Source organism: Puma concolor, chromosome B4 (assembly GCF_028749965.1).
Source record: "Puma concolor isolate L17-30 chromosome B4, mPumCon1.1.hap2, whole genome shotgun sequence".
NCBI classification, from domain to species: domain Eukaryota; kingdom Metazoa; phylum Chordata; class Mammalia; order Carnivora; family Felidae; genus Puma; species Puma concolor.
In genome coordinates this window covers 47,520,948-48,005,848 of record NC_141673.1, presented here as the reverse complement: position 1 = coordinate 48,005,848, position 484,901 = coordinate 47,520,948, and the positions used below count along the sequence as shown (strand labels likewise).

The window sequence follows — 484,901 nt, the reverse complement described above, 5'->3', positions numbered from 1 at the left end:
AATACTGCAGATTTTAAACAGCTGAATATTGTGAACAACATGCCAATATGTTTGAAAATTTAGGCAAAAGGGCAAAATTCTAGAAAATGTTATCTAGAAAAAGAAATCAGAAACCTGAACAGTGCCATTACTATTCAAGGAAAGGAAGTAGTTTAAAATCTCACAAATAAAACTCTAGGCATAGATGATTTTAACAAACTTTAAAGAGTTAAGAGTTATTCTAATCAGATACATTCTTCCGGGAATAGGATTAGTATGTCTTGCACATCAAAAACCAATATAATCTTGAAAGTAAAACCAGATTGGGAAGTTGATACAAGAAAGGAAAATTATAGATCTATTTTGTCATGAAGATACAGCAAAAGCAAACACTGTAAGACACTGAGTGGCATTTACGCCAGGAATGCAAAAATGGTGTATTAGAAAATTTATAAATGGAATTCACATTTATAGAATAAAAGTGAAAAACCGCCTGCCTGATCAATAGATGCAAAAAAACATTTAATGTTTTCAGCTTGATGAAGGATATCTTTAAAAATCTTACAGTAAACACCATCCTAAGGTGGGAAACAGTAGAAGCATTTTCTTTAAAATCAACACTGGGACCAAAATTATTGCTGTCTTCACTTTTATCCAAAATTGTACTGTAACTGTGTTCGTGCAACAAGACGAGAAAAATAAAGTTACAGTGATTGGGAAGAGACTGTCATTGTGATGTGATTGTCTACATAGAAAATCAAAAGTCTTCCACCAATTCGACATAATTGGAGAGTTTAGCAAATGCCTAAATATAGGATCAATGTCTAATTGTGAATTTTACTTATATACAGCCACAGTTAGAAAATAAGAGTTTTAAAAAGACAGCAAATAAGGGGCACCTGGATGGCTCAGTTGGTTAAGCATCTGATTCTTGGTTTCAGCTCAGGTCATGATCTCACAGTTTGTGAGTTAGAGCCCTGTGTCAGGCTCCACACTGAGCATTGCAGAGCTTGCTTGAGCTTCTCTCTCTCGGCCTCTCTCCCACTCACGTGTGCTCACTCAAAATAAATAAACTTTAAACAACAAATAATTGCAAAAACAATTCTGATGTATCTAGTAATAAAGCTAACCAAAAATGTGCCAGATCTGTGTACAGAGAGTTCTAAAAGACGTTAAAGAAGACTAGAGTGCCCTGTGTTCATTAGAAGGACAATTAGAAAGTCTTTTCAAATGAATGTATAGATTTATTAGTGCATCTCCAAACTAAATCCCAACATTTCTGCTGGAATTGACAAACTGTTCAAAATTTACATGGCAGATTTAAGGATGAATAATGACCAAGACACTTCTGAAGAACAAGAAAGGAAGGAGAGTTCATCCTACCAGAAGGACTTTTTATGAGGTTGAAGTGTTTAAGAAAGTCTTACTGTGCAAAAAGAGAGAAAATGACCAATGGATAGAATAGAGAGCCCCAAAACAGGCCCACATGTATTTGTAAATTTCATATTGACAGAGATGGTATGGTAGGTCAGTGACAGGACTAATAATTAAATGGAGCTGACAAAAACAAACAAACATACAAGATTGGATCTTTTCCTCATACCATACACACACACAAAACAACTGTTTAAATGTCCCAAAACTTTAGAACTTCTGATGTAGAAAATCTAGTTAAAATTGTAGGTGAAATATATTTTGAAAATACAGAGGGATACCTTCCTGATCCTGCTTCTAAGAACTTCGTAAACTGCAGGCAAAAGAAACCATAAAAGAGAACCATAAAAAAGTAATTGTGCTATATTATAAATTGTTAATTTAAAACTTCTGTCCCTCAAAAGGCATTTTAAAGACAAGCTACAAGCTATGAGAAGATATTCGCAAAACTCATAATAGGTTAGCATCAATAATATATACAGAAATTATACAAACCAACAACGAAAAAAACAAATACTAGCAGAAAAATGGGCAAATGACTGAAACACGAGTTTCAGTGCAGTAAACCTATTATGGGCCAGTAAACCTATTAAATGGTTTTCATTTATTAATACTCCGGGAAAGCAAATCAAGAGTGCAGTAACAGGTTTACATTCATTCAACTGGCAAAAAGTCCAGCAAAGTCAAATGTTGCAGAGAATTTCAATAGGATTACTCCTATATTGCTGGTGAAAGTGTCAATTGGTATAACTATTGTGAAAAACCATTCATTTGAGAACTTGAACCTTCCCCATGGCCCACCACTCAATTTGTAGGCATATACACAAGAGAAATACTTGCACAAAGTGCCCCAGAATACAAATATAAGAATGTTTTAGAAGAAACCCGATGTCCATCTAATAAAGTGTGCTCACATAGTGGACAGTCACATGGCAGGCAAGATGAATGAACATCAGCTGCAGGCAGCAGAGCAACTTAATGTAATGGATTGAGTGAAAAAGCAAAATGCTCAGAAGACAACATGACCTAATGCTTTTCTCATAAAGTTCAAAAACTAAAACTGAACAAAACTAAAAAAAGTCCAAATAGTGATAAACCCAGAGTTCAGGATAGCGTTACCTCTGGTATGGAGGAGGAAAAGGGAGAGAACCGGGGGACTAAATATAAAAGTAAGTCATTGTGAACGTTCTCGTCCCTGGGTTGGATGATGGGTTCATTTGTTATTAAGAGTAAATATGTAGATGGAGAGAATCATGCACAGACCACTGATAGTGTGTTACGAACCAAGAGTTAACGATGAATCCAATTATATGCTCCTGCATTCAGAAACAAAAAACAGGACCTGTTGATGAGTTGGATTTGGGACAGAGGGAAGAAGAGAAATCAGGTCTGAATCCTAGGCTTTTGGCTTGAGCTGTTACTGCAATTTATTGATCTAGAGATATCTGGGGTAGGTTCAAATTGTGTGTGCATGAAATGGAGACAAGAACGCCTTTTGTGACTCATCGAGATGCCCATGAAGCATCAAAGTGGACAATTAAGTTGGTATCAATACACAAGTCTAAATTCAATGATAAGGTCAAGGTAGGCCATACATTTGGGAGTAGTTGGCCATAGGATTAGATAGGCACTTAAGGGATATGGAGAAGTATGGCACTGGGCCCTGTGTTACCGTGACAGGGAGAGAAAAATCCTGAGAAGACAGGAGCTAGCAGAAATGGCAAGGCAACGGGGATGGAATAATTTGTGTGTTGATTAACTTTGGCTCTGGAGAGTATATCTGGACAGAATTTAATTGCCTAGATTTCCAACTCTAAAAAAGACGAAAAGTTTTTGGTAAGTTTCTATAAATAGGTTCAGAGCTGAGGAGAGAGCCTGGCCTCATGGAGGGAAGTTGGATTAGGAGTCACTCAGGAGACCTGTGTTCTTCAGGCTTGGCTCCCAAAGCTGATCAGTTAGGCAGGTCACCACTCCCTCTGGTCTTCTCAATAAAGGCTAAACCAGGTGTCCTCTGTTGTGTTTCCAGCTCTAGGACAATCCACAACCTTTGACTCATCGTTTACACTGGAAGAACAGAACAGAGATTTGGTTTCCGAGCATTGGATCTCAGCCCTTAACTTGCCACCACCCACCTACCTACTTAGCACCACCACCATATGAATTCTGTGTTTTTGTTTTGTGCAGCCAGTCTACAGTAGATGTGCTTTTATTCAAAGCTTTTGTTTTCGAAGGTTTTCTTTGTTGTGTTTTTCCCTCAGTAGTTTTTTTTTTTTTAATTTTTTTTTTCAATGTTTATTTATTTTTGGGACAGAGAGAGACAGAGCATGAACGGGGGAGGGGCAGAGAGAGAGGGAGACACAGAATCGGAAACAGGCTCCAGGCTCTGAGCCATCAGCCCAGAGCCCGATGCGGGGCTCGAACTCACAGACCGCGAGATCGTGACCTGGCTGAAGTCGGACGCTCAACCGACTGCGCCACCCAGGCGCCCCTTCCCTCAGTAGTTTTGACACAATGTTTAAAACGAAGAGAGGTCAAAGCAGTGTGAATTTATATTTGTGTCTAACTTTTGTGCTAGAAAATAGTTCTTTGGGGTGCCTGGGTGGCTCAGTCAGTTGGGTGTTTGATGATCTCAGTTTGGGTCAGGATCTCAAGGTTCGTGAGTTCAAGCACCATATTGGGTTTTGCACTGATGGTGTGGAGTCTGCTTGGGATTCTGACTCTCCATCTCTCTCTGCCCCTCACCTGCTTGTTCTCTCTCTCTCTCAAAATAAATAAATAAACTTAAAAAAAAGTAAGAAAGGGATGCCTGGGTGTCTCAGTCGGTTAAGCGTCTGACTTTGGCTCAGGTCATGATCTTGCGGTTTGTCAGGGCTCTGCACTGACGCTCGGAGCCTGGAGCCTGCTTCGGATTCTGTGTCTCCCTCTTTCTCTGTTCTTCTGCTGCTCGCACTCTGTCTCTCGCTCAAAAATAAACCTTTTTAAAAGTTAAAAAAGGGGGCGCCTGGGTGGCGCAGTCGGTTAAGCGTCCGACTTCAGCCAGGTCACGATCTCGCGGTCCGGGAGTTCGAGCCCCGCGTCGGGCTCTGGGCTGATGGCTCAGAGCCTGGAGCCTGTTTCCGATTCTGTGTCTCCCTCTCTCTCTGCCCCTCCCCCGTTCATGCTCTGTCTCTCTCTGTCCCAAAAATAAATAAATGTTGAAAAAAAAAAAATACCCTCCTTATAAAAAAAAAAAAAAAAAAAAAAAAAAAAAGATAAAAGAAAAAAAAAAGTTAAGAAAGAAAAATAGTTCTTCGTTTTTTTCACAGAGTGCAGTACAATTACCATCTCAGCAGACAAGTTTCTTGTCTCTGATATATAGGCAAATAAGGACCCAGTAGTTTCTGTAAATTTTGTGCAGAACTTCTAGAGAGAATTCCACCTCATCGTCCACACTCTTGAGTCTCGTGTGTGCCAGCTGCGACTGCAGGTGTTGGAGATACAGCAGTGAGCAAGACTGGGGAGCTCTGTGCTCATGGGGCTAGCTCTCGGTTCTGTGACGAGTGGACAAAGAGACTAATGTTAGAAGATGAAACAGGTGCTCTGTAGGTACTTAAAAGGGGGTAATGGACTAGAAGGAGCATGGATGACTACTTCAGATTGGGTGGTCAGGAAAGGCCAAATCAGGAGGTGACATTTTTCAGCTGGGCTCTGACCAGATCCAGGCCTATGAAGAGAGGCAGGCAAGGGAGAGCACTCAAAGCTGGTGGGAGGCCCCTAAGGAAGACCTGCACCTGACATACTTGAAAAATGGCAAAAAGACCTAGTGTACAGTTGGTGGCGGGGAGATTGGTAAGAGAAAACTGGAGAGGTAAGCAGGGGTCAGACCTATAGGTCCAATAAGCTGCGGTGGGGAATTTGGAAGTTTTCTGTGACAGCTGTAGCCACAACTCTACCTGGCTCTTTCTTAGCTCTGCTTTTATTTTATTTTATTTTTTAAGTTTATTTATTTATTTTGAGAGAGAGAGGGAGAGAGAGAGAGAGAGAGAGAATGCAAATGCCAGTGGAGGAGAGGCAGAGAGCTAGGGAGAGAGGGAACCCAAGCAAACTCTGTGCTGCTGGTACAGAGCCTGGCACAAGGCTGGATCCCATGACTGGGAGATCATGACCTGAGTCAAAATCATTAGTCTGATGCTTAACTGACTGAGGCACCCAGGTGCCCCAGCTCAGCCTTTCAATACTGGAATCACTATAGAGTTTTGCCTGAGCCCCCTTATCATTATCTAAATATTCTCTTTTTAAAAATTTTTTTTGAACGTTTATTTATTATTGAGAGAGAGAGACAGAGCATGAGCAGGAGAGGGGCAGAGAGAGGGGGAGACACAGAATCTGAAATAGGCTCCAGTCTCCGAGCTGCCAGCACAGAGCCCGACGCGGGGCTCAAACTCACAAACTGTGAGATCATGACCTGAGCTGAGTCGCTCAACCAACTGAGCCACCCAGGCGCCCCTCATTATCTAAATATTCTTTAGATCATCTCATCTGGGTCCCTGACCTTGAAAACCAAATATCAATTCCGTATAACTCTACATTTCCAACCCTGACATCCCTTCCCTAGCTTTAGGCTATTGTATTCATTTGCCTATCGGCCCCTCCACTTGAAATTTTAATGGGTGCATCTCAAACCTAACATTGACTCTTGGCCCAGTTGCTTAAGCTACAGCCTAGGGCTTATTCTTGGTTTCTGTTGCCACCACCTCCAATCCAGTCCATCAGCAAACCACATCAGCACTGCAAAACATACCTCAACTAGGTAGGTCTACTTCTCTCCATGTCCACTACCACCACTGAGTTCAAGCCAGCATCTTTTTAAAACTAGAAGAAAAATTACAATACCACAAATGAGCAAAGCTGCTGAAGTAAAGAGAAGAATAGAAACCCTAATCGCTCTCAAGGAAGTACAGATCCACACATGGTCTAACATCAAGATGAAGCACAGTGTTGTGAATACTAGCATTCTGGAGCTGTAGACCTCAGGGACAGACTTGAGAGAGAAAAGGTTCCCATCATTACATTCCCAACTTGAGCCACGTCACCAGATTTAACCACAGCAGCTCAGCTCCTACCTACTTATTTATTGGAGTTCTCTAGGAAATGTCAATACCAAAACAAATCTAAACCACAGCTACATTAGATTACTTCTCAAGAAACTAATCTCCCCCAAATTTGTGCAACATGGGATGCCCAATAGAATTAGAAGATACTAGAGATGTGGAGACTAAAGACCATAATCAAGGAAATATGGATGGTATTTGTTATTCTCTGAGAGCGAAAAACCTTAAATCCCCATGGCCACCAGCTGGATTGCGCCTTTGGCTATGTGCTCTGGACTCATTCATTAATACAGATATATTGTCCAGCCATTCCAACAAATTGCTTCCACATTCTCTTTACTTGCCTCAAACCATGTTGGTTGTTCTAGGTTAGGCTCTAACCCAGAGATTGCAAACTGAAGTCCTGCAGGCTGAATCATGTTTTCACATGTATGCTATTTGCCCTTGACAGTGTTTTGGTTTACTTTTATGTTTGTTTTATTTTAAACAAATTAGTTGCAAAAACTAGAAGATGAATTTCTTTAAGCAACTTGTTGACTTGTCCTTAAAGGTCTGGAACCCGATGTGAGCTTCGAAATAGGATTCTAAGCCTCTTCCCCCCCCCCCCCCCCCCAGTATAGAATTAGCTTGCCTGTTTTCAGGGAACCATTTATATGTATGAAGTTTTAAAATACTTACTAGGAAGCATACCACATCACCTGTACTGAATCTAACAATAACGAAACAGACAAATTCAGAATTGAGACATTCTATAAGACAGTGGGTCTAGATTGTTAAATAAGTGTCAATGTCATAAAAAGCCAAACAACTAACCAAAATGACAAAAGGAGAATGTTCTATATCTTTTAAGAAGATATAACCAGGGGCACCTGGGTGGCTCAGTCAGTTAAGCATCCCACTCTTGATCTCAGTTCAGGTCATGATCTCACAGTTCATAGGATTGAGCCCTACATCGAGCTGTGCACTGACAGTGTGGACCCTGCTTGGGATTCTCTCTCTCCATCTGTCTCTACCTCTTGCCTGCTCATGCTCTCTCTCTCTTTCAAAATAAATAAATAAACTTTAAAAGTAAATAAATAAATAAACAAACAAACATGACCAAATGCAATGCATTAACATTCATTAGATCCTTGACCAGGAAACAAAAAGTCATGAAAGATATTTTGGGGGACAAAGGTATTAATACTAATGAGATATTAGTATTACATTTCTATTATATTTCTTGGGTATAACAATACTGTGGTCATGTGGGAGAATATCCTTGTTTGTTAGGAGACATATACAGAATTATTTCTGGGTGAAATGTCAAGATGTCAGGAATATTTTCAAATGACTCAGCCCAAAGTGTATATAGCAAGTGAGAAAAAGCAAAAGTGGGAAAATATTAACTATAAATCTGGGTGAAGAGTAGGTGGGTATTGCATGGTATTATCCTTTCAGCTTTTCAATAGGTTAAAGACTTTTTCAAAATGAAAAGTTGGGGAAAAAGAAAACGAAGGGTTAAAGAGCCGATTGAATATCCTAATTATATTCTTAGGCTATGAAGTAAATTAATAGTTAAGCAGTGAAAGCAAAACATTTATTTGCATGTAGTTTTATATTTAGGAGTGAAACCAGCTAAAGTGAAGTGTATACTCAACTGTAAGAATTACTGAATCAAATTTGCTCCTCAGAGGCACTTCTCATGCTTTCTAGTTTATACTTTCAAAGAAAATAAAATCTGGAGGAGACAGACTAGGTGTGTATCAGGGAATGTAAGTTTTCATTGTGATTAAATTTAGAAATACTTAACAAATCCCAACTCTTCATTATCACAAGTCTGTCTAAATTATCTGCTCCTCTAGGTATCTATAAAAGTGATTATTGATTTGCCCCCTTTCTCTAGGTAAACACACACACACACACACACACACACACACACACACACACACTGTATATTTGCCTGGTTATGGCTAAATTGACCTGGTTGACAGAGGGGGAGATATAAATATATTGGTGTAAAAGGACAAATAAGAGATAAGACTATGTATTTATTGCCCATTTATGTAATTACATGTGTCACTAAGGACAAAGGTCCTTAAAGACAAAAGGCAGAGTAGAAACAGTTCCCTACAGTGAGATAGAGTTGTTACCACTTCCCTATTCATAAGGTTTTTTTTTTTTCCTGCATGGTCCCATAGCCTGGTCTTACAATCATTTGGAGAATTTAACCATCTTTCTGGACACAATTTGTTGGCAGAAGATATGCCTCACTCCAATAAAAAGAAAATGAAGACTTTTCAAGAGCATTCATAGGCGTCAAGTCGAGAGGACGAGCACTTAGTTCCTGAGGTCTGAGAACCCTTGTTCTACGAGGAAGCGTTACTAGGACCGCGGCACCATGGATGTGGTAGGGGAAAATGAGGCCCTGCAGCAGTTCTTTGAAGGTAAGTGCCCACTTTCCCAACATGCAGTCCCTGCTTCTGAGAACTGGCTCTGCTCGCAGTCACTGTTTTGCCTTTTTGGGATTCACTTAAACTTGGACTTGGAAGAAATGCCATCGTACTAACTGTCCTGAAATCTGAAGTGGAGGTTTATTTGCTCTGTTCATAGGAAAAACCAATGGTATAGGTAGTGATTTAAAAGAATACAGGATTTCCATCTTCTAGCTTGGTTGTTAAAAGAGTCACAGGGTCAGCGTATCTATGTGGCTAGGGTTTGTCTCTGTCCTGTGCTAGATTATATTTCTTCTAATCCCCTACATTTCAAAAATTACAGATTTGTCTTGTCTCTAAAGTTTTTGAGTATAGCACCAGAAAGGTGTAAGATTTCATTTAAAATAGTTTTTCTCTTAGTAAAGTTAAATATAAAACAGTAAAAGAACCCCTCCTTCCCCTTCTCACCTTTGTTTTTCACAACACTTTAAAAATGTGCAACCGAATAATGATTGGTTTTTGAAAGGAGAGCCATACTACAGAAATGAGTACTTCTTTCTTAAGGGAGGGGCATATTATAGGACGTGGTTACAGAGATTTTCTTTCTTTTACAAATCTAAACTGGCAGTACGGCTTCTATTATTTAATTGGGTTGATATTCTAATGGCGGGTCTGTTGAAAATGTCAGCAAGGACTCGCCATCAGAGACTTCAGTCTTTGGTTCTTTATCAGCAATGCTCAGACTTCCATGTGAAGGGAAATGTGACCATAGCTTTTACACATTTCAAAGGTATTTCTCAGGAGGAAGTATGAGAAGAATTGAGGGTAGACCTGTTTATTCACAGAATCCAGAGGGCAGTTACCATATAGAGGAGTGCTTTTGGCATTTCTGGTGATCAGTAAAGTACCTGACAAATTCTAGATGCAAAAAGGTTGAATGGAATTGACCCAACACCAAACAGTACGAAATAACGGAGTGGTCGTACTAAAGAACTAGTGAGATTCTAGGTCACCATCAGAAAGAATCACATACAATATGGTAGTTTCTGTGGCTTGGATTTTGCCAGAAGTGACAAGAAGAAAGCTAAGACCAAGAGAATTATCACATTATCTCAGTCCTGATCTATCCCATTGAATTTTCTATCTCTGACAGTAGCCAAATCGGTGTGTCTACCTGGGTCAGGCTGTGTACACAGTAGGCACGCTAACGTTGCATTGCTCGATTGTTATTGCCTGATTTTATATTCTGTGTAACTTTCATCCATACATATGCTTTATTTAAAAAATTTTTTTTCTTAATGTTTTTATTTATTTTTGAGACAGAGAGAGACAGAGCATGAGCAGGGGAGGGGCAGAGAGAGAGGGAGACACAGAATCAGAAGCAGGCTCCAGGCTCTGAGCCATCAGCACAGAGCCTGATGCAGGGCTCGAACTCACAGGCTGTGAGATCATGACCTGAGCTGAAGTCAGACGCTCCACTGACTGAGCCACCCAGGTGCCCCATATGCTTTATTTTAGAGAAACCACCCATTCATTTTATAGAAGCATAAAGTCTTGGTTTTCTTCTGTAACTGGAGAAGACCTGAAAAGTGAATGTGGTCTACCTTCTGTTCTTTGGAAATTCTGCTGTACTTAGAGGATTCCTATACTATCTTTGTCTTATTTTCAGAAGTCTCCAGGGATATAGTTTCCACCAGTCTTCTCTGTCACTTGCTACAATATCTGATTATTATTTTAATAGTATTTTTCTTAGCTTAAACCAAACTCTGGTCTTCCATTTGAAACCTTTTTTTTTTTTCATGAGGGAGGGGTCATTTCTCTTCATTTTTAGAAATAAAAAATGGAGACACCAGCTTAAATGATTCTCTTCCCCCTGAAAACCACACAGCTCATTGTCAAATGTTTATACCTCCACTATTCAGCAAATATTGAGTACCTGCTGTGTGCCTGGTCCAACATCACCTCCCTTAAGTGGTAGCTTGTAAGGCTTTGAAGTCTTTCCCTTAGATTTTAACGATTTCCTTTCTCAAGTATTCCTTAGACTGAGGACAGCAGTGATATTCTAGTGAGGAGGACCAGTTGTTGCTCATCGTTCTCCTGTTGATGTGTCAGTTCTAATTAAATGCGATCTTGTATAAAAAAAAAAATCCAGGGGCGCCTGGGTGGCTCAGTCGGTTGAGCGTCTGACTTCAGGTCAGGTCACGATCACGGTTTGTGAGTTCGAGCCCCACGTCGGGCTCTGGGTGACCGCTCAGAGCCTGGAGCCTGCTTCTGATTCTATGTCTCCCTCTCTTTCTGTCCCTCTCCCCCTCACGCTCTCTTTCTCTCAAAACTAAATAAACATTAAACAAAATTAAAAAAAAAAATCAAGGTCTGAAAAATCAAGAAAAGTTTTGGCAATTTGTTACCCAGCTGAAAGCTATTTTTTCTGTTTCCTCAGACCCTTTGTTCTAAGAAACTCAGCCCTAGCTGCATTTTTCCTTATGAACGCATTTGTATGAAAAAGTATCTGGATTGACAATAAATGGCCTTGAGGGTCAAAGCTCAGGATGATCTTAGTTTTTATTTTAAATTTCAAATATGTCTAAATCTTTACGATGTGTCTCAGGAAAATGATAAGAACAAAGGGTGGTTTCGGGTAGCTGGAATTCTAATTCTAATTCTAATTCCCGGTCTGCCCCTGATGCCACAGGTAGGCCCATTAACTAACTAAAGCAGAGGCAGATCAGGTGTGCTAGGGATCCCAAGATCCTCTGGAGACTGATACCATGTGAAATGTTTGGCTTTTTCAACAAAGCTGGTACCACTACAAGAGAAAGGGTGTCAGAAGAGAAGCATATTAGTTTCTTTTTAATAACTAAAACTTGGTTACAATCTAAATTTCTGATGGTGGTGGATTAATTAAATGAATTATGGTTTTTCCATATAATGGAATATTTTATAGCTATTGAAAATGATGATAAGGAAAAATGTTTATTACATAAAGGGGAAAAGTGGTTTGTATATTGGTAGATACAATTGAATATTTGTAGCTTTATATATATGTAGCTTCCCAGAACAAAATTTATTATTAAAACTGATCTGAAAATATTTAATATATATACATACATGCTCACACATATACATAGAAACAACTGGATGAATACACTTCAAGCATTAATACTTGTTATCTCTTAGTGGTAAAAATATGCCGATTTTCATTTTCTTCTTTATACTTTATTATCTAAGTGCTTCATAATTGAAATGTATTATGTTATAATCCGATTATCTTAAATAGAGGAGAATGAGTTTTAATTCAGCAAAACCCTTCTGTTTAAGATCCATGTCTAAAGAAAAATTACAAAAGACATTGACACAGATGAAAAAGATTATGGACATCTTCCGTAGAAAAGATCACATCCTTCTGGGCTATCAGATTCTGTGGGATTTACACCTTTTATTGTCTTCGAGATATATTAAAACTCTATACATTGTAGATAACTGATATCAATGCAAGTGACTTTTGTCTATAGATATGCAAATGAATTTACTTTTAGTGGGATCAACAGTTCTAGTAAAAGACCGTTTTGCTTTTATTTGGAAATTCACTGCATGGTGTAGCTAGATAGATACAGATGGGGTAGATATAGATCTAGATCTGCCGTTTGAATTCTCCTTGAGCCAGTTGTGACATCTTCCTGCCTCCTTCATTAATTAGGTAGTTGAATAAAATCTTTGATATGCAACCATCTTATATTTGTATGCAAGTCATGGTTTTGGGGCACCTGGGTGGCTCAGTCGGTTGAGCGTCTGAATTCGGCTCAGCTCATGATCTTACGGCTCTTGAGTTCGAGCCCCGCATCAGGCTCTGTGCTGACGGTTTGGACCTTGGAGTCTGCTTCAGATTCTGTGTCTCCTTCTGTCTGCCCCTCCCCGCTCGCACTGTTTTTCTCTCTCTCAAAAATAAATAAACATTAAAAAAATTGTTTTTTAAAAGAACGTCATGATTTTATCTTTAAAAAGAGATGGTTAACTATTTTAAGTTGGTTAACTTGGAAACTATTAATTCCACCTTTAGTTTGACCCTGATTACTAACAACATGTATTAAGCATTTACCATATGCCCACCCCTATGCTGTTGCCTTTACGTTCATTAATTCATTTAATTCTTACAACTCTCTGAGTAAAAAGGAATAAGAAAATGGAATACAGTAAATCTCAGTTCTTCAGTTTACTTCCTTTGTTTTTGAAAGCTGTGACTTCACATTCTTAATTTGTTTTCCTCATCGGTATTTTTGGGGACTGCCATGATATCAGAGGTCTCACTTTTTATTCCCAGGCTTTTTAGAACATTTTATAAAAACTGATTTGAGAAGACTATTTAGTTTTTTCATTGTATCTAATTTTTAAAGAGGAGGTTTTCTGAATTGAGAAAATATTTAGCTCATGCTCTTGGTAATGCCCTGAAGTAGGTTCTCAAATGTCTGTTGGCTTATCCTGAAAGGAGAAGAGGAGATTCGTTCCTGCCCTGATTGAATGGAGTGGGGAAAACCACCTACTAGGAGCAGATAACAAGGAGACACAAGAAAGACACTGAAGGACTGAAACTCCAGCACACTCACTGAAGTTTGGGGGGACAGGGACCCCCAAACTCTAATTGGTTGATGGCTCTGAATTCCTGTGAGAGGAATCAGAAGCTCTGAACAGCTGAAAGCAGGACAGAAGGCCGACGCTGCAGTGCCAGGACTGGTCCTGGGCAAGGCAGTCTTGTGGGTAGAGGGTATCTTTTTTTTTTTTTAATATTTATCTATTTACTTATTTTTGAGAGAGAGAGAGACAGAGAGACAGAGAGAGAGAGAGTATGAGTGGGGGACAGGCAGAGAGAGAGAGAGGGAAACACAGAATCCGAAGCAGGCTCCAGATTCTGAGCTGTCAGCATAGAGCCTGAGGTAGAGCTTGAAGCCACAAACCACGAGATGATTACCCGAGCTGAAGTCAGACTTAACCGACTAAGCCACCCAGATGCCCTGGGTAAAGGGTATCTTTGACCTCAGGCCAGCCTCTTAATCCTTTGTCTTTCTTGCACGTGGGGACCACCACTTTCTCACCCTCCCAGCACCCTTATGCCCTCCTCTTTCTGTCCCAATAAAACCTGAGCTTGCACACAAGGTACAAGCAGCAGATAATCTGATGCCACCATACATCTCTATAGAGTCTTACACTCAATGTACTTTCAGAGAACACAAAGATGTTTGGTCAAATGAATCAAAAAAAGTCACCTTCTCTAAGGGTAGGTTTGGTTGCTCTCTAATGATGGAATTTTAGACATCCTGTTGTGTCCTAGCAACATCCTCCAATAATAACTAGAAATAAGGACTTAAAAAAATTTTTTTTTAATGTTTATTTATTTTTGAGGCAGAGACCGAGCATGAATGGGGGAAGGTCAGAGAGAGAGAGACACAGAATCTGAAACAGGCTTCAGGCTCTGAGCTGTCAGCACAGAGCCCGACGCGGGGCTCGAACTCATGGGCGAGATCATGACCTGAGCTGAAGTCGGACATTTAACAGACTGAGCCACCCAGGCGCCCCAAGGATTGTTTTTTTTTTTTTTTTTTATTGAGCATTTACCATGTGCTAGATATAGAATTTTAATTAGGACCATGGCTTTGGAGTCAGTAATCCTGGATATGAATCCTGGCTGTGCCATTTATTGCCTCTGGGATGATGGAGAAGTAAACTTCTGCAGGTCTTAATTTCCTTGTTTATAAAATGCGGATAACTGTATCATCTCGAAATGTGGTTGTAAAGGGCTATGCCTGGCACAGAGAGCTCAATTAATGGTAGCTATTATAATTCTCATTGTTACCCTGTTATCATTTTCTCTGTGTAACATCAAAAGGGCCCTGTGAGAGATTTTTTTCCTCCCATGAGAATCTTGAGGCTGGCAGAGGTGAACTTGCTTGAAGGTCATCCAGGTAGTAAGTGGCTACAAGTTCGTCATTCATTCCCATCCTTTGTTTATATTAACCAGCCAATCAGATGCTGCCCTAATGGCTGGGGATTCAGTGGTGAACAAGCAGAGGCCTTTTCCCAAAGCAACTCCTCTTCTAGCTGAAGAAAGAAGACCATAAAGATATAAGCAAGTGAATAAAATGATTTCAGATAGTCATTAATTATGAAGAAAATAAAGCCAGATAGCAGTGCAGAGAGACACTGAGAATGGGAGGGAGAGCGGGTTACATAAGCTAAGGTAATCAGTGAATCTTCTTAGGAGGTGACATTCGAGCAAGTTGCCCACCAGTCATCATCCATCATCCATCAGAAGAGCATCCCAGGCAAAGGGAACACCAGTGCAAAGTCCCTGAGCTTGGAGTGGGCAGGTGGAGGTGGGGTGGGGTGAAGAGCGTGCTGGAGGGGGCAGGGGACAGTGTTAACTGACAATGAGGAGGGTGGTAGGGGATGACGTCAGAATTTGAATATTTATTCTCGGTGTGATAGGAAACCCTTGAGAATAGGCAGGACTTGCAGATGGGTAGGATATGGGGGATGAAGAAGGCAGAGAAGTCAAGGATGATGCCCTGGTGTTGGCACCAATAATTGGTGGATGTTGGTACAATGTACCCAGGTGTGCAAGACTAGGCAGAAGTGCTGGTGTATATGTGTGTGTGTGTGTGTGTGTGTGTGTGTGTGTACGTATGTGGACACACACACACATATGAAATCAACAATTCATTTGTGGCACTTCAAGTTTTAGATACCTTTTAGACAGCAAAATGGAAAATATGAGAAGGCAATTGGATGTTTGAATTTGGAACCCAAGGAAGGGATCGGGGATATGCATATCAGTTTGGGGGTCATCAGCATATGGTTGGTATTTAAAGCGCTAAGACAAGATGAGATCCCGAGAAGGGAGACAGACTAGACCAGGGAGACCCATGATAACACTTAAGGATGCGAGTGAGAATAACTAACAAAGGGATGTTAAATGAGGTAAGAGGGGAGCCTGCGGTGTTGAGCTGGGAAAGAATAGTGTTTCAAAGAGAACATGATCATATGTTTTAAGTGTTTCTGAAATGCCAGATAACTGAGCATAGAATGTGGGAAAGAAGGTTTAAGTGACTTTGACAAGTGGTTTCCATGTAGTGGAGGAAGAAAGCCCAGTCCATGGGGTTGAAGAGGGAACAGACGGTGAGTGGCTAATATGGGTAATGTTTTTGAGAAGTTCTTTTGTCCCATGAGCCAAGGAGTTGAGCCAAAGCCAGAGGGGGTATAGAGGCAAGAGTTGTTGATAATTTCGTTTTTTAAAGATGGGAGATACTGGGGCGCATGGGTGGCTCAGTCAGCTAAGCGTCTGACTTCGGCTCAGGTCATGATCTCACGATTTGGTTCGTGGGTTCAAGCCCCGTGTCAGGCTCTGCGCTGACAGCTCAGGGCCTGGAGCCTCCTTCAGATTCTGTGTCTGCCTCTCTCTGCCCCTCCCTGCTTGCACTCTGTCTCTCTCTCTCACAAAAATAAATAAACATTAAAAAAAAAGTTAAAAAAATAAAGATGGGAGATACTGAAGCATGGTCTGCCGGTGGGAATGATTGAGTGTAGAGGAGTAAGTGCATGATGCAGAAGAGGGAGGGGGCATTAATTGTGGGAGAGGAACCTTGAGAAGGTGGGTCAGGATGGGATTCAGAGCACGTGGAGACGCTTGCAACTCTTGCTGTCTTGTGATAGCAGCAGAGGTGGAGTATCTGAACAGATGCAGGTGGTGTGGCAGATTTCAGGGTGGAAACCCATGACAGGTTACTTCTGCTTTGCCTATGAAGTGTGAGGTGTATTAGGAGGGAGCTGGTGGCCGGAGTGTGGTAGGGGACTATTTGGGGGCATTAGAAGGGAGAATAAGTTGTGAAATTCTTTTCTTTGAGAGTATATTAGTCTCCTAGGCTGACATAACAAACAACTGCAACATTGATGGCTTAAAACAACAGAAATGTGTCCTCTCACAGTTCTGGAAGTCAGATGTCCAAAATCAAGATGTTGGCAAGGTTGCATTCCCTCTGAAGGCTCTAGGGGAGAATCTGTTCCATGTCTCTTACCTAGGTTTTGGTGACGCTGACAATCCTTGGTATTCCTTGACTTGTAGACTAATAACTCCAATCTCAGCCTCCGTTTTTACATCATCATTTTCTCTGTGAGTCTCTTCTCTTATCAGGACAGTCATCATTGGACTATAGGGCCCACCTTCATCCAGGATGATCTCAGCTCGAGATCCTTAACTTAATTACCTCTGCCAAGACATTTTTTTCCAAAGTTCACATTCAGAGGTCGTGGGCGGTCAGACATTTTGGGGGGGGGGGGCATTTTTCAACTCATTACAGAAAATAAAGAAGCAAATACGCTAGGAAATAGGATTGCTGGTCACTGCTGTGTCCACTTAAGATTTGTGTTCAATTACTTTAAGTGAGGCCAGTCAGTACACTTGGATGATTTTCTGAGCAACATTCAGATGCTTAAGTGCAGGGTTGGGGTGGGTGAAGAACTGGGTTTTTACAAAGTTGAGGTTTTCCCAGATGAATCCTGCAGATGGAGAGAAGGGAAGACAGTGACTAGTCTTTGCAAGGGAGTAATTAGAGTGATGGGCCCTGACATCTAAGCTGGGTAAGAAGGGAAATGGGGATAGCAGGGGCGTGAGGAGGTGTGGAAAAGTGGTAATAAGGTTCATGAATAGGGGATCCCAGTGGGTGACCTGATTCGAGTAGAGGCATAAGTGTCAGTGAGTGGAAAGGATGGGCCGGTCAGAGAATACAGCAGGTGGAAATGAGATCTCAGAGGTTGATGCAGTTGCTGGGTTGATGCCAGGGTTTAGCAGCGTGTCAAGAGAGGAGGTGTCTGAGGTGAGGTGAGGTGGAGTAAAGGTGGTAGAAGAAGTAGTGAGGAGTTTACGAATTCAAGAGGCTGGGAAGTATCGGGTGGATGTTGAAGCCACCAGCAGTGATGGCAAGAGTGGTGTTGCAGGGAGGAAAAGAGGGAACCAGACGGTGAACAAAGTGAGCGACCAAGGGGTCGCTAGATGCTACTACCAGGAGGTGGCCCAGTCATGTGGGATCTGCTTCATTTGAAGAAGGGAGGAGGGAAGCTAATCCGGAAATAGCAGTGAAGACCAAAAACACCTCCCATTTTCAGCCCCCAGGGACATGTGGGAGAACCTCTATTGCGGTGTTTCATAAATGTTTTCAAAATTTATTTATTTTGGGGGTGGGGTGAAGACGGAGTAAGAGGGAGAGAGTATCCCAAGCAGGTTCTGCGCTGACAGCCCAGAGCCCGATGTGGGCCTAGGTCCCGTGAATCTGGAGATCATGACCTGAGCCAAAATCAAGAGTTGGACGCTTAACCGATGGAGCCACCCAGGCACTCCGAAATGTTCCATAATTTAACCAGTTCTTATTGCTAGCCATTTGGGCGTGTTCTAGATTCTTACCTGTGAGAACCTTTAGTTATTTGCTTTGCATGAATTTCCTCAAAATAGAGTTACTGCCATATAGAATTTTTTTTTTTTAAATTAGCTCTTTGATAAATATTGCCCAATTATCTGCCAGGAAAATTTTTTTTATGCTTATTTATTTCTGAGACAGAGAGAGAGCATGAGTGGGGGAGGGGCAGAGAGAGAGGGAGACGCAGAATCAGAAGCAGGCTCCAGGCTCTGAGCTGTCAGCACAGAGCCCGACGTGGGGCTCGAATTCATAAACCGTGAGATCATGACCTGAGCCGAAGTCAGTCACTCAACCGACTGAGCCACCCAGGCGCCCCTCTGCCAGGAAATTTTTTAAAAATTAATCTGTAGACTCTCACTGTTATGGCTGCCTGATAGTTTCATTTTTTGACTTAAAAAAGTTACTCTATTCCCAGAGTCCTTAACCTAGGGTAAGATTCAGGCGGGCTCCAAGCCTCTGGCAGTGAGTGGAAGTAGGTATTTGTGTAGGCTCATATGTTAGGGAAAGTCTCCACACCTTTTATCGGAGGCCCAGTGAGCTCTACGACTCAGAAGATGTGAGGAACCCCTGCACTGGTCTCAGGCCGTTGACGGATCCTCTCACCTTCCCCTCCTGAAGGAGCCAGAGCCTGGAGCCACCCATGGTGGAGAGGACGTACTTTGAACCAGTAGAAGATCCTGCACTGGGGCATGTTTCAACGATCAGACTCTAGAAACTTATAGACCCTACTTAAAATGTGGTTAAGAGATGGGAAAGGGAGGTTTGATGACATGATTAAAAGCAGTGATGAAAAAAAATAACTGTTTCATCTCTATATTCTGAGTTGTAACTGTATCGGAAAACACTCCTGCCAGAATGATACTGTAACCTAAAAGGGAGTGAATTCTGAAAAGTCTGCTCTCAGTTTCGTCCGTGGGTATAGAAAACCATGTGACTTCTCCCCTAGCAGTTGACGTGACCAGAAAAGGGTGATTATTTCCTCTGCACTGGGCTTCCTTCTATCCCTGGGGGCTGTTCCAGAAGCACTTGAAGAGATGCTTCCGGAGGCCCAGTCAGCCAGGAGGAAGCTCTTGGCAATGGATTGACATTTGTTGATTATTTGTGCCTAGCCTGCTTTTGAAAAGATTCTGGGAATACTTTACATTACAGGTTACCTTAAAAATTGGTATAATAAAGTCCCTACAAGGGAAAGGCAAAGGTAACAATATATACTCCCAGGGGGCGGGGAGTAATAGCAAAATTCAGGTATCAATGGGTCAGTGAGGAGATTTAAATCTCTTCTCTCAACTCTGTCCCTCCTTCCAGACATTCACTTCTCTTTCTCTTCTCTTTCATCACCAAACTCTGAAAAATACCCATTCTCTTTATTCTTTGCATCTCAAGCCCAATTAAATCTGGGTTTTGCTCTGACTTGCTCTTCTGAAATTTCTTCTAATTGCTAGATTATATTAAAAAAGCCCTCAGCGCTCATCTTCCTGGTCTTGTCTCTGGGATTGGTCACCATCACCCATTGTTTCCTCATGGAAGCTCTCTCCTATGTAATTCCATGGCACCTTCACTCTGGTTCTCCTCCAGCCTCTGTTTCCTCTCGGATGCTTTCAGTAATTCACCCCCTCCTTGTCTGCCCAAGAGTCCTGTCTCAGAAACTCTTTTATTTGAACACCAAAAGCTTACCCTGAGTGGGCATTCCCATGGGTCAACATATCCCAAGTTTCAGACCTGTATTTGCCAGGTTTCAGACCTATATTTATAGCTGTTTAAGGTACATATATATGTATGGATGGATCTCTGTTTTCCTAAATCAACACATTCAATGTGGAACTCATTCCCTCCCTGATTTCAGTCTTCATTGCCTCCTCTGTTCCCTTCACTCTCCAACAGACCTCCCAAATTAGAAACTGGGGTATCACTCCTGACGACTCCTATACTCTATAGCTAATCCTTTATCAAATGGTTGCTTCCACCCTAAGGTGAAATGTCTCGCTGCTGCAACCTCCCCTTTGTTCAGACATTCATCTCTTGCCAGAGCCTCCTAACGTCTGTCCCTGTGCTAACCACCTTCCACTTTGCCATTGGCTCATGTGGATGCCATTGCTTAAACATTGCTGTTGAATCTCCATTGTCTGAGCTCAGTGTAGTTGTCCCAATATAACATTCCGGGCATCCTTACACTGGGGACTCCCCCCATACTGATATCTATTGCACATGGTTTGGTACAAGTGGTTAAGAGCATGTTCCAGGGCCAGAGTTCTAATCTTGACTCTGCCTCTTGCTAGCTGTGTTATTAAGCTGTACTTAATCTCTCAGTGCCTCAGTTATGTATCTATAAAACTGGAGTGTTACTAGTAACTGTCTACTAGGGTTATTGGGCAAGTTAAATGATTCAGTATACATGAGGCTCAGAATAGTACCTGGATTCTATATGCCTGTTATTACTATTATTATCTTCAGTATCGTTCTTACTCTTATCTATACCCCAGCTACACAGCTTTTCATGGTTTCTTGAATACATTCTTTTACTCTCCCTTTCCTAACGCTGGGTCTTTGTGTCTTCTGCCCAGAATGTACTTTCCTACTTCTTTATCCAGCCAACTTCCTTGGGCAAAGTTAGAGGTACAGTTCTCCATGCTTCTGCAGCTCTTTGTCCATACCTTTGGATATGCACCCTTTACATTAAAGTTCAAGTTGTGTGTTTACATGTCTGTTTCCCACAGAAGACACTTTAAGCATCTCCGTGTGAGGATTTGCCTTTGGGTCGTTCACCTCTGCAGGCTCAATGTCTTGCGTGGAGCACTTACTTAGAAAAATGTTTGTTGAATATGTGTTCCGTGAATGAGATTCTTGACCAGAATTTCTGGTGGAGAAGCAGGGCCCTTATTTTATTACACATAGTGGTTCAGTTTGTGTTCATTTTCTCACCGACATTTTAATATCCAAAGCAGCTCTGGAGAGGAAGTCACAGCTCCTCATCAATACTGGTTATGTAGATTACTGTTAGATCCATGACCTATAGTAATGATCTTCCTCTAGTATATGGTAACTCTGTTTTCCTTAAAAGCAACTATTAGTAGGGAGGGAATGAAGGTGGTGTGGCGCTCAGTAGAAAACATGGCGGAGATGCTGGCTGGGGACAGGCAGATTCAAAACCCTAGTCCCTTTATAACAGGTTAAGGCTTTAACTCAAACTGGGTCATGAGCTGAGAATCAGAATCAATACTTAGAAGTCACTAGGAGGGGGCGCCTGGGTGGCTCAGTCAGGTAAGCATCTGACTTCGGCTCAGGTCATGATCTCACGGTTCACGAGCTCAAGGCCTGCGTCAGGTGAGCTCAAGCCCCACTCCAGTCTCTGCATCCTCTCTCTCTCTCTCTCTTTCTCTCTCTCTCTCTGAACCTCGTGGGATTCTCTCTCTCTCTCTCTCTCTCTCTCTCTCTCTCCCTGTCTCTCTGCCCCTCACTCACTCACACTCTCTCTTTCAAAAATAAATGAATAAATTAAAATAAATAGATCTTAAAAAAAAAAGAAGAAGAAGTCACTAGGAGGCTTTGCAGTCAAAATAGACAGGTGGAAGCTGCAGTCTGGAGAAAACTAAAGGTCCAAGCACCAGGAAACAGTCAAAGTAATGGCCCTGGGGGTTGTGGGAATGATCTTGGGGGGACTGTCTGATTACACAGCTTTCCCACCCACATCACCCCTGGAAAGTGGGCACCATTACAGATCACACACATTAACCCCAAGCTCCTGACTCCAATGTGCAAGTGTGGTGATGAGTGACATAGTGGTTAGAGCACAGGTTTGCATCCAGATTGCCCTGGGATCAAATCCCACCTCTACTTACAATGGACTTACAATGCAATCTTGGCAAAGTCTCTCTGAGACTGTTTCCTCATCTATCAAGTGAAGTAGATATTATTTCATAGGAGAGGAGTGAGAATTCAGTAAGCTGATATATGTGAAGTACTTTGCATCGTGCCTGACCCACAGTTACTGCCCAGTGAAGTGGTATTATCAGTAATCTATAATTAAGAAAGTGTTTGTTCTTTTAAAGGAGGTCCCTGTAGCAGCCTGTGTGATTGGGAAGAAAACCACTACCATTTAATGAACACTTGACCTTATGTTAGACACTGTACTAAACTCTCAGGTGTATTACTTCTTAGTTTGTACAACAAAATGAGCAAGGAGATAATATTATCACCACTTGAGAGATGAGGATACAGATTCAGAGAAGGTTTGTACCTTGCCCAAAGCAACACAGCCATTATGTAGCAGAGCTTGAAGTTGGATAGAAATCTTTCTCTTAAGGTTTGACTCCTAGTCACTGTGCACGGTGTCTTCTAGACAGGTTGTGAAGGAACATCTGTAGAGTTGGCTGTGGAAATTATGGCTCCTGTTCAAATAACCAGGGTGGTGTATGTGCGTGCGTGCGTGCGTGCGTATGTGTGTGTGTGTGACAATTTGCACGTAATTCCATTCCTTAGATGAAATTATTCTGGAGTGTGAGTGCTTGGTACATTAGTGCTTTCTGGTGTTTTTTTGGCAAAGCCCAGCTCAGGTGTTAGTGGTAAAAGGGCAATAGTTTATGTTCATAGAGGAGGCAGCTACAGACACTCAAAAGATAAGGCTACAAGAATACAAGGATATAAGAACACTAACGCTGGCCTACAGTACTGCTCAGTGCAAACCAAAACTTTATAGAGAGAATTTAGGCAGCTGGGTTGCTCACAAGTATAGTAGCAGATATTAATTCTCCTTGGCTTTTGGAAACCAGAGTCAGGACAAATAGTCCAGTGAGATGACACCCTGATATTTGATACCCTGATGTTAGCAGCATACGAAACAATTGTTGGGGGTGCCTGGTAGCTCAGTCGGTTAAGTGTCCGACTTCGGCTCAGGTCATGATCTCATGGTTCATGGGTTCAAGCCCCATGTCGGGCTTAGTGCTGAACGCTTGCTCAGAGCCTGGAGACTGCTTCGGATTCTGTGTCTCCTTCTCTCTCTGCCCCTCCCCCATTCATGCTCTGTCTCACTCTGTCTCTCAAAAATAAAAAAATGTAATAAAAAATTTTTTAAAAATAAAAAAGAGACAATTGTCAGATATAGCCATGTGGGGTCATGTGTTCTAAGGAGAACATTAAATGACTTAATAGTTGGAAATAGTGTCACTCCCGTAGGATTAAAGTGACCAATATCCTCAAATATTAGGAGCTGAGAAATATGCTTCCTATGAATCTATGGCTGTGGATGATGGCATAGGCCTTGGTTCAGGCATACTTGGGTTTGAATCCTGGTTCCTCTGCTTCTTAGTTATGTGACCTTGGGCCAGTTACTCAACATTTTAAAATTTCAGTTTTCTCTACCTGTAGGATGGGTATAATAACATCTGTTTCTTAGGGTTGTGAGGATTAATGATGAAATAAATGATAGTTATTGATTTTATTATAACATTTTCAAGGTGAAGGAACCAAATTTCTTTCTTTCTTTCTCTTTCTTTCTTTCTTTCTTTCTTTCTTTCTTTCTTTCTTTCCTTCTTTCTTTCTTTTGAAATAAGAATGAGTACAAGCTATATACAAACACACACACACACACACACACACACACACACACACACACACACACTTTTTTTTTTTTTCCCAAAGAAACACTTCTGTCTCCAGGGAGTTATTACAACTTTTACATGTTCACATTAATTCCTGAGCCTTTATAATCATAAAATCCATTTATAGCCCTTAGTTGCCAAGCAACATAGGACAAAGTACTGAGTATTTCCTTTTATTGCAAAAGGTTCAGCTTTTCCATATTGGTCTTGAAATCAACATTTTTCAGAAAAGACAGAACAGTGAAAGTACTGTATTTCCAAGGTTTCATGAGCATTCCTTGTTTGGGGATAGAATCAAAACTGAAAGGAATATATTGTTATTATTGTACTGTTCTTGAATAGCCTAAAGAATTTTGTGCTAATTATACAGTCCATTTGTAAGAAATTCTGAAGATGGGAGACTGCAGATTTAGTTTAAGGAGAGAACTTGCTTTGTGTAACCTATGTTCTGAGACGCTCTCACTGTAGGAGAACTAGATCTTTGATCTGTCAGTGTCTTTCCAGAAAGGCTCGGGGGTGGGGGGGGGGTGGAAAATTCATATGAGAAGTGTTATCTGCTGACCTTGGGAACCACTGACCTCAAACAGGTCATTCAACTGGGCATTGGCAGGGTTTGGGGAAGCTGGCTTTGAGGCACATAACTAAATTCTCTTCTTTGAAAGGTATTAATGCTTTTAATTGTTTTTGTTTTTTTGCCCGTGGATAATCAGCAAGTAAAGGTTGGAAATCCAAAGAAGGGCACTGTCTGATGTTGGCTCATGTCGTGATCTTGCTGCTTGCCGGTTCGCGCCCCACATTGGGCTCTGTGCTGACAGCTGGGAGACTGGACCCTGCTTCAGATTCTGTGTCTCCCTCTTTCTTCCTCCCCTGCCCCCACTCATGCTCTCTCTCTCTCTCTCTCTCTCTCTCAAAAATAGATAAGCATTAAAAAATATTTAAAAAAAGAAATCCAAAAAGAATCAAAAGAGTATATTACTGTTTAACATCCTATAAAGTACCCCAGTACAACTTATATTTTTAAAAGCCCATAAAAGCATGCATAGAAACAGTTTTTAAATTCACATAGCTATTTTTCTATTTGTGTGTATTAAAACAGTGCAAAAGCAGATTAGAGTATCTCAATGGGAATTCTACCATGCAGTGGGATTCTATAGACGGAAAGAATAGAAGCAATGTTCCTCTTTTCCTTTCTTCCCTTGTTGGGTTAGGCAAGCTTGTTGCTTTGAGACAAATCTGTTAAGTCACATACGATGTAGTATATGCAGGAAGAGGCAGGAAGGACACCTACAAACTATTTCTTATAAATTTCACAAGGTAAGAGCTAGTCAAGTCTCTTCTGCTAAGAGTAAATGTACTTTGGGATGACTCTGTGTGCGGGTATAAAAGGGTAAGATCTGGCTGTTAGCATGACTAGGCTAATTCCAATCGATCGGTAGAAGGGCACTTTAAAATCTATTATCCACACATCTCCAGAAGAGTTGTGTCTTAAGAAGCAGTTGGAAAAATTCCATTTCTTCTTTTTATCTGCATGGGGATAAGACCCAGACAATAATCTGCTCCTCTCCCCAGGGGGCAGCAGGCTCCTGTGTGAGAATCTGAATTGACCTTTCATGGTAGTGAGGATGTCAGGGCTACAAGCTGTGCTCAGGACTTGGTCTTCCCTTTGCTGGTTGTTTATGGAAATGTTGGGAAAAAAATAAAAGTCCCTACTCGGCCACCAAATTTTTACATTTTCTTATTTCGCCAGCTGCTTCCTACCCATCTTCAAAGTTTTCTTCTCACCCTTCCATTTGTATTATGCTTGTGGATAATAGAGTTTGACATTTTACAGACTTTTTCATTTCCGTCACTCATTGGTCCCTCTCACAACCCTGGGAGGAAGGCATTTTACAGATGAACAAAATGGAACCTTAAAGAAGTTGAAAGATGTGTCTAAAACCACACTGGTAAATGCCAGTGGTCGTGGCAAAATCTTTGTCTTCTCATTCCCAGTCCAATGTTCTTTCCATCTTCATACCACTTTGCTTTCCCAAAGGAAAAAGAGATAACACTGGCCATGACTCACTGGCTTCCATAGTCTAGGGTAGATGTCAGACAAATACTTCAGTAAACTTAGCAGGTCTTTGGAAAACGCTCCTCCATTTTATCGTCCTCTTGCTTCCTGAAACCCAGTTATCACCTTGATTTCCCACAAACTGGCCACTGGCTACCCCACCGCACCTACTCTCCAGAGCAGGGCCAGCAAGTTCCTTAACCCCCTGCTTTGATGAAACTGATCTTCCCTGATTTCAGCAATTGGTTCATTGTTCTGAGTCCTGTGTTTGGGAGTTGGGGCAAGGAGCAGAGAAGGAACAAGAAAGGAGTGAACATTTATTATGTGCTGAACATTAGTAGTGTTAAAGAAAAAAAGATCAGTGATACTTGTTAAAGCCTAGTAAGGATGACTTTATTCAAGGGAAGGAGTGTCACAACAGGTATAGTGACAGCTGTGATGGAATTTTGCAGTAGGGGAGAGAGACTGGGCTCAACCCCTCATGGGTATAGCCAAGGAGCAGGGTAAGGGGGGATTCTGGCTAGACCAACCTAACAGGATTCTTTCTGAGAGCAGACCAAGAAGACACAGAATCTGAAGCAGGCTCCAAGCTCTGAGCTGTCAGCATGGAGCCTGATGCAGAGCTTGAACTCAAGAACTGTGAGATCATGACCTGAGCCGAAGTCGGATGCTTAACCGACTGAGCCACCCAGGTGCCCTGAAAACTTTCTTTTAAATGGTATAGGAACACATCAAGGAATCCCATTTGTTTTACGTTGAAGATTTTGAAGAATTATCGTTCTGGTTTGGTCTAATGTTGCCAAGGGCCAAAAAGGAGGAAGAAGAGGAAAAAGGAAAAAGATGAAGAGGAAGACACCCCACAGGAAGGTCAGCTAAAGTGGGGATGTCCACCCACAGTCTTTGCGGGTGGTTTGGTTCCTCTGGAATGGACAGTGTTGAATATGAAATTGATGCCCCAGTGGGCAGACCCTGCATGGCACAAATTAAGGAAAATGTGATGCGGAAGCTGCCCGCCCTGTGGCTTTCAGGCGTGTCTGTCCACTCGCAGCAATGCCTTCCTCCTGCCAAGCCAGGCAGATATGGAAGGGACAGCCCAGCAGAGCACTGACTGAGGGCTGAGTCTTCAGTCAAGTGTAGGATGAAGGTTCATGTCTTCTTGGGTAGGAGAAATAAGGAGGGAAGCCCAGCAGACTTGGAAAGAGGTCAGGCTTGGGGTATTTATTGATTGGTTTCATAAATATGTTTGAGCGACTACTGTGTGCCAGTCCAAGCTGCTGAGGCTAAAGGAATGAATGAGACATATTTCCTTCCTTCCTGTTGTCCATAGGAGATGGACACAAAAAAAGGCAATACACGCTTTTAGAGGTGAAGTACAAAATACTATGGAATACACAGGAGCCCTCAGGGAATGATGCCAAAGTGGAAATCTCAAGAGTGCACAGCAATCAGCCAGGTGAACAGGGTAGACTAGGGCATTCCAGAAGGAGACAGCCCCATGTAACCTGCAGGCAAGGAAAGAATGAGATTTGGAAAACTGCAATCAGGTCAACTTGGGGTCAATTCCACTTCTACTGAAACTCTCTGGGCCTGTTTCCTTATCTTGGGCGGGGGTGGAGGGTGGGGGAGGAGGTGGGAAAAAAAGATGAGTTTTTAGCACCTTAGAGCACTGCTCACAGACTAAATGTGACGTGTCATCCTGCTGCTGTCAGACTGACTCCCAGATCAAACTCTACTCAGGCCCCCTTGACCTTTTCAACAAGGCCTACTTTCATGTTTCTGTCTGTATCGTCCAATTTGAGCAAGAATCCTGACAAATCAGCTTAACCAGAATCCCCCATCCTCCATATCTGATCACCCTTGCTGTCTGATCAGCTTCCTTAAAAAAAAAAGAAGGAAAGGTTTCAGCTTCTGTTTCCCAAATGTATCTTCCACCGTTAAAAATTAGTATTGGTTAACATGCAGTTGATCGTGTTTTATTTATTCCTGTATATATTAGTGTTAGTATATGCTATTGAAGAGAAAATTGACAAAGCATAAAAGTTTAATCCTCATGGTGAAGGGCTAGGAGGAAGTTCAGCTGTAAGGTTCCAAAACTCCTTGAGAAATGGATTCCCAGACCCCCAGAAAGGCCAGAGGATCTTGCCTAATTTATATTTCCAATCACTAATTTGAGAGGAAAAGAAGTGTGAACTTGATAAGCAACTAATGAAGACATTGAAATACTTTCATGAAAATTGAGGTCACGTGATGCAATAGACTGACCATTTTCACCTCCTACTTTAAATCCCAGGCAAATTTTTAGATTATTCACTGAGAAGCTATGCAAATCACCACAAGGGCAGCTCTCCAAAGGTATTGAGCAATCATTTATTATTTACACTGAATGGCTCCTGAGTTTGTGAAAAAGCAAATTGGGCACATTCATATGGAATTATAATAACGTTAGTGCTGGAAGATCATAGATCTACTACATTCTTAAGCTGTATATGGCAGATGCTATAAGCTGCCTTCCCAGTAGTGGTCCAGCCACCTTCTTTTCTGCGGGCAGAAGCTTAATCTCTTTAGAGAGAGGAGAGTCCTTGAGCTGAGGAAGGGTAGGCTGTAATGTAATTGATTTAAACCAGTTATCACAACCTCAAGTTCCTCCTCTCTCTCCCCTTCTCTTCATAACTCAGCAGCTGTAACTCTTTTTTTTTTTTTTTTTTGCAACCTTCTTCCATCATCCTTTTTATAAAGGGTAAGTTTCTCTATTTGCTGACACACCTAACAATATTAATAACTTGACATGTCCTTTACATTTTTATTAGGAATGTTATTATTTTTGTTAGTTTTTGAGTGGTTTGTCCCAACCCTACTTTCCTACATTCTTTCGCATGATTTTGCAGAAAGCAAGGTTGTTCAAGAACACATTCATTATGGTAGAGTAGAAAACACCGTGCAAGAACAATTTGTTATAGCAACTTGAACAAGTTATGTAAGCTGGCTAAGAATATTTGCTCTTCTGAAAAATGGGGATAATAATAGGACCTATTTGATTGAATAAAATTATTATGAGGATTGAATGAGAAAGAAATGTAAAATTGTTAGCATGTTATCAGTACCCAAAAAGTGCTCAACAAATTTACCAAGTATTTATTATTATTATTATTATTATTATTATTATTATTATTATTATAATTCTACATTGACCATCTCTCATGTGGCTTGATTTGTGATTCTTTCCCACTCTGTTGGATCTCCCTTAGACACCCTATTTGTCAACCTTCCTCTGAAATTATGGGGCCCGGGTCATCATGGCTGGACCTATGCATTGAGGAACAGGGACCTCACCATCCTACTTCTGTACTCAGTGATTTTATTAGTATAATTCAACATTAGTTTGTCTTCCCAATACTTCCTCATGATGACCCAATGAAAGGACCTTTGTCTCACCTATTCACTCATAAGCCAAGTTTCCCCATCTCCTATTCACATAATTTAAAAAGTCAATGTAGAGCTGAACGCTACACCTGCTGAATGTCATCTTGTCGAAGTTAGCCATCAACCCAGTCAGCGAGATTCGACCTGACTCTTTCAAAACATATTGTGCCCTGCCTACCTCCTTTAGGCCATCTGCATACTTGGCCATTTTGCCTTCTTTATACTTCTAAAAATCACAAATACCCTTATTGACAAGGATGAGAGCAGAGTCATTTTGTGCTGAATTTTAGGATTTTTCTCTCGGTTAGCATGGTGGGGTACAGTTGTTCTCCCAGGTATGAGTTCACCTAACGCCAATGTAATTTCCACACCTTTCTCCATCTTAGCTACAAATACAACCATCTTTGACTGCCCCTCCCCACGTTGGATTGGAAGCCCCCCAGGTATCTCCTTGGGCCTGACTTACCACACTATGTTGGTGCTGCCTGTTTTTTGTTTTTTTTTCCTGTGCCCCTCCCTCACCTTGAGGGTAAGATTGAGTGTTGCTCGCTATTGCATACCCAGTGCCTAGCATATACACACTTCATTAAATATTTATCAAATGCTGAATGAATTAAGAATTCTGTTAAGTGTCCAGTTGAAGTCAGATACACATTTCCATGGAGAGTCTCCTGATCTGCCAGTCTCAGGCAGCTGGACAGGCAAGAAAATGAAGTTCACCCACCTGGCTTGTTTTTGGTGGGAACATGAAGACTCTTCAATGTCTTCTGCTGTTCGTAAGAGTCTGGCAGCCAAGTTTTTAGTGATCCTTTCTAGAATTTTGCATCTGTGACAGTTCTGGAAGCCCCGTGTGGGCGTTGCCATCCTGTTACACAATGTGCTGAAACTATTTATTTACTCAAGTTGCATAAAGGTTAATTTTTATTTTATCGTTTGATTATCAGGCACATAAATTTCAGGTGATTCATATCATGTTAAAGTCCAGACAGTCTTTTAATTTGGTCACGTTTCCAACAATGGGTCATGTTCCCTCTGGTTAAAAGAACTGATTAGATTCTTCCTGGATCAATGTAGGACTTCCTGTGCAAGGGGAACTGGGGAGACTCCAAGGATTCTAGGTCATTAGGTGGAGTTTTTCTTGGGAGCAGTGCCCTGCTGCTCCCTTCTGTGTCTGAGTGCAAAAACAGGATGATATGACACGAGCAGATGAAATCTCCAAGCTCCTTCTCAGGCTCCTCACCCAAATCTCTCATATTTCTTACCTCAAAGCATGAGCACAACCTCCCACCCAATCACCAAAACTAGACTAGACTAGAGAATTACCTAGCTTCCTTCCAATCAGTCACAAAGTCCAGTAGGTATCCCTTCTCAAATACTAGTCTCATCCAGTGGTGTGCTGGTGAACATTCAACAACCAACTCTTTGGGGAAAGAATTCCCAATTTGTAGTGTTTGCCAATTTCCATTGTGTAAACCCTCCCTCATGGCCAATTGCAAGCTGCTAACACAACACAGCAAATAGGGATTTGGGAAGAGATGTGCACACGCTTTGTACAAGCTGGCTCCAGGACACCAGGGATTTTCCACCTTCCCGACACCCCCCCCCCCCCCCCGCTGCTGCTATACTGGATCAGAGTTTCATGGCATTTAAGACCCCAGGATCTGTCCCTGCTGACAATTCTAGCCTCATGGACCCCTATTCCTGGAAGCTTTGCCTGACACCTTTTTGTCCTTGTTAGGTCATTTAGGTGACCCATAATGCCATGTGTACATCTCTGTTGTCATATCACATTGCTGTGGTATGTGTTTATGTCAGTCTTTCTCACTAATCTGTGAACTTGCTGAGCACAGAAACTGATAGTACTGACAAAGGGTGGTAGTTATTGAGCTGGGAACTATGCTAAGCATCTTAAATGCATTATCTCATTTCATCTTTGGGTGCCTGGCTGGCTCTGTTGGCTGAGCATCTGATTCTTGATTTTGGCTCAGGTCATGATCTCATGGTTTGTGGGTTTGAGACCTGCATCAGACTCTGCGCTGACAGTGCAAAACCTGCTTGGGATTCTCTCTCTCCCTCTCTGCCCCTAACCTGCTCATGTTCTGTTTTTCTCTCTCTCTCAAAATAAATAAACAACCATGAAAGAAAATTTAATCTTCAGAACAATCCTATGAGGTAGATGCTCTTATTATCCTCATTTTATAGGTAAGGAAATTGAGGCACCGAGGGGCTGCATGATTTGCCCAAGGTTGAAGAGCTGGTTACACAAATCTACAGCCAGAGTTGATCCCAGGCCTGATTGTAGAACCAGGACCCTTAACTACTAAGGCCTCTTCGTCTTTGTGTCTCTAGCAGTTGGGACTCTTCCTGGTCCGTAGTGGGTGTGTTGAGTGATTTAATGAGGGAAGGCTCATGTTGGCAGCATCCGTGACTAGTCTCGCTCAGCTTCAGGCCAGTCTCCCAACAGCAAGAAACTATAAACCTGCTCACATTACCCCTCTGATGGAAATGTTGCAATGTCTCCATAACTTTCAAGATAAATTCCTTACCTTGGTACCTATGAAGCTTCATGATCTGGTGTCTGTTAGTTTCTCTAGATACCCCTTCCACTCTTCATCATCACATTTATTCATTCAAATTTTATTACTTATCCAACAGATGCAATATTTATTGAATAGCTAGGCCTAACAAGGTTCCAGCCCTTGTTCTAGGATGTATACGAAAGAGGCAGTTTATCCCGTAGAGAGGCTTAGAGGTTAGTGAGAGAGACAGACACACACCACACAACCATAGGGGTTGGAACAGAAGTGCATTCAGCTTTCACCAGGGTCTGCAACAGGCATTGTCTCCGTCTCTGATGTGTTCTTTACCTGGCTCTGGCCATACTATTGGCACATTTCCACAGGAGTCCTGCTGCTGGTTTTATAAATTCATCTGCACATGCTCTTCTCTGTTCTTAGAATTTTTCTTAATAACTACCTACTTATCTTTAAAAATTCCTCTCAAGTGTCACCTGCAAGGAGTCCTTCCCCTCTCCCACCCCTGCCAGCCTAATTGAAAACTCCCATAGTATTCATGTCTACACCCATCCTAACATTTAACACGTATGGCTCTAGCTGACTTTCTTGTCCCTCTCACTGGATTGTGAACTCATTTCTGATTTTATTCCCGGACACAAAGTGGACACTAAGTATATATTGAATAAATGAATGGAAAAATTAGTGAATTAATGATTGGAAATACCATCTTTTCTCATCTAACTCTGAATTGGCTGTGGCTCTAAACACTGACATTAGATTTGAAGTCCAGCTTTAAAGACATCCAGATGGCCAACAGGCACATGAAAAGATGCTCAAGGTCGCTCCTCATCAGGGAAATACAAATCAAAACCATACTGAGATACCACCTCAGGCCAGTCAGAGTGGCTAAAATGAACAAATCAGGAGACTATAGATGCTGGAGAGGATGTGGAGAAATGGGAACCCTCTTGCACTGTTGGCGGGAATGCAAACTGGTGCAGCCGCTCTGGAAAACAGTGTGGAGGTTCCTCAAACAATTAAAAATAGACCTACCCTATGACCCAGCAATAGCACTGCTAAGAATTTACCCACGGGATACAAGAGTGCTGATGCATAGGGGCACTTGTACCCCAATGTTTATAGTAGCACTTTCAACAATAGCCAAATTATGGAAAGAGCCTAAATGTCCATCAACTGATGAATGGATAAAGAAATTGTGGTTTAGGGGTGCCTGGGTGGCTCAGTCGGTTGGGCGGCTGACTTCGGCTCAGGTCATGATCTCGTGGTCCGTGAGTTCGAGCCCCGCGTCGGGCTCTGTGTTGACAGCTCAGAGCCTGGAGCCTGTTTCAGATTCTGTGTCTCCCTCTCTCTGACCCTCCTCTGTTCATGCTCTGTCTCTCCCTGTCTCAAAAATAAATAAAACGTTAAAAAAAAAAAGAAAAAAGAAAGAAATTGTGGTTTATGTACACAATGGAATACTACATGGCAATGAGAAAGAATGAAATATGGCCTTTTGTAGCAACGTGGATGGAACTGGAGAGTGTTATGTTAAGTGAAATAAGTCAGGCAGAGAAAGACAGATACCATATGTTTTTACTCCTACTTGGATCCTGAGAAACTTAACAGAGGACCAGGGGGGAGGGGAAGGGGGGAAAAAGTTACACAGAGGGAAGGAAGCAAACCATAATAGACTCTTAAATACTGAGAAAAAAACTGAGGGTTGATGGGGGGTGGGGGAGAGGGGAAAGTGGGTGCTGGGCATTGAGGAGGGCACCTGTTGGGATGAGCACTGGGTGTTGTATGGAAACCAATTTGACAATAAATTGTATATATATATATATATATATATACACACACACACACACACACACACACACACACACACACACACACATCTATACAGATGTATGTATATACACCTATACAGATGTATGTATATACATACATCTATATGTATGCATATACATACATCTGTACAGATGTATGTATGTACATGGATGTACATGGATGTATGTATATATACATCTATATAGATGTATGTATATATGTATATATATTCATACATCTATACAGATGTATGTATATATATAATCCAGCTTTATTTTCAAAATAAAATGTCCTTAGCAAATGAGAGAATTTGGTTTCTCCTCCTCTCCTCCATCTTCTCTTCTCCTACCCCTCCTCCTCCTCCTTTGGAGTACTCATTGGCATTTCTGCTTGAATTTCTCATGAACACTGGTGTATCATAGGGAAACTATCTTTATGTTTAAACCCAAAGGGCAACCATTTAGGGGGATCCTCACTGTTGCTTTTTAGAAACTTTTAAAAACCTAGGGGCACCTGGGTGGCTCGGTAGGTTAAGTGACCATCTCTTGATTTCAGCTCAGGTCATGATCTCATGGTGCATGAGATCGAGCCCTGCCTTGAGCTTCAGGCTGAGCATGGAGCCTGCTTAGGATTCTCTCTCTCCCTCTGCCCCTCGTGCTCTCTCTCTCTCTCTCTCTCTCTCTCAACTAAAAAAAAAACAAACCTAGAGTTGTTGTAATAGACAAATGTTGTCATCTTGGCTGTTGTCTGAGTGCTCTGGGCAGGGATGCTGCAGGACAAAAGGTGAAAGAGTCAATAAAGGAAGGGACAGGTGGCATCTGGGTTGAGGAAAGTGATGTGGGAAGGGAGTCTATCAGAAGGTAACAGGAAAGGACTGGTGGGTGGTGGATGGGCAGGTGGATGGAGAAAGCAGAATAAATAAAAGGAAGGTTCTTGCTCCCTACTCACACCTCTGGAGAAGTATTGTTTCCTCAAATGTATATATATGTCTATTAACAAACCCTGTGTATTCAACTTGGACTTGTCTGTGCTAATCCCTAGTGGATTGATCCCCTAACTATGTGTTTTTTTCTTGTCTGTCCAAGGCCGAGGGGTAGCAGGACAAGTTACCATGTGTCAGCTGTCGCTGTGCCTAGAAGGGGAGGCAGAGACCTAGGGTGAAGAAGGGCTTTCTTTCTGAGAGCAATAAAGAGGGCAGTTCTCTGGCATTCCCAGGAGGCCTGGGCAGCTTCTCCCGTTCTGAGTAGGATGGTGACAGCCACAAAAGACAAATGTAGAAAAGGGTAGAATCCAGGCTTGAAAGCGAGCCTCCCTGACAGGGGGTGGGCTGCCTAACAATGCCATCTCTGCAGGCTTGGGTGTAATAAATAAGTGTTTAAGACATTTATAGCAAAGTGATTATTTTTAAAAGCATGAGATTTATTTAACAGTCATTTAAGAGTTTCCCTGTGTGCGTGTAAAGCCTTCTGAAAACAATTTTATCTGACAGTATGGATTTATCTTGTTGAGTAATTTCCTTTGAGTCTGGAAGGCATAGATGTGATTTTAGAGTCCTAGAGAAAGTTGGCTACTGCGGGGATCAACTCTCCTTGTTCATTAAAGTGTTTGGACAGGCTACATGGGGCAGGTCCTGGGAGCTGTGGACCATCTCCTATTTCTGCCTGGGGGATGGAGGTGGGGGAGCATGGGTCATAGAAAGCAAGTGATACATTGGTCAGGTCTTAGCATCTGTTGGCCACCTCCAATTTTTGCCGGGGCATTGTGTGTGTGTGTGTGTGTGTGTGTGTGTGTGTGCGCGCGAGCACACTGTATAAAGCAGATGGGACACCAGCAGGGGCTTCAGTGGGAAATTAAACAGATCCTTCCCTCCATCTGCTTCTCTTAGCAATTGGCTTGACCAAAGCCCAGTGAAGTAGTAGAAGCAAGTCAGTCCTGCCTGCAATTTGGAGCATGGGATGGGGTGGTGATGGTGGGGAGGGGAGTGGGCGCATGCTCAGGAATCAGGCAGCCTGCTTGGATTCCCTGCGTACCACTTACTAGCTGTGAGACCCTGGACAAGCTAGTTACCTATGTAACAACTTTGTCTTCTGTGTAAGCTGGAAACATTAGTGTCCACCTCCTAGGGCTCTTATGAGGATTAATGAGTTAGGTAAAGTGGTTCTCTTTGCCTTGGCTCACAGTCAAAAATCCAAGCTACCTCTGAATGTCCCTGGACAGCTATGATAGCCCTGGACTTCATTTTCCTTCTGTTCTTATCCCTTTATAGTCCTTTCCCACAAAGCAACCAGAATGGCCTTCTTTTTTTTCTTTTTGTTTATTCATTTATTTTTTGTGGATTCCACACATGGGTGAAATCATATGGTATTTGTCTTTCTCAGTCTGACTTATTTCACTTAGCATGGTACCCTCTAGGTCCATCCATGTTGTCACCAATAGCACTATCACATCCTTTTTGTGGTTGTGTAATATTCCATTGTAGATATATACCACATCTTCTTTATCTATTAGTCCAGTGATGGATACTTAGGTTGCTTCCATATCTTGGATATTGTAAATAATGCTTCAGTAAACATAGGGTTGCATGTATCTTTTATTTTTTTTAATGCTTATTTTGGAGGGAGAGACAGAGCGATCAGGAGGGTGCAAAGACAGAGGGGGACAGAGGATCCAAAGCAGGCTCTGCACTGATGCAGAGAGTCCAATGTGAGGCTTGAACTCACAAACTGCGAGGTCATGACTTGAGCCAAAGTCAGATGCTCAACTGACTGAGCCACACAGGTGCCCCTATAACTTTTCAGATCAGTGTTTCTATTTTCTTTGGGTAAATAACCCGTAGTGGAATTGCTAGATCAGATGGTATTTCCATTTTTAATTTTTTGAGGAACCTCCATACTGTTTGTCACAGTGGCTGTAGGGAGGAAAACTTTTAAAGATGTCAAGCGTATCATATCGCTTTCAAAAGGCTTCCCATTGCTCTGACCACCTCCCCTAGCCCCTTCCTTGTGCTGCTGTGCTTTAGCCACCCTGGAATTGTTTCTCAAGCCGGCCCTGTGCTCTTGCCCTTCCTGTTCTCCTCTGCCTTCCATGCTCTGCTCCTGGTCTTTGCATGGCTGGCTCTTTTCTGAGACGCCCTTCCAATCAGAAGGAACTCTTTCCTTCTGATATGATAAGCCTGCAGCTTATCATATCACTCTGTTTCACTTTCTTATGAAAATATCCTGTTTACTTATTGTTTCTTATATGTCACATCGGTCCTCCCCTGGCCCCCATTGATGCTACTTTTCCCTCCCTTAGAATTCAGGCCCCCTGAGGGAATTTGTCTTTTTGTCTGTTTTACCCCATCTTGGTAGGTGCTTTTTTTTTTTTTTTTTTTTTCTTTTTAGAAGAGTGCAAGCAGGGGAGGGGCAGAGAGAGGGGGACAGAGGATCCGAGGCGGGCTCTGCACTAAGAGCAGCGAGCCAGCTCACCAACTGTGAGATCATGACCTGAGCTGAAGTCAGACATTCAACTGCTCAAGTGACTGAGCCACCCAGGTGCCCCGGTAGGTGCTTGATAAATATTAGTTGAATCAGTGATAGAACGAATATGTCTTCCCCTGCTCATCTCCATCCTATTCTTTCTTTAACATCTCACTCAAGACTAAACTCCAGTATGTACTATGAGGTCATTTCTCACCATCGCAACACTTAAGAATATCTTCCATCTATTTCCCTCTTAGTTTATGTCACTGAAAAAAGTGGGTGATCTCTCTTCTCATTCCCTCCTCTTCTCTTTCTTCCTCCCTCTCTTCCACCTGTCTCTGATATCCATCAATGTTTCCCATTTTGGAGGTGCTCAAGATTTTAAAAATTTTATTTTAATTGGTGAAGTAGAAAGCCAAAAGCTAAACATATGATGGTCCTCCTGTCACTAGTGCTGTGATCTGAATGTGAGCGTCCCTTGCCCCTGGAAGAATACAAGGAACTGGATTACATGACGGATATTGGTGTGGGGGCTAGACAGTTGATGTGTTATATATTAAATTGTGCCTAGGAAAAAACCCACGAAGTTAATAATTGGTGAATATAAGTGAAGGGTGCAAGTGAGTTCCTGTAGCTTCTCTTTGGGTTTGAAATTATTTCAAAATAAATTGTTAAAAATTCTTTCCCTCTCAACAAATGCACAAAGTTAAATTTATCAATCTTTTTCATCATAATTTTTGGCTTTTAGACTGTGTTTGGAGAAACCTTTATCTTAAGACCATAAGAATATATTCTTTAAATTTTTTTAACATTTATTTATTTTTGAGAGAGAGATTGACAGAGTGCGAGTGGGGGAGAGGCCGAGAGAAAGAGGGAGACACGGAATCTGAAACAAGCTCCAGGCTCCGAGGTGTCAGCACAGAGCCCAACATGGGGCTCGAACCCATGAGCCATGAGATCATGACCTGAGCTGAAGTATGATGCTTAACTGACTAAGCCACCCAGGCACCCCAAGATCATAAGAATATTAACTCACACTTCCTTTCTATAGTTTTATTTATTTATGTTGGAATTTTTGCTCTATCTGGAATTTTGGTGTGGAAGTAGGAAAATAATCCATATTTTACCCCTCATATGTCTAACCAGTGTTCCCCAAAACTTTTATTGAATAATCACTCTTTTCTCACTGCTGTCAAAGGATTTGTTTATTGTGTACTTAAAGTCCTAATATGTTACATGTATATGTGATATTTCTTGATATATCCTGGATATATCCTACATCCTTTGATGTGTCCTTGCGTGTATTTCTCAATATTTATTTACCTCCTCCTCCATAATTTTTCTGGTGATTTTTGACTATTCATTCTTCTAGAAGAGCTTCAGAACACTCTAATTCGGGGATTAATTTCAGGCAACACACAAACCAGTTCAAAGGGGTTAATAGGGTATATGCAAGAGTTTGTCATGTAATTGGAGTAAAAGTCAAACAACCAGGCTTTAGTAAGGATTAAAAAATCAAGAAGGACCTGGGTTAATGTTATGGAGATATTTAGACTATTACTCTAGTTTGCCTAATAATTATATGACTTAATCTCAATCATCAGCTCTAAAGTCTAGTTCGGGGCACCTGGGTGGCTCAGTCAGTTAACCATCTGACTCTTGATTTTGGCTCAGGTCATGACCTCAGGGTTTGTGAGATTGAGTCCTGTGTTGGGCTCTGCATTAATGGCACAAAGCCTGCTTGGGATTATCTCTCTCTCTCTCTCAAAATTAATAAGTAAACATTTATTTTTTTATTTTTATTTTTTTCAATATAGGAAATTTATTGTCAAATTGGTTTCCATACAATACCCAGTGCTCATCCCAAAAGGTGCCCTCCTCAGTACCCATCACCCACCCTCCCCTCCCTCCCACCCCCCCAAAACCCTCAGTTTGTTCTCAGTTTTTAAGAGTCCAATAAGTAAACATTTTTAAAAAATAATAAAATCTAGTTCAAATTCTTAGGAGAAATAATTGAATTGGTCACTGGCTAACCAATGGATTGGTTCTTCCTGATTCAGGTGCCTGTAGAGGTTATGTTACAAATATGGCTGCTAGAGACTATTTTCACAAGGGTAAAGTTCTTAGAAAATGAATATATGGGTTTGGCAGATGTTATCAATAATGTCTAGTAAAAGTTTTATGATACTGAATCCTTTAGTCTAAGATCAATGTCTTTCCATTTGTTCAAATCTCTTCCTATGACCCCTCATAGAGTTTTTTTTTTTTTTTTTAATTTTTTTTTTTCAATGTTTATTTATTTTTGGGACAGAGAGAGACAGAGCATGAACGGGGGAGGGGCAGAGAGAGAGGGAGACACAGAATCGGAAACAGGCTCCAGGCTCTGAGCCATCAGCCCAGAGCCTGACGCGGGGCTCGAACTCACGGATCGCGAGATCGTGACCTGGCTGAAGTCGGACGCTTAACCGACTGCGCCACCCAGGCGCCCCTAGAGTTTTTTTTTTAATATTGTCCCCAAATATATGTTTAGGTATTTTATACTTTTTGTCATTTTGAATGGAATCTTCTGCACTATATTTATCAGAATTGTTGATTGGTTATTTTTTGTGTGTAAGGAGGTAATTATTTTTTTTACTTTTAATCAACTACTCTATTGAGTTTTCCGGTTATTTTGAATTGTTGTCACTTTTTTCTCCTGAATTTACTAGGTATAGAGTCATATTTTCTACAAATATTGTTTCTACAAATTGTTCTACAAATATTTCTACAAATATTGTTTTGTTTCTTTATTATATATTCCTATGTTTTATATTCTTTTTAAATTCTAACATCTTTATTATTATCAGAAAGAAACCAGTGAGTTTATTTTCATTTTTTTTAAATCAAGGAAAAGGATAGAAATATTGTGTTACATTTTGTGAAGTCTAACAAAAATGTGAAGCAAGATACTGAACTTCTTGTTGAGCTTAACTGGAAATAATCTGCCCAACCATCCCACCTTCCTCCCTCCCTCCCTCCCTCCCTTCCTTCCTTCCTTCCTTCCTTCCTTCCTTCCTTCCTTCCTGTCTGCCTGCCTGCCTTTACTTCATCCATCCATCCATCCATCCATCCATCCATCCATCCATCCATCATCCATCCATATATGCATACATCCATCCCATAAATGTTTATTGCTGCCTTTTTTATACCATAGATTCATGTGGCTACTTTAAGAAGGACAACACCCCTGCTCCTAAAGACTTTAGATGGAGAAACAGCCACAAAGGCAAGCAATTATAATAGTGTATAAGGCAAAGCACAGGGTGTTAATGGAGGCACATAAAAAGGGTACCTACACCAGCCTTAGGCAGGGAAGGAGAGTAAATCTAAAAAGATTTCTAAGAAAATATTTGAATGGAAGAAAGATCACACTCTCAGTAAATGTATTATGCCATTTAGTTGCTTTAAAATTCTTGGGTGTAGCCATGTCAATATCTTTAGCTGTTAGCCATTCTGAAATCTTCATGAATCTCAAGATTTTCAATTTGCCTTCGCAGCTCACGGGACCAGTGACAGTCTGGGGAACCCGACGCTGGATACAAGTCTGCTGGAGGAATTCTTGGGCAATGATTTCGATCTGGGGGCCTTGTAAGTAATGAAAGTACTGCTCTCCATTTGATGTTTTAAAAGTTATGAGATAGTTAAGTGAACTAGGAAGTGTTCTCTCCTCTTCTGTTTTCCAGAAAGGCATGGATGGAGTTGATGTTTCTTCTATAAATCTTTGGCAGTTTTCACTGAGTGAGGTCAGCTGGGCCTGGAGTTTTCTTTATAAGAAGGTCCTCCCTTTCTAATTCAATGTCTTTACTAGATACTGGGCTATTCAGGTTATCTATTGGTAGTTGTCAGCTTAGGCAGTTTATGTGTTTCAGTGAATTTACTGATTTCATCTAAGTTGTCAAATTCACTGGCATAAAGTTATTCATCATATTCCCTTATTTTACTTTGAATGTCTATAGAATCTGTAGTGATGATCCTTTTGCTCTTCTTGATATCAGCAATTTGTGTCTTTTTATTCTTGATCCATCTGGCAAGAGATTCATCAGTTTTTCAAACCCTTTGAAGATCCAGCTTTGGTTAAATTTATGTTCCTAATCATTTTTCTGTTTTGTATTTCATTGATTTCTGCTCTTATATTCTGATAATAACATAGCTACTTCAGCTTTCTTTTATTTTTAATTTACATACAGTAATATTAAATTTTTGTCCTGTATATAGTTTTGTGAGTTTTGACAAATTCATAGAGTTGTAGAACTGCTATCATGATCAGCACAAACAATAGCTCCCTCACCTGAAACATTTCCCTGATGCTTCATAAGGGAAACTTATCACCCATCCCAAGACCTTAGTGACAGTTGATCTGTTCTCTGTCCCTATAGTTTTGCTTTTCTGGAATGTCACATAAATGAAATCTATGGTATATAACATTTTTAGTATGGCTTCTTTCACTAAGCATAAAGTCTTTGATCGATAGTTCATTCCTTTTTATTTCTGAGAAGGACTCTGTTGACTGTTTATAATACATTTTGTTTATCCACTTGCCCACTGGATTGTTTCCAGTTTGGGACAATTACGAATAGCTTCTTTAAATATTAATGCATAGTTTTTTATGTGGTCAAGAGTTTTAATTTCTTTTTTTTTTAATGTTTATTTTTGAGAGACAGAGTGCAAGTGGAGGAGGGGCAGAGAGAGAGGGAGACAGAATCTGAAGCTGGCTCCAGGCTCCGAGCTGTCAGCACAGAGCCTGATGCGAGGCTCAAACTCACAAGCTGAGATCATGACCTGAGCCAAAGTCAGACACAACTGATTGAGCCACCCAGGTGCCCCAAGAGTTTTAATTTCTATAGGGTAATATTTAGAATAAAGACTCCTGGGTCGTATTTTAAGTGTAAGCTTAACTTTATAGAAATTGCCAAATTTTCTAGCGTGGCCATACCATTTGCCATTACCACCTACAGCATATGAGACAACCGATTGCTTCTCTTTATTGCCAGTTCTTGGTATTATCAGTTGAAAATTTTTTTCTTATAACTGTTCTGTAATAAAAAGCCATTCTATAGTGGTATCTCACTGTGTTTTAACTTGCATTTTCCTAATGATGGATGATGTTGAGTATCATTTAATGTGCTTGTTTGCTATTTGTATGTTTTCTTTGGTAAAGTGTCTGTTCAAATTTTATGCCCATTGAAGTTTTCTTACCTTTGAGTTTAGAGAATTGTTTAAATATTCTGTATATAAGAACTTCGTTGGATTTGTGATTTGTGAATATTTTCTCCCAGTCTGTAACTTTTCATTCTTTTAACAGTGTCTTTCCCAGAACAAAAGTTTAAAAATTAAAAAAAAATTTTTTTTTAACATTTATTCATTTCTGAGAGACAGAGAGAGACAGAGCATGAGCGGGGGAGGGTCAGAGAGAGAGGGAGACACAGAATCTGAAGCAGGCTCCAGGCTCTGAGCTGTCAGCACAGAACCCGATGCAGGGCTCGAACTCACGAACTGTGAGATCATGACCTGAGCCGAAGTCGGATGCTCAACTGGACTGGGCCACCCAGGCGCCCCTAAAATTTTTATAATGTCCAATTTATCCATTTTTTCCTATACAGTTTAAGCTTTATATCTATGCAATATAGATACTGCCTACTCTAAGTTCCCCCAAATTTTCTTCTGTTTCATTCTAAAAGTTTTAGAGTTTTACATTTTACTTTTAAGCCTATAATCCATTTTGAGTTAATTTTTGTGTAAAGTTTGAGATATAAGTTGAGATTAATTTCCTTGTGTATGGATGTCCAATTATTCCAGATTTATTTGTTTAATAACCATTCTCCATTGAATTACTTTTAGTAAAAAATCAGTAGTATTTTTTATCTAGCAAAAAATCAATTGGCCATATTTATGTAGATCTATATCTAGACAAATATTCTGTTCCATTGATCTATGTGCCCATCATTCTGCCAATACTACACTATCTTTAAGAGATATATTTTCTGGCTAGAAGTCTCCCCCCTTTTCAGCCCTGAGAAATAGAATAGAAACAGATGAGGGAGAGGGAGAAGATGAGAAAAAAAAACAACTCTGTCACACAGTGAAGATAAATCAGACATAAAATGAGGCAGTGGGAATATAGGATATGACTAATAGAGAACATCTGTTTTTTTAATAAATGTCTTCTCATTTGCAAATATCCTCTTTTAATGTGTATTTTTGAAAGAGAGAGAGAGAGAGAGAGAGAGAGAGAGAGAGAGAAAGAGCAGGGGAGGGGCAGAGAAGGAGAGGGAGACATAGAATCCAAAGCAGACTCCAGGCTCTGAACTAACAACACAGAACCTGACATGGAGCTTGAACCCACATTCTGCAAGATCATGACCTGAGCTGAATTTGGGCATTTAACCCAGCTGAGCCACCCAGGCACCCCAGGGAATTTCTATTTTTAAGGTATATATTTTCTGCACATAAAAATTCCCCCCTACTTTTCAGCCCTAAGAGACAGAATAGAAACAGATGAGGAAAAGGGAGAAGATGAGAAACAAAACAAAACTCTGATTTCTATCTTGGTTATTGTGCTTTTATTATAAGTCTTGAAATCATATAGTGTAAGTGCTCCAAATCTGTCTTTTTCAAAATTTTGGCTATTCTAGTTCCTTTGATTTCTCATATAAATATTAGAATTATCTTGTTGGTATCTGTACAGTCCTGCTGGGATTTTGATTAGAATTGTATTAAGCTCAGAGATCCATATGTGGAAAGTTGGTATCTTAACAAAATTGAATCTCCGGATCCATCAACATGATAAATCTCTCCATTTATTTAGGCCTTCTTTGATTTCTTTCATCAATGTTTTATACATTTCAGCATGTAAATCCTGCACATATTTTGTTAGATTTATGTCTAAATATTTCATGTTTCTCTTTGAGGTATTATAAATAATAGTTTTTTTCCTCAGTTTTAGGTTCCAATAATTCATTACCAACATATAAAAATAGTATTGATATTTATATATTGGTTAGGTCCTGCAACTTAATGAAGTCATTTATTAGTTCTAAGATCTTTTTTTTTTTTTATAGATTTTTTGGGATTTTCTGTGTTTACAATGATGTCATATGCAAATTAGGACAGTTGTATATCCCAAACTCTATGCCTTTAGATACTTTTTTTTTTTTTTTTTGTTTTATTGCACTGGGTAGGACTTTGGGTATAATGTTGAATAGAGAAGTAGAGACAGCAGATGTACTTGCCCTGTCCCTGATCTAAGAGGGCCATTATTCAGTTTTTTAAAATTATTGAGTATGATACAATGCTTTTTTCCCCCTTTAAAATGTCTTTTTATTTATTTTGAGAGAGAGAGCGTAAACAGGGAAAGGGCAGAGAGAGAGGGAGAGAGAGAATCCCAAGCAAGCTCTGTGCTGTCAGCACAGATCCTGATGCAAGGCTCAAACCCACAAACCATGAGATCATGACCTGAGCCAAAACTAAGAGTCAGAGTCAGTTGCTTAACTGACTGAGCCACCCAGGTGCCCCAGTGCTTTTTTTTTTTTTTTTTTTTTAACTGAGGGAGATTCTCTTCTGCTCCTGCTTCCTCTCCTTAACTTTTAAATTTTGAACAAACCTTATATTCCTGGGATAAACCTCAGTTTGTTGTGAGGTATTGTCTTTACATGTATTGCTAGGTTCAATTTACTAGTATTATGTTGAGGATTTTGCACCTACATTCATGAGGATATTGATCTGAAGTTTTCATAGATGGTGTTTTTCTGGCTTTGGTGTCAGGGTAAAATAGCTTCTTAAAATTATTTGGGAAGGGTTCCACCCTTTTAAATTCTCTGGGTAAGATTGTGTGGAATTGGATTTATTTCCTCTTTAAATATTTGGTAGACTTAACCAGTGAAACCATCTTTGCCTGTAGTTTGCTTTGTTGGAAGATCTTAACTACAGATTAAATTTATCCAATAGATATAAGACTATTCATGTTATCTCTTTCTGCTTAGTGATTTTGGTAGTTTGTCTTCCTTCTCTGTTGCCCCCAAGGAGTAAGTCCATTTCAAATATGGACACAGTTCAGAGTATTTCTTATTAGCCCTTTACAGACTGGTGAGTCTGTAGTGATATTTCCTCTTCTGTTCATCATATTGATGATATGCTTCTTTTATCTTCTTTTTTTTCTTGATCAATCTGGTTAGACACTTAAAAGTTTTATTAGCAGCTTTTGGTTTCATTGATTTTCTGTATTGTGCTAGTTTTCAGTAGCACTGATTTTTACTCTTTATTTCCTTCTTTTGCTTGCTTTAGGTTCAGTTTGCTCTTCTTTTTCTAGTTTCTTAAGGTGGAAACTTAGTTCCTGATTTGAGATCATTCTTTGTTTTCTAATATAAGCATTTGATGTGTACGTTTCCCTCTCTCTATGGCTTTAGCTGCCTGCTTCAGTTTTTGACATATTTTAATTTTCTTCAGGCTTAAAATATTTCCTAATTTTCCTGAGGCCACCTCTTTGACTCATGGGTTGCCAGAACTGTGCTTCTTAATTTCCAAATATGTGTGATTTTTTTCTATGTTTTTCTGTTACTGATTTCAACTTTATTTCTCTTATGGACAGAGAACATAATTTGTATGATTCTAATTCTTTTAAATTTGTTAAGGCTTGCTTCATGACCCAAGATAGAGTCTATCTTGGTAAATTTTCCATGTGCACTTGAAAAGAATGTGCATTCTGCTATTGTTGGGTAATATCTTCTATAAATGCTAATTAGGTTAAGTTGGTTGACATTGTTGTTCAGGTTATCTCTATCCTTGCTGATTTTTTTTACTGCTTTCATCTATTAGTGTGAGAGGAATATTAAGCCTTCAAGAATGATTGTGGATTTAGAATTCATACTTCTTTCCCCAACATTTAAAAAATTTTGACCTACTGTCTTCTGACCTTCATGGTTTCTGATGAGAAATAGACAGTTATTTGAATCATTTTTCCTTTGCATATGTCATTTTTCTCTCACTGTGAGATATTTTATCTTTGGTTTTCAGCAGTTTTATTATGATGTGGCTGGGTATGGGCATAGTTTTCTTTGAGATTATATTGTTTGGGATTATATTGTTTCTGAATTTGTAAATTTATAGCACATTTGTATGTGCTGAATTTGTAAATTTTCAGGACATCCAGGAAGTTTTCAGCTATTATTTCTTCATATTTGTTTTTCTGTAATAATGTCTTTCTTACATGTTTTTAGGACTCCAGTGATACAAATGTTAGACCTTTGATACTGTATGGGTTCCTGGAGTCTCAGTTGACTTATTTTTTCAATTTCTTTTCTTTCTGTTTTTTTTTTTTTTTTAATTTTTTTTTTTCAACGTTTATTTATTTTTGGGACAGAGAGAGACAGAACATGAACGGGGGAGGGGCAGAGAGAGAGGGAGACACAGAATCGGAAACAGGCTCCAGGCTCTGAGCCATCAGCCCAGAGCCCGACGCGGGGCTCGAACTCACGGACCGCGAGATCGTGACCTGGCTGAAGTCGGACGCTTAACCGACTGCGCCACCCAGGCGCCCCTCTTTCTGTTTTTCAAATTAGATAATTTCTATTGATTCACTGTCTTTAAGTTCACTGACCCTCCTCTGTTATTTTCATTTTGTTATTAACCCTATCTTGGCATACCTGAAAATGCCCTCCCTCTTCTCCCCTGTGAAAAGAATGAAACCAGACCAGAATCTCAGTAATGAGAAAACCTATTTGTGGATATCTCTGGTACCTGGCTCTTGCTGCTGTTTGCCAACAAGAACATCCTTGCCAAATGACCATGGAAAAAAGGCAGCTCAACATTTTGCAAGCTAGTTAAACACACACACACACACACACACACACACACACACACACACACACACACACAGCTAGTGGGTTGCCAAATGTGTGAGCCCACACTCTGAGCCAGCTCTTCTGCTGTAGGCACTGCGTGGGTTGAACCTAGACACTAATTACCCTTGTGCCTGCCCTTACATTCCCCCTCACTCCATCCAAACCACTGATGTGAGTCCCTGTAGGAAGACTGGGCAGGATGTATCCTTTCCATCTCTGGCCTGGAAACAATCTGCCAGAAATTGTCTAGTCTCTCTTCTTTGTAACTGCTCCTTAAGAGAAAGTACAGCTAATTTTACCTGGGTTCTAATCATCTGGATCACTTTTATAACTAGCAGAAAGAATTTTGGCTGTTTGGTGGGGAGAAGTGAACAAAAGTCTTATTCAAAGAATGGTCTTCTTATCTGGGAAGTCTGAAATCTGCCATATGATCTTAGTCTCCATGATAATAATGGTCCTTCCTGTAGAACCAGAGTTATCTCCTCATGGGCTATCACTATTGGTTTGCCTAACCAGATTCATTCTCTACCTTTAGGGGTGGTTGGGTGTAAGAGAGGTAGAGGAGGGAATTAATATTGTTGAGCGCTTACCAAGCAATGGGCAATGTTCTTTGTGTTTTACATATTCATTTATTTAATTACACATTTGATTTTTATTTTACACATTTCATTCTCTGAACAAATTTGCCAAATAGAAACAATAATATCTACATTTTATAAATATGGAGGTGGAACGAGAGTAAGTCCACAGGTCAATAAGTGGCAAAGCTGGGATTAAAATGTACCTGGCTCTCCAACACATGCCCTTTCTTCCATATGCAGCTTTTACATTAATTAGGTGATATTTAGGAGGATGTGAATCTCAGGGAAATACATTCAATGCATCTAAAATTATCTGACAAAAGATGTGACTCAGGATGGATCTGAGCCATAGTTTGCAAAGATTGTCAGAGTTCATGCCCATTAAAGAAAAGTCCTATGATCAGATAACCTGTCATTGCTTGATAAAAACTGCTCAGCTGCATTAAATGAGGCTGCAATAAAAGTCAGAGAGAGAACAAGTGGAAACAGTTCCAGTCCATGACCATGGGGCTGTTCAGGTGGTTCAATGATGATTACATCTGTGCAGCCTATTCAAATATTCCAAGTGTTGAGTATTTCTAAATACCCGGCTCTTTTTTGCAGGTTATTGCATTTCTCATAACAGCCCTGAGATGTAGATTTTCTTGCCTGGGCTCACAGCTAATAAGTAGCAGATCTGGGATTGAAACCTGAGTTTCTACCAATCCTGAGTTACTTCCTCTCTATTATATTGCCTATGAATTGTGCCTTAAAAAAATGTCAGTGACAACTCTTTTCCTAAGCGATCTGAGACTACTGGGCTGCAAAATTGATGAGAGCCAGTTTAAATCTCATAGGGAGATTTCCATGTCTCAGTCATATTAAAAAATGGAATTGGAATTATTGGCCCTGTAAAACAGGTACCCCTAAATGCTGTATGGAAAACTGGTCCCATGAGATGTTGTGGGAAAAAAATAAAAGTTCATGGGCACTTGGGTGGCTCAGTCAGTTAAGTGTCCAACTTCAGCTCAGGTCATGATCTCGTGGTTCGTGTGTTCAAGCCCTCCATCAGGCTCTGTGCTGACAGCTCGAAGCCTGGAGCCTGCTTCAGATTCTGTATCTCCCTCTTTCTCTGCCCCTCCCCCCGCTCATGCTCTGTCTCACTCTCTCTGTCAAAATAAATAGACATTAAAAATTTTTTTTTGAACGTTTATTTATTTTTGGGACAGAGAGAGACAGAGCATGAATGGGGGAGGGGCAGAGAGAGAGGGAGACACAGAATCTGAAGCAGGCTCCAGGCTCTGAGCCATCAGCACAGAGCCCGACGCGGGGCTCGAACTCACAGACCGCGAGATCGTGACCTGGCTGAAGTCGGACGCTTAACCGACTGCGCCACCCAGGCGCCCCAAAATTTTTTTAAATAAAAAAACAAAAGTTCCATGATGAGCAAATGAACTGGCTTAAAAAAATATTAAATGAACTTCACTGCAGGACTTTTCAGAGCTTTTGATATGCTAATGTGCAACTGAAGAAGGGAAATGGTATGCAGTGTTTTTCAAATTTATTGGCCATGAACCCCTTTTGGGAGGCATGCACTCATACATGAGCACTGGGATATGCTGCTCAGGACTTTCTCATCTTTCTGTGTAAATCTAATTGGTATGTTGAGCTGGGACAGTCCTGTCAGCACATGGAAATTTCTAAATATTGCCCTTAACCCTTTGTTTCCTTGTGTGGCAGAGTCCAGGGCAGCTGTCTGCCCAGGAGGAGCAGGCTGAAGTCCTCTGATTTCCCTAGGTTAGCCAGCCAGTTACCTACTAGGTACACAGGTAAGCTGTGGTGGACATACTGGGAAATGTCTAGGTGTGGAGAGCTGCTTGAAGGGAGGGTGGGTAGAGCTTTAAGAGATAGCATAAACCCTGGAGGATGCAGGAAAAAAGGACAAGAAGTGTGTGTGTGTGTGTGTGTGTGTGTGTGTGTGTGTGTGTGTGTGTGTGAAAGGAAGACTCCAGAAAAGGGACTAGTGAATCTGAAAACAGGCTTTATTTCTTTACAAAATGCCCAGAGGTTCACCTGCTTCTTTTCTTTTCTCTAAGTGTGGGTCAGGGAGCAGCAGCACCTGTATCACCTGTGAGCCAGAAATGTAGCATCTCAGACCTTACCCTGGAAAAGCTGAATCAAAATCTGCATTTTTCATGAGATGCCCATGGGATTCACATGCACATTATAATTTGAGAAGCCCTGCTTTAGGTCACATAAACATGCCTCCTTCCCCATCCCCTCCTATGTTCCAATCCAAATGATTTAGCATGGTTTGAGTAAGTGTGCTCTGTGGGGGTCATATCATATCAGGCTTTAAGCTGGCCTTGGGGTCCTGATTGTGGAGTAAGAGAGAACTAGCTGAGGGCACTGAGGTAACACCTATTCACAGGTTTGAATGGGTGACTTCACAGGTGGGGGACCTTAAAGGCACATTAAGTCTGTGAGGAATCAACTGCAATCAATATTTCATTCTAATGATGGAGCTTATTCTGGGTTTTACTTAGGACTTGGCTCATTGGGGTTGGACGGCAAAATGAGCTAGGAGTCAATGACCAGCTGCGTGCTTTCGTTCTGCCGCCAGTGGAGTGGGGCTGATAAGCTCTTTACTGTGGTGTTGTGAAAGGGGTGAGGTAACGTGTAGTTCTGTGAGAAGAGCTTGTCAAAGGCTGTGTGACCAGCTTGGCTTCTGGGTTCAAACTGATGCAGTAGGAGAAGGCTAAACAGAATCCTGTGCTGAAACGTTACTGGCAGTGTCTCCATTCTAAAGATATTTGTGGGAAGTGAAATCACCTATAGTAATTAATTTGATTAGGAGAGTCCGTATTTATTTAATTTATTTTAATTTTTTTTAATGTTCATTTATTTTTGAGAGAGAGAGAGACAGAGTGCAAGCAGGGCAGGGGCAGAGAGAGAGAGACAGAATCCGAAGCAGGCTCCAGGTTCTGAGCCTGATGCAGGGTCTCAGTCTCACGAACCACAAGATCATGACCTGAGCCGAAGTCAGATGCTTAACCGACTGACCCACCCAGGCACCCCAGGATAGTCTGTATTTAAATCACTGTGTTCGTTAGAGCATTAACTCTGGTGGGAGACCATTTGACTCCAAGTTGACTACTTGCCAGATGAATAACCTTGGATAAGTTATTTAACTGCATCAAGTCTTAGTTTCTTTGCCTGTGGAATAGGGGCATAGCCTTTCCTGTGATGGTCCAGAGCTTCGATAAGATAACACATGCAAAGGGGGAGCTCAGTGCTTGGACCAGAACAGGTTCTCCATAAAAGTTTATTTCTAAAGCAGCAGAGGAGTGGCGGTAAGAGGCTCAGGGTCCTTGCAGTTTGCCAATAAAGGGCTGGAGGGGTGGGGTGACATCATACTTCCTTTGCCTTGTCAAGAAATTATTTTCTTGGGCTACCTTATCTACTGACAACATTTCTGCCAAGACTCTTGCTCATCCCAACTTCCAGGTAGTGGGTACGAGCTCTAACCAAGCTCGATCAAGTATTTATTGTGTGCCTATGACATGTTCACTACCGGGGCACTATGCAGAACACACACACACACACACACACACACACACACACGCACGCACTCACTCACTCACATATATATACACACAGTATTAAGACATATTCTTAATGCAGATATCCATGTGGGAGGGTAAATCCCATACTTAAAACATTGGAGAAAGCATTTTCAATAGCAGTTATTTCTCTAGTTGGTTGATGGGGTACAACAGTGAACCAAACAGATGAAATTGCTGCTAATGGTTTACCAAGGGCAGTGTGTTGGGAAGCAGTCTGCCCTGGCAGGACACCCAGGAATTTTTCTCTGAGTTGGTGGTGCGTGGTGATAATAAAAAGCACACTGGCTTTTGGTAGGTTTAAGTATTGTTTTTAAGTTCCCAACAGACAATGCATTTCCTTATTGCCTGTTCCTGGGGTGAGCTGTTCCCCGGCCTTCACTCTTGATGCTCCACTGCTGTCATTCTGCTGTAGCGGGAAAAGAAAGACAATGGCATATGTCAGAATAATGGCAAATAATGGCAGAATTTAGTGTAAAGTCCTTCAGTAAGATGAAGAAAAATAAGCATTAGAAGGTGAAGGAATAGGAAAAGGGGGTAGGGAGGCCATTATTTTTGATTGGGTGGTCAGGAAAGCCATCTTTAAATATATGAATATATATATATTATATATATATATATGTATATATATACATACATATACATATACATATATATACATACATATATATACAATATGTTATATATATATAACATATTTATGGTCATATGTTGTATAAAAAAGCAGTCATTCATATTTATTAAGTACCAACTCTGTACCAAGCACTGTGCTGAGTTGAGATCACTGTGCAATAGAGTTTAAGAGAAAGCGCAGTTGGTGTGTGAAGGCACTAGGGGAATCATCAAAGAAAACTGGGGATTGGATTGTGAGTAATCCCAGCTGGGCATTCACATGAAGCCCATGTCTCAATACTGTATTTCCCACTCAGTGCCTGGTATAGTCATGAGGACATAGTAGCCACTCAATAAAAACTTGGTCAAGCCTGGTTACAATCTGAGAGAAATATTGGCTGCTTTGGGCACAGTATGCAGTTGTCATGGATATACATATAATCTCACCAGCTGGAAAGAAGAGTCTCTTTTGCACTCCCTCCTTCAGTTTGCATAGCATTCAACCCCCAGGAGACCATATTTATCCATATATCCTCCCAAACACAGAAACAAATTATATATCTGAGAAGAGGAGATTTAGAAGGCAAATTATTCATTTTTTATTAGTAGCTAAGAATCTCTTGATTATTACAACTATCTCCTACAGAAGGTGGAGACAAAGATGACCACTGAAGGAGTGATCCATGATTCTGTTCCTTTCCAAGTCCACTTCATGGAAATCACTTTAGCATAATAGGAAAATCGAGAACACAAAGGCCAAAACAGTCTAATATGCATGACTGGGTGTAAAGAGGAGATTAACAGCTCATTAACAGTCCCAAACAAAAGTATTTTTCTTAAAGTTAACTATTGCCTTTGTTTTAACAATTTGCTCAGTTTCAGAGGTAGCTGTCATTAATTCTTCCTTCAGATTCTCTTAAAAGGACTGTAAAATTTTTCTCAATACTATAAAATGCATCAAGCATGGAATGCAATGAAATAAAGGAATAGCTGTGGTGAGTTTTGGAAGGGAGAGTAAACTGTAAGGAAAGCATTAAAAAATGTCAGTGTTTTCATTTTGAAACCATCCCCATATGTTGCTGCCACTCAACACAGGGACCTTTGATTCTCCATGCCTGTATTCCTACATAAAATATTCCATGCCATATTTCTCGAGTGAATTGATAATTTCCTTCCGATTTTTAATTTTTATTAACCTTATTGAATTCAGTGGTGCCACTAATGTAAAGGTAACAACTGCCTAGAATCTTGAATGTGGAATTGTGAAATCAGAGAGCCAATCAAAAAATTTAATTTATAAATCTATAGAAGTGATACATGTGCAGAATTTAAGAAGTCAAATAGAACTGTGGTTATATGACTTATAATGAAAATCGGCAATCCTCTGCCCTAGTTTTCACCATGTTTCTGAGTCTGGCTCTCCTAGAGGCAGATACTTTCCAACTCTTTTAGAGATTTCTACCACTTTATATCGGAATGGTGTTTTATATTGCTATTCTTGCTTTATGTATTTTAGAACTTAATATCATCTTCAGAGAGGATTTAACTTTCTTATACCACATCTGACATCCACTTCTAGCACCAGCCTCCCAATATCATAAAGTTGTATAAAATTTTTGGTTAGGTCAGTAGCCAGGGCTTACATTATTACCACTATGTGTTCACATATTATTTATTACAATTATATTTTCTTTCTTGAACTTATTGTTTTTCTCAAACCTAGTCTTGTTTTCATGATTTTATTGACTTTGAATATAACTATCATTAATTCTTCCCACAAATTCTCTGAAGAGAATTGCCAAATTCCTCTCAGTATTAAAACACATCAATTCCTTTTCTCCCTAAAGAAATTTCTCAGATGATCTTTGTCATTACTGACTTTTTTGTTCTATCAATTTGTACTACCTATTTCTATCAATTGATAAGAGAGGGATGTTAAAATCTCTATGATTGTACAATTATTTATTTCTCCTTTTATTTCTGCAAATTCTGCTTCATGTATTTTGAAGCTATTAAAGAAACAATCATGATTGCTATGGCTTCTTTTAAAAAAAAATGTTAATGTTTATTTATTTTTGAGAGAGGCAGAGACAAAGCATGAGTGGGAGAGGGGCAGAGAGACAGGGAGACACAGGCTCCTGTGTCCGAAACATGCTCCAGGCTCTGAGCTTGTCAGCAAAGAGCCCGACGCGGGGCTCGAACTCATGAACTGTGAGATCATGACCTGAACCAAAGTCAGACCCACTTAACTGACTGAGCCCTCCAGGTGCCCCTGCTATGCCTTCTTAATGAAAGAACTATTACTGTGGAATGAGCCTCTTTATTTTTAGTAGTGCTCTTTATTATGAAGTCTATTTTACCTATTATCCATGAAGTCACTTCTGCCTTCTCATACACTTTTTTCTCCATTAATTTTCAACTTACCTGAGTGTTTATATTTAAAGTGTTTCTTGCAGGCAACATAAAGTTGGGTCTTGCTTTTTAAAAACCCATTCTTACAATCTCTACCTTTTATTGGAGTCGTTAATCCATTAACATTTAATGCAATTATTGATGATGTATTTAATTTTGCAATTTTATTATTTGTCTTCTTTTTATCCATTTCTTATTTCTTTGTAACTACTTTCCTACTGTATTAGAATTCCATTTTATCTTCTGACCTTACCTATATACTTCTTTGAATCATTTAACTTTTCACTGTCTACTTAGAGTTAATGAATTAATATTGTACCACTTTACATAAAATGTAGAAACCTTCAACTGTATAATTCTATTTTACCCCTGACTCCCTTCCTCTATGCTATAGTTATCATAAGTGTTACACTTTCATACATTATAAATGCTACAAGATAATATCATAATTTTTGCTTTAAATAGTCCTATGTATTTTAAAGAAACTGAGAAAAAATGGTTTTTTATTTAGATATATATATTTTTTTATTCTCTACATTCCTTCCTAAAGTTTCAAGTTTCCATCTGATATCATTTTCCTTTAGCCTTAAATAATGTCTTTAACATTTCTTATTGTGCATGCCTATTCATGGTTTTACTTAAAATTTTTTAAATCTGAAAATGTCTTTATTTTGCTTTTATTCTTGAAGGATATTTTCATCATATTTGAAATTCTAGATTGTCAGTTTTGATTTTCTCCAGCACTTTAAAGATACTGTTGTACTGTCTTCTTGCCTCTGGAGATTTTGATGAGAAGTCATTGGTTATTTGAATCACTGTTACTCTACATGTAATATGTTTTTTTCTGGTTACTTTTGAAAGTTTCTCTTTATTTTTGCTTTACACTGATTTGACTCTGATGACCTATGTGTGGTTTTCTCTATATCTTGCTTAGGATTTGTCGATCTTCTTGAACCTATAAATTTATGTCCTTTGCAAAATTTGGGAAGGTTTTGGTCACTATATCTTTAATTATTTTTCTGTTATGTCCTCTCCATGGTTCATGAATCTTTTTCTCTCCCTCTTTTTAAATTCATTTCTCCCTCTCTGTTCTTTAGGTTGGATCATCCCTGTTGATTTTCTTCAAGTTATTCTGCTATACCACCTAGGGATTTTTTCATTTTCTATTTTTATTTTCATTTCTAAATTTTTTCAATTCTAGAATTTCCATTTAGTTCTTTTTTAGTTTCTATTTATTGGCTAAGATTTTGTATTTTTTTATTCTTTACAAACACATTATCCTCTCCTCCATTAGGCTTAGTTGTAACAGCTGTTTTTATAATTGCTGCTACTAAAATCTGGATTTGTGTGCTAATCCAATATCTGAATCATCTCTGGGTTGGTGTCTTATAATTGTTCTTTTCCCCAAGGCTAGGCCATATTTTCCTGGTTCTTTGTTTGTTGAGTAATTCTTAATTGTATTCTGGAAATTGTGAATGTCTGGTTTTTGTTTTTTTTTTTTTCTTTTTACATTCCTCTAAAAAGTATATATACTTTTGCTTTCCAAGCGGTTACTTTCTTTAAACTCAAATATAAACTCTGTCTCCTGTACAGCAGCTCAAATATTTGTTCAGTTATTTATTTATTTATTTGTCTTGTTTTGTTTTGTTTTTGGTTGGACTGTGTATAGTCAGCCCCATACATTGATGGCTCAGGAGTCAGCCAGACATTTGGCCAGAGTTTTTATACAGAGTCTAGGGTTTCTCCTCTCTGAATCTCTTTTCCCCAAGATTTCCCTTTCACTTTAAGCAGCTGTTTGCCCCCAACTCTGTTCTCTGGTTCTTTAGGTCAGAAAGTTTGTGTGTTTCTATCAGAGTTTTAGCTGTTCTGTGAGTCTGCCGTCAACTGGGCCTGAGGCTAAAAGCTGTAAATAAGTGATTTACCTTATGCTATTTCCTTCATCCAAGTTTCAGTGTCCCTCCAGAATCTTCTTGCTTTTGACCACTTTCCAGTGTTTTCAGGCAGATTGTTTTTTGTTTTGTTTTGTTTTGTGTTGTTGTTGTTGTTTTAAATTTTTCAGAGTTCACAGTTTTTATTTATGGAAGGGTCAGGTCTGGTAGGAGCTTACCAGTCATATGAGAAGCAGAAGAGCTTTTTGTGGATTTTTTTTTTTTTTTTTGCATCCCTTCTTTATCTATTTGCTTGTTCTTTGTTTTTAATGTTAAAGGTTTCTGGAAATGTCTAGTCCCTCATCTTTTGTTCCTGTGTAAGACGTTCTGTTTGCAAACCATTATTTTCAAAGGATGCGTTTCATCATAGAGTGATCAAGCGGGGATTGGCTATGTTTGGGGGGGGGGTAACTTCAAAATATCCTTTTTTCCCTTGAGGTCATTCAACTTTTCTGGGGAACAATCTTTCAATTTCCTACGGTAGGAAATCTGCTCGGATGCCTACAAAGTCAAGTTGAAGAAGGCTCTCAGGGTTCGGTATTTAGACTTTTAATGAATCCTTCCATTTTTAGCTCAGTAGTTTTGCAATCTCCCTGGATCTGTTTCTTCAGAGAGTAAAACTTTCCAACTTGCGTTGCAGTGATGGAGGTAGTTGTCTGGCTGTACAGGCTGGGAAAGATACTCTTAGGATCCAACCATTCTTTAATCAAGGTTTCAATCAATTGTTTTGTTTTCAGCTCCACCTTTAGCCTGAACTCAGAGGTTCCTGGTGACTCCAATGTCTTGGGCTTTTCTGAAGTTGTATTAAAATTGGATAACTTCTGGTTGGCTCCTATGTCCCTTCTGCCGTCCCCAGGCAGTCTTGTTTTTGCCTTTTCCATTCTACTAATTCAAGTTACCATCCATCCTACTTCAGTGTGCCACAATGTTATTAAAATATAGTCTTGTTGTACACTCTCTCTGCACAGGTACTCTATGTCCTTTTGTGTTTATGCCTCTTTATTCCTTTACTTTCATTTTTGGTGGCATTTTTGGAGGAAGGTGGTGTTTTTGGAGGAAGGTTTTCTGTTACTCATAAAGAGCGAATAAATTATAAAAGACTAATTTGAGGAGAAAGCCTAACTTTTCTTTTTTTTAATGTTTATTTATTTTGCGCGAGAGAGAGACAGACAGTATGCAATCGGGGCGGGGGCAGAGAGAGAATCCCAAGCAGGCTCTGTGCTGTCAGTGTAGAGCCCAATGTGGGGCTCAATCTTAGAAACCGTGAGATCATGACTTGAGCTGAAATTAAGAGTCAGACGCTTAACCAACCGAGCCACTCAGGTGCCCCGAAAACCTAACTTTTCTAATAAATAATAAAAGCAGACTTTTCATTGTACGAGGTTGAAATCTTAATCAACCAAGAAAAACACGATAGCTTACTCTTCCAGCAGGAGAATCAAGTAGAGGGTGGTAGTGCTTATGAATGACTTAGAATCATGGAGTTTCTGAGCCATAAGGGACTTGTAGGTTTTTTGGAACAGAAGATTTCACACTTTTTTAGTGGTGGTACTCATTTTTTTCTTAAATGAAATTTTACTTGCACCTCAATCTATAAAACAAAAAGTTATGATTTTTTCCCTCAGGCATTTAAATTTTTTCTTTTGTAAAATCACTGAGCTCATTCCAATCTCTTTGGGATTTCCCAGAGCACAGATGGAAAACCATTGCTTTAGTGGTGACATTTCACAGCGCTTTAGCCTAAACAGTGTGCTCAACCTTCTCTCTGGTATAAGAGCTTCAAGAACGTTAAGAAGCCAACAATACGGTTAATTAAACTGTATTGAGGGGCGCCTGGGTGGCGCAGTCGGTTAAGCGTCCGACTTCACCAGGTCACGATCTCGCGGTCCGTGAGTTCGAGCCCCGCGTCGGGCTCTGGGCTGATGGCTCAGAGTCTGGAGCCTGTTTCCGATTCTGTGTCTCCCTCTCTCTCTGCCCCACCCCCGTTCATACTCTGTCTCTCTCTGTCCCAAAAATAAATAAACGTTGAAAAAAAAAATTTTTTTAAAAATAAAAAAAATAAAAAAAACTGTATTGAGCATGCACTACATTTGGGGGTAATTATGTTATGGGTTTTACACATAGTATCTCATTTAATTCTCAACAGTGTTATGAGGAAGGCATGATGATTATTTCCACATGGTAGGTGAGGAAACGGGGACTAAGGTGAACTGTGTTTCACGAACACACAGCTAGGAAGTGGAAGAGCTGGGGCCCAAACCCAGGTCTGTCTGACTCAAAGCCCATTTACTTAACACATGACACCAGGCGTGTCCTGGTGGGCTTTGGTCCCCATGGTGCACTGTGTGTTGTACCCAGCGGTGCCTCCCATTTGTGGCCAGGATATAATGACCGCACAGGTTACAACAAAAAGCAATGCATGTCTCTAATCCTCAGGCAAGGGCAGCTTCCGGATACTCCCCCTTATTCTGCGTCAGACTCCTGTTCTCCTCCGCAGATCAAAGGTGAGTGCCATCTGCCTCGCGCACGCCTTGCAGCGTCCCTCTTCTTGGACTCTGGGTGGTCAGAAAGAGAGCTCTTCTCACCTGTGTGTTCCCCCAGGTGCATGCTGCCCAGCGGTGAGACCTGCAGCCGGGAGGACTCCAGCTACTTTTCTCCACTCCGCGGCTGCACCTGACTCGCTGCCTGCGCAGCTGCCGCAGAGCTCGCGTGAAATGAGCAACTCTGCCCGCACCCACAGCGGCGTCCACAACTGCTATCCAGGCTCCGGTCATCTTACGACCCCCCCGGACCATTGCGTGTCCTGCCGTCCGGGGATAAGCCGTTCTTACCATCAGCAGCCTCTGTGCCACAGCCCTGGGTAAAGGGCAAGATATTTAGTTATGAAAGACCTCAGAGCAGCCAGCACCCCCCGCAGTGCCGGTAAAGAATGAACAGTGGCGTTCTCTCTCCAGGAGATGGCGGTGTTGAGACATATATCAGACACGGCAAGGCCCCAGCGCTCTTGGCTTTAGGCCGTCTTTTAACTAAAAACCCGCTAAACCCAAAGTCCTCGTTCGATGGAAAGTGAAAATGTCAGAAATAGAGAGAGACATTCTGAGTGATGGAGAAAGCACTATTTACATTTGTAGTCTCAGCTAGAATACGCAAGTAATTTGTGAATTAACACATAGAGTCCTCAGTAAATATTAAGCATGAACTAATATGCGTTTTAATTTTCTTTCTTTTCCTTCTTCTCCTTTTTTTCTTTTATTCTTTCTTCTGAATCTACAGAATGGCAAGGAGAGTAGAGGTCATCAAAAATTGTGGTGAAGTTCCATGTGAAAAAAAAATGTCAGGTGTAAAATGGATACATATTTTATATACTTACATTTATAAGTATACTATAACACTATCTTGTCTATACTGTATTTATATATAAGTTCATATACTATATTTTAACTTCTCTGTCTCAATATCTTCTCTGCCTTTGGAAACATTGGCAGTTTATTTTTCAGGTAGGTGAGTCTCCCATCCATTGGATATTGGGAAACTAAGTTTCAGACTCGCGGGTTTCTGGAACAGAAGCTTGCTCTTTCCACTCATGCACAACCTAGTGTTGCACACCAGTAGGGCTCAAGGAATCTTAGCTAACTGGAATTAGTCTTAAGAAGTCTGAGAGAAGGGGCGTCTGGGTGGCGCAGTCGGTTAGGCGTCCGACTTCAGCCAGGTCACGATCTCGCGGTCCATGAGTTCGAGCCCCGCATCGGGCTCTGGGCTGATGGCTCAGAGCCTGGAGCCTGTTTCCGATTCTGTGTCTCCCTCTCTCTCTGCTCCTCCCCCGTTCATGCTCTGTCTCTCTCTGTCCCAAAAATAAATAAACGTTGAAAAAAAAAAAAAAAAAAAAAAAAAGAGAAGAAGTCTGAGAGAAGACACCTGGGAAATTGAATCTGATTTAACGTAACATGGAGAGCACAAACTCCTAACCTGCATTTTGGGTTCTTGATTTTAGAGCCTTGTTGCCACCAACCAAGAAGAGGAAGTGCACACAGGTGCTGGAGGACTCCGGGGACCATCAAGTGTGGGCCCACCGCTCCAGACCAAGTGAGCCAACCCGGGGCCCATCTCTGCTTTCGCCATTAAGACGGGGATTTTGACCAGTCTTGCAGTAGCTCTACAGAATGATTTTCTCTCTCATAGAAGGGCAAGGATAGGAGTTTCTTTCTTTCCTTTTGACATACAGTTTCGTGCAGTCTTCGGTGGGGTCATGTAGGTCCTTCTCTCCTAGGAAGAGGTGCCATTGTCTCTCTCTTTGGTGGAGATGAAATGCCGGTCCTTTCAATTTTAGGGGCAAGGTTCTGATTCAGTAGGCTTGAGGTGGGGTCTGAGATTCTGCCGTCCGAACAGGCTTTCAGTGTTGCCTGCTCGTGGAGGGTACTCTGAGAAGCAGACTTGGGAAGATTTCTCCAGTGGGGCAGGAAGGTAGAGAGCTGAGCTCCTCTGGCATCTGCTTCAGGTTAGCGGCTCCCAAGTAGGTCTTTGAAATTTTGTAAGATCATCTGCGAAGTCTTTCAGCAGACTCATGACGCCCAAGTGGTGAGACTACCTTATTTTTTGCCTTCTACAATATGTGACACATCGTGTTTCAAGCTTAGAGACCTTTTCAAGTTATGAACAAATTGGGGACTTGGAGTCTGAAGGCTTGAGCTTTCAGAAGAGATGCTATGGCACTTATCGGGTGAAAGGAAAATGCTCCATGCCAATTCTGTTAGCCCCTGTAAATAATCAGATGTAGGCAATGTGAATAGAACCCCGGATTCAGGGTACATCTCTTTTATTCCCACATGCAACAGCTTGACGGGAAGGTCAAGATTTCTGTCTTCCAGCTCTCCCTCCCACTATTGTCCCCCAATTCCAGAGGTTTATACTGCCCTGAAAGGTGATGTGGTGGCTTCCTCACCTGCTTGAGTTGCTGCCTTTGTCTTTCACAGCCTTATGACAAGTGCTGGTCCTCTGTACCCATGGAGCCTGCTGGTGCTTTCAGGGATGGCTGGCCGCCGCTCCAGCATGGGCTGGAGGGTCCTTCAGCCAAGGCCCACACGGGGCCATTCCCTGGGAGTGCTGTGGCAGAACTGTGCTGGGTATTGGCCCCTTGCATGAACCAAACCTGTCACTGCCTTTTCTTTCACATGGATCCACCCTGGCCAGCAGGGTGCTTGGTTTTTCTTATTCAACGCTTGAGACACAAAAGGCTAAAGTCTCCTTTCTGGATAATATAGAGTTCACCATCCACCTTCCTGTGCAAAGCTTACTCTAATTTCTTCAAGAGTCCTTGCATCTAGCCTGCAACCCCTTTGTGATCCTCAAACATAAAAGGCTGAGTGAATTTCTAGCCAGACGAGGGAACCATCTGTTCACTTCCACAGATGCACCAGCTCACTGAGAGGACTGGGCAAGCCACCCAAACCTCCCCAGCATTTCCTCATCAAACCAGATTGCTGCTCAAATCATCCTGGCTGTCTCAGAGTTAAGCCCCATCCTGTGATGATTTTCTGCTGCCTGTCTCTGGAGAGGCCATTGATTTTTCACCATCTCCAGAGAAAATCATAGAAGAGTAACTGAAATGTCTCAACAGATAGGAAATCTTGAATCCCATGTTTAAGTCCTATTCCAACAAAGGTCACTGAAAAGCTGACTAAAGATAATTGGCCCCAGACAACTGGGCCAGAATGTAAATGAACAGGTGCCCAGGGCTGGAAAAAAAAAAAGACAAAAATCCAAATGCCATGTTTTCCTTACAGCTTATTTTTTTAGCAGAAGTTTTCTAGTAGAGAACTCATAGTTGATGTGGCAGAGGCCGAGGGTGCTTACAAAGTTCCTGGGGAAATGGTACAAGGGCAGAGGAAGAAGGAGCTTATGCGAGTCTTATTAGGCAGGAATTTTGATGGGAAGAGATGTTCTAAATCAATCAGTAAGGCTTTTCTAGTGACCGTCTCCTGAGCGGTTTATTTTGCCCAAGGGGTTCCAAGATCCCCATTTATAGGGCTCACGGTGTAGACTCACTGGTTTGCTGTGGGCAGATGTGAAATGTTGCTTAGAGAGAAAGCAGCTGGGGGATAGGCTCTTGCTAGCTGGTTCCAGCCTCACATGGCCTAGATCCCAAATATGAGGGGGTTCTGCTTCCATCTGATCTGAACCCCAACTATGAGAGGATTCATTGACTCACGTAGTTCGGACCTCAAATACAAAAGGACTTTTGAGCCCCAGAGTTATGGCCTTTGGCTCCCAGTGAGAGGTGCACTGGCTGAATTCACACTGTAGAGTCAGAAAAAGTATCTGTCTCGTCTCCTCAGCAGTTGGGGACTTTCTGAGCCTGACTTTTCTTGATTGCCAAATGAGAATCATAATTTCTATTTCACCCATTTCTAAGATTTTTTTTTAAGTAATGTAGAAAAGAATATTTTGAAAGGCATTAAAATGCAAATATGAGTTTTTCCAAAAGGGTTGGGACTTGGGCAGTTTGCTGCCTTCACACTTCTATTTCTCTTCTGCTACATTTTCTTGAGAAATCCTCGCTGTAGCATGAAAAGAAGAGGATGGTTTGAATCCTGTCTCTTCCATTTACCAGCTGTGACTCTGGGCAAGTTATTTCAGGTCTTTGAACCCCATTTTCTGCATTTGTTAAATGAGTTTAGGAATCCTTACTTCAGTTTGGCCACACCTACTAAACCATATCCTGTGACCCAGTAATTCCACTGCCAGGACTGTGTCTAACAGGAATGTGTACATATGCCCACGAAAAGACATTCACAAAAAAATACCCACAGCGGCATTACTTATAATAACCACAAACTGAAAATAACCCAAATGGCTGTCAAGGGCAGGATAAATTGTGGTATAGTCATACAGGGGAGTACTTACTCTACAGGCATGGGAATAAACAAAACGCCTGCCATTTGCAACAATATGTGTATGAGTGAGTCTCATAAACATGATATTGGGCAAAAGAAGCCAACACGCAGGAATACGTACCATATTATTCCATTTCTATGAACTCCTCTATGGTATTAGGTATCGGACTAGTGATTTGTCTTGGGTAGGGGAAAGTAGTAACTGCAAGGGGGCATGAAGGTGTCTTCTAGAGTCCTGGACGTGTCCTATTTCCGGGCCTACTGATAGTTACCCGGTATAATTCACTTTATTAGAAAGTATCAAATTGTGTACTAATGGTCTGTGTATTCTTCTTTATGTATATTAGACTTCAATGAAGAAAGGTTATTGAAGAAAAGGCGTTCTTACTTTGAAGACTGGGTGAGAAACTATGTCAAGTGTCTTGGTACAGACAGGACACAGGAGTAGTAGACGTTATTATTAGTGTGAATAATAGTAAGTCCCAGTATTGGGCTCAGGCTTGTGCCTGGCATTTCAGTGTGGGCCTGGGGTCCCTGGATGTCACCAGTGGATGGCCAGCTCCCAGGGAAGCCATGACTGTGTTGGTGTTGTTAGAGTGACTGCCCCTTAGCTTTGCTGCTATAATGGGAAAAGGCAGGAACTGCCGTTATCCTTGACCTGGCCACCATGCCTGAGTGGGAAAGGGCCCACATTAGCTGATATTCACTCAGGCACTCGGTGTTAGTTATTTCACGTCGGATGGAATTACCACAGAGGCCAAGAATGAAGTATTCCTCAAGGCTTCTTGGGAATAACTGAGTCATCTGAGCCAAAACAAGTGCAGGTGGTGACGACAGTGCCACCAACATTCACCAAAAGCGCCATAGTTTACATCCTTGCTAGCGACAGGCCCTGTGCTCAGCACCTACAGTCATAACTCATTGCGTTATGAGTGAATCTCATAACACAGTGAGCCCGGGAGGTTTCATACTGTTGCCTCCATTTTGTAGATGAAGAAACTGAAGCCCAGAGAGCTGAACCCATTTTCCTAGATTGTACAGCTATGAAATGTACAGTTGTGCCTCAAGCCCAGGCCCATCTGGTTTCAGACTCCAAGCTCCTGAACTTCCTTTACCCTCTGTCCCTTGTAGGACAGAGGAAGGAAAGAAGGAAGAACTGAATTCTCCTCTTCTCTGAATTTGGTATAAGCAGGAGAACCGTGGAAGGTTTTTGTCCGTTTGTTTTAAAAAGTTTTTAGGTCTGGTAACTTTTGGAGGAGTGACGGCAAGAGGAGGTCCTTGCATTGCTGACGCCCTGTAGTCTTAGCTGAGGTGGCAGGGGTCGGGGGGGGGGGGGGGAAGGTTTTCATGATTCTGAGAAATCTTTTCAAAATGGTTGGTCACAAAAACTGGAAGAAAAAAAAAAAAGAATGTTTTGCTTAGGTGACGTGTTGATAGGGACACCCCAAGAAAACACGTTTTGTATGACATTTGAGATCAAAGACAACCTGAAGCAGTGTGTTGTTTATTTATGTGAGCAAGTCTGCAGTGCAAGTATAAAGAAAGAAAGGTAGGTGAGTGAAAGAAAACCCTGCATTTTCTAAGCTCTGGGCTAAGTGCATGCTCCCCAGGAGCCCATGTTGTGTTTCTCTGTTGTTGCTTACAGCCTGCACCTGATCTTATGAACGCCCACTATTTCCCTTTCACTCCTGATGTCAGGCATGAGTGATAGTAGGGGAGTTAAAAGAAAAACAGAAAACGTACCAATAGAATTTACATAAAAAGTATCTGAGGTTGAACCACACGGTCTGGAAGCATACTCAAATTAAGACAAACAATTTACAAGGATTATGCAAAAATAGTAGCTCAGGTATGTGAAATTGCTGTTATTTTAACACACAAAAGTGGCAATTTCATATAGTCAATACTACATACGGTATTTTGTTACTTTATCTTGGCATTAGCTTCTGAGTGCACTTGTACTATGATATTCTCTCTGCTTGATGTTGCAAGATGGGCAAGACATCTGTTTTAATTTCTATTGTGCAGTTGAGGGAAGTAAGACACTAAGTGAATAAATAGCTCCTCTAAGCTCAGAAAGCTAGTGCCACAAGGGACCTGTAACAGAGTAGAATGTATGGGTTGCAATTAACAAAAACAAAGAAACAAAGGACAGAACCCCCATACCTCAAACTGCCTTAAGGAAAAAACAAACCAAAAAACAAAACTGGAGGATTTATTGGCTCCTATAACTCAAGAGTTGAGAATTGGATCCCAGAACTCAAATCACGCCATCAAAACTGGGCGCCCTTCATTCTCAACTCTGTTCTGCTGCTGTGGGGCTTCATTCCTAAACATTCCCAAAATGGTGCCGGCAGCTCTTGGGGTTATATCTCAGAGGTTTAAAGCTCATGGAAAAGAGTCGGCATCTTTGAACCCCTGTCCGCTGAAGTGCAGAAGTGCACTGTGCTTGGATAGGATTGGGCCATGAGTCTACCTGATGGAATTATTGATGCAAGTAGTGAATGTTGTGTTTTAACTGATCTGGTCTGGGTCCCCATACCCTCCTCTGACTGGGAGTAGGCTTCCCTGGAACCACGTTGGCTGGAATGTGGCTATGCAGGAAGTAGGGTAGACAGATACTGAGGGCAAAATATCCAGCAAATACCATTGCATCTTAGGGATCACTGACCCCAAATTGCTCTTTTTGCAGATGAGGAAACAAGGCTAGCCACACGTCTCCTGTCTCCCAACACTTGTTACTTCCCACGTGCTCACTACCTCATCCATGGCCAGTTCATTGGCTCCCTGCAGCTGTCTGTGAATCTAGGAAAAACAGCCTTGGAGGAAGGATCTAACATGCCGATTTCTTTGCAGTGACAAATAGGAGTCACAGCAGTGAAGTGCAAGACTACGACGGTGAGGGACAGAACATGATGCCTGTGGACCAGTGTTCTCCTACTCTGAAGTGGCAGCCGTATCAAAGTGTTCCTTGGCACAGTTTGTTGAATGGTCATTACGAGAAACTGTAAGTGGCCCAGGGATGCCTGGTGCTGTGCTGGAGAGTGAGGGAAGGAAGGCAGTGCTACTCTTTGGGACTAAATCCAAGTATTTGGGCTTTGATGCCACTCCTGATTGAATAGGATGGGCCAATGAGAAAGCGTGATTTACTCCTTACGTTTTGCGTTCCAACTAGGGAATAGTTGAGACGTGGATTTCTGGCTGTTAGGACTCCAAAGTTAAAATTCTAACTCATTATAATTTGCCCACTAAATGATGGAGGGAGAGCGAATCTTTCTGAGATCAATACCCAGTTCACCTAAATGCTGGAAAATGGAGATTTCCCAAATCAGTAACATTTAACCCTGCAGTTAATTTAAAATTCCATAAAATACTGTTTTAGGGGGCCACATTAAATTGCTAGCTGGTGACACCCCTACTTCCCCAATATTTATGCTGTGAATCAGTATTGTCAAGTTCATTGGCAACATCTACTGAAGCAGTCACAGTTGGTGGTGGCTTTGTAGTAAGAGACTGAAAGTAAAACATAGAAAATATCTTTAAACCGGAAAAATTTTCATCCTAATCTTATGACATTATAGTTTCAAGAAATAAATGTGAACGTACATATTATTACTCTTAAACATCCTCTGAGCCTTCTCTTTATTCCTGAGGATATGTTACCCACTTAAGTCTTCTAGAATTTTTAAGATTAAAAACGCCTTCTTGAAAAACCTAAAACAATGTTAATGGATAAAGAATAAGGTTTTCAAGTAATACATATAACATGAAATAAGAAATGTTGGTCTACAAATGAGGGCCTTCGTGGTATTTTCCAAATTCAAATATAGCTTATTTAAGAGCAAAACTTATCACTAGGACTTTCATGTTGGATGAACTAGAAGGAAGAAATCTTTTCCTTAAGCAAATTCTAAGGACTTAAACAGACTTTGGGAGTTGGTATGTTGAATGGGAGGCAGAAAGAAGCAAATTGCTAATTGTATCATTGAACTGTCATAACCTTTGTCTTTGCCACTGAGTGCAATTAGAAAAAGAAAGGAAGGGTCCATAGGTCTTGGTTTTGAGTCTTAGTCCGCATTTAGTTATCCTTCGGGGAGTATTTCATAGGCTTTCCTAAATATGAGTACCAGGGTATGAAACCTCAACTTCTTGAGGTAACTTCTCTTTCTTCTCACTTGAGTAGATTTTTTTTTTTTTTAAGTTTATTTGAATAGCCAATCTAAACTCCACTGATCTGGAAAAAAAGGAGAACATGGATGGTATCAGCTCAAAGGTATAGAGGCAGATGTATTTTGAATGCTTAGACATGATTCACTTTTCTTAAGTGCAAGAAAAGGACAATATTAATCTACATTAGAATTCAGGTCATCTTAATTCCACTACTCATATCATTGAGACAGAATATCACTTGTCTCAGATTATTATGTCTAATTTGATACAAAAATATTGTTTCCTTAAGTTTTCCTGAAAGCACTAAAGTTAGGGGATTGAAAATTTATCAAAAACTTTTTTCTGAGTGATATTTAAAACTTGTGTCAACAGAGCTTTTTAAAAGCCAGTTTAGTTGACTTTATGTATATCTTTTGATACCAAAATCAGAATCACTATTTTTAGGTAAATAAATTTCTATAGCCAGAGATTGGTGTTTAAGATTCACAGGAATCTTCAACGTTGTAATTGTTGGTTGATTCAGTTTCTGCTTCTAGCAATCTTTAAATTTCAGGCTAATGCTCATATTTGAGCTACAAACCTTACCTTCTTCGGAGTTTTTGATAGTGAAACATGGAAGATCACAAAAAGATATTTTACAAAAAGGTATTTCCTATTTTCTCAACCAAGACCGTTCTTATTACCCTCTGCAGTAAAATCTATATGATTCAATTCATCTAGCCTTTAGATGAGCAAATTAGAAGACTAGTTCTAGAAACCTGAGTCAATATGAAGTTCCCAGATGGCATAAGACATGTGGTCTTTATCAAATCCTTCATTCAGTGACTGTTCCCGAATTTGCTGCTGGCAGCCGCATGACTGTGGAGCCTTTGACATGTCAGCTACTTGGAAGTGATCAATGGCCCAGTGACTTGACCCATTGGGAAGGAGCTTAACTTGCAAAGAACAGGAACACTCTTTTCCCAAGAGACTCATCCATATTTTCTGTCTCTGGAGTTAAAGGAAAATTTAGAAATTCAGTGTTGTTCATTATACTGGCAGCCATCCAAACTGAGATTCCGGGAAGCAGAGAACCACATACACAGCCGCAGAGAGCCGGCAGAGCTCTAAGTCCTGCTCACCTCTGCTTGTGGTCCTGGGAAGGAGCTTCTTACCTGAGGAAAACCCCACATTTAGGAATCTTGATGAATTAGAAATCATGTTCCATATCTACAATATGTATGGGAAAAACTCGCGAAAAAGTTTTCACCTTTTATTTTCTCTTCTTTATTCATTAAGGATGTTTTATTTTCCTTAACATTGGAAGTAGTTAATTAAACATGTCATACACATAGCATTGATATTGAACGTAATTTTATGGGGCAAATAAAACAAGAGTCTGATTAGCCACCGCACTACTTCTGTTCCCGGCGAAAGTAACCAGCATAGTAGGTTTTCAGTGCTATTACCAGAGCAGGAGGCTAAGAAGGAAATGACTAAACTCTGGTGAAAACAGGTTTTCGATCAGTGTTCTGACTGACTCTGGTTAATGTGGTTTAAAGCTATTCCTAGTAATTCTGACCAGTCTGCCTTTTTCTTATGACCACCAACAGGCTGAATCTGAGGGATTCACTCATCTGAGGGAGTATTTGAGTGTGGTGTTGCTGATGACATTTAGAGGCTTTTTTTTTTTTTTTAAGGTGGAAAAAGATGAATTTTATCCCAGATATTTCACAAGTCTGAGTAATGTGGTGATTTCTCAACTTCTGGACTACATCTTTCTATTGTGTGGTGGGGTCAAATTAGAATTCTGGAAAGCACAAAGGGAAAAGGCAGGCCAAGGCGACAGTGCTTCCATTTGGCAAGAATTGTGCTTCTTCCTTGTGAGAAGATAAAATGCTGTGAGAAAGCCATCTGTGTTTTGAAATAGCATTTTCACTTCCTCAGCAAAAATTCACCAAATTGATTCAATATAGCAAAAATCACTTTCTACAATATATTTTCTTGAAATGTTTATACAATTGATATAGTTAGTGAAAGAAAATGTGTGGATAATGTTTGTTAAACTGGTTTCTTGATTCCTCTTTCCATAGACCCGATGTAGGTTATCAAGTTATCACAGACAAAGGATTTAATTTTTCACCAGCAGATGAAGCTTTTGTTTGCCAAAAGAAAAACCATTTTCAGATAACCATCCATATCCAAGTTTGGGGAAGTCCAAAATTTGTCCAAACCCAAATGGGCCTAAAGCCAATAGAAATGTTTTACTTGAAAGCTTTTGGGGTTAAGGTAAGTTTTTTTATTTAGCTTGGTTTAATTAAGCTAACTTTTATTAAGTGTTCCTGTTATCTGTTGCTGCCTAACAAACTGTCCCCCAAACTTAGCAACCTAAAATAATAACAGCCATCTATTTGGGTCACGAATGTGCAGGCCAGTTAGGGGTTGGCTCTAGCAGTTCATGCCTGTTCAAGAGTCCTCAGCTAGGCCTGGATCCAGTGTCAAGATGGCTCATTTATATGTCTGTCAAGTTTGGACTGACCATTGGCCAGGAGCTCAAATGAGACTGTGGCTGGGAGGCCTTGGCTTTTCTTCACACAGACCTCTCTGTGGGATAGGTTGTGCTTCCTCACAGCATGGCGGATGGGTTCTAAGAGTGAACGTTCCAAGACATAGGAGGCAGAAGCTGCTAATTTCTGAAGTCTGAAACTGGCTCAGAACCTGGGACAGCATCACTTCAAACCACATTTTGATAGTTTTCAGTATATAAATCTTGCACTCCTTTGACTAAATGTAATTATTTTATTCTTCTTGATGCTGGTGCATTTTCAAATGCAATAGATTCACAGTTTTCACCAAATTCTCAAATAGGTCCCTGACTTAAAAAACCAAGGAACTGTTAATTTGGTCAATGTCCCCTTTTTTCCAGTTTAACAGAGGAGAGACTGAGTAAAGTTACACAATTCATTCAAGATAAGTGGATGAGAGAGTTGACTTTAGAGTGCAGGTAGGATGATTTCTGAGTGGTCAACAACTCTTTCTTAACTTGTGACCTCAGATCCAGCTTCTCAGGGGGAAAAACATCCATTATCTGCATATTTTGTTCTGATTATTAACCTGAGCTTAGCACTGAGTCTCCCAAAATAAGGCTTGACTGCTGAACACATCAGCTGCTCTTGCTCCAAACTGAGTTGCTTGCTCCAAACCAAACCCAGAGTAAATACAGATAACAAACAAACAAACAGCAACAAAACATATTTTTCTGATCATGGAAGTAATGTGAATCCATTGTGAAAATTTTGGAATGCAAAAGAAAACTATAAAGAAAGAAAATTCATTCATATTTGGGACCCACCATTTGTTAGTCTAATTTTTCTCTTATTAAAATTAATTTCGGGGTGCCTGGGTGGCTCCAGTCAGTTGAGTGTCTGACTCTCTATTTTGACTCAGATCATGATCCGAGAGTCGTGGGATCGAGCCCTGCGTTGGGATTCTAACTGGGCGGACAGCCTGCTTAAGATTCTCCCTTCTCATCCCCCTCCTCCTCCTCCTCCTCCTCCTCCTCTGCCCCTCCCCTGGCTCTCTCTCTCTCACTAATAAAAAGTTTTTAAAATTAATTTCATATTGTTAATAGCATATTATGAAAATAACATGTGATATTAAAGATTGTATAAGGTATTATTTACAAAGATGATACAGTTTCTATTGTATAAATGTATCATATTCCTGCATTATTATAAGTCTTGCTTGTTTTCAATTTTTTATTGTTAGTTAAACTTCAGTAAACATCCACGTATACCTGTCTTTGCATGAGGATACATTCCAGAAGAATTTATACATCAAAGGACAGATGTTATTAAAACTCTTGATGTAGATTGCCCAATTGCTTTTCAGAAAAATTGTTATTATGCTAATACCCACAAGCCATATATGACGGGGCAGATCTCACTACCGCCATGCCACTATTCATTAAGAGCAAGAAGAGTTTTGTAACAAGTACTGAAAAAATACCATTCTCTGTATTTTATTTATTTTTATTGTTTATTGTTATTTCTTCTTATTCAAATGCAAGCTCTTCAAGGGCTGGGATTTCTCTTAATTTTGTCCACTGCTCATCTTCAATGCCTCGGGCAATGCCTGGTGCATAGCAGGGGCTCCTACATGAATGAATAAATGAATGAACGAATGCAGGTATCTATGGAATGAATGGATCAATGAACGAATGAATGCTTGCATCCTTTGAGCTGCCTCGCTGCTGTGTTTTGCTCCTGGTGTTTTTTTAAAAAAAATTTTTTTTTTCAACGTTTATTTATTTTTGAGACAGAGACAGAGCATGAACAGGGGAGGGGCAGAGAGAGAGGGAGACACAGAATCTGAAACAGGCTGCAGGCTCTGAGCAGTCAACACAGAGCCCGACGCGGGGCTCGAACTCACGGGCCGTGAGATCATGACCTGAGCCAAAGTCAGACGCTTAACCTACCAAGCCACCCAGGCGCCCCTTGCTCCTGGTGTTTTAATCACCTACTAGCTCAGACTATAATCACCGCTCACCTGAAGTTTTCTGTTGTCTTGTGTTTTCATTGTTTAGTTTTACAGATAATTGTTTTCTCACCAATAGCATACTGCTTAAAGGTTGGGGCCATTGTCTTATATGTCTTTTCAGTGACTTGTTCCTCCTACCCAGTGCCTATCATGATGCCTTGGAAAAGTTTTTTTTTTTGTTTTTTTTTTAATTTTTTTTTTTTCAACGTTTATTTATTTTTGGGACAGAGAGAGACAGAGCATGAACGGGGGAGGGGCAGAGAGAGAGGGAGACACAGAATCGGAAACAGGCTCCAGGCTCTGAGCCATCAACCAAGAGCCCGACGCGGGGCTCGAACTCACGGACCGCGAGATCGTGACCTGGCTGAAGTCGGACGCTTGACCGACTGCGCCACCCAGGCGCCCCTAACCTTGGAAAAGTTTTAAAGCACTTGAATGTTGTTTAGTAATGAACATTTTTATTAATAAGTTTATGTAGTCAGTAACTAATTTACTTTTTGTTGTTCCAAACAGGTAGAAGCCACCAGTCAAATAATTGCTATTGAACAATCCCAAGCAGATAGAAGCAAAAAGATTTTCAATCCTGTTAAGTAAGATTTCTTTTCTGAATTCCTTTGTGAATGCTATGGTAAAAAGACCCATTGCCCAATATATTTTGTTTATTAAAAATGAATTCCACCGACCATGTGATTTCTCTTACATGTGGAATCTAAAAAACAAAACAAATGAACAAACAAACAAACAAACAAACAGAAAGCAGAAACAGACCTATAAATACAGAGAGCAAACTGATGGTTGCCAGAGGGGAGGGCTTGGGGCATGGTCAAAATGGGTGAAGGGAAGTAGGAGATACAGACTTCCAGTTATAGAATGAGTAAGTCCCAGGAATGAAAGATACAGCACAAGGAATATAGTCAGTGTTATTGTCATAGCATTGTGTGGTAGCTACAGATGTGGTGAGCATAGCCCAAGTAGAGAAATGTCAAATCACTGTGTTGTACACCCGAAACAAATGTAACATTATTTATCAACTATATGTGAATAAAAAAAAGTAATAAAAAAATAAAATGAATCCCACTGCAGAAACTACATTGGTAATAAGATGTTAATATTATGAACACATGCGTATCAACAAAAATAAAATAGGTAAAATGCATTGAAATAATTTCAAACAAACTCTTGTAAAAAGCTTCATTTTTAAGTCATTATTTTCATAACCATTTATTACTGACACCTTTGCTAACTACCTGGGTTCCTTGACATAGTTTATGATGAGACCTTTCTTTTAAGTTACGCGGTGCTTACAATTCATTTTTTCTTATTTTTCAAAGCTATGTTGATAGATTGCCTAATGGGTTCCAAAATAGAAAGCGCACAGCCCTGGGATTATCCCAAGCAATATGGCAGTCCAAAGTGAGCATTCAGCCCGTGGAATGACTTGGAGTGTGATTTGCTTTTCGACTATTTGGCTGGGACGTAGTTGAGATATCCCAGTGTTCTGACCCTGAGGCAATCCCACTCCAGGTGGCACAAAGATGGTCCTACCGCCCGGAGAGACCAGGCAGGAGCTTGGCCTGACGCTCCAGTGGGAGCCATGTGTACAAACACAGCAGTAAAGTCGCCTGGTGCATCTGGTTCTCCCTCTCCCGCCTGGGCAGTCTGGGTGTGGTCTTCCTTAGGGGCCAGGCCCAGAGAGGGCAAATACGTGAAGGGAATACAAAGGAGTTCGCGAGGAACCTAGAGAAATTGCTTGTCAGGAGGCAGTTCTAGCAGCAGTGGCAGAGGCACAAATGAAATGTCTTTTCTCCCCATTGTGGAGTTAAAAGAACCCATATGTGGTATGGGGAGCAATACTGCCCTTATGGGTCAGAAACTCCAGGCTCGAGCTTCTGCTGAATGAGCATATCTTACCTTTCAAGAATTATTCCCTGGCAGCCTTTCCAGGCCATGTTGTGGAGAGTTTATTAAAAATCAGCAACTGGAATAAACTGTCCTCTGCAGTGTGATGGGAATGGGGGACTGAACATACTTGAGACTCTCAGGATGAGTTAGGTATGATCGAGGAGTCTACGTTCTCTCACAGTCTCTCGGTATTTCTGCTGTTTGTTTTAGAATCGACCTGCTGGCCGACCAGGTCACCAAAATTACATTGGGCCGCTTACACTTCAGTGAAACTACAGCAAATAACATGAGGAAGAAGGGAAAACCAAATCCTGACCAGAGGTACTGGCATCCGTGTGTATGCCCCACGGTGGCCGGGTACTCGATCTGACTGGCCAGTGCCCTCCAGAGGCCCCTCTGGTCCTCTTGGTGCTGCCAGCCTGCCACCCAGGCTGCCCTTGGCCACTTCCCCCTTCTTGAACTCTTCCTGTTTCTTAACACGTCTCATTTACCCTTACTGTCTTTCCATGCTCATCCCCCACAGTGCCTACTCTCCTGCCCAACCTCAAATCTGCGTGCCTTGACTCCCTCCACGATTCTCTAGAATGACCACATGCTTATGCCTCACTGCTGTCCAAGGGTTGAGGACCAACTGCCCTGCTGAAACCTGTGTGCTGGTCACTAGTGTAAAGCCCCGATTCCTGGAGTTCTGCTATAGCCTCTTTTTGATTAAAAAAGGAAAGGAACTCAGATCAATGATTTACACCTGTGGTTCTCATAGTGTGGCCCCAGACTGTCAGAGATGGTGTCACCAGGATGCTTGTTAGAAGTGTGATCTCTCACCAAAGATCTACAGAATCGAAAGCTCTGGAGCGGGGCCCAATAATTTGTATTTTAACAAATCCTCCAGGTGACTTTGATGCATACTCAAATTTGGAATCACTGGTTTTAGAACATACGTTTTGGAGTTGGAAAAAATTGAGTTTAAAATTTGAAGCCGCCGTTTACTAGCTGGGTGACCTTGAGCATGTGACTTAACCCTCTGAGACTCATTTTCCCATTCTCTAAAATGGGGACAATGTTCATATCCTACTCCAATGGGGTTGTTTTGGGGTTCTAAATGAAATACTATAGACAACCTGCTTAGCCCAGTGTATGACACATTTTGAGGACTCAGATGATAGCTAATAATTATAATGAAAATAACAATTATTACTATGACTGTTTTACTTTAGAGATAGGGGACAACTCCTGTTTTCTAAGGATTAGAGAATCTGTAGTGTTGCAGAGGAAGTTGGCAAGGTTTTCTCATGCGGTTCTTAAAACTAAAGCTACTCTCATAGGGATAGTTTTGTTTTTGTTTCAAAAAATGAGCTGATGTTAAAAATGCCTCATCAGTGTTACATATGAAGAAGCTATTAAAATAACCTTGATGAAAATTCATTGGGAACAATTGGAGGGAAGGGTCCAGGTTTTTGACTAAGTCACGACGTGGGGGTATGTAGCATACAGGGCCAAGAGCAGATGGGGTGGGAAGGGCCCGGTGTGGTTGGGCAAACCCTGCTGTGATAGGGTAGGTGGCTTGGGCAGCTCTCGGTAAGGGGAGCTCTAAGATGGCTGCCTGTTGTGCATTTGTTTGTGAGCAGCGCTGTGCTGGGGGGCTTGCGGAACAGCTCGCAAATACCTCAGACTGGGCAGAGGGTAGACCCAGACCAGTACCGAGTGAATCCACTGCTATTTCCTCTCACAGGAGGGGCAGCTGAAAGCAGAGTAGAAAATCTTTAAATGTGCAAACCTGCCGAGATAAATTCACCATTGATGAACTGTTGTGTGGCATTTGATCGCACAAATTATGTCTCTGTTTCCTTACGCGTTGGCCTTGATCTGCTGTTTTTGACTTAGGTACTTCATGTTGGTGGTTGGACTGTATGCTGCTAACCAAGACCAGTTCTATCTATTGTCTGCCCACATCTCTGAACGGATCATTGTAAGGGTAAGGTTCAGCTCTTTAATCTTTCCGGATCCCACCTGCTTTTCTCGGCTGAAGTGGAAGTTGCATTTTCATTGGCATGCTTGAAGTATGCAATTTCTCAACTGATGATAGTAATAGCAGATATTATTATTTTAGTATTCACATAATGGTTCTCAACTAGGAGACCTTTTGTCCCCCAGAGGTCACTTGGCAATGTCTGCAAACATTTTTTGGTGGTCACAATGAGGGGGAGATGCTCCTGGCATCTCGTGGGTATAGGCCAGGGATGCTGCTCAATCCCTTACAATGCACAAGATAGCCCCCACGACAAAGAGTTACCCCTTCCAAAATGTCAGCAGTGCCGCAGCTGAGACACCCTGGTTTAAATGCTGTATTCCAGGCACTGAGCTGAATAATTTATATATGGCGTCATTTTACATTGGGCCACATTTACGTTACCTTCTTTACATGCAGAGGAGCTGAGGCTCAAGGAGGTGAGAAACTCATCGTGATTGCACAGCTTGTGAAGGATGGAGCCCGGGTTACAACCTAGTTCTCTCTGATCCCAAAGCCCACAGGGTGGGGAGAGTAGTAAAGAAGGAATTTCATACCCCAAAATGATTGGTGACCCCAGGAACCATCTGGGCCGCTGCCTAGCACATAGTCATGGTTCAGCACATTTTGCTGAATGAATGATTGGTCACAGCTGTGGACAGGCATCTTGGCAGCCACAAAAGCATAAAGCTGTTGGCAGCTGGAAATGCAGCTGTGTGAGGCCAGGCTGGCCACCGTTGAGAATACCAGGGGCATAAGGTAACGGGTCACCACGGGCCTGGCAGCCGGGAGGAGCTAGCTGTCCTGTGACACAGGGAGGGCATGTGAAGTCCAACAGGAGAAATCGTCCAGTGTGGGCATGCCCACGTACGTGGCTGTGACTCTTAGGCCTGGGGACCAGATTGGCCTGTTTGGGGAAATGAGTCTTTCCTCTCTTGCCTCAAGCTGTTCTGAAACAAAGGGTCTTCTGTGTAATTCTTCCAATCAATTAAAAATAATAAGCCACTTATAAGTGGAAATCCTTAAACTGCATCTCAGACTTTTAATGGGGGGTAAAGTAATGATGGAAATGAGGTAAAACACTTGTGTTCAGATGTCCCAGAGTAAGGGCTGGACTATGTGCCTGCCGTTTTTGTGGAACCCGATCTAATCTGTGGCAAACAGGGTGCCACTGGAGCAAAAGCTGGTGGAGCCTTCTTCTTTGGTCATGGAGCAGGGGCAGTGGTTCCCCATCCTTCAGCGGGGGGTGGAAGGGTGGGGGGTGGTTCGGGTTCGGGGCCCAGGGCGTGATGTGATCTGGGATTGCTGTGCTGCACTAACAAGTGTGATTTAAAGTAAAGTCACTTAGGGGCGCCTGGGTGGCGCAGTCGGTTAAGCGTCCGACTTCAGCCAGGTCACGATCTCGCGGTCCGTGAGTTCGAGCCCCGCGTCAGGCTCTGGGCTGATGGCTCAGAGCCTGGAGCCTGTTTCCGATTCTGTGTCTCCCTCTCTCTCTGCCCCTCCCCCGTTCATGCTCTGTCTCTCTCTGTCCCAAAAATAAATAAATGTTGAAAAATAAAGTAAAGTCACTTATTGTTGCTGGTTTTTCATAGGGAGAATAAAGACAGATAATGCCATTCTTTCAGAGTTAGCATAGATTAGATATTCTGAAAATGTTGCTTTGAGCTGGGAAACTCATGCTTGAGTCTCATGCAGCCTGCTAGTCACCTGCACACCTTGAATAATTTACCTGGTGTCGGGTTTCTCCATTTCCTGCTGGCAGGTCTGTACTCCAGCAGAGTGGAGTACAATGGGGGTGGGGGGGTGGGGGGGGTGGGAAGGGGGAGCACTCTACTGTCTGATGTTCTATTTCCAGAACTCTGTTAATTGGTGCTTGCTCGTATCCAAAACACAATTATCATTTAACTCGTGATGGTAGCTTTGAGAAGGTGTTTCTGCAATTCATATTTGTTATAAATACTAAAAAACATTAAATTATACTTAGTGAAGATTGGGTGCCATGTTATTCACTAAATTTTTATTTTTAAAAAGTGATTCCATTCCAGATTTGATTGCTTTCTTCCAGCCATAATTGTTGGTTAAAGAGAATGCCCTATTTTAGAAGTGTGCTGGGCAACACAAGGGTTATCCTAACAACAATGAGAAGAAGAATGGTGATAGGGAAAACCATTCTGCCCCTCCCCCGAACTGGAAATATCTTAGTGATACTATTTTATTCTGATCCCAAATGCAGAAGTGAAAATGCATGCACTTTTGAATCTGCTTAATTGTTTAACGTTGAAACCAACCAAGAGAAAAAAACTGAATTTCTGAAATGATGATATGTTTGGGGCACCTGGGCGGCTCCGTTGGTTGAACGTCTGACTCTTGATCTCAGCTCAGGTCTTGATCTCGGGGTCATGAGTTCAAGCCCCACATTGGGCTCCATGCTGGGTGTGAAGCCTACTTATAAAAGAAGAAAGGAAAAAGAAAAATGAAAAAAAAAAAAAAAAAAGAACTGGTGATATGTTTGAATCAGTGAGTTTTCAAAATGTCCACAGAAAACATTTCCTGCCCCTAAGTTTTTAGAGAGCTCTATATAGGTATATGCCTTGGATATATATATATATATATATATATATATATATATATATATATATATAATTAGTTAGTTAGTTAGAGCACAGACCAGCTTACATTCTCCAAAAAAGCCAGAGGTGCCCTCCTAGGTTATGGCCTGGGTCTGTTAGTTTGAGCTCCAGAGTAAAGAAAGAAAAAATTGACAACTGAAGATGTTACAAGAGCAGACTACGTTATATGGAGAACTGAAAACTGCACGGAGCAAATGCAGGTTCATTTCGAAGCCTAAGAATCATTCTTCCCAATAGCAGAGATTAACATAAAGGGCAAATGTATGAGGCTTGGACTAGATGAGTTTCAGGCCCCCAAGAGGGGATCAAGAGACCACAACTGTTAGAATTCTCCTTGGAGAGAGAATGGTGGGCCAGACCCAGTAATTGTTCATCTGGATTGTCAATCAGAACAGCTTTAGAAATATCTTATGGTCCTGTAGTGTAAATTGACCAATTTCATGGAAATTAAGCTTTACTACAAAGACAGGTTTATTTCCCAGGTCTTTGTTTTTGGGAGCATTCTGCAGTGGAGTTCCTTCACATTCTCTTGTTAATGACTAGGCTTTCATTCAGCTCCACTTTCCTTCTAAAACATGTGATTAAACCTGGTTTGGAGTGCTGTGTTGTAAGCAGGAGGGATGATTACTTTTGTCTGCCCTTCAAAGGCGCACTGGGGTTTCCTAGTTTTGAAAACTAATACATTATTCCAGTTTCTTTTCCAGAAGAATATAAATGGGCATGTCCCCAAGAAGTCCCCCTTTACTGCCCTGCAAACTGCACTGCCCTAAGATGGAAAACTGACAAACAGGGGCAGGGAGAACAAAAGAAATAGTGCAGCTGCAGGGATGGAGAGGGATGGGCGTAGAGTAGGGCATCTTCATTGCTACCAGCTCTCACCCTTTTCCACAAAACCCCCTTCCCTCCCCTAACACACACACACACACACACACACACACACACACACATACACACACACACACACATACACACACCTCTTCTGGAGTTCAGATGAATTTTTTATTTACCCAGAGGAATCAGTGTGTGGAGCAGTGTCCATTTCCCCTGTAGTTGGGATTCAACTTCCTGGTTAACTATGGAAGAGATAACTCGACCAGGTGTGTATGGTACAAAGAATCTCCTGGAGAGTAGAAAGAACAGAGATACCTGGGTCCCACCTCCGCAGTTGTTGGTTTTTTTGAAATGTTTATTTATTAATTTTGAGGGGGGTTGGAGAACTTGAGCGGGGGAGGGGCAGAGAGAGAGAGAATCCCAGTCAGGCTCCGCTCTGTCAGCACAGACCCCAACACAGGACTCGAACTCATGAACTGTGAGATCATGACCTGAACTGAAAGCAAAAGTTGGACACTTACCCGACTGAGCCACCCAGGCACCTCCACAGTTTTTGATTCAGTAAGTTGAATATACATTTCTGACAAGTTTCCAGGAGATGCCGATGCTGCTGCCTACTGACCTCCAGACCACACTTTGACTAACACTGGTAGGGAGCATTTCTGGGCCCATTTTCCATAGCCCTTTCAAAAGATACAAAAATTGATTTGTTATTAACTGCCTTCCTCAACTCAGGCTCTCCTATTATGCTCTTTGGCTGCTGCTTTAGAAGCCCAAACAATGGAAAGCAAAAAATTTCCAGCTTTCCATTCCAAATTTAGAACAAACCTCAAATTACTGTTAATTGCTATTTCCTATTCCAAGCACCTGCAGAGGGCGCCATTTACATTTTACTCAGTGAATGGTGCTCCCTGGCAGAATTTCACAACTTTGCCGCTGTGTTGCTGAGGAGAGCAGATTGAATGATTACAGGCATATTTCAGAGACATTGGGGGTTCGGCTCCAGACGGAACCTTTTAGAGATGGCAGAGGGTCCTGCCTCAAAGTTCATGGCTGCTGACTGATCAAGGGGGTGGTTGCTGAAGGTTAGGGTGGCCCTGGCACTTTCTTAAAATAAGACGACAGTGAAGTTTGCCACATCAGTTGACTCTTCCTCTTATGAATAGTTCCTCACAGCATGTGATGCTGTTTGACAGCATTTTACCCACTGTAGAACTTCTTTCAAAATTGGAATCAGTCCTCTGAAACCCTGTCGTTTTATCAAATAAGTTTATGTAACATTCTAAATCCTTCGTTGTCATTTCAACAATCTTCACAGCATCTTCACCTGGAGTAGATTCCACCTCAAGAGACAACTTTCTTTGCTCGTGCATAAGAAGCAACTCTCATCAGTAAAAGTTTTAGCATGAGATTTCAGCAATTCATCATATCTTCAGGCTCGATTTTTCATTCTGGCTCTCTTGCTCTTTCTACCACCTCCGCTAAAGCTGTGAGCCCCTCAAAGTCATCCATGAGGGTTGGAATCAACTTCTTCCAAACTCCTTTAATATGAATATTTCCACCTCTTCCAATGAATCAGGAATGTTCATAATGGCATCTGGAATGGTGACTCCTAGGGGCACCTTGCTGGCTCAGTCAGGAGAGCATGCGATTCTTGATCTTAGGGTCGTGACTTCCAGTCTCACATTAGACATGGAGCCTACTTAAAACAAAAATAAAAAGAAATATAGAATGGTGAATCTTTTACAGAAGGCTTTCAATTTACTTTGCCCAGATCCATCAGAGAAATCACTATCCATGCCAGCTGTAGCCTTCTGAAATATATTTCTTACATAATAAGACTTGAAAGTCAGAATTACTCCTTGACCCATGGGATGCAGAATGGATGTTGTGTTAGCAGGCATGAAAACAATGTTAATCTCATCGTATATCTCCATCAGAGCTCTTGGATGACCAGGTAAATTATCAATAAGCAGTCATATTTTCAAAGGAATCTTCTTTTCTGGGTGGTCTCTACAGTGGGCTTAAAATATTCAGTAAATCATGTTGCAAACAGATATGCTGGCCTCTGGGTTTTGTTCCATTTGTAGAGCCCAGGCAGAGTAGATTTAGGGTAACTTTTAAAAATATATATGTTTTTAATGTTTATTTATTTTTGAGAGAGAGAGAGAGAGAGAGAGAGAGAGAACAAGGGGGGTGGGGGTGGGGCAGGGAGAGAGAATGAAACAGAGAATCTGAAGCAGACTCCAGGCTCTGAGCTATCAGTGCAGAGCCTGATGCAGGGCTTGAACCCACGAACCGTGAGATCATGACCTGAGCCAAAGCTGGACGCTTAACCGACTGAGCCACCTAGGCATCCCAACTTAGGGTAGCTTTTTAAGGGCCTGAAGCTTTTTGGAATGGTCAGTGAGCGTTGTCATCAATATAGAGTCAGCTTGTCCTTTGAAGTTTGGAAGCTAGGCATTGACTTCTCTCTGGCTACAAAAGTCCTAGATGGCATCTTCTTCCAACATAAGACTGTTTCATCTACATTAAAAATCTGTTGTTTAGTGAAGCCATCATCATTGATTGTTCAGATCTCCTGGAGAACTTGCTGCAGCTTCTATATCAGTTCTTGCTGCTTCACCCTGCACTTTAATGTTATACATATGACTTTTCCCCTTAAACCCTAACCAACCTCAGCTAGCCTCAGATTTTTCTTCTGCAGCCCCCTCACCTCTTTCAGCCTTCATGGAATTGAAAAGTTAGGGCCTCGCTCTGGATTAGGCTCTGGCTTAAGGAAATGTTGTGGTCGGTTTGATATTCTATCCAGACCTCTAAATCTTTCTCCATATCAGCAATACGGCTTTCACTTTCTTATCATTCGTGTGTTCACTGGAGTAGCACTTTTCATTTCCTTTGCATTCACAACTTGGTTATCTGGTACGAGAGGCCCAGCTTTCAGCCTATCTCAGCTTTCAACATGCCTTTCTCACTAAGCTTAATCATTTCTAGCTTTTGATTTAAAGTGAGAAACGTGCGTCTCTTCCTTTTACTGCAGTACTCAAATTCCATTGTAGGGTTATTAGTTGGCTTCATTTTAATATTCTTGGTCTCAAGGAGTAGTGAGGCCCGAGGAGAGGGAGAGAGATGGGGAAATGGGTAGTTTGTGGAACAGTCAGAATAATACATGTAACATTTATTGATTAAGTTATGCCGTCTTATGATTTGTGGCATGGTTTGTGGCTCTCCAAATTATAACAGTTATATTAAAGATCACTGATCACCGATCACCATAACAAATGTAATGATAATAAAGTAAAAACGTTTGAAATATTGCGAGAATTACCAAATTGTGGCAGAGACATTAAATGAGCAGACACTGTGACATCCATAGTCTAGGGTGCAGACAGACTGGCTTGATGCAGGGTTGCTACAAACTTCAATTTGTAAAAAAAAAAAAAAGCATAATCTGTGAAGTGCAATAAAGCAAAGCTTAATAAAAGGAGGTATGCCTGTATTGGTTGGACAGTAGTTGTTATGCACAGCAGTGTTTTAAGGATAATTTGAGATTATTCCTCCTCATTTCTGCAAAGTATTCCCATATATGTGATTTCAGTAAATTCCCACGACGCTGTGAGATAGGTAAAGAAGTCATTATTATCTTTATTCTTCAAAGAAAAAAGCCAGTACAGAAAGGTTAAGTGACTGCCCCGAGGTCACACAGCCAGTTTGTGTCATAACATAGATTAAAATGTTCAGGTTTTCCCTACATATATGGGGCTGTGGGATAAGTAATAAAAGTATTTGGAGACTTTGATTCATTTCAGTGTTTGATATCAATGAACCACCAATGGACCATATGGGAACACAACTTCATAATTCCAGAAAGAGCTAGTACATTACAGTTTGTTTTGACACATTAAGATTGCGGATACCAGAGAAGAGGGAAGAAAGTTCGCAGATTTTATGACATCTCCCATTAATGACGAGGAGGACTCCTGCATAGGTCTATATATTTAGCAAATTGCAGATATGCGGCCCTTTCCCAAATGATCTGAACATATTTTAGGGATCTGAGTTTTCATCTGATGAAAGCCAGGTGAGATTGTTATAATTGTTCCAAAAAATTGAATCTACCTTATCTGCTATTCCAACATGATATCAAGTTTATGATAACAATTATTCCAAAGCTCATTAGGAAAAAAAAAATACATCACTGTCTATTTTGTTTTCTTGTAGTGGCTCCTTATGTTCAAGGTAGAGCAAAATACATCAACATTTATATGGTACACCTTTGGTTTTAGTTGACTGCTTGCTATAGAAGGATTTGGGTCAAAGCCAATTTGCCATTCACAACCCAGGGGGATCTAGGGACCTTGCAACAAAGCTCTTTGCTTAACTGACACAAAATGATGTTCAAAGTTGTTACTTCTTTTCTGCTTTCGCCTATCAAATGTCAATGGTTGACTCTTCCAAGTAGCTTGGAGTTCAGACAGGTGAGAATGAAAACCTTGAAGACTCCTACACGTGCTTCAACTGAACCCAAACTAAGAACTAAACTTTATGGGTTTTTAAAAAATTATTATTTTAAAATCAGTAGCACATGCTTGTGGCAAAAACATTGAAACAATATCAAGAGAGTATAAGTTGAGCAGTGAATCTCCTTCCCAGATCAGTTTCCCATCTCCCAGTTCCTGGTCTTGAAGAAACCACTGTTACTGGTGCCTCAAGTATTCTCCAGAGATGATCTGTGCATATTCAGGTCCTGAGTTTGCAATGTCCCCTGGGCTGCCCAGAAAGGCTGAAAGTCAAGACTTTGGTGTTAGCGTTGACTTCCTAGATGATCAGGGTCTATAGTGCTTGTCTGAATTTGTGACAGCCTGCCTCAAACACACAAAAGTTTCACATTTAGAAGAATAGGCCATCATGTTAAAAACATTAATTCTGTTGTGAAGATTTGGAGGGATTCAGAGATCCCTACTTAAAGATATTTGGAAATACGTTCAGCAGCCCCAGGAGGTGGGGAAGAGGGAAGGCAGTAGAGTGAAGAATCCCTCAGCAAAGGATTTCATTTAAGAGCAGAATCTCCAGAACTTTGTCTAATCTCAATAGTTTCACTTGGATTCTCGTTGAAGACTGCTTTTGGCCAGGGCTACTTCTGATAGGAGAAGTCAGAATCATTATTTAATATTTAAAGGAAGTATAGGTCCAGCTCCAGAATTTACTAGCTTTGTGGCCTTGGGCACAGAGTCTTTTCGATTATCTGTAAAATGAAGGGAATGGTACACATCTCCTAGAATGGGGATGTGGACTAGACGCAACAAACGTAGCTGTTGTTATCCTTTTTCAATGTTATCTGTGTTTGGGGAATCATTGAGGTGTATAAGTATATTTGTCCTGTCATTTGCTTGTCAATTGTGTATGAAATCATAAATATTAAAGTGTTTTGAAACTATAAAAGGGCTAACTAAATGCAAAGTATTTTTATTTATCTGGGCTTTAATAAACTCGTAGTATCTTCTGATATAAGGTTCTGGTTTTAAATCCTTATTAATATTATCATCCCTGAAAAGAAGGTCGTTTTGAGTTTTCTTCTTCCTTATCATCCACCCAGTATAACTTACACGTTCTCAACTCCACGTAGTTGCAATAGAGACTGGGCGTCCCAAACCATGGCATGCTGAGCTCCTGCTCATGGGCAGCAGAGCAGTTAGGGGCTCTCCTGGTGCCACAGTTATTTGGATATGTCAGAATGTCCCATCTGATATATGATTCGCAGGTGAAAGACTTACATAACATTCTGTTTTCCCCTGCTCTGAGGAATCAAGCAATCATCTATTTGCTACTGTAACTTCAATGGTAACATAGTTCTGTATTTTTTTCCAGGCCTCTAACCCTGGGCAGTTTGAAAATGACAGTGATGCATTATGGCAGCGAGGACAAGTTCCAGAATCTGTTGTTTGTCATGGTCGAGTGGGAATCAATACAGATGCGCCGGATGAGGCCCTGGTCGTCTGTGGCAACATGAAAGTGATGGGGACAATTATGCATCCCTCTGACAGCAGGGCAAAGCACAATATCCAGGAGGTGAGCACAGGGCAGGCCTTGGGCGCCTCCGCTGACACCTGAGTCAGGTGTGCTGGGCACTCCTGGACTCTGACACACCTCGCACAGAGCGTCTCTATATGTCACCTGTTTATAGGGGATGAACACAATGCGTAACGGTTATGAATGTTGGAGCTGACAGGCATCTCTGCTGAAAGGGTAATGTAGCTCCTACCCAGGAGAATGGATTCACCTGCCAGGAGCAGTGGGCAGTGACAGACAGCACAGCACTGGCTTCCCAAGCAGAAGTCTCTGAGCTATTTTCCATGGGCCATTGCCTTTCCTTCCACACATTGTCAGCCGTTGAAGCTTGCCTTTTCCTTTCTGTCTCCAAATGTCCATTTCCCTGTTCATCTGAGCACTGTCTCAGTCCAGTCCCTGCCTGTATTTCTACTAGACCCCCAGCCTCTTCCTCCCAGAGTCCCTGGGACCAGCCCTGCCAGCCATTGTCTTCCCCATTCATTGTCCTTCTCTGAGGAGCAGTTGGAGAAGCTCCTCTTCCCACTCCTAGCCTCCACCAAGGTCAATCCCCGTCGCCTGAGGCTCCAAGACAGTTACCCAGTGGAAGGCAGAAATCAGGCTCATGAATCAGGTGGTGCTTCTCCACTTTAGGCTTGCCCTGGGCGGAACAACCCCGCCCCAACCCAGTGCCTTTATCTGTAAGATGGAAACGGTGCCTCTCTGCTTGACCCCGCCAAGTCCTTTATTTGTTTTTACACATTGAGATAAGAAGAAGTGAGTCACCATGGCAAGTCACAGCTGCTATGAAGACCTAAAAGATTAGGATTAAGATGCTAATCCCTTAGCCAGGCCACTCCAAGTTCTAGCTCTTCCATCCTTTAAGTCTGTTTCCCATTCACTGCTTCTATCACTTCTCCACCTTTGCATTCACACTGCTGCTCCTGTAAGCGTTTTTGAGGCTGTGGCGGAATTGTGTTTTTAACCTCCTTCCCTTATTCTTTTTTAGTGAATAGGAGACACAATCTGTAAATCATTGGCCATTCTTCCAGACCGCATTCCTTTCCCAGTGCAAATCTGCACTGGTGTTTCCAAACCGGCCAAGGAATGTCCTCCTTTGCTGAGTGCATTCCAAAGAATGGTTGTAATTGTAGACTTTTATACTGATTGCAAAGCTGTGGTTCATGTTCGAAGAGCTGTGACCTGCTAGCCGTATGGGAACTCTTAGGGCTAGAAAGTTCTCACGTATATTTCCCGATTCCAGTCCTAGATACTGTGCTTTTTTGACTTCTAGAGAGAGATAAACTGTCTGCGTTTCAGATCACACCAACTCAAACTTATTTTTGCAATTGGCTATACAATTCCCTACAGGACTTATCTAAATGCAAATGGAAGATAACAAGCTGGGAAAGTCCTCCACAGCTCCTCTCGCCACTATTAGGCTTTCCCCACAGTTCACTTACCAGATGTCTTCGGGTGCTGCCCCTTGTCCGAAGAAAACATATTGTCTTAAAATAACAAGCTTCCCTAGAACTTCTCAAATCCCTTCCATGACACCTTCTTGTGTAAATAACATGTCACCCCAATCCAGGCTCCAAATGTGGAATTTCTGTCTGCCCTGCCTGTTCACGGCAGCGTGATGGTGGAAGGAGGTTTAGTCCTGATTCGGGCAAGCGCTGGCCCAGGAACCTTGGCCCAGAGATGTCCTGTGCTTCTGTTTATTCTCCTGTGAGCAGGGAAGGCTCATGTTCAATTCACTTGTGTTAAGGGCTTCTTCTAAGCTCATATACGTGAAGCATTCTTTAGCGGGACAAATAGATATTATCATTATTTACTTGTATAAAATGCAAATTACATGTAATTCATTTATTAACTTATTTCATAATAATATATTTGTTTTTAATAGGTCTATCCACATGTATGAAATATAGATCTCTAGAAATCTTATCGTAGAGGCTGCTTTTAGGCAACAGACTTGAGCAATGGAATGTAGAAAGGGCTCACAGAGACCACGATGCTGAACACAGACAGACTGACCCATCAGGTGACCCACCTCAAAATATCCATAGGCCTTAAGTAACCAATGGGCTACTTACAACCAGGCACGGTTACCAGGAAAGGGAAAATTCCATATGTCCCCATGCCTCCTCGCCTTCCCCATCCAGCTACAACCGCCATCCACCTACCTCACTGCAGACAGCCTCTCCCTCACTGCCTGCCCCTCCTCCTGTGGTATATTCACTAAACTTCTATCTCCTTTGTTCTGTGTTGGGTGAATTTTTTTCATAGCCCACTTCACCCAATCGAGTGGCCCCACATTTGGGGGCCCCCATCCAATGGGGAGAGACGCACTTACCAGTCCTGTTCACCATTACAGACAAAAGAGGCGATGATAATGCTGATGATGGGGCTGACAGATGTGTGAACTTTGTCTTCACCTCCTCCTGACTCAGTTTGCCCAACTTTTAAGAATAGCCATTCCTCCAAATGCTCTGGGAAGTGGGCCCTTGGTTGATCTGATTACAAGCATAGGACTCGAGGCAATTTCTCATTGTTAAAGGATGCATGATAACCAGAGCTGGCTTCCAGATGAGCTGTTGCAAAACATAGTGGCCAAACACATTGCCCAGTACTGTGATGATTGGGGGAGGGGGAAATATATATAAGTTGCTTCCTTGCCCCGGCTCTGTGCATCCTCACTCAGGGCAATGGAGGTTGTTTTGTAGGTATTAAGCACATGAGCACTCTGCATAGAGAGTCCTGGTGGAGATCCCTGTGCTCATCTGGACACGTCTACAAGACACGGAGAAGATAAAGCAGATGTGACCGAAGCCCGTGCCCTGGACCCACTGGGAAAATGAGGTCAGCCTTAATGAGGAGCAGCCTAACATATCCCAACATTGTGTTTACTGATGTGACTACAGACTGCAGAAGGAAATGCAGCTCTTTCAATGGAAACAGCAAAATTAGGGTGGAGATGATATGCTGGAAAACAGAAGAGCGTGAAGATCATCAAGGCCAATGCAAAAAAAGTGAGGAAGCTGAAAGTTGAACGCATCAATGCAATTTTATGATGAAGGCTGAAAACAAGGTTACAAGAGATTCCAAAATAAAAACCAGGAACGAAATCAGTTAAGATGAAAGTCTCCAAGGGCCAGGAGCCAGATGCAGAAGTTCCTCAACTTGGGGTGAGCCAGTGTTACTCAAGCTGCTCCTGATGCGAGACTAATAGTCTAGGCTGTGGCCAGATGGTGGATAACAGGATCTCCCTCCCTGGACAAACTGTGGAGTCCCACAGACAAGAATGACTTTTCTGTGGTGCAATTCTGGGGTTAATGATAGAGAAGCCTTACAGACGTCACCCGCCGCTGCCAACTGAGTGAGTCCCTTTGATCTGGGCAGCACAGGGGCTGGTCTGCATCATCTCCCTCGCTGAGGAGTGCACCTCTGAGCCCACCGAGCTGGGAGTGGTGAAGAGATGGGCACAGCCCTAGGCAAGAATGCCATGGACTCCTACTGTTCTTACCCAAAGTTCAGCAGTTTTTCAAGAATAAATGCTTCTCAGATTGTAAAAAGAAAGGAAGGAAGGAAGGAAGGAAGGAAGGAAGGAAGGAAGGAAGGAAGGAAGGAAGGAAGGAAGGAAAAAAGAAAAAAGAAAAGAAAAAAGAAAGAAAGAAAGAAAGAAAGAAAGAAAGAAAGAAAGAAAGAAAGAAAAAAATGATAGAGAAGCCTTGGGCTTGAGGCAGCATGACCACGATGGCCATGTACATTCAGGGTCAAAACTTTCCGAAACTGCTGTGGGCAAGGTCACCTCAGACACCTGAATTCAGCTTCTAGCTTCTTACTCAACCCACGTGGATGAGCAAGGTGTGGTGTTAAGTGCTGGCCAGTGTTTGGCTCCTGGAGGAGGATTCTGAGAAGGCACAGCCCTTGCCTCAAGGGCTTTCCCTAGGTCAAGTGTACACAGAGGGAGTGTGCAGCATGGGCAGTTTATATTTAACTTTGGAAAGTACAGCCCCACATTAGAAACCAGAAGACCATTGTCTTATAGAAACGTTGTTGCAGAAGGGGTTTAGATCCCCAAACCAACCCTGAAAATTTTCTTCAGCCAAAAATCTCTCTGAAGCACAATGGTAATAATACCATCAAACCCACAATATGCTTCGTCCAGCAATATGCCTTCGGGGGAAAATGCATTAAAGGATCCAGCTTAGTCACCAGGGGTCATGTTCCCTCTGGGTAGCCTGGACAGCCTCAGTGAGGACACAGCCTCCTCTGCTTCCTGTTGGCAGCAAAGGTCACCCATGAGGGCTCGTGCAGGAACCACGGGGATAATGAAAAGTAGGCAAAGCAGCCACAGGATTCCCAAGGGTGCAGGGAATGGGGAACTGGGTGGGGCCTGGCTAGTGCAAGGCCATGCCACGCTGGCTCCTGATTGACAGGGATTGTTCTGCTGTTTCACTACCTTCATTCTTTCATGGCTTTTTCTTTCATTGAAGGTTTGGGGTGTCTATAACATGTGAGCCACTCTGCTGGGCACTCCAGAGTTCCTGAGATCAACTAGATGTGAGCCTTGCCCTCAAAAATAGAACTTTAAAAAAAAAATCTGAACTCCGAGTAAGAAATATTCATTGCATCTCCAATGCCTAGGATAGCACCTGGCACACAGTAGCTGTTCATTAAATATTTGCTGAATATAGGAGCTCACAGTGATAGCTGTGTGCACAGGGCAATGTGAGATTGTGACTGCCCCTCCCTAGCATGGCCTGCAAGGCCCTCCCTGCTCTGGCCTTAATCTTTACAGTCTAGTAATGCCAAACTCCACCCTGGTTGGGCAGACATCATTCAGGGAACTTACTCCCTTGGCACTTTACTCATGGTGTTCTTTCGGTCTAGCATTGGGTCTTGGCCTCACCCTTTCTGTCCCTTCTTTCTACCCTGCATCTTTCCCTGACTAACTCCTTTCTTAAATTTATTCGTATGAGGTTTATTTATTAAGTTATTAATTTATTTAAGAAATGTTAGTTGAGTGTCAACTACATGCAAGGAATTGTACTAGAAACTGGTGATTTGGTGGTGAGCAGAAAACCATGGCCGTAGATTTGTCCTCATCCTCAGGGGGTATATATCCTATAGGGAAGACAGATAATGAAGGTGACACAACTTTGTCTGGTGATAACCGTGATAAGCACTATGAAGAAAAACAACAGCTCCCATTGGCACACAAGGCAAAGGGACCCTTCCTGGTGTTGGAAATCAAGAAATGCTTCCCTGGTGAAGGGATGTTTAAGTTGGGGGAGAAGGTAGGAGTGGGAAGGAAGAGCTTTCAAGGCTGGGAAATGCCCTGAGCCAAAGGCCTGAAGCGAAAGGAGCAGAACTTATTTGAAGATCAAAATAAGCCAAGATCTCAGTGGGGTTTTGCCATCTCTAGGAAGTCTTTCTTTATGCTCCCCTAGGAATATTTTGGGGTCCTCCTTGGAGCTGCCAAATTCTCGATCCATAGTTCCATTTTCATCCTGCATTTCTCACATTTTCATTTATGATGGGTCTGCCTGTCTAGTCCACAGACATTTAGAAGAAAATTTTTTAATGTTTATTTTCGAGAGAGAGAGAGGCAGAGTGGTGTGAGTGAGGGGGGGGGGGTGGTGCAGAGAGAGGAGGAGATACAGAATCCAAAGCAGGCTCCAGGCTCTGAGCTGTCAGCACAGAGCCTGATACGAGGCTCAAACCTACAAACCGTGAGATCATGACCTGAGCTGAACTCAGCGGCTTAACCAACTGAGCCACCCAGGTGCCCCACAAACATTTTTTAAAAATTTCATTTAGTAGGTCTAAATTTTAGGAAACTTGGAATGTGTAATCCCAGAGAAACAGTATGCTACAAAGTCAAGACAATTAGAAAACTTATTTATTCGTTTTCATTTTGTTTTAAAGTTTTTCTTAATTTTTATTTTGCTTAATTATATTTTATTTGAATATAATTAACACACAATGTTACATTAGTTTCAGGTGTACAGAACAGTGATTCAACAATTCTGTGTGTTATGCTGTTATCATCACAAGTATAGTTGCCATAAATGGCTATTACAACCCCAGTGACTATATTCCCTGTGCTGTACCTTTTATTCCCATGACTTTTCCATTCCATAACTGGAAGCCTGTATCTTCTTTTTAAAAAATTTTTTAGCATTTATTCATTTTTGAGAGATAGAGTTTGAGTGGGGGGGAGGGTCAGAGAGACAGAATGAGCCACAGAATCCAAAGCAGGCTTCAGGCTCTGAGCTGTCAGCACAGACCCTGACCCAGGGCTCGAACTCACAGACCGTGAGATCATGACCTGAGCCAAAGTTGGATGCTTAGCCCACTGAGCCACCCAGGTGCCCCTGGAAGCCTGTATCTTCCACTTTCCTTCACCCATTTTGCCTATCCCCACTGTCCCTCTGGCAACCATCAGTTTGTTCTCTATACCTGCTTTTTGCTTGTTTATTCATTTGTTTTGTTTTTAATTGTTTGTGTTTAATTCCACATGTAAGTAAAACCATATGGTATTTGTCTTTGTCTGACTTATTTCACTTAGTATAATACCCTTGAAGTCCATCCATGTTGTCTCAAATAGGAAGACCTCACAATGTTTTAATGGCTGAGTAATAGTCCATTGTATGAATATACTACATCTTCTTTACCCATTCATCTAAGATTGGACAGTTGGGTTGCTTCCATATCTTGGCTATTGTGAATAATGCTACAGCCAACACAAGGTGCATATATCTTTTTGAATGAATGTTTTCACTTTCTTTGGGTACTCCTCAGTGGAATTACTGGATCATATGGTATTTCTACTGTTAACTTTTTGAGGAACTTCCATACTGTTTTCCACAATGGCTGTACCATTTTAATTCCCACCAACAGTGCACAATGGCTGTACCAATTTACATTCCCACCAATGGTACATTTTTCTCCACATTTTGGCCAACACTTGCTATTTCTTGTCTTTTTGATTCTAGCCATTCTGGCAGGTATAAGGTGATATCTTACTGCGGTTTTGCTTTGCATTTCTGTGATGATTAGTGACACTGAGCATCTTTTCCTGTGTCTGTTGCCTCTCTGGATGTCTTCTTTGGAAAAATGTGTATTCAGGTTGACTGCCCATTTTTAATCAGATTATTTGTTTTTTTGTATAACTTCTTTATATATTTTGGATATTAATCCCTTATCAAATATATCATTTGCAAATGTCTTCTTCCATTTAGTAGGTTGCCTTTTTGTTTTGTTGATGGTTTCCTTCACTGTGCAAATGCTTTTTATTTTGATGTAATCCCAAAAGTTTATTTTTGCTTTTGTTTCCCTTGCCTTAGGAGACATAAAATGTTGCTGTGGCTGATGTCAGGGAAATTACCTGTGTTCTCTTCTACGAGTTTTATGGTTTCAGGTTGCACAATTAGTAGACCACAAACTTTTAAAAGCAATCACTTTTTAAAGTCCCAGCACTTAGTGTAGTGCATGGTAAGTTGAAGGTGACTGTTCAATGTTAGTTGAATAATACAGTGAATAAATGAATTGAACCAGGCTTTTGATGACAGCAAGTATCAAAATAACAGTGAGCTCAAAATTATACTTCCCAAGAAGTACCTGAAATAGAGTTTGCACAGTTAGCCAGGTAAGTGTCAAGCCACAATTTTTCACAATCAGCCGAACTAGTGAAGGACAGGGAACTTTTAATGATATCGGAGGAGCTTTCCAACTCACCCAACAGAGTGGGTCAAGGGAGGAGTTGAAGGCCATTTCAGGGGTTTTCATAAAACAAGAACAACAAAGCAATTTTGGTTACTCTAATACATGGATGAATGTCAAGGCAGTATAATTTTAATTGCCAAGAGACCACTGGTTTTATAATCATTATATCCTAAAATAAAATTATAGCCTAAGAGAAAATCCTAAAAGAAAAAGGGTGGGGTGCCTGGGTGGCTCAGTCGGTTAAGCCTCTGACTTCGGCTCATGTCATGATCTCGCTGTTTGCGAGTTTGAGCCCTGGGTCAAGCTCCGTGCTGATAGCTTGGAGACTGGAGCCTGCTTCAGATTCTGTGTGTCCCTCTCTCTGTTCCTCCCCCACTCGCACACTGTCTCTCTCTCAAAAATAAATGAAGATTTAAAAAAAATTAAAAAAAAGAAAAGAAAAGAAAAAGAGCTACCAGCATTTTACTTATAGAATAAGGTCATTATAAAAATTGATTCTACTATTACCATGAATACATTAAAAAAAAACTCAAAAGGAAATCTGTGAATGAAACATATTTAGCTTTAGGAAAAATTCACTCTATTGTGTATTACTATCATTTTGCTGGGACCCAGTGACATTAATTTGAGGAATTGGCAGTGGAAGTTGGGAATACCTTCAATAACCTGTAAAAGAAGTGAGCTCAGAGAAGCACACCATCACTGACCAGAGTGGTTTGGGGGAGAAGCCGTCTGTAGGAGAGGAAAGTCTGGATCTTGGAAGGTCCAGCAGGTGAACAATACAGCCTTGCAACCTGCCACTTGAGGAAATTTTCTCCAGTGAAATGTCCAAAAGCAAATCAATGGTATAGTAGTTATATCCATTCCTCAAAGGTTGTTACTTGAACTAAGCATTTTCAGTTTGTAAATACAAGGTTGGCCTATATTTATTTGGTGTTTATACTGTATGTCCATTTGGAAATGATCCCTTGCAATCCTGAGTGGCGATTTTTTCTCTCTAACGTGATCAGTCTCCATTCTCAGAAGGAGAGTTCACCCCTCAAAGGAGAGAAAAAAGGCAAGAGTAGTGAATGGGGGAGCTTTCACCCTGTAATTTAGACATAAAAACTCTGTCTCAGTTTGTCAGTGGATGGAAGTCATTGATATGGACCTTGAAGCTTTGGTTTCTCTGAGGAGAAAAACATAAACTTTCCTTAAAATAGTTCGGACAAGAGGAAAGAACCCTGCTGTCAACATTCCTAATTTCTCTGGGTCTCTTTGGGCATTGATTTGAATGGGAAATATCTAAATGGGTGAAATCCGCTCTTCTTTAATTAAATTAGGTTGACACAAATGAGCAGCTGAGACGAATAGCCCAAATGAGGATTGTTGAATACGACTACAAACCAGAGTTTGCATCTTCAATGGGAATAAACACTGCCCATCAAACAGGTATGCACACAAATTCCCTTTTTAATTTTGTGTTGTCAACTCTTAAAAGTTCAATTCCCTCTTTGTGTGGAGATTGTGTGCTATGGCATTGATTTCCTCTGTGAAATCCGTAATCACTAGAACAGGAAAGGTGAGAGAAATTTCTGTGTCATCTTGACTCAACACCCCCATCCCTACTCCTACACTCCAAGGTACTGGCAGAATATTTTGAATACATTGTTTCTTTTCACTGGAATCATCTTGCTCGGAGCTGGGGGGCAGATCACATCTCCAGCTGTAAAAGGCAGACCCGGGAGAGGGAGAGGTGTGGAATAGGTCAGTCTAGGTCAGAGAAGGGGCAGAGTGGTGTTTGTACTCCGATCCAGGAATCCTAGAGAAAGAGGGACCATTTAGGTGGCAAATCCTCTTGCAAGAAAAGAAAGGAAATCAAGCTAACGCCCCACCCTTACTTCTATATACAGGGATTTGAAGGTATTTACTCCCTCCTTCCAAAATCCGGCCCAGAGTCTCAAGGAAAAGTCAAGAAAATGACACCCCTGCTTTTAATCCTATGGTGGTTATGGGCTCAAAATTCCTTCTTTGCTTCAAATGTATCCTAGATCAAAGCGAAAGCTGTGAGGGGATAAGCATGTATTTGCAAAGATGTCCTGGAGGGGGCTGTCAGCCTTCCATTTTGTTGTAGGCTAGGGAGGATGTTCTCCAGAAAGGTCTTTTCCTCACTAAACCTGTTGGGAGTGTTTGTGTCTAGGAATGATCGCCCAGGAGGTACGAGAGATCCTGCCCAGAGCTGTAAAAGAGGTCGGTAATGTCACCTGTGAAAATGGGGAGACGCTGGAGAACTTCCTCATGGTCGATAAGGTAACCACTGAGTAGGTCTGCCATTGGAGCTGTGACCCCATGGTGAACCCCTTTCTGTGGTACCACATGCACTGAAACTTCCAACCAGGAAACAAGACAGTAAAAAGAAAGCCTCACTCAGCTGTGGAGTAATTGGTATCAGTTAGGCTAAGCTGTTCAGAGGTACCAAGAAGAAGCCCCGTAAGGCAAAAAAGAAAAAGGAATATGTAACAGTGACAGTAGAGTGGAGCAGGTCTTAACTGTCGGAGAAAAACTGGCCTGGGGAAAGTCCACTTAACAGGAGCACAACTAAAATGTGACCCAATGTCATGTGAAATAGTGACAGCAAGATTTGATCAGCCTTGTCTTAGAAAATGGAACTCAAACTTGAGGAAGTGTAATTTATCTCATCTAATATACTTTAGGTTGTCATTAGGATCAAATAATTAAATTCTTAGCCTGATTAAAGGCTGAATGGAGTGTTGATTTTTCTTTTCAAGCATAGTTTTTCAACAAAGTTGTATGTTCCATTTTCATAACACATAAAGTGGGTCAGATATTCATGAGCCTCATCGTTTTTTCCCAAGGGCCCATCTGAATTCTTTGATATTCAAATCATTCTCTTTTGAAGGAATGTCCCCATCTTGTAGATGAGCTCCTCTTCTCTTGGTAAGGGGTCTAAGGCTGTCATTCCGTTGCTTGCCATTGCTCTGTGTGTGTGTGTGTGTGTGTGTGGCTTGAGTGGTTCTCCAAGCTCAGGTTTATGAATTCTGTGAAATCCTGCATTTTTTTGCAAGGTTGGCAAATTCACCCTGCTGCTGACATGCTGTACATTGCACTGTTATATTTGATGCTGGGGGGAAAACTGATTGACATGGGGATGTTATAGTTGTAGGGAGAGATGTCTGAGTTGAGACTAATTTGTAATCTGTCAGTTCACGGGGGCAGTGCTTCTCGAACTTCAAAGCGTACGTGAATCAGTGAAGGAACTTAAAAAATACGGACTCTGATTCAGCAATAATGGGGTGAGACCCAAGATCCTACATCTCTAACCAGCCTCCAGGTGACGCCAATTTTTCCATCCTCCCTGGTCAGCAAGCCACACTTGGAGTAGCAAGGTGGATAGATGTTGCCTTTCCATGCTGGGTCCTTCCTCGGTCTTCTCCCTACAAGTGCTTGGACAACAAATACTTAGATGATGGGCCTGGATGGCCTGCTCTGCCCCAAGACTGCAAGGACAGAGGGGCAGAGGTTGAGTTACTTACTCCTGCTTCCCAGACCCATCTCGAATAGAAGCAGCTCTTGGGTCATGCCCTCAGACCTGGGCTACCCTTGAGAGGTTTATCATGAGAAATCTATTTTTAATAATAAAGTACTGAAGTTTCCCAATTATTTACTTAAAATATAAGATAAGGGTGGGGTACCTGGGTGGCTCAGTCGGTTAAGTGTTCAACTTTGGCTCAGGTCATGATCTTGTGGTTCATGGCCCTGCGTTGGGCTCTGTGCTGACAGCTTGAAGCCTGGAGCCTGCTTCGCATTCTGTCTCTCTCTCTCTCTCTCTCTCTCTTTGTCCCTCCCCTGCTTGCACTCTGTCTCTTTCTCTCTCAAAAATAAATAGTAATATATATATATATATATATATATATATATATATATATATATCAATCATATATCATATATCATACCTATATGATAAGGGATATTCTGAGGTATTCATGTAATAAGGTCATCCTCACTGTCTTGCATTTCCAGAAGCTTCCTGGGTGAGAGAAAAGTATGTAGGCACAGCCATCAAGCTCAGGGTGCAGCCTTGGGAATGTGTCATTAGGCTACCAAGGTCGGGCTCTTGGTGTTACTCATTTGGTAGCAGCCATATCTCTTTTGGCTGTGGTCCTTTGCTGGAACACCCAGGGAAGAGATTTCTGTGTTTTCTGTGTAGGTAACATCTGTCCAGGGCCTTATGATTGTCACTCTTCAGGAAAATCATTAGTTCTCCCCTGGCCCCGTGTCTTCCCATTCCCAGTTGAGTTGAATGAGGATAGTCAGGATTATTAGCAACAGCAGTTCCGAGGGCTACCCACTCCCTCAGTCCCCCACAGAGGCTACAACCCAAATTCATTCCTAAGAAGGCAAGCCTAGAGCCCTGGGAAAGTAAGGGTTGGTATTCCTATTGCAGGCAGCCAGGCTCATTTGTCATTTGAGAAGCAATCCATGCCAAGGCAGCATTCAGTTTATAAGTAAATCAAACTGACAGGAGTCCAGAATGGACAGGTTGTGATTCTCTGAGTAATAGGATCTTGTAGTGATTCAATCTATGAGGACATCACCAAGACCGCCCTCGTTTACAGAATCTGTAACACTAAGAGCAGGTGAACACCTCCATGCTCTGAAGCCTGGCCTTCCACCTTGGTTCACTTCTGAGGATAGATTTCAATTGCTGGTTTAATCCTCAACACTGTGAAATATCCCTCCACTACATTATAAATACTTCACAGAATATCTCCTTTATTCTTTCTTATTAAGAACATGGGTAATGTGACTCCTATTGCCCCATGCTGTTTGTTAATTGTACAATGGACAAGATATACAGGGAGCCTCTTGGTTTCCTGGCCTCCTACCCATTTGTGTGGGTGCCATGTTGGCCTTGGTTGCCATATCCAGGACTGCTTGTTTTAAGGAACTTCTCTAGGACTTCCTGGGCTTCGTGTACCATAGTAATAGGTCAGGTTCAGTTACAGTTTCTCCCTCTACACTCTATTTCTCTTCCACTGAATGTCCCATTTTTATTTTTTTTATTTTAATTTATTTATTCTTAAATGTTTTTTTTTGAGAACAAGCATGAGTGGGGGAAGGCCAGAGGCAGAGGGAGAGAGAAAATCCCAAGCAGGCTCTGGGCTGACAGTGCAGAGCCTGACATGGGTCTCGATCCCACAAACCATGAGATCATGACCTGAGCCAAAATCAAGAGTTGAACGCTTAATCGACTGGTCCACTTAGGCGCCCCTGAATGTCCCTTTTTAATAAAGAAATTTTTGTTGAAGCTGAAGTGCAAACTAGAAATGCACATGAAAATGTTGAAATGTTGCTCTCCGTGACTGCACTATATTTTCTATATGCACGTTTTGCAACGTTATGCCCAAGTAAGAAACAGAAATGGCTGGATCTTTACAGACTGCCCATGTAACCAACCAGAGCTGGAGATTAGTGCTGTCGGTCAAAGTTGGTATAAGTCACCTTTGTCTCTCAGGACAGATGACTGTGCACGATGAACTTCTCTTACCTGGGATAATTTGCTTCTTCTTACAAAATCCTCATGGTTCGTGTACCCCAGTGAAAGCTCAGTGATGGGAGGGGGCTGGTCCTGAGAGCCAGGAGCCATGGCAGGTGACCACCGCAGTCTAACCCTGCATTAGACTGTGAGGGCTTCGCTGTTTGGCTTACTCATCTGTCTCTTCGCTTGGCAACTTTATTGATTTCTGTGATTATTTAGGACCAGATGGCTACATTTCTTGAGCAGTATTATTAGGTGTGTTTGGTGTAAGAAAAATGTGCTCAATAAATGTAAGAGTGGCCTGAAGTGAATTTACAACTAAGCTTCTATAAAGATGAGGTTCACTCTGCGAATAACTAGGCCTTGAGTAATGTGTGTGTGTGTGTGTGTGTGTGTGTGTGTGTGTGTGTGTGCGTGTGTCTGTGTGTGTGTGTGTTGTGTATGTTACAATAGCATGATATAAGCCATCCTACTATGCCTTAATATGTAGTTACTTTTCATTGGTTCTCTTTTCCTTCAACTGTAATGTGGCAGGAACTGTCTGTTTGAGTCATGCAAAGCTCAGTAAGACAGGGTTCCTATCTTCAAGCAGCTAAGCGGGGTGTCTAAACGGGGTGATGAGATAGGACGTAAGAATAGAACTCTGAATGACAGTGTGACAAGTACTGTGGGATGCGCAGTGCTCCTGTCTGTGGACACTAGGCAGGGGTTCACAGATGAGAAGGAAGCGGGGGACCGAGAGACAAGTGACAGAAGACAGTGGTGGACCTTGGGGTCCAAAGGTGTGACTGAGGGTGGAGCATCACAGATGGCCTTTCAAAGTTTCCTTTTTCTCATGCACAGTATTTGATTAGACACCAAGTGCTGCTGTTCTAACTTTAGTGACATCTCTTGTCTATTATCATCCCTCTTTATTCTCTTTATGTTTCTCACTTTTCTCCCTAAAACAAAAACAAAACTAAGCACCTCTAATCATACGATCTCCCTTTCCCACTTTGGCTCTTCACTGGTTTATTGCTAACCCTCCACAATCTGGATGGAATCTTCTGTTTCTAACTCATTTCCTAACACTCACACCCACTCCCCCCAACCCCAAAACACCTTCATAATACCATGTCTCTGCACACATGGGCACATCTGGTTTGCCTATCCCCTCCCCTACGACCTTTATTTTCTGTTCTCATGCTCACCAAAGTTTGTTGCTGCCTCAGAGCTGTTCTGTTGAGTGTTCTCTGCCCTTAAGACTCTTTCTTTAGATGATCTCATCATTTAGATCTCACTGCCAAGACCTTCCCTGACCACCTCATCTAAAATAGTCTCCACATCACTTGGTTTCACTGTTTTGTAAGATTCAGGACCACTGAGAGGATACGTAGTGCCTTTGCTGTAATTAGAAAAAGGTGCCTCCTCTGGGCCAGTGCAGACCCCATCCAGCCCCTCAGCTGGGCTTCTGTGAAGGGGGCACATTGCAAACTTCTTCACGACAGCCTGGAGACTTCTGTCCCTAGCTGGAATTATCTTATTTGCCTATTTATTCTTTGCCAGTCTCCCTGGTTAATTGTGTGACTCCAAAAATCTTCTATATTTTTCAAAGCTATATCTCCTATACTTTATTTGTGGATTCAAGCCCAGGGCTTAGAGTACTGTAGGAATTCAACAAATACTGGTTGAATAACCTAATGAATTCTGTGATGCCTTGATTGATCCTGTCTCTACATTGGCTTAGGCTTCTGAATATAACATCTTCTAGAGTATTTGTCATATTGTGTTGTCATTCTGTTTCTATTCCATATCTCTTCCACTAGACTGTGAGCTTCTCGGGGTCAGAGAATGTGCCTTGTCAATCTTGTGCTGTTTAGTACGTATTTGGTATATTGTGGGTTCTCGTAAGAATTTGTTTATGTTAATGGCTGAGTTTCTGAATCTCAAATAAAGAAGAGAAGTAGTTCTATTAATATAAGGAAATCTGATGGGAGAAGTGGTTTTCTAGTGGAAAAAATGAGTTCAGTTTTGAGTTTGAGATGTCATCCGAACATTTGGATGAAAATGCCCAGTGGCGAGTAGGAGTGTGGAGACTGAGAGCACAGTAGGGCTTGAGGAGAAGCTGCAGACATGGGTGAAGATGTTAATAAGGGAAAGGTTATGGATGCTGGTCACAGATCAGAAGCCTGTGGCCAAGTCTGGCTTACACTCTTCTTTTCCTCATGGTGTTTTAAAATTTTTCAAATTTATTGCATATCTGTAAAAATTAGGAGATCTTAGGGGCACCTGACTGGCTCAGGCAGTTAAGCATCTGACTCTTGACTTTGGCTCAGGTCGTGATCTCACAGTTTGTGAGTCCTGTGTCCTGCTTAGGATCCTCTCTCTCTCCTTCTGCCCCTTCCCTGCTTGCTCTCTAAATAAATAAATAAATAAATAAATAAATAAATAAATAAATAAATAACTTTTAAAAATTAGGAGATCTTCACACAAATTTTGGATTTCTGGCTCCCTTGAAATACCAGATCTGGTGACAAGATGCTTAGGAGAAGCTTCCCTACAAGGGCTTCCTGGGCCATCCCACCCCTACTTCCTGCTACTTGCCTGGTCTATAGGCTTTCAGTTCTTACGGAATAAGAAGCAAGTAGACTAAAAGCAGCAGATTTCTTCTAGTTGAGGCCCAGAGAGGAAGGAAGAGACCTGGGAAGGCTGAGAGGGTTGGGCTAATGCAGGAGACTAAGGGGCAAGCACAGTGTCAGAAAGCCAAGTGAGCAGAGAGGATGGATGAGGACATGGGGGGGAAAGAGACGGGAATGGGAAGAAAATGAACGTTAACAAAATCTTATTGATTTTGATGACTGAAAAATCACCAATCGTATACGGCAAGGTGGTTAAGAGCGTGGATTTCAGCATCAGGTAAGACTTTGTCCAAAACCTGGCTCAGCAAGTTTGGGGGATTATAAAGTCACTTTCATTACTATACAGACCAAATTACTTTATTCTTTATAGTTCTCAGTAAATACAACTTTAGTATGGAAACTTAAAATTCTACCTTAATCACTTTTTCCCCCATGGAAGCAATTGCTTTTTTTTTTTAAACGATTTTTTTAAATATAAGTTTTCTTAAGACCACAACTTTTGGGGTGCCTGTGCGGCTCAGTCTGTCAAGCAGCCAACTCTTGATTTTGGCTCAGATCATGATTTCACGGTTTGGGAGTTCAAACCCCGCATCAGGCTCTGCTCTAACAAGGGGGAGCTTGCTTGGGACTTTTTCTTTCTCTCCTTCTCTCTCTACCCCTCCCTAGCTCAAGCTCACACTGTCTCTCAAAATAAAGAAAGAAACTTAAAAAAAAAAAAAAAAGACCACAACTTTTAGGTCTGTAACGTAGGATTAACCTAATAAAGGGTTAATTGTTGATAATTTTTTTCCAGATGCCACTCAGAGATGGCTACCACCTTAGCTGTCTCTGAAATGATTGATGTTTTTTTGACAGAATGACACATGCTATGTTTTTATTCAGAATAACTGAGTTGTAAAAAAATTCATTAGTTTGAGTTCATATGGCTGGCCCAGAATCCAAACGTAGGCATTTATTTATTTATTTATTTATTTTAAAATCATTAACGTTTGAAGAGAGTTGATGCACAACGTCACATTAGTTTTAGGTGTGCAACACAGGGATTCAACAAGTTTATGTACATCATGCTACGCTCAAGTGCAGCTGCCGTCTGTCATCACACAACACTATTACCCTACCGCTGTGTACTGACTGTATTCCCTGTTCTGTGCCTTCTATTCCCCTGACTTCTTCATTCCGTAACTGGAAGCCTGTATCTCCTGCTCCCCTTCCCCCAAAATGGGGGCTTTTAAATGTCCTAGTCAGCAGCTGGTTTAAAAATCTAATCTTTTCTCATCAAGAGAGGTAGCAGAACTCATTTACTGGCAGTGGCGATAAGTTTCCTGTCGGAGGTAAACGTTCTCTGTTGCACTCACATGATTGATTTGACTCCAAGCCTGATGATTGCCTTACAGCTAGTATGTTATTAAAAGCAACCCTGGATATTTTAACAACTGATCATCTGTTTGTAGGCCATCTTCTTTCCTAAGAGCTCCTCACACTGGAAGCAGGGAGAAAAATCCTCTTGTTTCTGGTAGTAAACATTCAAAAAAAAATTTTTTTAAATGTTGACTCATATTTGAGAGACAGAAAGAAACAGAGCGCAAGCGGGGATAGAGCAGAGAGAGAGGGAGGCACAGAATCTTGAAGCAGGCTCCAGGCTCTAAGCTGTCAGCACAGAGCCCCATGCAGGGCTCGAACTCATGAACAGGGAAATCATGACCTGGGCCAAAGTTTGACGCTTAACTGACTGAGCCACCCAAGCTCCCCTCTGGTAGTAACAGTTTAAAGAGAAACATGACATTTATTGTTTTCTTGGGAAATTTGGTTTTGTAGGAAAATTTCTTTTTGTAGTTATGTCTTCTTTTAAAAAGTTACTGCTCATTTTTTTCATGTGTCAAAAGTTCAGAAGTAACAGAAGTAAAACCAATGGATCACCAAAATAGAGATTAGTAAAAGTTTATTGTGCACACAAAAAAAGATGGTTTGCAAACTGGGAGCGCTGAAACCAAAACATGGAATAAGGATCCAGGGTGTATTATTATGAAACAGCTTATATAGAGAGAAGGCAGTGACTGTTTATTTTTCACTCTGATTGGTTATAATATTAGAATTTTCTTAAATCATAGGGAATTAGTCAACCTTGGGAAACAGTTCATGTTTTGCTGCTGATTTCCAGAGGCACAAACAAGAGATGACCTATGTCAAGTTGGTTGTGCAAAATAAGTTAAATTAAGCTTTGTTAAATGACTAAACTAATTTTGTCTGCTCAGGGAATTTTCAAGTCTAGTCTCCATTTGTTTTTTATCTTATTTTATTTTATTATTATTTTTTAAATTTTCTAATAATTATCTTTTTTTTATTATGAAATTTATTGTCAAATTGGTTTCCATACAACACCCAGTGCTCATCCCAACAGGTGCCCTCCTCAATACCCATCACCCAAATCAGGAGACTATAGATGCTGGCAAGGATGTGGAGAAACGGGAGCCCTCTTGCACTGTTGGTGGGAATGCAAACTGGTGCAGCCGCTCTGGAAAACAGTGTGGAGGTTCCTCAAAAATTTAAAAATAGATCTCCCCTATGACCCAGCAATAACACTGCTAGGAATTTACCCGAGGGATACAGGAGTGTTTTTTATTTTAAAACATGTATTTAAACAGGATGGTTGGATGGATGGAGATATGTGAGAAAGTATGCTAATTGTGGAATTTAAGTGGTAGGATATATGGGCATTTACCAAACACTTTTGAAAACTTTTCTGTGTGCTTGAAAATTTTTGTAATGAAATGTTAGGAAAAGAAGATGTTATTCCAGACACCTAAGACTGCAATTTAAATATTGTGGCAGCAGGTGGTGGCAATACTTTGAAAATCAGATAGGCCTGTTTAGTCAAGCCACTGATTTAATACCTGGAATTTTATGCTTTACTAAAGTATAACTCAGCAGCCTGCTTTTCTGGTTTAGGGATTTTTTTTTTTTTTTTTTAGTGTTTATTTTTGGAGAAAGAGAGAGATGGAGCGCGAGCCAGGGAAAGGGCCGAGTGAGAGAGGGAGACACAGATTCCGAAGCAAGCTCCAGGCTCTGAGCTGTCAGCACAGAGCCCGATGCGGGGCTCGAACCCACGAACCGTGAGATCATGACCTGAGCCAAAGTCGCACACTTAACTGACTGAGGCACCCAGGTGCCCCAGGATTCTATTTTTTAAATCGGTATCAAGGCCTGGTGAGCTATCTACAAAATAAACTCTTGGACAGAGATGTAAAGCTGAGTTTATTCAAAGGCCAAATTATTGCCTGGCTCATCCATTGGCTAAAGGTTTTTCTCCCATTGGTAGTCATTTTCACGATGCTCAATTACAGGCTATTTTATTCCCATCATTTTATTATAAAACATTAGTTCATGCAACATCAGATGCCACCAGGAGAAATTTTCAAGTCTGTGACTGTCTCTGGGAAAGAAATAAGAAGAGCCTGTTTCAACTTCTCAAAGCTTGCTTTGTGATCAGACTTCATTCCCCTTATTTAGTGTTCAATAGAGGACAAGTTGCAGCCCCCCCAGAGAGAAAAGGAATGAGCTCTGCTGCCTGGCTGCTCCTGTTGTAGGCTCCTTTGTCATCAGAGATGCCGGGGACCCGGGAGCCTGCAAACTGTGTTCTGCAAGGGTTACCTGGGGAGTGATGAGGCACTGAAGGACTTTTATCCATTTCCTGAGCCAAACCCTCCCAAAGAGGAAAGGACCCAACCCGAGTGGAAACCAGTTTGCTGGATACTGTCCAACCAGTCGCCCATTGAGCTGAGGGTGTTACACACTAGTATTTCTTTGTTTAATTCACCCACATTTCCATGGACATTTCCTAACATGGAAATGGAATTTGGACCTCAATCTTTTTCCTTTTCTGAGAGCAACCTCGGACAAAAGAATAAACTTGAAGTTTGGCCACTCTTTATTTCACTAGAGAATGGTGCTATGACCTCTCAATGCCACATGACACGAACAGTCCTGGTAAGAATATTCGTTCATTCAATCATCAAATCCATACTGAGTTTCTGCCTGTATCGGAACATCGACTATGGACAAGATGCGGCCCTATCTCTAGGTGTTTACAATATAGGTAAATATGACAGTAAGTGGAAGGAGAGTGAGAGGTGGGGGGGGGACAGGTGGTTCAGGTAGAGGGAGCAGCCTGTGCTGTGCTAGCCCCAGACACTAGAGAAAGCTTGATATGTTCAGCAAAGGGCAAATGGTTCAATGTGATTAGAGCACAGAGAGTGAAGGGGGCTATAGGAAAGGATAGGGCTTAAGTAAGTGACCTCCTCTAAGCTCAGCATTGCTCTGATCTCATATTGCTCCTTGTTGTTTTCATGTGCACATAGACTTGCCAAACTGCCCCACGTGTCTTTTCAGAAAATATGTCATGCTGTCCATTTGTACCTTCACCCCAAAGCGAGTCTTACACGGGCACAAGATTCTTGTGTGATTTGAAGCAGTTTCTGTTTTCCCCCAGAGTCTCCCCAGCAATTTTTGGTGGCTGGCTGGCTTCATGACTTTTGCATCACAGTTGTAAAGCTACATTTCAGCTGAGATAGTGGGTCCCATTAATATGGTTAATAATAACTGGACAGAGTTGAATAATTAAATTAGGTTCAAAGATAAAATAGTTATGAACCAACACTGGGTATTAGATGGGGAAGCTTTTCAAAATGCCCCAGACTTATGCCCATCCGAGTCCTAATGAATATAAACCTTTACATAGGACCTGGATGTGTGTATTTAGATAAAGTTCCTCAGGGATCTAGGTGCATGTTCATGGTTAAAGTGAACTCACAGAGACCTTATCACTTGCATAGAAAAGAATATTTTCAGAAAATTCTGGATTATGTTTTTGAACATATTTATACTGGCTTCAATATGGTGATAGAGGATAGAAGTCAGAAGTATTTTAGTCAGAGTCAGTCCCTAGAACATGTCCTAGAAATTTATTTTTTGGTAATTTTCTATTGGATCCATAAAATCAGGGCCATAATTACAACCAGGAAGGTAGTAGTAAATTCCTTCTCCATCTTTATTTCCTCTTAAGTAGGAAAACACATGAATTATCTTCTTGCCTATTGGATCTACTTAGAAGATGTATGGTGCTAGTAAACTTGAGTTGGGGAGATCAAAGCTGGCTTTTTATCATTATTTACAAGTAACTGGACAATTGCAGCCAATCGTTCATATCTCGTGAGGCAGCATGAAAAGTCCCATTGGGTAGATATTGCAGAATGAAATTACTGTATTTAGAGGGGACTTTAGTATCATTCTCCATGGCCTGCTCTCAGTTGGAATCAAATTCATGGATCAAGCAAGCATTAAAAAAGAAGAGGAAGCTGGTTGCCGAGAAAAATAGAAAAGAATATTAGGTATAGTAGTGCCATTGAAGATGGATAAAAGTGGGTGGATTCAGGAGATTTGGGACATTGAACTGACAGCACTGCATGGTGGGATCGTCTGTGGGTAAGCGGACGGAGGAAGAGTCAGAGATGATGGCTGGGAATCTGTCTGGATTCCCAGTGGTCTGGGACCACTGCTTGGACATAGTGACCAGTTATAATTATAGTATAAAGCTTTCTACAATGTAAACATAGTGAATGGTCATATGACATTTACTGTGATTTAGAACCATAGAACAATATTCTTGTCTTCGTGATTGCTGCCTTATTTTTATTAAAATGAATTTAGAAGTAAGCAAAAATTTGTAACAGAATTAGAAAATTTTAAAGAGCTTTTGTCAGGAGATTTTTTGTTTTTGTTTTTGCTTTCCGATTTATTTGTTAACATTTTTAATGAAAAACTTCAAACATACACAAACTGAGATTAATAGTGAAACCCACGTATATACTTAGCAAATTCGACAGTTTTCAATTTGTGTCCGATCTCATTTTATTTAAACCCCCCACCAACTATCCTACCTTACCAACTGAATTTTTTTTGGCTTTGTTGAGGTATAATACAAGTTTAAGGCATACAACATGATGATTTGATACACATACTTATTGAAGAGTGATTCTACAATAAGGTTAGTTAACACATTCATCACCCACACAATCATCTTTTGTGTGCATGTGGTGAGAACATTTAAGATCTACTCTCTTAGCAGCTTTCATGTATATAATACAAGATTGTTAACTATAGTCATCATGATGTACATTAGATTCCCAGAACTTATTCATTTTAAACTGAGTTTGTACCTTTTGACAAACATCTCCTCATTTCCCCCATCTCTCAGCCTCTGGCAATTACCATTTCTACTCTCTGTTTCTCTGAGTTTGGCTTTTTTTAGCTTCCACACATAAGTGATATCATACAGTATTTGTCTTTCTGTCTCTCACTTATTTCACTTAGTATAATGCCGTCAAGGTCCATCCGTGTTGTCACAATGGCAGGATTTCCTTCTTTGTTATAGCTAAACAATATTCCATTTGTGTGTGTGTGTGTGTGTGTGTGTGTGTGTGTGTATCACATTTTCTTTATTCATTTATCAATCAATGGACACTTAGATTGTTTCTGTATCTTAGCTATTGTGAATAGTGCTGCAGTGAGCATAGGGTGTAAATATCTCTTAGAGACAGTAATTTCATATCCTTCAGACATATACCCAGAAATTTTTTGAGGTACCTTCATACTGAGTTCCATACTGCCTGTACCAACTGACCTTTCTAACAAAAGTGCACAATGGTTCCCTTTTCCCCACACCCTCACTAACACTTGTTATCTCTTGCCTTTTTCAAAATAGTCATCTTCACAGGTATGTGGTGATATTTCACTGTCGTTTTGATATGCATTTCCCTGATAATTAGTGATATTCAACATCCTTTCATGTACCTTTTAGTCATTTGTAGGTCTTCTTCGGAAAAATGTTTATTCATGTCTTTTGCCCATTTTTAAGCAGATTTTTTTTGTTTGTTTTTAGTTTTTTATTTTTGCTGTTGATTTGTGTGAGTTCCTTATGTACTTTGAGTATTAACCCCTTATCAAATATATGATTTGTGAATATTTTCTTCCATTCTGTAGATTGCCTTTAAATTTTGTTGATTGTTTCTTTTGCTGTACAGAAGCTCTTTCATTTGATTTAGCCCCACTTGTTTATTTTGCTTTTGTTGCTTGTGCTTTTGGTGTCATCCAAAACATGGTTCCCAAGACCAATGTCCAGAAACTTTTTCCCTATGTTTTCTTCTAGGATTTTTATGGTCTTGGGTCTACATTTAAGTCTTTAATTTATTTAGAGTTACTTTTGTAGAATAGGGGTTCAATTTCATACTTTTCTTGTGAATATCCAATTTTCCCCACACTGTTGAAGAAACTATCCTTTCCTCACTGAGTCCTCTTGGCTCCCATGTCAAATTTTAGTTGGCCATATAGGTGTAGGTTTATTTCTGGGTTCTCGATTCTATTCCATTGGTCTATATGTCTATTCTTATGCTAGTACTATTTTCATTACTGTAGCTTTATAATATAATTTGAAATCAGAAAGTGTGATTTGTTCTTTCTCAGTGTTGCTTTGGATATTAGGGATCTTTTGTGGTCCCATATAAATTTTAGGACTTTTTTTCCTGTTTCTATGAAGGATGCCATTGGAATTTTGATAGGGATTGCGCTGGATCTGTAGATGGCTTTGAGTAGTATGCACATTTTAACAGTATTAATTCTGCTGATCCAAGAACATAGGATATCTTTCCATTTTTTCATGTCTTCGGTTTCTTTCACCAACGTTGTATAATTTTCAATGTACAGGTCTTTCACCTCCTGGTTAAATTTATTCCTAAGTATTTTATTGTTTTTAATGCCCTCGTAAATGAGGTTCTTTTTCTTTCTTTTTCAAATAGTTCATTGTTAATCTATAGAAATGCAACTAATTTGTGTATGTTGATTTTGTATCCTGCAACTCTACTAAATTTATTAATTCTAATAGTTTTTTGATGGAATATTTAGGACTTTCTGTATATAAGATCATATCATCTGCAACAGATACAGTTTACTTATTTCCAATTTGGATAACTTTTATTTCTTTTTGTTGTCTAATTACTTTGTGTAGGACTTCCAGTATTATGTTGTGTAAAAATGGGGAGAGTGAACTTCCTTGATTTGTTCTTGATCTTAGAGGAAAAGCTATCAGCTTTTTATCGAGTGTAATATTAGATATGGACTTATCATATAGGGCTTTTATTATGTTGAAGTATAGCCCATCTATACTTTGTCTAGAGTTTTTTAAAAAAAGATGCTGAGGGGTCCCTGGGTGGCTTAGTCCTGAGACCCTTGTCTCAGGTCACGATCTCATGGTTCGTGAATTCAAGCCCCACATTGGGCTCTCTGCTCTAAGTGCAGAGCCCACTTTGGATCTTCTGTCTCCCTCTCTGTCTCTGGCCCTCCTCTGCTCTCTCTCTCTCTCATCTCTCTCTCAAAAATAAATAAACATTAAAAAAAAAGATGCTGAATTTTGTCAAATGCACTTTCTACATCTATTGAGATGATATGATTTTATTAATGTGGTGTATCACATTGATTGATTTGCATATGTTGAACCACTTTTGTATCCCAGGAATAAATCTCACTTGGTCATGATGTGTGATCTTTTTAATGATTATTGAATTTGATTTGCTGATACTTCATTGAGAATTTTTTATCTATGTTTATCAGGGATAATTGCTTATAATTGACTTTTTTTTGTAATGTCTTTATCTCACTTTGGTATCAGGTTAATTCTAACCTTTTAAAATGAATTTGGAAGTGTTCTCTCCTCTTCAGTTTTTTGGGAGAGGGTGAGAAGGATTTCTATTGATTCTTCTTCAAGTGTTTGGTAGAATTCACCAGTGAAGCCGTCTGGTTGGTCCTGGACTTTAGTTAGTTGGGATGTTTGTTTGTTTGTTTGTTTGTTTTGAAGTTTACTTATTTATCTGAGAGAGAGAGAGAGAGAGAGAGAGAGAGAGAGAGAGAGAATGAGAGACAGAGCAAGTGGGAGGGGTAGAGAGAGAGAGGATCCAAAGCAGGCTCTGCACTGCCAGTGCTGAGCCCAATGTGGGGCTTGAACTCATGAACCGTGAGATCATCACCTGAGCTGAAGTCAGACACTTAACCAACTGAGCCATTCAGGCACCCTGATATATTTTTGATTATCGATTCAATCTCCTTTCTCTTAATTGGCCTGTCAGATTTTCTATTTCTTCATGATTCAGTCTTGGTAGGTTGTATGTTTCTAGGAACATCCACTTACCCAATTTGTTGGAGTACAATTGTTCATAGTAGTTTCTTATGATCCTTACTGTTTTTGGGGTATCAGTTGCAGTGTCACCTCTCCTTTCTAATTTTATTTATTTGAGTCTTCTCTCTCATTCTTTTTTTTCTTAATCTAGGTAAAGGTTTGTCAATTTTGTTTATCTTTTCAAAAAATTAACTCAATTTTGTTTATCTTTTCTGTAGTGTTTCTGGTCTCTTTTTCATTTATTTTTGCTCTGATCTTTGTTATTTCTTTCTTTTTACTACCTTTCATCTGAGTTTGTTCTTTATATAGTTCCTTGAGGTATAAAATTAGGTTGTTTATTTGAAATCTTTCTTTTTTATTCTTAATGTAGGTGTTTATTGCTATAAACTTCCCTCTTAGGACTATTTTGCTATATCCCATAAGTTTTATTATGCAGCATTTCCATTTTTATTTGCTTCAAGATATTTTTTATTTCCCTTTTGATTTCCTCATTAACTCATTAGTTTTCCAAGTATGTATTGTTTAATTTTCACCTACTTGTGGATTTTCAAGTTTTCCTCCTGTTATGAATGTCTAGTTTCATACCATTGTGGTCAGAAGAGATACTTGGTACAATTTTAATCTTCTAAAATTTGTAATGCAATTTTGTGACCTAAAATATAATCTAGATTTGAGAATATTCTGAATGCATTTGAGAAGACTGTATTCTGCTTTGTTGGGTGGAATTTCTGTATATGCCGGTTAAGTCCATTTGGTCTACAGTATAGTTCAAGCCCAGTGTTTCCTTTTTGATTTCCTGTCTGGATGAGCTATCCATTGTTGAAAGTAGAACACTGAAGTCCTCTACTATTATTGTATTGCTTCTATTTCTTCCTTCAGGTCTGTTAGTATTTGCTTAATATTAGGTGCTCTGATGTTAGATCTCTCTCTCTCTCTTTCTGGATATAGATATACCAATATCTAATCTATATATAGAGAGAGAGATAGAGAAATATATATATATATGTGTGTGTGTGTGTGTGTGTGTGTGTGTGTATACACACACATAGAATATAGACATATATAGATACATATTCTCTTGAATGAATTGGCCCCTTTAGCATTATATGACCTCCTTTGTCTCTTATTACAATTTTTGACATAAATTCTATTTTATCTGATGTAACTATAGCTACCCCTGCTCTCTTTTGGTTTCCATTTGCATGGAGTATCTTTCTTCCATTCCTTAAGGCTACATGTGTCCTTAAAGCTGGTGTGAATCTCTCTTGTAGGGGGGAGCATATAGTTGGGTCTTTTTAAAATTCATTTGCTCTCTCTATGCCTTTTGACTGGAGAATTTAATCCATTTATTTTTAAAGTAATTTTTGATAGGGAGGGACTTATTAATGCCATCTTAATCATTGTTTTTTGGCTGTTCCCTTGTTCCTTTCTTCCTCTTTCACTGTGTTCCTCTGTGAACTGATTTTCTGTGGTGGTATGCTTTGACTCTCTTCTTTTTATCTTTTGTAGGTTTTAGCTTTATAGTTACATGGGGCTTATTTATACAACATATGTTATAGATATAACAGCTTATTTTAGGCTGATAACAACTGAATTTTGATCACATACAAAAACTCTACCCTTTTACTCACATCTCCATATTTTATGTTTTTGATGTCATAATGTACCTCTTTTTTATGTATGCACCATTAACCAATTATTGTAGCTGTAGTTACTTTTAGTACTTTTGTCCTTAACTTTTATACTAGAGTTAAGTGAGTTACACATCTCATACTACAGTATTGGAGTATTTTGAAATTGACTATATATTTACCTTTACTGTTGTGTTTTATACCAGTGTGCATGCCTTTAAACTTCATGAACTAAGCTTTAAGTTTGTAATGTTGAGCTTTTGAGTCCTTTCTGAGTGGTTGCTTTACAGTGTTTGAAACCTTTAAAGCTTCATTTTGCATCATGAGAATCTCAAAGATACATAGCCCTGAGTTTGATCCCCCAACTACAAAACAATCTTTCTCTTTTGGCTTTGACCTCATCATTTTACCATAGTGGATCAGCTTCTATGAGCCCCAAAGAATTCTTTGGCATTCTGAACTTGTAAACAGAGAGGGGGAAAGGAGGGGAGGTCACAGGATCAGGATATGGGTAGATGAGAGCTTTCCAGTGTTTTTGTTATGGCTGAGAGACAGACACACATGTTTCTATGACAACTACAGTATGTGGGTTGGAGAAGAGATGGTTTGCACACTCTGGCTTTGGTTGGTTTCCCTTTCTTGCTCTTTCTGATGTGTCAGTGACCTTCCCTGAACAGATAGAATTAAGTGTTATTGTTTTAAATTTTGTTTGGGAGTTAGGCTAAATTTAAATTGTACATGGTAGATCATGAGATGTTAAAGCAGAAATTAACACTTCAAGAATTATCTTCTCAGTATGAAGAAACTGAAGCTCACAGAAGTTGTTTTGTTTTATATGGGGTCTCACATCTAGTAAGTGGCAGAACTCAGAGAAAAGCCCAGGTCTTCATTCCTTTCTCCTTCACCTAAGTAATTTGATGCATTTTACCAGGAAGAACAAGAATCATTTCTTATGAGGATTTAGTGATGTACACACAAATCAACATTCAGAAGCCTGTTCTTTCTTTTTATGAGTTTTAAATATAGTATAATGGCCATACAAAATAAATCTTCAGATTCCAAACTTGACAATGTCCTTCTGCTCCATTTTCTCTCTTGGATTACAAGGACATATTTCCATTTTATTGCAAATTGAACACAAGCAGTTTGACTACACAGCCAGCAGTTTAGCAAGATCATTTCAAGTTGCAAACCTCTCCAGTTTTGTCTTGAATGAACTTGAGGTTGGGTGTGTATATAACTATTTTCAGTGATATACTTTAACTGTCTTTGAATAGGCTCAGACAGTTCCCTGGTGGTCTCAAACTGCAAATTTATGCCCTCTGTACTATCTTCCTTTCCAGGACCAGATCTTTATGGAAAATGTGGGCGCAGTGAAGCAGCTCTGCAAACTAACAAACAACCTTGAAGAAAGAATAGAAGAGTTAGAAATATGGAACAGAAAGCTGGCCAGGCTAAAGCGGCTCAGTAGTTTGAAGTCTTCAGCCAGTGAAGCAAGCTCCATCAGGTATATCCAGGGGCACCACAGGAGAAAGGAGACAATAGGGCCTTTCCATAACCAGATCAAACTAGATGGTCTTTCTGATCAAGCAGCAACCACTACTTTCTGCTAATGAAGTCCCTATTCTGTTTTTAGAATGTTTTGGGACACAATTGCCTTATGTGATAATGTTCTTATTTTTTCTGTTGCTGCTTTGAAAATGAAACAAACCGTGAAGTGTCTGTTTAAGAGCAAGGTGTTTTAGGAAATGTTGCATTTTACAAAGGATGACTTCTCCTTTAAGGAGTAGAAGTGGCCATTTCTAAATTTAGAAAATCGTCTTTGGTTCTCAGGGGAAAAACTTCTAATTTTTTTTTTCATTTAAGGAGGTAAATGCACATTTCCTGGGGTCTAATTATGAGAAAAAGAGAAATACAACATTTAACGCATTCATTTACGCTTACTAAGGTTCTTTTTCTCAAAAGGAACTCTCAATTGCCTTGACTTTTCCTTTGTAAAATTACCACTGTATTACAGAAAAAATCATACTGCTGTGTTAGTGGCAGCCTGGGCTTTTGTCGTGTAACTCCTGGAGAGGCATTTGAACGGTAATTAACATTCTCTCTCTCTTTTTAAAGCAAATTTAGCAGAGCTGTTAGTGCATCTTCTCCAAGAAAGGCCATTCCCAAAAAAACCAACAAGGTAAATAGACTTATTTGTAATGCACAGTGATAATGTTTTATACATATATATAAAAAAAGAGTGTTTAGAGAAATTGATCAAAAATGCTTCCCTTCATTTATCTGTTGATAGACTCCCTTGTTTGCATCTTCATGCACTTTAGGTATTTAATTACTACCCCTTTAATAGTTTTTTCAAAAAGATGTTTAGAGAAATAAGTACAGAACATGTTCATTTCAGAAATACTATTCTGCCGGGTTTTGTTTTTTTTTTAATATATTGCCTCTATCAAGTGAAATTCATCAGCTTCCACATGCATATGGCCTTAGGCTGCACGATCTGTGTGGATGCCTTAACTCAACCTCATTCCTTATCTATGGCTTCAGAAGATCCCAGGGGGACTTCCATTAATCCCCTAAATCCCTTTTTTCCCTTTTGATAGTTAGTACTCTATGTGCAAATGGGGAAATAGGTATTCACTTTCTTGCAAAGGTTAAAGTGTGATGGTTTTATTAATGAATAAAGAGAACTTTCATCAAATAGGGTAACATTTACCTTAAAAAGTGAAGGCTAATCATTTATTGATTTAAAGTACACCCTCTTCAATGAAGAGGAGTGTCAGTAAGGGAGAAGCTGCACTATTCCCTTCCTAGTACAATTCATAAATGCCATGAAACCCAGCTTGTTCCCTCTGACCCACCAGTGTTCCCCAGGTGGCCCTTCCCCAGGAAGATATTCATGACCTTAATCTATATTTTATTAAGGACTGATATGGTGTTTGGGCCATTGCCCCCATTTACTCTCTTTTCTTCATGTTATACTGCATTGACCTATTTTTTTTAAGTTTATTTACTTATTTTAAGAGAGAGAGAGAGTAGGGGAGGGGCAGAGAAAGAAAGAGAGGGAGAGAATCCTAAGCAGGCTCTTCACCGTCAGAACAGAGCCAGACAAGGGGCTTGAACTCACAAACTGTGAGATCATGACCTGAGCTGAAACCAAGAGTTGGATGCTTAACTGACTGAGCCACCCAGGTGCCCCTGCATTGACCTATTTTAAAAGAACTCAGGGGGCGCCTGGGTGGCGCAGTCGGTTAAGCGTCCGACTTCAGCCAGGTCACGATCTCGCGGTCCGTGAGTTCGAGCCCCGCGTCAGGCTCTGGGCTGATGGCTCGGAGCCTGGAGCCTGTTTCCGATTCTGAGTCTCCCTCTCTCTCTGACCCTCTCCCTTTCATGCTCTGTCTCTCTCTGTCCCAAAAATAAATAAACGTTGAAAAAAAAAATTAAAAAAAATAAAAGAACTCAGAAAGAGTTTAATATTCTACTAAAAACTGCTAAAAATGTTATGTTGCTGACAAGCTACTTGGTATACAAATAAACATAAATACATGGGTAAATATCTATGTAGAAGTGTCCTTGGGCAAGTTACTGAATTGCACTGAGAAATAAATATAATAATAGGCTCTATCTTGCAAAGATTGTTGATAGGATTAAAGAAGGTGAAGCCCTTAGCCACAGTGCCCAGCACATAGCAGTTTGCTTAATAAACACAAACTATTAAACATGTTGTGTAGGAAGGGTACTGTTTGTACTGACCAGTTTGCAATGGGATGGAGGAAATGCTACCTACATCCATGGCGGCACTGATTGGTGCAATTCGGTTATGTGCAACCTCTGTAGCTCTCACTCTGCACTTGGGGAATTTCTTTTATTTTGCAGTTATGTCAGAATAATAACTAGAATGTGTGATTCATGAGAACAGGCCCCATATCTGCCTTCCCCAGGGACTGGCACATAGTAGGTACTCAAGCAGTATTTGTTAAATGAATGCATGAATGGAAAACCAGGTCTGATCATCTTCCCTGAAGGCTCACAATCTAAATTAAAAACATTGGGGCACCTGGCTGGCTCAGTCAGAAGAGCATGCGACTCTTGATCTCAGAATCGTGAGTTCCAGTCCCACACTGGGTGTAGAGATTACTTAAATAAAAAACTTAAAAACATTTTTTGTTAAATTAAACACATTAAGTAGTTTGGTCTCTTGGGTATGTGGGTGGGGAAGGGGATTGGCTTGTGGACACAGAGTAGAGGATTTATGTGGGTATTGAAAAGCACCCATTCAACTCAGAGACCTCTTGCAGTCACTGTTGTAAGTGGGAGGCAGACAAAAGTGAGTAAGACATGGCCTCTTCTCTGAAGGAATTTCTAGGTGGCCAGGGAATATTGGAGAACAATACAAGAACAGTTGTATCTGGATGTGGTAAATATTGTAAAGGCTCAGAGTGCTGCAGAGCATTATGGGGCCAGCCCTTCTAGGAGGAGTAAGCTCTGGCTAGATATAGGAGAGGTTCCAGAGAGGCTGGCAGAAGCAAAATCTGGGGGGCAGCACTGGCTTCATTAAAGGATTAGGTGAGAGTCGGCTGGGGGGAGAGTAGGAGGTAAGGCTGAAAATATAGGTGAGGCTCAAATTTCCTGGGCCACCTGTTATGGAATTCCCTTGGTAGGCCATGAAAACCTTTTGAATAATAACAATAACATCTAATTTGTATAGTGTGCTTTTGTTTTACAGACAGGAGAAGGGAGGCAACATAGCATTGTGGTTAGGAGCACAGATTCTGGAGCCAAATATTTTTTGGTTTAAATCCTGGCTGTATGACTTACTAGCTGTGTGATCTTGGGTAAGGAACTTAGCCTTCCTATGCTTCGTTTTTTCCCTTCTCTATAAGATGGGGATGATAACAGTACCTGTTCTGAGGGTTGTTGAGGATTATCTGAGCATTAAATAAATTAGTATATATAAAGCACTCACAAGACAACATGGCACATAATAAGTACTATGCAAGTGTTCACTCTTATTAGAACTTGAGTGTTCTCATACTTCGGCATATTTTGAGTCTTCCAGGGAGCTTGATAAAGTACAAATAATGGGGATGTTTTCCTTCCCTTGTGTTGTCTTTGCATGAGGTCTTGGCTATTTCTCTGAGGTTGACTTTCCCTTCCATGACATCAACGCCTAGGTATCCTCTGTTCCCTGGAGCCCCCATGATCCTTGGGTCATTGAAACACATGCGTGTGGGTGGAATGTGCTACTCTTAGGACGGGTGGCTGTGTTAATGAGCAAAGTGCTGGTTGTGAGCAGTTGGTGGACCTTAGCAGATGGTAAGAGGCCTGGCTGGGCCTTGCCTTGCCTTCCACATAGCTGCCGATGGTGGCACTTGTTCTGGAGGAAGATTGAGGTCTCCTGAGTAGCTCTCCTCCAATCTAGTGTTCTTCTTCCTTCCTTCTCTTTCTCTACCTCCAAGAGGTAGATGGGTGACCCCCACTGTGTATTGATGGTTGTGGTGAGATGGGAAGGTCTTCAGTCCTTTGAGCAGAATTTTCCAGGACCTTTAGGTTTTTAATAAATTCTGTAATAATTCTCATGCAGACCTAAATTTGAGAACCATTGCACTGTTAGTTGGACCCACCCAATAACTCTGAAATGTTGGCAGGTATTATTTTATCATTCCTATTTTATTGATGAAGGAAATGAGAATCAATGACATTTAGATGACTTGTTCAGGACCCAACTCCAAGCCCGACTCCATGTCTTAGGTCATTTCCCTACACTAGGTCAAAGGATTTGGAGCAAAAGCATGGAGATTTAAAATAATTCAGCAGCCATGGGGAGTAGATTGGAGGGGAAACTCTTATCCTGAGCCTAATGCTGTTTAATTACAATCAATTCAACAAATTTCATTGAGTTCCTTCTCTGTACGGCACATTTTTAGGACATCCTCTGAACAGTTCCAGTGAGATGTGAGAATGGTAGAAACTATTCACTTCTTAGTATTCAGAGTGGCTTCCAGCTGCCCTTACGGGTGACTCAGTTACGAGAGTCCTAAGAGTTTGTATATTTGTTAAAAACTTGTATAATTAATCCCACCCCCAACCCTAATATAACATTGAAGAATATTTTATTGATTCAGATAACCAACCCAAGAAATTTAAATACAGACCAGTTTCAAACTATGTCTTAAGTACCACCATCCTTCAATTCTTTTCCAACCAAAAGTATGATTCTACCCTCTACCCTCCAGAAGGAAGCAAATGTAATATTCTCTATTGCATTCATAGAAAAGCTCCTATTTAAGGAGCACCGTATTAAAATGGGCAGAAAACCTCTGCTATCTTTTCAGCCAGATTCAACAGCAATTACACAGCTCTCTATTCTATAGTTCTTGGCCCATTCCTCATATGCAAGGTTTTATGCCAAAATGCATCAGTCTTAGAGGTTTGTCTCCTTTACTTCCTAGAAACTATAACTTACTTATTTTTAGAGCCCCCATAATGCGATACACAGTAGTGCTTAATGAATATATAAGATGAATATGAATATGAATTTATAAGAATAAATAAGACACAGGCCCAGAACTGTCCTTAAAAATAGGTAGCAAAGGGGTGCCTCGGTGGCTCAGTCAGTTAAGCATCCAAGTCTTGATTTCAGCTGAGGTCATGATCTCACCATGCATTGTGAGATCAAGCCCTGTGTTGGGCTCCACCCTAGTCATAGAGTCTGCTTAAGAATTTCTCTCTCTCTCTATCTGCTCCTCCTCCACTTGTGCACATACACAAAAGAAGAAAAAAGAAAAAGAAAGAGGTAGCAGAATTGAATATTGATGTGTATGATTTAAAGAGTACTCACTAGCTCTCACCATACAAGTCTTTTCCATGGTTTGTCATGGTGCCTGAACTTCTTCCATTGGAATTGATTCCATCGTCTCTTGAAGACTTTATTTTCAAAAAGTGTTCTAGTGAAAGAGATGAACATCTGGGTTCTGACACTATCTTGTCTGATAGGTCCTCTTCTCTCATGAAACTTGAAGAATAAGCACTAAATGAACGGCACAGACACTTGTCCTGGATTCAGGGTGCTAGGGAAAAGAGAGCTTACTGTAGCCTGGAGTGTCAAGGAAAGGGAGAGGCCTGAGGCAGGCTTTGAAAGAACTCCATTTTCAGGAGGCAGAGAGGAGGGAAATATAGGTTGAAGAGAGCACACTTGCCAGCCCATGGAAGCAGCAAAGATCCCTGATGGGAGCGAGTCTTCAGGGGTCCTTCTCCCAGTTAGCATTGATGGTTTATCACTGCTCCTTACTGAATCTTCTTTTACAGGTTTATTTTTCAGGAAAAAAACAATTGTGTCCTAACTGGATTTTCCAGACCTTGGTTATAACTCTCATTGCTGTGATGGCCTTTTGGTAAGAAAACGTCAGTGTTATGCTGTGTCAAGCTCTTTTATCCTTCCCATCTTCCTTTTCTCATATATGAACTGGGGACTGACCTATTTACTTTGAAGACAAGGGGCTCTTTAACTGAACATTGACCTTTGATTTAACTTAGAGATAAGGGAGCCCTTTTTATTTTTATTTAAAAAAATTTTTTAAATATGAAATTTATTGTCCAAATTGGTTTCCATACAACACCCAGTGCTCATCCCAACAAGGGATGCCCTTCTTAAACTCATATTCTGAAGAAAAAAGCATAGGCTTTCTGTACTTAAATGTGAGAGGAAGGATTTTTTTTTGCAATTAATTGATACTTTTTAGCAACTCACTGTGCCTTTCCTGTGTGTGTATGTGTGTGTGTGTGTGTGTGTGTGTGTGCGCGCGTGTGTCTGTCTTTTTCAGTCTCGCAAATAACTCAAATTCTTCGTTCTCTTTCCTGTCTACTTGGGGGAATGTTGTGAGAGGGCAATCAGGTACAATGTATTCTCCCCTAGACACTCATATTTATTAGGATTCTTGTAGATCCTTCAGTGAAGACTTCACACCAAAGGGACTATGAGATAACCCCAAGAGGTACAATAGTTTGAAATTGCAGCCAAATTTACTAGGCAGTTAAAGCAGACAGACACAGTAAGGAAAAGCATTTGCTGTGCAAGCAGTGGGTGATTCGACTGCAATCCATCCTCTCTCTGCAAGGAAGTCGGGGGCATCCCTCAGTGGCATGCAGGGCGTCTTCCTCAGGGCCCTGGTCTGCAGGCTCTGCTGATGCAGTGATGGCCCCTCAGCCTTTGGGCCTTAGTCACCTAGCCTGTGTCCTCTGGGCCTTCTTGTTCTTAGGCTATTTGCATGGCCAAAGGGGTATTTATCTATCTCTCAAAAAATGCTTGGTGAGTGTGGGAAAGGACTCTCTTTGGGTCTTGCCTCAAGGGAGACAGTCGTTTTCAGAAGCAAAGTGAGGGAAGGTGCCAAGGTGTATCTAGTTCCTTGATCTATAGCTTCCTAGGTATAGAAGGTGATGTGAGTCTCTCTGTATCCTTCTCTCCCCTCAGCGTCTTGTCGCTTGCTACAGCCCACTGCAGGAAGCATCCCCAAGTGTCTGACACCAGGAGACAGAATTCCCATTCAAAGCCGTTGTCCTTTTCTCACGGTCCCAAGTGAGCCTTCTTCTGCTGGGATTCCCAACGCAGGAGAGTGTGAGAGTCTACTTTAGCAGACATATTTAGCATTCTCTAGAGATACAGATTCCCATGAAAACCCAATGGGAGGGTTGTAGGAAGTCTAATTCTGATGTAAAGAGACTGCTTTTCAAATGTGCTTATCAGAATTATCTTATGAATTCCAATACTGTTGACTGCTAAGATCAAAATCGGGAGGTTGTTAGGCTTTTATCTTGTTTCTGGCCCGTGGTGGCAAGAAGGGTCAAAACCAGAATTTGCCCCCAAAGAAAGGAGCAGATATGTCCATTTCATCCTTTGATCCTAGAAGTTCTCTGGGCCATGCGTTGAAGTAGTTGAATTAGAAAGAGTATTTAAGGATTAGTCCTAGGGAGATAGAGAGTGGGGGATACGGGAGAGCAAATAAGGCAGACTGGACCACAGCAAGCAGTTGCCGGGGTGATACAACAGCTTCTGTCTGATGGCATCTTTGGGACTCAGCACCACTTTTCCCAGTCAGGGTTGTGCCTGCTGGGCAGTTGTGCCAGCTACTGCTAAGAACACTCTGGAAATTTTTTCTTTATGAGTAGAATCCCAACGTGTGGCACATTTCTTCGTGTGTATTTAATAATGGTAAACCACCACCTTTGATGGGGGAAAATATAACAAGGAGCCAATGTAGGGAACCAGGTGTGAAGTCAAGCGGGCAGGATGTCAAGTGAGGTCACCCTGTGTTAGACCCCGCACACAGTGGAATTGTATTGTCATGGCAGACTTTCTGGTGCGGCTCATGTGAGAGGGCTACAGAACCCCCCAAAGAAGACAATGCTAAGTGAGCTTGGATGCATGAGCATTGTTAAGAATAGCTTCCCAAAGCTCAGAACCTTTAAGAAAAGCTTCTATTTGAATATATAAGTTCTGATCATTGGAGGAAAAGGACATAGTCATTATTTTGAAGTCACACAGTGTGGAAATTAAGGTTGTATTGCATTTATTTTCCTTCCTCTCCCCAATTCGGTGTATTGTGCTCTGAAAAGACAGGCAGCCGGAAGATGTCAGAGCAGCAGCCAAAGGGTTTGGCATCTACAGCTGATTAAATCTGTGCCTCCTCTCATCTTCCAGTGCCACAGTGTGGATGCCCTCCACCAGTGGGATGTGGACTCTGCTCTGCCTTTTTCCTGCAAGGAGCAGAGGGCTGCCTCTAGTGATTTACAGCTTCCTCTTATAATCTTCCAGTGGTGACAGACGCTGCTGAGGCAGCTTGCCAGGGCCAAGGGGCCGCTCACTGGAAAAATCCATCGGTGCAGAGTACCCCAGGAGCCTCTTTGCTCTAGGAAGACGAGGGTTTTCTCTCACCAGGGCAGAGAAGCATAACTGTGCTGTTTCCATGGTGCTTCTGTCAGCCATGGCTGCCCCTCCCCTTCTCCCATCTGTGTGGCCTGTGAGAACGTTGGCCAGCTGGTTGTGTGAGATATATATGAACTCAAATCTGTCACATAATGCTTTCTTCTTCTTTTTTTTTTTTTTTTTTTTAACAGTGCCTTGACGATAGTCTCCCTTTACATCCTTAGCTTAAAAGATCAAGACCGACATGCCCCAAATCTCTCTCTGAGGTGAGAGTTCTGGTCTTGTTTTCCTTTGGGGAGAAGTAGTCTTGAAGGCCTCCTTCATTAATCATTTTGTTTTCTTCCTCCAGCAACATCACAAGCTCTCAGGAGCCAGCCCTGCCACCCACAGCCTCCCCCTCTGGTAAGATTTTCACATTCCTCGCTCTCAAACCCAGCCCGTGTTTCATGTGAATTGTCAACAAAAGAACCAGCCTTTCAGGTTAACCTTGTTGCTTCCCTCGGCTCTGCCCAACGCTTTGCAGCAGCACCTAATACATCTCTGGCAACCACACAGTCCTCCTTCCGAGTACCAGAAATCACTTTCTGTGAGATTCTGCCTTGTCAGGAGACTTACTGCTGCCCCATCTGGGGAAAGAGAAGAGTCCTCTCAAGTCTTGTGCAAAGGCGTTCCAACGAGGAATTCCATCAGAGGCCATGGGCAGGTAAAGGATGTTCAAAGAGAAGCAACCAGGGCTCTGAACCTGAGGTGTTTTGTTTTTTTTTTCTTCTTTGCAAATATTTACTTGCATGATCTGTTAATGGTTCCAGACAATCGTTTTCTATTGAGGTGGCAAGATCTTTAAAAACACAAATACACAAACTTGCAGTCATCTGTAATATTAAGTCCCCCACCCAGGGATGAAATTTTGGTTGATTCAAGTGAAAAAGTCTCATCTGTCCATTGCTAGCAAAGATAGTAGCAGTAGAACATGTAAAGTAATCATGTGTGGATTGGGTAGATTTTCTGGCTCACTTAGAACTTATAAAATGATGTCGTAGCTGGGCTTTCTGCCCAAACCAAGTAAGGAAAAATGTAAAGGTCTTTGGAAATCCAGTGAGTTCAGGGTAAGCTGCCAGTCAGTGAAAATCACAACCACTTTCAGAATATCTTCTACCTTCTAGGGACACACACACACACACACACACACACACACACACACACACAGAATGTTTTTGAGTAACAGAATTTTCATGTTAAAAACATTATGGAAACTTGAGTAAGGGCTAAAAATGTAATTATCTCTATAAAACCATATGTAGTACATCCAAATGTATACTAATTCATTATTATTTTGGAAATCTTCTGCATACACAAAACAAGTATATAAAATAATAATGATGATAATGCTGATAATAGCAATACGTACATATTAGTAGGGATTATATATCAGGATGTTGTAGCAACAACTTCCAAATTACAGTGACTTAATGTGGCAAAAATGTATTGCTGATTCTCTTTCTATGTCAAATATGGGTCAAAAGAGGGTTCTTGCTCATCATGTCATTTGGAACTTAACTAATGGAGACTCCATCTCAATACATATTTCTACCACCTCTGTAACAGTAGGTAAGAGAAAAGGCAAATTGTGCACTGGCTCTTAAAGTTCCAACCTAGGTATAACACATGTCACTTCTGCTTACGCTTTATTGGCCAAACCAAGTGATGTTGGTCATTGATAAAGTGCAGACCTAACATCCGCTTAGAAGAAGATGAACCAGAATATTTTTGAGCAGTCCAAATGACTGACATGTAAAATATGGTCAGTGGTTGAGGTTTTGGGGCAGCAATGTAATTTCTTTTTCCTTATGACATTATTTTATATCATAGAGTTGAATAAATAACTTGTACAAATCATTGTCACCATCACCACCGCCATTATCATTATCATGTAATGAGGTAGTAATGTATACAAAAGCACTGCCATAAGTAATCTACATGAGTAAACTATTCAAGTCCTCACCAACCTAAAAGACAGGCACTGTTATTATCCCCATTCTTTCCAACACGAAGGTGAGACATAGAGAGTTTTTTCCTGCACCCATAGAAGGCAATGCTTGCACTATTTTTCCCATGAAAGCAACTTTTGATTGAACTTGGCAAGAGATGCAACACTACAGGGCAAAGATGCATCACTACTTTCACAAAGATGTGAAAGGAATTCGTTTGAGTCAGCATATTCTCCATAGTTTCAAACATGGAAAAATCCAGTATGGTTACAAAAATCCCCCAAAGCCTTCATCTCTTGTGAAAGCACATGGAAACTTGTGGCTGGTAAACTCTTTTCTTACCTCGGGGTCCACCTTGGATATGCCTGGTGTCCTTTTCTGAGAGCAGTCCTCAGAAGAGACTACCTCACCCACGAGAGACGTGTAACAACGGATCCTGTACAGGAAGAGGTCATGGACAGATCCAATCTTCATTTGCAAAAAGGTTCTTGACCCTTAAGCAAACTCATTCCTGTGGCAACCAGCTCTTCATATGGAGGGAAGAGAAGCCTTATCAAACCAGATGAAGGTTTATTGCTCTCTTCTCTGGAACAGGGGGTATCTGCAGGTCTTATATTTCCATGAGTATGGGAGACACTGAAGAGACTCCTAAAAAAAGAAGGTCTGCCCCACAATCTCTGGCTGTGTTCTACTAGACACAATTATCAGCGTTGTCTGGCTAAAAGTGAAATTGAGGGGCACCTGGGTGGCTCAGTCAGTTGAGTATCCGACTTCGGCTCAGGTCATGATCTCGTAGTTTGTAGGCTCGAGCCCCACGTCACGCTCACTACTGTCAGTCCCCCTGTCTCTGCCCCTCCCCCACTTGCATGCTCATGTGTGCATGCTCTCTCTCTCTCAAAAATAAATAGACATTAAAAAAAGAGATGCGTCTTTCAAATAAATAAATAAAAATAAATAAAAATGAAATTTAAGTCCTGCCTTACCAGGCTCCCTGATACACTGGGAAAGTTGTTCCCTCTTCTCTCTTTTGGCTGGAGAAAGATGGAAAGGATTTTCTTCACTTCACTTCACAGTTCTCTTCACTATCTTGTTGAGGAAAGCCGCACACTTTGGGGGATTTCGAGTCGTAGAATGTCAGAGAGCAGTACACCAGTGGCACCCTAACTTTTTGACCCATAGAATCCACTATTAATTCATTATTCTTTTAGGATCATTTGACTGAGAAAACACCTAGAGGGAGAATGTTACTGTAAACTCAGTTAAGCTTGTAATCAAATTATTTTTGTTAGTCCAAAGCATAAGAGACTCTTAAAAACTGAGAACAAACTGAGGGTTGATGGGGGGTGGGAGGGAGGGGAGGGTGGGTGATGGGTATTGAGGAGGGCACCTTTTGGGATGAGCACTGGGTGTTGTATGGAAACCAATTTGACAATAAATTTCATATATTGAAAATAAATAAATAAATAAATAAATATTAAAAAAATTTTTTTTGTTAGTGCAACAGCAATACTTGAAAAATAGTACACATCTGTGGGAGAGTTGTTACTTTTCAAGACCCCACTGACCACTTTATGCCATCACCTGGGGTTCCAGAGTCCCCAGGTCAGGAAAACCTCTGATTTATACCAGCTTACCCATTTTTACAGCTGATGAAATGGAGGCCCAGGACCTTGCTTAAGGATCTGCAGTAAGCTATTGGCAAAGTTGGAATTGGAATTTGAGTCCTCTGTCTCCTTGTCCTGGGTTTCTTCCCATCTACCATTGTGCGTCCATTTATTTGGGCACAGTGTGTACATGTACTCGGGATCAGCTTTAGAGGAATCAGAAAGTATTCATTCTATGGTTCTGGAAAGCCCCTTCGGCATCTGCCTCCCGCAGGTTAGCCTATAGCCATTGAGATGTCCCTGTTGTGGGATATTTCTGGGGGTGTAAAGAAAGCTTCTTCTCTTCTGCTGCTGGTCCATCCTCCCCCTTTGTCCTGACCACTGTATAACACCGGGGTTCCTAAATCTGAAAGTGGAGAAAGCCAGGCAAATTCTTTCAACCAGATGTTTCTGAGGCATTGAAGACTAATTAAAAATTAAGGAATTGGGGCGCCTGGGTGGCTCAGTTGATTAAGCATCCAACTTCAGCTCAGGTCATGATCTCACGGTTTGTGGGTTCGAGCTCCACATTGGGCTCTGTGCTGATAGCTCAGAGCCTGGAGCCTGCTTTGGATTCTGTGTTTCCCTCTCTCTCTCTGCCCCTCCCCTACTTGTGCTCTGTCTCTCAAAAATAAATAAAGATAAAAAAATTTTTTAAGTAATAAAAAAATAATAAAAATTAAGGAATAAAAATAATAAAATTCAAGGGTTAAGGGAAAAACAAAAAAACAACAATTTGGAATAACTCTGTAAGATGAATTGTAATATCTAGCAGTTTACCATCACATTTTTATGATATGCTGAGCACAAGCTATTGTTCTTCTTTTGGGCCTAAATTGATTGTGTAAAATGTTGTCAGAAAGTTTATCCCCTCTTCCCACTTACTATGAAAGGTTTGGGGAAGACGAATCAGGATGTGGAGAGTGAGTATTTTGGAACATTGAGCTTCTAATCTGAGGCACCAACTGAGTGTGAGGGATTAGATTTTAATCTATGGAACCGATAAAGATTTAAATAGAGTTAGATATTACAAAGTAATGAGCTTGTGAGGAAAAAAAATCTGTGGATTCCACAGAGTTTTGGTGAAGATTTAAAAAATCTCATGAAGCTAAAAGGCATGGGAATTCCTGCTTATTTTGTTTTGGAGTTCAGTACTTTGAGAAAAGCAAATGGTTGCAATAAAATGGTTCCCTGTGTTAAAGGACTCAGTCATCAATTGGTTGGGCTCATTGACTTTTTCTTGGCATGAGTCTGGTTCAATCAGGAAAGAAAAAGGTATGCTGCTTTGGAACTTAGCCATAGAGCACAATTTTATAAGTAATGCTATATACACATTCTACCACAAGAGGGTACGCTTTGGTTGGACGCCATCTTAAATCTCTCCTCTCCACAAGTTTCTAATTTAGTTTATTGGGAGATCTTTTCCACTGATTGTGAAATATATCTCCAACTTTACAGGGAATACCACTAGGAGTGTATAGTAAGTTTATAGTGAATATTACTGGAAGGCATTTGTAAAATGAGAGTCACCCCTATATGACTACAGGAGAATTTATGGTTTTCCAATAACCAGCCTTTCAGAATTCAATAGTCTTGCCTCAAAGAGGTGAGAAATTAGAGGTGTTTTATAGGAGATTTAAAATTTATTTCCAATCCTGCCATTTTCATAATTCTAATCTGCAAGATTATCTCTCCTCAACCTTACCTTTTAATAACTGTTTTAAAAAATGCAGTTATCCCATAAGATACTACATCCTATCTTAGGATTCTATGTCCAGGAACCTGAAAACATGCTTCTGTGGAAGTGAGGCAACTCTGTAGTTCTGTTGTCAAAATTTATAATGAGCCCTTTTCTGCAGATTCAGCGGGAAAGTAAAAAAAAAAAAAAAAAAAAAAAGGTAAAGAATAAAAACATACATGATGGAGAAGTTCTGGTTTCCCCTTCTTTTAAAAAAAATTTTTTTTTAACATTTATTTATTTTTTGAGAGACAGAGAAAGAGCAAGAGCAGGGGAGGGGCAGAGAGAGAAAGGGAGACACAGAATCTGAAACAGGCTTCAGGCTCTGAGCTGTCAGCACAGAGCCCAATGTGAGGCTTGAACTCACGAACCATGAGATCATGACCTGAGCCGAAGTTGGACGCTTAACCGACTGAGCCACCCAGGCACCCCTGGTTTCCCCTTCTTTTCATGCCTCATTTGCTTTATAAATTCACAGCCTTCTGTGGAAGCAGTCATAAGCAAAACTCATAGCAGGGGATGTGTACTGACAATTATTATTGAAATAGCTGGAATCCAAGAAATCTAGAGGCCTTTTAGGCAGCACATATATTTATATCTAAAGGGAAATATATACTCAATTTTCTAGGAAATGCTCATGTATCATGATCCATTTCTTCTTAATGAAAAGGATCATATTAGGCAAGATCCTGAGGAAACCTGCCTCTCTTTCAAGTTCTATCTCACTCCCGTTTGCCAATGGGGCAAAGGAGCCCAGGTTCCCATATCCATTCCCAGCATCGTCTGTACCCATCCGCTGGCAATTTCCCCTTTGAATGTGTAAGAGGAAACATTTTTCTACAGGGTATATGAAAAATGTATACCCTGTATACATGATCTTTCCCTGCTTCTCTTCCTTCCATCCTCCCACAAATATTTGTTGAGCATCTGCGGAGAGCCCAGCATTGCCTTGCCTGGGGCTATGGCAGTGCACAGGATGTGTGTGATGTTCCAAAAGCTCACGGTTGGTTTTGCTGACAGGCAAACAAGCCTGTGTGCCTAGTGTAAGAAGTACTAACCAGGGCAGATTTACTTAGGAGTGATGGCCCCCAAGTAACGTGCACTCTTGGGTTTGCTTTCTACCCTGAAATTCCATACAGAAAGTTGAAAAGATCTTGTCTCTCTTTTCTTCGAGAGTAGCACACATTGTATTAACTCATGTCTCTTCCTAATTGAGGTTACTGTCTGTGTTTTCCCCAAAACTGTGTAGAGAGATATAAACATTATTTAATGCAAATGAAGGAATACAATAAAGAGTACACATACTTGAGAAAAATCAGCAAAATTAAAAAATGCAAAAACTTTAAAATTCTTTTTAGAAGCTTGTTTAGCAACCCACTAAATAACTGCTTTCACTATTCACTTTAAGGATATCTGGGGTTTTTTTCCCCAAAACCTTAACAACAATCATCTGAATAGTTACCTTTCCAAAATTGCTTTTAAAATGACTTTTCGGCTATGATGGGGTCAAAACCACTCCCCCACTTCCTTCCTCACAAGCGAGCTCTGGCCCTGCACCAGTGATCTGACTCTTCTCTTCAGCTGCAGCACAGTCCTGACCTTGAGTTTTAAGTGTTCTTTTTTTCCTGTGTGGATCACATTATGGTAGGAGTTACAGAGGAATCAAAGAATTTTAATAGAGGTTCCCTATTCTGGAGTTGTCAAGAAAGGGCAAAAATACATACGAGTTAAATAATAAAACAGAGATGACAGGCTTTGGATGTGGAGACAGATCTATCACTAATTAATCACCATATAGATGGTTCAGTAGTAATGCTGTGACACTGGAAAGGAGGGGACTGTGGGCCGCAGTGATCTGATCTGCTAGGGCCGCCATAACAAAATACCACAGACTGGACAACTTAAACCACAAAATTTATTTGCTCACAATTCTGGAGGCCAGAAGTGCAAAATCAGGGTGTTAGGAGGTCTGGTTTCTTCTGAAGCCTCCCTCCTAGACTCACAGATGACCACCTTTGTGCTGTGTCCTTGCAAGGTCTTTTGTCTCTGCACACCCCTAGTGTCTCTGTTTGTCTCTTCCTATGGGGAGGGATACCAGTCAGATTAGAGTAGGGCCAGCATAGCAGCTTTGTCTTAACTTCACGGCCTCTTTAAAGGCCCTATTTCCAAAGACAGTCATATTCTCAGGGGTGAGGGCTTCACCGTAAGAATTTGGGGATCACACATCAACCCAAAACAGATGGCTTCTTGGAAGAAGGTGAGAATATGCTAGATCTGTAAGAAATGGGGTAGGGATTGGATGGGTTGAAAGGTGGGAGAGAGAAAGTGAGGGGAAACATTCAACTGACAGAGACAAAGAGGGGCTCCTACTAGGTTTCTTCTCATCCTGACCAAGCATTAAAGATTGACAGAGTATTTTCTTCTTCAGAAGACAGAAGCATGTCATTCCTGGCAAGAGATGCACTAACCAGCCCTGACTGGGGGACTGACTGTGAGTTTACATTTACGTGACTATTCTTTGACTTTGTGGAGCCAGGTAGAGTAACAACAAGCCATAAAAGCATCACTGGAGTGAGGAACAGGGATGAAGGCTGCACCCTGCCAGAACACTCATACGGATCATGTTTTTAGAATCAACGCCCACCTAACCATTAAGGAGACATTAGAGTTGGTCTCTCACTACTGGATCTGTTGAGGTTTATCTCCATGGATTTGAATAATTTATTTGAACTCTCTGCCTTTTTTTTCTATTCTTACTGTATTTTTAGCTTGTTTTCTGTTTTCTGAGTTTTTAAAAGCCATCTTTATTGGCCAGATGGCATTTCATATTGTACTCTCCATTTTCAATAAATGTCAATTTAGTAGGACTTCCAGGGTCCAGAAATTCTTTTGGATGTGATGAGGCTGCCTATTGGAACCTGGATTTTTATTAGTTTTCTTAAAATTTACTATAACAACAACAACAACAGAAGCCTTCTCCCTGCCCTTCTCCTTCTTTTTCCATTTGAATGCAAATGGAACCCATTTAGCTAGGAAACTCTTATTTCACATTCAGTAATTTGGAGACTTTGCTGGAGCACAATACTCTTGTCCTCTGCAGAAGAGTTTACTTTCTTTTCTCTATTCTCAATTCAGGGATTGACACAACCATTAGTTCTATTCAGATTATGGAAATCCAGCAAGTAATAGATCATCGGTATTGCAATGGAGACCACCAGTGCGGGTGGGTAAGCCTCCCCATGATACCTTGATTGTTTCTGGAATTTACTCAGGGCTCTGGGTTTCTGAGACTGGAATGAAAGCTAGAACGACATAGTAAAATCGATGTGTGCTTACATTGCTCCTTAAGTGAAAACACATTTGTTACACGGTGGACGAGGGAATCATAAAATGGTTGGTATTAGCAAATATCAATAAACCAAGGCTCCCACGATTCCAGTCTCCCACTTTAATGGGTAAAGCCAAGGCAAAAAGCTTAGAGGGCAGGTCTGTGGCTGACTCTCTGAGGACACATACCATAGGCCCAGAGCTGCTGGTTAATTTTATAGACAAGAAAGACATTGTTACTGATGGCTCCAAGTAATGAATGAGCTGACATTTACACATTTTAATAACAAGGAATACCATTGTTTTAATTGCTAAATAATATAGCTTATTTTAGCTTTTTCAGTTAGGAGGAAAAAAATCCAGATACTGAAAAAGTTATCTGTCGTGTGCCGTAAGGTAATGATGCATTTAGGAGCATAGAGTACAAGTAGCTTCAGAAAGCACAATATGCAAGTTGAAGGCATTAAGAGTGGGCAGATAATTTTCTTTCTTTGATAAATATGTACTGGGTGACTGCTAGGTTAAAGGCAAGGCCCTGTATTTGGAACTGGTGTCACAAATCCTTTGCATTCTCAGCCTTATTGCTTTTTTCAACCTAATGTAATGTAGGCTTCAGGCTTCAGGCTTGATTATACTGAGCTTTAAAAATAAGTTGTCTGGTGCGTTATGATTTGTTTATGGCTTTGACATTCGTTATGTCATCGAATTCTCACAAAGTCCCTATGAGGTTGGTCTAGTTGATCCCCATTCTGCCATTAAGGAACCTGAGCTTCAGTGAGCTTAAACAATTCAGAGACAGACATTAATTACTGTGTTAGGGTGACATAATGAAGAAGAGTAGGATGATTCGGGTTCAAATACCAGAACTTTGACAAGGTAAGTTCATTCCCCCTGAGTGTCCATTTCTCATCTGTGAGATGCTACTGCATGCAGATGCTGGGGGGCATGTGGTAGGAAGTAAATTCCATTTATCTAAGCTTCCTCTGGTAGAACAAGGCTCTCCTGATCTCAATTCAGATCAGTTTTAACAACTGCTTCCTCATTTTTAACAACCTACTTTAGTGTTATTAAAGAGAATCTAAAATGACCCTGGCTCTTTTTCCAACTTACCTGGTTTTGTTTCTCCATATAATTCAAGGTATGGCCCGGACATAAGAATTTGTGTTAGATATAATATGCTTTTCTGCTGGGGTTTTCATTCCAGTATGAGTCCCAGGAAGTCCCGCTTTCTCCCAAGTATCTCTCTTAAAGGGGATGTGTGTGTTGGGGGGTGGGGGTCGGGGGTTGGGGGCGTGTCTCTGTATAAGTCTTTCTGTGGTGCAGTTTTCTCCCTTATGAAATGGTGATTCAGACTATAATAACACTAGTTGATTCAAGTTCTGAACGTGCGTGGTATTTCCTGCTAATGTTGCCGAAAAGGGAGCGATTCAGGATAGAAAAGCTGGTATTCATTATTTCCAGTCCTCCTTTCCAGAGGGATTGTTAGTTTGCCTTTGCCTCATTTGTCTTCCGAAATCTGTGTCTCCTTAACAGGGACTGGAGTCATTTCCGGTGTGCTCAGTTTTATGCATTTGGCCTGGGATTTGGCTTCCCGTCATTTTGTCTGTGTGTTCTAACAAACCATAAATCTCTGTGGTATATTTTATATATTAAGACCTAAAAGAGATCACTTTGAAACTTGACAGGTACATCTCTGGAAAACATAGAACTCTCCTGTGCTAAATTTGATTTTCTGTGTTTGTTATAGAGCATTTCACAGTTCACATAGTATTTAATGAGTAACAAAAGCCTTTTGAAGCCTTTCCTGTGTATTTTGATTTGTGGTTTTATTTTTTTCCATAATTAGCTCTGGAAACTACAATTACAATATTCCTGTTAATAAGCACACACCTGCCAATGTCAAATTCTCTCTGGAAATCAAGTAAGTGCATAACTGTAGAAAACAATTCCGCTTCTATCATTATCTGAATAGGAAGTCTGAACTTACTTCACAGTTGATCAGTAAGTTAGAAGGTGGGAAGTTATCAGTCCATGCCGGCGGATGGTAGTTGGGTTGAGAGGTGGGCCAGCTCTAGGGAGTTTTCAAAATGAAGGCTGGGATCTTCCAGGCTCCTCCAGTGAATGGAAAGACCCTAAGGATTCACACTCAGCACCTGTAAAATGGGAGCAGTCTTGGGTTTGATGCTCTCAAGTTGCAGACTCCCCCCCCCCGACTGTGTCCCTTTGAATTAGGGTAGGAGCAAGAGTAATAGCACAGTCCCTGGGTTGGGGGGCTGGGCAGTTGGGCGAGTCCCTGGTAGCAATGCTGAGGCCGACACCACCCCCTCTCCCCAGGGGAGTTCAAGGAGTCAGAGTTTGGAGTTGGGCAGACCAGGGTTCACATTTTGTCTCTGCCACTTACTAATTCTGTAACCTTGGAGAAACTACTTATCCTGAGTTGTTTTTGTCTGTAAAACAAGTTTGAAATAAGACCGGAACAAGTAGAGCTGCTGTGGGAACCGCTGTTAAGAATAGTGAAATTAATAACTACCATTTGCTGAGCACAGAGCCTATGCCACACACTCTACACTTTAATGGTGGGTCATATAATCCTCACAATAACCCTCTGAGTTCGGTATTTCTCTTCTAGTTTATATTTTTCAGATGGGAACACTTAGGTCTAGGGAGGTCAAACACACTTGTCCTGAAACTCGCAGACAGTAAATGGTAGAGTTGGGTTTCAAACTCAGCCCATCCTTTAAACCATCACTTTCTTGCCTTCCCAGTGAGATGAGAGATGTAAAAACGTTGCCCTTTCCTGGCACATATGAGACACTTAATAAATGATAGCTCTTTTTTTATATAAAAATTCTAAGTTATTTTATTTTGTTTGAGAGAGAGACAGTGTGAGCGGAAGAGGGGCAGAGAGAGAGGGAGAGAGAGAGAATCCCAGGCAGGCTCTATGGTGGCATCACAGATGTGGGGCTCAGACTCACAAAAGCGTGAGATCATGACCTCTGCCAAAAGCGAGAGCCGGACACTTAACCAACTTGAGCCACCCAGGCGCCTCAATTGTAGCTTTTATTATCAGTACCTTTCCTTCAAAATCACAAAGCTCTAATTTAATCTATTCGTACCAAATATTTAAAATAACTATGGTACTTCTAAGACTTTCGACCCACTTCACTCAAATTATGCAATGAGCTGCTCATCAGGAAGATAGATGGTTTTTATTTTGTGTCTCTTGATTATAGTCTCTCCTTTTCTCCCCCCTCTCCACATTTCCTCTCTTCTCCCCTTTGTTTTCTGCCTCTCTTTTCCTTTTCTCTGTCCTCCACGCTCCCTCTCTGCTTTCCCAGCTCTGTTACTCCTCCTCCATCTGTCCCTTCTTCTGTTTCACTTGGGCTTCATACTTCTTCCCTCATCAACTTTGCTTCTACAATGAGTTCATGACACTCAACCCAACGGCTTGCCTTGGAAAGGTTTGTTTCAAGCAGCAAGTGTTTCGTGACTCAGAGCCCATCACATTTCATGCAGAGCAAGAGCTAAATGTACTGTTTTCTAGCACTCCCTGAGTAGCCTGGAATAGCATTTCCTCCTTCATTCCTAGCTTCAATGGCAGGAAGTAAGCTGACACGGTATGTCCCCTGAAGTGGCAGAAAACCATCTTGAGCCACTAAATCAGGCTTTTTAGGTGAAGAGCCATTTGTCCAATATGTGTGATTTAAAAATAACACACATACTCCACTGAGATTGTAGGTTGTCCCACTTGTGCAGTAAGATCATTTCCAAGGACAGATGGATCTCAGCCTCTTGATGATAATTAATGGGCTAACCTCCAGAGAAGAGTCATTCTTTCTGGCAGGACTTCTACTCTGATAGCTTTTAAGGGAGGTAAATTCTAATGGGGCTCACCCCCACATCCCTTCCTGTGTTTGTGCACCTTGCTGCTTCAAACAGTATCTCCTCAGATCAGGGGTGTGTAGAATCTGAAATCCTGGAAACTTCAGGTAGATGCAAATTCAGTTGCCAGAGAAAAGAGAATGGATATCTTCAAAAAGTATTTTATAATCTGTGGGGATAAGAACTTCTGATGCTAGGGTGATTTAAGTCATGAGATTAGATCTTAGGGACTCTATCATATGCTACCCCAGTAGTTGTTTTGGTCAATTCAGGCTGCTATAACAGAAATACCATAGACTGAGTGCCTTAACAAACATTTATTTTCCACCCTTCTGGAGGTTGGGAAGTCCCATATCAAGGCACTGGCAGATTTGGCATCTGGTGAGGGTCTGCTTCCTGTTTCATAGAAGGCCATCTCCTCACTGTGTCCATATAGCAAAGGAACAAGAGAGCTCTCTGAGGTCCTTTCGATAAGATCAGTAATCCCACCCATGAAGGCTCCATGCTCAAGACCTAATCACTTCCCATAGACTCTACTGCCTAACACATCACATTGGAAGTTGGGATTTCAGCATATGGATTTGGGGGAGGGGAACACAAACATTAAGTCCATGACAGTAATCATCTGAGACTGAGTTTCTTTCTGTAATAATGAGATGGGAACGGGCATACTGGCATTGATGAGCTTTGTGTAATAAAATGCGTGCAAGAAACTTTGAATAGATTTCCAAGTTACGCTCCCATTCGCACCTCTTTTTATCAAGGTATCGCCTAGTGGAGCTGGTAACTGCTTTCCATTTGCCCTTTCTCTCCTTTGTCTCTTGAAGCACAACAGAACCATTGATAGTCTTCCAATGCAATTTCACCCTCGGAAATATATGTTTCCATAGTAAAAGGGAAGCCAAAGGGATACAAAGCCACCAAGAGGTCTCCCAGGAGATGACACAGGTAATGTTTTCCAGCCCCTGGGCATTCCCTCCCTGTTCCAGAAGAAGTGTGTCTAGAATTGCGGCACAGCCTCTGTTCCCCACCAGGAGAGGGATGCCGCGAGCCAAATGCCGCTGTTTCTCCTTGCTGGCTGACCCTGGTCACAGGGCTTTGCTCAGCATCCTCCATGTGTCCTTCAGAAACTGCAGACTGTTTTAGCGACTCCTGTCAAAAGCTATTGTCATGGATACCTTTCCTAGAGTAGTCAAGGAAATGCTTTCTCAGACTATAGTCTTTCCAAGTGAGAATAAAATGTGGTTATGAAATGGATCTCCCTTTCATTCATTATTTAGGGCTATCAGCACATTTGGAGCCTCCCTGTAGCCCCATTCTTTGATAGCACATACCACTTCCGTGTAGCTGCACCGGTAAGCTTTCTTTCTTTTTTTTCCCCCTTTTTCTTTTTCTTTTCCGGTGAGAAAGAAACAGACCATTAAATCAATCCATCGATCAATTCAATTCAGTCAGTCAATTACTTTAACTCATTTTTACTTTAGTCATTCTCCTTTTTTCTTCTGTTCTGACAGGATTTAGCTGACTGTTCAACGGACCCTTATTTTGCTGGGATATTCTTTACAGATTACTTCTTTTACTTCTATCGGCACTGTGTCTGATGTATTCGAATTTGGTTGAGGACTTCGCCAAGGAAAAATACTCAAAAATACGGCGAACAGAAACATAACTTCTTGCAATCTCTTTCTTCTCTTTGTAAAACATTCACATTTATTGCCATAGGGCTTTTTCAAGCTTTGGCTTCTGACAGTTTTGAGACGTTAATGAGGAGAATAAAGTGTTTGCCGCAACTTGAGATAGTGTGGTTTTTGATTTTCCCGTGATTATGAAGAAAACTCTTCCTGGAGTAAACAGCACTGTTGGGCTTGAAAATACTGCTTCTGGTATTAAGGAATCTGTGAGGCCAAAGACACAGGTCAGAGTCTACTTTGTGTTATGTATTTCTTACTGTAGCTTTCGAGAAAAATAAAAAGGCCCGTTTCTGCCAACGTGGGCCCACTAAACACAGACTCTTAACAGTGTGTGATATGGTGTGTGTTAGGGGGACGGATGGGTAGTGTCTCACAGATGAGCTCACATTTAGGCAAACTATTGCTATGTGTTTATGGAAGAGAGGGAGAAGAAGGGAAGGAAGGTGGAAGGGAGGGAGGGAGAGAGAGAGAAAAACGACATATACTAGAGTGCAGAATGTTGCTTGTTAATGATTTGGATAAGAGAAATAGTCGCAATTCTACCCTCTAATGCCTAATGCCTGATGGACACTAAGTTTTGTGTGCTCTCTTATGAAGCACTAACTTATGACAAGTTTTTTAAGGTAACCCAGATAATCTAGGCCCAGGTTATTTTCCAGTTTTCATTGGTTTTGTTTTCTTCTCCCTCTACATATGACGGCATTATGACCCATCTCTATTGTTTTCAGCTAAATTAGCTCTTGGGTACTTCTGCCTGGCTTATGGGTACATTCATATGCCTTTCCCAATTTAGAATGGCCAGAAAGCCTCTTAGCTGGAGTCTATCAACCATGTTTTTTATTTTCTGTATTCAAACATTTTGACATTTGGGGGTCTTACTGACCTTAAGGGGACTCTACCTCCTAAGGTTAGCCAATTCCTAGAAACAGTAAACAACTTGTCCGTGAGTGCTTTTCAAATACAAGCCAAACAGTCCAGAGTCCACACTGCAACCCACCTCCTTTATTGGGCTCTCACACTCCACCTGCCCTAACCATGCCAGGGCTAGGTACCAGACAGCTAGGCACAGCCCCAGAGCCTGCTGAAGTTATTCACATGAGCCAGTCCCCAGACTGTCCACCCTGCCTCGCTTCTTCCTTCCCATAGAAACCAAAACAAAGGCTTTTGCCCACAGTTCGCCCCCACTTCCTCTGCCTCCTGACTGACCCTGGTGCTTCCCAGTGTGGCCCCCAACATGTGGCATGTCCCCCTCTCTTGGGAACTATCACAAACTATCTTCTCAATGGCAATCATCTCCTGATCTGTTGGCCTTCCTGTACCTCAAATTTTCTGTATTTTAGGGCATGGATATTTGAGCCACTGTAGCTCTAGTTCTGGGTGACAAGGCTGCTGAGTGGCTGGGCTTCTCTTATCTTCCTATTGGCCTGGGAGTCAATTAGGAGATAAGAGTTGTGTTTGTTTTTTTTTTTTTTACCTTGACAGTGATAATCAGTAGTAATAATACATCCTCCTCTTCCTTGTTTTCAAATATTACTACACCTGTGCCATATGAATGGAATTGTGAGACCCCATCTATTAAGAAGAGATACGGTCCTTGCTCTCGCAGAAGGCATTTTGAAATAAACTCAGTGACGCAGAGGTAGTTTAGCCCAGTAGGACCTGAGACTTCAGATCCAAACAGTCCTTGCCTTGAATTCAAATCCTGACTTTTCTCTGTGTACCCTTAGACAGGATACTTAACATCTCTAAGTCTTGATTTCCTTCTTTATAGAAGAGGACAATGAGTATCTAGATAGGATTAAATGAGATAAAATATGTAAAGCACAGATAGGCTGTGAATAAGTATAAGCTATTATTGTTTCAACTGCACAGAACAGAATCATTACAATGATTACAGTGGGATTATAAGGAGATTGAGTCACAAAACACTCACACATACATCAAGGCATGTTTGTCGACTATAAAAACCAAGCTACAGACAGAGCATATGCATGTGTGTTACATAATGTTTATATTTTTTTCTATATTTGGAAAATTGTTTTACCTTTTACTAACAGCATAGCCCTTGTAGAAAATTAAATAGAGTAGTTAATTCTTGGGAGGAGTATTTCAGGAGCCCTGCAATTTCTTGGATTCAAATTCAGACTTGGTTGTCCTGGGTTGTATACTATCAGCCTGTCCCGGTATGACCTGCGTCTAGAGACTGTATTTTCCATTCCATTTTTAAATCATGTCCCAGGTTCGTGGTGTGGGAGAGACTTCATTAATTTGACCCTTCCACTGGAAGGAATGTTTGTGAGAAGCAGGGTTACAGAGTTCTTTCCAGCACATAGACCCCCATGTTCTCATTCATGCATTTATGTTTGGGATAACATGGAGTTTCAGATATCTAAGGTAGTTCACTGACATTGCCTATAAGAGGATTTCTCTCAAATAAACACTGTTTTCAAGTTAAATTCTATTACGAAACTGAAAGTCTTTCCCCCCAACAAAACAAAACAAAACAAAACAAAAAACAAAACAGAAAAAGCATACAACAGGAGACTGTGTTGAAAATCCTCAGAAAGAAAGGATTTAACATAATGAAGAGACCTGTGGCAATCTGTGGCATCCTAGGATTAGTTAAGCCTACTAAACTTTGCTGGAAGATTCTCTTTGTATTTTCAGCACTTTCCCAGTTGTGAGATATCCACCGTGGACCATGCTGCTTCAGGCCAAAAAGGTTTTTCCTTGTGCCAGAGAACTGTCTGACTCTCTACTGGAATATCCCCAAATTTAAGTAGTGTCTATAAATCTTCCTCCCCAAAGCTCATAACCTCAGTCCAACCATGAGCAAAACATCAGACAAACCAAACAGAGTGCTATTCTGCAAAATACCTGACCAATACTCCTTAAAATCATCAAGGTTATCAAAAACAAGGAAAGTCTGGGAAACCATCAAAGCCAAGAGGGGCTTAAAAGAAACATGACAGCTGAATGCACCGTGGAGTCCTGGATGGAACCCTGGAACCAAAAAGGAGCAACAGATGAAAACTAAGGACTTTTGAATAAAGTATGGACTCTAGTTAATAATAATGTATCCATGTTGGTTCATTTGTTGTGACAGACATTAACAATAGAGGGAACTAGGTATGGAGTTTATAGGAACTCTGTGTCCTAGCTTCACTATTTTTCTATAAATCTAAATCTGCTCTAAAATAAAAAAAAATATAGGGGCGCCTGGGTGGCACAGTCGGTTAAGCGTCCGACTTCAGCCAGGTCACGATCTCGCGGTCCGGGAGTTCGAGCCCCGCGTCAGGCTCTGGGCTGATGGCTCGGAGCCTGGAGCCTGTTTCCGATTCTGTGTCTCCCTCTCTCTCTGCCCCTCCCCCGTTCATGCTCTGTCTCTCTCTGTCGCAAAAATAAATAAATGTTGAAAAAAAAATTTTAAATAAAAAAAATATATATTTCTAAAAAGTCAGAAAATAAGTCCATAAGAGCTGGGCTTAAGTATCACCTACTGCCACCAGGTGCCATTTGTGCTAACATAGGATAAGTTCAATCCTGAAAAACAGGTACCATTTTTAACCTCAGGTCATTTATATCTTAGTTACTGTATTTCATATCCAGTCTATATTTTCATATAACTAATTATTTGCCAATTTGTCAGATTCTGTATATCAGTGTCATAGAAAATACCATATAAGATATAAACACTATAAAATATAAAATAATCACATAACGTAAACAAGTAGAATTACAAGAATTTTGAGTTCTAATAAACAAGATTTTGAAAGCTATGTCAGATTGTTTTTTAGACAACCAAACCATAAAAATTCACTTAAAACAATTTGCTTGCATGAGTTCAACCCTCCAGCACTTAAAAAAAAAAAAAAAAGTAGAGCTCTTAACCTACCTCTTTTCCCATTTCCCATATTTTTACTTCTTTTGCCTAAGCAATTTTTGGATTTCAATTTTAGTGGCAGATTCCCAGCAAAACATCATTAAAGACCTCCAACAGAAGAGCAATTCTGTTGGCAGTTTACAAACCTCATCTCTCTGGATTCTCACCATGACCTTGTGATATGGGGAGTGAAGGGACTTCCAGTTCCCCATTCTATAGATAAGGAAACTGAGACACAAAGAGACACATAAGCAAGGACAAGAGTTGACACAGGTTTTCTGGTGCTAAATTTCATCCCTTTCCACTATATGACGTGTCTTAATTCAAGGTGGCTGCTTTCCAGAACTTAAGACCGGGTGGCTTATTTCTCACAGTGCTGGGGTCTGGAAGTCCCGCAGGCTCAGTGTCTGCTGGGGCTTCTGTCTTGGAGGTGCAGAAAATTGTCTCCTTGCTGTGTCCTCATATGGTCTTTGTTCTGTGCAGGCAGGTGGAGAGAAAGAGGGAAGAATCAAGCTCTTTGGTGTCTCTCTCTCTTTTTTTTTAATTTTTTTTTTTTTTTTAAATTTTTGAGAGAGAGGGCGACAGAGAGTGGGGAGGGGCAGGAAGAGAGGGAGACCCAGAATCTGAAGCAGGTTCCAGGCTCTCAGCTGTGGGCACAGACGCAGGGGCTCCAACTAACGGACCGTGAGATCATGACCTAAGCCGAAGTCAGTCACTTAACGGACTGAGCCACCCAGGCGCCCCCATCTCTTTCCATAAGGGCACTAATCCCATCATGAAAACTGTCTCCTCATGACCTCATCTAAACCTAATTACCTCCCAAAGGTCCCATCTCCAAATACCTGGAGTCTAGGGTTTCAACATATGAATTCCAAAGGGAGACAATTCAGTCCTTGGAAGTACATCCCTTACCCTTAGGAATTTTATTCCTTTTTCTTCACAACCCACCCAAAAGGCATTAACGTGTTAATGGCGCTGGTAAGTCATGTTTACACTGACCAGCTCTCGTAAACCCGATAGGATTTATTAGAGGATTTAGTCATCACACAGAATGGAGGGAGGGCAGAGGGACAGAAATGAGTGGAATCCCCATCACCAGCCACGAAGTCACAACTATTTCTATTGCACCAGGGCTTAACAGCTCACTTAAGAATGCTCCACACCAACCTCATTCCGGGGAACGCTTCAGGAAAATCTTCACTTGGCAAAGCTAAAAGTGTTTTTTTTTTTGGCTTTCATTTCTTCAAAGACATGTGTCATTGATTTTTGTGTCTGATTCTAAAGAGCCAGATGAGCTCTTAAGAAGCATCCAAGGATTTAGAATCTGGTGCATTTTTCATGTGTGTTTGTTCAAAGCTTGTGGCAGCGCAGCCGCAGAGACCTCCCATTTACCAACAGTGTTCTGCATAGACTCCATCTTCCCTTGGCTGGATTCTGTGAATGGGGAAAGTCTCTGCCACATAATTGGTGGAAAGGATGGGTGCCGAAAATCACAGTCTCAATCCTTCAATTTCTTATGGCTCCACACAAATACGTGTGAGATCACATTTTAGAAAGACTCTTGACAACACGTCTTCGCCAAAGTTGGGTCCTCAAGCCATTGTTGGCTGCACCAGCCAGACCTCCTGCTTAAATGCGGAGTAACTGGAAAAAGGACTAGAGTCAGAGCCGGGAAGCTTGGTTTTGGTCCCAGCTCAACCGTTGGCCTTTGGTGTCATCTTGGGTACTTTACTTTTTGGGTTGCAAACTCGGACCCATGATCATCCTGTCTGCATGACAGTTACTGTGAACACTGAAAGCGATATATACATGAGGCCTCTTGTAAAGTGGAAGGTGCTGGGTGAACGCTACGGGAATACAGTTAAGAACGGTCCTTGGGAAGACATTATTTTGAACAAATAAATGAGAAGTCGGAAATTCTCACTTCTTGTAATGAGTTTCAGTTCATGACACTTAGGGTAAGTGACTTACCTGTCCATTCACCATCTTCTTCACGTGGAAAACATGTCGCCTAGCACTCAATAGATGCTCAGTTAACATGTATTAAGTGAAAGGTGGGTAAATAAAAAATTTCCTTGCATTTGCCAGGCGTATGGCAAGATGGCAACGGTAAACCAGATTTGAACTGTTCTCTCTCTTCCGCTGTGATTTTTTTAAATTGGTATTATTTGGAATAATAGGATGTTATTACCCTCTTCTCCAAACACATTTAAAATGTCTCTACATGGCTTCTGATAGAAACAAGCAAATCCATGGCCTGTTGTCTTTTAGAGGGTTTCAAACCCTGATAGTCAGCTACAGCCTATTATTCATCGTTTGTATTTATACTGCTGATTTTTTTTCCATACAGCACAACTGCATGAAAGTCTAAATTAATTGCAGATTAATTATAAAGCACTCAGTGAATGTTTCATATTATACCCAAACATGGAGCATGACAGTAATTAGGCTGCTGCAGTTTTCCCCTGAAGTGAGTTGTAAGACCTCGGGCCTGTCATCCTGTACAAGTCCCGAAAAAACATTTCCTTTTAGTGTGGATATTCTTGGCTCTTAAGAGCAGTCTCTGGAATTATCTGTAGTACAGAAGCTACTCAAAATTATGCTAAGAAGCAAAAGTCTTCATGACTTCACGAAGGGCGACTTTGCCTCTGACAAGACACTCCATGATAGATGATCTTTCCCGCATTCAGCCCCCAGTGCAGTTAACAGCTTGCTCATTTTCACTCTTTTGCTGAAACCTGTGGGGAGGACTTTCCATGAGCCAGACTCTAGGGAACGAAAGGAGCAGCGCATCACTGGTGACCTCTCTGAGGCATCCCCCCACCCAGTGGAGGAGCCAGACAGCCACACGGCCATCACACCACACGAAAAGCCCTGTGGCTGTGGCATTGATGTTGTGCTGTGAGCAGACAGGGATGGGCTGATAAGGCTGGCTCTCAGCTAAATGAGAAAGAGGATGGAAGGGAAGGAAGGGGGAAGGCTTCAAGCAGGAAGAGAAGTCTGAGCTGTTCTGGTTCCAAAAGAATGACAAATGTTTTTTGGTTTTGTGTCTGGTTTCTTTTTTAAATGGAGAAATTAAAAGAAGGTAGAGGTTGCCTATGAATCAATTCTTTATAAGAAAGAAGCTGATTTTTAAGTGCGTCGGGAACTGCAAAGAGAATAATTACCACCCCCACCCACCTGAGCCAGCCCTTCTGCGAGCTTTGCTCACAGGAGAGGCACTCCTGTTTCTAAAAGACACCCGTTCTTTCCTTCGGCTCCGGCAGCCAGCCATCTGTCCCAGGAGATTCGAGGGAACCGTGGGAAAAGCAAAACACGCTGGGTGGGGCATGGGATGACTCAGGGAACTGGCAATGAGACTGTGGGTGGGGAGGCTGAGCCTTAGGACAGTGACTGACTCATCCACAGGTACCCAGCTCTCTGTGGTAGGGGCGTGATAAGTACTCGTGCAGTGGGCGAGGGCTGGCTCCCTAGGGGCCATCTGCCTCCCAGTCTTTTGGTCACTCTGCCCATGTTAAAGGAAAGAGGTTTTCCTTCCTCAAGAAAGTTTACTTCTCATTTTTCCACCTCAGGTGTTCATGGACTATCTCTTAAAAGTTCTCCAGGTATGACTTGCCCCTTCTTTTGGCAACACTACCCCCCCACCCCCGCCCCGATTTTCTTTTGGCCAACTCTGTTCCCCCAGGTCTCCATCTCTGTGAATCAGGTGAGGCCGATACCACTCCCTCACTCCAGGGAAAAACGTGTGACCCAGGCCTGAGTGAAGAAAAGATGGCATTTCCTTGGCAACAGTGGTTGGTTTAGGGGTGACTGTATGACCCAGTTCAGGCTGATCAGAACCATCCCTGGGAGTTTGACCGGAACTGTAAGCAAAGAGGGAGTTTTCTGTGGGACTTATTAAGCAGGTAGGAGTAAGCCTGGAGCTGCTGGGGGCCATCTTACCATCATGGCGGACTGCCTGCCTGAGTACGAAGCTCACCCAAAGGGAAGTGGAGCTGAGGTATGAGGAAGGCACATTTCTGACTGGCCAAGCCTGGCTCAGTTGTCCCCCTGGGCTTTAGTGAGCTGTGGCCGGGTGAGAGGGTCATGCAGTTAGCAGCGCTGCCTCTCAGGCGGGGTGTGGTGGTGGATAGATTCCGCACGTACAGAATGTGGAAGGGAAGGGAATCATAAGCATCGTGGGTATAGCCCCTTTGGCCCCTATGGTCCCTATATTTCTGAGACACCGAAATGATTATTATTTCCATTTCACATGAGACTTAGGGTAAGCCAGAGACCATGCAACTGGTAGGTGACAGATGTGGAATCTTCAACACAAGAACTTTTCATTTATGATCCAAATTGTTTCCTCAGCGCAGTTCTGTCTACTGTGGAATTACATAGTCTCCCTTTCTCGAGCGTCACAATTGCATCTAGTTTTCATGTTCAAGGATGTAATAGTACTAACTCCATGTTTTAAAGAAACAGTTGGTGGTGATCCAGAAAGAGAAGATCAAGGAAGAAAATCTGAACCGTGGGTCTTGAGCGATACGCTGCTGTCCATTAATGAAGCAGCGAGCGAGGGTGAGGATTCTGTTAGCAAATGTTCACGGAAGGGCAGTTGGATAAAGGTGGGCCCTGTGCCTGGGACACCTGTGGGCTCAGCGGCAGCTGCCAGGGGTTTTGGCAGCGGCTGAGGTGGCTGCGAATTTGATTCTTAATTTATAAGTTTGAGTAGCAAATGCCACTAACCCAATAGCGGTATCTTGTTATAAAGTGCCCCATCTGGGGGGCCCCTGGGTGGCTCAGTCAGTTAAGCATCTGACTCTTGATTTTGACTCAGGTCATGATCTTACAGTTTGTGGGATCGAGCCCTGTGTGGGACTCTGCACTGAGCTTGGAGCCTGCTTGAGATTCTCTCTCTCCCTCTCTCTCTCTGCCCCTCCCCTGTGCATGCTCTCTCTCTCAAAAAAGGAATACACTTAAAAAATAAAGTGGCCCGCTGGGCCTTCTGTAAGCACGGGTGGCTGAATCTCAGATTTATAGCTTATGCTTCCACAAACTTAGACTTCTCTGTTCTATCCTTTGTTTTCTATATCCCACCAGTCTTGGGGCAGGCGATGGGGGAGGAGGAGGGAAGGAAGGGTTCACTAATACAATCACAAAATTGTGTTTCTTTGTCCCTGCGGTGACCTGCTGTTCAGGACTCCCCCCCTCCCACCCCACCACCCCCCTTCTCCAGTTCTCCGTGTCCCTGAGGGTATGTCTTTCATATACAGCAGTGGTCCTTAGTTGTGATGTGACAGTTACCATTCTCCTTTTCTCTTTTGTGGCTCTTTGAGGCGTTATCTCTGGTCACTGTCACTGCCCGATTTAGCGACTCACCCACTGATACTGACCAAAGATGCCACAAGGAGCTGCTGAAGGTACTGCTGTTACTGTCCATCAATGTCGGTGCCTTGGCAGAGGGGTTGAGGGCTTTGTCTGCCAACACGGCCACCAGAGGTGCCGGGTCTGCTGATGCCAGTGCTTGTCCTCTGTGGACCCTGGGCTAAGGCAGCTCTGTTTTGGCAGCCTCCTCTTCCGATGAGTCGGCCTTGATTGAACTCATGCCAGTTGGATCAAGGGAAGATCTGAAAGTTGGATTTTATTACATTAAGTGTTTATTTATTTATTTATTTATTTTTATTTCTAATGGTTTTTTTTCAATTTTTTTTTAATGTTTATTTATTTTTGAGACAGAGAGAGACAAAGCATGAATGGGGGAGGGTCAGAGAGAGGGAGACACAGAATCTGAAACAGGCTCCAGGCTCTGAGCCGTCAGCACAGAGCCCGACGCGGGGCTCAAACTCACGGACCGTAAGATCATGACCTGAGCCGAAGTCGGCCACTTAACCGACTGAGCCACCCAGGCACCCCTCTAATGTTTTTTAATGTTTATTTACTTCTGAGAGAGAGAGAGAGAGAGAGAGAGCACGTGCATGAGTGTGGGAGGGGCAGAGAGAGACAGAGAGAGACAGAGTGAGAACAGGGGAGGGGCAGAGAGGGAGACACAGAATCTGAAGCAGGCTCCAGGCTCTGGGCTGTCAGCACGGAGCCCGATGTGGGGCTCGAACTCACAAGCCATGAGATCATGACTTGAGCCGAAGTCAAATGCTCAACCGACTGAGCCACCCAGGTGCCCTAAGGACTTTATTATATTAGAAACATCTCCCAGGAGGCTGCATTTTGTCCTAGAACCTAAAACTTGTGGACCTCTATCCTTGCTTCCCTTGGTCTGTCATTTTTTTTTTAAGTTTATTTTTTATTTATTTTGACAAAGATACAGAGAGCAAGGGGAGAGGGGCAGCTAGAGAAGGAGACAGAATCCCAACCAGGCTTCACGCTACCAGCACAGAGCCCGACCCAGGGCTTGAATTCACAAACCGTGTGAGATCATGACCTTTGGTCTGTCATTTAAAAGACCCTGGGGACTCACCCCATAGCCAGACATGCTTGAATCCTAAGTGAATATAGATTTTAGACCAAAATGTAAACAAATACATGCAAATGTAGGGACACCTTCTGACAGACTTTCCACTGTTATCAAATAGTGCTTTATATAATTTTACCCCTGAGGCAGAGTGAAACCAACTCATATCAAACCTTTTTAGAAATGCAAATGTATCACACACAGCTTTACCTTAGCTCCTGTGCTCTTGGATGCAGAAGGATCTTGAGGACAAAGTCCTCCCAGGCAACTCTCCATGCCTTATGCAAACCAACTGGTGCTTGCGGCTAATCTCTCAAGGAGACGGTGCTCCCGACCCTTGCAGCTTGCTGGTTTCTGTTTCCTTTGTGGCAAGAGCAAAACCAAACCAACAAAACATGGAGAATAGCACTGCTCCTGAGAAGCACATAAACCCAACTGGAATATTCTCCGGGGGAGACATTTTCTCTCCCCTGACCCAAAGTTCTCTGACCTTTGAAGTTTTAGAAAAATGCACAATTATTGAAGTCTGCGCACTAATACTTCTTTAATGTGTTTTAATTTTTTTATTCAAGTCTTAGAGACTTTCTGGAACAGACTGTTTTTTTAAACAAACCAAATTTAGGACATCTATTTAAATCTCTTTTGAAATGCAAAGAATTTTTTTTTTTTTGATAAATAGTGATTTACAAATGGCACCATTCCATTTCCATTATGACACTTTGACAGGTTATTAAAATTATGTGTTCACATGGTTATTTTTCGACCAGGGGACTGGAAGATGGAGAAGAAGATAACAGTCGTGAAAAGAAGGAATATTATGTGTGTGTGTGTGTGTGTGTGTGTGTGTGTCTATGCCAGAATAAGGTAGTGAAAAGTTTTCCTCAACCCACTTAAGATTCCTGGCTGGGTCTCAAAATTAAACTGACAAAGACAGATTATCAGGGGAGAAGCACGCAAATTTGTTTAGTGCAAATTTTACATGACACAGGAGCCTTCATAAGGAAATAAAGACCTAAAGAAACAGATAAGCCTGAGTATTTTTATGCTATATTTGCTGAAAAGTGGACAGTCGTGTAGAAACACGATAGGCCAAAAAGTATGAGGTAAGTGTAGTAAACTGGGGGAAATTTAGTGAGGCCCGTTCAGATTTTTGTTGGTGGTGTCACCTTTGTCTTCAGAGATAAGAACACTCCTTTCCTCCGGATACAGGGAGAAGATCTCTTAATTGGGGATTTTATAATCTGTTTCTGAAGAGAAGAGCTATACGAAGGGGCCCATTTTGCTGTTTCTCCAACTCCTTCAGCTTAAAGTATTCAATAGGGGGTTCCGGTTCAAGATGGCAACCCACAATTGGTTGGGAACTCAAAACCTGGGGAGAAGGGTTCATACCCTACATTTGGCACCCCAACTTTTAAAATCAGCATCTGAGAGACAAGCCCCCAAAATATCTGGCATTGAAGACCAACAGGGTGCTTATCCACCAGACCTGCAGGGCTATGGCAAACCGAGTCTCTTAAAGGGATCGTGTGTTGACTCACCCGATCCTGGGCCAGTGCAGAAGCAGCCCTCTGAAAAGTGCCCAAACATTATGCGAAACTCATTTCTTAATTTTAAAGTGTTGGTCTAAGGTGGCAGGAGCCTGCAAGAATACCCTCCAGGGAAAGAAGTTGTTGGATGCCATCTTGGTGCTTTCCCTCGGCCTTGCTAAGGCCAACAGGCACCATCTTTTTTTTTTTTTTTTTTTTCCTTTCCCTTGGGTATGGGCTCTATATTCCAGCTGGCAGGGGCCATCTTCCATGCGCTCCCTCTTCCTTGCTAAAGCCGGCAATCACTGTCTCTCTCTTAACTTCCCTCCTTCCTCCTCCTCTTTTTTTCTTTCTTTTTCTTTTTTCAAACTTATTTTCCGTGAGTCCTATCTTTGAACTTCCTCTCTGTCTCACTCCAGCCAGTAGTTGCCATCTTTATGCTCTCTGCCTGTCACTCTCAAGGGCCAGTATCTCACAGAGGGAAAAAGGGGAGCGTCTGGTGCCTTGGTTTTTACATCTGGTGACCTGGGTTTCATCGCTGCCACCTAGGAGATGTCCCGTGACTGCCTAGATCTGGAAGCCGTGCAGGGGTTGGGGGTGTGTGTGATCCTGGGTCCCATAAGATGTAACAATGGGGGAGACAGTTCTTGGCAGGCCACTACTCCTAGGGCACTCCGCAGACAGCAGACTGAAACACACCCCAGTCTTCCTGAGAATGAGGCATATTTGCTTTTCCAGGAACTTTGGACTGAGGGGCAGGCTTCTGGTTTGGCACACGGAAATGTCTCAGAGGGGCTCTTGGTGAACAGAATCTTTGCATTCTCCCTCCGCCTTGCCCTGGCTCCCCTCTATCTTACAGAAAAGAGTTTATACCCTTCCCTGGTGCCCTGGTTTTTGTGGCTGCTGCCTAAGAGATGCCCCTTGATGGCCTGGCTCTGGTGGCCGGGGGGGATGTGTTCCTGGGTCCGACAGGCCTGTAACAATGGGAGAGACCGTTCTTGGCAGGCCACCACCCCCAGAGCACTATCCAGACAGCAGATTGAAACACAACCCCAGCCCTTCTGTGAAAGAGACCTAATTGCTAGTCCTGGAGCTTCAGTTTTAGGGGGAGGCTTCAGGTTTGGCACACATTTAGAGGCTACAGAAGTGCTCTCAGGGAGAGTAGCCAGAGGGACGCCATCTTTGCACTCTCCCTCTACAGCCCACTGATAGCTCAGAAATGAGCTTGTATGCTTGTCTGGAGTCTCGGTTTTTGTGACTGCTGGCAAGGGGACACTGGACACCACCAGATCACCTGGCTCTGGGGGCCAGCTAGGCTTATGTTTGTGGAATGTATATATTTGCCTTCTTCAGAAGCCTGGGGGTCCAACTTCCAATCAGCCTGAATCTAAGTGCTGATTGAGATTCTCCCCTTGGGACACTGACGGGTCCTGGCACATCCTCAACTACTGGGAGCTATTAAAAATAAAATAGGCTGCTTGGACAATCACAGAAGTTTGAGAGACAGCTAATAGCTAGGAAGATAGGTCAGGGTCGAATGACAAGGCTTATCTCCTACTCGAGGCCACTCTTTCAAGACCATGAGAGGTGGCTGTTTCCTCTACTGCATAGAAACGGTGGTTTCCAGAGGCTGGGGGTTGAGGGTGGGCAAAATGGGTGAAGGGAGTCAAAAGGCACAAACTTCCAGTTATGAAATAAGTAAGTCACGGGGATGCACGGTGACTGTAGTCAATAATACTGTGTTGTATATTTGGAAGTTGTTAAGAGAGTAGATCTTAAAAGTTCTCATCACAAGAAAAAAAAATCCTGTAACTGTATGTGATGACAGATGTTAACTAGGTTTATTGTGGGGATCATATCGCAATATATACAAATATTGGGTCATTATGTTGTATGCCCGATACTAATATACTGTCATATGTTAACTATACCTCAGTAAAAAAAAAGGAAAAAAAATATTCAAGATGCCATATTTGAGGGTAGTGTATCCTAAACTCCATTACTGGCCAAACATCAGGGGTCCTTATATTCTATCTATCTAACACCCCCATGTCCGCACAGGCTCACAATTATATTTAGGATCTTTTCACAGGAAGCTGATAAGAGTATTCAACCGAGTCTACCAGGTGTTGATGAAGCACCTTTTATGTGTCTCTCATACACAACAGGGGTCTAACAAAACACAAATGCTTTCGAAAGCACCCTCCCACTCTGAGTTGCTTCCCTTAGCTGTTGCTCCCAAGGACCCTGAACAGGAAAGATTAAAACCCACTTCAACTCCACTTCGGCTGCAACTTACATTCAGTCTCGTATTTAACCAACTTTCCCAAGGCCAAGATGATTTTGTACACGTGGATTTGCATTTTATTGGCTCCATCACCTCAAAAATCGCCCAGGATTATTAAGGCAATCTCTCTCTCTCTCTCTCTCTCTCTCTCTCTCTCAAGTGGGCCTATCCTGAGCAAAGGGAAATGCTCGCCAGGAGTAACCTGCTCGGTCATACCTGCTGAATTCAGTGGGATCCGGGAAGAGCACATGGGAACCTTTAAGAAGGCCCCGTCCTTTAAAGTTGGCCATGTTGTCTTTCACTGGCAGTATATGAAAGGAAAACAGAGCTCGAATAACTGGCTGCATTTGTTTAGTGCCCCAGAGCAGGACTTCTCAAACTTTAATGTGCATATGACGAAGGGATCCTCTTGAAATTCTTGTTCTGATTCAGTAGGTCTGGGGTGGGGCCTGAGAACTTGCCTGTCTACTAAGTCCTGCACGATGTTGATGCTGCTGGTCTGGGGACCCACTCTGAGTGGCAAATCTTTAATTTGCCAAGGGTTTTCCTATGTCATCCCATTCAATCCTTAGGACAGGCCTGTAAGGTACTGGACACATCCCCATTTTACAGAAGTGGAAGCAGCTTCAGTGAGGAAAACAGGATTGCTTAGGGTATGCAATCAGTAGGACCTATACGCAGTCATCTAAATCCAAAAATCCAGTGCTTCCTCCCCCGTGACTGTGACCCTCCACCCATGACGTCACCCGGGTCACTATGCATCAAGGCTTTTGATTTCAGAGAGCTGGTTCTGCAGCACGCTGCCGTGTGTTCCTAGTCCTTGAATTGTTAAATCTGCTCCTGGGGTGCCTGGGTGGTTCAGTCCGTTACGTGTCTGACTTCGGTTCAGGTCACGATCTCACCGTTTGTGGGTTTGAGGGGCTCTGCCCCGACAGTGCGGAGCCTGCTTGGGAGTCTCTCTCTCTCTCTCTCTCTCTCTCTGTCCCTCCCTGACTCATGCTTTCTCCCTCTCTCTCTCTCTAAAGAAACTGAAAAAAAAAAAAAAAAAAAAGCTGCTCTTTGCTTGTTAGCATGTTTTGGTTGGTGACTCTGTCATCCTGCATGCTATCCCTCCCTACTTCATACTTTATCCACGGGCAGGTATAAAATTCCTGGTTTCTCATATCTGAGTCATAAATATAGGCTTTTCAGTGATGTTTGGAGGCTCAAGTATCGATGGATACATAGAGGACTGATCTATGGTAAGTAAAACAGGCAGTATATGGAGAATTGCAATGAGAGATTAGACATCTTCCTATTGATAATAACAACAGAGTAAGAATAATAGCATATGCTAGAAGTTGACAAAAGCATAATGGGTAAACAGAGGGGCTTGGGAGTTGGTTTAAAAGTTTATTTATTTATTTTGGGGGAGAGAGAGGGAGAGTGCGAGCGAGTAGGGGAGGGCCAGAGAGAGAGGGGGAGAGAGAGATTCCAAAGCAGGCTCCTCACTGTCAGCTCAGAGCCCGATGTGGAGCTCAAACTCATGAAGTGTGAGATCATGGCCTGAGCTGAAATCAAGAGTCAGACACGTAACTGACTGAACCACTCAGGTGTCCTAGGAGTTTTGAATCCTGGTTCTGCCTCTTACCAAATGAGTAACTTTTGCTCAGTCATTTAACTTCTCTGCACTTTGATTTCCTTGTAGCTTAAAAGAAGATAATACGGTTTTTGTGACAATTAAAATATTTAATTCACAACTATGCCCAGCACATACTAAGTACTCAATAAATATTAATGAGCATCATTATTACCAGTCATACCAACCTCCTTAATTTTAAGAGCCACAGAGGTCCGAAAAGCTCAAGCTATTTCAACATTCATTAGGAAACAATCATGAGGCTTTTGCTATGCAGCAGACATTTACTGGTTGATGGCTAGACTTCTGTTATAAAATGGGAAGTCGGAGAGCTGCTAACCAAACACAGACCCGCCGATTTCTGTTCTATTTTGGAGAGTGTGAGCAAATGATCACCACACTCACTGCCACTCTGGCTTTTTAACGGGTTTTGATATTCCACACGTTCCTTGGGTGGCAAGCATCACCAAATGAGTAACCTGGGGTCAGTTTCTTCCTCCATTTGTCTTCTTGGCATGGAGGGCCCTGCAGTGTGGACGGAAAGGCATGAAGCCCGGAGCTGAGCCGTGGGGGCCGCAGAACCGGCTGATGGGGTGCCTGGCGTGTAGGTCAAGAGTGCTCTCACAGCCTCAGGCGTGGGGTTGCTCTTCTCACGCACACGTTTCCAACCCCACCCAGAGACTGTTGGGTTTAGAATCAGCATCGCTTACCTGGCTGAAGTTAGTGCTATGGGCATCTCTGTCCCCAAGGACGGTAAGGAATCTAGTTACCCTGGGCTGCGGGGCAGGGGCATTGGTTTGCAGCTGACCTGCTGGCTGCTTTATACAGTTCTCTATTGCAAAGCCTTTGTGTCCAGAGAATTCTCTGGCTCTGAACTTCGCTACTTTTGTTTGGAGCAATCTCGTCCCAGTCTTCAAGTTTCAGGCAAGGCACCTGGCGTATAACTAAGGGATAAGCAGAAGAAATAAAAATCTTTTATTACTTGAGTGAAGCCAGGTATGTGCAAATAAACAATGAAAAAGTGTAAATGACCTCAAGAGAGGAATTGTATAAACTCCCAAGGGACTAGTCCCCATCTTTACAAACCAAGGGTTGCTTAACATTTCACTACTTTGTTTTCCTCTTCGTGCCGAATGCAAATTTATGCTCGTTGGCAGCAATCTAGGGGGCACATTCCCTTAAAAATTAAGCCTCTTATTTCAAATATTTGTCTCACTGCAAATTATTTCAATGTTATCAAATAATTCTTCCTTCAACAATAGCTCCTGTATGTGAAGCCTGTGCATGCAGAAAACCCAGACATGTTGAAAATAGACCTTCATAGACAATCTAGCCCAGGGGAGTTCACTGCCCCAGTTACAGTGTTTTTGGATTGCACAGGATAAAGGGCTCCAAATTGAGGAATGTGCAAGATGGGAAAAACTGTGATCTTTTGTCTTTATACAGGGAAGGAGGAATTAGTGATACTGACCTCCCAATGCACTGAGTTATGGAATTGGACAAAATTCAAATTTTTTTAAGTTTATATCTGAGAGAGAGGAGAGCGTGTGAGCCAGTGGGAGAAGGGCAGAGAGAGAGAGGGAGGGAGAGAGGGGATCCTAGGCTGATAACACAGAGCCCAATGCAGGGCTCGAACTCACGAACCATGAGACCATGACCTGAGCCGAAGTCAGATGCTTAGGTGACTGAGCCACCCAGGCGCCCTCAAAATTCAATGTTTCTAAATGTGGTTTTCTCAGAGCAACATGTGCAAGTGACTTCAGAAGTTGAATGGGACTAGTAAGCTCATCGCTGAGGCCATGGTTCTCTCCTACACACCCATTTCACTGTCCAGTGGCAACTATTTTCTGCTCTTTTAAGCTCTTTGTTCTTGAACGAGGCCCATGCGTCTAAAGAATATGCTTATGCTGTTGTTGTCCACCAATTTTAGACATTACAGTAGATGAAGATTTAGCTCAACTGCCTTCCATTTCATCCTGCAAGATGTTTATACCAAAATTCTGTAAGTTTATGTTCTGTTTTCATTATTCTGAATGCAACGTCATCATTGCCGAGCTTAGAAGAATGATTGCACTTTCTCTAAGTTGTATTGTTGTTGTTTCCTACAGCAGTGGGGACATTTTCCACCAGGTACACATTTCCTTCGTCAGGCCAGTGACCAGAATTTGCCAGACTTGTGGTCGACAGATGTCTCCGCTAACAGCACATCTTCAGACAGCATATTTATCTGGATTGATTCCCTCCGGCTCCTGCCTAACCTCGTTGAACAGCAAAACACGAGACCCCACCATGACCTAAGCTTCGTAAGTAAGACTTAGAGATGGCAAGGAGAGAGAACAGCATAAGTAAAGGTGAGAGGCAACCATGAGGATGGCATCATCTAGAAAGGATTTTCTGAGATCTTTAGATGCTGCCTGCTATAAAATCTTACTACAACATGGATGTCGATACCAAGTCAGGGGATAGATAGCTTTAGAATCACTGTGAGGGTTTTCCATTCTCTTCATAAATATGACATGTACATCTGGACAGCCTAAAAGTCTATTTCATTCGGAAATGTATTAATTGGCTCATGAAACCTGGAAATCACTCACCCCGTGTTTTACCAGCAAGCCCCTTATGGCTGTGTCTTCCTCCTTCTCCTTTCCTTGCCACTGTTGAGAAAAGACAAGCATCTGCCTGTGGTTGCATTCCAGCCTCTGAACAGATCCCCCGGAGTACCAAGCATAAAGGGATCGAAGCCTGTGCAACCACACACAGGCATGCACGCAATTACACACATCCCCAGAAGTAACAAGCACGCACAGACTCACACACACACACACACACACACACACACACTGATCTTCACTGGATTTCCATTTAATCCTCCCTGATTCTTTTAAAGACTTTTTTCCCCAGGAAAAGAGAAAGAGACTAAGAAACAGACTCTGACTTATAGAGAACAAACTGATGGTTATCAGAGGAGAGGTGGGTGGGGAGATGGGTGAAATGGGTGATGGGGATTAAAGTGTATTCATGATGGAAAAAAATAGGAAAGGTAATAATGAATGGACGAACTGGCAGGGAAGGGATGATGGAAAGCTCGAAAAGCATTCCTGTTGCACTCTCGCTTTGAAATCCAAGATATAGAAAAACATATTTATAATAACCAGTGCAAGTTACTGCAGATGGTAAGCCAAGGGCATGAAAGCAAAATGCTGGTTAGTAATTTTAATAAAAACTGAGAATTTCTCTGTTTCAGTTTCCCTGTTAATGTCCCTGCTAGAGATGGGACTAACTGAAAAGATTTATAAAGTGGTCAGTCGTCTCATGACCAGTGGAGACTCCTAAACTTTCTTCCAGGCTTGTCACTGGTATTTAGTCCAATACAACATGAATTGAGACTTTCTTTCTGAAACTTTCATTTTATTTTATTTTTTTCATTTATTTCTTTATTTTTGAGAGAGGGAGAAGAGAGAGAGAGAAAGAGAGGAGGAGGAGGAGGAGGAAGAAGAGGAGGAGGAGGAAGGCAGAGAGAGAGAGGGAGAGAGAATCCCATGCAGGCTCCTCACTGTCAGTACAGAAGGGCTTAGATGCAGGGCTGATCCCATGAACTGTAAGATCATGACCTGAGCTAAAATCAAGAGTCGACCCTTAACCCACTGAGCCACCCAGGATCCTCTGAAACTTTCATTTTAAAAGCCATGAATTCCAAGCAGGGAAAGCAAAGCTTCAATCTGAAGCACAGGCCTTGCTCTTAACTCCCCGTCCTCTGACTCCACATTTGCCAAGAACATGGCTGACTATAATCTGGTTTTCCATATAGAGTTTCCTATAGGGAGCAAATATTTGATCAACTGACATAAACATCCCAGTCTGCCTGGACGCTTTGGTTTTCATTGTGAATGAACTGGCCTTTGGGTTTTTTTGTTTTGTTTTTTAACGTTTATTTATTTTTGAGAGAGAGCACACGCGCATGCGTAGGGGAGTAACAGAGAGAGGGACACACAGAATCCAAAGCTGGCTCCAGGCTCTGAGCTGTCAGCACAGAGCCCAATGTGGGGCTCAAACTCACAAACCTGAGCCGAAGTCAGATGTTTAACCAAGTGAGCCACCCAAGCGTCCCTGGCCTTTGGTTTATATGCCACTTGCTTGAGAGGTGGGTTTACATGAGGCTGACAACCAAAGAGCTGCTATGTTATGGTGCTCTAACAAAATCAAATTAATTAACCTGCACATACATTTGAGGGGATCCATTCACTCCCTTTCTGCCTACAGGCCTACTCCTGCCATTTGCAGAGCCCAGGACAGAAGTACAAATGGAGGACTCAAGCTTATGTCTTATTCCCCTTTTCTTCCCATCGATGGCTTTATTCTTCACATTAGGGGCCACGTGAGCATCCATGAGGACACCCCAGTCACCAAGTCCAAGGTCTGCCCCAGTCCCTGCCTGCCCAATCGCCACTCTTTGGTCATCTCAAGGGCCCAGGGGTGTGCATAGAGTAATGGCTACCTTTGGGAGGACAGACCCAAGACAGAAGCCCAAGCAAGATCTGCTGCTTGCTACAGGCCATTTGATGAGCATGGTCTACGTGTGGCAGGTTGACTTCAGAGAGGACCTGTCTCCTTGACTTTAGGGTCTCCTCACTATGTGGAAAGGGTTTTGCAAAAGGAAGGGCCTGGGGAACCTCGTTGCCCAGTTCTAAGGATGATACTGCCTACGTGGCCATCCTTTCCCCACTCTGAGGACATTCAGGAGTGAATGTATTACCTTGTTGGATGATCTATCTCAGCTCACTGAACCTGCAATGCTTCCTACTAGAATGTAATTTGCCAAGTTGTGGCCGAAGGGGAATCTGACTCAGGCCTGTGGACCATAAGCAAAGCCATATCTTGTTTGAAATTGCTCTCTAAAGACCTGGAAGAAACTTTGGGGTTTTCTATGAATATTTATAGAGGTTCCTCAGGCAATTGGACTGGATTCTGAACTATGTAGAAATGCAGTCAGGGGTCACAGTCTCATCTGTCTTAATTACAGGGTCAAGGACAGAGAAGACTTAACTGCTAATGGAAGCCCTTAATCTGACTGAACCTGAACCGTTTGGCCCAGAGAAATTAGCACACAGTGATAGCTAATGTTATTCAAATAGTTTTAAAATAATCTAATCTTCCAGAGCTCTGTGCCTGGCTGATGGGAAAGAGAAGGTGAAAGGAACGACATGGAACTTACTTGCTTATAAATGTGCTTTGGGGCAGAATGGTTGCAGGAGCGATCTCATTTTGTTCCAAGAGATTTCACTGCTGTTTCAAAAACAGTCCATTCGGTCTGGCTAATAGAACCAAGCCACAGAGCTGCGCTAAGAGAGGGGCAGAAAAGGATTTTAATCTACGTAGCCAGCTGGTCTGTCCTCTAGATTATACAGGGGGAGGAGGAAGAGAAGAGAAAAATGTAAAACACAATGTGACAGACAGAGCAATGTGATGTGATTACCCGAGAGAAGATGCCTTAAAGGTAAATGGATGGGAAATCAATATTTATAAAGTTCTGGGTGGGTGGAGGAGTTGGCCCTTTCTGCTAATATCGAAACGGCTGAAGAGCTGTGGTTAGGAGGACTGGTCTGTTTGGCTGCTCACTCAATTTTATATCTGGTCAATCATCCATTCATTCAGCAAGTATCTAAGTATCGGCCACATGCAAGGCACTGTTTAGCAAGAGATCATTTCTAAGGATCCTTATCTTTCACCTCCTTTCTTCTACTCTCCATCCTCAACCTCATCCTGAGGGAGGTAGCGTCACACAATAATCAGCCACTCAGGCCATGTAACCATTATTTTGCATCCTGGAGCCTTGGATTCCGCATCTGGAAAACAGGGATAGTAATAGTGCTTAGCTCGCATTGGTGGCTTGGCACACAGTGAGCTCCCAGTAAGTGTTAAATATGAATAACGTTGTGAAAAGGATAATAATAAGTGGCTTCAGAGGCTGTTGAGGCTCACTGGGAACCACCTTTAGGAAGAAGCGGAGTTTGCCAGAAATGAATCGAGAATGTTTGTAACGTCCAATGTTTTGCATTTCTTCTTTTTTTTTTTTAATTTTTTTTTAACGTTTATTTATTTTTGAGACAGAGAGAGACAGAGTGTGAACAGGAAAGGGTCAGAGAGAGAGGGAGACACAGAATCGGAAACAGGCTCCAGGCTCTGAGCTGTCAGCACAGAGCCCGACGCGGGGCTCAAACTCACGGACCGTGAGATCATGACCTGAGCCGAAGTCGGACACTTAACCGACTGAGCCACCCAGGCGCCCCTGTTTTGCATTTCTTGAGCCTGAAGAAAACACCAGCATTAGTTGGGCGTGTGGTGTGCTAGGATATAAGCAAGGCTTTTGAATCTGTGATATTTGTTGGGGCCAGAAAATAAAACAGTTTTTCATTTACCCTCTTAAGTTGAGGGGCAGAGGCCCTGAAAAATAGAGCGATAAGAGGCAGATTGGCAGGAGAAAAAGGTTTATTTCATATGACTATGGCAAGTCTGACAGGAATGAAGTGAAAAGTCCAAAAAGGCCGGAAGGCTTACGTACTATTTTAACGATGAGTGATAAATGTGGAGACGGGATGCGACAAAAGAAAAAGAATCTGAGCTTCTGAGCTTGTGGGAAGTTAAATATATGTGGGAAACTAAGGGAAGATAAGGGTTGTTCATTTGAGGCAGGTTTAAAATGCAGATTCCTCTCAGTGCCATCTCTAGGCTGATAAGAGTCTTGAGTTGTCTCCGATGATTGTCATTCTGCCCTTCCTGGTATTAGAGCGAGGAGCAGGGGGGAGGCCAGCGCAAAGGGAAATTCACGCTGTGCTTTGAGGCAAGGCAGGGCGAAGGTAGAAAGCTTTGTTCTGCGTCTATGGTTTCTCACTTCCTTTAGTTCAAAATAACCCTTCTGCCAAAATGCCGTATTTTGGGTGGCATATTATTATCCACATCGTAGTATTTAATAACTCTCACACGATACTCCATAAATTGGGTACTCTGGTGATGTCCATTTTATATTTGGGTAAACTGAGGTTTGGAGAAGTACAGTACTTGCCACGTTTACAGAGACGGTAAGTGGTCGAACTGGGAATCAGTTCTGGAAATCCGGGTTTCACGAGTCTCGAATCAGCCCCCTCAGCCATCAACCTCCCTGGAACTCTGTGGACACAGCAGTGGCAGAGATCCTGAAACAGCCAGGATGACAAATAAATTCCAATTCTAACCATTAGATGAGGGAGAAAACTGCTCAGGAGCTGGGCACTGGACTCTGGTTATTGTTAAAAGGAGTTCATCATCGAGTGTCAGATGACAGACTTCTATTATAGGAAGAAGGGAAGCAAGTGCTGAGATTCTGAAGGAAGCCTCCAAGTCACTCGTCACTGTGGTTCCATAGTGACCAGTCATTTCTTCCTCCTTGGTTTGCATTGGCACTTGGTAGAGTCCTTGGGCATTTAAGTGGCTCCTTGTTTGTGGAATGAGAACATTTTGGTAGATTGGTGCTCCTCTCTGTAAATGAGACAGAAACTGCTCTGCTGCTGGAGAACAATTAGGGCCATCAAGACTCTTTAGGGTGGACTAATCGGCTTTTATTAGGTAATCATTGTGTGCAAAATGAGCACAGAGAAACTAGTTGTAGAATCTGGCCATACAAAACAGGTTGTTTTGTTTTATTTTGTTTGGTTTTAACTCAACAAATCTAAATTCACAAAGCTTAACTTCAACCCCTGAAACTCAAATCTCAAACAATTGGCTCTTTTGCTTTAACTGCAAATTTATCCCAAGTGTTGATTACTTGGTCTGCCTTCCTACTCGAAGACCTCCACAATTCAGCCACATGTCCTTTGGTTTCCCACTGAATGGCTGTAAATATGCTTCCTCTTGGGGGATAGGAATTCTGAAGTCATTCTCCATTGGTGAGCCATTTGTAGACTGATTCCTGGTCATACAGATTCAGTCCCCATGTACCCACACAGTCGTATAGGCTAAAGTGGCATGATGCTAGAGCCAGTATGAGGGAAATTCAGACGCCTAAATATAGACATGCCAACATACAGGCAACTGATGTATTATCTCCACACAAAAACGTCTCTGCTCAGGATCAAACGTAAGCTCCTTCACACAGAAGAAAGTCCGGGCCAGTAGTTACAAATACAGTCCTGGAGACAGAGCTTAGAGAAACCAGGTCCTGAAGGTGCCGCAGGAAATCCAAACACTCCATCCCGAAATACGTCACTTTGGTAAAGGGATCATTTTGAGTTGGAGGAAAATGAGAATCAACAGATGCAGAAAGAAGCCTTCTTGGAAGGCCCATCATCGGACTAAAAGCAGAAACTTCTGAGAAATGAGGACTGTCCTCTCCTGGGGAAGTTTTATGGCAATGAGGTAGATGGGAAGTTGGCACCAAGATGAACCAGCACGAACAAATCTTCCTCTGTTAATTTCCCCCATAGATTTACCTTCCCACCGTTGGCTGCCCTCGAAGCCTAAAACCCTTTCCTTTCTCTTATCACTTCTGTACACATTTATTCTTCTTTGTTAAGATGCTATATAAGCCCCAAGTTCTAACCACCACTTTGAGTTACTTGTCACGGAGTTTCTCCTATGTACATGCATGCTGCACATGTTAATTGGTTTTTGTTTTTGTTTTTTTTCTTGTTAATCTGCTTTTTGTCAGCCTAATTTGTAGGGCTCCAGCCAGAGAACATAGGAGGTAGGAAAGTACAGAGAAAAATTTTCTTTTCCTCCCCTACAATGCCAACAGGAGCCCCGATCAAGCTGAGCTGAAAGCCAGAACTATGACTAGATTTTTCAGACACGTACGTCAGAACACTTTTGTTCTGCCTAAGCCATCTTAGGTGGGTTTTTCCATCACTCACATTCTATTTCCTGGCTATCAGAATTTTCCCCAATATCAAAGCCTGTTCAAATGCACCTCTCTGTGAAGCCTTCCTTATTCTCTGAAGCTTTCCTTATTCCCTTTGGTCAGAGTGGTATCTGTCTGCCTCTCTCCCTCCTTCTGTTCCCCTGTAGGACTCAATCGGTGCTTCTCTAAATGTCCTTACCAAAGACACCTTAAGTGCCTCGGGACTCTGGAGCTGGATTGCCTACATTGTAATTTTGGTTCAAACACCTACTGGCTATGTCGCATAATAGAATGTAACTTCAAGCCAAGATCTCTGTCTTGAGCCCTTTTCCTATTGTGCCACACATCTTGCTGTCCCATCCCCTGTGAGCAGGGCCCGTATTGTAGACCTATCTTAGAATTCCTGTGTTGTCCTCTGCCCTCCCTCTCATCAGAAGAATGATATTCCCTTGGCCTACTTACTATGCTCAGACTCCAGGTCTTTGCCTGGTCCTGCAAATATGTTGGAATCCCAGACTTCCTAAATCTTCTCCATTCTAACGATGCCTGGTCAGGATTACGACATAAACCAACCATCTCAGTGACTGACCCCTTCTTCTGGATTCTGGAAATGTCTGGTGCTTAAAGACAGATAAGTTTGATCTAGCAGTCTATCTTGACTATAAATAATTCATTCCACAGAATTAGAAAGTAAATTCAATTCCCTGACTACTATAAAATGTATTTTAAATCTGTACAGTCGGTCTTGCTTTTTTGTTTGTCTGACAGGCAGTCTGAAGGGTTAACTGTTGACAAAAGCCCTTCATTCAAATGAATAGACTCTGAAGAGTTTGTGGAAAGAATATTAAATCCAGATGTTCTACTAAGATGTTGTCCTTGAGCTAATGGGAAAATAAAAACAATATAATTTAACAGAATCAAAATGTACGTAAACAGAGAACAGAAAGGATTAAAGGCTTTTTAGACAATAGCCTGAGTTATGGTCCCATTTCTTCCACCTAATAATATATGACCATGGGCAAATCACATAATTTCTCAGTGTTCCCTTCTGCATAATGGGATTAATAATAAGCTATTCTATCCCTATTATTCTGAGCTGGGATGATAATCTAACTGGCTGACATATAGTTGCTTTGCTACACACAGAAAGTATTGTTGTTATTATTCCTATTTCCCAGCGACCCAGGGTGTAAAATCTAATTTCTTAGTGGGACTTTTACACAATATTTGGTAACTATTAAAGTACAGCATCCTCAAGAAATTCAACCTTAATTCTTTGTGGAATGGCCATATTTGTTTTGTGCACAAAGAAAGTCATGTCTTAAGGAGTCTATTCCTGCTACTTTCGTGTTTAGATTGACCACTCTAATTAGATTAGGTGACAATAATATGATATAACTACATAATTATAGTTCTTACGACACATGGATAAAAAATAGAGCAGAAAAGCAAGTGGGAGAATTGAATCCAGGTTTAGATGTTGGGTTAAAGGTTCTTAAGGTTTGTTGTTGTTTGTTGGGCTTGAGCTTACCCCGTCCTAATCAACTTTGGGTTTCTCTGCTTTAACATCATATAGCTTATTTTCAGACTCCTCATCATTGGTGTGAACTTAGATTCTTAGGTGTCATGGAATTTGTTTCCTTAAAAGTATCCCTTAGCAACATTAATATCACTGAGGTCTGCCCCTAGATTGTCACTATGTTGACATTTGCACTGATGTTGCCAAAGCAATCTGTGTAAAACTGACAGTTCCTTAGCAGTAATCAAGGGAGTGACACCAAACTTTACTAATAATCATTGATTGTATTCTTATCCACCGTTAACTTCTAATCTTGACTTCCTGAATACCTCCACGTAGGAAAAGCCTCACACAGGATGGCCACATAGTGTCTGGGATGCTGGACCACTGAGGCACTGAGCGCATACATGTCAGGGAAGTCAAGGACATCTGGACTTTGGTTTGGGCAACACAGGAACTCAGGATGAACTGGGACAAACGAGAGATTAGAAGACCTTCTCCTGGTTCTGGGCTCCAACCCAGATTCTGGACAGATTCAGGCTCTAATAATGTCTAAAATGAAATTCTGCCCCAGACAGGTGGGATGGGAGCTTCGAGAAAAAAAAAATGAAGTTGATTTAAAGGAAATGAGAAAATGCCAATGGTATAATTCTGGCACATTTGAGTTTGTGGGTGGAGATGAATATCTGCTACTACGATAATGTGTGCTGCATTTATATTCTCCCTGTTTAGGGGACAGCTTATTTTATGGAAGATGCGTCATTGTGTGGCACTGCTTTTGTCCTAAAGCCAAGCTGAAGTTTATTATGCTCTGCTGAGACACTAATGTCTTGCAGAGTGTTTTTAAGGCAACTGATGACACCCTGGAAAGAGCAGGATCAGAATTTGGAAAACCTTTGGCACATTCTTTGGAGAATGGACAAATATAAGAAGAAAAGAGTCTAATAAGGGAAGAAACAATTCACTAAAAGAAGAAAAATAAATGGGGGTAGAGAAAGTTGAGTTTGAATACGACATTACCCACTTAGTCACTGGATCAGAGGACAAACACAAATCAATAATTCCAGTCGTCTCCTGGAATAATTCTTTTTTTTTCTAAATAACACTCCTCCTCTCATTTTAAATCCACCCAGATCAGAATTTTCCTTTTGCTCCCAGAACCCACCCCATCCTAGCGAACCCACTTCACTTATTTCTTCATTTGGAAAATATGTTTTGAATACTTCCAGAGGTGCCAGTCATCACATACATAAAGAAAATACCACACACTCTTCACCATAACCACAAAAAACAATCCCAGTTAAGTTTATTTCTTTCTCTTCTAGGCACAAAACTAGATGCAAACAGGCTAAGAGAAGATTAAATAAGTAAGTTGCCTTGATTATACAGCTAGTAAAGTTGCAGGGTGGGATTTAACTTTAGGGTAGGCTAAGTTCAAATGTAGATGACAGGCTCAAAAACAGACCATTCGCTGACCATTCCCTGTATTTAAATATTTAAATCCCATGCCTATCTGAATTTCAGAAAGGACTTCACTACCAGGAAAAGGCCTGGCAACCTTCCCTGCAGTTAAGTAGAGTCAGGTGATGGTGTTAGCCAGTAGAATGTGGGTGGAAGTGATGTACGTCACTTCCGGGCCTGACCCCTAAAAACCTCTCTCACAATCCCCCAACGGGCTCTATTTTTCCTTGTCTGTCAGGCAAATGCTAATAAACTAGTAGAAGATTTGGAGGACGGAGGGGATGAGGAGATCACAGGATGGAAGAACCTGAGACCTTAAATGACTGTGGGGAGTAAATCAGCCCTGACTAACTCCCACTGGACCAGACATGAGTGCGAAAAAACCTACCCTTATTATTTTAAGCCACTGTGAGAGTTGAGGCTTGTTTCAGGAGTTAGACTACCATGAATAATGCATGCGTCCTTACATAAAGTGCATAGTCCAGTAGCGAAGACGGAAATATAAAAATATCACACCCCACAATAAATAATTACATCCCTCAGATATATAATGGTGTTTGCGAACTCTCTTTGGTAACAGATTCATAGAATTGCAGCCCTAAAAGGAAGTGTGACAGATCTTCCCACATGTGATACTGGAAAAAGGAGTAAAACACACAAATGTTCCAGAGGCCAGGCTTCACACGTGCAAGCGTGAGAATATTTGAAAAGCAGTCAAATGTGAGACAATAGGGCGTCACGGGAAATGGGTCTCAACTAGGAAATGGCACGACCATACCAAAAAGCAATCACATTGACTCCCAAAGACCTTACTGGCTAAATAATAAATGTCTACTGGTTAATTTGCCTATGGAAGCCACAGTTATCATGTGGGAGATTTCACTTAGGTGTCTGCAGATGGCCTATGCTAGCTCTGATTGCCAAGAAGTTCTTGGGTATATACTATTTTCTTACCCATTGTCCCCAATATCCATATTGTCTTATCCATTGTCCCCAACATCCATGATATTAGGAATATCATCTGAAAGAAAAACTTCCAGTCCAAGATGCCACGGTTTCTTGATCTTCATGCTTTATTCCTTTGAGACCTAAAAGTTCTAATTTCCGAGAGTCCAAATTATTAATATATAATACATAACTCTTGACAAGATCAGCTACATAATTTGTGAGGCCCTTTGCAAAATGAAAACGTGTGGCCCCCCATCCAAAACGCAGGAAAAAAATGCGATTAAAAAACACTAATATATTAAACCTTTTCTTTTGTGGTTTCTCTCTTGAAATGTCATCGTGTTTTATTTAATGTGTGTGAGAAGTCAGTGAGATGACTCATTTTCAGAAATACCAAATAAAACCTGTGCTGTCTAGTTAACAATAGGTTTACAACCTGTTGGAAATACGTACAAACACCCCAGCCCCCAACAGTGGAGTCCCAAACACTTAGACACTTCACTTTCTGGTTCTTTTTCCCCCTTCTCCATTTCGTGGGCTTATTTTTTGCGGGCTTTGCAACGAGCACGCACCAAAGAACTGGAGTCTCTGTGTCACCTCAAGTAATGTACATTTGTTCCAATCAGACTACTTTGTGCCTTAGGTAGGCATAGGCGACTTCCGGGTAAGGCTGTAACCTCTGTCGTACTCAGCCAATGAGGAACCACGGGAGGGGCTTGCACGCTAAGAGATAAATTGCCTGCTGTAACTGCCCTGAGTGTGCCTGTGCATCAGACACCCGCTCTTGCAAGGACGTTGATGAAAGTCTCGCTTCACTGTGCTCCGCGGGTCTATGACCCTTTGATTGGGTCAGTGGGCTTATTTCTCACAGTGTATATTTAATGTTGTTAATTTAATTTAAACTAATCTGATCTAATTTTGTCATTTAATGGCATGCTCCCTTAGGTACTGGATGCGCCTGGGGAAATGCTGATCTCTGCGGGAACCTGGGGCCCCATTCCATGACTCACTATGTAGCGCTGCGTCTGATGTGCTGGGCCCTGGCTGGGGACAGGCAGGTCTTCCAAAGGCACTGCAGCCTCCACACCAGGATGCACTTGGTTCCTGGATCAGGTGAGGTGAGAGGCTTGCCATGGTGGAGTCACCCACTGAATGCATTTGTGGAGCTGCCCGTCCAGGGCAGGGTGGCTGCTGCCATGCCCATCCAGTAGATGATGCAGGGCACAGGCACCCAGCGGCAGCCTTTTGGCATCCATGCCTCGGCCAGAGTCACCGTCTGCCTACCCCGACCACCTACCTTACTTGTCACCCAGAGCACTACAGGTGGGGAGTGTGCAGCCAAGAACCCAGAGAGGCGGCCGGTGTGGAGGTGGTGGGAAGAGGGACCACATCTGAGCCGAGCCTCAAAGTGCCCCGCCCATGCTCCACTGTTCCATCAGACTTCATCCACAAAACACAGATTCAAAGATACAGTCACTAAGAATTTCAAGATGGTGACTACAGAACAATAACACCAAGCAAGTGTGGAGCCCTTCCGAGTGGGGGCCCTGTGCCACTGCCCTGCTAGAAGACCCATAAAACCAACTTTGATCATGGACCGTCTACCGCCTGCTGAGCACAGGGATGCAGCTATCACCAAAAGAGAGCAAATTTCTACCCTGATGGCGTTTACATTCTAATCAAGTCCTTATGGAAATGCAGATGCGCATGGGAGGAGTCACGCTTCAATGAACAGTTTAATTACAGGGAAGGTCAGCAAATGGTCAACATTTGAGACTTCCTCAAAGATGTGAACTTTGCACCGCCCTGGGTTTGGACCCTGCTCTTCCACTCTTACTAGTGTGTGACGGTGGGCCATTTACTCAACATTCGCTAAAGCTATTTCCTCATCTGTAAAATGGGAATGATAATAGTACCTATTTCTATAGGCAGAGAGCCTAGAGGGGCACATGCTCATGTTCATTCTTACTATTTTGTAGTAGTGGTGTTGATGGTAGCTTTAGATAAGGGAGCAGAAATAAAGCACATGAAATTGGAGACAGCAGGAAAAAGGAGAGTAGTCAGATGGAGGAGGCGTTTATCTCCTTGCAGCTAACTGACCCAACGTTGGGTTATTTTTCCCTATTTAAAGCTAGCTGAATTAAATTGTCTTGTTTTTTTCTTCACAGGATCAATTGAATGATTTGGCACTGTGTGAAAAAAATGTAACGGTACAGCTTCCTTTTATTTTTTGTTAAAGGAAACTTGGGTTTCTAAGTGAAGTGAAGCAGTTTCTGGTTTGTAGAGGCAAGGAGATGATCGTGTGTAATGGGCCTCTCACTATACCATGAGTCATGAAATTTGGCATTTATGGTTATTTCCACCACTGGCCTGCTAAGTGCATTCTCTTCAATCTCTGGAGAATTAAAATACAGTTTATTTTATAATATAGTATATTTTATATACTATATTATAGTATATTTATACTATATATTTTACTATATATATTATACTATATATATACTATATATTTATACTATACTATATAGTATATTTTATAATTAAAATACAGTTTATGTGACAAGTGGTACCGCTTGTCACATTTACTTCTGAAGTATTTTGAGGATCAGGTCAAATTCTTAAAATACTAGCAATTTAATGAAAGGTATTTGCTTAAAGAGGAGGCAAATCAATGCAGACACTCTGTTTCCTAATTTTATTTATTTATTTATTTATTTTTTTTTATTTTTAGCGTTTATTTATTTTTTTTTAATTTTTTTTTTCAACGTTTATTTATTTATTTGGGACAGAGAGAGACAGAGCATGAATGGGGGAGGGGCAGAGAGAGGGAGACACAGAATCGGAAACAGGCTCCAGGCTCTGAGCCATCAGCCCAGAGCCCGACGCGGGGCTCGAACTCACGGACCGCGAGATCGTGACCTGGCTGAAGTCGGACGCTTAACCGACTGCGCCACCCAGGCGCCCCTGTTTCCTAATTTTAAAAAGAATCCAGGAATTGTCTGAAATACAGTTGGATTTCCACACATCTTGATTGTGACCTTCCAGAAAAGCATTCATAAGTCTGGAATTTCCCAGGATTCTTTGCCTGGAATTAGTATTAAATTACCAGGAAATCGATATGACACGTAGTATCCATTTATGTAGATAGTAATTCAATACACCCGCCCCCCCCCCCACACACCTCTCATTGTAGTGCTCCAATTCAGGAGAAAAGGGTGTATCCTAACCAGAGATGGAAAGGATTCATTTCACAAGTTGTTCTATATAATCATCCCTAGTTGGAAACATACATTTATTCATGATAAAACAAAATTTCTATAGTTTTTATACTCATCTTGAAAAACAGATCCTGTATTTTTTTCAGCTTTAAAAATTTTTATCTTAGATTTATTTTCATTACTCATCATGCAATTCCCTCAAGCCCTGCCTAGTACACCATTAATATGAACTGCACCCGATCTAACTCATCTCCATTTTTTCTCTCCATCTTCCTTTCTCCCACTCCGTGTGTGTGTGTGTGTGTGTGTGTGTGTGTGTGTTTGTGTGTGATTTCAGCAATCTTCCTTTAACATTTCCACAGTCAGAAGTCCTTTCTATGCCTGGCTGAAAACCCAAGATATCTAGACCATCTTATAAAATAAATCCTTTCTATCTCTGGTTAGTGCACTCTCTGAAAATCCACGTGCAAGGAAGAGATCACCGGGTTAAAAACTCAAAGAGCTGGGGGAGGGGGAGAAAAAGAGAAGGGAGCCTGGGAAGAGTGGATAGAAAACATTTGGTTCTTCATCTGGACTCAGTTACTTAATCACTGTACCTTCAACCAGAGCCTCAAGACATCCCAAGAGAATTCCTGGAGTCTCTCAGGAAACAGATTACTCCATCTGAGTGAAATATCCCTTGGAAAATAAATTACAGAGAGAAGGAGAAAGAGAGAGAGAGAGAGAGAGAAGGAAAAAGAATGCTTCAGGCTCCCATATGTCTATTTCAAATGATTTATCCTCTCTCTGGAATACTTGAGCCTCTTTATGCCTTGGGTTTATTTTGTTTAAAATAAAATCCAAGTGACTGTATGGAATTCAGCGACCTAGATTCTGCCCAATTTTTGTATTCCTTTAGAAATTCCTTTAGAAATTAAATAAATAGGTAGTAATTATCAGGCACCATAATGGAATTTTCCTACTTCTTCAAGGGAAGATGAAGAAGTGACTCAGTATCTCCTCATTTAAATTACGTCCAGTTTTAAACAAAGCTTTGTTTAAAATCCCTTGATATTTGTCATAAAGGTCCGGAGCGCCCAGAAGTAAGCTGGCACATTTCGTTGTGTCTGTTTAGGACCAGTTACAATATTTATGGCCTGCCTTCCACATGTGACGGAAATAACTGTAAGTTTCTGTGTAAGTGTGTGCATGTATACAGAGGAACGCTTAGATGCCCTATACTATCACTAATAGTTCTGTCCATACTTGAAGGCCTTTATGAAGTTTCTCATTGCTAAGTACTCCTCAAGAGAGAAACGGGAGGCAGGGAGGTGGGTGGGAAGAGAGGCTAACGTGTCTTTGGAGGCCTGTTGTGTGTGAGACACTGCCCTTGGCATAAAGCGCAGAGGCTGATCCTGTGCTTGTTTGATCCTGCTTCCGCCCTTTATTGGATAATTGAGTTTGGGTAAGTTATTTAACTCTCTGAGCCCCAGTTTCTTCATCTGTAAAATAAGAATATTTATGCGGTGATATCTAACATTTAAAACGTTTTTTTTATTTATCTCGGGAGAGAGAGAAGGAGAGAAAGAATCCTAAGCAGGCTCCGAACTGTCCTCATAGAGCCTGATGCAGGGCTCGAATTCACAAACTGTGAGATCATGCCCTGAGCCAAAATCAAGAGTAGGACGCTTAACCGACCGAGCCACCCAGGCGCCCCTAATATTTTTTGAGTGTGTTTTTTTTGTACCAGGTGCTACTCTAAGTGCTTATGTGCACACAGAACCCTACAAAGTAGGTACTAGGGATAGAAGAATAAATTTAAGTAAAGTGCTTCGCAAATAAGTGTTTAGCAATGGCTACTATTATTATAATAATATATTTTATTATTATCTAGTGTCTTATAACAGATCTCAGTTAATTTTCTCAAAACCCCTATAAATTTTTTTTAACGTTTGTTAGAGAGAGTCAGAGCATGAGCAGGGCAGGGGCAGAGAGGGTGACACAGAATCTGAAGCAGGCTCCGGGCTCTGAGCTGTCAGCACAGAGCCCGACACGGGGCTCGATCTCATGACCTGAGCCAAAGTCAGATGCTTAACCAACTGAGCTTCTCAAAACCCCTATAAAGTTGATATCATCCATTTTTTTTATTCATGAGGAAGCTAAAGGAAGTCAGGGAATTTGTAACGTTTACTTAGCTGCCAAGAGATAGAGCAGGAGATTCAAATTCAGGTCTCTGTGGTTTTAAACATGTTCTCTTTTTAGTATATTACCAATTTTTTTTTTTTTTTTTTTTTTTTTTTTTACCAATCTGTGCTATAGAAACATTGTCTTCTGCTCTGTGGCTGCAGGATTTCCTCTCATCTGTGCCCCTGCCTCACAGGTCTGGACTTGGTTCCAACAGCTTCATTGAGAAGAGGGCTCAGCTTTCCAGGGCACCTGTGCCTGAGGTGGCATGTGAGAGTATTTGCACAGATGTGTTTAGGTGTTGCTGACATTATGCCCCCATCCCTGACGCCTTACCTGGGAGAGCTCCTGGAACCACCACCATCACGTTGCCCTAACTCACCTTCGCTCAGCTTCCGAGGCTTAGTTTGAGCGTCATGTCCTTAAGGAGGTCTGCCCTACCCGCGGACCCTCTTTTTGTCTAGTCACTTATTCAGCAAATATTTGAGAGGGCCAGCTGTATGGCAGGCATTCTTCTAGAAGCTGGAGTACAATATTGAAACTCCCTGCTCTTGGGAGGCTTTCATTCTTGTTTAGGTTAGTTTCCCCACAGCATCCTGAAATTCTCGTTCATAACCTCGCGTGCTTGTGGTGATATATTTGGAAGAATTTAAATCAAAGCTATTCTTCCCCATTAATTTCTTCTTTTTTTAAAAAAACACTTTTTAAAATATTTACTTATTTATTTTGAGAGAGAGAGAGAGAGAGAGAGAGAGAGAGAATGTGAGCAGGGGAGAAGCAGAGAGAGAATCCCAAGCTCATGCTGGGCTTGATCTGGTGACTGTGAGTTCAAGACCTGAGCCCATATCAAGAGTTGGGTGCTTAACTGACTGAGCCACCCAGGTGCCCCTACCCATTAATTTCTAGATACAAAAAAAGGCACAGACCACATGAGATTTTCTCCATTAGAATGGAACTTTGCACACAGTAGGCACTCAAGAAATATTTGCTGAATGACTGACTCACAGTGGGCACATTAATTCATCTTTTTTTCCAGGAAACCCTAGCAATGGGCGTTCTCAGTACCAACTCCCAGGAGCTTCTCAGGTGCTCTGAGCTCAGACATCCAGCCTGGGAGTGAGACACAAAAAGCCCATAGTCTCAAAGAGAGCTCCCTATTGTGACCCATTTCTTGTTGGTGATCCCTCCCCTGGGGACGTGGAGACAAAGGAATCTTCGCACTGTGCTAATGCCAGTATAGATTGGTACAGCCATTCTGGTAAGCAATCTTGCAGAATTTAGTCAAATTAAGTACACACACATCCAGTGTTCCAACAGTACAGTTCCTGGGTGTATATCCCAGAGGTGTTCTCCCGCAGGTCTGAGAAGACATATGCATTAACATTAACTGCAATATTATTTGTGGGCACCTGCCCATCACTGGAGTGCAAATGGGTAAGGTGTTGTGGAGACGCACAATTGGCCCATCATGCAGCAGCCAGGAACAATGAATCCCATATACAGACAGCAATATGGAATCTGGCAACATATAGCCACACTAACGTTGAGTGGAAAAGGCAGAAAACAGAATGCGATGCTCAACATAACCATTGGTGTAAGTTGAAAATCCATGAACACAAAACGTTACATGTTTTGCAAAACACTTGCAATTAAAATATCCACACTAAACACATTAAAATGATTGCCTGTGGTGAAAGGAGCACGGGGGTGGGGATGGAGGGATAAATGGAAATTTATTTATGTAATAATGTAGCTTATTACATAAATTAATTTTTTTATTTTCAATTTGTTTAATGTTTATTTCTGAGACAGAGAGAGAGAGTGCGCACGCGCATGAGTGGGGGAGGGGCAGAGAGAGAGGGAGACAGAATCTGAAGCAGGCTCCAGGCCCTGAGCTGTCAGCACAGAGCCCGACGTGGGGCTCGAACTCACAAACCGTGAGATCATGACCTGAGCTGAAATCGGTCGCTCAACCGAATGAGCCACCCAGGCGCCCCTACATAAATTAATTTGTAAGTAAAATAAGGGAGAGGGCTTTCAGAGACTATTGATGTCACTGAATAGAAGATTCGAAAGCAAGCAAACAAAAAATGCTTGTCAGCCTCTCTGCCCTGTCTGGGGCACCGCTTGCCGGGCTTGTCTGTCTGTTGTGTCCATTCCTGATGTCACCTGTAAGTCATATGGCTTGCAGAGATACTTTGAAGTGTTTTAGATTTGTTTCTTCTTCATTGATGGTCACCCTTGCTCAGTCTTTGCTATGGCGGCTGCTTGACGACTCTGAGTTCCCAGCGGATGCTTCTGTCCAGCTCTCAGAGGAATTTGGCAAAACAAGCCATCACTGCAGCCGGCTCATCTGGTTCAGCTCCAGGAAGTCGGCTGTGAATGATCTCTCTCTCTTGCTGCGGATGCTGAGGTCTAGCCTGCTTAGTCATTCAAATGTGGCATCCTGGCAGGGCCCGGTCTCTTTGTCATGTAGAAATGTTGACGTGACTCCTGCTTTTAGTCTGGATCTTGATGTCACATCGGTGGGGCTCTGGTTCTTGGGATGTATCTGGAGTTTCCTCAACAAAGACAGGTGTCTAATGTTCCTTTGTCCACTCCTAGCACTGCGGTTGATATTGAAATTGACATTGTTGTCTTGCCACAGCTCCCGAATCACTATTTCCAGAACCCTCTCTAGTTACATACGTGCGCCTCTCCCTAGTAGAATCTGAGGACCCAGTTTTCCTCCACTTACTAGTGTATGAACATCTCTTTTTCCACGTTTACAAACATTAGAGCCATATCATTCTAGTGCATGGCTTCCTACTTTTCATTGTATTGATGTCATAATTATGTAACCAAATTCCTACTGATAAATGTTCAGGTCATTTCCAATTTATCAGTACTATAAACTCTCTGGTAATTAACATCCTGTTGTTTATTTAATTAATTTTTTTAAAGGTTTATTTATTTTTGAGAGACAGCATGCAAGTGGGGGAGGGGCAGAGAGAGAGGTGGACAGAGGATCCAAAGCCGGCTCTGCGCTGACAGCAGCTAGCGGGTTGTGGACCTTGAACTTACAAACTGCAAGATCATGACCTGAGCCAAAGTCAAACGCTCAACCAACTGAGCCACCCAGGTGCCCCGTTTGTTTATTTTAACACGTTTATCCAGTTATTTCCTTAGCCTTAGGGCTAATTTCTAGGGGTGGGACCTCTAAGTCAGAGACTTAAAAAAAATTTTTTTTTTAATGTTCATTTATTTTTGAGGGAGAGACAGACAGAGCGTGAGCGGGGGAGGGGCAGAGAGGGGGAGACACAGAATCTGAAGCAGGCTCCAGGCTCTGAGCTGTCAGCCCAAGCCTGACATGGGGCTTGAACTTGTGAACCACAAGATCATGACCTGAGCCCAAGTCAAAGGCTTAACTGACTGAGCCACCCAGAGGCCCCAAAGGTAGAGACTTTTAAACAGGCTTTTCTACATGTTGCCAGTTTTTTCTCCAGGAAGGTTCCACCAATGTAAACTCCCATCCAAAGTGCATGCATGTGCCTCCCTCCCCAAAGCCTCACCAGCACTTGGCATCATCAGTATCAGTCTTCTTGATCATTCCCATTCTGACATCTGGTTCTTCTTTTGAAGCCTGGGCTCCATCACCAGTAGCTTGACCTTTTTCAAGGTCAAGCAGGCATGGATGGCACTTTATGATTTAAAGAGCTAGCTTCCTAAGGGGACACATCAACTTTCTTCATAAGCCAGTATCTGTTCATCCTGGTTTTCAAGGTTGAACTAAATTTCCCTTTAAACATGTGCCTGGATTTCTGAGTTTTACTGGCAAGGATAGATTGGGCCTGTTTCAAAGCTGAGTAAAATTAATGGCCAAGTGAAGGATCGTCTGTGGCCAGAGCTGACCTAAACTGGAAAATCATTGTCAGGACACCGCTCAACTGCACCTAGGTCACCATCCCTCTGATTTATCTTAGAACTTGAGGTAAACAACGTATTTCTGTTCTTGAAAAATCTGTCTCTTGTTCAATCATGCTATTTGTTTTAAGGGGTTTAAATTTTTTTGGGTGAATAATGAAACGTCTCACTTAGAGCTAACAATATTAACACGCTTCATCAGATTTTTTTACTGAAGTAGTGAGATAATTACAGAAATTATGACATTTAATTTCCTAGAAATAATTTAACCTTATAATTTGTGTGTTTTTTTCATTTCAGAATATTACTTCCATAAATACACACACACACACACACACACACACACACACCACACCACACACTAAATAATTTTTTTCCCTCCAGGACTCACTGTCCTCTCAAGAGTTAATTTTCTGTGCCTTATTTAAAAAATGGTCAAAACAGAGCTCCTGGCTTTGTCCTGCCAGCTCCTGAGTTGGAGAAGACATTTGTCAGCTTGCACTTGCTCTTGTGTCAGTCGAGGGTGAAGTCCAGCCCAGGGCTCCACGTGGATCCTCATGTGACCCAGGTGCCTCTTTTTAGGCTGATTTTTGGAAAGAAGTTACAAGTGTTACTCAACCTATGTGCACATTTTATGGAGTTCTTTCTAAAAGATAAAGTTATAAATGTGACTTTGCCCGTCCTAAGGCAAGTTTACCGCATGACTTCTGGGACCCGTGAATGCGGAGAAGGGTGGTTCCAGAAAGATGGGCTGGCTGCAAGCGATGGCTGAAGGAGGATAGATAGATGTATGAGCTGGGGGCGAATGATCAGGGTTATTTCCTGCACACAAGACCCAGGATTTCAAATTGGGGCAGCAGAGGCTGAGAGCACAGACTTTAAATGAGGCAAAAATGAGTCCAAATCCTTAGCCAGCTCTGCCATGTTCCCACTGTGTGACCTTGACCATGCTATTTTTCTTCTCTCAGCCTTAATAATGTTATTTATTTTTGGACTGCTTTAAGGATTAAGTGAGCAAATGCATATAAAGCTCTTAGGCTGGCACTCGGTGCAAAAACTTGTCAATAATGAGAATTGTCACCACTATTCATTGAGACATGGGGGTCATCTCTCTCCCAAGACAGTGTTAGGCAAACTACAAGCCCACAGGCCAAATCCTGCCCGCTGTCTGATTTTGTACAGCCTGTGAGCTTGGGATGGTTTTTACACTTAGAAATGGCTGAACAAAGATCAAAAGAAGAATGATGTTTTGTGACATGTGAAAATGATGTGAAATTCAAATTTCAGTGTCCATAAATAAAATTCTGTCAGAATACAGCCACAGCAAATGTTTACATATTATCTACGGTTATTTTTGTGCTACAAAGGGAGACTTGCACAGTAGCAATAGTGACCAGATGGCCAGTAAAGCTGAAAATACTGACTCTGGCCCTTTTCAGAAAGTTTGCCAGCCCCTCCCTTGGGGAGTTGGTGAGCATGGAGCCTGTGAGGACTTTGGTCCTTGCTTAGGGTCAAGGAGGGTGCTGTTCTCTGTCCCTTTCCACACGTGTTGTCTCATTCTCGCTAATGGAACCATTTGCTCAGAGCTGTTCCCTGCAAAACCCAGAAGGATCGTCCTTGGCAATGGTGTGCTAGTAAATGCTCAAAACTGGCTTTACAGGAGAAAAAGGAGCCGTGATATGTACCATTGGCTGGTTTGGATGGTTTGAATAATCACACCATGGTTGACTTCAAGCCACCAACATGTCATCAGCTGGCTTGTAAAATTCTTAAGACTTTAATCACCCGTTCTCATGAGCCATGCCAGCCAGCAATAGCACAGCCTTGCCCTTGACCTCCACTACTACGCTGCAGCCTGGAGCTCGAGGGGGCCATGTCTTTACTGCACAGGGGGACCCTGATTGGTGACTGAGTAACAAGGAGAGGGCTTAACTTAGGTTTCTGTGAGGGGCTTATCCCAGAACACATGTTATTTAGAAATACTGACCACCTATGAGAGATTTGGTACGGAGGAAAGCTGACCCACATATGAGGAAAGTACTGTGAGCAAAGTTGGTGAGTAATACAGTAAGAGATTTGGTACATTTGGTTGGATCAGAAGGTCCCAGGGATGCTACAAACCCTACAGATTCATCTAACTTTCTTTCCTCCCTGATGATGGCTTTTTTCTGAGCATGACTGAAGGAGTGAGCCACAAGGATATCTCCAGAGACAGCTTCCAGCTGAGGGAGAAGAACAGGTGCAAAGGTCCTGGGGTCATTGCCTCTTAATTCACTTCCTCCTTTGCAATTTCTGTGGGCCCTGACTCTTCAACTTGGTTTTTACTTTGGGGAAGTATTGGGTTGTTTACACATTGACTAGGCTGGGAGCTCCTAGAGGCTAGAACTCTCTTACTTGTCTTTGTATCCCTAGTGTCTAGCACAATGCTAGTTATACAGTGAGTGTGCAATAAACAGGGCACATGATGCAGCACCTGATTAATCTAATTCCCTCTCTACACCTCCTCTCTATACTCTTTCCAGCAATTTGTTTAGGGGTTCTGAGAGAGAATCTTACCTCCATGAAGCAAGCCCTTCCACAGTCCCACGGAATCCCTTTCCTCCTCTTTGGGCAGCCCATACCTTCCCCTTTCTGATATTCTTATGTGTCAGGACTGAATTTTCCTCTTCACACATCCCAGGCACAGATTTGGAAGTTAAGACAGAGAAGCATAGCAAGGGTTATTAAACAAGCGTTTGCCAACAGAGTGCACAGAGCTTTAGAAGAGGCTTGAGGCCCTGTGGCAATTTTCCACTTTCAGACCAAGTCAGAGGATGGAGGGTGGAAAGAGACAGACAGCAGCTCCCCCCCCGCCTGGCCCCCACCATTTGACCAGTGGGTGAAACTAAAGAATAGCAACCGTGGCCAATGAAAGCTGTCTGGAGAGTTTTTACCTAGCCCTCATTCTCCTTCAACTGCCAATATGTCTCTCACCTATCTTTCTCTCTGCCCTCTGCCCAGCCACTCATCACTTTCTTGTGGTCACTGATTTGATACAGAGACAGGCAGTGTTGAACCCGCGTGACGTGGAGTCAGTCCCAGGCTGTTCCCCACGTGATCGGGGCTGTGCAGGGCCAGCTACAGTGAGAACTTATTTGGGGCAGGAAATACATGAACTCATAAAGAGTTATTTTTGCATTACTTGTTTTTCTGATTATAACTATACTCCAAAACATATTTGGATTGAAGCTTTAAAAAGCTTGATGCATAAAAGCCCGCAGGGTGTTCTGAGCACAGGATAATTTTAGTTCAGACCACCGGTCATGCTAATAAGTGAGGGCACTTTTCCACTTTAGGCTCTCATTCCTGCTCCGTTTGAACAGAAAGCAAACTTCAGATTTGCCTGTGGTTTGTGCGCTAGCTTACTTTGCTCAGAATACTCTGGAAGGCTTTGCTGGGTGAGGGAGGTTAGCTCTTGGTCAAAACAGGCAGACTAAACCAAATCAAAGATTTATTCGTGGGAGCCAGTTTCCAACTCTTGGCTTCCTCAGGGACCCTTGAATAAGGATCCACACAGGACCAGGAAATGGTTTTCTTCTTCCTCACTTTTCCTGTTTGTGTGTGTGTGTGTGTGTGTGTGTGTGTGTGTGTGTGTGTGTTTAGTGTTGCTACTACAGAGGAAGGGATAAAGGATGACTATAGATTCATCCAAGTGTTACCTAAAATTCACCACGGTTCACTGTAAATACTATATTTCATCAATTCAAAGGTATACATTTTTTCACATTTTAGTATTTCTAATATCAAAATAAGCCCCATGATCTATAATATACCATAGTTTAATTGGTAGTAGTTAGTAATTTTCTTAGTCATACACAGAATTAATGATGTGTGTGACAATCAATGGTATCTTAGATTCAATGACATATGGGATCTGACTTGGATACTTCATCTGTACCTGTAGCTGTAAAGGCAGAGCTCACCTGTCAAAGTCCTCAAAGGTCATAAAATCAAGGTATTGCACCATGAAAGCCCAATTCTGCCATCTCCAGTATTATTGGCTTAATGTTCTGCTGTGTCTCTCTATATTATGTAGTTCACAGTTACTGAGTTCTTAACTGCAGTCAGGCAATATTCTAAGCACATTAGGGATCTAGTCTCACACTTTCGTGAAGTAGGTGTTACTATCCTGTTTTAATCAGGGTCCAGGCAGGAGAGAGAAACCATGCTAGTTATTTAAACATAGAAAAGTGAGGGGGGCAGCAGGGGGGTTCCTGGGCGGCTCAGTCAGTTAGGCATCCGACTTCAGCTCAGGTCATGATCTCACCATTCATGAGTTCAAGCCCTGCATCGGGCTCTGTGCTGACAGCTCGGAGCCTGGAGCCTGCTTCAGATTCTGTGTCTACCTCTCTCTCTCTGCCCCTCCCCTGCTGGCACTCTGTCTCTGTGTCTCTCAAAAATAAATAAACATTAAAAAAAAAATAAAAAAATAAACATAGAAAATGGAACAGAAAGACTTGTTAACCAGGTATAAAGCTGATAACTGGTAACTAAAAGAGTAAGGAGAGAACTCTAAGGTATCAAGGAGGCAGTAGCTGTAGGAAGCAGGTACCACCCCTGCTGGGGGAGCAAAGGGAAGAGGCTGGAATCATTCAAACTTAGGAATGTGGAGGAGGCGAACTCAGACCCAAACCTTAGGCCCGTGCTGGCACGGGGGTACCTGAGGGGGGCCCAGGGAAGCTGGGAGAACTGCAAACTGTATAAAAGAATTGCTGTGGCTGTGGTGAAGAAGCCTGGGGGAAAATGAAGCTCTCAGGAACAGGAAGCAGGAACAAGCCCTTTCCTCCTTCTCAGCCAGCTGGCAGAGCCGAAATGTAGTCGTAGCCCCAGCATTGCAGAGCAGAGTACAGAGGACTGGTTTGAAGAGGGAAAAGAGCTAAGTATCTGGAACCTGGCCTTACTTTTACATAGGAAGAAACTGAAACGCAGAGATATTACAAGTAGCGGGCATATTACTCCAAATCATGCAAATCTGAAGATACAAAGCCAGGATCTGAAACCAGATCCACCTGACTCCATACTCTATACACTTAATAACTAGCCAGACTTCTTTCCTATCTGTTGTCTTCTGTGTGTTTCTTTGTCTCACTTTTTCATGTATTCAGACAACGGTTATTTCTTGAGTGTCTACTCTCTGTCAGGCACTGTGCTTGGCTCCAGGGAAACTAGCAGCAAACGAAACAGACACACTTGTCCTCAGGGAACTGACAATCTAGCTCTATTTCGGTGGGTAGTATTTTGTCTTCCTGTGGCTTGCTCTCTCCCTCTGTCTCTGACTTTGTCTTTTTGCCAGTGCCTCTAGTCTGCAAGGGTATATTCCTTTTTTCCCCATAATTTAATATCTGCTTTTCTCTGCCTTGCTGTCTCGATCTCTTTCTATATTTTTTTAGTTTGGCCTGGTCCCTTTTTCAACTAATATTACCTGCTTTTTCCTTCCTCATATTTCTCTTCCTATTAGTGGCCAAGATGTAGACCCAAGTGTAAATTCTGTTTGTGTTTTCTCTTTTGACAATTTTCACGGGCTTTGTTATTAAAAATTTTTAAGCTGGGGCGCCTGAATGGCTCAGTCGGTTAAGCATCCAGCTCTTGGTTTTGGCTCAGCTCACGATCTCACGGTTTGTGGGTTCCAGCCCCACATTGGGCTCAGCGCAGCTGGTTCCCCAGCGGAACCTGCCTGGGACCCTCTCTCTCTTCCTGTCTCTCTCTGTCCCTATCCTGCTTTGTCTTTCTCTCTCTCATAAACTTTTTGAAAACATTTAAAGATTTTTTACGTGAATGAATGAAATAGTGTACAGTTCTTTATCTTACAACGCAAATGTAATTCAGAGGCTTTTGCTTTTTGGACTTTCATTTTCATATGTGGCTAGCTATCCAAGGGAATCAGTCATTAAGAGAATAATGCAATAGATCAAAGGAAGCACACCATTTATAATACTTTTTACAAGCAGGACTTCCAAGCCACCAGTCATGCTAGCAAATTTATTTATGTTTAAAGAGTGACCATGGGTGTAGTGGTCAAGGGTGGGGAACCAGACTGCCTGGAGTCTGGACCGTAGGTCTTCCATTTCTTAGCTGGGTAGCATCAGGCAAGTTACTCATCTTTCTATTCCTTGGTTTTCCTCATCTGAAAAATGGGGGCAATGATATTAGCACCTACCTCAGTGGGTTTTGGGGAGAGTGAAATGAAATCATACATAAAGGCAGTCAGAAGTATATCCTTTTTGTAATAGATGTAATTAGCTGTCATTATTATTTACAACACAAATTATATCATGGAAATAATGGCCCTTACTCCCGCAGTCCTCTTATTCTATTTCTCAGTATTCTAGAGTACTGTTCTCCAGCAGGTTTTGAGTTATAAGCTCTCCTTTCTGTGGTTCTTCTCACATAAGTATGAGGAAATACATGATATCAAAAAACTACCAAGTCCGTCAGTTCATTCTGGTTGTACGTGACAGAAAACCAACTCAACTCAGCTTAACCACAGAGGGTTACATAACCGGTAGTGGAACTGGCAGCCATGAGCAGTTTCAGGCCTTCCAGTAAGATCATCGGGAAGCTTGCCCTGTGTTAGTCTCTCGTTGTGGTTTCTATTGGCTTCATCCCCTCCTACTACAGTCAAGCTTTTGCCAGTGGGGCAGTGATGTCCTCCGGCAGCCTATGCTTTTCATCTTCTCGGTTGCCCTGTGATGTCACGTTCAAAAGCACTCCCCCCATGACATTCTATGAGTCTCTCAGGCTTAGGCCTCTCCCGGTAAATCCCTGCTGCCCTGGATAACTCTCTACCCCTGGGGATCGGGGCAGCCTTCTTCTTTTCTGTGTATCTGGAATACTAATCCCAGTGTCCTGGCCCAGATAACAAATGTCCCCATCACCATTTTTGTCTGGGCCTGGGTATCATCATATATATAGGACTCTTGGTGGCTCAGTATTCCCAAGATTGGCCAGTGTATTAGACCCTTGCTGTGACCTGACCACACAGCACAGATACTGAGCCTGCCTAAGGACGGCTTGCACTTTGCAGATGGCCCTGTGTGGCAGCACTGGACAGGAACAAAGTGACCGATTTGTAGGCCCTGGGGCATTTTTTGTCAATGGGATTTTAGTGTCAGCAAACATCATATCCCATTCCTGCCCATGTCTTTCCTCTCTTCATATCTACCATTTTGTCCTTTTCCAGAAACTCTTTCTTCTAGTAAAGCAGATGCTGGATTTCTGGTGAACATATTTTCCAAAGATGTATTCTAATCTCTGAACCTCTTTACTCACTGAGTTAAGCAATATAAAAAGTTGTATTGGGGCACCTCAGTAGATGAAGCATCCAACTCTTGATTTCAGCTCAGGTCATGGTTTCATGGTTTGTGAGATTGAGCCCAGGGTCGGGGTCTGTGCCGGCAGTGCAGAGCCTGCTTGGGATTACTCTGCCCCTCCCCTGCTTGCTCTCCCACTCTCTCTCCCTCTCAAAATAAGTGAAAGCTTACCGAAGCAATACATTTACAAAATTACATGAAATGCCCCAATTTTCTAAAATCGTATGGAGACTTGCAACGTGCTTACACGGTTTCCATTGTTTATTTTGAAAGGTAGTTATTAAAGGGCAAGCGTTAGACTATATAAGTATGTAGTCACACAGCTCTTAGTTTTCAAAAGTACCCAAAGAACAGGCCACCACGGTGCTTCTAATCCTAAGGACTGCTTGGATGTGGGGGGCATGTGACGATCTCCCATTCTCTATCCTCACGTCTTCGCTGACACAGTCTGATCCCAAGGCCTGAGCTACGGCCCAGCGGTTCCCTCACCACAGTGCACAGAGCTCTGGCAAAGGAGAGAGGCTGGATTCCTCAGAGTGGGGCCCAGCCCTGAGAAACTGGGCGGAACTCAAGGAGCTTGTCAAGCACCCCCCCCTCCCCTAATTCCTGGGGCTCTGAGAGCGGTGGGGGCCTGGTGTGAACTAGCCAGCAGGAGTGCTGGGTTGGGGGCATCTCTGGAAGGCTGCAAGCCTTGGACACCGGAGGCAGGGAGTTCTGCAAAGGCCTCTGGCTGAAGGAATGGGAACTGGGTGGCCAGGACAGCTGCTTCTGAGCTCTGAAAAGTTACGCCTTGCCAAGGATCATGCTGTGCTGCACTGGAAATGCGGGCGGAGGCTCCCATGAGGCCCTCTGGGAAGCTGTTTGGATGAACTGCTCTGCGGCCATGTGTTGATGCTTCTGTGTCCATTACTCCAGTGACGCCCTGGAGGGTTTTTTTTTTTTTTTTTTTTTCCTGTCAAGGCGGAGACTGACAAAGGCTGCTTGTCCCCAGGATGTTACCCCTTCAGGAAGTCCGGGAGGCTGGGAGCTAGTGGCGTAGGAGGAGGATGGAGGGGTAGAAGGCCCTGTTTCCTGACCTAACTCTGCCACGCAGGCTGGTGCAGTGTTTATGCAGCGAGTGTGTGTTGGGGGAGGGGAAGGAGAACGCCTGCCTGTCTTGTCCCCTCTCAGGAGGTGGCAGAGGTGCCTGAGGAAAGTCGTGTTTCCTTTCTGACCAAACTTGGTCTAGGGCCACGAAAGTAATTCATTTTGGGGATCATTTTGGAAAGGAGAAATACAGAATGTTCTCATTTATCTTCTTTAAAATTAAAAGCAGGGACCATATGAGTGTCCAGGAAAAACAACGATTAATAAAAAACACATATAGCAGTTCCCCATCTATTAAACTTTGGACAGGGATGATATGTCAAAAAAAAAAAATTTAAATGTTCTATTTAAATGTCAATGTTTAGTTGTTCAATTAAAGGTTTGATTTAAATGTTCTACGTTGGTTCAATTTAAATGTTCTATGTTTGTTAACATAAACAAATGTTAAATGTTCTTTTAAAAACAGTTAAAAGTTCTTTTAACTTTCACACACAGATTTTTCTCTGCCTGCTGAATCTGAGCATGGGGAGTACCCTGGAGTACTTGAATCATCTTTTGGTGAATCGACATTGTCCTTATCGATATCAGTTACAGGAAATATCTCCAGACTCACACCTTTCCTAATTTTCTTTCCCTCATCTCTGTTGGTCTTTCACTTATTGCTGCCATGAATGTTCTCTCTTCTAGAAGCAGACTACATTCCCTCTTTTGTTTTTGTTTTGTTTGTTTCAGTTTTTTTTCCCCTACTGTAGGTAGGAAACTAGATGAGCTTATTAGAATTCTATCTAAAATTAAGGGTTAAGCAGGATGGATTGCTCAGACCCTGACTTTTAGATACGACAGAGATGCCTATCAACACACATGGATATGTTTGGTTTTTTTGTTTTGTTTTGTTTTTAATTTTTTTTAATGTTTATTTATTTTTGAGACAGAGAGAGACAGAGCATGAATGGGGGAGGGGCAGAGAGAGAGGGAGACACAGAATCGGAAGCAGGCTCCAGGCTCCGAGCCATCAGCCCAGAGCCCGATGCGGGGCTCGAACTCACAAACCGTGAGATCGTGACCTGAGCTGAAGTCGGACGCTCAACCGACTGAGCCACCCAGGTGCCCCTGGGTTTTTTTTTTTTTTTAAGCTTATGTATTTATTTTGAAAGAGAGAGAGCACGCACACAAGTGGGGAGAGGACAGAGGGAGAGAATCCCAAGCAGGCTCCGTGCTGCCAGAGGAGAGCTTGACACGGGACTCGAAGCTGTGAACTGTGAGATCGTGACCTGAGCTGAAACCAAGAGTTAGACGCTTAACTGACTAAGCCACCCAGGTGTCCCTGGATATGCTCTTTTGAAAAAATGCAATTTAGATTCACTCGTTACATGTTTATAGACCTCTTTCTGTGTGCCAAAAACTAGGTTGGACACTAGAGGTCAAAGGAAATATCTTTGACCCAGTATCTTTCCTTGAGATCCATTTAGTTCACGGGGGAGACAGAGATTGGTGACTGCCCCTGACAAAATAATCAGATGTCATAAGCAAGTGCCAAACTACTTGACTATCAAGGAGGGGCCTTGACAGCCAGATCTGAGCATCTGGGGAGGGCCTCATGTAGGACTCCTCCTCAGATTGAGTCTCAAAAGATTATAGGGCCTAGAGGCCTTCCCTGTTTTCCCTCCCCTACTGCAGCAATTTAATTTAAAAATTTATAATGGGGTTTTCTCCCTTTTGCCCCTAAATTAGCTGAAGGCTGTAGGTCTTAAATTAAAAGCAAGCTAATGCATTTTTAATATATCTTGGCAGTTGAGTTTAGACACAAATGCCACATTTAAAAACTAAGAGTATAATTGGCATTTAATGAAGCAGAATGAACTCATGGCCCTTATAGAGAATGGTTAATGATTAAGGGGCAGGGTGATCATACTGAAGAAACCCACAAAATCCTTAAAAATGACATTGTCAAATGTCAATTCCTTCTTCCTCCAGGCTGGTTGTTCCAATTCTTTCCCTGATTCAGCGATCCACTCAATATGCATGCAATTATGTTTAGTTAAAAACAAAACAAAATAAATTGAAATCAATGTAGTCATACCATGCTCTCATTCTTAAATTGCCAAAAGATAACAATGGCATATTCATAGAAGAAGAATTACAAGTCATCTGTGGGTATATTAGAAGTAATCAGTACTACTAATAATGAAAGAGATGTTTCTCCTAAGAACAAGGGTATTTTCCTTAGCAATCATAAAGCCTATGATAAATTTGGGAAGTTCAATGTTGATTTAATACTATTATCTAAAACACATGCTGTGTTTAATTTTTTTTAAGTTTATTTTTTTATTTTGAGACAGAGATCATGAGCAGGGGGGCGAGGCAGAGAGTGAGGGAGAGAGAGAATCCCAAGCAGGCCCTGCACTGTCAGCACAGAGCCCAATGTATGGCTCAAACCCATGAACCATGAGATCACGACCTGAGTGGAAAACAAGAATCAGATGCTTACCCGACTGAGCCACCCAGGCGCCCCCTGTGTTTACTTTTGCCAGTTATCCCAGTAACACTTTTAGAGCATCCTTTCCCTTCTAACCCAGGATAATGCATTACATTTAGTTGTCATGTGTCTTTAGCCTCCCTTTATTTGGAATACCTCCTCAGTTTTTGTCTTTCATGACATTGATATTTTTGAAGAGTATATTTCAATTGTTTTGAAGGATGTCTCTCAATTTGGTTTGTTTGCTTTTGATCAGATTCAAGTGCTTACTTTTGGCAGGAAAGGGTTTTATGTATTTTTCTGAAGATGAAAATCTGTGTCATTTCTCTTTGCCCAACACTGTGGGTTCTGGAGCCCCACAAGACTTGGTTTGAAATCCTGCCTCTGCCATTTCTTGCCTGTGTCATCCTGGGAAGGTTACTTACCTCAGCCCAACATCCATATTCTCCTGGTGAAAAGGATATAAAGGATACCTATGTCTAAAGGTTATGGTAAAGATTAAGAGATTTAATGAATTTAAAGAACCTGAAACACTGTTTAATCCCTAGAAAAATGCTTAATAATTTTTATTTTAAATATCAAATGACCATGCAGTAGACTAATATTGCAAAAATTGAGCAGTTTTGAAAGAATTTTTTTGGCAATGGTAACGTTTGGAGGTAACGAAGTCACCTAATATGGGAGAGAGTCATGATACCACGAGCTAATCCTTTCCTGAGATCCTCCTGTATATCTCACTATTCAGATCCCTGGCACTCTTCCCAGTACACAATTTCAAGCTGATATGCACAGGGTCCTAGTGAAGATGTTGACAGATTCCAGATAGGCAGAGAGTGGCTGAATGAGGTGACCTTGTTATTCAAAAGGAATGGAGGTAATTGGGAATATTCTGACACAGTACTTGAATGTGTGCAACTTTGCTTTTAATTGATAATGCATGAGGCCTTGACGGAATTTTCTGAAATAAGAAGAAGAAGAATAAAAATAGACATAATAAGGAAAGGTATATAAGTAGTTATAAAAAAACAGAAAAACTATTTTCAAAAAAAAATACATCATTCACCACCCATTTTAACTAAACATGCCTATGCCCTCTGTGCCAGAAATTCCACTTCTAAGAGATACAGGAAGTCAGAATTAAGCCAGATGTCTATCAGTGTATGAATGGGCAAGTAAACTGAAATTTATCCAACAAATAAATATCGTAACGTCATTAAAATGTTTACTAGAAAAGCTTTTGCAAAAAATATCCACAGTATGAATGCACTCATGTGAACTTTAACATAACCAACTCCATACATGTTTATTGGGCCACCTAAATGGAGCGAGAGAATTAAAAATACAAACAGAGGGAGACACAGTAACTTGAGAAGAATAGTGACCTCTGGAAAAAAGTCAGGAGAACCGAATTAGGGAGAAGTTTAAAGGACTTACGACTCGATATGCAGTCTTTATTTCCCTATTTGAAAAAATAAAAAAGAAATGAAGTAAATAGGCCAGCGTGCTTAACCATCGCTGAATCCAGGTGGTCTGAATATATTTTCTATTTTGGCTCTTTACTGCTCAAAACCTTCATAATAAAATAGAAAACTTGAGGGGGGGAACCCTTTGTATTCAAATATAACACTGTTCTCCTCCCAATATCAGGGTCTTGGAACATGACCATATATATAGTTCACTCAGCTGAGCTGTTACTGCAATGTGGGAAGCACTATTTATATGCGTCTGGCTTTTGGGGTGGGTTTATTTATGCCTGGATCATCTCTTCTCACTCACTGGATGTAACCCTTCAAAATCAGGAAGCAGAATTATTTTGCACACAGCGGACTGGCTCCTTCAGAGCAGGTCCCCTTTTTGTTTCCAGAACTAGCGGTATCTTGCTCGCAGTCGGAGTTCCATGAAGATGTGTTGGATGAATGAGTTCGAGCCAACTTTGCCTGGGCTCGGCTACTGCAGGCTCATGCGGAGCGCTGCCCTCATGGAGTTTACAAACCGGTACGGAGATAGACACAGGGACCTCAGTGGCCTGGACGAAAGAATGACCTAGAACAGCCAGTGCAGAGCCCAGGTTGTTAATTTTGACCAGGATGGCAGGAGAAGGCGATACGATGATTGAATTTCCCACATGTCGGTGTCCCTCTTTGCGGTGAGAGATTACTTGCCCTGGAGACTTGGTTAAAATATGAATCTCTCACCTGGAGACAATAACAAACACATCAAGCCATCATCCTCCCATCGGCAGGTTGACTTTATCAGACTGGCCCCAATTCTTAGGTAGACCAAGAAAATTCAGACTAGCAGTGCCAAAGACAGGCTTCTGAGGCACGGGTAAAGTCTGGATATTTGAACGGAAGCCGGGAAGAATGGTTAGGCGGCAGGTTTGGGGAGGTCCTGACCACTGAAAGGCAGTTTGAGGCCACCAAGTAGGAACCGTGAGAGGGAGGAATAAGGTAGACGAGAGCAGGAAGGTGGGACAAAGCCCCAGGTGTGGGGCACAGCGTGGGGAAGACAAGCATTGGCTGGTTTGCCCATCAGAGCCTACACGACGTGATCCTGCACAAAGGCCTTGACAGTGTAGAGGGTACACTCTTAGGAAGTGCCCACACCCTGCTTGGAAAAGACGCCGGTGGTAGCAGTGACAGTGCCGCCCCAGGAAGCTTCTTGGTTTCTGCATTACTCCCGGTGATAGAGACAGCTGTCCCCCAGTTGGCCTTGGGAACTCTCTGTGCTGTCCAGTGATTGGGCTCAGAATTTACAATCCAAACGTGCCTCCAGTTCACAGTTCTCTCTGACATGCCTTGCTTTACAGCTGTCTTGTCCACGTGGTGGGTAAAAACAGCTTCACCGAGTACGAGCTGGAGGGAGCTCATCGTCCCGCTCACCCTTCGTAGAACACCTCACACACACTTTGAGTCCTTCCTTCCCCTCTTTTAACTTCTTCTTGGAGAGTTGTGTCACCTTCTCAAGGAAGTCTTTGCCATGTTCCCTTCATTCTTCCTGCAGTCAGGTAGGAGGACCCCAGCAGGGGTTCCCACGACACCTCTGGTATTGCTATCCTTCCACTTACAACGCTGTATAGTATTTATCTGTTTGTGTGTCTGCTTGTCCAGTCCCCTGAGAGCAGGAGGACCCTCCCTTAGTCAAGCTTCATCCATGCCGCATGTAGTACATGGTACAATGCTTCTAAATTAGTTCAGTGGCATCAAGCTGATAATAAGCTGGAAACTCCTGCCCTCTAATTGCTACAATCTGCCCACTGATTTTCCTTTCTCTCTTTGTTTCATTTTGTTGTGTTAGCTACGTAAGCAATACTTGTAAATGTTCTTGTAGAAATCCAAGAAAAAGTACATAGAGTAAAAGGCACAAGTCTACATGCATTTCCCCTACTCCATTCCCTACCTCCATTCTCCTCCCCAAAGGCTGCCACTGTTATCATCTGGGTTTGTGGTCCCTGCGGAGTTTTCTATGCATTACAAATGTATACATGCATGAAGAAATATGACATTTTATTCGTGAGGCTGCATGTTTGCTTTTATCGCATAATGATGATGTAGGCAGTCCAGGTCTGTGTGTATGACCTACTGAATCCTTTTTTAACTGCTACAGAGCAATCCAAAGAGATTAGGTAAGGGGCTAGGATTGGTTTAAATAAGAAGGAACATATCAAAAGATATTAGCCATTCACAGAATTTGTGGCAGGGCGGGAGAAAGAGAGCCTGAAGCCATGCATCCAGGAATGCCCAACCACACACGTGTGTGAGTGTTTTCAGGGTGGGGAGGACTTCTGTAGAGAAGATTCTATTACCACCACTTTCCAGTCTCCGTGGTAACTCAGGGCCAGACTTCCAGAGCTCCTCCAATGCCACAGTGAAAGATCCAGATGCCTCTACCCCATATTTGCTAGAAAATTGCTCCCCCAACCCCCAAGGAACCTCCTCCTCTGCCACCATAATGGTCACTTTTTAAAAAATGTTTATTTATTTTGAGAGAGAGAGAGAGAGAGAGAGAGCGAGTGGGGAAGAAGGGCAGAGGGAAGGAGAGAATCCCAAGCAGGCTCCATACTCAGTGCAGAGACCGCCACGGGGCTCAATCTCAGCACTGTGAGATCATGACCTGACCTGAAGACAAGAGTTGGTTGCTTAACTGACTGAGCCACCCAGGCACCCCTTCATGGTCACATTTCTATCCTTAAGGAGACTGAGAAATAGAGTGATATTTAAGAGAAGATCACATCTTGGCTTGCCAAAACGAGTCAAGAAACTATAGTGGTTTGTGTTAGCAGTAAAGAGTTAACCACTAAATGGAAAAATTAGATCTCATGCACAATAGCAACAAAACCCATCAAATATGTAGGAACAAACTATGTAATTTAATTAGGATCCTGGCTTCTGGTGTCCAGGTCCCATATGGAAGCAGAGTGGGTTAGCCAATAACCATTCAGTTCATCCTCCTTTGTTATCATGCCAGGGAAGGCGACATAATTCCACTTTAGCACCTCTCATAGGTACTAAAACTTGTTGACAGAATCATAATTAAAATGACAGGTGTTCTCTGGAATTAATTAAATGCTCACTTTTATGGAGGATATACTATGACATAGAGCCTATTTCACTGTCTAACTACTCACGCTGAGTATCCCTCTACTAATCTCCACCCCATTTAATTTTTTTTAGACTTTTTTTTTTGAGAGAGAGAGAGAGAGAGAGAGAGAGCGAGCGTGCATGTGCATGTACACACGTGAGCAGGGGAAGGTCAGAGGGAGACAGAGAATCCCAAGTAGGTCCATGCCCCGCTTAGAGCCTGAGGAGGGAGTCAATCCCACAACTGGAGATCACGACATGAGCCGAAATCAAGAGTTGGGTGCTCAACCAACAGAGCCACCCAGGCGCCCCACCTCCACCCCATTTAAACACACACACGCACACACACACGCACACACACACACACACACACACACAGGCAGAGAGAGACTGGCATATGGCTCTTTCAGTATGACAGCATGAATAAAAGCTCAATTTTAAGAAGCATTTAAATAATTTCCTATTATCATATTATATCTATAGAGATCATGTATTTTTAAATTTTTAAAAATGTTTTATTTATTTTAGAGACAGAGAGAGAGAGAGAACGAGCACATGAGTGGGGGAGGGCAGAAAAAGAGGGGGACACAATCTGAAGCAGGCTCCAGGCTCCGAGCTGTTGGCACAGAGCCCGATGCTGGGCTCCAACTCACTAACTGCGAGATCATGACCTGAGCCGAAGTCGGATGCTTAACTGACTGAGCCACCCAGGTGCCCCTTAAAACCAACATTTAAAGGACAAGTGTTAATATATATATTGATTTTGGTTTTCTTTTCTTTCTTTTTTTAATGTTTTATTTATTTTTGAGAGAGAGAGAGAGAGAGCGGGGAAGGGGCAGAAAGAGGGAGACAGAATTGGAAGCAGGCTTCTGGCTCCGAGCTGTCAGCACAGAGCCCACTGCAGGGCTCGAACTCACAAACCGTGAGACCATGACCTGAGCTGAAGTCAGACGCTTAACCGACTGAGCCACCCAGGCGCCCCTACAGTGATATTTTCTGAACCCTGACTCAAATGCATGCTTTCAGAAAAAAAATTTTGAGGATTTTTCTCTTGGTCTTCCTCCCCCATAGCCCCAAGTTCAGTAATTTGGTAACAATTATCTGTATTGAGAGTATTTTGCTGTGATATACATAACCTTTGAGTTATGTTCACTTGAAGAACGTATGTTCCAAGTTAGATGTGGACCTAGGACAACTCCTTTGGAATCTCTCACTCTCTTGGAGATTAAAAAAAGTATACAAACCAAGCAAAAAGGAGAGTTGAGTGAGGTAATATAGAAGAACATGTTTTGGGGAACAGTGAACTAAGCTGTCTGCGTGCAAAATTTCTCTTTGGGCTGCGCTCCTGGAGGTCTGGAGAACAGTTTTGTTGTTATTGTATCTGGTGGTCTCTCCCGCTGACCAGCCCAGAGCCTGGTGTAGAAGCAAAGCTGAATAACAGCACCCACAGTGGCAGTGACAGACGTTTGTGACGCTGGGCTAGGCGTATGCGCTATCTCACTTTAAGCCTCAAAAATTCTTTAGTGTAGATATTATAACCTGCACTTTATGGATTTTAAATGATTTCTTTATTACATTAAAATTCTTTTTTTAAGTTTATTTGTTTTGAGAGAGACAGAGACAATGTGAGTGGGGGAGAGGCAGAGAGAGAGAGAGAGAGAGATCCCAAGCAGACTCTGCACAGTTAACTTGAAGCCTGATGTGGGGCTTGAACCCATGAAACCCATGAAACCATGAGGTCATGACCTGAGCAAAAACCAAGAGTCAGGTGCTTAATGGACTGAGCCACCCAGGCACCCCTATTAAATTAAAATTCTAAACACACAGGGAACCTCTCCCTATGAACTCCTACAAAGAGAGTCTCTTTCTACTGATACCTGAAATTACACAATTAGAGATTGCTTTGGCTGACGTGAAGCTTTGTTTCCTCTTAAAATGCAAACACTTTGGGAGAGGGATAGACTGTGCCTCTTCAGGGCCAGCTGGCTTGTCAGATCTTCTGGGAGCCAGGCTTGGTAAGGACAGAGACAGTGAAAGACTAAAGAGCCTCTCACAGTGGGGAAGAGAGATTGCCTCTGAGGAATTTGGGGGGATTGATGGAGAAAGAAACAGAATTTTCTCAGAGCTCATCAGTCAAATAACCAAGCCCACTGGCAGAAACAAAACGGGAGAGTGGGAAGGGGGCCTGGAAAACAGGCTGGGCTGGGCAGAGGCCAAATGTTGAGATGCTCTGTGGAATAGAGACAAGAACCGAAGACACAAGGACAGAGGCACACAGAGAGCTAACAGTGCAAGCCTATAAACACACACTGTATGCATACAACTGCACATGTGTCTCTGAGACAGGCCCAGCAGAGCAACCCATCCGTCTATAGCTCAGAGGCCTCATTCCCTCAACTTGGTAAGGACTTAGGCCTTCGTTTCCTGCTCACAGAAAAATATTTTCCTCTCCTCCCCTTTGTACTACCTTTCCGTCATCTGTCCCTTAGCCAGCCGGAAAACAGGTTGGAGGTGGTAAGTCAAGTCTTATGTAGGAGTCGTATTTACACATGCGCTAGGCCACCCGTAGGCCACCGATCTGCCTAATGAGGGAAGCACAGTTAAAACAAGTTCCCACATGAGTGAGAGACACACAGGCTCGCCTTGCTCAACCCATTACTCAAGAGGCCGGTTGCATGGGAGGAGTTCATCTTTGACCCAAGCTTCCCAAGTGAAAGGCCTCCTTTTCCTGTTAAGCTTACACATTCGATCTGAAGGTGCCTCTGTCATATCTGAAACAAGGCAATGCTCATCATACACTTCAAACTGAGATGACTAGATCATGGGCATTAATTTTAAAAAATAGAATAAAGTCTAGAACTTTCTCATGAAGCACACGATCTCACTGTTCCTTTTTATGATAGTAAAAAGCATTAATTTAACAAATTAAGTTGTTATTATTATATTTTTATTATATTATATATTATATTATTACAATTATACTATAAATTGCTATTTAACAAATATTAAAATGAGTTTGGTAAAAGAATTACAATATGCCATACTGTTAAAAAATCTCATTTGGGCATTTTTCATTTTTTCTTATCCAGAGAGCCTCTCCAAGAAGCCAGCACAATACTTTGGCTGGCTTCACTGTCCACTTTAAAATTAAGAAAGTGGAGAGATTGTCCATTTGTTTGTTTACTATTTTTATCACAGTGTTTTTAACATTTCTTCTTTTTTCAAGTTCTACAATTATTTTATTATTTTTCTTTTTCCACCTACAGCTGTCCCAGGCCATTTTCACATCCTACCTAGTCCAGGTGTGTTCTTGGTTGTTAACTAGAATATATGTATTTAACTGACTTTTTTTTAAGTTTATTTATTTATTTTGAGAAAGAGAGAGAGAGAGAGAGAGCATGAGTAGGGGAAGGGCAGAGAGAGCGCGAGAGAGAATCCCAAGCAGGCTCTGCACCGTCCGCGTAAGCCCAGTGCAGGACTTGAACTCATGAACGGTGAGATCGTGACCTGAGCGTAAATCAAGAGTCAGAAGCTCAATTGACCCACCCAGATGCCCCCTAACTGACTTTTTAATACTTCTCCCAATCTTTTTGGAGAGATTCCGGGGTCCTTGTGCACTTGCTCCATTCACAGTCTGGAGTTCTCATTCTCTGTCCCCTCCTTCCTTCTTGCAGCCCTGCTGGCCTCCTCCTCTAGAACCTGGAGCCGAAGGGTTGATGAGAACATTACTGAACTGTGATTTTAGTGTTTGCTGTGCCAGTTGAATAATTTCACAATGCTCAAAAACAGAAGTTCCGTCCCGTATTTTGAAGCCATTACATCACTCTTGTAGGAGAAGCAAGCTGAATAAGTTAATTAACAACGGCTGTGGCTGAACCGAGTATGGGTACAAACATCCTCTCTGGAAGGCAGTTCAGGGCACCCAGGGAGGACTGGGAGAGGGAGTTGGGACCCCGGATGCCTATGGAGTGAGGACGGAGGGTGAGAGAGGGTGAGGACTGGTTTCCTATCTCAGAAAGATTTGCGGGAGTATTATAAAGCTAAATACCTATTTGTCTAATTAGCTGCTGAGGACATAGCTAGACTAGGTGGGTTGGTTGAAAATGGACTGGGGCAGCCTCGGTGGGAGAAGGTAAGAAAATAATATTTGAAGGTCTTAAAAGAAGGAGACATTACAAGTTCAATAAGAACAGTAAAGAAATAAAAGGTAATTCTCCTTGCTATCCTAATTATCAAGTGGACAATGAAGTTAGCCAAAGCGTGAGGGGCTTCTCAAAGAAGCTCTTTGTATGAAAAAGTGAAAAAATGCCAAAACAGGATTTCTAAGGATGTAGTCTATTGTAATTGTCAACATTTAACAAATGCAAGACTACCTGCACAAAAGATTAAAGAGGAAATGGAATCTTGCAATGTAATACCCAAAATGTCCAGGATATAAGTGAAATTACTCATCATACAAAGAACCAGGAAAATCTCAACTTGAATTAGAAAAGACAAATCAACAAGTGTCAAAAAGGAGATGACCCAGACCTCAGAGTTATCAGACAGGATTTTAAAACAGCCATCATAAAAATATTTTAACAAGCAATCGTGAACATACCTGAAACAAATAAAAAATACAAAATCTCAGAAAAGAAATATAATATAACAAAGAATAAAATGGAAACATTAGAACTAAAAACCACAGTAGCTGGGGTGTGTGTGTGTGTGTGTGTGTGTGTGTGTGTGTAAATAAAACCCAATATAGCAAGCCTATTTCCTTTATTGGGGATGTGGAGAATTCATGAATATACAAAATACTAAGAGATAATGGGGAAATAGCAGGATGTACCAAGACAATTTAAAGAACTACAAGGAAATGCTTCAGCTAATACAAAGCTTGGATAAAATAAATTAGTTCCTAGGAAAATACAAGTTACCAAAATTTTCTCTTAAAGGGAGATAGAACTAGACCAAAAACCTCAGGAAAAAATGGCAATTGTTTCAGATCCAAGGAAAAGTTTCAGATGTCAAGAAAAAATGGACAATTAGCTTCAGAATGTTTTCCAGGTGAATTGTTTTTAATCTTCAAGGAACAGATGCCACTTTAATCTCTACATCATTTTCACTATGCAAGAATATAAGGAATGCTATAAATACTTCCAGACTTTTGGGGCACCTGGATGGCTCAGTCGGTAGAGCACATGACTCCTGATCTTGGAGTTCAAGCCCCACATTTGGAGTAAAGTTTACTTTAAAAAAATACTTCCAAATTTTTTACTGTGATAAAAAATACATAACACAATTTACCATTTTTACGTGTATAATTTAATAGCATTAAGTGCACACATATTGTTGTGGAATCATCACCACCATCTATCTCCAAAACTTGTTCATCTTCCCAAACTGAAGCTGTACCCATTAACCAGTAACTTCTTATTACCCTCCCCACACACGCACACATGTACTCCTTGCCCCCGATCATCACCATTCTACTTTCTGTCTCAATGAATTTAGCCACTCTGGGTACTTCATATAAGTGGAGTCACACAATATTTGTCTTTGTATGTCTGGCTCACTCACTTAGCATAATGTCTCTGAGGTTCATCCTCACTCTAGCATATGCCAGAACTTCATTCCTTCTTAAGGCTGGATAATATTCCACTGTATAGTACTACCACATGTGGTTTATCCATTCATCCATCAATGGACATTTGGGTTGACTCCACCTTTTGACTATTGTGAATAATGTTGTTATGAACACTGATGTGCAAATATGCCTTTGAGTCCCTGCTTTCAATTCTTTTGAGTATACACCCTCCAAATTAGTTTTCAATATATTTTAAACCCACCTTCATGGAAAACATCTGTAGAATTCCTATTAAAGCTGGAACAACACAGGTGGCCACAGTTAAACGTATACATCATGATTGTTCTAGAAGTCCCAGACAATGCATGTGGACCAAAAAAGAAAAGAAGTGTAAATACTGAAAAAGAAGAGAAGGAAGTTGGCAATATTGTCTGTATGTGGTGTTTATTTGTATAACTGAAAAACCTTAACTTTATCCAGTTGAAATTATTACAGAAAAGAAAGTAGATTTTCAGTATGTGAATGATAATAGAGTATATAATGAAGAAAAGTAGGCTGTGGATGGTACTGGGGGGAAAACTTGAAGTGTGTTTAAGATGGGGATGATTTACATGATAACAGGCAGAATTCTTGACTGAGTGATTGTATGACACCCATTTCAGGACTTCTGCCCGACTTGACCAGGTGGTGAATTATGGTTCCACAGCACTGCTTAGCTCCCAGTGCAAAGCCTATGGCACCAAAGTTGTTTACAGGTCTGTCTCCTCCAATGGTCTGAGAACTCCACGGATACGGATGGATGGAGTCATACTAGTATTTCAATTGCTTGAATCCAGGAGTTTCAAACTAATTGAAGGGCCAGATTTGCTTAACAAATGTGTTAAAGACCTGCCCACTTTTTTTTTTAAATTTTAATTTCTTTGGATAAAGTATGCATTCTGCATTTCACCATGAGGTTGACCACTCTCTATTACAGCCTGATTCAGTCTTTTTTTTTTTTTTTTAAATTTTTTTTTTTTTTTTTTTTTTTTTTAACGTTTATTTAGTTTTTTGAGACAGAGAGCATGAACGGGGGAGGGCCAGAGAGAGAGGGAGACACAGAATCTGAAGCGGGCTCCAGGCTCTGAGCTGTCAGCACAGAGCCCGACGCGGGGCTGGAACTCACAGAGCGTGAGATCATGACCTGAGCCGAAGTCGGACGCTTAACCGACTGAGCCATCCAGGCGCCCCTGATTCAGTCTTTTATATTATCAGCCTTATCTCTATAGGAATTTTATTTCCCTACCACTGCATGAATCTGGTACATTCTTTCATATACTGTATATATGTTCAATAAATTTTTGTATGTATTAATTAATTAATCACTGTTTTCAAATGGAATGGCTCACAGACTAATTCTGTTATTCAAGTAGGTAAATTAGACTTGGAGTTCTGGAAGAAATTATTTCCAAATCAGATTTTTTTTTGCATTACCAAAATTATGTAACTTTTTTAATAAAAAAAATTTTTTAATGTTTATTTATTTCTGAGAGACAGAGCATAAGCAGGGGAGGGGCAGAGAGAGAGAGGGAGACACAGAATCTGAATCAGGCTTCAGGCTCTGAGCTGTCAGCACAGAGCCTGACAGGGGGCTCAAACCCACAAACTGAAATCATGACCTGAGCTAAAGTCAAGTCGCTTAACCACCTGAGTCACCCAGGCACACCAAGTAATTTTTGTTTTTTATGTGGTCTTTTCCAAGTTACATTTGTGGGGACCAAACACCAAAATAAATGGACTATGCCACCCAGTCTTACTCTTATTCCTTCTGGGTTTTAGTAACTCTTTTTTTAAAATTACATTTATCATGTTACTTATATAAATAACTTCACCATGATTGAAGTCTCATACAAACAGTCACTAGCATATGTATCTGTTTATATAATTGCCCTTTGGTGAAAATCCAGTTGATATAAAAAATCAATTGTAAGATTGCTAAACTCAAGAGGATATAGCAATTTGTCTTTTTTGGAAACTTTCCAAGCTCTTCTGGCCAAAGAAAATCACCCCCTCTGCTGAGTTCCTGAAGTAATTTGCACATATCTTTACACAATTTATATTATATTATACTGCTATAATTATTTCCTATATCAGCCTTCTCCACAATGACCTTTCTTATCTTCTAGTATCTAGCATAGTGCTTGACGCCTAATAAACATACAATATTTGTTCAATGAATGAATTAAGGAACTAAATGGATGAATGAAAAAAATCTTTTGGACACAAGGGAAAAAAGCGATGGCGTTTTTTCCATTTTCTGATTTGGTTATGTAGCATATCTGCAAGGGCAGAGATTATCTAAATATTTTTTATAAAAGAAAGTTTGTCAAACCGAAAAGGTGATGGAGTCATAAACGCTGTTAACAAACATGAGACTTAAAAAGGCTGGTAGAGGGGCGCCTGGGTGGCTCAGTCGGTTGAGCGTCCGACTTCGGCTCAGGTCACGATCTCACAGCTCGTGAGTTCGAGCCCCGCGTTGGGCTCTGGGCTGATAGCTCAGAGCCTGGAGCTTGCTTCCGATTCTGTGTCTCCCTCTCTCTCTGCCCCTCCCCCGTTCATGCTGTGTCTCTCTCTGTCTCAAAAATGAATAAACGTTAAAAAAAAATTTAAAAAAAAAAAAAAAAAGGCTGGTAGATCTGAGTCCTGTTTGGATTAACAGCAGCAACTGAGTTATTATTTTAGAAATATGTTACTGCCACGCAAGTGCGTTGAGGTGAATGTCTTCATTAAACAGAACCCTATGGGAATTCATCATAGTGAAAACAGCTTCAGATGTTCCCTATGTTATTAATGAAAAAGGTCACTGTTAGCCTTCACAGGACCCACCTCAATAAGGCTATGAGAACATACTGGCGAATATGAAGTTCTCTATCCTCAGCTGTTGCTGGGAACGATGAATGTATGGTGGTTTTACAAATGATGTGGGTGCTGGGTTTCAAATACAGTGAAAAAGGGAAAACCAAGCCATATCGAAATTGTTCTTGAATCCCTTAAACCATCCATCATTTGGGGTAAATAATCGTCTATCATATATATGTATATGTGTATACACATATACATATATATACATATATGTATACATGTATATGTGTGTGTGTATATATACTATGCATACTAACATACATGCTGGGATTTTAGGAAATAATAACATTTCTTTTCCTTTACTGACTTCAGAGCCAATTAAGATACAAACCTAAGACGATGATCAAACATTACCTTACTATTGAACCGATATTTGAAAACCCAAGTGTATGGTTACAATGGACTTCCTAATACATTCTCCTTAATTGGATGATATACACACCCAATCACAAACAGGATGGACAAGTTATCCGCCATGGAGATGAACTCATAAATATGAGGCAGAGAAAGGATTAATGCAGCATGCTTCTTGTGGCCAGGCTGGGTGCAAATGAAGAGATACTAGAATGTGAGGAGCTGAACATGCTCAGATCCTACTCATAAAATTCACCAGTCACATAATCTTCTTCCTAAGGGAAGGGATAAGTAAACACAGGGAAGAGAGGCCAAGAATATATCTCTAGCTGATATTCTCCACATGGGAAAATTAGGCCAGGAGAGAGTTGGTTAACTCTTTAATAGCACAGTATATAACTGCACAGATGGGTTCTTTTTAAATATTAAACAACCAAAGCATTTGATGTTTAGACCACTTCAGGAAATTTATTAATATCTTAACTTGCTGATTGTACTCATTCACAGTCATCATTGTTACCTGCCAACAATTTAATCAGTTCTCTAACTCATCCTTAGTGAACGCTATCCTCTGGCATTCAATTAATACTTTAAAAATGTCTTACTCAGACATACAATACAACACAGGACTAACGGAACTGGAGTCTCCAGACTGAAAGGGCCAACTGAGTGGATGGAACTAGAGTGTATTATGCTAAGTAAAATAAGTCAGTCAGAGAAAGGTGATTTCACTCATAAGTGGAATTTAAAAAACACGACAGATGAACATAGAGGAAAGGAAGGAAAAATAAAATAAAAAGAGGGAGAGAGGCAAACCATAAAGAGACTCATAAATACAGAGAACAAATTGAGGGTTGCTGGAGGGGAGGTGGCGGGAGATGGGCTAACTGGGTGATGGGCATTAAGGAAGGTGTCTGTTGTGATGAGCATTGGGTGTTATATGTAAGTGATGAATCACTAAATTCTACTCCTGAAACCATTACTACATTATATGTTAACTAGCTTGGATTTAAGTAATTAATTAATTAAATAAAAATGGCCAACTGAATGCATGGTGCAAGGAATGATAAAAGCCACAATGCGATAAGCATCCTTATGAAGAGAGAAAGAAGACAGCACGGGGATGGCTTAAATTTTCTGATTGAAAATTCTTTCTTTCTTTTTTTAAGTTTATTTATTTATTTTGAGAGGGTGAGTGAGCAGAGGAGGGGCAGAGAGAGAGGGGGAGAGAGGATCCCAAGGAGGCTGCATGCCGGCGGCACAGAGCCCGACGTGGGGTTCAAACTCACAAACAGTGAGATCATGACCTGAGCCGAAACCAACAGTCAGATGCTTAACCAACTGAGCCACCCATGTGCCCCTGAAAATTATTTCTAAGCTAGAATTCTATTTGTAATGTGGTATGAAGTTACAATAAGACGTTTGCAGACAGCAAAAGATTCAGTATGTATCTTCCATGCATCATTTTTCAAGAGGCTGGTCAGAGCATGTGCTCCAAAAAAGAGGATATAAACTAAAAAGTTAGAAAACATGGCATCCTGGACACAGCAATCCCAAATGGAAGAATAAAGAGCCCATGACATTAGCTGTGTGGCAGGCCTGGAGAGGAGGTAGTCTGGACTGGAGCAGAAGGAGGAATGTGGGGGTGAGAGGGGAATGGAATAGATATTTTCTGGCATGTTTGAACATTTTAAAAATTATGTATTCAAGTATGTAATCACGGACCAAACAAAGTAAACAAAAGAATTTATAAAATGTTCATTAACTTTCAGAAAAACTAAAAGTTGTACCCAAACTAACATACTGCTTGACTCCAAAGCAAATAATATTTACACTGTCATAATAAGAAAACACTAACTATTGATTCAATTAATTAAAATTATGCGGTGTGGGGTGCCTGGATGGCTCAGTCGGTTAAGCGTCTGACTTGAGGTCAGGTCATGATCTCTCTCGGTTCATGAGTTTAAGCCCTGCCTCAGGCTCTGTGTTGACAGCTCAGAGACTGTAGCCTGCTTCGGATTCTGTGTGTCTCCCTCTCTCTCTGCCCCTCCCCTGCCCACACACACCCAGTCTTTCTCCCTCTCTCTCTCAAAAATAAATAAACATTTTAAAAAATGAAAAAAATATATATACTGTGGGGTGCCTGGGTGGCTTAGATGGTTAAGCGTCTGACTTTGGCTCAGGTCATGATCTCACTGTTCGTGAGTTCAAGCCCCCTGTCGGGCTCTGTGCTGACACCTCAGAGCCTGGAGCCTGCTTCGGATTCTGTCTTCATCTCTCTGCCCCTCCCCTGCTCACGCTCTCGCTTTCTCTCTCTCTCTCAAATAAAATAATAATAATAATAATAATAAAATTTTAAAAATTAAGAAAAAAATTATACTGTGAATATAGGAGGAGGAGATTCTGGGGAGAAAAAGGAAGAGAGTTTAGTCTTCATCTCCCATGGTAGGATGTTAGTAGATAATGTCTAATACCAACAAATCCAAAATGACAATAAATTCATACTATTTAGAAATATCAAGGTAAATATCAAGTTAAGCAGCTGGAAGAGTTCATTGTGATTACTTTGAAAATAAAACAACTGGGGGCACCTGGGTGGCTCAGTCAGTTAAGTGGCCGACTTCGGCTCAGGTCATGATCTCGCACGATCCGGGAGTTTGAGTCCCGCATTGGGCTGTGTGCTGACAGCCCAGAGTCTGGAACCTGCTTCAGATTCTGTGTCTCCCTCTCTCTCTGCCCCTCCCCTGCTCACTGTCCCTGAAAAATAAATAAACATTAAAAAAGAAAAGAAAAGAAAAGAAAAGAAAAGAAAAGAAAAGAAAAGAGCTGGAAAAAAATTAGAGTGAAAGACAGCACTGTACAGACCAAACAAAATACTTAACAGAATCATTTAACCTGAGGTCTACCATGTGAGACTCCACCCTCTTGAGACTTTCAGGTGCTGTTCCAGGTGGGGGAGCAGGGGTTGAGGAACACTGAGCAGACAGGGTTCCAGACCCTGCACCTACATCAACCAGAGCAATAACCTTTTTATCTAGTTTACCTTGTAGGCGACCATGTAAGATTATATTTGAAGAGAGTTTTACACTACCTTAACATATCAGTGTTTGAAAATTATTGGTTCAGAAACGTGGCACTGGAGAACACTTCCAAAGCAAATATACAAACCAATAAACCACCCCAGCTTTTATTGCTGCTTTCTGGAGTGGAGGCTTAGATCGGCTGGGGATACTAGTGAGGAGAAAATACTGTCAGCTTCAGACAATGCCCCTGGCAGATAGAGGCAATAATAGTCACAGGATGTGACGCTCCGGTGAAATAATATACCGGCCCTCGGAGTTATCATCCACCAGGTTTGGAAGTCTGGCTTCAGCAACGTGGGAGAGCAATAGCTTTAGGTCCTGGAATGCACATTCAAAACATGCCAAAACTACACACGAAAAGAGAATCAGCATCCACACTATATAGAGGTCAAAAACTCACAAATATAAGGGAAGCTATGGGAAGAAAGAACGATCTTTGAGATCCAAAATCCAAGGGCACTGGGAAATATTTATATTCATGGCATAAATAAACGTTTTCAATGTAGTCAAAAGTAGAAAAGGCCAATGTATACGATGCAGGTTAAACCAGGACTGAGTTAAGAGAGCATATTTCAAATTTAAGTTAGGAATTTGGAAATTTCCCGAGATAGTCCCAATTTCATGTAATTTACTCTTTTTAGCAAAGGTGGTTTATTAAAATTACAATAACGTGGGGCGCCTGGGTGGTGCAGTCGGTTAAGCGTCCGACTTCAGCCAGGTCACGATCTCGCGGTCCGCGAGTTCGAGCCCCGAGTCAGGCTCTGGGCTGATGGCTCAGAGCCTGGAGCCTGTTTCCGATTCTGTGTCTCCCTCTCTCTCTGCCGCTCCCCCATTCATGCTCTGTCTCTCTCTGTCCCAAAAATAAATAAACGTTGAAAAAAAATTAAAAAAAAAAATAAATAAAATTACAATAACGTGACTTAATTTTTATACTTTCATAGGATTTTTATATAAGTAAATTCACAAATTTGGGGGGAAAATCCTTTCATCAGACTAAGGGTTGGAAGTCCCCCGATACTCGTTTCCTTTAGGGGCCATAGCAGCTAGAACCCAAATAAACAGGAAGAAAACTTAATACCCTCTATACACAATAAAGCTAATTCTTTTAGCATTAATGCTTCCGTGAGTGGCGAGGCTGGCGCTGGCTATTTGAGTTGGAGAGCAAAAACAAACAGCAAGTGAAACTGCCAAGGAGGGAAGGCGTTTGCAAGAGAAGGATTTATGTGAAGGTGGTCAAAATACAACTTCCAATTATATATAAATAAGTTCTGGGGAGGGCCTTCGGGGTGGCTCAGTCAGTTGAGCGTCCGACTTCGACTCAGGTCGTGATCTCACGGTTAGTGAGTTCGAGCCCCGCATCCGGCTCTCTGTTGTCACCACAGAGTTTGCTTCAGATCCTCTGTCCCTCCCCTACTTGCGTGCACATGCGCACTCTCTCTCTCTCTCTCAAAAATAAAGAAACATTAAAAAAAAAAAAAGTTCTGGGATGTAATGTCCAGCATGCTGATTATAGTTAACAACACTGTATTGTATATTTGAAAGCTGTTAAGAGAGTACATCTTAAAAGTTCTTGTCATGAGAAAAAGATTACAACTGTGTGAGGTTATGGATGTTAACCAAATTTATTGTGGTAATCATTTTGCAATATATACATACAACAAATGTATGTATATACAATTAAAACTTATACGATGTTCTATGCCAATTATATCTCAATAAAACTGGAAAAATTAAAACTAAAAGGGACGGTCATCATGCATTCAATATATGTTGTTACTATACACTTTTTGAAAAGATTTTCAAAATAGTTATAATTTTAAATTTTGCTCAGAATAAAACATTCAGTTTGTTCTTGTGGGAACAACAAAAAAGAGGATTCATAAAATTCATGTGACAAAGAATAAACTCTATAGCTGGTTCTGTGGTTATGGAAATGCAGAAAGTTGAAAGTCCTGCTTCTAAAAAGTTCCCCTTTCCTGGGGCGCCTGAGTGGCTCAACTGGTTACGCATCTGATTCTTGATTTCAGCTCAGGTCATGATCGCACGGTTCCTGAGACTGAGCCCCACGACCGACTCCATGCCGAGCGTGGAGCCTGCTTTGGATTCTCTCTCTCCTTCTCTTTCTGCCTCTCCCCCCCTCTCAAAATATATAAACTTTTTTTTAATAAAAAATAAAAAGCTCCCCTTTCAGATAAATTTTGTGATAATTTCATGTTCTTCACATGAACTGTGAATCCACTCCAGAACTCTGAAATCTCCCAGATGCATCACAAATTAGGTCAATTCAGATTGTGTGTTGCGAGAACTTACTGATTTTTTTAAAGAGAGTATATAGAAATTGTGCCACTGTGATTTTTTTCAAAACCTTAATCCTGAAAGTGCCACTTGGACTCCTAATGCATAAGGAACATAATTTTTCAATATTAAAAACTATATTGATATAATTTATTAAATGGTTAAAGGAGAAATAACATGACTATCTAGTTAAATAAATTGACCAAATCTTATGTGTATTCTATTAAAACCCTAATAATAGAATTCTGTACATATAATTGTTCTTAATATATTTAAAAAAGCTCTATCTCAAATCAACAGCTATTATGCTTCCTGGTGAACCTATAAGCATTCCTGTTATGTGCAGGGACAATTTACCATTATTTTGTTATAGTCTATAACCAAGAGAAATAATAGGAAAGATAAAAATACACCTAGAACCTACTATATCTCAAGTTCTCCATTAAGATCTTTTTCTGGGGCGCCTGGGTGGCTCAGTCGGTTGGGCGTCCAACTTCGGCTCAGGTCACGATCTCGCGGTCCGTGAGTTCGAGCCCCGCGTTCGGCTCTGGGCTGATGGATCAGAGCGTGGAGCCTGCTTCCGATTCTGTATCTCCCTCTCTCTCTGCCCCTCCCCCATTCATGCTCTGTCTCTCTCTGTCTCAAAAATGGATAAACATTAAAAAATTTTTTTTTAAAAATCTTTTTCTGGATTACTCATCTCATTGAATCTTCACATTTTTATGAGATAAACACCAAGTCATTGATGAAAAAGGAAACTGAGAATAAGAAAATTTAACTCAGAGTTGTGGTAACATATCCAACAAGTAGTAGTCAGAATTCAACACCAGCTAGTCTGACTCCAAAGCCTGGTTCTTAATTAGTGCACTACTAATTTAATCAACAAATGTATATTGAGTGTTTACCACAGGTCTGGCCTATGGGTACTAGAGATACAGTAGTATATAAAAGAGATCAAATTCCCTGCTCTTGTGGAGCTTACGATACAGAAATAAAAATTTTGAACACTGATTTTGGAAAGAAAGGCAAAATTATTATCAGTTCACGATATAAAGAAGACCTATACATTTCAAATGCATAATTATAAGAAGTAAGAACTTTCAGTCACTGAATAGTTTCAAGGAAATTTACAAGCCAATTTATTTCTTGTATTCAAGCAACAATACACTGGGAAAATAGAATACTAATTTCTATTTATTAACAGCAGAAAAAGGAGAAAATATTCATGTAACTTATTCATGTAGAATTTTCCAAGGACTTATATAAAGAAAATCTTAAAGGAATGAGTTTCATCAAAGAAGATAAGTAAATGAATATTTCCCTCTAAACTTTCTGTTAATTTTTTCAAACTTTGGATTGAAATGTAATTTAGTACCAATGAAAACACTAATAGTAAACTTTTTGGGGTGCCTGGGTGGCTCAGTCGGTTAAGCGTCGGACTTTGGCTCGGGTCATGATCTCGTGGTTTGTGAGTTCGAGACCCGCATCGGGCTATGCTGACAGCTCAGGGCCTGGAGCCTGCTCCAGATTCTGTGTCTCCCTCTCTCTCAGTCCCTCCCCCACGCCTGTGTGTGTGTCTCTCTCTCAAGAAATAAATAAACATTAAAAAAAATTTTACAAAATACTAACAGTAAACTTTTTGTTACGTGTCAAAATTATATAAAACTTCATGTGAAAATGTACACAATGACAGAGGCATTCTGAAAAATGAGAGACGCGATAGTATTACCTTTACTAGGTAGTAAATATTTCATAAAACTACTGTAACAAACCACGTTGGAACTGGTAAGTGAATAATAGATTATTAAACCATAATAGAAAATTAAGAAATAGGCTTACAAAAGAAAACTGAACGTTTGATAAAGGTAACAATTCTAATGAGTACAAAAAAGATGGATTAATCAAAAATCTTGGGGGTAACTGGATAACTGTTACAGTCATGTACGGATACGTAACAAACTACCCTAACACAAATGGATAACCATCACCATTTTATTTTATCTTGTGATTTTGGGGGTCAGGAATTTGAGTAGGATTTGGCTGGGTGATTATTTTGCTGCACGTGGCAATGACTATGTCACTTAGTGGTATTCAGCCAGCAGCTGAGCCAGTCTTGCGTGTCCAAGAGAGCTTCACTCACACGTCGCACACTTCAGCAGAGAAAACTACAAGACTAGGCTCCTCCTGGCTGCTCTTTCTCAGGTAACCTCAGGACCTCTCCATACAACTTCTTTATCAAGCCCATGACAACCTAGGGCTTCGAGAAACCAACATAGAAATTAACACTGCCATCAAATCCTAAGTCTGGAACTGACAAGCATCATTTCTGCTGTACTCAACTGGCCAAGGCAATCACGAAGCCAGATCAAATTCAAGAGGAGGGGAAATAAAGTCCACGTCTCACTGGACTCACAAATTTGTGGATGTCTTTAATCTTCCACACTAGCTAGCTAAAACCAAAACCAAAACAACAAAGCTATAGACCACCCTCCCTCCTCACATCAAAATAAATACAGAGAAACCGAAGATTTAAATGGAAATGAATGAAGCAATCACTAAAAGAAAATGGATGAAATTGTAATATTAATTTATTGTAATTGTAATAGCAATCCATAGTGTTAAAGGAATCCAAAAAGTTTGCTAAATTTAACTTCTTAAAAAATTTTTTTTAATCTCTTCTTGGCCTTTTGGTTAAGATCAAGTGTAAAAAAATTTTTTTTTTACACTTATTTATTTTTTGAGACAGAACACAAGTTGGGGAGGGGCAGAGAGAGAAGGAGACACAGAATCCAAAGCAGGCTCCAGGCTGTCAGCAAAGAGCCAGACACGGGGCTTGAACTCACAAAGTGTGAGGTCATGACCTGAGCTGAAGTCGAACGCTTAACCGACGGAGCCACCCAGGCGCCCCACTAAATTTGACTTCTTATAACATTCTTAAGCTTCTAGGTGGCAAAAAAAAGAAAAATGCCATCAGAAAATTCACAAGACAAAGGATGAACTTCTGTTTCTGTCTGTGATGGGAGTAAGTGGTACCGAACTATCACTTCCCAAATAAACAACTGTCTTCAGACTCTGGACTACAGGCAGCCCAGAACTATATTCCCTGGGGGAAGCAAACAGATGAAGTGGGCCCAACAACTGTCCTGACTTTCCGCTTGAGCACCTTTTCTGGGTACAGCTGCCAGATTTAGCAAATAAAAACAGAATGCCCAGTGAAATTTGAATTTCAGAGGACGAAAAGAAATTTCCCGGAGTGATGCCTTTGCCTGTGCGTGAAAGGGACTGGAGGCACTGGCCTTAGATAGATGCGTGGATAGTGCATCCGAGGAAGAGGCACAAAGGCAACATATATGTGTACAGATCCTGCCACAGGGTAAATGTGTAGCAGGGGTTGGAAGAAATTCGCGTGTGAGTACTTCAATGTTCTTAAGGAAGTAAGAAGGAAGGGGATCATCAGAGGGCGGGGATGGAGAAGGAGGTTTGTTAGGGATTTGAAGAGAGAGGAGAGAGTGGAAAAGAGTGGTATAGGAAAGCTGGATGGTGGATGGAGCAGAGAAATACAGTGAGACTGCCAGGCAGCATTAGGCCATTTGATGTGTGTAATTACGAATTTAAAATGGAGCTAATAGCAGGAAAGAGTGCTTTCTTTCAACCACAAACTATGAAGAGTTAGTAGGCAGGGAGTTAGATTTCATCAGAGTTGTGTTTTTCCAAGTTAATGTGAGAGAGAGGCAAAGGAATTGAGGGTACGTGCACAGAAATGAGGATAGTGGTTGTTACAGACTTGAAGACAGGAAGGGATGGATGTGAAGGACAGGGAAGATGTGCCGGATCAATGGGCTGGACATCCTAAGGGGGGCGGGTGGCACCTGGGTGGCTCAGTCAGTTAAGCTTTTGACTTTGACTCAGATCATGATCTCACGGTTCGTGGGTTTGAGTCCTGCTTCAGATGAATCCTGCTTCTCTCTCTCTCTTCCTGTGTCTCTCTCTACCCTTCCTCACCTGTGCCCTCTCTCTCAAAAAAAAAACAAAAAAACAAAAAAAAAAAAAAAAAAGAAAGAAAACAAAAGAAAAGAAAAAAGAAATCCTGATGAGGTGAGAGAATTGTTAAAGCTGAACTTTAAAGGGAGTGAACTGGAATGACAGGAAGTGGGGATGTTAAATTCAGATAATAACTAAGTGGCAATTATTGGTAATGATAAGATTTACGACCTGATTGTGGGAATGGCTGGCTGAGGTAGGGTAAAGGACAAAATCAATGGAGGAAAAAACCTCAGAGGGATTGAGCAATCAGGCTACTGGAAGAAACATATCTGCTTATTATCAAACTACCAAGAATTTACACAGGAGAAGTGTGGGAGAGAACGACTCTGAGCTGCGAAATAGAGGCTTTTTATTTGATCGGTTTCTTTTGATTGATAGGATGACAGTGTAAGTATCGGCCAAGATACTTGATGTGTTGGACGAAGACCCAGACAAACACATTCTGCCGAGATGTTCTCCATTCCAGCTGGTCCTCAGAGGGCTTCAGGTTTATGCTGCACTGAGGAGTAAAGGTTAATTTATCTGGCGCTTCCCCCTGGAAAGCCTCCCAGGGTGAGGCTGGCTTCCTGCAGGGTGGGGCTGCTTGGCAAGCATCCTGAGAAAGTACTGAGGTGGAGGGGCATGATGGGAGGCCAAGGCTCCATACATCAGGCACCTGGAACTGCAAGATTTGCACCTGAGCTCCTGTTCACACCAGGGAGGGTCTGGTCACACTGCAAACAGGAATGCTGAGAAGGCCTGACGGCAGAAGTCCAAGGCTTGGACCGCAGGCCCTCGTCATATCAGAGCTGATGCCTACCTTCCTGCGTGCAGTTTATTCGCCCAGAGTTTAGATGGTGGTCTCGCCAGATCACTGTGCACTGTCTCAGACAGCAATTGGCCAAGAAGGGACCTCATACCTCCTCCTCTTCCTGCTTCTGTAAGTTTCTCTGAATAAATGCTATTCTGGGTCTTGGGTGTATGATGTGGAGTCATTCTGCCTGTGTGTATGTACTCTCTCGGCAGCCATTACCAAACTCCCCTCTTTTCTTCTTCCTAGCTTTGTATTTCAAAAACAAAAAGAAAGAAACAGATATATATTTCCCCTAACCATACATACAATGCCATGCACTGTAATGACTTGTGTTGTGAGGGTTTGAGGAGCTGGACTGGGAAGTCCAACAGAAGAAGGAAACTCAAAGCAGGAAGGCATTGTCAGTATCACACATGGCTTGTTACGGCAGGGAGAGCAAGTGGAAATTTCCCCACGCATCGATCATACTCCAAAGTTATGGTGGATGTCAAGGCACTCTGTTCCGCTGATTCCCTCCCGGAAGAATTTTTGCACAATACTCCAGAGAACCACTTGGTTAGTTGTAGTTAGCACCAAACATCCTCACATATGCCTTCTGTGATAAGGAATGTGTTGATTATAATATTCGAAGAACATGGATCCTGGGCAGCAAACACTGGCTGGGGCCGGGGGGGGGGGGGCAGTGCAACACATCTGAAATGTTTATTTAAAACAACAACAACAACAGGAGCACCTGGCCCACTCAGTCAGTAGAGCATGCAACTCTTGGTCTCGGGGTTGTTAGTTCAAGCCCCATGTTGGGTATAGAGATTACTTAAAAATAAAATCTTACAAAGAAACAACAGAAACAAATTTTTAGAAGATCTACTGGCTTCTCCAATAAATGCATAAATCAATAGGATCTAACGTCTTTTTTGCTTCTACTTCATTGTCACCAGTCACATGTTAGCAGACCTGGGTAAATTACTGATGATATTTAAAGCTGAATAGAATCCATACCTTGGTTTTATAATCCTCAATTCCACGGTGAAACTGAGCTATTATGAGATTACCAACAAAAAGGAGATACTATAGTGTGACACAGTATTATGACTTTTAAAGTCAAACAACAGATGTGGATTTGTATCCAGTTACCATCACTTCGACCTTAAGTTAAGCCTTAATGATATTCCTAAGCCTTAGTTTCCCTTCTACAAAAAAGAGAAAACAATACTTACAACCTTGAGGGTAATTGTGGGGCGCCTGGGTGGCGCAATCGGTTAAGCGTCCGACTTCAGCCAGGTCACGATCTCGCGGTCCGTGAGTTCAAGCCCCGCGTCAGGCTCTGGGCTGATGGCTCGGAGCCTGGAGCCTGTTTCCGATTCTGTGTCTCCCTCTCTCTCTGCCCCTCCCCCGTTCATGCTCTGTCTCTCTCTGTCCAAAAATAAATAAACTTTAAAAAAAAAAATAAAATAAAATAAAATAAAATCTTACAAAGAAACAACAGAAACAAATTTTTAGAAGATCTACTGGCTTCTCCAATAAATGCATAAATCAATAGGATCTAACGTCTTTTTTGCTTCTACTTCATTGTCACCAGTCACATGTTAGCAGACCTGGGTAAATTACTGATGATATTTAAAGCTGAATAGAATCCATACCTTGGTTTTATAATCCTCAATTCCATGGTGAAACTGAGCTATTATGAGATTACCAACAAAAAGGAGATACTATAGTGTGGCACAGTATTATGGCTTTTAAAGTCAAACAGATGTGGATTTGTATCCAGTTACCATCACTTTGACCTTAAGTTAAGCCTTAATGATATTCCTAAGCCTTAGTTTCCCTTCTACAAAAAAGAGAAAATAATACTTACAACCTTGAGGGTAATTGTGATGTATCATGAAAATTCAATATTATTTGTGAAGTAACTAGTACAGATGCTAGAATAGCATTAGTGCTTAATTAATAACTATTATAATAAATATATAAGTAACATACGTGCAGCTCACTCTAGGTCATGCGCAATTTTCTTATGCTAAGGGTAGACTACTCACTCTCTTTAGCCAAAAAGAAAAAAAAAATTCAGGCAGCTGCTTCCATGTGGATTTCTGATCATGTGAATCACTGTTAAAAACCTTGGCTGCCCTGACCAAAACTGTAATGACTTTGCAAGCTGTTCCAGAAATGGGTCACAGGGTTTTTTGTTGTTGTTGTTTTTTTTTTTTTAGTGGGAAAATGGACAGGGCTTTAATCTGTGAATGCTGCAATTTGTTAGCCTTTCTATTTCTTATAAACTTATGACCTTCTAGAAGGAAGCAACTAGGTTGATTGTAACCACAACTACACCCCTGTGGACGAGGAGGTGCCATTAAACTGTAAAGAGTGTGTCTCTAGCCAGTTATCTTAGTTCCAAAATAAAGGACAGGGGTTATCACGATGTTTTACCCAAAGCCAAAAAAATTCTAAAGCTGCAGAGAAGACATCACCACTGCCAGAAAGACTCTCCTGGGCCAGGAAAAAAAAAAAAAGAAAAAAAAAATGTAGAAATATCTTAGCTTCTCCCTTTTGCCTACCTTCCCATCTCCTCCCAGTTCTTTCTGTTGGTCCTATTCAATAGAGCCACCTGACCAGATGGCCTGACCCAACCTGCAGGATTCAGGGCCCTGTACTGCATACCAGGGCTAGGGGCAGGGGCGGGGGCAGGAATTAGGGGAGGACCAACAGGAAAACAACCAATAGGCGGCCTTCTTTCAGTTCCTTAGAAAGGCCAAATTCTTTCCAATGTCAAGATATTTATATATTCTGTGGCCTCTGCCTATAATTCTTTCCCCACCACTATTCACCTCGCTGCCTCTGCTCATTCTTTAGGTCCAGCTTAAATATCATTTTCTCAAGGAGGTCTTTCCTGATTATCAGTCTAGAGTAGGTCTCCCCTGTTACTCTTTTTTAAAAATCCCCTCTTCTTACTAACCTTTATAAATTATACACTCTCTGTGTAATTATCTGTTTAATAGCTACCTACCCAGGGGCAACACATAGCTGTTTTGCTTTCTGCTGCATGGCTAGACTCTAGCACAATGCCTAGCATATAGTCAGCACTCGGTAAAAAGTAGCCACAATTATTATTGCCTACTATTTTTAACAATAATCAATAATCAGATGGCAGTATCAGCCTTTTCTAGAGTGTGTGTTAATTTCTTTCTGAGGCCCCTTTCCATTTTTTTCCCTCCTAATATTTAGTTAATGCAAGTTGTGTGTTCCAGTTCCATGAATACTTTCTAAACATTGCGTACAAAACCAAATTTCTACATCATGAGTCTTCACAGGCCGTTAGGAAAAGTTGATACATCCCTTGAACTGTCAAAACAAAAACTATGTTGGCAAACTTGGAATAAACAAATTCTTTCCATCACATGATCTGTAACTGAAAAGAGAAAAATGTGTATAGGAGAGCAATTCATCGTCTGCAAAGTCTGTTTATGTTTCACACATTCCTGGTTTGGACCTTTTGATTTTTGTTCTTTAAAACTATTGAATGATACATTTTTCCCTGACACCTGCTAGGAGATCTTCATTATTTTCCTTCTACAATCAGTTAATTTTTTCCTCAGTAGCATTCAGCTCCCTTTTCTTTCTTAGAGTTTTATTCTATGGGCTTCATGTGGAGTAGAGGAATGTCCCATCCTTGGTAGATAAAAGAAATCTGGACTCGACATAAGGAAGGGCTGTTTCATCTTCAGAGACGTTGTCTCTAAGGTTCCCAGGCTTCTTGACTCCAGGCTTTCTGACCCCATCTGCCACACTCTCCCCATGTTATCATATGCAGAAACAAATGCCTGCAAGCTCAAGAAAGGAGGGGTTAGGAAGGTCAACAGGCTGGTGGGGGGAGCGGGAGCACTAAGGTGACCAACTTGGGGCAAGCAGCATGGATGGAGCTAAGGAGTCCACTTCCTGGTTCAAATTCACTGTTGCTCTAAGATTTAGCATCAAACATATATTGAATGCCTACTGTGCATTAGACACTATGTTGAAGTTAGTGACTGAAGTTCCTGTGCTCAAGGAGCTCACTGTGAAGAACAGGGAGACAGGCAAGTAACAACAATTTGTAATTCATTGCCAAATGCTCTGAGAAAGGTAAACACAAAACACTGCAGGGGGGAAAAGGTCCTTAACCCAATCTTGGGCAAGTGAGAAGTGGGGATGCTACAGCAAAGCCTTCCTGGAGAAAGTGATGCTTGAGCTGTAAGATGAGTAGGAGTTGTCCCTACAAAAAGTAAAAGAATATTCTAGAAAAAGAGAAACAGTATGCGCTGAAGTCCACAGCAGTGTGTTATGGAAGAGTTGTAAGTAATTTAGGGCCAGGGCCAGGAGAGAGAAGGGAGAGGGAGATGAGGTGAAGAGATAAGCACAGGGCAGGGTGTTGACACGCTTCCTGTCAGGTGAGAACCTCTTCCTTATGATCAGGTACTTCTGAATTAACTCCAGTTAAGAGGAGCTGATGACAGACAGTGGATTTGAAACTTGCTCCTGTCACTGGTTTGTGACCTTGGGCAAACTTACTTCCTCACTTTAAGCCTCAGTTTGTTTCACCAATGGAATGGAGATAAGAATATCTGCTCCAAAGAGCTGATTATGATAAAATGATATGCATAGTATCCAGCATATTTCATGCTATCATGTTAAACCTCAACTATTGTAGAATAAACTGCTGTAATCGAGAATAACCATGCAAAGCCTTGAGTCATGGAGTTAAGGGAACATGAGGTAGACTCTGGGGTTGTCTCTAGTTACCAGAGAACCATTTGTCCTGCCTGGACTTGTTTGGATACTTTTGTTTAGTCTCTGGCTCTTTTATTTTAATGGCAACATATGTATTTCATAATTTGGTGCTATTTCACTACCTAATAAATGAGCTGTTTGGAAGTGAGTTATTATGTCCTCAGATTCATATTCATTTCATTTTCTTCATGTCACAGAAGTTTTGAGGTAAATGGCTGTACAGCTCACCCATGGAAATGGGGAACAGAGAACTACATTGGAATAGAAACATGGGCTAGCTGCAAACAAACTAAATATCCATCAGTAGGGGAGTGGCTAAATAAACTTGTATCTCTGTGTGGCAAAATACTGTGCAGCAGCTAAAAGGAAGGAGCTAGCTCTCTATGTACTAGCTAGAGCTCCAAGACCTACGGTTAAATGAAAAAGCAAGCTGCAAAAAGACGTTTGCAGAATGATGCCATCATTTTTTGTAGAAAAATACACACAGTCACAGACACATATAAACAATATTATGTGCTTTCTATGGTTACATGCATAGTGTATAAATGCATAGAAAAGCTCACACTAAAACGATAAGAGTGGTTATATATGGTGACATGAGAAGGTCTATCAGGCTGGAGTGGGGTGGGGCTTGGGGAGGGATAATAGTCTAAGGAGACATGAGCTTTTTCAGAAACATTTAAACTTTTCTACAAGTAATGCTCTTATGATTTCTGTAATTCTAAATGTTTTCAAAACAGAAACAAAAAAAGAGCAAGGGCCTTGAGGGTGGATGAAAGTGACTCAAATCCTGGCTCGGCAATTTGTAATTGTATGATTGGGGGAAGACTTGGCCCCTCTGTCTCAGTTTGTCAACAAAATGTATTGCAGCTTTTTGTAAAGACTGAAAGTAAAACTCCTGTACATTACCAGTAGTCGCATGAGTTAGTTTCCTTTCCCTTATCCTTAATCCAACTGCTTTTTCTTCCTTCCCTTCCCTCCACTTCCTTCCTTCCCTCCATTTCCTTCCTCCTTTCCTTCCTCCCTCCCTCCCTCCCTCCCTCCCTCCCTTCCTTCCTTCCTTCCTTCTTTCTTTCCTTCCTTCCTTGTTTCTTTCTTTCCTTCTTTCCTTCCTTCCTTCCTTCCTTCTTTCCTTCCTTCCTTCCTTCTTTCCTTCCTTCCTCACCCCCTTCCCTCATTCTCTTCTTCCCTTTCCAGATTAAGCAATCAAATACAAAGTAATCAAGCCATTTCCTCAAGGTCACACAGTTGGTTGATGTGAGAGCAAGGGCTGTAACTCGGGTCTCCTATATCTTAATATATCAGCATTAACTCTGCTGGAGAGGTGAATAACTGTGATGTAGTTGTTTCTACTAATGGTTCCAATTTTCAGAATCCATGTGGCAGGTTGGTTTGAAGATTTGAAATGCAAAGCACCACATGCTGAGCTTGGGCAGCCGTTGGACCAACAAAACCAAAGAAGTCCAGACAAAGAGTGTTGGGTAGACCTGCAAGGTTATTTCTGCCATGTCTGTTCTTTTGGCCGTGCTAGCTGTCAAGGAGGTCTAGCAGTAAATATCAAGGACGTAGCTACAAGGAGAACATGGTACCAGGCAAAGAGTCAGTTAACAGGAAAGGGGAAACGGAGCAAAAATGGATGCGACATTCTTTCTGGCTACCTAGAAACTGAATGCTCTTCCTATGCTTGGGTAATTCTTCTAATTTGTAAGAAAGATATTGCCATTTAACTAACTATACTAGTTTAAAATGACAGATGCTTTCCCAGTTGCCCTTGCAGTTAGGGCACAGTCAGGTGGCTTAGGCTCTAGCAATCAGAAGACCTTCCTTTTCAGGGTCCATTTTCCTTAGGACTATAGGGATTAGTTCCAGCCTATGGAAATTTACCCACTAAGGGCTTTTTATCACTAAGAGCCCTGAATTTAAATTTTAACCAAAACTAATTTTAACTGAAACCAGGTGTAGTATTTTGCTGAGTCCAAAACAAAGGGAATTTTGTTTTCTGAAGCCATTGTGCAGAAACAAGACATTTTACCAGACTCTAGATCAGGGAGCATTCTATATAGTTCAGTGGTCTTAACCCAGGTGGTCCAACCCAGATGAAATCACACTCTTGTTGGTTGCACTTCCCACCTCAGAAAAGAGGGTAAACTTCTTGGGAAACTCCAGGAACTGATTGGACACTCCCTGGTAATTTTCTGGGAAGAGAGTTTTCATATTCCTCTCCTCCACTGTTAGATATTTTTGTGCTTTGTAACCGCTGTGGTTCGAGGTGCCTGAAGACTCTTGCTTTTTGGGCTAGGGCCTGAAAATTTATTTCAGCGTCTACATGCTAGCTTTCTTCATCTTAGTCATCAGTAGGCATCCCAGCCACCTGTAGCATTCTAGAACTAAGTTGCCTCTTTCTATCCTGCAGAAAAAAGAGGCACATACGTCTGAGACACTTCTGAGAGAACCCCTCAGATCCCCCCAGCCACATCTGTCTCTTGTTTCAGTCACAGCAGTTCTACGTGGGCTCTTGCTGACAGTGCCTCCACTCAGGCTGCACCACTGGCCTCTCATCTCCCACCCCAGGGAGGCATTAACGCCTAGACACAGAATGCCACAGGAGTCTGTTTGGGACTGTCACATGTGAATCACTGAAGTGCAAGGAGTTAATGCCCCATGAGGCAAGCATTTGATAGAAGGAGATGACTAGTAGATAAATTCTGATCCCTTTCTCCCTCCAGATTGACTTTTTGAAATGCAGTTTATGTACCTTCCTGGAGGACGAGCCTGTGGATTTGAACAATCAGTCTCACTTGGCAGCCGCCAACTTGATAATCTTGTCTCATATTGGCTCCTCCTTTTCTGTTCCATGAGCCTTGTCCCTCACACCTGGAAATGCATTCCCTAATGGAGTAGACTTACCATAAGCTCCTTGCTTCAGGCTCTGCTTTCTGGGTAACCCAGACTAAGACAACACCACGGGATTCATAGACAAAGTTATACCAATTTCACGATTATTGCTGGCTTTCCTCATTTGGGAATCCTTTCTGGCTACTCAGTTCAATCCTGAATGTGTGACATTGCAAGTTACCTAATCTCTCTGAGCTGAATATTATTCAAGATAATATGGAGATAATAATATATAATGCTTATTTCATGCAGAGTTAGAGGAATTAAAAGAAAAAAGATTGTAATCAATATACACAGTGCTTGGCATGTCATGAATGTTCAATGACTGTCAGTTGTTAATATTATAAAAATCAGTTTCATTTGCAACTGATAAAGGTCTAGTGGAGATGGAAAAAAGGAAGGGAGTTCACTTACAGATACTTTGGGGAGGTTGGAAACATAGGTTCACACGTCTGTGAGCACATGTGATAACGCTATACAATAAATTCTCTACTCTCCGTTCCATTATCCCCACCATCCAAAAATGATTCAGATATGGACCTGTAACTCCTTCCAGAGTTAGACTTTTGCAACCATGCTGAAAATGATCATTTTGAGCATTTAGCATTTTGAAAGGCTTAGTAAATTTAAACTGAATTAGAACCACAGTGGTCCCAGGTTTTATTTGACATTTTCATCAGTGGCTTCTCTCTCAAGGGGCCGGCACAGCCAAATGATGGTCCAGACTTCTCTCATTTGAAGCTCTGTCCATTCATCCTGAGCTGTGCCCGGGACTCCTGACAGTTGATGGCCTGCCTTTCACATCTTGCCATTCTTTGATCCCAGAATTTCAGTTGTGTTGCTTTTGGCTTTTACTTGCTGATGAACAGATTTATGTGGATTTAATTTTCTTTAGTCTCTGGCTGCCAAAGATTTTGGTGTTTGTAATTTTCAATGGCAGCTAGATCAACTAAAACCTGTTTTGTTTTGTTTTGTTTTGTTTCTGGGTGTAGGTTTTCACAGTAGCGGGAAGTCAGAAGTGATTTGTAGGCTACTAAATCTTGGGCTCTGTTTAACATATAATTTTTATGGTCAGCAAGAGTGAATAAGGTCCTAATATTTCAGAACTTCATATAAGAAGTAAGCCAGAATGGAAAATTACACTGTCCACCAACCAAAGCTAGAGATTGCATAATGTATCTTCTCAGAAATCATAATCCTGACCCCTTCCTCCTATCTCATTTTTGTTCTCCAAGTCTGGAATTCTTGTTAAGTGAAGGTTTGGTGCTTATTTTTCTTTGGTAATGCAAAACATACAAAATGTCCCTCCCACCACACAAATGTGCAAAGCAGATGTGGCTTCCTTGAGTATCCCTTCACTGATGTTCTCTCGCTGATGATCCCTTAGCCTGCTAGATAATGAAAAATTAAAAACCCAGCTTTAGTCGAATTATGGAATCTTAGTCTGAGCTAGTCATTTAAGATCTCTTTAGGGTTTTCACTCTCTGGTCTCTTAGCTCTGGTGGATGCTAAATGCTTCAGTGTTCCTTTTGCTCCACTCCAAGATGGCGTCTGGATGTGGAGAGTAATATAGGTGTGGTTTAGGTGGCAAGGTGGGGGTCCTCAAATCTGTGCCGGTCTCAGAATCTCCCTGGTCTCACATGTTCAGTGGCTGGAAGGGATGTTTCTTCAAATGGCATTCACCAACAGGCTACTGGCCCTATTTGTCTGCAAATCTACTCAGCAGCCTCTTCATCCACTACCCTCTCAGTACTCAGAGTCTGCCTCTTTGGGGCTAATAGGAACTTCAGAGTTGGGTAAGGGGAATTAGGAACTTTGTGTCAGACTCACAGGGGGTAAGCATAAGGATCTCTGCCCAGATCCTCCTTCAATGAAAGATTTGCTGCCTTGGTGGCTGAGAGAGTGGTCAGCAGATGGTCTCTGGTTTACAGCTCCTTCGGGATCTGCTACAGCTACAGAAAGACATCTTGCCTGAGGCCATGCCCTTCCCAGAGTGACCCTCTTCTTATGACTGACATGGGAGTATAAAGGACTGGCCCATTCAGCAGATTGCAATACAATACTAACTGGCAACTCCCCACTCCAGAGTTCTCCTTTGGGTTGGCTAAGACTTTGTTGGGTCTCATTACAATCTCACCAGTTTCTCCCTCTAACCAATCCTGCTTTCTCCCTCCCTTTTTCATAGGTGTAATTCATAATAAACATCTTGCACCCCAAATTCTGTCTCAGCATCTACTCTCAGAGAAGCCAACTTACAACACTGATCTATTCACCTATAGCAGCCTCCCCATATTATGTCCAGACCAGGGAAGCAAGCCATTAGCTTTGATGTTTCTGCCACTACCTTCATGCCATCCCTATACAACGTGGAAATAAACTTTGTGTGAGGAGACTTACCAGCATCCACTATTGGAATCTGTGTTTCCCATTACCAGTTTCTAGGGTGGCAGTCTCTGCTCTTCGCTGTAACCTTAGACTTCTACCGATCTCTTGCCTCTTTGGTGCCTCTGCTTATTTTCTTGCATATATTTGCCACCTCTGAGTTCTAGGGAACAAAAACTGGTGCTATGGCTCATTGCCCTGGTCTTTTCTTACCACCACCTCCATACCTTTGCTCCCATACCATGTGGATGTAGCAATTAACCCCAAATGGGGCTTCTCAAAGAGGTCAGCAGCCTCCCCATATTATGTCCAGACCAGGGAAGCAGGCCATTAGCCTTGATGTTTTTGGAGGCTTCCTACTATTCTGGGTGTTTCTGAAGGTTCTTCTTTCTACCTGCTTTCTTGAGGTGCTTTCTGGGGCTCCCAATCTTAAGGAGAAAGGACTGTTACAAGGACTCTGCTAGCTGACTTCCTTAATCTCCTTTTGCTATGCTTTTTCTAATCATCCCTGCTTCCTCTATGCTATGTCCTTATTCTCATCTAGACAGAAAGCCAACTGAGAGTGACTTCAAAGAAGAGTCTTCCTTCGCCAAAGAAAGAAATTTATATTTTAGACATTCAGGCTCCATTCTCTATGTTAAAAAAGCTTAAAGACATTAAAAAATCGTTTCTTTCTTAGCAAAACTTGGCTCTCAAGTCTTGTTTCAATCTCACACAAATAAATAAGCAATGATCTTCTTATTCTAATAGGTATCTATCTTTTTCCTGAAGCATTTGAACCCTATTCTTTACAGGGTGAGAAGTTGCCAGTTAAGATTTATAAGACATGAAAATGTATCTGAATAATATTCAAGAGAATATACCTGTTGTATAGAAATAATAAATTTAATAGTCATTACCTATGCAGCAGTGATTATGCTTTGTGTATATTACTTCACTTAATTTTCATAATGACCCTGTGGGAAAAGTATTATCCAATTTTGAAAATGATAAATTGAGGCCCAAGGGGGCTAAACAACTTGCCTAAGGTCACATGATTAATAAAGGTTGGACTCAAATTCAGGTCTGACTCCAAACTCCTTGTTCTAACCACTGTAATTTCTCCATTAGAAAATTGTTGGCTGGAGTGCCTGCATGGCTCAGACTGCTGAGTGTCCAACTCTTGATTTCAGTTCAGGTCATGGTCTCACAATTGTGGGATTGAGCCCCACATCTGCTCTGTGCTGAGGCCGGAGCCTGCTTAAGATTCTCTCTCTCTACCTCTGCCCCTCTCCCCAACTCGAGCACTCTTTCTCTCTGAAAAGGAAAGGAAAGGAAAGGAAAGGAAAGGAAAGGAAAGGAAAGGAAAGGAAAGGAAGGGAAGGGAAGGGAAGGGAAGGGAAGGAAAGGGAAGGGAAGGAAAGGAAAGGAAAGAAAAGGGAAGAAAAGGGAAGGAAAGGAAAGGAAAGAAAAGGAAAGAAAAGGGAAGGAAAGGAAAGGAAAGGAAACAAAAAGGAAGGAAAGGGAAGGAAAGGAAAGGAAAGGAAAGGAAAGGAAAGGAAAGGAAAGGGAAGGGAAGGGAAGGAAAGAGTTGGCTACAAAACTCTTGGCTATAATTTTGATCACAGACAACTCTCATTTGGTGGTTTAACTTTTCTATTCAGCAAGAAACAACCAGGCATAGTGTTTGAGAACCAGGCTTTGAAGATGAGCTGTGTTCTCTGCTTCATCATCTATAAAACGGAGGTAATGCCACCCTTAACCCACAAAATCGTGTGAGGTTTAAATGAGTTAATATATGACAAGCTTTTGGTACAGTGCTTGGCACATAGGAGGCTTTAGTAACTGTGAGCTCCTGCTGTTAGGAAAGCCTCAGGACAGCACTGTCTTTATCATGAGGCTGAAGATTTCGAAATCAAATGCTAAAAAAATGAGTTTTTAATTTTTGACATTCATAAATATTTAAATTGGGTTTTGTTCTTTCTTTTTCCCTTTTATATCTTAGAAATTAACCTCCATTCAACTGTAGGAAGAAAAATCCTGCTGTGAATGTTTAGGGAGAATGGAATCACCCTGTCAGAAATATCACTGATTGCTTTGTTTGTTGTTTTGCTCTATTGTAGAAGACCCAATTGCTTTAATGACACATCTCCATGACTTATTTCTGTTGTCTTCTTATAATTACCATTGACATTAATATTTTGCCTTTGCAGAGAGGCAAGGAGGGAGTAGAGGAAAGCATGTAGCCTTTGCAGTCAAACATAGCCAAGCCTGAATCCAGTATCTAATTGATCCTTGGAAAGTGACTTATTTACTTTGAGTTTCAGCTTTTGTCATTTGTGCCTACATCCCTGATATAATTGATATCAGATAAAATGATATAATATGCTCCAGATGCCTAATATTAACTAGCACATTACAAGGGTTAGTGAAAGTTATTTCACTTTCTTACCTCTGCCTTTCGTTTGTCCTTCCCCACTGCCTTTACTTTAGAAAGTTGGCTGTAAGTGCATGGGGGCTGGTGGGTGGGTGGGTGGGGCATTGGAATTCTTGGAGATCTACTTATTATATGGTAAATGGTATAGGTCAAGCTATACTCCCTTCCAGTTCACCTATTGATGTCCTGTAACCCAGAATGTGACCTTATTTGGAAATAGAATTGTTGCAAATATAATTAGTTAAGATGAATTCATACTGGAGTAGGGTGGATCCTAATTTAATATGATAAGTGCCCTCATGTAAAGGAAAAATCTGGACACAGACACGCACACAGGGAGAGCACCATGTGGAGATTAATACAGAGATTGGGATAATGCTTCTATAGGCCAAGGAATGCCAAAGATTGTTAGCAAACAAGGAGCTAAGTGAGCAGTATAGAACAGGTTCTCTCTAACAGCCCTCAGAAAGTATTAACCCTAACAACACCTTGGTTTTCGATTTTTAGCCTCGAGAACTGACTGAGACAATAAATTTCTGTTATTGAAGCCACCCAGTTTGTCGTACTTTGTTACGGCAGCCCTAGCAACCTAATAACAATGTGGACTAGAACTTTCTCTGATATGTTCAGTGTAGAGATGCTAAATGTTGTGCTTATTAAACATTTACTTATCTAAAAAATTAAATTCTTCAACCAAAATCGAGAGAAGTTGGCAGTTTATTCAGAGAAGAAGTTACTAAAAGTGAAGAATGACAGATAAATCTGTCTTGGGATTTCATAGAAAACTACTATAAAAAACTGAAGAGTTAACATTTTTAAATGACTTCTGACACAACTTTTACCAATTCTCTACTAAAATAATTAGAGGGATGCCTGGATGACTCAGTTGGTTAAACATCTGACTCTTGATTTCAGCTCAGGTCATGATCTCATGATGGATTGTGAGATCGAGCCCTGCATCAGACCCCCTGCTGAGCATGGAGCCTGCTTGGGATTCTCTCTTCCTCTCTCTCTGCCCCTCCCCTGCTTGCATGCATGTGCTTTCTCTCTCAAAATAAATAAGTAAACTTTATAAGATAATTAGAAATGATATGGGAAAAAATGTGACAATCACAATGATCCTGTAAAAATCTAAGACTGGTAATCAACCTTTTGCTGAAATCTAGTATACATATAAATCACCAGTGGATGGAACTGAATTGAAAATCCATTTTCAATGGTCTGTAAATATACAGTAACACCTTGGATTGCAAGTAACTTGTTCTGTGAGTGTTCTGCAAGACGAGCAAACATTTCCAAAAAAATTTAACTTGATAAATGACCAGTGTCGTGTAATACAAGTAGCACGTGATGACAAATGTCACATGATCGCAACTGAGCCAACGGTTCTTGAAACTCGCTTCAATATACAAGTGCTTTGGATTACAAGCATGGTCCCTGAACGAATTATGCTCTTAAACCAGGGTTTTACTGTATTCCTCTCTGACACTGAGGACACTGTTGGCCTGAAGCAAAGTGAGAAGACCCTTCATTTCTCCCCCACACCCATCTCCAGTCTATGCTATTCAGGATCTTTACCCATAAGAAAAGTACACAGCCAGAGGCTATGATTTTTTATATGTCCAGATTTAAAAAAAATGTTTTGTTTATTTTTGAGAGACAGAGAGAGCTAGAGCACGAGCAGAGGAGGGGCAGAGAGAGAGGGAGACACAGAATCTAATGCGGGTTTCTGGCTCTGAGCTGTCAGCACAGAGCCCAACGTGGGGCTCGAACTCACAAACTGCGAGAGATCATGACCTGAGCCGAAGTCGGACACTTAACCGACTGAGCCACCCAGGCACCCCTATATGTCCAGATTATTATTCACCATTCTCCTCTCCCAATTAGTGTCTAACTTTTCACATCCATTCAGAAAGTGAATTTCTTGAATGTAACAGTGCAAAAAAGAGGTAACAGGAATGGCTCATGAACTCAGGAAACACTTTATTTACCTTTACCAGTTTATTACAAAAGATACAATTCAGGAACAGCCATATGAACGAGATGCATAGGGCAAGGTCTTGAGGTAGGTGTGTGGAGCTTCCAAACTCTCTCCAGGGTACCACCCTCCCAGCACCTCAAAGTGTTGACCAGCTCAAAAGCTCATCAAATCTCCTTGTTCAAGAGTTGTTATAGAGCTTAATCTCCAGCTCTGTCTACCTCCCTTGCCCTGAAGTCAGGAATGAAGCTGAAATTTCAACCCTTTAATCAATTGGTCTTTCTGGTCTTGGGTCTCATCCTGAGGCTTTTAAGGGACAGTGCCCTAAGTCACCTCACTATCATAAACTCAGGTCTAACCTAAAGGGGCTTGCTATGAATAACAAAAGATATTCCCACCACTCAGGAAAGTCCAAGGGTTTTCGGAGCTCTGTTCCAGGAATTTGGGACAAAGATCACATACATTTATTTTTATACCAGACCCTCCACAGAGGTTGTACCATTTTGCATCCAATATTGTATGAGAGTGCCCTTTTCTTCTTAGCCATGTGAAGCTTTTAAATTTTTGCCAATCTAATGGTTGGGTATAGTATTTCAGTTTTCTTTCAATTTGTTTTTCTCTTATTATAAATAAAATTAGATATTTCTTTATATATTTAAAAGCTATATACACCTACACACATACACATATAAATAGTTTATATCTCATGTCCACTTTTTTTCTATAGGAATTTTGGTGTTTTTCTGTTCAATCTTTATAAGTTTTGGATCTGTTAGGGAAATTAGTATTTTATCTGTGATATATGTTGCAAATATTTACTCTCAATCTGTTGTTTGCTCTTTGACTTTGCTTATGGTGTTGTGGGGTTTTTTATTTTGTTTTTGTTGGGGTTTTTTTTTGCCATGAAAAAGGTTTAATTTTGATTTAATCAAACATATCAATTTTTAAAATTGCATCTGACTTCTAAGTAATACTTAGATACTTTCCCTACACCGAAGGTATAAAAAAATCATCCATGTTTTCTTCTAGCACTGTATAGATCAGTGTTTTCTTCCAGCATTGTATAGATCAGAGATCACCTAGATCTCTGATTTATTTAGAGTTTATTTTGTGTGCAGTATGATGAATTGATCGAATTTTGTCTTTAAAAGAATTTCCAGGGGCACATAGGTGGCTCAGTTAAGCGTCTGACTCTTGATTTTGGCTTGGGTCATGATCTCTTGGAGAGTGGAACCTGCTTAAGATTCTCTTTCTTTCTCCCTCTGCCCCTCTCCCCGACTCAAGCATGTGCTCTCTCTCTCTCTCTCTAAAATGAAAGGGAAAAAATAATTTTCAAAGATGTGGAGAAATACACCTCCACCAAAGATGTGGAGAAAAAAGGAAATTACAAAATTATATGTTCAGAATGAACTCCACACACATACAAAGAAAACACATTAGAACAAAATACACCAAAATGTTACAAATAGTTACATCTTATTAGCAGATTATGGGATTTAAATTATTTCCTACTAAAATATGCTTTTCATATTTTCTATAATAAAGATGTCTTACTTTAAAACCAGAAAGAAAAGCAGTATGTGGTCTTTAATTAAAAAACAAAAAAACAAACAAAACATTCAGTCCTGCTAGTTTTTTTGGTAGTCTGAAACAGAAATGTAAAAATACATATTGAGTTGATGCAAAGAAGAATAGGATCCATATATACTTTCCCTCTCTTCTTTGCACATGTCTCTGCCTTTCCTCGTGTTTTTTTCTATCCCATTTCCTCCCTCTATGTCTTACATAGCAGTAAAATAACATGCAGAAAATGAGCAAGACTTCCACAGCATATTATTTTATTTCTGCAAAAGCTACTTGGGGTTAATTCTTTCATAAAACACCTCGCAAGTTATGACAAGAACGCAAAGAGACCACAATGCTAATGGATAACGTAAAGCCTCTGGCATACAGATCACCCCTTCCCCCTGAGCTAACAGTCCTGAGACCGGCAACAGGGTAACCTATTGCAAAGCTCTCTGTGTTATCCTAGAGGGTGTAAAATTCCAGGGCTTTTTATTTTAGCAGTTGGATGGTCAGAGAATTCTTGCTTCCTTTATTTTATGGCACTAGTGATGTGCAGCTGAAAAATCAATGCCAGATGGCTCAGCAGGAGACAGGGCTGTGTGTTGTTCTCAGTCTCCCCAAGAGAAAAGCTCTGTGCTGGGGACACTCAGGATTGTCACCTCTAGTGGTTAACAGTGACATTTGTTGAGTGTCCGTAGTGTGCTGAAGTCTGTTTTACATGCACTGTCTCATGAAATCATCATGGTAACCCTGCAAGGTAGTCCTTATTATTATGTCATATATATGTACCTATCATATAAATAACTGCAGATAAATAACTTTCCCTGGAGGTGGCAGAATCAAAACTTGAACCCAAGCCTGTTAGGCTCCAAAGTCAAGACTTTAAAGGGTATTTTAATGCCATTGGGTGAAGTGTCAGTACCAAGAAACAATAGGTTAACACGTGTCAATTTATCAGTGAAACTTGTGACACATCCAGATGGCACAAAGCCTCCTTTGAAGATATTTTCTAACAGCATTTACCAATGCAGGTTCCACAAGAAAATTAAACTCCACCAAAAAATAAGTTGAGTACTATCTGATCAATTTCTTCCAAGGATGATGGCACGTAACGCATAGTAACATTGTAGGTGCAAAGAAGAAAAGTTAATTCATTACACAAAATGATTTGGTGGGCTTTGGAACATAGGTCTTATTTCTCTCTCTTCCCCATTTCTCTTCCCTCCCCTCTTTTGTGTGTGTGTGTGTGTGTGTGTGTGTGTGTGTGTGTTTCCCTCTCTTAAGAAAGGTTGAAAGGGATGGGGTTGCCTGGCCGGCTCAGTCAGAGGGGTATGCAACTCTTGATCATGGGGTAATGGGTTTGAGCTTCACTTAGGGTGTAGAGACTACTTAAATAAAAAAATAATTAAATAAAAGAAAGGTTGCAAGTAACAGGCCTATACTGCAATTATCAGCTGAATCCTCCCTGGTTCCATTAACAATGCCTGAAGAAGGTCTTTTACTCAGGACTTCATATTGATGATAAAAGGATAAATGCTGTATTGCATATTGTTTACTCCACTATCGATCTAAGCAATCATTCGTAACATGACACTACAAATAATACATGGGGTGCTTCTGGTATTTGCTCTGATCCTTCCTTGCTAAGGGATAGATGAATCTTGAGCTGGGAGGACCAAAGGAACATTCCCTGCCCTCCCTTGTCTAGATCTTTATTTGTCTTACTATTCTTTGCTTGGTGACCCTCTTTGGAGTTTCCCATTCCCTGCTGGACTAGGATTTATACACTCTTATTTATGTTAATGCAATTGCCTAATTCAAACTTTAATTACAAAATTTTCACCAATACTATTTTATACCTATAACCAGTGTTGCTTCTAATTTGAAACGATGACGTGACAGCACTTGGAATAGTTTGTTTCACTGGTGTGTGTTCTTTAAATAACAACCAGAACTTTTTTTCTCTTTCTCTTTTTCTTTCTCACTGTCCTTCAACCTTGCCTTTTTTTGTTTTTTTGTCTTTTTTTCAAAAGAGGTTAACATTTAGTTTCAGTACTAGCTGAAAAAAATCTCTCCTTTTGATACTGATGTTCCCATAACATTGAGTCTCATGGTTCTGGGCTAAATGACAATTTGGTGGCTTCATAATGGCTTTCATTTAAGCAAAACCGGCATTGTTAGCTATCAATGATTGTTTGATGTTCCAGAAAATATCCTCATGTTAGATGTTCAATGCCAAAGTACATCTTTTCTCAAACAGAAATGAAATGTTTCAGTAATGTTTGCCTTTTTTGTGGGAAAGGGAAAAAAGCACAACATTCTTGAAGTGTTTTCAGGGAAACTTGTAGATGTCTTGCAGACTGCAGCTTGGACTGAGTGATCTGAATACCAGCAACATTGGTGACAGCATGAGAAATGTCACAAGGCATCCTAAGTTTTCTTGTTTTTCACTCTTGGATAACTGATGTAGCAGAATGGTGCCAGCATTCCCGAACTCTTTTTTTTTTTTTTATAACGTTTTTAAAAATTTATTATTAAGGGACAGAGAGAGAGAGAGCATCAGCAGGGGAGGGGCAGAGAGAGGAGGAGACACAGAATCCGAAGCAGGCTCCAGGCTCTCAGCACAGAACGGAACTCACAAACCGCGAGATCATGACCTGAGCTGAAGTTGGTCGCTTAACCGACTGAGCCACCCAGGTGCCCCTCTGAACTCTTTTTTTTGATTCACCCTCTCTTAAATCTCCAGTCATAGGGGGATGGTGATTAATAAGGGTAAGGGTGTAGAGTCAAAGGACTCAAGAACAACTCCACTATTCATAGTAATACTACCATGGGGTGCTGAGTAGAGGAAGAAAGGGCCCATTGAGAAGAAAGATACTAATAATTCTAATTATCATCATCATTGGCATTTACTGAGGGCTCAGTAAGTGTCAGATATTACACTAATAGCTTCTATGCGTTGTTTCATTTACTACTCACAACGACCCCATGAAGTAGATACTATTATAATTATTTTCATTTTATAAGTGAGAAAATTATAGTGAAGAGAGGTTAAATAACTTGTCCAAGGTCACATAGCCTAGGTGATGGAGCCTAGATTCAAACGCAGGCAGTTTGATTCACTGTACTACACTGTTCTGATCAAAAAATGCTAAATATTAACAAAATGCGATGTTACCTCTGTGATCCTTTCAAGCAGCCTAAAGCACTGGACATTCAAGCAGAAATTCCTAACTTAAAGAACTGAACTCAGAAGCCTCTTAATGGTGCTAAATGTTGGGGCTGAGCAGCTACAGGAATATCGTCCGTAATCACTTGCCACTATCCTTGAGAAGGTAAAGTTTGACAAAAATTGACAAAAAAAAGTTTCCACCAAGAGCATCAATAAGTTCATTATCTATGAGATTAAAATTGTGAACCACTTAAATCCCCATCAAGGACTGTAATACTTTTCCCTCCTCCCCAATTTCTTCCTTCTTAAGATGGCATTTGGTTGCAAAGAACCTTTAACATCCTAATGGCATGGAGTACACAGGTCTACGATCTATATGTGGCCCTCTGTGTTTTAAAACGTATCAGGACAGGGGCGCCTGGGTGGCTCAGTCGGTTAAGCGTCCGACTTCGGCTTAGGTCACCATCTCGCGGTCCATGAGTTCGAGCCCTGCGTCGGGCTCTGTGCTGACCGCCCGGAGCCTGTTTCAGATTCTGTGTCTCCCTCTCTCTCTGACCCTCCCCCATTCGTGCTCTGTCTCTCTCTGTCTCAAAAATAAATAAACGTTAAAAAAATTTTTTAAATAAAATAAAATAAAATAAAATGTATCAGGATTTGTGGGATGCCTGGGTGGCTCAGTCAACTGAGCATCTGACTTCAGCTCAGGTCATGATCTCTCGGTTGGTGAGTTCGAGCCCCGCGTCGGGCTCTGTGCTGACAGCCCAGAGCCTGGAGCCTGTTTTGGATTCTGTGTCTCCTTTTCTGTCTGCCCTTCCCCCTCACATCCTGTCCCTCTCTTTCTCAAATATAAACACACATTGAAAAATAAATAAATAGATAGATAGATAGATAAATAAATAAATAAATAAATAAAATGTGCCAGGATTTGTTTTAATTAGGTACAGTAACACATGCAAACATAGAAATGATTGTCATCAAGGAAAATGTTTATACCCACAGATCCCTAGAAATAAAAGGCATGGCATACCATACAGGGCCAAATGGGAAGCACCAGAGTCACTCAGAAATTAGATGGAGCAAAAGGGGAAAGCATGATTGAGAGCTTTCATTGTGCATTTTGTGGGAAGGAATGGGCCAAGCAGGGTACAGGCCTAGGTATACAGGCCTAGGGTTGGCTAGTTTGAATAATTTGGGTGGGTTCTGGGACATTGGAACTGTCCCTAGTTATCTTATACCTGGCCCTGGGATGATTAAGACAGGGGTATGATGGCTCAGCTCAGGGGTATGGGCTCTGGGCTGGTTGATTCACACTTAAAGATTATTCTCTCAAGTCAATGTTTGCTATCTTTAGGAGTTGTCTAACCCTGAGAGGGACAATCTCTACCGATTAAGGCCCCAAGATACCACAGCATCATAAAATACAAAAAATAGAAAAATGTTATTAATACACTCTAGTTGAAGTATCTTATCCGTCTCGTCTCAGACATTGTCCTTGGTCTTACTGATTCTATTCCTGAACTGTCTGTAACTCATGGTGCGTTGGCCTGATGCAAGCAAGGAAGCTGCTTCTGGGTAACTCAGCTTTCTCCCTGACCAGGCCTCTCTGTTCTCCTTTGTACCAATGATCCTTTCAGTTTTAACTGTACCTCCTGTGCAACCCCGAGATTATGCAGGTGGCCAGCAAAGGGCTTGAGAGCAATGGCAAAAGAGGGCAGCTTGTGCCTTTGTGGAATCACTAAATAGGCTACCTTTGCAGAATGCCTTAATGCCAGTAGCACTCAGCTGCTGAGTAAACTCAAAATGGCAGCATGGTGTGGCTAGGCAGAGAGAGATTGGGCCAGCACTATCAAATTTTCACTAGCAACTCTTTGACATGAAGATATCCAGAAGTTTGCCAGTGCCCTCTATGAGTGTTAAGAGAGAGGATGTTACCCGAGATAAAGAAGCATAAAGTGACTTGCTTTGCACATCTGATACGCAATGTATAAATTGATAATCCCAATATACAGAGCATATTTGGTAATAATAATATTGCGAATAGTAACAAAGTAGACAAACTTCTGGGTAGACTAATCAAGACAAAAAGTGACCAAAAAGCAGCATTAGGGATGGCAAACGCAATCATTTTTAAAAATAATTAGGCAGGGGCGCCTGGGTGGCGCAGTCGGTTAAGCGTCCGACTTCAGCCAGGTCACGATCTTGCGGTCCGTGAGTTCGAGCCCCGCGTCGGGCTCTGGGCTGATGGCTCGGAGCCTGGAGCCTGTTTCCGATTCTGTGTCTCCCTCTCTCTCTGCCCCTCCCCCGTTCATGCTCTGTCTCTCTCTGTCCCAAAAATAAAAATAAAAAATGTTGAAAAAAAAATTTTAAAAATAAAAATAATTAGGCAGTAGAAGTAATTGTATGCCAATGAATTTGAAAATTTCAACAAAATAGACAATTTTCTAGAAAAAAAATTTCCAAATTCTTCTTTAAATATGTCATAACTGTCCCTATTTTAGGATTGTTTAACTTCTGTTTCTTCTGTTTGGAGTATTCTTTCCCTGTTTTGCTGCATAGTGAGGTCCTCTTACTTCCTACAGGCCTTTCCTCAGATTCGTGCTTTTATGAACACTTTCTTGTAAATTCTATTTAAAGTCTAACCCTTCACACAGATTTCACATCCCCTTTCTCTTTTAATTCTTTTCTTTAATAGCAATCGCTATCTAATATATTATATATTTTACTTATCCATTTTGCTTGTTGACTGCTTTCTTAAATGCAATCTACAAAGGCAAGGGGTTTAAAAAACATTTTTTTTTTTCACTACTGTACTTGTGTTGCCTAAGTGCCTGGCACATGGGAAGTACTTGATGAATATTTGTTAAATGAATAATATAATTAACTAAAAATCCCCAAATTGCCACATGGAATTGAATAAATAGATAGGTAGATGATAGATAATGATGAAATAAATTAAGACTGGGAAGGCAAGAATAATTTAACATTGGAAAAATCTTCAAATTAAATGATCACATTTACTGCATTGAGATTGATAGAGAAAGGATGCTTGGATGGCTTAGTCGGTTAATGTCTGACTCTTGATTTCAGCTCAGGTCATGATCCCAGGGTTGTGGGATCAAGCCCCGTGTTGGCTCCATGCTGAGCATGGAACCTGCTTGAGATTCTCTCTCTCTCTCTCTCTCTCTCTCTCTCTCTCTCCCTCTGCCCCTCTCCTCTGCACATGTGTGCTCTCTCTCTAAAAAATTTTTAAAAAGAGAGAGAGATTGGCAGAGAAATGCCATATACTCCTCTCAGTAAATCAGAAAAAGAAAACAAAAGTGTGCATAGAAGGCAACTTCTACCTAATCCAGTGAACCTATCAAAAGCGAATAACAGACATTAGTCTAAATGGTGAAACTTTAGAAGACTTCAAGTAGATTAAGAACTAAGGTGAGGATGCGTACAATCATCCTACTATTCAACATTGCACTGAAGTTCCTAACCAAAGGAATAATACAAAATAAAAGAGGTAGAAGAGTTGGAAAGAAAAAGGTCAAATTTTCACTTGTAGAATACATGATTATTTTTGTAGAAAATTCAAAAGAACCCTCAGATAACTTCTAAAAATCAAGAGAATTCAGAAGAGCATCCAAATTTAAGATTGATAGACAATAAAAAAAATACCATGCTAATATACTAACAATAAAGATCAGAAAATATAATAAAATTTTTCAAATTAAGCAAGACATGTATGGAGAATATTATATAGCTCTGTTAAGAACATAAAAAATACAATACAAAAACAAAAATGTAAATGGGATATGTATACCAGATGATGCTGATCTTTGGAAAGGGAAGATAATGGGCCTAACAGAGAAAATGTAGAGACTTTAATGCTCTATTTAAAAAAGAAAAAAACAACAGAAGGTAATAAAATTTGATATTTGTTCATTTTGGTGGTGAATATTTATCATAGATGTTTATTACATTTTCTACGTTTTGGGTGCCCCCAATATAAATAAATGCAGAGAGGGATCTCACTAATCTGAAACAGGATTTTGTTAAAAAAAAAAAATTAACAAAGATGCCTTCGTTGGTTACTGAATCAATTACCATCTAGTGTGCATAGCTATTTACACACATTTTTAGAAATCCTGTAATATCTTTAAATACCTGTTCTGGGACTAAAGGCATGATCCACTTTCTGGGCTTCGAAAGCATTTGTGACCAGATGGTAATAAACTACTGCAATGATTCCTGGGCTTTATTCTAGTAGATTTGAAAAGTCTGTTCTCAAGTGGGATTTTTGCAGAATCTGCACCCTGGTTTTGAAGCTACAAGTAAAGTGTGAATATTAAATGGCCGAGCAGGACTTGGCACGCTTGGACATGTAGGAAGATCTTCCAAAGCTTGCATTTTCTGCCTTCTGCTGACCTGTTTGGCAAGAGATCTCTACCCAAATATTAAAGGAAGCTTTTTACTGGAAGAGATTCAAAATTCTATGGCATAGTGAGGCAGTCTCGTGTGTTTTCAGAATCTTGAATTCTTTCTCCATTCTGAATTACGGGAAGTTCTAGTGAGTGGAGAGGTTTTATTTTATCTAATTGCTCCAGAGTTTACACACTGTTCAGAATATGCCTTATAAGTTCATTTATATGCTAATGACAGCCAACCAAAGGGCAAATTTGATACACAAATTATTAAATCATTCTGCCTGCATATTCTCTCCTTTTGGACAATTACTTTTTCCAAATACCAACCGATCAGACAACTATAATTACTTTGTGCTCTGCTAATAGAAGTTGGGTAGAGAGCTAGCAGTTAAAGAAATTCTTATCTGTAGCTGCAAAAAAGGCTGTTCCTTGGAATGTCTTGCAGACCTATGTTCCATTTATTTTTTAAAAATTTATTAATGTTTATTTATCTTTGAGAGACAGAGAGAGAGAGAAAGAGGGAGAGACTGAGCACAAGCAGGGGAGAGGCAGAGAGAAAGGGAGACAGAATCCGAAGCAGGCTTCAGGCTCTGAGATGTCAGCACAGAACCCAACATGGGGCTTGAACTCAGGAACTGTGAGGTCATGACCCGAGCTGAAGTCAGTCACTCAACTGACTGAGCCACAGAGGCACCCCAGACATATGTTCCATTTAAATAGTGAAAAAATCACTGTGCTTCATCAGAGAGGTATAAACATTTTGACCTAAAATGCAAACATTTTGCTTTATTTTTAATTCACTGACCTACTTTGTAACAACTCTCAGCTGTAACTGCTTCTGTGCATGTAGAAGTCAAGAAAACTCAGATGTGGCAACAAAGAAAAAACATTCCAAACAGGCATCAAAGTGGGGAGGAGAATAAACTCAGAGTGTATGAGTTTACTAAAACCCTTTAGTAAGTAAGGGGTTTAGCCCTGAAACAGAGACACTGTTTGGCAAAGCTATGAGACAAACTGATCCGAATTTGGTGTCCTTCTCCTTTCTTCTCTTCCCTTATAGTCCAGAACCCCATAGTAGGCAAGCATGCCCTTCACAGTGTGCCATAGCTGCCCAGGCAATGCTCAGGGCCTCCAAATGATCTTCCTACCTCCCTACATCAAAATCCTATTTCCACAGTACTGTGCTCTGGGCGATAGCTCTGGAATAAAGCAATTCCGTACTAAATTGCTAGCGATGAGGGACGACCCTATATGGGTCTGGCTGTAGAGGGCTATTGTATCATAGCTGTCTGGAGGTCCCCAGCCTGCCCCTCCACCTCTCCTGGTAATCAAGGTCAATTCAGGGACCCGAAAGTCCTCAGGATTATGAAGCAAATTCAGGACCAGATTCAGAGCTAAGCACCAGCTTTATCAAAGCTTGTGTGATGGTTACCCTAACTAATACACCTAGGGATGAGAGTCCCAAATATTGAGAATCGGGTACATGTTGCCCTGGAGAGTGACAAAGGGCCAGCCAAGCCATGTATATCTAAAACCACCAATTTCTTTGGGGTCTTTCATCATAAATGGTACCGAGTGGAAAGTGTGAGTGTAGTATTAGCCACTTTTCAGATCCAAAAGTTGCCTTCCCAGAACAAAACAAAAAGTACCCAAGAACAAGCCATGCTGACTTTGTCTTTCTGAGTATTTTAGAGGACATGGCAGTAAAAAGATCACAGATAAATTATAATATTGAAAAATACTTTTTGTGGCTCGGAGCCCTGAGAGCACTGTGAATGTCATAATAATTCTATAAAGTCTGTCAGACATTCACAGGGGATTATCCTGGGATTTCAGGGAGGGAGACACAGCATAGTTACTGACAGCCACAAGAAGTCACTCTTTTGCAAATAACATTAGACAAACAACTCCAACATTTGTGAGCATATAACAGTCAGAAAGTGTATGGAAAATATTTTTTAAAGTGGATATTGGAAGATGAGATGGTTCTTTTTAAAACTGAAAACATAGGGAGGAGACATCTCTTAGAATTTGGAATAGAGCCAGGGTACTTAAAGTCTAATTGTGTGTGTGTGTGTGTGTGTGTGTGTGTGTGTGTTTTGTTTGTTTGTTTGTTTGTTTGTTTTTAGCTTCAGTTAAAGACTTTAGAGTCTATCTTTGAGAACTAAATCTAAAGTAAATCCAGCAGGAGGATTATTTAGTGAATATACAGATGTTTGGAAAGAGGATTTTTTTTTTTTTTTTGTCCTTAGAAGTAATTATGTGCAAGAAAGAGGATTGATTTGCAAAAGGACATGGATTTGACCTTAGAATATTGTAGTTTCCTTCTGTAACGGGGTGGGAGTGGGGGGTTGGAAGAGGGGGAAGGAAAGATACAAATTAATGTACCGTGAAATGAATGGGAATTTTAAAGAGTTTAAGGATTTTCTTTTCCTCTATTAGAAAGTCATGGTCACCTAATTCCCACCATAAACTTTCATTGTGAGATATGAATAAATAAGCATCTAACAGAAATTACCATTAGGGAGCAATAGCCTATGTTTTCTATTGTTCCTTTTGAGAAAAGAGGGTACAGACTGAAAATACAAGATTTGGATGAGAGCTTTAAGTTATCTCAGGGAAATTTTCAAATGGGTAAAGTATTGATCTATATGTCTACCCCCATGAACTTCTTATCTTAATAGCATTTTTTTCCTTGTGAAGAAAACTAAGACCAACTAGCTTAAGAAAAAAAAGGAATTTATTGTCTCACATAACTGAGATATACAGTTGGTTTTAGACATAACCAGATCAAGGGGCTTAAAAGCTCTCATTGGGACTTAATCTCTTCATCTATCTGTCTTTCCAAATCATGGCTCTGCTTTTTCCCTTTGTTGGTTTTGTTTCTCAGGCAGATTCTCCCTTTATGATGCCAAGATGGCTAAATTAAATCTCTGTCAGCACAAGGATCCTAAAGGAAAAAAACAATTCTAGTTTTCAATAGACTGTCTCTATAAAATCAGGATTGAATCTCCTTAAACCACTATGCAACCATTCAATTCAGTTCTCTATTATGGAATTAACATAGTATATAGAATACACTGAGTGGCTTTTTAACTGAAATACAAATAAAAAGGTGACTGCAAGTCCTTGATTTGAGGTGGCACACAGCTAGTTAATTGACCATTGATTCTTGGAATTCTGGCATTGTACTTAACAAGGCGACAACATTCAGAGTCTTGCAAGGACAAACTTGAAGAAGAATGTGTTGACTTTACTTTGAGGCCGTAGGTAAGTCTCCTCCAAGAAGGTTCTAGTTTAACTTGTAGCTGAGCCACAGAGAAGCACACACATCTTTGCTCAAAACCCTTTTCTGCCTAACATCTAAGATAAATGATATCTAGCAATCTGGAGAGGTACAGAAGTATAAGATTGAAAAATATATATTCTCTGTTCTAGACTAATGTGAGTGCCAGGAAAAACATGGAGGAAAAAAAACAAACTAGGAAACAATTCTGGAGAAAACCTGATATCCCAGGACCCTCCTAAATATCTAATGTTTGCTTACTTTTTTGATGGAGAAAAAAAATATGATTGAGAAGTTGGAAAATATTGTATATGTGATTATGGCTCCCCAAAGATGTCCACATCCTAGTCCCCAGAACCTGTCCATGGCAAAACAACTTTGCAGATGTGATTAAATTAAGCATCCTGAAATGAGGATAGTACCCTGGATTATACAGTTGGGACCAATGTAATCACAAGTGGCCTTATAAGAGGGTCAAGTAAGAGAAGGAGATGTGACAGCAGAAATAGAGGCTGGAGTAATGCAGGGTCATGAGCAAAGGAATGGGGATAGTCTCTAGAAATTGGAAAAGGCAAGAAAACAAGTTCTCCCCTACAGCTTCTAGTAGGAATGCAGCCTCACCAATCCACTTTAGACTTCTGACCTACTAAAATGTAAGATGATAAATGTGTGCTATTCTAAGGCACTAAGTTTGTGGTAATTTGCTAAAGCAGCAATAGGAAACTAATACATGACAGAGACAAATAATGCAAATGGAAAAAGAAAGGCAAACAGAAACCCTGGATAAAGGCGCCCAGCTGGCTCAGTCAGAAGAGTATGTGACTCTTGATCTCAGGGTCATGAGTTCTAGCCCCTTGAACTCTATACCTCCTCTACATTGGGTGTAGAGATTACATAAATAAATAAACCTTAAAAACCTTTTTTAAGGTTTATTTATTTATTTTGAGAGAGAGAGAGAGGCAGAGAGAGATGGAGAATCCCAAGCAGAGCCTGACATAGGACTCGATCCCATGAACCATGAGATCATGACCTGAGCTGAAATCAAGAGTCAGACACTTAACTAAGGCATCCCCCCCGCCAATTTTTTTTAATTAAAGAGAAAAAGAAACCCCAGGATAAACAAAACAAAATAAAAACACATGAGAGACATGGTCTAACTATGAAACAAATGAAAATACAGCTACTGGTTAATATAAGTGTAACAAAGAGTATACATTGTCCTTCAAAAATTCACTTTGAATTTGCAATGAAGGAAATATAATCTTGGCACAATAAATTGGCCTGGCACTAAATAAAATTTGCTATCATAATAATATAAAGATTATGTATGGCTTTTCAACCTTTAGAGTTAACTTATGGTAAAATACTGAAGGCTTCTTTTGTAAGACAAAATGCAAATTTCAACAACTTTGACAGTGAGAATTCACAGTTTCATTGACAGAGTGTAGGTTATATAAAAAGAATGAAAAATGAAAAAAAAATAGATTTGTTCATACCATCATCTTAACATTATGGGGAGCTAAAAGAGGTTGCTGAAAGGCAATGCAACAAAAAAGTAGAGATTTATGAATATATATGACAGGTATAAAGATGTAAAAAGAAGAACAAAAAATAATATAATTATTAAACATATGAAGGAAAAGAGAAGAAAAAAATGGGAATAATGTAAGTGAGGTAAACTCATTTTTATTATCAAGTTATAAGTCGTTTTTTTTTTTTTTTAATTTTTTTTTTCAACGTTTTTTTATTTATTTTTGGGACAGAGAGAGACAGAGCATGAACGGGGGAGGGGCAGAGAGAGAGGGAGACACAGAATCGGAAACAGGCTCCAGGCTCCGAGCCATCAGCCCAGAGCCCGACGCGGGGCTCGAACTCACGGACCGCGAGATCGTGACCTGGCTGAAGTCGGACGCTTAACCGACTGCGCCACCCAGGCGCCCCTATAAGTCGTTTTTAACCTATCAGTCTCCAGGAATATCTATTTGTCAACAAATACCTCTTAGTAAAGGTAATATCTAGAAGAATTCAAGTCAGAAATACTTAAAAGAGGTTAACTGTGATAATAGGGCAAAAAGTGAGATCAAAAGGAAGGAACTTCACTGGTCAATTTTATCATGCATCTAAGGGAGGAAAATGGTAATCGCACACAAACATAGAAAGTAAATAACAAAAGAATACTTCACCACTCTTTTTATGAGGCCACATTATCCTGATACCAAAATCAGAAAGACATTATAAGAAGAAAGAAGTATGAAAATTTGAAATTAAATATGAAATTAAATCTAGCAACATGTAAAAAAGTAAATATATCATGACAATGGGATTCATTCTAGGAAGGCAAGGTTGGTTTAATATTCAAAAGTCAATCCATGTAATTTACCAAATTAAACTAGAAAAAGCATATGATCATCATAATAGATGCTTAATAAGCATTTGACAAAATTCAATAGCTATTGTGATTAAAAAATCATTAGTGATATCTATGGAAAACTTAAAGCTAATATCATACTTACTAATGAAAGACTGAACATTTTTAGACTGTAACTAAGAACGAAGTGAGGATGTTTACTGTTACCACCTACATTCAAAATAGCCAGTGCATGGGGCGCCTGGGTGGCGCAGTCGGTTAAGCGTCCGACTTCAGCCAGGTCATGATCTCGCGGTCCGTGGGTCCGAGCCCAGTGTCGGGCTCTGGGCTGATGGCTCAGAGCCTGGAGCCTGTTTCCGATTCTGTGTCTCCCTCTCTCTCTGCCCCTCCCCTGTTCATGCTCTGTCTCTCTCTGTCCCAAAAATAAAAAAAAAAACAAAAAAACAAAAACAAAATAGCCAGTGCAAAATAGGGCAAGAAAAAGAAATAAACAGCCTGCAGATTGGAAATTTAAAAAATCTTTTTGACTTCATAAATATGATTGTTTATGTAGAAAATTTTTAAAATCTACAAAAAAGCTATTAAAATAAATGTGAGGTCAGCATGGTCATTGGATACTTGGTCAATATACAAAAACTCATCATACATATATGCAACAAGCATTTGAAAAATAAAATTAAAAATTAATATTTCAAATAGCATGAAAACATGAAATATTTTTAATAATAAATTTAACAAAATACGTATAAGTCCTATACACTGAAAAGCACAAAACACTAGTGAGAGATACTAAAGAAAAATCTAAATAGAGAGATAAAATGGACAGGAAACTTAATACTATTAAGATGTTACTTCTTCCTAAATTGATACACAGGTTCCATACAATTTTATTCAAAATCTGTGGTCTTTGGTAGAAGTTAATATGTGAATTCTTAAATGTGTGTAGAAATGCAGAGTTTGCAAGAGCCACAACATTTTTGAAAACAAAGACCAATGAGTGAGGACTTACACTACCATTTTATAACACTGTAATAATCAAGACACGTGATCTGGCATAAAGATAGACCTATAAATCAATGACAAAATAGAAATTATAAGTGGACCCAAACATACAGTTATTTTTTAATACAAGTGCCATTTTTGGAAAAGCCAGTTGCAAGAAAAATTGGAGAATGTAGCAGCATTAGGTGAGATATTAAAGACACCATGTGACCACAGAGAGCAGTAGAGGCAGAGAGAGAAGCTCCCTTGAGGCTTGATTGAATAGACCACTTTCCTGTTTTGATGAGGCCCAGCTGTGCTTGAAGTCCTTTATGTCCTCTTAGCAGACAGAAATAGGTTATTTTGTGTATGAAATCGTGTACACATATAGATCTATAATATTTTCTGTATGTATCCATTTGTGTATATATTAAGCTAATACATAAGATGTCTCCAACTCTAATCCAATACCACGGGTTCATTTTACCCTTCTCTTCTTGCTCGTTCTATAACTTCCCTCTCTACCAGTGAGAAACCTGGCTCTTACATCCAACATCCATTTACTTACTTGTTCAACCCTTTTGATTACTTTCAACTGGGTTGTTTATCTTATTATTGAATTGTGAGACTTTGTTATTTTGGATGTGTGTGTTTCATCAAGTGTATGTGTTGCAAATAGTTTCTCCCAGTTCATGGCTTGCCTTTTCGTTTTCTTTCAGAGATGAACAGTTTTTCATTTTGATGGAGTCCAATTTACTGATTTTTTTTTCTTTTATCGTTTGTGCTTCTTGTGTCCTAAGAAATCTGAGCTTCACCCAAGGTCTCAAAGATGATCTCCTAGATTTTCTTCTAGAAGTTTTATACGTGTAGCTCTTACATTTAGGTTGACAATCCATGTCAAGTTAATTTCTGTCAACTTAGTTCTCACAAAACAACTTTATTTCTGCATTCATATTTATTTTGTTGTATGATATTCAAAATACATTATTGCAGTGACATGTGCAACTATCATGAACAGCTGGGGAGAGCACAACTGAGTCCTGGTAAGGGTACTACTCAACGGAGAGAGGAGACATTCAGACTACACTAGAGAGTAGAGTAGCCTCCCTAGTCTTGAGTCTTCAGCACCGTGGGCTTCAATGGGTAAGTTTTACAGAGGGAATGGACAGCTTGGGTTGATCCAGAATGGAAGTTGGGTTAAAAAAAGCATCTACCAGATATAAATAAGTGAGCTGGTAGATCAGTTTTATGCATGCCAAACCAGTCCCGAATTATGCCTTTATTTCTGGATGTCACAATCTAAGAAAAATTGACAAACTAGAACAGTGCTTTATAAACTTTTTCAGAATTCTATGATTCCATGGCAATTACCTCAATAATACTCAGGTGAAAGAAGTTAGGTTTTTTTTTCTTTTCTATTTTGCACAGATTTCTTTTTCTTTTCTAAAGTAGCCCTGTGGCTTAAAAGAAAGAGTGTAAGAGCTGGAAATCATGATTGAACAGGTACTCTCTTAGAGGAAATTAATCATCTATGAGTATGCTGGATAATATGTGTGGAAGATCATGTTTGTTGCCTAACCAATAGCCACTTTCTTCCTCTTCCTCTTCCTACGTACCCAATGTAACAGACACTAGTAGAGCTATAAGGGGTTGCCAGCTGCAGAGACCCAGTGCTCGGTCCCCATCCTGCTTGATCTCATCTCAAGAAAATTTTATGGCCCTGAGTAATAGATGGTGGCAAGGTATGTGCTGTCACAGGGAGATGCTGACTCACTTTACTTAAGGTTGATTCACGAATTGCCTCCCCAGGTTGATTCACATTCACATGTCTCCATGGAGATACTTTCTCCAGTGTCCTTGGAAGACAGTTTTCCATCCTTACTTGTTTCCTTCTCCTAAGTAGAATTTCTCTCTCTAAAAGTGAGCTTAGAATAGAGCTTTACTTACCTCCAAAATATTTTTAAGCTTGAGTGATGATGTGCTATTGAAGAAAAACTGTATTTGATCTGATTTAATTAAATCAACAGTCTCATTTTATGATTTAGATATACATAATCTTAGAATACAATCATTTTGGTTTATTATTAATTTGGACTATGTTGAGAAAATCATTTTTGCTGTAAAAAGAACATGCCAAATTTATTCTCTGAATTGTGAACAGGTCAATTTAATTATCAGTCTCTTTAAATTTCCTTTGGAAACATTCTTTCAAATATCAAATCATAAAAACCAAGACTGGTGTTTTGACTAACCTAAAATGCAATGATCCGTAGGCACAAAATAAAGAACAATTGAAAATGCCGTTCCAGATAAATTTGAGGATACATAAAAATGTAACAAAAAATAAAATACTTACCTCAACTCCATCATTGGAAGGTGTGGCTGGAACAGGTGTCAGCAATAAAGCCAAATGAGAAACATGAAAGTCATTTACTCCCAATCATAATTTCACAAAGTCAAAACTGAGGCTCAGAAAGGCTGAGTGATTAACTTTTGATCATATTCCCTTTCATTTGCAGGAGTCTAAAGCCAGGTTTCTTTACTTCCAGTCCTGTGTTTTAATGGTTGTCATTTCCATTAAATTACCTATGGTAGGGCTGATCATGTCTGTTATGGATGTCAATGGCCAGTCTAACTGGTTAGTCATCATTATTCAGATGATCAAATGATTAGGAAGCTTGACCTTTTTGTTTCATTCACTTCTGATGAACAGACTTCAACCTTGTCATAACTTCCCTGGCTTTTCAGCTTGGTTATGTGAACATAAGTCCATCAACCTTTCCAGTTTTCCATTTTAATCCTGGGGAAAAAAATTAATAGAGCCAAATATAATATGTAGGGTTGTATAAATTAGTCAAAGAATGAGAAAATCTCACATTTGTAAAGCACTTTATAGATGATGAAATCCTCTATGAGATACTATTCCCACTTTGCAGGTAAGGAATATGAACTGTCCAGCTGAGTTGCAGAGCCAGATTAGAAATGAGTTATTCTATCTTCAAATCCAATATTCTTTTGATATTTTACCTTTTGCAAATCACCTAAGAAATTATTTACTTTCCATTATAATGGATATAAATGACTCATGCCCAGAAAGAAAATGAGTGAAGGCCAAATGTTTTTCTCATCTATTACTATTATAATACTTGGAAAATAGTAACATTTAACATTTATAGTGAATGTATTAATTGACAACAAATGTATTCTGAGCACTTACTATGTAGCGCAAGCTGTTAGTTATGAGGGGACAAACCTTTTGCTGGGAGCAATTTGTAAACTGTAAACACAAATGTCAAGTGTTATTATTTTAGGAGGAAGCTCACAAATTATTTAGAGCTTATAAACTGGTCTCTCTAGACAAAGGCCCAAGTTAAAGACTCAAAGATGCCTACTTAAAAGAAATCTTCCCAATCACCTGTTTTAAGAACTATCTTCTCAAGATAAGGAAACTCAGAAGGGAGAGGTTAACTGACTTGCCAAATATCATGTCACCAGTTCGTGTCAAAACAAGATAATTGTTTTAGAAAAGGTTAAAGTTTCAGGATACAATGAGAGGTCTTGAGACTTTTTTTTTGGAACTTTAGCATTCAGGAACCTAACAAGGGTTTGACTTGTCTACAGCAAGTAAATGTAAAACACAAAGGAAACCCCTAGTTTCTTTTTCAATAGTAGGGCAATTCCCTGGTCCCTCCTCCTATCTTCCCTTTTGCAATTGCAGAAAGATGACAAATGGGTTTCATGCAGAATAGCTATCAGTATTGGAAGGCACTTGACGGGAGGATCAGGCAAAATTTGAACATCTACATTTCAACAGCTTCGTTGTTGTTGTTTTACAAAAGTGAAAAATACTGATGGTGCTGATATATTTAGTCCCAAGTAAAGTTCAAGTTATCACTTTCAACTGTTATACTAGGATACTTTGAGCTGGGAATTTTTTAGAGATGTTATCTCCATAGCACATTAGCTAACAAAACACCTTCAGTTAAAAAGCATGACTTTATACAGAATTAATGGAATGTAGATAAAGGAGATGTGATCAGTAAGTGAATGCTTGGTTATCAGTACACTTCACTCATATCAGAGTTTCCTCATAATTCAAAGCAATCTCAACTATCTGTCATTAACTTCCAGTGTAAGAAATGGAGAAATCCATTAATAAGTACTACTTGTGAAGTGGGAATCTATTGGGAATCTATATTCTTTTATTTTTGTCATTTTTTTTTTATTTTAGAGAGATTGAGAGCAAGTGGGGGAGGGGGCATGGGGGAGGAGGGGGAAGAGAGAGAGAGAGAGAGAGGAGAGAGAGAGAGAGAGAGAGAGAGAGAGAGAGAGAGAGAGAGAGAAGGAACCTTAAGCAGGCTCCAGTGTGGAGCCCAACATGGGGCTGGATCCCACAACTCTGGGATCATGACCTGAGCCAAAATCAAGAGTCAGATGCTCAACCCACTGACCCACCCAGGTGCCCCTAGAATCTATATTTTTTTAAGTCAGTGAAACATTGTAAGCATAGAACCTAGGCATATATGATTGCTGTTAAGCATTTGGGTATTCATTCACTTTACTGAGTGGCAAATAACAAAGGAATGCAAACAGATGAGAAGTAGTGGCCCACTCAACCGCTCTGTTAAAAAAACCTGTTTCAAAATATCCTGCAAAATGTATACAGGAGAACAGAAGGATAATGAGACAAAGGAGGAAATCAGATGTCAACTCTACTTAGCCAGAGCACCAAATTGGCCTTTGCTTAGTCTACTCTGGGCATCCGGGTCCTGGCTACAAATGCTAATTGGATCCACCAAATCTGAGTATTTCACCTAGTTAAAATTTTTGAGGATTTGTTTGCAAGCGCACTAAAAGAATGAAACTTCCTCTGCGGAGCTTTAACTAACAGGAATAAATATACACAGTGAATTACAAATTAAGTCGCAGGAATAAATATTCACAGCAAAATCCAAATAACAATCCCAGTTCACTGGGCATCAATAAGACACAATAAAATTACTAATGAGGGTAGACTCTTTATCCTCTACGTTAAAGTATAATTTTCAAAAAAAAGTAAAGTCATGACTCTAAAGCAAATCTAAAATTAACACATGTAAAAGATTTTATTTAACTCATTGACTAATGAGAGAACCAGTGAGATGTTAGGACAAGTTCAAAATGCATTTAAGAAGCTGGGCTGTTTATAGGAAATTTCACAAAGAAATATTAAGATAAGATTGTTGGTTTAGATATAAACTGATAATGACCAATGGGCCATAAATCTCTGGGGTTATCTGTTCTACCAGCCGGCACCACCATCTCATTATGACAGTTTTTTTTTTTTTTTTTAATTTTTTTTCAACGTTTTTTTATTTATTTTTGGGACAGAGAGACAGAGCATGAACGGGGGAGGGGCAGAGAGAGAGGGAGACACAGAATCGGAAACAGGCTCCAGGCTCCGAGCCATCAGCCCAGAGCCTGACGCGGGGCTCGAACTCACGGACACGCGAGATCGTGACCTGGCTGAAGTCGGACGCTTAACCGACTGCGCCACCCAGGCGCCCCAACAGTTTTTAAGTTAACAGAGTGAATTTACTGAGTCTGGGCCTTTAATCAATAGTAAGTATTGCTATGAACTAAGTACATTCCCTACACAATCCTTGAATGGCCTTTGCCCCTGTATATATTGAAAGACATGCTGCTCATTGTGTGTGTGTGTGTGTGTGTGTGTGTGTGTGTGTGTGTGTGTGTGCGCATGTGCACATGTGTGCATGCATGCACATGCCTTATTTTCAAATTTTGGATAATTTTTTCTGGCATGTTCTTTCATTAGGTAGCTTCTTCAGGACCATAATCTAGGTAGGTCCAAACCCACTTAGATTCAGGATGAATATTCTAATCAATCAAGAGTTTTTATTTTCTCTGCCTGCTTTATTTAATAGTCAGTCATTAAAAGTAGTGTAACTTTCAAGCCCAGCTACATAGATTTCATCAAATATATTTTCTATTTCTGTTTCTACTTAAGTTTGCATAAATCCATGGAATTAAAGAAATGTTGGACATGTGCCCATTATATGTGAATATTCTTTGTGAAAGCGTCCTGAAAAACGTCTGAGAGTGCCTTTTGTAATTGTATTTGCGATAGCTCTGGAGATCTCACTGGCTTTGGGTAGCCAGGGAGAAAATTGTTTCTTTCAGGCTAAACTCTAACTTGGAAGACATTCTCTCTCTCATCTCATCTCAAAACCCATCTTCTCTGTAGTTGTTTCTCGTTTTTTCAGTTTATATGTTCCCTTCCCACTCTATTTCTTTGCCTTTCTCCAAGTACAAACTGATAAAATCTGACCACTCTTCTAGAATTTTTATGGTTACTTATTTTTAGCCTCCTACATGTAAATCATTTAAAAACAGAAGATAAAGAATACTACTAAATGCAACTGTAACTCAATCTGAAATCATTGTTTATTCTCCAAATAAAAGATTAGTAGAAACTTGAAAAACAGAGAGTTGTTGAGAGAATCATCCTTTTACTTAAATTGGTAATTTAATTTCTGGTTATTCCTTTATAATAGTTTTCCTAGGAGTGGAATTATAGCTTCAAAAGTGAAGAACTCTGGAGTCAGACTGGGGATTCTGTCCCCCTCTGCCTACTTCCCCTCCTCCTCTTACCAGCTGTGTGACCTTGGTAACTGAGGCCTTGGTTTGTTCCTCTGTAATATGAGCATAATATTTTAGAGTTGTTAAATAATATATTAAAAAATTTAGCTCAGGCCTGTAGCTCAACAAATGGTAGTAACCAAAGCCACAACCTCACCCCTTCCCCACTTCATCATGTATTCTATTTAATGTCATCTCTTCCCAGAGGCCTTTCTTGCCTATCACCTTTACCCTACAGATTCCTTACCAGAGTTCACAGTCTGTTTCTTTTAAAGCATTTTCACAATTTGTGGTCATTTATCTTTTTTGTCTAGTCCATGGGGATAGAAGCTCTGACAAGCAAGGGTAATATATATCTCATTCACCATTGTGTATCCAGAACCTACCCCAGTATCTGGCATATAGTAGACATTTACTAAACATATGGCAATCAGTGAATCTGAACCCCACATAGGACTTCATCACCCAACATCATAGAACAGACTTTTCATAAAAAATGTGGAAACTCTCCTGGGGCACCTGGCTGGCTCAGCTGATTAAAGGTCTGACTCTTGATTTCAGCCCATATCATGAGTTCGGGCCCCACATTGGGCTCTGTGCTGACAGCACGGAGCCTGCTTGGGATTCTTTCTGTCTCCCTCTCTCTCTCTGCCCCACCCCCATTTGTGTTTTCTCTCTCTCTCTCTCTCTCTCAAAATAAATAAATATTTTTTTTTTTTTTTTTTTAATGTGGAAACTCTCTTTTTCCCCTCAGCCACTGTCAGAGAATTGAGAAAAGGATTTCTGGATGCATAAATATGTAAGTTTCTTTATGTCATGTGCCAAAGGTAAACTACAAGGACATACAATATTTCTAAATATTGTATAATTAGTGAATATTAAAATATACAAACTTATTCAACTCAACAACAAAGACAAACACAACAATCTGACTTTAAAATGGACAAAGTAAATAGACATTTTTTCAAAGACATCCAAATGGCCAACAGGTATATAAAAAGATGCTCAGCATCACTAATCATCAGGGAAGTGCAAATCAAAAGCATAATGAGGTATCATCTCATACCTATTAAAATGGCTATCATCAGGAAGATAAGAGTTAATAAGTGTTGGTGAGGATGTGGTGAAAAGGGAACATTTGTACACTGCTGATGGGAACACAAATTGGTTCAACCACTACGGTAAAGTGTGGAATTTCCTCAAAAAATTAAAAATAGACCTACCTTTTGATCCAGCAATTCTATTTCTGAGTATATATCCAAAGTAAGTGTAAATAGGGTATCAAAGGTATGTATACACTCCCATGTTTATTGCAACATTATTCATAATGGCCAATACATAAAAATAACCTAAGTGACCATCTATGGATGAATATATATATGTGTGTATATATGTGTGAATATATATATGTGTGTGTGTATATGTGTGTATATACACACACACATACATATATATTCATCCATAGATGGCCACTTTATATATATATTATATATATATAATACATAGAAAAAGAATATATATTATATATATACATATATAACATATATAATATATAACAGAATATTACCCAACCAAGAGAAAGAAGCACATCTTGATATTTGGAACAACATGGATGGAACTTGAGGACATTATACTAAGTGAGATAAATCAGACAGAAAAAGACAAATATTGCATGATATTACTTACATGTGGAATATAAAAAGGCAAACTCATAGAAGCAGAGACCAAAATGGTGTTACCAGGAAAGGTTGGCAGATAGGACACATGTTGTTTAAGGGTACACACTTGTAAAAAAGCCTCAGAGATTTAATGCACAGTAAAGTGAATATAGACACTAATATTATATTATAATCATCCAACTTGCTAAGAGACTTAGAAAATTAATTATTATTACCATTAAAAAGAAATAATTATGTAACATGGTAGAGTTGCTAATTATGGCTACAATGGCAATCTTATTACAATGTACTAATGTATCAAATTAACATGTTGAACCCCTTACGTTTACATGTTATATGTCAAATATATTTCAATTTTAAAAGATTTACAAATGTCCATACCTATCTAAATATAAATGAAATTATTTAAGTTACAAGCATTCTTAAACTTAAGATATTTATAAAGGTAGCTCATTCCTTAATCATATGCTATGCTTTTCTTCTCAAGGTAATGACAGATTAGATTCCCAGATGCATAAATTATAGACATCTATCACTCTCATTTGTCACCCAGCATTTAGATATCTTTCTCCGTGTTTTATTTAACACACCCCAAGCCTTTAGCAAACTCAAAAAAAAAAAAAAAAGCATCAATATAGAAAACACATATGTGCTTATATGAAATGCATACTATAATAAATGTCCTGGGTGTGGTGCTGACAGAGCTTAGTTTTCCAAAACATACTTTGTTAAATGACATCCACAGAATTACTTCATAAGTCTACTAATCTGATAACACCTGCCCTCATTATCTATTCTTATTCAGTCTTCTGGGAATTCTAGCTCACGTTATCAGAATAAAACTAAATGGACATTCTGTTCTCATCATTTCTGTCCTATTGAGAAAGGTTCTTGTTATTTTTGCAACTTAATTGTTTTAAGTAGTCAAACTCAGGCTCAAGATCAGGCTTAAGGTCAAAACCAATGGGAAAGACAAAGTACCTTGAAAACTAAAGTGGCTTAAATAATGGCCATGAGTTCTGGATTAAAGAGAAGCACTGAATTCATGACAGGAAACTTTAGAATGAACTCTTCTAAAGTAAGTATATTTGAAAGGCAGGAAAGCAGGTCATAGGAATTCAAACAGATATAAATCTATATGCATCGATTTATCATTTTATTTTCTACGCTATTCATTCTATTAAACTACATGAAGGGACTGTGTTTTACACTATAGTTTCATTTGGTTACTGTTTATTTTTAACATATTTTTCCATTTAAGCAATTAGAACAAAGAGTCAAATACAAAAAAAAAAAAAAGAATACACATTGTAATACGGAACCATTTCAGGCACAACTTCTGCCTTAAATGATTCCATATAAATTAAAATGGCACATAGGACAGATGGTGCAGAAGCAGTTTCACATGAGATTTTAAAATACAGTGATATGAATTGGTTGAATCTGATGTGATTCTGTTGGTAAAATAGCAGAAAGATAGAAAACCTTGAAAGGAAACATTAGTCACTGTATAATCTAGGCCTAAAGAAACTGAACCTAGAGAATTTCATCTAGCAGGTGGAAAAGCAATACCTTCCAAAGTCCATTTAAAATCAGTTTGTTTTTGGGCATCTGGATGCTCAGTCAGTTGAGTATCCTACTTCAGCTCAGGTCATGATCTCACAGTTTGTGAGTTCAAGCCCCATATCAGGGGCAGAGTAGAGCTGGCTTCAGATCCTCTGTCCTCCTCTCACTGCTCCTTCCCTGCTTGTGCTCTCTCAAAAATAAATAAAACATTTAAAACTTTTTGTTTAAATAAATAAAAAAATAAAATCATTTTGTTTCATCAGAATCAAATATATTATGAAACACATTGGTCTTGTTGTGATCAGAAAGCTCTAGGTCCAGAGAATTAAGAGACCTAGCTTCTAGCCATACTTGATGTTAGGAAATTGTAACCTCACCTCTCCAGGCCTCAGTTTTTTATCTGTAAATTGAAGGAATTAATTAGATCATACTCTACTTCCTATAGCTCTAGAGGCCAGCTTTCATGTTCTAGAAGTCAATATTCCCTAGGAACATCACGATGTTCAAACCATCCCACTCACCCTAATCAAGAAGGCCTTTAACAGATACTTTTCTTCTCATCAAACACTATTTGCAAAAAGGCCTCCTACTGGCTGAGAATTGAGAGCACAAAACACAGACTTTTGTCTTCCCAATTGCGTCTAGGCATGCCTTTTCTTTGTCCTTGTTTGCTGCAGTATCATAGTGGCTTTGAGATTAGGTAGACCTGAGCTGAAGTCACTTAATTTCTCTGATATTTAGTTTCCTCATCAGTAAAATAAGCATATTAAAAGTATCTTTTTCTTAAAGCTTTATGAGGATTAAAAGAGAGGACAGCTTTAGGTGTGGTACCTGCCACGTGTGTTTAATTATTATTGGTTATATGTTCCTACTTTGACATGTCTTATGGACCGTGTGGTTGTGGGGGCTTTTGACTCGTACTTGAAGGTGAGCAGAGGGTGGTACAGTAGAGTGAGTTAAAGGGAGTGGGGCAGAGGAGGGGCAAAAGTAAAATGCAAGTGATTTTAAGCTTCAAAAAGAAAATCTGCAGGATAATTATTTTAATTTTTTTTAAGTTTATTTATTTTGTGAGAGAGAGAGAGAGGAAGAGTGTGAGCAGGGAAGAGGCAGAGAGAGAATCCCAAGCCGGCCCTCTGCTATCAGTGCAGAACCCGATGTGGGGCTTGATCCCACGTACTGTGAGATTATGACCTGAGCTGAAATCAAGAGTCAGATGCCTAACCGACTGAGCCACTCAGGTGCCCCAGGACAGTTGTTTATAAAGTCAATTTGTAAAGCAAAATTAAGAGCTGCTAAAGGTACTCTTGTCCTGTTTCTATGTCACAAATTGGTGACCAAATGCATGCTCAGAATTAGAAGAATTTCTGAACTAGATTCAGTATTTCCCAAATTTGGATTCTTTCATTAAAGACCATCTTCTTCTGCAAATGAAAAGATACATACCAAAATATTAATAATGGATATCTCTGGGTGGTAAGAGTATAGCTAATATTTATTTACTCTTTATATATACTTCATTTATTTTTCAAGTTATTGTTTTCTAAAATAAAAGTATTATTTTAGAAACAAAATTTATCATTATAAAATATGCAATGACTGGAGAAAAAAGGATATGAATCTTTCATGGATCTGTTTCTCAAACTTCTTAGGTTCTCCAGCAGCTGTTTACTATTTGCATTTTTTCCCCTCTTAATAAAGTAATTATTTAATCCTTCTCTGGGTCTGTAGCATCAAAGTCACTGTCTCAAAGACTGTGAAATTCTAAGATGATTTCAACACGTAAAGCACTCCCACTGGGACACAGTACAAAGATTCAAGTTATGGTTGAAAGAGGAAAGCAGGCAGGAGAAACAAATTTTTTTAAAAAATGTTTACACACTTATTCTCTTACAAAAACACATACATACCTACAAACATACACATAAATACGTACATACTCATGCCAACACATACATACACACACTGCCCCATCTCACTTCCTGTTGCTTTTTATATTGGGTAAGGTTTGATTATTGCTAATGATACCCAGCTGTGTCAGTTCCTTGGGCTCTTTACCCGTGTTTTCCTTTCTCTCAGATATAATTTCTCTCGCATTTAAATAGTCTTTCAAAATGAGGCCATTCTGACAGACCCTGATCTAGCATATGGTTGGCCAATATCCAATGAGTTCAGGATGCTTAGCCAGATAATTCAGATACCACACAGGTGGCCTCTACTTAAATGACCTTAAATGGACTCCAGGGCCTAGAGGCTGAAGGCATGCTAAGAGACCAAATTAGAAGTCATAGTTAATGGGAAAGTGCATTAACTCCCAACCTATTCACCTAGGAATGGGCATATGTCCAGAACTATTAAAGACCTCTTTTTTTTTTAAAGTTTATTTATTTATTTTGGGAGAGAGAGAGAGAGAGAGAGAGAGAGAGAATGAGTGGGGGAGGGGCAGAGGAAGAGAGGGAATCCCAAGCAGGTCCTATGCTGTCAGTGCAGAGCCTGACATGGAGCTCGAACTCACAAACTATGAGATCATGACCTGAGCTGAAATCAATAGTCAGACGCTTAACCAACTGAGTCGCCTAGCCTCCCCTAAGAATTATTAAAGACTTCTAAGGAGAACTAACCATATATATATATGTGTGTGTGTGTGTGTGTGTGTGTGTGTGTGTGTGTATATATATTTATTTATTTTTAGAATTAGAGGAGAAATTAGAAACCATGCAATCCGACCACTTCTTTTTCACACATGAAAAAGTAAAACCAGAGATGCTAAGTATTTCACAGAGAGCCATCATGTCTTGAGTCAGATGTGCGTCTTTGATTGTAAGCAACAGAAGCCTCCCTGGCTAACTTAAGCAAGAAAGAATATGTTGGAAGACAATGAAGTTCTCAGAGAAGGGAAGCAAAAGCCTGAAGTGCCCCGATCAGAAAGGACAAAAACCAGGAAGCCAAAGTGGTCTCAGGAATAGGAACTGTTCAATTGTTTTGACAGAGAGCCTTCATAGAATAAGAGAAGCCAACCACTGTTTTCCCCAAATCCCTGAATTATTCCATTAAAGAGTCAAAGAACCAGAAAGAAAGAGTCAGATTGACTCTTGTGTTGTCTGCCCACTCCTCAGCAGGTACCTTGATTTATGGTCTCATCAAGTTTTCACTTCATAGGGGAGAGGTCATGCCACAAAAAGAAACTGGAATACTATTATACTATTACTCAAAAAGAAAGAATGGATGGAAAAACCTCCTATGCCCACTACACTGGCCATTGCTCATTTTTCTACATCCAACTGTCTCATTTGGGTGGAGGAAGCCATGTGTCCATTAAACACCTTCCTTATACTGCTTACAGATTCATTCATTTCCAAAATGACCATTTATATATTCCTTTGACTTTGCTCTATGTCCCTTGTTGACAAGAATATATCTCTGAGGGAGGTAATACATTTATAAATTATCAGTTTTAACATAGCCTCCCTAAAGGAGAAAGGGAGAAGCAGTTGAGACCCTTGGGGACTCGAGAGGATGGGGAAAGGTTGTGTGAAAGGAGAGGTCAGGAATACCAAAGGAAAACACTGTCTTTCTCACATTTTTGTCTAGTCTTGACCCAACTAATAAGGCTTATACAACTTTGCATTTTTGTTCTACAGCCTTTTAGCTAAAACTCCTAATTTGCAGAGTTTACTAAGCAGCTGAAGATTAGTTTCTTTCTACAGGGACCTTAGTCAGGTAAGCCAGTTTTACCTCAATTTATGACTGTGAAAAGGGCATAGAAAAATCAGAAGAAAAGAAAACCCTTACCAATGGTGTCCTTTCCCTCACATAGCTCTTTGAAACAGGAGAAATAAAAATTGATTAATATCTTTCAATTCACCAGGAATAAGGCTTGCTTTCCAAAATTTTTGCACAGTGCCAAAAATTTGTGGCAATACAAATGTTCAGGAGAGAAATTGTGCAGATTCAGAGTTTTTCATTGTTATATAATCCTAAAGTAATTAGAAACAGGCTCTTTACTTCCTTTTCATCTCTTTCAAAACCTGTATTCAACATATAGTTTCTGGAAGAAAGAAAGCACTAACATTGACTACCACACATGAACCCTTCTGTCACTCCTCTCCTAGAAAGACCTTTTCCAATAAACCATTTGAAAAAGAATCAGTCTCAGGCTGTGCTTCATGAGAGAAACCAACCTAAGAATATAGGCAGACACAGAATAATGTGCATTAATATTTCTAATATACGTGTTTCATGAAAGTGATCAGGGTCTGAGGCAGAAACTGACATTCTATCCAGAAATTTTGTCCTTATTTTCAATATACTATGTACTTCCTCCACGATAACTTTTCAACATAAAGTGTAACTACAGAATTGTGTGGCTTCTTAAGTAGGAAAAAGAGACAATTAAGAAAATTAGCTGAATTGCTGGAGCACCTGGGTGGTTCAGTCCGTTAAGCATCCGACTCTGATTTCGGCTCAGATCATGATCTCACAGTTCTTGCCTTGAGGCCTTCATCTCTCTCTCCCTCTCTCCCTCTCTGCCCTCCCCCCACCCATGCTCTCTCTCTCTCTCTTTCTCTCAAAATAAATAAATAACCATCAAAAAAAAAAAAAGAAAATTAGCTGAATTACTAACAAAAATGCGTGGACTAACTCTGAAGCATGGTCTTGGGAGTTAGACTGAGCTGGGTTTGAATCCAACTTTAACATTTACTAGCCATCTGTTCACTGAAAAAAAGAATAATTCTGCTTTTTTTTTTTTTTTTTGCTGGGATTTTGAGAATTAGATTTATTTTAAATAAAGTACTTAGACCCAAAACATATCGATGACCAGCGGCGGGCTAGAGCCTACCCCCAGCAGTTCACAATAGGGGGTTACACTAATTTCCAACTCTACGCTCAGTAATATCCCACTGATTGCTTGTAATTGGCTACAGTGGGAGTATTACACCACAGAAACTGGCAAATGCTAGAAATCAAGACTCTCACTCACCCCGGAGCTGCTTGTTAAACATAAACCAGCATATCACTGCCTTAATCTATGATTCTAGTCTAGACAGTCCCTTGAGCTGTAGACTCACAATGCCTACTAAAGTTCTCCTGAATGCCCCACAAAAATTTAAAACTAGGGGCACCTGGCTGGCTCAGTCGGGAGAGCATGTGACTCTTGATCTCAGGTTGTGAGTTCGAGCCCCAATTTGGGCATAGAGATTTCTTAAACAAATAAAACCTAAAAAAAAAAAAAACAAAAAACTCAATACATCCACAATTTACCTCATCTCCTCTGCCACCCCCCTGTTCATTTCCATTGGTGGAATCGCCAAAAATGCCAAGTAAAAATCTGAGTTCTTCCTTTACATCTCCTTCACCTTCATCCCCACAACCTATCAACATAAAAAAAAAGAAAGAAAAAATACTTGCACTTTTGTGCTTCCTAACAATTTCTCCAACTCTACTCCTCCTCCTCAAGTTCAGACTCTTTCCTTCTTTGGCCTAGAAATTCTAGCAGCCTTCTGATTACTCCCCTTACAATTCACCCTTCATATCACCTCAGATCAAGATTTTTAAAAAGTCAGTCTGACTGCCACTCCTCTGCCTAACAGCCTCCTAGGTTCTATATTGTCTATAGGATAAAATCCGAGCTCCTTTTTTTTTTTTTTTTTTTTTTTTTTTAAAGTGAGCTCTATGCCTAATGTGGGGCTTGAACTCATGACCATGCTCCACCAACTGAGCCAGTCAGGCACCCTTAAAATCCAAGCTCCTTGACTTTGTCATCAAAGTCACCTTGCTTTAGTTTTTATTTTCAACTTTATCACTTACCATTCCCTACTTTGGAGTTTACAATTCAGTCACTGACTACTCACAGTATTATTTCATGCTCTGGGGATGAATTACCTTCAGTACATAATAATAACCACATGTATTGAGCAACTAGGTAAACTGTGGGTAAATATTCTATTTTTTATTAAAAAAATCAAAAGCTGTAATATTTATTCAAATCTGAAATATGTTTTCAATATATCTAAAATAACTTCCATCATTTCAATAATGTCACTATCATAAATTGCAGTAGATTGCAAAACTGCTAACAAATCCTTCCCATCCTTATATATACATTATTTTGCAACGTGACTTTGAGCCACTTGCATTAAGAGGCGGAGTCTATATCTCTCTAGTCCCTGAAGTTAGGCTTGGCTGAGTCTCCTGCTTTAGCCAATGAGACATATACACAAGAAGCAAGCAGGGCCTTGAAAGTGCTTATGCATTAGGGCTTGCTGTCTTGCCGCTCTTAGGAACCCTGTGACAGCTACTGCATGAAAAGACCTAGATTGATGCTGGATAATGAGAGACACGTGGCCCCAGCTGACATCTAGCCCACCATCAGACATATAGTGAGAACATTCTACACCTTTTGGCCCCATCAGACTACCAACTGACCCTACCTATCAGCTAAGTTTGCCCAGGCCAGACATCCTAGCCAACCCACAAACCATGAGAAGTAGTAAATGTTATTTTCAGCCCCTAAATTTTGGGTGGTTTGCTATGGAGCAAAAGCTGATTCCCAAAAAATACTAGCCTTTCTCTGTAAGAGCCACCTCTGCGTTTTACCAAAGCCTAAAGCAGAATACAATAGTTCCTAAAAGTTATTAATGTAGACCAATTTTCAATAATAAATTATGAATTTGACTTATACGGAAAATAATGTATAGTTCACTGATAAAATAAAAAAAGGAGTTATACACACATGTAAAGAGTTTCAACAAACAAACTTGAGAGTGACAAATGCCATACTACTGGTCATCTATCAAATATTTAAGTGGTTATTCTGTGCCAGCCACTATAGTAGATTCCTTATACACAAAGATAAATATAATATATTAATTAATATAAAATATACTTATAAATTAATATATCAATTACCTCCATAATATAATGGAGCCTATAATCCACCTAGATGAAACAGACATCTAAACAGATAAATGATTTTTAAAATAATTATTAATTCTCTCTGACTATAAAAGCAATAATAGTATTATGGGGGCACCTGGGTGGCTTAGTCGGTTAAGCATCTGACTCTTGATCTCAGCTCAAGTCATGATCTCACAGTTCATGAGTTCAAGTCCTGAGTAGGGCTCTGCACTGACAGCATGGAGACTGTTTGGGATTCTCTCTCTCCATCTCTCTGTCCCTCCTCTGCTCTCTTTCTCTCTAAAATAAATAAATACTTAAAAGAAAAAAAGGAAAAGAACAAGTTTTTAAAAAGTAACAATAGTATTATGGAAAAACAAAAACTATCAGGTATTCTGTCATCTAAAGGACAACGTTAAATTAGTTTAATATTCTTTATAAGCATATATATTTTTTCACTCCTTTTTCATTGCATTTATATATTTTAAAAATAGGATTATTTATATATTATTTTATAATCTGCTTTTTAAAATTATAGTATATTGTCAATATCTCCCCACGATATTAAATATTCTATAAAATCTTTTTCATGGATGCACTGTATCCTATTATATGGAAGTATCATATTATTTATTTAATCAAAATTTTATTGTTAGATGCTGATTTTTTTCCAGTTCTTCTTTCTTCTTGTTGTTGTTACAATGAACATGTGGGGTGGTGCCTGGGTGGCTCACTAGATTGAGCATCTGACTTTTGACTTCAGCTCAGGTTATGATCTCACGGTTTGTGAGTTCAAGCCCTTGCATCAGGCTCTGCACTGACAGCAGGGAGCCTGATTGGGATTTTCTCTCCCTCTCTCTCTCTGCCCCTCCCCTGCACATGCCCACTCTCTCTCTGTATCTCTCTCTCAAAATAAATAAATAAACTTTGAAAAACAAAACAAGTAATGAACGTGTGTGACTAAATCCATGGGCACATACATGATCATTTGTGAGAATTAAGTAATGTAATATATGTAAGTTGTCCAGTGTAGTAAGCACTTAGATACACTTAAATACAAATAAAAATAGTAGTGAGAGGAGGAAAAAGTGAAGAGAAGCTGGCTAAACATAGAAGAAAGGGAGTTTGAATGCAAAGGTCTTGAAACACAATCACAGGATATCTTCAGAGAATGACAAGAAAAACATAAGACTTGAGCAGAGATATCTCTCGGGGGAGAATAGTGCAGAGGAAGTGGGTAAGTTAATACAAGGATATTACACTAAAAATTTAGATTTTATTCTATAGTTTTTTGGACAGCCTTTGCAACTTCTGTCTACAAAGGAATTATTTAATGGCAATATAGAAGAGTTGTTTTCTCAAGGATATATTCATAATGATATTTTATATTATATAATATATTATATTAAAATGGTTTACTTTAAAGGTTCTGCTGCTTCCTTAAGAGTGATTTTGTCATTCCTGGGGCTAACATATTTTCTGTGGTTACATCTGTCTGTTAATGGAAACAATGGAAAAATTGGATTTGAAATCTTTACATGAAACCCTTAAAAACCACATCTATTTCTCATATGGAATAGTAGCCAGGGTCATCTGGGATGGAATCAGTGGTAATTGCGAGCCTTTTGATTTATAGTTCAGGCTATAGAGTAACAAGGACAGAAGTGAGAAGTCACAGCTCAGTGGATAACCTATGAAAATTATATTTTTAGTCAGAGCTTTACCTTGGCAGTATTTTTGATCCATGGGGGTTAAATCCAAATGTACAAAGTAACTATTGTACAACAGATTGGAATGACTGGTTACACAGTCAGTCTAACTGCATCGTTTACAATCAGTCCTGAAAATAACCAGTATGAACACGTCAGCCATTCTTCAGTTTTTGTCTGCCCGCTAGCACAGCCATAGCATATGGGCAATTGTGCCATTCGAGGCTCTATAAGTTCACTGTTTCTATTATATCCAATAATAAACAGAAAATAATGTAATGCTAAATAAAAATACCATACCAAAACAGGGCACATTGCTGAAAATCACCTTAATGCTGTACTGAATGTTCACCATTGGAAAATTACAAGGTTCCCCAATTATGTTATTCACCATTATCAAAGTGCTATTTAATAATTGTTATAACATCAAAGACCAGAGGCAAAGATCAAAGAATAAGAACTACAGCTGTCAGCTCCTTCAAGCCCATCACAATTTTCTCTAACTTTCCATCTCTCTTGCACATCATATTAAAATAATTGCAGTGATATATATCTCTGGCATCTAGAGATGGATTGAGGGAAGCTAAGGTTTTTGTGTGTGTGTGTGGACTTCCTTACTTGTGGAGAAGATTGTGTTATTTATAGGTCTTATTAATCCTCCTTTATGCAAAATTCTATAGGAAATACAAAGATAAAGAAAACGTAGTTATCCTGACTTAAAGAGATCTTGACCTTCCCCCCTAGACCTTTCTGTCGGTCATTCACTCTAGTTTCTGCCATCACAAAGGATCCTGCCATATCTAATAGTCCAGCCGGTCTGACCAGGTTGCTCTTCTATAAAGGTTCCACATGTTTATGTATGGAATTTCTTCCTCACTACAATCCTCACTCTTCAGCACAGGTACTCATCTAGGAAACTCCCTGCTGCTGACCAAGAGCCAGCATAAATGTCTCCTTTTCTATGACAGCTTTATAGGAGAATTCTACTTTTGTACTTACCACACACGTCTGCCTTAGTTTGGGCTACTTTAACAGAATACCGTAAGCTGGATGGCTTATCAATAATCGAAATTTATTTCTCACAGTTCTGGAGGGTGCTAAGTCCAAGATTAAGGCACCAACGGATTTGGTGTCCGGTGAGAGCCCACTTTGGGATTCATAGATGGCAGTCTTCTCTCTGTGTCCTCACGTGGTAGAAAAGGTGGAGGGTTTTCTGGGGTCCCTTTATAAGGGCACTGATCACATTCACGAGGGCTCCTCACTCATGATCTAATCACATCCCAAAGGCCTGTCTCCTAACACCATCACATTGGGGGTTAGGATTTCAGCATATGATTTGGGGGTGGGACACAACCATTCAGTTCACAACACTGTCAAAACAGTTATAAAAAATATTTATCTCCCTTCCGTGGCTATGAACATTTATCTTTATAACCTGAATACCTAGTAAAATGTTAGGCGCCAGATGGGTACTTAATATTTTTTTGGAGGTGCCTCAGTGGCTCAGTCAGTTAAGCGTCCAACTCAATTTCAGCTCAGGTCATGATCTCACAGTTTGTGAGATCGAGCCAGGTGTCAGGCTCTGTGCTGACAGCTCAGAGCCTGCTTGGGATTCTCCCTTTCCGTCTCTTTCTCTCTTTCTCTCTTTGCCCCTCCCCTGCTCTCGAGCGCTCTTTCTCTCTCAAGATAAATAAATAAACTTTTTTTTTAATGTTTACTCATTTTTGAGACAGAGACAGAGCGTGAGCAGGGTGGGGGGCGGGGCAGAGAGAAAGAGGGAGACACAGAATCTGAAACAGGCTCCAGGCTCTGAGCTGTCAGCACAGAGCCCCACTCCGGACTTGAACCCACAAACTGTGAGATCATGACCTGAGCCGAAGTCAGATGCTTAACCCACTGAGCCACCCAGGTGCCCCAAGATAAATAAACAAACTTTAAATATTTTTGTTTATTTATGCTTTGCCATCTTTTGAAGATAATTAAATATGGCTTACAGTGATAGATGCAGTGCAACAGGAAAAAGAAAAAAAGTAAAGGGAAAAATGTCTGCTGAATTTAACAGATCAAAAATAATTTGCAATATATACATATTATATATTATAATAATTTATAACAGATATGAAAAAAATAATTTATGTTTAGGAATTTGGGAGTGGCACATTATTCCAGTTTTAGAATCAATAAAAAAATTATAATTCAAAAAAATACCTTCCTGGAAAATTTAACCCTATATATTTTATGTGGAATATAAAAAGTCTATTTAAACTTTGGATCATTGGAAGAAAGAAAGGGAATTCTTTGATTGTCATAAAAGATTATTCTATGCTTGAGCCATCAGTCTCCATTTTTGCTATTCACATCTAAGCTTTGACATTTTAATTCAACAGCTACACCATTGAATTGTGTCTATTATCACCAAAAAATGATTCTCTACATTCATGTAAGAAACCATTGGTCAATACAGGGGCAGCTCTGGCCAGAGTAGGAAAGTAGGCACAGTTTGTTCTGATGTTCCCTTCTCTTCCGTATCAGGGATTTTTTCAGGCTACCAATAAATAAGCACAAATAATTTTGTAGAGACAACTTAAGAGAAAAGTAATTAAAAGCAAGTAACTAAGAAGGGAATGAAGAAAAATCGATAAATGTAATTATATAAGAAAAACAAGTAAGTCTCAGAGAGGGTACCACAATTAAATACAGTATTAAACATTAAGCTTCCTGATAGCCACAGCAAAAAACAAAACATAGGGGGAAAGGGTGAATAAGTAAACAAAGTACAAGATCATTAAAATAAGCACTTACAGAACTCTGAGAATTTACCTCCTGAATCTTCATAATATTGGCGATATTTTCTTTAGAAGGAATAAAAACTTCCTTTGGCCATTTCTATCAGTCTAATTCTTCATTCAGTTTCACACACATATATTCTCTGACCTTTCTTATCTTTCTATATGCTGTTTCCTCTGAGTTTAATACCCTTCTCTCTTTAACTCTGCCTCGATTACTCCTTATTGATCCTATAGTGCCAATCACTGCAGGAAACCTTTCCCTACCCATCTCCCTCCCTGGTTGTTCACAGGGATGCTGAGGTCTCTCTATGTCTCTGTATCTGTCTCTGTGTCCCTGTGCCTGTCTGTCTGTCTGTCTCTCTCTCTCTCTCTCTCTCTCTCTCTCTCTCTCTCACACACACACACACACACACACACACACACACACACACACCTCTGTTAAGTATCCCTTCTCATGTTATCATAGCACCTTGGGCATACTTCTGTCCTAACACTTACAGATCAGATGTTAAATAGAGAAGTAGTTAAGAATGAACAGGAAAAAGTTGACTATTGCTTGTGGCATTTAGTCCTTGTAATGCTCCTCCCAGTGGCCCTTAGATTCTTTATTTCTACAGTGAAGAATAGATTGAATCCGTGGATCTTTAAAGATCTCTTCCAGCCCAATATTAAATGATGGCTTTTTGCTTTATTTAAAGGGACCAAGTATATTAAAGTAGCAGTAAGGAAGCTAATAGAAATAATAACATCAAGACAAAAGCAGACACAAACAAAACAACAACCATGACCCATTGCATCTATGACCACAAGAGCCACAGACATCTGGCCTATGTAACAACAAGATTTTTCATGCTCTAAGATTAAATGAATTATTTAAAGTGCCTAACACAGTGCTTGTTAGTTCTTTATATCTTTCTTATTCTCTGCCAGATAGGATTAGCTGAGTTTAAGTGGAATAGGGATCGCATGAAAGGCATCGAGAAGCCTTACTAAATAGGAAAGACACCCAAAAAAGTAAGGTTAAAAATTAAAAAAATGTATTATTTTACATTTGCACAGCACTCTATACCTTTAAAAGTACTCTGATATAAATCATGTGCTTTTGTTTTAACCATGAAATATGGGTATCTTTTTTTAATTCCTTTAATGTCGGTATTTCCTGAAGAACATTACATTGACTTATTGTTGAAACAGTAGTATATAGATCATATAGCCTTGGGAATTAATTAACATATTGTGCTATGCAACTTTCAGGATGAAATTGAGTAATAGAAAGCCAAAGGAAAGAGGAGTGTGCCATTATTTTCTACTTTGCTAAAAACATAAAAATAGTTGGACTGTTAATAAGCTTTAATTTAATCATTTAATTATAGAGTAAATATAGAGTAGAGCAATCACAAACACAATTTGATATTTATTTTCGTAGTAGCAAACTTTCTCATTTATTTATCTTCTTTTACCAAAATAAGCTTTCAGATAGAATATTTTACAGTATCTTTTCACCTTTGAAGTTGTTTTTTTTTTAATAAATACATATTTACAGCAGGCTTGAATTTTTATGTACACAAAAATGGCAGAAACAACTTAGCCCCATTGTCAAGTCTACTCCAGTTAATAAAAACAGGTGGCAAAAACAGGGGAAATACAGTCTTTCAAAATACAATTTTAAAAAACTAAAATAAGATACTGCATGTTGGTTTTAGATAACTTTTGGTAGTAAAACTAGAGGCATAGTTGTTTAGATTTACACTGTTCTCTCCTCCATTGAGATTTATTTAATGATACAATAATGATTAAGTCACTTGCCATTTATAGTCTTGACAACACATAATTTTCTAGAAATTTCATTAAAGTACGTGCACATCATATTAGAGGAAACAGCAAATTAATCGAAGTTTTTAGATGTAATTTATTTATTAGCAAAAGACACTCAATAGTGAGAAAATCTAATTATCTAAATCTAGCAGAGGTTAAATAGAACACAAATGTGTTTACTTTTAAAGTTGAACAATATAATCAATTTAAACTATAAAAATACGGTGTAATAAGCTTTAAAAAATCTCTTTCACGTTCTTTGTTTAGCCTCCAGATCCCCTAAATCACAGCAATAATTTTATCCACAGATAAAATAAAATTTTGCAAAATATGAACATTATGTGCTTTCATCCTATGTTTTTAACTCAGAGCATAGGGAAGAGAGAATTCTGCCCCAGGTTGGGATAGGGGCACTGTGAGTCTTGAGAAAACACTTGAGTACCTCTGGGCTTACACTGACCCCTAGGCTGAGGAGGTCTTTACCCTATCAATCAGAATTTTTTTGTGGGGGGAGCCAAATTTTACGAGTAGGTAGGGACACCATGTGAAAGGTCAATGTTCATGTCCAGTATGTTTTCCTGTCTCTCTTCCATTTCTTGGTTTCATTATGGCCTGTGTGGTAAGAAAGCCAAGGCCTGGTCCTTTTACCCACATGTGAAGGAGGCTGGCCTTTTCTGTCTGTTCTTTCAGTTACAGTTGTGCAATACATTTTAAAATATTGCTTGAGGGGCGCCTGGGTGGCGCAGTCGGTTGAGCGTCCGACTTCAGCCAGGTCACGATCTCGCGGTCCGTGAGTTCGAGCCCCGCTTCGGGCTCTGGGCTGATGGCTCAGAGCCTGGAGCCTGTTTCTGATTCTGTGTCTTCCTCTCTCTCTGCCTCTCCCCCGTTCATGCTCTGTCTCTCTCTGTCCCAAAAATAAATAAACGTTGAAAAAAAAAAATTAAAAAAAAAAAAAAAATAAAATAAAATATTGCTTGAATCTAAGATTAAAATTTTATTTTTTCATTTTATTTCCTAAAATAGAGCAGTGACCTACTTTTGGCTTAAAAAATAACGTTGTACAAGGTGTAAACATTAAAATATGCTCAAATATTTTTGCTTTATCATTTACACAGAGTAAATCTCTATGTAGCAATTGAGCATTAAAAAGTCAGGGGGTGCCTGGGTGGCTCAGTCAGTTAAAAGTGTGACTTGGGCTCAGGTCATGATCTCATGGTTCGTGAGTTCGAGCCCTGCATCAGACAGCTCAGACCCTGGAGCCTGCTTCAGATTCTGTGTCTTCCCCTCTCTCTGCCCCTCCCTTGCTTGCACTCTGTCTCTCTCTCAAAAATAAATATTAAATGGGGCACGTGGGTGGCTCAGTTGGTTAAGCATCTGACTTTGGCTCAGGTCATGCTCTTGAGGTTCATGAGTTAGGGCCCCATGTCAGGCTATGTGCTGTCAGCTCAGAGCCTGGAGCCTACTTCAGATTCTGTGTCTCCCTTTCTCTCTGTACCGCACCCCCCCCCCCGCCCCCCACCCATGCTCTGGCTGTCTCTGCCTCTATCTCTCAAAAATAAATAAACATTTAAAATTATTTTAAAAATAAACATTAAAAAATTACAAAAAATTATAACAATCATTATATCAGAAGACACCAAATTATCTACTATTGCCTTAAAAGTCTACTGTACAATGGAAAAAGTAGATCTATATTTTTTCCACGTTAATATTATCTCTTGTGCCATAAAAATTGCTCAATTCCAGGAAAAAAAGTAAAATCTCATTTCACTTGTAAACAAATATTTGTTGTATTTTTAGAGAAAAAAATATACAGTTAGCTAAAAATAATGCTATCATTACTTTAACTTCTTCGATCACTACAATAAATAGAAAAGTGATTTTTTTTACTTGTTCCACTTCCCCTTTATGAATCCCTTGAAACCAGAAGTTACATATTTCTCATTTTTAATCTCTAGTGTCAATCACAGTGTCAAAAATCATATATTAAGTATTTTCTGGATAGATGGATGGAGGAATGGGACAGATGGAATGGATGGATAGGATAATGGCGTAGATACACAGATAAAACTGATGGATAGACGGGATGGATGGATAGATGGATGGAATGGGTGGATGGGATAGATGGAATGAATAGAAGGAATGAATGGATAGTTGAATAGTTCAGAAGTTTAGGAGTTAGGTATGTCAAGGTCCAAGAATACTGCACTGTGTCAGTTAATTTAACACACGTTTATAGCTCACCTCTAGATGCCAAATATGTGATGGGTGGTCAGGCTCAGAGTAATGTAAAGGACAGAGATGGACAATTAAAAGTAATAATATCATAAGTACAGGAACAGAAGTAAGTAATAAGTCCTTAGAAGAAAAAGGGATTTACAAAAAGCATTGTGATTGATCTGGATCTGTTGAAGGTGATCTTTACCAGTATGACCCAAAACACTGCATGAGGAAAACACATATGCACTATATTAGCTCACTGGGAAGAGCCCATTAGATGAACAAAAGTGGTAGAGAAAAGGGAATTCCAGAAAGAAGAAAACAGGACATGCCAAGGTACAAGAGATATAAAACTTCATGGTATGGCCGAGAAGCTGCAAGTAATTTAGTATGGCCTAAATTTATAGCAAAATAACACACTGAGGGACACCTGGGTGGCTCAGCCAGTTGAGTGTCTGACTCGTGCTTTCAGCTCAGGTCACGATCTCATGGTTGTGGGATGGAGCCCCACCTCAGGCTCTGCGCTGTCAGATTCTCGGATTCTGTGCACTGTGCAGATTCTGCACTCAGATTCTCTCTCTCCCTGTCTCTCTGCCCCTCCCCACCTCTCTTTTGCACATGTGTGCACGTGCTCACTCTCTCTAAAAATAAATAAATAAACATTAAAAAATAACACACTGAGTCATTTATTTTGATGGTATAAATTCACCTCTTATGGCATAATACAATGTATTTCCAATTTATGCCTCATATAGCCCGAGTTATTATTTATCTTTTATTCCTCAACTCTGTATTTTGAAAGGAATATTCTCTGATGACCCATACCATTGAAAAAAATAAAATAATCTGACTTCTTTAAAAAATTATTTTAATGTTTATTTTATTTTTGAGACGGAGAGAGACAGAGTGCAAGCGGGGGAGGGGCAGAGAGAGAGGGAGACACAGAATCTGAAGCAGGCTCCAGGCTCCCAGCCATCAGCACAGAGCCCCACGCGAGGCTCGGCTCGAACTCACAAACCGTGAGATCGTGACCTGAGCTGAAGTCAGACGCTCAACCGACTGAGCCACTCAGGCGCCCCAAAATAACCTGACTTCTTAAAGTGAACTCTAACTGATGTCAACAGTCATTATCTTTTCCATAGTTAAGGGTAAAAAGCCTTACTAAAAAACTTGGAACCATTAAGACTCTAATTCAAATATTAGAAGGAAATAAAGGTATTAGAGAATCAATCTCAGAGTTTATTATTTTCCCAAGATTTTATACTTTAGTGGATCAACTCAAATTAAAATATTGAGCATAAACAGTAGAATATCAAATAATACCTAGGAAAATAAGAACTGTGGCAATAGAAATAATAGTATGCACTAATTGCCAATATGCTCCTTAAAGTGTATGAGGTAGATACTATTAGTAGCTTTTAACAAGGAGAAAACTAAACCTCAAAGAGGTTGAATAATTTCCACACACTCACACATCTAATAATTGCTAGAGTCAGGACCTAAATCCAGGTCTTGATGACACTGCTGTATTACTACTTAAATTCAGAAACTCTGGTCGTCATGTGTAACGATCTATTTGAAAGGAGTGGAGTAACAAGAAATTGGTTTGGACTAGGGCAAGGAATAAACAAAAATCACATTATTAGTAAAAATTCATATTTGGATTTTTCAAGAGCATAATATAGTACATTATAGAGTATATAGGTTATTAATACAACTCAAGAGCAAAGAGATTTTATACCAGCTATTCTACTTATTTTTGATGTCCATAGAATTAATGATGAAGCTCAAGCCCAGTTCCAGTGTAAAGAAAATGTTGCTCACTTGAGAAGAAATGTTCTTTATTTTTTTTAAGTTTCTCATTTTTTAAAGTAACTAAATAGTGCTATGGTAGAAATTCTGCACTTAGAATAATCTACATTTTCGTTGTTGTTGTTTCTAGTATTTCCTTTAATAGTCATTCATATTTACCAAAGTTCTTTTTTTTTTTTTTTTTTTAATTCTAGCCCGAAAGTTGAAAAAAAAAAAAAAAGTGTACTCCAGGGGACTGGTGTGTGGCATTAGTAGTGGAAATTAGATAGATCCCAAGAGGTAAGTAAATATAGTTAAAATAGTCAGGAACATAAAGTCTTATCTTTAATCTCCAGGAGTAAGAGGCGGGTAAAAAAAAAAAAAAAAAAAAAAGGCAGCCAAATTGTGTCTCCTACTGCTAATAAGAAAGTCGGAAAGGAGGAGAATGTGAAGGGATAAAAGTCTGCCTGTCAATGACTAATTAGTAAGATACATACAAAGGCACCTGCAGAAATGGACTATCTTTCTTACACACTACCAAAAACATGTTCTTTAACTATTATAAATTAGGGGCACCTCGTTTACTTGGTTGGCAGAGCCGGGTACTCTTGATACCGGGATTGTGAGTTCGAGTCCCACCTTGGGCACAGTGATTGCTTAAAAAATAAATAAATAAAATATTACAAATTAAAGATCCCCTTCATAGTAGCAACAAGAACTGTAAAATATTGAGGTGAAAATGCAATAAGAGATGTATAAAAACCATGTAAAAAATAAAACTTTTACAAATATATTAACACCCAACTAAATTTGAGACATACCATTTTTCTAAATAGGAAGACTCAAAAAAGCAAAGCAATTCTAATCCAAATCCCCTCAGAATTAAAAAAAAAAAATCTTGATTACCTTATCATAAAAATTACACAGAAAAAAACATTTATAAACATGATTAGCTTTTGAAATGCCTGGCTGGCTCAGTTGGTAGAGCATGGAACTGTTAATCTCAGGGTGGTGAGTTCAAGCCCCATGTTGGGGTTAGAGTTTACTTAAACAACAAACAACATTATTAGCTTTTAAAACTAATAGCAATAGGAGGTGACTGGGTGGCTCAAAACATACTATACCACTAGAATAAAACAGGAAGATATTGATTAGTCTTAGACTAAATAAATAGATCGAGGAAAAGAAGAGTTTAGCAGGAAAATTCTGAAGCAAATTTCTACAATTCTACAGGGTTCCTCAGAGATTCCCCAACAGGATTAAGCCTCAATTGTCTGCAGTAGTAACTCATTTTTATTGGCTTTCTTCTCTTTCCCATGTCATTTTTCTTCACTCCTTTACCTCCCTATTAAAATACCTGTTGTGATATGGTGATTTATGATAGGAACTATATATTTGGTATTCATTCCTATTCCTGGCACAAAGTCCTAAATCCTTGGACTTTCCTAAGTGATAAAAGAGATAAAGGTATCATCTGTTATTCATAACAAGCCCTTTTTAACCACACTTGAGTTTATGTTAATTAGGTGATTTTTGGAAAGTACCTAGGTGACCACAGGATGGGGGCTAGTTGCCAGAGGAACCAACCATATGATCAGAGGATTGGAAATTTTACCCTCATCTCTCAACCTCTGGGGAGGCGCTAGGGGCTGGAAATCGAATTAATCACCAATGGCATGTGACTTAATCAATCACACATATGTGATGAAGCCTCCAGGAAATCCCTAAAGGACCTGGGTCACAAAGCATCTGGGTTGGTAAACAATGGGAAATGCCAGGAGAGTGGTGTGCCTTGAAACGGCATGGAAGCCACACACCCTTTCTCCCATACTGTGCCCTATGCGTCTCTTCCACCTACCTGCTCCTGAGTTGTATCCTTTGTAATGAACTGGTAATCTAATAAGCATATTGCTTTCTTGAGTTCTGTGAGCCGTTCTAGCAGATTATCAAACCTGATGAGGGGGTTATGGGAACCTCTGATTTATACCCAGTCATCCATCCAGTAAGAAACCCAGGTGACAACCTAGACTTGTGATTGGCATCTGAAGTGGGGCAGCAATCTTGTGAGATGGAACCCGTAACTTGTGGGATCTGATGCTATCTCCAGGTAGTGTCAGAACTGAATTGAACTATAGGACACCCATCTGGTGCAGAGAATTGAAGAATTGCTTAGCATGGGAACCCCCCCCCCCCCACACACACACACACCTGGAGTACAAAAGTATTCAGTGAGCAGTGAGTAAGGAAAACAAGGAGTTTTCTCATTATACCTATACTCAAGTTATTTTCTGAGTTGGCTTTTGGAGGAACTCAAACAAAGATAAGAGATGCCTAAGTGTTTATTCCACATGCTATTATATAATGTTAATTTTTCACAGTGACAACATATTCATGCAGGACTTGTGTCATTCAAAAAGTATAAGAAAAATATATTAGCTTGGCCAAATCACACCTATGAATTTGGAATGTTGTTTTAGGGTTTTACATATTGTTTTACTAAGGGAAGACCTTGTGAATGGTAACCAATGTCTTTATACCCATCCAAACCTCTCAAAATTTAGAACTAGAGTCCTACAAATATTTCCAACTCATTTGGCTCTTCACCTTCCACATTTAGAGCCTAATGATGTAGAGTCACAGAAAAAGATTTCTGAAGTGGAATTTTATAGTTTTATAAGTCTATAAAAATCTGCCAATTAAAAATCTGCCATGCCTGGGGTACCAGGGTGGCTCAGGCGGTTAAGCATCTGATTTCAGCTCAGGTCATAATCTCGTGGTCTGTGAGTTAGAGCTCCATGTCAGGCCCTGTGCTGACAGCTCGGAGCCTGGAGCCTGCTTTGGATTCTGTGTCTCCCTCTCTCTCTGCCCCTCCCTACTCATGTTCTGTCTCTCTCTATCTCTCAAAAATAAATATTTAAAACAATTAAAAGAATCTGCTATCCCTCACAATAAAGCATTAATGGTATTTATTTGCCTTCTATCTTAAAATGTTTAAAATCTCATGTACTATAATACCATAACTAGAGGACATCTACAAACATTATCTTTTAAGAACACTTGAGGGTTAACCACTAAAAAGAATATGGGTAAGTGTGAAGAGCTGGATGTGTAATCCAGCAAATGACCAGAGCATAATCTCAACAACTGGCTGAGCTCAAGAAATACCATTTGTTTCTATTCTAAACTGAGAAATGTTTTTCAAATAAGAAGCAAGAAGTTGAGTGCCTAGTCTAAAAAGGAACACAAGTTTAGGAACAGAAAGAGGGTGGTCTAAAAGGGATATGGCACCATGCAGAAAGGCTGGAGTTAAAAGTGAAACTCGAGGTATTACACGGTCAATTACTTGAGACACTAGTATACTCCGTGTGCTTGGATAAAACACACAAACCCCAGTGGGTCAGCAAATGGATAGCTTTCAACCCAGTTGATGCCGATGGGAAAGTAGAAAAGGGAGATTGATTAAATGATACACAACATAACCACAGAATGGTGGAATTATGAGTAATGGAAGAATGGTCTTCAGTAAACACTCATGTCAGAAACTGACTACTCATCAAACTTCATAGATCCTTATAAAACTACCATAATAGAAAAAAAAAAAAAAAAAATAGAAGGTGCCTAAAAGGGGCTGCAGCAGGCATCGTTCTATAATTGAAGAATTGTTTAGCCTGGACCTGTTCAGTAGCAAAAAGCAATAAATGTAGCCATAACAATGGAAAACCATGGGGCGCCTGGGTGGCGCAGTCGGTTAAGCGTCCGACTTCAGCCAGGTCACGATCTCGCGGTCCGTGAGTTCGAGCCCCGCGTCGGGCTCTGGGCTGATGGCTCGGAGCCTGGAGCCTGTTTCCGATTCTGTGTCTCCCTCTCTCTCTGCCCCTCCCCCGTTCATGCTCTCTCTCTGTCCCAAAATAAATAAAAAAACGTTGAAAAAAAAAATTAAAAAAAAAAACAATGGAAAACCATAAAGACATGTCATAACCAATGTCTTCATATCCTTCTAAATCTAAATCTTAGTGGAGTGGAAGCAGTAATTAAGGCCAGAACTTCATAGTATGCTAGAACTATGTGTGATTCCTTCATCGGTATGAACTCCATTATTCTCAATTATATCTTTAGAACATCCCAAATCAAAATTGCCCCTTTGATTAGTAATGGTAAGCATCTGACACGCCAGGAATCAACAGACAATTAGTAGCCAAGATTCTAGTGCTCAGGATACTAGATACCTATACGTGGTAGTTAGCATAGTATATAAAAGGCCCCTAAACTGGGAAGTCAGAGCATGTGCTAAAAGAAAACAAAGGTTTGGAATAGTGAGGAAGGACTCTGAATCAGGCTTAGCTGTGTCATGTGTCTGTTAGTTCAGAATAATAAGGAAAGAATACTTTCTCTATCAAAAAAAAGTAGAAATAATTCTTCTGCTGATATACATACTTAAAATGATGTAATTTGAAACATGTGGGAAAGCCTAGTATAATGCATTCTGGCACCTTTCAAGAGACCTCTGGAAGGAGCATTGAGTCAGCAACTTCAGGTCAAAAGCCAGATGACATGAAGCCCAAAAGAAAGATCTTTGGAGCCTCGCTAGTTTCTTAATGATCTATTGCTGTATAACAAACTTAATAGCTCAAAATGACAACCATTTTATTTGCTCATAATTCTGTGGGTCAGAAATTTGAGGTGGGTTCAGTGGTTCTTCTGATGATCTCACCCATTCTGCTGATGGTCACTCATTGCATTCTGAGGCTATTAGGAATGCATGATCAAAGCTGGCCTTCCTCAAAAGTCTGGTGGTTGGTAATGCTTTGGACCACGGTCTCCATGTGGTTTCTTATCCTTCCGGAGACTGGCTTTGTTACACAGATGGCAGTATCCCAAGAGGACAAGAGCAGAATCTCTTGAAGCCTATACTTACACGTACAAGCCCTACCATGTTACTTCAACTTCATTCTATGGGTAAAGCAAGTCACAAGGCCAGCTCAGATTCAAGGGTGTGGAGAAAGGATTTTATGTCTTGATGAGAGAAGTAGCTAAGTCACTGCTGTGAAGAAACCCTTGTATACAGATGGGAGGAATCATTGCAGATGTCTTTATAAACAATTACTGCAACTAGAAAAATGCCTTTCTCCTTTAGGAGCTGGGACAGAAGCTGAAAAGGCCATGAAAGGCTTCCACACAAGAGGCCACCCAGTATATTTACAGTGGGATCTTAGAAGCAGACTGGACCACTGAGTGTCTAAATAGTAAAAGCATTAGGGGAAACAGTAAGACAAATTGAAGCTCTTTTTAGTCAACAAAATATTGGCAATCTTTAAATAATCTAGGACATCCATAGTTAACAATCAGATCACTTCCCAAATATTTACTTCATCTGAAACACTTTTCTGCCAGATCTTCAGATGGCTGACCTATTCACATTATTTGAGAATCAGCTCAAATTAGCTTCTTCAGGCACCCACCCTAACTAAAGTTAACCTTCCACATTTCACCTTCACATCTTCTCCATGGCAATATCACTAACTGAAATTACTTTAATATTTGTTTACTTATATATGTGATCTGTTTCCCACAAGAATATAGGCTCCATGAGATTTGAGATTCTTTTAATTTGTTTAGCATAGTAATGTCAGCAACTGATGAGTGCTTGAAAAGGCAGTAAGAGGAAGAGAAGATTTTGGTAATGATTTCTCCACTTATATCCCAAGTTTGGCCCAAGTCTTAACCTCTGCTATAAAGCACAAAGTAGATAATACCATCTCACCATCCTTGGTCTTGTCGTGTACTAAGTTTTTCCTTACTTAGTAGCCTGCTTGGACTTCCCATTTGTGTTACAGATTCTAGTCTTTGGAATGCATCTAATTAATCTCAATTTCTTTCATTTGTAAACATGAGAAAATACTTACCTTGCTTATTATATAAATTAAATGAGGTTCCACTTGTAAAGTGTATAATACGGTACCTGGTATAGAATAAATGCTTCATAAATGGTAGTTAACGTTATTATTATCCACAGTTCAGTTGTGAATAGCGGCTGGAACACATCTCCAGCCCAATCAATATTCTAGTCATTTTTTGGTTTTATTTATTTTTTTAGTTTTTAAAAAAATATTTACTTATTTTTGAGAGAGAGAGAGAGAGAGAGGGAGAGGGAGAGAGAGCGAGAGAGAGAGAGAGAGAGAGAGAGAGAGAGAGAGAATGAGTGGGGGAGGGGCAGAAGGGGAGGGGGACACAAAATCTGAAGCAAGCTCCGACTCTGAGCTGTCAACCCAGAGCCCAGCGCAGGGCTTGAACTCACAAGCTGTGAGATCATGACCTGAGCTGAAGCCGGACGCTTAACCAGTTTAGCCACCCAGGCGTTCCTGTACTTTGGTTTTAAATTACCATTCCAGTCTTCTATTTCTGGATGATTCTCTAACTCCTCAGAAAGTCCTAGAAACAGTCTGATCATTGATTTTACAATTTTACAATGTCCAAAAAGAAATACAACACTACTAGCATTCACAGAGTCAGAATAACTAAGAGTATCAGCTAAGACGTTCTTTTACATACGGTCACTGATGCTGTTGCCTGCCTAGCAGTCTTTCCAGTTTCCTTCATCTTCTGCTAGTCTAACCATCTCTCTCCCCCTTCTCCACAAAACCTAGGGGCTCCTTCATCGAGGCTTATGTTGCTCATCCAAGGAGGTGATCTCTCCACTTTCTCTATTCCTTACAATGTCATATTACAGCAGTGAATTACTGCCATTAATAATGACTTTTTGAAGACTACCCATGCCCTGGACATTTTATTATCTTACTGTTATTAATGTTATTGTAATGATTTCCAGTCACATTTTGTAGTCACAGCATGAAATCCTTTTCATTAAGCTACACTTGCATTAATGTAACAGCTGAACCATTCTGAATCTGAAAAGCCTGCTGTGTTTATCCTAGGAGGGTGTTTTCCTTAGAAATAAGAATATTGGTTTGTTCAAATCACAGGCTCCTTCTCATCCTTGTGTTAAAATACTTCCTGTTTATTTTTCTTGAAATGTTAGGTACCATTCCACTGGTGAGGATACCATGTGATTATATTCTTGTCACCTTTCTCACCATTGATTGGTCCCTTCAAAACTCCTAAAGCATTATCTTGAACTCATTGGGCCATTTCACTACTTTCATGTCTAATAATGATTTTTCTTTACATTTCTCAACTATTCTCAAAGTCTCTTTTTCCTCTTTATTCATCCCTATAAAGGGGCAATTAATGAACAGTTAGGTTCCGTTATGGCACTTAGCTGACATAAACAGCTAGTGGTAGGTTTAATGACTTAAACCCAGTCTTCTTGATTCTCCCCATAGGGCACAAAAAACCACCCTAAAGAAGAGAGATGTGACCTTGTTGGCTATCTCAGAGGAAAGCTCCACTAAACTAAGAAAAATGAGGTCTAGCTGTTAACAAAATAAATTTTTATCTTTTCTTCCCTTCATAAAAAGTCTGACGTAGGGATTTTTGGGTATATGTAATGATGATGTACCACAATGGTCAATGAGAAACCCCTACCAATGATACCACAGTTTTTAACATTGCAGAAATTATGTAACTTTGGTGCGTTAATGCAAAACGAGATCTGTTCTGAAACTTGGGACTTTTTTTTTTTTTGCCCCTAGCAAAGTGTCATCCTTGGGACAGCTGACCTCCTAGAGAGAGGTCACTCTGCCAGTTTCAAGGACTTGTCAATGGGCTGTGGGCAGCAAGGGAATTTAATTTTTCATTTCCCTTAGTTTCCCATATCACCATGGCAAGCACTTAAACCCCTTTCCTTGGTTCTTGGGTAGCCAGGAGTGTCTGAGGAATATCACACATATTTCACCTTGGGGTGGGGGTGTGTGTGCTGTTAGCCTATACTTTGCCCTATACAAAAGAGTTTTTAAAACTCAGGAGTATGGAACTATGTGACTATGTGACATGCCTCTCATTGGAATTCTTTTTGGTATAATACAGGTGTGAGGGGCAGCATCTAAGTCTCTTTTTCATCCAGATATGGGATTATTTTGCCTACTGGCCATATCTTATGCAAGAAAAACACCATTTTAATGATAAATTCTAAAAAAGAATAAAAAAATGAAATTGGCTACAGACTTATCTGAGGGATGCAAAAAGATTTCTAAAAAAGGCCCATTTGTTCAGTTGAGCATTTTGCTGGCTTTGCACAGACCAAGATTTATCTCAATCTGACTTTGACAGTAGGAGACACAGAGAGCTAAATGACTCTCCACTAAAGAGTGGGAGGAACTGAAGTTTTATTCCTCAGAGGAGAGGACAGAAAGGTAAGAAGAGTAAGAAAAGTACAGGAGGCTGACATCAAGTTGAGTTGTTTTCTGTTGCTGCGATGTATGAATCTCTGCATATTACCACCTTCAGCAAAGTCATCTCTACATATACATGCCTCTGTGGATGTTCTCAGTGGCTACTGGGATGAAGACCAAAATCTACAACTGGGTTAACATGATATGAAACAGGTAACATGAGCAGAAAGGTGCATGATCTATAAACTAGACTAAGTAAATGGGAGTAAGAGCTCCAAGCCAGAAACGATTAGACATCACAAGACTTCAGGGAATACAGATACATCTTGAGGAAAAATTTGAACATCTACAATCCACAGGATGATGGCAGAAAGTCACTCTCATCAATGTCTTAGCTGGCCTTAGAGAACAAAGACAATATCTGGGTTAACACAAGGTTTGTTTGACAATTTCATTAAAGAAAAAATATTAAGTATTGCTTATAATCTGAATTATTCTTAAATTGAGTTCCAAAAATAATAAGGTCCATACACATAAGAGAATGTCAATAAAGCATTAACCACCTTCTTTTATCTTTTTATCCTTGAAGCTAAATAGCTCTTGGAAGATATTTAAAGAAAGTATGTCCAAGAAAACTTCAAAATACTAAGGATTTAGGCATATTAATGGATAATTTTATCAGTTATATCAGAAACTTCACCATGCCCTGGCAATCCTTTTACTTGTTCTTGGCAAGTTTATATTTTCACTCCTTACAGCTGTTTCCAAATCTTCACTGCTCCCTTCAAGCCCCCGTCTTGGTTCCCTACTATTTACACTTACTTTCTGCAGGTGACTTTGCTTCCTGATTAATAAACTTGAAGCCATCAGATATTTCCCTAAACTTTTTTCCCAGCCCTACACGTATACCTGTGTCTACAAAGATCTAATTTAATCTTAGAGGAGCCCACTCTCCTATTCCAGACCTTGCTGACTTTTCTCTTTCTACTACACACAAACTTCCTTTCTCTACTAACAACATGTTCTCAGACTATAATCAATTTTTTCATACTAAAAAACAAAGTCCTTTGACTCCTATTCCCTCAAACCCATCCACTATCTATTTTCCCTTCTCATGAAAACTTCTGGTGAGTACAGTCTTTATTTTCTCACAGCACTTACTCTCAATCCAACAAATTATCTTAGCAACTACTATGTGTCAGGCACGGTGCTGTGTGCAACAATTACAGAATTTCTCTACCCTCCCGTTCCACTGAAGCTGTACTAGCAGATTACCAAGACCTCCTTATTGCCAGATCCAAGGGGTATGTTTCTTGACCTCTCTAAAACATCTGATAATCTGATAATTGTTCATTCTTAACCTTCTCAAAATTCTTATAAACTGTGACAACTCATTCTCCTCTTTTACTTCTTTGACAGTTTCTTTTCTTGTACATTCTTAGTGGAAAAATCTACAGAAAGGGTAAAGTGAAAATCACTATAGGAGAAAATTATTCTGCCAAATTGTCTTCACGACATTATTCCCAGCACTTAGAAGAGTCTCCAACTGAACCACCCAGGCACCCCATAATATATTTTCAATACATGCAAACACTCTATGTCTTTTGATCGGAGAATTTAGTCCATTTATATTTTAAGTTATTACTAATAGGTATGCTTGTTGCTATTCTGTTAGTTGATTTTTCACTGTTTTTTTGGTTCCTCTCTGTTCCTTTTTCCTCTTGCTCTCTTCCTTTGTAAATTGATGGTTTTCTTTAGGGGTATGCTCATATTCCTTTCTCTTTCTTTTTTGTGTATTTACTATAGGTTTTTGCTTTGTGCTTACCATGAGGTTACATATAACAACTTATAACAGTCTATTTTGAGTTGATAAAGCTCAACATTCTTACTCTCCACACACACATTTTAGGTGTTTGATGTCACATTCTACATCTTTTAATCTTCTGTATCCTTTAACTTATTAATTATTTTAATCATAGCTATTTTTATTACTTTTGTCTCATAACATCTATACTAGCTTTATAAATAATCCACTACCTTTACTATATATTTACTACATAGTACATACTATGTATGTATAGTGTATATATAATGTATGTATAAATGCATTTTTGACTTACAATATTTTCAATTTACAATGGGATGTAACACTACTGTAAATTGAGGAAGATCTGTAATGTGTCTTTTTTTTTTTTTTTCAACGTTTATTTATTTTTGGGACAGAGAGAGACAGAGCATGAACGGGGGAGGAGCAGAGAGAGAGGGAGACACAGAATCGGAAACAGGCTCCGGGCTCTGAGCCATCAGCCCAGAGCCTGATGCGGGGCTCGAACTCACGGACCGCGAGATCGTGACCTGGCTGAAGTCGGACGCTTAACCGACTGCGCCACCCAGGCGCCCCTGTAATGTGTCTTAATGTGGGTCTCTTGGAGTTCACCTTTATTTAGAACGCTCTGGGCTTCCTGGACCTGGATATCTATTTCCTTCCCCAAGTCAGGGAAATTTTCAGCCATTATGTCTTTGAATGAGACTCCTTCCCCTTCTCTCCCTCTCTTCTCCTTCTGGAAGTCCTATAAGGCAACTGTTAGTCTGTTTAGTGTTGTTCCACAAGTCCCTTAAACTATCTTCATGTTTGCATTCTTTTTATTTTTTGCTGCTCTGATTGGGTGAGTTCCACTGCCTTGTCTTCAAGTTGACGAATCATTTCTTCTGTTTCATCTAGTCTGTTATTGAACCCTTGTAGTGTACTTTTTAGTTCAATTGTTATATTCTTCAGCTCTGTGACGTCTATTTGGTACCTTATATTTTCCATCTCTTTGCTGAAGTTCTCATTAGGCTCATCCATTCTTCTCCCCAGTTTAATAAGTACCTTTATGACGATTACTTTGAACTCTTTATCGGGTAAGTTACTACAATTCTTCCAAAGACTTCAGAGGGCAAGCACAATTTTCATGCTTACCCTCTGTCCTGATTCAGAGTGCCAGTCTTTTGGGTGGAGCTTTACATGCATCTGGTGCCTGGACTTTGCAACTGATGCCCAGGAGATGCCCCTTTGATTGCCTGCCTTTGGTGGTCAGAGGGCTTTACACCCTTGGGTCACATAGGATTGTAGCAAAATAAGGATAGTCCTTGGCAGGCTACCACTCCTAAGGCACCACACAGATAGCAGACTGAGGCATACTCCCCAGTCTTTCTGTGAAGGAGGCCACTTTGCTTGTCCTGAAGCTTTGGACTGAGGAGCAGGCTTCAAGTTTGGCACACATTTAGTGGCTGACAGAGCTGCTCTCAAGGAACATAGGCTGTGGATGCCATCTTGGCACTTTTCCTCTGCCTTCCTTTATCTTGCCAGTATCTCTTAGAAACAAGTTTATATACTTGTCTGAAGCCCCGAGTTTTGTGACTGCCACCCAAAGGAGACTTCCAGATCATCTGGTTCTCACTAGAGAGCCAGATGGGGCTTACACTTGTGGCCCCTCAGGACTGTATATATTTGCATACTTTTATGCAAATAAAAGGTCCTTTCCTTGTTTTTTTTTTTTGCTTTTATTTGAGTTTTGTTTTGTTTTTATTTTGAGTTACTCCTTGTAATCTCTATACCCAATGTGGGGCTCAAAAACTCACAACCCTGAGATCAAGAGTCACATGCTTTATTAACTAAGCCAGCCAGTTGCCTCAATTAAGTTACTCCTTGGAGAAAAAGAACCATAATATTTTCTGTGATTATATACTAATGATCACAATCTAGTCAGAACTACAGCATAGTAAAAAGGTCCAGGTGGAAAAATCTGTAGCATTCACTCAGTACATACTATCCCAGTCAACCCTAAGTTCAGGCCACTTCCAGGGTTATCATCGATTTGTGTGTTTGATCTTTTCTTTCCTTAAAAAATTTTTTTAACTTTTTTTTTTTTCATTTTTTTGAGAGACAGAGAGAGACAGTGCATGAGTGGGGGAGGGGCAGAGAGAGGGAGACACAGAATCTGAAGCAAGCTCCAGACTCTGGACTGACAGCACAGAGCTCGCTGCAGGACTTGTACTCATGCACCATGAATGAGATCATGACCTGAGTGGAAGTCAGACGCTTAACTGACTGAACCACCCAGCTGCCCCTGATCTTTTCTTATAATTAGATTCAGGTTGTAAATCTTTTACAGAAATTCTAAAGAACTGGTATAGATGTGGAGAGTGGTATTTAAAATCAAAACCTAGGGGCACCTGGGTGGCGCAGTCGGTTAAACATCTGACTTCAGCCAGGTCACGATCTCGCGGTCCGTGAGTTCGAGCCCCGCGTCGGGCTCTGGGCTGATGGCTCAGAGCCTGGAGCCTGTTTCCGATTCTGTGTCTCCCTCTCTCTCTGCCCCTCGCCCGTTCATGCTCTGTCTCTCTCTGTCCCAAAAATAAATAAACGTTGAAAAAAAAAATTAAAATCAAAACCTAATGTAGATGTGCTCATTGCTACCAGCACTCATTGCTTTCAAAGACACACAGTGGAAAAGATTACTAGAAAAAGTTCTGCTTCCAGTAATAACAGAGTAGCATATATTGGACTAACCATTTTTCAGAATATAAATTTAAAGTCTGGACAAAATATTTTAAAAATGTGTTTTTAAAATATTTTTCTTAAAAAATAGAAGCCTCTGGGGAACAATGAAAAGGAGACAAGAACTAAAGGATTGTTGACCCTTGAAATTAGGGAAATGTACTGTGTGGCCTTTTGCCTGAGGGAAATTCCCAATTTGTGGAACATGGGGTAGCTAGAAGTGAAGTAGAAAGCTGTAGTCTTAGTAGTACAGGGAATCCTAAGACAAATGTAGAGCTGACACAATGGCTAGAAGCAAAAGGAGAACACTGAGAATAAAAGAGTCTGCAAATCTGCATAAAAATTCCATCCAACTCTGGATGATCCCAGAACTAGACTCATGTAATGGGAAACTACTGGATACAGTAGAAAACAACAGATGAAAGGCTAAGAGAATTTAGCATATTTCAGTCACTGTCCATCTAAGGGAGACAGAGTTCTGAGTTTGTATCTAGTCAAGTTAACTACTGCTAAAAACACTAACATTTTTCAGAGGAAGATAACAAAATCCAGTATTCCTACAATATTAAGTGTCCCTATAATGTCCAGTATATAAAAAAAATTATTAACATGTAGAGAAACAGAAAAATATGGCCTATAGACATATTAAAAAAATGATGAATAGAAACCAAGCCTGACTGGACTATATGTTGGAATTAGTATACAAGGATTTTGAAACAGCTATTCAAATTTAGTCTTAATGAACTACCTAAAGGACAGAGTAACTAGAGGGATGAAAACTATTTTTAGAAAAAGATCCAAATGGAAATTTCTGATCTAGAAAATATAATATAGATAAGATGAAAAATTCACTAAGATTTACAACAAATTGGAAATGGCATAAGATAATTAAATGACATTTCAAAGTGATGAAATAAAATTTTAACTATTATTTCTATATCTAATTATAGTACCTTCCAAAAATGAAGACAAAAAAAAAAAAAAAGACAATTTCAGATAAAACTGACAGAGGAAAGGGTAAGTGAAAGTGAAGCAGTCAATTAACTGAAATTTCAATAGAAAGTACCCAATCTAAATAACAGAAGGGGAAAAAAATGAAAAAAATAAGTAGACCCTTAGTAGAACTATGAGAAAATATTAAGTGATCTAACATACATACAATTGGAGTCATAGAAGGGGAAGGAAGAGAGTAAATAGAGGAAAAAAAATGTGAAGATTTAACAGGTGAAAATGTCCCAAGAAAGTATGAAGTACTTCATGCCATCATAAGAAAAATACAAAGAAAACCCCAACTAGGCATGTCATAGCTAAATTGCTGAAAAACAGATTTAAAGAGAAAATCTTAAAGAAGCCAGTAATAAAAAGACGTGTAAAATATAGCAGAAAAATGAAATAAGTGATAGATAATTTTTCATAACAAACTATGGCAGGATAAGAAAAATCAATGTACAGAAATTTGTTGCATTCCTATACAGTAATAATGAAGCAGCATAAGGTGAAATTAAGAAAATGATTCCATGTACAATTATACCAAAAACAATAAAATATCCAGGAATAAACTTAACCAAAGAGGTTAAAGAACTGTACTCTGAAAACTATAAAACATTAATGAAATAAATTCAAGATGATGCAAAGAAATGGAAAAACAATCCATGCTCATGAGTTGGAAGAACAATATTGTTAAAATGTCTATACTACCCAAAGCAATCTACAGATTTAATGCAATCCCTATCAAAATACCAACAGCATATTTCACAGAGCTATAACAAACAATCCTAACATTTGTAAAGAACCAAAAAAGACTTTGAATAGCCAAAGGAGTCTTCAAAAAGAAAAACAAAACTGGAGGCATCACAATTCTAGATTTCCAGTTATGCAGAGAAGTAGTAATTAAAATAGTAAAGTACTGGCATAAAAACACACACATAGATTAATATAGTAGAATATAAAACTCCGAAATAAACCCACAGTTATGTGGCCAGTTAATCTTTGACAAAAGAGGAATGCATATACAACAGGAAAAAGACAGTGTCTTCAACAAATGGTGTTGGGAACACTGGAAAGTGACATGCAAAAGAATAAAACTGGACCACTTTCTTTCACCATACACAAAAACAAACTCAAAATGGATTAAGGACCTAAATGTGAGACCTAAAACCATAAAAATCCTTGAAGAGAACATAGGCAGTAACGTCTTTAACATGGGCCATTAGCAACATTTTTCTAGATATGTCTCCTGAGGCAAGAGAAATAAACAACCTACTCAATAGGAAAAGATATTTGCAAATGACGTATACAATAAAGGGTAAGTATCCGAAATACTTAAAGAACTTATGGATTGCCTGGGTGGCTCAGTCCAACTTCGGTTCAGGTTGTGATCTTGTGGTTTGTGGGTTTGAGCCCCACATAGAGCTCGCTACTGTTAGCACAGAGCCTGCTTGGGATTCTCCGTCTCCTTCTATCTCTGCCCTTCCCCCACTCATGAGCACATGCACTCACTCTCTCTCTCAAAAATAAATAAACATTAAAAAAAAGAACTTATGCAACTTAACACCCAAAAAAACCACAAAGAACTCAATCAATAATGGGCAGAAAACATGAACAGACATTCCTCTAAAGAAGATATCCAGATGACCCACTGATACATGAAATGATATTCAACATCACTATCATCAGGGAAATGCAAATCAAAACTACAATAATATATCACCTCACACCTGTCAGAATTGCTAAAATCAAAAACACAAGAAACAAGTGTTGAGGATGTGGAGAAAAAGGAACCCTCTTGCACTGTTGGGAACGCAAAGTGGTATAGCTACTGTGGAAGACAGTGTAGAGATTCCTAAACACTAAAAATAGAACTACTCTACAATCCAGTAATTGCACTACTGGATATTTATCCCCCAAATACAAAAACACTAACTCAAAGGGATACATGCACCCCTATGTTTATTGCAGCATTATTTACAATAGCCAAACTGTAGAAAAAGAATGAAATCTTGCTATTTTGCAACAACATGGATAGAGAGCTAGAGAGTATAATGCTAAGTGAAGTAAGTCAGTCAGAGAAGAACAAATACCATATGATTTCACTCATATGTGGAATTTAAGAAACAAGAAAAACAAAAAGAGAGAGAGAGAGATAAATCAAGAAACAGACTCTCAATTATAGAGAATAAATTGATGGTTACCAGAGGGGAGGTGGGTGGAGGATGGGTAAAATAGGTGATGGGGATTAAAGAGTACACTTATGATTAAATAAATAAATAAATAAATACGTAAAATAAAACAAAATAAAATAAAACTATGGAAACCAGAAGTGTGTGGCACTGTCTTGCAAGAAAACTCTGATGAATCATTTTTGAGAACTGGAGAGAGACAGTTCCAGCAGTTCTTATATTATGCCCCATCATGTATTGGATTAGGCAAAACTCTTTCCAGTTGCAGCTGCTATTTTCAAACTGATCCACTGCAATTTCCAGGATTACCTGTTGGCTATTTGGGTATTATGCTGTTCTTGGTTCTGTCACCTGCCTTATTGCTTCCCCCAGGTTTCTTCCACTAAGGCTGTGGTAACACACAGGCCTGTAGATATTGGTGTTTGGAGGTTTGGGGGTTGTCTTATCAGCTAGTTCTGCTATAAATGCTCTCCAAATGGTTTTGCTATCTAGTTGTTTGCACTACTTTTGTGTAAGGATTTGAAAAAATTCTGCCACCTTCTTCCCTGAAATTTGAATCTTGAATATACTAAATGAGGTACTGAAAGTAGTTGAAATTCATTCATCTCCGTGGAGATGTCTTAACTAAAATGTTCCTGATAACAATTTTCCCTAGAGTTCTTATTAATTAATACTCCAGAGTTGTCTTGGCTCTCAATATCCTTCAGACAAATACATTTTTACTTAAGTTAGCCAATGTTAGTTTCTTTTGTTTGAAAACAAAGTACCCAAACTTCAATGAAAATGTAAAAGTCAATAGTGAAACTTTTTTTTTTTCAGTGAGTTCTACGCCCAGTGTGGGGCTTGAAGTCACTATCCCAAGCTCGTGAGTCCATTCTCTACTCTACCCACTGAGCCCGACAGGCACTGGCTATAGTGAAACTTTTAATTTCAGCTCTGATATTTAAAGAACTTGGAAGTTGTGACTGTCATCTTTACAACAAGAAAAATCTGGACAAACTAAAAAATCAGTGACTTTTCTTGTATCCATCTGAGAAATGGTGCCTTATTGCAAATCAGTACCCTAAAATCTAGAAAGGCAGGTATGAGAAAGGGCAATCAAGATCTGCCTACCTGGAGCAGAAACCACTGGAGACATAAACTTGTATGAACACTTGAATGGCAATTTTGACTAGTGGGAGAGTGAAAAACCCCTAGGGACTGCAGTCTTGAGGGGCTCCCATATTTTCATGGGCTCTCTGTCTGGGAACCCCACCAAGTGCTCATGGTGAGGACGCCACAAAAATTCCTTCTTGGTTTTGGAAAGGGGTGAATGGGGGATGGGGAAAGTAACAACTGCAAACCACATCCAGAGCCTTCTCAATAAAAATGGCCTACTCTTTAGGGGAAAAGTTGTCACTAAAGCACAATTTTGCAAACTTATCCCAGGAAAGGAAAGGGGATTCTTCCTTATTCCAGACCCTTTTTGCCTTCCTGGCTTACACAAGGGAAAAACAAACAAAAACCAGGGGACAAGCCTTTAAGGAAATAGACTGAGAACACTGTCGCCATAGAGTAGGGAATATGGAGTAAAAGCTATTCAACTGAAGAAGGTATAGAAACACTTGTGAAGGCCACAACCCCAAGGCAAAGGCCCACTAAAAGACTAAGACTCAATTAGATGATTATAAAATGCTCCTCCTCCCACACACTCTGCCACCATACCAATAATGCTCTAGTAAAATAATAATAATAATAACAATAATAATGAATTACAGCTGAAAGGTTGCAAAACAGACTGATAACTCTTCAGAGGAGAGACCAAAAAACAAGAGCACTAGAGAAGTTTGAAGCTTCTGGCACCTACAGCTACAACAAACATTAAACAGCACATCCCCTAGCCAGAATAAAATACAATCTCTCTCTAAAGACAGATCTGCCTCAGTTGTAATTACCCAATACAACATACCTGGCTTTTAACATAAAATTACAAGGCATGCTAAAAGGCAAGAAAAAATGCAGTCCGAAAAGATAAAGCAACTATTAAAAACTAGACTCACATATGGGGTGCCTGTGTGGCTCAGTCAGTTAAGTGTCCAACTTTGACTCAGGTCATTATTTCACGGTTTGTGAGTTCAAGCCCCTTTTTCAGGCTCTGCGTGGACAGCCTGGAGCCTGCTTTAGATTCTGTGTCTCCTTTCCTGTCTGTCCCTCACCTGCTCATGCTGTCTCTCTCTCAAAAACAAATAAATAAACATTAAAACATTTTTTAAAAAATAGAACTAGACTCAGATATGTCACAGATGTTTGAATTATAAGGTAGGGAATTTAAAGTATATATTAGGACCTATAATGGAAAAAGTAGACAACACGCAAGAACAAATGGGTAATATGAGCAGAAAAATGGGAACTTTCAGAAAGAATCAAAAGAAATGACAAGAAATTTTTAAAAATACAGTAATAGAAATAAAAAATGCCTTCAGTGGACTCCAGATGGCTGGGGAAATAATCAGTGAACTTGAAGAAAGGCCATAGAAACTTTCCAAACTGAAACACAAAGAATAAAAAGAATAAAAGAAACAGAATAGAACATCTAAGAACTGAAGACAATAGCAAAAGGTCTAACATATGTATAATTATAACACCAGAAAAAGAAAGAGAAAACAGAGCAGGAGAAATATTTAAAGCCATAATAACCAGTAATCTTCCTAAATTAATGACAGAGACTAAACAACAAATCCAGTAAGCTCAGAGAACAATAAGCAGTAGTGATACAAAAATAAAATCAAAACCCCCCACACCTAGGCATTTCATATTTAAATTTCAGAATACCAAAGGCAAAGAGAAAATCTTGAAAGAAGCCAGAGGGGGGAAAAAACTTTACCTATGGAAGAATTTTAGCAAGCTTCTTATTAGAAACTATGCAAGCAAGAAGAGGGTGGAGTGGTGTATTGAAAGCAATGAAAGAAAAGAAAAATCAACCTAGGGATGCCTAAGTGGTGCAGTCAGTTAAGCATCCAACTTTGGCTCCGGTCATGCAATGGGCTCTGCACTGACAGTGTGAAGCCTGCTTGGGATTCTCTATCTCTCCCTCGCTCTCTGCATCCACCCCCCCCCCAACTTGTTCTCTCTGTCTCTCTCTCTCTCTCTCTCTCTCAAAAATAAATAAACTTAAAAAAAATCAACCTAGAATTCTGTACCTAGTGAAATTATCCTTCAAAAGTGGAAGAGAAATAAAAATGTCAGTAGCATGAAATAAGGTAGATTAGAAATCTTAAAACCCTCCTGACACAGAACAGTTAGAAATGTTCTCTAAAATTAAAGAAAATTCATTTAAAATTATTGAATGTGTCTGCAAGAAAGTAATGGAAATCCACTGAAGACAGGATTGAGCAAGGAACTTAAGATCAGGAAGATATGTGAACTTTGAAGCCATCAAATTCTTAGCCAGCTGCATGAGTCATGGTAGCTTAGAACTACTATGCAGAAGAATATGCAGGAATAGTCTTTAGTAGATCAGAGATCATACTGTATAAAGATGGAACCCTGCAAGGCTTATAATCTCAGGGCAAAATGAAATTAAAAAAAAAAACAAACAAAAAAAACCTGACCTCCACTGATAGTAAAATATATGATTGATCTCAGAATTGGCTTTGGGTAGAAGTTAAAAAAAAAAAAAAACCAAAGAATTAAAAAGCAGATTGGATACAGCTGATTAGGATAAATAATGGGACTATAGAACTGAAAAAAATATTCAGATTGCAGCCCAGAGAGACAAATAGATGTAAAACCCTAATGAGAATTTTGTCCACATGAAGTATAGAGTGAGAAGGGTTAATTAAAATTCCTGAAAGAGGACATTCAAATAAGGAAAAGCATTCAAATTCAAATAAGGAAAAATAATAGCTAAGAATTTTCTAAAATTGATGAACAATATCAGTTGCCACTTTCAGGAAGCCACATAAATCCCAAACAGTGTAAAATAAAAAGAAACCCACACATAGACACATATTGTAAAGTTGCAGAACAACAAAGACAGGAAGAAGATCTTAAAAACAACTAGAAAGCAAGTATAGATTCCGCACAAGGAAGTTAAACTGGCAGCTGATTTCTTAATAATGACATCAGGAGCCAGAGGATACTGAAATAATATATAATTGAAATGATCTTCTGATAATGAAAATGAAATACACTATCAAAAACACACCAAAAAACAAAAAACAAAAAAACCCTGAGAGGTTTTACCTCTAAAAGACACACACTGAGAGAACAACGAAAAAATGTCCTTCAAGATGAAAGTAAGTGATTTCAGTAGAATGTTTGGAGATGCACTTCTCAAGAAGTAAGGCTGAAACTTTGCTGAAACAGGACACTAGTGATCCTCAGGGCCATATCCAAGGAAAACTTTATTTCTTCCAAGTATGGTTTTAGATTTCTACATATTTGATTTTGCCAACAGGTTAAAAAGCATCTGTCATCAAAAACTTGGGATGCTTTCCAGGCAATATACATAAGAAACAAAACAAAACAACACGTTTCTTAAATGTTACTAGTTGGGGCAAATTTTATATTTCTGCAGTTCAAGAGACTCACTTTTGGCTAACAAGCACATTTCTGGAAAAGCTTGCTCTGTCTGAATCAGAAAGCAGAGAAAAGAAGCAGTCAGATCAGCAGGAAGAACAAATGTTGCAAATGGAAGAAAACACAGACAGATGGTTGAATCTGTGTTAGATCACACAGAACCATTGTGAAGGCAAGTAAGGACACTAATTGTTCAGAGCATGCATAGTGAAATGGGGGGAAATTACTCAATATGTGTATACAGATTTCCTAATACTCTATACAGAAGGAGCACTGATATACATGTATGATGTTGTTCTGGAGGAAATGAAAAGATTTGGCATTTTTCCCCCAGAACCCATCTTAAGTTCATATTTCCAGAGAAATTGTCTTCATCGGATTATTTATCCTTATGGTTGTTTTACTTGATGGCTTTTCCCATTGGTCCAAAGCTGGGGCATATTAGAAAAATTTGAAAAGATTTGCTTACTAAACAGTCAGGTTATAAGTCCTCATTACTTCAGTTGGTCCCAGATGTTCTTCAATTATTGTCATCAAAAATGTGAGAATTTTGCCTATAAAAGACCGGATTGTGAAGAAGGCAATAGTTTCTCCCACTCATACCCTAAGTTAAAAATAACCTTTTCAAGGTTCCTGGGTGGCACAGTCAGTTGAGTGTCCAACTCATGGTTTTGGCTCAGGTCACAATCTCACAGTTCATGGGAAGGAGCCCTTCATCAGGCTCTGGGCTGATGGCATGGAGCCTCCTTGGGATTCTTTCTCTCCCTCTCTCACTATCCCTCCCCTGTGCCTGCTCTCTCTCTCTCTCTAAATAAAGAAATGAGCTTTAAAAAGTTTCTTCTTTCACCATCTTCCCTAGGAAGATTTGACCTCCAGAGCCAAAATTTCTGTTGTAGGATACCTTTATCATAGCTAGGTATTAAGACCCCAACATTATCTGACTAATTTATACTGTAGAGTTTCTAATTGGTATTTGTTCCACAGTTGCATTTTTAAAAGAATTCTTAATTAGAATAAGACACTAATTGGTACTGTCTAGCAGCATGGCTAATTGCTCAACATCTATATCAAGGTGGCATGTCAACTCATTAAGGAAAGGACATATTTTTGGAATAATTGGCTACCCATTTGGGGGTAAAATAAAATTAGATCCCTACCTCAGACCATAGACACACACAATAAAAGATTCAAGATTAATTATCATAAAGTTAAAAATGAAAGCTAACCCTCCCCCGTTCATGCTCTGTCTCTCTCTGTCCCAAAAATAAATAAACGTTGAAAAAAAAAATTTAAAAATGAAAGCTAAAACTTCAGAATAAAATACAGTAGAGGAATATTTTTTATTTTTTAAATTTTAATTGCTGTGTAGTTAACAGTGTTATATGAGTTTCGGGTACAATTCAACAATTCCAATTCCATACATCGCCCAGTGCTCATCACGATAATTGTGCTCAGTAGGAGAATTTTTATTACTCTCCGTACAAAGCCTTTCTTAGTATGAAACAACACTGAGTAAATTTTTTTTAAAAATTAAAAATTTGACTATATAAAAAAATTTAAACGTCTATACAGTGAAAAATAGCATACACAAAGTTAAGATGGTAAATGAAGAATGGAAAAAGTCTTTGCAACATATATAATAGGCAAATAAAGCCAGTGCAAGTAGTGTTTAAGAACACAGGCTCAGGAATGAGATTGTGTCGGTTCAAATACTAGCTATGCTACATTCTAGTTTTCTGACCTTAAGCAAGTTACTTAACCCCTTGGGGCCTCAAATTTCTTCATCTATAAAATGGAGATAATAAAGTCTACTTTCTTGGGTTGGATGAGAGCTGTTATTATTGCCCATAATATGTGAAGGAGTAGTTAAACTGATTTCAAAAAGGGCAACCAATTCACTAAATGCTCAGTATCAATAAAAAAACCTATCTACCCTTTGCATTTTATTTTCAGCTACTCCCTGGCATAGTTTTAATATATCAAATTGTCCTAGTCTATATTATTTTTAAATTGGTTTTATACTTCTTTGCTCCATATATTATTGTCACTGTTACCTCAGTCTAAAATTTCTTCATCTAGTCTTTGCACATGAAAATATTACCCATATTTTAAATCCCAACACAAATCTTGCCGTCTGTATAGAGTTCCTGATTAGTCAGCCAAAATGATGCATTCTCTCTGAATTTCTAAGGATGCCTTATAATACTAGTTTCTGCATGTAATCAAACCTTGTTTTGTCCAGTATGAGATGTGTGCATGTTTATCTCCCATAGAAATTTGTAAGTTTTCAGAGGCTAGCATCACATGTTCTATTTCTGTATTTTCATAATGCATAGTAAGTATTCACTGTATACATGTTTCATTTGGTTGTTTGTTTCTTCCCCCCTTAACATCCATCTCCTACAGGGCAATCAGTGAGAAGATACATGGAATCCTCACACCTATAATCTGTCTACCCATCCTCTACTCCCAACCCATTCCTTCTCCTCCCACATATACAAAGTAACAAACATTTTCCAAACAGCACATAGCTCCTTTCTTTATTTACACTTAGCTATAAATACATGAGACATGATCTGAACTATATTTTTATTTTTAATTTTTATTTTTTTAACATGTATCTCTGAGAGACAGAGAGAGACATAGAGCATGAGGCAGGGAGGGGCAGAGAGAGAGGGAGACACAGAATCTGAAGCAGGTTCCAGGCTCTGAGCTATCTATTGGCACAGAGCCTGATGTGGGGTTTGAACCCACGAACTGTGAGATCATGACCCGAGCTGAAGTTGGTCACTTAACCGACTGAGCCATCCAGGTACCCATGAACTATGTGTTTAAAGGTTACAATGTGGAATATAGGTTGGAGCCGGGATGGATGGAAGAATTCAGGAAATAATTTCAGCCATCCAGATGAGAGACAATGGTGATTAGAACAGGATGGTAGCAGGGGAGGTCAAGAGAGGGGATCAGATTCTGGATACATGTTGAAGGTAGAAGCAGTAGATTTGCCTGCAGACTGGATCTAGTGTGATTAAAAGCAGAGTTCTGAGAATACCCAGTCCAGATCAGAGCAGGGTGATGGAAGGCTGAGGGGCATAGGATTCTAAATGGAATGGACACAATATCCATTTTTTTTTTTTTTTAATTTTTTTTTTCAACGTTTATTTATTTTTGGGGGACAGAGAGAAACAGAGCATGAACGGAGGAGGGGCAGAGAGAGAGGGAGACACAGAATCGGAAACAGGCTCCAGGCTCCGAGCCATCAGCCCAGAGCCCGACGCGGGGCTCGAACTCACGGACCGCGAGATCGTGACCTGGCTGAAGTCGGACGCTTAACCGACTGCGCCACCCAGGCGCCCCAATAGTTGGATATTTTGAAAATTGTACCAGTAGGCATAACAGATATAGTGGAGCATGTACAAAAATAAGAATAGATACAAACCAATAAACAAACCAGGCAATTATTAATCTCAGGAAAAACAATTAAGAATGTACGAAAAGGCATATAAGCATAGATTTATCTAGGCTTTGCAGGAAACATTTTTATGGTATTAATAGTGTAAACACAGACTGATTTAGAAGAAAAAAATAGATATACCTCTACTGGAAGGATGAGGGCAGGACAAAAAATACAAAGAACTAAATAAATCCTGATTGTCCATAACAGAAAATCAATAGATAAAGTAGAAAACTGTCAAAGCAAGAAATAGGATTATAAGCATATTCAGACATGGAGGAAAATAGGGAAATCGCTAAAAATAGTTGAAAATGGTAGCCTATGGGGTAGAGATTCTCAAATTTTAACATGAATAAGAACCAGTTTACTGGGTCACATCCTCACAGATTCTGATTCAGTAGGTTGGGGTGGACTCCATGAATATGCATTTCCAGCAAGCTTCTAACAAGGCTGCTGGTCCTAGTCCAATACTTTGAGAACTACAACAGGAAGTAGATGAAGGAATTAGAAAGAATTGGGTAAAGGACAACTGTTTTTCATTATACTTATTATAATTATTTTTGTACAGTGATTCTCAAACTTGGCTGCTCTTTGCAATCACCTGGGGAGGCTTGAAAACTAGTGATGCCTGGATCCCATCCCCACAGGTTGTGATACAACTGATCTGGGCGCAGTCTGGTGTTGGTAGTTTTAACAACCCTCCAAATAATTTTAATATGTGTCTAAGATGGATGACTACTTTTTTAGTCTAATTTTAATTATGTGCATGAATTCATTTTTAATATAAGAGCAATTATCTGTATGGTGAGTATGGAAGAGGGAAGAATGTAAAACTTAGAGTCCTAAGATGTGGGATTATGTCTGGTATAATCTGCTGCCATAAATCAGCTCTGTGTTCTTGGGAAAGTCACCTAATCTCTAGGGGCTTTAGTCTCCTGTATGTAAAATTAAGATGCTGGACTATTCTCAAATGTTCTTTCCAACTTCACATTTTTGGGAGTAATAGCTGTAATGTCCTATGATATAAAATCTGAAACTTTAAAAAGTATACAGCAACAAAAAGTTCTCCATATGATGTTTAGGGTGATTATTGTTAGTTATGGAACTGTATCATAACTATTTTCATTATTTCTTTTTAACTAATATTATTTTTCATATATACATATCACTTTTTTCCCAGTTACCTATTTATTGTACTCAGTACAATAATCAATTCATCCTGGGAAACAAAGATGAAAACACTTGAGATGAATTTATATTTGATGGCAGAGCAGTATATTACTGTCATTTCTCCAAAACATCATTTGCTAAATTGGATTCACGAAAATAACAAAATAGCCCAGCTTTGGCCTATTGTGAGTTATTTTCCAAATAGTAGGGATGAGCAAGTCCTGATCCTTCTACTGGCCTGGCTGTATACCTTTTCCTACCAACAGCACCTACTTCTAAGATATCTGCTCCTGGGGTGACTGGCTGGCTTAGTGGGTGGAGCACTCAACTCTTAATCTTGGAATCATGAGTTTAAACCCAATGTTGGGACTAGAGCTTACCTGAAAGAAAGAGGGGGGAGAGAGAGAGAGAGAGAGAGAGAGAGAGAGAGAGAGAGAGAGAGAAAAGGAAGGAAGGAAGGAAGGAAGGAAGGAAGGAAGGAAGGAAGGAAGGAAGGAAGGAAGGAAGACAAAAGATAACTGCTAACTGTTCCTGGCTAATTTTAAGGGGGCAATGTGTCGTCATAAATTCAGGCAAAACATAGTAATTGATTAAAATGGTGGCTAAGCTCCCAAGTGACTCCTTACCCTGATTATTCTAGAGGTTTAGTATAGAATTGTGCTGTCAATTCTCAGTAATGAATACTAACAAAGGGAAATTTAGGGAATGAGGATTGATATAGATAATCCAATTTATTGGATTGACTTTACAATGCATTATATAGAGAGAACTTCCAATGTCTTCATAATTAGGTTTTCTTTAGAATAATTTAAAATACGTTTTCATTTCTTGAGTCAATAGAGATAACTGTTACTATGTATATAGAGAAGGGAACCTAGTCTGAAACAAGAAGTCAGTTGCCCATATTACAGATGTATTATGAAGTGTAAGTTGTTTATAAAAGTAAGTACATTTATGTGCATATATGTTTGCCTGACATTGACCTCCTACCTTTTGAGAAACTTTTTTGCCCAGACAGAAGTCAGAAGCTATAGAAATGTAGTGCTGAAATAAAAGGTGAATTCTAAAATGAAATGAGGTCAGAGCCATGTGCCATGATTTTGCAGGTAGTTAAAAATGAACTGAGAAGTCACCATCTGGTGGGAGGCATCTTAGGGAAGCAGCCACCTTCTGTTGGACATAAATAGAATAAAAGCTTGTTGAGCTATTTATTCTTAGATGGTTGTGATCATGTTTTGCTCCTCCACTGAAATGTGCCCATCTTACAATCTCATGCTTGTAGGATGGATGCTCTTAGCTAACTCTGGGCTAGTTAATCAATTTGTTCTGAGAAATTGTAGGAGATAGTCCCCTACGTTAACCTTACCTCCCCAGGTAAAATATAAAGGTGTTATCAGATGTTAGATGTTTCTTGTCTCTCCTTCTAGAAACACTAATCGAAAAATTTCAGGTGAGACAGGAGAGTAGTTCAGCACCAACAAGAAGAAAAACTGGTGGGCTAATGGGACCTTGTACCTGCCCTGCAATCACAGCATTGATGTGTAAGGGCTAGAAAATACATACCTACTTCTGGAAAGCAGTTTATATATGAATGGAGATTTCAGCTCTGATTTCTTGCAGAAAAACTTTGAGTATTATTCAAAATCATTGGAAAGAGATTTATAAATAATATAAAAAAGCAACCCGTACAATAAACAATAATGCTAATTCATATTTGTATATTGTTTTACAAGTGTTTTCATAAAAATGATCTTATTCCTCATAATGACCCTGTGAAGTAGGTAAAGTCAATAAAAGCCCTATTTTACACATGAAGAAACTGAGATACAGAGAGATTAAATGGAGCGCCAGCATGGAATATAGCTTGTGCATGAAGGGAAGAGAGAAAGGTGCAAGGGTTTCCTTTGAAGTGACTATAATAACAACAGCCATTTATTGAAGTTACTATATTCCAGGCATTATGTTAATCGTTTTAAGGCATTATAAAAATATTATTACTTCTTAAAGCACAAAGATGAGTATCTACTAACAAAAGGAAAATAAAAAATAGACTTGCTAAAAAACTTAATTCAGCAAAACAATTTAGGGCAAATGATGATGATGATGATGATGAAGATGATGATGATAACTGCTGAACAGTTATCATTTGCTGAACAGCTAATATTTGCCAGACACTATTCTAAGTACTTAATCTACCCAACAAGGCAGATATTATTGATCTCATTCACACACGAAAAATATAAGGCACAGAGAGATTGACTTGCCTATGATTACACTGTTGGCTTAGTGATGGGATATTCCAGCATATGCCATGGCATACCAGAGATCTGGTTACACTGAATTTTTCACCCTTTAAATGATTCTTTAACTATAATGAAAACTCACCTATCGTAGACCTAACAAGATAACTGGTATTAAAACACTTTTTTTTTTGTTTCCCACTACTCTTTTTAAGCCTTTTATTGTGAGTTGTTTTTCTCCTATCCTTGGATTAAAGCTCAGGCGGTCCCCATATATATTTTCTGGCCACTTAAGTAGAGTCCTATAATCATGTTAGGTGACAAATACAGTCTGAGCACATTATTATAAATGACCAATAATAGATAGTAATCAAAATGCCAAAATCGTTTTAACATTAAAATCTTTCTACCTCTCCCAAAGAGGGCGTGCTGTTGCTTGAACATATGCAGTAGAGTGAGAGAAGTCCTCCTTTTTCCCCCTGCTCCTCTTTCCCTAGTGTATTATGGTTTCGGATTTTCTGATTTTGTTTCCAACAGAGTTGAAGTTGGGGTGGGGAGGGAGAAGATATGAAAAGAATAAGAAAGGTCATATATGACAATTACTGCTGTAAGGTGGCTTTGGGACTGGGGAATGGAAGATGTGTAACTTTGACTTTTTTCACGCAGTACTTTTATTGGCTTTTTGGAAATCTCTGACCCTGTGAAAGTCCTCTCAACTTTAGTTCCCTTGATCTGCGTGAATGGATTTTATTCTGGCAGTTAATTAATCTCTTTTAGCTCCTAGAATCCTAAAGCACATCTCCACTTCCCTTCTGACGCCCTTATGGTCCTTCCAAGTAGTACTGTTGAATAGAATCTAGGACAGATGCAATGTTGCCTGAGGCAATTGCCCTTAAGGCTGGCTTTAACATTCACCCCTCATCTCATTCCCCTTTTGCAGTGTGGCTTTTCCACTCCTCCCATGAAGAAATGGGGTCTATTTTCCTTCCTTTTGAAACTGGAATGGTTTGAATAAAATGAGGCAAAAGTGATGCTGTGTGACTTCCAGGCCTAGATTTTAAGAGATCTTACAGCTTCCATTTTTACACTTTTGAAGTCTGAATCATCATGTAAATTAGCCCAATTACTCTGCTAGAGAGAGAGAGAGGCTCTGCCAGACCCCAGGTAATCCAGTCATGTCAGCGGAGGCACCAGATATGGGAGTGAAGACATTTTCAGATTCTCCAGTAAACCAGAGCAGAGATACTCCAGCCAACACGACAGAGACAAGCCCGCCAAAGCCATGCCCAAATTGCAGAATTGTAAGCAAATAAATTACTGCTATTTGTTTCTAAGCTCCTATATTTTGGGCTGTTTTTTGCATTTGGTTTTGTTTTGGCAGTAATAAATGACACAAAGTTTATCTGACTTTTAGTAAGCACTTATCTATTCCTTAACCCAGCGTGCTCTGGGAGAGCAGACAGCACTCCTTCATTCTGCTGCTAAAGCTGTTGACTAACCCATCTTGCAATCTAATGAAGTTAAACATATACTTAACATATTGCCCCAGAAAACCCACTCCTAGACCAAGAGAAATGAAGACATGTTCACACAAAGGCCTGTATGCAAATTCTTAAAACTGCTTTATTTATAATTGCCAAAAATTGGGGAACCACCCCCAAATCATCAACTGGTGATTGGGATAAATTCATCCATAAAACTACTGATAATTGCAACAACACAAACGAATCTCAAAAGCAATATAATAATTGAAAGAAGGCAGACACAAAAAGCTATATACTATATGATTGTATTTATAATGACACTCTCAAAAAGACAATATTAAAGGGACAAAAATCAAATCAGTGTTTGTTAGTGGCTTGAGAGTATGAGGGACTTGGTTACAAAAGAGAACTTTTGGAGATAATGATGTGGTGTTATTTACATGACTGTATACATTTGTCAGAGCTCATAGGACTGTATTCCTAAAAAAGGTGCATTTTACTCTATGTATATCTCAATAAACCTGAACTAGCAAACAAAAAATAAATAAAATAAACCTACTCGTGCCCTTCAATCATGGGGTAGACATATCAAGCTAACCAAATAGTTGGTACCATTGAGGTCCCTTTCATTAGACTTAAGTGTCAGGTCCCCTATCCAACCCCTTTGGATGGTAAAAGTTGACAATAACATCACAACATAGCTATCTCTCAGTTAATCATCCTCAAAAACTTTTCAAACTTCCAAAAATCCAAACTTTTTATACTTTTAACATGGGTGAATCATCTAACATATTCTTGACTATTTCCTTTGAAAAATCTGCATCTGGATTACCATACCTCTTTGCAGGTGGCCTCTATTGTGTCTTGGTGTCTCCAATGAAACTTCTGATCTATTACTATTTCATGTGTATTTATATACATTATTGTAAAGTGACACTATATCAAGAAAAAATTATTTTCATGTCATTGCTAGGAAATTGCTAGGAAATACTTATTTACCCACATATTTACCACTTGAAATGCTCGTCATTCTTTCCTAAAGACCTAAATTTCCATCTGTTATCCTTTTCCATCTATCTGAAGAACTTGCTTTTACACTTCTTGCAGTTCAGGTTTGTTGGCAATGAATTTTTTCGGTTTTCTCTTATGTGAAAATGTGCTTATTTTGTCTTCATTTTTGAAAGATATATTTTGCTGAGTATAGAATTCTGGATTTTGTTTTTTCTTTTAGCAGTTTGAAGACATTGTTCTGTTTTCTAACTTTGTTATTACTGATGAGGTTTAAATTGTTTGAATTCATTTGAACATTTGAATTGTTCCTCTGTACACAATGTGTCATTTTTCTCAAAATTTTCTATTCATCTTGGGTTTCACTATGATATGACTGGGTGTGACTTTTCTGTGGACTTATCTTGCTTGGGGCTTTCTGAGACTTTTGATGCTATAAATTTCTTATATCAAATTAAGAACACTTCAGCCATTATTTTTTCAAATATCTTGTTTTATTCATTTTATATCTTCTCTTCTGGAATTCCAGTTATACAATGTTCGTTTAGACCTTTTGATATTGTTCCTCAGGCCCTTTGAAATGTTAACTTTTTTTCAATCTTTTCTTTCTGTTCTTTAAGTTTTATAATTTCTATTGATTTGTTCATTAATTCTTTCTTCCATCATATTCATTCTGTTCTAATCCCATTCAGTGGATATTTTTAAGTATATATTGTGTTTTTCAGTTCTAGAATTTTTATTTTTTATAGTTTCTGTTTTCTTGCTGAGATTTCTTATCTTTTCATATGTTGTGAGCATATTTTCTTTATATCCTTAAGCATAGTTATAATAGCGGTTTTGAAATCTGTGTCTGATACTTCTAACATCTGTGTTTTCTTAGAGGTCAAGCTCTGATAATTGTCTTTTCCCTTTAAAATTGGTCATGTTTTCTGTTTCTTCATCAAGTAATTATGGGCTATATTTTAGACACTGTGAATGATGTGTTGTAGACTTTAGATTCTGTTATATTTCTCTGAAAAGTGTTCACTGTTTTAATAGACACTTAAAATACTGGGACTCAAGCTGCCAACTTTCCTGAAATAGGTGGCAGTTTAAATCTCAGTACTGTTCTTTTAGTTTTAGTTGGCCTGTGTGAGTCTGCCCAACATAGGTATGATTCAAGGGTAAGCCAGAAATTTGTAATGAATATAATTTGGAACTCCTTCTTTCTAGAACTCTCCTTTCTTGGATTTCTCCCCTCATTTTCTAGTGGCTATATAGTTGCCCTAAACTCTGTCCTATGGTTCTTCAGTCAGTAAGACTATTGGAATTTTAGCTTCCCTTCTGGTGCACACTGGTTTATATCCTCAGTCCAAAAGCTATAAAAATGAGAAACTCACCCAGTGTTGTTCTCTTCAATCAGTTATCAACTGTGCAACAGTACTTGCCTGCTTTGGGTCATTACCCAATTCCTTCAGAGAGCTGATGTTAATATTTGATCAGTTTATAGTTGTTATCTATAGGAGATTTGACTCAATAGGCACTACTCTGCCATACCACAACTGGAAAGAGTTATTAATATAGTGTGCTAAATATAAACTCAAATTTTAGAGCCCCCACCAAGATATCCATATATATAATCAAAAATGTACAAAAAATGTTTGAGGGAGGTATTATTTTCTTCATTTTACAAGCTAAAAAGATAAAGCTCAAGGAAGCTAAAGAGACTTGCTTTATCAACCAGGGTCCAGGAAGGAAACAGAATTTAATTCAGTGGTTTAAAATAACAGACTACCTACAAAGAAATGGGCAAAGTTAGAAAAACCAAAAGGGATGCTGAAGCACCCAGAGGTTAGCAGCAAAGGGAAGTTTTTGCTATTCCTAACACTGAGGGAGCAATGGGAGGGGAAAATGTGACCAGAGTCTCAGGAAAGCTGACGTCATGGAGGAGGAACTGTCAGGCATGACTTGTAGTTATAGAAGACTACTGCCACCACCAATGATGCTTTGCTAAGGTATGGAAGAGGCAAGGAAGAAAACTTAATCTCTCTCCTCTTACTGTCTCCTCTCCTTCCAGTCCCTCCCAATGACTGAATTCAACAAGAAGCCAACTGGTAAGGGAGCGCAGGAAATTGAGATCATAGGAGTCAGCTTCCAGGAGGGACACAGCAGAAAAGGATGGATGGATTTGGCAAACTATAAATAATGAGCACATTGCCTAAGATTGGGTTGCCAGATATAGCAAATAAAAATACAGGATACCCTATTCAATTTGAATTTCAGATTTTTTTACAAAGTAATTTTTTAGTGTATGTCCCATGTAATACAGTATACTGACAATTAAAAACTTCATTGTTTACTTAAAATTCAAATGTAACGTGGTGTTCTGTCTTGTGGCAACTTAGTCTAGACCAGTAAATAAGAGAAACTTATTTTGAGTCCAAGCCGAAGATCCAACCCCAGAAGTCTTCTTTCTACTATCCCAGTTTTTAAAAATATTTTCTATGCCTACCTTGTACAAGTGTATCCCCTTCACCAGTGTGGAAGTTCCTTGGGGTGAAAGACAATGTCTTACTCATCTGCATATCTTATTATTTTTCATCTCTCCCAACCTCACTCCCAGAATTTTGCAAAGTTTTGTACATAATAGGTGCTTAAAACACTTTTGTTGACCATGTTGAGCCCTTTATGAATACTTTGTTGAATCTGATTCTTCATTATCTATTTCTTTAAGAAAAATTTCTGCTAAAGCCACATATTGACTTAGATGAAAGTCTTATGTCAGGTCAATTGTAAGTATTCAGACTCCGTGTTCTGCCTTTTCATTTCATCCTTTCCTCTTGGAATTCCATAATGAGCACAGAACACAACTACTATCCAGGCATCTTGCCACTCAGGTTCATGAGGTGTCTCTGAATCAAAGGTTTCTCTGATTGGGTCAACACAACCTAAAATGAAAAACAAAACAAAACAAACCTTTTAATATGTGTTTTAATATTCATCAAAGCTTTGGGGGGAAATGACTCTGTACTATTATAAAAGACTGAAGACGGGCTCCCGGGTTGCTCAGTTGGTTGAGCGTCCGACTTTGGCTCAGGTCATGATCTCACGGTCCGTGAGTTCGAGCCCCGCATCGGGCTCTGGGCTGATGGCTCAGAGCCTGGAGCCTGTTTCAGATTCTGTGTCTCCCTCTCTCTCTGCCCCTCCCCCATTCATGCTCTGTCTTCCTCTGTCTCAAAAATAAATAATCATTAAAAAAATTGTTTTTAAAATTACATTTAAAAGACTGAAGACAACTTCCAAATCTCAATGAGGTAAGAATACTACACTTCTGAGAATAAAAACTTATTTTCTCACTGATTTTTTTAAATTCTCATTGTTTATTCTATAATTCTGGAGCAAGTTATCAATAGATCAGATTTTCTGGATGTTTTGCAAAATTCCAATATTTACTATTAATGAGCTTTTGCTCATTTTACACACACACACACACACACACACACACACACACACACAAATTTGATGCACAATAATTTTTGAATGGGTAATGGTTGTCACTTACATTATTTTACCTCTTTACAAACAACAAAAATTCTCTCAGGGTGCCTGGCTGGCTCAGTCAGTAAAACATGTGACTCTTGATCTTGGGGTCTTGAGTTCAAACCCCACATCAAACCTAGAGATTACTTTAAAAAATTTCTCTTTAATGGGATGAGTTTTGCAATAATATTGAAAATTAACAAACTTCATATGTGAAAAATATGAAGAGAACACTGTTGCCCTCAGGAATCCAAGACTTATGTACTTTAGGCATTCAATTTCTATCTGTATTGTGTGAATAAATATATATTTTTGATGGGACTAAAATTAACATTGTGTATAACTCAGGTCATCCTGTGCTGGTTCACTTGTTTCAGAAAAGTGATTTTGTAGTCTATGTTCTTTGAAATATGAACAGATTTAGGGTACCTGGGTGGCTCGGTTGGTTAAGTATCTGACTCTTGATTTTGGTTCAGGTTGTGATCTCACTCATGGTCATGAGATTGAGCCCTGCATCAAGCTCAGCGTAGAGGTGCAGAGCCTGCTTGGGATTCTCTCTCTCTCTCTCTCTCTCTCTCTCTCTCTCTCTCTCTCTCTCTCCCTCTCTCTCTGCCGCTCCCTGCTTGTGCTCTCTCTCTCTCTCAAAATAAATAAATGAAGTTAAAAATTTTAAATAAAATATGAACAGATTTGTCTGAATGCTAATGCGTGATAATTGAAACTTCTCAGACCATAATAAAATTCGAATTCATGTCTCAGTGAAAGAAAGCCTTGAGTTTAGGTCTATTATTCCATAGCTTTCCACATGACCTTCCCTATGACCTTTTCCAGTCATGCAAGCATCTAACATTGTTGCTTATATACTATGCACTAAGTGCTTTACATTCATCATTTAATTTACTCTTCAAGAGACCTTATAAGGTAAGTATTATATGATTATTACTATTCCATAGATGAGGACACTGAGGCATAGAGAGATTTTGTAACCTGTGTAAGATCAAATAGCTAGTAAATGTAAGAGGTAACAATCAAATCTAAGTCCACCAGACTACTAAGCAAATGTTCTTTTTTTTTTTTGCAAATGTTCTTATTCTTTACATTTCTGATATTTATTTATTTATTTATTTATTTATTTATTTATTTATTTAACGTATATTTATTTTTGAGACAGAGAGAGACAGAGCATGAACGGGGGAGGGTCAGAGAGAGGGAGACACAGAATCTGAAACAGGCTCCAGGCTCTGAGCGGTCAGCACAGAGCTCGACGTGGGGCTCGAACTCACGGACTGTGAGATCATGACCTGAGCCGAAGTCGGCCTCTTAACCAACTGAGCCACCCAGGTGCCCCTATGTTTCTGATTTTTAAATTTCTTTGTTCTTATACCCCAGCAGTTAAAAAAAAAAAAATCACTGGTTCATTCTATTCATTCAATTCTACTAGGTTAACATATTATGAACCTTGTTTATATTATAAAGCATGAAAAGGTTAAATTTTTAAGAGAGTAAGGAAACATAAATAGAAACAGAAGCACCAGTAGTTTATCATATACCCCATGGATCATCTTGTACATGCCCTGTGCAGTGAATGTTCATTCTCAAGACTGTTGTTCTAAATTAGATTCTTAAGAAAATGTTTGTTTTTTTAATGAAAATATTGTTCACAGCTGTTGCCAAATCGAGATTTACTATGTTTGAATTCACAATTCCCTAGGCAAGGCCATTTCAACCTGATTTAGCAGGAACAGGGAGACGTAGTATGGACTGAGAATAGTGGCTGGAAGTGATGGCTACAGAGAGAACAGGAGAAGATAAAAGAGATGGAAGAACATTCCTAGGCTTTCAGATATTAACATAGTAGTCTGTGTTTATATGTAAAATCAGGCTAACTAACATTTTGAAAGATAACAGTATATAATCCCTTTTATAATAAGAGCAAATAATAATTATGAATATAAACATTATTTATATAAAATATAAATAACATATATTGTATATGTACATATAATTATTTAAAAATAGGAACGTAACCACATTAACCAAAACAGCCATTACTTAAAATTGAAAATATGACTAGAAATAACAGGTATATAAATGTTACCCTTAACATTGTACCAGCCAACACTGAATCTATAATTTACTGTGGATTAACCATATACTACAGAGAATGGATTAAGTAAAAGCACATATTTAAAGACAGAAAATCTAACAGAATTGTTTCACAAACATCTGCCTGGATTTCTTGGTCATTCATGTGATCTGGTTTTCATAAGATGACATAAATAAAACCTATGTCTGTGATGAATGAGGACCCATAAGAAAATTATTACATATATCTGAATGAATTTTTTAAATTCCTTTCCCTATTAACATTATTTTGCTATTCTTTGACTTTCAAGTATATTTTCCTTAGTCTTTTAATTAATTTTTTTAAATTTAAATCCAAGTTAGTTAACATACACTGTAAGAATAATTTCAGGAATAGAATTTAGTGATTCATCACTTACATATAACACCCAATGCTCATCCCAACAAGTGTCTTCCTTATTTTCTCTCACCCCTTTGTTTCTCCCCCCTCCCCCAACACCCCACCAGCAACCTCAGTTTGTTCTCTGTCTTTAAGTGTCTGTTGTGGTTTGTCTCCCTCTGTTTTTATCTTATTTTTACTTCCCATCCCTTATGTTCATCTGTTTTGTATCTTAAATTCCACACATGAGTGAAACCATATGATATTTGTCTTTCTCTAACTTATTTCGCTTAGCATAATATCCTCTAGTTCCATCCATGTTGTTACAAATGGCAAGATTTCATTCTTTTCGATTACAGAGTAATATTCCATTGTATATATATATATATATATATATATATATATATATATATATATATATATATACAACTTCTTCTTTATCCGTTCATCAGTCAATAAGTATTTGGGCTCTTTCCATACTTAGGCTATTGCCAACAGTGCTGTTATAAACATTGGGGTGCATGTGCCCCTTTGAATCAGCACTCCTGTATCCTTTGGATAAATACCTAGTAATGTCATTGCTGGGTTGTAGGGTAGGTTCTATTTTTAATTTTTTGAGGAACCTCCATACTGTTTTCCAGAGTGGCTGCACCAGTTTGCATTCCCACCAGCAGTGTAAAAGAGTTCCTCTTTCTCCACATCCTCATGAATATTTGTTGTTGCCTGAGTGAATGTTAATTTTAGCCATTCTGGCAGGTGCGAGGTGATATCTCATTGTGGTTTTGATTTGTATTTCCCTGATGTTGAACGATATTGAGCACCTTTTCATGTCTGTTGGCCATCTGGATGTCTTCTTTGAAAAAGTGTCTATTCATGTCTTCTGCCCATTTCTTCACTGGATTATTTGTTTTTGGTGTTGTGTTTGGGAAGTTCTTCATAGATTTTGGAAACTAACCCTTTATCTGATATGTCATTTGCAAATGTCTTCTCCCATTCTGTCAGTTGGCTTTTAGTTTTGCTGATTGTTTTCTTAGCTGTGCAGAAGCTTTTTATTTGATGCGGTCCCAATAGTTCATTTTTGTTTTTGTTTCCCTTGCCTCTGGAGACATGTCAAATAAGAAGTTGCTGCAGCTGAGGTCAAAGAGGTTTTTGCCTGTTTTCTCCTCTCGGATTTTGATGGCTTCCTGTCTTATGTTTAGGTCTTTCGTCTGTTTTGAGTTTATTTTTGTGTATGGTGTAAGAAAGTGGTCCAGGTTCATTCTTCTGCATTTCACTGTCCAGTTTTCCCAGCACCACTTGCTGAAGAGACTGTCTTTAATCCATTGGATATTCTTTCTTGCTTTGTCAAAGATTAGTTGGACATATGTTTGTGGGTCCATTTCTGGGTTCTCTATTCTGTTCCATTGATCAAGCGTCTGTTCTTGTGCCAATACCACACTGTCTTGATGATTACAGCTTTGTAATACAGTTTGAAGTCTGGAATTGTGAGGCCTCCAGCTTTGGTTTTCTCTTTCATGATTGCTTTGGCTATTTGGGGTCTTTTCTGGTTCCATACAAATTTTAGGATTGTTTGTTCTAGCTCTGTAAAGAATGCTGGTGTCATTTTGATACAGATTGCATTGAATATGTAGATCGCCTTGGGTAGTATCGACATTTTAACAGTATTTCTTCTTCCAATCCATAATCATGGAATGTTTTTCCATTTTTTGGTGTCTTCTTCAATTTCTTTCATAAGCTTTCTATGATTTTCACTGTATAGATTTTTCACCTTTTGGTTACGTTTATTCCTAAGTATTTTATGGTTTTTGATGCAATTGTAAATGGGATCAATTCCTTGATTTATCTTTCTGATGTTTCATTATTGGTATATATAAATGCAACTGATTTCTGTACATTGCAACTGCAACTTTGCTGAATTTGTGTATCAGTTCTGGCAGTTTTTTAGTGGAGTCTTTAATGTTTTCCACATAGAGTATCATGTCATCTGCAAAGAGTAAAAGTTTTACTTCCTCCTGCTGATTTGTATGCATTTTATTTCTTTGTGTTGTCTGATTGCTGAGGCTAGGACCTCCAACACTATGTTGAATAACAGTAGTGAGAGTGCACATCCTTGTCGTGTTCCTGACCTTATCTCTCAGTTTTTCCCTATTGAGGAAGATATTAGTGGTGGGTCTTTCATATCTGGCCTTTATGATTTTGAGGTATGGTCCGTCTGTCTCTACCTTCTTGAGGGTTTTTATCAAGAAAGGATGTTGTATTTTGTCAAATGCTTTTTCACATTTGAGAGGATAATGTGGTTCTTATCCTTTCTTTTATTAATGTGATGCATCACATTGATTGATTTGCAGATATTGAACTAGCCCTGCAGCCCAGGAATAAATCCCACTTGATCATGGTGAATAATTCTTTCAATGTATTGTTGGATCTGGTTTGCTAGTATTTTGTTGAAAATTTTTGCATCCATGTTCATCAGGGAAATTGGTCTATAGTTCTCCTTTTTAGTGGGGTCTTTGGTTTTGGAATCAAGGTAATGCTGGACTCGTAGAGTGAATTTGGAAGTTTTCCTTCCATTTCTATTTTTTGGAACAGCTTCAAAAGACTAGGTGTTAACTGTTCTTTAAATGTTTGGTAGAATTCCCCTGGAAAGCCATCTGGCCCTGGACTTTTGCTTGTTGGGAGATTTTTGATTACTGATTCAATTTCTTTGCTGGTAATGGGTCTGTTCAATTTTTCTATTTCTTCCTGTTTCAGTTTTGGTAGTTTATATGTTTCTGGGAATTTGTCCATTCCTTCCAGATTGCCCAATTTGTTGGCATATCATTGCTCAAAATATTGTCTTATTATTGTTTGTATTTCTTTTTTAAAAAAGTTTTTTAATGTTTATTTATCTTTGAGAGACAGAGAGAGACAGGGCATGAGCAGGGGACAAGCAGACAGAGAGAGGGAAACACAGAATCCAAAGCAGGCTTCAGGTTCCAAGCTGTCAGCACAGAGCCTGATGCAGGGCTCAAACTCACAAACTGTGAAATCATGATCTGAGCTGAAGTTGGACACTTAACTGACTAAGCCACCCAGGTGCCCCTGTATTTCTGCAATGGTGGTTGTGATCTCTCCTCTTTCACTCACGATTTTATTTGGGTCCTTTCCTTTTTCTTTTTGATCAGTCTGGCTAGGGCTTTATCAATTCTGTTAATTCTTTCAAAGAACCAGCTCCTGGTTTCATTGACCTGTTCCACTGTTATTTTTTATTTCAATACCATTGATTTCTGCTCTAATCTTTATTATTTCCCATTTCTGGTGTTTGTGGGTTTTATTTACTGTTCTTTTTCCAGATCTTTGAGATGAGGTTAGGTTCCCCGTTATGACTGCCTTTGCTACATCTCAGAGGTTTTGGGCTGTTGTGTTTTCATTTTCATTGGCTTCTGTGTACTTTTTAATTTCCTCTTTAATTTCTTGGTTAACCCATTTATTCTTTAGTAGGACTTTCTTTAATCTCCAAGTATTCATGGTCTTTCCACATTTTTTTCTTGTGGTTGATTTCGAGTTTCATAGTGTTGTGATCTGAAAATATGTAAGGTATGATCTCAATCTTTTTGTACTTGTTGAAGGCTGATTTGTGACCCAGTATGTGATCTAGTCTAGAGAATGCTGCATGTGCACTCGAGAAGAATGTGTATTCTGCTGTGTTAGGATGAAATGTTCTGAATATATTTGTTAAGTCCATATGGTCCAGTGTGTTATTCAAAGCCATTGTTTCCTTGTTGAAATCCCCTACTATTATGTTATTAATGTGAATGAGTTTCTTTATGTTTGTGATTAATTGACTTATATATTTGGGTCCTGTCATGTTGGGGGCATAAATATTTACAATTGTTATATCTTTTTGGTGGATAGACCCCTTAATTACGATATAATGCCCTTCTTCATCTCTTGTTACAGTCTTTATTTTAATATCTAGTTTGTCTGTTATAAGTATGGCTACTCCAGCTTTCTTTTGACAACCATCAGCATGATAGATGGTTCTCCATCCCCTTACTTTCAGTCTGCAGGTGTCTTTAGGTCTAAAATGAGTCTCTTGTAAGTAGCATATAGATAGGTTTTGTTTCCTTATCCATTCTGATACCCTATGTCTTTTGATTGGACTGTTTAGTCCACTGACATTTAGAGTGAGTACTGAAAGATATGAATTTAGTGCCATTGTGTTGCCTGTTGAGTTGGTGTTTCTGGTGATGTTCTCTGGTCCTTTCTAGTCTTTGTTGCTTTTGGTCTTTTTTGTTTTGTCTTTTCTCCACTTAAAGGGTCTGCCTTAAAATTCTTCTTGCAGGACTAGTTTAGTGGTGATGAACGCCTTTAGTTTTTGTTTGTCTGGGAAACTCTTTATCTCTCTCTTTTTTTAAAATTTTTATTTATTTTTGAGACAGAGACAGAGCATGAGCAGGGAAGGGACAGAGAGGGAAAGACAGAATGCGAAGCAGGCTCCAGGCTCTGAGCTGTCAGCACATAGCCCGATGTGGGGCTCAAACTCACGGACTGTGAGATCATGACCTGAGCCGAAGTCAGACGTCCAACCGACTGAGCCACCCAGGCGCCCCTATCTCTCCTATTTTGAATGACAGACTTGCTGGATAAAGAATTCTCGGCTGCATATTTTTCTGATTTATAGGTTGAATATATCCTGTCACTCCTTTCTGTCCTGCCAAGATTCTGTGGATAGGTCTGCTGCGAACCTGATCTGTCTTCCCTTATAAGTTAAGGACTTTCCCCACCCCGCCCCCCCTTGCTGCTTTCATAATTCTTGTCTGTGTATTTGGTGAATTTGACTATGATATGGCTTGTTGATGGTTGGTTTTTGTTGAATCTAATGGGAATTCTTTGTGCTTCTTGGATTTTGATGTCTGTGTCCTTCCCCAGATTAAAATCTCACCTTCACTGCCTAACTTCCAATTTCTTACAACAAAGAATAAGCTAAGGAATATCTTTTCTTCCAATCTGATATTTCCTGTTTTTATTATATGCTTTCTTCTTCAAAAATAAAACAAAACTTAAGCACCAGCTTTGAGGTCCCATGAGATGAAATTTACTATTTCTGCTCTAAATTTGGAGACTCTATTGCTATACAATGCCCTTTCTTTGGCATTCTTTGAATGAAACTAGCCTTTGGAAAAAGTAATTATTGCCATAGTTTTATTCTTTAACCAAACATTATCTCTTGTGCTAAAAAAGCAGCCATGCATTGACCATTTTCAGAACATCACAATAAACATTGTTTTGATCATGAAAATGGGCACTGAAAACCACCTTGATTTTATTAAGCTTCAACTTAATAGAACCCATTGCAAGGATTCCAGGCAAAACTGCATACTGCAAAGCTATATTTGGACCAGGCATGTATAATAGCGATATTGTCTATGCTTTTTCCAATGTTATAACTACATGACAGATTTTGTAATGCTTAAATGACTCCTGGGAAGAAAACTCTGTGCCAGGGAAGCTAACTGCTTTAATTCTTCAAATCAACGAAGTACAATCCATGAAATTACTGTTTATTAATATACACACAGAATATTTCACAATTTTTTTAAAGTTTGTTTTGTGTTCCTTAATACTCCTTCACATTCATATAATATTAAATTTGCAACACAAACACCAAAGTATGTCATTTACAACATAAGAGTGAATGGAATATATAATTTATCTTATATATAATTTATCACAATAGGTATAATGCTGCATATACTTATTTACTCATTTTTATTTATACTCTATTTCTGCAAAGGATTATAGATGATTATGTAAAAATTTTAGTATGTACAAGATAAAGACTGAGAGCTAACAGTGGTAGATACTAAGAAAAGCTGTGTTTTGGGGCACCTGGGTGGTTCAGTTGGTTAAGTATTTGACTTTTGGTTTCAGCTCAGGTCATGACCTCATGGGTTGGTGAGTTTGACCCTGCATCAGGCTCTGCACTGTCTGCTTGGGATTCTCTCTCTCCCTCTCTCTCTGCCCCTGCCTCGCATTCTCTTTCTCAAAATAAATAAACTAACTTAAAAAAAAAAAAAGCTGTGTTTTGTCATGGGTGATTGTATTTTAAAGTTCTACCACATTGCTTACAACAAACAAACAACCTCAGTGTACTGAAGAATAGACTGTTAATAGGTAATTTAATCAACAATCTATATTAGGTAATACGTTAGGTAAACAATATATATTAGGGTATCTGATGAAAATGTGACTTAGCACAATTTAGTTGCAGGAGATGTTTTTCAGATTGACATATTATTAACTACTTAGAGGGCTAGTTTCACTATCAGCTGGAATGACAAATATTATTAGCGACTTAATGGGTTAGTTTCAATATCAGCTAGAAATATTAATTACTACATATTTAATTATGTGAAACAGCATCATGGAACCAAGTGGAGACTCTACAGAAAATTTAGCTCCCTCCATCCCATGCATAATTTTCATCAGCCCCATTCTCTGCAAAGAAACATTCGATTTTAGTAAAAACATTTCTTATATAAATGTTAGCGCCTTCTTTCAATCAGCCCAAGCCCTTCCTATGTAGAAATTTTGGAGCCACCACTAGCAATCTGCAAAACCACAGGTTTAAATACGATGGCCTCAGTTCACATCTCTATTTGCTGCCAAATCTGTTTTAAAGAGCAACCAAAAGAAAGAAAGCACTTCAAAGTTAAAAAAAAAAAAAAAATTCTGGTAATTTAATTGGGAGTGGAGAATGCTTATTAAAATACTTGACATAGACAAATATAAAGTCTGAGTAAAGAAAGACATGAACTTAATATAGATCCAAAATGATTACTAAAATAGATCTAATACTGCATTGTTGGTGTTTTTAAATAGCAGCCTGTGTCTACGGTTTGAACTGTCTCAGGTTTTGAAATTGTTATATGTGTAGACACTTTTCTTGCAATTTCTCTGGTTTCTGTACTTGGTCCACATTTCTTCTAATTCAACTTGCTCTTTCTGAGTGATATTTAATATTGTCATCATTTTAACTACACCTATATACTGTGAACTACCAAATCTGAGTACTTAACAGAAATATCTAATTATCACATACTCGCATCCAACTATCTCATAAAATGTCCCCCTACATGTGACATAGATTTCCTAAACTAAACTCATTGTCTCTTTCCTGAACTTATGCCTCCTCTTACTCAATTGTTGGTACCCAATCCACCTGACCACCCGTGTTAGAAACTTTGAATTTCCTATCCCTCACTCTCCCTGCATTCAATCAATGATTAAACTCTGTCAATCTCTTAAACATTTTTTTAAATTCTTTTCTTCCTTCTACTCCTAAGTGCAGGTCCTCATTTTTGCTCTGTGCAAAAGTGGTCTCCTAACGGGCCTCTCTGCCATGAATTTTGCCCCTCCACAACTATCTCCTACACTCCTGCTGGAGAGTTCTGAAATGCTACCGGTGTGTTTTAAAATGCAAACCTGTCCATAGCACTGATTTATTTAAATACCTTAGTGGTTTTATTAAATACCTTAGTAATGCAAAGATTTATGCATTACTTTCCAAGTGTGCTTCTCAGAACTCTAGTCCCAAAAGATGATCTTTCATAAGTATTTCATAGTCAGAAAACTGTATAGTATGTCCCTGGAGAGTCACAATGCATATTAGTACACTTAAGTTTTCCACAGACTCTATGTTAAGGAAGGCTTTTGATCCAATGTTTTCCAAACTTTTTTCCCCACAAAATTCTCCTACTAGGAACAAAATATCCCACCAACTATCTTCTAGGAAAACTCCTTAACACAGCCTTGCATGATCTGGAGTCTGCTTGACTCTTCAGCCATCATTTTCCCCAACCTCCCACATCCTACTCTGTTCTCTGGTACTACTGAAGCATTGTTTCTAAGCCCTTGGACCTAGCTCAAGCTGTTTCTTCTTCCTTTCACCCTTCTTTAAGACTTGTTTCAAAAGTCACTGCCTGCAGAAAACCTTGTCTAACCCTTCCTGTGTGCTTCCATAGTCCTCCATGCTTCCCTCTTTCATTACACTTACCACATTGTTACACTGAATTTAACTATCTACTTATGAATCTCCCCTATTAGACTGCGAGCCTCTTGAAAGTGGTGATTATGTTTTATTTGTCTTTGTATCCCTGGCATAAGCACAATTCTTAGCATTTAGTAAGACTGAAATGAAATAAATAATGCCTGGCCCATGTAGCAGGTACCCATTAATAAATCCCATGAATATTAGTTGAATCAGAAACAGGTTTCCCTCAACCATAAAGCACTTATTTGAAGGTCCTTGAACATAAAAACAATTCTTTCAATAATGGCTTTTATCTGATGCATCTAATAAATTCCTTATAATCACCACTATACCTTTACAGACATTGATGACCCTTTTACTGCTCTTACAGCACATATAATATTGTTGTTTATAAATCTGAAGAGTTAATGGCCTTTCATTGAGTTTCTTTATAAGTTAAGTCTTTCTTACACAGAACTGAGTAGGCAAAGGAAAGAAGATGTGGTTTAGGATTCCCTGGATTTGTTCATGAAAGGATATAATGAGGTAACTTAATGCTGATACAGTGCCCTCTATCAAAATAGTGTGCTAATCTAAGAAAATGATCACAAACAGCGTATGTGCCAGTTGAAGAAGAGCAAAGTACTCTCGATGGCTATGTTACATCTGAAATTTTTAAACAGCCAGAGTTTCACAATACAGAAAGGGAAAATCATCCTTTGGAAGATAATCTAAAGTCATTGCTTTAAAAAAAATTTTTTTTAAGGTTTATTTATTTTTGAGAGAGAGAGAGAGAGAGAGAGAGAGAGAGAGAGAGAGAGAGAATGCACACAAGCAGGGGAGGGGCAGAGAGAGAGGGAGACACAAAATCCGAAGCAGGCTCCAGGCTGTCAGCACAGAGCCTGATTTGGGGCTCAAACCCACCAACCGCAAGATCATGACCTGAGCCAAAGTCGGACATTTAACCGCCTGAGCCACCCAGGTGCCCCTCAAGTTGTTGCTTTTAAGCTCTCAGGAGTCCTGGCTGGTTAATAATGACTACTACTTCATTATAAGGTGTATCATCCTCTTAAAACTGGAAGCTAGATGGATGTTTACTAAAAACCATGTTTTTTTCCCTTATAATTCTGTTCCCTTATCATACATTGCTTATCAGTTCTATTATACTTCTGCAGAATAATTAAAATGCTACTTACCTATGGCTCAGAGAGAATTTGTGTTTTGAGGTCCTTTAACATTTCTGGGTAAGTCAGCCTTTAATTTAAATAACTCTTGCAATCTTTAATGGATTCCTACTACCATGAGATAAGATAGTTCCCCCCTTATCTGCAGTTTTGCTTTCCAAGGTTTCAGTTACCTGCAGTTAACCACAGTCCAAAAGCAGATGAACCTCACATATCTGAACATCTCCTCATCGATATGTCAGAAGGTCAATAGTAGTCTAATGTTATATCACAATGGCTATGTCATTCACCTGTCTTCATCTGATCACATAGGCATTTTATCATCTCATATCATCACCAGAAGAAGAGTAAGTACATCATAAGATATTTTAATTACAGGCCATATTCACATAACATTTGTTATAGTATATTTTTGTAACCGTTCTATTTTATTATTAGTCATTGTTGTTCATATCTTACTGTGCCTAATTTATAAATTAAATTATTATAGGTATGTACGTATAGGAAAATCATAGTATATATAGAGTTTGGTACTATCTGCAGCTTCTGGCATCCACTGGGGGTCCCAGAACACATTTCCTGTGCATAAGGGGGAACCACTGTCAAAGTATCTGCTGAAAAGGGGACCTCAGTTATTCTATCCAATTATACAGGGAGAGTCCATCTCTGGTCCAATGGCATATGATTTCTGGAAGAATCTTACTACATAGCAATCGCATGTGCTGAATTTCATCATGTCATTACTTATATAGTATGGAACAGAATGCTATATGCTCTGATTAAGATACTTAGAGAGAATTCTAACCCTACAAATTTCAAAAATATGGGAAGATGATAAAAATTGACCACCATTGGCTCTGGTCCCTTAGACATAAGAATGCTCATAGGTTTATGAAGGGAGCCTCACCTTGATGACGTGGCCATGGGTTGTAGCTGTGGCCTGGCTGCTCTTTTCTAGGCTAGAAATTAGCAAGGATTTATTAAGAAAAAAAAAATCTGTTTGTTTTTTCTAGATGAAGCAGCAGAGAGAAAAGCATAGTAGACAACAGAAGGCAGAAATGGCAATTTCCTTCTCTCTTTTTCAACTCTTCCTCTTTTGTCTTTAAATGGAATTCTGAGGATACTCCCAACACCTTCACATTGTACCCACAGTCCCTTTTATACGCAAATTATCCCTTTAGTTGGTTATTCTGGTACCATCTCCAATTCCACACCAAAAAGATTTATATTTACAATATAATAACAGAAATCTTTTTATTTATAGGTCTCAAGATGGAAGATATATGTAATATAATGTAAAATGTATATTAGTGCATAGTTGCACCTTTTTGTTTGGGGTATTTTTCTTCTGTACATCATATTGTATTCTTACATCATTTTGTAAACTGGTATAATTCCCCTTTCTTTTTTAGTCATTATCATTTTCAGTGACTTTCATATCCTTAGAATTTCTGCAACCCATTTCTGTTCCAAACTGTTAGATTTCTTCTGAAGTGAAGTCTTGCTGTATCTTCCCTGGCACATATGTCTAAACTTGTATTTCCTGTATTTTATTTCTCAGTCCTCATTCACATTGACAGTGCCTTCCAATTTAGGCCACCAATGGACTTCATTATCATGTTCTTTGCCTTCTTAGAGTCTAGATAAAGAATAAAATGTCCAGTGGAATAAACATGACCTTATTCTAACTCCTGTGGCACTCAGCCAGACATTTTGACAAAACAGACTCATTATTACTCTGTCCATGGCTAAAAAAGTATTGCCCAAATCAGGTGAAGCAAGATTTCAAATGATATTTGATATTAAAAAATGTCTCAGGGCCCAACTAAATAGCAACCTATATTCCCTTTTTTTGTTTAGTGATTTAGGAGGAAAAAAATTATTTAGTACAGTTGACATAATCCATTTTTTAGAAAAGGAAATGTGGCTTAAGATTCTAATTCACTTGGGGCGCCTGGGTGGCGCAGTCGGTTAAGCGTCCGACTTCAGCCAGGTCACGATCTCGCGGTCCGTGAGTTCGAGCCCCGCGTCGGGCTCTGGGCTGATGGCTCAGAGCCTGGAGCCTGTTTCCGATTCTGTGTCTCCCTCTCTCTCTGCCCCTCCCCCGTTCATGCTCTGTCTCTCTCTGTCCCAAAAATAAATAAAAAACGTTGAAAAAAAAATTAAAAAAAAAAAAAAGATTCTAATTCACTTATTGTTTACACACTTTCTCCCAGTGTTTGATGTCTGACCTGTAGGATTGTGCTTTTGGCTTTCTGCCTTGCTTTGCTTGGTGTTTTTATGGGCTTTGAAGGTGTGGATCTACTACCAGGACTTGGGGCAACATGATATTGGGGAAAGCCATTACATTAGCAGCTAAAAGACCCGAGTTCTAATCCTGACTCTGCTAGTAACTATTTATAATCTCGGTTATGTCCATCCAATGTCAAGACTTGATTTTTTTTCATCTGTACAATGAAGAGGTTAGATTTCAATTTATTACATCTCTACATATCCTGAATCTCTGACTTTGTGTGTTATGCATATTTAAGAATTCCTTTCTTTGAACTGGTCCTATAAGAAGACTGAACATCAGCTGCCAATGCAACTTGCCTTATAAGCTTCTGAAAGATCCATTTAGCAAAAGCATCTGCAGAGCTCTGTCTTCTCTTTCATCTAGTTTTAAATTTCATCTTAAAGAGTTGTCAAAATGTGTGACAGCAAAGCAATAAGAGGTACAACCTTTGGAAGGCCCTGACTAACTAGTATATGTATTTTCCCTGAGTATGGTTCACTCGCTGTGTCCCTTTATTGGATATTAATTTCTTCAACTACTGAGGCAACTCCAATTTGGAGTTTGAAGGTGCAAAGGGCAAAGTAATAAACATATTTTGCCTAGATAAAGAATTGTAGATTCTACAAAGGACTGTGATGTCTATCTCAATGAAAGAGCAAGCAGCAAGGAGCCATGGGAGTAAATGGTCACTGACATGTGCCACTTACAGGAGAATATGAACTTAATAGCCCCTGAGTGCATACAAGCCTATTCAACAAATAAATTTTGGATGATTCTTGCATTCCTATTTGGTATTCTCTCTTTTTTTTTTTTTCTTTTACTCTCCCTTCTACCACCAACCAATCCTACAAAGTGCCAACTACCTTCACCCTGCCACTGAACTTTCTAGAACACCCCCCTACAAAATTCTGTCTAGAATTGCCCTGCTCTGACAGCTATGTATCTCTCAGTTTTTCCCCAAACTGCCAAAATATTCCTCATCAGAATGTCCCGAGTCTGATAAATTAACCCATAGTTATGTCAATGGATGCTACTCTGCTAGGTAAAATAAGGTAAGTTTCATTGCAAGAAAGACAAAAGAACTTTAAACAAGAGGAGTTGCTTTATAGAATTCCTAGGGCTCATGCAGCCAATGAGGGAGATACTTTAAGACACTTATGGACCTGTAGCAATCTTTAAATCACACCAGAAAAGCTAAACCTACTAACAGAATAGGCTTTAATATTGAATAATACATAAATCCATATACTTCTTGCCACAATTTGTCTTCTTACAGTCTATATTTCAAACTTGTCAAACTAAAGACACAGGTTATCCTGAATTCAAGTTGATGTATTTAAGAAAATTATTTATTCTCAATATTATGACTAACTGGTTTCAAAGATCCTGTCCAATGTTTACATAACATCACCCATTTGGAATTTTTTCTCATTGCACTTGTGTTCTGATTATAAAAGGTCATATATTGTTGTAAAAAATGCAGAAAAGTATAAATAAGCAAAAGGCAGTAATCCACACAAAAAATCCACTAGCCAGAAAGAACCACTATTAATATCTAGATATATTTCTTTTCGGTCTTTTTTTCCTAAAAACTAAACAATGTTATATATGTCCTAGCTAACCAACATCCAATATAAAAACAAATGCGCTTATTCATCTTATGTATGTAAAATAGCTTATGTAATGCCTTTTCTAATTTTAGACATTTATTTTATTTCAGTTTTTAGCTATAAGAAACAGTGAGAAAAACATGATTATAAAAAAATTTGGTCCCAGGGTGCCCGGGTAGTTCAGTTGGTTAAGCATCTGACTCTTGATTTTGACTCAGGTTATGATCTCATGGTTTGTGGGATGGAGCCCCATGTTAGGTTTTGTACTAACAGGACAGAGCCAGCCTGCTTGGGATTCTGTCTCTCCCTCTCTCTCTGCTCCTCTCCTACTTGCACTCTTTCTCTCTCTCAAAATAAATAAATAAACATTAAAAAAATTATTCCCTCTCTAATTATTGCCATAAAAATTCCTTTAAGTACAATTACTGGTCATATATATATGTATATGTACATATATATATATGTGTGTGTATATATATATACATGTATATACACACACACACATATATATATTTATATTTCAAGAGTCTTGATAGTATAATGAAATTATACCAAAGAGTTAGAAATAGTAAATATGTGGGTAAGTGTAAAAAATAATCAGTACATGTTTCTTTCTTTAGCTAAAAGACATATATATGACTGTTTAAAGCAAAAAAGTGTAACACTGTATTGATGAGTTTATAACAGATATACATGTTATATATACAACAAAAATAGCACTAAGAACAAGGGGTAAATGGAATTATACTATTGCAAGTATTCTACATTTTATCTGGAGTAATTCAATACAGCTCCAAGTAGATTGGGATAAGTTAAAAATGCATTTTTAAAAACTCTACAGAAACTAAAAAAAATAATGAAAAGAAAGGTAGTTAGAAAGTCAACAGAGAAATTAAAATGGTATACCAGGGGCGCCTGGGTGGCGCAGTCGGTTAAGGGTCCGACTTCAGCCAGGTCACGATCTCACGGTCCGTGAGTTCGAGCCCCGAGTCAGGCTCTGGGCTGATGGCTCGGAGCCTGGAGCCTGTTTCCGATTCTGTGTCTCCCTCTCTCTCTGCCCCTCCCCCGTTCATGCTCTGTCTCTCTCTGTCCCAAAAAAATAAATAAACGTTGAAAAAAAAATTTAAAATGGTATACTAAAAAATATTCAATTAACACAAAAGAAGGAAATGAGGAAGAGAAAAACAAAAACATCAATGAGATAAATAAAAAATAGCAAAATGGTAGACCTGTGCATAAGTATAAATATATATTAAAACATATTAAATATGTTTATTATATACATTAAACACAAATTTTATTTATTTTAAAACATATTTAATATGTAATAGGGGTGCCTGTCTGCCTCAGTTGGTAGGACATGTGACTCTCGATCTTGGGGTTATGAGTTTAGGCCCCATGTTGGGTGTAGAAATTATATAAAAATAAAATTTTAAAAAATAATAAGAACGGTGAAAAGCAAGTACTAACTATATGCTGTCTACACAAGATGCACTTTAAATACAGAGACAAATGGATTTAAAGAAAAAAAGATACCCCATAGAAACAGTAAACACAAGAAAGCAAGAGTTTTTCTATTAATATCAGACAAAATAGACTTCAAGAAAAGGACTATTACTAGGGACAAAAAGGGATACTTCATAATGATAAAGGATCAATATATTAGGAAACTATGACAATTATGAATGTATATGTAGTGTGATGGATGGTAAATTTTCAATGAAAACTCCATTCTAGGGAAGGAGGAGCATGAATTTTGGGTAGACAGCTAGCCTTCTCTGCCACTGGCCGATTACTTACCCTGTCTGTAAAGTAGGGTAACACTTTATAGGGTGGTGGTGAGAATTAAATGACTGCCCATAGTAAGCATTTAATCATGTGGGTTGATGTCGATGCTACTGTCGCTATCATCTTGTGGCAGACCGTACAGTATTCAAAACATTCACCAAGGAAAGGCTCAGGTAGAACAGTCCCTCTTTATAGGGAAAGGAATCCCTGAAGAAGGGCTGAAGCAAGTAGAATTCCTGTCCAAGTGACATTATAGGATCAGAGACATAAGAGTGGGATCCAACAGAGGAAAAAAAGGTACAGACGGTTGGGGTAGAGGGCTGGCTGGGCTAAAGAGAATTTGGATCTGGAAAGAGACTAGAGAGGGAACTTGTATAATAAAAGATTGTTTGCCTCGTGGTGTGAAATGATGCCTTCTCCTCCATTTGTCATGAAAACATCAGTAAAATCTACATTACTTGCCAAATTGGTTAGGATAAAATTCAGCAGAGTAATAGAAACTCCAAAGAGCAATGTCATAAGTAAGACAGATGTTTCTCTCTTGCATATAAGAAGACAAGAAATAGTATAGGGTTGTACAGTATATCAAGATCCCTCCAGTTTTCTGTTGTTTTGCCATAGGTACAGCCCTTATCTTCTTGGTCTAACATGAATTTTGGAGCACCAGTCACCATAACTATATTCCAAGCAGCACTGTCAAAGGATAGGTACACACTCGTCTTTCAAGATTTTCCAGAAATACCACACAATACTTCCTCTTAAATTTCAATGGCCAAGAACTCATCCCAAAGCCACTCCTAGTAGAGCTGTAGGGTAGGAAGTGTAGTCTTTTTTGTGGAACCAGCAATATGCCCACCTAAAGTTCAGAGTACTCATCCTGAAGAAGGGGATTTAATCAATGCTTAATAGATTGTATTTGTAGGTATGTTATTCGTATCTGTTTATGTGTGGAAAAAAGATGTGCATACTCTGTGGGTCTACTGAATGCAAAGTACAAGGCTATCAACAGGAGCCAGTTTCACAAGAGTTAGGTCATTAAAAAAGCTGTTTCCCAGGGCGCCTGGGTGGCTCAGTCAGTTGAGCTTCCGACTTCTGCTTGGGTCATGATCTTGTGGTTTGTGAGTTTGAGCCCCGCGTCGGAATCTGTGCTGACAGCTTGGAGCCTGGAGCTGCTTTGGATTCTGTGTCTCCCTCTCTCTCTCTGCCCCTCCCCTGCTCACACTCTGTCTCTCTCTCTCAAAAATAAATAATAAGCATTAAAATTTTTTTTTAAAAAGGTGTTTCCCTTTTTTCTTATTCAATTAAAAAAAATTTTTTTTTAATGTTTGATTTATTTTGGAGACAGAGACAGAGCATGAGCAGGGGAGGGGCAGAGAGAGAGAGAGGGAGACACAGAATCTGAAGCTGGCTCCAGGCTGTGAGCTGTCAGCGCAGAGCCTGACACGGGGCTCGAACTCACAAACCATGAGATCATGACCTGAGCCGAAGTCGGATGCTTAACTGACTGAGCCACCCAGGTGCCCCTCTTATTCAATTTTTATTACAGTTATTAGCTAGCACTTAAATATTGATTCCATATAAGTTTGCATCTTACTCTTAGCTCTCCAATTAGATTTGGCTTTGCTGAAGTTTTGGTAGGCCTACAGGTCTAGTGTAGGGCAGGTGATGCATCAGAAACAAACTGCAAAAAGATATTACTGTACTGCAACAATACATTTTTTTATATGGTAGTGGATTAGATCCTTAAGTATGACCCCTCACCCGGCCTAATGTTATAAAGGTCTATAGCTCTCAAACTCTTTGCTCTGATTCCTCCTGGGATGCCTCAGTTACTGAACTTGGGCATTTGTGAACTACAAGAAAGGAAACAGGGAGCTGAATCCACTCATTTGTATCCTTATTTGGTGTATAGATCCCCAGCACTCCTTGTTTCATACTTTAAAACAAAAGTAGCCTTGAACTGAGTCATCATGTCATCAGTCTTTGAACTTGAATTGGCTTTTATAAGCTGGTCCAGTGCCAACAGAAAACGATTATGCTACACAGATTTCCAGCAGTTTTCACGTACTCTTACCACATTTCTGTATCATTAGGCCAGCATGACCCATGTACATAGATCAGACCAAAAAGAAAAGCTGATGGTGCTTCAGCTCCGTTCAATGCCCCTTTTTAAGTGTTATCACCCTGTGTCATCCATCGTTTTTACTCAACAAATATTCACTGAGCGTTGACTATGTAGTAGGCACTGTGCTTAGTGCTGCGAGTATAGCAAAAAACAAGTTCTTTTTTTTTTTTTTTTTTTACGTTTATTTACTTTTTGAGAGAGAGAGAGCATGAACGGGGGAGGGTCAGAGAGAGAGAGAGAGGGAGACACAGAATTGGAAGCAGGCTCCAGGCTCTGAGCCATCAGCCCAGAGCCCGACGTGGGGCTCGAACTCACGGACCGCGAGATCGTGACCTGGCTGAAGTCGGACGCTTAACCGACTGCGCCACCCAGGCGCCCCAAAAAACAAGTTCTTAAAGGTCTTATCGGAAATGCCTTTCCTGAAAGTTCCATCCAAAGTAGTTTCCCTCAACCACACTGTATTCTCTCTTTTTATTTGTTTTATTCATATCGTCTTTTAGCAATCTATGTATCACTTTTTCTTTTTAGTCTGAACTCCACAATGAGGTCTGGAAGATTCTATCTGTTCTAACCATTGCATTCCCAGTGTCTAGTACAGTGTGATACGTAAACACTTAAATATTTGATTAATTAACATAATGGGTCGTCGATTCATATTTGTGGTTTTCTGATTAAAGCCCAGAATTTAAAATAAATAAATTCCTACCAAAAAAAAAAAAAAAGCTTTGAGGAAAATCTCTTTAATAATTGAATCATTCAGTTAGTAAATCAAATCATTTTCCACAATGATTCTAATAACTAATATGTGCTTTATATAAAACAAGTGTTGATTGTTCTAATCTCCCAGCCTAATTCTTATTTGCCACTGTTAGACTCAATTTACCAGCAGGTGGCGCTCCAGAGTAAAGCGGAACAAACTACTTCCACCACCCTCTCCTACTCAAACCCTCCACTCAAAACTTTTCTTAATGCGTCCAGATTACTTGGTAAGTGGTTATCAATGAGAAAAGTCTTTCACATTTTTCTTTCTAACAAGTTCTTCACACTCTTATGTGGCATTTAGATAATTCTTGTTGCAGGAGAAACCCGACACAAACTCAGATGTGACATGCAAAAAATTCTAAGGAAAGAGTTAAAAATAAAAACTTATGTGTTGCCTTCCAACAAAATTTAGAACGGAGGAGAGGTGAAATGTAAAAGCAAGATAAAAGGCAATGGGAAAGAAAACTGGTGTCATTTAGAGATCTTACAAACTTGAATCAAGCGATGGGCAGTCTAGGTTATTAAATTAAAAAGTTCTCGGGGCGCCTGGGTGGTGCAGTCGGTTAAGCGTCCGACTTCAGCCAGGTCATGATCTCGCGGTCCGTGAGTTCGAGCCCCGCGTCAGGCTCTGGGCTGATGGCTCGGAGGCTGGAGCCTGTTTCCGATTCTGTGTCTCCCTCTCTCTCTGCCCCTCCCCCGTTCATGCTCTGTCTCTCTCTGTCCCCAAAATAAATAAACGTTGAAAAAAAAATTAAAAAAAAAAAATTAAAAAGTTCTCCAAAAACAATGTCACTAAGTCTTCCTATTATATTGGATGGTCAGAATATTCAATATTGCACATATTCATTGTTAGCTATCTTATGGAAGTGTGACTGTGAAGTTTTATGTGTGTGTGTGTGTGTGTGTGTGTGGCAAGTATCATATATGACTTTATGAAGCACTCTAATATACATTAGCTTATTATCTTTTTGATTTTTTATTAAAAAAATTTTTTTTAATGTTTATTAATTTTTTTTTGAGAGAGAGACAGAGAGAGAAAGATACAGTGTGAGAGGGAGAGGGGCAGAGAGAGGGAGACACAGACTCCAAAGCAGGCTTCAGGCTTGGAGCTGTCAGTACAGAGCCCGACATGGGGCTCGAACCCACGAACGGGAGATCATGACCTGAGCTGAAGTTGGACGCTCAACCAACTGAGCCACCCAGGTGCCCCTAATATACATTAGCTTCTTTAATATTTGATCTTCACACTAATCCTGTCAGGCATGGAAAATTTTTTTATGCTCACATTAAAGCTGACTCAGAGAGATTAGGTGATATTAGTGAGGTAAGTAGCTAGTAAGTTGCAGAGCAGGGAATACAACACAAAATTTTCAACAATTTCAATGCTCATTTTTCTATATCATATTAACTTTTTTATGCATCTGAGATTTCTTCTATAGTAGTTTTTTATTAAAAAAATTTTTTTAACGTTTATTTATTTTTTGAGAAAGAGCATGAGTAGGGAGGGGCAGAGAGAGAGAGAGACACAGAATCTGAAGCAGGCTCCAGGCTCTGAGCTGTCAGCACAGAGCCTGATGCTGGGCTCCAACTCATGAACCGCAAGATCATGACCTGAGCTGAAGTCGGACACTTAACCGACTGAGCCACGCAGGCGCCCCACTTCTACAGTATTTTAATTGCAGTCACAGATTCGGCTTTTACATTTTAGGAAGAAATTTTACAGGTACATAATTAGTATACTAGTTAAAAAACTGTGTGTTCAGATTGAAGGAAAAACCAAATCTATTACCCCTCCAAAATGTCTCTTAGCTCTGTTTAGAATTTCCATAATAGCCATTCTTCTAGGCTCAAGGTCAGTTATAATATGAATAATTATCTGGGAAAAAAGTAACTTTAACTATTTTCACCCAATATTTTAGCAAGAATTAGTTTATTACATCATCAACATTAATTACTTAGCAAACGCCTAGGAAAATAAGGCAGAAGACCTGGCAATTTTGATGGAAAAAATAGAATATGGTCATTAAAAGAGAAGAGTCTAGAAAGAAACAAGACACCAAAGAGTATATATATTGAATGATTCCACTTTTGGAAATTTCAGGAATGGGAAAAATTAGTCCATGGTGAGAAATATCAGAGCAATATTTACCTTTGGAAGATTATCTCTGGGAGGAAGCATAAGAGAACCTTCTGAGCTCAGAACGTTTGGTGATTTTTACACAAGTGTATAGCTTATCAGAATTCATAGAACTATATATTTAATGTGGGTATTTCTCTATACGTAAGTCATATCTTGCTTTAAAAAGTAGATTTTTTTAAAAAGCGGGAGCTCTGAAGTCAGACAGATCTGACCACCCCAGGTCTGCCCTTTATTGGTTTTAAGATTCTACATGTTAACTTCTTCAAGCCACAGAATCCTCATCTGGAAAATTAGGATAATAATAGTAGCTACCTTATGGGATTGTTCCTTGGATTAAGAGAGCTGGCATACTTAGTGTTCAGTAAGTTTAGCAATTATGATTATCACTGTTATTACTACTATTATTAAAAAGGGGAGGATAAGTAGGAGACAAAAGAGAGAAGCTGCATTCTACATGTAAGACTAGAAGCCTGTAGACAGTATTAAAGCATGTTGCCTGAAACCTAAGAAATAGTGCTAGTGGGGCGCCTGGGTGACAGTTAAGCGGTTAAGCGTCGGTTAAGCGTCTGACTTCGGCTCAGGTCATGATCTTGTGGTTCAGGAGTTTGAGCCCCGCGTCGGGCTCTGTGCTGACAGCTCGGAGTCTGGAGCCTGCTTTGGATTCTGTGTCTCCCTCTGTCTCTGCCCCTCCCCTCCTCGTGCTCAGTCTCTCTCTCAAAAATTAACAAAAACATTAAAAAAATTTTTTTTAAGGAATAGTGTTAGAATAATCCGGTAAATTTAGGTTCTTGAAGCCAGATTACCTGAGTTTGAATCTAGACTCTGCCACTAACTAGGTGTGTGACCCTGTCCAAGTTCCTTAGCCTCTATATGAAAAGTAGGGATATTAATATCTACTTGATAAAGTTTTTGCAGAGGAAACATATTTGGAGAGAGGGAGAAAATGATAACTTTGTTTTAGAACTAGTAATTTATATACCTGTAGATAAAATATAAAATAACACCAGTAAGTATTTCCTCTTGGCTGGGTCATTCTCATCATTTATGTCTCTGTTTAAAAATCATATACTGGGGCACTTGCGTGGCTCAGTTGGTTAAGCGTCTGAGGTCATTTTGCCTTTATTTTGCCTCAGGTCACAATCTCATGCTTTGTGAATTTGAGCTTTGCATCAGGCTCTGCACGGACAGTTCTGAGCCTATTCGGGATTCTCTCTCTGTCTCTCTCCCCCTCTCTCTGCCCCTCTTCCACCCATGCTCTCTCTCTTTCTCAAAAAAAAATCGTATAGTAAGAGAAGTCTTCCTAACTATTCTATCTAAAGTAGTTTTTCAGTTTCTTAAAGTTGCCATAACAAATTAACACAAATTGGGTGCCTTAAAACAATACAGACTTACTCTCACAGTTCTGGAGTCTAGAAATCTGAAATCAAGGGCCTTGCTCTCTTCCAAGCCTCTAGGGAAGAATCCTTCCTTGCTTCTCCTAGCTTTTAGTGGTTGCTGATAATTTTTGATGTACTTTGACTTATAGATCATCACTCAGATCTGTTTCCTTTATATAGTTTTCTCCCCTGTTTATCTATGTCTCCATTTTCTCTTTTCATAAAGACAGGAGTCATTTTATTATGGTTCACCCTGATCCAATATAATTTCATCTTAACTAATTGTATCTGCAAAGACCCTATTTCCAATAAAATCACACTCTGAGGTTCTGGGTGGATGTGAACTTTTGAGGAACACATTTAATCTAATACAAGTAACATTTACTAATAAGACAAAAGTAAAGTAGTCCAATATGCCATAACCATTCTTTACTAAAAATACTTATTTTCTTTATAGCACAGATGGATTTTTTTCACTTCTTTATTATAGGGCTCTACCAACTAGAATCTAAGCTTCCCGAAGATAGTTATCAAGATAGAGCCTGGCAGTCAGTTGAGGGTCAAAACATTTGAAAGATAAATTAATTAGTTGATTTTGACTGGGAGAAATAAGGAAAGGTAATTCAGTATAAAATAAAAAGTACTTAGCTATTGCCCTAAGAACTTTCTTACCACTTTCAAGTCACATTTTTACTGTGATCAGTAGATAACCAAAATAAATCAGTTGAATACTGAAAAAGTAAGCTGATCAACCAAGTGTTCCAGCTACAACATGGGGGGTTTAAATGACATTCTGAGTCCTGGGATTTATGGGTATTCCTTCAGCGGTCACAGCGACATTGGGAGAGAAAACTGGACAGGGAGCAACCTGCCTCTACCTCCCTCTAGTAAGCACCCTTGTTTCAACCATTCTCATTTATGTAGCTTTGCTTGGGGAAAAGAAATAGCTTTTTTTTTTTTTTTTTAGTTTGAAAATCACTGATCTATAGGGAAGCAAACAGCTCATCAGACGGTTTTTTTCCCCTTTCATCTTGTCTAAGTAGATATTCTTTTACATCAAAATAATTTATTGCTATTTGGTGTTGCCTTCTTGATAATGAGAGCTGATGTACACCTTCACACTTACCTTGGAACGTTCAGTTGAGTTTTGAGAATAAAGCAATCATTTGGTTGGTTGATTTTTTTTTTTTTTTAATTTTAACTTCTAAAAACCACTTTCAATCCACATCACAGATTTGTAAATTCAGCCCGATGTTTGAATCCCAACCACTTATGTAGTGTTCTGTAGCTAAAAGAACATGAGTTTAGGAGTCAGACTAAACTGGGCTTGGAATTATCTTAGTTATTTCCTATGTGTGATCCTAGGTAAGACATTTCTTTTAGTTTCTTATCTGCAAAATGGGGACAATGATACCTATTTCACAAGATTATGATGAAAATTATATAAACAAATCTGTAAAAGCATCTTGCACACAGCAGGTGCCAAATAAATGTTAGTTTCTTTCCTTCAAATGGTATATTAAAACTTTGAGGACTTCTCATAGCACGTTTTCAAATTTCAACTTTCTTATGATGGAAAACTTTGTATTCTATTTATATTACTTAATAAAGTTAAAACTTTGCTTATATTTTTCTTTCCATATATGCCTAATTGAAAGTTATCTTAAATCAGTAAGTGGCTAAAGGTCTTTTCTAAGAACATAATTCAAAGAGATTAAATAATAGATGATTTATATCTCAAAGAACATACATTGCCTCTCTTGATTTACACATGACTTTTGGAAACTGGCATAAATCTCATGAGTGGGCATAATGCCTTCTAAACAGATGGACGTGAATGCTCCAGTGCCAGAAATCCAGCCTGGCCACAGTTCATGTAGAATGGTAAAATGGTGACAGTTCTTGTAATGGTCATCTGTTCCTAGTAATAACTAAGTCTATCAGAAATAGAAAACAAATTCTGAAATACAGAATGTTCATTCAACCTTGAGCACAGAATTTATAAATATTTCATATTCAAAATATTTTTTAATATTTTAAGCTCTATCAATGCACATCTGATGTAGATAATCTTCTTTCCATGGTTATAGCTGGAAAAATACCAACCACCTGGCTGGCTAAGTTTGGAGAGCATGTGACTACTGATCTTGAGGTTATGAATTTGATCCCCATGTTGGGCATGGAGGTTACTTTAAAAAAAAGAAAAAAAAAACAACCTAAGTTGTTGGTTTATAAATAGTTCTGCTTTTCTAGTTTCTCTTTTACTGTTCAAATTTAGCAGAGTAATTCCTAAAATCAATAGGCAGAGATCCCTAAATTATACGGTAATTATATTTACAAAAATGTAATAATGAGGATGTTCATTTTTTTAATGTTTATTTATTTTATTATTATTTTAATGTCTATTTATTTTTGAGAGAGAGAGAGAGAGAAAGAGAGAGAGAGAGACAGTGTGTGAGCAGGGGAGAGGCAGAGAGAGAGGGAGACACAGAATCCAAAACAGGCTCCAGGCTCTGAGCTGTCAGCACAGAGCCCCATTTGGGGCTTGAACCGTGAATCATGGGATCATGACCTAGCTGACATTGGATGCTTAACCAATTGAGCCACCCAGGCACCCCAAATTTTTAATTATTTTAGAGAGAGAGAGAGTAGGGAAGGGACAGAGAGAGAGGGAGACAGAGGATCCAAAGTAGGCTCTGCGCTGTCAGCAGAGAACTTGAAGTGGGGCTCCAACCCATGAACCATGAGATCATGACCTGAGCCGAAGTTGGATGCTTAACTGACTGGGCCACTCAGGCTTCCTAAGGATGCTCATTTAAAAAAAAATTTTTTTTAAATGTTTATTTATTTTTTGAGGGAGAGACAGAGAGACAGAGCATGAGTGGCGGAAGGGCAGAGAGAGAGGGAGATACAGAATCTGAAGCAGGCTCCAGGCTCTGAGCTGTTGGCACAGAGCCTGACGCGGGACTTGAACTCACGGACCACGAGATCATGACCTGAGCTAAGGTCAGACACTTAACCAACTGAGCCACCCAGGCGCCCCAAGGATGTTTATTTTAATGGTATTTATAATAGAGAAAAATTGGAAAATGCTTAAATGATCAACAGAAGACTGATTGGGGCACCTGGGTGGTTCAGTTGGTTAAGCATCCAACTCTTGATTTCAGCTCAGGTCCTGATCTCATAGTCATGAGATTGAGCCCAGCATTGGGCTCTGTGCTGGGCATTGAGCCCGCCTGAGATTCTCTAGCTCTGCCCCTCCCCTGCTCACACTCTCTCTCTCTCTCTCTTTCTCAAGAAAAAGAGGACTGATTAAATAAGCTGTTCTATCTATACAATGGCTATATTATGCTATATCCACACTACACTATGCAGCCACTAATATCATGTGGTAGGATGTATTTAACTGGGAAAGGATTATAATACTTTACCATGAAAAGGTATAAAACAAATGATTATACAAAGTAATATTTCAATCAATGATAAACTAAATGGATTTGAGAGCTCTTTATTCTACCTTATTCTACATTCAGAATCCACCCTGAACTCCCTATATTCCTTCTCTGCTTTCTCTTTCTCCCTAGTACTTAACCATATGTAACATACCAAAATTTTGCTTATGTATTAATGTCTATTGTCTGCCACACTCTGCCTGCCTCAGATAACTGAGGTATCTCCATTTGGCGCATAGTAGATTGATAGAGAGAGGGTAACAAGAGAAGACATTTCATTCAGTGATCCAGTTTCTCAAGGCCAAGAGTAAGTTGTAAAATTCAAGAGAGCAATTTAGGAGGGTTGAAACTAAGTTCTGTATTTATATAGCCATTCATTTTTTTTTTCACAAAGAACTGTCACAATAAGAATTTATCTGTTTATCAATTTCACCCACGAATCAGATAGCCAACCTGAAAATCCAAACCAGAAGTTAAAAAAAAAAATAGTTAGTTTGGCTTTCTTAACTGTTGTAAAGTTTTTAAGGAGAGAAAGGCTATTAAATCTGTTGTAATTAAGTAGAAAGGTTCTTGGTCAAATTCCACTTTGCACATTATGAAAATATGTAAACTAAATAAGCCTGATTAGGTGCATTGTGATTTACCTGCTGTACTTTCTAGGTTCTACAGTCATAAGCTTGTCTGACAAATGTGAAATATGAGTGGCTTTTCCCCCTGGTGATTTGTCTAGTGATTATTAATAATCAGGCCAATGAAGCAGTTATTTGGCATAACACTAGGGCTACTTTGCTAAAGCATAGCTTTTTATTAATGAGGCCAAAAGAATGTTCTACTCAAACTAGGAAAATTCATAGCTGATGCCATTAACTTATAGAAAATAAGTCCTAGGACTGCTTATTAAAATTTCATCCTCTGTTGAAACTGAAAAATAACTTTTCTCTTCTTAGAAACTATGAATTTATATATGTTGTTCTAACACAAATTATGATTTAACTGATACCAATTTCTGATTTTTTAACATAGCTATCCACTTTAATTTGGACTGTGAGAAAATATGCTAATGACAACTTTTGCAGTCATATCATCAACTAACTTTCTAAATAAAACCTTAATAAGCATAAGTATCCTTAAAAATTCTTGCAGAAGAGGGGTGCCTTGATGGCTTGATGGTTGAGGACCTTCGATGGACCCTTGATGGTTGAGGGTCCAACTTTTGATTCTGGCTCAGGTCATGACCTCACGGTTTGTGGGACTGGGACCCTTGTTGGGCTCCATGCTGAGCATTGAGCCTGTTTGAGATTCTCTCTCTCCCTCTCTTCCCCTCCTCCACTCACACGCATGCTGTCTCTCAAAAAATAAATAAATACTCTCTCTCAAAATAAATATTAAAAATTTGTTTTAAATGTTTATTTATTAATAAACACAGAGTCTGACTGTGGGGCTTGAACTCAGAACCGTGAGATCATCACCTGAGCCGAAGTTGGAAGCTTAACAGACTGAGTCACCCAGATGACCCTCAAAATAAATATTTAAAAAAAAAAAAAAAAAAGAGTTCTTGCAGAAGACAAGATTAGAAGTTGTGTTTGTTGCACTAGACTTCTACGATTCTCATTATGTTTCTTGCACTTATGCAGAGGGCTAATTTCGTGAGCAGGCAACCTATGCAGGAATGTAGGCCTGTTTGTTTGGCTGTACTATCAGACTACCTGATATTCTATTAAAAGTAACGATTGTTTAACTTTGAGAAGATCATATATAGAGCAAATAACTTTCATTGGAAATGTGTGTAAGTAAAGGAAAGGCAGAGCAAAGAGAAATATGGCAGCAAAAAATTCTGGGAAACTGGAAATCAGCATGGACTGCTCAATCTCTCCACTACCTACAGTTCTAAACTTAAAAGTTCATATGAACTTTCAGCTCTGCGCAAGGTTTAATGAGTCAATTTTGTCCTTGGTCAGGAAAAATTTAAGGAGCACAGTGTCTATAGCTCACATTACTCTTCATAAGGTTAAACGGCTAATCCTTCATTAACTTCCTATAATATTTCTAGTTAAAGTAGTTGGATCCCTAGCCCTTAATAACTTGTGCAGTACCCACTTTCTGTAAGATTGGTTTGTCTTCTCCCATCCCCAATCTCCTGTGGAATTAGAGCGCTCCTGCAGGAAAGAAAGTGGGGCCACCTGGGTGGCTCAGTCGGTTAAACATCCGACTTTGGCTCAGGTCATGATCTCACAGTTCCTGAGTTTGAGCCCCGCATTGGGCTCCACGCTGGTGATGCGGAGCCTAGTTGGGATTCTCTCTCTCTCTCCCTCTCTCTGCTCCTTCCTCAGTCTCTCTCTCTCTCAAAAATAAATAAATAAACTTTAAAAGAAAGAAGTACTTATCAGGGATGAGGACCTACAACGATTAAGGGGTAGGTGTCAAAGATTAACTTGTTATCCTAAGGACTTCTTAGATACAACACATTTTGACATATGATCTAGTTTAGTATCAGTAGTTGAGGGCATGTGTAGTTGGGCAGAACCAAGGACTAGGTTACCTTATCATTCAAAGATTAAGTCTATCAGACAGCAGAGTTCTCATGGCTGCTTTTAAAATACAATGCTATTCATATTTTAATAGAATATTTCTACTGCTATATTCAACATTTGTGCAGATTAAAGGGAAAAAATGAGAATGCTGTCCTTCCATTTACTTATCTTTTGAATCTTCAGACTGTTGATATAAAAGCAAAAACAGGGCACCTGCCTGGCTCAGTTGGTAGAGCGTGTGACTCTTGATCTCAGGGTCATGAGTTTGAGTCCCATATTGGGCTTAGAGATTACTTAAAAAAAAAAAAAGCAAAAAAAAAAAAATAAGCAAAAATATTTTGGTGTCAATATAAAAACATTTTGGGGTTAAACTTAACAGTCTTCATGACCAACTTTTTATATCTAAAAGCTGGTAACTGCCAGTCTGGCAACACAATTTTTCAGGCAGAACTCCAACTGCCACAGAGAAAGGAGGAACGATGGAAAGCTTGACTCTTCTCCTTCCCTAGCTAAAGGAGGCATGCTATATAAACAGTTTTCAAACTCAAGAGTACAGTATAACTTTGTATACTATAGTATGTAACATATATATACATATACATATACACATACACACAACACTCACATTTCACCTCTGACACTTCTAGTTATCAAATGTGTGGGTTTTTTTTTCCCCCACACCAAGCAATTCTCCAATTCTCTGTGGATACTGGCTGGGTGTCCTACAAGTCAATTTAATTCTGACAATATCGATATGGAAACAGCATCAAATTCCATTGTTTAAGGTCTCAGTCCTACAAAAGTGCCCCCACTTCATATGTCAATCCCAAGTCCAGGTTGTTATCTATGCTTTGAACAACTCGCCACAAATTGGAGGTTCCCACAGTCCCTTCCTTGGGGACAGAACTCAGGAAAACAGTTTATTTAATGGATCACCAGTTTATTATAAAAGGATATATAACTCAGGAACAGCCAGATAGAAGAGATACATAGAGCAAGGTATGGGGAAAGGGGTGTGTACCACCCTCCCAGCACCACCATATGTTTACCAACCTGAAAGTCCTTTGAACCCATTTTGTGGAGGCTCCATTACCATAGACATGATTGATTAAATCATTGGCCATTGATAATTGAGTCACCCTCCAGCCCCTCTCCTCTTCCTGGAGGTTGGGGGTGGAGGGTGGGCCTGAAAGTCCTATTCCTCTAATGATGTTGTTGGTTCCCCTGGCAGCTTTCCAAAAGTCACCTCATTAACATAAACTCTGGTGTGGTTTACAGGGGATTGTTATGAACAACAAGACATCTTTATCTTTCTTATCACTTGGGAAATGCCAAGGGTTTTAGGAACTCTGTTAGGAATGGGGATAGAAACCAAATATATATTATTATAAGTGACAATATCACAGGGTGCCTTCCTGGGTGGCTTGGTGGGTTAAGCATCCAACTTCAGCTTAGGTCATAATCTCACAGTTCCTGAGTTCGAGCCCTGCATTGGGCTGTTTGTTGTCAGAACAGAACCTGTTTCAGATCCTCTGTCTCCCTCTCTCTCTGCCCCTCCCCCGTTCATGCTCTGTTTCTCTCTGTCACAAAAATAAATAAACGTTAAAAAAAAAAATTAAAAAAAAAAAAGTCATGTCTTCGGAACATAAAGATTAGATTTTACTTTACGAAATAACAGACATTGCATGTAAATTGATGAAGGTTGATTTTATTAAACTTATAATAAAGTTAATGATATCTGGAAAGGAGATAAAATGAAGCAAAAATAACATGAAAGAATCTAAATTATTTTATTAAAGGAACTCAGAACAGTCTATTTTTCTAACTGCTCATACTAACAAATCCTTATGTTTGTTAAACCTGCATTCAATTTATAGAATGAAGTAAGAAAGCTACCATGTTTTTCAATTTATGTTTTTTTAAACTTTATTTATTTATTTTGATAGAGAGCAGGGGAGGGACAGAGAGAGAGAGGGAGAAAGAGAATCCCAAGCTGGCTCTGTGGTGTCAGAGCAGAATCCGAGGCTTGATTCCACTGTGAGATTATGACCTGAGCAGAGGTCAAGAGTCGGATACTTAACTGATTGAGCCACCCAGGCACCTCTTCAATTTATCTTAAATTATTTTGGATTTCTAACATAACTTTGAATACCATTACCTATGAACAAGAAAGAAAGAATATATTTACTGTGTGACCTACACATGCCAGTATATAAAAATGTGTTTCTAATCATGTTATTTTTAGCACCTTTTAAAATGGCAATGCTTCAAAAAAAACTAAGACAGTGCTTCATAATCTCATGTTAAAAATTCTATCTATCTATCTATCTATCTATCTATCTATCTATCTATCTAGGCTATCATTTAAATAAATAAAAGATAACAGATTCACACCATCAAGCAGTTATAGTAATGGTATATCCATTCTATTCTTTTATAAGCTACAATAATAAGGAGTCTTGAAAAAAAGATAGTAACTTCTTTGATGGCAAAAGCATGTATGTGTGTTTGCAGGTATGTGTCAATGAGAGCTGTTTCCTCAGAGAGGCACTTGGCTAACTCCTTCATCTCTTCAGCTGTCTGCTCTGGTCTAACCACAGTGAGATTCACCCCGAATAGCCTATTTACTAATGAGACCTACCATTTTCTTCGTATTTATAATCTCCATTTCTCTGGCCTAATTTTTCTTATATAGCATAAATAACTTTAAAAAATGTTTTTAATGTTTATTTTTGAGAGAGAGAGAGACAGAGAGACAGAGGGAGAGGGAGAGGGAGAGGGGGAGAGAGAGAGAGAGAATCCAAAGCACGTTCCAGGCTCTGAGCTGTCAGCACAGAGCCTGACATGGGACTCAAACTCACGGACCACGAGATCATGACCTGGGCTGAAGTTTGACACTAAACTGATTGAGCCACCCAGGCGCCCCGCATAAATCACTGTCTAACATAGTATATAATTTGTCATGTTTATTACTCATTGTCTAGCTTTTCCTGCTAGACTGTAATCTCCACATAGTCAGATCTTCATCTGTTTTATTTACTGACATGTGGCAAGAGCCTAGAATAAGGCCTGGGACATAGCAATCACTTAATAAAGATCTGCTCAATTAAAACAGAATGAAATGAATGAGACCAGAAGCAACAAAAAATCAGTTTCTATGAAGATATAACTATCCATAGCAATATGCTACTTTTTGTAAAGACAAGTTAACTGTGTTTCTTGGATGGGGCTGTCGATTTTACATACATAGATATCTCTATCTCTCCCTCACTGCCGTCCCTCCCTATTAGTCTATAGAGAGAGTCTATAAGGGATATTAAATTCATAGCTAACATAGCTGACACCAAAATCATGTGTCTTTCAACTGAACTTGATGAAACCTCATTTCCTGCAGATCACTTGCTCAAATGTTACCTCCTTAGGGAAGTCTTCACTGACTACCTTATCTAAAAGAGCACCCAATCCCGTAGTCACTCTCTAGCCCTTATCTTGCTTCATTTCCTTCATAATTCTTATCACTGCATAATATTATGATAAATATTTGTTTATTGTCTATCTCTTCCAGGAAAACAGGGAACTTATCTGCCTTCCTTACTGCACTATTTCCCTGTGTTTGGATCAGTGCCTGGCACATAGTAAATATTTGTCAGCATGAATGCACTGAGGATTTGCATGCCCTCATGTTGTTCTTCACATGAGAATGATTCAATTGTTTGTCCCCAGATCTGAAGTTGCTAAGCAATCAGTTGTATTGTATTATTCCCTCACTAATAAACAAACAAACAAAGAATAATTCTTCATGCTTCATATCATATTGAATTAGATGGTTAAAAGGTTTGAACAGGTCATGCTAGATATTATTCCTGAAACATCAATGAAATTCACTACTGACCTGGAAGATTACATCTTAAATCATATTTAAAAAAAAAATTATTTTTAACGTTTATTTATTTTTGAGACAGGGAGAGACAGAGCATGAACAGGGGAGGGTCAGAGAGAGGGAGACACAGAATCTGAAGCAGGCTCCAGGCTCTGAGCTGTCAGCACAGAGCCCGACACGGGGCTAGAACTCACGGACTGTGAGATCATGACCTGAGCCAAAGTCGGCCGCTTAACTGACTGAGCCACCCAGGCGCCCCTACATCTTAAATCATATTAAATAAAAGTTTTAGATCTACTCTTTGCTCTTTTCTGGGTGAAACTGTATTAATTTTATTGAATTGGAAGTAAAGACACTGATCTAAAATTTTGTGAAATTTCATTTGATTAAAAAACTTAAGGCCAATGTAAAAAAGTAAAGAGGTACTTTAGACCTCTTGCTCTTTTCTTTTTTAAAAAGTTTTATTTATTTTGAGAGAGAGAGAGAGAAAGAGAAAAAGAGCATAAGCAGGGGAGGGACCAAGAAGGGAAGAGAATCCCAAGTAGGCTCAGCACTGTCCGTGCAAAGCCTGATGCAGGGCTTGATTTTGACACAGGGCTCGATCTCACTAACCATGAGATCAAGAGTCAGCCGCTCAACCCACTAAGCCACCCAGGCGCCCTGAGACCCCTTGGCTCTTTAATTCTACTTTTGGTTTAAAATCTGGCCTGGGTGACAACAGCAGGATTGAATGACACTGCGGCGTGTGGGTGACAATAGCAGGATTGAATGACATAGCTGCTTGTCTTTGTAATGAGGGCAAATGTAAAATAAAAAGCAGGGCTTAAAAAAAATACATTGTGTAAATGGTGTTGTTTACTTTGTTACCTGGACCCCTAGAATCTTCACCAAAACTGTCAGTTGTGGATACACCTCTAAAGTACTTGTAAGGATGCTTTAAACTTCAGAAATTCAGAAAGTTCACAAAAGAGATTGATGAAGAATTATAGAAATCACAATTTTTATAAAACTTAAGGATAAATGTTTTAAAGTGTTTGTTTTCCTTAGCAAAATGTTTCAAACCCTTGAGAGAATAAACAAGAAATGTCTTTATTATTTTCAGTAACTATCCCCAACAACATCAGGTAGAATTTCCTTGTTTCCAGAGGGGTGGCTCCTTTAATGATACGTTACATATATATTCTGTGATTTTCAGACACTTTATTAAAACATAACAACCTAAGATTAAATAATCAGTCTTGTTAACTTGAAAGCTTCAATCTCTAGCTCAATTCAAAACTCTTCTGCCCTCCTTCCCTGCCTACCACCCACCTTAGTACAGGTAAAGCTCTAGTGACTTGGAGGCAGTAGAGGAACATCCTGGCTCACAGATACCTGTTTTTCCTCCCTTCCCAGACTTAGTGCCCTCGTTCATGGCAGAAAGAAGGGACAAAGAAAAGGGCAAAGGCTTCCTTACATGAAAGACAAAAGGGCAAATGTTTCTCTACTTGACTGGGTAAGAATGCAATCTTCACTGACTAGATACTGATAACCTCTATGTGCCAGTGTCCAAAAACTGGGTTCCAATTACTGGGATCTCTTCCATTTTTCTTGCTGCAATCGTTCGCTCTTGCTGCAGTCAGTCCTTATTCTGACAAAATGGCTCAAGCCACTTAACCTTTCCTGACATTCACACCACCTACAGGAAACTTCATTATTCTTGCCACACTAAATGATGGGCACAGCTGTCTATTATTGTTCAAAACCTCTTTCTCTTCCTCCACCCTAGGAGATGAACAGATCTGGGTGGCTAAGCAAATGGCCAACAGAGAAAAGATGTGTTTCCCTATGTTTTATAAACCCAATCTTTAGAAGCAATTCTCTTCAAGCACTCTTCACCCCAACCACATATTGGGGAACAGCTTGTCCACAAACACTGCTTTCTCCAAAAGGCCTCCTTTCTCCCTCTCTTTCTCTCTCTCTCTCTTTTTGATTAAGAGTGCATAGGAGTGGTGGTGGTGATAGGGCTGGCTGTGACACTACTCAGTTAATGCTCTGGGTTTTTAATTTTAATTTTTTAAGTTTATTTATTTTGTAAGACAGAGAGCGAGCGCACGCAGGGTGGGGAGGGGCAGAGAGAAAGGGGAGGGAGGGAGAAAGAACCCCAAGCAGGCCTCATGATCTCGGCGCAGAGCCCAATGTGGGGCTCAATCTCAGAAGCGGTGAGACCATGATCTCAGCTGAAATCAGGAGTCGGATGCTTAACAGACTAAGCCACCCAGGCACCCCTAAAGTTATTTTAACCTACGTTGTAGAATGCTGTTGTAAATGTGTGTGTAAAAAATATTTAGCTATCACTATAATATTGCCGTGATTACCACATATTAATATGTGGTATTAAATATCAGCCAATACTTGTTTAATATATCGGTAAACCTTAGTCTTGTGTGGATAAGAGAAATAGCTCTTATTTGATCCTCCTGTTCAAAATATCTGTGATATTCAATTCAACCCCATGCCAATTCCTTATAGTGATGACAAAGCCTCAGTCTTAGTCTACAGGAATCCAAAATTTATGCCATTCAAGTACAGGGTTTTTTTTTTTTCTTTTTTCTTTTTTAGAGAGAGAGCACGAGCATGGGAGAGAGAGAGAGAAAGAGAGAATCTCAAGCAGGCTCCACGCTCAATGTGGAGCCTGACACTAGAGCTCAATCCCATGACCCTGGGATCATGACCTAAGCTGAAACCAAGGGTTGGATGCTTAACTGACTGAGCCACACAGGTGCCCCAAATACAGTATTTCCTTTTTTTTTTTTTTTTTTTTAACGTTTATTTTTGAGACAGAGAGAAACAGAGCATGAACGGGAGAGGGGCAGAGAAAGAGGGAGACACAGAACCCGAAACAGGCTCCAGGCTCTGAGCTGTCAGCACAGAGCCCGACGTGGGGCTCGAACTCATGGACTGAGAGATCATGACCTGAGCCGAAGTCAGACGCTTAACTGACTGAGCCACCCAGGCGCCTCCCCCCGCCACCAATTACAGTATTTTCTTAAATGTAGTTAGATAGTTCATGGTTTTGTGAGGTATTAAATCTTAAATAAAAACAATGAAGGCACTTAGAGACATGTGTATATATATTAAAAATATACATATTAAAAATTCCAGTAAATGTTGCAATAATGAAACTTCTTTTACTTTAACTCAGCATTCCCTGTGGTTAATTTACAATGGAATCCTTTTTTTTTTTTCCCCCCACAGAATACTTACCAGTATCTCGTGAAATTAGTCTGAGGAACCCAGTTGGTATCCTCCCTCCCTCTCTTCTTTTTGTAATTTTTGAGTCCACAAAGAACTACACAGATCTATGCAAGTTCCTTAAATTAAAGCAGTATAGTAAGTATGTCTGTTGTTGGTTCATTCAAAATAGAGGCTTTCTCCTCCCTCTGCTACTATAGTAAGAGGTTTTTAAGAAAAAAAGAAAGAAAGAAGGAAAGAAAGAAAGAAAGAAAGAAAGAAAGAAAGAAAGAAAGAAAGAAAGAAAAAAAGAAGAGAAAAAAATTCCCTGGAACAATTGCCTTTTGAGATGAGGCTACCAGAAAAGGTCTTCCCTCCTAATTAAAAGTCTTATGTGTTATGATTTCTTTTTATTCTACATTATCAAATATCTCCTCAGTGGCAGCTGCTGAGCTTGTAAGTCAATGGCTGCTTTTCTGAGTTTTGCCACTTAACTGTTTCTATGCCCACTTACGTGGGTTATGCTTACAAACAGTGATTTCCTAATTGTAGGCTGCTTCATTAAAAGGAAAAGAGAAGATTTGGAGATATTTCTCCAAGACCATCACCATCACCAGTCAAAGGTATAGCAGATGGAGCAACTTTTAAAATCCACAAATAGCAACTAATATTATTTATATTGATGACATACAAGTGTTTTAGAATATACGGTGTATACCTCTAGTCTAGGTGGTCTTTTATTTTCTTTTCTTAAATACTATTTCATTTTTTAAGTAATCTCTCCACCCAATGCGGGGCTCAAACTCACAACCCCAAGATCAAGGGTTGCATGCTCTACCTATTGAGCCAGACAGGTGCCCCAGGCAGTCTTTTAAAAACACCTGAAATGATAAGTTCTAGCTACTTCATATAGAGTTGGACACCTTATTAAAAACAGAAAGTTACTTGAGAATTATAAATGTTTAGTAACTATCTTCTTGTAAACAATGTCTTTTAAAAAGTCATAGGCCTTAAAAATCCTGTGAGTAATTGTAGAAGGGATGTCATCCCAGCAACTGAAAAAGATTAGCTAATGTTTATTTTATTTAAAAAAAGCATTCTTACAGTACAAAGTACAACATAATCACTACTTGATGCTATAAAAATGTAATAATTTAAGAATATGTTTCACTTTCCTGCCTTGCCTGACTTTTTATTTCTCAACAGAAAACATGTAACAGCCAGTGAGCACACTTGTGTTTGCTGTCATTTTTAAATGGCTTTTCTATTATTTTCTTGTATTTTTCCCTCTCAGATGCTCCCTTAATAATTAGCTTCTCTATTCAAAATTCTTAGATTACATGTAGTATTTCACATAAAAATACAATCATTATAGCAACTAGTATTTTGTGATTGTTTGCTTTATTCTACATTATGCTAAGGTTTACAAAGATCATCTCATAAAATGTTAACAACCCTGAAAGACATGGTAATCTTTCTATGTACAATTTTAAGGTAACAAAACTGAGGCTTGGAGAGGTTAAGCATCTTGCCTAAGGGACCTCAGCTTGTGTGTATTTTAGTTGGATAAAATTTCAGGTCTGAGCTATTCTAAAACCCCAAGTTCTTAACCTTTGCTTCTCCAATCCCTGGTGATTCAGTAATATATTCTTGAACGTTTGTGATTTCTCCTCAAAAACCTTTAGTTTTGAGGTTTCATTTCAAAAATAACTTAAAAATGTAACTATACTTTGGATCACAGGGAAGACCATTATATAAATACACACTTTTCACCTGATTTGAATATCAGGTTTTTGTGTTTATAAGAGTTAGTGCCAAGCTATAAAACTTAAATTGCCCTGGGCTACAGTAGAGAATAAAAACAAACAAATGAATGATGCATACATGACAGGCAAAGGTCAAATATTGTTCCTGCTTTGTTCTGGAACAAAGATTTTTTTTAAAAAAAATTGTAACAGAGAAAACTAATGGGAAAATTGAATTATCATATAGTAATGTAGGCATTCCAAATTACAACAAACATGTGCTGTATTAATTTCCAATGACTTCCAGCTTAGCAAAACAATAGTCTTTGTTGCTTTAAAATTGATGTTATTAATTTCAAATATTTTAGTTTAATTTCTATTATTTCTGGTTTAATAATTAAAAAGGAGCTATCAGTACAGGTTTACACCAAATTTTCTATGTGCACATAGCACATATTAGGGTAACTTTAAAATGTTTATCATATTGGGTACACACAGTAATTCTTATAGGGTATTCCTATATTATTCAAGATTGAGGAACAGTACTACATAATTTGTATGGCTGGTGCATAATAGGAACTCAATAATTGTTAGTTGAGCCAGAATTTTAATGATCTATCTAGCTTCTCTATATTTATTCATTTGATTGATTCAGCCAAACTACCTTGGAGTTTCTTTCTCATAATAAATGCACTGAGCCTACAGTAGGTTTTAGTGTTTATCTTAGACTTTTTCACTAGGGAACACTTAAGAGAATCTCATGGAATCTATGGACTCTTTCCCCCAAAAGCCCCCCCCACCCCCACGCACACACACACACACAGATATATATCACAATATTATAAACTACATACATTATTAAAAAAGAGAGAACTGGCTGTGAAGTTGGAAATAATTTATATAATTGAAGGCAACCTTTCTTAGAGCCTCCATTTCCTCATCTGTACAGTGTGAATATTACTTAGCTCATGTTATGCAGCTGAATGAAATCATGTAATTATGGTGCTTGCAATTTAGTAGATGCCAAATTAAGTGGTAGCTATAATTATTATCAGGCCAATATTGATCTCATATTTTATCTCTAATTACTGTTTGAGGTTTTCTTGTGCTGATTGGTTTGTTACAACTACTTTCTAGTTCCATGGATCTTATATTTTTCTCACCGGTTACCTTATTTGTTTTTTCTTTTTAGGCTACCTATTTTTACAGATGATAGTGATCCACAAAAGCACCGGCGAGTAATAACATCTATAATGTTCAGGTCAGAATACTAAGCAGCTTTAACATTGCTGTGATCAATATGAAAGCTGATGAGCAATAAATAGTAATTCAATACAAAGATAAGGATATTTGAAGGGCAAAGTATGGGTCACAAGTTTAAACTGGAGATCTGCTACAAACAAGAACATGGAGGAAATTATACTATTATATCAGATAGTTTCTTTGAGAATTACATGACAATAAAAGACGTGTGGCACATAACTGAGTCAATCACATTTGAATAATGAATGATAAATGGATACCACATCAGAACAGAACATTGTATTCAGATGAGAAAGCATTTATTCTTTTATTGCCAAAACTGGTTATATTAAAAGCATCCTTTTATGTTTATATCTGGAAACCAATTCTATGAGGCTGTAGAAAATTTATGAAGAGTTCAGAAAGAATGTCATAAAAATGCAAAACTTTGGAAACCTAATTGTAAGAGAAATCATTACATAAGGATTTCTAAGGAACTGTTCAAATTCTTTTACTTATTTTCATTATTATTTTGGCATTTTTTTCATTTTGGTATTTTTAAGCATCAAATATTGCATGAAATGTATAAGTGAGGGGTTGAAGATAAAAATTTTTCTATGTGTTTGATATAGTGTCACTATAGACATTGTAATGAGATTTCACAAAATGCTGATGTTTAAGATTCACAAGTACTATAAAATGCTTTTATAAATAAATAGTAACTTCAATATGAGAATATATTAAGAAGCAATCTTAAGAAGAATATGTACAAATGGTGCCTGGGTGGCTCAATCAGTTAAGTGTCAGACTCTTGATTTCAGCTCAAGTCATGATCTCATGACTTGTGAGTTTGAGCCCTGCATTGGGCTCCACGCTCACAGCATGGAATCTGCTTGGGATTCTCTGTCTCCCCCTCACTCTCTGCTCTGTCTCTCTCAAAAATAAACATTTTTTTTTTAAAAGAAAAAGAATATGTACAAAAAAAACCATATTCCCCCTCCTCAAATTATGGCCTTATTAGAGATGCTGGTCATTTATCATAAATGACAATGACTCATTTTAGAATGGTGAATGCTTGAAGTACAGTATGTCCTGGCTTTTTTTTTTTTTTTTTTTTTTAATTTTTAGATCTTATACTCTTACAATTTTATGCAATTTTTACAAACATGCATAGAAGCTAAGCTAGTGATCCAGTAACAGGTTTTATTAGTTCTACTGAATTTGTTACAGACTGGAAAGGTGAGCTAAAGGCTTTATTCTCTTCCTATTTTGAAAGATGTCAAAGTTGAACACTGGTATATTTAACCTGTTGCTGACTTCTTAAACTTTGCAACTTAAGGCATCCTGGTATATGTATTAATTAAATATTTGTCCTCTTACTGAACAGACTTCTCTATGATAACAATTTTGTTTGTTTAAATGAAACTGGTATCATGTGTACTCACAGAAAATTTCCAATGCAGGTTTTGAGAAGTGAATTAACTATTCATGTTTAAGCAGGTAATTGACAGTTTTTTTTGAAACAAAGTTTTTAAACTATTAAGTTACTTTTGATTTCAAAGATGACTGTTTCTGATGTATACAGAACGTGTGTAATTTTTTTGTGGCAGATTTTTGACTGTTTTCAAGCACTGTAATGTGTGATGGATGGTTAGAAACAATAATATATTAGTTTCTACTTACCCTTTTAGGACTGAACTATATCTACTTATTTAAAAAAATTTTTGGTGTGTTTTAAGTAATCTCTACATCCAACTAGGGCATGAACTCGTCACCTGGAAATCAAGAGTCGCATGCTCATGGACTGAGTCAGCCAGGTGTCCTGAATTATATCTCTTTACAAAACTTTACCCCTGCATTATGTTTGTCAGCATTCAGTAGGTGGTCCAGATGTAGGTTTATAGATTCATTTTTAGTTTACTTCTTGCACTTTGCAGCATGCTCTACACATTTAGTCCTTAAGGGGTTTCTTTTACAAACTCTGTGGCATAACATTTATTAGCAATCAGATAGAAAACTGAGCAAATTTATGCCATAATTTTGTAGGGAAAAAATGTGCTAAGCTCTATATTTCATCCATGAACAATTTGCAGTGTGAGCACTTTCAAGGAATAAAAATAAAAAAGCAATGTAAAACTTTTAGGTTAAACATAAAACAGTTCTGGGGCACCTGGGTTGCTTGGGTGGTTAAGCGTCCAACTCTCAGTTTCGGCTCAGGTCATGAACTCACGGTTTCCTGGGTTCGAGCCCCGCATTGGACTGTGTGCTGACAGTGCAGAGCCTGGTTGAGATTCTCTCCCTCTCCCTCTCTGTCTGCCCCTCTCCTACTCATGTGGTCTCTTTCTCAAAATAAGTAAACTTAAAAAAACAAACCAAAAAAACATAAAACATAAACAGCTCCTGAGAGTAAGAATTATTGAATAGGATGGGATCAGTTCAAGTAGGGGTGTTTCTTCCAGGACCAAGGCTTTCTTAAGATCTACAGATTTCATAACCTTTACTGTTTCATTGTCTTTGTAATCTTCATTTTCTTTTATACTGAATGTATTTTCACTTTAAGTTCCTCAGTTACAAAACAGGTTAATATTCAGCATTTGAATGGCTATGACTAAGGCCATTAGTATTTAAAAAGCACAGATAATTCTTTTTTCAATCTATTGTGTACATAAATTGCTTTTATTCCTGCTATCATGTCAGTGTTTAATCCGTTTTTCTTTTTTTTTTTAAATTTTTTTTTTTCAACGTTTATTTATTTTTGGGACAGAGAGAGACAGAGCATGAACGGGGGAGGAGCAGAGAGAGAGGGAGACACAGAATCGAAAACAGGCTCCAGGCTCTGAGCCATCAGCCCAGAGCCCGACGCGGGGCTCGAACTCCCGGACCGCGAGATCGTGACCTGGCTGAAGTCGGACGCTTAACCGACTGCGCCACCCAGGCGCCCCGATCCGTTTTTCTTTAAACAGAAATGTATTGGCTGATTTCTCAGGTTTTATTTAAAAAAATTAAAAAGCATTTTTTTAATGTTTATTTTTATTTTTGAGAGAGACAGAGTTGGGGGGTGCAAGGGAGAAACAGAATCTGAAACAGGCTCCAGGCTCTGAGCTGTCAGTATAGAGCCCAATTTAGGGCTCAAGCTCAGGAACTGCAAGACCACAAACCGAACCAGTCAGACGCTTAACCAACTGAGTCACCCAGGCACCCCTAAAATTTTTTTTTAAATCTTTATTTTTGAGAGAGAGACAGAGTGCGAGCCAGGGAGGAACAGAAAGAGATGGAGACACAGAATCTGAAGCAGGCTCCAGGCTCTGAGCTGTCAAGTACAGAGCCTGACACGGGGCTCGAACTCACAAACTGTGAGTTCATGACCAGAGCTGAGATCAGACACCTAACCGACTAAGCTACCCAAGCATCCCATTTCTTGTGTTTCAGATTGATTTACTTCTATATTCATTGATTCTGGAAACTGTTGGGGGAGGGATTTTTACTTAAGTGGAAGATAATTTATAATTCATATGTGGGATAGAATTGGCACTAAGAAAATATCTTAACCATGCATTAAAACATTCAACAGTTAATGTAGTCGAGAAAGCAAAGTAAAAAAGTTATTTTGTTGATTCTTTTACCTGATATGGGAAAAAACTTGTATTGTATGAAAGTGATCTGAATAGGTAAAAACATTAATTTTGAGAGGATTCATAATTTTTTTGATCCATAATTTAAAGTAATTATCTTTGCAAGATGAGAGCAGTGATGTTAGGTGATAAAAGTGGACATGATGAAAGATATACTACAAACGGTTCTACTTATTTTGTTTTCCTTTTTGGTGCTGACTAAACTTTGGAGATGGGTTGATTAGCAGTGACTTCTTAAAAACCATCTATTGTCTCTTTTGCTCTGCATTTTAAAACACTCCCAAAATCCTGCCTCCTTATTCTACATAATTTCCACTAGCCCCCTTCTGCTTATCTGAGTCTGGTTCTAGTTGCTGGCCCATGTTCATTTCTGCTTCTAAGCTGACCCAGATTGTGTTGTGTCCCCCCAAAATTTATGAGGTGCTAATCCCCTTACCTCAAAACGTTATTACATTTGGATATAGGAACTTTAAAAAGGTAATTAATGTTAAATGAGGTCATATGGGTATGTCCTAATCCAATATGACTGGTGTTCGTATAAAAAGGGGAAATTTGGAAACAAACTCACATACAGGGAGAAAACCACATAAACATGAAAAGGGCCATCTAGAAGCCAAGAACAAGGCTCTGGGAAGAAACCTTCTCAGACTTCTAGCCTCCACAGCTGTGAGCAAAAATGCATTTGTTGTTTAAGTCGCCCAATCTGTGGTGCTTTGCCTGTGGCAACCCCAGCATGTACAATCTGCCTTTGCTCATGTTATTCCCCTCACTGTGAAAATGTCCCTTCCTTTCATCCCCAGCTATCCAGTCATTCAACATGGAAATTAAACAGCTACTTGGTGAAATTATCCGACACAACAGTCCTCTTTTTTTCTGCCCTAACAGAGAATTTAGTCCGAACTACAGATTTTAGCAGATCCTAGCACAAAATATGGTAGATGTAAGGATTTCAGGAGTTAACATAGGTAAAATGCTTACAACAATGCCTGGCATGTAGTGAATCGTAAGTGTTTGCTACATCTGTTGCTGCTATTACTATGTCTTCATTGGAAGATAAAATACACAATAATTGATAACTATTTGTGAGGCATAGGGAAGAAGGATAAAAGATATCAGGCTTGGCAACTGAGTATGTGATACTATTGTTCCAAATCATTCACTCGGTTTTATAAAGAGAGAAATAGCGTTTTTTATTACTATTATACAAAATTTTTATTCTATGAAAATTAAAAAATGAAATAGAAATAATGATATAAAAATAGCTCTAAATAAAAATACTTTTGCAAGGTTGAATTAACCCTTTGCACATATCCTGTTAGATCTCTGTGAGACTACAAATCTCTACAAAATTGGAATTACAGTTGACAACACAGGTTTGGACTGCATGGGTCCACTTACACACAGATTTTTTTTTTCGATAAATATAGTACAATACTGTAAATGTATTTTCCTTGTAATTTTCTTAATATTTTTTTTCTCTAGCTTCCTTTGTTGTAAAAATACAGTATACAATGCATATAACATTCAAAATATGTTGACTGTTTATATTATTGGTAAGGCTTCTGGTCAATGATACACTATTAGCAGTTTTTAACTATGTGAGGGAGGAAGTTAGGCATCCCAACCCCTGCATTATTCAAGGATCAACTGTACATTTTAAAACTTCCTCTTTACACTTAATATATCAGGTCAATAACATACATTTCTTCCACATCATTTTTAATGGCCGGATACTGTTCTATGCATGTAGCTTAATTTACTTAAGGAGTATCTTTAAAAAAATTTTTTTTAATGTTTATTTTTGAGAGAGAGACAGTGTGAGCTGGGGAGTGGCAGAGACAGAGGGAGACGCAGAACCTGAGGCAGGCTCCAGGCTCCGAGCTGTCAGCACAGAGCCCCACTTGGGGCTCGAATTGTGAATCGTGAGATCATGACCTGAGCCGCAGTCAGATGCTCAACTGACTGAGCCAGCCAGGCGCCCCTATTTAAGGAATATCTTAACAAACAATGCAGGAATGAATACTCTTGCAATCAAATTGTTACACATATTCTTATTTCCTTATGATACATTTCTAGAAGAGGAACTTCAGGGTCAAATGCACATGCTCAAGGCTTCTGATACATACTGTCAAACTGCACTCTAGAAGTGTGTGCCATTTATATACTCGGAAGTTTAAGAAGCCCTATTTCTCTGAACCCTTGCCAGTACTAACAAGACATAATCACTTGTTAAAATAACACCTGAAAACCAAATTAATGTGTAACATGTGTTCTGTCACTCACTCCCAAGATGGACTATTAAACTTTTATATTACCATTCAAAGCTTAAGATTCTTACCTACATTTTAGATGAAGAATCTGAGATCCAGTAAGTTACATAATAAATCAGACCACTACATAATGGAAATTTCTGCCCCATATACGATATTGAGTATTCTTTCTGATTTGCCAGTCAGCCTTACCAATTAAGTTGTTTTTCCTATAATAGCCTTGTCAATTTCCCCCAAAAAGATATACATCTTCATTATCCAGGGATGGAAGCTAGTACATTCCATTAGTTTAGCACAATTTTTCCTATCTGCTTCCCAGCTTGGATTTTATTTACTTACTAAAAAAAAAATTTTTTTTTTTTTTTAACGTTTATTCACTTTTGAGAGAGTGAACGCAGAGCTGGGGAGGGGGAGAGGGAGACACAGAATAAGAAGCAGGCTCCAGGCTCGGAGTTGCCAGCACAGAGCCCAACACAGGACTCCAATTCATGAACCGTTGAGTTCCTGACCTGAGCTGAAGTGGGATGCTCAACCGACTGAGCCACCCAGGTGCCCAGGAGTTTACATATTATGTGAAGGAAACCTTTCAAGACATTTAAAAAAAAAAAAGCTTACCTAATTTTGGAAAAGAATCTATTTCATTCATTCAATGGTTTATTTATTCAGTGTTTCATTCATTCAACAGTACTTACCTAATGTATACTATGTGTGGGGGATAAAGCAGTGATCAAAATAGATGTAGCCCCTGCCCCCATGGAACTTAAATTTTTAGTGGGGTAAAGGGAAACAGATACAAACAATAAAGATAATGATAAATTATAAATGTTATTTAAAAATAAATGGGAAAAGGAGATACTTTAAAAATGGTGGTGAAGGAAGGCCTGTCAGAGATTCTTTCTTTTTTTAAAGTTCTTATTTATTTGAGAGGGAGAGAGAATGAGAGTGTACAGGGGAGGGGCAGAAAGAGTCCTAAGCACTGACAGTGCAGAGCCTGATACAGGGCTCGAACTCAGGAACCATGACATCATGACCTGAGCCCAAAATCAAGAGTCGGATGCTTAACACACTGAGCCACCCGTGTGCCTTGATTTCTGAGTTAAGGCCTGAAGGATGAGAATGAGTTAGCTACATAGACACCGAGAAAATACATCCCAGACAGAAAAAAATAATAGTGCAAAAGTACAAAGGTCCTGAGATGGAGTATCAGTTAAAATTAAATTCAGTTGAGAAGAGACCCTAGAGTTTTAAATAAAATAGAAATTTATTTTCTCCTATCCAAATCTAAATGTAGGGGTGCCTGGCTGGCTCAGTCGGTTGAGTATCTGAATCTTTGATTTCCATTCAGGTCATGACCAGGGTTGTGGGATCGAGCCCTGCGTCTTTGGAGCCTGCGTGGGATTCTCTCTTCCTCTGCCCCTGTCTTCCACTGGTGCTCACTTGCTCGGTCTAAGAAAAAAAAAAAAAAAAGGTGCTCTCTCTCTCTCTCTCTCGCTCTAAACCACCCCCCCCCCCCCAAAAAACAAAAAACCAAACCAAACCAAAACTGAACGTAAAGAGTGCAGGGCTGGTACGGTGCTCCACAAAGGTCTCAAGAACCCAAGCTCCCACCAGTTTAAGATTTCGCCTGCAGCCCACATTGGCGGCTAGACTTTCAGGCCGTCACATCCATATTCCAGGGTGCAGAATATTAAGAGGAAAAGAGACAGAGGACCGGATGTGTACACCAACTGTGTTTTAAGGATGGTTCTGAAGGGACGCCACATGACCTTTTTGCTTATACGCCATTGGCCAGAACTACCACATGGCTACAGAGAGGCCGGAAAACAGTCTTCATTCTGGACAGCCATGTGTCCATGTCTGTTAGTATGAAAAAAAGGGAGAAATTTTAGGGGACAACTAACAGTCTCTGCTACAGACTGGAAAGAGCTTGGTACGTGACACAAACAGAGAGGAAGCAACGAGAAGGGTGAGGACGGGACGAAGTTGGATTACATGCACTCAGAGGCATATCCAGTCCTAGAACACATCATCTTACACCGAAGAGAATGCTGAAGAGGCAGGAAGGAACTGCTGGGGGCTGGGGAGGAAAGGACTGAAAGAGGGGTTGCTCCTCCTTGAATTTACCTGAAGTAGGGGCGCCTGGGTGGCGCAGTCGGTTAAGCGTCCGACTTCAGCCAGGTCACGATCTCGAGGTCTGTGAGTTCGAGCCCCGAGTCAGGCTCTGGGCTGATGGCTCGGAGCCTGGAGCCTGTTTCCGATTCTGTGTCTCCCTCTCTCTCTGCCCCTCCCCCGTTCATGCTCTGTCTCTCTCTGTCCCAAAAATAAATAAAAACGTTGAAAAGAAAAAAAAAAAAAATTGAATTTACCTGAAGTAAACAACAGGGAAGTAGAATGTTTAACGAAATGAATAATCAGGCAACACATTTTCTACTGGGAACGTCAGCACCATTCGGAGTTTAACTTAAACCACAGGACGTTTACTAGTATCTCAAAACACCTTGCATTCTGTAAACATAACAAAGTCACCTTTTATTTATAACATCCTTATCTTTCTTGCTATTTAAGATAGGCACCCTCTGCCCTTCACTGATAAGTTTTAAGTTGGATTACAGGTGTTTTTTTTTTTTTTTTGTAAAGAAAAGGTGATTTTTATAGAAGAAACAAACAAGGGAAGTAGAAATTTTATTTACTACAAATGACTTGTACTTTACATTAATAAAGTCTATCACTCAAACACAAAAGAATAACAATTCACTTTATGAAACTACACGATTCCAAAATACACATGCAGAAGCTCTTTGTAAAGTCCAAAAATGTCGAACAGTAACAAAAGGGAAAGAAAGCATTTATCGACACACAAAGGAATAGAGGTTATTTCGAAGAACACCAATTTAACTTTGAGTGACAGTTACTTTTCTGAAAAACAAAGACTTCACTCTCCTGAAGTTCCCATCAAAGCCACCGTAATTTCAAACGGTATTGCTCACAGCCCAGCCGGTCACTCAAGCTTACATGGGGACTGGGGGGGAGCAGGAGCGAAAGAAAGTGCTATAAATCTAACTCGGCTAGCGCAAGCTCATTCAGTAGAGCTTTAAAAACTTGCTCCCCAATATGCTCCCTCCCATCAAGTTAAAAAAAAAAAAGACAGAAAAAGGAAGGGTGATGAGTAGAAAATACCAACGGTTTCGGCGGAGGGGAACTCACTTCTCAGGAGGTGATGGTGACGTGCTGCTGGTCCCTGGAAGTGCGTGCACGAACACCGCAGTTTGCGGGTGCTGAGGGAGGAAAACAAGACAACGATCAGTTTTGCTTCAGGTGGTGGGAGTCGGGGGTGGGGTGGGTGTGGGGGCCTTTCCAGGCGGACGGACGTGGGAGGGGCGTGGTGTCCGACACGAACACAAACAAAAACACGCTCCGCGTCCCCAGGCAGGGCGGGCTGACGCCACCTCACCATTCCCCGCCCCTGGACCCCGGGGCCCGCCTCGGACCCAGGGCCCGTGCCCAGTGCAGCGCGACCCGGTCTCAGGGGACCTGCAGCGGCCGCAGAGGCCCTGCTCGCTATAACGGCCGCGAAGAAGCGACGAGCCTCCCCGTGAGTCGGTGGAAGACATGCTGAAAGCCGCGGGGAAGAAGGTGAGGGAGTGAAGCGCCTCTCCCCACCCTTTCTCGAACGCGCGGGAAGCCGCCTACCCACCCCCAACCCTGTCCGGTCGGCAATCGCCGCTCCCACCTTCCGCCGCCGCTTTGAGTGAAGCCGGAACGACGGGGGTCACGGCGGGGGTCAGAGGGTAAAGGTCTTGCTCCCAGCAGCCTCAGCGGTGGATACGTCGCCATCTTGGATCCGCGGGACAAGAAAATTCATGCGGTGAGTTTTTGGCAAATTTTCGGAAGTCTGGCAGCGGGGTGCGCGGCGGGGGCGGCGGATTCGGGGCCCCCTCAAGGCCGGGGAATGCCTCGGGGCCGGTCCGGCCGCGTCCGGGGTCCGCGGGCAGCGTCCTGGCCCGCCGCTTCCCGTTGCTTTTGTCTCGGCTCCAATCGAGAGAGGGAGAGCGGAGCGGGCGGGGAGGGGGGGTGGCGGCGGTGGAGGAGGGAGGGGGTGTGTATGGGGAGGGTGGTGGACGGGACGTAAAGCGTCGCTGTACTTGGGTGGCTGCAGCGGCAGCCCTGGATCCTAGCTAGGCCCGGTCCCTTCGGCGGGCGCTGAGGCTTCCCTTAGACTCCGCTCCGCCGAGCTCCCGCCAGCGCGGAGCCACCGCCGCCGCGCTGCTTCCTGGGGAAGAAGAGAAGGCGGCTGCGGTGGTGGCCAAGGAGCCCGGGTCCGCTTTAGATGGGGCTGCCGCGTTCCCAGCAGCTGCCGCGGTCTCTGGCTGTTCACATTTTCTGAGTACACCCACATCACCTGCAACTTGTGTGTGTGTGTATGTGTGTGTAATAGATGGGGGGGGGGGCGGGACATTGGACTGGCTAACGGGCCTCAGGAGCCCCCAGGCCTTGGGATACCAAAGGGTATGGTTGGTGGAAGGAGGAGTGCAACTGTGATGCTTCCTCTGCCACCGCACCGGGAGGGTGAATCTTCAGTGGTGTGATAGAGAGTGAGACGGGATAGTCCTGGGGCGGCGGAGGAACCTGAGACGCTTCTGTTTGTGAAGTTGCCAGTTCTAGGTTTCTACTTCCGCCGGGGCCTCTCCACCTTGTGCTGTCTTGGGTCTAACTTAAAAGTTTCACGGAAGAAATGAGTGGGGTTGAAAGAGGCCCACCTAGTTTTTCGTTGAGGCTCTGCTGTCCATCTAGAAGAGAAAGCCTCAAACTCCTGTCTTCAGCGAATGCGAATTCTAGTTATCGTTTATAAAAACACTTCCAAGGTTTTAGAATTTGCATTTATACCATAGCCTGTGGATATGGCATTACCACCACAAAAGTCTTACATACGGGTACCACCCTCTCGGAAGGACCTAAACATCAACTTCCCTTGAATCCTAAGAGGAGGCCTTCACTTTTCAACATCCATAAGACCGAATGCAATTCATTCTGTTTCATTGTCATAGAACTCTTGGTCAGAGAATCTTAACTCCTTTCTTAATCTTCTGGACCGTTTATAATAATTAAGTACATTCATATCAACCCTCACATTCTTGGCGAAATAATAGAAAGTACTGAGTTAAAATCTGTTCACGAGGGAGGCCATACTTGAATTTAGAGTTAACAATTGAACACATTTCTTCCTGTTAGTCTTGGCATTGGGAATTTCTAAACCTCTAGAATCGTTAAGTGTTACTTTTGATTTGCCTTTAGGAATAACATAAGTGGAAATATAAAGTATGTGGGCGTTGAATAGAAATTTCAAAGTATCTGTTTACATGGGTATAAGTTGAATTGTTTAGAAATAATTAGTATATTTGACAAGTTATTTCTCAAACGTCAGTGAACACATCTTTTGCAATTTTGCAAGATAACTTTATCTCAGAGTTAAAGGGTTGATTCAGAATCACAGAGGACTGAAATGGCTAAAACATCTAAAGATGTCTGCATTCAGATATTTTAGTTGAAACACTACTTAATGGACCAAGATCGTTAATAAGCTTTGTATGTTGAACTCCTCTTTAGTTTGCGATTCTTATATTAATTTTAAAGGAAAAATAACAATACATACGTAAAAAAGACAAAACTGTTCACTTTGACTTTGTAAAATTCTCATTTAATTTTAAAAAGGTATTTTTTTCATTTTTTCCCTAGGGGCTTGAATTGCAGTTACTTCTGTGCATACTTTGTAATTTAGACAGGAATCGAGAAACTCACACTTTCTACATCCTGATTAATGTTGTATCAATAAAAATAAATTATTGTAAGCAGAACCCTTTTATTCTAAGTATACTGCATAGAGATATCTGTAACCTAATCTGATGCTCTTGGGGAATGAGAATTGCCTGTATGCCTAAGTAAGCAACAGCCTTCAAATACAGCCTTTAAAAAATTTGCAGTTTCTGTAATACTTCCGTTTTAAAGTAAATTTGTGTGGTGGAAAAAAATAGGACAGAATGCAAGAGTGTATTTATATCTCCTTCGTTTGAGAAGTACTTGATCTTGAAGATAAAATAAAACTCAGAATGATACTCTTCCCCAAGAGAGCTAATTACCTATGTTTTTACTTAATAATTTTGGGTGTTTAATTTACTTTTTCATTTTCTGGAGATGCTTTACACTTAGTTTTAACCTGAAATTTTTCTTTGTTCAAAAGTAAATAAGTACTTCAGATTTATGAGTAGATTTCATTACAAGTGCTTCTAACCTAGTTTTGGTTTTTATTTCTTCAATAGATAATGGTATTAAAGGTACTTGTATCTTGAAAGACTCTTAGAGAATTTTTCACAACCTATGGGAAATTATAGTTTTGCTCTGTATAGTGACAAATTTGCTTCATAAAATTTTCTTATACTGTAGAAAAGTAGAGGCATACTTTACTTCTATATATGAAATATGAATAGACCTCAAAAGACTAGTAAAAATAAGTTCATTTGTTTTTTACTCCTTAAGAGCGGTGATAAATAGTATTTTTAAATTAACCTGAAATTTTTACCGGTACAAGGTTTGTTCTGTTATTACAAATTTAAAAACAAAACTTTCCCTGTGCTTGCTTGAATAGGCATTGAGGACAGCTTATGCAAATAGTGATACAGTTTTAGGAGAAGATACTACTAAATAAGATTTTGTTTGTTGCCTAGACCTCTGGTAGATTTTGTAACACAAAGAAGCAAAAGAAACCAAGGTACTAGGTAGGGCAGTTTTACAGAGTTAATGTGAGCTGCACTATAATTTTTGAATATAATTACATACAATATTGATATCAAGGAAGGGATCTAGTGCTATGATAGGAATCATTTTGGTTGATGATACAGGTGATGGTTCCTCCTTACTAAGGTTAATTTCTACCTGTGATGCTTAAACAGGAATTTCATTGTGACTTTCACTAGATATTTTGAATAAGCTTTAACATTGATGTCTGTTATAGAGAGTCTGCCTTTGAAAAGAAATAGAATGGACATTAGGGTTTTCACTTTTTAAAATTACAATTTTTACCTTGATTTTTACCTTGATTTTACAAAGAGAAATTTCAATTTTTACCTGATTTTAACCTTTCCACATTCTAAATACTGTATATATTTTTTCTTCTTGCTTTAGTTTTTCTGTTTGGCATCCTCTTTTGAAGTCTTAAAATTCCTGTCTATGACAGGTCATGCTCATATGGCTTGTTCATTTATTTACTTTGTCTATACTGTTAGGGATAACCTGGAAAAATAGTTCCTATTATGCTTTTCTAACAGCTTGTTCTCTGAGATGTAGATGCACATCTTTTGGCATATCACTTGGAGGTACACTCAATTATGAAGTAATAAAATGGCTTAAGTGGTTTTTTTTTGATAATATAGCTTATTGTAATATGGAAATATAAAATAAGTTATGTAGGAAAAAATTTCCCTTTTCTGGACATATTTGATTTATATGCTTACACTTGGGATCTATTTAGATGTAGGTAGATATTTTGGACAACTGTATTTGCTACTTACCCTGAAAGCTTTTGTTTTTGTTTTTTTGCTTTCATATATGTTTATGTGAGTGGGTAGGGGTACTTTTACTACCACGTCTCTGTTTGACAAACTTCTTATTCGTCAAAACTCTACTGTAGTGTCATTTTTTAAATGAAACTTTTCCTGAGCCCCCAAATCCTTTTGTTGTGCTGCTTTTAGTCTTTAAGCTTATATAATTAAAAGTGTCATGCTGCATTGTAACCTGTCCATCCCTACCATCTACCATAACCTCCAGTGGACCTTAAGCACCTTCCTACCTAAGAGGTAGGGTTATGTCTTTATGTTTGCATTTCTAGTACCTTCTGTAGTGCATAGTACTTAGTAGATTGTCAGTAAAGGTTATCATTAAACTGAACTGGTGCCAGATTGTCACTTGACTCCATGCTTTCAGGGTACTGTTTCCCGGTCCATAGACCAGAAATACTGTATTGGAAAAGGGGATGGGAAGAAGAACATCCTGTATTATTTTGCTTCCTTGAATTTTTTTTCCTATAGTTTTGCATCCTAATTACCTATGGGAGGCTAGATAACTAGCTTCTTAGAGAAATGTATGTAGAGTAAGTGTAGGAAAGGGAAGGATAGTAATAAAGTGCCTCTGGTGACGTGTTTCCGTACTTTTTGCTGTATTTTGTATGGCTAAGGTCACTGGTTGAAAGATATTTTGAGTAGACAGTCCCAGACCTATGATGGTTAATTTTACAATTTTTTGATGTTATGATGATACAAAAGTGATACTCATTCAACAGAAACTGTACTTCAAATTTTGATATTTTTTTCTCTAGGCCAGCAATTTTCTGTACAATACTCTGTCGTGATACTGGGCAGAGGCAGCCACTCACAGCTCCCAGTTAGCCATGCTATCATAAGGGTGAATAAACAGTACACCTGAAACCATTCTGTCTCCATATAACCATTTTTTTTTCACTTTCAGTACAATATTCAATAGATTGCATGAGATTTTCAGTACATTTAAAAGAGGCTTTGTGGTATTTTGTCCAAGTGTAGGCTAATATCGTGTTCTGAGCACATTTAACTTAGGCTAGACTAAGCTACAGCATTCAGTAGGTTGTATATATTAAATACATTTTCAGCGTAACGATATTTTCAGCTTAGGATGGGTTTATCAGGATGTAACACCATCATTAGTTGAAGAGGATCTGTATTTTTATTTACACAGTAATATATACTTAACCATTGCTTAACCAGGAACTCCTGTTGGATTTGGGCTTTTTGCAGTTAGATTCTGTCACCCTGCCTTCCCCCCCCCCCCCCGCCCTTCCCCCAACCTTTTTTTACTCCTAATGCTTGTCCCAAAGCTTAGGAGTTCTTCAGTTCAAATACCATTCTCCTTATGAAAATTAGTTAAGATGACTTAATATAGTCTAAAACCTTTAGTTCTGAAACTAATTTTTCATGGTGACTAATTCCAATTGAAATTGGGAACTAACCGTGGTCTTTATTGGTCTATCTTGTTTTCCAACATTTTGCAGCAGAAATGTTAATGTATTTGATTATTTATGCTGTCTATGCCACTCTGGGAGGTATTTGGTCATAAATGATACATGTACTGTTTTATCTTTTTAAAACCTGAAAAATTCCAATTCTGAGAAACAGCCTTAGAGGGTTTGAATAAGAGATTATACACTTGTTTTGTGTCCATTTTTTGAGATGTAAAAATCAAAGCAGAGTAAATGGTACTCTTGAATTACATTTAGTGGAGGTGCTAACATTTGACTTAAAATTTTAGAAATCTTTTTTTATGTTTCATTTGCTGTATATTTGCCACAGAGTTTTTAATGATTGAAAACTGAAGATACAGGGGCGCCTGGGTGGCGCAGTCGGTTGGGCGTCCGACTTCAGCCAGGTCACGATCTCGCGGTCCCTGAGTTCGAGCCCCGCGTCGGGCTCTGGGCTGATGGCTCGGAGCCTGGAGCCTGTTTCCGATTCTGTGTCTCCCTCTCTCTCCGCCCCTCCCCCGTTCATGCTCTGTTTCTCTCTGTCCCAAAAATAAATAAAAACGTTGAAAAAAAAAAAAATTTAAAAAAAAAAAAAAAAAAAAAAAAAAAGAAAACTGAAGATACAGAGAGAGGGTATATATTTTTTAAAAGATAATTTGATCCAGTACTCAGGACAGCAGTCCTTTCTCTGCTTTTACTGAATTGAAATGTCTTTCCTTATATTGAAAGTAGATGAGAGTCACACTTAGTAATTTTTTACTCTGCCAAGGAATGATAAAATAAGCAAGAGAAAATTATATGTCCTGGCAGTTTAGGTAACAATGAGTAGACTTGCTTTTTTCCAAACATATCAATATGCCATTTTTCCATTTATGTATTTGGATGTTGAAACATAACTCCATTTTGTATCCACATCCTGACAGAATGTAATGATTGATTATGTAATACAACGTGTTTGGGAGAGGAACATTTGGTTTTGTGTCATATTTGGCAGGAATGTGTTTTTGTGTTACTTTTTACATTGTAAATTATGTTTATCCTTCAAATTTTGTATTTAATTTTCTCTTTGTAAAAGTTTTTGTGAGATTGGTATCATAACAGTATTCAATAATTAATGCCATTCAAAGGACCTGATTCCTTTTGACTTAATTTTATTGCTTAATATTTTAAAAGGTGGTTTACAGCTTGCAAAGCACTTTCATATACATTATCTCAAGTTTGTATATGCATACGTACATATATATTATATATATCTATGTATACATACGTATGTATATATTTATAATCTCTGTACCCATTGTGGGGCTCAGATTCACAACCCCAAGATCAAGAGTTGTGTGCTCTTCCAACTGAACCAGCCAGGCGACCCCATTATCTCAATTTTACATGGTTGTCATTTTGATGTTTACTTTTTAAATAAGTTATATATATTGGTTAACCTTTTTTTTTTTTTTTTTTGAGAGAGTGAGTGGGTGATGTACAGAGGATGAGGGAGAGAGAATTTTTTTTTCATATTTTTTTAATGTTTATTCATTTTTGAGAGAGACACAAAGTGCAAATAGTGGGGGGTAGGGCAGAGAGAGAGAGAGGGAGACACAGAATCTGAAGCAGGCTCCAGGCCCCGAGCGGTCAGCACAGAGCCTGATGCAGGGGTTGAACCCATGAATCATGAGATCATAACCTGAGCCGAAGTTGACTGCCCAGGCCCAACCGACTGGGTCTGAGCCACCCAGGCGCGCCCCCTGGGGAGAGAGAATCTTAAGCAGGCTCCACACCCAGATTGGAGCCTGAAGCCGGAAGCAGGGCTCCTCAATCCCACAACTGATCCCATGACCTGGAGAGATTTACCTGAGCCAAAATAGGGTCTAGAAGCCCAACTGACTGAGCCACCCAGGCGCCCCTTAAATAAGGTTATATTTTAATATTAATATAAAGATAGAACAATCAAGCTGTTTTGATTAGTATTAAAATTAGTAATTGGGAATTATAAAGACCATTTTATTCTTAGACTGGACACAGCATCTAATATATTTCTCAATGTTACTCTAGCTTAATTTATCAAATTAAGTATGTACAAATGGAAGGTTTATTTTTGTTTTTAATTGGTCATCTTGCAGATTTAGGGTAATATAGGAATTTGAAAGAGAAGTAGGAAATTTTTTGTTTTAAGCTTGACTTTGGCAAAATAAAACAGCTCACATTTTTAAGCATTATAATCATATTTATCAAGAAATGCCAAAGCTTTAAATAATACTGTGTTACAATAAGAGTAGGTAATTTTGTATCACACTGATGCCACATTTTATAAATTTATTTATTGCACATTTATTTTGCAAGGACATAATGTGCTGAGCAGATATGTCTTGAGCTTTGCCTTGATTTACTAGGGCAAAAAATAGTGCTTTGGGGTGTAGTTTTTTTTTTTTTTTTTTTTAATGTCTGTTTATTTTGAGAGAGAGAACACAAGCAAGGGAGGGGTAGGAGAGGGAGGGACAGAGAGAGAATCCCAGCCAGGCTCTGTGCTGTAGGCACGGAGCTGGATGCAGGGCTCAAACCCACAAACCAGGAGGTTACGACGTGAGCTGAAATCAAGAGTCAGACTCTCAACCTACTGAGCCACCCAGGCACCCCAGGGGGAGTTTTTATAATTTTATTTGAGTGAGCATGTCTGTCCTTAAGAGTAGAAAAAAATTAGACTATAACCTTTTTTTCTAATTTGTGTCCACTTACGAGAAATGTGGATATATTTGTAGACCTTTTAACCCAAGCTTTGATGTCTATAGCAAAACCATTAAATCTGGCAGCAGAAACAGCCTCCAAAGTGCTTAAATTCAATGTAAGATGTACTTTTTCTTTTTAAGTTTGTTTATTTTGGGAGAGAGAATACGAGCCGGTGAGGGGCAGAGAGAGAGGGAAAGAGAGAATCCCAAGCAGGCTCCACACTGTCAGAACTCGATGGGGGACTCGGACTCAAGAACCGTGAGATCATGACCTGAGCTGAAATCAAGAGTCAGACGCTTAATGGGCTGAGCCACCCAAGGGCCCCATTTTTTTAAAAATTTTATTTATTTGTGCCGGGGGCGGGGGTGGGGGGGGGCGTCGGGAGGGGCAAGCAGGAGAGGGGTAGAGAGAGGGAGACAACAGAATCTGAAGCAGGCTCCTGGCTCCAAGCTGTTAGCACAGAGCCTGACATTGAGCTCGAGCCCATGAACCATGAGATCATGACCTGAGCCAGAGTCAGATGCTTAACCAACTGAGCCACCCAGGAGCCCCTTCAAATGTACTTTTGTATTCTTTGTGTGTACATATCATGTATCCTAAATAGACATATATATATGTGTGTGTGTGTATATATATATATATGTATATATGTATGTGTGTGTGTGTGTGTGTATATATATATATATATATATATATATATATATGAAACAATTGTAGTCCAGTGCTTCAGGGAATCTGACCTTTGCCTACTCTTTAAGTATTTCAGAGCATAGTTTGAAAACCACTGGACTTGATCTCTAAAGTCACTTCCAACCTAAAATTCAGCATTCTTAGAAAGTCAAGAATTTTTATCTCTTTGCAGATACGGAATTCATAGAATTTACTTGTTTTTGAGTAACATTTGGATAAAAATTATTTAAGTTTAAATTTCAGGTTCTAGTGATTGAATGTTAGCATTGTAGATATTTTGTAGATAAATTCTTTAATAATTTGAGTGTTTATTCTCTTCTAGACATTGCTGTAGCTCTGGGTATGTATGGTAGTGAACAAGACAAGTTTCTGCCTTAATGGAGCTAACATCTTAGAGGGGGAGACAGAAAATAAAAAGGTAAATGATTTCAGATAGTAGTAATTGTGATAAAGAGAATAAAGAGGTTAGATAAGCGTATAGCAATTGATTAGGGATGAAAGAAGGGGACCAATTTAAGTAGGGTGATGAAGGAAGGTCTTTTTGTCTGGAGGTAACATTTGAACAGTAGCTAAAAATAAGGGAAAGCCATTAAAAAATTTAAGTGATTGGTTTCCCAGGCAGAAAGAACAGAGGGCCCAAGATGGGATCAAGTTTTGCTTGTTTCCTGATAACCAGAAATTTCATAAACAGTTACTTAGTGCCTTCAGCATAAATAGGGATAAACCCTAAAAGGAAAAAGATGATTAAGATGGTCTTTGTTTTTCAACCATGAAAATGTTGTGGTGGACCCAATAATTTGTATTAAATTTTATAGCAAGCTATAGGGAAAGAGGGATTATTTTTTATTAAGAGGCCATGGTAATGTTTTCTGGATTAGGTGGAATTGGGAGTCTGTCTATATTAGTGGAAAATTATAAAGGGGAGGAAATTTTAAACTGTATTAGCATAGAAAAATGCTTTAAGAGTTTTCAGTTTTGCAAGGTTGTACCTAGTATATTTTTCTTAGAAATTCATTAGTAATGGTTTTCATGTTTAATCAGATTTTCTTGTACGGTTCAGTACACTGCCATGCACTGTTATAAGTGCTACTGAGTAATTCAAGTTCATTTTTTATGGTGCATGTTGTGGATACAAGTTAGAATAGAGTAACATTATTTGAGGGAATTAATCAAAGAGGAGATAATTTGATTTGGGTTCTGAAGGGTGATTTGGGGTTCTCTAGGTGGGATAGGGTACACAGCATTGCGAATACAGAAAGCCTGGGAGAATATGAGGATTTGGAGAATGGCACAGTAACCTCAGGAGAAGTTGGATGAAGGAATGAACTTTTTACATGATGGGGAATAATTTACCATTTTTTTAAAACAATGCTCTTGTGGGGCGCCTGGGTGGCGCAGTCGGTTAAGCATCCGACTTCAGCCAGGTCACGATCTCGCACTCCGTGAGTTCGAGCCCCGCGTCGGGCTTTGGGCTGATGGCTCAGAGCCTGGAGCCTGTTTCGGATTCTGTGTCTCCCTCTCTCTCTGCCCCTCCCCCGTTCATGCTCTGTCTCTCTCTGTCCCAAAAATAAATAAAAAACGTTGAAAAAAAAAAATTTAAAACAATGCTCTTGATAATCAGATTTGTGCTTCAGGGGGGCATTGTAGGTTTCACAGTCAAATTATAATTAAAATTACAATTTGATGGTGTGAAATTTTTGAAGGAATATATTTTCTTCAGTAGAAAAATTGAGTATTTTGAATTCATACTGGCAGGATTTTTTATTAGGAACCATATGACTGAATGGGGTGCCTGGGTGGCTTAGTCTGTTGGGCATCTGATTCTTTATTTCTTCGGCTCAGGTCATGATCTCACAGCTGTGAGATTGAGCCCTGCCTGGGACTCCACACTGGGCATGGAGCCTACCTAAGATTCTCTCTGTCTTTCCCTCTGCTCCTCTCCCCAGCTTGCACACACCCTCTCTAACCTAAACTAAAAAAAAAAAAAAACAACAACACACCAGAAAAACAAAACAAAACTGTATGAAACTCTTAAGTTTCTACCAGAGAATTTTATATATATATAAGCCAATACATATAGGCCAAAAGTTAAAAGTTTTAGTGGATGAAATTTGTTATATGTGTTTTAGGGCAGACAAAGTTTAAATGTTATTTGACATTATTTGCAGGCATGAGATTTAACATTACTTAGATAAATTAGAATAAACCAAAACTTCTGACTTAGTGATATAATTATTCATAGGAGCAGATACCTATACAGGTATCGCCTGCTTTTCAAAAGTTCACGTTATGCCTCTTTGCTTTTATGAGATACTTACGTTAGTACCTGTTTTCCCTAACAGAAAGATGAGGGTTTTTGCTCTATGAAAAAAGGTAGAAAATGAAAGTCGCATTTAGTGTTTGTTTTATAATGAGTCTCTCAGTGTGTACTGGAGCAGCAAGAGGAACCGCAAGAAGTATAGTTCCTTCTTGGGAACTACACTTAGCATCTCAGCATCAAGCTGCCGTAGTTTTGAACTGTGTCTGTGGGCATCTGTGCTTTATCTTAAATTTATTTTCTGCATTGGTTAGCAAGAGGTGTCCTAAGGTTTCAGCAAAGCCTGAGAAAAGTTTTTTGGGAGTCTGTGGGAATGTTCAAAACATTTTCCATATTGGGGCACCTGGGTGACTCGAGTTGGTTAAGCATCCGACTTCTGCTCACGTCATGATCTCACGGTTTGTGAGTTCAGGCCCCACATCAGGCTGTCAATGCAGAGCTCACTTTGCATCCTCTGTCCCCTTCTCTCTCTGCCTCTCCCCCTTTTGAGTGCATGCATGTGCTCTCGCTCACTCTCTCAAAAAGAAATAAACATTAAAAGAAATTTTTCCATATAAGCCAATGGTAATTGCTTCGTTTTACTAAAAGGTTTCATAGAAATGCTTTACTTTTGAACAGTGGAGAAACCTGTGTTATGTTACAAGTGCTTATTTTACAATGCTTAGATGTGTGTTTGTGTAATTCAAAATATTACATGTGACAGTTATGCACTTATTTTAGATTGTTGGCATTATTTACTAATTCTGAAATGCAGGGGGGACAAAAGCCTAAATGTGTGTTTTCAAATAGAAAGAATTAATTCCTTAAGAATGCAGTTTGAGCAAATTAATACTTTGATAGTATGCATCATATGTCATTTTTTCGTAGGGGAAGTTAATGGATTTCCATTGTGACTTGTAGCTGCCCAAGTTGCCTAATTGTCTGTTGAGTTCATTTTTGGCTGAATAAGATGGAACGGATTATAACTCCTATTAAATTGTGCTGGAATTTTAAATGATCACCATTCTATCTCTTTTAATTAGTTCTGTAACTTATCCTCCCTAAACTTCAGTTTTCTCATTTGAAAAAATGGGGATAGGTAGATTAGATGTAAGGGATAAAGGCTCTTGTGGGTTTTTTTGTTTTTGCTTTTGTTTTTTGTAGGGGGTTGCTATGTAAAGATGAGATTCTGTGGCAAATGAGAATTAGCCACAGTTTTTTCAGAGTGCATTATGCTCTTTTCTGTATCAAATTTGTAAATGTAAACAAGGAAGATGCAGTTTTGTTCCTAAGAGTCTATGTATGTTTTTCCTGCCAGGAATTTTGCTTAGATGTGTTAAGTATTTTGTGTAGTATTTTGAGTAACATAAATACATCTTAACATTGCTCTATCTGAAGCTCTTGGCGTGGTATATGGCATATAATAGGTAGGCATTTGGTAATTCCTTTAATAAACGGGTAGATCTAATAGAACGTTAGTTTAGGGCTCAGACTTGTGTCTACCACTTACAACCTGAATTATGTCAAGTTACCTATAGCAAGTTTCTTCTCTTTGCCTCAGTTTCTATATCTTTAAAATGAATCAAGTGTATTAGAATCATGTAGAACATCTGACAGATTTATAAAGGTATTGGTTTATATCTCTTTCCTTTTTTGCAGAGTAAATATTCAGAATCTTGGAGGAAATTCAGAGGGAATACTTAACATAGAAGTTACAATTTATTTTTTGAAAGTTGAGAAAGTCAGGTCATTTATTTACCTTTGAGTATGTGCTCACCTTTAACAGAGAGATAATACATTGTATTGGAAAGACTACCATACTTGGATTCAGAAAATGGTTCCAGTCTGGGTTCCATGAATTTATTAGCCATGTGCTTGGATAAATCAATTAATACTGAAGAGCCTTAGTTTTTTAGTCATTTATACTTTCTAATGTTCCTGATGAGAATTGAGATAAAGAGAACATTTGGTTAATTGTAAAGTAATGTTAAAGTGTTATGGTGATGATTCCTGATTATTAATGGTTGTGATGCAGCTAGTAGTTTTAAGTTGTGTGATTCATTCATTCATTTTATTTTACCATGTGGTGCTACTGCATTCATATGGTTTTCCCTTTATTTTTATGTGATTGAATATCTGGCTTATTGGATTTTGGGGAGGAGGGAGCATGGAGAGTGTTCATCATAGTAGGCAAGTTAATACTTGGATATTTTTGCATGTGGAAGTCCTGATTCTTTCTTTCTCTAAGTATATATGGCAGGGAGTCTACCTCATGTTCATTTCCTCTTCATTAAAGATGAAAGATGGTGAATGTTCTTTGGGTTATTCCCATTGTTTGTAACTGTATTTGTGTCCTTTATTACTGTTAGTCAAACATTTTTATGATCATCGTGCCTATTTTCCTTGCAAATGAAATTCATTTGTAATTTACAGTTAGAGAATTGAGAATGTCAGTGCAATAGTTTGAAACTATTGTATATTCTTTATGTAATGTATATGAATAACTTTTACTGTTGTTTTTTTTTTTTAATCCTTAAATCTGTAAGATCTCTTGGGTACTGAGCCCTTTGAAGCATTAAATACCATATAAGGAAAGCAGTACTAAGTAGTTGCAGTAGCAGAGTAAGGAAAGTGAATCACAGAGTAATGAAATTTGGAAAATGATTGTTGTTCATTGAAGGGAAAGGCATTGCTTTTACTGTCACCCTTGTAAAATTGGAGTTAACGAAGAGTAGCTAGAAAATTCATTTTTCACAATAGTCTATATCCTAAAGTGTATAGTTAAATGGCTTTTATTTTTAATCATATATGCCAGCCTTGGCAAACAGTACATGCTGAAATTTCAAGATATGGCAAAGATACGTGTTTTTGATTCTACAAAATTAAACTTTCAGTTTTAACACTATTTCAGAAATAGTTATCTTTACTTCTGATTTATCAATTTGCTCAGAAAAAGAGCAGTTAAATTCTCTTGATTTCTAACATTATTCCAATTAACATATTAAGAAATTGAACTTTATTTAATTTTATTTTGAGAGAGAGAAGGTGCAGGTGAGCAAGGGGCAGAGAGAGAGAGGGAATCCCAGGAGGGACAGAGGGGAGGGGAGGGGAGGGGAGAGAGAGAAGCAGGCTCACCCAAAGCGGGGCTCAAGCTCACCCTGTGTGGGAGTGGAACTCACAAACTGAGATCATGACCTGCGCTGAAGTCAAGATGCTTGACGACTGAGCCACCCAGGCACCTTTGAGAAGTTGAACGGTTTTTAAAGAGAAGACTTTTGTAATAGAAATGACTTTCCTTAAATTTTTTAATGTTTAGTTTTGAGAGAGTGTGAGCAGGGAGAGGCAGAAAGAGATGGGGGGCAGAGGATCTGAAGTGGGCTCTGCTCTGGCAGGCTGACAGCAGCGAGCCCCTGCAGGGCTCGAACTCAAAAACAGTGAGATCCTGTCTGAGCCGAAGTCAGATGCTCAACCGACTGAGCCATCCAGGTGCCCAAAATGATTTCCTTATAACTTACTTGTTTTATAAGTTTGGATTCTTGAATATAGATGTTCATTATTGCAGCATACCCAGGAAGTAATACTATTATTTTAAATTTTTATGTGAAGCAAATAGAATATGAGGTCATGTGCTAAGGCCTTTGGTAAAAACTAAGATAGCAATACTTACAGGAAAGTGGAAAATAAAGATGAGAAAAAGAAGAAAACAAAAGTTACTTGGTAATCTTGCACACCAGAGAACTGTTAACCTGGGCAGAGTATGTGTATGTAATCACTTTGATTACCAAAGTGATACAGGGTGATGTGGAAAATGTAGAAAATGCTGGAAAGTATGAAAGAAGAAGAATGTCTAGGGACAACCACTGTTCTTTTTTTGTAATAGAGAAATTGGGCTATACTTACTGATTTATAACTTGTGTCTTTAAAAACAAAAGCTGAAAAAGCATTTTTCAGCATCATTCAGTATTTATCCAAAACATGATTCCTGGGGTGCCTGAGTGGCTCAGTTGGTTAAGTGTCCAACTTCGGCTCAGGTCATGATCTCATGGTTTGTAGTTTCAAGCCCCACATCGGGCTCTGTGCTGACAGCTCAGAGCCTGGAGTCTGCTTCGGATTCTGTGTCTCCCTCTCTCTCTGCCCCTCCCCCATCATGCTCTCTGTCTCTCTCTCTCTCAAAAATGAATAAACATTAAAAAAATTTAAAAAAAACAACAACATGATTCCTTATGGCCAGAGCGTAACTGACTTAATTCCTTATTATTGAACATTTAATTTTATTTTGATTTTTCACTTTTATAAATAGCACTGTGGTGAACATTTTTTTACCCGAATTTTTGTTTGTACATTTTATTTCAGTTTTTAAAATGTTTACTTATTTTGAGAGAGAGAGAATCCCAAACAGGTTCCCTGTTAGTGCAGAGCCTGAGGAGCAGCTCAAACCCAGGAACTGTGAGGTCATGACCTGAGCCAAAATCAAGATTTGGATGCTTAACCAGTTGAGCCAGCCAGGCACCCCTGTTTGCACATTTTAATATTTCTTTAGAAAATGTTTATAGAAGTACAATTATTATTTTTAAAGTATTAGAGGTAGCTCCAATACTTGAAATTTACTTTTTAAGCTTCATTATCCTCTCCTGTGAAGTAGGTGTAATATTGATACTTAACCTTATAGAATTGTTAGGAGTGAATGACAGTAGGACTTTCATAAGTAGACTCCTCTTCCTGTAGCATTTACCATATAGTCATTATTTTAACAATTTTGTCTTTCATTCTACCACTAGATCATGAGTAAGGATTGAGTCAGCTTTGCTCTCTGATGTGTATTTGAAACCTTGCGTAGGGCCTGACAGATAAATTGTTGAATGTTTGAAAAGCTATTTTCCAAAGCTTTTAATATTTACTTTTTTTCTTAGAACAACCTTGTGTCAGTTTACATTCTTACCAGCTATGTGTGAATTGTCTTCTTAATTTTTTTGTTAATGACACTGAGTGTGGTTGTGTAAAAAAATATTGTCCTAAAATTTGAAGGTATAAACTGAGAGTTTTAGAAATTTGTATTTTTTTTCCAAAGTGCTTTACATGTTTTCTGTTCATAACTTTCATTCTCAATACTAAGAATAAAAATGAGAGTAAAATAATAAAGGGTTATAATCCTGTTTTTGGTCCTCTCCCAAGCATCATTTTATATATCCTGGGAGAAAAGCAAATCATATTTAATACCACACAAATATGAAGAGAAGTTAACGTATTGAAGTTCTGTACCAAAATTGACCACAAAGTGGTTTAAACTAGATATACTAATAATGTAAAAGTTTAAGAGGAGTTTTGCCTAATTTAATATGCTGTATCAACAGTAAAAATGTGGCTAAGATGTTATGTTAAATGCAAAAAATAAGATTGTGTTTTTACCATTAAGCTTATTTTGTCCGGAGGGCTTCAATTTGATATCCATGGGTGAATTTGAAAAGAACAAGTGGTTTGGTAGTGGGGGTTAGGCAAAGTAACATTTAAGTACTGTATTAGATATTTTCTGTATGTTACTCATTCTATTTATTCATCTGGCAAATATTTATTTATCTATTATGTACCAGGCGCTGTTCTAAGAGAATATAGAGTGGAAGCGCCTGGGTGGCTTATTCAGTTAAGATCTCAGGGTCTGAGTTCAAGTTCCATGTTGGGCTCTGTGCTGGCAATGAAGCCTACTTAAAAAAAGAATGAGAGAAGGGTGCCTGGGTGGCTCAGTCTGTTAGCGTCTGCCTCTTGATTTTGGCTCCGGTCATGGTCTCATGGTTCATGGGATTGAGCTCCATGCTCTGTGTTGACAGTACAGAGACTGCTTGGGATTCTCTTTCCCTCTCTCTTTGCCCCTCCCCCGCTCACACACTCTTTCTCTCTCAAAATAAATAAACTGAAAACAAAAAAGATACGGGGTACAAAATAAGAGATAAAGCATGATGTGCCAGATGGTGGTAAGGGTGTGGAGAAAAAGAGACCAAGGGAGTATGAAGTTTGTATGGGATGCAGATTTAAATTGTCAGGTCACAGAAATCCTCCCCTAGAAGGTGACAACCCTGTGGTGAGGGAGCAGTTCTCTGCATATCCAAGAGAAAGAAGTTCCAGAAGGGACAACAACCAAGAGCAAATGCCCTGAGAAAGGATGTCTTATTTAAAAAAAATTTTTTTTAATGTGTATTTGTATTTGAAAGCGAGAGAGACAGAGCATGAGTTGGGAAGGGGCAGAGAGAGGGAGACACAGAATTCTAAGCAAACTCCAGGCTCTGAGCTGTTAGCGCAGAGTCTGATGCTAGGCTCAAACCCACGAAATGTGAGATCATGACCTGAGCCACCCAGGCGCCCCTAGAAGGGATGTCTTATGATTGAAAAGTTGCAAGGAAGTCTGTGTGGCTGGAATACAGTGGGAAAGGGGGAGAATGGTAGGCAGGTGGGTGCAGAGAAGATAGGGGGAGAGAGGCAAGTCAGGAAAGATTTTGTAAGCCATCAAAAGGACTTTGGCTTTTACTCTGAGTAAAATGATCCTCTGTATAATCTTCATAATTATTACACAGTTGATTGAATTCTACCCATTGTACAGTTGAATAAATAAAGGTTCTGTAGGGTAGCCTGTAGTTAACTTCTTCAAGGTTATATAGCTAATGAGTGGCAGAACTAAGATACGAACTTAGGTCTTTGACTTCAAAGTTTATGGCTATTTCATTACACTATCATTCTTGCCCTAGCATACTTCTAGAGGCTTTCACTTTTTTTTTTCCCCTTAAGCCAGGATTTATAGTGAAGCCAGGGTGAGTGTCCATGCATGTGTGTGTGACTCAGAAAACAGTTCACTTACTGCAAAATATATTCAGATTCTTTGTATTATGTTGTAAACGATGACTTTAAACATGCTAGTTTTAAAATGCTCTGTATTGATTTCATGGCCCACTGTTGGGAGTCCATAGTCTGAAAATCACCACACTGTTTTCTTAAAATGCCAGAAGTTCCAGATTTATCCAAGGCTCTGAATTATGCTCAGTGGCTGCTTTGATCCCTTAAGAAAAATCCTTATATCCATAGAAGTAGCTCTTGGGTTAGGAAGCAAGATGTACTGCAATTAGTATATTGTAAAAACATGTGTAACATTGGAAAATTCATGTATGATTTAAATTTTCTTGCTGAAAAACTACAACTTAGGAAACTTACGACTGAATTAATAAATCTTGTATTATGAAGACAGGGCAATTAAGACTAACAAGCTAATGCTGCTATTACTATTATTACTGATTTCTGTTGAATGTTTATTATACTAAGTTTCTTTACTTGTTTACTTATTTATGCTTGAGATTTTTATTTATTTATTTTTAAAGTAATTTCTATACCCAACGTGGGGCTTGAAACTCACAACCCCAAGATCAGGAGTCTCATGCTCTACTGACTGAACCAGCCAGGTGCCCCAATACTTTTTTTTTTTTAAAGCAATTTCATATGTTACTCAAATTTTTTAGGAAGTTTTTTAAAATACGTATATCTTCTATTAAGATTTTCTCTGAGCAAGGCCCATGATCATTTGATATCTACAGGAATAAGTACCGTTTTTTAAGTGCCTTATTACTATTTTAATTTTTAAGTCAACTTTGTTAAGGAAACTTACATATTAAACAAGACATCCATTTAAGTGTCCTTTGCAATGAGTTTTGACAAATTTATATACCTGAGTAAAAATCAATCACCACAATTCAAATACGAACATTCGCATCACATCCAAAGTTCACTGTTCCAGGCAGTCCTCATTCATGGCCATAGGCAACCACCAGTCTGCTATCACTAGAGCTTAGAATTATTTTTTTAGAGGTTCAAACAAATGGAATTATACAGTGTGCATTTTTTTGTGTCTGACATCTTTCGCTCAGCATAACATTTTAAATTAATCAATATTGTTTCATGTGTCAATCATTCATTTCTTTTGGGTAGTATTTTGTTGTGCTATTGTAACAGGTGCCTAAAACACGTTTGTTGAATAAATGCATGTTTGGCACAGTAATATCCCTCCCTCCAGAATTTTGCTGCGTTTCTTTATAATGAGGATGTTAAAATCTCTTCTAGACTGTGTGCATATGTTGCTAGACTTAACTTTGTGTGTACATATGTAGAGGGATGATTTAATAGTGAAAAATATTCAAGATTTAGAGCTAAATGACGCTGGCATGAGTCCTTGTTTTGTCACCCTGTATGTTATGGGCAAGTTACTTAATTTTTATGAAGCTTAGTTTTCTCTTTTCTAAAATGGAAGCAATTATATTTACATGTAGTTGTTGAAGTATTAAAGAAGTATGTAAATATTGTGTGTAAAGCGAATATATTAGGCCTATAAAAATGGTAATGTAATTTAATAGTGATTTTTTTTGAGTGCTAGTGGCTAGTGTCTGCTTTTTATCTACTGACAAAATCATGCCTACCAGTAGGGTTGCAGTTATTTATTAATATTCATTAGTGGTTTGAAGAAACACATGTTTATGCCTATTAAAAATCTCATCTAGTAAAATTGATCACTTTTAGGTCTTGATTAGTTTACTTTTAGGTCACAAAATTGTAGGTTTCAGCTAATTAAAATTATAATTAAAGATAATTCGTAAACTTTTTTTACAGATTGAAAGGCTTAAGTGAAATATAAAGGTGAAAAGACAGCAGTAATTCTAATTCTTCATTATTGGTGGCTAATTATTTCAAAGAGTAGAATGATGGGGAGAAAGCAACCAGGAAACTAACATCTTTTTGAGTCAGGTTCTGTAGTAGTTGTTTTCCACATACCATTTATTCATTCAGCAAACTTTAATTTAATGCCTACTAGGTATTAGGACAAGCCTCATTGTGGGCTTTTAAAATTAATGCTTTTTTTTTTTAATCCCCTATTCAGGCTGTGCCTGGTATTTAAGTACTACATAAATGTTTGTATATTTGTTGAATGCATTAATACTTTTATTTGGCCTTGGAGTAGAAGAGAATTAATGTGGTTTTTAGGAGATTAAATCCGTAATGTGTGCTTGTGACCAGGAGATTTTTAACTTACCTAAATAACTAAAAGGTTATTAAAGTTTATATTTTGACCATAAATACTGATACGGCTTAAGTGACTTCTGATTATGCTTGTATCAAATTAGACTTGACTTTCAAATTAGACTTGAAAGAAAAAATTAAATGCTGGGGGAACAATAGTAGGCTTTATGCTTGTGTATGGTATATACAGAAAATTTAGAATAAGGATAATAAATTTTTAAGGGTATCTTTTGGCAGTCTATTTTTCACTACAGAAACTTACTGTATGCCAGTGTGTTACATTTTTTCTTAAATTTTACAGGTTAAGTCTAATTGATTTATTGTCTTATTGATAGCTGGTTAAACCAAACATGCTGTTGTAACCACACATTCAGTAAGAAAAGTTACTAGATGAAAACAGAAGAAAGAATGGCTTATTCTGAAAATATATAATATAGAAGAAAAGGAAGATAGAACTTAGTAGGACAAGTAGAAAGGGGTGATTAAATGACATTGTAAGTGATGATAAAGCGAGACAGGTAGTAAATTGTGCTTTTGAAGTTAAAAAAAATGAGTTGAATAAGATTCTTAAAAACTAGTATTTAGGGGCACCTGGGTGACTCAGTTGGTTGAGCATCTGACTCTTGGTTTCTGCTCAGGTCATGATTTTGCAGTTTTGCGGGTTTGAGCCCTATATCGGGCTCTGTGCTGACTGTATTGAGCCTGCTGGGGATATTTTCTCTCTCTCTCTCTCTCTCCCTCCCTCCCTCCCTCCCTCCCCCTTTCTCAATCAGTCTCTCTCTCTCTCTCTCTCTCTGCCCCACCCCCCACTCACGCTGTCTCTGTCTCACAATAAATACACTTAAAAACTGATACTCAGTTTTTAGGCAGACAGACTAGAAACGTTTTTCTAAGATTGATTGATTGATTGATTGATTGATTTATATTTTAAAGAGAGAGAGGGAGCACTCATGCCTGTGTGAACAGGTGAGAGGGTCAGAGGGAGAGAGAATCTTATGCAAGTTCCACACTCAGCCCTGACATGGGGTTTGATCCCACGACCCTGGGACCATGACCCAAGTCATAACCAAGAATCATGTGAGCCACCCAGGTGCCCCTAGAAACATTTCGTTTAGGCTTGTGGTTCTTAATCCTGAGCGCTTTACACCCCAAGGGATCATTGAAGATAGGGGTGCATTTGTTATTTCAGTATTTCAAAGAAAGCAAATCCAATGAAACACTTTAATTTACTTTGAGACTGAATAGTCTAATTATAATTACTGTTTTTGGATTTTCATAAAAAACATCAATTTTTGGTAATAGCAATCATCTGTAGAATCCCTTGTTGGTAGTTACATGTGTCTATAAAGGTAGAAAACCCATTTTATTTAATAAAAGCATAAATAGAAAAATATTTTTGAGCTCTTGTTGAACATGTAAACCTTTATATATATATGAATATATAACTGAAATAACATCTCATCCTTCCACTGGCATATCAATTTTAATCTCAGAAACGTCATTCCCGATTACTTTTATCTGGTTCTATACGTTTTGCCATTCTTCACTGCAGTATCATATTACCATCTGGCTTAGCATTTTTCAGTATCACAGATCATTTGTGTTAATTATTTGTTAGGTAGGTGAAAATTCCATGAGAGCAGGTACTTTGCCTGCCTTATTTTTTTTGTAGCATCTTGTCTGTGTATCTGTCTACCTAGAAGTGTTAACATTTGCACCAGCCAGGTATGATCTAGTTTTTCTGCTTCCTCTCCAATACTTATTACTATGTTTTTTGTGAATGTTGCCAGTTCTAGTGAGTTTGATCTCATTGTGGTTTTAATTTGGGTTTCCCTAATGACTAATGGAAATGTTTTTCATTGTTAAAAAAATCCCATTGGGATTTTGATTGGCATTGTATTAATTGATCAATACAATAAATTTGAGGAGAGTTAACATCTTAATTATATTGGGTTTTCCAATCCTTAGACACAGAATGTCTCCCCATTTATCTTTGATTTGACTCATCAGTGTTTTTGTTTTAGTGTACAGATCCTGCACATATTTTGTTAGATTTATAAATAACATATCTCATATTTATACTTAATATCACATTTGGAGGAATTACTTGGAGCTATAATGGCTCTTACGAGCATATAGTAGTGGGATTTTTTTTTTCATACATTGATCTTGTTTGTGACCTTGTAAAGTATAGTAGTGCTTTTTTGTAGATTGTTTTGCATATTTTACTCAGGTAATCCATTCCTCAAATAGGGAAGATTTCTTGTCTTTCCAATCTATGCCTTTTGTTTGTTTTCTTGCATCATTGCATTGCCTGGGTTATCCTTGCCTTATTAGCAAGGATATTATTAGCAAGAATTCAGTTGCCTTATTAGCAAGAATTCAGTTTTTCACCATTAAGTATAATGATGTAAGTTTGTCAAATTAAGGAAATTCTGTTCTGTTCCTGGTTCACAGAAAGTTTTCAGGACGAATGGATGTTCAATTTTGCAAAATAATTTTTCTGTCAGTTGATATGATCACTTGGTTCTTTTAGTCTATTAATATGGTAGATTTTATTGGTTGAAACTCTTTAATATTGTAATAGCTTTATTGTTAAAATTCACATACCATACTGTATAAACTCATCCATTTAAGATGTGAAATTCAGTGGTTCTTGGTATATTCACAGAGCTTCACAACCATTACCACAATTTGAGAAAATTTTTTATCACCCCAGAAAAAAATATTACACCCTTTAGCAGGCTTTCTTATTTCCTTCCGATCCCCACCCTCACCCAGCCTTAAACAACCATGGATCTACTCTTTCTTTACTTTTGTTTGTCCTGAACATTTCATGTAAGTGGAATATGTGCTTTTTCATGAGTGGCTTCTTTTCTTGGCATAATGTTTTTAAAAATTGTACAAGTTGAAGCATTTATCTGTATTTTATTCCTATTATTGCTGAAGAATATTCCATCGTGTGGATATACATTTTATTTATATGCATTTATCAGTTGATGGACATCTGGGTTGTTTCTACTTTTTGGCTGTTTTGAATATGATGCTATGAACATTTCTGTACAACTTTTTGTGTGGCTGTATATTTTCATTTCCCTTGGTTACATACATTGTGTAATTGTGTGGTCATATAACACTAGGTTTATTTAACCTCTTGAATTGTTGACTGTTGTGGAGAGCAGCCCTACCATTTTACATCTTAACCAGCAGAATATGAGAATTTCAGTTTCTCCAGATCCTGGCCAACTGTTGTTCTTGTTTTGTTGTTTTTATTATAGCCATCATGTTGTGTATGATGTGGTATCTCATTGTGGTTTTCATTTACATTATCCTGGTGGTTAATTACCTTAACATTTAAAAAATATTTTTAATGTTTATTTGAGACCAGGTGAGAGAGTGAAAGCAGCAGAGGGGCAGATAGAGGGAGACACAGAATCTGAAGCGGGCTCCAGGCTCCTCACTGTCAGCCGAGAGCCCGATGCGAGACTCGAACTCATGAACTGTGAGATCATGACCTGAGCCGAAGTCGGACGCCTAACCAACTGAGCCACTCAGGCACCCCCCCTTAACATTTTTGAGTGTACATATTTGGTCACTTCTTTGGAGAAGTAACCTGATCAGATCCTTATCCTGTGTCTGTTTTTAGTTTGTCTTTTTATTAATGAGTTCTAAGATTTTTTAATATATTTTAGATGCCAATTCTTATTTATCATTTATTTTTAAATTTACATCCAAGTTAGCATATAATGCAGTAATGATCTCAGGAGTAGATTCCAGTGATCCATCCCCTAAGTATTACACCCAGTGCTTATCCCAACAAGTGTCTTTCTTAATGCCCCTTACCCATTTAGCCCATCCCCTCACCCACAACCCCTCTGGCAACCCTCAGTTTGTTCTCTGTATTTAAGAGTCCCTTTGAAACAGCACACCTGTATCCCTTGGATAAATACCTAGTAGTGCAATTGCTGGGTTGTAGTGTAGTTTTATTTTTAATTTTTTGAGGAACTTCATACTGTTTTACAGAGTGACTGCACCAGTTTGCTTTCTCACCAGCAGTGTAAAAGGGTTCCTCTTTGCATCCTCACCAACATCTGTTGTTGCCTGAGTTGTTAATGTTAGCCATTCTGACAGGTGTGAGGTGGTATCTCATTGTGGTTTTGATTTGTATTTCCCTGATGATGAGTGATGTTGAGCATTTTTTTCATGTATCTGTTAGCCACCTGGATGTCTTCTTTGGAAAAGTTTCTATTCATGTCTTTTGCCCATTTCTTTAGTAGATTATTTGTTTTTTGGGTGTTGAGTTTGATAAGGTCTTTATAGACTTTGGATACTAACCCTTTATCTGATATGTCATTTACAGATATCTCCTCCCATTCATTGGGTGCCTTTTAGTTTTGCTGATTGTTTCCTTTGCCATGCACAAGCTTTTTATTTTGATGAGGTCGCAATAGTTCATTTTTGCTTTTATTTCCCTTGCCTCTGGAGATGTGTTGAGTAAGAAGTTGCTGCGGCTGAGGCCAAAAAGGATTTTGCTTGCTTTCTCCTCGAGGATTTTGATGGCTTTCTGTCTTATGTTTTAGTCTTTCATCCATTTTGAGTTCATTTTTGTGTATGTTGTAAGTAAGAAAGTGGTCCAGGTTCATTCTTCTGCGTGTCGCTGTCCAGTTTTCCCAGCACCACTTGCTGAAGAGACTGTCTATTCCATTGGATATTCTTTCCTGCTTTGTCAAAGATTAGTTGGCCATACGTTTGAGGGTCCATTTCTGGGTTCTCTATTCTGTTCCATTGATCTGAGTGTCTGTTTTTGTGCCAGTATCATTACTGTCTTGATGATAGCTTTGTAATGCAGCTTGAAGTCCAGGATTGTGATGCTTTGGTTTTCTCTTTCATGATTGCTGTGGCTACTCGGGGTCTTTTTTGGTTCCATACAGATTTTAGGATTGTTTGTTCTAGTTCTATGAAGAATGCTTGTGCTATTTTGATAGGTATTACATTGAATATGTAGATTGCTTTGGGGAGTATCGGCATTTTAACAATATTTGTTCTTCGTATCCAGGAGCATGGAATATTTTTCCATTTTTTTGGTGTCTTCAATTTCTTTCATAAACTTGCTGTAGTTTTCAGTGATTAGATTTTTCACCTCTTTGGTTAGATTTATTCTTAGGTACTTTATGGTTTTGGTGCAATTGTAAATGGGATCAATTCCTTGATTTCTCTTTCTGTTCCTTCATTATTGACGTATAGGAATGCGACCAATTTCTGTGCATTGATTTTATATCCTGCAACTTTGCTGAATTCATGGATCACTTCTAGCAGTTTTTTGGTGGAATATTTTGGGGTTTCCAGACAGAGTATCATGTCATCTGCGAAGAGTGAAAGTTTGACCTCCGCCTCACCGATTTGGATGCCTTTTATTTCTATGTGTTGTCCGATTGCTGAGGCTAAGACTTCCAATACTATGTTGAATAACAGTGGAGAGAGTGGACATCCCTGTCTTGTTCCTGACCTAAGGGGGAAAGGTCTCAGTTTTTCCCCATTGAGGATGGTATTAGTGTTGGGTCTTTCATATATGGCTTTTATGATCTCGAGGTATGATCCTCCTGTCCCTGCTTTCTTGAGGGTTTTTATCAAGAAAGGATGCTATATTTTGTCAAATCCTTTCTCTGCATCTACTTGAGAGGATCATGTGTTTCTTGTCTTTTTATTGATGTGGTGAATCACATTGTTTTGCGGATATTGAACCAGCCCTGCATTCCAGGTATAAATCCCACATGGTCATGGTGAATATTTTAATGTATTGTTGGATCCGGTTGGCTAATGTCTTGTTGAGGATTTTTGTGTCCGTGTTCATCAGGGAAATTGGTCTGTAGTTCTCCTTTTTAGTGGGGTCTTTGTCTGGTTTTGGAATCAAGGTAATGCTGGCTTGATAGAAAGAATTTGAAAGTTTTCCTTCCATTTCTGTTTTTTGGGAACAGCTTCAAGAGAATAGGTGTTAACTCTTCCTTAAATGTTTGGTAGAATTACCCTGGAAAGTCATCTGGCCCTGGACTCTTGTTTGTTGGGAGATTTTTGATTACTAATTCGATTTCTTTACTGTTTATGGGTCTGTTCAAATTTTCTATTTCCTCCTGTTTCAGTTTTGGTAGTTTATATGTTTCTAGGAATTTGTCCATTCCTTCCAGATTGCCCATTTTCTTGGCGTATAATTGCTCATAATATTCTCTTATTATTTTTATTTCTGCTGTGTTGGTTGTGATCTCTCCTTGTTCATTCTTGATTTTATTTATTTGGGTCCTTTCCTTTTTCTTTTTGGTCATACTGGCTAGTGGTTTATCAATTCTTTAAATTCTTTCAAAGAACCAGCTACTGGTTTCATTGATCTGTTGTACTGTTTTTTTTGGTTTCGGTAGCTTTGATTTCTGCTCTAATCTTTATTATTTCTTGTCTTCTGCTGGTTTTGGGTTTTATTTGCTGTTCTTTTCTAGCTCTTTAAGGTGTAAGGTTAGGTTGTGTATCTGAGACCTTTCTTCCTTTAGGAAGGCCTGGATTGCTGTATACTTACTCTTATGACTGCCCTTGCTGTGTCCCAGAGGTCTTGATTTCATTTTTGATTGTTCATTGTTAGTATATAGAAGTGCAATTTTTTTTTGCATATTTATTTTGTGCCCTGCAACCTTGCTAAACTGTTATTAAGCTAATATAAAATGTTATTAAAATCTAAGTTATTATTTAGTGTAAAATAGTTTTTTTAGTAGCCTTTTTAGGATTTTCTATGTACAAGATCATGACATCTGCAAGTAGAAATAGTTTTCTTCCTTTCTGACTGGATGCTTTTTATTTCATTTTCTTACCTAATTACTCTGGCTACAACCTTTAGTAAATACAGTGTTGAAGAGAAGTATCAAGAGTCGACAGCCTTACTGTAGTTTTTCTTACATACTAGTTTGAGGAAGTTTCTTTCTAGTTTTAGTTAGTTGAGTATTTTTATCATGAAAGGTTATTGGGGTTTTTTCCCAATGATTTTTCTACATCTATTAAGGTGATCATGTGTTTTTTATCTTCTAATAATATAGTGTATCACATCATCGCATCATTTGATGTATGATGTTGAACGTCTTAAATTCCTGGGATAAATCCTCCTTGTGTGTAATTCCTTTTATATATTGCTGGATTTGATTTCCTAGTATTCTGTCAGTGTATTTTTTCCATAAGAGATATTGGTACGTTGTTTTCATTTCTTGTGATGTTTTTGGTATTAACAGAATAAATAATAGTCCTATAGGATGAATTGGGAAGTCTTCTGATGTGCTTTTATTTTATGCTTTAGAGGATTTTGTGAAGAATTGTTGTTAATTTTTCTTTAAATGTTTGGTAGAATTTACAAAGCCATTTGGGCCTGGGGTTTTCTCTGTGGGAAGTTTTAAAATTACTAATTCAGTCTCTTCACTTCTTATAGGTCTATTCAGATTTCTTGAGACCATTTTGGTAGTTTGTGACTTTCTAGAACTATGTCCATTTCCTCTAGTTATTTAATTTGTTAGCACATAGTTCATGTTTACCTTTATAATCTTTTCTATATCTGGGAGTTTAGTATTGTGCCCTTTTCCATTCTTGAGTTTAGTACTTCTCTTTTTCTTGCTCGGTTTAGCTGTTTGTCAGTTTTGTTTATCTTTTTAGAAAATCAACTTTGGTTCTTCCGGTTTTTCTCTTTTGTCTTTCTTTTCTCTATTTCACTTATTTCTCAACCCATCTGTATTTTTTTCTTTCTTCTGTTTGCTTTTGGTTTAGTTTATTCACTTGCTAAAAATTTGTTAAAGTAGAAGGTTAAGTTATTGATTTAACCTCTTTTTAAATGTAGGTGTTTTTATATCAGAGCTATAAATTTCCCTTTATTGCTTTCAGTCCACTCTATAAATTTTGGTATCTCTTACTTTTGTTCTCATTCTTCCCAAAATATTTTCTAGTTTTCCTTGTGATTTTTTTTTTTTTTTCCTATGCTCACTGTTTATTTAAAGTGTTGTTTAGGGTTGCTGGGTGGCTCTATTGGTTAAGTGTCTGACTCTTGATCTCAGCTCAGGTCTTGTTGTGAGTTCAAGCCCCTTGTTGGGCTCTGTACTGGGTGTGAAACCTAATTAAAAACAATTAATTTCCACATGTTGTAAATTTCCCAAATTTCATTTTGTCGCAATTTTTTTTTTAAATTTTTTTTAGTCTTTATTTATTTTGAGAGAGAGACAGAGTGTGAGCAGGGGAGGAGCTGAGAGAGAGGGAGACGTAGAATCAGAAGCAGGCTCCAGGCCCTGAGCTGTCAGCACAGAGCCTGATGCGGGGCTTGAATTCAAGAACCATGAGATCATGACCTGAGCCGAAGTTGGACGCTTAACCGACTGAGCCACCCAGGCGCCCCTCATTTTGTCGTTATTTCTAATGCATTACATTTTGGGTGGGGAACATATTTTAGATGCATAATTTCAATCTTTGAATATCTATTAAGATTTGTTTTATATCTGGTATATGGTTATCCTGGAGAATGGTCCATCAGTACTTGAGAAGAACATCTATTTTGCTGTTGCTCGGTATTCTATGTGTATTTGTTACATCTAGTTTTCAAGTCTGTTACTGGGTTGTTGACCTTGCTTCATTTCTTCATTACTGAAAGTAGGGTATTAAAGTCTCCCAGCTACTGTTGTTGAATTGACTACTTGTCTTTTGTTCTTTCAGTTTTTGCTTCATTTATTTGGGGGTCCTGTTAGGCTCATATGTTTATATTTTCTTGGTGATTGACCCATTTATGATAGGAGAATATTTCTCTTTATCTCTAAAATATTTTTAGGTCTATTTTATGTGATACAGTTTATTAAGTCTGTTATATGTGACATATTTTGTGAATTCTGGAGTAGTTACTCCAGAATTCATATATGAAATAGCAACCATATGCTATTTCATGATAGATTTTTTTTTTTTAATGTCTATTGAATGACCCCATAGTGACAGCTGCTATTTACTGAGCTTAGTTTACTGTGAGCAATACATTGTGCTAAGCATTATATGAGTACTATCTCATTTAGTTGTCTCAACAGTCATAGGAAGTTATTTATTTACTCTCCTAGCCTATAGATTCAGGAACTGGGGTCTGGAGAAGATGAATAATCTCCCCCAATTTCCCCAGCTAGTGGAAAAGCCAGCATTCAAATCTAGAAGGTTTGTCAGATTCTTTGGGGTCTTCTAAGGTTTCTAAGAGAGCTATGGACTATTGCTTTAGTTCAAAAGAGAGAAGAGTAGGTTGATCACATTATTTTTCCACCTGCCCTCCATTCCACACCTTTTGACGTGTGAGTGTACAGTACCTACCATGAAAGAAAGAGTTTATTTTTTGGCTCGCTTGGTGTTGAGTTTGGCCATGTGATTTGCTTTGACGAAAGGAATGCTAGTGGATGGCAAGTGAGCATGGCTCTTATTTTTTCATTTAAAATAAGTCTTTAAACTAAAAACAGAAAACAAAAACAGTTCACCCACAGAGTGAGCATAGACTTTATTTAAATCCATTGGGATAGAGGTGGGCATGTTTTTTGTTCTCTCACTTTTTCCCACCAGAAGACCATTAGGAAACCGCTGATTTGAAGAGAATGAGACACAAATGGAATAGCTCTAATCCAATCGGCAACTTGATGCCATTCTAGCTGAGGTCAGTCTAACAACTCACAAGTGCCAAAGCAAGAAACTAATTCTTTTGTTATATCACTCACTGAGATTTAGAATTGTTTATCAGGCAGCATATTTTGGGCAATAGCTAATGAATACAGTTAAAGTAATTTTAGAGACATAAAATATAGTAATATTTTCTTTCAGTGAATACTAAAAAAGAGCCTCTGTCTTTTAGATACACAGGAGTAAGAGTTTATTGACGGTAACTATGTTTTCCCAGATTGGTTAATTGGGGAACTCTAGAAAATTTTTTTCTATAATTGCTTAATGAAGAGTCATCATTTTCTAGAGTCATTTCTTGCAGACTCAGATGTGGTAAGGGAATTAACTAGAGAAATCTTCTTAAATCCCTTAAAATCCTGCAGATTTTGTTGGCCTGTAACCATAGAAAAGGGGTTAAAAGTTTTTGAAGACAAAAATACTTTTATTTTTCTTATGTTACTCACTGCTCATCAGGTTAAGTGTACTCTTAATTTCCTCTATTTCACCTATTCCTCCACCAGTCTCCCTACTGGCAACCACCAGTTTGTTTTCTGTATTTAAGAGTCTGATTTTTTTTGGTCTCTTTTTTCTCTGTTCATTTGTTTCTTAAATTACACGAGTGAAATCCTATGGTGTTTGTCTTTCTGTGACTTATTTCACTTAGCATTGTACTCTCTAGATCCATCCATGTTGTTGCAAATGGTATGGTGTTCTTTTTTTATAGCTGAGTGGTATTCCATTGTGTATATATACACCACATCTTTATACATTTATCTGTCACTGGACACTTGGGTTGCTTCCATATCTTGGCTGTTGTAAATAATGCTGCAATAAACATAGGGGTGTGTATATCTTTTTGAAGTAATGTTTTTGTTTTCTTTGGGTACATACTGGAATTATTAGATCATACGGTAATTCTGTTTTTGAGGAAACTCCATACTGTATCCCACAGTAGCTGTACCAATTTACATTCCCACTGGCGGTGCAGGAGAGTTCCTTTTTCACATCCTCTCCAACACTTGTTACTGTTTTTTATTTTAACCACTCTAACAGGTGTGAGGTAATATTTCATTGTTATTTTGATTTGCATTTCTTTGACTAGTTGAAACTTGTATGATTATTCAGGTTCTCTGCCCATTTTTTAATCAGGTTATTTGTGTTATTTTGGTGTTGAGTTGTATAAATTTTTTAATGTATTTTGGATATTAACTTCTTATCAGATATATCGTTTGCAAGTATCTTCTCCCATTCAGTGGGTTGCTTTTTGGTTTTCTTGATGATTTCCTTTGCTGTGTGAAAACTTTAATTTGGCTTAGTCCCAGTAGTTTAATTCTGCTTTTATTTCTATTTTATATTCCTTGCATGAGGAGAGATACCTAGAAGAAGAAATGTTTCTAACCACAAGGAAAGAGAGTAAGAACAGAGAAGAGCCACAAAAACAATTGTACAAGTAACAGAATGGCAATAAGTACATATGTAACAGTAATTACTTTGAATATCAGAGGACTAAATGTTCCAATCAAAAGACACTGGATGACTGAATGGATAAAAAAGTAGGACCCATCCATATGCTGCCTACAGGAGACTCTGTTTAGACCAAAAGACACATGCAGATTGAAAGTAAAGGGATGGTGGGGTGCCTGGGTGACTCAGTCGGTTAAACATGACTTTGGCTCAGGTCATGATCTCATGGTTCATGGGGTCAAGCCCTGCATTGGACTCTGCACTTATGGGTGCAGAGCCTGCTTGGCATTCTCTTTCCCTCTCCACACGCTACCCACTTACCACATGCTCTCTCTCTCGAAATAAATAAACTTTAAAAACAGTTTAAAAAAATGAAGTTAAGGGATGGAAAATCATTTATCATGCAAATGTAAGTGAAAAGAGAGCTGGGGTAGCAATACTCATATTGGACAAAATAGACTTTGAAGTAAAAACTATAACGAGATAAAGGCACTACCTAATGATAAAAGGAACAATCCAGCAATCCTCTTGGATGTAACAGTTGTAAATATCTTTGCACCCAATGTGGGAACACCTAAATTCATAAAGCAGCCATTAACAGACATAAAGGAAGAAATTGACAGTAATATAGTAATCGTAGGGAACTTTAATGTTTTAGTTACATCAATGGATCATCCAAACAAAGTCAACCAGAAAATAGTGGCTTTGAATGACCTCTTAGACCAGGTGTACTTAACAGATATATTCATTCAGTATATTCCATCCAAAACAGCAGAATATACGTTATTTTTAAAAACACAGGGAACATTCTGTACAATAGATCACATGATAGGCCACAAAACAAGTCTCAGTGAGTTCAAAAAGGTTGAAATCGTAACATCTTTTCCAACCACAGTGGAACTAGAAATAACACCACCAAAAATCTGGAAAGAACACAATGCATGGAGGCCAAATAACATGTTACTAAAGAATGAATGGGTCAACCAAAAAATCATTGAGAAAATAAAAAAATCATGGAGACAAATGAAGATGAAAACAAAATGGTCCAGAATCTTTGAGACACAGCAGAAGCTGTGCTAGGAGGGAAGATTATAGTCATAGGCCTACCTCAAGAAACAAGAAAAAATAACCTAATCTTACACATAAAGGAGCTAAAAACCAAAATAAAACAGAACACAAAAAACAAAGCCCAAAGTCAGTAGAAGGAAGGAAGTCATAAAGATTGGAGCATAAGTAAATGAAATAGACATGAGGATGTCTATTCACACCACTTTTGTGCAACACAATACTGGAAATCCTAGCTACAACAATCAGACAAAAAAATTTAAAAAAAAGGAATAAAAAGCATCTAAATCAGTAAGAAAGAAATAAAACTTTAATTATCAGCAGGTGACTTGATACTGTAAATGGAAACCCTAAACATTGCACCAAAAAACACTTAGAACTGATAAATGATTTCAGTACAGTTGCCGGACCCAAAATTAATATACAGAAAGCTGTTGCAATTCTATACACTAATAAAGTGTATAGTGTAATATACACTGTGTATACAATATATCTCGAGAAAGAAGGATAAAGCTGGAGGTATCACAATCCCAGGTTTCAAGAGATATTACAAATGTGTAGTGATCAAAACAGTATGGTAGTGGCATGAAAGTAAACACATAGATCAGTGGGACAGAATAGAAAGTCCAGAAATAGACCCACACTTCCATGGTCAATTAATCTATGACAAAGGCAAGAATATGTAGTGTAGAAAAAGACTGTTTCTTCAGCAAAGATTTTGGGGAAATTGGACAGCTATGTGCAAAAGAAAGAAAATAGACCACTTTCTTACACCAGACACAAAAATAAACTCAAAATGTATTAAAGACCTATTTATTTATTTAAAAAAAAATTTTTTTTAACGTTTATTTATTTTTGAGACAGGGAGAGACAGAGCATGAACGGGGGAGGGCCAGAGAGAGAGGGAGACAATCTGAAACAAGCTCCAGGCTCTGGGCTGTCAGCACAGAGCCCAACGTGGGGCTCAAACTCACGGACTGCGAGATCATGACCTGAGCCGAAGTCGGACGCTTAACCGACTGAGCCACCCAGGCGCCCCTTAAAGACCTATTTAAATGTGAGGTCTGAAACCCCAAAACTCCTAGAAGAAAACAGGCAGCGATTTCTTTGACGTCGGCTGTGGAAACATTTCATGGTATATCTTTTCTACCCCTATACTTTCAGTTTATTTGCACTTTTAAATGTAAAGCATGCCTCTTGTAGATAGCATGTAGGTTTTTTCTGATTTGTTGCAGTCTGACACTGCCTTTCATTAGATTCTTTATATTTAATATTGTTATTGATGTAGTGTAACGTGTATCTGCTATTTTGTTTTGTTTTCATGTCTTTTGTATCTCTCCTTTACTGCTTTCTTTTATGTCATGTGTTGGTTGTGTTTTCCACTTAGTGTAACCTTTAATTTCTTTTATAGTATTGTCACTATATTCTTTTGTTTTCTTAGTTGTTGCACTAGGGCTTACCATATACATCTTACCTTATCAGAATCGACCTTAGACTGACACTAATTTAAGTCTGGTGAAATGTAGACATCTTGTTCCTGTGTAGCTTACTTTTTTTCTTCTCTTTTTTCGTGCTGTTGTTATACATATTACAGATCTATATTTTACAAGCCCAACAATATATTGTTATTGTTTCATATGATTTCCTGTTATTTAAAGAAACAGAATAAAGGAGAGCAATTATATTCCTAGAATAAGCTTTACTTCTTCATATTTGAATATTTTTAAAATTTAATTGGATAATATTTTGGGATTTTTGCATTATGATCGTGAAGAATATTGGTGTTTAAGGTTTTTCTTTGCTTGTATTATCTTTGATTTTGGATCAGTTGTAATGTTAGCCTCGTAAAAATGACTTTGGAAGTAATCCCTCATATTCTGTTTCCTGGAAGATGTTGTCTTGAATTGGTATTCTTTAAATGTTCGATAGAATTCACTGGTTAAACTATCTGGGCCTGGAGGATTTTAACTGTGAATTCAGGTTTTTTCAGTGAATATAATTCTATTGTGTGTTGATTTTGGAGGTTAGAAGTCTGAAATTAAGAGGATCATGTTCCTTTTGCTGGCTCTAGAGAAGAATCCTTTGTTGCCTCTTCTAGCTTCTGGTGGCTGTCACCAGTCGTTGGTATTTTTTGGCTTATAACTCTGTCAATTTCTGCCTTGTCTTCACTTACGCATTTTCCTCTGTGTTTGTCTTTGTGTCTACCTCCCTTTTCTTCTGAAGATACCAGTCATCAGATTTGGGCCCATCCAAATCTAGTAGGACCTCTTTTTTTTTTTTTTTTTCCTTAATGTTTATTTTGAGAGAGAGAGAGAGAGGAAGAGAGACCAAGCAGGTTATGCGGGGCTTAGTCTCACAACTGTGAGATCATGACCTGAGCTGAAATCAAGAGTTAGATGCTTAACCTACTGAGCCACCCAGGCACCCCTAGTATGACCTCTTTTTAACATGATTGCATCCAGAAAGACCTTATGTCAAATATGGTTATATTTTAGGGGTACCAGGGGTTAGGTGTTGAATATATCTTAACTAGGTACACAGTTAACTCACTACATTTAAAAGTAGTATTTTAGTACTTTAATTAGAATGTGGAAATTTTGTCACCGTGTAGTTTCCTTTCCTTGCCCTTCTGTGTTGTATTACATCTGTGTGGTTCAAATACCCCTTCAGACAGTGATGTAAATTTTGTTTCCAATTATCTCTTATATTTTAAAGAATTTGAGGAGGGGCGCCTGGGTGGCGCAGTCGGTTAAGCGTCCGACTTCAGCCAGGTCACAATCTCTCAGTCCGGGAGTTCGAGCCCCGCGTCAGGCTCTGGGCTGATGGCTCAGAGCCTGGAGCCTGTTTCCAATTCTGTGTCTCCCTCTCTCTCTGCCCCTCCCCCGTTCATGCTCTGTCTCTCTCTGTCCCAAAAATAAATAAACGTTGAAAAAAAAAAAAAAGAATTTGAGGAGAAGAAGAGCATAGTATATCACTGGGATTAGCAGACTGTTACTGCAGGCCAAATCCAGCCTGCCACCTGCTTCTGTAAATTGTATTGGAATACTGCCATACCTGTTAATGTATTGTCTTTGGTTTTTCTTGCTCTACAATGCAGAATTGATTAGTTACAACAGAGACATTTGGCCTGCAAATCCTAAAATAGTTACTCTCTGGCTGACCCTTTTACAGAAAAAGTTTGCCGGCAACTCTTGGTCTATTTTATATACTCACATATTTGCCATTTTTGTTGTTCATGAAATTCTGGCGTTATTTCTCGCAGGTCTGATTATGATGAATTATCTTTGTTTTCTTTCATCTGAAAATGTATTTCACTTTCATATTTGAAGGAAACTTTGTTCCATTTCGAATTCTGGGTTGGCAGTTTTTGTAGCATTTAGCTAGAGTTGAGCAGTAGTGACTACCTTCTTTAGGCAGGTTTATAGACCCCTGTTTGCTATAGTTCCTGCTTTCTGTTTCTCTGACACTGATTCCAACTGTTAGTTGATATTTACTGTTGTGCTTTTGCTGTTGTAATTTTTACCATAGATCAGAAAGGAAGTAAAATTTTCACTCTACCCAGCTCTCTCTATAAAGTGGCAAAACAGAATGAGAAGTTCCTGTCTCAGGAAGAGTGGGAGAGACAGTGTATTTTAATGTTTAGAATAGTCAGGTGTTCAGAATATTTCTATGCATTCAGTATGCAAAGGGGGTCTTACCTATTCATTTTCTGACTACTTTTTTTCAACATTCGAGTCAAGGCATGTCATGCTGTAGAATTATTTTTAAAATGCTTTAGTACTGGGACACCGGGGTGGCTCAGTCAGTTAAGCGTCCGACTTCAGCTCAGGTCATGATCTCACGGTTCGGTTCATGAGTTCTTGGAGCCTGCTGACAGCTCAGAGCCTGGAGGCTGCTTCAGATTCTGTATCTCCCTCTCTGCCCCTCCCCAGCTTCCTCTCCCTCTCCCTCTCCCTCTCCCTCTCCCTCTCCCCCTCCCCCTCCCCCTCCCCCTCCCCCTCCCCCTCAAAAATAAACATTAAAAAAAAATTAAATAAGTAAAATGCTTTAGTACCTCATACCATCATTTTCTTTTTCACACTAGCTTTTATTCCTATATAATTCATTTCTTTCCTAAAACTTTTTGTCATGTATTTACAGAGTTGTCTTTACCTTGTCTTGCTTACTTATAGCCCAGTCACATCAAAGTTGGTTTAACCTTAGTTTGTGAACCAGAAAACATAGATTCTGTTTTCTCTGGCTCTGTCACAAAATAGCTGTATGTGTGACCAGAAGAAGGCACTTAAGTTTCACCAGGTCATAATTTCTTGATCTCTGAAATGAGGAGTTCAATTAAATATGCTCATGAGGCTTTTTTCATTTCTTTAAGTTCTTTGGCGTTACTCTCTGCAATCTAATCCATATTCTGATATTCTAATCTAGGTGTTATTTTCCCATTTTGGGCCATGAACCCCTTTGCTCTCTGTGATACATGTGGACCCCTTCCCAGAGTAATAACTTAATCATGCAAAATTAAATGTGTATGCTTATGAGGATACCAATTATGTATTAGAGTATGTCTTTTTAATATCAAAGAAATTCAGTAATGTGCTTATCAACAAATTCTAGTGGTATACAATAAATTTTAAGCTAATGAGTATAAATGATAACCTGAGATTTGAAACAAAGTAATAGGAAAATATCTGTTGTTTCTGATGGTAACAAAGGTGTAACTAATACTGTTACAGCTTGTTGCTTATATTTTTAATAAAGGAAATACTGCCTTGCAGTTAGAGGTTAGTAAAATAAAGATGTAATTTTTTTTCTCATGCAAGTTTATGCACCCTCTACATTTCATCAGCGAACTCTGAGGATTTGTAGAACCCAGGTTAAGAATTCCTGCTATTAGCTACCAGGACATTTAAGTTATTTTTTACTGTGTTAGGTAAACACAAATTATGTTTAATACATATTAAGTATATTACTTAATCAAGGAATATTACTACTAAGACGTGAATATTATTGCCATTTGTAACTTTGTGTTACTCATTGCTTTATTACTCCATGGAGAATAATTTGGAAACATGGTTTCTGACCCCAGGATATTTACAAGTGGAGTTTTATTACAGAAATAAATTCTCTAGTATTATGCGTATTTCTTATGGGTATTTCTCATTCAGTTCTTTTTTACTGTTACTGTTTGTTTACTACCTAGCATATTATAGAACTCAGTAATTATTTTTGGAAGGAAGTTAGAATTCTGAGTATGATTATTATCAGTATCAAGGATCTTGACTGTTATAATGCTGAATAATTGTTTCAAAGTAGTAAATTTCTATTTGAAATAGTTTGGTTAGTATGTCTTAAAAGGGAATACAAATATCCCTTATAAATGGCAAACTGCTATAGTTATTCTTAACATAATACATGATAAAATGAACTTGGCTCTTAAGCACATAAAGCAAATAGAACATTTTGTCTGTATTGCCCGAAAGATTTGAGTTGCAGTATTTTGTCAGTATGCTCGATTCATTAGCAGTAAAACTATGTATTGGGGTAAAGGTTCTGTATAGTTTCTGTGTTCTCTTACTACTGTGCTGGTTGATGGAGTTGACACTAAATAGACTCATATTCTTCTTTGACTCTAGATTTACTCTACTTTTAATTTCTCTCCTGGAAACATATGTCCCAAGTTTTTATAGGGTTTCTTAGCTGTCCCCCTCCCCAGAGAGAATATCTGTTTGTTACATACCGTTCCTTTATATACAGAAATGTGTTTGTGTCCAATGTCTTTAACAAAACTCCACTTAACTGGTATGCTCTTTTATTTTATTACTATTTTTAAAAAATGTTTATTTAATTTGCAAGAGAGCACAAGTTGGGGAGAGGGTTAGGGAGAGAGGGAGAGAATATCCTAAGCAGGCTTCATGCTCCACGTGGAGCCTGACATGGGGCTCGATCCCACAACTGTAGGATCATGACCTAAGCCAAAATTAGGAGTTGGACGCTTAACTGCCTAAGCCACCCAGGCACCCCTGGCATATTCTTTTAAACCATTGATTCTAATTCCTCTAGTCCAGAGTATTCTGAGCACTTACAGCAATTGATCTACTCTAGTTTATTCTTGTACCTTATCTCTTGTCGGGTTAGTTATATGCCTAAGAATCTGTTGTTTTTGTGCCCATGTTAATGTAATTTTTAGTTTAAATATGATCTAAGCTGCTGAAACGTAAGTGTAGAAAGAATTGTTTTAGTGAAAAGTAAGGTGGATGCTTTGGAAAGACTTTTTACTTTTTAGTGCTTTAAAAATTACTAAAGGATTAGGTTTAGGTAAGCCTAAAGGTTTAGGAAGCTTTTGGTTCAACTACCTAAACAGGAAAGAAAATTAACTTTTTCTCCTCTTTGGAGGAATGGCAGTTTTTGTATTGGTTAATGCAGCAGCTATGTGATTAACACCTGGGCCAATTTCTTTCCATCTTACTGTTCGCTATTGTTAAAATGCCTTCTCTTTGAGCTAACTCTAATCATGTTTACAAGATGGCTACAATAAGTAGTTTTAGAGGTGGTATTCTGACATGACAACATCCAGGAGGAAAAGGACACTTCCCCCCCCCCCCCCGCCTTCTTAACATCCTACCCTTCTTGTCTCTGTGGCCAGAATTGGTTCATAATATCTTCCATAAATCATTTACTGAGACATGGGTAGCCTTGTTATATTGGCTTAGACTAATCAGCATTTTCCCCTAATACAAATGGGAAAGGTTGGACATTTAAACAAGTATGGCTGTCACAAGGGAGAAGGACTGTTAGGGAGTCAAGCAGGAGTGCTATAGTGAGACAATTACTAAGAAACTAGAAAATATTATAAAAATTCAGAAAGATTCTGTTACTTAAGAACCTCTAAGATCTTGTTCAACTTTACACCAGATTAAAACTGGAAATCTTAAGACATGTGTTATAGACGTAGTTTATACAAAAAGATCATATGACAATCTAATTAGTAATCCTAAACTTAAAAGGCCTAGTCCTGCATCAGAATATTAAGGGGAATAAATATACATTATATTTGAAAAGTATGTAATTTTTTGGATGATATTTGTAGCAACTAACTTAAAATTCATCTCTGGTTACTGGTCTTGTGATGCTTTTACTGTAGTTCTTTTAAGGAAAAATGTCTTCATAAAATTAAACTTACTAAAGGATTTAGTATATTTTTGTGGTTGATTTATTCGGTAAAGTATTTTATAGATATATTTACTTATAGATATATTTACTATATTTTATAGATATATTTACTTATAAAAGAGATATATCTATATTTACTTATAGATATAAAGTATGTATTTATTCGGTAAAGTATCTATAAAAAAGTGACACTATTTTAGGTACTAAATAGTAAGCAGAATAGACAGGGTTCTTCTGTTTAAGGCTCTTACTTACATTCTAAAGTGTGGAGACAAACAAATGAGAACAAAATTCAGATAGTGAATGCTCAGAGAAGGTGTCTCTGAAGAAAGTTAAGCAGAGATGTGAGTGTCAAGAAACTGGCGTGTGAAGATTTAGGGGGAAGATCACTGAAAAGGAGCAACAAAAGTTAAGGCCCTAAGATGAGAACTGACTTGGTGTGTTGAGAATCACAAAGAAAGTCTGTATGGCTAGAATTTAGGCAAATGGTAAGATATACCCTCACCTCTTTTTTTTACCTATCATTATGATCACTGTTTTCCCTGTACCCTTAATCTCCTTTCTTTTCTTATGCTTCATTGTACTCCCTAGCTTTGGTTAAATTAACCTCTACCAACCACTCTTCGTGCACTCTCTGCAGCTGCATGTGGCTGGAGAAGAGCACAGCGAGGGACACCCATGTCAAGTGGGCCCTTAGTGCTACTTGGTGGTTTGGCTCAGCAGTATTACCTCTGATCTCTTCACTCTCCCACTTTCTTAGAAGACTATTTCATACCTTTTTCTCCTTCCTCAAGCATGTAATACTTCTTTCTGTATCCTCACGTTGAGTTAGTTGATGACCTTTCTTATTTTACTAAGAAAATGGAAAACAAAAGCCACCAGATGAGAAATTCCATGCTTAGTGAGAGGTTTACCACAGACCTGAATCTGTACCCATTTACTATCTTCACTCTGATGATATTGATGTTATGTTCTTTTGCCTATCTAAGGTCAGTATCTCTTACAGATTCCATCCATACCATCCCTGTCATTCTAGTCATTAGTCTAGTAGGACTACTCCTTCTATCTTGTGTTGTAAGTTTTCCTATGTTACAAAAGGCTTCTCTTGCCTCCACGTTTTCCTTCAGCTAGTTCCCACTTCCCTCATCACTTTTATGGCATAACTCCTTGAAAAAGATGTCTGTATTTTGTTTCCAGTTTTTCTATTCTTTCTGAACCTGATCCAGTCAGTGCTTTTATTTCCACCATTCCACCAGAATTATTCTTGTTGTGATTACCCGGTGACTTTCATGCAGTTAAATCCAAAGATTAATTTCCATCTTATTTTATTTTTATCAAGCAGAGTTTGAAACAATTCTCTATGCTCTTCCTTGAACCACTTTTCCCCTGTAAACTTCCAGCATATTTATACATACTCCTTGGTTTTCATCTCCCTCACTGCTGCTTCTCCATTTCCTTTGCTTGTTGCATCTCATCTGACTGCTGGATGTCAAAATACAGTGATACCTAGACCAAATTGGCTGTTAGATGGTTCTTAGAGGAAATAATTGAGGGAGACAAATTAGGCAAGATACAATTGTGGCTTGAACTATAGTGGTGGTAATAAGAGATGTAGACAGTGGATTTCTGAGGGCGCCTGGGTAGCTCAGTTGATTAAGCGTCTGACTTCTGCTCAGGTCATGATCTCCTGGTTTGTGAGTTCTAGCCTCATGGCAGGCTCTGTGCTGACAGCTCAGAGCCTGGAGCCTGCTTCGGATTCTGTGTCTCCCGCTCTCTGTCCCTCCCCCCTTTTCTCTTCTCTTCTCTTCTCTTCTCTTCTCTTCTCTTCTCTTCTCTTCTCTCTCTCTCTCTCTCTCTCTCTCTCTCAAAAATAAACATTTTTAAAAATTAAAAAAAAAAAGGATATCTGGAGGAATTTTGAAGTCCCCTTCATAAAGAATTGTGTAAAGGTAAGCTACATTGGATGTATTCATTTCTATGACTGAGACAGACACAAAGACCTTAGTTGACAAAAATAATCTGCCAGTCTTAAAACAATTTAGCTGTTTGTCTTTTGGTACAGGGCCTGTTTTTTCTCTGCTTAGGTTCTGAAGTTTTATCTGAAATGGTATTGCGGGTACTTCCTGATCAGAGTCTTCCTGAACTTTGAATCTCCAGTTGAGTAATGTCTGTTACTTCCCCCCCCCCCCCCCCGCCATTGCTAATTTCTTTATTGTAGCAGAAGACTGAGACTTTTGAATGGAAGTATTAGTTAACAGCTAGACTTTCTTGGAATGGTTTCATGGAAAAAAATAATTTTTCACGAAAATATATATGAGAAGTAGTAAAGCATAGTAGCTAAGACTTGGATTTAAGTCAAGTGGACATGAGCTCAAATTTTGGCCTTGCTACTTCAAGTTAACTTACTCCTAGCTCTTGACCTTGTGTAATTTCCTTATTCTCAGTTGTTTTCTCATCTGGACGAAAGCGATAGTAATATTTACCTTATTGAATTATTTGGGGGATTGAAGGAAATTGCACAAGTAAGGTATTTAGTGCACAGTACCTAATACTTGGCAAATTATAGATAATATTACATTTCTAGGGAGGAATGTTAAGATTGTGGACATATTTTTAAAACCTAAGTACAGAGGCACCTGTGTGGTTCAAGCCCCACATAGGGCTTGCTGTTAGGGCAGAGCCCACTTTCAGATCCTTTGTCCCTCTTTGCCCCTCCCCTGCTTACACTTTCCCCAAAACAAAACAAACAACAAAAGCGCAGGTTTTCCCTGCTGTCTGAAGTAGAGCATTCCTATGGAACCTTACCTAAGCCACAATGACATAAAGTGAAGAAACAATTACCTTTTCCTAAAAATAAAAATCCTCTTTGGATTTCTTTCAGTTAGGAAAACAGATACTAATGTAGGTGTTTTGTAAAAGTGAAGTGGTGTAATGCAAACTTTCAGATATGGGGGAAACCTGTACTGACTGTATAAGAGGAACTTTATTAAAAATTTCTTCTAACAAGGTTTATTGTAATGTTTGCATCTACTTTTTTGTATTACCCACTTCTGAACTTAATAATCCATGTATTTCAACCAAAGAAATCTTGTGCTTGTAAAACATTTTAAGAAGTAATGTTTAAGACCTAGCATTAGTTTTCAGAGGTAGGAATAAGACCTGGCAAGGAAAGGGCACGTGGGCATGCAAAAGAAACGAATAATGCTCTTACATTACCTTCAGTTTATAGTGTTTGTTTTTGCTCAGTACTTAGGCTGAAATGAAAACTTTTGATTTTCACTTTCCTGTACAGTCTTAGCCCCAAAAGTCTTATTAACCTTGGCTGCACATTAGAATCATCTGGAGCACTTTAAAAAGCACCTGATGAGGGGGTTCCATGCCTGCCCAGTTAATGAAAGTAGGGGCAAGGGAAGGGACATCAGTGTTTTTAAAAAAAATCCCTAGATGATTCTGTTTGCATCCTGTGATAAAAAACTATAAATCCTTTAGCCTATCTCTGTCCTCTCTAAATATGCCCGCTTCTTTTTCTGATGGTGTCCTAGACAGTCTTGTACCAGGGCTCTGCCTAGTACCTCTGGCCATTCCCTTGTCCATCATACAGAAAATAGTGTAACATTTAACTCTTTGATATGAAGACAAAACTTTGAGGGGTTTGGAAAATGTTCATTTAGTTAGTGTTCACCCACGATAACCCACTCTTATGTTATCTTCTTTAAAGGGCAGCTGTAATTATTTTCCGCCTTTTTTTTTTTTTTTTTACTTAAGCTGTATTTAATACTGTTATGAAAATTGGAAAAATAATTAATTTTGAGTTAAAAATATATATATATAATTGACTTGTTAGATTTATGTCAAAAACAACTTTTTAATTACTTTTTGTAAGAAGCCACATAATTTCCCTTTATCACTTGATTATCATTTTTTCAGAGATAATTTTGGTAAGCCTAATCAGTTATGACAGTGGGTATGGACTAGTCAGTTTTTGTTATCACCTTATCACTAGTATCAACAGCTTGTATAAATTATTATGAGAAAAAAACATATTGCCTATAAAAATTTTTATATTTTTTCAGATTTCTGGTTCACGTGTGGTATTTTTTAATTGCTGATACGAAATAACAATATTAATGACCTTACAGCCATTCTGCAAGGAGAGTAACAAGGGAGTTGTTACATATTTTAAGGAGTTTTAATTAGAGATTATAATTTTAGCAAGTTCTTTTGTTAAATTAATAGAACTGTCCATTCCACAGTAGATTCTGAGGCTAATATGACTTGGTCTTATTTAAAAAACATTCTTTTAAAATGTTTGTTTATTTTCGAGAGAGAGCAAGCAAGCTGGGGAGGGGCACAGAGGAGGAAGACACAGAATCCAAATGAGCTGTCAGCACAGAGCCTGACACAGGGCTTGAACTTGTGAATCCAAGATCTTGACCTAGCCGGAGTTGGGCGCTTAACTGACTGAGCCACCGAGGCGCCCTGATATGGTATTGTTTTAGAGGGACTGCTTTGGCAATAGCTACTTCAGTCCTTGGAAGCCTTTGTGGATTTTTAGCTAAAGGTTCTAAAACATTTATTAATTTTAATACTTTCTTTAGCTCTTAATTAGCATAAAATTAGTAAGTACTAAAAATTTGGCCTTTGACAGATTTTGTTGATCAATTAATTCAAACAACACAGTTACTTAAATGAAGTTTATGTATCATAAATCTGGTTTATAAATTTACTTGATCCTAGTCATGAGCTAGATTGCATTGATCTTGTATGAAGAAATTGAATCACGTGGAGGCTAACAACTTGTATAGACATATGTAAGTTTTCAGGTAGCAGGAAGCTTAGAACGCCCTTGATTGTCCTGAGTTGGAATTTTAATTTCATTTAAGCCTAAAATAACAGATTTTAATTCCCAAGCCTGTGGTTCAGAAATTATTGAACTTCTGTCATTTAATAAATTCATTGGGGCTGTCTTTATTGTATTTAATTTTATTTGGGACTTTTAAGACTTGGTAGTAGGATATTTCTGCGTTGAGATGCTGGATGTTTTAGACAGTTGTACTGGTTTTCTACTCTTAGTAAGTTCTATGTATCTGGTACCCAGAATCCTCTTTGGCATATATGTGAGAGGAACTACACAGGTATATTAGAAGTAGTGCATCAGGAAGGCTACCACTACAGAAAATAGAAGATACACCAAATTAAGTTACAAAATATGAAATGATGACAACCATAGAATATATTGATTTAAAGAGAATATGTCAATTTATTTTTATTTGTTTTCCTTTGTAAATATGGGCAGCTTTTCACTTTACATGGTAATTCTAGACCCATGAAGCTTGGAATATTAAAACATTCAGAAACACTATTTTAATTAATGTGGCAATTTTCCCACATTCCATTTGTTATGAAACTGAAACTCCTCTGAGTTTTACTTACATCTGTTTCATCTGCTCACATTTCTTGTATGTACAAGTCATCAACTCAGACATTTTGAAACATTTATCCATGTGATTGAACCAAAAATTGTTCAGAAAATAGGTTCGGGGGCGCCTGGGTGACTCAGTTGACTAAGCATCTGACTTTGGTTCAGGTCACGATCTCACAGTTTGTGGGTTTGAGCCCTGCGTTGGGCTCTGTGCTGACGGAGCTCAGAGCCTGGAGTCTGCTTCAGTCTTTCTCCCTCTCTCTTCCCCTTCCCCTCTCATGCTCTGTCTCTGTCTTTCTCTCTCTCAAATAAATAAATACATACATACATACATACATACATACATACATACATACATACATAAATAAAAAATAAAGAAAATAAGTTCATAACGTTTTGTAACTACAGTCTACCTATTTACAAGAAGTTGCTTGACATAGTTCTGGAATTTGAGTAACCTTGAGATTTTAAAGATAATGGCTAAGTGCACTTAATTCAGCTTTTATTAAGCTCCAGTGAAATCGGTCCTATCTGGTAGTCTGTTCTAATACTCAACCTGGAATGTAATGTCCTCCTTTTTCTTTCTTTCTCTTTTTCTTTCTCTTTTTCTTTCTCTTTTTCTTTCTTTCTTTCTTTCCTTCTCTTTCTTTCCTTCTTTTCTTTTCTTTCTTTCTTTCTTTCTTTCTTTCTTTCTTTCTTTCTTTCTTTCTTTCTTTCTTTCTTTCTTTCTATTTTATTTATTTATTATCAAATTGGTTTCCATACAACACCCAGTGCTCCTCCCAACAGGTGCCCTCCTTGTAATGTCCTCTTTAAAAAAAAAAAAAGAGTAAAGCTTATCCAACTGGTTCAACTGTCTTAACTTGGCCAAATTCACATTGTAGCTTAGAAGTTGAGTTGGTAATGACTGCCAAATTACAGATGTTTTAGATACAATTCCCAAACTCCTTAGGAAGCTGAAGCCAGAGAGAAATTGATTAAGCTAGTACTAGAATTCAGATTTTCTGGTTCTTGGTCCATTCAGGATATATATTTTTATATGATGATGTCACATCCAAAATTTAATAGCACTCAGAATAAAGCTAATAACTATTTTCACTCTCCAATAAAGTATTTTCTAGAGATTTTTCTCTAGATTCCTGACATTTGAGTGTTACCAGTCTGTTAAAAAGAGATAAACTTATTTAGCTTAATTGCAAATTAAGAGATATTAGAGATAAACTTATTTAACTTAATTATAAATATTAAATAAAATTTTGAGCCTTTTAGAAATTAGCTTTGTTTACCTTGTTGAAAAAATCTTTTAAATACCCTTATATCAAGCTTATCTTTCAAAGTATAATTTTGACATACCTGTTAATCACTTGACATTTTATCAACTTTTAATTTATTTTCAATTGACATATACCAGTGAAATGATCTATTCTGTAAAAATCTGAATGATTAATATTTAAAGGGTTTTATAATAAAGAACAAATTGATATCAATAGAAGATGGCTCTGACTCTAATCCAGTACTACATAGTTTCTCATAGGGAGAAACCTGGCTCCTGCCAACCATCATCTATTTTACTTATTATTATCTCCACTATACATACATAGCAGTTTCAGAATTATTAACCCATAGCTCTGTGATGAATCATTTTGCCAACTAGAATGCATTATTTATGTAGAGTTTTTCTCCCTTCTTACAGTTAGCAGTTAAAACATCACTTTCCACAGTTACTTAGGTCAGCACATTTCCCATACTCCTTTCAGCGTGGCTGGATCATACATTTAAAATACTATTAGTCTTTTTCCAGGTCTGTATTTCTAACCGCTTGGTTGATTTTTAAAATTTGCATACATTCCTGTTCACTCTCTGTGTTGTGAAGTTCTGTGGATTTTAACACATGCATAATAGCATCATGTATCCACCACTCCAGTGCTATATGGAATAGTTCCATCTCTCTAAAAGTTTCCATGTGTCCCCCTTTGTAGTCAGTCACTTATTCCACCCCTTTCCAGGCCCCTGGAAACCACTCATTTATTTTATTTCCCTGTAGTTTTGTCTTTCCAGAATGTCATATGACTAGAAACATGTAATATATAGCCTTTTTGATCTATATTCTTTTCTTTGTGTTGCATGGAATAATAGCTTGATCTTTTTTTATTGTTGAGTGGAATCCTACTATATAGATGTACCATTTTGTTCATCCCTTCATCTGTTTGAAAGGACATCTTCATTGGTATAAACATTCGTGAACAGGTTTTCAAATGAACATGTTTTTAGTTTGCTTTGGTAAATACCCAGGGGCACAGTTGCTGGGTTGTATGGTTAAGTGTATGTTTAACTTTATGAGAAACTGAACTCTTCCAAAGTGGCTGTATTTATCTTCATTTTTGAAAGGTATTTTTGCTGGATTTGGAACTCTCAGTTGATGGTTTTTTTTCCTTCTGTAGTTTAAAAATGTTGAACCTGTTTTGCACTGTTTCTCAATGAGAAGTCGACTGTCATTCCTGGTTTTTTCCCCCCTCTGTTTCAATTTATATATACTTTCCCTCTTCCATCTCCTTTAAGATTCTGTTTTGCTGTTTTTCATCAACTTGATTTTAAAATCATCATGAGGTTTTTGTTGTTGTTATCTTTGGTGGTTGAGTTATTGACTCTGTGAGTATAGTTTTCATAAAATTTAGGAAAAATTTGGGGCGCCTGGGTGGCGCAGTCGGTTGGGCGTCCGACTTCAGCCAGGTCACGATCTCGCGGTACGTGAGTTCGAGCCCCGCGTCAGGCTCTGGGCTGATGGCTCAGAGCCTGGAGCCTGATTCCAATTCTGTGTCTCCCTCTCTCTCTGCCCCTCCCCCGTTCATGCTCTGTCTCTCTCTGTCCCCAAAATAAATAAACGTTGAAAAAAAAAAAATTAAAAAAAAAAAAATTTAGGAAAAATTTGACCATTTTCTTTCCTTCTCGCTCTTTCACTCTTTCTGGGACACTAACTACATTAAAGTTAGCTGTTTGATATTGCCCAGTAGTTCACTGTCTCACTTGGTACGGTCTCACAGTTCTTTTTTTTCTCGTCTGTTTTCTCACTGTTTAATTTTTTATTTTTTTAATTGCCAGCTGTGTCTTCAATTCACTAAACTTTTCTTTGAAGTTTAGAAAAGACTGCTGTTAATCTTATCCAATGCATGTTTAATTACAGATGTTGAATTTTTATTTCTGGAATATCAGTTTGAGTCTTATTTTATTTTGAGAGAGTGCATGTGTGCATGAGCCTGGGCGGGGGGGGGGGGGGGGGGGGAGGGAGAGAAAGGAAAGGGAAGGAAAGGAGGAAGAAAGAAAGAGACAAAGAGAGAGAGGGAGGGAGGGAGGAAGGAAGGGAGGGAGGGAGGGAGGGAGGGAGGGAGGGAGGGAGGGAGGGAGGAAATGAATGAATCAATCTCAGGTATGCTCTATGCCCAGCATGGAGCCCAGTGAGTGGCTGGATCCCACATGAGCTTAACGGACTGAGCCACCCAGGTGCCCCCAGTTTGAGCCTTTTAAAAAAGCTTTTTAACTTTCAACTAATTATAAACTTGTAAGAAGATGCAAAAATAGTACAGAGAAGTCCCATATACACATCACCTATCTTCCTCCAATGACGTCATCTTAACATAACTACAGCACATTATCGAAACCAGAAATTGGCACAAACTCTCACTTTTTTTTGGTATGTCTTTATCATTCTGTGATGTTTTATCAAACATGTAGAATCATATAACCACCACCACAAGCAAGATACAGAACTTTTCTGTCACCATAAATTCCTCTGTGTTGCCAACTTACGTCTTTTCCATGCCCTTGCATTTCTGTTACCATATTCATAGTTTTCTTTATCTTCTTGAATTTGGGGGATATGTTTACAATACCTGTTTTAACCTCCTTGTCTAATGATTGTATCGCCTGGATCATTGCTGGATCCTTCTATGTTCTATTTTACTTTGTTTGGGGTGTATTTCCTGCATCTTTGCATGACTGGTAATTTTCAATTGGATGCCAGATATTTAATTTTATATTATTTAATACTGGAGTGTGTTGTATTATTTTAACTATTGTTGGGTTTTGTTTTGGGTTTCAGTTATGGCAGAAATAGCTTCATCCTTTTGAGGCTTGGTTTTAACTTTGTTAGTGCTGGTCCATAACATCCTTAGTCTAAGGCTTCTTTGGTTTCATTGTTTAGGCATTCATTACCTTCTGAACTCTATTCAATACCGCGCTGTGTTAAAGCCATCCTACTGTAGTTGATGGGAACATAAGTTCTGGGGATTGGGTTGATTACTTTTCAGAGGCTTTTTCTCTAGAATAAGTAGTTTTTCACATGTGTGCACAGATAATTACTCAGCTAAACCCTGAGGGTGATCTATCTTCAGATCTTTGAAGCTCTTTTTCTCTGCAGCTTCCTTCTTTTCATTTGCCCTACAAATTGTAGCTGGCTTGGTGTCTCCCCTAACTTTGGATTCTTTGCGTTTCCCTTAGCTCACTGAGACCATTAGGTTTTGATTGGGTTCCGCCTCCCCCTCCCATGTTTTAGCCTCATACCTCTACAGGCTGCAGTAGGGCTTACTTCATTTGTTCTTTTTTCTTGATGATCTCTGTCCTGAGATGAAAATCATTGTTTTATATATTTTATCTAACTTTCTAGTTATTTAAGGTAGGAGAGTAAGTATAGTCTCTGTGTTCCCATCTTGGAAGGCATTCTGCCTTATAGAAAATTTCATGGTAGTTTTATAAATATTTGTCTTTTCTGACTTTTTGAATGTTTAGGACTTTGTAGGAAAACCAGTGTATAAACTTTTTATATATATAGGTAGCTAGAGTGCATGTTTTCTTATACTTTCTCCTTTTCACATACTCTGTCTTACATATATACTTACATTCTTTTTCATCTATTATGCATCTTTTCATTCCCAATGAGTATCAACACACTCTATTAGTGAACATTTTTGCTTAATATAAGATAATGGGGACAAATGTTTGCTTTTTCGTGGTTACCCAGAAGAAAATAGAGTGCCTTCGTTCCTTTTTCCCTTTGTTTGTCAAAAGGAGATGATGATTCTTAGTTATTGATCAATATAGAATATTGATTCATACATTGCTTAGAGCAGATAGTGGCTGTTGACTGAAACCCTAAGACATGAAATATTTGAAGTTATCCCAAGAGGGAGAAACAAAAGAAATGAACAGAAACAAGTTTTCCCTTTGTGCTAAAATCCATAGTATTCCAAAGTTAATATTTGTCTTTTAACTGGTAAGTTTACAGATTAAATAATAACTTTTACCTTTAATTAAGGTTTATTTATTTAGCATATAAAGTTCTCATAATAGTTTTTTACATAGTTAGGTTATGTTAACATACATTACATTACTTTGAAAATTGCCTTGCCTGATTTTAGATTGCTAACATCTTTTGATGAAACTAGTATAATGTGATGGTAATGTATGGGCTTTAATGTAAACATAGCTAATTTAATAAGGAAAAATAAAATTTGCCCTGTAAGAAAAAACTGAAATTTTACATTATTATCCATTGAATTCAGAGTTGCCATGAGTAGATTAATAGTTTTGGCAAGTGCTGTTTTAAATTATTATTTTTATAAAACACTAACATTAGGTGCTCCTGGGTGGCTCAGTTGGTTGAGCATTCAGCTTCGTCTCAGGTCATGATCTCACAGTCAGTGGGTTTGAGCCCTTCAGCTGGCTCTCTGCTGTCAGCACAGAGCCCGCTTCAGATCCTCTGGCTCCCCCTCTCTCTGCCCCTCCCTCACTCATGCCTGCTCTCCCTCTCTCAAAAAAAAATAAATATTAAAGAACACATTAAAACAGGATTAGGGTTTTTTTTGGTGGGGGGGTAAAAATACATAATAAATAGTTTTGCTCCCATTTTGTAACAATCATGAACATTTAAATTGGAGCTGAATGTGTGTCACTTAACTATTCTTGTGCATCAGTTCACTTGATAATTTTATTTTATGATTAACCTAATTCCTTGCTAGATGATAAAGATTACATTTATGGCAGTAAATATACCTACAGTTTAAAAAATCTTTCTCATTTGTTATGTTTGAGAACATACTTAATATCACTGGTACATATAAATTGGTAATGAGCAATTAACATTTTTGGCCTAGAGTCAGGCATCTTAAAGTATTTCAGCCAAACATACAATGTCAGGTGGTCCACATTAAGTAAAAGTATAGCACCCACTAGCTTTGTATTTGTGATTAGACATAAAACCAAAGATGGAATGTAGGTTTTCATAATGTGAATTCTTTTATGTAATAATACTAATTTTTAGTGATTTATTTTCCTTGAAAATGTTTTCTGTCCTTACTAGACTGCGTTTTGGAGGTAATCCATAGGGGGGTGTTTGTGTGTATTGATTGGTTTTAATAAAATTGATTCATGCTTACTATGAATTTAAATTAAAGGTTTTTATTAGCCTATCCCAAAGCATATTTCGTGTGATGTTAAATAATTGTTCTAAATTTGAACTTTTAGTGGTTAGCAACTATTATATATTAATTCAGTAGGATATGTACCATTTCCCTAGGGTAAACATTTTACTGAAACAGGTGAGAGACATTTGTCTTGAAAAGATAATGTTTACAACTTCTTTGTAGATACCACTTTTGAGTTTTTGGTCTTTCAATTTTCAGTTTACAGTTTACATTTTTGAGTTTACATCTCTAGGGACTCTCACCTCTGCTTCAGTGACTTTTTTTTTTTTTTTTTTGGGTACCTGAGGTGCATAGTGCCTCATCATTTTGGATTTATTTATCTCTGTCCAAGTTAAGAAATAAGCTCTATTATTTCTCTGCTTTAATGTAAAAAATAAATAAATAGAGCATTATGAAATTAGAGTATTGAAGGACAAAGGCATCCAGAAAGTTGGCATATGTTGCTACTCTTCCTTGGAGTAAATTTTAAATAGTATATTGAGTTAAGTTTGCATCTATTAATCATCCTGAGAATATATGATATATTCCAGTCTTACGGCATAGAAATAAACCTCATAAACTGAATGAATAACAGTTCTGATAAACAAGCCTTAGGAGGCGAATGATTTCAAATTACACAACTGAATCTGAATTAATTGGGTATTTCTGAGACTAATAGAGTATTTAAAAGAAAAAATATATCAGTTGAGGGCTGAACTTTTTTTGTCCACTGTTTTATTGACCATAAGTGTCCTCTTTGTGTGTGAGGTCTGGTGTACAGTTTTAATTGGAGAGAGTATAAGAGTTTTTTATATTTAATAATTTTTTAAAGTATCTACCAATCTAGCCCTCCCTAGATGGTTAAGAGAAAGATGCATTATGATATTAAAATAGTACTTTTTGTTTCTGTTTTATATGTATCATATTGGATATTTTTGCTGCTGTTCATATGTTTACATGTTAGTAATTTTGACGGCTTTTGGATAATTCCACTCTAGAGGGAGAACTGGTGGGCGGTCCTTCCTGTGACACGACCCTTGAGTGACAGTTCTATTTGATTGCCTCCAGTACTGTGAGGAAAGGACACGACTCTATGGTGAGGACTGATGGACATACATTATCTGAGAAAAGAAACTACCAGGTAAGATCAGTTTTTTTTTCCCCCTTTTTGTCTTTTGATCATATTGCTACATTGAACTGTTTAATATGTTATATTTAATTGAAACCAGCAAATTGGATATACTTCAATATGAAAACTTTGGCTTATAATTTAAAATGCATGTGTTGGCTTTGACAGCTGAAATAGTTGGGAACATTTAAATCATGCTTATGATAAATGTATATTTTGTTAGTGTCAACGTAATTCTTTATGTATATGTCAAATCTTAGATTATCTGGTACACAATTTATGACTCCATGGCTGGGTTCAGAGCTAGTATTCCATAAAACAAAGTGCTGAGTGTGTGTGTGTGTGTGTGTGTGTGTGTGTGTGTGTGTACATACATACACACACACACACACACACACACACACACACACATGTACATATTATTATTCCTGGAGGAATAAACCTGAATTCTTAGGCTATATTCAGGGTTAATAGAGCATCACAGATGTGTAGACAAAATTGGTTAGAATATAAAAGAAACAGAAATGCAACATCCCAGGGTGCTCAGAGACCCAAATTCTATTGAATTTCTCATTCACTTGCTATCCTTATAATGCTAGATTCTTGTTTTGTCATTTATTTTTTTTTAATTTTTTTTTTAACATTTATTTATTATTGAGATACAGAGAGACACAGAGCGTGAGCAGGGGAGGGAGACATAGAATCCAAAGCTTGAGGGAGCAGGAGAGGGGGTGGGGAGACATAGAATCCGAAGCAGGCTCCAGGCTCTGAGCTGTCAGCACAGCGCCCGATGCGGGGCTCAAACTCACAAACCGTGAGATCATGATCTGAGCCGAAGTCGGTCGCTTAACCAACTGAGCCACTCAGGCGCCCCTTGTTTTGTCATTTATTAAGCTGGTTAATAGTATCCATTCCCTACATGTAGCATGTAAACATGCTAAAAGGTGGTTGAAGTGTAATATTCCTCTTTCTGAGGTTTTAAAGGAAGGTGAATTTTAAAGATAGTGGTATGAAATAGTGATTAAAAAATTTTTTTTGAATTTCATTTTTCAAAGAAACTCTCCTTTTTTAATAATAACATTACCAAATTATGCAGTAATTCAGAGTACAGAATACTTCAAAGCTCAGGTAAGGATAAGCTGTAGGCTTTCTGCATGGGTACATACATGTTCAGCTTCCCTCACACCCTGCCACCTACCAGTTTTGTTCCCTCGAAGCTGTTGAAGGCAACTTAGTGTTATAGCAGCAGCTTTGATTCACTAACCATTTCTCTGCTAATCATTTATTTTAGCTCAGTTAATCTTTTCTTCCCTCAAATTGGAAAGGTAAATAGTGGAAAAAAATTGTGAATGGGTCTTCATGGTGTTTATAGCAAAGATCCTTTGATTACAAGATTTAGATTTACTTGTTTTAGGTTCTCATTTGGGCACTGTGCCTAATAAAAATAGTGTCCAGTTGTTCTTCCTTTCACTTGCTGTCTGAAGTTTCTTGCCAGATCTTTATGATTTTAATAAGCCGTAGTTGTGGCTCTGCAGACACAGTTCTCCCTGTAACCTTTTCTGTCTATTCAGGGTTCTTACAGACTTGACCAACATGGCCTTTGCTCATTTTCCTACTTGCTCTAGCTCCTCCGGCCTCACAACCACTTCCAAGTACCTTGACTCATAAGAGTTTAAGTGGTCACACTGCTTGGGCTGTTGCATCTTTTGATAGGTTCTGCTAAATTATTTTAAGAGTATTGTGATTCTAGGCTATGTGGCTTTTTGGTGCTCATAATCAGGTTGGTAAAGTGTAAGTATAGAACTTTTGTATGGTTATACAGTATGGTAATTTACTTCATGGAATCATTTTAATATAGAATTCCAAAATTTTCATTAAGAAAGGAACAAAATGACATTGTATTGAAGAGATTTTCTAATTCCTGCTCACTCTACTCTAAAAATACTATATTGTTCCAGTTACATTATTTACCAATAATCCAGGTTCTTTAGCTTCTTTGAAAAAATTCTTGGTTAGAGTTTTTCTGTCTGAAAATATTTCTCCTTTTTTATTGTTACTTAGTAACACTTAATACATGTTGAAATATTGTTGGAAACAATTGTTTAAATCTCCATTGCATAATTATTTTATTTTTGAAGCCTCTCTTGGAAAGGACATATATAGAAATATAATTTCCCTTTCTGATGTGATGATGAATATATTAAAAGCACATGGGAAATTCAAAATAATATCAAATAAATCACTTGTATTTGTATGGGTAGCACTAAAAGTTTATATATGCTGACACGAAATGATTTGGATTTTTTTAAAAATTCCATTTTGAGGAATTTTGTTTTTTTCATGGATAAAATAGGATTTCTTTGTACCAGTGTTTGCACTCAGTTCATCTTTCGTGGGGTTTTGTTTTTGAAGGGCACTTGATGATTTATAGTGATATTTAGGCATCCTGATAATAATAGGCTAATATTCCAGAGTTTAATAAGAAAGATCTCTAATTCTCATTTCCTTGTAGACCTGATAAAAAGCCTTAGGAATTTAGCTTAAGAAAATGTATTCCTTCACCTTTGTGCTAAAAACTAATGACTTTCAAATGGGTGTTGGTTGAAGTACTGATTTTTATACTGGTATTTACTTTGTTTCATTTCTTTCTATAAATTTAAACCCAGTTAAGTTTTTGGAGTTTGAATCTAGTAGTTGACTTTTATTTGCTTAGACTGCTATATTATTAGTTCATGTGAGAATTTAATTATTTAAATGGTTCATAGTTCATTCAGTTTTGAAAGGATTGCCAAGCTTTTTTCAGGAAAATATAATCCCCCAGTTTTGCCAGTATTTACTTATCTTCCTTTAATTTCTACTAATTTATTTCAATGATAAGTATGTACAAATCCAACCATGCTAATTACTAATTTAACTCATCACTGGCTTTCCATCTCGTATGTAATAAAACCAAACTCTTAAACTTTATACAGTATTTCCATATTCTGACCCCAATCTGCATTTATTTACCCTTCCAGTGTCTCTCCTCTGACTTCCTAGTATGCATTTTTTTCAGTTAGGAATACAAAACTGATTTTAATCTCCCTACCATACGCTTTTACACTTAAGCCTTTACTTGTTTCCTCTTCATGTAATGCCTCACCTTTGTTTCACATGGTTCAAGAATTAGGTATTATTAGTACTTCCAGAAGTACACTTATATGAGCTCAGTGTTCCTTTTTCTTTGCTCTCATAACCTTTGTAGATACTTATAGTTTAGTGTTGACCAAATACATTGTAAGCTATCTATTTGTCCTTGTCTTCCTGTAGACCTGTGCTAATACTTTAGGCACTAACCACAAGTGGCTATTTAGATTTAAATGTATTTGAATTAAAATTTAAAAATTTTAGTTTTCCAGTTGTATTAGCCACATTTCAAATGCCTAACAGCTACTTTCCTTTAATGGCTACCATATCAGATGGTGCAGATGTAGAAATTTTAGGTCATTTCAGAATATTGTCTTGGACGGTACTACTGTATGAGCTAGAGCTATATTTGTTCATCTTGGAACTGCCAGTACCTACCATGGTTTTGGGTAAATAATAGTTGTTTAATGAATGTTTCAGTAACGTTAAATAAAACGAATTAAGTGAAAGAAAGAAATTGTAGAGTGTGCTGGGTAACATAACTACTGATATTTCCAAGATTTTTAGATGTTACTCTGAATGGAACTTTTTATAATATGAGGTCATTGATAATGTCATGTTGGTTAGTTCATTGTTACCTATAAACTGAATCTAATGCATCCTAATCCGTATGTTCCTGGAGAATACCTCATAGTTGAAACTGCTGCATTAACTTTGTGGGATATAACATGCCACAGAATTGTGGCAGTGATTGTATTGTCATTTCCTTCTCCCTCCCCCATCATTAAATATTTTATTTCCTTTTTATATTTTAAATCACAGAAGTTACAGGTATGCGTTGCAAAAACTTTGAAGAATAATGAAAATATAAAATAGACTGAAAGTTTACCTTAACTGTTTAGTGTATATCTTTTCAGATCTTTTCAAATAACGATGCAAGTGCAAATGTAATTTGTTGTCTTTGTTTCTAACAAATTAGCATTTTTCTGCAGCTTGCATATTACACTTAATGGAGAAGTTTCCGTGTGCCACCCTTCCCTTGCCTCCTTCTCAGAAGTAATCACTAGTTTGAATTTTCTGTTTCATTCTTTTTATTTTTATAGTTTTGTAACGTGTGTTTCGGTGTATACAGGTGCATCTTTATGTATTGTGAGGTGACTTTGCCCATATATTTCATTACTTCAAATAGGAAAAAAGAACGTATTTCTAGCCCAACCAGAACAATTTCCCAGATATGGCCGAAACACTAAATACTTATCTGACTATTCACTCAAGTATTTCTGCATAATAGAAAGCATTTAAAATACAAGTTGCTTAATTATTTTAACACAAATACATCAGTAGATATTTTTCCTTTTGGTGTGCAAGACAGTTATACAGCACAATATACAAATTACATTTTTATTTTTTACACTGCAATAAAAATGTAATGTAAATAAGGAATGATGTACCCTGTTTCTTTTATTCTGAGTTACATTTTATTGAAAATTTATATTTTTCTGCTGTCAGGATACATCTTACAACATGGTATCTTAGAATCATAGTTGTAACATAGTAGCTTGTAACCATTCATTGATACCTTCTAGTATGATTGAAAACAGCACCAACATCAAAGCATCTTAGAATCTGTAAGATGTTAAAGTATGTTAAAAATGCATAATGAATATAAAGAACACTTAATGAAGAGAACAAGACTTTTCTTTCAAATGGGTACGTAGCAATTCAAGAGTCGTCAGAGTAGATCTGGTACCTAGAGCAGAAAGATGGAGGCTTTCATCAATGTTGCTGTTTGACACTGCATTAAGGTAAACAGGAGTTAGCTGAGGAAGGAATTGGTTCAGAAATCGATGTCTGAAACCAATGAGCTGGTTCACAGTTTATTCTTCCTTTCTTTTGAAACTCTTGTAAACAAATGGCTGTACCCTATTGTTTGTGGCCAGAGATGAAGCAAGGGTATAGAAGACATTCAAAATGGATGACTATTAAATTCACTTGCAGTTACACAATGAGGTTAGTGCCTATAATTACACTTTTGAATGTGATGCTTCTGCTTATGTCATGATCACATTATCAACAACAGAAATCCTGTTGACTCCATGACTTGAATATTTTTTTAATAAATTTTGACATTTATTTTTTATTTTTATTTCCTCCTTATTTTTCTTCCCCTGGCCAAGAACATAAAGTTAAATGAATTCCCAAGGCACTCATCGTTGGCTCATAATTATAGGACGCTAACAATGTTAGCCTACTTTCATTGCATTGTATCTTCTGATACTTCTTTTCCATCTTCTGAAATCATCAAATGAGGTGATTTTTTCCAGAAAGCAAGTTTCATCAAGATACATGGTATAGGGTACCCTTAGTGTCTTGATAATGTTTTCACAGTGCCCCTAGGCCAAAAGAAGTAACTGAACAGCTCTGTTGAGTAATTAGGTCTAAGCCACTTAACAGTAGTTAGCATAGTATCTTGACAGATAACTGCTGTGTTTTCCCAACATTTAAAATATCTGGCAGTATCTGTATTCACTGTAGTGCTCCTGTTGGGAAATATATTCTCTTTTGGAAAAAAAAAAAATCTTCATTTAAGTAATTTGCTTCATTCATAAATATTAGTATGTGTTCATCATTAAGTCATTCATCAGGAAAATTAAAACATGAGTGCAGATAATTCTATGAATCAGAAAAAATACAGAAGTAAGCAAAATTAATTTTCAAAATATACTCTAACGCCTTGCTTAGATTCTGGGATGAGGGCAGCTTAGTTTTTAAAATCTTTCTGAATTCCCACATAAAAATAGATCAACTGGGTAGCAAAACCCAAACCATGAAAACATTTATAACAAAACTTGGTGATGAGGTATCCCCATGAACCCTCCCAAATGTAAGCAGATGAGAAATAACCAAAAAACCTACGTGTATCTGTTTCAGTACATAAGAAGGTAGAGAAAAGCATTGGGGTATCTTGCCTGAGAATAGAAGCACCTCGGAGTGGTGAACAACCAATTTGAAAGTGATTATCCAGTTTGAAACTGGGAGAGATGGTGCCCACCTGTATATTAGATCTGTGTAAAGGACCTGTAGTGAGGCCTAACGTGAGCAGCCTTGTTCTGTCATCTCTCAAGATTGGCCTACCAGTGCTCCCTTCCAGGATTCTGCTGAGAAGTTTCTGGGAATAGAATCATGATTGAGCAGGATAGAGACAACAGAGACAGAGGAAAGAGAACCTCTAGATAAAAATGAGAGAGGAGGACAGAGCCAGAAAATCTCAGAAAACAGCCAGATAAACACACACACACACACACACACACACACACACACACACACGTGTGTATATGTATATATATGTATATATGTATATACGTGTATATATATGTATATATTTAAGAGAGCTTGAACAGGGGAGAGGGGCAGTGGGGGAAGGGAGAGAGAGACAGAGAGAGAGCATCCTAAGCAGGCTCCACGCTGAGCACGGACCCCAGCGTGGGGCTCCATCCCATGACCCTGAGATCATGACCTGAGTCAAAATCAGGAGTCTGATGCTCAACCCAGTATTTTTTTTTTTTAATTTTTTTTTAACGTTTATTTATTTTTGAGACAGAGAGAGACAGAGCATGAACGGGGGAGGGGCAAAGAGAGAGGGAGACACAGAATCGGAAACAGGCTCCAGGCTCTGAGCCATCAATCAGCCCAAAGCCTGACGCGGGGCTCGAACTCCCAGACCGCGAGATCGTGACCTGGCTGAAGTCGGACGCTTAACCGACTGCGCCACCCAGGCGCCCCTCAACCCAGTATTTTTAAACGTTACATGAAAACAACCGAAGAGAGGGGCGCCTGGGTGGCTCGGTCGGTTGAGCGGCCGACTTCGGCTCAGGTCATGATCTTGCGGTCTGTGGGTTCAAGCCCCGCGTCGGGCTCTGTGCTGACAGCTCAGAGCCTGGAGCCTGTTTCGGATTCTGTGTCTCCCTCTCTCTGACCCTCCCCCATTCATGTTTTGTCTCTCTCTGTCTCAAAAATAAATAAAACGTTAAAAAAATTAAAAAAAAAAAAAAGAAAAGAAAAACAACCGAAGAGGGAGCTTGATGAAGTTAGAAGAGTATTTTGAACCAAGCCATGTTCTCAAAATTCAGGAAACTTAAATTCACAAAAGCCCTTTCAAGAATATTTTTAGGAGTGTTTTTAATAATTTTGAGTACCTTGACAGTGTTCATACTGATACGACATTTGACGTCAAAGTTTTTTTAAAGAATTTATGGAGGCTGTGTAAGACATTTCCATATTGAAATCAAGTAAGTGAAGATATTTTCCCATATCTTTAAAAAATTTTTTAATTTTTTTTTTTTTTTTTTTTTTTTAATTTTTGAGAGAGAGAGAGAGAGAGACAGACAGACCCTGAGCAGGGGAGGGACAGAGAGAGAGGGAGACACATAATCCAAAGCAGGCTCCAGACTCTAGGCTCTGAACTGTCAGCGGGGCCTGAACTCACTAATGGAGAGATCATAACCTGAGCCGAAGTTGACACTCACCAGATGGGCTGAGCGACCCTGGTGCCCCTACACTCAATTTTTTTTAGATTGATTATTGTATCCATTAATGTTGCTAAACTTTTTATTCTTATAATTTATCTGCAGGTTCCTAAGGAGTTTTCATGTGGATAAGCATATCATCTGGAAATTGCAGTTTTGATACTTTTATTATTTATAACTTGATTTCTGAACTCACTAATATTTCTGATACATTGTTGAAGTGTTAATAGAAATCTTTTGTCTTATTTCTTGTCTTAAAAGCTTTAAGTTGTCACCGGTATGATATTTTCTGCAGTATTTTTTTGTGCGTGGATATACTCTATCAGGATAAAGAGATTTTTTTCTGTAGCCTCTTTTTCATATTTAAGATTGTTGACTATGTCCCTTTTCTCTTTGTCAGCCTTGCTACAGATTTGTCATTTAAAATTTTTCAAACCTATGAGATTTTTCTAGTTTTCTAGCTGTTGCTGATTTCTCATGCAGTTTCACTGTAGCTAGAGAGTGTAGTTAGTATGATACACTTACCTGTTTATGAACTTGGAACAAAATGTGTATTGATCGATTGGTGGGTGTATTGCTGTTTTTCCCATTAGATCATATCTGTTAATCTTGGTGTCTGTGTCTTCTTTACCCACATATTTGCTCATTATTATTCACATATTATTATTCATTCCTTTGTTTAGATCTGGATTCTATCATATTTTTTCTTTAATTATTATATACATTCTTGTGTTTAATGTGTGATAAATCCAGCAATTGGAAATTGCTACAGATCATTTTTTTTTAATTTATTTTTAATGTTTATTTCTGAGAGAAAAAGAGTGTGCGCGCATGAGTGGGGGAGGGGCAGAGAGCAAGCAGGAGACATAGAATCTGAAGCAGGCTCCAGGCTCTAGGCTCTGAATTGTCAACACAGAGCCTGATGTGGGGCCTGAACTCATGAACTCATGAACTTGTGAGGTCATGACCTGAGCCGAAGTTGGTCGTCCAGCCAATTGAACCACCCAGGCGCCCATCTGGCAGATCATTCTTAATGTCTTTTGTTTCTGCTGGTTTTCACTTGTGGTACCTTGTTTCCTTGTGTGTGTTTTGTCACCATTTCATGTTTCTTAGCTGTGGGAATTTGTTGAGGACTAGGTGGAAGGACATCCCCCAAGGGGATTTGATTTGCATTTGCTTTTGCTGGTGCCTAAGAGTCTACCAGTCCAGGACCGGTTAAAAATAAAATGTTACCTTAGGTTGCAGTCCATATAGGTAGTGTGAATTCAGGCTGGTTTATGGCTGTTGATTCTCAGAAGAGCTTTCCTTTACCTCTTTCTGCCTAGCATCAAAATCATGACATTCAAGTGCTTTCTTCACTAAGAGGTTATTACAATTATGGTATACCCTTTTAAGGTACTTGCTTTTTGAGAAGGTCTTTTAACAGCTTTCCTACCTTGGGCAAATTCTCCTTTGGGGATATAAACTTGTGTCTTCTCTGAACTCTAGCTTTTACTTTGTTTTGAGGTGCTGAATTTCCCTTTCTCCCATAACAATTCATTTAAAAATAAAGATGTAATCTCTGTGTTAGTTTTCACTGATATTTTGTTCACACTGTATCTGCATTTGTGAATGAGGTCTGGCATATGCTTAGTGAATATTTGTTGATTGGCTGAACCAATACTTCATGGAACATTTTTAAGTTGGTTTTGAGTGGAGCATTTTGGTTTTTGTGTATAGTATATCCTAGTACCAGAAACATGATCTTAATCATTTTCTAGGTCTCAAGTGAAATTTCACTTCTTACGGGAAGCATTTCTTGCTTCTATTATATATTCTCATTGTTCATTGTAATTTGAGGGGGCTTATTATTTCTGCTTTTTATCATCATCCATAATTGAAAACATCCCTTGCCATTCTTTCTTTTCTCTTTCCATCCTATCTTTTCCCTTTTTTCTCTTCTTACAACTTTTTTTCTTCCCTTTCTTGCCTGCCTCCTTCAGTTCCCTTTCCTTTTCCCTCCTTACCTTTCTTTTTTTTTTCTTTTTTTTTTTTTATGTTTATTTATTTTTGAGACAGAGACAGAGCATGAATGGGGGAGGGGCAGAGAGAGAGGGAGGCACAGAATCGGAAGCAGGCTCCAGGCTCTGAGCCATCAGCCCAGAGCCCGATGCGGGGCTCGAACTCACGGACCGTGAGCTTGTGACCTGAGCTGAAGTCGGACGCTTAGCCGACTGAGCCACCCAGGTGCCCCCCTCCTTACCTTTCTTTATATTGTCATTTTCCTTTCACTTGGAGAACTTTTAAAGTTTTTTTTTTTATTATGTGTAACCTAGGCAAAATTATTTAAAGTAATTAAATTTTTATTTAAGGAATGACACATGTTGTGGTTCCCTACACAGCCTATCATCTTGATTCTTCCAAAGTTTATAATCTTGAAGATAGCTCTTTTAAAAAGAACTTTTGCTTAACCCACAAGTGTCATGTCCGTTAGTCCACAGTTCTTTTAGTTGGGCTTCTTTGATCGCTACTTGAATATGAATATCCTCATGACATACTACAAAAACTTCCAACCTATAATCTTTGGGACCCAATTTCATCAAGCAGTTTATTTTAGGGCCACATTTAGAGTCAGAGTAAATGGATATTTCTGGTTCTCAATTTCAGACATCCTGTACACATGCATAAGTTCAAATTGTATTTACTCCTAAACTATCACACCCTAGAATAGTACAGATCTTTATATCTTTCTAGATATAGATATAAAGATCTTACATCTTTCTAGATATACCAATTACTAAGATTAAAAAAAAAATTGGGGAACCTGAGTGGCTAAGTCGGTCAAGCGTACGACTTTGGCTTAGGTCCTGATTTCACAGTTTGTGGGTTCAAGCCCTGCATCGGGTCTGTGCTTACAGCTCAGAGCCTGGAGCCTGCTTCAGATTCTGTGTCTGTCTGTCTGTCTGTCTGTCTGTCTCTCTCTCTCTCTCTCTCTGCCCCTTTCCCTCTCATGTTTTGTCTCTGTCTCTCAAAAATGAATAAACATTAAAGAAAACACTTTTTGAAAATTGACTGTTAGGTCTTTTATAGTATCTCTGTCAAGTACCTCTTTCCTACATATCTAACAAGTAGTTAGTTCTGTGCTTATAGCAAACCGCATTTTTACTCTTTGAATTATTTCTGACAATGTGAGTCTACAGGATAAAGAGCTATCAGGAAAGACCTTAACTAAAAACCATTTTTGTGGGGCGCCAGGGTGGCTCAGTCGGTTAAGCGTCCGACTTCGGCTCAGGTCATGATCTCACGGTCCACGAGTTCGAGCCCCACGTTGGGCTCTGTGCTGACCGCTCAGAGCCTGGAGCCCGTTTCAGATTCTGTGTCTCCCTCTCTCTCTCACCCTCCCCCGTTCATGCTCTGTCTCTCTCTGCCTCAAAAATAAATAAACGTTAAAAAAATTTTTTTTTAAACATTTTTGTGATGCGTTTCTGATAGTGATGGATTCTTTCACGTTTTTTATGTCTGTAATAGTCTTTATTTGCTCTTCATTTTTGAAGGATTTTTTGCTGGGTATGGAATTAAAGATTGACAGGTTTTTTGTTTTGTTTTTAGTATTTTAAAGATTTTGCTCTAATGTCTTCTGGCTTAGATAATTTCTGACAAAAAAAAAATCTGTCATTTTGTTTTAAGTTTATTTATTTATTTTGAGAGATAGAGAGTGCATGTGCAAGTAGCAGAAGGGCAGAGAGGAGGGAGAGAGAGAATCTCAAGCAGGCTCCACACTGTCAGCACAGAGCCCGATGCAGGGCTTGAACCCACGAACTGAGATCAGGACCTGCACCGAAATCAAGAGTCAGATGCTTTTAACCAACTGAGCCACTCACCCCCTTGTGGGGGGGCCTTTACATAATCCTCTTTACATAACATAACTTTTTCTTTCTGGTTAATATTAAGGTTTTTTTTTTAATGTTTATTTATTTTGAGAGAGAGAGAGAGGGAGAGAGAGAGAGGGAGGTTGCTGGGGAGGACAGCAAGAGAGGGAGAGAAAATCCCAAGCAGGTTCAATGCTGTCAGCCATCAAGAGTTGGATGCTTAACTGACTGAGCCACCCAGGTGCCCCAGTATTAAATTTTTTTTTTTATCACCGGTTTTACAGATTTTGATTATGCTGTGTCTTGGTATAATTTTCTTCATGACTCATGTGTTTGAAATTTATTGAGCCCCTTAAATTTGTGTTTAGAGATTTTATCAAATTTGGGAATTTTTTATCCATCATTTCTTTAAATGTTCTCTCCCTGTTTTACTTTGGCGACTCCGATTATACGTATAGTAGATCACTTGAAGTTGTCCCACAGCTTACTGATGTTTTAAATTTTTTTCTTTCCTCTGTGTGTTTTTTTTAGTGTTTTATCTAATTTTGAGAGAGCACGAGTGGGGGAGGGGCAGAGAGAGGTGGACAGAGATCCGAAGCAGGCTTCACTCTGACAGCAGAGGGCCTGATGAGGGGCTTGAATTTGTGAACCGCGAGATCATGACCTGAGCTGAAGTTGGACATTCAACTGACTGAGCTACCCAGGTGCCCTGTTGCCTGGTAGTTTTTGTTTGGATGCCAGCCCTTGGAAATTTTACCTTTTTGGTGCTATATATTTGTATTTTTGCTAATATTCTTGAGCTTTCTTAATGACAGAATGTAGTTACTTAGAAGCTGTTTGGGCTCTTTGATACTTCCTTTTTTTTGTCTTTTAATTTTAAGGTGTTTTACACAGAAACCCAGTAGCCTTTAGTCTAGGTCTAATTTTTCCCAACTGTACTCTTCTGAGTATACTGTACAATGCCTTGTGAATTATATTTTAATACTCTGACTTGTGGGAACAGCCCTGTGTGAGCCCTGGAGGTTGTTACCACTCTTTTTCTAGCCTCTGGTACTTTGCTCCATGCATATGTTGATCAGTGCTTAGCTGAAGCTTCCAGAGACACCTTGTTTGGGTCTTTAGAACTCATTTTCTTTGCAGCTCTCTTCTGTCTGGTACTCTCTAGCCTTTTCACACCAGCTGCCTTGGCCCACCTAGACTCAGCTACACTTACTCAATTCGTGGTGGACATTTCTGAGTTCCACCAGGGCTCCCTCTCACTGCACTGGAGCCCAGAAACTCCTCCAGTCTATAAGCAAGGCTGTTTGTAAGCCTCACATTTACTCTTTTCTCTTCTTTCAGGGGTTGTCTTGAGCTGCCTTATGTTCTATGTCTAAAAACCATTGGTTAATATATTTTATCCTTTTTTAAAATTTGTTTCAGGTGAGGCAGGAAAAGACCATGTTCCTACTACTACATTTTGGTTAGAAGTACAGATTACAAGATTTCTTTTTTTTTTTTACTTAAAAAAAATTTTTTTTTTTCAATATATGAAATTTATTGTCAAATTGGTTTCCATACAACACCCAGTGCTCATCCCAAAAGGTGCCCTCCTCAATACCCATCACCCACCCTCCTCTTCCTCCCACCCCCCATCAGCCCTCAGTTTGTTCTCAGTTTTTAAGAGTCTCTTATGCTTTGGCTCTCTCCCACTTTAACCTCTTTTTTTTTTTTTTCTTCCCCTCCCCCATGGGTTTCTCTTAAGTTTCTCAGGATCCACATAAAAGTGAAAACATATGGTATCTGTCTTTCTCTGTATGGCTTATTTCACTTAGCATCACACTCTCCAGTTCCATCCATGTTGCTACAAAAGGGCATATTTCATTCTTTCTCATTGCCACATAGTACTCCATTGTGTATATAAACCACAATTTCTTTATCCATTCATCAGTTGATGGACATTTAGGGTCTTTCCATAATTTGGCTATTGTTGAGAGTGCTGCTATAAACATTGGGGTACAAGTGCCCCTATGCATCAGTACTCCTGTATCCCTTGGGTAAATTCCTAGCAGTGCTATTGCTGAGTCATAGGGTAGGTCTGTTTTTAATTTTCTGAGGAACCTCCACACTGTTTTCCAGAGTGGCTGCACCAATTTGCATTCCCACCAACAGTGCAAGAGGGTTCCCGTTTCTCCACATCCTCGCCAGCATCTATAGTCTCCTGATTTGTTCATTTTGGCCACTCTGACTGGTGTGAGGTGATATCTGAGTGTGGTTTTAATTTGTATTTCCCTGATAAGGAGCGACGTTGAGCATCTTTTTCATGTGCCTGTTGGCCATCTGGATGTCTTCTTTAGAGAAGTGTCTATTCATGTTTTCTGCCCATTTCTTCACTGGGTTATTTGTTTTTCAGGTGTGGAATTTGGTGAGCTCTTTATAGATTTTGGATACTAGCCCTTTGTCCGATATGTCATTTGCAAATATCTTTTCCCATTCTGTTGGTTGCCTTTTAGTTTTGTTGATTGTTTCCTTTGCTGTGCAGAAGCTTTTTATTTTCATAAGGTCCCAGTAATTCATTTTTGCTTTTAATTCCCTTGCCCTTGGGGATGTGTCGAGTAAGAGATTGCTATGGCTGAGGTCAGAGAGGTCTTTTCCTGCTTTCTCCTCTAGGGTTTTGATGGTTTCCTGTCTCACATTCAGGTCCTTTATCCATTTTGAGTTTATTTTTGTGAATGGTGTGAGAAAGTGGTCTAGTTTCAATCTTCTGCATGTTGCTGTCCAGTTCTCCCAGCACCATTTGTTAAAGAGAATGTCTTTTTTCCATTGGATGTTCTTTCCTGCTTTGTCAAAGATTAGTTGGCCATACGTTTGTGGGTCTAGTTCTGGGGTTTCTATTCTATTCCATTGGTCTATGTGTCTTTGTGCCAATACCATGCTGTCTTGATGATTACAGCTTTGTAGTAGAGGCTAAAGTCTGGGATTGTGATGCCTCCTACTTTGGTCTTCTTCTTTAAAATTACTTTGGCTATTCGGGGCCTTTTGTGGTTCCATATGAATTTTAGAATTGCTTGTTCTAGTTTCGAGAAGAATGCTGGTGCAATTTTGATTGGGATTGCATTGAATGTGTAGATAGCTTTGGGTAGTATTGACATTTTGACAATATCTATTCTTCCAATCCATGAGCAGGGAATGTCTTTCCATTTCTTTATATCTTCTTCAATTACCTTCATAAGCTTTCTATAGTTTTCAGCATACAGATCTTTTACATCTTTGGTTAGATTTATTCCTAGGTATTTTATGCTTCTTGATGCAATTGTGAATGGGATCAGTTTCTTTATTTGTCTTTCTGTTGCTTCATTGTTAGTGTATAAGAATGCAACTGATTTCTGTACATTGATTTTGTATCCTGCAACTTTGCTGAATTCATGTATCAGTTCTAGCAGACTTTGGTGGAGTCTGTCGGATTTTCCATGTATAATATCATGTCATCTGCAAAAAGCAAAAGCTTGACTTCATCTTTGCCAGTTTTGATGCCTTTGATTTCCTTTTGTTGTCTGATTGCTGATGCTGGAACTTCCAGCACTGTGTTAAACAACAGCGGTGAGAGTGGGCATCCCTGTCGTGTTCCTGATCTCAGGGAAGAAGCTCTCAGTTTTTCCCCATTGAGGATGATGTTAGCTGTGGGCTTTTCATAAATGGCTTTTATGATGTTTAAGTATGTTCCTTCTATCCCGACTTTCTCAAGGGTTTTTACTAAGAAAGGGTGCTGGATTTTGTCAAAGGCCTTTTCTGCATCGATTGACAGGATCATATGGTTTTTCTCTTTTTTTTTGTTAATGTGATGTATCACGTTGATTGATTTGCGAATGTTGAACCAGCCCTGCATCCCAGGAATGAATCCCACTTGATCATGGTGAATAATTCTTTGTATATGCTGTTGAATTCGATTTGCTAGTATCTTACTGAGAATTTTTGCATCCATATTCATCAGGGGTATTGGCCTGTAGTTCTCTTTTTTTACTGGGTCTGTGTCTGGTTTAGGAATCAAAGTAATCCTGGCTTCATAGAATGAGTCTGGAAGTTTTCCTTCCCTTTCTATTTCTTGGAATAGCTTGAGAAGGATAGGTATTATCTCTGCTTTAAACATCTGGTAGAACTCCCCTGGGAAGCCATCTGGTCCTAGACTCTTATTTGTTGGGAGATTTTTGATAACCGATTCAATTTCTTCGCTGGTTATGGGTCGGTCTGTTCAAGCTTTCTATTTCCTCCTGATTGAGTTTTGGAAGCATGTGGGTGTTTAGGAATTTGTCCATTTCTTCCAGGTTGTCCAATTTGTTGGCATATAATTTTTCATAGTATTCCCTGATAATTGTTTGTATCTCTGAGGGATTGGTTGTAATAATTCCATTTTCATTCATGATTTTATCTATTTGGGTCATCTCCCTTTTCTTTTTGAGAAGCCTGGCTAGAGATTTGTCAATTTTGTTTATTTTTTCAAAAAACCAACTCTTGGTTTCGTTGATCTGCTGTACAGTTTTTTTAGATTCTATATTGTTTATTTCTGCTCTGATCTTTATTACTTCTCTTCTTCTGCTGGGTTTAGGCTGCCTTTGCTGTTCTGCTTCTATTTCCTTTAGGTGTGCTGTTAGATTTTGTATTTGGGATTTTTCTTGTTTCTTGAGATAGGCCTGGATTGCAATGTATTTTCCTCTCAGGACTGCCTTTGCTGTGTCCCAAAGCGTTTGGATTGTTGTATTTTCATTTTCGTTTGTTTCCATATATTTTTTGATTTCTTCTCTAATTGCCTGATTGACCCACTCATTCTTTAGTAGGGTGTTCTTTAACCTCCATGCTTTTGGAGGTTTTCCAGACTTTTTCCTGTGGTTGATTTCAAGCTTCATAGCATTGTGGTCTGAAAGTATGCATGATATAATTTCAATTCTTGTATACTTATGAAGGGCTGTTTTGTGACCCAGTATATGATCTATCTTGGAGAATGTTCCAGTGCACTCGAGAAGAAAGTATATTCTGTTGCTTTGGGATGCAGAGTTCTAAATATATCTGCCAACTCCATCTGATCCAATGTATCATTCAGGGCCCTTGTTTCTTTATTGACTGTGTGTCTAGATGATCTATCCATTTCTGTAAGTGGAGTGTTAAAGTCCCCTGCAATTACCACATTCTTATCAATAAGGTTGCTTATGTTTATGAGTAATTGTTTTATATATTTGGGGGCTCCGGTATTTGGCGCATAGACATTTATAATTTTAGCTCTTCCTGATGGATAGACCCTGTAATTATTATATAATGCCCTTCTTCATCTCTTGTTACAGCCTCTAATTTAAAGTCTAGTTTGTCTGATATAAGTATGGCTACTCCAGCTGTCTTTTGGCTTCCAGTAGCATGATAAATAGTTCTCCATCCCCTCACTCTCAATCTAAAGGTGTCCTCAGGTCTAAAATGAGTCTCTTGTAGACAGCAAATAGATGGGTCTTGTTTTTTTATCCATTCTGATACCCTATGTCTTTTGGTTGGCGCACTTAATCCATTTACATTCAGTGTTGTTATAGAAAGATACGGGTTTAGAGTCATTGTGATGTCTGTGTGTTTTATGCTTGTAGCGATGTCTCTGGTACTTTGTCTCACAGGATCCCCCTTAGGATCTCTTGTAGGGCTGGTTTAGTGGTGACAAATTCCTTCAGTTTTTGTTTGTTTGGGAAGACCTTTATCTCTCCTTCTATTCTAAATGACAGACTTGCTGGATAAAGGATTCTCGGCTGCATATTTTTCCTGTTCAACACATTGAAGATCTCGTGCCAATCCTTTCTGGCCTGCCAAGTTTCAAAAGAGAGATCAGTCACGAGTCTTATAGGTCTCCCTTTATATGTGAGGGCACGTTTATCCCTTGCTGCTTTCAGAATTTTCTATTTATCCTTGTATTTTTTTAACATTTATTTATTTTTGAGACAGAGAGAGACGGAGCATGAGCGGGGGAGGGTCAGAGAGAGAGGGAGACACAGAATCTGAAACAGGCTCCAGGCTCTGAGCTGTCAGCACAGAGCCCGACGCGGGGCTCAAAGTTACGGAGCGCGAAATCATGACCTGAGCTGAAGTCGGCTGCTTAACCGACTGAGCCACCCAGGTGCCCCCAAGATTTCATTTTTAAAAATTATATTTTGGTTGAAAAGACAGATGAGAAGTCTTTTCTGACAAAGAGAACAAGCTTCTGTGTCAGTATTTAGTTAAGGATTGAATACTTTCTGTTGTGTAAGTACTGTGTAGTATATACACAGAAATACTAGACCTTTTCTCAGCACTTAAGGCCACTTGGAAAGACACATAAAACATGACATGTCAGTAAATATATTACAGCTCACATATGGAGTCATCATAGCTGTGATTCTCTTTAACCTAAAGCAAACAATTGCATGATTTCTCTTGAATTCCCTTACTGAAGATTTCCTAGAATCTGATAGACCCGTAAATACAATAGCCATTTCTCTTCTCAAGTGAGGTAATAATTTCACTGGTATTTCTAGTAAAATATGTGTTCTGTAGTATTATCTCTTTATTGTTTAACCTGGCTCAGTAAATTAAAGACAAAATAGTACATACATATGCTAGTGAAAACTAGGAAGATATTTTTTCAAAGAAAAGAAAAAAAAGATCTTTCTCATTTAGGGCCAGAGATGCCAAGAGAGACTGGGACATATGAAATTTTAAACATTTTCTAGTGGAATAAAGGCAATGTAATAAAGCTGAAAGAATGTGATTGTTAGAGGAACAATTTTGAGACATTGTTCTTCACTTTCTGCCTGTATTACTTTCAACCAGTTAGGTAAAGTCTTTGACACTCTTGATATTTAAGAGTGAAATCTTTAAAAGTTGAATGGTTTCCTTATAGAAACATTTCAGTTAACAAACAGTATAGAAGAATGAAAATAACAAATCACCATTAAAGCATCACAATAATAGATGCGAGCAATATCCATGAATGAATGGTATAATTAGTAGGCAGAAATTTAAGGATGAACAGATACTTGCATGCTCCCAAAGAATTTCTTTCAAAACATTCATTGTTTAAAATGGGAAAATAGTAATTTACAGATGAGAAGACTGGTGGATGCACCAGCTTAATCAAGATCAGGGTTAATCACCTATAATAAAACATATTACCATCATATGCACTCATGTATATATCCATCATATAGGATGCACTTGAGAAGGACACATTATCTCTGCAGTGAGGTGGCTTTAAATATGTATAACCTCTATCTAGTCATGAGAAAACAAGACATACCCACAATGCAGAACACTCTATGATGTACTTAATTAACATTAATGTAACTAATGACATCAGTGTAGTGAAAGGCAAGGAGAAACTGAGGTAAAGTCCAAGGTTGAAGACTGAGGAAACCTAAATGTAATGTGGATCCTGGGATAGAAGAAAAGACATCAGTGGAAAAACTGGTGAAATCTGTATAAAGTTGTTTAGTGAATAGTTAATTTCTTAGTTTTGATACTGTGGTCAAATAAGATGTTGCCACTGGGGAGAGTGGGGCATATGGGAACTTGGTACTATTTTTGCAACTGATGTGTAAGTCTAAAATTATTTCCAAATAACAGGTTTTTAAAAAATGGTGACAGTGTTTGTGAACAGAGCTTGTTAACATGTAGTTGTTAGTCTTTTTGTTGATAGGTGGGGACCTCATTTTGATAGTGTGTGACATTCTTTTCTGTTGAGTAGTTTCATTTTTCCACAGAAAATACAAGTTTGAAGGTGGGGTAGAGGGCTGTTCTTACATTTGATTGGTAGTGTTCTGTAAACAGGTTAAGGAAAGAAAGCTGAGGATTAAACTTACAGTTACAAAACGTTAAGTCTTTACTTCATCCTTCAATTTTCAGGTCCATGTCTCACCTTTTACCTGCACTTTGGCTAAGTATCAAAATTTAGAGCCTATCCACTTGGGTTTTTTCGGGAGAACAAACCTTTGGTAGCTTATTGGAGTTGCAAGGCCTGGGTACTCTTCATGATAACTGTGATACGGAAATATCTTTGACCTGTCTGGATTCTATAGACTCCACCCTCTGTGCATCAATTTGAGGTAAAAGTAATCATCTTATGGAGGTATTGTTCTGATTAAGTGAGGAGGGAGACACACACACACACAGTGCTTTGAACAGTATTTATCATTCGGTAAGCATTCAGTACTTATTAGTGCTTACTTTGTAACACGCCCACTGTAGTAGACTGTTCAGGCAATGCACTGTTTGGCTGACTCCAAGGAGTTATATTCCCACGGACTACAGTGCAACCCAGTGGCTCTAAGTAGTATAATTCTTCCAGTGCGATTCTGTGATACAAAAGAGACATGCCTTATCTCTTGATATTAAACTGTAAGTCTCAAATACTCTCAAAACAGCTTTTAAAAAAAGGTAATCTAACTTGAGAAAAAAAATGAGGAAATGGAAAAAAAGTGTTTTTAATCTCCCAGTCCTTATCTAGTACTTCTCATTGTATGGCACTCTAACCACTGAAGGTTTCTGGTAGTCTGTTAGATATTTTGGAGGTAGTTGTCAATTTCATTGTGAAAAGCCATAAAAACAATTTCATTCATGTTTCATAAATGTAAGTTTTAACAGTTTTTCAACATAATCCTGTTACTTTTAAAAGTAATTGTTGTGTTCATAAAATTTTTGCCCTGTGCTGTAAGCACTGCATTGGTCTGTTAGTGTCAAATAACACTCAGGTAATGGCATGCATGGAATAAGATGAGGACATCTTCATGTTCTTTGTATTCATGTGTAAGGCACAATTCCAGATCTTAAGACAAACGAACAGACAAAAATTTCTGTTCTGATGGAGCTGACATTTTAGAACATAGGAAGACATTAAACAAAATAAATAAAATACGTTATATATTATTTGTTGATAATGTTATGGAAAAAGAATAAGAAGAGAGATACAGAGTGCTTAAGTTGGGGAAAAGGGTAGTGCATTTTTTTTTTTTTTTACTTAGAGGTTTTTTTTTTCTTTTTTCAAAAATTTTTTTAACGTTTATTTATTTTTGAGACTGAGAGAGATCGAGCATGAACGGGGGAGGGGTGGAGAGAGAGGGAGACACAGAATCGGAAGCAGGCTCCAGGCTCCGAGCCATCAGCCCAGAGCCCGACGCGGGGCTCGAACTCACGGACCGTGAGATTGTGACCTGGGTCGAAGTCGGACGCCCAACTGACTGAGCCACCCAGGCACCCCAGAGGTTTTTTTTTTTTAATTTTTTTTTTTAATTTTTGAGAGAGAGAGTGAGAGAGCGAGCGAGTAGGGGAGGGGCAGAGAGAGAGAGGGAGGGAGACACAGAATCCGAAGCAGGCTCCAGTCTCCGAGCTGTCAGCACAGAGCCCAACGCGGGTTCGAACTCACAAGCTATGAGATCATGACCTGAGCTGGTCATACGCCCAACCGACTGAACCACCCAGGTGCCCCGGTAGTACAATTTTAAATAGACAGGGAAGTCCTCACTAGATGACTCAATACCTGAAGTTGGGGTGGGTAGTAAACCATATAGATACATATCTAGGGGAAAAGCATTGCTAGAGGATAGAAATGCAAAGGGCTGGAGACAGGAGTGGGGAGTAGTGTGGCAGGAACACCACAAGAGAAGGGGAAATGATAATAGATTTAGAAGTAAGGGTGAGTTAACTAAGGCTTTGGAAACCATAGTAGTGGTGCAGAAAGCCATTTTAAATGTCTTTCCACCTCCATTCCCTTTTGATTTCTGATGTTCCTTTATTCTGAGCATCAAATGGATAAAGTATATAAGAGTAGAAATGTGATATCTAGCACATAGTAGATGCTTACTGCATGTTTATTGAATTAATTTATAGGGCAAGGTATTTTAGAAGTATTTTAAAGGTCTTATGTTCCCTTGCTGAAGGAATACTTTTTCATTTTTAACTGCTTCATATAACATCATTTTTCTGATACTTCTTTATATTTAGCTTACAATTTCAAAATATTTGTCATCTTCAGTAATATTATTGAATAGGTGTTATCTTTAAATAACTTAAGCATCTATTTTTATTAGCCTTAGTATTCATAATAGAATCTAGCCTTTTCTGAATCAATAATTCACTTATTGTAAAACAAAGATTCACATTTTTAATGTGAATAAATGAGTTTATTTATTGTGAATAAATCATATTTCTTTTAAGTCCTCTATTTAGATTGATTTCTTTAAGTCTTTAAGTTTTTCTATTTGTCTAGTTTGTTTCAGGTTATTTTAATTGAAGGTTCCTTACTTGTTTTTATCAGCGGGGGGCATTTTTAAGAAATTTGAATTTGTTGAGACTTATTTTGTGGCCTAATATATGTGCTCTCTTCTGGAGAATGTTCCATGTACATTTGAAAAGAATGTGTATTATGGTGTTTTAGGATGGAATGTTCTGAATCATTTCTTCCCAAGGAATATACTTCTACCAAAAGGTATCTCTGGTTTTTAAAAAGTTCACTGATCCACTTTTAGGAATTTAAATACGTTCATGTAATCTAGCTGTCATTCTGCTGGTTGATGGTGTTAATGTGTATGATAGTCTAAGATTTAATGTTGAGTGCTTAGGAGAACAAGAAAAAGTATACGAGGAATGAATAGGCAAAGTATTTTCACATAGTGTCTTAGATGGTTTCATGATCATCAGGTGAGCCCTGTCCTTTCATTTTCTGAAAATGTGTGTAAATTTATAGAAAGCTTTTTTGCCCCCTGTCCTTTTGTTGATTCATACTTTGAATCAGTCTCAGAGATGATTCTGGGGTTGGGAATAATGAAGATGTGAACCAGGGAGTCATAATGTTGAAACTGGACATTCAGATATTTATAGCAGGATTTCCTAATTTTTCAAAGAGCAGAAGAATCCCAGTGTTTATCATGTTCTGGTTGGACTCCTTTCTTATCGTTTGCTGGAGTTTGAACTTCAGAGCTATGGTGTCAACCCTGCTGTAGTATCTCAGGGGAGCTCCTAGTGTGGGGCTGGTGTCATGGTTCACCCTCCAACCTTTCCTTCTTCACTTCAGCTCTGAGCTTTCCAATGCCCAGAGTAGCAAATGTTGAAAGAAGTTGCACAGGTAAGTATGTGGTGAGCAAGTCTGGAGGCAAAATGGTACTGTCATCAGTATTTTGAGGGTGGAGATTGGGCCATTTCACCAGTGAATCATTTTTGTTAGTTTAAAAATTTGATGTTTTTATAAATTATTTTTCTCATAAATTATTAAAATAGTCTAATAGCCTAAGAAATGAGTTTGCTTTTTGCTAGTTAGATGTGAAATAGAGAAAACCTTAGATTGAATAAACTATTAATATGATAATATAGAGGAAGTTATTAGATTTTTTTTTAGAAACTTCATAATTTCCATAGTGTATAGTAGAACCAGAAAATTTATTTTCAGAAAAGAAGCTAAGTGGGGGAGGCATAAATTCATAGACTTAAATTTTTGCTACATGTAATTTGGTCTCAGAATAAGGCAAGTTTTAGTTTCCTTTCCCTAGCTTTAGACATGCTGTTCTTCTGATTGTCAAGATTTTAGGCAAGTAGCTGTATTTTTAATATCTGTAGGAATAGAAACTTCAAATATCTTATTCTCTGAAATTTAGACAGGAAGACTGGAACTACTATCTATAAGTTTGAGATGAACACAAATGAGTATAGGAGCATTGAAGGCATAGTATGCTACAAAAGTTCAGCAAAGATTTGTTGAATGAATAAGTTCACCATATTTTGTGTGTGTGTGTGAAATTCTAACACTTTTTCTGCCTGCATTGTACTGAAAATCATGATCTAACATTACAGATTTTTTCCTCTTAATGTATGATTATTAGAAATAATGTTATAGCAATGTAACCCTAGGTCTATACTACTCTGCTTATTAATACTTATATCCTTTTAGGCTCTTGCTTCTCAGAAAGCTTACAAAAGTTGTTTCTTTTATTCCCCCAGATCAGTCCTGTATAAGTCTTATTCAAGTGATTTGTACATTCTTTTGTACATAAACAAGATATTCAAAATTATATCCAGGAAAAATAGACTTAATATGGCCTATGGTTACTAACAGTTCTTCAGAGAAAGTGTGTCAGGCTTACAGAGATTGAGACACCCAACTATTTGGTACTTCAGGTCCTCAAAATATAGAACCCCCAGCAATTTATCTCCCCTTTTCTTTCCTTAAATTCTAGAGTTGTTTGTTTTGGTTTTTTCTTAAATTTATTGGGAACCTTGTAGAAATACAGAGTCCCTTAGCAGAGCTGACCATACATCCAGTTGCTTCTTGATTTCCCTTCCTACCTTCTTTATTTGACTGATCCTCCCTCTTAAGGTTTAAGATTGGTTTAAGATAATCATTCTCATTCAAAAGTTTCCTTTATGCTTAGAGGATTTGTTTTGTATCCTAAATGTAAAGATTTTTACTGTTGTATGCCCTTTCACTTGTACGTGATAAATTTACATCCTAATATTTGAGGATAAAATACTGCTTATTTTAATTTTAGGACCTATTGTTTCTTCTATGGATTAGCACTTTTTGAGTTATTAAAGTTTTGTTTTACGATGATGCACTTTATGTTAGTGGTTCAGTTTTCAGTCTGTATAAGGCATATTGATAATAGGTGATTTTAGGATTTTGGAAAACCACAAAATCTGTTTTTTCAGTTTGATGCATACACAACATATTCTCCCTAGATCAAAGTCAAACTGATAGAAGCATTTATAGACTTTTGGTAACACTCTTTAGAGAATTTGTAGGATTTGGGGGGTACATTGTAGGAGATGGTGTTACATGGGTTTTGGTAATATCTGAGTAAAGCAGCTTCAGACTCCAGATTTCATTAGATAGGTTTTGGTTTAAGAAGAGTGATGTGTTCTTTTCTCTCTCTTTGCATGCCCTCTCCATTGTTTTTTGGATATGAGCTTACCCTGTTTTTTGTTTTTTTTTTTTAATCGTGTTTTTTTCTTTCCTTTTTTGGATGAGACCTCTTACAAAATATTCCTGTAAACCCTGGAAGGACTCTGTGCCAGAATATTTACTTAGTCTCCAAAATAATGATTGTGGATACATTCATATAGGCCCCTGGTTTTTTGCTGTATCACATTTCCAGCCAGGGTCGTATGTACCCTGTGCATCTACCTGTGAACTGCCTTTTCAGTATTCGTTAAGGCTCTTACTGTTCATTTATTGGGCATTCTGCATTTGCTGAAACAAATGAATTGCTTTTATTTATTTCCATGTTCTTGGTTCAAGTTGATGAATTTAGAAATTCTACCTTTGAAATGTATCTAAGCCTTTACTTAGATCCATCCTAAGCAGATTCATAAACTATTCATTACATATTTGTCATATTGTAAATATCAAGCCGCAGCATTCTAAAAAAGTCTTTTTTTAATTTTTTAATGTTTATTTATTTTTGAGAGAGACAGAGTGTGAGTGGGGGGTGAGGGGGCAGTGGGCAGAGAGAGACGAAGACACAGTATCCGAAGCAGGCTCCAGGCTCTGTGCTGACAGCTCAGAGCCCAACGCAGGGCTCGAACTTGTGAACCGCGATCATGACCTAAGCTGATGTTGTTGCTTAACCGACTGAGCCACCCAGGCACCCCAAGCCACAGTTCTCTAAAACTAGTAGGAATTCATGAGTAATATGTTTCTTTATTTTTAATTTTTTTTTTAATGTTTACTTTTGAGAGAGAGAAAATGAGACACAGAATCTGAAGCAGGCTCCAGGTTCTGAGCTGTCAGCACAGAGCCAACATGAGGCTCGAATTCATGAACTGTGAGATCATGACCTGAGCTGAAGTCTGATGCTCAACTGAGCCACCCAGGTGTCCCGAATAATATGTTTCTTAAATGAGAAGAAAAAGATATTTGTTCTTTTCCTAAAGATATTCAGATACTAATGTCTTTGTTATTTGAGAAGATAGATTTTTTTTCCAGTGTATATCCTTTTCTCCTTTATTTAAGCCCATTTCTTTTTTTAGTGTCAGGAATGAAATAAAGATTATTTATAGTAGTTGTGAAGCAGGATTGGGAGCTCACAATCCTGTTACCAAAAAATATTCCTAAAACGAAAATTCCTTGGGTTATAAATATTTGTAGGTTTTCACCTGTAATATTTGATATAGGAATATTCTAATTTCATAAAATTTAAGCAGTCTCTCAGTGAGATTTGACTAATAAGCTTTTCTCTCAAATGGGTGATAGTAAAAATACCAGATTATTTTCAGATATTATGGCTTCTCATGATTGGTTTCAAATATTGATTGACTACATCTTGATAAAGTAGGTAAATATTAATGGAAATTGTGATTTTTATTAATTTCTGCTCACTTTGTAGACAACGGAGAATTTGTGTGTATATGTATGTGAAGTGTTTGATGCTAGTGAATACAGAATTGGGAGGGAAATGTAAAGAAGTCAAATTCTGTATTCAGCAGTCAGTTAATTAGTAAAATCTCCATTAGGGAAACTAGAAGAAAGGAACAGTCTGTCCCACTCTCTCCCCAACCCTCCCCACCACGGCACTGTATGACTTATATTTGGCGCTCATTATCCTTTATAATACAAGGTAGGAGCAAATTCTGTTGCTAGAAATTAAAAAAAAAAAAATCATGGCTATGGAAAAGTCACCATACTTTAATGTTGTGAAATAGTTGATTCTGTGATGAGACACATGGATCAGCATGTTAAGCAAAACTCCTGGCTACATTAGAGAGAGAATCCACAAGAAAAAGTTGCCCTTAGGGATTTATTTTTATTTTAACCCATTTTATACATGTTTTCTACACATTTAATGCTACAGTATCTATTTCAGTAGTTTATAGTGAAATTTAGAGATATAATCCTATTTCCTTGAAGGGTTCACTGATTTAGAAAGTACTTAAAAATATTGGTTCATTTGGAATATGGAAACTGATTACTTTTTAATTGGTGTAATAGTGTTCTTTTAAGCATAATTTTATTTTAAAATTAATTGAACTTTTCTCTAAAATAGGTGCAGTCAGTTTGGTAGTGACTGGCTTTTGTTTCATGTACCCCCAGTCAGTTCATCCTCATTTTTCTGCTAAAGAGATCTTTTTGACATGCACAAATATTTAATTGTGGCATCCTCCACTTATATTGTTCTCTGCAAAATAAGCACCCTCCCCTTTTTGCCCCTTACTCCTTTTCCCATGATGAAGCTTACAGTTTGAGGAGAATACTCACATTAAACTATTAGTTGTATATGTGAATGTCATTGTACTGTAGTGGTTAAAAGAGGAAACTCTAGGAGAATGCCTGGATTCATATCCCATCTCTGTCACATATCAGAAATGAAACCTCAGGAACATCAGATATGTGACCTTGGGCATATTATCCAACTTCTCCACTTGTCACTTTTCTCATCTAAAAATGAGGACTACTCAAGTAAATACTTGATTACATAAGTAGATACATTTTATAGCATTTAGAATATATTGCCTGGCACATAGTAAGCGGTCAATAAAAGTTCTTTTTATTATTGTATGATTATAGTTATGGTAAAGTGTTTTCAATGACCGCATATCAGGAGTTAGATCTAACTTAGTGTGAAAGTTTCAGACGGGAGAAAAACGTTCTAAATAGAGGTATCAGCATATACAAAGATGCTGAGTTGGAAAACATCTTGTGTTTGAGTAAGTGAAGGTGTGGCAGCAGTTTAGTGGTGACCGGGACCTGTAGAGAGAGTTAATGTCAGGGAGGTTACATAAGACCTTACTGTTATTATTTTAGGAAGCTGTTGAGACATTTCAGTTAGTAGGGCTACAACAATTAAGTTTTTATTTTAAAAACCCACTTGGAAAAATAAATAAAAATTCACTTTGGCTGACGTGGGAGACTAGATTAGAGGAAATAAGTGGATTAATAAAGATCTGTTTGGAGGACATTAGAGATGCTTGTGCTAGGAAAGATATGGATAATTTTAATAAATATTTAAAAGTTAGTCTAATCATGGGGCGCCTGGGTGGCTCAGTCGGTTAAGTGTCTGACTTTGGCTCAGGTCGTGATCTCACAGCTCGTGGGTTCAAGCCCCGCGTCAGGATCTGTGCTGACAGCTCAGAGCCTGGAGCCTGCTTCAGATTCTGTATCTCCCCCCTCTCTGCACCCCCGTTCCCTACTCCCGTTCTGTCTGTCTGTCTCTCTCTCTGTCTCTCAAAAATAAATAAACATTAAAAAAAATTAGAAAAAATAAAGTTAGTCTAATCAGCTTGAGTTTTAATTGTTGAGGATCATAGAAGTTACAGATGGTAGTTTTCAGAGGTGAACATGAGTGGGAACAACTGAATAACTCAAATTAGCCTGAGGTGTAAGTTTAGTTTGGGCTTTTGAGATCATTACTGCTGCAAAGTTACGTTAAGATCATGATCTCAGGAATCTTGGTCTCTGTCCTCTAGGTAGGGGAAATTAATGAGAGTTGAGAACAGGAGAGTGGCAGTCAATATACTGGTTATTAGTATGATACCATAATAAAGTGTTAGTCTAGAGAAGTCTAGCTTAGTTCATCACTTAGATTTTTATACCTGGTTTTCCTGTGTACGCTCTTGCCCTCTTTTTTTTTTTTTTTTTTAATTTTTTTTTAATGTTTATTTTTGAGACCGAGAGAGACAGAGCATGAACGGGGGAGGGTCAGAGAAAGGGAGACACAGAATCCGAAACAGGCTCCAGGCTCTGAGCTGTCAGCACAGGGCCCGACGCGGGGCTCGAACTCACGGACCGCGAGATCATGACCTGAGCCGAAGTCGGCCCCTTCACCAACTGAGCCACCCAGGTGCCCCATGCTCTTGCCCTCTTAACCTGGCATTGACGTCCAGCCTACTTTTCGTTGCTACCTATCACTATCCTTCCAGACATCTTCTGTTTCGGCTATATTGAAAATTTTGTTTCCTGGGCTTTGTCTCACTTCTGAGCACTTGCACATGCTGTCTCCTATGCCAAAGTTTGTTTCTACCTCCCACCCCACACACTTCAACTTTAAAAATTTTTTAATCAAGTCTTTGTTCCAACATTAGTTCTTCTATAATGAAATCTTTGTTTCCCTCAGACAGTTAGATATCCCCTTGTGTTCCCAAAATACCTGTGCAGATTTTCATATTGTAATTGTTTATTTACAGGTATGTCTCCCATCTAGACTATGAGCTTGTTTAAGATTTGGAACTATTACTTATTCAGCTTTTGTGTTCATTTGCACAATTTTTGGTATAATTCGTATAGTATTCCCTCAGCGTGTTTGTTGAAATGTGAAAGCAGACCAGTCAGGAGGTTAAAATGAACTAGTCCGGAGCTTAAACCAAGATGCTGATAGGAAGAATGTGAAATCCACTCTGAAGGAAGGCTAGAATTTGGATGTACAGAACAAAGCAAGAGAAACTGACTTGGAAAATCAGTTTTAAGTATTACTGATTTAGTTGATTAATTGTACTCAGGGAGAAATGTCTAGGGTTACTTTAAAATTGGCTGCTAGAACCTTGAGTTAATCCTGAAGATAGATTTTGAAATCAACCTACATTTGTTTGCTGTCAAGAAAAGGACCGCTCTGCCATGAATGGGTTTCTGTCCCTGGGAATAGGATTTCATGCCTGGGCCAACATTTGCCACCATTATAGAAACAATAAATGATTTCAGAGTAAGTTCCTCTCCAGAGGCCTTGCTGAAGGAAATTTGTGTAAGATTAAATATCATCCTGCCTGGGATATGATCAGAGTCTATTTTTCACCCTTTCCAATGTTTTTTTCTTGTATATGCATATACACATACATACACACATTTATTTTCAAGTTTTCATTTATAAAGTGTCCTAGTTTTGTTTCCCTGACTTTTAAAAAAGCTACAGGACTTTCTTCTTATTCCTTCTATCTTTAATTGTCATTCATCCCACCTGGGTCCACTTTGCTAGCCTTTAAAGTTACTGTTTTAGATTATCTCAAGTTTGGGGTTTTGTGAATTCCTTTTTTGTGATTATTCTGATTTTTACTGCATTTGACTTTGAAGTACCGTATTTAAATGTTGAGAGTGTCATACCTTAGGACTTCAGAGGTAGTCCAAAGTAAATTATGAAGTATACTGGGAAAATCTAGCCAACCTGGTGCTTCCATTTTGCCTGTCACTTTAATCCCCCTCTCTCTACTCCTACATTTTGAGACCAACTCTTTTGAGGGGTGGGGGTGGGTGGGTGTTAGGCTGATAGAAAGGATTAGTGTAAGCTATTCTGTATATACTTTCTGATTAGTTCTTGTGGAATCAAAGGAAAAGATAAAATAATTAAATGTTTTAGATGCGTGTTCAAAAAAGGCTTAATAAACTGCTTTTGCTGAATGCATATGTCATATCATATTCTTTGTTGGTAAAATCTCACTTTTTACTTCTCCTTTGCTGTAACATCTGGTATGAAAGTCAGGAGAAAAGAAAGTAGATGTTAAGTCTGCGATATGTTTACTTCAAAACTGACAAATTGTATATACCAAAGATTCTAACAAATGTCATATAATGTAAATTGTAGTATGATTTTATTTTACGTTATGTTTTTATTTCCATTTGCCAAATCAACTCTAATATATATGGCATTACTAATAACTGCAATGGAGTGTTAACATATCCTCTTTGAAATTGATAAAAATTGGTTTCTGGATTACTTTGATTGATACTTACTCTCTTCCAGGAGATAACGTGAATACCTTACCCTTTGATATCATCCATTCATTTATCCATTAGTGTCAGGTTTCTCTCAAAATACATCCTTTATCTGACCATGCCTCTCCACTTCTGCCACTACGCCTGTAGTGGGAGCCACCGTCCTCTCTCCCCACCTGCTTCCCTTCTTCACTTCTGTTTCCTCTTTTGTTTATGCCTTACAGAATAACTGTAATTAAAAAATATATATGCCAAATTATGTTACTCTTAAATTACTCCCAAGCCCTTTTGACTTCTGTCTCACATGGAATAAAATCCAAAGTCCCTCAGAGCCTGCAAGGCACAGCATGATTTGGGTCCACTGGTATCTTGGACTTTGGTTTCTGTGTTCTCTTCTGTGTTCCTACTGCTTGAGTCACACTACTGAGGATCGTGCTGTTCCCTCTGTTGAATGCTCTTCCTACAGGTCTTTGCCTAGATGGTTCTCTTATTTCTATGCCTGATTGTAATCTTCCTAGTTTCATCTTTCCTGGCTATTCTAAAATAGTTTTCCTACCCTGTTGCATCATTCTATGTGGAATAAAGGACAGGCCCTTAAAAATGAAATAAAACTAGCTTTTATGAGAAAGTTACTATGTTATTCTTTCCTTTCCTCTTTTTCTTTCTTTCCTCCTCCCTCCTTTTCCTTTCCTTTCCTTTCCTTTCTTTTCCTTTTCCTTCCTGTCCCTTCCCTTCCCTTCCTTTTCCTTTCCTTCCCTTCCTTTTCTTTCCCTGACCCTGACCCTGACCCTGTCCCTTTTGCTTTTGCGTTTGCGTTTGCTTTTGCTTTTCTCCTGCCCTGGATCAGATAATTTTTTGTTTCATCGTAGTACCCATTCCCAGACTGGTGCTGCATTTGGAGAGCAGACTATTAACACTCTTACCTTTCTTCTTTTGCTTAAGTCATGTAAGAATAATTAGTATTTTCACTGATGTGTAATTTCTGTGTTGAAGCACACAAAACAAAAATGAAATTCTACATATTCATGTTTTCTCCTCTCTTTCTCTGACTGATACACACACATTGAGTGTGGGAAAATCTTGTATTAATGAGTGCATTTCTGTTTTCCTTTGAGGCATTTCATATATTTCGTTTTGCTTTCAAACAGTAAAGCCTCTTAAACAATATTAGCATATTTTTTATTCTGTACAGCTAATTTCAGTTTTGGAATTTTAGGAGTTTGTAATTGGTTTTAATGATAAATGTTATACAAAACATGTCAAAATTAGACTTTGCTTTGTATCCATTGAGTTGATTTATGTGTGTGTAATTCGATGAGAGGTAACCCTGGTTGTGTCTGGTTATCTGGTTATTTTCTCCTGAAATTTTATTGTATTGTCTAGGTTTCATGCCATTTGCCCATGTTTATCCTTTCTTAGAGTTGGAATTCAGTAGTAATGGTCCTTTAAAGAGAATTAAATGTATTCTTCTTAACTTTTGCAAAACAAACTTTAAAAATTTCATCTGTGGAGTCATAATTTGCAGACTAAAGTGCTTTCTTCCACAATTACTTTTCTATTATAAAACTCCCCCCAAAAAACCACTTCTTCCTGTTAAAGACTACTTAGGGGTTTGGTGGATAGGCATGTGAGGTTCTAGTCCCTGAAATTACATTCAGAATTACAGAATAGCTTTTATGAGATCCACCAGGGAGTACATTACTAAAGAAGATTAAGTATGTTCTAACAAAATAATAAACCTTTAAAAATATCTTTCTGTATTTCACACCTACAGAGATGAATAGTCCCAAAACATATAGCAAAACAGTAAAGCTGTCATCAGAGTGTTGTTCATTTTTAACTAAATAGCTTTTTCTCAGACCTCAAAAGGAAGAATGGTTAAATAGTTGAGTTTCTTAAAAATTTAACAGGGAACCTCAGATATAAAGCAATTATTAAATAAATTTGGTTATTAAAGATTGCAGCATATCAGTTTACCCTTTGTCTGCTGATAAACAGTAGTAACTACAGTATTTCAGTTTGAAATGAGAAGTAAAAGAAATTGTTTATTTCTTATTTATAATTGAAGAAAATACCCTTATTTGTAATGAGTGTACAAGACATGTCAAATTTGATGTCTTTCCCCAAAATTTTTGCAAAAAGATGTAGTCACCATGTATTCAAGTCTTCACAAATGTCTTCCATCATGACATTTCAGTTTACTTTGGACTACAAAGTACCACTGGGGGAAGACACATTGACCTTAAATAACCTAGTTAGTTGATAGCTGTGGAAACTCCATAGAGGTCATCCTAAGGAAACAAAATTAGCATGGGGGCGTCTGCCTGGCTCAGTCAGTAGAGCATGGGAATTGATGCTTGATCTCAGAATTGTGATTTTGAGCCCTATGTTGGGTGGAGAGATAACTTAAAAAAATAAAGAATGGGGGCGCCGGGGTAGCTCAGTTGGTTGAGTGTCCACCTTCAGCGTAGGTCATGATCTCCTGGCTTATGAGTTCAAACCTCACGTCGGGCTCTGTGCTGACAGCTCAGAGCTTGGAACCTGCTTCAGATTCTGTGTCTCCCTCTGTCTCTGCCCCTCCCCTGCACACGTTCTGGCTCTCTGTCTCTCAAAAATGAATGAACATCAAAAATTTTTTTTAAATAATAATAGTAATAAAAAGAATGAATTGTGAAGACTATTGTCTAGTGCTGCCTTCAAAAAAAGAATTAACACAAGGGTGCCTGCCTTGCTCAGTCAGTAGAGCATGTGAGTCTTGATATCAGGTTCGTGAGTTTGAGCCCTATGTTGGGTATAGAGATTACAAAACTTAAAAAAAAAAAAAAGAATTAGCACAGGTTTAGTAATTATTTGTATTGGCATGGGCTCAAAATTACTAGCGTTGGAGGTGATCAAGATTTAAAAAGCAAAAGAGTAATAATATAATAATAGATTATATAACAAAAATCATAAATTTACACCAGGATGATGACTGAAACAATTATCTTACTGTTACAAGAGTGGGTACTTGTGGCTTGAGATAAAGTTTCCAGTTTGCCATTACATACTGACTTTAATAGTGCTGTATCTCAATAAATTTAGATTGTGAGTGAAGATGATATGCTCTGGAAAACAGATCATTTACACAGTGGATACAGTGATGACAGAGACAATAATATTGAAGATGGATGTGAAGATTTTTAATAACTAAGCCCAAAGTTGAATTTAAAAACAATCTTTGTATGGGAAAGTATATATTGGGTTGTAATTTTTCAAGAATAAGTGATGTTTATTTCTTTTAAAGTAAGTGGAATTATTGCATAAGATTGGCTTTATTAAATTTCTCCTCTTATTTTATGTGCCTGGAAGCAAAAATTTAATACTGTAATTTTATAGTCAGATTTCCGACTTTTTCACATGCCCTGTTAGCCCTTCCGTAGTCAATCTGTTTCTTTATCTTAGCATTGCTTCCTTCATTTTCTTTTTTCCTTATAGGAGTTTGGTAAAGCATGACATTTTCTAAAATATTACTCTTGATAAAAGCAATATTTTTGTTTAGGTGACAAACAGCATGTTTGGTGCTTCAAGAAAGAAGTTTGTAGAGGGGGTCGACAGTGACTACCATGATGAAAACATGTACTACAGCCAGTCTTCTATGTTTCCACATCGGTCAGAAAAAGATGTAAGTTAATCAGTTATATTGTGTTTACTTAGCAGTGTATGTCTGTGTCCTTCTGGTTCCTGAAAAATAGTATATGAATTGCAAAATACCGTCTTTAATCGAGTGACTGTATTTTAGGCCCAGTGCTACACCCTGGGGATACAATGGCCTATGGGAGCTTACATTCTAATGGGAGATAAAATGTCCTATAATTCTTAAGTTGGGATATGGTAATACTGTGGTAGGAAGTACTCAAAATCCTCTGGTAAACATGGTATTCTAGATTATCAGTTTTTTTAACTTGTGAAGTAACTTGTTTTAATATTAAAATATACACATAGAGTAGAAAGCAGATTTGCACAGATTTAAAGATGTAATGGCAAGATTTAGTGAAACCTTACCTTTGCTCTTTAATCTTCAGGGTGTAATCCTAAGCTTCAGTTAGTAAGAGTATCTCCTCTGTTCATCCGTAGAGATGCTACTACAGAAAAATTTTGGAAGAACTGTATTCAAACATGGATGTTATGTTATAGAGGTGTGAATTAAGTGCTTTGGAAGGCTAGTAGTTCAGTAATCCCGTTTGGAATGAGAGGATTTCACACAGCCAAGTCATAATTAGCAAATTGATAAAATATTTTTAAATCAATTAATTGTTGTTTTCAAATTCTAGTAAGCCTCTTTAAATTATACACTATATACTACAGTAGTCAAACCATTTGCATTTTTGTATTTGTACCCACCCACCCTTTTTCTCTTTTCAACCCTTTATAAACTTGGCTATTCCTAATTTCCCTATCTATATAACAATCTATTCTAGTTAATAACCTAATGGGATTGTTAACTGATATTTAAAGCGCTGATAAAATTCTAAGATCTGTAAGAAATGCTCTCATTTTTCATTAAAGTCGACCATTAGTAAATTAATTCCTGTGTCTTACAATCAGTTTTTACCCCCTCCTATTTTGATGCAACTCCCCTTTATTTTTGTTTGAAAATTGTGTCATTTTGGCAACAGTGTGTCAGTTGTGTTATTAGGACTCTTTTCAAAATATGTGGTGACTTCATAATTAGTGTGCAGTTTAACAGCTGATAGAATAGTGTCATCTCATTAATTTTCTGTTACCTTACTGCTCTTCTAACTGTTTGCTCTTGGATATAAATTATAATTGAGTTACGTTTTACTTAAGTTTCTATGTTTACGTCTTGGTCTTGTAGTTGAAGAATTTGGAATATCTTATGGCTAATGTTGGTTGCAAAAACTATAACACTAATCCACGTGTATATTACTATGATTGTATAGGGAAAGTTAAGTCTGATGAAAAAAATGGTAGTAGAATATTACTTATTGAAGAAAAGCACTCATTCTGATTAGGAAGATATGAAGCTTTCAAACAAATCTGGAATAAAATACGTACAGAGAATGACAGAGATGTATGCCTTCTAGAGAACAGAAATGCTATATATCCGAGGTTTTTAGTCACCATTATTAAATACACTCACATATGTTGGTTACCATTCCTGTTCAGTTGTTTGTCACAAAAATAACACAATGATTTGCTTTAGAAAACTTTTTTTTTTAATTAAGAAGGTAATGAGACATAAGAAATTAGGCTCTAAAGCCTAACACTTACATGTGTTTGGATCTTGGCTTTGCCTGTTACCAAGGACTTCTCCAAGCCTCTGTTTTTTTCTCCTTTAAGCTGGGACAAATTTCTACTGTTGCTGGTACTTTTTTTAATAACAAAATAGTACCAGAGGTATTATACAGATTTTTAAAAACATGCATGAGAAGGGAGAAGAAAAATTACCCATAATTTTGCTGATCAGGAATAATTTTCTGCTAAAATTTTGATTTAATACATTAAATATTTTTACTTTAAAAATGTTATCATGTAAATCTCGAACATATTAACATATTTTCCACTAGAAAGTTTGTACCAGTTTTTACTCTGAGCAACACTTTCCATGCCCTCAAAAATACCAGCTGTTAGTTACCTCTAAGTCTTTGCAGTATGCAGAAGAAACTTACTGTCTGAAAATATATTAAGACATTGTTAAATTTACACACATAGGCATGCACACACTCAAACACACATGGTAACATGTCTTTTCCATGTAGTTACTGGCCATTTGTATTTCTTCCTTTGTGGATTACCTATTTTTGTCCCATTTTCTATTTTTCTATTGAGATGGTAAGTCTTGTTTAAATGTTAGTGTTCTCCATAAATTAAGATTAATAGACCCTTGTGCTCCATTACAAATACTTTCCCAGTTTTTTTTGCTTACAGTTTAGGGAATGGTTTTTAAATGTAAAAATATCTATCATTCTTACTGAATTTGACTCCTCAGTGTTTTATTTTTTATGCTTTTATGTTTTTGAGATCATACTTAGACTTTTTCCAGCTATTTTCTTCTGGCATTTTTGTACTTCATTATTCACATGTAACTTAGCTCCCTTAGAAATATATTTTAGTTTGAAGTGTGAATATTGGTGCCTGGATCTCCACCCGGCACTCCTCCCACCCTTTCAGGTTATCCAATGTCCAATTGTCCCAACACCATTTATAATTTAGATCACAGGTTAGAAAACTTTCCCATAAAGGACCAGATAGTAAATATTTTAGGGTTTATAGGCCAAGAGGCTAAATAAAGAATATTATGTAGGTATTTATATAACCATTTAAAAAGTAAAAAAAAAAATTTTTTTTAGTTCACACACCCTACAGATATAAGCTTTGTGCTGGATTTGGCCTGCAGGCAGGAATCTGCCCAGCCCTGAGTTAGACCATTCATCTAAGGCTAATTGAAATCCTCCCTGCATATGTATTAATGTCTGATTGGGCCTGTTTCTAAACTCTTGTTCTGTTTCTCATGCTGATTCTGTGGCAGAACTGCAACATAGTTGAATTGCTGTAGCTTTATAGACAATTTTCACATCTTAGTCAGGTAAGGTCTTTCACATCCTTCTTTATAAAATATTTTTGACTATTGCACATTTATACCTATGGTTACCTTCTTTTAGAAGTCTGGGGTCTGTCTTCTGTTGTTCTGATGCCATTTTTTAATAAGTAGGGTTTTATGGTTGCCATTTTTGTTACATTTTTCTCATTGGTTTTTACTGATAGAATAGTTTGTATTTATAACCAACTACCTTACAAAACTCTTACTAGTTTTTGTTGATTGGGAACAGGGGCTCTGCAAGTCCTACTGTATGATTTTATATCTCACTCACATGATTTACTAACCAGGTGTCCTTGGGCAAGTTAGTCTCTTTGTGTCTCAGTTTTTTCATCTATAAGATAAGAATAACAGTATATGATTCATAGGTGGTTATAAGGATTGAATGAATAAACATATGCAAAACTTTCAGAAGACCAGATAGTAAATATTAAATAAATTTTGCTACTAATATGAACAATAATAATATTATTATTCCATTTGATTGTCTTGGGTTTTTTACATAGTTATGTATATCATCTGCAAATAACAATTATTTTACTATAAAACTATTGAGGAGAAAGCTTTTAAACGTAACAAATAGATGAGATAATTTTGTAATTTTTTTCTGTCTGGGAACAGTGAGAAAATAATTTCAAATTCTTATTTATGATAAAGAAAAACTGACCAGTGATTTAGTGAATCTGTATCCATTTATTTTAAAAAGTCCTGGGGCGGCTGGATGGCTAAGTCGATCCAGTGCCGACTTCAGCTCAGGTCACGATCTCATGGTTTGTGAGTTCAAGCCTCGTGTAGGGCTCTGTGCTGATGGCTTGGAGCCTGGGGCCTGCTTCAGATTCTGTGTCTCCCTCTCTCTCTGCCCCTCCCCTGCTCATGCTCTGTCTCTCGGAAATAAATAAATGTTAAAATTTTTTTTAAAAAAAGTCCTAATGTACCCTATCCATATAGTATAAAATGTAAGTATCATATGCATGGTTGTAGAAGTATTTGGGAAGCTGTTCTTTATGTGATTGTGTACTAATTAAATTGCTAAGTAGTTCTTCAGCACTACTTATTTTCCAAGGCCTTTTATTTCAAGAGATGCTTGTGTATGGATATGTCTTTGTATAGAATGCTGAATTTGCTATTTTGATGTATAAACACCATTTTATAAATATTACAGATATGTTATTTAAGCGTTTTCACAAGATTAAGTAAATTAGAGGTAGATATGGGCTTGATTTCTATTTTATTATAATTATTTTCTTTTTTTAAAAATTATTTTCTATTTGGGGACATTATGGAAGATGAAAAACATTCATATAAGATGTCAATAGACAGCTCTTTGGGGATAATATACTCTAAACAGAGTTATTGTTGTTTAAATATATTTGTATTTGAATTGCTAGTCTATTTTCTAGTCATGTCAGTCTGTGCACTCAATTGATAATTCTTAAGCATAATCATTTTAGAAGCACAAACTCACGGGAACTCCTTTTCCCTTGCTTCAATATATGCTGTAAAGACACGAAATGTGACACCTGTTCCTTTTTAAAAAGCTCTTAAAACTGATAAGAGTAGGCCACTTTCTTATTTTGACAAACAGCAACCATTTTGAACTCATACCTAGCTTTTGTACTTGTGTTAGCCTACAGTAATTATGGCTGCTAGGATTTCTTTCAGACCAATTAATAACCAGTATTTCATTAAAACCTATTTATAAACTTGTATTATTATAAAATAAATTATTGTTGTCATCATCATTATTAGTATTAACTACATGTTGGAGTCCTGCTTGGCTGACTGTCCAGTTCATTAATTAATTACACTCACATTCCTTTCTACCTGAAGACCTTGGTGTCCTTTTTTTTGTTGTTGTTTTGTTTTGTTTGTTTTTCGGATCTTCACATGGTTCTGTCTCACTATTATCTCTCACTATATCTACTAAAATGCCTTCCCTGAGAAGAAGCCGTCTCTCTTTGCCTAAGTCGCTTTGTGTATACTATCAGTACTGCTCCTACTGTATCCTTCAAGATTCTTTCTTGCACTTTCATAATCATAGCATCTCTGTATCTGAAATACATCTTCATTAATTGTTTATTATCCTCTCTACTCCATTAGAATTTAGGTCTAGTTTACTGCTGTGTTCTTAGAACACATATATAATAATGCGTATGAGTTAGTAGGCTGTCAGTGAGTTTTTGTTAAAGAAAGGGAGGGAAAGGAGTTGATATTGAAAAATAACAGTTAAGATTATTTGCAGATATTATTACCTAAAAAACCTCAAAAATCGCCTTTAAAACTTTAATTGAAAATGTGAATGTGTATAAATGTGTGAAATTTTTATGACAGTGATAACTTGATAGAGTTAAATGTAAATAATAAATAAATCAGACTGTACTCTAAAGAAACTAGAATTAAATATCAAACCATTTGAAGGGAACGCTCTAAAACCCTTTACATTCATGGGCAGTCACATAATCTTCAAACTCCATATTTTAAAGATAAAAGCTTATTATTAAGGGGGGGTTAAAATGATATAAGATATATCAAATTGTGATATATGTACAAAAAGAATCACAAAATGTTTCATCTCAATAATAATAATAAAAATTCATGGATGGGTGTCTGGATGGCTCAGTTTGTTAGGCATCTGACTTCAGCTCAGGTCATGATCTCACAGTTTATGGATTTGAGCCCTGCATCAGGCTCTGTGCTATCAGCCTGCTTCAGGCCTGCTTCAGACCCTGTGTCTCCCTCTCTCTCTGCCCCTCCCCTGCTTGTGCTCTCTTTCTCTCTCTCAAAAATAAATAAACATTAAAAAATATTTTTTTAATGTTAAAAAAATTCATAGTTAGAAAATGATATTTTATTTCTACATACTAGTAAGGAAGCTTTGTTTTTCATGGAAGAATAGCCAGTCTCTGAGGGAGTATTGAAGTAATTGCTATAGAACTATATAATTAATTCAAACTTCATAGAAAACTATTTAGAAATGGATATTAAAAAAACCTTTTAGAAATGTGAACATTTTTTGAATTAGTCATATGCCTTCCTATATATTTGGCTAAAATTCAGATAATATTAAGATGTTCATTGCCATACTTTGAATTTGAATATTAAATGTTCTGTAGGAATTTACATTGACTCTTGTAGCATGCATTATACTTTTTGTAAATGCTCTTTTTAATATTTTTTTTATTTGAGAAAGAGCATGCAAGCAGGGGACAGGCAAAGGGAGTGAGAGAGAGAATCCAAAGTAGGCTCCACACTCAGCACAGAGCCCAATGTAGGGCTCTATCCCATGACCCTGGGATCATGAACTGAGCTGCAATCAAGAGTCGGACACTCAACCAACTGAGCCACCCGGGCGCCCCCAACAGTGCTTTGTAAAACTTAATGTTTTAGTCAAAATTATTTGAAATAACCAGTAAACCCATAACTTGTTTTTATCTGATTCATAAGGTACAAGGTCCTGTGACTTATTGACTATTTTAAGTTTTTCTGATTATTCCCTCTCTTCTTCCTTCTTATTTTGATCTTTTGTGTTATCTTCTTACAGTTTCTCTTTTTGTGTCTGTTTGCTAGATTTCGTTCTGACTTCAGTGTTTTCATTTTTTAAACTGTACTGTTTTTAATTTTAAAATGTTCTTCAGATTCTGTCATAGGTTGAGAACTTCTTTTCTGTTATGTTTTTTTCCTGTTTGTAGATATACAGTCAAAGTTATACTTCTTTGTTACTTTTGTGCTGGATTAATAGCAGCATGTTAGGAACTGTTCTGTCCATACCTTTACGTATATTATACAGTGAATTTTTTTTAAGGATATTTAAAAACTTGTTTCAATTTTTAATTGCTTTTGTGATCAGGGAATTTTTTATTTAACCAAAATTTCTTGCATTTTGAAGACATTTGTTATTAGAAAATAAATTCTTGACAAAACTGATTTTAGTGTTTAATATGTTTTGTGAGTGAAGGTACATTTATTGAAGGGAATAATGGAGAGGTGGTCACTGTTGAGAAGCAGAGAATAATTAACACCTTTGTGTTGTTATGGATTGCTGGCAGGAACCACATTTGTTTATTATTAAATTTTTAACTATCTATCTATTTTCATATATATTTTTAAAACAAAAAATTTTTAGACTTTTTTTGGTCATGGATTTCAGAGTTGTATCTTGTAAATACAACTGTATCTTTTAAATACGGTGTCTAATTTACCGATTTTCTTAACATTGTATATAATAAAGGATTAAACGGGCTTTTTGTTGGGTCACGGAAATAATTAAATCACATTACTATTTCTTCTAGCTGCTTCCTGGTTTTTGTTGTTGGTTGACTGCAGTGTGTTTTATAGACTGTTTGAAAAATGAGAAAGACTGATTGAAATGGTTTTGGACTGGGAACATGGTAACCTTGTTGGTTTCAGCATTCTACTGATTGTGTGACATTTAATTTTTTTCTACCATTTCCCCCATCTGTGAACATAAGTTCTTATTTTGCCTGGAATTTGTGATGATGAACTTCTTTCTTTAGCTTCTTAGACAAAAATTAATATAAATGTAGGGTACTTTTCAATAAGTTCCCCAAAGGCTGAATGACCCTCTGCCTGCTGTTAAAGGGAGTCCTGCATTGGGAGGAAAATTAGATTATTAGCAGCAGTTGCTACCATTTACTGAGCACTTACTATGTGCCATATCTTATCTCATTTAATCTTCACTTCAACTCTATGAGGTAGGTAGTGTTACTTCCATCTTACAGGAAAGGAACAATGGCCCGGCTCTCCCATAGGTAAGTGGCAGAACCAGGATTCAAACCTAGATTTTTTTTTCTGACTCCAAAGCTGGGCTTATGTTGCATTCCCTACTGTAATGTGCCTATTGATCTAAAGTTTCACATTTTTCTAAGAAATTTATATTATTAACTTTCAGCATTTAAAATATATGTAAGTTTTCTGTTGTCTGTTAATTATAGTTCTTGCTGTGCCATGGTACATTTCTTACACATTTTCTTTGCCCTTATAAATAGCATTTCTATCCATTCACGTTCCTTTATTGTGTGTTAATACATTTTTAGCACTGACATATTTCATGAAGCATGCTCTCAGAGTTTAAAAATACATACCATTAGGGACTAGTTTTATAAGAAATCATACATTTGTATTTTTGACGTTTTGAGGCAGTCATTTTAATATCTGTTTGCGTAGCTAATTAATGCTTATTTTACACGGATGTTTTGAAGGTTATAAACTCTTAAGTTTAATAAAACTACTTTCCTATTCCTGTAGAGTATCGTTAGTACTTTCTTCATGTTCTCTCACACATAGAGAAAAGGGTAATATTTATTATGTCACACTGGTAAATGGGTCACCCTACTGCTCTTGGTCTCCAGTACTTGACTCAGGGAGCCATGCCCCTCTCTACCTTCATGCTGTGCCTCCCTCCCTCAGCCTCCTGCTATTGTGAGGGCTGATATCTTGGCACATCTGTAATTTCTGTGGGTATGTAAATTTTGTGAGAAAGTGGACGAAAATGTCTCTTTGGAGTTATGTATTTAGTAAACATAATTTTATATTTAGTAAACATAAATTTCTGGGAAAAGTAAAATTTTTAAGAGGTCCTTCTAAAATGTTCACATTGTGGATCATTCTGAGACATGTATTCATATTTTCCGATCTCTTATATTTGAAGCTTTTGGAAACTACTCTTTTATTTGTACATTGATAACAGAAAATCATGATTTTAAGTATTTTATATAAGCCTTTTATCTTCTGTCACCAACTAAAGCTTTATTATATGTTACACATTTTCTTTGATTTTTTTTTTTTTTTTTTGTAATTTGGAAATGAGCCTTTTAAGGTGCTTAAAATATTTCCAGTTAGTTGGCAACAGTAATGATGATTGTATCTAACAAAAGAACTTGATCAGGCATAAAATGCGTATTCTTTTAGTTTGATTGGTTAGATGGTGTACCCTCTGGATTTGAGAAGGAATATTTATAAGGTTTGAGGCTGTTTAAAAAAATTTTTTTTCTATATTTAGATACTATTTTCTGAGTAGTGTGTTACTCAGCCCTACCTCAGGAGAGTGATGTATATCATTAGTTTAAAACTATTGTATGAAAGTTTTTGTGAATTTTTGAATAATTTGAACACCTCAGAATTTTGACATGAAAATAGCATGAAATGTGCATTGTAAATTCTCTATGTAAATATTGCTACTTCTGATTTCCCTAATGTAGTCGATATCAGCACAGTTCTTCACTGGATACCAGAGTGGCCTGATAGTTCCCTGTCTGGTGACTCTTTACCCTCTTCCTTTTCTCTAAACCTCAACCATTTCAGCAGGACATCAAAGAAAGTTGCTTCTGCCCCAGAGTGCCTCTCTTTTATAGTCCCACTTCTGCTGTTCTGGCTTAGTAACTTATGTCTCCATACATTTTTGCTGTTGGAATTATCATCCTAGGGCACAGTTTGATCAAGTCACTTTCTTGTTTAATATTATTTTTTCTCTTTGTTGCCATAGGTGGTAGTCATCTGGCCCCAGCATATTCTTTTATTTTCCATTCTTCTGTGTATGCCCAAATGCGCATAGGCATATAAGCCCCACCTCCCTTCACTAATTACATGTTATGAAATCACTGGTGTTTTTTATTTTGTTTGTTATTCTAATCCTGTCACTAACTTTCATCATACTTTTACTCACTGCGTATTCTCAGCCTGGAAGATCCTTCATCTGTACCCACATCAGATGTTACTGCTCTATAAAATATTCCTGTTACCTCACCCTCATTTAGAGTTATCTTCCTCTGGTGATACTTCAGAGCATTTACTGCATTGTACCTTAGAGTATAATTAGGTGTGTAATTCATTCGCTTCTACTAGAGTGTAACTCTTAAGATGATATGGCCCAAGGTTTATATAGTTAAATTATTTTGGTGGTTGCTTAATATAAGAGAATACACAAACATACACCTAAGTGTACACATTTTTATTTACTCATTTTATCTACTTTGTGTATAACACTGCCACATGCAGTGCCCAGTCTCTGTGAGGAAATAAAAAATGAATATATATAACATGTTCCATGAATATAACATGCCTTCAAAGAATTTATATTCTACTAGGAAAAAAAGACACTGATGCAATAAATTGAAAGACGTTGATAAGTGCCAAAGTCACATCACTCACTCACCGTATACATTATATACTATGTCTATATGTAGTATATGTAGTATACATATATGTATATGTAAGTATTTTGTGTATGTAACTTACAAGTTACATATACTTACAAGTATATGTAAGTAATTTTGACTTGTCCTTTGGTATTGGGCCCTCTGCCCACTTACTATATGATTGTATGCATGTTTGTTACATTTTTCTACCCATTTGATACACATCAACTATTTGCAAATATAAATGTTAGGAAATATTCTTACAAAATATAAAACTTTCCTACTTAGGTAATTTTACTTTCAACTTTTAATAAACTGAATTTAGAATTTAGCTTAGTATATTATCTAAGAATCAAGTAATTTCACTGACACATGTATAGAGGCTGACTTTTTGAGATGCTGCCTTCATGGTTTTGTTAGCCTAGTTTTTTGTTTTTGTTTTAAGTGAAATAATGATGCTGCTGTAGTTTTATTTGGAGTAACTTGAAACAAAACTTGTAGTAATCAGAAATTAGTTTTATAGGTACATTTTGATTTCATCCAATTGTGATATTTTCTCTAGAAACATGGAATTCATTATGTAATACTTGTTTTGTGATGTTTTGAAGAATGAGAAATGTGTGTTGACTCTTCCATTATGATATATTGTACAGATTTGTAAAGTGTAAATGCATTGCTCTGTGTACTTTCTTTACGCTCTAATATAATTAATTTGTTTCTAGATGCTGGCATCACCATCTACGTCAGGTCAGCTGTCTCAGTTTGGGGCAAGTTTATACGGGCAACAAAGTAAGAATTTTGTATTTATTCTGGGATACTTGATTTAACACAAAAATAACTACCAAGTAAAGAACAATCAGTGCTGCCCTTGTGGGTCAGTTCTAGGATTTGAAAGAAAAGATTTTTAATTTTCAATTTTCCTTATTTCACTCACATAGCAAAACTTATTATTTCAGACCTAATTCAAAATTTGTTGTTATCTGGATATAGGATAGATTGAAATTTATTTTTACATCTTTTGTATCTGTACATTCCTTTGTTAGTACAGTGTTTTTTGAAGAAAAATTTGCTGAGCAAATAAATAATAGACATTCTCTGTGTTTTCAGTTAGAGGAAGTTAAAACATTTTTTGTTTGGTCAGTTGAGTGGATTTTGTTTGTGTTTTTTGGCTTTTTTATTAATGAAAGACCATAACAATTTGTGAAATGTTCTCTTTGTTTAGCACGTATTTCTTCTTTCACTTTAGCTCAGTCTGGATATAGAACATATGTTTTTGACTCACAGTTCAATGCTTTTTCCAAATATAAGATTGAATTTCTTTTTAAGTACGGTAATGCTTTTATACCGCTTAGCACAGTGCCTGGCGCATAGTAAGCGCTCAATAAATGTTAGCTATGATTATCACATAAAATTTTTATAAAACTAAGTAATAAAATCTTCCAATTTTTTTCAAATTAATTGTCCACACTGTTAAATATTAATAAGATTTTATTATCTCTAATTTTCTAAGATTTTATTATCTGATTAATGTCAGAGACTGATGTCTCATCTCTGTTAATAGAAGGGGAGTGTTAAAAGGGATATAAATTCCCACCAAAGATTACAGAAATAAAGTAACTGGAGGAGACAGTATGCTCACTGAGGATCTTAAGCAGCTTCAAATAAAAATCAGTTATTTGATTTGGGACCCTTTCCCAGTATAATAAAAAGCAAAATTTTGATAGGTATCAGAATAGTTCGTCAGACCACTTTATTGTTCAAATTTATTTTGAAGGTTAGCAGAAGGAGGAACTTATTTTGTTAGACAAATATAGCTTCCATCTACTTTATTCTTCCTTCCTCTTTTGCTGTGGGGTGCAATTTTGTTAATACAGAATTAGTAAATAAAATTATTAATTGCATATAGATATTAGCACTTTTCCTGTAGTCATGTAGAAAATATTTTTTAAAAAGCTTTACATTGCATAAAAGAGGTGTTGCTTACTTATCCACAAATGTTCATTCTAATTGTTGAGGGGATGTTATTAGCTAGTAATTTGTTTCATTTAGCCTGTGTTTTAGTATGAAACCTACTACTTTCACTGTTCTGGCAGTCTTTACCATGAAAATATCTAGTTATTTTAAAGCTACCCTTATCTCTATAGAGTAACTGCAAAGAACTTACTTTGTTTTCTTTTTAAAGCCCACAATTTATCACAGCAGAAAGTAGATATGGAATGGAGAAAAATGATACTTGAGAAGCTAAGGTTATTTATGAAGGAGAATGGCAATTATTTTACAGTATAATCAGCTATATGGACTTCTAAAATCTGCTGTAATTTTTTACCCTGCAAATGTGAAATTGTAATTGGGTTAAGATATGGAATGGGTTAATGTTTGAAATACAGTTTTTTATTGGTATCAGACACTTAATTAACTTCTTTATGTGTGTAAAATGGTTGTGTTAATTATTAAGAGTATACAAAGATTAATGAATGAACAAAGTTGTTTTCATTAGATAAAGTATTTTGTACTTGGTCATTTAAAAAGAAATCACATATGACAGATATTTCCTGTTGGAATTTAGTATAGTAAATGGCTGTATTCCTCCTGTAGCATTGGCGAACCAGCATTTTCAATGCATGACTCAGTCTTTTAACTAAGACATTGTAGGTATTAGTCTACAGAAAAATTGACCCTTAGGTCAACTGGAACTGAAATGTCTCAAGTCAGGGTACAGTTATTCCTTTCCAGGGTACAGATCTGGAAGGTACAACTAGTGAAAAAAAGACAGGGGCTGGATTCCCAGTCTCTGTTCATTAGGATAGACCCGAAAGGGCCAAATATGTCATTTAGCTGCTAAGTAGTCTGAACACACACCTTGTCAGAGAGAACACCAGCTACCCTGTGGGACTTGAGGCTCTGGGTTATAGTAGTATAAATTAGTCAGAATGTTAATACTTGAGAAGCTAACCTCAATAAAGGATAGTGAGATAGAAGGAATAGTAGGTGGGATAGATTAGTGACATTCTTCTTATGGTAACTAATTCTAATTGTGCATTAGGCTTGATATAACTTGCCTCCAAAGTGTATTAAATACTACCATTCACTCTGTATTCAGATTGGCAAAGTTCAGCAGGAATTTGTACCATTAAAATGGAGGTCTACCATCTGTTTTGTGTTCTTTTTTTAATTTTTATTTCTTTAACATTTATTCATTTCTGACAGAGACAGAGCGTGAGTAGGGGAAGAGCAGAGAGAGAGGGAGATGCAGAATCTGAAGCAGGCTCCAGACTCTGGGCTGTCAGCAGAAAGCCCGATGTGGGGCTTGAACTCATGAGCCATGAGATCATGACCTGAGCTGAAGTCGGACATTTATTTAACTGACTGAGCTACCCAGGCACCCCGTGTTTTGTGTTCTTGATGATTACAGAGGTTAGAGGTGGAGAAGGAAGAGTAGCCTCCAAAACTGACACTCACAGAGATTAAACAAGGGAGGACGTTCCTCTTGGAATGGATATGGGCCTGGTGAAGCCTACATTTTGCCTGATCTGTGTGGAAGTAATTGTGTAGTACATAAGGGTACCTAGAAGATGCTGGACTAGGGGCTTGTATGATCACAGGTTCCAGTATAGTCTGACTGTATCCAAATATGTAACTTACTTTTCATCTACGAGTTCATGTGAATACTGTGCATTAAATGATAGCTATAGAAGCTATTGAATGGAATCTTGTGTTCAAGTTGCATAATGTTCTCTACTTGTCATCTTTGCGTGTGTAAGATTTTGGGTATGCCTTATAGGTTTAAAGACCCCCTTGGGCTTCCCAAAGCTACCAACTAGTTTGGAATTAACAAGGAACCAGGAATTAATCTCTCCGCAATATTCAGCGCATTGAAATTAAATGGTAGTAAAATTGGAGTGACTTCTTCTTTCTTACCAAAAAGATTTAGAGCTTTGGAGAATTGGACAGAAGGGAAACTACTATTTACTGAGTGCTTCCTATATTATAGGCACATAGGTTAACTAGCTCTCAGGATGAATCCATGATAAATATTTGTATCTGAATTCTCTGAGGACCTGGGTCATTTGCTGGGGAAAGAAATAAATTTGTCTTTCTGGGATCTGGACTCCTGACTTGAGAGCAGTTGGCACATTCTCATGCTTTGAACAATATCCTCCTGTTTTAAGAACACCTAGATGAAGGCTGTTTTGTTTTGTGGAGAACCAGAGCACAGGTGGGTGATTGAGAAGTGGTGCTGTTGACAGTGTATTTAGGCAGATGACACATTTCAGAAAATTATAGGACCATTTAACAGATTCTTGAATTAATACTGAATGCTCTGGGAGTTCTTGTTCTCAAGAACATGTTATAGTTGGGGAGGTCAAGACATTTATATGTAAAATGTTACATAACAGCCTACAATGCTAATACATAGGTTAAAAAGTATTGTGTTGAATGGTATGGACAGATTTAGGGTTTAGAGAGAAAAAAGCACAGTAAGCTTCAAAAAGAAGATAGGAATTGAGTTTAATTGGAACTTACTGAGTGCCTACCATAAAATGAATGGCATAATGTTGCCTAGTGCAGATGTGTGGTAGAAGAGGTCATTCTGCTGTATATACACTGTATGTACAGTATACCTACTGCTGTGATGTTACTGCCTTTATTTATTACATGTCTTTACTGCCTTTGTATCCTCTGTATTCTGTACATCTCAGACACTCAGTAAATGTTTATAGAATGCATGTTGAGCAAGCTGTAGTTAATCTGGTAGATAAGTACACAAGGTATTTTATTACAAAGCAGAGGAGGAAGGACCGAGTTTTCTGGCTATTTCAGAGGTGGGAGTAATCACGTATCTTGGAGAATGGTCAGGAAAGCATTTACAAATGAAGTCATGTTTAACATTGGCCTTAAACAGACTGTGGGGTAAGGTTGTTCTAGTGGTGGGAGCAACACCTGCAGCATGGGGTAATTTGGGGGCAGTCTAGTTTATCAAGGCAAGGGAAACCTCTTAGGCTATTACATTGGTTTCATTCAAGAAGTATGATCTTTATAGTTCTGTGGGATATATCTCAAGATCTTTACCATTTTTCAAGGTCAAGAACACAAGCATACAGTTTTCCTGCAGAAAACAACGATTTTGTGAAAACCATTACTTCATTAGACTGTAAGTTTATTTTCACCTTTAGGACCACCTGTTGACTTTTTTTTTTTTTTTTTTTTTTTTTTTTTGCATAGGTGTGTTTCACATCCCACCTCACCCACCCCCAGAAAGTTAATACTTACTGCATATTTACTATGTGTATGGTGCTATTTTAAGTACTTTATAGGAATTAACTCATTTCATCTTCACAACTGTCCCAAGAGAGGTTAAGGGATTTGCCCAAGGTTTTACAGGCAGTAAGTACTAGAGCCAGGATTCTATTACTTAGTAAGTGTAACTGTGTGAACATCAGTTGAGAACAGAAGTTTCTTTGAATCCTGGACGTTACATATTACTTACTGAATGTCATGACCCTAGGTAGTGGGCTGTTAGCACATAATAGAAACAACAAATGTTAAATCCACAGATTTAAAGAGTTTTCTGACCAGGGCATGGTGGTAGTATTTAGTTGGCTACTTCTACCATGGGTGAAATATTATTCCAGGATGTAAGAGTATGGCAAATAATAAAGATCTTGTTTTCATGGAGCTTATATTTTAATGGGGAAAAAATAATTGTGCAGACAACTAGGAAATAACATGATTCTGGTAGTAAGCACTATAATAATTAAGTCAGGTTAAGGGATGAGTGGATGGAATTAGTATTTCACATGGAGCAGTCAAAGAAGTTATCTCTGAGGAGGTGATATTTGAATGGAAACTTGAATGTTGAAAAAGGGACATCTTTGGAAAGATCTGGGGGATCTTTGGAAAGATCAGGTACAGACGACAGCAAATGGATCCTCATCAGAATGTAAGAATGAACTTAATGAGTTAAAGGAAGAGTGAGAGGGCCAGTGTAATGAACAAAGAAAGTAGAAGATTAATGGGGTAGCAGGTGTCAGATCATGGAGTCTTGTAGAGATTTTATAAAGACTTTGGATTTATTCTAAGTTTAATGGAAGGATTTTAAGATACAGTTTCATTTTTAAAAGATCACTTTGCTCTGTAGCAAAGGGACTGAGTGGTGAGGGCCAAATGATAAGAAGAGAAAGACAGTGCTACTGCTGCAGCATTCCAGGCAGGAAAATAGGCTTGGGCCGGGGATGGAGGTGTTAGGAAGCGGTCAGATTTGGGATATTTTGGAGATAGAGCTAATATGATTTGGTGATGTAGGATGTGAAAGAGACAGACCAAAGATTTCTAAAGTTTGAGACCTGCATTACTTTGTGAATGGGTGTCATGAATCTAGAGTGGGAACTTAGGTTGAGGAGGAGTAAGCTAAATGTTGTCAGGTACTCTCAGCTGGTTCCAATATAGCAGCAGCTTTCTTCATAGTTGAGAATGGCGAAGCCAGTTAACTCCATCCATGTTTCTTTCTTGTTCCATACATCCTTAGTACCCAGAAGCAAGCCCATTCCTCCTCCACGCTATATATCACTTGTCCTCATTTTCATACATCTTATGTTTTCTCATACTGAATTGTTACAATGTTTTTACCCACCTGACTCATCATCACCACCATCAAATACCTGACTAGATCTCTTTCATTATTTTAATTCATGTTCTATCTCCTCCAGAAATATTTTCTGATTCCAAATCCATTTTACTTTCATATCTGAGTTAGTGGTCCCTCCCATATACATCAGGGCACACTGTGTATAGTGTAAACACCTGTTTTGTGGCATTTAAAAAAAATCTATACTTCAACAGAATAAGAGAAGGGAAAGTATTCTAGGTTGGGAGATGGATATGAATAAAAGTTCAGGGACAGATTTGGAGAGAGGACCAGGGAAAAAAGGAAGATTGTTCAATGAAGCTGTGGGGGGAAGCAAAGATTAGAAGAATCTTTTGGGTCATGACAGAGAATTTTAAAAGACTAAACTGTGATTGGATTTAATACTATAGGACAGTGATTCTCAACTCTGGCTGTACCCCTAAAAACACCTCGAGAATTTTTAAAATCCCACTGGCCATGAATTGCCTGGATTCAGACTAAGTGACAATTTCTGGGTAGGGGACCCAGATTTTAAAGTTCCCCAGGTGATGTAAGCGTTAGCAACTACTATAAGAAGTGGAAAATAATTGGTTGAAAGTAAGAGTCAAGAAATTGAATCATTATATTCTTCATTATTTGTGATCTTGGGTAGGTAACTTAATTCCTAATGTTCTTTATCTGTAACTTTGTTGGATGATCTCTGTGGAGACTTTCCTATTTCTAAAATCGTTTGATTTTAATGAAGGAAAATGTATAACAAAATTATGTTGCAGGGAAGATTAATCAGCTAAGTGCAGGGCAGATTGGAGGTAAGAAGATATGAGGACAAATTGGAGGTTAGAAGGTGGTTATTCATTGTTAGTGTGGGCAGGACAGTGAGTTCCTAGGAGAAGCTAGTTGCTTTGGAAATGGAAAAGGGGGCACATTAAGCCCTCTTGCACCAATTCATAGATTTTCTACCCTTTCCTTAATAAAGATTTCAGGAGACTTCATTTAAGTGTGAGTGTTCAAGGGTTTGGTTGCTATGACTAGTTTTTTTTCTTGTAACTTGTATTATTAATACTTGTTTTTAGCAAAATATTGAATAAAGGATGGCATATTTTGCCATAAAGTACTTAACGGATGTGCTCTTCCAGTTGTGCAGTGGAAATAATTCATAGAAACATTTCTTAGATCATATTCTCTTGGATTTCTGAAAAATGATCAATAAAAAATTGAATTCATTCTCTGTTTAGCACCCTGCCAAATTAGAGGTAGGAATCTACTTGGAGTATGTTCATATATTTCTCCTAATACTGTATTATTCTTTATTAGCAATTTGTCAAATTGAAAGAAAAATTTGATTCAGAACTATAAAGTTTTTAACTACTTTTTAACTTTTTGTTCATTCTTTTATACCTCATAATATTTTTTACCTGTTGTAGTTATTTTATGCCAAATTTTTTATGAGATCTTTTTTCCCCCACTTTTTCTTTTAGATTACACATCTTCTTCTTGGTATAGTATTTTGGAGAGGGTTTTTTTTGGTGATTGTTTCTAATTATATCATTAAAAGAGTAGTTTTCCCTCTTTGACCTCACCCAGTTGTAATTGACTCATGTTACTCAAATTTAATGATTTAGTATATTTTGTTTCCTAAAAATAAGTCTTTGTATGTTCTTATTCAGTGATACTCTCTCTGTTTTAAAAGAATTCAGTTTTTGGGGCGCCTGGGTGGCGCAGTCGGTTAAGCGTCCGACTTCAGCCAGGTCACGATCTCGCGGTCCGTGAGTTCGAGCCCCGCGTCGGGCTCTGGGCTGATGGCTCAGAGCCTGGAGCCTGTTTCCGATTCTGTGTCTCCCTCTCTCTCTGCCCCTCCCCCGTTCATGCTCTGTCTCTCTCTGTCCCAAAAATAAATAAACGTTGAAAAAAAAAATTTTTTTTTTAAAAATAATTCAGTTTTTAATTGAATTTGAAATAGCTTGATTAGTAAGTTATTCAAAGCTTGATGATCCAGTTTGAAAATGATGCACTCCTCTTATTTTTCATAACTACCTCGTTCAAAAAAATGCAACTCAGACTGATTGAACTTACCTGTTTTATGAAATTCAAGAGTGTTAAAGGAAAAATAAAAGTAAACACTGATCTTTGAGTTTATGTCATACTGTCTTCCTCCATTCTCAGCACTATAAATTAACTCGTGTGCCAGTAGCCAGTCGACTAAATAAATAACCATAGCCATTCTTGTTTCTGTCTCCAAAAGTTTTTTGCTAATGTTCAGGTAATCTGTAGTCTCTAAGATATTTCTGAAGTTCTAAATTTTCATAATACAGCATAGAATATGTATATGAAGGATTGAAGTAAACAAATCTTAATGAGTCTTTAGTAAGGTATACTGATTATTAGAAAAGAGCGAAAGGATACTTGATTTTTTTAGAAAGTGTATGTTTATTTATAGTGCTGAAAGTATAAGAGTGAAAAAGAAAGGGAAAGTAAAATTAGAACTAAAACTTGACAGGTATAAAGACAGGAAGAAAGAAGATGGAGGGAAAAGATGAAGGGATGGAGGTTTAGAAAAATTTTGAAGAGAGGTAAATATTTTGGGGGGGGGTAAGGCAAAAGAAAAAAAAAGAGAGGTGTCTCAAATTCGTAGACACTCACAAAGAGTGTTCACTTAGTGTTATATTGGGCTCGCATAGGGTTTCCATGAAGAACACTAGGAGTTAAGAGATCTAAATTCTAATCTTGGTTCTTTGTGTCACCTTGGAAAAGTCAGTTAACTCATCTGAGCTCAGATTCCTCATCTGTAAAATGCGAACATTGGACTAGGTGATCTTTAAGGTCCCTTCTGGCTCTAAAATTGTGTAATATTTCTTGGTGGTCAGTAATTGTGTGAAACACATTCCTGTTGTTAATTCACAGCTATTGCTGATTTTAGGACAGCATATTTGGGGAAAAGGATGTAAACTCCCTAAGGGTAGGAGCCTTTTCTGTCTTGTTCACTGCTGTATCCCCAGCAGCTAGCACAGTAGTTGGCACATAGGAGGCACTCAATAAATGTTTGTTGAATGAGTGATATGAAAAGTATCACTTTGGTGGTTCCTTTATGGGAGCATCTAGAGGGCCTAGATGGAAACTAGAGTGGATGAAGAGAAGGAAAAGACTGATTTCTTCTGAAGAAATCTTATATGGCTGATTTTTAATCTCTTGTTTTTCCTTATTTTGTCCTGATTCAGAGAAAGTGTCTGCAGCTAGTGGTATATTAATGGTCACAAAACTTTTAGTGACCATACATACATATGGTGAGCTACACCAACATATAATCTAAGCCAGTTAGTTCCCTTCATGTCACCTAAAGAAAAACAGAACCAGCCTCTGTTCCTCATGGAACCTGTCTGAAAAGAGTACACATAGAATATATTGAGTTGGTGTATTGGCTTCATTCACTTGGGAAGCCAAGTTAGGCTACAAGCCAAGTACTGAGGCCCCCAGATTCCCGTGAAATCTTTGTGATCCACTGGTATCCTTGGGATAGAAGATAGTACGTTGTTATGCCAAAGATAAATTTTTCAAAAGTTCTTGAGGTAAAACATTCAGAAAATATATTTACTCTAATTTTTTGGAGGTTATAGTTTCAAAATATTCAGGTCCTTGAAATTCTGGCTCCTGAAGTTAGACCAAAAAGGGAAGAAAAGAGTCACTTTAAATCCCTAGCACTAAAGCAATCTGTGTATTCATTAGCTCTCTCCATCTTATCACTTTTATTTAACTTCCAGTTCAGAGTAAGTTTAGTTGACTGACAGGCAATTTCACAGCTGACTAGAAATAGAAAGCACCAAAAAGTGTGGATCAGGAAGATGGAAGCATTCATAGGTAGATGTGATAACTGGTGACAGCAGGACATCCTTAATCTGAATGGGGAAAGGGCAGAGAATCTAAACACCTAGAATATCAGATATCCCTGATAACTTCTGAATCATTAAGAAATTAATAATTTATATTTCACATTAACAGAAGTTAGGAAATCTGTCAGACATTTCTGAAATAAGTTTATCCCAGTTAATTTTTTCTGTTTTGTAGCTGAATGCTAAAACTTCAGTAGTCTGTAAGATGTACCTGTTGGAATACATGCATCCTTGCATCTGGCCCCAGAAGTACCAGATAATTATATACAGGGTCATTGTACTTTGGAAACTTTTAAATGTTTTAAATTCTTGTCTCTTATATCAGCTTGAGTTTTTTTTTTTTTTTTTAACAGTTGCTGACATTTTATGTTAGATTTGTAAAAATTGTAATGTTGAGAAGTATGTATGTATAAATAGTAGAGATTTCTTAAATGTGTTTTAAAAGGCTCATAGAAAAATTAAAGCTACATCAGTAAGGTGGGGTTAAATGTCTGTGTTCCTCAGTTTTGATTTAAAACATAAAAACATAAAACTGCAAATTTCTTAAAGCCATATTTGTACAAAATGTTTTTATTGAGACATAAGTCATCTAATTTGTTAAAACCTTTGGCAGACGTAGTCTATTATAAAATAGAAATATGAAAGATACAAATATGAAGGCGATATCCATTCATAATATTAAATTTCAGACTAGAACCTTTTTGTTAAAATCAGATTCCATTTGGAGTGAATTGAATATATCCATTTAAAACTTGCATATTCTATTACATGTTAGGTCATTTAAAAATGTTTTAAATTGCCAACTCCAGAAGATGGATAACAATTTCATTCCTGATGGCAATGAATTTCCTTCTTCTGAATTTTTTTAATAGGTGCACTAGGCCTTCCAATGAGGGGGATGAGCAACAATACCCCTCAGTTAAATCGCAGCTTATCACAAGGCACTCAGTTACCGAGCCACGTCACGCCAACAACAGGGGTACCAACAATGTCACTTCACACGCCTCCATCTCCAAGCAGGTATTTATTGATGGACCAGAATATTTCTCAAAATGTATCTTTGTAGAGTAAGCAACTTTCTAGTTTTTAATAAGATAACTAATTATTTGATTTTTCTGGTTCAGTGCCTTTCACTGAGGAAAAGAAAGTTAATACCCTATGCTCCTTTTATTTCATTGCAAATTGATAAGTATAGTGTAAGATGTTCTTATCCTGCATCTAGCATACTGGTTGTCAGCTGGGTGGGTATCAAGGGTTAATCACCACCTGGGGACCTTTATCAGAAGCCAGCTCTCTTCCTCAAAAGAGGATGTGTAATTTAAAATCATCCCTCAGATAATTCTGATTATTGCTCCCTCAACACACATTCATTGTTCTAGTGAGTAAAACAAATATCACGTTACATTAGTTCTGCCGTAATTTACCCAATTTCTTGTTGGTTTTACTTTTCTTTTCAAAGAGCTAGAATGACCAGACAAAATAAGTAATGAAAATTAGCAGTGTAATTTGAAAGTGTATTTGAGGTTCTGGGGTCAGGCTGATTGATTATTTACAGAGAATTTTAATGAGTGATTGTAGAGAGCTTATTTAGTATAATGGACTTCTTTTTCAGGGGTATTTTGCCTATGAATCCTAGGAATATGATGAACCACTCCCAGGTTGGTCAGGGCATTGGAATTCCTAGCAGGACAAATAGCATGAGCAGTTCAGGGTTAGGTAGCCCCAACAGAAGCTCGCCAAGCATAATATGTATGCCAAAGCAGCAGCCTTCTCGACAGCCTTTTACTGTGAACAGGTAAGATGTTTATTGATAATGTGTATAATTGTCTTTCTGGGTGTTTTCAGATTTGCCTTTTCGTATTCAACATTCTGTTTCTTGAGTCTTGGCTTCTGTCTCATAAGTATGTTTCATCGTATTTTTATGACCAAAGATTCTCTTTCTGTTACACATTACAACTTTAATCCTCCCCAAACTAAAGGCATGTTCTTTTGAAAATCAGTTTGATTGTAGAAAGCACATTAAAGCTTTTTGTTGTTGTTAGAAAAGAATTGTTCTTAAGTTGCCACCAGGCAAATTTTTATTGATAGGTCCTTCCTCTGTTAAATGAGGCTGGCCACTTAATGTGGTAAGAGTTCCAGACTTATGAATAGTACCAGGGATATGTTTGACTATTACTGCCTTGCTTCACTTATGCTTTGGTTCAGTACCTTTTCAACTAAAACTCAGTTTGGTGGTTTGGAGACTTAGTAACCAGAGACTTTTTAAGACTACATCTACAATATTTGAAAATAGTGTCATGTCCTGGGGTTTAAAACAAGATGAGCTGTGTGCTTTATACACCTTTTTGTACTGTCCATTTGCATGTTTACTATGCAGATAATAATGACATTATGAAGACCAGTTGTCCATCTTGTTAAGATTTTTAAGCTGTTCAGATAATTTATATGAGAGTGATGACTACAGTACAAGGCTTTGTATCTTGGAAAAATAGCATTTAAGTCTGCCATTTTTTTTAAAAAATGGGGAACTGTGGGAGGAAAAAGATCTTGACCTATTTGCTATCATCTTACCCATTTAATTCACTTTATCTGTTACTTGTAAAATCTGGATTCAAATAGGTTATTAACACATTTCCTGTTTGATCTTCATCCCATAAACTCCAGTTCTTTTATTTAGATTTATGAGTATTTCTCTTAATAATTTTACTGCTTTTACTTTTTTTAAAAAATTATTATCATAAAGGGTTATTCAAAATTCTTATCTCCTTGATAGCTTCCTAATCATACACTTCTTGGGCTTTATCACATCTTTTCTTACAGTATTGTTCATTAAATGTATGTTTATATTTTTGCCTTTCCATATTTTTTCACATTTTAATTGTTTTTTAAAAATACATTGCTTATAAATTGTCAATGAAACATGGGTTTCTAAAACCCTGCTTACTAGTTTTGGTAAATTGTATTTGTTACAGAATGTCTCCATCCCTTAGTACTTATTCAATGTGTGAAGGTACCTAGGTCACCAACATTGCTCACTTGCTATGAAACAAGTATTTTTAATGGCTTTCCTTCTCTTCTCTAGAGTATTGTTTGATCAGCTCCAGATTTTGTGAAAACACTGTTTGGCCATAGTTAGTTTTACAGATTTAAGTGAAAAAACAAAAACAAAAAACCCTGTCATCTTCAAACACTTTAACCCTACTCATAACGCTGATACACTCTTTTATCAGATTATTTGATGGTAAAGATGCCTACTTTCATTGTAGAATTTGCATTAACAGCTCTTTTTGACATTCTTAATTACTTCTGGCCTTGCCTTAAGTTCAGACTTGTTTTTGTTTTCTCATGTTTAGGCTTGTGCAAAAAAGGTAGGCGTTTGTAACTATTTACCACGTACCAATTGTGCACTGCTTTAGAATGGAGGGCACTATGGAGAGATTTGGTTTTTCTTTTAAGTAGCTGAAAGATAAACTATATTTAGATAAGAATGATGTGTTTTAGAGCACTAAATTCAGTTAAAGAAAAACATCGCTTAATTCAGGTAAACTAAACCTTTATTGAGTGCCTGTTGTGTATCCTCCTGAAGACTAAAGGCAGAGGATGCAAAGATGACTATGACACAGACCCTGTCTCTGAGGAGTTTATATTCTAGTTGGGAAAGACTGTGTTGTATGAAAGAAGATCTTTTATGGAAAGCAATAATGGCACACTTTACCAGTAGTGGAAGGAGAACAAGTATTCAGGAACAATAGTTTTACACTAAACTACATGTTTTTGAGATCAGTTACTTCTACCAGTGTATCCAGTAAGTTGGTTCTCCAAGCACATCAAATAGTGCCCTTAATCTCTGTTTTCCTCCAGACTTATGTGTACATTCTTTGCTTTTTGTTTTTTAATTCATCTGTTTAAGACATTATGGTTCTCAGTTATTCATGGAGGGACTTCAGGAACATTTTCAAATAAAGGTTAAACTCAGAAAAATGAAAGTAGTGTTTGTTTTTAAACATATTGTTGTTTTATATGAGGAGGTCAAAAGTATACACTTCTGTTTTTCTTCATCTGGAAGTTAGTGTTCTCTTACTGTATATCTAAAATTATTTTCTATGTACCCAGTATGTCTGGATTTGGAATGAACAGGAATCAGGCATTTGGAATGAATAACTCCTTATCAAGTAACATTTTTAATGGAACAGGTAAGCTTATTCTGGAGGTAGTACCCTATAAAAAATATGGTAGATCTTTGAAATATGAAGCAATTCAACATACTGGTCTTAAAATATTACTAGATTTTTGTGTTAAACTGGTAGAATTTAATTTAGTGAGAATTTGACAGGAATAGGGTTTAATTCAAGTGAATAGTTGAGATAGTTAAATATATTTTTTCACTTGATGTGGTAATAGCATAGTGTTATAACTTCAGAATTATTTCCTTAATACCTAGAGAAAGCCCCTGAACATTACCCTAGTCTGTATTTATGCTTCAGAATTTTTTTTGCTTCAAGAGCGTTTCCTATCCTCAGTCCTGTCACTACAGTCTAATTTAGGTTGAGTGTTACACCATTCTGGTTATAGGGACCCAGATTGAAGAAACCTTTAAAATTTTATTGGAGCACTTAACTTTTTCTTAATAATTTTAATAATACTAATTTTGGCATTTAACCCTTGGATTTTTTATCCAGTTTTATATGTAAAGTTCAGAATTTAATTACAGAGAAATCTGATTTTGAATTCCTGCAGTCCATTGGTTTCTTTCTTTTATCAACTGCTTCAGAGAGAAGAGAACAGGAGGCTTAATTGCTATTCTGCTTCAGATTTCACCCTCTTCCATCCTTGCCTCCAGACCCTTTCCAGAGAAAAGAAATAAAGGACGTTGTTACGGTCATAGGAGCAAAAATGAATTGATCATTCAGAGAGAAATATATGTGAAGGAAGTGGAAGGGAAAGAATGATCAGTGAAATGAAGCATATGTGGAAGCATCAGACAAGATTTAGTAATGAAATGTCATTTGTGACTATGAGCTTTTAATTTTATGTGGTATTATATGTGTAGCAGCGTAGATTGATCAAATTAGACTTTAAAATTCCAAATTGTAGCATTTAAAACTTATAGTTTTATGTTCAAGGTGTTAAAAATGATATGAAGTACCATATTCCCACTGTTTCTGAAATGTTCCAATTTTTTCATATTTTATTATCTCTGAAATCAGACTATGTATCATAGTTTAATTGGCAAGCTATTTTTTTTTCCTGAATGGACCATAAAGTAACAGTGTGTCTGACAATGCCATCTTATATTCTGAATTACACTTTTCCACACTTCCATAAATTTTAAAATTATTTTTAAAATTCAGTTTTAACTAAACTTTAACTATTTTTAGGAAAATTGTCTCCAAGTCTTTACCTAAAAATTCAAATTTCGGGGTTTATTAAGTATTTTTTAGGTTAAAATTCTCAGATAGCATGGCAATTTTAAATTCCATCTTAGAGGACCTGAAGATGTGTATTGAAAGTTAATACATATTCAAAGTTTTTGGTTCATTTATAACTATGTAACTAACTATAATAGAATAATTCAAGAAAGATAACTTTTGTAGATTGAAACACTATAAATTTGTCCTGTTGGTCTTTTTATGTAGTAGTATCTTTTTTTAATTAAAAATTAATAAATTGCTGTTTGTTTAGAAACAGTAGATACGATTTTATCATTTACTCTTCATAATTTTAAATTATAACCTGAGTTGGATTGTTATGAGAGTGTGTTGTTTTTCTGTCAACAAAGTAATCTTGAGGTAATTAGTTTCTGAGATTTTTCTAATTATGAAACTTGGAGAAAAATTCAAAATTAACTGAAAGGCCACATAAATTAAAAATGCTATATAAAACATGAAAACATCAGATGAAACAAAGTTTTTAAAAAAACCCTATAGTTCAGGCTAAAACTAAGGTAGAAAATTAACTTCTTGAAAAATTAAGCATATAAGATTGTAAGAATAATAGAATAATAAAAGTTGAGAAGAAATTAAGGGGATGATTAAAATTGGCAACATAGAGGGGCCCCTACCTGGCTCAGTTAGTAGAGCATGCAAGTCTTGATCTTGGGGTTATGAGTTTGAGCCCCATGTTGGGTGTAGAGATTACTTAAAAATAAAATCTTTAAAAAATAGGCAAAGTAGAAATATTAGGTTAAATTTCAGGCTGATCTTTTTCATTTAAAATGAACAAAAATTAATTTTATTCATTTAATATATTTATTGAGCGCCTACTGTGCAATAGGTAATATAATCTTCTGGGCTTTGCATCATATTCCCATGCTTCCCAAACTCTTGCCAGACATGGGAACCCTATTTATATTGTGTCTACCCCACCTGGCTATACTCCCCAACTGCAGAAACAGACACACACACACTTGCACACACATACGTGTATATGGGACAAGTAGATCACAGGACAGACGTCCTTAGAGTTTTTGCTCCCACTGCCTGTGTTTCAGATATGATTCTGGTCATTTGCAAGAGGCACTGTCATTATCACACCTGTGTGTAACTAAAGCTCCAAGCATCCAGATACTACCTCTGCTTTTGGATATAATGAAAAGAACAGTTACATCACAACGGTCTCTCTCTTGTTAGCTAACAAGAGAGCTATAACTTTAGAGTACCCTCCTTCACAGGGGAAATAATGTACCACATTAACTCCTTATTGTCTATCTTAAGTCTCTAGGATTTGGGGTTTTTATTATGTTAGCTACATATTGTTTGCTGAATTATTCATGAAATTCTTTTGCATGAAATAAGTCCACAAGTGTTTAATGTACACTTATACATACTTAGTACAGTGCTGTGTCTTTAGGAAGAAGGTACTGTCATTTCAAATTATACGATGGTTGGTGTTTAATAATCCCTTTAAAATGTTTGTACAGAATGCCTGGCTGGCTCAGTCAGTAGAGTATGTGGCTCTTGATCTCTGGGTTGTGAGTGCAAGCCCCATATTGGGCCGAGAGCTTATTTAAAATAAAATAAAATGTTTGTAGAACCAATAATGTTCTTTCTCATTATTTAGATGGAAGCGAAAATGTGACAGGATTGGACCTTTCAGATTTTCCAGCGTTAGCAGACCGAAACAGAAGAGAAGGAAGTGGTAACCCAACTCCATTAATAAACCCCTTGGCTGGAAGAGCTCCTTATGGTAATTAAGCTTTCTAATAATGGGTAATGGAAACTTTTCCATTGTGCACACACACACACAGACATACACATTTGTGTACATATGCATGTTCATGTCTGTACACACACACACACACACACACACACACACACACACACACAATATGTTTTCTAATCAGAGTAGCATAATTTCGTCAAAGCTGATACATGCAAAGTGCATTTTCCTTTCAGAATACCATGATAGCAAAGTTAGATGGGAAACAGTTTGTACAGAAACCCAAAAGGAAATGTTCATTGGTATTTAGAGGTTTTCTTCTGGCATTTCTGCCTTAAGTGTAACATAATGATTAAGGTGCCTTTTCTCTTCTTAATTCATCACACATTTTTGAAGAATACATTCCTACATTCCTGGTGATTAGTAATGACTGACCTTACATGGAATATTTTTCCTAAGCCAGTTTCTCAACCTCCACACTACTGACATTTGGGTCAGATAATTCTTTGTAAATGGAGGGTGGTGGGGGGCTGTTCTGTGCATTAGAGAATGTTATAGCAACATCCCTGGCCTCTGCCAACTTGATGCCAATAGTACCTCTCCCCACCATCGTTTTGACAACCATAGGTGTCTCTAGACATTGACACATGTCCCATGGGAGAAACAATTGCCTTCTGTTGAAAACTGCTCATAGGGTCATGGATAGTTCATGTAGACTCTTGGTCACAATTAAAGCCCTTTCTCACTGTCTCTAATAATTAAGAGATTTGGCTAAATGAAAAGGAAGGGCATGAAATGTGTGCAATAACAACTTAGACGTGAAAATTATGTAACAACAATGTAGCCATATTCTCTTTACCCATTGCACATAGTTGTTTCCTTTTGGGAGAATCTGATAGAGATCAGTAGCAGAAACAATGAACTTAGAAGCATCAGTTCATAACTTTTTTAAGATAATGGTTTCTCCCATTTTCATCCAAGAAGGATTTCTGTGCCTTTCAGAATATGAATATAAATAACAGTGTGTGGAGAAGGGAGAGTATATATTGTTAGTATTCTAAAGTTTCCAAATTAGTCTTCCAAAAATAACAAAAAAAATGATCTGCCCTGGAAGTTGAGTACCTAGCTACTTGATTCTCAGTTCAGACTCTAATGTTTTTAACCTTTCCTCATAGGTCCATTTTTTCATCCCTTTAATCATTCCCGTTGCTCTCCTTGGACCAACTCTAGTTTCTCCATATCGTTCTTGAATTGTGGAGCCCCAAACTGGATATTGTTCTCCAATAAGGGCCTGACTAATGCCAAGTATAGTGGGAGGATTACTTCCCAGTTCTTGCATGTTTTACATCTATTACATGGAGTCCAAGAAAATCTGAAATAATATGGAGTTGTTTTATAATTGATTGCAATTTGCTCACTCTGTAAGTCACTTTCAAGTAGAATACTGACATGTTCTTTTAAAATTTATTTTGTTCATTTGTATTTGACAATTAACTGGTGTTTATAATAGCTAGTCAAATATTTAAGTCAAGCTTTAAACCAAAAATTTTAATAACTATTACCAATATCAAATTGTTTTTAAGCATCTATATATGACATAGATTTAGAATTATAGGATTACCACTTACTTCCCTTGTATTATTTTGTATATTGAGTTATTAATCAGTATATAAAAATATAGTTCTTCATTATTATCCTGAATACTAATTTTTTGAAGTGTGCTTTCATAGTGTAATAAAAAATCCTTTTGGTATGTTAGTATGAGGAAACTTTAGTTTTTTTATAATTTGTAGTAAAATAGCATAAATATGAATTAGAATTTTCTGGATTATTTTCATTACATAGTGGGAATGGTAACAAAACCAGCAAATGAGCAATCCCAGGACTTCTCAATACACAATGAAGATTTTCCAGCATTACCTGGTTCCAGCTATAAAGATCCAACGTCAAGTAATGATGACAGTAAATCTGTAAGTAACTGAGAATTATGTGTGTGAGTAATGTAGTTTTTTCCCTTCAGACTTCTCTTGTATTAACAGTTTTATAGACTATATTAAGGACTTACTAAGTACTGTTACAAAATTGTTTATCTTGAATATCTGTAATAATCTAACTTCTGAAGAATGTGGAAAACCTTTATAACTTAGAAGATAGCCTATTTTTTTCCTATTTCGTATAGGTTTGCAAATTTCTGTTGAACTTCTCAGAGTTAATTTAGACTTTTATTGTAGTCCCTGTCAGCTGGATCCCATGAAGTTTGATATTATAGCCTTCTAAGGAGCTGTGTTTTTCTTGAGTAAGTTTTCTCCTTGAAGAATCTTTATACACATTTTTATTCCTGTGTTGATTCAGCCAACTCAGCTTCCTCTTTCTGACTTAACGAATGTGTTTTATTTCTTCCACATTTCACTGAAAATAGCTTTTTTTTTTTTTTTTGTGATGGGAGTTTGTGTGTATTGTTAAAATAGTTGATAAAGAAGATTACTGGGTAAGAATTAAATATGAATTTTAAAAGTTTATATATTCTAACTTATCCTGGAGGTTTTTATGGTGATATCATAGGCAATGTACTGTAATATTTCTCTTCTAAATTAAAGTGTTGAAGAGTGAAACTTGAAGTATATCCCAAAGCATATAGTTCTGAGATAAAGATTATTTTTCTGTGACTGAAGATCTGAGATATATAAGAATATCTTTCATATATTTTTGTCCTTTAAATACCCAAATGTGTAAAATACAGGATTTATTTGTAAACCATGGGACAGTTGTGGAAACAAAAAGTTTCATGTAGAACTTGAAAAACAGGTAATAATATACTACCAATTTAAATATAATAAAGAATGAATAGAAGGTAACTAATACGTGTACTCAGTTTTTGCACTTAACAAATTTTAATGTCACATTTAATTTTTTCCATGTTAGAATTTGAATACATCTGGCAAGACAACTTCAAGTACAGATGGACCCAAATTCCCTGGAGATAAAAGTTCAACAACGCAAAATAATAACCAGCAGAAAAAAGGGATCCAGGTGTTACCTGATGGTGGGACTCTATAAAATATGTCAAAGATATTATAGAATTCGTTTCTTTACTTTTTCCTTAAAGATACAATTACTATGTTCTTCTTATCCAGGTCGAGTTACTAACATTCCTCAAGGGATGGTGACGGACCAATTTGGAATGATTGGCCTGTTAACATTTATCAGGGCAGCAGAGACAGACCCAGGAATGGTACATCTTGCATTAGGAAGTGACTTAACAACATTAGGCCTCAATCTGAACTCTCCTGAGTAAGTTTTTTTCTTTTCTTCCACATTTGTGTATAATACTTCCTTGTGGATTTCCAGTTTTTAATTTCATGTGATCACAGTCTATTACCTGCAGCCACTCGTTGCTGTTCTCTCTTGACTCTTTGGGTCATTCCCTCTCATGTTAGCTCCTGGATCACTGTCATTTGACAGTATCATTCCCTTATAATTTGGCAGTTTCAAAATACACATATTTGATCCTTCCCGAATCCTGAGATCTTGGCTCCTTGAGTTTCTCACCTCCAAAAGTCTTAACCCTCCACCATATCTCAGCTACTTACAAAGTTATCCCTTTGACCTTGGCATTATCAGTAACTTCAGTTTCCCTGTAATTTTAAGTCTCTGCTCCCATGCCACTTCCGGTTTTCCGTCTTTCTCCCTCTAGCACTGACTCCAATAATCATTTGACTCCTTGGGATCTTCAGTCTATTGATTCTTCTACCTTTTAGTGTTCTTCAACATCCTTCTCTTCGCCTGAGAAGATTTCACTTTCTTCTTACCCAGTTAAATTCTTTAGTCTTTCGTAATGGCTTTTTACATACACGCTTGACTACTTTGCCCCTCTCTTACTTTGTCATGATTTCATGGCAAAAACTACAACCCTGGTTATACTTCAGTTATTCCATTCTTGATCTGTGCTATTGAACTGGTTAAAGAAAAGCACACAACTTCACTGCCTAGTCCTCACTTCTAGGAACCTCAAAAGCGGGCTCATAATTCTGCCACCCATAATTGTAAGTGGCGTGCCTGGTCCCTTCATTCTTTTGCTCTCCTATGCAACTATTCCACACTCGTTTCTCCTAACATCTAATTACCTTTTTCCCAGTCCTTACTCTCAGATGGAGACCTTGCTTTTTTTTTTTTTCTTTCCTGAGTTTTTATTTAAATTCCAGTGAGTTAACTTACAGTGTAATACTAGTTTCAGGTGTAGTAGTAAGACCTTGCTTTTTTAATTTCTACTTTCCTAAGAAAGCTGGAAGTAATCAGAAGAGAATGTCAGCATAGTCCTACCACCAGATCTAACTATCTGCTACCATCTGCACCCACCTTATTCTTGTCTTTCACCCTGCTGATCCATGCTTTCTACTTAAGGTCTCTCTTGAAAACTCAAGGACATAGCTCTAACGATTTTTGCACATTGTTGGATCATTTCCGTCAGCGTACAAGTAATGCTATTACTTCCTCTATGTTAATAAAGTACATTCTTTTTGTCTAATCTCTTCCATGAATTACTGCCTTTATTTCTTTATTCTTACTTTGTGAAGAGCAAAACTCTTTTAAAAAGCCATTTTTTATCTTCCATTTGTCTTCTCCCATTCTCTGTTAAACCCATTTCAGTTAGGATTTTGCTCCCTCACCCCTTCACTAAATCTGCTCTCATTGAGGTCATCAAATTCAGTGGTCTCTTGTAGAAACTTGACCTGTCAGCAACATTTGACTTAATGGATTCATTGCGTCATGCTTCTCATTGCTTTTAACTGCCAGCACCCTGGTTTGAATCACCATCCTTTCTTTCCTAGATTATACCATCAGGCAGTCCCCAGGTATCCCTGATGCTCTGTGTGCCCCTCACAACCTCTTCTTTATGTAGCAGCCAGAACAATCCTTTCTGAATAAGTTAATCCTTTGCTCAGTGCCCGGTAAAGGTCTGTGGTTTCCTTATGATTAAAAACCTAAAATCTTTACAGGCCTACTCATCTCCACAGGCATGATCTGTCTCTCTCCTGCCACCACCTCAACAGCTTCTCCCTTTGTTCACTCTGTTCCAGTTTCATTGACCTTCACTGGCTTGGCTGTACCTCAGACATGTCAGTCATATGTCCACCTTAGTTTTGCTAAGTTGCTTAATTGGCTCTAGCAGTTCCCTCAGACTAGAATAGTCTTCTGCCAGGTCATGAATATGGCTGACCCCCCTCACATCTTTCGAATTTTTGTTCAAATCCTATCCTATCTTCTAAATGGAACCTAAGCTGGCTACCTAATTTAATGCAACTGATACCCCTCCTTACCCCTCCACCAACACGGAATATTATTTATTATGCACCTCCTCCTAATCCACCATCCTAACCAGAAAGTAAATTTTATGTTGTCAGTTATCTTTGTTTTGTTCGCTGATGTATCTCAAGCACCTGCAACAGTGTCAGGCATGTAATAGGCACTTAGTAAATATTTGGTGAATTTGAACTTTTGCTTTTAATAATTACTGATTTTTTTCTGGCCATGTAAATGGGAAAGTAATTTTACTGGGGGCATGGTATTAATGAATTTAAAGCATTCTGAGTTGAAGTTACATATATATGTGAATATATAACTTGTAACTTAATATAGACACTGAGTATATATACAGCTATTTAACTGTGTTTCATTTTTCTGCTGTGTAAGTTGTAGTAAACACATGAAACGAAATTAGAAGTAAAGATACTCATTTTACTTTTGAAGTCATTTTTTTTTTTATTTCCTGAATAAAATTAGAAATTCTTTGATTCTACTTTGGATTTCAGAGTGGTTTTTTTTTTTTCCCTCTTATTCAGAAATCTTTACCCCAAATTTGCATCACCCTGGGCATCTTCACCTTGTCGACCTCAAGACATAGGTAGGAGAATCTATTTGTGTTCAGACCTTTTAAAAATATTTTTTAAACTGAGAATCAGTTAATAAGGCTTTTTTCATTTTATTATCCAGACTTCCATGTTCCATCTGAGTACTTAACGAACATTCACATTAGGGATAAGGTGAGTGTAGTTTATTATTCTCCTCAGTCAGCATGAATGTATCTATTTTCCAGGCACTGTTTTTCAGTTTAGATAGCATAAAGTCTTTTGAAATAATTAGCAGTGGTCTCAGGGGTATGCTTTCATGTTGCCAATTCAATTATAACAGTTTTATTTCTATTTTAATGTTTTGATGAGAATCCTGGGTTATATTTAAAGAATATGTTTTAAAAACAAAACAGTGGGAGGTTTGGTCAAATATTTCTCAGAGTTCTTAATAACAGGTTATAACCATGGTTGATGAGAATCAACTATTTGGAAAATTTGATGAATTTCTTTCTGATATTCTCATTTTATGCCCTTGTATCAATAAGAAATACATTTTTACAAATATTACAGTGTTTTCAGTGGAACAGTGTGTACATTTAAAAGCTATGGCATTGGCTTTAAAATTTTTTTTAATTACCTAAAATTCTAGCTATAAAATAACTATTAACAGATTGAAGTTTTAACTTTTTTTTTTAATCAAAAAAAGAAAATGGTAGATACTCTTGTTGAGGGGAAAGAACTAAAATGTTCATTTCTGTTAGAAATTGTATCCCTAGATTTTGGCATTGAGGAAAGATACGATTTATTAAAACTTACGTGTTACACATATGTATATAAATATGTATTGCATTATATATTTATACATAAATATAAAATATATATATGTGTGTGTGTGTGTACACACACACCACACACACACACACAAGTGTTCTGTGTCTGTACCATGCAATTGCATGGTCAAATGGATGTTGATTTTGTGGACAGGCAAGTAAAGAGATATTTCTCAATATGTCTCAATACTTGAATAGATGGAAGACAAGAAGTATGGGATAGAGCTTATTTTTTCTCTTTGTGGATCGTGTGATTTTTCTGCTACATCTATCATAGGGCTTTTTTGCTCCAATTACCTAAGGGTTCCAAAGCCTTTTCTTACAGCAATTTAAGAAATACTGACTTGAGAGAATTTGTCACATTAAAAACTGCTGCTTGAATGGGGATAATATGGAGAGAAAAATTATATTCTAAGAATGTATAACAGTTAAATAAACATTTAGATGCAGGATTAGGTGAAGAGAGAAAAGTGTTTTCATTTTGGTGAGAATAAAGGCTTTTCCTAACACAAGAGTTGGAGTCTATTAAACTCAGTGTTTTATTAGAGTTTGGTTGGCGGTTAATGTTTCTGCTTTATGGAGGGACATGTGAAGCAATCATCTTTTAGTCATCCATTTAAACAAAATAAAGAGCTATCACTTTATGATTTTTGTATTTACCATATGTGATTTGGTAAAAATACTAACCAATTTGTGAATCACTGTCAGATACAGACTGAGCTAACATTTCTTACAGGTTTCCTATGTATCAGGTCCTCTTTAAGGTGCATTCGTATACAGGCACTTTATCAATTTTTACTTACATTCTTAGTAACCTTGTAGGTCTCATTTCCCCATTTTATGTGGAAGTTCAGAGACCTTAAATAACTTGGACATGGGTCATATTAGTAAATAGTGGAACCAGGACTTGAATATAACTCCTGCATCTCTGAGCATCATGTTCCACTATTGTTACTGTGTTGGGTATTAATAAACCCTCGTGTAAAACAGCATTTGGTCTTGCTGAGAAGTTTTTATATAGGTTTTATTTTATTATTATATAAACAGATGTACCAGAAATAGTTGTTAAATGACTCTAGTTATTTAAATGATAAAACTCCCCCTTAGGGTTATAACTACCTATGAAATCACGTAATAACAGTTATCTACTACAGAGAAGAGGGTTTGTTTATCTTGTTATTTTTACTATCGTGATAGCAATGTTAGGGTTTTCAAACTTATTTTACACTTCAGAATAATTGATTTCTCTTTTCCAGCTGGCTGCAATAAAACTTGGCCGATACGGAGAAGACCTTCTCTTCTATCTCTATTACATGAATGGAGGAGACGTATTACAACTTTTAGCTGCAGTAGAGCTGTATGTTCAAAGTATTTTCAAACACTTTTGTATTATAGTGGATCTTGTTTATTCTGAAAACTTTTTTTTTTTTAATGATGGCTATAGTCTGTCTTTTGTTTTTAAAGCAGAAATATTTCCATCAAGAAATAATTTGTTTTTACATTTAGTAAAATAAAGTTAATTTAGATTGAAAGTTTATATTGCTATGGTTTCATAGTCATTGTATACATAAAAGGAATTATTTCAGATTTAAATAATCCTAAATTTGTAAGAAGACAGGATTGACTTCATTCATGAATTTGGTGAATCTGATTTTTATAAATATGTGAAGTATAAGATCTGGTCACTTCCTAACTGTGGCTCATCTTCTTATGGAACCACATAAGACAATGAATTGAATGACAATTGAATTTCATTTGACAATGAATTTCATCATTTATCTGTTGAGTATTATATGGGCAAGGCACTGTGCATATTTCTTGTGTGTTCTGAAGTATTGATAAAGTCCACATTCATTATCAGAAGCTTGTTGGCCAACTTAAATAAATTAATGTTAAGTTGTTGGCCCATTGGATACATCTTTTTTCCTGAGCATTTCTGTTTTTGCCTGATGCTCTAAGAATAAAAATTTTGTGTCATTTCTCATAAGTCCAATTGGTAACATTTTGTTACCAATGGACTATTATAATAATCATGTTTACTTGAGTGAATTGTTAGTTAAAATTCATGATGTTATGGGGCACCTGGCTGGCTCAGTCGATGGAGCAAGTGGCTCTTGATCTCAGGGTCCTGAGTTCAAGCCCCATGTTGGGGATAGAGATTACAAAAAGAAAATCAGGATGCTGTGATTGAGAGACCTAATTTTTTACAGATTTAAATATTTTATAATATTCCTAATAACATTTCTATAAATGACCTTGGATCAGATACTTAAAATGTAAAATTCACTGTGTTGATAATAAATTGTTTTTTTATTTTTCTATTGAGAATTTGTTTTCTCCCATGTTTTCCCCTCATTTTTTGTAACATAGAAATTGTTACCTGTTACCTTTTAATTTATTCATAAGTAAATAAATTCATTTAGTCATTCATATATCCATTACTGGCAGTTCTGTCTCATATCTCTTTTATGTTGAAAAATTACCTCACTGTATTAGTAGGAAGGTATTTGTTTATATGGAGGTTTGTTCTACCGGAGATGTTTTTTGTGGCTCATTTACCTCCTTTGGATGTTACTTCCCCAGTTTACAAGTGATATAAATCCTCATTGATTCTTGCATGAATTCTAGTGGATATCCTTTTGGCTTTTGAGAATTTAGGATCAATGAAATTTAAATAAAAAATAAAAGTAATACATTCATGAAGAGTTTTTTGAATGGATATTCTGTTTCCAACATAGTTACAAAATTATGTGAATTTGGATAGTTAAATAGACTGTATTTAGTTCCTTACAAAATAATACAGTAGTTGGGATTTTTGTTTGTTTTAATGGATGTCTCAAGTTCTGTTGAATGTTAAGAAGAACAAGAAAGGAGTGAAGTTCCTGGAACACAATGTATCTTTATTTGGTCTAAGTTTTTATCACATTGCTCATAGAGCTTTTAACATCTCATTTTGTTTGCATGAAAAAATTTCTTTAGTTAAATAAAGATGTGTATGTTAATTAAAGAGTGTGTTTTCTGGACAAATTAAAATTATTTTCCTATATTTCACTAGGGTTGTATTTGATAACAAAGTCAGGATAAAGAAGCATCTATATTTATGTATTTTAGGTGAAACTATTTTCTGAGTAAAATTTTACAAAATGTAGAAAATGTTTGATGTGAGCCACAGGAAAGAATTAATTGTCTTTTTCTCTTAAAAATTGAAGTTTTAACCGTGATTGGAGATACCACAAAGAAGAACGAGTATGGATTACCAGGGCACCAGGCATGGAGCCAACAATGAAAACCAATACATATGAGAGGGGAACATATTACTTCTTTGACTGTCTTAACTGGAGGAAAGTAGCTAAGGTATATTTTTTTCCATGTGTAAATGTATAAATCTAGATTTTAAAAAGAAGTATCCTCTTTTATCTGTTTATATGTACCAAGACATCCATTCCAATAATGTGCCACATGCTTGCTAAATAAGTCTTTGTCATCTTCACCTTCTTGGCTTGATTTAAACTAGGCAAGTGTCTGGAAACAACTCCTTTCACCCATAGTTAGGAAAAGGATTGCTTTACACGGCTTTTCACAAGCCGTGATAACATTTGAGATATTTTTGTGTCTACTCAGTTGTAAAATAAAGATAACCCTCTTGCAGTCCCAGTCATGTATTCTTATATTATTATTACTTTGAGCAGGTAGGAGATTTTCCTAAAACTGGTATATAAACAGATAATAAGCTTTTTAAAACACTTACACTCATTGCAGGAAAGATGCTTGAGTTTTTATTTACAAATGATATAAAGAAAGAAAATTGTAAGCATTAACCATGATTGTTCCTATGACTAGTGTGCTGAGTGTTGGAGGGAAGAAGTGGAAAAAGTTGGTTGTTTTGGTTTGCAACTTTTCCTCTCAAAAACACCTTTCTGACTGTTCCATGTGCAAAATTTTCATCAGTGTCATAGCATATTTCACATGTATGGAGTATCTCATGTATGTACTTAGTCTACCTAGTAGAGAATATAACTGACATTATCTGATTTCATAACTCCAGGATTTCTTGAATGCCTTTTCCACTGATGATTCATAGGATTAAAAACTATTTAGTTTTGTTTTTTCTCAATAAATTTATTTATTTATTTATTTATTTTTTTTTTAATTTTTTTTTCAACGTTTATTTTTGCGACAGAGAGAGACAGAGCATGAACGGGGGAGGGGCAGAGAGAGAGGGAGACACAGAATCGGAAACAGGCTCCAGGCTCTGAGCCATCAGCCCAGAGCCCGACGCGGGGCTCGAACTCACGGACCGCGAGATCGTGACCTGGCTGAAGTCGGACGCTTAACCGACTGCGCCACCCAGGCGCCCCCTCAATAAATTTAAACAGAAGAAAAGTATTTCTTGACAGTTCATTGGAGGATTCTTTAGTTGTTGGTTTGGGCTTTTTTTTTCTTTTGAGTCAGCCTCACTAAATTGATAAGAAGGTAAGACATTTTAAGAAGACAGGGTAAAATGCTTACCAGATATTTATCACAAGAGTTTTACTTCGCAATATTTCATACAAATCTTGACAAAAGAAACAAGATGAGCTCAACTTAAAACACCAAACAAGACACACATATGAGAGGTTAAATCTTTTTTTATTATTATTAATTTTGGGTGTTTGTCAGTGGTGAGTGTTATTACTTCTCAGACCAAGTCCATATATCACCATACACTGTATTCAAGTTATTTTAACAGTTCTATTTGATATGCATATCTTGATTCAAAAGGAAGATCCGTGACCTAACCTTTTAAGTAGCAATAATGACCTTCATTACAAAATACAAGAGACATTGTATATGTTACTTGTTAAGAAGTACAGTATAGTAGAAAGCTAGATCCTTTGTATCATAGATTTGAATTTGACTCCTATTTCTGCTAGTTATGCTTTGACCATATACAAGTTTCTTTTCCATGCCTGATTCCTTATCTTTTAAATTGAAATCATATTTGCTTCTAGAGTGTCATGAAGATTAAATGAGATTACGCGCACACACACACACGCGCGCGCACACATACACACTAAGGACAATGCTTGGCGTATATTGGACATGAGATATATGGGACTACCTGTGGTAGTTTGTTACAGTTTTTATCATCATTGTTCTTACAGCTTATTACTATTCTTCCAAAGATGGAAAAATAGTAACTGTTGTTAGGTCAGGTAAGTGATTCTCAAACTTTAGCTTGCATCACAATTACTTGGCAGCCTTATTAACAAGTTGCTGAGCCAATACCTCCATTGTTTCTGATTTAATAAGTCTGTAGATGGGACCTGAGGATTTGCATTTCTAACGAGTTCCCAGGTGATGCCCATGATTTTGCTGGTCTTTGTCTGAAGCTGTACTTTGAGAACTTCTCTGTCAGTTGATTCTACAGGAGAGAGAAATGTATCTTTAGAGGGGGGAAAGATTCCATTAGTAAATACCTGAAGTTTTCTCTATTCCATTTGAAGCTTTTTGTTCAGTACCATTATTCCAGACAAATATACAAAAAGGAATGGATGTTTGCAGTAGATGGATATGTCATTTTACTTAAATTTTAGTTCAGTATATATGACAGATCAACTTATGTGTAAAAGTTCAGCTTGCAGAACTAAGCACTTGCCACAAAATTAGTCAGAAGCAACTTAAACATTAACAGGCCCCTTTTATTTTCCCATAAAACAATTAATTCCCCAGTCAGGTAAATGCCATTTTAAAGAAAAGTGTGTGTGTGTGTGTGTGTGTGTGTGTGTGTGTGTGTGAGAGAGAGAGAGAGAGAGAGAGAGAGAGAGAGAGAGAGAGAGAGACGTGTGTAGTGTGCCTATATAAAATAACAATTTTACCCAGCTTTATCTGACTTCTACAGTTGAGCTTTAGTCTTAACCTTTACCTTTAAAAATTTTAGCTCTGAAGTTGGAAAATAAAATTTGAGAAGTATCATTAAACTTCCTTTAAAAAATCTCTCTTGAGGTGATTGCTGGCCACTGGCATGGACACTTTTCAACAAAACTATTTCCATAGTGATGAAAGCAAGCAGAAATACTGGTTTCTACTAAGTATTAATACATAGCTCACTTCTTCTGTCATATTAAAATACAGAATCATGAACTTAAAACAGTTTTAAGTTGTATTCACAGAATAAACTTTTCACAATGGCTTTTGGTTTTTTGTTTTAAAGAAGCTTTCAATGTTTTCTCAGAAAATGTTTAGGAATTAAGACATTTAGTTCCATTTATGAGAGTTTATCAACCACAGAAAATCTCTTAAAATGCCATATCTCAAGTTAACCTCAAAGTCCCCACCTGTAAACGTGGGTATGGTTTACTACTCATAGGTAAAGAACATGCATTATTAAACAACTTCAACTCATTGTTAAGAAACCTGCAGTATGAATTAGTATTACAAGTGATAGCTTGATGTTACCATATTTTGAAAAGTATTGATAGGTCTTGTATGCAGTTCTTTCTCTTTTTGCAAATCATATTTCCAGGGAATTGAAGAATTGTAAGAATTGAAAGAATTGATGATTTAAATCAGAAGTATTTCTTACCCCTAAAAATTCTGTGACTCTGAGTTCTAGGATCCAACCCCTTATTTATTTAAAGTATTTGTTGTATGTCAATAATGTTACATACAAATTTTTGATACTGTGTATATTCTCCCCTTTTAATTAATCTTGACAGCAGGCTATGTGGTCTGTCCTATGTAATTTAACTAGAATTATTTAGTATCTCACTAATTTAAAAATAGTGGTCATTCAGATAGTATATATAATCTTAATGAGTAGAATTTTTTAAATAATTTCATCCACTGAATCTTTAGGTGATAGAGGCTGCTCCATTATTAACACCTTTCTCAAACTAAAGATTTAAAAATTGAAGGGGTGCCTCGGTGGCTCAGTCGGTTGGGCATCCAACTTTGGCTCAGGTCATGATCTCTTGTTTCGTGAGTTCGAGCCCCACATTGGGCTCTGTGCTGACAGCTCAGAGCCTGGAGCCTGCCTCAGATTCTGTGTCTCCCTCTCTCTGCCCCTCACCCACTTGTGCTCTGTCTTTCTCAAAATTGAATAAACATTAAAAAAATTTTTTTTTAATTGAAGGATTCTTTCAGCCTGACTTCACCTTGTGGGTCCAACACTGAATAGGATTCTAATGCTTAGAATTTATCATACCATAGCCTGATATAACATGTGATTTTTTTTTTCATTAACTTCACTGGTACACATTAGTATTAGTATATCATCTTTATATTTTAATCGGAAATACATACTTTTCCTTCAAAGTAGTAAAGATTATTTCTAATATGTGTACTTAAGATAGTTGGCAACTTCCTAAATTTAAGTAGAGGATTTATCTTAGTTAAGACAAGCTGACATTTTTGAGAATTTGAGAAAACATTCCTGCAGTGTATGTTTCTCTATGTAATTCGATCAGTGATGACATTAATGCATTTGTAATAATTTCATTTGATGGTCTGAATCCAGTGCATATATTTCCATTCTACTTTACAATAACCTTTTGAGAATATGTAGCCTGATTTTATTAATAGAAAAACTCAGATTTAACTAAGTTGTTTTAAAGTATCTAGATAAGTCTGTCTAGCTTTTTAAATCATTAAACTAATTTAAACATCTTTTCGTTTAAGGCAAATACATAGTTCTAATAATACATAATCTTTGAATATGTCAAAAATTAAGTGTTTTATTCCTAAAACAAATGAAAAAAAAAACTTGTGTTTTCATATCAGCCATTCATTACACACCTGCCAGGGGCATCCTAGGCGGTAGGTGGTGGTGTGCACAACAGCCCTGTCCCTGCTGGTTAGACACCCACGTGGGTATGTGTTGTGTGTGTACATGGAGCAACAGTATGAAAGAGATGTTACCAACAATTAAAGTTGGGGAACAAAGAGACACCAGTATATATTGTAAGACTTCTGTATTTTCGGAAGAATAAAAATACATAGAAGACCAAAACAAAGATTAAAAAAAAAAAAGGCAAAATTTGACCTGTTTAATTTCTGAATCTCTGCTATATGAGTTTTTAAATTCCATTAAAGTGTTTATGCTCCCTGAGTTTAAACTGACCTTTTAATACATAGGGTGGAAAATAGGTGCATTGGTGGAAGTTATAGTTTAAATTCTAATAATACTTTGTAGTTCACCAGTGTACAATGACAAGGACAGGACCACTGAACGAGGTTTAACTTCTGTAACTTTATGATTTGTTACAGTTACAAATAGACTTTTTACCCTGCAACTACGTGTATTTTGGAACTAAATTGCCGATTTTAATTTCTAAAGAATGATACAAGAAGAAGACATTTTCTTCACTAATTTGGTATTCTTCTTAAGCCAGGCAGTAAATTTGTTTTTAAAACATCGGGAGAGGGAGAGAGAGAGGGAGGGAGGGAGAGGTGCTTACACATCAGGGGGCTGTGGTGATTGCAATGGTGGCTCTGAAGTTTGCTAGTTTTTTCAACGTTTTTATTTATTTATGGGACAGACAGAGACAGAGCATGAACAGGGGAGGGGCAGAGAGAGAGGGAGACACAGAATCGGAAACAGGCTCCAGGCTCCGAGCCATCAGCCCAGAGCCTGACGCGGGGCTCGAACTCACGGACCGTGAGATCGTGACCTGGCTGAAGTCGGACGCTTAACCGACTGCGCCACCCAGGCGCCCCTGAAGTTTGCTAGTTTTAATGATAAGCAGGCAGCCTGTGTGTCTTAGTTACTCTGTCAGGCCCTATTTATAGGTTTACCATAAACCTACATATTTATTACAGGTCACCTATTATTTATAGGTGAACCATTTTAGTTTAAAGTCATTGCAGGGTCCCTTCTTTATAAACTTCTGTCAGTAGGCTGAATGTTTTCAACATTTCTGCACGGGGGGTGTAATGAAGTAAATCTATTTGGATCTTGGGCTAAAACTATTAAAAATGTGTTAACACCAGAAAGTCATGGTCTGGATTCGAATCCTAGATCTGCCACTTCCTATGTGATATGGTCAGGTTGCTTGTGAGCCTCATTTCTTCAGGGTGCAAAGTGAAGATAATGATATTTATAGAGTTATCAGAAAGATTACAGTAAACTTAGCTGTGTCTCTGGTTTGGGCACATACTAAGCTTTCAATTGTTAATTTAATATTCTTAAATTGTAAATACATGGTTTGGTATCTTAGAGTTTAATCATTATGGTCTAGGTTTTCATTTTAATTTAATAATGGAAACATCCATTTTAGAATCCATTTGAAACAAGATAGGTATGGTAAAATATGTTAACCCATAGTGCTAACTTTACTCGCTGGCTTTCTTTAATACATAAGATATATTAAGGTTCATAATTTTTAAAATGGGATTGATTTAGTTTGTGCTATAATTGAACTCAAATTATAGAATTAGTACTTTTAGAACCTCTTGCTTTTTGGATTTGCAAAGGTATGTTTTGTTTTTTTTAATATACACAATTATTTTCTGCATCTCTCTTAATCTTAGGAAGTGTCATGGAATTACTTCATCATTCTTAAATTTTAAAATTCATGAAGTTAATGTATTTTGAAAGTTTAATTAAAATGAGCTATATAGTTTGTCTTGAGATGTGCCTACATCAAAATCGTGGTATAGTTTTCAATGGCACCTACATCTTATCAGTGCTTTGGGTTTGAAATGGGAAGTCTGGAGATGTGCAAGTTACAAGTTCATTGTTTTCCCCAGATTTTAATGAGGTTAGAATAACTTTATGTTTGTTTTTTTTTTCCTAAAGTATAATAATTACAAATTGGAAAATCATTTCTTTTCTCAAGGAAAAACAAATTTTTCAGTTTTATACTTCATTGAAGGTTGGCTTTATTTTAAATATCCAGTAATTTTCAGTGCTTTTTATTGGCCACACAGTAATTGCTGCTCAAGCTTTTATTTTTCAACAAAAAAATGCTTGGAGTTTCAGTGGTTATAAAATAGATGTTCATGAGTAGTCTTTCACACAGAAAGGCTGTATTTTTGTACTTATCAGATAGAAACTACAGCACATTACTTTTTCTTCAAGCTCTATTTTACTCAGTAGGAAAAAGAGTTGGCACATCTGTGTCTGTGTTTATTCTCATACATGTAGGTATTTTATCTAGTAAAATATATTTTGACAAAAATCTGAGATCAGAGGGAGAGGAAATCATCTAAATTCTTGAATTTGGTTTTATAGGAGTTTCATCTGGAATACGACAAATTAGAAGAGCGGCCTCACCTGCCATCCACCTTCAACTACAACCCTGCTCAGCAAGCCTTCTAAACAAAGACTTCCCTTTTCTTGGGGTATGGCTGTCTCAGCACAATACTCGACATAACTGCAGAACTGATGTGGCTCAGGCACCCTGGTTTTAATTCCTTGAGGATCTGGCAATTGGCTTATGCAAAGGGTCACCATTTGAGGTCCTGCCTTACTAATTATGTGCTGCCCAACAACTAAATTTATACTTTGTTTTTCTCTAGTTCGAGCAGGGTCTGAATTTTTTTCATTTATTTTCTTTTTTGCCAGCAGACAGACTTGAGTCTATAAAGACAAGCAAGTACACTGACAGAAGTTTACCATTTAGTTTCTAAAATGTAAAAAAAAAAAAAAAACCCACAAAAGACTCCACAAAATTAGACCACAAAATTTGCATTGTTCATTGTAGCACTATTGGTAATAAAATAACAAATGTTTGTGCATTTTTATGTGAAGATCCTTCTCGTATTTCATTTGGAAAGATGAGCAAGGTCTGCTTCCTTCATTTTACTTCCCCTTCTGTTTTTGAAAGGCAGTTTCGCCAAGCTTAACGCAAGAATATCTGACTGTTTAGAAGAAAGATATTGCCACAATCTCTGGATGGTTTCCAGGGTTGTGTTATTACTGAGCTTCATCTTTCCAGAATGAGCAAAACACTGTCCAGTCTTTGTTACGATTTTGTAATAAATGTGTACATTTTTTTTAAATTTTTGGACATCACATGAATAAAGGTATGTATGTACGAATGTGTATATATTATATATATGACATCTATTTTGGAAAATGTTTGCCCTGCTGTACCTCATTTTTAGGAGGTGTGCATGGATGCAATATATGAAAATGGGACATTCTGGAACTGCTGGTCAGGGGACTTTGTCGCCCTGTGCACTAAAGGGCCAGATTTTCAGCAGCCAAGGACATCCATACCCAAGTGAATGTGATGGGACTTAACGAAGTGAACTGAGACAATTCACTCTGGCTGTTTGAACAGCAGCGTTTCATAGGAAGAGAAAAAAAGATCAATCTTGTATTTTCTGACCACATAAAGGCTTCTTCTCTTTGTAATAAAGTAGAAAAGCTCTCCTCACTGCAGTGTTGACTTTGATTTGAAATTGTGAAATTATTTCTTCAACATGAAAAATAGACCCCCTGCCCCCAAAACCCTCAAGTTTTACAAATATCTAACTGAATGGCGTGACTAAACAATTTAAAATGTAGTCTTTTTTTTCAGCTTTTGACAAGTAATTTGATGGCACCATATACCATTTTACTTGTAGCTTAAAAATGCAGATGTATTTGTAGTTATTAACCAAGTTCAAAACAGAAACTATTTTTTAAAAGAGTTAACGGCTGCATTAGAGATAAAGTTTCCTGAACACTTGTGGGACCAGGCAAAATACTTTTGGGAGAAATTTAGGAGAAATGTCTTGATAGACCTTTGAGATTTACCTTTAAGAAGTAATATGCAAATTAAGGTAAGCCAAAAGGGAGTGAGGTAGACTTTACCTTCAGTTTGGATATTTCATATTTACAAATTGATGGATTCTTTTCCATCTAAAGACAAATACTGTTTTTAAAAATGTCTGAAGACTGCAGCTACAGACACTAGAGATAGTAAAAAAGGCAGTGAATTTTGATTCTCTAAATTTTCATTTTTAACCTATTTTTCTATGAAGAGTGAAAGTTTATTGTCATTTACCAAATCATGTTTGAAAATGAAACATTTATGACATTGCCGTGTTTGTGTATCAGGAATATAAAATGACTTAAGATTTACCTTTTTCTATGTATTTTGAGATATGGAGAAACTGACGTAAAAATACCAGGATTTTTTAATCTTTCAGATTTAAACCAAAGCATCTCCTCTGTAGGAAAGACGGCACTTACATCACTGTAGTTTTAACTGTTGTGCACAAAACCTTCTCAAATCATATTTGACATAAACAGGAGTCAAATCCTAGAAATTGATTTCTTATTTCAAAAAGGCATTACATTTTTTCATAATAATTGACTTTGTAAAATGTAACTTTTCCTACATAACCATGAGAAACAGGTTAAAAACAAAGGGTGGGGGGGGAGTGGAGGGTAGGGGATCTTTATTTCTGTGAGTATAAACATAACTGTAGCGTGTCCCTGTGATCATGATTGGGACTTTTGTGAATGCCTCAGAAAAGCAAAACAGCTCCTATCAAGTGGTTTGTTGTCTTGGCCGTATAGAAAGTTTTACATGCGCACTTTGCCAGTTTTCTAAGCTCTTTTTACCCTAAATCATCAAAATAAGAAAACTCTTGCATGTAAACCAACTTTTTATAACTTGTTAATATCTGAAATTACCGTGCTCTTGACTTCAAATCCAAGTTTAAAAAATCTATTTGAAATCTTTAAAGTACTATATTAAACTCTTTAACATAACACACTGTTACATTCTTTGGTTTTATAACTTGTGGGTTATACATGTACAGAAGTTGGCCTGAACTAATATTTCACATTTTCTTTCATAGGTTTAATTCTGTTAAATTTTCCCTATATAACTAGTGACATAGATGTGTACGTTGTTAAATCATTTTTGTAATTATACTATAATTGGCTCTGGGAGAAAAAAGCTATTTAGTTGCAAAAGAAAATTCTTTCACCTATTTAGTTTCATATATCTATTTTATGCTTCTTGTGGTCCTACTATAATTTATATGATAAAACTCCATTTTCAGGGATTTTTTTTCACTGCAGAAAGTTTTCCTTAGATATAAAAAATTTTAAGAACTGAAAGTATATTTGAATTCTTACAGTATAAGATTAAGCCAACCACTTACTTGTCTTTTCCGTTTTGCCACTGAACTTGGGACACCACAGGTGCTTGATAAATACATGTTGGTTGAATGGTATAAATTGATATTTCAGTTTGAAAATAAAATGTACAAATTAAAGCATTGGGCTTTGAAATAATTTACTATCTTTTTGCTGTAATTTCATTTTCAAAAGAATTCTTTCTAAAGCATTTTCAATTAACTTCCAAAACTTTCAAATTTTTCCCTCTCCACTCTTTCTAATTGACCCTTCCTCTCAATCCTTCATTCAGAAACAGATCTTGCATCCTGTTACACCTCGTGCTTGTAAAATATGTGGCATCTGAGCATGCCTGCAAAGAAGGGCACATTTATTTAACTTAGATTGGCTTACTAGCATCAATTTTGCAGAAAGTTGCTAAAAACCTAAATGTGCACATACATACATAAAAGGTATGTTCATATTTAATGTTCTCTTAACTAAGTTTGTGTAGTTAAAAAAGAAGACCTAGAAATACTGCCTAATTGGTTCCATTAAGACAGTCTGTGGATAAAAAGCCAGACTTCTCTGAATGCCTTTCTAAAAGCTAGGTCCTAATAGCATGTGAAAAGGCTGTTTCCTTGCCACTAGCATTGCCAGTGAATTGGATCACATTATGAATACATGACAGATCTAGGAGATGAAGCAAATAAACACAATGCAAGTCAAAATTGGGATCTAAATCTAACCCAGTAATTTTGTGTGTTAAATTGCGTAAAATAGGATACATTGAGTCAAGATAATTGCTTTTGCACTTTGGTTGCTAAAAAAAGTAAAGGATGGTGGAATGCAACATATCTTATATGTATGTAGATCAATGTAAATTGTAACTGGTTCCAAAAATACTGATGTAATTTTCAGCTACTTTAAGAATAGTGCTCATAGGGCGCCTGGGTGGCTCCATCCCTTAAGCATCCAGCTTCAACTCAGGTCATGGTCCCGGAGTTCGAGTTTGAGCCCCGTGTCGGGCTCTGGGCTGATAGCTCAGAGCGTGGAGCCTGCTTTGGATTCTGTGTCACCCTCTCTCTCTGCTTCTCCCTCCCTCCCTCCCTCCCTCCCTCTCTCTCTCTCTCTCAAAAATAAAACATTAAAAAAAATTTTTAAAGTGTAGTGCTCAGAGCAAGGTAGGAAGTCTGCTGTATTTTAAGAGCTGCTATCAGTGAGGAAGGCAGGAGAATAGAATGTGGCATGCCGTCTAGCCGCCAAGCAATATACTACATGTTTGACATGCATTATTGTATCTGGTCTTTAGCATAGCGTCATGAAGTACTTCATTTTACATTAAATTTAAAATGTACCAAAAAAAACCCAAAAACCAAAACCATGAAGTAAGAATGTTTACATTAGAGAATAAACTCTAGAAACATGGTATCTGTCTTCAGGTTTCAAATTCAAGAGTTGTAAGTAAAGATCCTGTGTGACTGAAGAACAGAACTCAGACTGATGAGAGAAAAAGATTTTGGTATAGTATTAGAAGTGAGGTAATTAAGATTTGGGAATGAGGTGCTTTGTAAGGCATTAGATTCAACCTCAGAACATAACCAAGAAGAGACTCTGGACAGTGTTCTGTGCATAAGGTAAGGAGTTGGACCGGATAACCATGAATGTTCCGTTTACTGAAAAAGTGTTGAAGCGGGATAATTACTGTATTTTAGCAAAACTAATTGCCAACCATTGTAAAGTACACCATTCTGCGTACTACTAAGGAAGAAAGAAGGAGCTCAATTAAACTATGATAAACCATGCATTACATAACTGGCATACCAATTTCAAGGATGTCATACATGGGAAGAATGTGCATCTTAGAAGTGATGAGATGTGGACCTCGAAGAAGAGATAATTACTGGACAACTTAAGGGGAGACATGACAGCTGCTTCAAATGTAGGAGGGACCTGAGAGGGCAAGTCTCAACCCAGCAGGTGGAAGTTGGATGAGTCACATTTGGGTTCTGTATAACAAGGTGCTGGCCCACAATACTGTTACATGAAGGACTCCATCAACAAAGATGTCCAAACAAACTGGATGACTGTCAATTGCTATTGAGAGGACTGCCTTTTTGAGTAAAAATTTGGATTTGACAATTTCTAGGCCTCTTTCAGCTCTTTAGAAGATGCTGATACCGTGTTTTGACCTGAATTTGAGGAATATGATGTATTCAAGGGCTGGAAAGTTAAATACTTAGTATTTAAGTGCTAAATACTTAAAGCATTGACCTAGTCCAAATGTGCTCTTTTGTGAGTCCTAGAGAAGGTTTACTTACATTACTGCTATATCTTTGGAAAGATTTAAATGATAATAATAAAAAAAAGAATTACAGAGTGCAGCTTTATTCAACTTTTTTTGT

The 484,901-nt window shown here is 38.7% G+C and overlaps 3 protein-coding genes and 2 long non-coding RNA genes across 22 annotated transcripts; 3 read left to right on the top strand and 2 right to left on the bottom strand.

The window, feature by feature from the left end:
• Positions 1-8,883: 8,883 nt before the first annotated feature.
• MYRFL (myelin regulatory factor like) lies at positions 8,884-136,498 on the top strand. Its single transcript, XM_086715106.1, has 24 exons — positions 8,884-8,929; positions 40,783-40,873; positions 58,754-59,116; positions 60,248-60,339; positions 66,003-66,153; positions 69,389-69,584; positions 72,348-72,424; positions 73,947-74,057; positions 75,618-75,708; positions 85,071-85,271; positions 94,304-94,412; positions 95,161-95,270; positions 113,333-113,496; positions 114,108-114,171; positions 119,298-119,383; positions 122,103-122,177; positions 122,261-122,313; positions 122,435-122,614; positions 129,709-129,771; positions 130,416-130,503; positions 132,454-132,528; positions 135,317-135,437; positions 135,770-135,844; positions 136,004-136,498. The coding sequence occupies exons 1-24, from the start codon at positions 8,884-8,886 to the stop codon at positions 136,088-136,090; spliced, it is 2,769 nt and encodes a 922-aa protein (XP_086571232.1). The 3' UTR covers positions 136,091-136,498.
• Positions 136,499-139,628: 3,130 nt separating this feature from the next.
• On the bottom strand, positions 139,629-348,881 carry LOC147579045 (uncharacterized). 15 transcript variants are annotated; one of them, XR_015253491.1, is made up of 8 exons: positions 348,751-348,881; positions 348,225-348,295; positions 157,158-157,284; positions 154,540-154,599; positions 152,656-152,889; positions 146,725-146,875; positions 145,428-145,675; positions 139,629-140,538 (listed from the first exon to the last, which is right to left on the bottom strand). XR_015253491.1 is itself a non-coding variant. In XM_086712846.1 (3 exons), exons 1-3 carry the CDS (start codon positions 348,852-348,854, stop codon positions 240,989-240,991), a joined length of 342 nt encoding a protein of 113 aa, XP_086568972.1. In that variant the 5' UTR covers positions 348,855-348,875; the 3' UTR covers positions 238,205-240,988. The 15 variants fall into 15 exon arrangements, 12 of the variants coding, with proteins under 12 accessions (XP_086568972.1, XP_086568966.1, XP_086568976.1 ...); XR_015253490.1 differs by having other exon boundaries at positions 139,631-140,538; positions 145,442-145,675; positions 348,715-348,854; XR_015253492.1 differs by lacking the exons at positions 139,629-140,538; positions 145,428-145,675; positions 146,725-146,875 and adding an exon at positions 148,216-152,470.
• On the bottom strand, positions 277,662-279,249 carry LOC147579046 (uncharacterized). The gene is made up of 2 exons (XR_015253487.1): positions 278,598-279,249; positions 277,662-278,368 (listed from the first exon to the last, which is right to left on the bottom strand). It is a non-coding gene; the product is annotated as an uncharacterized LOC147579046 (long non-coding RNA).
• Positions 348,748-480,820, top strand: CNOT2 (CCR4-NOT transcription complex subunit 2). Of its 4 annotated transcripts, none has more exons than XM_086712827.1 (16): positions 348,748-348,885; positions 401,068-401,210; positions 434,898-435,020; positions 445,834-445,900; positions 456,493-456,640; positions 457,233-457,415; positions 459,734-459,813; positions 462,680-462,805; positions 464,624-464,748; positions 465,701-465,821; positions 465,913-466,069; positions 468,619-468,680; positions 468,770-468,819; positions 470,714-470,814; positions 472,667-472,811; positions 479,671-480,820. In XM_086712827.1, exons 2-16 carry the CDS (start codon positions 401,163-401,165, stop codon positions 479,755-479,757), a joined length of 1,623 nt encoding a protein of 540 aa, XP_086568953.1. In that variant the 5' UTR covers positions 348,748-348,885; positions 401,068-401,162; the 3' UTR covers positions 479,758-480,820. The 4 variants fall into 4 exon arrangements, with proteins under 4 accessions (XP_086568953.1, XP_086568952.1, XP_086568955.1 ...); XM_086712826.1 differs by having other exon boundaries at positions 348,750-348,885; positions 401,138-401,210; XM_086712829.1 differs by lacking the exons at positions 348,748-348,885; positions 401,068-401,210; positions 445,834-445,900 and having other exon boundaries at positions 434,902-435,020.
• Positions 472,819-479,663, top strand: LOC147579044 (uncharacterized). Its single transcript, XR_015253493.1, has 3 exons — positions 472,819-473,559; positions 473,809-477,923; positions 478,148-479,663. It is a non-coding gene; the product is annotated as an uncharacterized LOC147579044 (long non-coding RNA).
• Positions 480,821-484,901: the final 4,081 nt, after the last annotated feature.

What these genes read in the sequence shown, in the direction of transcription:
- LOC147579045 (XM_086712838.1), bottom strand. Translation starts at nt 348,854, where the DNA reads ATGGCGACGTATCCACCGCTGAGGCTGCTGGGAGCAAGACCTTTACCC. An exon ending in CCGACCGGACAGGGTTGGGG is followed by an intron (nt 348,296 to 348,714) that starts GTGGGTAGGCGG and finishes TTCCTCCCTCAG; the next exon opens with CACCCGCAAACTGCGGTGTT. An exon ending in CCCCTCCGCCGAAACCGTTG is followed by an intron (nt 298,726 to 348,197) that starts GTATTTTCTACT and finishes TTTTCATTTTAG; the next exon opens with GTTGTGTTGACCCAATCAGA.
- CNOT2 (XM_086712826.1), top strand. An exon ending in CAGCCTTTTACTGTGAACAG is followed by an intron (nt 457,416 to 459,733) that starts GTAAGATGTTTA and finishes CTATGTACCCAG; the next exon opens with TATGTCTGGATTTGGAATGA. An exon ending in GTAATGATGACAGTAAATCT is followed by an intron (nt 464,749 to 465,700) that starts GTAAGTAACTGA and finishes TTTCCATGTTAG; the next exon opens with AATTTGAATACATCTGGCAA.
- MYRFL (XM_086715106.1), top strand. Translation starts at nt 8,884, where the DNA reads ATGGATGTGGTAGGGGAAAATGAGGCCCTGCAGCAGTTCTTTGAAG. An exon ending in ATTGCTGTGATGGCCTTTTG is followed by an intron (nt 119,384 to 122,102) that starts GTAAGAAAACGT and finishes TTTTTTTAACAG; the next exon opens with TGCCTTGACGATAGTCTCCC. An exon ending in ACCCACAGCCTCCCCCTCTG is followed by an intron (nt 122,314 to 122,434) that starts GTAAGATTTTCA and finishes AACGCTTTGCAG; the next exon opens with CAGCACCTAATACATCTCTG.